Raw genomic sequence first — 491,529 nt, forward strand, 5'->3', positions numbered from 1 at the left:
AAATTAAGCACATGTAGGGTACTGTGTTAAATAGTGGAGTTCAATTTTGCATATATACATATATGCAAAACTTTAAAGAGTCATGTGTTCCTTTTGAAAATTTGGTTAAAGATTTTATTCCACAAATCAGATTCTCATAGATTCTTTTAGATTCCCCCTTTGGCTTATTATTGGTAGTGTTCAAAATGCCTAGGAGGGGAGATTTCCAGAAGACCAGATGACTGTAGTAGGAGATATTCTCAGAAATCAGACAGCTACATGAGACATCTGAGCCCTAAGATATGATGGACTAATGAAAGGGACAGCGAGGGTGGGTTACTTTTCCCTTTTACTTTCTGCTCATTGTTCTTTGTAAGACCTGTTTGCTGAAGGGGTCAATGTGTTGGTCAGTCTTTTTATTTTTCTCCTTGCACTATTCCTATCCCTTGTAGTTCTGTACCTTGCTTCTTTTTGGGGGGGAATTAAGTATTGTCTCCATATACTGTCATGGTACAGGAGCTCATCGAACTGTTCAATGCCTTCCCTTGGTCAGCAATGCAATTTGTTTTCACTAAAAGAAGGGAATGTTGAATGTCATTGCTGGTTTTGCCTGATCCTAGAGCTTTGAATTGCCCAGGGGCTATTGAAACCAGTTTTAAAAAAAGCATGCTGAACGTAGACATCTGAAGGGGCTGCCTGACTTTGATCTCAACTGTCCCCATGATTGGAACAGGTCTAAACCAGTTTCCCTGTTGCTATACCTGGAACCCAAACCGCTGTTCTGACCAGATGTCACCCCTCTCTCCAAGCCTCTCTCAGCCTTCTCTATGGACTTTCAGATATACAAAACAACTTATGTAACAGCTTCTTAAGGCTATGTCTCCACTGAGACGCCCTCTTTGTCGAAATATATTTAACCCTGCCCTTCTTGGACACACTAGTACTTTGGCATGCTTAGTGACCCTAAGATAGCAATTCCCTTGCCTCAGTTAAAAAATCCTAGTTTCTGCTGTTTTTGCTGTCTCCTTTATTTCAGGTTGATGCCACTTATTTAATAGTTCCATTGTGTGAGTCCTTAGAAAAAAAATTGTGCCTCCAGTATGGCTTTATGTAACCTGCATAGACTGGCCTCTCTGGGTGACAAGGTATAGTCTGTATTTACACATTATTTCATTTGCCTCAGAATTTCAAAGATATTCTGATTTTAGGTATATTAGAAATTTGTTTTTGTTTTCCTTTATAAAAAATACTTTGAAAAAAGGTGAACTAGTTTAAAGGAAACACTTTGAAGGAAAGAGTGTTTCTCATGTGAGCTTAAATGGCTAAAAACAGAACAATTAAATTTTTCATCAGATAGTCCAATTCGCTAGCCTGTTAAGTAACAAACAGCCAAAAAGCTCTCATTTCCAAAGGGGAATTCAGAATAGAAAAAGGTTCATTGGCATGAAGCTCTAGTTTCTCTTCTGAGCCCAACGAGGTTCTGGTAACACATTTCTTGGGCACTGAGGAGAAACCCACCAGTAGAATCTGCAATTGATGTGAAAGGGATGCCATGAAACCCTTTCCTGCTTTACCCTGGACGGTGTACTGTTTTGCAAGGAGTCAAGTCAAGTACTGATTCATAGATGCTACAACAATGCATAGTATTAAGTTCGGACATAGGGAGAGACAGCTTCTCTTTCCTATACATACTGATGCCAGCTCTAGGAGATGGGGTGCAGGGAGAGAAAGGAAATTGGGTCGATAATGCTGCAGATACTGAAAGCATGCCTGTGAGGTAAGTAGGAGGCAGGTATAAATATCACTATTAAGAAAGCTGCTGGGCTAGTAAGGAAGAAAGCTGACAGATACCCAGTGTGGATAGGGAATAGCTCAGACAAGCAACTTTGAGCAAGCTTGGAAACACCAGGTACCAGGCTTCCTGGATCTGCGAGGAGAATTTGAAAGGGACAAGTTCCTATTTCTTTTGGTGGGAGCAACCCAGGTCAAAGTTTCTAAGGTGAAGCACATGGTTATTTAGGGATAGGATCCCCCCAATCCCTGTATATACCTGAAGGGACACACTTTGTGGGAAGGAAGAGTCAGAGGACTCCAATCTCATTCACAGTTTTCTAAGCCAGGCTAGAGTTAGAAAGGCCCCTGTAATGTTCCTGGTTGGAAGAGGGAAAAGCCCTAAGGCATCAGACTACACAGCAGGATTCCCAAGACCTCAAGGATCACTGAACTCTCTCTCTCTAATGGTAAAAATGCAAAAAGGACAAGTTATGCCCTGGGTCACTAGAAAAAATGCCTGCTACCTTCATCTCTCCAATCTTCAATCTCTCTAATGTCTGCTTTCTTTCCTGTCCCTATGTACTGTCCTACAACAAAACCTTCACTGGACCTTTTTGCATTCCCTCAAGCTATTTTTTTGTATTTTTCCTCCCTTTCCCAATCAAACTCTTAGGAAAAACTACAATGATTGCTTCAATCAATCAGTCAATCAACAAACATTTATTAAGTGCCTACTAAGTGTCATGTACTGTATTAAGCTCTGGGGATAGAAGTAGTGGTTGTTGTCCTTCATTATTGAAAAGGACCAAAATGACATCACATCTCCCTCTCCTTGCCATTCCATAATGTTGTAGTTTTAAAGGCAGTCAATCCCCTCATTTTACAGATAAGGAAGAGAGAGGTTAAGTGACATTCTCAGCTGCATACAGCTGCTAAAGGATTGAGGTGGGCTTTGAAGTCATCTAGTAGATAGAGTGCCAGGTCTAGAGTCAGGAAGACCTGAGTTCAAATTTGGCCTCAAACACTACTGTGTGACAAGTCACTTAACCCTGTTGACCTCACTTCTTGATATGTAGAATGAATGGAGAAGAAAATGGCAAACCACTCCAGGATCTTTCCCAAGAAAATGCCCAATGGAGTCACAAAGAGTAAGACACAACTGAAAGGAGTGAAAAACAACTTCCTCCTCTCTAATGTCAATGCTTTTCCCACTATCCCACGCTATAGTTGATGCCAAATCTAAGAGGGGAAAAATTTGGGGATTAGAGGTCAGAATCAGGGGATCTGGAGAGAGCACCAAAGGGAATTAATCCTCTGGTTCTTATGGGGAAGGGCAATTATAACCCTATTCCTTCATTTCACAGCAGATTTAAATCATTCCAAAGGTCCCATCCTGACTTTCTCTCCTATCTCATCTCCTCTGCTTTTTTTCTCTCCCCTCTCTCTTTCCCAAGTCCCAAAATGGTAGCTTGGCAAGCATTGCATTGGGCAGTGTACATGATTAGGGGTCAAGCAGAGGAATTGTTCCAAGTCTTTTTTTTTTTTTAATACTACCATCTGAAGCCTTAGAGAGAGAATGTAGTCTGACTCACCAGCTACAAATCAATGTGGCCTGTATATGAGTCTTCAGGTCAGGTGGTGATGAGTACCATTCTCCTAAACTGCAAGGTCATAGCACAAAATGCAGTGGAACTGAATTTAGAACTAAAATTGGTAAGTACAAAATAATTCTTTTTTGTGTACAACCATTGAGTGGCTGAATGATGATGGGAAAGGACTAATGAGAAAGTACATAGCGTGCCCTTTCTCTTCAGGGTACACCATCCCTGCTATTCTAGTGGATGTGAGAAGGTAGACTCTCTCATCCTACCATAAGCCTGACTTTAAGACTTTACTCTGAAGTTTCTGAGAAGCTGCTCTGGGCTTTAACCCTTGGAATCAGATAATGGAAGTACCATATTATAAATACTGACTTTTCTATAGCCTTTATTATTTGCGAAGCACTTTCCCTACATTATCTCATTTGATCCTCTCAATGATCCTGTGAAGTAGGTACTATTGAAATTAACTCCCATTTTATGAATGGGAAAGTTGAGGCTCACAGATGTTAAGTAACTTGCCCATGGAGTCAGACAAACAATAATTATTAGAGCCAAGATTCAAATCCAGGTCTTCCTGGCTGCAAGCAGAGTTCTAACAATTCTGCCTTGGTGCTTTGTTTACCATTTATGTAAGGAATCCCATCTGTGTATTCCTTTACCATATTTTTATAGCACTCCCCCCCCCCCAAAAAAAAAAAACCTGATTCAGTATAAACCTTAAATTTAGAGCAGGTGAGGGCCTAGGTACCTGGAATCCAAAGGTTCTCATTATTTATTCCCTCATAACACTAATTGTTCACCAACCTCCATCAAAAGTAAAGTTGGTGGGAGAGGGGAAGGAGGTAGCCAAAAACTTGGTGGGGGCAAGGGGAGCTGAATGGAAGCTTCAAGAAGCTGTGAAATAATGATACCTAACGTTTGAGGATTTTCTACCAAAACTCAAAAAACAATGCTTTGCGTAGAAAATGTACAAGACAGTTTAAGAATTTAAGAAAAAGTTCTTAATAAACAGTTTTTATATGAATGGATGAATTTATACTTGAGTTTGTGGTCAGCTAGAGAACTGATAAACTCAAGAGATTAATCCCAATAGGGAAAATACCATACTTATGGATTTTTGATAAATAAAAAGTACCATGTTTCATTTTTCCAGGTTGATGTTAGCTATAATTCCTTCCTTATTGTGTAGGTTTATCAAAACTTACATAATAACAGAGTTTTTTATAAGCAAATAGGGATGGAAGGTATCTCAAAAGTCACCTACTTTCACCTCCACAATTTACAAACAAGAAGACTGAGTGAGGTCCCAGAAGCTTAAGGGACTAGCCAAAAGTTACTGATAAAAACACTAGAGAGAGAATTTGAACCCAGGTTCTCTTACTTAAGGTCCAAATTTTATATATGTATGTGTGTTTGTATGTATATATGTATTTGTATGTTTATGTACATGTATGTATATATAACATATTCTTTCTAATTACTCCGTCTTTAAGTTCATGAAGCATTTATTTATTACATTATAAATTCTGAAAAGGCAGGATTTATGTGACTTTGTGCATTTTTCAAGTATAGAGAGAAACAATAAATGAGATGAGAGTCAAACTTCAAACCCTGATAACTGAAAAACAAAACCACAGGAAAACGCTATAGAAGGCTTGAAGTCTAGGATTACTTGTTCTTTATAGTGAAGGAAAGGTGGCAGCATCACATGATACTCAGGGAAGAAGAGGAATTTTACGTGGGGGTGAATCTTTTGCTTCACTTTCTATTTAAGAGACAAAGGCTCATTTCCCAATTATCTTTTGAGGTCACAGGTTAGACCATAAAGGTCAGATATGGGTAAAGATGGAAGATTTTCTCAACCTAACCAAATACATACATGTATGCATGTATGTATGTACATATGTATGTATATGAGGTCATATAAGTGTATACATACATATATACACATGTATTATATGCATTATATTATACACACAAATGTGTATATATTCAGTATATATATGTAGTATACATACACCACGCATAGATAGACAGACATATAGATAGACAGAGAGATAGCTGTAAAGTGCTGGAAGGGAATGACACTGAACAAAGACTTCTGAAGAAATTTCATGAAAAAGTTATGGACCATTTGATCCTTTGCAATCTGTTACCGTTGGCCCCATGTCTCAGAGTATAAGAGGGCTATTCTCAATGACCACACATGCCAAAACATCATTATGCTGGAGGGTTGGTATTTGTCTAAGAACTTAACCATTCAGAACTAATGCTGCCAATGGCATTCTGGGAGCTACTGGAAATAAACTGATGGAATTAGCAATAAAAATGCATGATCACTGAACACCTAAACATAGCTAGAATCCTTACTTTACTTCAAAGCTCATGTCAAGCACCATCTTTTATATAGGACCTTTTATCCTCCAGCTACCAGCCTTGACATTCCTCTCCCCCAATTACCTTGTAATTATATGCCTTCCCCAATAGAATGTAAGCTCCTTGAGGGTAGGAACTGTTTCATTTTTGGCTTTTAATCCACAGTACTTAATATAGTGCCTGGCTATATATAATAGGTGCTTGTTGAATGTTTGTTGATTGAACAATTGATCAACAACCCTTGCAGGAAGATGGCTTTTACAAGGGGAAATACAGCCTAATGATGCATTACCCACTGTACTCTGTTCAGGATGCAGGAATTAACAAGCTTCTTGATGAGGGTGAAAGAAGAGTGTGTCAAAAGTGGCTTAAAGTTTAACATTAAAAACAAAAAACAAAAAACAAAGATCATGTCAACTGGTCCCATCACTACCTGGCAAATAGAGAGAAAAGAAATGGAAGCAGTGTCAGAGCTTCTTCGGCCCTGTGTTCTTGGGCTCAAAGATCACTGCAGATGGAGACTGCAGCCATCTTGAAAGGAAAGCTATGGCAAATTTGGACAGCACACTAAAAAGCAGATACATCCCCTTGCTAAAAAAGTCCTTATAGTCAAAGCTATAGTTTTTCTAGTAGTAATGTATGACTGTGAGAGTTGAACTATAAAGAAAGCTGAGGGATGCAGAATCAACACTTTTGAATTGTGATGCTGGAAAAGACTTGAGAGTCCATAGACAGCAAGGAGATCAAATCAGTCAATACTTAAAGTAATTAATTCAGATGAAATCCTTCTTGGAAAGACATATACTGCAGCTGAATCTGAAATACTTTGGCCACATGATGAGAAAATGAAACTCATTGGAAAAGACCCTAATGTTGGAAAAAAATTGAAGGTAAAAGGAGAAAGTGATGGCAAAGAATGAGATGGATATGATGTGAATGAGATGAGATGAGAATGAGTGTGATGGAAGCAATGAACATGATCTTGGACAAACTTCTCAACAGAGTGAAAGATAGAAGAGCCTGGAATGTTGTAGTCCATAGAATCAAGAAGAATTGGACATGATTGAATGAATGAACATTATCATTGATAGATTGGAAAGTACACAGAGAAAGGAGACCTGGATGGTGAAGTACTTGGAATTCATGCAATATGTGGATTAGTTTAAAGAAATATGGATGTTATCCTGGAGAGAAGATGTAGATAAGGACACAATGGCCATCTTCGAATGCTTTAAGGGCCATAAGGTGGAATCTAGACCAACCTTACTCTTTTTGGCTCCAGAGTACAGAACTAAGAGCAACGGGCAAAAGATACAATAGGTTCCCCATCGTTGGGCATCTTACTCAAAGGTTGATTGATTGTTTTTAAGGTATGTTAGAACATGGATTCTTTTTTCAAGTATGAGTTTGGACTAGATGACTTAGGAGGCTCCTTCCCACCATAAGATGGTGCAGTTGTGTGAATGGAATTGACACATTTTTTAAGTGCCATAGAAGAAGGTTCTATATCAAAAGCTATTCTAAAAACTGTCACCTTAACATGTGGGGTCTGTGTCGTCATCCTTGGAGAACTCAAGGGTAGAAAATAGGATAGGAATAATTACATATTCCTTTAGAAGGAGTATTGTTGGGGTAGGGCTGGGAGAGTCTTCTAAAGATGGGTGCTAGGATCAGATTTATTTGATTCTTTTTTTCAATGCCTTAGGAAAGTGAAAGAACTACAAAGTTTTTCTACGTGGTGAAAAGCCAAAACATCAAAGACAGAGATGAACAGGAAAACAAGGAAGTATAAGATGAATTTCTATGTGAATCAGGTAATGAATTTGGGGTAAAATAACTGAGAAATAAATAAAAAGTTTATAAACTGATAAACCCCAAACTATTACCCATGAATCCAAGAAGGGAATTGGGAGTTCCTGTAGACTATGCTGTTGTAGCTCAAAAGAGCCAACAACAAGCAACATGCTGGGCATTCTTAAAATAGAACAAACAGAATAAATTAGAAATTATAAGCTTGCTACATATAACATCATGGGGTAGCCACACCAGCACATGGGATCTAATCCCTAAACCTCAAGGAAAACATAGCAAAGCTAGAAATCAAGTTAATGGGGATGCTTCTTCATAAGCAGGGACTTAGGAAAAACAGGTATGTCGCCTGGGAAAACCAAGGCTCCGCAAACAGTGTCAAAGTTTATCAAAATTAGGAGGGGCATTTTACATAGAGATATCTAGGAGCCAGGTCTAGTGAAGAAAGGATGAGCCTTAGAGTCTAAAAGATCTGAGTTCAAGTTCTCCCTCTGACACAGACAAGCTATATGACTATGGATAAACTGCCCATAGGCAGCTCGCAAAGGATTATTCATCCTTTCCTTAGTAAGCAACTGTTACATACTAGGTATGATAGTATATTCGTAAAACAAAGACCAATGCTATACTGCTGTTTTCTAAATGAGTTGCAGATCTGCAATGATGAGGAGCACACAGAAAATCTTCCACAATGATGAAAGTTATGAGTCTGTCCTTCCCCCCCCCCAAAAAAATATCAGTGAATCCACTGGACTTGTTCTCATTAAGTTGGGAAGACCAGAACTGATGCTGAAGGGACACTCCTTGAGACATGAATGAGATATATATAGGTTTAGAAGAAAAAAAATAAGAATGGATACTCTTCATGATGGCAATAGATATTTGGGGGATATTTATTCCAAGAGGTTTCAAAATAGGAAACAAGAAGGGTTTATATAAATTTATAGATGAGTAATTAAGAATGAGCTATTAGGGGAAGAACATACTCATCTTTTCATTTAGATTATAAAAGATGATTATTCTCTCCAGACAAACATCCCTGGATGCTATTATCAAAGCATTGCTATGGTTGCTTGTCCTTCATTCTAGAGGACCACCATGGCATCAGGAACGTTGTGCCATGACTTGCAAGGGAATTGCATTTAAATGAGGTAGGGCTGTGCAAAGTCACCAGCCTCACTTTCTCCTCTGGAGCCATCAGTCCAGTGGCAAGATAAGACTGAAGAGGATCCTCTCAAAGCATTTGGTGGAATATGCATGGATCTGACCCACTATTTTTACATTACTTATACTTTCATATTTTTTTCAGTAATACCAAAAAATGGGAAAAAAGAAATGATAGGACCAAATAAAATGTGCTAAATGATTTTTATCTTTTCAAAAACAAGTTCACTTGATGACATTTGCATTTTGTTTGTTTTTTAAAGGAACAGTTCTGAGGGTCTCTTAACTGAACCTTTCTCTAGTACCTTCATCACCATTCAATTCTTGTACCTTCCTGTTGTAGTAAATGTGGTGAGTTCTTTTCTCCCATATCCTGAAGTATGTCAAACATGAGAAAGGATCACACAAAAAGCCTTCAACAAATGGGAGAATGATGCTTCAGAGTACCAGGGGACATGACATTGCTTACACCTCCTCCTTCATGCCAATGGGAGAATGGTACTCTCTTTCTCTGTCAGCCTGTGTAATGAGGCATTGTCTATACTTCCTCCTATTAGTGGGAGGTCTTCAAGCACTAATTTCATCAATGGGAACAGTTAAACTTACACTGTAATCAAATGGACAGAAGGAGAAAAAAAGTTACAAAGGAAGGTTTGGTCTGACTAAAATGAAAAATGTAACCTCCCCCAAAAGAACTTTTTAAAAAATCTCCTTAAAGATGTTGCTCCTTTGAAAATGGAAGCATTTTGGAATCTAGTCTGAAAACAAGGAGTGATTTTAGATCAGTTCTATAGAATCTAGAGCCAGAAGAGACATTAGAAGTAGGTCCTGGAGAGTCAGAGGTGTGAAGCTCCCCTGGCCACAAGTAGCCAGAAACTCCAGAGTGCTATCTGAATCCGATTAAGAAATATTTAACAAAATCAATAAAATACTATACAGGTAAAGCTAATTTGTAGTTTTCTAAATCAATATGCAGTGTTTCTATTTTAGTTTGATACCACTTTAGTCCAATCCTCTCATTTTACAGATGGGGAAACTAAGGTCCAGGGAGGGACTTGCACAGGGTGACAGTATTAAGTGATAGAATAGGGATTTGAACTCAGTTACATTGACTCCAAGGCCAGAATTCTTTCCACTCTAGCACAGGCTTCTTCCCTTCTTCAGGTATATTACTAAACTTGGATAAGGAAGTAATGAAATAAATACAAGCTTCAAGGTATAATTGGGGGGGGGGGTGGAATTATTATTACCTGTACTATCTTCTTTGCTTCTCTGCTCACAAAGCTTAGAATATACATTAAGACATCTTTTATCACTACTTTCCCCCATCATCATTTCTCTAATTTCAAACAGACTCAATTCACTTATCCCCCAGGCAGGAAAAGATGCTGAGTTTGTTGCCTTTGATTATTGGGTACCCCACAGTTCTTTTCCTCAAACCTAATTATAATAAAAATAATAGTATTACTATTACTATGTTCATATATCTTACTACCTCCATTCCTGCATGAGCTCATTGCCTCTTCCTTCTCCTTGCTAAAGTCTTTTTATTATTCCCACGCATTATTTCACCTTTATGCAAGAACCAATCATTCACCCTCTTTCCTTATCCCATCTTATCAGGTTAATATTAGCAACTATAAAGAGCTAAGAATAAGTTTACTTGGTCAGTTCTTTCTTTTCATCCAGAATGGCTTTAATGGCTTTCCTCTCCAAACTTCTGATTGATGGTCGAAGACAGAATAGCTTGATATCACACAGGCAATATGGATATAGATCACACAGCCCACAAGCGCGTGAGCACTTTGTATAGCACTGGCAATAAGGGTATGGATGTAAGTCACAACAGCAATAAGGATGCACATACAAGTCGCAGAGGCAACGTGTGCATTCATCGAGGCATTTCAATTGCCTTAGTTCTCTGTCCACTTTCCTTATGTCCCTTCTTACACTGTCCAATAGACAACTTAGTGCAGCCATTACAGTTACACCTTATTTGTCGGTGAGTACCTTTGTAAAATGGCACTCGAGGGGAAAAAATTGTTCTAAGCTCTTCTCAGGAGTTTCTTTTAAAGATAAAGGAAATTCCCATGATTCCCTTATTTTATAGCATGCATTCTATGACCTCACCACCCACTGAGGATGTCATAGTCTCCGTTACCATGTGAACTGTGTGGCTAGTTCACTGTCTCCGGTAAAGCTCTTTTGGCCTCGGAGCTGACCTCCATGCTCCTGAGGTTCAGAGTTCAGAGTCCCTGAAGTTCCTCAGGTTCTTTCCACCTTTCTGCCTTGTCCAGCTTCACCTTGGTGCATTTTGCCTGAGTGTGCTTCCCAGTCACAGTGGACGTGTGGGTAACGGTCTGCTTGCCTCCCTGTCCCTGAATTAATCTGACTCTTGGCACAGATGTCTCATCTGTGTGACTCTCTGATCTTGCCTCATTCTCTGGGACCTGCTCTGAACCATACACATGGTGGATACAAGAGGCCATACTGTCATATTTCTCTGGCTTAGCATCCAGTCAGGTTCTAATCTGATTGAGGTCTTAGGGATCTCTGTCTCTAAAGTTATTGGGGTTTTAGCCTTAAACCCTGATATTCCTGTAACTGAGATTCTGCTTTTGTCTTCAGTCTTTCAGTAGCTACAGCAAAGTTAAGCCCTTGAACCCCTGTCTCCCAGTATATGGGGGTGTTTGTTGTAAAACCCCTAGTCTCCAAGGCCTACCCAGTTGCCCCTAGGACTGTTGCAGGAGGCACAGATGCCTCTCTCTGGACCTATACCTGCCATTTGGATATTAATTGATCACTACATCTAACCTTCACAGACTGAAACCTGGTGCATGCACCCAACTTCTGGTGCTTATATCCCACTTGCCTTCTCCCTTCTGTCTTGTTTCATAGTCTTTCTTTTTAGACTCCCATGCCTATTCCTCTGGAAGGCTAGGCATCTATATGTAGATTCTCAGCCTCTGTCTGCATCCGCATGCATCCATCTGGGCTTCCAGATGCCTGTTTATGACAGGGATATGTTAGAGTCTGTAGTAGTTCTATGTTCTCCCTCAGTGACTCTGCATAAAAGTGTAAAACATCACCTACTCTCTGAAAGTTTCCTGCTTGATATGTATTGAGTTTCAGCCTTGTTCTCCCACAGGCTCTAGCATTTACTCAGAAGGAGCAAGGTAGAAGATTCTGCTCCCTGGTTCTCTACTAGGACTTAGCTGTTTTCTTCCCCTGTTCTATCTTCCCCTGCCCTTTTTGTTATGGTGTCTTAACATGACTTAAAGCTTCCAGGATACAATATTGGAGAACGTTGAATGTTAAATAATTGCCATGATCTAAAGTAAGCTTCAAGGACAGCTAGGTGGCACAGTGATTGAGCATGGGGCCTGGAGTAAGGAAAACTTGAGTTCAAATCTGGCCTCAAGCACTCATTAACTGTGTAACCTTGGGAAAGTCACTTAATCTCAGTTTTAATCTGTAAAATGGGGCTTTGTTGTGAGGCTCAAGTGTGATAATAATTATAAAATGCTTAGCACTATGCCTGGCACATAGTAAGCACTACACAAATGTTAGCTGTTCTTGTTGTTATCAGTGAGATTGGGGAGGAAGCCTGCCATTTTTATAAACCTAATGGATAGAACTGGAATTAGTGGAAGCACTGGCAGCCTCAGTTTACCAGCCTATAGCCTACTTGCACATTAGCATCAGAGTTCAGGGTACATTCCTTCACCACATTCTTAAGAATACAAGCAATGGTTCAGTGAGAATTTCAGATTTATAACAAGGTTTTAGAAAAACTACCTCCCAAAGTCCCACATACAACGTTTGTGTGTTTGTTTTTAATACTGAAAGTTCTTTGGTAGCAGAATCCTTACTACAGCCAAAGTGGGGGCCAAAAATTGGGAAAGTGTTTGTTTTTATAGCCTCTGTATTGTTATTCAGTCATGATCAACTCTTCATGACCCTGTGGACATGTATACATCAGTGCTGTCCATGGTGTTTTCTTGGCAAAGATACTGGAGTGATTTGCCATTTCCTTCTCCAGCGGTTTAAAGCAGACAGAGGTTAAATGACTTGCCCAGGGTCACATGGCTAGAAAGTGTCTGAGGATGAATTTGAACTCAGGTCTTCCTGACTCCAGGCCTAGTGCTGTATCCACTGAGTCACCCAGCTGCTTCCAAAGGTTCTTTAGGCTCTAAAATATTGGTGCACTTATGCCTGAGGATTTTCTGCTGAAAACCAAAAAGTAGAGTGCTTTTTTTATAGCAGTCATTCAGAGAATAACGCTAATACACATTTACAATATTACTAAGGACCTAGTTCATATCCCGTCTCTGCTGCTTACCACCTCTGTGATGCTGGGCAAATCATTTCACTTCTCCTAAGCTTCGGTGTACTCATCTATAAAATGAGAGGAATGGAATAGAGGATTTCACAGAACCAGAGCTTAGAGCCAAGGTCTTATGGGCCAATAAGTTTCTTAATTCAATTTTACTTTACCTTTAATTCTGAATTTTTTCCCTTCCCCACCCATTGGGAAGACAAGAAAAATAAAACCTGTCACACTAAGACATTACCTACATTCTTCCTGTCTCTTTCCAGAGTTAAAATGTTTGTATATATAAACTCTAAAGACTTTCTAGGTCTTATTCTCTATAAGTATACAAAATGAGTTGAAGAACTTGTCACTTGAACTTGAAGAACAAATGTCACACTTCTTACAAACATCTGCTGCCATGTTGGACCAACAAAACCTGCTTCATATTAGCTGTAGGGTACTCTGTTATTCAAAATAATCTTTCATGACCAAAAAGCAAAATTCTTTTGGTAGCACAAACTGCTTCTTGTTACCTTTTATGGGAGGAGTTACAGGCTAGTACAATATTTGATTGCATAGCTCCAATTGCTACCAGTTCTTCAACAACAAGGTGACCCCTAGGGAGCAAAGTTAGTGTCCTCAAGCTCATGTCCTTGATTCTTGACTTGTTTTACTTGTAGCTCTTAATAATGCTAGTGCTAATTTCCAGTGCTAGTCATCTGAGTGTCAACAGTCAAGGAAGATTGAATGTTCAACAAAACAAAGTTCATATTTACCTATAATGGGCACTCTCTAGTCAAAATCTCAGAGTTTCAGGCGCACTTAGATGTGACAGAGACTCACCTGATTGAGTTTCATAGATTGCCTTTATGCTTTCCATGGGTCCCTTCACCATACCTTCAGAATGATGTGGCCTACAGGTAAAGCATATGCATGCACATTCATGGATCTATAATTAGAGGGATCTCAGAGAACGTCTAGTTTAGTCTGATCCTTTAAAGGTTCTAGGCCATGCTTGATTCAGTCTAGTGCAGTGATTCAGATTCAGGATTAGAATGAAATGTGACATTCATAGTTAAATCTATCATTCAACTGTAAAAAGTCTGCTTAACAATAGCTCAGAAAAACTATTCAGGAAGGATACAGAACTAGTTCTAGTAGATAGATGCAGTCTTCTTCATCTCCAGAGAGAAACAGGTTTGGTCAGACAGTATAATGTGTCATTAAGGTTTGTTGACTTATATGGCAGTATGATATCCATCAAGTCTGAATGTCCCTGACTTATTATGTGCTTTTTATGCTCAAGGTACCCAGAGAGACACATCAACAGCTCAAGGCCTTGTCTTCTGGGCCCTTTAAGTCTCAAAGATATCTTTCTTGCCTTTTAGGAAAAAAATAATCCCAGCCTAGTAGACATCGTTCTTTTCATATTCTCATTTTACAAATGAGGAAGCTGAGGCCTAAAGAGTTCATTTGCCTGAGGTCACTCAAGTAGTAATATCAGAAACAGGATTTATACCTGGGTCCTCTGATTCCAGAGTCAATATCTTCTCTCTTTTATAATGTATAGCATTAGCCTTCTCTGATAGACAATGCATCTTGAATTCATAATTGTTTAGTTATAAAAAACCATTGCTGGTAAGTGGCATCAAACTTAGTGTTGAGAAGAACATATCAATGGACTGTATGCAGAACAGTTACATTTGAGCTCCATGACATAGCATTCTTTCCAAAACTTTCTGCTTACATGGACTAGGTTCAGTTTTGGAAACTGTACCCCAAATTATTCTTTATGGTTTATAATGCCTTGTCCTTACTGAAAGTTGCCTATAGGAAAACTCAAAATGTAATATGAATATTTGTGTGTCTAGATTTCCACATATGTGAGGAAAAGCGTTCCTAGATCCCATACATGCTTGTTCAAGGTAACAATGTATATGCTGAGTGCAGGATAGCCTTTATTGCTCACAGAAAATGAAATAAAAAAGATAGATTCTTAGCAGCCCATAAAAATCAATACTATTGTCTACCCTTTCTCAAGAGTCCCATAGTTCTCAGGATTCTAGAGTCTTACAGACTTATAACACAACCTTGTGGTTTGGAACTCCCTTAGAAGGGAAATAAACTTGGACCTGTAACTAGGGCAACTCCTTTCCAGTGATTTGCATTTTATTCAAAGGCATCCAGTTTTACACTGGTGCTCTGTGGTTTGGATTCACATTGGAAGGGAAACAAATTTGGATTTTCTAGACACCTTTCCCAGATAGCATAGAAAAATTACTGCTCCTTATTGCTACTGAAAAAGTTGACTAAGGAAACAACTACTGACCTATATGCCTACTTTCTATAGAATATTTTATAGGACTCATCTATACACTTATGGGAATAAACTTAAGGAAAGCAGTAGAACTGGTGATAAGTACAAAATAAACAACATAAAAATGATGGCAGCTTATATACCAAGGTCAAGTAAAGAAGAGGAAGAGAAATTTTATGAAGAACTGATAAGACCTTTAAAATACATATTTTTGATAATTAGTGACATCAATGAAAGATATATATTGGAAAATATGGAGTAGCAAGAAGGAATGAGAACAGCTAAAGACATCAGAGGTGACATACCTATATATCATAAATGTGTTCCTTAATAAAAGGATCAATAGGTGTTGAACATAGCAAGGACCAAATGATATTACCAAAAAAGGGATTTTATTTTGTTTTAATAGTGAGATACAACCTTTAATTGAACCAATAGAAATGAGGGATCCTTGAACTCAAAGAATTAAAAAATTAAGGTACCTGATAAAATTCTTTTACTTGGGCAAGGTGGGTAGAACCAAGATGGTGGAGTAGAAGGATGCACATACTCTAGCTCTTCACCCACAGCCCATAAAATACCTGTGAATAAAGACTCTCAACAGATTCTGGAGCCACTAGGAGGGCCAATGGGAGGGGTCTGTCATGCCAGATGCAGAGCACAGCCCAGCCTGGGCCATACAACACCAGGAGGAGCAGGGGTGGAATCCCCAGCAGTAGCAGCTGCAATTCGCAGATCCCTCAGCCCACAGGCACCAAGGGCAGCTTCAAAGGTAGGTGAGAGGGCTTTTTCACCTCCATGACAAGGGAGCGGGGTCTTCTCCTGGCCCCCATCCCAAGCAGTGGTGGCAGCAGCAACAGCAATGAGCAACAGTGGGTACAATGGCTGTCTGTGGCCTTGGCAGGCAGCAGCCAGTGTCCATTATTCCATTGTTGGAGAGCTCAGCTTAAAGCCCCTGAGGGAATTGAGCAGCTGATCTGAACCTTAGCCCTGAGTGGCAGCTCTGCCCCCATCTAAAGCCCCTAGGGAAACTGAACAGCTGATCTGAATCTCAGCTGGGAGCCTGACCAGGTGTAAACTCCTTTCCCTTGATTGTGCCACCTTGGAGGAACTGAGAACTTACAGGTCCCCAGAGTATACCCTACTCTTGACAAAGGATCCAAAAGTCAAGTAACTGGTTGGGGAAATGACCAAAAAAGGGGAAAAAAATAAGACTATAGAAGGTTACTTTTTTGGTGAACAGGTATTCTCTCCCATCCTTTCAGTTGAGGAAGAACAATGTTGACCATCAGGGGAAAACATAAAAGTCATGGCTTCTGCAACCAAAACCTCCAAAATAAATATGCAATGGTCCCAGGATATGAAAAAGCTCAAAAAGGACTTTGAAAATCAAGTAAGAGAGGTGAAGGAAAAATTGGGAAGAGAAATGAGAGCAATGCAAGAAAATCATGAAAACTGAGTCAACAGCTTGCTAAAAGAGACCCAAAAAAACTACTGAAGAAAATAACACCTTTAAAAATAGGCTAACTCAATTGGCAAAAGAGGCAAATGAGGTTCAAAAAGTCAATGAGGAGAAGAATGTTTTAAAAAGCAGGATTAGCCAAATGGAAAAGGAGGTTCAAAAGCTCACTGAAGAAAATACTTCTTTAAAAATTAGAATGGAACAGATGGAGGCTAATGACTTTATGAGAAACCAAGAAATTACAAAACAAAACCAAAAGAATGAAAAAATGGAAGATAATGTGAAATATCTCATTGGAAAAATGATCTGGAAAATAGATCCAGGAGACACAATTTAAAAATTCTGGGACTGCCTGAAAGCCATGATCAAAAAAAGCCTAGACATCATCTTTCATGAAATTATCAAGGAAAACTGCCCTGAGATTCTAGAACCAGAGGGCAAAATAAATATTGAAAGAATCCACCAATCACCTCCTGAAAGAGATCCAAAAAGAGAAACTCCTAGGAATATTGTAGCCAAATTTCAGAGTTCCCAGGTCAAGAAGAAAATATTGCAAGCAGCTAGAAAGAAACAATTCAAGTATTGTGGAAATACAATCAGGATAACACAAGATCTAGCAGCTTCCACATCAAGGAATCAAAGGGTTTGGAATATGATATTCCAGAAGTCAAATTAAAACCAAGAATCACTTACCCAGCAAAACTGAGTATAATACTTCAAGGGAAAAAATGTTCATTCAGTGAAATAGAGGACTTTCTAACATTCTTGATGAAAAGACCAGAACTAAATAGAAAATTTACTTTCAAACATAAGAATCAAGAGAAACATGAAAAGGTAAACAGGAATAAGAAATCATAAAGGACTTTCTAAAGTTGAACTGTTTACATTCGTACAGGGAAAGATCATATTTGTAACTCTTGAAACTTTTCTCAGTATCTGGGTAGTTGGAGGGATTATACACACACACACACACACAGAGAGAGAGAGAGAGAGAGAGAGAGAGAGAGAGAGAGAGAGAGAGAGAGAGAGCGAGTGAGCACAGGGTGAGTTGAATAGGAAGGGATCATATCTAAAAAATGAAATTAAGGGGTGAGAGAGGAATATATTGGGAGGAGAAAGGGAGAAATGGAATGGGGCAAATCATCTCTCATAGAAGAGGCAAGAAAAACCTTTTCCAATGGAGGGGAAAAGGGTGAAAGTCAGAGGGTAAAAGTGAAGCTTACTCTCATCACATTTGAATCAAGGAAGGAATAACATGCACACTCAATTTGGTATGAAAATCTATCTACACTACAGAAAAGTAGGGGAGAAGGGGATAAGCAGGGTGGGGGGATGATGGAAGGGAGGGCAAATGGGAGGAGGGAGCAATTAGAAGTAAACACTCTTGGGGATGGACTAGGTCAAAAGAGAGAATAGAAGAAATGGGGGGCAGGATAGGATCGAGGGAAATGTAGTTAGTCCTACACAACATGACTATTATGGAAGTCATTTGCAAAACTACACATATATGGCCTATATTAATTGCTTGTCTTCTTAGTGGGATGGGTAGGGAGGGAGGAAGGAAGAGAAGTTGGAACTCAAAGTTTTAGAAACAAATGTTGAGAATTGTTTTTGTATACAACCGGGAAATATGAAATACCAGTAAAGGGACATAGAAATTTATCTTGTCCTACAGGACAAGAGAGAAGATGGGGATAAGAGAAGGGAGGGGTGTTAGTAGGGAGGACACATTGGTGGAAGGGGCAATCAGAATGCAAGGCATTTTAGGGTGGGGAGTGGGGAGAGATGGGGAGAAAATTTGGAACTCAAAATTTTGTGGAAATGAATATTGAAAACTTTAAATAAATGAATAAAATCTTTTACTGGTTTCCTTCATTTGGCAGTAAATGCCTCCCCAAATGAATGATTACATGGTAATCTTGTGCCTGCACTAGTGAGGGGAAAAGGAAACCTATGCAAAAATTTGCAAGGAGATTTATTAAAGGATCCTCTTTGTAGCCATGTGAAGGTAGGACCAGATTGGGGTAAACTCTCCATATTGTAGTGGTATGACAACTTCAAATATGGTTTCTCAAGTTTTCCTTTTCATATAGAAAAAGTGCCATCTCTGACATATATTAAAGATATTCCTTCATTTTAGGGATTCTAGGACGGAGATTAGTGGGGAGTAAGATATTATCTCTTACCTTTGTTTCCATATCAACACTTAGGGGGTCTTAGAGTGCAGTAATTAGTTGAGAGGGATAAGAGTATGAAACTGATTACCCAAACTTAGCTCAGGAAGATATAGAGGATTTACCTATGATGCTAGGTGCTATGGAACTATATGGGTCTAGATCAATTTTTTTTTAAATCTCTGAAGTTATTGGGAAAATAGGGGGAGAACCTTTTTGCTTTTAAGGATGAAAACCCAAATCAAAGAACCTCTTTATATAATACATATCAATTATTTGGCAAATTCAAGGAGAATTGAGCGACCGTAAATTTCAAAGGAAAAAAAAAAGCAAGCCAGATGGGTTTATAAACAAGTTTTATCCAAAGATTTAAAGTAATTAATACCATTCCATAAAAAATTATTTTTAAAACTAGAAAAAGAAGAAAATCTATCAAATTCTTTTTATTAGATAAATTGTTATGTTTGTCCTTTATTTTCGAAGAAGACATCAGAGAAATGATGACATGACTTGCACTTGACTTTGTTTTGAGTGAGGGAGGGCTGTGCAAGGTCACCAACATCACTTTCTCCTCCTGAGCCATCTGGATCCAGTGACAAGATATTCATCAGGATGATTGAAGGAGATGGCCCAGGATGCAATGGGAGACCTTCATCTTTTTTGACTAAGGCCTATTCAGGTACTTACTTAGAGTGAGGTAATGCACATTCAGTGAAGAGGCCTCTCTAAGAAGTAGTCAGGGAATGGTCCCTTTAATGAGAAAAAAAAAATAAGTAAATCAAGTTGTGATGGAAAGAGCAGCAGTTACTATTGATAATCACTTTTAAGCCAGGAAGGTCCAGAAAACAGCCATTAAGGGGAGCTTGGGCAGGGACCTATTGTTGAATAAGTTAAATATGTGTCTGATAAATAAACAAGGGAAAGATAAATAGTGGAAAGACAACCACTGTTGTGGAAAGACCAATTTAATTAATATTGATGTGAATTTTCAAAGCAAAGTCGCCACTGGAAGACATCAACAATATATATATATAAAATATACACTATGGCCAATTTTATTCATAAGATGGATATCAGGATATGTCAACATTAAGAAACAATTAGCATAATCACAAATGGCAAAAATAATAATTTTAGGTACTTTGATTAGTATAGTACTGAATAGGTAGATGAATTTGGGTAGAATTTTTGGCCTACCCGTGAACAGTCAATATTTCTCTAGTTAGTTAAGTCTGACTTTATTTGTATGAAAAGTGTTTTGTAATTGTGTTCATTTAGTTCCTAGGTTTGTCTTGGGAGGTAGACTCCCAAGTATTTTATATTCTCTCTAGTTATCTTAAATGAAATTTCTATATTCTTGCTGGTGAATTTTGTTAGTGATATATAGAAATACTGATGATTTGTGTAGGTTTATTTTATATCCTGCAGCTCTGTTAAAATTGTTAATTATTTCCACTAGTTTTTTAGTTGATTCTCTAGGATTCTGTAAATACACTATCACATTTGCAAAGAGTGATAGATTTGTTTTCTCATTGCCTATTCTAATTCTTTCAATTTCTTTTTCTTGTCTTGTTATAGTTAGCATTTCCAGAACAATATTGAATAATTGTGGTGATAATGGACTTCCTTGAATCATCCCTGGTCTTATTGGAGAGGCTTATAGCTTTTTCCTTATTACAGGTAATGCTTGGTGATGGTTTTAGATAGATACTAATTATTTTATGGAAAGCTTCATTTGTTCCTATGCTTTCTTGAGTTTTAAACAGGAATGAGGGTTATGTTTTATCAAAAGCTTTCTCAATGCAAATATTGAAGTGAACATATGATTTTTGTTGTTTTTGCTATTGACATAGTCAGTTATACTGTTGGTTTTCTTAATGTTGAGCCAGTTCTATATTCCTGGTTTAAATATCACTTGGTCACAGTATATGATTTTTGAGATATATTGCTATAATCTCCTTGGTAGTATTTCATTTAAAATTTTTGCATCAATATTCACTACAGAAATTGTTCTGTAGATTTCTTTGGTTTTGTTCTTCCTAGTTCAGTTATCAAAACCATATTTGTGTCTTAAAAGCAATTAGTTAAGATTCCTTCTTTGTCTATTTTTCCAAATAGTTTAATAGTATTGGAATTAATTGGTTTTTTTAAATGTTTGGTAGAATTCACTTGTGAAACCATCTGGTCCTGGAGATTTTTTCTTAGGGAACTCATTTGTGACTTGTTCAATTTCTTTTGCAAAGATAGAGTTATCTAAGTGTCCTATTTCTCCTTCTGTTAATCTGTTATTTATTTTTAATTAATTTTATTTAAATTTATTTATTTTTATTCAAATTTAAAATTAATTAACAAAATTATTTATTATATAAACAATTTATAAATATAAATATATAAATGATAAAACCAATTATTTAATAAAAATAAAATTTTTATTTTTGTAAATATTCATCTATTTCGCTTACTTCATCAGATTTATGGCATACAATTAGACAAAATACCTTCTAATAATTGCTTTAATTCATCTTCACTTGGTAGACAATTTGCCCTTTTCATTTTTGACACTGATAATTTGGTTTTCCTCTTCAATTTTTCAGTCAAATTAACCAATGATTTGTCTATTTTATTGCTTTCTGTTTTCATAAAACAAACTCCTAATTTTATTAAGTTTTATATTATTAGTTCAATGATTTTCTTACTTTCAGTTTTATTAATCTTTCTTTTGGTTTTCAAGATTTCCATTGTGCTTAACAGGAGATTTAAAATTTGTTCTTTTTTTAGTTGCATGACTAATCCATTGATCTGCTCTTTCTCTATTTTTTTTTTAATGTTAAGTGTTTAGAGATACAAAATTTCCCCTAAGTACTGATTTGGTTATATCACATAAATTTTGTTATGTTATCTCATTGTTTTCATTCTCTGTAATAAAATTATTTATTGTTTCTAGGATTTTTTCTTTGACCCATCCATTCTTTACTATTAGTTTATTTAGTTTTCATTTAATTTTTTATCTATGTCTCCATGGCCCTTTACTGAATGCAATTTCTATTGCATTATGATCTGAAACAGATATATTTGATAACTCTGCTCTTTTACATTTGGTTGTGAGGTTTTTATGCCCTAATACATGGTTGATTTTTGTTAAGGTGGTATGTACAGCTGACAAAGAGGTATACTCCATTCTATGTTCATTCAATTCTCTCCAGAGGTCTATCATATCTACTTTTTCTAAAATTTTATTCATCTCTTTAACTTGTTTCTTGTTTTATTTTTTATGTTATTTATCATAATAATATGCTATTATATTGTTTATATTTATTTATCAAGTTCTGGGGGGGGGAGAAGTTGAGGTCCCCCACTATTATAATTTTGCTATTTTCTCTTGTAATTCATTTAACTTTTCCTTTAAGAATTTGGATCCTATATAATTTGATGCATATACATTTAGTACTGACATAATTTCATTGTGTATGGTACCTTTTAGCAAAATATACTTTCCCTGCTTATCTCTTTTAATTAGATTTATTTTTGTTTTTACTTTGAGATTGTGATTGCTACCCATTTCTTTTTTTTAAACTTCAGCTGAAATATAATGGATCCTGATTCAGCTTCTTATTTTTACTCTGTTGTGTTTCTTTTTGTTTCAGATGTATTTCTTATAAACAACATATTGTTGGTTCTGGTTTCTAATCCATTCTGCTATCCACTTCCATTTTATGGGTGAGTTCATCCCATTCACATTCACAGTAATGATTACTAACTTTATATTTCCTTTATTTCATCCTTTTTATCCCTCTTTATCTCTTTTTACTCTGTCTTTCCTCAAAAATCTGTTTTGCTTTAGACCACTGCCTCCCTTTATGTGCCCTCCCTTCTATCAGTCCCACCACATTCTTTGCTACTTTCCTGTTGGGTAAGATAGATTTCCGTATCCAACTGAGACTGTATGTTATTCTCTGGATGAGCTAATTCCAATGAGAGTAAGGTTCAAGCATGGCTCATCACACCTCCATCTTCCCCTCAACTGAAAAGCTCTTCCTTTCATATGTCTTTTATAAGAGATAATTTTCCCTTTTCTTTCACTCCTTTTATCCTTTTCCCAGTGCATCCCTCTTTCTCATCACTTCTTTTTTTTTTAAGGAGAGCATCCCAAGATAATTGACTCAAACTCATCGCCTCTTGCTATATATTCTCTTTCTAACTGTTTTAATAATGAAAAGCTTCTTAGGAGTTGACAAATATCATCTTCCCACATAGGAATGTAAACAATTGATCTTAGTGAATTATGATTTTTCTTTCATGTTTGCCTTTTTATGCTTTTCTTGAATCTTGCATTTGAAAGTAAATTTTCTATTCAGTTCTGGTCTTTTCATTAAGAATGCTTGAAAGCCCTCTTTCATTAAAATGTTATTTTTTTCTCCTGGGCGTCTGGGTGGTACAGTGAATAGAGCACCAGTGCAGGAGTCAGGAGGACCTGAGTTCAAATCTCACCTCAGACACTTGACACTCACCACTTGTGTGACCTTGGGCAAGTCACTTAACTCCAATTGCCTCATCCTGAATCATCTCCAGTCATCCTGATGAATATCTGGTCACAGGTTTCAGATGACTCTGAAGGAGAAGTGAGGCTGGTGACCTGCATAGCCCTCCCTCACTCAAAACAAAGTCAAGGGCAAGTCATGTCATCATTTCTCTGATGGCATGGTCTTCTTCAGCAATGGCAATGAAGGACAAATGCACATACATTTTTTCTCCTAAAGGATTATACTCAGTTTTGCTGAATAATTGATTCTTGGTTGTAATGCTAGGTCCTTTGCTTTCTGGAATATTATTTTCCAAGACCCTCAGTCCTTTAATGTAGAAGCTGCTAGATCTTGTGTTATCCTGACCATGGCTCCACAATAATTGAATCATTCCTTTCTAGCTGCATGCAATATTTCCCCCTTGATCTAGGAGCTCTGGGATTTGGCTATAATATTCCTGGGAATTTTTCATTTTCAGATTTTCAAGAGGTGATCAGTGGATTATTTCAATTTCTATTTTACCCTCTAATTCAAAGACATCAAAGCAATTTTCCTTGATAATTTCTTGAAATATGATGTCTAGGCTCTTTCTTTGATCATGACTTTCAGGTGATGTAACAATTCTTTTTTTTTTTTTAGTTAATTTATTTGTTTAACTTTTAACATTCATTTTAACAAAATTTTGGGTTCCAAATTTTCTCCCCTTTTGTCCCCTCCCCCCCAAACACCAAGCATTCTAATTGCCCCTATGACCAATCTGCTCTCTCTTCTATCATCCCTCTCTGCCCTTGTCTCCATCTTCTCTTTTGTCCTGTGGGGCCAGATAACTTTCTATACCCCTTTACCTGTATTTCTTATTTCCTAGTGGCAAGAACATTACTCGACAGTTGTTCCTAACACTTTGAGTTCCAACTTCTTTACCTCCCTCCCTCCCCACCCCTTCCCTTTGGAGGGCAAGCAATTCAATATAGGCCAAATCTGTGTAGTTTTGCAAATGACTTCCATAATAGTCGTGTTGTATAAGGCTAACTATATTTCCCTCCATCCTATCCTGTCCCCCATTACTTCTGTTCTCTCCTTTGATCCTGTCCCTCCCCATGAGTGTTGACCTCAAATTGCTCCCTCCTCCCCATGCCCTCCCTTCCATCATTCCCCCCACCCTGCTTATCCCCTTATCCCCCACCTCCCTGTATTGTAAGATAGGTTTTCATGCCAAAATGACTGTGCATTTTATTCCTTCCTTTAGTGGAATGTGATGAGAGTAAGCTTCATGTTTTTCTCTCATCTCCTCTCTTTATCCCTCCACTAATAAGTCTTTTGCTTGCTTCTTTTATGAGAGATAATTTGCCCTATTCCAATTCTCCCTTTCTCCTCCCAATATATTTCTCTCTCACTGCTTGATTTCATTTTTTTAAGATATGATCCCATCCTCTTCAATTCACTCTGTGCACTCTGTCTCTATGTGTGTGCGTGTGTGTGTGCATGTGTGTGTGTGTGTGTAATCCCACCCAGTACCCAGATACTGAAAAGTTTCAAGAGTTACAAATATTGTCTTTCCATGTAGGAATGTAAACAGTTCAGCTTTTATAAGTCCCTTATGACTTGTGTTTGCTGATTACCTTTACATGCTTCTCTTGATTCTTGTGTTTGAAAGTCAAATTTTCTTTTCAGCTCTGGTCTTTTCATCAAGAATGCTTGAAAGTCCTCTATTTCATTGAAAGACCATTTTTTCCCCTGAAGTATTATACTCAGTTTTGCTGGGTAGGTGATTCTTGGTTTTAGTCCTAGTTCCTTTGACTTCTGGAATATCCTATTCCATTCCCTTCAGTCCCTTAATGTAGAAGCTGCTAGATCTTGTGTTATCCTGATTGTATTTCCACAATACTTGAATTGTTTTTTTCTAGCTGCTTGCAATATTTTCTCCTTGACCTGGGAACTCTGGAATTTGGCCACAATGTTCCTAGGAGTTTCTCTTCTTGGATCTCTTTCAGGCGGTGTTCTGTGGATTCCTTGAATACTTATTTTGCCCTCTGGTTCTAGAATCTCAGGGCAGTTTTCCTTGATAATTTCATGAAAGATGATGTCTAGGCTCTTTTTTTTGATCATGGCTTTCAGGTAGTCCCATAATTTTTAAATTGTCTCTCCTGGATCTATTTTCCAGGTCAGTTGTTTTTCCAAAGAGATATTTCACATTATCTTCCATTTTTTCATTCTTTTGGTTTTGTTTTGTGATTTCTTGGTTTCTCATAAAGTCATTAGCCTCCATCTGTTCCATTCTAATTTTGAAAGAACTATTTTCTTCAGTGAGCTTTTGAATCTCCTTTTCCATTTGGCTAATTCTGCTTTTGAAAGCATTCTTCTCCTCATTGGTTTTTTGAACCTCTTTTGCCAATTGAGTTAGCCTATTTTTTAAGGTGTTATTTTCTTCAGCATTTTTTTGGGTCTCCTTTAGCAGGGTGCTGACCTGCTGTTCATGCTTTGACTGCATTTCTCTCATTTCTCTTCCCAGCTTTTCCTCCACCTCTTTAACTTGATTTTCAAAATCCTTTTTGAGATCTTCCATGGCCTGAGCCCATTGAGTGGGCTGGGATATAGAAGCCTTGACTTCTGTGTCTTTGCCTGATGGTAAGCATTGTTCTTCCTCATCTGAAAGGAAGGGAGGAAATGCCTGTTCACCAAGAAAGTAACCTTCTATAGTCTTGTTTCTTTTCCCTTTTCTGGGCATTTTCCCAGCCAGTGACTTGACTTCTGAATATTCTCTTCACCCCCACTTCGCCTCCAGATCCTCCCAGCCAGCGCTTGGGGTCTGAGATTCAAATTCTGCTTCCCAGCCTCAGGGCTTTTGGCGGGGGCAGGGCTGATATTCAGTGTGAGATTAAGTTCAGGTGCTCAGGTGGGGGCAGGGCCACCTCACGGGCCCCGTTCCCTCAGGGAGTTTATGCAGAGACCTTCAACAATGAATCCAGGCTCCTGCCTGCTTGGGGAGCCCTGGTCTGCCGCTGCCTCAGCTGCTGCCTCCCAAGGGGGCCTGAGTTATGGGGGCACCCCACTCCCCTCTCGACCCGCCAAAGAGACCCTCTCACTGACCCCCGTCACCTGTGGGTGGAGGGACCCGCGCAGCTGCTGGAGATCCTGTCCCTGAAGCCTGCTCGGATTTTCTCTTGGTGCTGCGGCTGTGGCAGGGCTGTGCTTGGCTCCCAGTCAGCGGTGCCTAGTCCGCGGCACAAAGGACCTTTTGCGAGAGGTTTGCAGGTCCCTCTGGAACAGAAATCTCCTTCGCTCCAATGTTCTGTGGCCTCTGGTGCTGCAGAATTCGCAGTGAGTTGCTATTTACAGATGTTCTATGGGTTGTGGGTTCGGAGCTATGTGTATGTGCGTCTTTCTACTTCGCCGTCTTGGCTCTGCCCCCCATGTAACAATTCTTAAATTAACTCTCTTTGATCTATTCCAGATCAGTTGTTTTTCAGATGAGATATTTCACCATTTTTTTCTATTTTTTATTCTTTTGATTTTGTTTTATTGTTTCTTGATGCCTCATAATCATTAGCTTCCCACTTGCCCACTTCTAATTTTTAAGGAATTATTTTCTTCAGTGAGCTTTTGTATCTCCTTTTCTATCTGGCCAATTCTACTTCTTAATGAGTTCTTTTCTTTTTTTTATTTTTCATTTTTAACACAGTTTATATCACATAAAACAATTTCAACTTTTGGTCAGGTGATACTTCTTTTAAAGCATTTACAATGTAGGCCACAAACAAATTTTTTTTAACATTATTCAACTGAGACACAAATAATAACTATGTATGCTAACTTCATAAGCCCTTGACCTACCTGTCTCCACACTATTATTAAGAATTAAAGGACCCTAACTTATTGTTGTTGGTATAAAGTCCTAAGCCTAATAGCTTAATTTTGGACTTGACCACAGATGTTCCTCTACCAACATTCTATAATTTAATAGATCTGGTATTAAGCTTACAAATTTTGACCATAGAAAATTGCTACTAAGAGTAGGGACATTACAGGGAAACAATATCTCCCCAACTTCAAGTCAGTTCTAGGCAGGAGTAGATTGTCAACTTGCATTCGGTGAGGCTTAGAGTCTTCCAGGTGTCAGTGGAGAAATTGAATCAGGAGAATTCTACCTCAGCCCAGGCTGAACAGCCGTTCTCCCACCTTTCCCATGAGATCACCTTTTTCAGTTCATACCATATCTCATAGGCTTACTGGCATCATGGATTGGAGGCTCAGACTGCCTTTCTTGCTATCCATACCTTGAGTTAGATTCAGAAGAACAGTCACTTAATAGTCCCATAGCATCTTAAAATAGCAAGTTCCAATAACCAGGTTTCAGATACGACTATAATATTGGTTAAGGAACATCTTTTGAGGCAAGTCTAAAGTGATTTACACACCTTTCTATACATGTTCTAGTTCCTGCTTAAATAAAAATCATGAAATCAAATTTACTATTAAAACCTTAACTTTTCCATCAATGCCAAATTTTACCCGAAGTTACCTGCCTCTAGGAAACTTAGACCAAAATTCTTTTCCCCAAACTAAAGATGTCTCTGATTTAGTCTCAGTGATTAATTCAGTCAATTGTTTTAATGCTAATTGCTTTTACATCACTTTGTAATGTGTCTAATTTTTTTCCCCATCTCTCTCCCTAATACCTTGCATTCTGATTACCCCTTCCCTCAATGTACCCTTCCCTCTATCACACCCCACCCTTCCTTTATCCCCATCTTCTCTCTTTTCTTGTAGGGCAAGATAAATTTCTATACCCCATTACCTGTGTTTCTTATTTCCCGGTTATATGCCACAATAATTCTCAACATTCGTTTCTAATACTTTGAATTCCAACCTTTCTCCCTCCTCCCCTCCCTAACCATCCCCACTGAGAAGGCAAGCAATCCAATACAGACTAAATATGTGTTGTTTTGCAAAAGACTTCTATAATAATCATGTTGTATAGTACTAACTATATAGCCCCCTATCCTATTCATTCCCCCCTTATTTTTTTATTCCCTCATTTGACCTTGTTCCTTCCCAAAGTGTTTATTTCTAGTTATTCCTGTCTCCCATTTGCCCTCCCTTTTATCATTCCCCTCACCCCACTTGTCACTTCCACCTCTACTTTCTTGTAGTATAAGATAGATTTTCATATCAATTTAGTGAGCATGTTATTCCCTCCTTAAGCCATATGTGGAGAGAGTAGCTTCCCTTTTCCCCTCTCCCCTTCTCCCTTTTCTCCTCCATTGAACCAGATTTTTCTTTATCTCTTTTATGAGTTATAGCCTGCCCCATTCCATTTCTCCCTTTCTCCTCCCAATATTTTCCTCTGTCACCCCTTAATTTTTATTTTATTTTTTATGGATATCATCTCTTCTGATTCAACACAGCCTGTACTCCCTGTCTATATAAGTGTATGTGTATATGTGTGTATGTGTGTGTGTGTGTATGTACAATCCCTCCACCTACCCAAATACTGAGAGAAGTCTCAAGAGTTGTAAATATTTTCTTTCCATGTAAGAATGTAAACAGTTTAGCTTTAGAAAGTCTTTTATGATTTCTGTTTACCTTTTCATATTTCTCTTGATTCTTGTGTTTGAAAGTCAAATTTTCTCTTTAGTTCTGGTCTTTTCATCATGAATGCTTGAAAGTCCTCTATATAATTAAATGACCATTTATTTCCTTGAAGTATTATACTCAGTTTTGCTGAGTAGGTGATTCTTGGTTTTAATTCCTATTCCTTTGATTTCTGGAATATCCTATTCCAAGCCCTTCTATCCCTTAATGTAGAAGCTGCCATATCCTGTGTTATCCTGATTGTATTTCCACAATCCTCGAATTGTTTCTTTCTAGCTGCTTGTAGTATTTTCTCCTTGACCTGAAATTTGGCCACAATATTTCTAGGAGTTTCTCTTTTCGGTTCTCTTTCAGGAGGTGATTGGTGAATTCTTTCAATATTTATTTTGCCCTCTGGTTCTTGAATATCAGGACAGTTTTCCTTGATAATGGAATATGATATCTAGGTTCTTTTTTTGATCATGGCTTTCAGGCAGTCCCATAATTTTTTAATTGCCTCTCCTGGATCTATTTTCCAGGTCAGTTGTTTTCCCAATGAGATGTTTCACATTATCTTCTATTTTTTCAAGCTTTTGGTTTTGTTTTTTAACTGCTTGGTTTATCTCATAGTCATTCATTTCCCTGAACTCAATTCTGAACTATTTTGTTCAGTGAGCTTTTGAACCTTCTCCCATTTGGCTAATTCTGCTTTTTAATGTCCCCTTCTCCTCATTGACTTTTTGGACATCTTTTCCCAATTGAGTTAGCCTCTTTTTAAGGGTGTTATTTTCCTCAGTATTTTTTTTTTGTTCTCCTTTAGCAAGCTGCTAACTCACTTTTCAAGATCTTCCATTACCTGAGCTCAGTTTAAGTTCACTTTGGAGGCCCTGGAGGCAGCGGTCTTAACTTCCTGTGACAGTAAGCCTTATTCTTCCTCAGCTGAAAGGATGGGAGGAGACACGTGTTCATCAAGAAAGCAACCTTCTATGGTCTTATTTTTCTCCCTTTTGGGGGCATTTCCCCATCCAGTTACTTGACCTCTGAATCCTTTGTCAAGAGATTTGATTCAGCTGCTCAGTTCCCCTGGGCTTTGGGTGGGGGTGGGACCATCACTCAGGCTGCTTAGATCAGCTGCTCCCTACAGCCAGAGGCTTTAAGCTGAGCTGCTTGGACAATGGACCCAAGTTGCTTCCCAGCCACTGTAGCTGCCTACAGTCTACTGCCATTGCCTAGGGCTATTGCTGGAGGAACCCCTTCCCCTCTCACCCATCTGGGAAAGCCTTCCCACACTGTCCTTTGGAGCTTTCTTTGTTGTTTGTGGGTTGAGGGATCTGGGACCCTCCCTGCTACAAATTCTACCCCAGAGGCCTGTTTCAGTCCTGTTCCTCCCATGCAGCATGGCCAGGGATGGGCTCTGCTCTGCTCAGCATCCCATGAGATAGACTTTTCCTGTCAGCCTTCCAGGTTACCTTTGGCTAGAAACCTCTTTTGCTCTGTTGTTCTGTGGCTTCTGCTGCTCTAGACTTGGTTGAGAGCAATTTTTTACAGGTATTTTGTGGGCTGTGGGGGAAACGCTAGAGTATATGTGTCTTTCTACTCCTCCATCTTGGCTCTGCCCTGAGTTCTTTTCTTTAGCAAACTTTTTGTACATCTTTTTCCATTTGACCAATTCTACTTTTTAAGGAGTTCTCCTATTCAATGGCTTTTGGGTTTGTTTGTTTTTTCTAACATTTGGCTAATTCTGGTTTTTTTAAGGTGCTATTTTCTTTAGTATTTTTTGTGCTTCTTTTACCAAGACTCTCTTCTTTATTCAAGTTGATTCTCTTTTCAAAATTTTCTTGCCCGTCATTTTCATTTTTTCCCCCAATTTTCCCCCTACCTCTTTTATTTGATATTTAAAATCCTTTTTGAGTTCTTCAAGTAATTCTTTTTGGGTTTGTGTCTAATTCACATTTTCCCTTTGAGGCTTTGCTTAATGTTGTTTTGAATTCCTCATCTGGGTTTTTGTCTTGATCTTCCCTGTCCCCATTGTAACTTTCTATGGTCAGATTTGTTGTTGTTAGTGTTTGTTCATTTTTCCAGCCTATGTTTTGAGTTTTAACTTTATATTAAAGTTGGGCTTTCCTCCTAACAGGGGGCACCGTCCCAAGCTTCAGGGGGTTTTGCACTGCTGTTTTCAGAGCTAGTTCTAGGTATCTGAAAGTTTTCAGTTCTTCCTAGGTGGTACAATCTAAGGAGAGGTGTGGTGACTGCTCTCCTGGCTCATGCTATGGCCTGCAAGTTTCCACAAGGACTTCTCTATGCCCCAGAACTGTGACCAGGGCCCCTACTCCCCTGTGGCTATGAATTCTCTCATTTTCTCTGACTCTGGAAAAGCAATTTGGGCCCTGCTCTCTCATGATCACAAGACATTGCGTTCCTCTCTGCCTAGAACGTTAGACAAGGGGCCCCACTCTGAAAGTTTATTTTTAAGGTACCAATATTCTACCAGTGTTATACATCATGGAGCACCACAAACTCTGAAATGATTATTAAACATAGGGCATTAGAGAGACACATGGTAGGAATGAACAAGCTATACCTTATAGCAATTGAGAGACTCCTCAGAAGACTTGAGTGAAAGATATCCTCAAGAAAATGTGTGATAGGAAGAGAATTGAGACCTGTCACGTGGCAAAAGCAAAAGATAACAAGTGTATAACCTGAGCCTCTCACTGGCATCTTTGTGCTATTAGGAGAATGGGGAGAAAGTCCCCCATAACTTTGTGTGGACCCCTTATGGTGAAGTTATAGGAGAATATGTACAACAGTCACCCAGGATGGGTAGGCAGAGATGGATTACAATCTGCCTCAATGGAGGTAACAGCCAAATATATGAGAAAATAAATTATTTTGAGTCATTGAATATAATAGTGGCAGGTAAAGTGTAGGTTTTTTAACTCTCCCTTCTTCTGTCCCCCCAGGTCATAGCTATAGTACTAGTTGCAGTCTTCTCTCTCTAAGAGTCTAGGACTGTCCAGGAACTTATTCTCCTCTATCTACAAGCCTAAGACTCAATAATTCCTACCTTTTTCACCATGTCGTTCCTTTCTCCATGATTACCATTTCTCTAATTGAAAAGTTATGCTACTACCTCTATAACTATGTCTCTGTAAATTCTCAGGCTTCAAGGATGAGAACATTTGTAGGTCCCATGCTTTTTATACCCTCTCTTCCTGGTCCCAGGTATTCTCCTAGCTCAGCAAGGCCTCTCTGGGGGTAGGGGGGGAGTGGGTAGGGAGAAGATAAAAAGGGTTAAGCCATTAAAAACCCCTTCCCTTTTTATAAGCCAGAGTAAAAGAGTAGCTCCAAGCTATAACAGTTGAGCAAAGAATAGTCTTTATTCAATACTGAAACTGGCCCAGAACATGTCTATACCCTCAAAAAGAAAAAGTATTACTGAGCATGCACCAGAGATTCTCCTGGGGAGCTTATCAAACAGAGGCTCTCTTCAGTCCTCCTGGGGAGATCTTCAAACAGTGTGCTCAACCCCACCCTCCATAGACAGATGTTCTTAAAGTTCCAAACAAAGACTATCCTATAGCTCATAAAGTTGGTCAGTATCTTCCCTGAATGGCCCCTTACGTTTATAGTCTCTGAAATGACCAGCCACAGCCCTTTTCACAGCCAAGAACTCCTTCTGTGCACAGATCAGCAAATCTCCCTGTCACTATACCCTCTAATTGCAAATGTAGTCAGTTTTTGATGGTCACCTCTCTCATGGTTCTGAGCTTTCCAGGCTAACTTCATTGTGTAACAGAAAGGATACCATAAACTAAGAAAGTCCAAAGCCACTGACCAAGTTCTTGAAATAAGCCTATTCCTACTTCTCCATTGAACATCTCCAAATGATGCCAAAGAAATCAGGTCAGCTTGACTGTTCTTTCCCTTTATGCTTTCAGTTCATCTCAATCAATTACATAGGAATAGGTTTGCTGCAAAAGAAACTTGACAGTATAGAACATAACAAATTTTTGATAGTGGACATCAAACCCTGGGGAAAAAAATCTTTCATGCTCAAAAGCACCTAGGCTGCTAGGTGATATGGTGGAGAGAGTACTGGGGCTGAACTGGAGTCAGGAAAATCTGAGTTCAAATCTGGCTTCAGACACTTACTAACTGCACAACCCTGGAAAAGTCACTTAACCTCTTTTTGCCTCAGTTTCCTCAAAAAGTAAAATGGGATAGTATCCCCTACCTCCCAGGGTTGTTATATGAGATAATATTTGTAAGGCACTTAGCACACTGCTGTGACAGTGTAGATGCTACATAAATGCTTATTGCTTTTCTTTTTTCCCTTTTGAAGATTTTTTTCCAGTGTGACCAGCTGACAAGTGTGTTTATCTTCTCAGGGTCAGCACTTTCATCCCTTCCAAAATACTAGATGACCCATGTACTTAAGAGAAGCTCTGTGGAGCTGGCAATTGTCAGAATGCAAACAATATTTTGAGATATGATTGGTATATTGCTTTGCTTTACTGTATTTTTAAATTTTTCTTTTTTTATTACCATGAGTATGAAAACTATTAACAAAGAAGCATAGAAAAAGAGGATTGTATATGAAACTATGAACATCTATTACATATAGAGGAGTTGTTGTATTTACATGTGTAACAAATTCAACATGGTAGTTCCAAAGCATACTATTTGTCTGTATTTCTCTCAGAACTTCCTACTGAGCTTATTACCAGGGTTCTCTTGGTGGGGAAGAAAGGGAAAACCATTGGAAAATGATAGTGATGTTTAAAAAAGAGTATGAATAAAACATTTTAAAAGATCTGATACTTGAGAACTGATAGATTTGGGCCATTATCTTCCAATCAAAAGATCTTTTTCTCTACCTTTTTCCTTATTTTGTCCCAAAATCTTCTGAAAGATGATGAGAACATTCAGCAGTGCATCAATACAGGAAAATCTTCCAGTAATTCATGTTTCCAACTACTTTCTCTTTTTTTATTTAAATTTTTTATTTTCAGTTCTAAATTTTCTCCTTCCCTCCATCTTCTTCCCTACCCACTAAGAAGGGAAGAAATATGATACCCATTCTCCATATGACACCATGATAAACATATTTCCACATTAGCCATGTTCAACTACTAGGACTATTGCTTCACTATTCCTGGAATCTGAGGTTCTTTTATTACAGTCCAACATAATTAACTTTTTTTGGGAGGGGGGAGTAATGCCAATGTGATAACCGTAGCAACTACTATGAATATACATGTGTATTGCAAAATATAACAAACTCTCCTCCTCCAAGACAAAAACCAAAATATTTATTTGAAACATCCCTATTGGGATACTGGAAGGCAAAATTTAGTAAGGTACTCATCACCAATCTAGGGAACAGCAACATTTCTCTCCTTCAAGCCTCCCCAAGAGCAAGTTCCCCTAGGCAAGTTCTTCTCTCAGCCTATCTCTTTTCTCCTTAGTTTTCTCTCTTGGCCCACCCCATTCCCTGCAAGCAATACAATATATGCTGTTTCCCAACAGAGACTCAGCACTTGATTGGCTTAGTGCTGAGAAGCTTTGAAATCAGCACTTAATTGAGAAGATGTGGGAATCCCTGTGGGCCAGAGCCTTATTGGCTCTGCACCAGAGCTCCATGTGAGGTCCATTAAATGGGCAGGGAAGGTTTTATTTCCCATTAACATTGGGGGAGGAGGGAGAGAGAATTGTCAGCACATCACACTAACTTGTATTGAGTGTGCAGTACTCCAAAGATCTTTTTCAGACAAACTGCTATCTAACCATATCTTCTCAATTTGTAAGTGACTGGCCCAAGATCACTGCCACTTGTCAGGTAAGTTATAGTGGAGATCCATGTTTAAGTGTGAGTTGGCCACTGAAATCCCTTCCAATTCTAAAATGATGCAATCCTATGTAGGATTAAATTTCCTCATCTATTAAATGAAAGAGGTTAGACTAGGTGATAAAGTCCTTTCTACAGCTCTAAATCCATGATGTAATGATTAATTAGGGATAGTGACTAGAACTGTGATTTCAGTAGCACAGGCAACTCTTGAATGAGGAAACTCTCTATCAAAGCAGATCTATACCTTGTCTGAAAACTTACAGCACTGTAACACTAAGAGTTTAAATGATTTATTAAGGGGTCACACAACCAATATTTGTGTAAGATATGGAATTTGAACACGTCTTCCTAGTTTCAAAAACAGGTTTATCTACTCTTCTGTGTTGCTTCCCAATGATTAAGTAGTTCACTTTTTAAAAAATGTTTTAAGTTTTATAAAGTGCCTTATATACATTACCTTATTTGAAAGGTAATGATGACAGTGGGGGGATAGTCATTATTATATTCATTTTACAGATAAGTAAACTGAGGCAGAAAGACTAAATGAGTTGCCATGGTTAACACAGCTGATAAATATTGGAGAGAGGGTTCTCAGAGTTTGGAGTCCAGCACACTTTTCATTTACTATGGTGACTCTGAATTGTAAAAAAAATATGTAGATATGTAGATATAGATATAGTCTTCTTAACCATTATTAGATATACTCTAACCAAGAACTCATGATTTCAGATTTCTTATCCAGAAATAGAAATTCCTTTTTTTTTTCTGGGTATTATCTCTTTGGTCATTTCTCATATTCTCCCTTATTTTCTAAAGTCCCTATCTTTGTTCATTTCTGATGAAAATACCATCTAGGTGCTTTAGGTCTTTGGTTTCCCATTCAGGATTTCACAGTCATTGAAGATTGATTAATTCTTAGTAGAATCATTTATATCCACATAAATAACTGGAAGTAGATAATGGTAATTAGGTTTGACAAACCTTGAGAGACTATTATATCCTAGATACATGTCCTGGCAACATATGGTCACCTTCATGCTTCTTAATAATAGCTAGCATTTATAAGAAATGACAGGCAGGATGATTTCAGAAAAGCCTGCGAAGACCTACGTGAACTGATAAAAAAGTGAAATAAGCAGAAAAAAGAGAATGTTGTACACAGCTATAGTAATATTATATGATGATCAGTTGTGAATGACTTGGCTATTCTCAGCAATACAATGGTCCAAAACAATCCCAAAGGACCTAGGGTGAAAATTTCTGTCTGCTTCCAGAGAAATAACTGATGTCATCTGACTCTAGACCAAACATACTATTTTCACTCTTTCTCTTTCTTTCACTTTTTTCTTTTCTTTTCACTCTTCCTTCCTTCCTTCCTTCCTTCCTTCCTTCCTTCCTTCCTTCCTTCCTTCCTTCCTTCCTTCCTTCCTTCCTCTCTCTTTCTTTTTTCCTTCCTGCACAAAATGACCAATATGGAAATGTTTTACAAGATTACACATGTATAATCTGTATCTTGCCCTTCCTTCCTTTCTGCCCTTCTTTCTTTTCTTCTTGAAACATTTCTTCCATTCTTTTGTTTCTATTGTAAGCAGAGAGAGGCATTTCTCCAATCCTTTTACCAACTTAACTTTATATACACATAGATATAAAATGGCTCTGGAGGTAACACAATCATTACAGGTCACTGGAACACCTTCATTGTCTTCCCTGCTTCCAAAAATTGTCCTCTTTAGTTTTCTGTGTCTCTAAGCACTTAATAAATGCTTTTTTGATTGAATGCTGCTAAGTTATGCCATTAATTACAGCAGAAAACTGCCTATTTTTCATACCTATTAACACTGGGAGACTATCATTAGAGGTTTGATATTGTTTGCTGATATATGTTTGATCAGCAATTATCTTATTCCTGCCAAGGAAAATCATGTAAACACTGGCCACTCTGAAGGAAGGGAGTATTTATTAAGTTCTGCTATGTTCTAGACACTTTTCTAAGTACTTTTCCAAATTTTTTTTATTTGATCTTCACTCTGTGAGGTGGATGCTATTATTATCACCCCCAGTTTACAGTTGAGGACAGACAGGAGTTAAATGAATTGCCCAGAGTCACAGAAGCTAATGGGTTTCTGAGGTCAGGATTAACCTTAGGTCTTCCTGACTTCAGCCCCAGGGCTTTATCCTTTGCACCACTTAGCTGCATAATCCTCTATTATCTACAAGATCATATCCAGAAATCCAACTTCCAAGGGCAGTAACGATAGTGAGGCCCCCCAAAATGGTGCCTGCCTGTATAATCCCTGCTACCAGGAAGACTGAACCTGGTCATTTGGTTGAGTTCCTGAGTTCTAAGCTTGAATGTGATAAGCAGATCAGGTGCCTGTCCTGACTGAGCCCCTGAGAGCAGAGAATCATCAAACTACCTTTGTTGTTTAGTCATTTCAGTCCTCTCTAACTCTTCAGGACTCAATTTTGGGATTTTTTTTTGTCAAAGATACTAGAGTTTGCCATTTCCTTCTCCAGTTCATTTGACAGATGAGGAAACTGAGTGACTTGCCCAGGGTCACATAGCTAGTAAGTATCTGAGGCCATATTTGAACTCAGATCTTCCTGACTCTAGGCCAGGCACTCTATTTACTGTGCCACTTAGATGGCACTGGTACATACAGCTGGTCATGACTGACAACTCTATTGCCCTCACATAGTTCTGGATCCTTACCCCTTAACTTCTGTCAAAGGTTATCTTAATCACCACCTTCTACATGAGACCTTTCCTGATGCCCTAGCTGCTAATGCCATCTGAAAAACTTACCTTGCATTTTCTTGGCATATGTTTTGTGTTTATTTGTACATGCCCTTTTCTGGCCTCAGACCCTGTTTGCCTCAGTTTCCTCATCTGTAAAATGAGCTGGAGATGGAAATGGCAAGCTACTGCAGTATCTTTGTGAAGAAAACCCCAAATGGGTCATGAAGAGTTTAACATGATTGAAAACTGAATAAAAACGCCTTTTTCCCCTAATAGGATAATATTTCTTAAGAACAACACTACAAAAAAACCACTGAATTCTGTGTAATTATAATGATCCAGCTTGCCTTTGAAAAAGAGATGGAAAAAATGCATTTCCCTCATCTGTCTGCAGAGGTGGAGGACAGAAGAGATATAAACAGTTTCATACCCATGTGTGAAACACTGCATGTGTCATCAAACTCAGCTAATGTATTGACTAGTTTTACTGAGCTGTTTTTTCTTCTTTAGTTTTTGTTAAATTCTATGACTTTTTGGTAGAGGAGGAATATTTTTAGAAAAAAAAGCGATGCAATTAAAAAAATTAAGTTAATAAAAAGAGAAGGATATCAATCCTTAAAAGCAGGAATAAGATTTTTTTTATTTTTTATTTTATAAATGCCAGAGTCTCACATAATGCACAGTAGACTATTCTGAGATGGACCTGACTCAGACCATTCCCCTGGTAGTTCAGATTCAATATTGGAACAAAATGAGACACTTCTAAGTCATTCAATAATTAAGAAAAAGATATTTACTTAGCCAGAGCAGTAGGAGAATATTCAACAAGGATTGGCATTGAAGACACTTGCAGCTGACTCAGCTGAGCAAAGTGCCTTTACCTGAGTGACCCATTGTGACCCATACCAGTCAAGCATCAGAATGCCCCTGATACTCTTCAGGCCTTCTTCATTCCTCAGTTGACCAAGAAGGGATGTCAACAGCCTGAACTAACCAATAATCAAATGGCTTTGATTCTTATTAAGTGAAAATTAGCCTAATTTGAGTGGTAGGAGTGGTTAGGCTATTGCTCCTACCACACACATAGTAGGCATTTAATAAAAGCTTGTTTATTGATTAACTGATTTTAGACCTAAAAGGTCATGTACTCCTTTAGACATAGGTTAAATGGGTGCTTCCTAATGTCAACTTTTGTAGTTCAGTTGATTTGAAGAGAGCATTTCTATGCTAAAAATGTGACTATTTATACATCTTTTCCAAGGCCAATTACTTCACTTATCCAATGAAAAATGAAAGTCTTCTTTCTAAATGATAACTACCGGTTAACATGAGATTATAGGTTGAATGAGACCTCTCCGCAAAATGCATCTCCATGTCCCCTTCAAAAATGATCTGCAGTCCTTTAGAGAGAACTGGATATTCAGTAACTTTTAAAATGAACGAAAAGGAAGTCAATTTGGAAGCTAAATTTGCCATATTTCACCCCTATACTACACTCTGTCATTATCTACACAAAATTTGATCTGCTCTACATTTTATGACTGTAAGCATAAGCATAATTTAATTTTCTGCCTTGCAACAAATCTCCCATTCATTTGGTTTTTGCTCACCATATGATTGGCAGACCCCCTTCTGAAGTGGGTGCTCAGTGATTCAAGCCCCTAGCTCTGCTTGAAAATTGATATTTCCTTCTTATCCCAACTACTAATGAGCACCACCAGTCCCTCTTGAAAGATTTTTCTTCTTTTCTTTCTCTCTTTTTTTTGGGGGGGGGGGGGGGGCGGAACATGGCTTCTCTTTCACATATGACCTGGACCACTCATTTTGCCAAGAGCATTTTGTTTGCTAAGTCAACCCAGAGATGATGGGCTAAGGCTAAAACTTTCACAAAAAACACAGGGCTGGGTCATTCTAGCTAGAATTTCTTAGTGTTTGAGTTAATCTGGGCCCACATTTAAAGTGCAAATAGGAAATACAAAATCCAAGCTTCCTTTAGTGTTCTGTGTTTGACATTAACACACACACACACACACACACACAATTCCTAGGTGATGATTCACTCAGACTCCTGCAGCATTCCTGTAGGACCAAAAAAAAAAAAAAAAAAACAACTCAATTTTTTGGATAATTTCCCTTTGGGTCACACCTAGAAGAAGATGGATCTGTGATTCCAGTAGGGCTGACTTGAGAAGTGACTTAAAGATTCCCAATACCTTTTGAAGATGTGGGATAGAACAGAATAGGGAGAGAAGTTGGGGAAGGGAAAAGGCATGGTACTTTTCTTCTTGCTATTAAAACTCTGGAAGCCATCCAAGCTCATAGAGCCTTGACACATTTGGAACTGAGGATGGATGAGTACACTGGTATTTGGTTATCTTAAAAATTCAACATAACCTTGTTTTTCCGTCACTTTCTTCTAAGGAAGGGTTATGTGGTATATGGAAATCGATTTGCTCATAATTGTGAAATGACTGTTGAGCAATATTATTTTGGATTTATAACAGAATTAGTCTGGCACTTTAAAAAAAAAAAAAAAAGAACTTGCAAAGTCACTGAATAGCTTCTGTTCCAGGAGCTTGATTGGAATAATCTGAAACAGACCAACATCACTGAGACACAGGAAAAAACCCAGAATAGAGACTCATTGTAGGGAGAAGCTCAGAGGGACAGCCTGCCTACTCTATTCCCTTGGCCACTGCCCCCATACAGGCCCTCACTCTCCTCTCAGACTATGGCAATAGATTTCTAAAACATATTTCTACCTCCACTCTCTGCCATGCTAGAAATTCATCCTTCTATGACCAGTATAAGTGGCAGAGAGATAGATTTCTGCTCTTTATAAAGAAAAACTCCCTAAAAATTAGAGTTCTCCAAAAGAGTAATGGGGTTCCATCCAAAGGAAATAGATTCCTCCTCCCTGGGAGGTCTTCAAGAAAAGACTAAGAGGACCCCTTAGGAGGTGTGTTGTAGAGTCATTCTTGTTCAAGTATAGGTCGGTCTAGATTATAAACTCATAGACATGGTCACGTTGATTCTATAGTCAGAGTTCATCTGTGGCTCTCTATTGCCTAGTGAGGAAAGTCTTAACTCTTCTAACCTTGCATTCAAGGGCCTTGATAATCTGTCACCACCCTATCATATATCTCCTTGTACTATGCTCACCCCACCCCCCCACACACATACCCGCAGTTAAACTGAACTACTTTCTAAACAAGATCTCATACCTCCATACTTTTGCTCCCATTGTTCTCCATGCCAAGAATGCCCCCTCTCTCCTGTTGAATTTCTATCCATATTTTAAAGTCCAGCTCAAGTACCACCTTCTATGTGAAGACTTCCTTGATTCTCCCAATCAGTATTACAGAATCTTAAAATTTTTAAATTGGAAAGGACTCTAGGAGACATCTAGTGAGCCCAAAACTAAACAGGAAATAATGTGAAAATATCCCTGATAAGACATCATCCGGACTTTCCTTGAAGAATCCTGGTGAGGGAGAATCCATTCTCTCATCCACGTGTTTCTCAATTCAACCCAAGATGAAATTGTCATGAAACGTGTTAGTCAGCCCTCCTTGCTTGCCTTCCTATGCAAATTTGTGAGCTTGCCATCTTTTCCTTCATCTCAGTCATGACTTGTTCTCAACAAAACCACACTGACTCTTAATAATCACCAGTTCTTTTTCTAAATGCCCCATTTGACTTTTAGATATTTTTAATTCAAGGGTTCTTAATCTGGGATCCATGGACCCTAAGGGATTTGTGGATAGATTTCAGGGGGTCTGTGAAATTCTTTTTATTTATTTTTTAATTTTTAAATGTTTATTTATTTATTTTTAGTTTTCAACATTCATTTCCACAAAATTTTGAGTTCCAAATTTTCTCCCCATCTCTCCCTTCCCCCACCCTGTAACAATGTAATATGATTACCGCTTCCCTCAATATGCCCTCCCTTCTATCATACCCCACCCTTCCCTTATCCCCATCTTCTCTCTTTTCCTGTAGGGCAAGATAGATTTCTATACCCCATCACCTGTATTTCTTATTTCCCAACTGTATGCAAAAATAATTCTCAACATTCGTTTCTAATATTTTGAATTTCAACTTCTCTCCCTTTCTCCTTCCCCATCCATCCCCTCTAAGAAGGCAAGCAATTCAGTATAGGCTATATATGTGTTGTTTTGCAAAAGACTTCCATAATAGTCATGTTGTGTGAGACTAACTATATTTCCCTCCATCCTATCCTGCCCCCCACTTATTCTCTTCTCTCATTTCACTTTGTCCTTTCCCAAAAGTGTTTACTTCTAATTACTCCTTTCTCCCATTTGCCCTCCTTTCGATCATCACCCTCACCCTACTTGTCCCCTTCTCTCTACTCACCTCCTCCCTTTTCTCCTCTTACCTCTTTTATGAGTGATAATTTGCCCCATTCCATTTCTTCCTTTCCCTTCCCAATATATTCCTCTCTCACCCCTTAATTTTATTTTTTAGATATCATCCCTTCTTATTCAACTCACCCTGTGCTCTCTGTCTATACATATATACACACACGTGTGTATGTGTGTGTGTGTGTGTGTGTGTGTATAATCCCTCTAACTACCCAAATACTGAGAAGTCTTAAGAGTTACAATTATCTTTCCATGTAGGAATGTAAACAGTTCAACTTTAGTAAGTCCCTTATGATTTCTCTTTGCTGTTTACCTTTTCATACTTCTCTTGATTCTTGTGTTTGAAAATCAAATTTTCTTTTCAGGTCTGGTCTTTTCATCAAGAGTGCTTGAAAGTCCTCTATATCACTGAATGACCATTTTTTTCCCTTGAAGTATTATACTCAGTTTTCTTGAGTAGAGGATTCTTGATTTGAATTCTAGTTCCTTTGACTTCTGGAATATCATATTCCAAGCCCTTCTATCCCTTAATGTAGAAGCTGTTAGATTCTGTGTTATCCTGATTGTATTTCCACAGTACTCCAATTATTTCTTTCTAGCTACTTACAATAGTTTCTCCTTGACCTGGGAACTCTGGAATTTGGCTACAATGTTCCTAGGAGTTTCTCCTTTTGGATATCTTTCAGGAGGTGATTGGTGGATTCTTTCTATGTTTATTTTACCCTCTGGTTCCAGAACATCAGGGCAGTTTTCCTTGATAATTCATAAAAGATGATGTCTAGGCTTTTTTTTTTTTTTTGATCATGGCTTTCAGGTAGTCCCATAATTTTTAAATTGTCTCTCCTGGATCTATTTTCCAGGTCACTTGTTTTTCCAATGAGATATTTCACATTGTCTTCTATTTTTTCATTCTTTTGGTTTGGTTTTGTAATTTCTTGGTTTCTCACAAAGTCATTAGCTTCTATCTGCTCCATTCTAATTTTTAAAGAACTATTTTTCTTCAGTGAGCTTTTGAATCTCCTTTTCCATTTGGCTAATTCTGCTCCTTAAAGTATTCTTCTCCTCATTGACTTTTTGGGCCTCTTTTGCCATTTGAGTTAGTCTATTTTTTAAGGTGTTAATTTCTTCAGCAATTTTTTGTGTCTCCTTTAGCAAGCTGTTGACTTGCTTTTCATGGTTTTCTTGCATCACTCTCCTTTCTCTTCCCAATTTTTCCTCCACCTCTCTTACTTGATTTTCAAAATCCTTTTTGAGCTCTTCCATAGCCTGAGACCATTGCATATGTATTTTGGAGCTTTTGCATTCAGAAGCCTTGACTTTTAGGTCTTCCTCTGAAGACCTAAATTCTTCCTCCTCATCTGAAAGGATGGAAGAAAATACCTGCTCACCAAGAAAGTAACCTTCTATTGTCTTATTCTTTTTCCCTTTTTGAGTCACTTTCCCAGCCAGTTACTTGACTTTTGAGTTCTTTGTCAGGGCAGAGCTCAAAGCTGAGATTCAGATCATCTGCTATTTCCCCAGGTGCTTTAGGCAGAGGTCTCACAGGGCTGTCTCTCAGGGCTGAGATTCAGATCAGAGACTCAATTCCCCCAGGGGCTCTAGGGGGAGGGCTCCAAAAATGGAAGGTGCAACTGCAGTGGCTGCTGCCAGGTGGGTCCAGACCACACTCCCCTCTCCTGGGTGACAGAGCCCTCCCACTGACCTTTGAAGCTGTCTGTGGCATTTGTGGTTTGAGCAATCTGGGAAATGCTGCTGACAGTGGCTCACTGAAGTCTGTTCAGAGTCCTGTCCCTGCCATGTCAGGCTGTACTCTATGCTTCCTGGGCTGTGCTCTGTGAAATTCTTTTTTAAAAATATGCTGATATCTATATTTCAATGTAATTGGTTTCCTTTGTAATCCTATATATTTTATTTTATGCATTTAAAAATCATTATTCTAGGAGTCAAGGTAGTGGAGGATATGCAGCAACACAGCTGAACTCTGTCAAAATTCTTCTCCAAACAACTTAAAATAACTCCTCATATCAAATTTTGGAATGGCAGAGCCAACAAATGTTCAGAGGGAGACATTTTTCTAGCCTAAGACAATTTAGGAGGTTGGCAGGAGAGGTCTATGACAGTGGGGAGGGAGTCAGCCCAGTGCACATGCGAAGGCAGCACCAGCAGAGGGTCTTGTAGGCAGCAGCAGTATCTGCTTTAGCAGCTCTCCACCCAGAGACTGTAAGGTAGTTAAACAACTGGTCAGAAAGAGAATACAGGGGACTGATCCTTTCCTGGTACTGGATACACCTAGTGACTATTGGCAAGTCTATTACCCACACATAGTTCTGGATCCCAGATCCAAGGTGGAGAGGAGTGCTAGAGCTTGTGCTTACAGCAAAGCAGGGGTCCTGATCTCAGTTCCAGGACCAAGAGTAGTATTAGTGTTTTTGACTTTGGAAGAGGAGCAAGAGCCTTTTCTGGGTAAAGACCGGAATGCAGACCAAGAGAGCCGTTACTACACTTCTTCCCAGATCATGCCACTTTGGAAGCACCAAAAACTTGCAGATCTCAAAACTGATTCTGAAAAAAGCTATGTGAAAAAACCTGAAATTTAATTTAATTTAATTTTTAATAGTTAAAACTTAATGTTCCTTTAAAAAATTTTAAATTCCTTTTGAACCTAAATACAAAAAAAAAGCATTTCCATGTACACAGCACAACACACAAAAAAGATTTCAGTATGAAATTGTGAATCTCCATTTCACACTGTGTATTTTTTTTAAAACTGTTATAAATACTACACATTGCTTTCAAAACTACACTGCATTTCTGTACTTCCTTCTGAGTTTTCTTTTGTTCTCTGCTGTGTACTTTTTATTTTTATTTTTTTCTCCTTCCCTTCCCAGTCCACACTACAGAAGGCTACCATTTGACAGAAACATATGTGAATGTGCATGTGTATACACACACATATACATATATGCACACACACATATATGTAAAACTATACCATACAGACTCCCATTTATCAGTTCTTTCTCTGGACATAGATAGCATCTTCACAGGTGTTTTGTAGTTGATTTGAATATTTATAATATTTAAAATAACTTAGACATTTACAGTTCTTCTTCAGACAATATTGTTGATATTGTGTACAACATTCTTTTGGTTCTGTTCATTTTACTCTTCATTATTTCATGCAAATCTTTCCATGTTTTTCTAAAATAAACCAGCTCATCATTTCGTATTCATAGTAGTATTCCATCACAACCTCATGCCAAAACTAGTTTAGCCATTCCCCAACTGATAGGCATCCCTCCAATTTTCCAGAACTTAATTTTAATATAAAGGTCAAAATCAAGAAATAGGCTGGAAAAATGAGCAAACAGCAAAAAAGGACTAGACCATATGAAGTTACTATGGTGACAGGAAAGACCAAGACACAAACTCCAATGACAAAAATGTGAAAACAGCTAGAAACAAAGCCTCAAAGAAAATGTTAATTTTCTCATTTCCAAACCTACAAGAAATCCTGGAACAATTAAAGAAAGAGATTAGAATAGTAGGGGGGAAATTGGGGAAAGAAATAATAGTAATGGAAGAAAATTATGAAAAGAGAATTAACAGCTTGGTAAATGAGGTACAAAAGTTACTGAAGACAATAACATCTTAAAAAATAGAATTACTCTAATGGTAAAAAAGGCACAAAAATTCACTGAAGAAAAGAAGTCCTTAAAAAGCAGAACTAACCAAATGGAAAATAAAGAAGTATAAAAGCTCACTGAAGAAAATAATTCCTAAAAAGTTAGAATTGGGCAACTGGAAACCGACCCCATGAATCATCAAGAAACAATAACACAAAGTCAAAAGGATAAAAAAATAAAAGAAATTGTGAAATCTCATCAGGAAAACAACTGATCTAGAATAGATCAAGGAGAGATTATTTAAGAATTACTGTACTACCTGAAAGCCATGGTCAAAAAAACAGCCTAGATATCATATTTTGTGAAATTCTAAAGAAAAACTTTCCTGATATTTTAGATACAAAGAGTAAAATAAAACTTGAAAGAATCACCTCTTCATAAAGATCTGCAAATGAAAACTTTCAGGAATATTATAGCCAAATTCCAGAGCTCCCAAATCAAGGAGAAAATATTGCAAGCAGTCAGAAAGAAACAATTCACAGTCAAGATCACACAACTTTAGCAGCTTCCACATTAAAGGAGTGGAGGACTTGGAATATGATATTCTAGAAGGTAAAGGAAATAGGATTACAACTAGGAATCACTTACCCAGCAAAACTAACTATAATCCTTCAGGGTGGGGCAGGGGGAAGATAGTTTTTATAGAAATAGAGGACTTTCAAGTATTCCTGATGAAAAGACCAAAGCTGAATAGAAAATCTGACATTCAAATACTAGACCCAAGAGAAGCATAAAAAGGTAAACATTGAAAGAGTAATCATTAGAGACTCAATAAAGTTAAACTTTTTGTTCCTACATGGGAAGATGATACATGTAACTCCTAAGAACTTTATCGTCATTAGTTAGGAGGAGTCCACAATCACAGAGGGAATGAATGTGAGTCAACTATGTTGGAATGATGCCAAAAAAAGGATGAGATGAGAAAAATGTACTATGATAAGGTGGAAGGTAGAGGTAGGATGGGGAAAATCTCAGAATAAAAGAGGTACACAGGAAGAACTTTTACATGGGAGAGGAAAATGTGGGCAGGGTATGCAATACTTGAACTTTCTTCTTAACTGAATCAGTTCAAAGATGGAAGAATATACATACACATTCAGTTGGGTATAGAAATCTATCTTCCCAGTAAGGGAAGGAAGGGGATAAGAGAACTGGAAGGGGATGATAAAAGGAAAGGCAGATTCAAGGAGACAGTAGTCCTAAACAAAACAGGCTTTTGAGGAAGGACAGCATAAAAATAGAGAGAGAAGGATAAGCATGAGAAAAACAGATGGAAGCACATATACAGTTAGTAATCCTAATTGTGAATGTGAATGAGATGAGTTCTCCCACAAAATAAATGTGGATAGTGGGATAGATTATAAACCAACCAACAATATTTTGTTTACAAGAGACACACTTGAAACAGGAAGACATACACAGAATTCAAATAAAAGGCTGGAGCAGAAGCTAATATGTGTTAGCTACAGTAAAGGAAAATGGTAGAGGTAGAAGTTTTCAGATAAAGTAAAAGCAAAAATGTGGTTGTGCAGGTTTCCAGTCATGTTTTTATGACCCCTTTCAGAGTTTTCTTGGCAAAGATACTGGAGTGGTCTGCCATTTCCTTCTCCAACTCATTTTACAGATGAGGAAACAGAGTCAAAGGGGACTTGCCCAGGGTCACATAGCCAATATGTGTATGAGGCCATATTTGAACTCATGTCTTCCTGACTCTAGGTTGCAGGGCTCTATCCACTGTGCCACCTAGTTGCCCTAAAGCAAAATTAGACTTAATTAAAAGGGATAATCAGGGAAACTACATTGTTAAAAATGTACCATAGAAAATGAAGTAATACCAACAATTTTTACAGAAAGTTTCTCTGATAAAGGTCTCATTTCTCAAATATATAAACAACTGAGACATTTATAAAAATAAGAGCCATTACAATTGATAAATGTTCAAAGGACAGTAAGCTAGGTGGCACAGTGAATAGAGAGCTGTGCCTGAAGTCAGGAAGACTTATTTTCCTGACTTCAAATTTGGCCTCAGACACTAACTAGCTTTCTGATCCTTGAGGTAAGTCACTTAATCTCTGTTGGCTTCAGTTTCCTCATCTGTAAAATAAGCTTGAGAAGGAAAAGACAAACCTCTCCAATATCTCTGCCAAGAAAATTCAAATGGAGTCATACACAAATGAAAACACCTGAACAACAACAACAAAAGGCATGAACCGGCACTTTTTAGAAGAAAAAATCAATGCTATCTATAATCACATAAAAAAATGTTCTAAGTCACTATTGATTAGAGAAATGCAAATGAAAACAATTCTGATGTACCATCTCACACTTATCAGAAGAGATAAATCCGGAAGGGAAAATAGGTAAGCTAACGAATTGTTGGAAGAGTAGTGAACTGTTCCAACCATTCTGGAGAACAATTTGTAACTACAGCCAAAGAGCTGCATACCTTTTGATTCAACAATACTTCTAAAAGGTCTGTATCTCAAAAAGATCAAAGAAAATGGAAAAGGCTTTATATTAGAAAAATATTTATAGCGGCTCTTTTTGTGATGACAAGGAATTGGAAATTGAAGGGATGCCTATCAACTGGGGAATGACTGAACAAATTGCAATCTATGGTTGTATGATGTTAATGTAAGGTTGGTGGTGTGTGGGAAAAGAGTTAAAAATCTTCCCCTGCCCATTAATAGGCCTCAGATACCTTTTGGTTTTTTTTATGGGCTGTGGGTTCAGAGCTAGCATATGTATGTCTTTCTACTCTGCTATCTTGGCTCCTCCCCACAGATACCTTTTGTTAATTTCTATTGAGATACTGGGTCAGAGGGTTGTTCCCCCTAGCTGTGAAAAGTGTATAAATACTCTGAGGTGAGGTTTTACTTAGGGGCTTAGTCACTGGAAGTGTTCCTTTGGCCAGATGAGATTCTGGGTAGCCATTAAGGAGCCTCCAGGCTTTGAAAATCCAAATGTTGGTGCTTTTCTCTCTGGTAACTATGAATGTACATAATGGTCTGACAAATGGATCTGTCTGTTGATCTGTGATGTAATTATTACTTATGGTCAGATAGTTGGAAGCCCTGTCTGTTGATCTTTATTTCTCTGCTTGTATTTTCTCTGTTGGTATGTGTGTATGATTAAAGTGATTGTTGACCCCTCAAAAGTTGCTTTCCTTTTAGAAAAGAAGATCTAAGAACTTGTACAGCAGACCCTCCCATGTATGCTGGGGTCCTTGCTGTTGCAGATTGTGATGGAATACTATTGTGCTATAAGAAAAGGATGTTTTCAGAAAAAGCTGGAAAGACTTACATAAACTGATGCAAAGTAAACAGAGCAGAACCAGGAGATCATTGTACACAGTAATAGCAACATTGTAATGATGATCAGCTGTCAAAGACTTAGCTACTCTGATCAATACAATGATCAGAGACAATTCCAAAATACTCATGATGAAAAAAGTTATTTTCCTCCAGAGAGAGAACTGATGAATCCTTATTGAAAACTGAAATAAAAATTTCTCATTTTCTTTATTTTTCTTGGTTTTTGTGACATGGCCAACATGAAAATATGTTTTACATGATTTCACATGTATAGTTGCTATTATTTTGATTGCCTTCTCAGTGAGTGAGAGGGAGAGGTGGAATATGGAACTCAAAATTTATAAAGAATGCTAAAAATAAATAATAATTTAAAAAATTATTCTGATTATTCTAAAAGAGTGTCCTTCAACTTCCCCAGACTGCCAGATGGTCCAAGACACAAAAGATAGACAAGAAATGTAAGAACTACTTGTTAGCAAGTTTTTTGTTCTGTCCATCAGGATCTGTCTCTAGCTTCCACCCATTGCTCCTAGTTCTGCCATGTTCTGGGTCAGAACACGTGTAATCCTCCTTCTAAAAAAATAGTCCTTGAAGTGCTTCAAAGATAAATGTCCCTTTCCCCCTTAAATCGTCTGCATTCTAAGCATTCTCACTTTTATCATTCATTCTTCTAAACTAGAGTATGGTCTTGAATCCCCCAATTTTCCTGGCTATCCTCCTTTGGACACTCTTTAGCTCATCAATGCTCTTCCTAAAGTTTGCCTTCCAGAAATGAACACAATCCATATGTTATCTAGAAATGGCATGTTGCTTCCTTTAGCTGCATGTTTTTTCACTGTAGCCTAAAACAGAGTTGACTTTTGGCTGCCATGTCATTGTTGATTCATATTAAACTTACACTCTATTAAAACCCTGAACCTTTCCCTATATTAACTGGGTCCCTGTACTTATGTAGTTGATTTTTGAAACCCACAAAAACTTGTATTTATCCTTATTGGATTTACTCTTGCAAGGTACAATTTATCATTCTAGCCTGCTGAGATCATTTTAGATCCTGACTCTATCATCCAACATCAGCTAGCTCCCCCAGATTTCCTTTCATATACAAATTTAATGATGTTGATATCTATTCTTTTATCCAAGTCATGACCTGTTCTTCACAAAGGCACATGAGCTCTTAATAACCACCAGTTCCTTTTCTAAATCCTGAAGTTTATCAAGCCCTTAGTTTGAAGAGTCATAGTTTGAAGGCTCCGTATTGCTTTCTTTTTTAAAAATTGGGACATTTGCCTGTCTGTGGTCTTGTGACATATCTCCTATTCACCACATTTTTTTTTAAATTTCCACACAGCGGCTCATCAATCGTACCCACAATATCCTTCTCAATCTGATGATCATTTTGCTTGGTACAAAAAACAGTAGAAAAAAAGAAATAGGTAATATCAAAGAGTTGTTCCTCCAGCCTTCTTGAGCAGGAGAATCAGTTTCCATTTTGTATGTATGTGGCTGTACGTGTTGGTGCTGGCAGAAGTGACCACAAAACACATTTAGATTCATTGAGTCAGAATTTGAAAGGGTCTTTGAGGGTTGTCCAGTCACCTCCTTGTAGCATGTGGGGGCATGTCCTCCTCAGTTCACAGAATGAAGCTGCTAGACCAAACTACTCCAGGTTCAAGGTTCTCTGTGGTCCATATCCACTCAAAAACAGAGTTCCAAATTCCCCAAAAATATATAGCCTATATTAGATAGCCAGAGGACATAATGAAAAACAAAGGCATTATTTAAATGGCTTTAAAAGAAAAGTAATTAGAAAAGCATTTTTTTCATAAATTTGGGGCACACTCTCCCACAAATACACACCATTAATGGGAAGGGTAGACACATATAGGAAGCATGTGTGGTAAGGACTTACTCATGGAAATAGATATGCATAGAGAATCCATATGGCTAATAGTATACGTGAAGGGGGTAACACACGAAAAGAACTTGCGGCCAGGGCAAATGTGTAAAAGAAAAACTCACAACTCTAGCAAAAGTCTTCTCTTGGGTACAGGGAAGAACATTACTGACTGTTTCCCTTAGGAATCAGCCTGTTAAATTAGAGAAAGATAAAACACAGAAAGAAAATTATAGACCAATTTTTAAAAATATATATTTTATTTTTATTTATAAAAAATATATTGGAATAAAACAAACATTTCTGTAACAGCATAATAAAAAAGATGACTATACATGAAATGGCAAATCTATTATATACAACTTGCTATCTTTTTAAATATATGATAAAGTTATCAGGTAAATTTCTTTTTTTTCCTTTTTTTCCAAAGTTCAACCCAGAGGCAAGGTCTATGTCCCTCCTACCTAGCTGTATTCCTGGATTTTCTTGTGCATGTAGGGGAGGGGAGGGTATAAGTATTTATATAATGCCTTCTAGGGCATCACAGTGGTTAGAGCACCGAAGCCGGAGTCAGGAAGAACTGAATTCAAATCTGATCACAGATGTGTGACCCTAAGCAAGTCACTTACCTCTGGTTGCCTCAGTTTCCTCATTAGTAAAATAGGGACAATAACCACACCTACCTCTAGTCTTGTTGTGGGGAATCAAATGATAAAACAATTATAAAACCCTTAGCACAATGCCTGGAACATAATGAGCACTGTATAAATGTTGGTTATTTTAAAAAAAATTATTCCATGTGTCAAACTCTGTGGTAAGCATTTGACAATATTATCTCATTTGGTACTCACAACACAAGGTAGGTGCTATTATTATCACCAGTTTACCTGTGTAATCATGGTTGGCAATGCTAAATGATAAAGAGGCCAGGAAACTCCACCTAGCAACAAAAGGAGGGAATTAAAGCAGTATGTTAGCACAATCAAAAGAATCAAGGCAATTGTTCTAGAAAGCCAGATCACAGCCGCTGCTGCTAGTAACCCCAGTAAAGGCAGCAGCCTCTTTTCCCAAGTCTGTCTATAGGCAACAAACAAAATGTGACTTTGGAATGATATGTTGTTATAGCCTGGTGCTTTATTGCTGTGGTTATGGAGCAGTCTGGGAATGAATGAGGTGGAGGTCGAGGGAACCAGGTGAAACCTCCAGAACAGAGCAATGAATCTTCAAGGGTCTACTTTTCCTAGATTTCCTTGAGAAATTTGTATCTCAGGCTTTGGTAAGCTGCCTGAAGTCTTACATAAATAACACAAATTATTTGTTAAATTGAATTGAATTGAGTCAGGTTAATGGTTGATCTGAGTCAACAAAACTTGGCAATACCATCTAAGCCTATCCCAATTCTCTCAGGTATAGTGTTGTGGGAGGTTTCAGGACCTCCTGCTTCGTTAGTTGGCCATTCACATTGTAATAGAAACTCTTAAAAACCAACATATAGGTCCCACTTGCTGTTGGCTGTTATCTTCATATAAATGTCTTCTGTAAATCCCTGAGTTTACCCAGTGGTGTGCTGACACTGACAACTGGAGATGAGTTTGCAGAATGATTTTCTGAGAGAATTAAAGCATTCACAGATAGTGGGGATGATCTAGAGTCTCGTGTGTCCTGCTCAGGGTCAGGGGCTTCATTAAGAGGTCCAAGATAAGGTTGACTTATTATCTGTGTTCCCTTAGGTAAGAGCATTCTATTGTTGGTTCGCATTGTTAGGAACCCAAGCTTCTCTGTTGCACCTAGCTCTCTAGAGGGAAAGGATTGCCTTGGTATTTCAAGTACGCAGCATGTAACCAGAAATGGAAAGCAACTCTTAATCATTTGTATTTTCTTCAGGGTGGGGAACCTGGGACCTCAAGGCCACATGTGGCCTTCTAGGTACTTGGGTGTGGCCTTTTGACTGAGTCCAAGTTTTACAGAACAAATACTTTTATTAAGGCAATTTGTTCTGCGAAGTTTAGATTCTGTCAAAGGGCCACACTTGAGGAGCTAGAGGGCCACATGTGGCCAAGAGGCCACAGATTCTGTCTCTGGTGATAATTGAAGCCCAGACTTGTCTACACTGGACCTTTAGTCCTAGACCCAGGCTTCTTAAACTGTTCTGTCATATCCCTTTGGCAATCTAGGGAAGCCTGTGACCTCTTCTCACAATATAGATGGGTCCCTACTAGTGAGAATCAGTGGTTACATTATTTCAGTTCACGTTGCATATTTTTACTAGGCTAGAACAAATGACTATATTTTACACTATAATTTAAATAGTATGAATTTGCTTACATGTGACCTCTTCAGGGGATTCATTATTTGCACCTAATGCATGAAATTTTTTAGTATTTTAAACCTAATGTTTTAAAATAATTGAAGAAAATGTTAAAATAAAGATATGTATATAGTTATATAAATTTATATATAACAATTTATATCTATGTATGTATATGTACATATATACATATTCCCATATAAATTCATGGATTCCCTGAAATAAGAACTCCTGTCCTAGATAGACAAGATTGACGCAATTCCCCTAATCTATTTTCCCTGTGAGATCAAAACACAGGGCATATTCTCTAGATGTCTGGCCAAGTCAAACAAACCTTCAGAGAGACACATAAGAACTGTAACTCTGAGGGTTGGGACTCAGGGCTCCCTGACGCTCCCAGGAGCTGGGTTGGCATGTTGAGGTTGAAATTATTGCCCGCTCTCACTCAAGCACAAGCTGATGTCTGCAGAGCACCTGAGTAGAATTGCACTGGGCCAGTATCTCAGCAGTAGCCTCAGGTGTCTAGGTAGTCATTCCACATGTAATTATTACCTCTTTGGATATGATTTCCCATAGGTCTATTTACCAGCTGATAAGTGTCTTTGTGTCTGAGTACTACTACATATCTTCCAACAGGCTGCACCAGCCAAACATCTCCACTTGAGATTGATGTTGGAGATGGGTTCTGGTATCAGTGGAGCCATGAGCTAGTCAGCACTCTGCAATAAATGAGGCTAAGCTCAGAGACTCTTACCTGAGACACCAGTGCAATGTGAGATCTCACTTACACTTCAGAACAAGCAAAAGGAAATTTTGCAATGTGTGGTTGCTGTTGTGTAGTTGTTTTTCAGTTGTATCTGATTCTCTGTGATCCCGTTTGGGGTTTACTTGGCAAAGACACTGCAGTGGTTTGCCATTTCCTTCTCCAGCTCATTTTATAGATAAGGAAACTGAGGCAAACAGGGTTAAGTGACTTATCTAGGGTCATAAAGCTAGTAAGCGCTTGAGGTCAGATTTAAATTCAGGAAAATGAGTCTTCCTATTTCCACGCCTAGCACTCTATCCACAGCACCATCTAGCTGTTCCAAATCTTATTGTTCAGTTGTTTCAACTCTGTCCAATTCTTCATGACACTGTTTAGGTTTTGTTGTTGTTGTTGTTTTTGATAAACATACTGGAGTGGTTTGCCATTTTCTTCTCCAGCTCATTTTATAGATGAAGAACTCATTTTATAAAGGAGGAAACTGAGGCAAACAGGATCAAGTGATTTGCCCAGGGTCACACAACTAGTGTCTGATGCCAGAGTTGAACTCGCAGTCCCAGCACTCTATCCCCTCTATCTGATCTAAAAGGTTATATACTGTGTTGTAACTGGGTTCTACTACTTATGACTCAAAAGGCAATGTGATGTGCACATTGGGTAACACAATGGCCATAGCATTAAGTTCCCTGTGTTTGAATATCACCTTAGACTAGCTGTGTCATCCTGAACAAGTAATTTCTTATTCTTCTCAGAGCCTCAGTTTCCTCATCTTTATTCCTCTCTGGGCTCCACTCCTAATTCTAGATTTTCTTCACCATAACCCCATAGAGGTATCATTCTGTTTTCCCTTCCTTTTCAAGTTTGCATTTACGTGTTATCTTCCTCCATTAGAATATAAGCTTTCTGAGGGCAGGGACTGTCTTCCATTCCATTTGAATCTTCAGTGCTTAGCACAACGCAGCTCAAAGTAAGCATTCCAATGATCCTTGACTTACAAAAGAGAGATAATGATATTTGCACTACCTCTCCGTGCTCTTGTTATGAAGGAAGTACTTTTGATATCTTAAAGCACTCTGTAAATGTAAGTTATTACTATCATGACCAAGATCAAGCAGTTTATTTTCTCTGTGCCTCATTTTAGTCATCTATAAAATAAGAGGTTGGGATTAAGATGATCTCTATGATTCCATGATATATTCTCAACTAAACTGGGATGAGGATTAGCACGACGCAGACCCAAGGTTCACCTTGAGATATTTAGCACACCAAGAGTGCTGACATCTGCACATGTAGCATTGTTATTCATGATTCATCCATGTGGACCACTAATATGTAATTAACATGTCACTGTCGCTGAATTCACATGCTCAGGGAAAGCCAAGGGCATGGCTGGCTATGGGCCTGATATATAAAAGGAAGAATGTTGATCATACCACATACTGAGCAAACACAGAGGATAAATTATTGCACCAATTGTGTTGTGGGAAATGCTCTGTAAAAATGATCATTCAAAGCATATGATAGTTACTGCACTGGTAAGTGGAGATGGTCAGCCAAATAAAGTCTCTTGGTAAAAATGAATGAGAATAAATTTAAACACATCTACTAGGCACTTACTATGTACAAAGCACTACAATGGTACTTTCGCTATATTTGACATGGCATCCTATCTCTATGATAGTTAAGGGGCCGTGTAGGTCTTACAAGGTTTTACCAGGCCCATTGCAGCCCAGGCCATCTCCAGTCATCCTGATGAATATCTGGTCACTGGATTCAAATGGTTTTGGAGAAGAAGTGAGGCTGGTGACCTTACACTGTCCTCCCTCCCTCAAAACAAAGTGCAAGTCATGTCATCGTTTCTCTGATGGCATGGTCTTCAAAAATGAAGGACGAACACAACACAACAACAACAACAGAAGTAGTACAAAAGAAAGACTGTTGGCTTTGAGGTCAGGAGACCCAGGTTCAAATTCCAGTCCTGATAATTCCTACCCATATAATTTGGGCAAGTCAAGTCACTTCACTCCCATGGACGTATATAAAATAAGAGGTGTTGGATTAGATGGTTTCTGATGTCCCTTCCAGACAGCTCTAAGATCTTTTGAAATCCATTGTGAAGATACTTGTCCTTCTCATAACCCCTAAGACAAAGAGGCTAAGCAAGTAAGCAAAATTAAGCATATATGTGATACAAAGGTGAAGGCTCTAAGCAGTATGCCTTCTAGAATGTTGAATTTTCCCAGGGCCCTGTCGCCTAAGCTTGTGTAAACAGCATTGTTTTTGGCAAATTCACCCACTAGCCCAGGCCTGTTGTTGGTCTGAGGTATAACAAAGACATTATGTAATATTTTGGTTGATTGATTGGTTGATTCATTCTACTTGTCCATTTGTTTGAGAATGGCACTCTGTGGTCAACAAATAATGTACACTCAATAGCTTGTATAGGCCCTTCTGAAATCTGACCTCTGTCTGAAGCAGTCTGCCTCAAAGCCTATTCATGCTGTCTGAGAGATTGATAGGCTTTTTTGTGGCCTTGTTGATAGACCAGGGAATGAAACCAAGTGGCTCAATCTGGAGAAATTACATATGACCCCCATGACAGCTGTGAACCTTCAGGAAGACAGCATCTCAGACAATCACTAAGTTAGGGAGATTCTCACAAGTCACCTAGGACAACATTTCCAGAAAGTCAACCTCCAGCTTTTACTGAGTGCCTCCAAAGAAGGGGAACCCACTACTTCCTGAGGCAGGCCCATTTCACATAGCTCTAGAGATTATGAAGTTTGTCTTTCAGCCAAGTCAAAATCTGCCTCCATGACTCTAGTTCTACCCTCCCATGCCAGGAGATCCTAACTTGACTCACTCTTTGGATTTTATCTCTTTGTCAACTACCTTTCCCCCATGCAGGTACTTTTCCTTTTCTTCCCTCCTTGCTTTTCAGCTCTACTTTGTGCATCGTCTTTCTCCATTAGAATGTAAGTTCCTTGAAGGTAAGGATTGTCTTATTTACTTGTATTTGTAGCCATAGTGCTTGTCACAAGGTAAGTGCTTAATAAATGATCTCTCTATCTACCTATTGTGCCTATCTATCTATTCTGTATAGCAACCCTTTAAAACTTGAATACAATTGCCTATCCAACCCATCCTTCTTAGACTACTTTGCCGAGTCACTCCTATGTGTACATATACCCTGAGCCCTCTTCTCTTCTCTCTATATTCTCTCATTAGGAGTCCTCATCAGGAGTCCTCATCAGGACTCATGGGTTCAACAATCACTTTTATAAGAATGAGTTCTAGATTTAAGTATCCAGACATCAATTTTCTCCTGAGCTCCAAGTCCCCACGTTGCCTGCTAGACATCTCCATTTGGATGTCACATTTGTTATTGTGTGGTCATTTCAATGGTGTTCAACTCTTTGTGACCCCATTTTGGGGTTTTCTTGGCAAAAATACTGGAGTGGTTTACCTTTTCCTTCTCCAGCTCATTTTTACAGATGAGAAAACTGAGGCCAACAGGGTTAAGTGATTTGACCAGGGTCATACAGCTAGTAAGGGAGTAAGTAGGATACAGTAAGTACCTGAGGCTGTATTTGTACTCAGGAAGATGAGAATTCCTGATTCCAAGCCCAGTGTTCTATCCAATACCCCACCTAGTTGCCCCTAGGGATGTCCCATAGGTGTCTCAAACACAATATATTCAAAACAGAGCTCATGATCTTCCCCCAAACCTACACCTCATCCTAACTTTGCTGCTTTTGTCTAACAGCACTACAAGTTTGCTGCGTTGGAGTCTTCCTCAACTTTTCCCTTTCAGATGTCAAATCCTGCCAGTTCTACCTCCACCATATATTTTTTATCTATCCACTCCTTTGTCTTCACTTGCCTCCCATCCTAGTTCAGAGCCTCATCAGCCTTTCCTGATCTATCATAGGGGTCTCCCAATTGGTTGCCTTGCTTCCAGTATCTCCTTTAGCCAGTCTGTCAAAAACAATCTTCTTTCCCTGCTCCAGAAGCTCCAATGGCTCCATATTAATCTGGAATAAAATTCTAATTCCTCCATTTGGTATTTAAAACCTTTGACAATCAGGCTCCAACCTAACTTTTCCAGCACTAATTCTCATTGCTCCCACATGAACTCTACATTCCACTCAAACTGATCCAGGTACTATTCTCCATGTACAAGAATCCATCAGCTGTCCTTGAGCCTGTGTGCTGACTGCCCCCATGTCTGAAGTGCTCTCTTTCTTCAGTCTTTTGGAATCCCTGCATCCCTTCAGAGCTCCCCTAAAGAGCCATCTCCTACAAGAAGTCTTTCATGATTTGATGCAATTTTTAGCCATTTTCCCTCAAATTTCTTCATATTTGTTTTGTATATATTTTATATTTACTTATTTTTGAACATGATGTTTCCCTTCAGTAGCATGTATGCTCCTTGAGGGCAAGGACTGTATTCATTTTTGTATTTTTATGCCTGGAATACTTAGCATTGTGCACAATATAAAATAGGTGCCAAGTCAATGCTTACTGAATTGAATTCAATTATTAAATTAAATTACTATGAAACATTCACCCCAAGTCTTCCCTTCTCAAGATTAAATATCATCATTTCTTTTCATTAGCATAGTCTCCAGACCTCTCACCATCATGACTGTCCACCTGGACTCTGACCAGCCTACAAATACCTTCCCTAAAAGTTCTGTATGCAGAATTGAACACAGCACTCCATATAGTTGTTTGCATAGTTTTTTACAAGTTGTCTCCTTCATTAGACTGTGAGCTCCCTGAGATTTGGGACTATCTTTGTTTTTCTTGTAACAGGTGTTTCATAAATGTTTCTTGACTGACTGTTAGCATTTTGGGAGGTCATCTAAGGCAAGGCTTCTTAAACTTTTTCCATTTGCAACCCCTCTGTGAGTTAGTTGGCTGTTTCGTGGCTTGCGGGCATGTGCAAGGCAAAGTATACATGCTTTGTATTCAGAACCAAGGTTGCAGTGCAATTGAGTGTGGGGTTGTAACCCACAGTTTAAGAAGCTCTGATTTAAAGCAATTGACTCAATCTGGGATTTCCATCATCTAAAAATTTCAAATCTTTTCTACCCAATGGCTTCTCCCATCTTGCACTTGTGAAAATGACACTTTGAACCCAAATGTAGAAATTTACATTGATCACAGTTTGATTTTATTAACCTTTCCCATCATGGTAGCTTTTCAGGGGTTCTATGGAGACTGATTCAAACATACATGTTTGCTTCCCTTTCCATTTTTACATCAGGACAAAAAGTCCACCCCCACATTAAAGCAGGCATGAAAAAAATTCAGATCAGCCAAAAAACAGCCCCAAGACTTCTGGTAGGATCATTGGTACTCTTATGCTGCTGACACTCTTGCACATAATGCCATCACAAATTCATCTAATTGAATAATGGCACCTAATGGGCACTTTACTGCTTCAGAATCCAGGCCCAGGATGCCCAAGCAGTGAAAAATTATCATGAGTCAGCAGGAATTTTTCATGATCACAGAGCAAATTACCACTAGGAGTACTTAAAACTCCAAAAAAAAGCAAGTCTATAGAAAGGAGGTCATGATGAATGACACAAATAGAGTGGGAGAAGGAAGTCTTGACATCCCTCTGCTTCTCTAGGTTTCCCCTGAAACTAAGCTGACATGGAGAACATCCACTTACAGTTCTTATAGACTTGAGGCAGCATATAATTTTCAAGCTGAACTGAAGAAAGAAAAGGCCCCAATGGCCATGGTGTCACAAGAGCACTAGGCTTCTTTTTAAAGGATATGAGATTGGGGTGGGCAGCTCCCATCACTGCTAGCATTATACTATCCATAAATTGGATAATTTCTTCCCTTCCTGCCTTCCTTCTTTCCTTCCTTCTTCCCTCTCATCCCCCTCTCTTTTTTCTCTCCCTTTCTCTTTCTTTTTTCTTTCTTTCTTTATCTTGCCTGGGATGGAATTACAACAGCCACTCATAGACTATGTCCCACTATGGACTGGATGGGAGCTTTGACCAGCTCCATTTCTGACCTGGACCAGTTTATCTCCCCTTATGCAGCCTAGTGGTTTCCTGCTCCCAGGAACTCATCATATGGGTACTAGTCTTAATTCAGACATCCAATCAGCCTAACCCACTGAAGTTCAGAACTCTTGAGCCTAGAAGAACCACTAGCTTCAGCAACCCTCAGTAGGAAGGATTAGTCATTCACCACAACACCCAGCTGTTTGGGCCATCTAGGGACAGAGTTCCTGTGATTATATAAGTTGTTGTAATTCTGGGAGTTGCTTATGATAGATTGATATTGATTATGTATAATTGAAAAGAAGTAATGGGATATATTGAAACTGGAACATTTTAGAGCTACATGGAAAGCAGAAGGCAGGAGAACTCAGAAAGGAAAGGGAAATAAAGAGGTTTTAGCTTAAAGTGAAAGGTCTGGTATTGAGTAATATCTTGCCTATGTGGATTGGGAAATTTTTTGATATTATTGGCTATATAGGTAAAGTTTTTTCATTTAGTCATACATTTATTTATTCATTAACTCAACAAATATCCAACAAATGCCAACACTAGCATTGTGCTAGGTTTTGGGTCAGATATAAAGTTTACATTTATAGTTGGACCTTACCATTTATTTGTGGACAGAGACTCAAATATAAATGACTCTGATATACAATATTACAGGTATTTTGGAGTATAGCAAAATGAAATGCTATGTAAACTTCAAGGAGGAAAGTCATTTCAGCAAGAGGGAACCAGTAAAGACTTCCTGAAAGAAGTGGCCTTTGAGTTGGGCTTTAAAACATAGGTAGGAATTCTAAAGGTGAAGAGAGGGAGAAAGAGCCTTATAGGCAGGATGGTACAGTGGATAGGGTGCTGGCTCTGAAGTCAGAGAAACCTGGGTTGAAATTCCATCTCTGACATTACTTGTGTAGCTTCAGGGAAGTTATTTCACATTCCTGGGCTTTAGTTTACTTATCTGCAAAATAGGGGCAATTGGAGTAGGGCCTCTGAGGTTCCTTCCAACTCTAGATCTAAGAGTTATGAAGCATAGATGGGAACAGCATAGAGAAGAACTATGAAATTGTACTTTATACTGGGGGGACACTGAATCAAAAAGTATGTGGAGAAATGTATAAGCAAACTGAGAAAGGAGAAGATGGGGGTGGGAGTGAGTTATGAAAGATTTTGAATGCCAGAGAATTCTATATTTTATCCTGAAGATAATAGGTGCTTACTGAGTAGGAGTTGATATGGTCAAACCTGCACTTCGGGAAAAATCTAGCTGCTGAATAGAGAATGCTGAAAGAAACTACAGCCAGCAAATATCAATTATATATCAAATATATATATAAACTTATATGTTCCAAATGCCTTAAAACCTAAATTCATAAAGAAATAATTAAGTGAACTGAATTACTAGAAATAGCCAACAATATAACAGCAGCAAGAGATTTTTGTTTCCTTCTCCCCAGTTTCATACAAATCTAACAGAAACATAAAGGAAATATAGAACCGAACCTATCATTGGAGAAACTAGAGCTAAAAGATTTATGGTGTTTTTACAAAATCAACTATGAATTAGGTCACATAGATATTGCAAGCAATTGTTAAAAGGCAAAAATAGTCAATACATCCTTTCCAGATTGTAACACAGTAAAATAGTAAACAGGTTAGGGAATATAAACAAAACACAGAGACCCAAACGGAGACCTAACAATGAAATCCTAAATAATGAGTTAGTTAAAAGACAAATAAAAAATTAGTAACTGTGTGAAAGAAAATTATAATAACAAAAAAGGTCAACATTTTTGTGATGTGGCTAAAGCATTCCTCAGAGAAAAAAATTATAGCCATGCAAATATGTATAACAAAGTAGAAAAGAAGAGGATTAATTAACTGAATATGCATTTTTCTTAAAATTTGGAAACCAAGGGGGACAAAGCCAAGATGGTGGGGTAGAAGAATGGACCTGCTGTAGCTCTCCCTGCAAAACCCATAAAATACCTGTAAGAATGACTCTAAACAAATTCTAGAGCAGCAGAAGCCACAAAATGACAGAGTGAAAGAGATTTCCAGCCCAAGGCAGCCTGGAAGGCCAACAAGAAAGGTCTATCACACCAGGCTCAGAGCAGAGCGCAGCCCAGCACCTAGCCTTGGCGACAGAGCATGGCAGGGACAGGACTGGAGCAGGCTTCAGGGCATGGAATCTCGAGTAGCAGCTGTGGCTTCCAGATTCCTCAACCCACAAACACCAGAGACAGCTTCAAAGGTCAGTGAGAAAGTTCTTTCACCTGGGTGAGAAGGGAGCAGGGTCCTGCCCTACCCCTGGCCCCAGGCTGTTGCAGCATCCATTTTTGGAAACTTCAGCCTTAATATCCTGGGGGAATCAAGTGGCTGATCTGAATCTCAGCCCTGAGTGGCGACCCTGTGGTGAGGAGGAGCACTGGCCTGGTGGAGCTAGTGGAGGTCCCAGAGAGGGAACCCTACTAGCAGATCCTAGACAGAAAAGTTTGTGGTTGCTCCCAGACCAGAGTACAGACCAGGAGGAACTGAGAACTTACAGGTCCCTAGAGTATACCCTCCACTTTATAAAGGACTCAAAAGTCAAGTAACTGACTGGGAAAATGTGCAAAAAAGGGAAAAAATAAGACTATAGAAAGTTACTTTCTTGGTGAACAAGCATTTTCCTCTATCCTTTCAGATGAAGAACAAAGCATACCATTAGAGGAAGACATCAAAGTAAAGGCTTCTACATCTAAAACCTTCAAAATAAATGTGCAATGGTCTCAGGACATGGAAGAACTCAAAAGAGATTTTGAAAATCAAGTAAGAGAAGTGGAGGAAAAATTGGGAAGAGAAATTAGAGTGCTACAAGAAAATCATGAAAAGTGAGTCAACAGCTTCCTAAAGTAGGCCCAAAAACATGCTGAAGAAAATAATACCTTAAAAATAGACTAACTCAAATGGAAAAAGAGGCCCAAAAAGCCAAGGAGGAGGAAAATGCTTTAAAAACAGAATTAGCCAAATGGAAAAGGAGGTTCAAAAGCTCACTGAAGAAAGTAGTTCTTTAAAAATTAGAATAGAGCAGATGGAAGTTGACTTTATGAGAAACCAAAAAATTACAAAACTAAAAGAATGGAACAATTGAAGACAATGTGAAATATCTCATTGGAAAAACAACTCACCTGGAAAGTAGATCCAGGAGAGACAATTTAAAAATTATGGGGCTACCTGAAAGTCAAGATGAAAAAAAAAAAAAAGCCTAGACATCATCTTGCATGAAATTATCAAGGAACATTGCCCTGATATTCTAGAACTAGAGGGTAAAAAAATATTGAAATCGTCCACCAATCACCTCCTTAAAGAGATCCGAAAAGAAAAACTCCTAGGAATATTGCAGTCAGATTTCAGAGTTCCCAGGTCAAGGAGAAAATATTGCAAGCAGCCAGAAAGAAACAATTGGAGTATTTTCAAAATACAATCAGGATAACACAAGATCTAGCAACTTCTACACAAAAGGATTGAAGGGCTTGGAATATGATATTCCAGAGGTCAAAGGAACTAGGATTAAAACCAAGAATCACCTGCCCAGCAAAACTGAGTATAATACTTCAGGAAAAAAATGGTCATTCAATTTAAGAGGACTTTCAAGCATTCTTGATAAAAACACCAGATCTGAATAGAAAATTTGACCTTCAAACACAAGAATCAAGAGAAGCATGAAAAGGTGAACAGGAAAGAGAATCATAAGGGACTTGCTAAAGTTAAATTGTTTACATTCCTACATGGAAAGATCATATTTGTAACTCTTGAGACTTTTCTCAGTATTTGAGTAGTTGGAGGGATTATATACATATAGACAGAGGGCACAGAGTGAGTTGAATAGGAAGGGATGATATCTAAAAGAATAAACTTAAGGAGTGAAAGAAATATATTGGGAGGAGAAAGGGAAAAATGGAATGGGGCAAATTCTGTCTCATAAAAGAGGCAAGAAAAAGCTTTTTCAATGGAAGGGAAAAGGGCAGGAGGTGACAGGAGAAAAGTGAGCTTACTCTCTTCACATTTGGCTTAAGGAGGGAATAACATGCACACTCAATTTAGTATGAAAATTTATCTTACACTACAGGAAAGTAGGGAAGAAGGGGATAAGTGGGCTGTGGGGGTGATGATAGAAGGGAGGGCAAATGGAAAGAGGGAGTAATTAGAAGTAAACACTTTTAGAGAGGGACAAGGACAAAAGAGAGAATAGAACAAATGGGCAACAGGAGAGGAAAGAAAGAAATATAGTTAGTCTTTTACAACATGACTGTTATGGAAGTCTTCTGCATAACTACACATGTATAGCCTGTATTGACTTGCTTGGCTTCACAGTGGGGATTTGTGGGGAAGGAGGAAGGGAGAGAAGTTGGAACTCAAAGTTTTAGGAATGAATGTTGAGAATTGTTTTTGCATGCGACTGGGAAATAAGACATACAGGTAATGGGGTATAGAAATCTATCTTACTCTGCAAGAAAAGAGAGAAGATGGGGATAAGGAAAGGGAGGGGTGTGATAGAAGAGAGGGTAGATTGGGAGAAGGGGTAATCAGAATGCCCACTGTCTTGGGGTGGGAGGAGGGGAGAGATGGGGAGAAAATTTGGAACTCAAAATCTTATGGAAATGAATGTTGAAAACTAAAAGTAAATAAATTCAATTTAAAAAAAATGGAAACAAACAAATAAGCAAACCTAAAATAAACACAAAAGAGATGTTAAAAATCAGAGGGGAAATGAACATAAAAAACTACAGAAATGATCAATAAAATTAAAGTTGTTTTTTAAAGACTAATAAAATCAATAACCCTTTAACCAATCTGATTAAAAAGAAAAGAGCAGAAAGCCAAATCGACAACACAGCAAACAATCAAGGTGAAATCTCAAAATCAGAATAAAAAGAATTATCAGAACCTACTATATACTATCAAATCTGAGAACAGATCACTTTTTTTGAAGGAAAATATAAAATAGCCAGACTAACAGAAGACCAAATAGAGATCTAAAATAACCTAATCTCAAGAAAGAAAATAGAACTAGTTATAAATTACTAAAACAAAGAGTTTCTTTTTCTGATGGGTTCATAGGAAAATTCAATCAAACTATAAAAAAATCAATTAGTTGCAATGCCACTATACAAATTATTCTCAAAAATCAAAAAGTCACTCATCCAGACTCACTTTATGAAACAAATATAGTCCTAATTCCAAACCAGGGAAGGATATAGCACAGGAGAAAGACAGACCAATACCATTAATGAATATCAATTAAAATTTTTTAAAAATTCTCTCAGACTATGGTAAATATTTAAGAAACCATTCATCATGATCAATTTGGATGTATATCAAGGATGCAAAGACATTTCAACATGAAGAAAACACTCAATATAATCATATTAATAACAAAAATATTCAAAGCTGATTACATCAATGAATGTGGGGGAAAAAAAACCTTGGACAAAGTACAACACTTACTTATGCTTTTTTTAAAAAAAAAAAAAGCCTCAAGAGTATAGTGATAGGGGGAACTTTTTTAATATCATAAAAAGTATCTATATAAAACCAAAAACAAGCATCATATGTATAAGGGACACATTAGAAGCTTTCCCAAAAAAATAGAAGCATAAAGCATGGATGCCCATTCTCCCCACTACTATTTGATATAGTTCTGGAAATACTAGAAAAACAAGAAAAATAAATAAAAGATATAAGTATGGTTAAAAAAGAGATAAAACAATCTTTTGCTGATGACATGATGTTTTACTTAGATAATCCTAAGGAATCAGGAAAAAATACTAATTGACAAATTTGACAGCATCAGGAAAGGTTACAATCGATAAAATCAACCCTCAAAAAATCGCCAGCATTTCTATATAATAATAACAATAGCCAATTATGAAATGAAAATCTCATTTCAAATATCTAAAAATGTTTAAAATATTTGGAGGCCAATCTACCAAAATGCACCAAATACCTGCATAGTTTCTATTCCAAAGTGTTTCTTAAAGAAGTAAAGAACAACTTGAAGAGCCAGAGGAAAAGAAAATGCTCATGGTTGGTCTGTACCAATATAATATAAATGATAAAACTTCCACAGTTATTTTATACTTTTAAAGCCATACCAAATTATCAATAAAATTATCAAAAGGATACTTTGGAGAACTCAATCATAAAATTCAGTCAGAAAAACAAAAGATCTAGGGAAATAATGAAAAAAAAGTAGAGACAAAGGGGAAAATAGTACTTTTAGACTTCAGACTATATTGTAAAGTAACAGTCATCAAAACCATCTGGTATTTGTTTTAAAAAAGAAGAAATAGACCAATGGAACAAATTAGACAAGGGAAAATCAGGAAAATCAACTCAATAACTCAGTGTTTAATACTCATATCTTCTGACTCCAAATTCATTCCTCTGAAGTCCAAGGACTTCACTGTGAAGACACAGTGCCTAAAACATAATAGGCACTTAATAAATTGACTGATTGATTAAAAATGCTCTCCTTATCCTAGTGAGAGGGAGAAGTAGCCAAATACAGTTAATCACAATTCCAGAGGACTGATGTTACCCATCTACTATCAGAAAGGTGATGGAATAAGCATGCAGAATGATATTCAAAGACAACATACCAAAATGCTTGGAATACTTTTGAATATGACCTATGTTGGAATTTGTTTTGCTTGACCCTGCTTTTCATTACAGAGTTTGGTTTGGTTTGGAGTGAGGGGAGAGAAAGAAAATAGATACTCGTTAATTGAAAAATATATGTAATTTAATTTTAAAGAGAGAGAGATAAATATATAACTTTTCAACTCCATCTTGGTTTTGAATAGTCACTCTACTGAAGTATTCTCTTGCTTTATAAACGCCAACTTCAGATGAATCACAGCCTGGGAAGCTTCTCTGACCAGTGCCATCCAAAGCAGGAATTGATATGAGAGGACCTGAGCCCTGATTCTACCTCTTCCTTTTACTACCTGAGTGACCTTGGGAAAGTCCTTGAAGCTCTATAAACCCCAGTCTCCCCATCTGTAAAATAAGGGGGTTGGATGACATCGAAGATGCCTTCCAGCTAAACCTGTGATCCTCTGTGCATCTACAACAGAGCTACGGCTTTGGCATTCCGAGTTCTATCATAAGTATTGTTATTTTCATTTTACAATTTACCCTTCTTGTCTCAAGTAGTATTTGAGGTTTTCTTTGAATCTTTCTGCCTTTCTTACTCAAGTCAAGTATAATCTTTAGTTGTAATCTTCCATCTTTCAAAGGCTTTTCCACTGTGGAGGTGGCTGGCATTTGTGGCAGTGACTGTAAAATAGGAGGGTGGTTTTTCTGGTAACTCATCACCATTTGGGCATTTGAGTATTTGAGCAAGGTGCTATTACTCCCACAGGCCACTGGGTCCAATTCAACCCAGTTTGATTACTTCAGTAGATTTCAGGGAACTAGACTCCCCAGGATCCAATTTTCTTCTTGAAATGGATGTGGGAGGTAGTGGCATAAAGAAGATCCAGTCTGTGAGGGAAGAAGGTAGATGATATGAGGAACATATAGGACTGTTGTCCCTATTTCTCCAAAAATTTCTACTTTGAATTGAGGGAAATGATTATTTCTCTCAGATTAATAACCAATTATTGAATTAGGACTAAGCTTTTTCCCTTTTCTATTTCCTCATTCAGAAATAAGCTCCTTTTAGGTTATTCAGCCAATATATATGAAGGACATTGATGATAATGAGATTGGATTAATCTTTTCCTCAATCATGTTCAAACCCCATCCAACTGGGGAAGCCCCTTGCATTCCACTCAGGTTTGGGGAGTGGAGGTGGGAAAGGGGCAACTCCTTGGTCTAGATTGTCTGAGAGTGGGGGTAGTCTGGAGAGAAATAAATAAGAGTGACATAATCAAAGCCACACCCTCAGGCCCTCATCAGAATAGGCTCACCTCTCATTATAATATTCATTTTCTCATTAATTATTAGGCAATCAGAATTTATTTCTCCCTGTTGGGAACACCCACTCTTCCAAGAGCATATAAAAGTCAAGAAGCCCCCATGAGGGGGTCTTTAGTTCATGAAAGATGGCCAAATGACTATCTTTTTATTAATTATTCACTAGTTGTAATTACTAAAGTAACTAGTTGCCCAGAAATTATGTCTCTTGGGCTTTTTACATGTCACAGTTATAACTTGGACTGGCTCAAATATTCAATATGCATAGGTTTCTGGTTATTATGATGAAATTTTCAAAATGGAACTTGGCTCTCCCTTAGATGCTGTCAAATTCTGTAATCAGCAGGAACATGAAATCTCTTAGAAAGGTCTACCTCAGTTTAGCTATAACCACAGAGAGAGGGAGTATGGATGGCTATGGTAATAGGTTACCTGAGTCACACTACATCCTTAAAGAGAATCTATCTACATTATCCTGCCCATCTGGCAACAATAAGTGACCTTGGTTAAGTCACAACCTGTCTGGGACTCAGTTTTATCATTTGCAAAATAAGGGGACTGAACTAGATCTTCACAGTGCTAAATCTTATGATCTTTCAAGGCTTAGCCCAAGTCCTACCTCCACAACTGTGCCAATCTACAATGACCTCTCTCGCCTCTAAATTTTCGTAGGAATTGTGGTACCATTTTGGTATCAAATGTACTTCAAAGGATCATAGATTCAGAGTTGTAAGGGACCTTGGAAGTAATATCATCCAGCCTCTATCTTTTATAGATGAAGAACCAAGGCCAGGAGAAGTAAAGGGACTTGACCAAGGTCACACAGGTACCAATTAGCAAAACTAGGATTCAAATCCACATCCTCTAACTCCAAATCCAATACTCATTCTACCATGCCATGCTACTTTCATTAATGTGTATATATGTGTATGTGTATATTTATGTACGTTTGTGTATATATAAATATGTGTGTATGTATGTATATATCTGAATATATATGTGTGTACATATACATTATGTATGTGTGTATATATACATGTGTGTATGTATGTATATATGTATGTATACATGCAACGAATGTACATGCAATGAATGTACATGCAACGAATGTAGTTTGTCTCCCATGGTAGTTCCAAAAACTTCTTTGTGTTTTTGGACCTTTGACACCCATAAGGTTCTCCTTCAGTGGCTGTTTCTGCTCTGGCCTAACATCTCCAGTCTGTCCATTTCTGAAAATTTTCATGCCACAGACTTATACAATTGAGATCTCCCGTAACCAGTACTGAATGTCTCCCTGCCTGTGACATCAAAGTTGGGAAGCCAGTGCCATGTACCTGAGCAAAAACCTGTATCTATTCCCTATAAAACTTATAGCCTTCAGCTTCCTTTCCAAACTGCCAAAAAATGAAGGTGATGAAGGATCCAAGTATCTTACAGAGCAATTAGAAAGAAAAATAGAAAGACCAGAAAAAAACACTGCCAGTATTTGTCAAATTCAGAGGCGATCATTGTGAATAATAGTGCAGATCCTGAGACTTCCCTCTCTGCTGATTTACCCTGAATCTTCCCATGTCCCTATGATCCTATTCCCCTATCCCGAGATTTTTCATTTAAGTCTCAGATCTTCCCTGCAATGAATTAAAGCATGTCCAAATAAAGACCATATTGCTTTAAGCAGTTACTGACCTTTCTGAATTTTTTGTAAGAAATCCCTTTCTCTAAATCAAGTCAACAAGCATTTATTAAGCATTTGTTACTTCTCAGGTTCTGTGCAAAGCACTGAATCTACAAAAAAGGGGGATGGGTGGGCCAAAAACACAGTCCTTGCCCCAAGGAGCTTACATTCTAATAGGGGAGATGACATACAAATACCTATGAAAATACAAGATATATACAAGGTAGATGGAAGGCACCCTGAAAGGGGAAGGCATTAGCAGCTTGGGGGGACCTGGAAAGTCCTTCTGAAACAGGTGGGAATTGAACTGAGTCTTAAAAGAAGTGAGGAAAACTAAAGGGTAGAAATAAGAAGACAGAATGTTCCAAGTGTGGGGGACAGCCAGGACAAAGGCAGAGAGTGGAGAGATGGAATATTTTTTCAAGGAACTGCAAGTAGGCCAGGGTAGCTGAATCATAAAGTTCATGAAAGAAAAGTAGTGTAATAAGACTGGAAAGGAGCCAAATCACAGAGTTAACAAATATTTATTAAGCTCTTACTATGTGCCAGACATTGTGCCAAGCACAAAGAGTTCAAAGAAAGGCAAACAAGAGCTTAATAATGCCAAACACAGGAGTTTTTATTTGATCCTGGGGCAATAGAGAGTAACTGGAGCTCATCACTGGCAGGGTATGACATATGAGACCTGTGCTTACAATAATCCCCTTGACAGCTGAAGAGAGGATGGATTGAAGTGAGGGAGGGACTTGAGGCAGGGGAGAACAGTTAGAAAGATATTGCAAATATCACTACTAAGTCTGTATCCGAAAGAGATGAAAGAAAAAGGAGGACCTCTATGTACAGAACCATTTATAGCGCCCTTTTTGTGATGGCAAATAATTGGAAATCAAGAGGATACCCATCAATTGAGGAATGGCTGAACAAGTTGTGGTATGTGATTGTGATGGAATACTATTATACTGTGGGAAATGATGGGGTGGGGCTCAGGAAAACATGGCTAGACCTATATGAACTGATGCATAGTGAAGTGAAAAGAACTGGAGATCATTGGACACAGTAATATCAATGTCATAATGATCAACTGTGAAAGATTTGGCTTCTCTGATCAATACAATGATCTGAGACAATTCCAAAGGATTCACGATTAAAAAATCTTCTCCTCCTCCAGACAGGTGCAAATTGAAGTATAATTTTCTCACTTAAAAAAAAAAAAAGATGTTTCAAGAATCAAGGGAAGAGATGCTGAAAGGCTGAACTAAAGTTGTGGTTGTGTGAGGAAAGTATGCCCGAGAAATGACAAGGTTTGGCAATGGATTAGATATAAAGAATAAGTGAGAGTGAGGATTCGACCCTGGGGTGGCAAGCCTGGACGACTGGAAAGATGATAATGCCCTTGACAGTAATGGGAAAGTTGCAAAATTAGGGAAAATTTAGGTGGGATATGGAGAGAAATAATGAGTACTATTTTGGATACTGAGTTTGAGATGCCTACCAGGCAATCAAAAAGGATATCCAAAAGGCTATTGGATTATGGAGACAGGAGTTCAGGAGAGAGATTGAGGCTAGAGATATAGTTCTTGGAATCATCTATGTAGAGATGGTAATCATTCCCATAGGAGCTGATGAAATCATCAAGCTGCTGAAATAGCCTGAGATATTCCCCAAGCAGATTGTTAACCTCTTAAAAGCAATGAATCCATCCCACTTCTGTTTATCCTAGAGCTCCTAGCACATTTCCACCTCAGACTCATTCTCCTCCTGTGGAAATTGACAAGGTTAGGTTTGGGGGGGGAAGAATTCCTCATTAAGAACTAGAAATTCCATCCCTCCACCACCTTCCCCCAGCACAGTGCTGTGCACACTGTGAGTTCTCAATAAACACTGGATGAATTAAATAAAAAAGAAAGAGGTCAATAGCACTCAGAACCCTGGTAGGAGTGCTAATGACAGTTCCTTTTCACTCTCTGCCTAGTCAGATACAAGCAATATTAGGCAGTGGTTGCGGTAATAGTTGGGTTGAGTCTCTGAAGCAAAGCACTACAGAGGGCTAGCAGAAGAACCCACTTTTCAGGATTCTTTCACTACAAAAGAATAGGGATACTTTGGCAGTGACTGTGGGTTCAGAGTGCAACAACTTGGATTTTAGTAACTCCCAATCTAAGAGTCACCTGGTTAAAAAATAAAAATAAAGACAAATTTATCTTTTCTCCCTAAAAGGCCTGGGGAGTAGTGATAGTCCCAAAGTCACCACTGGGTCAACAGAATTCAAGAGAATGTAAGGTCCTAGAGACCATTGCCTGACATGGTGCCTTGTGTACTTCTATATAGTAGTTCCTTAATAAATGCTTCTTGAAATTAATTGAAGAGTAAATTTCCCCGTCTGTGATGATGACAGTAATTGCAGGTATATGTAATGCTCAATAAACTCCAGTGGCTCCCTATTACCTTTAGCATCAAATACAAACTCATCTCTTTGGTATTTTAAAGCCCTTTACAACCTGGCTCTAACCGGTCCTCCCAAGCTCATTAAACATTGTTCCCCTGCATAGACTCCTTGTTCCAGCCAAATTGGCCCTCTTGTTGACCTCCCCACATGCTATGCCATTTCCTCCCCATAACAGGTTGTCCCTCATACCTAGAATGTACTTCCTTCTTATCTCCTCCTCCTAGAACCCCCAGCTTCTTTCGAACCTTACCTCAAACACTTCCTATAAGAATATGGCCCTGAACTTTCCTCAGCCCTCCCTTCAGGCCATCCTTTGCCCACATGGCACCTGGAAAGCCCCAGTCAGAGCTGGTGCCAAGTTCTCCCATTTTCTGCTCCAAACTACCCAGATCCCAGCCCCAACCTTCCTGTCAATTTCTCCTTCTGACTAGACACTGGTTTCCCATTCCCACCTCTGGCAGAGGAAAGCCAGATTTCTGATTCCCTTCCCAACAGTAGTAGATTAGTCCCTTCCAGACTCTTTTTGGCATTGCCATGTGCCTTAAAGCTGAAGCCAATCATATATGTTCTCTCCCTCAATTTGAGGGTGGGTGCCTTCACATACAAAGGGATTGTCTTTTTGTATTTTTATCCCCAACAGTTAACATAGCACTTGGTACATAACAGGTACTTAATAAATGCTTTTTCATTCATCTATTTATTCCCCTGGCCAGCATGGCCTCTCCACTCAAATTATTTTTTACTCTTTTGGTGTATTCCTGTATATGTTAATGTTGTTTCCCCATCGAATATAAGCTCCTTGAGGGCAGGATCTATTTCCTTTATGTCTTGGTATCTGCAGAATCTAGCACATCAAGTGCAGGATGAATGTTGTTGTTCAATCATGTCCAACTCTTCAGGACCCTGTGGACCTCTGTACTTGAGTTTTTCTTAACAAAGGTACTTAACAAAGGTTGACCATTTCTTTCTCCAGTGACTTGTCCAAGGTTGCACAACTAGAGTCTTAGGTAGGATTAGAACTCAGATCTTCCTGACTCCAGGCCCAGTGCTCTATCCATTGAGCCACCTAGCTGCTCCTACAAAATAAATAGGATTGTTGATTGATTGGATGGACTGATCCTTCTAACTCTCCACCCTAGGTCCATCACTTGCATTCTGAGAATTGGAAGCGAGTAAAGAAGGGGAACCTTCTAGCCCATGGGTCCACGGACTTCCCTTTGCCCTCCCCTCCTATTTCTGCTTGTCATATTAAAAGCATGTTTGGAGCAGAGGGATAGTACAAAACACAAACCCCAGTGGAGGTGTCAGTGCTGGTTTATGAGCCAGCAGACACCTCCTTTTGAGGGATGACAATTTCAGATCAAGCCTAGCATCTGCTATTTCTGGATTCCCAACAGGGTTTCTTCACTTATGCAAATAAGGTCACCCTCAGTCACCCTCTGAGTTTTATCACATTGTTTACCTACCTCATTTTAACCTTCTCCAGGAAAATCTACATTCTATTTATACCAATCACTGGCTTCCTGTCTCTCCCCTAGAGAATTTTTTTTTACTAGTTCTTGAAATTCATAACTGAGCAATATGGTTCCTTAGACACAAATCTGAATGATTAATTGAATATTTACCATTTTCCTCCGGCCCTCCTCCCACCGGGCACCCACTCCCCACTCTCACCCTCCCAACCACCAAACTATTCCTGGTGAGACAGCAGGCTTTAAAGCTGTGCTCTCTCTGCCTGCCTCCTCCTGCTGGTGTGGATCTTGACATATCAGCAGCTCTGCCTACCAGTGCTGAAGGCAACGTCCCTCCATCTCTTTTGTTGCAGAACTCTTTGTTTTTGCTGAAGAATTAGTCATAATTCTAAAGGATTTTCCCCTTCTTGAACTCCCACATCCGCTCTCTCTAAATGACACTTTTCCTAGACCCTCTGGGAATGGGCTTTGTGTCCTTTGTGTTTTGGGGGGTGTCTTCATAGAGTTCGAAACTGGGTGGCTGAGCATTGGCAGCAGCACCACCAAAATCAGGCGTGAGCCATACATATACCTGGTGCAGCCCCTGACAATCTCCTCCGACTGTGACACAAAGCAATGTCCCATCGAGGTCAGCAATCCCAGTTTTGTAGAGGCAGTTTTTAGTGGCAACTGGGTTCTTTGTCAAGTTCATTTGGGGAAGCCTCGGGGGAAATTGATGAGCTTAGATTCTCAGAGGATTCCTCACGTAGATCTGGAAATGACATCCCCCTCCCCACTCCAACCCTCCCCCTTCCTCTTTTCAGAAAGCAACCCGGATCCTGGATGGAAGCTTCTGTATCCCTGCCTGTCATTCATTCTATGGGTTTCTTGTGCTCAATATGGGAATAAGACAAACGGAAATCATGCAACCCTTATCAAAAGGGTATGTCCCTTTCTCCTCCGCACTGGTTGACTGTCTCTTATTATGGCTTTTGTTATTCTCCACAGGCACGGAGATTACTCACAGCTTCCCCTGCCTTCTGGGGTAGGGTTTTTTGTTCGTTTGTTATTCTTATTCTCCTTTCCCTTAGCTCAACTTTATTGCAGTTTTCATTCAGATACCAAACCATCCAGAGAGCTGAGCAGTGGTGGCAGGCACCCTGCCTGGGAGCCTGAGACTCCCGCAATCCATTTAAATCAGAACCCGGGCCAAACAAGCCTGCAGGGCTAATGATCATCAACAGGGACGCCTCCACATCACTGTGTTCCTCAGCACGCCTATCCCCTCCGCTGTGGCGATGGCAGCTGTCTAGGCAACTTCCTTTGTCACTTAGGGATGTGGAGGCTGAGATGAGGTGTGGGGGAAGGGGGAATTAATTAGCTGCTTCTTGGAGAGTATAATTACACCTCGTGTTTTGGGTTTGTCATTTCCCAACTTAACGAGGGGAATGCCCAGGTGAATTTCCCTGTGTAGAGAATGAGCTCATCTGCATCCAATCAAAGGTCCAGGGTCATCCCATCAGTTGTGCTGATTCGGGATCCTTCCATTACAAATGCTGCTAGAGCTGCCTCTCATTATCAATTCTAACCAAAATTTAGTTAAAAGAGGAAAATTCAGCATTTGTTTTAGGGGTGTTATCTTCCCTCCTTCCTGGACTCCCTCTTTATTAACAATTTTTCCTTGCATTTTACATGTTATTAAAAATGAAAGCTTGAGTTCCTGAAATCAAAACTTGAATTTCAGTTAAGAAAACTTAGTTTTACCAAAAATCATTTCTCCAGCATCACATTCATTCAAGGAAATGGTGACAGATGATCAGCAGGTGATATCACATAGCAGGTGGACTAATGTCCTCAGTGAAAAGCATTTGAGCTGAAGGGAAGGGGAAGGAAGGGGAAAAACCCATGCTAAAACAGCTGGATGGAATCTTCTCAACCAGGGTTAATTCAAGGAATTTTTTTTCCTGTGGGGTAATCACCAAATTAAATGTTTTAATTACAGAAATTAGACATGCATTTCTTTCTGGAAAATAGCATCATCAGAGCATAGTACCTCCTCTCTAGAGTGCAAAGAGGCTCTTCTTATGGAGGAGAGGAGAGGCATATTTTAATTTTATTATAAAATAGGCTCAGGGAAATCAAAGAATCAAACTGACAAGTATTCCCAGCCAGCTGTGACTTAATGAGCACAATTCAAGATTTGGAACTTGCTCGCCACATCCATATTAATGTGCCCATGAAAGACTAAAGCAAGAGACAAATTACTGTTCCTATTATTTTAGATTTATTTTAAACTATTGTTAAAGCAGCTAACATTGGTAAGTCACTTTCTGGCAGCTCAGCTGTCTGCATTCTGCCTGTTAGTCCTTCCATTTGCAGCTGATGCAGGATTGATGAAGAGAAGAAATGGTTTCCAACAGTCCTGAAAGGAAATCACTAGTGACAAGTTAGGCTGGGGCAGACTAAGGGACAGAGACACTGAATTTATAGGATCACAGAATTAGAAATGACTTTGGAGCTACATCTGTTGCAATCCCTTTATTTTACAAATGAGAAAACTGAGTTTTCTAAACTAAAAAGTTTCAATGACTTACCCAAGGTCAGACAGATAGTAATCAATAAGCGTTTATTAAGATGTGTCAGGCAGTATGGTTACAAATACAAAGAATCTTTGAGCATCAGAGATAGGATTTGAACCCAGGTTTTCTGTCTCCAAGGCTGGTGTTCTCTCTCCACCATTTGCTCAAGGTCTCTATTACTCTTTTACTTTTCCCCATATGGTTCAGGGCATGCCATTTCTCATTCCAGGGCTTTTTAATCTGTTGTACTTAAGTCAACAAGCAATTATTAAGCTCCTAAGGTATGCCAAGTCACTGTGCTAAATTCTAGAAATACAAAGAAAAGTAAAGAACTATCTGAGTTGTCAAAGAGCTCATATTCCAAAGGAGGAGATGACATGCAAACAACATGCACAAACCTGATACAGAAAGGATAAACTGGAGAGAATCTCAGAATGATGGTACTAAGATTAAGGAGGACAGGAAAAGCTTCTTGTAGAAAGGAAGTGGGACATTAGTGGAGACCTACAGGAAGGGAGGGAAGCCAGAAGGTGGAGATGAGGAAGGAGAGAATTTCATGAATGGAGGACAGACAGTGAAAATGCCTAGAATTGGGAGATGGAGTATCTTATGCTAATTGCACCAAGGACAGCAGAGTCATCGGATAGCATAGCATATGAGAGGCTGAAGAAAGGTGAAAGGAGAATGTAAAGTTAGGAAGGGAATGTAAAGTTATAAAGGACTTTCAAAAACAGAGGATTTGATCTGAGAGATAATGGGAAGTCACTGGAGTTGACTGAGTAGAATTACGTGCATGGCATAGTTGTGTGTTAGGGATGATCAGTTTAGCACCTGAATGGAGGATGACCTGGAATGGGAAGAGAGGAGGCAGAGAAACCAACCAGTGAGCAATTGAAATAAGAAAGGACTGTCTTTTTTTTAAAATTTGTATTCCCAACACTTATCACAGTGTATCACAGTACTTAGCACATAGTAGGCACTTAAAGCTCTAGTTTCTGTCAAACCTCAGCTCAAACACCACCTCCTACAAGAGCTGTTTCTGATTTCCCTCTCTTTCCCTAAGGTTTCTCACTACCCATGGGGCACCTGGAAAGCCTCAAGCCCTACCCTTCCTAGCTCCAGGCAGGCTAGACCCTATCCCCAAACTTCCTGAGAAAAACCCCCAATTTTATATCCAAGAGCGATCAAAGAAGGTGAAAAGATTCTATATATCCAAAAAAATTTTAACAGGTGGCAAAAACCTGAAAATTAAAGAAATGTCCATCAATTTAGGAATTACCAGATAAGTTGTGGTACATGTATGTGATAGAGTTCTATTGTGTTATAAGAAATGAGGAAATGGATTATTTCAAGAGACTTGGACTTATATGAATCAATGTAGAGTGAAAAAAGCAAAACCAGAAGAACAATTTATACTATGACACTAACATAATAAAATAAACAAATTTGAAAACTTTTACATACTGATGAATAAAATGAGCATAACTAGGAGAAAAACTATATAAAAACAACACAAACACCAGTTCTTGAGAGCTATAAGAACTATGAAGAAGTATAGTCAATACAATGGCCATCTATAATTCCAGAAGAATTATGCTGAAATGTACTATACTCTTGAAAAAGAAGTAACATTTGAAGTACAGAATTAGACATAGATAGATAGGCAGATAATGAATAGATAGATGTATGGATAGATAAAGATAGAGATAAACATGCTTGGAATACTGTCTTTGAAGGAATTTGTTTTGTTTGTATATTTGTTATAAGTAATTTGTCTTTTCTCTGGTTGTCAATGGAGTGAGAGGTAGGAAGGAGAGAAAATAGATTTCTGTTAGCTTAAACAATAATTTTTTTCAAAAGAGAAGGGAATGCTACAGATGTGGAATGTTGCAGGGATTTTCAGATGAGGTCACTATTGTTTTACTTAATTGTCTTATTTTGTTACAAGAGAAGTGGGGATAATCTGTAAATGTTCATATATAAAAACAAAACACAGTAAAATCGAAAAAGAAAAAAATAACAAGTTCAGTTTTAGACATCTTGAGTTTAGGATGTCTATGAAGCATCCAGTTTGAGATGCTAAATAGGTAGTTGGAGATGTGATACCAGAGGTCCAGAGACAGGTAGGTCTGAACAAATAGGTCTGAGAATCAACAGAATAGAGATATTCACTGAATCTCTGGAAGCTGATGAGATCACCAAGCAAAATAGTATGGGGAGAAGAGATGAGAGACCAGACAGAGCCTTGGGGGATATACATAGCTAGTGGGCACAACCTGGATGAAGAGCCAGCAAGGGAGACTGAGTAGTCAATCAGGTAGGAAAACCAGGAGAGAACAGTGTCATAAAAACTCAGAAGAGAATATTAAGGAGAGCAGTCTGAACCCCAAGTGTCAAAGGATGCAAAAGGCCAATAGAGATGAACACTGAGAAAAGGCAATTAAATTTGACAATTAAGAGATCATTGCTAACTTTGGAGAAAGTAGTTTTGGTTGAATGATGAATTGGAAGCCAGATGGCAGAGAAATAGGAAGAGATGTAGACATTCAGAAATGTTAGGCGTGGTGTTAACAACAATCTCAACCATTCAGGTTTTTTCACATTTATTTTTAAAAAATCAAAATTTAAAAAAAAAATCCATATCTTGTTCATTAGACTTTTGAGATCTTAGATTAAAAATACAGAGAAAGTATTCAGCATTAATAAATAGGACAGACTAGTAGGGAAAGAACTGCTAAATGAAAGAAAATGTCAATTTATCTCCTTGGCATTCACTCTGCAATGGTAATCTCTGCTCAATAATTCAACAGAAGAGAAAGATTTGCCTGGTCAGTTGTAAAATTATTTTTACTAAGGTGGGACTGAGATTCCCTCCTGATCCTGACTGGTGACTAGGTCATGTCCTCCAACAAGAAACTGGATTTGTTTTTATCATTTATAGATGTAAAACCTGGATTTAGTACTCTGTGACATTGAATTCCCAAGTTAATTTTGTGTTTGGATCTTTGAGGGCACACTGGGCACTCTCATTTCAGCAGTTTAATTTAATATTTGCTGATAAAAACCCTTCTACTTGTAATACTTCTGGAGAAACTCCTCAGACATGATGCTTGCATATGACATGCATAACTCAGACTCAGTAGATACTAATAAGGGTGTATAGGGTGTTCAGGAAGGACCTCTGTCCCTAATGCCTCTGGTGTAAAGGCTTGCCAAGCCCTTTTCAAGACTACTCATTTACCGGTGGTATCCGCCTTCACCCACCTCTCATCTGTGGCTCCAAGAAGCTATAGCTTATACAGTGGTCATACTCTGGTAAAACTGTCTTGGAAGACAGGCTAAACCAGGTTGAAGGTAACCTGGTCTGAAATATATTAGTGAGATAGGGGAATGTCTACTCCAAGAATGTGAAGACCTCTCCCAGAAGGACGGGTGAATGAAAACAAGTTGTTCCAATGGCCATGAAGCTGTCCAAAGCAGGCATTGTGGAGAGCTAAGAGCTTGATCAGAAATTGAAGATGCCAAAGTCATCCACTACATTCCAGACCATCACCAGTCATGTTGACTTTTGTCCTACCACTGGACTTCAATGATCCTGAAAGAAAGAGTGAGGCTGACAACTTTGAGCAATCCTGCTTCATTTTAATCCAATTCATGGACAATTATCTCACCTGTGATATAACTGGTCCTCTTCAAAAATGAAAGCAACATGACATTAATGAGTTATCTAAGGACTAATCCAGGCTGTCTTAAAGCAAAAAAAGTTTCCAACTTGGACCACCTGTTACATAGAAAAGAATGGCTGGATATGTTGGTCCCTGGTGAGAGTGAGGCTGATGCGTCTCAAGTTCAGGAATTTTATAGTAGAGCTAAAGTTAATTATATGTTTGCATTGGGTTAAGCCCCTGGGAGTGGAGGCCCACCAGGCTGCCTAAAGAAGAATGAATCAGCCCAGGTCAGTAACAGAGTATGGTTCAGACCTCACTACTGGCTACTAAGGAGAGAGAGACAGAGAGACAGACAGAGACAGAGGCAGAGAGACAGAGGCAGAGAAGAGAAGGTTTTGATGGTGGAAGTCAGGGTAATGCAATGAAAAATGTCAGGCCATGCAGTTATGGAGTGCCAGGCCTGGAGTCAAGAAGACTCATCTTTCTGAGTTCAAATCTGGCCTCAGACGCTTACTAGCCTTGTGACCCCGGGCAAGTCACTGAACCTTGTTTGCCTCAGTTTCCTCATCTGTAAAATGAGTTAGAGAAGGGAATGGCAAGTCATTCCAGTATACTTGCCAAGCAAACCCCAAATGGGGTCATGAAGAGTCAGACAAAATTAAAACAACATACACGCAATGAGTTGGAGAAGTGGGGGGCTGCATTGGCAGGGGGAACACATCTACCTATAACATACTTTAAAAGTTTAATCTGCATTATTAACAATTTTTCCATCACTTAAGTCTAGATAATCAACAAAACAATAAATCAAGTCTCAAGATCTATATCATTTGCTGCCTGTTGTTCAATTATATATCACATGTTCAATTCAATGAACATTTTTAGGCATCTCCTGGGAGCCAGGTACTATGCTAGGTAGGCACCAAGGATATGAAAAATTAAAAATTAAAAAGAAAGAGCCCTTCCTGGTTCTCAAGGCATTATTGGGTGGAGTGGCAAGAAGCAACAGGGAAGTGGTAGATGTACCTTGTGTCCAGGTAGTTAAATACAAAGAATATGCAAAATGTCACCAAATAATTTCAAGAGAGAGCAAATGCTAACAAAAGAGGAAAGATAGAATGGGCCAGTATAGGAAGTGGCACTTGAACTGGGCTTTGAAAGAATCAAGTTACTCTATGAAGTAAAGAAAATGAAAAAACTGAAGCCGAGAAAAGTTGTGACTTGGTTATAATGACACACCTAGTTAGTAAATAGTCCAGGTTATATTTTTTGCATTTAATTTCAATTTTTCTCAATTACATGTAAATGAACATTTTAAACATTCATGTTTTAAAAAACTATATTTTAAGCTCCATCTTCTTTCCCTCCCTTCCCTCTCCTCTCCTTGAGAAGGCAGGAATATGATATAAATCATAAATGTGAAGTCATGCAAAACATTTTCATATTAATCATGTTGCAGAAGAAATGCAGACCAAAAAATAAAACCAAAAATAACAAAGAAAGTAAAAAGAAGTCTTCATCCAGACTCTATCAGTCCTTTCTCTTGAGATGGATAGAATTTTCTATCATATGTCCTTCGGAACTGTCTTGGATCATTGGACTGCTGAAAATAGCTGTCATTCACAGTTGATCATCATATAATGTTACTGTTACTGTGTGCAGTGTTTTCCTGGTTCTTCTCATTTCATTTTGCAAAAGTTCATGTGAGTCTTCCCAGGTTTTTCTGAAAGTATCCTGTTAGTCATTTATGATATCACAATAGTATTCCATAACAATCATGTATCACAACTTGTTCAGCCATTCCCCATTTGATGGGCCTCCCTTCAATTTCCAATTCTTTGCCTCTAGAAAAAGAGCTGATTGATACACACACACACACACACATACACGTATACACACATATTATGTATACACATGCATATATATGTATACACATACACACACATTCATATATGTAGATCCTTTTCCTTTTTCTTTCATCTTTTTGGGATTGAGACCTAGTAGCAGTACTGCTGGTTCAAAGGGTATGCACAGTTTTATAGCTCTTTGGGCCTAGTTCCAAATTTCTCTTCAGAACAGTTGGTCACTTCATGACTTCACCAACAGTGCATTAGTGGGCTCTATTTTTCCGCATTCCTCCAACATTTGTCTTTTTCCTCTTTTATTATATTAGGCAGTCTGTTAGGTATGAGGTGGTAGCTAAGAGTTATTTTAATTTTCATTTCTCTAAACCATTGGGCATTTTTTCATATGATTATGTATCATCCTGATTTCTTCATCAAAAACTTGCCTATTCATATCCTTTGGCTATTTCTCAATTGTGGAATGGCTCATATTATAAATTTGACTCAGTTCTCAACATATTTGAGAAATGAGGCCTTTATTAGACAAACTTGCCATAATTTCCCCCCCAATTTCTTGTTTTCCTTCTAATTTTGGTTTCTTTGGTTTTGTTTGTGCAAACACTTTTAAATTTAATATAATCAAAAATTATCCACTTTATATCCTATAACGTTCTCTTTCTCCCTTGGTTATAAATTCTTCTCTTACCCATAAATCTGACAGATAAAATATTCCATGCTCCCCTAATTTAAGTCCAGGTCATTTTACATAGTGTGCTTACATGGAATTTACATGGCATTTTAGGTATCAGAGACCATTCGTGCAAAGGCATGAGTGGAACCTCTTATAGAGAGTTTGCAGGACACTTTAACTTAAAAAAAATAGTGTATAACTGTGTAGTACTTATCCAGTTAGTTTTCCTTTCAGATTCAACTCGAATACTACTTTCTACAGGGAGCTTTTTTGAAATCGCAATACCCTATCACCACCCCTCCCCCAAAAATATGAGCTTGTATTTATTTGGTGTAAATCTGTATATGAACATGCTATTTTTTCCCCAGTTCTTTGAGGGGGCCACGGACAGCTTTACTTTTATCATTAAATTCCCCAGCATTGAACACAGCATCTAGCATGCGGTAGATGCTTAGCAAATACTTGTTGGTTGATGGAAAGGTCATGAACTGTTCAGCAACCTCTTTTGAATAATTCCAAACTGTTTCCTAGAATACTTTACCAATTCACAGTTCTATTGATAATGTACCAGTGTGCCTGTCCTCCCAAAGCTCCTACAATATTGACTATTTCTTCTCTTTGCCAAGTCACAAGTATTTATGAAGTAACTACTATGTGGTAGGTACTATTGGAAACGCTGCAGATGCAAAGAAAGGGAAAAAATCAGTCCCTGTCCTCAAGAAATTTATAGTCTAATAGCAGAGATGACATGCAAACAACTTCTTACAAAGAATATATATAAAAGAAAAATTGGAGGGGTGTCAGAGAGAAGGTTCTAAGATAAAAGAAAATTGGTGAAAGCTTCCTACAGAAGGTGGGACATTAGCCAAGCTCTGAAGGAAGTCAGAGAAGCTAGGAGGTAGAGATGAGGAGGAAGAGAATCACAGGCACAGGCAATGGCCAGTGAAAATGCTCTGAGTTGCAATATGGAGTGTCTTGTATAAGGAAAAGCAAGGAGACCAGTGTCATCTTTGCCAATAGGTTAGGGATACAAATGTAAATTTAAAGAAAAGACAGTATCTTGCCCTAGAGGAGCTTAGAATGTAGTGGAAGCTGGAAGGTGTGGTGGGGACTGGAGAAGGTTTCAGTACAGGAAGATAGTGTTGATGTCCAGAAGCACATCTGGAAGGAGAACAGTTTGGCCAGCTTGGGGCTGGCCTGCACACAGTGGAGACTCTAGGGCAAGTATTGTTCATCCTTTGTTTTCAGAGGACCAATGACATCAGGAGGGTGATGGCTTAACCTGCATATGAATTGGATTTAAGTGAGGAAGAGTTAAGCAACCATCTGCCTCACCCTTTCCTCCAGAGTCATCAGAGTCCAGAGACAAGACAGAGTTCAAGACAACTGTAGATAACGTGTCTCATTTAACAGGTACGAGAATGGGAAGCCAAAGACTTGACCATTCCGGCTTTCCTCCTCTATCAGACAACCAAATAAATTTCTTTCTAAAACTGATGAATGGATGAAATAAAAGAGTTGGCTACAGGTCACCCAAACATTAAGGGACAGGGCCAAAGTTTGAATCTCAGTCACCGATGGCAGAAGGGAGCCAATAATCTTTGTCATTACATATTTTGTTTTTATAACATCTGCGTTTTCCAAGGAAGTCTTTCCTGATTCCCTCCCTCTGAAAATTATCATGTACTTAATCTATATACACGTTGTAGCTAACCTCCAGAGGACTATAAGTTCCTTGAGGACCGGAGCTGTTTTTTGTTTTGTCTTTGTGTTACTAGCACATAGCCCAGTGTCCCTTATGCAGAATGAGTGCTAAATAAACGTGGAATACTTGGCTTCGAGGACAAATCCTCATTGTCTATTGGATACTCTAGGAAAGTGTTTTTACAGGATCCAAGGGAAGAGGAAGGTGGGTTGGGGGTGGAGGGTGGAGAGTGGGTGTTGCTTATTCTCCATTTTATAAATCTTCTCACCAGTAGCAGGAAGTGTGGGAAGCATGCCAAGATTGCCTCAGTTCCACACATCTCAAACTAGCCTCTACTTAGCTATTCAGGACCTCTTACTAGATTGTTTTGACTTCTACAAGTTGAAGTGAGCCTCCTTTGTGCTGCTAGCCCTATTGCTTCTCCCTTTCCCTTAACACAGTATCTCTTGTTTAAAGTTGCCCCCCTCTCTGGAGGCATCTTACCCAGCACTGGGCAGCCAGCTTGACTCTCTTTTCTTGGTCTAGAGCTCAGCTTTGAAGAGACTCTAAGATTGTAAACAGGACACTTTCCCTAAGGAACACTCTTTTCTCCAGATTGTAGCCTGCATGTGTGAGAGAACCTCAGAATTTAACTGGCAACAGTGAGCAGAGTTGAACTCTCCATATTTGCAAAAGGAAGGGATCAGAAGGAGAAAGAACTGTGAGCAGATAGGTAAGGACTTGCCTATGTGCCTGAGCCACAGGCACAAAAGAGAAATTAAGTCGGGACTACTGGGATCACCAATGGGAGGTAGACAGGATAGCTTCCAGGTGATTATAGCAATTAAAAAAGTGAGCAGGTGGGAGTGGAACAGGTGGCAGTCTCAGCAGCTGCTAGTGAGCTGCACAGATGCCTAAGGCAAGCCAGGAGCTGCAGGGCCAAACACAGATATGATGGTGGTGGGGAGGGCAATGACCTGGAGTCAGGACAAAGGAAGTGAATGCCCAAGCAAGGAGAGAAGAAAGAAGACATCTGGCATTGACTTGACCCTGGATCTAGCAGTAATAGGCCAGATACTGAAATGCCTCCTACTTTAGGAGTAGGAGGACTGAGACTGAACCTCTGGGGAGAGAGGAAGAAAACAGGATTAATTGGAAAGTGGGCAATGCCTATTCCCTTAATAACTGTACTTGGATATGAGTTCCTTTCTGTTTTTAACAGGCCTTATAGTAAATTTGCTTTGAGCTTAAATGCCTTTGTAGCCTTGGTTGCTTGCTGGAAATAAATTGAATGCCCTTAGGGGTGAGCTGTGATGAGTATGAGCATCTCCATCGGGGCAGACATGAGCCACATATGTAGTTAACTATTATGGAGAGACTGAACTCTGGCTATGTGAGCTCACAGTTGCTTTTCCAAAGCGATGGAAATCTAAATTGCATATATTTCACTTCTGACTTAAAAGAGCTGAATGTTTTGGCCCTCAGAAAAAGAGATAAGTCTTACTTAGCTAGCTAACACTTTTGGATGCGTAAGAATAAGATGAAATATCCCTTAACTAGTGGATCCATTTTTCTTTAAGAAAAGGATTTTTTTTTTTTAATGTGGCTGCACTTAGGGCCATAACTTCTAATGGGCAGTAAAATGTTGTCTTAAGAAATAGAGTGGTTTCTTATTGCAGGGGCATCTGTCAAGTTGTCCTCACTGGCCTAAGACATTTGGGCTGCACTTGACCTTTCCAGCCTTAGAATCAAAGATTTAGAGCTGGAAAAGACCTTAGAGATTGGCAAACCCAACCCCCTCAGTTTTACTGCTGAGAAAAAGGAGGCTCACCAAGGTGAAATGATTCTTCCAAAGTTGTAAAGCTAGTTATTAATCAGGCACAGATTCTAATCCAGAACATTGGCTTCTAAGTTCATGTAAACTCCCTTAGAATAAGTATTGTTTTTGTTTTACCTCCAGTGCCCAGCCCAGTGTAACTTAATTAAGGTCACTTAATAGATGCTTAATAAATAGTTGTTGACTGAGTGATTTCCGAAATACCGCATGCTCCCTTGTGTTACATTATTTCCTCTCATACATTATGCCCTTCCCTCCAGTCAGACTGAACAGCCCAAGTGTTCCTTACTCTTATCCTACCATCCCCTGATTCTATGGTGATCCATTCCAGATCACTACAATGCAATTCCTCCCTGAACCCAATTCACTCTACCTTTTCTCTTTCTTCAAAGCACAGCTCAGGGCACCATCTACTCCACAAAGCTTTCTGGGCTCCCATCCTTCTGTACCCCAAAAGAAAGTGAGGTAACATTTTCCTAGAACTATTTTTCTGGATTTCTCCTTCACCCCTATCACAGTCTACAATATAGCATACATATATCTAGTAGGCCAGTGATTTCCAAAGTAGAAACCATGATCCCCAATCCAAGGGTACTGTGGCTTGATCCTAATGGACATGTGATCAACCAATCAGAGAACTGAAAGACAGATCACATTTCACCATCTCCCTCAATAGCCAGTTGTAGATTTGTTCCTAGCACAACTATCCAATCGCTTTCAATATTCCCTTCCCACAGCTGGATTGCTAGTTAGCCATTCTAGGCATAACCCCTGAGAAAGGTCCTTACCTAATGTGGTCCAGGTATCCATAACAGTTGAACAGAACTCTACCAAATCATAACGTTTAGAAAAAATTGAAATAAACTTTAGTCTCCTTGAGGGTACAATCTTACATCTTACATCTCAGACTCCCCAATGCCTAGCACAATGCTATGCAGTAAGTAGAAGGCACTTATTTGCTAAGTTGAACCAAATTAAACAAAATTCCCTCCTTCCCCCCAAAAATACAGACTCAGCATCCCCTTCCCTAAAATTTAAGGATGAAGGAAAGATCAGTTAATATGAATGAATAAACAATGATAACCTGTGCTATAGAGGGGGTAACAATGTTGCTTCAGGCAGAGAAGAGAAAAAAGGAATGATCCAGAATTTGATCATGTTTCAAGTAAAGGCATTTCTGACAGTGACTTGAAAAGCTGTATGAAGGAGATAATACAGTGTCATGAATTTAATAACTACAAGCCTGGTCAGATTGTGATAGTATAGGTTACCACAGACCCTGTTCCTCTACCCTAGTAGACTGATAAAACCCCAAATGCCAAGTGGATGGACTTTTTTGAAATGACCCTTCTACGTACTCTTCACATTTCAGAAGCATCCATGAATTTGCGCTGGCATCCTTTTCCCCTGTTTTGCCATCTTTGAAATGAGGACAGCCAACCGGAAATGCAGGCATATGGTTATATCCTTACTTAAAAACAAACCTGTTTTGCCTATTTTTTCTTCAACTCCCAGACTTCTAAGGGGCTTGGTTCTTGCTTCCTGCTCCTAATTGGTCTATTAATTCCATCACTCTGCTTCTCCCAAGAGTCTAACTCCTAGTCTTGAGGGGCTGGTTCTTGTCTGTTATGGTCTGGCTTTTGTTCCTTTGGGCCTGGAGCTGTTTTATATGTTTCACAAGGTGTTCTTTTGAGTCATTTGAGGTTTTACGCTGGCTGGATTTCTTGAAATTCTGTGAGATGTTAGAAAATAAATACAGAAAATGTATTCTTACCGTCTTTCTCGGGAGACTAGGGTGTAGAAATACATACTTTGTTTTTGTAAATGTACATTTGTGTGGTAAGAGATATCTGTAAATTCTGGTTTAAAAACTTTTTTTGTAAATGTGTTTGTGGTATAAGAGATATACATCTATATGGGTTGTCTAAATGCAAAGGAGTTTGTAGGCAGCATATCTCTGGAATCTGACCCACCCCTCTCCAACATATATGGTGATTTGTGTTTTGAGGGGAACAAGAGCAGGGCTGTGACTGGATGCTTTCTCCTTCTCTCACCTTTCTCTAAAAAGGGTATTGGGGTAGATTTGTATCTTTCTGTCCCCCTTAAATATCTTTGGTCCAGGAATATGATTTGGGGGCTCAGAAGGAAGGCCATTTTCCCAGACACTCTTAAGGAAGAGCATAGTTACAACTTACTCTTACTGGCTTGGCCCCTTCCCATCAAGAACTGGTTACACAAAAGACCATCACAAATGGTGAATATAAAATAAACTCACCTATTCAAGAAAAATAGCAAACAAAAACTGAAGAAATTCTACAGATTAGCATATAGCATAAAACACACATGAAAAAGGGAGCTCTTGCTGAGAGTGAGATGAAACCTTAGCTCAAACCAAAAAGGAGGGCCTGATTCTACTCAAAGGAAAATTCTCCCTCTGAAATTTCCAGGAAGATATTCTGGAAATCAGGAACATGTTGAGGATCCAGCTTCCCCTGGATGTCTACTATACCAAGGCTGGCTTCCAATTTGCTGCTTCAGGTGCTTTGCATCCAAAAGTGATTGCCCTTGTTTAAAAGATGCTCAAATTCCTTTGAAGTGGACCAGGAGAATCTAAGTGGCATCTATCCACCAATGACTGTGGCTGAAAAAATTCCATAAGGTAAGGCAAAGCAACTAACATTTATTACGCAGTTACTTTGCACTAAACACTGTACTAAGAACTGGGGATAGAAATAGAAATGAAAAGATTCTTCCCTTTCTAATAGGAGAAGATGAAATACAAAGGGAAGTTAAAAAGAGGGGCTAGAGGGAGGTACCCATTCAGGTATAACAGCAAAGTCTAGTAAGCAAGAAACCGAACTGGGAGAGGAATGAAGGTTGGCTGAGCTGAGCCTCTTCACAGAAAGGAGGCCCCATAAGGAACTCTGCAGTTGGAAAGGGGGCCAGAGTGACCAGAGGATGCACTAGGATGATAAAGTCTCAGAGGCTGATGGAGGCTTCAGGGTGAGGAAGCCCCCTCTGTTGATGCAAACTTTGGCTTATCCCTCTTCCTCCAGCCACAACATGATCTAATACTCAAGCAAAGCCATGAATACATGAGATTTTGTTTTTGTGGTAGATTTAATAGCCTGTGGTTTTTGCACAGGCTACAGTTTGGACTCTAATCCAGAACTATGTCAAGTCTATTTTCCTTCCAGTGGTGAGATCTGTTTCATATCATAGGAAGTCATTATGACTATTACTACCTCCATTCAATTCACAAAATAAGCAACATTGAATAAATTACCATCCTTCTCTATATTCCCACAACCTTTGACATTGTTGATCACACTTTTCTCCTTGATACTGTCTTCTGTTTCTGTGACAGTCTGTCTCCTGTTCCTTCTTCTACCTAATTGTTCCTCCTCAGCATTCTTCACCCAACAACCATAGTGCCCTCCAATGTTCTGTTCTGAGACCTCTTGTCTTCTCCCTATATGTTATTTCCCTTCATTATCTCTACTCCCATGGATTCAATTATGCTTATGCTGATCATCAGAAGTACTTGGAACAAGCCACCTGTGGGCCCAAACACTCCCAGCCTGATTAAAATGGAATTGGGAAATATTTAACAAAATAAAAATATGATAATGTTAATTTGTGGTTTTCTAAGTCAATATGCGACTCACAGGAATTTACTTCTAGTTGAGTTGGACACTACTGATGATGATTCTCAGATATACTTAATCTAACATTAACCATTGTCCTTAACCTCCAGCCTCTTTTCCAGCTGTCTATTAGATATCTTGAAGGAAATGTCCCATAGATATCTTAAACTTAATATGTCTAAGTCTGAAGTCATCCTCCTCCTCCCTCACACAAACTCTCCCCTCTTCCTTATTTCCCTATTATTGTCAAGGGTATCACCATAGTTCCAGTTAGCCAGGCTCACAGCTGAGAGGAATGAAAAGTTTGAGAGACAGTTTCTGGGTAATTGATAATTTATTAATTATAATTATTATCCCAATTAATTGTAATAATTAATACAATATATTTACATAATATATAATCATATATAATTAATATAGCATTAATTATAATCTGGGTAATAATCGATTTATTAATTAGTCTTACAAATAATAAATTGATGTCAGTGGTTTTTCTCAGTAATCAAAAACCCTATATGGAGCTTGCTGAATGTTTAAATACCTTTGGAAAAGTGGGTGTCCCTAACGGGCAGAGATGAACCCTGATTGGTGAACAAACAATGAAGGGGTGGACAAGGAGGTGGGTTGAAAACCCTTAGCTTCTCCTGTGGAGGATTGGCTTAATGAGACTCTGCTGCCTCCCACTTTCTGGACAAAAGAATCCATCTTCACTCAGACCACTTAAGTTGAATAGCGGGTCCAGAATTCACCCAGTTTAGATTCTTTACACTTTAATAAGTAGTAAACTCTCCTAATTGGGTGGAGTCCCACCCAAGAATGTTCCCTGATCTTATCACACTCACTCCCTACCATCCTCACCATTCCTTCATTTTATAAACTCCAGTGACTCCCTATTACCTTCAGGATCAAATGTAAAATGCTCTCTGGCCATTAAAGCTTTATAACCTGGGCCCTTCCTACTTTTCTAGTCCTCTTACACGTTACTTCTCTGTATACTCTGCTACTCAGTGATACTAGCTTCCTTGCTCTTCCTCATAGAAGATATCATCTCCCATATGCATGCATTCCTTACGTTTATCTCCTGGCTTTCTTGCATTTCTTTAATAATCTAATGCAGAATTTTCCCATAAATTTCCATGCTAATCAGTAGATGAAGACTTCTCCTTTTTGAAAATCTTGATATCAGCCCATTTCCATTCTTGTAGCAACTCTTCCATTCTGCAAAAATCCTCAAGTATCAACAATAGTTGAGCAATAACATGCACAGACTCTTTCATTCTCTCACAACAGAGTTCATCCAGGACTTGGTAATTGAATTTATTGAAGGCAGCTCTCTTAACCTCTCTGTATTTTCTTAGATTTAATATCAAAGATGTAATATCTTAGATGCAATCTCTTACATCTATAGGATAGATATAAGTAAAATTATCTTAGATATAGTATTTCTCTTCGATGTAATTTTATTTATTTTAAATGTAATTTCACCATTTTTGTTATACCTTTTAGATTATACCAATCATTCTCCTTGATTTTAAAAGAAAATGAGTTGACCAGTTTAGCCTTCCATCTTTGTCTTCATTATCACCATTCTAAGTCATCCTGCCCTACTAAATATCTCTCTTTTTCCTTTCTTTTTCCTAATATCCTCCAAAATTACTTTAGAAAAAAAAATTTTCCTATTGTTTTTCGTATTCACTGTCAGCCCCAACTTGGTCTTGTCCTTAGAGACTTTCTGGAAATATTTTTGTATTCATCCTCAATTTCTTGTCTTTGGTTCTGCCTTTTTTGTTCAGATTCCTTTTCAGTCTGAGCTTGTGAATGTGTCATGTGCAGTTGTTATATAGAATAGAGATTACCCTAGAGCCAAGCACATGGTAAGTTCATGTAGCTAGGCTGGTCCCTAGACAGTAAACATCCAGATTCTTATTGGCCCTTTCCCGGAAAGTAAGATTATTAACCTTTGCTAGAGAGTAAGTTCTCCTCAACACATGTAATAATTTTTTAGAACTGAATGAGTATACATATGATTAATGGGACCTATAATTTGCTTTTATATTTTATCATTTATTTTTTAATATAGTGTCATTATTGTTCAGTAATATCTGCGTCTTTGTGACCCCATTTAGCATATCCACGGCACAGATACTGGAATAGTTTACTGTTTCCTTCTCCAGTGGATTAAGGCAAACAGAGGGTAAGTGACTTTTGCAAGGTTGCATAGCTACTGGGTATCTGAGGCCAGATTTGAACTCAGTTTTGCCTGACTCCAGGCCCAATACTCTATCTACTGAGCCATCTTGCTGCCTCCTTATGTATTTTACATACCTAAATAGAATTTTAAATATATTTTATTTTAAACATTAAATTTAAGTTTATTAAAATCAACATTAAATGTATTTATTAAATATTAATATATTAAATATATTTAAATAATTATTAAACATTAAACTGTTATTTAATATTATTTATTATTAAATATTAAAATATATTAAAATACATTTTTACATATTTTATGTACCTGAAAGTATTTTTAACCATGACATACACTTTTTGCAATTCAAGCACCTTCTGGTACCCAACTGGGGCTACCATTTCCTGAATAGCACAGTGCCTGGTACATAGTAAGTGCTATATAAATGTTAGTTATTGTTGATGTTGTTTTTGTTATTATTACTGTTGTTCTGCTTAGCCCCAAAAGGTAGAATCAGAAATAATGGGTACAAAGGGGCAGATTTTGGTTCAGTGTAAAGGAAAACGGAACAATTAGAGCTATTCAAAAGTAGAAGGACCTGACTCAATAAAGGTCTTCAGCAAGGGCTGCACATAACATGTCAGGTATGTGGTAGATTGGATTCTTATTCATAGATGGCTTTGACTAGATGGCTTCTGAGGTACCTTACAACTCCGGCGTTCTGTGATTGTGAGGAGGAGCTCACTGTAAAGCTACTTTGATAAATCTCCTTCTGCAATTGAAATTATCTTTACAAAGTCAGAGAGAAAAGTCATATTTCCTTTGGGTTTCTGTTTAACTTTATAACCTATATTCTCCCTCAACAGGAACTATCTTTAAACCATTATACAGATATCTTCATGGTCCCTTCCTCAAGATTGCAAAATTGCCATGAAGGAGTAGTGAGTTCATGAACTAAGGGCCTTCTGTACACAGCAACAACAATGCTGACATTGCAAGTGAAAGATGTAAAGACTACTTTGTTTAGAAATCTCTTCAACAACATTCCTTCACAAATAGTCATCGATTGGGAACGCTTCATTGTGGTGAAGTGAATGGTAATAGAGCAGTTCAGTTTTCCAACAACTACTCCAACAAAAAAATTTTTTTTATTTTTTATTTAACTTTTAACATTCATTTTCACAAAATTTTGGGTTCCAAATTTTCTCCCCTTTTGTCCCCTCCCCCCACCCCAAAACACCGAGCATTCTAATTTCCCCTATCACCAATCTGCCCTCTCTTCTATCATCCCTCTCTGCCCTTGTCTCCATCTTCTCTTTTGTCCTGTAGGGCCAAATAACTTTCTATACCCCTTTACCTGTATTTCTTGTTTCCTAGTAGCAAGAACAGTACTCGACAACAAGGAATTTTTTTAAAAAGAGTACTGAACAGAGAAATGATAAAGAAGAAATCCAAAAACAAACTATTGTTAAGCATATTTTTCCAGCCTAGGTCCACATAAAGAGATTGCCAGAAGTCTGCAGGCATCTTGTTCACCCCTGCATTGGTCCAGCCAGAAAAACCCAACCTGATAACAGAGCATGGAAGCCCCTCAGCATAGACCAGGAGTAAGCCAGGGAAGCATTAGAGGCTTAAACTATGAACCTGGAACAAAGAGACAGGAATTTAGAGGAGGATTTAAGCAACCATTGTCCTGATCATAGTCTGGGGTTCAGAAGCTTGTGCAGCTTGGACCTGGATGGCAATACTCAGGGACTTCCCTGGATCAGATTGTCCCAGTAGGGGCAATTGGTGCCTAAGGTCCTAGAAGAAGGAACATACTCATTTCAGGACCCAGATAAATGCCACATTAGTTATATAAGCAAAACCGAAAAGACAACTATAGATTTGCTATAAGCTCTACTATATTCCCAGAAAAAATAGGAGAGTTTTAAAATGATCCAATAAAATTATAGCTTTAGTGGAACAAAGTATGAAGGAAATGGTAGATCTAGAAGAAAGAACTGGAAAACAGCTTAATGCAGGAAGTGTAAACTTTACCCAAGTAACAGACCCTTTGAAAATCAGAATGAATCAAGATCAGTGACTCCCTGAGAAAACAAGAAACACAAGAGCAAAAACAGAAAGATTTTAAAATGTAAAAAAAAACTATTAAAATGTAAAAAAAAAAATACAGAAAATGTATAGTAGCTCATATCAAAAACAAATGCCCTGGAAAATAGGTCAAGGAGAGATAAATCTTAGAATCATTGGCATATCTGAAAATGTCAACCATAAATCTACATACAGTCAATCCTCAACCTTCATGCATTTAACTTATTTGATTTCAAGCATTTCTGTAATTTTATTAGTAACCTCATTTTCACTTTTGCATTGGCAACCACACATATTTGCAGCTATGTGCATGCAGTAGATAAAAAATATGAGAGGTGCGATACATGCAAGTCTCTGGAACAGCTGATATCCTACAAGCAGCTTCATTGGTCTTGTTCACGATACTGTTGTAAAGAACTCCCCATGCGTTGCATATTTTCATTGTTTGCTTTTGAAACTCAAGTTTTATGTTGCAGTTATACCCCCAAAACACAGTGCAAATCTTTTGGGCTCTAAGCCCAAGTGTGCAAAGTCAGTGATGTGGCTTAGTAAGTAAATAAAGGTGTTAGATAAACTTCCCGGCTCAATAACTGATTATATCCACAAAAAGGAGGAAAGTATTTATGGTATTGTAGATTTCATATGTTGCAAAAAGTGAATAGTGTCTGTAATAATTGAGATGTTAGCAAAAAAGATCACAGAATTCTAGGGAATTACTAGTGAGGAAAACGTTTTTTATTTTATAAATTTTTTTTTGTATTGAATTTTATGGGTAATTTCATGATTACTGTGTTAAGAAAAGCACATATTACCAGGATTAATGTTTTGTTATAAAGAATTGTATGCATAAAAGTGCATTTTCAGCAATCTTTAGCAAAATAATACAATTTTGGAGAACCTAGCCCCCTATTTCCCATAGGTTCAGTGTTTCAATATTCACAGTTATTTTTGTGCTGTTTTCTAGAAATGTTACACCCATGAAAGTTGAGGATTGACTATACCATACGTCAAAGAATCCTGGATAAAAACTTCCTCTATCTATTAAAAGTAGAGGGCAAAGTTAAAATAAAAAGGATACACCAGCCATTTCCTGAAAGAAGTCCCCAATGTAAACCCCCAGAAAAGAAAGCCTTCTAAAGTCTCCAAATCAAACAAAAAATACTTCAGGCAACCAGAGAGAAAGAACCACCCTTAGGATCATACAAAACTTGGTAGTTACAGTGTATAAGAATAGGAGAGCTTGGAATACAATATTCCAGAAGGCAATACAAAAGAAAGGTCTACAACCAAAGATAATCTGAATATAATTTTACAAGTGGTAAAAATAGAACGCTAATGAAATAGAGGACTTCCAAGTGTTCCTGATGAAGAGGTCAGATCTGAGTGGATACCCTGAATTACAAATATAGGAGACAAGAAAAAGAAAACAGTAAACATATTTGAGCAATTTAGAAGGGATTATACAATGATGAAATATTTATATTCTATTGGAGGAGAAAAATGTCCCTTCAGAATTCCAATATATTCAAAGGTCATAAAGAGAATAAATAAGACAGAGGCTCTAGAAACATTTTTGTTACATTTTTTATGATCTTAAGAGAAAAAAGAAGGGAAAGGGAAGAATGAGAAAAGAAGGGAACAGAACTTATCACATAATCAATGTGCTTAAGAAGACTATGGAAGGGTTGGAGCAGCCTATACATAAATGTCTCTCTCATCTGAGACAGACAAAGGAGAATTTAATACATATGACACAGAGAGTTTGCTGTAGAAATACATTAAATTTACCAGAGAATCAGGTGGAGACAGGAATCAAGATGGAAGGAATTAAGAAGGAGAGTAGGTTCAGGGAAAATTAAGCTTAAGGAAAGCAAGTTCTATATTCAGAGGGTAGAGTGTGAAAAGCAGACTAATAGGAAAGAACGGGTGAGAATCTGTGACAAGGGATTTGGAAAGGGGAAGAAAGGAGTAGTAAATGGAAGCAGATTGCTTTTATAAGGGGGTGTACATGAATCATCCGCATGTGTGTGTGTTTCCACGTGGGTCTTTCTAGATGTGGCTCACAGGGAGGCATGAATAGATATCTCTAGAGTTCCCTCTTTACCCTTTTTTTCCTTAGGGAGCTTTTGATTTTTGGAAGGAGAGGAAATAAGAGGTTGGAGCCAAAGCTGATCATTTTGTTCTCCTCAAAGAAGGGATACCAGGTAAAAATTATAGCTATCTGTTCCCTTCAATATTGTTAGTCTATGATAAATAATTTTGAAGTTCATGCTGAGCTCCTGATTGGTATCCCTTAATAGACAGCTCTAAACAATATATCCAAGGCTTGATTTCTTTCCCACCAAATACCAGTTATAATAAATAGACATAGAAAATAAATAAGAACATTTATCTAAGCCAATAACAGACAGACACTGGAAAAAGTATGCACATGAAAGTTTATACTAGATAATACAGAGAAAGAAACAACTCTCCCATTGGGAACAAAATATCTTAGTTCAATCAAAAGACACTCAGGTCTCAATCACAGGAAAAATTCTCAAAGACTCTAGTAAGCTGGGATAGGGACATGATTAAGCTGCCAGTTCCTTTACAAAATTAATTGGAGATAGTAATCCTAAAGAATTCACAAATCATATAATATAAAACATTTTAAACTTCATTTGAAATTGAAAACAATGAGACAATATAATAAAACTTTCAAGATGCAATCAAAGCATTCCTAAAAGGAAAATTTATATCTCTGAACACTTTCTTCAATAAAAGAAGAACAAATCCAATAAATTGGGTATAGAACAAAAAATAATAGTAACCAAAAAACCAACAAATTTTGAGAAAAAAATCCATATAGAGATTCTGAAAATCAAAGAAGAGGTTAAAATTAGAAGCAAAAAACTCCCATTGAACTGGCAAATAAAATTAGAGTCTGATTTTTGGGGAAAAACAATAAAAAAGACAAACCATTAGCTAGTCATTGAGAAAGAGAAAGAAGGGAACCAGATTTTCAGCATCAAAAAAAAAAATAGAAAGGAAAAATCAAAACAAATGAAGAAGAAACAAAAGAAATTGGTAGAAAAATATTTTGTTCAATTAATGCAACAAAACTGATGCTATAAATAAAATAAAAATCTACAAAAATATAAAATACCCAGATTAACGGAACACAAAACAGAGAATTTAAATATCCCAGTCACAGAAAAAGAAATTAAACTATAAATGAATTCTCAAAGGGGAAAAAAAAATCAGAACCAGATGGATTTACATCTGAATTCTATAAAATATTCAAAGAAAAATTAATTCCCTTATTACATAAACTGTTTGCAAAAATAGGAACAGAAGGGATGCTACCAAATTTTCTCTATGCTATAAATAAGGCCTTGATATCTACAACAGAAGTACACAAATCAGAGAAAGAAAACTGTAAAACAATATTCCTAATGAATATTGATGCAGAGTTGTTAATTAAATATTGACAAAGAAGCTACAGCCACACATCAAAAAGATTATATAGTATGGCCAGATGAGATTTACACCAGGAATGCAAGGTTGGTTCACTATTAGGAAAATAATAAACATAACAGATCATATTACTTAACAAGGGAAATCAAAATTACATGATTATGTCAATAAGTTCAAAAACTCTTGATGAAATACAATCATTTAAAAAAAATTCTTAAAAGCACAGAAATAGACTTTTTTCCTTAATAATCAGTCAGTCTCCACATAAAACCAAGAGATAACATTATTTGTCATGAAGATAAACAAGCACCAAACTAGAGAACAGAATTTGAAAACTAGAAGCCAAAGAACTTCTTTTAGATTATTAGGAAAATAAAGGACCATTAAATAGAGATGGTTGTTGACAAATAGTCATCCAGGTGACATCTTCATGCCAGATTAACATCATTTCCTTTTTTTGTCTGGATTACTAAACTAGCAAATGAAGGAAATACTATAAATTTAGTTTGCCTAGTGACCTCAGACACATTATCTGTTTGACCTTGGGCAAATCACTTTACCTTTTTTTGCCTCAGTTTTCTCAGTTGTAAAATGGGGATAATAACCTACCTTCCAGAACTGTAGTAAGGAGTAAATGATATAACATTTGTAAAGAACCAAATTACCAGCATCAAAAATGAAAAGTGACAATTTTAAACGAAGAAATAAAGGATTTCATTAGAAACTGATTTGCCCAACTATATGCCAATGAAACTGACAAATTAAATGGATGAATATTTATAAAATATAAAATACTCAGATTAACAGAACAAGGAATAGAAAATTAAACAATCTAATTTAGGAAAAAGAAATCTATCAAATGGATTCAGTACTTGTTGCATGACCATACTTAATTGGTAGTTGTTATTAGTTTAGTGTCTATGTGGCAAGAGATCTCCAATAGAGTATTCCAATGATCTATAGGTAATAATAATAATAATTATTATTATAGCTAACATTTATATAGCATTTACTATGTGCCAGGCACTCTAAGTGGTTTACAATTATTACCTCAGTGGCCATACCAATCAAACTTACAAAGGATTACTTTATAGGACTAGGAAAAATCATAACAAAATTTACCTGGAGAAATAAAAGGTCAAGAATCTCAAGGAAAATAGTGAAAAAGTGGAAGGAAAGGGGGAAAGCCATATCTGTTCTCAAACTATATTTCAAAATAGTAATAATCATCAAAACAATTTTATATTGGTTAAAAGAAAAAATAGGCCAATCCAAGGAATAGTTTAAGTAAAATAATATACAAGTAAATCTAGTAGCTTAGTGTATAACATATTCAGAGATATTAGCTACTAGGGGTAAGGACTCACTAACAAAAACTGCTGAGAAAACTCCACAGGAGTCTAGCAAACATTAGATTTAGACCAGCAGCTTACACCATATACAAAGATAAAGGGTCATACCATAGACAAAGGAACATGAAAGAATCTAGCTTTTAGACCTATAGACAGGAGAAAAGTTTATTATCAAAAAAGGGGTCAATTTTTCAGTTGTGTCCAATTCTTCATGACCCCTTTGGAGCTTTTCTTGGCAGAGATACTGGAGTGGTTTGCCATTTCCTTTTCCAACTCATTTTACAGATGAAACAAACAAGGTTAAGTGACTCGTCCAAGATTACACAGCTAGGGAGTATCTGAGGTCAGATTTGAACTCAGAAAGATGAGTCTTCCTGACTCGAAGCCCAACATTTTATCCACCTAACTGTCCTAAGGGATAAATAGGATTACAGATGATAAATAGACAATTATGATTACATCAAATTAAAAAGGTTTTGCACAAACACAATGAAGCTAAGTTTAGAAAGGAATTAGTTACCTGGGGAAAAAAATTTTGTAGCAAGTTTCTCTAAAAACACTCTCATTTCCAATACATATAATGCACTGATTTAAATTTATAAAAATAAAGCCATTCCCTAAGTAATAAATAGCTAAAGGCTATGAATAGGCAACTCTCAAGGCAAAAAATCCAAACTATGTATAGTCACATGAAAAAATACTCTAAAGCACTAATAATTAGAAAAATGAAAATTAAAGCAACTCCAAGGTTATACTTCACACCAAAGCAAAATTGACAAAAAAGGGCAAATGACAAATGTTGGAAGGGATGCAAGAATACAGTTACCTTGAAGTATTGTTGGTGTAGCTGTAGATTGGTCCAACCATTCTGGAAAGCAATTTGGAACTATGTCCAAAAACATTATTAAACTGGGCATAACCTTTGACCCAGTAATACCATTATGAGGCTTATATTTCAAAGGGATCAGAGAAAGAAGAAAAGGTCTTATATGTAATATGTGTATATTTATTTATTTACATATCTCTATTGGATTTGTTTGTAGTGGCAAAGAACTAGAAAAATAGGAAGTGTCTATAATTAGAAAATGGATGAACATATCACATGTGAATCTAATGAAATATAATTGCACTGTATAAAATGAAGACATTTCAGAAAAACCTGGGGAGACTTGTATGTACTGATGCAGGGCAAAACCTGAACAAAACTAGAACAATTTATACTACAAGAGTAGTATTGTTAAGCAATAATAATGCCAAGAAGATTTAAGAACTTTGATAAAGTGAATAATCAATCATTATTCCAGAGGACTGGTGATTAAGAATCCTTCCTGTCCACTCACAAGTGATGGACTATTATTAAGAATGAGACATATTTTTTTTATACAGTCAATATGGGAATTTGTTTTGCTCAACAATACTTATTTTTATAAGAGCTTTGTTTTTCTCTTTTTTTTTCTAGGGGGGGATATTGGAGGTAGGGAGAAAAGGAGGAAGGAAAATAAATGCATGATAATTTTTGAAAATTAATTTTAAAATCAAAATATATATATTTAAACTTTCACCTATCACAGGAACTAGAAGAATAAAATCATGAAACATTCCTTACAGAAATAAGGTTTATTGCTTTTGTTGTGAAATCATGTCTGACAGATTAAGTACCCAATATGAAGAACCAATGTGTGTAGTAGTTGACAAACCCCTAAACCCCAAGCACTGGGGTAGATATTCACTATTAGACAAAAGCCCTTCATAAAACTGGAGAACAGGCTTGAAGAAATTAGTTTTAGATGAAGATCTCACAGCATAAGCCTCAATAAACCTCAAGTGAATACATGACCTAGACATGTAAGGGAACATCATGAACAAGATTAGAGGAACAAGATAAAAAATGCCTTCACAACTCAGAATAGAGGAAGAGTTCAAGACAAGGGACAGAGAAGATGATAGAAGATAAAATGGACAATTCTGGTTACATAAAATTAGGCAATTTTTGCACAAACAAAATCAATGCAGTTAAAACGATAATTTCCCATGTAAATGGGAAAATTATTTTTATGGAAATTCTATGATAAAGATCTATTATTCAAGATATATAAGGAATTGATACAAATCTGTAAGAATAAGAGGCATTCACCAACTGATAGTCAAAGAATATAAACAAGTAGTTCTCAAAGGAAGAGGCATCAGTTATCACAGACATATGAAAAAATGCTCCCAGTCACTTAAAATGAGAGAAATGCAAATTAAAACAACTCTGACATTCTAACACATATCCATCAGACTGGAAAAAATGAATGTTGGAGGGGCAATGTGAGGACGAGGACACCGGTGCATTGTTGGTAGAGTTGTAATTTGTTCCAGCCATTCTGGAAAGCAATTTAGAACTATGCCCTCAAATTTGACAAATTATGCATACCATTTCATCTAGTGTTAATACCATGAGATCTATACACCTCCCAAACAAAAGAAAGAGGAGAAAGATCCTCAGTACAAAATTCCTCACCCTCACCTTCTGCAATTGAAAATATCATATTTTACTCTATAAAAATGGCAGATTTTACACCAAGTTTTCTTGCAAAGAAGTGGGGTGTGACCACTGTGTGAAGCTTTTTTAAAAAATTTTTCCAGTATTACTTAAAAATCATTGATTACTAAACTGTATTTATGATAGAAGAACTGTACAGTTTAGCTTGCACGGGAAGATGCCCAGGTTATCATATCAGGTGACTTACTCATGGCAGCTTCACTTGCCTCCCGCTTCCCTTGCACCTATGCCTACAGTTCTTCATTAGGTTGAGTGACAGTACTGTTAATACTGCAGCACTCTGAACAAACTGTACAACTCAGCTTTCAGAAATATACTGGCAACGTGTATGTGCTGAGAATTCTAGACTCATAGCTCACAATGTGCTAGAGATAAATGCGTATCCATGTGCTACTGGTTAATACGCAACAAACAGAATTATACCCTGTGACAATTACAGGATGAAAGGTTATAAACCAGCTTTTGGACTGGGAAAACCACGGGGTGCGATGATTATGTGGTGGCACTGATTATGTGGTGAAACATGGTATATTTGTTTTATGAGGACCCCTCCACAAAGCCAAGCATGGAGTGTTCTGGCTCCGTTACTGATTGCCTCCTCCCCCTTCCTCTGCTCCTTTTCATTCTTGAGATTGGCACAGAAATCTCTAATCCTCTTTGTGAATAGCTATTTTATTCTTTTCATTTTTTATGATTTTGCTTGTATTCTATTTAAATCACTTGCATTATTCATCTATATCTGCATCATTCATGTTCATCCTCATTTGAATCATTAATCATTATGGAGAAAGACATATTTCTGTTTTAAATAAAACTGATATAGGAAAAAAAAGAAATATAAGGAACCTTAAAGGTCATTGTAACAGCAAGGACCCCAACATACACAGGAGGGCCTGTAGGTTCTTAGATTTGCTTTTCTAAAAGGAAAGCAACTTCTGAGGGGTCAGCAATCACTGTAATCAAACACACGTATCATTCACTTAGTTCAGGGGAAAAAGTCGCACACTGAACTTCAGAGAAAATATAAAGAAATAATCAACAAACAGGGCTTCCAACTGTCTCATGTCATCATTTCTCTGAAGTCATGGTCTTCTTCGAAAACAAAGGCCAAATACAGACCTGTGAGGAGACCAAGCTGCCTGAATGGGGACCTGGCTAGCTGGGGAACTCAGCTCCTCCACTCCCTTCTGTCACCCCTCTTCCTTCTCCTCTCCAAAGGAAGGTAAATTTGGATGGCCAGAGGACCCCCAGTTAACTTGGGCTTCACAGGCCAGATTCCTTCCTTCCTTCCTTTCTTTCTTTCCTTTCCCAAAACCTTAAACCCAGCACACTCTGAAGCCCAGATATTGCACAACAATAGGTCCCTGCCCAAACTCTACTTATTGGCTCTTTTCAGGACCCTCCTGGCTTCAGAGTGATTATCAGTAGCAATTGTTGTTCTTTCCCTCCCAGTTTAATTTACTTATATCTTTTTTCTTTTGCTCATTAAAGGGGCCATTCCCTGAGTACTTCTTAAAGAGACCTATTCACTGAACCGGCCTTACCTCACTCTAAGTGAGTACCTGAATAGGCCAACTTCTCCCAGTGCATCCTGGGCCTTCTCCAGTTATCCTGATGAGTATCTGGTCACTGGATTCAGATGGCTGTGGAGGAGAAGTGAGGCTGGTGACCTGCACAGCCCTCCCTCACTCAAAACAAAGTCAAGTGCAAGTCATGTCATCATTTATCTGATGGCATGGTCTTCTTCAGCAACGAAGGACGAACACACACAGGGAGATAAGAATAGATATCACCAGGGATTCTTCTCTCTACTCTTTTCCAAAGAAGACTTTGATTCCTACTAGGGAGTAAAGATATTCGCTCTCCTCAGAGAGAAGGGGTATTGGGCTAGAATTATATCTATCTACTCTCTTAAATATTATTAGAATAGGGGAAGTAGTTTCAGGTTTAGGCTGTAGCTCCTGGTCACTATTCCTTAATGGGGAAGGAATGCCTCAAGCTCTTTTTGCAAGGTTTAACACCCTTCCCATTAAGTGTTAGGTCCACAAAGAACACACAGCAAATAGCAAATAAACCCATTTACCCTAGTCAATAGAAAAACAGAAATGAGAAAAAGTATACATATAAGAAATATTCTAAATAACACTGAGAGAAGGAGCTTACCCAGTGAGAGCAAGATAACTCAGCTCAACCAAAAGAATGTTACAGTTTATCCAAAGGGAGTGTCTCTGAAGTCTCTAATGTAGCTAGGCATGTGATCAAAGTTCTACACATCAGCTTCTTAGATTTTTCTCTCCCTTTAGCTACCTAAAGAGAGATTGGAATGGTGCATTTTCTCTCTCAAAGCCAAAAGCCAAAAAAACCTGGATCTCTCTTTTATATCACCTTCACCAACGCTGCTTACCCCTCATGATCGCATGGGTAATGTCAGTGAGTAATAAGTTTTCACCAGTGAGAAGAGAGTTGCATGCAAGTGGCCCTTTGAAGCAAAGGCTAATCTTACTTATATTTGCATTCTGACACATAGTGAATAATAAATTCTTTATCTATATATCTCTGACTCCAAATCTAACATTCTTTCTACTACAAGTGGTTCAGAAAAGGAATGAATATTTTACTCCTCCAGGAATAATATTTTTGCATTTCAATGTGGATTTTCTGGAGCATAGCCTCAACCTGAATGACTACATTTAACACTCTGAATTTCAATTATCTTGGCTAGTTCAAAAGAAGAGTTTGGGGCAGGCAGATCCTTCATCATCCCTCAACTGTCACTGGGTAAACAGCTACCAATTTCCCTACAAATGGGATAATTTTCTTATACAATTAAGAATATAATCTTCTAGCTTATTCCTACTACATGGGCCTCAGGTTCAATTAGAACCTGAACTCCCCAAAACTAGAAAGTTCTCTGTGTCTTTCTGCTCATTATGTGAACTGAATTCAGTTCAACAAACATTTATTAAAGTCTTACTGTATGCCCAGGTACTGTATCAGGAATTAGGGATACAAAGTTTAAACATGAAAGCAGTCTTTATCCTCAAGGACATTATATTTTATTGGGAGGAATATGTAGACAGATAATAAATACAAAACCTAATATATATTAGATAGGTAGAGATAGAGCATTTATTAAAAGCTCTTACTATAATGGGAGAAAGTGACATAAAAGGAAATTGAAATTGCTGTGATATATAGAGCATTTATTAAATGCGTACCATAATGAGAGAAGACAATGCATACAAGGAAACTAAAAAACAAAGTGGGATGCTATACAGAGTAAGGTAGAAAGGTAGTCCAGAAAGATAAAAACAGCCAGGTAACATTTGAGTATGACTGGCTGGGTACTTCCTGAAATGTTGGTTCTGAGAAGGAACTCACTCTTCAGAGCAGGAGGTCACTGGGTGGAGGCATCTCCACCATGAGAACACAAAGGTAGAAAAGTAGTACAGTCAGACGCTCAGCTGTGTGTGTGTTTGTCCTTCGTTGCCGAAGAAGATGTCTGAGATATGATGACATGACTTGCACTTGACTTTGCTTTGAGCGAGGGAAGGCTGTGCAGGTCACCAGCCTCACTTTCTCCTCCAGAACCATCTGTATCCAGTGACCAGATATTCATCAGGATGACTGGAGATGAGCCAGGATGAGACAATTGGGGTTAAGTGACTTGCCCAAGGTCACACAGCTGGTGAGTATCAAGAGTCTGAGGTGAGATTTGAACTCAGGTCCCCCTGATTCCTGCATTGGTGCTCTATCCATGCACCACCGAGCTGCCCAAGAAGCTAAGCTAGGTTGGAAGTGAATAAATACAAAGTCATTTTGTGGGAATTAGAGGAAATCCACTTATAATTAGAAATCAGGAAAGATTTTCTATAAGAGAGAGCATTTGAGCAAACTCCTTTGTAGAAGTTCAGATTCTTAAAGGAATAGATGAGGAAGAAGACATTCCAGATATTCCAGTTAGACTCTGTCCAAGAAATTAGGCAGAAGACATAATTCCAAGGATGGCCTCTAGTATTTGAGGGTCCTTCAGTGAACTTTGCTAAAATTATTTTGTCTTTACTTGATTTTTGATTGAATCAACTCATGCAAATAATAATAATAATTAATAATGATGACGATTATGATGATAATAATGAAGGTAGGGGGAGAACTGGAAATCCTGATGAAGAAACTCCCTGTCAACATGGGTCAGCACCTGCCCTCCTCACATGAAGTCTTAGAGAATTGCACTGAGAGATGAAGTGATTTGCCCAGGGTCATATGGCCAGTATGTCTCACAATTTGAACCCAGGTCTTCTGCCTCTGTCATCTACATACACCACATGATCTCTCCAGTAAAAATAAGTCTTAAGTATAAAAGGACTGATGAGAAATTACCGCTCCCTTCCTTCCTGACACTAGTCCTATTTTGATCAATGTACCACTAACAAGAGAAGTCTATACCTGCTGATTTATGGGAACCTAGAATAGGAAAATGGAATGAGAATTTATTTGGGGGAGGAGGGGAGGAGAATAAAAATTTACATAGCACCTACTATGTGCCAGGCATCATGATAAGTGCCTTTTACAAATACTATCTCCTTCAGAGCCTCAGTTTCCTCATCTGTAAAATGAGCTGAAGAAGGAAATGGCAAACCACTCCAGTATCTTTGCCAAGAAAACCCTAAATGGGGTCACAAAAAGACTGAAATGACTGAACAGCAAGAGTACATATTATACATGGATATATAATGGAATAATGTATAGTATGGAATAATATATTTCATTATTATATGTGGAAAATACATATATATTGTATGTACAACTTTTTTACATGTCATGCCCCCATTAAAACAAAGATCTCCTAATCCTAGAAAGTAGAGATTATTTTTTCAGCTTTTGTTTGCACCTGACCCTCTTGGTCCTCAAGTGTGGCCCTGGAACTGAATCAAAACTTCTCAAAGGTTGTACTTAAGGACCTAGAGGGCTACATGTGGCTTCTAGCTCTTAACACAGAGACTAGCCCACAGTAAATCTTTAATAAATGCTTGTCAATTTGATTGATGAATCTTCAAAAGACCTCTTCAGTGTAGTATCATAGGATTGTAGGTTTAGAGCAGGAAGGGACCAAAAAGATGAAATGATTTGAAGTCAATAAACAAAGTCCCCTACTTACACTAAGTATACCATGACCAAGATGGCCTGGTCAAGGTTTCTGGTGATTGTAACAAAGGATCTGGTGAATAGTTGAATTGACTGGTGATATACTTCAGGAGCTAGGAAAGGGAAAAAATACTGTTTTTCTTCCTTTCTTTCCTAGTCTCAGTATGTAGGCAAACATTGCCTATGAGAGGTAGAAGCAATAACAGGAATACACTGAAAAATAACAATTGGAGATAGCTGGAAAAAGCCTCATGTAGGAGGTAGCACCTGAATTCAGCCATGAATGAGGGCAGGGATTACACGAAGCAGTAGTGAGGAAGGAAAGCATTTCAAACAGGAGAAATAGCCTGGGGAAATGCATAGAGGCAGGATGTCATGAGATGCCATCCTTGGGGAATAGCAGGTAGGGATGTGTGTGTATGTGTGTGTGTGTGTGTGTGTGAGAGAGAGAGAGAGAGAGAGAGAGAGAGAGAGAGAGAGAGAGAAAGAGAAATCTAGAAAAACAGATCAAAGTCAGACTGTGAAGAATCTGAAATGCTGAACAAAAAAGTTGGTATTTTATAACAAAATCATGAAAGCACTAAAATAGCAGGGAAAATTCAAACAGAAAAGGATATGGTCAAACCTTTGCCTTCAAATAGCAAATCTGACAAGTGTATGGAGGATGAATTGGAGGGAGGAGATATCAGACACAGGGAGACCAGTTAGGAAGCATTGCATTATGGTGAAGGCCTGGACTAGGGTGACTGGGATATGAATGGAGAAAAAAGAACAAATGTGAGAAATGTTGTGACGGTAGAGAATCAATGAGACATAGCAACTGATTGGCTGTGAGGGTGAAGGAAAGAGAAGAGATGAGGATGATTCCAAGATGGCAAACCTGGGTATTAGCACAGCCCACATATTCTCTCCCTCTTCTGAGTTTCTATAGCTCTCATTGTCTTAACTATCCAAATAATTGTATAAACTTCAGTACTTCAAGGACCCTTAGCTCTTCCTAAGAGTACTTTTCCTTACTGAGATCTGCTATAGCAAATGAATTTGTGGCTACCCTAGTGATGAGCATCTCTGAACTTACTAAGTCCTCAGATAACAGCCTAAGGGGTAGATAGAGCCAGGAAGGCAGAAAGTGAGGTAAAAATGTTGCCCTAGCTCCTTCACATCCTCCTCCACAGTGATCTGAAAAACACCTCAAATCAATTCTGATCAGGAATACCAAGGAAAAGGCACAGTGAGTCATTTTTTCCAGCTCAAGGCAATTTAGGAAGATGGAGAGGTCTATGGAAGGACTGGCCAGGAATGCAGTAAAGTGGGATGGCTCCCAGTGGCAGTGGCAGTGGAGAGCAGCCCAGTGCCTACAGACAGTAAAGGGATTGTAGACCTAAGCAGGAAGAGTCTGGGGACCCCTGTATGATCACTGGGAGCAGGAATAGGGACCATCTGGAAGCTCTTATTAACCAAATTTGGGTCACAGTTCCGAGAACAAGAGGAGTAGATAGAGACTGAGAGGGAGCAGGGGCCCCACCTGTGTAAGGACCAAAGAAAAACTTCCAGAACCATAGATCATAGTTGTATGGTTCTGAGCTCAAGAACAGAATGGGCACTCAATTCTAACCTTTAGCCTCACACATAAGCCTACAGTGGAGTAAACTAGGCCAAGAGACCATGGTGAAAGATAAGTTGAGTCTTTTTCAACCTGCAGAACCTCCCAGTGAGCTAATTGTCAAAAGCAGTTATCTACAGAAACAACCACAAAACCAAAAGTCTGAAACTGAGTCAGGAATTTTCAGAGTGACAGCCAGGAAGGAAATTTCTCTGGATCAGATCCCTTTAGATGCACCCAAAACTTACAAGCTCCCAGAAGTAACTACAAAAGCAGAAGGAGCACATAAAAGACAGAATTTCAGGCTAGACCAGAGGTGGGAAACCTGCAGCCTTGAGGTCACATGTGGCCCTCTTGGTCCTCAAGTGTGGCCCTTTGACTTTATCCAAACTTCTCAAAGAACTGCACTTGAGGACCTAGAGAGTCACATGTGACCTTGAGGCCATAGGTTCTCCACCCTTGGGCTAGACATTCCTCCTGGAGGTGAGCACAACACAATATTGATGTAAAGTCTAAAGCTGAGAAATAGTCTGGAAAAAATAATCAACAATCAAAAAATAACTTGACCATAAAAAGCTACTATGATAACAAATAAGACCAACTCAAAAGAAGACAATGACTTGAAAGTATTACAAGCAAAACCTCAAAGAAAAAATGCAGATGAGACACAAGCCCAACACAAATTCCTAGGAAAATTAAAGAGATTTTTAAATGAGAAAAAAATATTTTAAAAAACAAATAAGAGTGGTAGAGAAAAATTGGGAAAAGAAATGAGAGCTATGCAAGAAAATTATGGAAGAAAACTAATAGATTGGTAAGAGACTCAGAAAAAAATACTGAAGAAAATTACTCCTTAAAAGTCAAAATTGGCTAAGCAGATGATAACAACTCCATGACACATCAAAAAAATAAGCAAAACAAAGTCAAAAGATGTAAAAAAAAAAGAAAGAAAAAGTGAAATATCTCATAAGAAGACATATATGCAGTCCATCAATATGCTTGGATGCTCATCAGGAATGTGCTTGAGCTGGCTCAAATATTTTCAGTGTGAGAATTTATACCTCAGAAATTGGAAAACATTACACTCAAGGCCCAAGTTTTAGTTTTGTAAATTCTCTAGATTTAAGAAAGTAATGGAGAAAATGTCAATATTTCAGATTAAATTTAAAATTTCTATTAAAAATTGCTTTTATACTTTCCTTGCCCAACCTCACAGGCCTGGTCCCAAATCAATCCAATTGAAGGCAAAATTAGCATAACTTTCCCCAGGTTGACACCACAACTTGATTTTTAACCACACTCACAACTGATATTGAGATAGTGGGTGAGATGAGGCGAAAGGGGAAGGGAAGAGTTCCATTGTACTTTAACCCGTAACAGCTTGCATAAATAGTGACATATTAGCAAGTGGGAATTGTCCTTTGGAAAGAGTGAGGAACAATCAAAGGACTGTCTACATATTCCATTACTATGAAATTACATATTTCATTACACAATGACAAAAGATCTACAAGAAGATCCTAGAATATTGAACATATGTATTGTGGAACATCTATGGGAAGGAATCAAAAATGCTAACTCAGGGGAAAAAAGGGAGGGGTGGGGGGGTTTGGCTTGAGAGGAATTGTAATTGACCACAGTGAAGGGAAATATTCACACTAGGGGAACAGAGATGCATTACCTAGATCATAGGAACATAGATTTAGAGCTAGAATAGACCTTAGAGGCCAACTAGATTGGTAGTTCCTTGAGGGCAGAGATCCCTCAGTATCTCACATGGACCTGGGCACATACTAGTGGTTCAATAATAAAAGAATATTTTTTTTCTATTGTATTCACGTGGGGAAGGGAACAGACATTTATTAAATGTTTACTATGTGACAGGCATTTTACAAAGTGCCAAGTGCTTTACAAATATTATCTCATTTGATCCTCACAACTCGTAAGAAGTAGGTGACATTATTACTATTACCATTTACAGTTTAGGAAACTAAGACAAACAGGGGTTAAGTGACTTGTCCAGGATCACACAGCTGTTCAATGTCTGAGGCTGACTCCAATCCCAGAACCTTAAGTTTATCTTATTCACTGCAGAAAACATAATGGAAAAAATTAGCAAATAAGGTTGATGGAGGACAAAGAATCTCAAAGTAAGGACATGTTCAAAGTGGGGGTGGGAACTGTGAGTAGGACTAAGGGAGCGAAGGTCCCATAGAATTGTGTCCCATTAAATATTAATTTAAAAGACTACAATATATTACATATTCAGCATATGGTATGACTGAGGCTAAGTAGCTTTGGCATCTGTGAGACATGTAAGGATTTTTTTATTACACGGCCAAGGGATCTTGAAATCCTGCCATTTCTATGTGTCATTCATTTTAGAGAAATAAACAAATTAAGCCATGAAACAGGGAAGCCGCTGTGCCTTTTGCTCTCTTGAGAGTGAATTTATAAATAAAAATAAGAACATGGAGCCCATCCTGGGCTGTTTTAAGGAACTATTGACAAATGTAGGGCACCACTGACAGCCAATCTGAAACTCAATTTCCATCCATTGTGTCTCCAAATCACTTCTGAACCATATTTTTAACATATTTGTTTTCAGAATTTTTAATTTCCCCTAAGAAAGAAGGGCTCTTTGAAAAATACCACATGTAGAAATTAGTTGAGTGATGGGAAACCATTTATAATGTAAATTGATATGCAGTAGCCAGATCACCTAAAGTTTAGTATTTACTTTATCATGCAATTCCTGTTCCTTCAAAGAGATCTCCCAGACTAAGCATCCCAACCATGGCAGGCAGAGGTTTCTGACTTTATAATAAGGTAATGCAGGCACAGTGAGACAGTAATCTCATCAAAACCACACTGTCAAGAGCAGATTGAAGGATAGAATTGGGGATTTAAAGCATTCAAGTTGTATGTTCTAACCACTAGACAAGACAACTCTCTCTCTCTCTCTCTCTCTCTCTCTCTCTCTCTCTCTCTCTCTCTCTCTCTCTCTCTTTCTCTCTCCCCTCTTCCTACTCCCCTCCACATCCTCCTCTTCCTCTTTTAAATTGACCTCTTCACTTACTACTAAATACTATTTTCTGCTCATATCCTAGAAAGAGTAAAATAAAAAAGTCAATCCCAAAGGTGAAAGGTCAACTCCAAAGGAAAAAGAAGCCAAGGAAACCTATATTTTGACTCTTATCCATACATATTCTCTTTAAGAAAATTTCATCCAAGAAATTGAGTTCATGTCTGCCTACTCTGGAGAAAGAGTTAAGAAAATGTTGATTTCAAAGCAATTTGTTTTGGGCAAAAAAAGGAATAGGTAAGAAGTTATTGCCCATCTACTGGGGAATGGCTACACAAATTATGACATATTAATGTAATGGAATATTATTGTATCATAAAAATGACAACCTTGAAAAGAAACTCTTTAAGTGAAGTGAGCAGAACTAGAACAATTTGTACAATGACAACAGCTTTGAAAGACTTTAGAACTCTTATCAATGCCATGATAAACCACAATTTCAGAGGACCCAAAATTAAACACAGTACCCACCTCTTGCTATAAGGGTGATAGACTTAAAATGCAGAATGAAACATAGATTTTTGGTCATGATCAAAGAAAGAATTTGTTCTATTGTGCTCAACTGCGCATATTTTTGTGAAGGTTTTATCTTTTGTTACTGGTTCACTTGAAGGAGACACTTAATAAATGTTTGTTCCCTGCTCCCACAGATCCTCAGCCTTTGACAATATTACCACCCTCTTCTACTGATACTTTCTCATCTCTAGTTTTCTGAGGAAATTTCTTTCTCCTGATTCTCCACCTACCTATCTGTCTGCTCCTTTCTCCTTTGTCAACTTCATTCAGCGCATTAACTCTAGGTGTTCCTCAAGGATCTGTCTTGGGCCCTCTTTTTTCCCCTCTAGTATTTCACTTGGTAATCTCTTCAGCTCCTAAGGTTTCAATTATCATCTCTATGAAGACACTGTGTGTGTGTGTGTGTGTGTGTGTGTGTGTGTGTGTGTGTGTGTGTGTGTGTATTTCAACCACAGAGTAGGATTCCCTGCCTGCCATGGTAATTAGGCCAGAGTTGGGTAAACAGACAATTTTTAGAATACCTTTTCTTTTTTTTTCTTTTTTTATTCATTTATTTATTTACTTAACTTTTAACATTCATTTTCACAGAATTTTGGGTTCCAAATTTTCTCCCCCCTTGTCCCCTCCTCCCATCCCAAAACACCGAGCATTCCAATTGCCCCCATCACCAATCTGCTCTCTCCTCTATCATCCTTCTCTGCCCTTGTCTCCATCCTCTCCTCTGTCCTGTAGGGCCAGATAGCTTTCTATACCCCTTAACCTGTATTTCTTATTTCCTAGCGTCAAGAACAGTACTCGACAGTTGTTCCTAAAACTTTGGGTTCCAACTTCTTTTCCTCCCTCCCTCCCCAACCCCTCCCTTTGGAAGGCAAGCAATTCAATATAGGCCAAATCTGTGTAGTTTTGCAAATGACTTCCATAATAGTAGTGTTGTATAAGACTAACTATATTTCCCTCCATCCTATCCTGCCCCCCATTACTTCTATTCTCTCTTTTGATCCTGTCCCTCCCCATGAGTGTCAACCTCAAATTGCTCCCTCCTCCCCATGCCCTCCCTTCCATCATGCCCCCCACCCTGTTTATCCCCTTATCCCCCACTTTTCTGTATTGTAAGATAGGTTTTCATACCAAAATGAGTATGCATTTTATTACTCCCTTTAGTGGAATGTGATGAGAGTAAACTTCATGTTTTTCTCTCACCTCCCCTCTTTATCCCTAAACTAAAAATGTCTTTTGCTTGCCTCTTTTATGAGAGATAATTTGCCCCATTCCATTTCTCCCTTTCTCCTCCCATATATTTCTCTCTCACTGCTTGATTTCATTTTTTTTAAGATATGATCCCATCCTATTCAATTCACTCTGTGCACTCTGTCTCTATGTGTGTGTGCATGTGTGTGTGCATGAGTGTGTGTGTAATCCCACCCAGTACCCAGATACTGAATAGTTTCAAGAGTTACAAATATTGTCTTTCCATGTAGGAATGTAAACAGTTCAACTTTTATAAGTCCCTTATGACTTCTCTTTGCTGTTTACCTTTTCATGCTTCTCTTCATTCTTGTGTTTGAAAGTCAAATTTTCTTTTCAGCTCTGGTCTTTTCATCAAGAATGCTTGAAAGTTAAATTGGGAAACAATTTTTACAGCTAAGCTCGGGGATAAAGGCCTCATTTCTAGAATATATAGAGAACTGACTTAAATGTATAATCATACAAGTCATTCCCCAATTGATAAATGGTCAAAGGATATGAACAGGCAATTTTCGGAAGAAGAAATTAAAGATATTTATAATCATATGAAAAAATGCTCTAAATCACTTTTGATTAGAGAGATGCAAATCAAAACAACTCTGAGGTACCACATCACACCTATAAGATTGGCAAACATGACAGAACAAGAAAATGATAAATGCTGGAGAGGACGTGGGAGAGTTGGAACACTAATTCATTGTTGGTGGAGCTGCGAGGGCATCCAACCATTCTGGAGAGCAATTTGGAACTATGCCCAAAGGGCTACAAAAATGTGCATACCCTTTGACCCAGCAGTAGCGCTACTAGGACTGTATCCCCAAGAGATCATAAAAATGGGAAAGGGTCCCACATGTACAAAAATATTTATAGCAACACTCTTTGTAGTTGCCAAAAACTGGAAGTCAAGGGGATGTCCATCAATTGGGGAATGGCTGAATAAATTATGGTATATGAATGTAATGGAGTACTATTGTGCCATAAGAAATGATGAACAAGAAGACTTCAGAGAGGCCTGGAAGGACTTATATGACCTGATGCTGAGTGAAAGGAGCAGAACCAGGAGAACTTTGTGCACAGCAACGACCACAGTGTGTGAGAGTTTTTTCTGGTAGACTTGGAATTTCGTAATAACTCAAGAACTTCTTAAAAAAAAAAAATCCCAATTGTGGTTATCTAAGGCAAAATGCCTTCCACACTCAGAGAAAGAAATATGGAAGTCATTCGCAGAATGTAGCAGATCATGCTTGTGTGTGTGTGTGTTTTTGTGTATCATGTTTTGACTTGTTATATGATTTCTTCCATTTATTTTAGTCCGACTACATAGCATGACGATAGTGAAAATGTACTCAATAGGAAAGTATATGTAGAACCTATACAGAATTGTATGCAGTCGTGGGGAGGGAGGGGGGTAGTGGGGGGTAAATGTGGGGGGGATAAAATCTCAATTGTATGGCAGTGATTGTTAAACATTAAAAAATAATAATAATAAAATTTTAAAAAAAATTTTAAAAAAAGAAAAAGAATGCTTGAAAGTCCTCTATTTCATTGAAAGACCAGTTTTTCCCCTGAAGTAGTATACTCAGTTTTGCTGGGTAGGTGATTCTTGGTTTTAGTCCTAGTTCCTTTGACTTCTGGAATATCCTATTCCATGCCCTTTGATCCCTTAATGTAGAAGCTGCTAGATCTTGTGTTATCCTGATTGTATTTCCACAATACTTGAATTGTTTCTTTCTAGCTGCTTGCAATATTTTCTCCTTGACCTGGGAACTCTGGAATTTGGCCACAATGTTCCGAGGAGTTTCTCTTTTTGGATCTTTTTCAGGTGGTGATTGGTGGATTCTTTCAATATTTATTTTGCCCTCTGGTTCTAGAATATCAGGGCAGTTTTCCTTCATAATTTCATGGAAGATGATGTCTAGATTCTTTTTTTGATTAAGGCTTTCAGGTAGTCCCATAATTTTTAAATTGTCTCTCCTGGATCTATTTTCCAGGTCAGTTGTTTTTCCAATGAGATATTTCACATTATCTTCCATTTTTTCATTCTTTTGGTTTTGTTTTGTGATTTCTTGGTTTCTCATAAAGTCATTAGCCTCCATCTGTTCCATTCTAATTTTGAAAGAACTATTTTCTTCAGTGAGCTTTTGAATCTCCTTTTCCATTTGGCTAATTCTGCTTTTGAAAGCATTCTTCTCCTCATTGGCTTTTTGAACCTCTTTTGCCAATTGAGTTAGCCTGTTTTTCAGGGTATTATTTTCTTCAGCATTTTTTGGGGTCTCCTTTATCAGGGTGCTGACCTGCTTTCATGCTTTGCTTGCATGTCTCTTATTGCTCTTCCCAGTTTTTCCTCCACCTCTCTAACTTGATTTTCAAAATTTTTTGAGCTCATTTTGAGCTCTTCCATGGTCTGAGCCCATTGAGTGGGCTGGGATACAGAAGCCTTGACTTCTGTGTCTTTCCCTGGTGGTGAGCATTGTTCTTCCTCATCAGAAAGGAAGGAAGGAAATGCCTGTTCACCAAGAAAGTAACCTTCTATAGTCTTGGGTTTTTTTCCCTTTTCTGGGCATTTTCCCAGCCAGTGACTTGATTTCTTAATATCCTCTTCACCTCCAGATCCGCCCAGCCAGCGCTTGGGGTCTGAGATTCAAATGCTGCTCCCCAGCCTCAGGGCTTCTGCGGGGGTGGGGCTGCTATTCAGTGTGACATCAAGTTCAGGTGCTGAGGTGGGGGTCTGAGCCGCCTCACAGGCTCAGTTCCCTCAGGGGGTTTATGCAGAAACCTTCAACAATGGATCTGGGCTCCTGCCTGCTTGGGGAGGCCCTGTCTGCTCCCACCTCTGCTGCTGCCTCCTGAGGGGGCCTGAGTTATGGGGGAACCCCACTCCCCTCTCGACCCACCAAAGAGACCCTCTCACCGACCTTTGTCACCTGTGGGTGGAGGGACCCACACGGCTGCTGGAGATTCTGTCCCTGAAGCCTTCTCGGATCCGTTCCTCTCGGCGCCGGGCAGCCAACGCAAGGGTGGGCTCTGCTCCGCGTCCACAGCCCGAAGAACCTTTTGCGAGAGGTTTTCAGGCTCTCTGGAACAGAAATCTCATCCGCTCTGCTGTTCTGTGGCTTCTGCTGCTCCAGAATTTATTGGCAGTTCTTTTTTACAGATATTTTATGGGCTGTGCATTCGGAGCTAGCGTATGTGTGTGTTTCTACTCCGCCATCTTGGCTCCACCTCTCTAGAGTACCTTTTCTAGCCCTCTTTCTCAAACCAGGAGGTGAGCAGTGCAATCCTTAAAAGGCTACTCAGACATCCAGAGAGCTGCCAAATCCCACTGCTGCTTCCAGTGAGAAATGACCCCATGGTCTGGGCCGCCTATGTACAGGGTTGTGACTACAGCTCCCACACCTGTTGCTTCATCACTTTCCTGTCACCACAGAACAAGTATGATAGTATGAAGATAGGTATAATAGTAAAATGCCATGGGTTATGTAAAGTACAAGTAAAGCTTAGAGAGATGCAGGATTCCTGGCTCAGTAAGAAGGCAAATGAAATTCAGTGTTATGCTGATAGTAACAATCCAAAGCACTTTTATGATTCCCTGAAGGCTATTTATGGATGGAAAAACCATAATGCATCACAACTACTCAGTGCTGACGGAACCACATTGATTAGTGACAAGGATATGATCTTAGAGAGACAGGGCATACACTTCCATAGTGTTCTCAACAGATCATCATAAATTAATGCTGAGACTATTGACCTTTCACCTCAGGTTGAAGTCAACTCCTCCCTAGTTAAACTTCCAACTGAAGAAGAGGTTTTGAGAGCCATGAGGCTCCTTTCATGTGGCAAAGCACCTGGTGCTGATTCTATTCCAGCTGAGATTTACAAGGTAGGAGGACCATTGCTCATACAAAAGCTAACTGAAATTTTCCAGGTTATATGGCAAGAAGAGGTTATCTCCCAGGAGTTCAAGGATGCCTCCATTGTCCACCTCTATCAAGGTAAAGGAAATAGATTGCTCTGCAACAATCACAGAGGTGTCTCTCTCTTAGTCATTGATGGCAAGATTTTTGCCAGAGTCCTCCTTAATAGGCTGATCGCCTATTCACCTGGAAGATGGTCATCTACCTGAGAGCCAGTGTGGCTTCAGAAAGGGCTGAGGAACAGTCAATATGGGGTTTGCTGCCCAAGAACTCCAGGAGAAATGCCAGGAGTAGAACAGAGGTCTGTACACAATGTTTGTAGATCTGACCAACACCTTTGATACTGTTAGTTGTGAGGGCTTGTGAAAAATTATACAAAATTTGGCTGCCCAGAGAAGTTCGTTAGTATTGCATGTCAATTTCATGATGGCATGGTTGCTTGACTTCTGGATAGTGGACAATGCTCTCATGCCTTCCCAGTCACCAATGGAGTGAAACAAAGCTGTGTGTTTGCTCCTATGCTTTTCGGCGTGATGTTTTCAGCCATGTTGTCAAATGCTTTCAATGAGAATTAACATGACATGAAGATCTCTCTCAAGAACTTTGGAATTGATTATGCAACATGGGAAACACTAGCACAGGACCGCTCAGCGTGACATGCCCACATTAGAGAAGGTGCTGTGCTCTATGAGCAAAGCAGAATTGAAACAGCTCAAGGAAATGCAGGATGTACAAATTTAGAGTATCCATCTCAAACGTTCACATGGACTATTTGTCCCCAATCTGTGGTAGAGCATTCCAAGCTCATATTGGTCTGATTAACCACAGTCAGATGTATTGAAACTGGACTTTATCGTAGTGATGTCATTTTGGTCCTCAGAGGATGAAGGACAACAACCAACCAACCATGAAGATGACTCTCAGACCTCCATGTACAGCCTCAACCTCTCTCCCAACCTCTAGTCTTGAATCTCCAACTGTCTTTCAGACATTGCAAACAGGATTTCTCATAGGCATTTTGAACAAAACATTTCCAAACCAGAACTTTGTATCTTTTTTCCCTAAATCCTCCCCTCTTCTTAACTTCCCTATTGCTATGAAGAGAACCATTATTTTCCCAGGCATACAGGCTCAAAATTTTGGTGTTCCCCCACCCACTCCATCTAATCAGTGGTCAAATCCTGTCATTTACACTTTTGTACCATTTCTAGTATACTGCCTCATGGTCTTTTCTCCTCTGACTTTTCTATCGCCTTTGTGTAGGCTCTAAACACTTCATGACTAGACTACTCCAATAGCCTACTGGTTGGTTTCCCTGCTCAAGTCTCTCCCTACTTCTAATCCATCTTCCACTCAGCTACTAAAGTGATCTTGAAACAGATCTGACAACATCACACCCTTTCCCCCATTCAGTTAACTCCAGTGACTCTCTATATTACTTCCAGAATCAAATATAAAGTTCTATTACCCTTTTAAAGCCTTCATAACCTGACCCCTTCTTACATTGTCAATCTTTTTATACCTTACCCACACACACACACACACACACACACACGGTAACATTCTCTGTGATTCAGTGATGCTGTACATTAAACAAGATATTTTGTCTCTGAATTTGAGACAATTTCACTGGCTAGTCTTCATATTTCTACTCATTTCTGACTCTGAGCTTCTCTGGCTTACTTCAAGTCTCATTCAAAGTCCCACCTTCTTCAAGAAGTCTTTTTAGTGCTCCTTAATCTTAGTGCCTTCTCCCTGATTCTACCCTCAAATTATCCTGTATGAGGGGAATGGGATCTGAATCCCTAAAAGGAAAAGACCATATGTCTGGGATTTGGACCCCGAAAAAGAAAAGTCCCTGAACTTTCTGACAAATTTACTTAATTAGCTTACTTGACACTCTAGGACCCTTTAATCCAACCCAGGACCCTTTCTCTGTTACCTCTGGACCACCCCAGGCTATTTACCACCCTGTGATTCCTATCCAGATTTTCTCACAGTCTTTTTCTGTATAAAAGTACCAATTTTATCCTCATGAAATGAACAGATTCTTAGAATCCCACCGCCTTAATTGGAGACACAATAAAACTTATTTCTGACTGAAAGAAGGCTTGAGTGGTTGAATTCTTTCAAGGTAGACCCCTGCCCTGTACCTTACACTTCAGTGTTCCTAGCACTCCTGGAATGCAATAGTGTATACATCTTATTTATACATAGTTGCTTACATGGTGTGTGTCCCTGTCAGATGGTGAGCTCCTGGAGAGCAGGGACTATTCAGTGTTTTTTGCCTTTCTTTGTATCCCCAGTGCTTAGCACAGGCCTAGCACATTGTAGGTGTTTAATAAATGCTAATTGACTGATGAAAAATCAGTTTGTTAATTTTTAAAATTTTTAATATTTTGAAAGAGAGAACAATAACATAAAGAAACATGCTTAAAATCCAAGTCCCCAAACAAGAATTTCAGAAGGACCCTTGTGAAATAGTTAAATGGGAAAGACATCTTTGCAACAAATTTCTCTGATCTAAAGGTCTTATTTCTGATCTGCTAGGTGGTACAGTGGATAGAGCACAAGATCTGGAGTTAGGAAGACCTGAGTTCAAATATGACCTCAGACATTTACTAGATATATGACCCCAAACAAACCACTTGACCTTTGTTTGCCTCAGTTTTTTCAACTGTAAAATGAGAATAATAAAATCATCTCAGGATTGTTACAGGGATCAAATCAGAATTTGAAAAGTACTTAGCACAATGCCTGGTACATAGTAGAAGCAATATAATTGTTTATTTCCTTCCTTTCCCCTCTTGATAGATATAAGGAACTGATTCAAATTTATAAAAATAAGTCATTCCTCAATTGATAAAAAGTCAAAGAATATGAACAGGTAGGTCTCAAGATAAAAACTCCAAGGTACTACAGTCATATGAAAAAAATGCTCCAAATCACTAATAATTAGAGAAGTGCATATTAAGCAATTCTGAGGTTCTACCCTATACCTATTAGAATGGAAAACTTGACAAAAAAGGAAAATGACCAAGTTGAGAAGATACACGAAAACAAGGATATTAAGGTACATTTGGTGGATTTGTGAATTGACCAATCTAGAAAACAATTTGGAACTATAGCCTAGAAGTTATTCATCAGTTCATATCCTTTGACCCAATAAGGCTTATACCCCAAAGAAATCAGAGAGATCAAAGGAAGAGGAAAAGATCCTACATGTACAAAAATACTTATAGGAACTCTTCTTGCAGTGGCAAAGAACTGAAAACTAAGGGCATGCTCATAAACTGAGGAATGACTAAACAAATTATAACATATGAATGTAATGAAATACTATTGTGTCAAAAGAAATGATGAAAGAAATTATTCTAGAGAAAACTGGCAAGATGTGTATGAACTGAGCAGAATCAGGAGAATAATTTATATTATAGTAACATTATCAAAATCAACAATTTGGAAAGATTTGGGAACTCTGATCCATGTATTTATCTACCATAATTTCAGAGGATCAACAATGAAGACTGCTATTCACCTTCTGACAAAGGTGAATGACTAAAAATGTAGATTGAGACACACATTTTTGGGACATGGCCAATTGGGAATTTGTTTAACTTAGTTATAAAAGTTTCATTTTCCTTTTTCTTTTCCAATAGGGTTGGGGATGCAGAGGTAGGAGACAGAGAAAAATAAATGCTTGGTAATTGAATAAAAAAACTAAATTTGATGAAAAGAAGGACCCCTTTATTCATTACTATCTTCAACTACTTCCTCTCTTCCCCAACTCCACTGAAAACAGCCCTCATTTTTAATGTCATGCCCCTAGAATATAAAGGATGCTTAGGTTATATATGTATATGTATACATATATTTATGTATGTGTGTGTATGTGCGTGTATGTGTGTGTGTGCATGTGTGTGTGTGTGTATAAGTAAAGTAAAGTTTTGGCTATCTCTTTGAAAAACATGAAATGACTATGAGAAATCCAGAGAATCACATTAAAACTTATATGAACCAATTCAGAACAAAGTGCAACTAATATCAATAATCCCAATCACTATATTAATGTAATGAAAACAAAATTCATATCAAAAGCAATGACCAATCTTGGTAGCATGATATAATGGAAAAAAACACTGAACTAAGAGTCACAGGACTTGAGTTCAAATCCCAGATCTTCAACTTAGGACCTTAGTCACAATGGGCAAAATTTTTATCCTCTCTGGGTTTCTGTTTCCTCAACTATAAAATTAGGGCTTTGATGAGCTGACCCCCCTCAAGTCTTTTCAAGCTCTAAATCTATAATCCTATCATCACTAAGAAGGTTCCAACAGACTGATGATAAAGCACACTTCCTCTCTTTACCAAGAGGTGGTAGACTACAGATGCAGATTGTTGAATATACTCATATATAGCTGTTGTTATGATTTATTTCATCTAACTGCTTTTCTTTATTACAAGGAAGATTCTATAAGAGAGCATTAGGAATTGACTATGGTAAAAACAAAAAGCACCAAAAGTACTTTTACTAGGACCTTGAGTTTATGGTTATTGAATGTACATTCAATTTAGTAAGTATTTTTTTCTAAAAAATTTTGAATGGTAATAATAACATATATACATATATCCATAAAAAAATTAACAAATCAGTTAATTTCTCTGTTTTGATGGGTCTGTTCTTAACTTAGTAGTCTTTCTAATCTTAGTTCTTTTTGGCCTGAAGTGCCTTTTCATGAAAGAATTCAAGAACTTCTTATTCTGTCCTTACTTCTTCTTGAGGTGGCAATCCCTACAATTCACATTCGAGGCTTTAGCATTGTTTTTGTCCCCAGACTGGATTCCTCAGTATGGCTTTTAAGCTCCTTCACAACCTGGTTTCAATTCATCTCACCAGTCTCATTATATATTATACCTCCTCCCTCTCCAGGCTGCATTGCTAACTTATCTCCACAGTCCCATCTCTCCCAACCTGTAGAAATCTCTTCACCCAGGAAACTTCTTCCATTTCTGGACTACTCACGTCTGAAGTACCCCCAGGTCCTGCAAATTCTTCTCTGATTGGCTAGTTTCTCTCAGAACCTCTGTTTGAAGGAGAAAGCCCAGGCCAGCTATGGCTTCATTCACCAGACATTCTACCATGCTCCACGTCCAGGTAGTGAAGTTCCATTTCACCCTCCCGCCCTCTAGTTTTCAACTCTCTTTTCTATGTTGTCTTTATTTATTAGAATGTAAGTTCCTTGAAGGCAGGAACTGTCTTGCTTTCTGCTTGCATTTGTATTCCATGGCATATTTGCTGTTGCTGTTCAATCTGTTGCTGCTCCGACTCTTCACGACCCCATGGATCACAGAATGTCAGGCCCTTCTACCCTCCACTGTCTCTCAAAGTCCAAGTTCATGTTCGTTGTTTTGATGATACTATCTATCCCTCTCATCCTCTGCCATTCCCTTTTCCTTTTGATTTCAATCTTATATACTGTCCATACTTATATGTTATATACTTAATATTGTCCATAAACCATACTGTCCATGGAGTTTTCTTGACAAAGATACTGAAGTAGTTTGCTACTTCCTTCTCCAACGGATTAAGGCAAACAGAGGTTAAATGACTTGCCCAAAGAAACACAGCTAGTAAGTACCTGAGGCCAGATTTGAACTCAGGTCTTCCTGACTCCAGGTCTAGTACTATCCACTGAGGCACCTAGCTGCTTGGTACATAATAAGTGCTTAATAAATACATGTTGACTTGACTCGAGTTGTCGAATCCCTCTTCCAACACTTTCCAGTTTAATATAACTAGCATACCCCGATTATATCTATTGATATTTGCTGCGTTTTAATTTTAAATTAATTTAATGTAATTTAAATTTAAATGTCAGTATTATTATGAAGATATTTTGACCTCACAGACTCCCTAAAAGGATTTTGGTACTCCTAGGGGTCCCCAGACCAGATTTTGAGAATTGCTGCTCCCTACGTTGACATATAATAATGCAAGAATTATTTAATGTCTTATTTAAAGTGCTCTACTTGGCATTAGCCTGGAAAAAACATGCTGCTGTTAGCTGAAGCTGTAGTTCCAGCTGTTCATTCATTCCTTGAGGAAATCATGCCATGAGATGTGACTAGCTATTATAAACAATTTAGGAACCTGAGAATTCACACTTCCAGAGACTTTTATCTTGGTTACTAATCCTACTATATACTATACCTTGTACACCTACTATGTGAAGGCAGAGGCAACACTCTAGGAGTCAGGAAAACCTGGGCTCAAGTCCCACTGATGACACTTATTGACTCTGTGACCCTGGATAAGTCATCTAACGTCTCAATACCTCCAATCAACCTTCATTACCTTCTATTTTTTCATTCTTTTGGTTTTGTTTTGTAGTTTCTTGGTTTCTCATAAAGTCATTAACTTCCATCTGTTCTATTCTAATTTTTAAAGAACTATTTTCTTCAGTGAGCTTCTGAACCTCCTTTTTCATTTGGCTAATTCTGCTTTTTAAAGCATTCTTCTCCTCTTTGGTTTTTTGGACCTCTCACCAATTGAGTTAACCTGTTTTTAAAGGTATTATTTTCTTCAGCATTTTTGGGTCTCTTTTAGCAAGCTGTTAACTTACTTTTCATGATTTTCTTGCATTGCTGTCATTTCTCTTCCCAATTTTTCCTCCACCTCTCTGACTTGACTTTCAAAATCCTTTTTGAGTTCTTCCATGGCCTGAGACTGTTGCATATTTGTTTTGGAGGTTTTGGACACAGAAGCCTTGACTTCCCCTGATGGTAAACATTGTTCTTCCTCATCTGAAAGGTTGGGAGAAAATACCTATTCTCCAAGAAAGTAACCTTCTTTAGTCTTATTTTTTTCTCCCTTTTTCGGGCATTTTTCCAGCCAGTTACTTGACTTTTGAGACCTTTGTCAAGAGGAGGGTTATTTGGGGGACCTGTAAGTTCTCAGTTCCTCCAAGATGGCACAATCAAGGGAGAGGTGTTTACTCCTCTCCTGACCTGCATTCTGGTCGGGGAGCAAAAATTTTCTGCCCAGAATCTGCAGTTGAATTCCTTCACCACAACTGCCTCCAGCTCCACTGCCAGTGCTCCTCCTCACCCCTGGGTGGAGCTCAGGGCTGAGAATCAGATCACTGGCTCAATTCCCTCAGGAGCTTTAGGCAGAGGTCTCCCAGAGCTGCCACTTGGAGCTGAGATTCAATCAGCCCTTCAATTACCCTGGGGGTTCTAGGTGGAGGACTCCGAAAATGTCAGCTGCCACTGCAGTGCCTACTGCCAGGGGTCCAGATTGCGTTCCCCTCTCCTGGGTGAAGGAGCCTTCCCACTGAGCTTTGAAGCTGCCTGTGTCATTTGTGAGTTGAGGACTCTGGGAACTGCTGCCAATGGTACCCTGAATTCTGTTCTGGGTTCTGTCCCTGCTGCTCCACGCTGTTCTGTCCTCCTCACGCTGTTCTGGTCTGTGCTCTGCATGCACCCCCTCCAAGTAACTCTCTAAAAATCAAATGACAGACTAGTTGCTGAACCCATTGGTAAAGGGAATCTGGAATTCCCTATATCAATGAAATAAGAATCTGATCCTATAGTGAAGGGCACTGTGGCAGGCACTAGGGGCACAAAAGACATAGTCTCTGCTTTCAAAGAGCTTATGTTGTAAACTAGAAATTCCTAAAGGAAGGAGATACTGAGTTCCCTACATGACCCTTCTCAAACTTCCATCTAACTAAACTTTATCACACTCAGGCCTTCTTCTTACAGTAAGCTGATCATGAGTTCAATCACCACTTCAGTGAGAGCTTCCAAGGCTGGAAGATTAGCCTGTCCAAAAAAACTAGCTCATCAATTTCTATCGCTTCTAAATACCTTCTGAGACTTTCTCCAGTCAATCCAGGATGGAGCATAGTGGGTTGGAAAAATTCCATAATGTAGAATAGAGTAATTGCTTGATTCTTTAGAAGATCCTGAACAAGGCTGCCATCACAAACCTTTGTGGAAACCCCCCGAGTTACTCAAAAATTCTGTTTTCAAAGTTCTTGAATGAAGTTCCTCCATTAGAGTCACCCAGATCAATGACAATGATCCCAAGTAGTCCATGGCAAATGTCATTATATTCCAGACACCAGAAATCAAAGGGACATAGAGTAAAAGATAGGTCATCCTGTTCTAAGAAGTTTGAGCCCTTTTTCTCCCCATAGGATCATGAATTTTGATCTAGAAAAAACCTTAGAGGTAATCTGATCCATTTTTTTTTATTTTTTTTTATTTTTTAATGTTTAACAATCACTGCCATACAATTGCGATTTTATCCCCCCCCACCTACCCCCCACTACCCCCCTCCCTCCCCACGACTGCATACAATTCTGTATAGATTCTACATATACTTTCCTATTGAGTATATTTTCACTATAGTCATGCTATGTAGTCAGACTAAGATAAATGAAAGAAATCGTATAACAAATCAGAACATGATACACAAACACATACACATACACAAACATGATCTGCTACATTATGTGAGTGACTTCCATATTTCTCTCTCTGAGTGTGGAAGGCATTTTGCCTTGAGATCCACCATTGGGATTTTTTTTTTTTTGTAAGAAGTTCTTGTGTTATTACAAAAATCTAAGTCTACCAGAAAAACTCTCACACACTGTGGTCGTTGCTGTGCATAAAGTTCTCCTGGTTCTGCTCCTTTCACTCAGCATCAGGTCATATAAGTCCTTCCAGGCCTCTCTGAAGTCTTCTTGTTCATCATTTCTTATGGCACAATAGTACTCCATTACATTCATATACCATAATTTATTCAGCCATTCCCCAATTGATGGACATCCCCTTGACTTCCAGTTTTTGGCAACTACATAGAGTGCTGCTATAAATATTTTTGTACATGTGGGACTCTTTCCCATTTTTATGATCTCTTGGGGATATAGTCCTAGTAGCGCTACTGCTGGGTCAAAGGGTATGCACATTTTTGTAGCCCTTTGGGCATAGTTCCAAATTGCTCTCCAGAATGGTTGGATGCACTCACAGCTCCACCAACAATGAATTAGTGTTCCAACTCTCCCACATCCTCTCCAGCATTTATCATTTTCTTGTTCTGTCATGTTTGCCAATCTTATAGGTGTGATGTGGTACCTCAGAGTTGTTTTGATTTGCATCTCTCTAACCAATAGTGATTTAGAGCATTTTTTCATATGATTATAGATAGCTTTAATTTCTTCCTCTGAAAATTGCCTGTTCATATCCTTTGACCATTTAATCTGATCCATTTTATAAATGAAGAAAGGGGTGCCATGTAAGATTTCAGTGACTTATCCATAATCACATAAGTAGAACAAAGCAGAGTCAGACTTTGAACCCATATCTTCTGGCTCCAAATCCACAAGACTTCCACTACTTCTCTATCTTTTACTCCCATAACAGTCCTATATGGACCCACTGGTCTTGATGGGCTAATATATACATTCCTGATCTTACAAACCTGTCTCCTAGAATTATGTAATCATAGACTGTGAAAGTTAGAAGGGCCTTTATTTACTGTCATCTGCACCCCTGTCTAGCCCTGGGATGATTAGCAAAGGGAATTGCTGCTTTGAAGAGGATACCACTAGCAGGGAAAGGAGCTCAACTCCTTCTGTGGCTAGAATACATGGACTTTGAGGTTAAAAAAAGGCTCTCAATATAGTGAAGGGGAAATGTAATAAAGTTTATTTAGCTTTCTCTCAAACTGTTTTATATGCTAATGTTTAAGCCTCAACCTCCTGGGAGAATATAAGACAGCTACTTGTTTAAGTTTTTATTAATGTGCATTTGTGAGAACTTTTTATGTTAAGTATTACTGTAGTGTTTATGAAATAAATACCTATCCCATACCTGATGCATTTCACCATAAAAATTATTGCAGATTTTATGCCAAATTTTTCGCAAAAAAAAAGTGTGGCACAACCATTCTGTAAAGCTTTAAAAATTGTGCTGGTTTTACTTAAAAATCATTTACTACTAAACTGTCTTTGGTGTAAGATTAGGATGCACAGAATATTCATGAATATACATTAAAATTGAAAACTGATAATGCACACATGCTGAGAATTCTAGACTTACAGCTCCCAATGTGCTAGAGATAAATGCATATCCATATGATGCTGATGAATACATTACTGCTCTGTTTACCTTTTAAGTGTTACGATGAACAGAATTATACCATGTGACCATTACACGACAAAAGATTATAAACCAATTTTTGGACTGAAAAAGGAAGGTGCAACAATTATGTGGTAGCAACAATTATGTGGTGAAATATGGTATATTGAGTACTTTACTACTCTCCCTCTTTGGGTGAGAATCTAGAGTGAAAATGTAAGCTTTAATTGTTTTGCATCTATTGCTTTACCTGGTTTCAACCCCTGGGAACAAGATGATCCCATTCCACTTGCCCTGGGTATCCATCCTATTTCCCACCTCTTATCCCTGTACCTTTTTCTGTCTCTTTTTGTGTGTTGCCTTCCTGAATTAGATTGTAAGTTCCTTGAGAGCAGGGACTGTCTTTTTTATTAATTGTATCCCCCATGCTTAGCACAGTACCTAGAACATAGTAGGTGCTCAATAAATGTTTATTGGATTGAATACAAATACAAAAGGGAAATAGTAGCTGCCTTCAAGGTGCTTACATTCCAGTGGGGGAGAAAATACGTACACAAATGCACACACACACAAAATGAATATGTGGTAGTTTTAGAAGAGCATTTCTATCAGTGGTAGGAGAATGGATGACAGCAGGATAGAGAAAAAGCATAGCAGAAAACATCGAGTAAAGATCCATGGAAGCAGAAATAGAAGCAATATTGACATTGATTTATACTACAGGCCACATGGACAGAAAGAGGAATGTGTCAGAAATAGGTAACAAGCCTAGTGCAGCTGCATGCTATGGCGGAGATAAGGGGCTTCAGTTATGCAATTAATAATTTCTTTACTTGCCTTAATGATAACTTTGTCCTTCAAAAGGTGGAAAAACCAACAAAAGGGAAATTCTAATCTGGATCAGATGCTCACAGACAAATAGGAAGTAGTTTCTTAGGAGGAAATGCAGACTGTGCAGGAGCCAGCTCCTAATGTGGCCTTGAATTTTTGGTGTGAACATTTATACCTCAAAATTCAGCAAACAACAAACTGGATCTTAATTTACCACTTCAGTGGTTATGTAGACATAAGAAAATGATGGAGGAAATGTTAATAATAAACTTAAGAATGAGTACTGTTTTTTTTTCTTTTTTAGAGAGGTTATTGTTAAACATTTATTGGAAATGATGGAAATCTAGGGAGGGAATAATCATTTCATTTAATAATTTGTGATGAAGGAGAGAAAACTCAAAAATAATCAGATATCTGTCATCAATTTTAGGAAAGTAGATTTTAAGTGACTCAGAGAAAGAATAAAATTCTGTAGAAATCAGCTCAGGAGGGAAGGAAAACTCTCAAAAATAGTTCTGAAGACATGAAAAGAAAAAATTCTGTTGCAGAAGAAAAATAGAGTTGTCTAAAGAAACCAATGTGGATATATAGGGAAATCACCCAACAGCTTAAATACTTAAAAAGACACATACATAACACAGAGACAAAGGCAAGTGATAGAATGAATACAAAAGCATAGTACAGTACCATAAGAAGCATATCCAAAATGCTCAAATTTAGAATGGGTTGAGACTGGAGAAAAGTTACAGATAACAACAACAAAAAAAAAAAGGTTGAAGTATATTAAATTATAGTGGAGAAAAGATGAAGATCAAAGAAGGGATAGTACTGCAACTCAGTTTGGATGGGACACTGATAAGCAATGGTGGAGAGAAGAATGAGCTCCTCAATGCTTATCTTGTTTCTATTTTCTCTGCCAAGATGAACGATCTTTGGATTGGAAAAGACAGAACAAAAATGACTAGGAGAGTGTCAATAACCAGGATAACAAGGAAGACAGTAAGAGAGTACCTAGCTTTCCTCAATAGATTCAAGTCACTATGTACCTTAGGACTGAAAGACCTGGAAGACATGATGAATGAGCTACTGTCAGGGGTCTTTGAAAAACATGGAGAAATGGGGAAAGTGCAAAAGAATTTTAAAAGAGGAGATGTCTTGATGATTGAAAACCAGAACAGAATGGATTCTGCAAACTATAGACTTTTTCAAATTGATTCTCAGATCAACTCCCAGACACATCAAATGGACGTTTTGTGAAGATCTAGGAAAGGGAGAGTGATCACAGAGTCAGAATCACTTCATCTAGAAAAAAATTAGACCATACTGAGTTTATTTTCAGTTTGGACAGCGTTAGTAGATTGGTAGTTCAGGGGAATACTAGAGATATGGTTTATCTGTATTTTAGCAAAATTTTTGATAAAGTCTCTCATGCTCTTGTAGATGCTATTAGGTGGTACTCTAGATGGAACACTAGACCTAGAGTCAAGAAGACCTGAGCTCAAATCCAGCCTCAGGTACTCACTAGTGGTGTGACTGAACAAATTACTTAACCTCTGTCTCAGTTTCCTCAACTTAAAATGGAAATAATAATAACACCTACCTCACAGGGTTGTTGTGAGAATCAAATGAGATGATAATTGTAAAAAGCTTTACACACTAAATGCTATATAAATGTTAGCTATTATTATTATTATTATATGAAATAATATATGTAAAAAGCAATTAGCACAACATTTGGCACACAATTGGTACTGTATAAATGCTTATTCCTTTTCCCCATCCCCTCTGTTTCTATAGAAAAATGGAGAGATGTAGGCTATATGCCCAGATCCAAAGAGTAGTCATTAATAGTTTGTTGCATGTAAAATTTGAAGGAGGAACCCAGTGGAGTACCACAGGGAGCTGGGCCTGGACCTCTTCTATTTATCATTTGGATAAAGACATGGATGGAATGCCTATTAATTATTTCTAGATGTCACAAAATCAGGACAGATGGTGAAAACTTTGAAAGATACTCAGGATCCAAAAAGATCTTAACAGACTTGAACAGGTTGGAATATGGGTTGAATCTTAAGAAGAAATTGAATAATGTCACATGTGGCTTCAGAAAACTTGCCTTCACAAGTACAAGATATGAGAGATGTAACTAAACACAGCACTTTATCTGAAAGGGAGTATGTAAATTTTAGTGGAATAAAATATGGATATGCCAATGTGATATTCCAATCAAGACAACTAATGTAATCTCAGGCTGCATTAAGAGGGCAACAATGTTCAAGGACAGGAAGGTGATAGGACCACTGTACTTTGCCCTGATCAGGTCACATGTAGCCACATTTCAAGAAGAACCCTGATCATACGGATAGTTTCCAGAAGATAATCAGTCATATGATCATAGATCTAGAACTGAAGAAGACCCCAGAGGCCTTCTGATCTAACTTCCTCATTTTACGAAGGAGGAAACTGAGGCATGGGGTGATTAAGTGATTTGCTCAAGGTCATGCAGGCAACAAGCATCAGAGGAAGGATTTGAACCCATATCCCCTGACTCTAGACAGAATCGATGCTCATTCCACTGTGTCATTCTTCTTGTGCCTGGAATTCTTTTATCCATGCCCCCTTTGGGATTTTTGCCCATTTTTTAAAACTTAAGTGAAATTTTACATCCTACAGGAAGCCTTACCTGATTGTCTTCTATTGATAGTGAGCTTTCCCATTTGAGTAACAAGAAGGTAGTATTCACATAGCACTTTAAAGCTTACAAAGCACTTTACATATAATTTTTATTTGATTTTTACAACAACCCTGTGAGAAAGATGCTATTATTATCTCCATTTGCAGATGAGGGAACTGACACTTGGCCTTGGTCATACAACCAATAAGTGTTTAAGTTTGGGTTTGAGCTCAGGTCTCCCTAACTCCAGGGCTAGCACTTTAACTACTGGACCACCTAGCTGCCTCAATTTCATGTCACATCTTGTTTGTGCATGTTTTGTGCACTTATCATGTAATATTTTGCATTAAAGCTATTTGCCTCCATAGATGGGATCCCAGATGCCCAAAGAGCATTCCTGAAGGACATAAACTCAAAAAAAAAAAATTCTACGAAGCTGGAATACTTTGACTACAGTTTGGGTAAAAGACTGTGGGTATGTGAGGTCCAGCTTCAATAAATATGGACATGGTCACTACCAGGAGGCTGGAAACTAGGTGATGAATTCTTTGATCCTGGGGACCAGTAGAAAATATAAAAATAAAGAATAATCCTCATTCCTGGGAAAAATGACAGAGAAAGGGGCTGAGAGGGCTAATGTTTTTAGATCATCTATAAACATTCATTTAAATGTCAATAGTCTTTTTTTATTATTGATTTCCATTGTTTTCACATTCAATAATAGCATTTATATACCACTTACAGACACTATGTTAAGAGCTTTGCAAACACCATTTCTTTCATCCTCACAACAACCTTGGTAAGTAGAGGTTATTATTATCCCCATTTTACAGTTCAGGAAATTGAATCAAACAAGGCTTAAGTGACTTGCCCAGGGGTCTGAAACTAGATTTGAACTCAGGTTCTAACACCAGGTTGGGCACTCTGTCCACTAGGCCACTTAGTCACTCATTTCCAAATATATCCCTGCTCCCTCTCCTCTCCAATGTGCCATTTCTTTTAGTGAAGCATAAAAACACAAGGGGAAAAGGTGGCTCAACCAAACAAAACAACATATCACTAAGTCTGACAGCATGAGCAATATATCACATCTCAACTCTAACAGAGCAGGATGGTGCATTTTCTCTTCTCCAGAGGTTGATGGTCTTAATTTGAGATTATTATTCAGCTGTAGAGTTGTAACAATACTGAAAGAACTCAACCTCTTCAGCATTGGCATCTTTATTATAAATGAAACCAGAAAATGTAAGTAGTTGTTAATAATGATAGCCCACATATTCTATGAAGAAAAATAACTAAAAGACTTAGGTTCAGGAAATATTATTTCATAGATCCTTAGGATCAACGGTTAGAAGAAAGCTTGTAGAGAATCATCTAGGTCAACATTCTCATTTTACAGATGGGGAAACTGAGGCCTGGAAGAATTAAGCAACGACTCCTAAGGAGCAGAGCTAGGTATTAAATACATGTCTTCTAACTCCAAAGTCATACATTTTATTGATGATTGAGGAATTTAATTTAAGCATGAAGCAACTGCCATAAGAAGGCCAAATAGCCAGAACAGCTTTTTCCAGAAAATTCACTTATATTTGCAGCTGATGTGTTAGTTTTACCAAGTCCCAGAATGCTACAGGGTCACCTCAACAAGGTCCATGACCACTCAAGGAAAACCTAGTATACACACATTATAAAAAAAATTAGCGGATAAAGAATGCGTATTGCCCAGATTATAACATGCAGTTAGCTGAGCTACCCACTGAGTTAATTCATTATTATACATATCTGAGTATGTTGTACTGGAATCCACACCAGAAGTATAACATAAGGTTCATTACTGATGGAAAGACATCACATCCCTTGCTTAAGGTCAACCTCACTCCCCTGAGCACCATGTTCCCAAAAGAATCTAGGAGAAAGAATGTGAACACATTTCAATACACGTAGAAATGATCCAGTCATTCAGCAAAGAAATTTGGAATTATCCTTGAAAAACCACTAAACTGTATGTACCTTTTGACCTAGCAATATTACTATAATGACGATATATACTCTCAGAAAAAATGAAGGACACTTCCTCGGCTAGCCGAGATCGCGCTGAGCCCCCGGGGAGCCGAGGACGGGCCGGGTGGCCTGACCCTGACTTCCAGCCTCCCCCAGAGGGCGCATGGAGGGCTCCCCGGAGGAGGAGGGAGGGGACAGGCCCGGGCCGCGACCGCCCCTGGCAGCTGTGGACGCCGTCCTCAGGCACAGCTCGACGCTGCCCGCGGAGGCCGGTCAGGTCCGGGGCTACGACTTCAACCGGGGCCTAGACTATGGCGCTCTCCTACAAGCCTCCGCCACCACCGGCTTCCAGGCCACCAGCTTTGGCCGCGCCGTGCAGCAGGTCAACGCCATGATTGAGAAGAAGCTGGAACCTCTTGGGGGAGAGGAGGAAGACCACACAGATCTGAACCCAAGCCGTCGGTCAGTGAGTGGCTGCACCATCTTCTTGGGCTACACGTCAAATCTCATCAGCTCTGGTGTCCGAGAGACCATTCGTTACCTGGTGCAACGCAGTATGGTGGATGTTCTGGTGACAACCGCAGGTGGGATAGAGAAGACCTGATCAAATGTCTGGCACCCACGTATCTGGGTGAATTTAGCTTTGAAGGGGAAGGACCTGAGACAAAATGGCATCAATAGGATTGGAAACCTGCTTGTCCCTAATAACAATTACTGCAAGTTTGAGGATTGGTTGATGCCGATTCTGGACCAGATGGTTTTGGAGCAAAATACAGAGGGGGTGAAATGGACACCATCGAAGATGATTGCAAGGTTAGGCAAAGAGATCAACAATCCGGAGTCTGTGTATTACTGGGCGCAGAAGAACAACATCCCAGTGCTAAGCCCAGCTCTGACAGATGGGTCTCTTGGGGATATGATCTTCTTCCACTCATATAAGAACCCAGGGCTCATACTGGACATTGTGGAAGATCTACGACTCATCAATGCTCAGGCCATCTTTGCCAAGCACACAGGCATGATCATCCTCGGGGGAGGCCTGGTAAAACATCACATTGCCAATGCTAACCTCATGAGGAGTGGGGCCGATTATGCCGTCTATATCAACACGGCCCAGGAATTTGATGGCTCAGTCTCTGGTGCGAAGCCGGATGAAGCTGTGTCCTGGGGCAAAATCCGAATGGATGCAAAGCCAGTTACGGTCTATGCTGATGCCTCTCTGGTCTTCCCTCTGCTTGTGGCAGAGACTTTTGCCCAGAAAGTCAGCACCTTCACTCCTGAAAAGAACAATGACTGAGCAGCTGGTTCCAACAAGGACCTGAAGCTGGGGGTTCTGACCCTTCCTATTTATTGTCTCCCAGTTACTCCCCAGACATCCCCAACTTTCATGGTGTCCTGGCCAAGTTCACCATACCTAGGCCTGAGATAAAAGTCTCTACATGGCAGGTAAAGGTACAGATCCCTAAAGTCAATAAACTCCATGCGTCCCGTCAAAAAAAAAAAAAAATGAAGGACAGAAAAGGACACACGTATAAAAAAATATTTATATCAGCTCTTTTTGTCATAACAAAGAACTGGAGAATAAGGGGATGATCATTAATTAAAGAATACCAAATTGTGGCGTATGAATATAATGGAATACTATCTTGTCAAAAGGAATGATGAAAAGGTCAGTTTCAGAGAAATCTGCTGTAAGTTCTGGAATTCTACCTAGGGAACTCTGTACCTCCCTCCCAAAACAGTGGGACAAGTCTGATACCAAAAGAAGAGGCCAGGGAACTTCTGATTGATTTAAGGTAGTAGTTTAATCAATTGGGTAATTACATTGGGGCAGTATGATGGATCCCTGCCAAGAGGTTGACAGTCATCAGTCTAGGGTGGTAGCCAGACTACAGATTGAATCCCCATGAAGATCACCCCAAAATCCTCATGGTAATTACAGAAATCAGACAAAGGGAAGGAGGAGTCATAAGGTGCTTCACTGCAACTTGGTGGATATTTTGGGTTTTCCTGCTTAGTTAATATTTTGGCTAATATTTTAGTTTATACTTATCATTGAATCCAGTTCCCAGGCCTTTACCCACTGCTATTGGGTAAATGCCTAGGCACTCAAGGTTGAATGCTAGTCACATACTGGCCACAGTATCTAAGTCACAACTCAGTATCTGAGTTATGATTTAGTATCTTAAGTTATGATTTTTTAACAGGTCACCATATCTGGGCTTCCACCTTTCACAGAGTTTAAGTTAATGGCTTTTCATTTCTTACTGTGTATTATTGACTTTTCCCCAGTCGTGATCCCCACACCTGGGAAAGTTTATATAAACTGATACAGAGTGAAGAGAGCAGAACCAGAACAATATTGTAATGACTTTTGTTGGTTAGTCATGTCTGACTCTTCATGACCCCATGTGGGGTTTCCTTGGCAAAGATTCTGAAGTGGTCAGCATTTCCTTCCTCAGTTCATTTGACAGGTAAGGAACTGAAGCAAACAGAGTTATGTGACTTGCCCAGGGTTACACAACCAGTTAGTGTCTGAGGATGGATTTGAACTCAGGAAGATGTCTTCCTACTTCCCAGCCCAGTTCCCAATCCATTGTGCCACCTGACTGTTCATGGTAATAACAACTTTGAAAGACATAATGACTCTGACATAATGACCAATCATAGTTCAGTTCTGCTATCCACCTTCTGACCAAGGGAGGATAGATTCAAAATACAGAATGATCCATACATTTTTGGACGTGGTGAACGTGGGAATATGTTTTGTTTGACAATGTATATTTTTTTGAAGGGTTTTGTTTTTCTGTTCGTTTTTTTCCAGTGAAAGGGTTGGAGACCATGGTAGCAAGAGAAAATCAACACTCATTAATTGAAAAAATATAAAAATTTTTAAAGAAATACATGTATGATATGGTAGGGAAACCATTGGATTTGGAGTCAATATACCTGAATTTTATTCTTGGCCTACAATTTATCACATGTGTGATCTTGGGCAAGTCATGACCTCATTGACCTCAGTTTACTCATTTGTAAAATGTAGGAGTTGGACTGTTTGGGCTCTAAGTTCCCTTCCAGCTTTTTGATTTATGATTCTATAACCATCTGACTACATTCAGACACATTGCAGGACCTGGCCTTATAGCTTCATCATTCCTCATATCTTCATGGTATATTCTGCATTGGAAAAGAAGAATGACAATAGCTGGGTCACCATCTCCCTGACTCACCCTTTACACATATATTTTCTGCCTGAGCTCAGTATTCAATTCAGTTCTGCACTCTAAGACTGGCTTCCTGGGTCACAGGTACAGCCACTGAAAAACACATTCTCTCTTCCTCTCCTAACATGTTCAGTCAATCCTCCACCACTTATACCAAACCAATTCTCATTTACACATCTCTTCTCTCTCTCCACACATTGACTCAAGTCCTTCTAACCACAAATGCCAGCTTTCAGTCCACACTCCTTCCTTTCTTCCCCACAGGCCAGCCAGCTTCTAACCACAAACAACCAACACCAGCCCTAAGGCTATTTCCTAATACCCTTAAATAGACCTGGGAAATCATAAGCAGCTGCAACCTCTGGGATACAGCTGGTCCCCCTTTCCCAGAATGCTCTGTGTCTGAAAGAAACTACAAGTATCATTTAGGATGAGAAGGGGATCTGCACTACGGAAACAAAACCTACAGCATAGTTTCACTGGGGTGTCAAAGCAAATACAGTTATTTGTATAAGTGTCACACTTTCATAATAGACCATAAACACCACAAAGGCAGAGAACTCTAAGTGCTGGTGTTTCCCTTAGCAACTAGCATTGTATATTGTTCCCAAGAGTGACTTTGTGTTTATTGGACAGAATTAAATAAAATACAACCTCAACTTAAACACCTCCAGGACTGTGAGGAGCTCCTAACCTCTTGGAAAGCTCTAATGGGTTAGAAAGCCATTTCTTAAACTGAACAGAAATCTACTTCCCTACAACTTCCAAGCTATTTGGTCCCTGCTCTTTCTTCTGAGGCCAAACAGAGTCAGACTATTTCCTCTTTCCTGATCTTGCTCTGGAAATATTTGAAGTCAAGTATTCTCTCCCCTTACAACATCTAGGTGGTGCAGTGGATACAGTGCTGGTCCTGGAGCCAGGAGGACTCATCTTCATCAGTTCAAATCTAGCATCAGACATATACTAGTTGTGTGACTTTGGGCAAGTCATTTCTCCCAGTTTGTCTCAGTTTTATCATCTGTAAAATGAGCTGGAGAAGGAAATAGCAAACTACTCCAGTGTCTTTTCCAAGAAAACCTAAAATGGTGTCATGGAGAGTTAGACTGACATGATACAATTATCTCCCCCTAATTTTTACTTTCTTCAGACTAAATGTATAGTTTACATTTCATTCAACTGATTTTCATATAATGTTTCAATTGTTTATCATACTGAACATCGTTTTTTCTGGAGAGGTTTTTGACTTTCAGTTTTTCTGCTAAAATGTGATGTTAGCTTGTTTTAGATTTCTGTGTATAGTTTGCTTGTCCATGTTTATTTGCATGTTATTTTTCCCTGTTAGAATGTACATTCCTCAAGGGTAGCTTAGACTGTCTTTACCTTTCATTGTATCCGTAGTGTTCATCCCAGTGCCTTGCACATAGTAAACACTGAATAAATGTTTATTGTCAGATCTAGTAAGCAAATTCTCTTAGAAAAGAAGGAAACAATTGTTTTAAGTCATGGTGAATTGTTCATTTACAAAATAATTTTAGGTGTGCTTTGATTTCTTTAGTTTGATTAATATAAATAATGTTCTTTATTAAACATTTATTAAGTACTTACTATATGCTCCACACAGTGCTAATCCCTTCTAATGGAGGAAGAAAATACACAAAAGTGAGTTGAAAGGTGTTGAGGGAAATGGAGTGATGGATGGTACCTGGCAACTAGGCGTGGTTTTGAAGTCTAGAACAAATAACAAAAAGGGTTGGGAGAGGAATGAAAGCAGGTTAGCCTGGGCCACGCCACAAAACTGAGGCTCTAGGAGGAATTCACCAATGGGAAAAAGGGAGCTCACCTTTCTGTGGCAAGTTCTGTGCTGAGGAAAGTACCAGAATGAGCTAGCAGTAAGGGGATATGGTTTTATAGTAAAGAGAATGTCAGGAATAGGGCAGGCAGAAGAATGCTTTAAGCTCTTCGAGAGTTTGTGATAAGTCTGTGTGAGTTCAACTATTATATATAAATTGTACATCACTGGTACTTAGTAAATGATTACTGAATTGAATCTGTCTTCCTTTAAATCATTTAATAAAATGTCTAGGGGGCGGAGCCAAGATGGCGTAGTAGAAAGACACACATAAGCAGGCTCTCCCCACACAGCCCATAAAATACCTGTAGAGAGGAACTCTCAACAAATTTTGGAGCAGCGGAAGTGGAGAACAGTGGAGTGGAGGAGATTTCCAGCCCAGGGTGAGCTGGGGGACCCGTGGGAAATGTTGGAGGCGAGGTGGGTGTGAGGAGAATATTCAGAGCTCAAGTCACTGGCTGGGAAAATGCCCAGAAAAGGGAAAAAAACCAAGACTATGGAGGGTTACTTTCTTGGTGAGCGGGTTTCTCCTCCCCTCCCTTCTGATGAGGAAGAGCAGTGCTCACCATCAGGGGAAGACATGGAAGTCAGTGCTTCTACATCCCAGCCCACTCAATGGGATCAGTTCTGGGAAAAGGCCATAAAGAGCTCAAAAAATTTTCAAAATTATGTTAGAGAGGTGGAGGAAAAACTGGGAAGACCAATAAAAGACTTGCAAGAAAAGTATGAACAACAGATCAGCTCCCTGCTAAAGGAGACCCCAAAAAAATGCTGAAGAAAATAACACCCTGAAAAATAGGCTAACTCAATTGGCAAAGGAGGTTCAAAAAGCCAATGAGGAGAAGAATGCTTTCAAAAGCAGAATTAGCCAAATGGAAAAGGAGATTCAAAAGCTCACTAAAGAAAATAGTTCTTTCAAAATTAGAATGGAACAGATGGAGGCTAATGACTTGATGAGAAACCAAGAAATCACAAAACAAAACCAAAAGAATGAAAAAATGGAAGATAATGTGAAATATCTCATTGGAAAAACAACTGACCTGGAAAATAGATCCAGGAGAGACAATTTAAAAATTATGGGCCTACCTGAAAGCCATGATCAAAAAAAGAGCCTAGACATCATCTTTCATGAAATTATCAAGGAAAACTGCCCTGATATTCTAGAATCAGAGGGCAAAATGAATATTGAAAGAATCCACCGATCACCACCTGAAAAAGATCCAAAAAGAGAAACTCCTAGGAATATTGTGGCCCAATTCCAGAATTCCCAGGTCAAGGAGAAAATACTGCAAGCAGCTAGAAAGAAACAATTCAAGTACTGTGGAAATACAATCAGGATAACACAAGATCTAGCAGCTTCTACATTAAGGGATTGAAGGGCATGGAATAGGATATTCCAGAAGTCAAAGGAACTAGGACTAAAACCAAGAATCACCTACCCAGCAAAACTGAGTATAATACTTCAGGGGAAAAATTGGTCTTTCAATGAAATAGAGGACTTTCAAGCATTCTTGATGAAAAGACCAGAGCTGAAAAGAAAATTTGACTTTCAAACACAAGAATGAAGAGAAGCATGAAAAAGTAAACAGCAAAGAGAAGTCATAAGGGACTTATAAAAGATGAACTGTTTACATCCCTACATGGAAAGACAATATTAGTAACTCTTGAAACTATTCAGTATCTGGGTACTTAGTGGGATTACACACACAAACATGCACATGCACACACTCATAGAGACAGAGTGCACAAAGTGAATGGAATAGGATGAGATCATATCTTAAAAAAAAATGAAATCAAGCAGTGAGAGAGAAATATATGGGAGGAGAAAGGGAGAAACAGATTGGGGCAAATTATCTCTCATAAAAGAGGCAAGCAAAAGATTTTTTTAGTTTGGGGAAAAAGAGAGGAGGTGAGAGAAAAACATGAAGTTTACTCTCATCACATTCCACTAAAGGAAGGAATAAAATGCACACTCATTTTGGTATGAAAACCTATCTTACAATACAGGAAGGTGGGGGACAAGGGGATAAACAGGGTGGGGGAGACGATGGAAGGGAGGGCATGAGGAGGAGAATGCAATACGAGGTCGACACTCATAGGGAGGGACAGGATCAAAAGAGAGAATAGAAGTAATTGGAAGCAGGATAGGATGGAGGGAAATATAGTTAGTCTTATACAACACGACTATTATGGAAGTCATTTGCAAAACTACACAGATTTGGCCTATATTGAATTGCTTGCCTTCCAAAGGGAGGGGTTGGGGAGGGAGGGAGGAAAAGAAGTTGGAACTCAAAGTTTTAGGAACAACTGTCGAGTACTGTTCTTGACGCTAGGAAATAAGAAATACAGGTAAAAGGGTATAGAAAGTTATTTGGCACAACAGGACAGAGGAGAAGATGGAGACAAGGGCAGAGAGGAATGATGGAGGAGAGAGCGGAGTGGTGATGGGGCCAATTAGAATGCTTGGTGTTTTGGGGTGGGGGGAGGGGACAAGGGGGGAGAAAATTTGGAGCCCAAAAATTCTGTGAAAATGAATGTTAAAAGTGAAATAAATAAATTAATTAATAAAAAAAATTTAGAATGGAACAGATGGAGGCTAATGACTTCATGAGAAACCAAGAAATCACAAAACAAAACCAAAAGAATGAAAAAATGGAAGATAATGCGAAATATCTTATTGGAAAAACAACTGACCTGGAAAATAGATCCAGGAGAGATAATTTAAAAATTATGAGACTACCTGAAAGCCAGGATCAAAAAAAGAGCCTAGACATCATCTTTCATGAAATTATCAAGGAAAACTGCCCTGAGATTCTAGAACCAGAGGGCAAAATAAGTATTCAAGGAATTCACTGATCCCCTCCTGAAAGAGATCCAAAAAGGGAAACTTCTAGGAACATTGTGGCCAAATTCCAGAATTCCCAGGTCAAGGAGAAAATATTGCAAGCAGCTAGAAAGAAAAAATTCAAGTATTGTGGAAATACAATCAGGATAACACAAGATCTAGCAACTTGTACATTAAGGGATCGAAGGGTGTGGAATATGATATTCCAGAAGTCAAATGAACTAGGACTAAAACCAAGAATCACCTACCCAGCAAAACTGAGTATAATACTTCACGGGAAAAAATGGTATTTCAATGAAATAGAGGACTTTCAAGCATTCTTGATGAAAAGACCAGAGCTGAAAAGAAAATTTGACCTTCAAACACAAGAATCAAGAGAAGCATGAAAGGGTAAATAGCAAAGAGAAATCATAAGGGACTTACTAAAGTTGAACTGTTTACATTCCTACATAGAAAGACAATATTTGTAACTCTTGAAACTTTTCAGTATCTGGGTAGTTGGTGGGATTACACACACACACACACACACACACACACACACACACACACACACACACACAGAGAGAGAGAGACAGAGAGCACAGGGTGAATTGAATAGGATGGGATCATATCTTAAAAAAATGAAATTAAGTGGCGAGAGAGAAATGTATTAGGAGGAGAAAGAGAGAAATGGAATGGGGCAGGTTATCTCTCATAAAAGAGGCAAATAAAAGACTTTTCAGTGGAGGGAAAAAGAAGGGCAGTGAGAGAAAAAATATGAAGCTTACTCTCATCACATTCCACTAAAGGAAGGAATAAAATGCATACTCATTTTGGTATGAAAACCTATCTTACAATACAGGAAAGTGGGGGACAAGGGGATAAGCAGGGTGGGGGGGATGATGGGAGGGAGGGCAGTGGGAGGAGGGAGCAATTTGAAGTCAACACTCTTGGGGAGGGACAGGATCAAAAGAGAGAATAGAAGCAATGGGGGGCAGGATAGGATCGAGGGAATTATAGGTAGTCATACACAACATGGCTATTATAGAAATCATTTGCAAAACTACACAGATATGGCCTATATTGAATTGCCTGCCTTCTCAAAGGGAATGGGTGGGGAGGGAGGGATGGAGAGAAGTTGGAACTCAAAGGTTTAAGAACAACTGTTGAGTATTGTTCTTGCAACTAGGAAATAGAAATACAGATAATGGGGTATAGAAAGTTATCTTGCCCTTCAGGACAAAAGAGAAGATGGGGATAAGGGAAGGGAAGGATGTTAGAAGGGAGGACAGATTGGTGATAGGGGTAATTATAATGCTCAGCGTTTTGGGGTAGGGGAGGGGAGAAATGGGGAGAAAATTTGGAACCCAAAATTTTGTGGAAATGAATGTTGAAAAGTTAAATTAATTAATTAATTAATTAAAAGAAAACAAAAAATAAATAAATAAAATAAAACGTCTAACAGAATAGGGGTAAAGACAGTACAACGGGTATATGTACATAGGGTACTATAGTTGTATATAGTCACACTCTAATGTGTCAAAAAAAAGTTGGTGTTTGGGGTTCATTTTTAAATTTGTGTTTTCTAAGTAATGGTGAATTGCTCATTTGCAGAATAAGTTCAGTTATATTTTATTTTCTTTAGTTTGATGAATATAAATGATGTTCTTTGTAATTCAGGAACAAAAAATAAAATAAACAAATAGATAAAAAAATAAAATAAAAATCCATGGATGCTGTACATTCTAATGAAATGTGCTGAACAGGCCTATGGATAGATCCCTGCCAAGAACAGAGATCTCTTTCTAGGCTGGCATCAATCTACTAATCAACACTTTCTAGCTTTGACTTGGTCAGCCAGTGACAAATTAAACTAACTGCTCTATAATCCAGCCCATAGATCACTATCTAGTCCGCAAGGCTATTGTGAAAGATGTTATGAAAGATGCTGTCAAATGCCCTGCTGAAATCTCCTTGATAGTACTTCAAATGATAGTCTGGGAAGACTTATTCTCAATGAACCCACGCTCACCTGTGCTCACATCTTCCCTTTCTAAGTGCACACAAACCATTCCTTTAAGTGGTCTACTCCACAACTTTCCCATAAATCAACACAAAGTCTCTAGTCTAAATAATTTGCCTTTATCTCTTTCCTGAAAATTAGGACAGCATTTGTTAGTCTCCAGGCCTGTAGCACATCTCCTATATGTCACCATTTCTTAAAGATCACAAGGTGTGATCTTTATCATCCATCTGCAAATGTTTTCAGTATGATCAAGTTAGCCTATACCAAATGACTTGAATTTAGAGTAGCTAGTCAGTATCTTCCCCCTTAGGTCAATATTCAATTATCTCTTAATTTTCATTCTATCCTTTTCATAGACAAAATATTCAAATACCCAAATGGATTTATGGCTACACTGATCTGTATGATCACTGCAACAACACAGACTGAAACCCATCCATCCCTGCCTATCCTCTCCAATACTATTTCATGTCATCCCATTACTTTCTAGGGGGAGTGAGGAGAGGGAAATATGGCAGGGAGGGAATGGGAAGTATCTGCTCAATATGGTGGGACCTTCATTGCTTTCTCCTACCATCAAGAGGATAGCAGTAAAGTAGCAGAGGGGCTGTTTACTTGTGATCACATGCTCTCACCCCATGGCCATTCCATCTGCTTTTTCTCTTACAATTCCCTGTGTTCTAGTTCTTCAAAGTTACTTTTGTTTATGCATTGCAACCTGCTCACACTTGTCATGTACCTCTCCATCACTCTGGGAGTGAGGCTTATTTTTCAGCTCTTCAGAGACTGCAGTAGTCAATGACTCATAAACATACAAGACTTGAAAAATATATATAATATAAAAACTATAAAAATAAATAACTTTTTTAAAAGAAAAAAAAGATTTAATTGGCTTAAGCAAGGTCATGCAGCCTAGAGCTCCTCTCTCTGACCACATAACAGCATGAATCCCATTAGGAAGTTGTGATCAGCTGAAACATTGCCTTATCCTGGATGAACATCAGCCCCCTCCTCTGAATATCCTTTCTCTGCTATGACTAAATAAGCCTCCTTCAGTTAGGTGTTTGATGGATTACAAATGTTTCATTTTGATCCAATTTTGAACCCAAACTACCAGGACACTGGCTTAAGTCAGACCCCAGCTCATGGCATTTGGCCACAGTTTTGCAGGATTGGAACTAAATCACTTCTTTGAAGGTAGGGGTAGACAGTGAAGAGGAAGTGAGCTCTGAGTGACGTTTGTGCCTCTGATGATACTACTAGTACTTTTTTGCTATATGTAAGGAGGATTTTGTTATCCTTTTTAGTTTAGTTTCTCAGGATCCATGGCCATGGGAGTGTCTAGGTTCCAGTGGTTTGATAACGCCCAGAATAGTTCCAAGGATTCTAGATGGTGATTTTCAGAATAATAGTGACATAGTCCTACTAAGGCTGCACTGTGAGATAAGGGGTGACATAATGTAATATTTACTATACTTGCACAGAATGACAATATTGCTAAAGTTAACCTGTGAACTTACTGTTGGCAAGATACCTTCTTTGTCTGTTGCCTTAAAAAGCAAGTGTGCATTGGTCAGTGAGTGGGGGAAAAACCACAGGGAATCTGTGGGGGAAATCACAGGGAACCCACAGGGGAATCTGTGTGGGCTTCAACCCACCCCCACTGAGGGAATTTAGGGGAGTGCACAAGTGTGCCTGTCTTGATTGACTCCATCAAAATGTAGAGGTAGTTGCCCTGCTCCGCATTCTCACCTGTCCCTGTGAGAAGGGTGATTAGGGAATACTGTAGGAGCTGGTTCTCCCAGCAATCATTTGAGGCTAGACTAAATAAAGCTGATAATTAGCCCCTCTGAAGCTGTCTTCCTGTCTGACCAGAGCAAGAGTGAACCTGTTAGAGACTGGAGACCAAAAACTCCAGTGCGTCCTGTGTGTTCTCTGTGAAACACTTGGCAGTGGTGATTTCTTTCCTGGTAAGTTTCCTCTAAGGAGACTGGTACAGATTTGTTCAATTCTGATTGTATCCTGAAGAAAACTGCATAAACTGTTGGTGGTTGAATTTGTACATTTTCTTATATTTGGGGAAGATTGCAATCTACAAATTCATCAACTATGTCAGCATTTCCAGTCAGGAAATGTTAGTTTCCTCCAAGTTCTAAGGTATTTTCTCAGAATTTAGATTACCTTTCAATCAAGGGAAAAAGACTGAACTAAACAAATCAAGGAAGGGTCTGAATTTGGGGTGTGAAGTTTTATCTCCCAGACCCCATTCAGGCACTATAATGGAACCTAATGGAACCTCTAACAATGGCCCCTGGTATAAGATGGTTTTGTATTGCTAACAGTTTTCTAGAACTGTTTCCAACAAAACCACTTACTGATAGACTCCATAAGGTTTTCTGGGAGTTAGCTGCCTATAATGTAAATTTACCCCATTTTATCTTCAAGGTTTAAACTAAGCTTTTGTCTTTTGGAATCCTAAATGCTTCTACCTTGATAAGGTCCTGGGCCCTACCCCCAGGTGTGCACAGTTGGTCCTAGCTGCTACATAGCTATATATGAGTACGCTGATCCGCCAATGTTTTTTAGTCATGTGACTGACTATTCATGATTTCATTTGGGGTTTTCTTGGCAAAGACACTAGAGTGGCTTGCAATTTTTTTTCTCCAGCTCATTTTCTAGATGAGGAACTGAGGCAAATAGGGTTAAGTGATTTGCCCAAGGTCACATAGTAAGCGACTAAGACTGGATTTGAACTCAGGAAGATGAATCTTCCTGACTCTAGGCCCAGTACTCTACTGTACCACCTAAGTTTTGAAAAACTGTGCTGAAGGTACTGCTTCTGAGTTTTAATATGGCATTTGAAGCCACTGGGAACTATTATTGGTCCTTTCCAAAAACTGAGATCATTCTAGAATTAGGTATGGTTGTGGCAGGGTACAGGCTCTAGGAACCCTCTTGAACTCTCCTCTATTTGGCATTCACCTAAGGCTATTCATTATGGCTATACTCAATTCTCTGTTACCCTTAACCTAGCCTACCCCTCCACTGTCAATTATCTCCAGATACTCTTCAGCTAATTCCCACCCTTAATTCCATTCTCTTGGTTCCTGGCCTCCTACCTCTAGTCACCCCAGTCTACTAATCACTCCCACCAAGATCTTCACTAGACTTTTCCTCTAGTCACCTCAGAACACTTGGTCAACCCTAGATACTTCCCACAGTTTTTTTGGACATAAGATCCATCTCTGCCTTCATTAAGGTGTTCAGATTCAAATTCCGTAAGAGTCTAGCCAATGATGAGATTTCTTAAGAGTCTGACCAATACAACAGATCTATAATAAACTTTGTTTTTCTTTGGCTGAAAGAAGGCTTGGGTCAAATTCATTCGGGCAGGACCCATGTGTTGCTATTGTGGGGTCCCAGCACCCCTAAACCTCAACAGTTCGGGGAGATGGATGGGAGGGCCAAGAGGATGCAAGTGCTGATGGGATATAGACTCTGGGAACCCCCAGTGCTATATCAGTTTAAAATTTTTTTAAAGCTAGATTCTACTTTTCCTCCAGAAGTGAACTCTCTCTCTTTTTCTCTCTCTGTCTCTGTCTGTCTGTCTCTGTCTCTCTCTCATGAACTGACCTATAGGAGTCTGAAGCTTCATAGTTTGATTTTGTTTTTTAATTTTTGCTTTGTGTTTCTTTTCTTGAGGATATGAAAACTACCTCTGCCTAGACTTTCTCTTTCCCATGTGGGAGCTGAGTGACATCAAGAAGAATTTCCTGAATTGAAGAAGTAGACCACTGACATGAAGAGAAAACATTTAGATCCTGGCAGGACTCATCTGAATCTCAGCAGTTCCTGATCTCATCAATTATGGTGGATCAGCAAGAAGCAGTGACCTGAAGCCCTGGCAATGGGTAGCACCACCCTAAACAGGGAAGGCAGCACTGGGATTGGAACAACTGGAGAGAGCTCAGGCTGCAATGAGGAAGTGCCCAAGACAGAGGGCAGAAGCCACACTTTTTCCCTAGCACCTCTGGTCCTTGGTCAGAGGGCAGAGTCTGGAGGAGAGGAGGAGGGGAAAGCAGTGATGTTCCTCAACAAGGAGGGCATTGCTTGGCCCTAGAATAAAGAGACAATACTTTACTCTAACATGAGGGGTAGAGTCAGATCTCTTTATATCAGGCTCCCAGCATAGGAGTGTGATGCTCCCAGCATAGGAGGGTGATGCTCAGCCCAGCATGGAATGGGGGAGGGTCACAGAGGCAGCTCCTAGCATAGAGTCATGATAAAACCCCCTTCACCAACTCCTTTATTTGCCTCTCTAAGTAGAACTTGTGAGTCTCCCCTCCATTTGGCAGCCACCTCCTTATTTCTTCTGGTTTTATTTATACTTTATAGTGAGAATGGCAAGTTTGATATGATGCATTTCCTCTAGTAGCAGATAATCCATGTGTTGATGATTATATGTCTGGCCAAGCTTCTGTCTTTTAAAATATCTATATCTATAGATAAACATCTATCTATCTATCTATCTATCTATCTATCTATCTATCTATCTATCTATCTACCTATCTATCTATCTATCATCTGTCTATCTACCTATCTTATATCTCCTTCCATTGCTTTTACAGCTAGGTCCGGGGACCTGTAAGTTTTGAGTGCTCCCAAAGTGGTGTGATCTAGGGAGATGTCTATTTACTCCCCTCCTAGTCTGTACTTTGTAAATTCTGGACCCAGTCTGGGTCTGTTGGTTTGTCTGTGGTTTGAGTTTCCATAAATTTCTCCTATACTTAGTCACAGTTAGCCTACTGGGAGGTTCTATAGGTTTAGAGGGAGTGAACAACTGGCTCCCCTTTCAGCTTGGCCTCCTGGCCTTGTTTATTCCACTGCAGACTTACCTATGGGGCTAAAGGTTAGAGCTGAGTCCCTACTCTGTTTTTGGGTTCAGAGTCACACAGCTGTGGTTCTGGATTTTGTTTCTCAGTCCTTAGACAGGTAGGGCCCCTGTTCCTTTTCAATCTATCACAGTTCATTTTCACCATAGAACTGTGACCCAGAACTGGCTAATGGGTGACAGAGCTGCTAGGTGGCAACCATACCTGCTCCCCTCTGGGATCTCTTTCTGCCCAGGTGTTCAGTCCCCTTATGATTCCTGGATACTGCTGACGCTGCTGCACTATACTCCTGGTCAAACCCCATCCCTGTATCCACAGATCTGAGACTTCTATCTTCCTAGGCTGCCCTTGGCTAGAAAAATGATTCACTGTGACTTTTTCCTGGATTTCCTGATCTGAATTAGGTTTGGTGTGACTATTAGGTTGTTGTGAAGGAGTATATTGGTACAGCTAGGCAAAAATGATAGCTCTCACTTCACCTTGACTCCCTTGAAGGCTCAATCTCCTTTGAACCCTGGTAGTTCACAGCTGTGCTGAGTCTCTTAGGTTTCCTGCCTACTGACTCTGAGCCAATTAGGAGCCCAGTCTTTGTCGTATATACTGGGAGGCTGGTATTTTACTTTGGGGGTTCGCTCATGAGAAAGATCTTTTGATTTCCTGGTTGAGACTTTGAGTAGCCATATGTACAGAGCCCCCCAGCTACCAGATGTCTGTGCTCCCTCAGTCCAGTGATGTATGTAAAGTGTATAACAATATGGCTTTACTCAGACAGTTGGAGCCCTGTCTGTAGGTGTTTGTGATAATTTCTCTCGTATTTTTTCTGTTTATATTTTCTCCAAATTCAGGGTGCTGACCTTTCCCCTGAACTAGCAAACATAATTAAAAGTAGGATTGCTATTCCCTTTCTGAACAGTCTTTCCTCTAAAAGCAAATCAAAGAACCTGTGCTATCAGGTCATCCTGGGTGTGCTGGGTGCTTGCTGTTACAACGTTCTAGAAAGCAATTTGAAATTATGTCTCAAAAGTTATTAAACTGTGTGTACCCTTTGGCTCAATAATATAACTAGACCTATATCCAAAGAGATACAAGGAAATGATCCATTTGTACAAAAACATTTATAATAGCTCTTTTTGTGGTGGCAAAGAATGGGAAACTAAGGAGTTATCCATCAACTGGGAATGGCTGAACAAATTATGTTATATGAATGGAATTGAATGTTTTGAGGTTAAAAGATATGATGAAAAGTATGGTTTCAGAGAAAACCTAGGAAGATTTGAATGAAATAATATAGAGTAAAATGAGAAGAACCAAGGTAACAATTTTTAAAGACAACATTGTAAAGACAAAAACTTTGAAAAACTTAAGAGCTCTGATCACCAAAATAACCAACTATCATTCTGGAGGACAGATGACAAAAAAATGTTACCTGCTTCCTGATAAAAGAGAGGCAAGCCTCAAGATGCAGAAGGAGAGATAAATTTTTGACCAGCTGGAGTAGCAAGCATCCTGACATATCCAGAATGTCCTGTTAGCACAGGTTCTTAGATCTGCTTTTCTAAAAGGAAAGCAACTTTTGAGGAGTCAACAATCTTTTTAAATTACGTTCACCAACAGAGAAAATACAAACAGAGAAATAAAGACCAACAGACAGGGCTTCCAGCTGCCTGACCATAAAGAACACATACATCACAGATCAACAGACAGATCCAACTGTCTGACTACTACATACACACATAGTTACCAGAGAGAGAAGCACCCAACATCTGGGTTTTCAAAGCCAGGGACCTCCTTAACGGCTACCCAGAGTCTCACCTGGCACATGAACTTTCTTCCAAAGAGTAAGCCCCCAAAGCAAAATGTCACCTCAGAGTAAATATACACTTTTCAGAGCTAGAGGGCATCACAACCCTCATGACCCAGTGCCTCATTAGAAGTTAACAAAAGTTGTGGGCCTTCCTACAAAACAAGCCTCCCCTAATCAAGCTTCTCTTAATGGGCTCCATCTGAGGCCCATTAACGGTTGGGGAAGATCTTTTAACTCTCTTTAACTTTACATTAACATTACACCAGTGTGAGTCAGTTAATCAACCAGCATTTTTAAAGTGATTACTATGTGCCAGGCTAGAAATACAAAGAAAGTCAATCCCTGCTCTCAAAATTTAGTCTAACGCTGGGAATATGTTGTGCTTGACTACACATATTTGTTAGAAGGGCTTTTACACTCCTTTTTTTCTTAATGTGGGATAGGGCACGGAAGAGAGAAAATGCTTGTTAATTGAAAAAACTAATTTGAAAGAAACAAATTAATGCTATGCTTTTTCCTTTATCCTCATTTGTATGATCTTCTTTTCCCCTCTTAAATTTTTCTAAATTCTTACCAAATCTATGACATCATCAATGTGAGTATTTCTCCACCAGTGCAGCTCATTACTTGTGTGGTTCTTATCCATTTGTGAGCTCTTTGATAGAAACCTATTTGTTGCTTTTTTTTCTCTTAGCCCTTAACATAGTGCCTGGTACTTGATATATTCATGTTTATTGGACTTGACAAATCCTCTCTAGAGAATCTACTAGTAAACTTGAGACCACCTACTTTTTCTTTTGCTATTTTAAAAATACCAGTGCAGTATTCAAACTGTCAATCCTTTATCTTTGCTTTTCAGAACACAGACAGCCACCTTCTTTTCTGGTAAGACACAGATCTATGTCTGGAAGGGATCTCAGAGACCATTTAGTTAAAACCTTCCATTTTATAGCTGAGAAAATTGGACCCCAGGAAGGTTAAGTGAGTGCCAAGGACACAAAGAGAGTAAAAGTCAGTGATTCCTATTAGAACCCAGGTCCTGTGGTTCTCAGTATTCTTTCTATTGTACCAACTTGCTTACTTGTCCTTAATTGCATCTTTTATGTCACTTTCATTATTCATTATTATTTTTATTTATTAACATTGGTATTATTATTTATTAGCATTGATAATATCTACAACCTACTTAAGGGCATCACATACCTTTCTGTTACCTTTTAGGTCACTTTTAATTGTGATTCTTTTGAAATTAAGTTATTCCATGTTTCATGGAGGCCATATATCATCACTGGGGAAATGCTAAGATTCAAAGAATGGACTTTTGATACTGGAAGCAACTTAGGTTGTTGTTGTTCCGTCATTTTTCAGTCGTGTCCAACTCTTTCTGACTCCATTTGGGGTTTTTTTGGCTAAGATACTAGAGTGGTTTGCCATTTCCTTCTCCAGTTCATTTTACAGATGAGGAAACTGAGGGCCACAGGGTTAAGTGACTTGCCCAGGGTCACACAGCTATTAAGTGTCTAAGGCCAGATTTGAACCCAAGCCTTTCTGACTCCAGGCCCAGCGCTCTATCCACTGCTCCACCCAGCAACTTAGGATCTCTGTGTAATCTCCCAAATGCTATCCAGCCATGATTCCTCTTATTAAATTCTGGGCTCAACTCATTGTCCATCTACTATCCAAGCTTCCTGGTATACTAACTCAATGTCTACTCATCCAACTATATATTATAATGTGAGAAATAAGCAGTCTTCATCTGCCATGCTTTTCCATGGTGGTGGGTGGGGTTACTTTTCTTGATTCCATATGAATCCCATCACCACGAGAGGCAGCCTGTAGTGTCCAGACAATAGGCCCAAATTCATCTATTAATAGGAGCATCTGGAGAATCTCAGAGAATCCCTCTTCTGCTTGGATTCTGTGCAGGCCATTTTTCACAGGACTGGGAAACACCTTGGTTAGTATATGTCTCCCTATTTCATATCTCCTTTTATGTTGATAATTCGGTGGTTCATTGAACAAAATTATGTCTATTGCTACATCTGTCATAGAACCCTGTATGAATTTAACATGTTCATTAGAGACACCTTCTTTCAAAAGAACCTCCTTCTACCAAGTCAAATGTTTTAAAAAACATTAGATGCAGCAGTATTTTATATCTTCCATGCTGTTCATTCAGATCTGCATTCAGTTCCAGCCTTGCACACTTGCTAGCTGTGTGACCATGAGCAAGTCACTTATTCTCTGTGTGCCTCAGTTTTCTCATCTATAAAGTAGGTATAATGACAACAGCTAACTCCCAGGGTTGTTATGAGAATCAAATGAGATAATAATTGTAAAGCCCTTAGCACAGTGCCTTGGCACATAGTAAGCACTATCTAAATGTTAGGTATTATTATCATTATTGCTATTATTCATTAATTCAGTTGTGTCCCCGTGATTATGTTGATCTGCCAGAGAAAACTGTTTAGGAAAACCTGCTTGTTTCCTTCTCCTTTTTTTATAATGAATCCTATTGATATATGCACTGACCATTCCCATAAAAAATTTTTATAGAGACAAGAAAGTAGGTTCTTGGAATCAATAATTGTATGTGCCTTCTTAGTTGCCTTTTAAAAATTTGTTTGGAAAAGTACCACCCATGATGGTTTCATTCCATTCCATTCCATTCTTCTGGAATCTCACATCTTTAAGTCATCTTGAAAACTGATCCCCAAGTGCTTTTAAAATTATATGCAAGGATGTGGTGCAATGATTATGTTTTCATGGAAAGGAGCTAAGGTCCATCTTTCTGAGTCATTCTGGCTGAACTGATGAGTAAAGATATAGTTCAGAATTAAGAACTTTAAACCCAAACAGTAAAGTAAATGGAAAAATCAGGATTGAAGGTCATGTTAGCAATCTGTAGATTAGAAAAACTTGAAATTGGGTTCTAGGGAAGGCAGAAATAGCAAATAGGATGTAAGATCCTAAATACGGGGGTTGCAAGAGGAAAAACTAAATCAAGTGGTGAAAGCTAACGTCAGGAAGTCAAAATCAGATTGCCAGGTTTTCATGTGAGTCAGGAGATGTAAGAAAAGAAACATACGTTAAGGTCACAGGCTGGAACAGGTTGGGGTCAGAGAGGGAGAGCAGACCACCAGCAGAGAAGACAGTGATTGAGAATTTTACCTGGATGTGCTGGCAATGCTTCCTCTTCATCTGACCTTCTGTTGCAGGTTTACCTGCACATCAAGCTTGCCAACATTTTTGTAAGGTCTTGACAACAAAGACTTTCTGGCCATCTTGATAGATTTCCACTATTTGCTAGCAGTGTTTCACTTGTCAGAAAATTGCTGAGACAGCAGCAATCCATGACAGTTTTCAGCTCAGCAACTCCAAAGTAAAGCTCTGGCTGTACCTTGAGTCTCCCTGCTATAAGCTGGTATATAACTTTAATCTCTTCTGCCCACTCACCAGGCTATTCTGCAGAGTAGCCCATAGCTTCCCAGAGCTCTGATGGAGGAGGGGGCTTCTGAGCTTCAGGTACCGGTCCTGGGTGGTTCTCAGAGAACTGCCCCAAGGACTTCTGATTAGGTCAGCAGCTTGTTGATCTGTGAGAGCTCCCTAGAGGACCAGAAACACATTCACCAGCTGCTCTTTGCTGCATCCTCCAGCATGACTGCATAAAAAGAAGACTGAATGTGACTAGATCTATTGTGAGGGAATGCTATACCCCTTAAGTGATCAGAAACAGCTACGACATGGTGCCATCAGCTATAACCAGACTACAGTGACATGTTTAAACATCTCCACCCTCATTAGAATGGCCCCCAAATGGCAACAGACTGCCAAAAAAAAACCCAACCAAAATGATTTGCCAAGGTCAAACAGCAAAGATGTGACCATGTTGAAAATATAACATACTATATTTAGAAAGAGAAACAAGAAATATATATGATATCTGTTGTACATTTAAAAGAAATAGCAAGTTATATATAGTAGACACAGTTTCATGTGCAATCGTTTTTTTTTTTAATTTTATTATGTCATGGAAATGTTTGCTTTATTCCACAAATTAAAAATAAAATAAATTTTATTTAAAAAGAACGTATAACATACCTTATCTCTTAGAAGACATTTCCATTGTAGAGGACATTTTTCTCAGTATTCTAATATGCTTCTTTTATTGCTATGGTTCAGCAGTAAAGGATGAATTTCCGGCATAATATAATGATTTTTAGATTTAGCACAGCTCCAGAGAAATTTATAATGATCATCATGAGACGAATCATTCTATACCTAATGCCTTTGCAAATAATACTTTTAGTATAGCTATATACCACTAACATCAGCTTCATCAGCACTGATCCTTAAACTCTTATTTAAAGGGATCTGAGCATTTATTAACCACTTAGGCACTTATTTATTTATTTAAGATGGGAATTTATTGCCCACTACACGAACTCAGTTAATGGCTTGGAGAGCTAATGGGTTCTCTCTTAATCTATACAACAGAGAGTGCCAGGTCCTCTGTCCCTCTGTTCAGGAAAGATCAGACAAAGTGCTTTAAATGTAATTCAGACCCTAAGCTCTGATGTCCTTTGATTCAATGCTTTCAAGTGCCAGGGTGAAGACCCTATGTAGTGAAGTTTTCTAGTGACAGGAGAATATCTTCGTTGGGCCCTGGAAGAGTTTCTTTCAACTGCTAACATCTAATAAACTGCATGGCAACAAAGGTAAGCAATGATTATCTCTGCACCGATCTGAACCAGAAACCACTATGTGCCCTTATCATAACCAGTTATGAAACTACTGAATTAGATGGTCTTTCAGTTTCAGGGTTGACAGCAAATAAAAATCCATGCTATTGGCACTTGGAGAGATACAGCGATATATGCAGTTCCTGAGGAAAGGGAAGCCCTTCTGGTTACAAACGTCCGCTTTTCATAAGCATAAATAGATACTGCTGATTGATCTCACCTCCAGCAGGGCACTACAAAGCTACCAGGGAGTTCAATAGCACACTCCCCCAGTAACCTCATGAAAGTAATGCTAAGAGGATGCAGACGCTGGTGGCAGAAAACAGGCATGTTCAGTCATAGGCATGAATACTCAGCTGATAACAGAAAGGACTGCTGATAAACTCATGAAAGTCTTCACACGCCTGGGTTCTGTCTGACGTAATTTTGTCTGTGAAATTTGATCCAATTCAATACAATTCTGTAAGCATTTTCTATTTGCCCGCACAAAACTGGGTGCCTAGGAAACAAAAGCAGCAGTTCCCGCCCTCATTTAGTTTACGTACTACTGTGTTGTGAGACAACATTCATATAGAAAAAGAAATTCAAAATGTATACAAATTAAGTTCTAAGTAACTGAGGCAGAAGCAGATGTAGCCTCAGAGTCAAGACACCTGCCTCTGATACATACCAGCTCTGTAACTCTAGGAAAATCACAACCTCTGTGCCCCTGGGGAAACTCTGCTGAGGTAGACAGAGTGCTGGGCTTGGAGTCAGGAAGATCTGAGTGCCAATCTCGTTTTAATCATTTATTACTAGCTGTGTGACCCCGAGTAAGTCACTTAACCTCTTTGTGCCTCAGTTTTCTCATCTGTAAAATGGGGATAATAATAGCACCTACCCTATTATTGGAAGCATCAAAGAAGTTAACACACTGGTACAACGGGGTGATACTTTGGATAGAGAACAGGACCTGGAGTCAGGAAGACCTGAGTTCAAATTCTGCCTCAGACATTTATTAGTTGTGTGACCCTGGGCAAGTCAGCCTCTGTTTGCCTCAGTTTCCTTGCCTGTAAAATGAGGCTAATAATAGCATCCACATCCTTGGGTTATTATTAGGAGCAAATGAGATAATATTTGTGAAGCACTTAGCACGATGTCTGGTACATAGTAGACACTACATAAATATTAGCTATTTTTATTGTATCTAAAGCATTTTATAAACCTCAAAGTAACATATAAACACTAGCTATTATTGTTATCATAGGTAAAGCACTTTGCCCAACTTAAAGTGCTATATAAATGCTAGTTATTATTATCATATATTGCAGAGTGGGTACAAGCCTGCATCAGAAAAGGGCATTTCTTTTGGGGAGTTCTCTTTAACCAATGAAATCAAAGGTGCAAGGAGAAATAAGGTAAGTGAGTGGTACAGGAGACAGAGTCAAGAAGACTTGATTCCCAGTCTTATTTCTGACACCTATTCTCTGTATAATGCTGGGCAAGTCATTTACCCTGAGCCTGCCTCAGTTTCCTGATCTATAAAATGGGGATAATAATAGCACCTAGCTCCTCAGTTACTGTGAGGATGATATTTGTAAAGCATTGGCTGAATTTAAAGCTCTATACAAATGCTGGCTATCAAACAACAGCAACAGCAAAAATCAAAGCTATTGGGGTGGAGGTACACTAACAGGAGGGGCTTTTAAGGAAATAGATCAGGTATTAAGATACAAAGAAATAAAAAATAAATGTAAACAGCTAAAATACTAAATCTTGTCTTAAAAATCATCATGCAATTGGTCCATGGAGATGTGCAAAATACACATAGCTAAACAGACTTCATAATGCTACTGGCCCTTAGTAAGCTCAGTCAGCTCTGACCTCCTTAGATCCTTAAAGATTCACAAACAAATAGAATTTCTTTCCTATTAGATTCATATCTTTCCCAAAACTATTGACTTTCCTGAAGCCAACAATTATTAATATCAATTTCAGGAAAACCTCTGCTAACAAGAGACTGGGACAGAGATAGGGACTGTACTTGGGATTTCACTGGTGTAAGGAAACCCAATCTACCAACGAAGGTTGGCACCTTCTCTGCAATCTATAGTCTAAGAGAGTTGCTTAGCTAGCATAATAACTAGAAGATACATTGTGCATTAAGGTTTGAGGAGTATTTTACAAACATTGTCTCATTTTATGAGTGCTCTAAGTTTAGAGCAGAGAGAGGTTTAGAGACTGACCTAAGGTCACATAACCAGGATGTGTCAGTCAGAACTGGAACCCAGGGCTTCTTGGCTTTGGATCCAGTCCTTTGTCCACTATGCCAGTCAACTATATAATAGAAATTATCCAGATTTGAAAAAAAAGTTTTTAATTAAAAAAAATTTTAAATTTAAAAAGTTTTTAAATTAATTATCTCTATCTACAAACACTTATTGCCATAGTAACACTGTCTACATTATACCTAATTTAATAACTATTAGTATCAATATTATTATAATAGCTTAAATTTCTGTAATAATGCCTCAAGTTTTAAAAAGCACTTGTCTTACAACAGCCCTACGTGATTAGTAGGGCAATATCATTAAGGCCACTTTATAGATACAGAAACTGAAGCTCAGAAAAAGTTGAGTCACCTGTCTACAGGATAGTCACATGGTTCTAAAACATTGAAAATGAGACTTGAGTTCAAGTAATCTGGCTGGTAACATGGCATCATGGAAAGAGTCCTGGATTTGGAATTAGATGGCCTGACCTTGTGTTCTAGGTCTATGTAAAGGTCATTTAAATGAGAAGGTCTTTCCCATTCATTAATAGGGCCATGAGACATGCTTAAATCACATGATAGTCGAAGTCACGTGTGGTGAGAGGAGCTTGCTGAATGGGTGGAACAGGAAGGGTGGAGCAAAACTGAGAGGAAGTAAGTGAGAGCAGTTAGGGCAGAGAAAGACAAAAATGATACAGGCAAGCAGACAACTAGGCTTGTAAGTGTTTGTTTGTTTGTGGGAAGAGGAGGCTTGGGAATGTCTTTATCTCCTGTGGTGCTAATGTGTATTGACTTCTTGGTTACTATGACAGAGATGGCTTTCTGGTTTGGGGATCTGACTTTCTGGTTTCTGAATAAATGTTTTTCTTCTGCCTTCTATATGAAGAGTCTGTTATACTTTGTAATTAAGAACTACACTGGCATATTCATAGTCACCACCAATGCTATGAATATTGCCTTGGCCATATAATCTGTCAATTATAAGCTGTATAATCTTTGGCAAGTCACTACAGGCCTCAGTGGGGCAGCTAGGTGGTGCAGTGGATGGAGCACCAGTGCAGAAGTCAGGAGGACCTGAGTTCAAATCTCTCCTCAGACACTTGATACTCACTAGCTGTGTGACCTTGGGCAAGTCACTTAACCCCAATGGCCTCATCCTGGGTCATCTCCAGTCATCCTGATAAATATCTGGTCACTGGATTCAGATGACCTTGGAGGAGAAGTGAGGCTGGTGACCTGCACAGCCCTCCCTCACTCAAAACAAAGTCAAATGCAAGTCATATCATCATTTCTCTGATGGCATGGTCTTCTTTGGCAATGAAAGACGAACACACACAGGCTTCAGTAAAATAAGGTGATGGGATCAGATGTTCCCTTCATCTCTAAAGTTCTATGCTTCTATTGTAAGGGGCCTTTGAAGCATGATCAGATCTACTAACGTAGAGGGGCTTTCCTTGGTCTGCCCAGATCTTATAAGACAGAAGCACTTGACATGTTTGAGCATTCTATTATCTTATTTTGCTGTTAGGTTCACTTGACTGTGTTTTATGTTGTGTTCATGCCATAGCAATGTATGTTTCTTAATTGTTTTGCACATAAGCTAATGTTTATAGTTAAGTTGAATTTTTCCTCTAGGCCAGTTGAGGGAGTTATTACTGAGTCTAGCTAACTCTGCTTTTTTAGTTAGCCATAGTTTGTTCCTTTTTGATTGATTGCTGTATATAAGGAATTGTATGTATCTTCAAAATGTATATGTTATATCCTGTAAGTAGTTACACATGTTGTCACTGTAATATCCTGCTAGGTAAAACCCTCTATAGTGCCTTGTCTTCTGCATTTACTGCTAATGGGTTTTTGTTTTGTTTCAGTTTCAGTGGTACTAAAGACAGGTTATCTGGGGACCTCAGGAAAATCATCCTGCTATTTTGAAGGGCTGACGTCTGTGTTTAAACTGTTTAGTTACAGGTTTTGAATTTGTCTCAGCTGATCTTTGAAAAGAACTGCAAAGAGTTTCAGCCCAGGGGAGGAATGTAGCCCAAGTCCCAAAGCCCATTGGTAGTCTCTCCTCTCTCCTCAGTGGTGGAGATTAATGTTTGCTTGCATGAAGGCAAAGTTGGCAAGAGTGAGAGAGAAAAGAAATTGGGTATTTTTAGTCTCTTTTAATACTATTGAATCACATTCAGACTGGTGAAGAGAGAAAAAGACACTAGGAAGAAACTGACATGAGAGAAATTGGCAGTATTCATCATGTCTCTATCTCCACTTGCTACACTACAGACTTAGGAGAAATTTCCCCTTTGGGTGAGATTAGGGGCTCCCTCTCTGTTGTTGAACTGATTTATCTTCCAATAGGAGAGTTATTTCATTCTATACTGTCTTGCACATATGAAAATATGTATACTTTCTCCGATTACTGTTTTGCTATCAACTTATATACATGAGTCTTTTTCCTATTTGCTATATGGAACTAGTATTTGGTGAGAAGGGAATCAAATCTTGGATTTAGAGCTTGTGTCTCCTCTTTCCCCATTAAGAACTAACAGTCAGGACTTTAGCTTGAAATTGAAAATTATATTTCTTCTGAGGTAGGGGGAGAAGCTATGGCTTTGAGGCCACATGTGGCCCTGTAGGTCCTCAAACTGAAACCCAGGATTTGTTCTGTGAAGTTTGGATTCAGTCAAAGGGCTGCACTTGAGGACTTAGAGGGCTACATGTGGCCTCGAGGCCCACAGGTTCCCACCCCTGTGCTTAGGCTCAAAACATATAAGGGAGAACATAAATAAAATTCTAGACTGGTACCTTCTCCCTCTGAGGAGAGCAATCGGCCTCCCATCCTAACCTCTTACTTCTCCTCCTGACAGAAATTAGAACTTCTTTGGAGAAAGATGGGGAAGAAGATGTTAGAGAATGTCTCTGACAGCCTCCCTGAGAGAAAGAGCTAAAACCAGGTTTCCAGATTCCTAGTCCAGTAGTTTTTCTACTACACCACAGTTATATTTATCTGTTTGGATCTAAGATTTAGACTGGACTCTGTTCTTTTATAAATTCCAATCAGTTGGGCTTTTTTTTTTTTTTAAGATCTTGCCTTTGATATGTATTTCATGGTCCAATTGTTCAGGTTATGGAAAATGTGAATTCACTGAAGGAAGGGGTTGGAGGGTGGAGAAGGAGGCAGGGTGTGGTCCAAAATAGGATCCAAGCAGTTAACAGAAAGCCAGGCCAAACAGTCAAAGCCAAGGGCTCACAAATGCAATCTATCCAAAGCACTAGGCAAGAAGTTGTAAACCAAGTATGAGAGCAAAAGGTCCAAAGCCTAGGAAAGGTCTACATGGAGCAAGGCCAGGAAAACACTAGGGAGAGGACAGAGCCTAAGACAACATTCTTAGATGGGATTAGCTTGCTAGCGTGGCCTCCTCCTCCTTCCCAGGGCCTAGCAAAGAACCAAGAAGTAAGCAAATATTCTTTTTTAAAGTAGACCAAAAAAATGTCACAAAATGATAAAGTTCAGGTACTTTCTTCAGGTTTGAATTCCTCATTCTTTCAGGAAGAAACTATTCATTTTTTACACCACCTCCCAAATCAATAAATATTTATTAAGTGCACCCATGTGTCTACACACACACACACACACACACACACACACACACACACACACACCCTTTTAAAAAAATCAGAACTATGATTTCATTAACAATTCTTGAACTTTTTGGTCTCAGAAATGCTTTAAACTCTTAAAAATTTTAGAGGACTCCCCAGATAGCTTTTGTTTATGTTGGTTACATTTATTAATATTTACTATATTAGAATTTAAAATATCTTCTGTATTGTTATGAAAATATTTTTATATTTTTAATAATATTTCATTTTTCCTCAATTACATGGAAAAACAACTTTCAACATTCATTTTTCAAAATTTTGGGTTCTAATCCAGTTCCTCCCTCCCAGCCACTCACTCCACAGGTGACAAGCAATCTGGTATAGATTGTACACTACATGAAAATCTTTTGGATCTCATAGACCCCTGAAAGGGTCCACATTTTGAAAACCACTGGTATAGGTGCAGCTAGGCAGCACAGAAGAGAGAGCACCACCCCAGAAGTCAGGAAGACTTGAGTTCAAATCTGGTCTCAGATACTTGACACCTACTAGCAGTGTGACCTTGGGCAAGTCACTTAATCCCAACCACCTCACAAAAATAGAAAAGAAAAGAAAACCACTAGTGTAGAGAACTCCTGATGCTCTTCTACAGCATGGGTTTGTATCAGCTGAACAACTCAGACTTTTACAAAGTGTCCTGGGCACTGATAAGTAAAGTGACATGATGCCAGTATACAGAATCATACGACCATACATTTAGAACAGGAAAGGCTCTCAGAGGCCATTTCAACAAACCCATTCATTTTACAGATGAAAAGGCTGAAACCCAAGGAGATTACGTAATTTATCCAGTCACCCAGTTAGAATGTGTCACAAGGGAGATTCAAACCCAAGTCTTCCTGACTCTAAGACAGACTTTTCTAAGACATCCACATGCACAAATCTAAGAATCTTGTTCTTTTGTTTTAAAATCCACTCAGATTAGAAGCAGAAAATCATAAGTAGAAAGAAGGTACTGACAGAAAGACACTGAACAAGGTAGCTAAACCATCCTGCAGAGATGGATGGAATCAATAAACACAGAATTCTAGACCCACTTAGTATAGCAACAAATAGCATGACTGCAGATCATAGAAAGAGAGTTGGAAGGAGCTTCAGATGCTGTTTGCCCAACATCCTCATCTTAAGGAGGAAGAAACAGAGACACAGAAAAGCTAAATGATTTGCCCAACATTACACAATAGTTGATATCAAAGGCAGAATTTGGATGCAGGTCCTTAATTTCAGGAAAGAGATGGATCTCTTTCCATTATACCACATTGCTTTTCCACGTGTGAGGCAGGTGTATTATAGAACAATATGATAATTAAATTTCAGAATCAGGACCCTGCATCAAGAACTACAGGTTAAATCATGCTAAATATTAGTGCCCAGCTAAACTGGCATAGCATATAGAGAGCTGGATCTATTATCTACATTCTCTATATTATTAATCATTAGTTTAAAAAAACATAATCATATATTTTAGAAATATTTCTATGCAGGGTAGCTATATATTTCCATGCATACTAGGCAGCTAGGTGAAGCAGTGGATAGAATTCTGGGCTTGGAAACAGAAAGACCTGAGTTCAAATCCTTCAGATACTAACTGGGTGGCTTTGGCCAAGGCACTTAACCACTCTCAGATATCTTTGCCTCTACTTCCTTTACACCTGTTTCACAAGGAAAAATGGCCTTGCTCCTTACCAAGGCACATCCATCTTCCCTACACAAGCAATCCCATTCCATTCCTTCTCCTCCAACAGTTTGCCCCCTCTATCATCCCCACTTGATCACTTATTTTCAATCTTTCCCAGTCTGCTGGTTTCTTACTAACTCCCCCCCTCCCTCAAAAAACCTTCATTCAATCCCTCCAATCCCCACTAATTATCATCCTATATCTTTTCTGCCCTTTGTGGCTAAACTCCTTGAAAAGCCATCTACAATAGGTGACTCCATTTCCTCCCTTCTTTTTCACTCCTATAATCTGGCTTCTGAGCTCATCATTCAACTAAACTATTCTCTCCAAAGTTACCAGTGATCTCATTGCCAAATCCATTGGTCTCTTCGAAATCCTCCTTCTCCTCAACCTCTCTGCAGCCTTTGACACTGTTGACCATTTTTCCTTCCTTGATAATCTCTTCCCTCTAGGTTTTCCAGATAGTATTCTCTCCTTCTCAGTCTCCTTTGCTAGATCATTATCCCCCTGGGTCCCAAGACAGGAGCAGTATGATCCAAACAGTACACAGAAGAAGCCTAATCCTTCTAAATAAGGGCCAGGGTGACCCAGGACTGAACCTGGTCTAACCATGTGCATGAATCCAAAGCAGAGTGGATTCTTGATGGAGAGGAAGAGAAGGATTGTCCAGCCTCCTTAATTTCAGTGCATTCTATTATTTGATTTTTAAAATTTTAACTTTATTATTCCTTTCTAATTAACAATCATTATTCTCTCTGCCACTCACTCCCCCGCCACAAAAGAGGAGAAAAGAAAACTCATAGCAATTGTCTGTAGTTAAGCAAAGCAAATTCCCTCACTGACCATGTCCAAGAAGTCAGTAGCAGCCACTTGTAGTCATGCTTTGTCACTGCATTGATCAAAATTCTAAAGTCTTTTAAAGTTGTTTTTGCTTGTAATATTGTCATTGTACAAATAGTTATCCTGGTTCTGTCACTTTGCTTCATCAGTTCATACATATTTTCCCAGTTTCCCCTGAAGCTATCCATTTCATCATTTCTTAAGGTTCAATAACATCCCACTGCATTTATATACCATATTTTTGTTCATCCATTTCCAAATAGGCATAAACCTCCCTAGTTTCCAGGGCTTTTTTTTTTTTTGCTACCACAAAAAAGTTTCAATAAAAATTCTTGTACATATGATTAATTTTCCTCTTTCTTTGATCTCTTTAGAGTCTATTCCTACTAGTGGAATCACTGGATCAAAATATATACAATGTAATGACTTTTTCAGTGAACTTTCAAAATGCTTCTTAGAATGGCTAGACCAATTCATAGCTCTATCAATAGTGTGTATCAGTCTACCTGTTTTCCCACAGCCCTTTGTCATTTTGTCATTTTCTTTTTTTGTTGTCTTTGCCAATCTAATGGGTATAGGACAGAATCTCGGAGTCGTTTAAATTTTCATTTCTCTAATTATAAGTAATTTAAAATATTTTTTCATATGATTGTTGGTAGCTTGGATTTCTTCTTTTGAAAACTTCCTGTTCATATACTTTAACCACTCTATCTATCAAAGAATATAAGAATTTATTCTTATAAATTTAAATCACTTCTTTATGTATCTTAGAAATGAGACATTTGTTATAAAAACTTACTTCAAAGATTTTTCTCCTGTTATCTGTTTCCCCTCTAAATGTAAATGCATCTAGTTTGTTTTTGCAAAACTTTAAAAACTTTATATAACTGAAATTTTTTCTGCTGTGATCCTTTCTATACCTAGATGGATTTTCAGTTTTCCCAGAATTTTTTGCCAAATAGTGAGTCTTTTTTCTAGTAACTAAGTAGTTGAGTTTCAAGCACTATGCTATTATTTTCATTTATTTCTGTATGTTTGGTACCTAATCTGTTCCACAGATTTAACACTCTACGTTTTAACCAGTACCAAATAGTTGTTACTATTAGTTTTATTACTGCTTTGAAGTGTTTTTTGAGATCTGATACTGCACGCTTGTTTTCATTTAAAAGAAATTTCCTTGAGATTCTTGACCTTTTATTCCTGCAGATAAATTTTGTTGTTGTTGTTTTTTCTAACTCTCTGAAATTATCCTTTGGTAGCTTGATTAGTATAGCATTGAATAAGTAAATTACCTCCAGTGATATTGTCATTTTTACTATATTGGCATGACCTACCAAAGAGCATTTCTCTAAGTATTTAAGTCTGTCTTTATTTCTATAAAGAGTGTTATTTAGTTGGATTCATGTAGTTCCTGGATATGTCTTTATAGATAGACTCCCAAATATTTTATTTTATCTGTAGCTATTTTGAATGGAAATCTCTATCTCTTCCTGCTCAATTTTGTTGATAACATACAGGAATACTAATGATTTTATGTTCTTTTATTTGCTGAATTTATTGTTTCAATTAATTTACTTGATTCTTTGGGGTTCTAAAGATAAACCAGAATATCATCTGTGAAAAGCAAGTATTTTGTTTCTCCTTTGTTTATGTTTATACCCTCAATTTCCTTTTCTTGGCTTAGTGCCATGGCTAGAATTTCTTGCACTATGGTAAATAATAATGGTGACAATGGGCATCCTTGCTTTATCTCTGATTTTATTGGAAAGGCCTCTAACTTTTCTCCATTAAATATATGTTTGGTCTTCATTTTAGATAGCTACTATTTACTATATTAAGGGAAAATCCACTTATTATTATGGTTTCTAGTGGGTTTTTTTCCCCAAACATAAGCAATTGTTAGATTTTGCCAAAAGCCTTTTGAGAATCTATTGGTATAATCAAGTATTTTTTTTATTATTTATGTTATTGCTGTGCTTTACTATAATAATCATACATCAAACTAACCTTGTTTTCCTGGTATAAGTCGAACCTGGTCATTTAATATATTTTCATCTTAAGAAATGTAACAAAATTAAGCTTTGCTAACATTTTGTATGCTGACTGATACTAGTGTCCCAGTTAAGTGGATTTACAAATTAAATTATCTACTTTAACTGACCTAACCTCTATAAAATAGACATGGTTTTAAAAAATTCTTGCAAGAAATCTATAATGGTAATTTAAATGGAGAGATCTTTCATGTTCATTAATAGGTGCATGTGACCTGCCTTGGTCACATGGAAGTCTGAGTCACATGGAGGCTGTAGGGGGAGGAGTTTGCTGAATGGGTAGAACAGGAAGAGGCACAGCTAGAGCAGAACTGAGAGGAAGTTAGTAAAAGAGCAGTCAGAATTGAATGATGCTGGCAAGCCCACAGCTGGCAGTGAGTATGAGATGGGCATTTTGTTTAAGGGAGCCTGTTTGTGATTTGTTTGAGGGAAGCCTGTTTGTGATTTGTTTAATGGATCTGGTTTGTGGGAAGCCTAATGAGGGGAAGGCTTAGGGATGGTATTGTTCTCTGCATTGTTATTGTGTATAGACTTTTGTTACTGTGATGGATTTGGTTTTCTGATGTCTGAGTAAATGTTTTGTTTCTGTATTCCACGTGGAGAGTCTGCTGTATTTCATGATTCAGAATTGCGCTGGGATATTCATGGCTGCCATGGGTGCTATGAATATCACATTGGCACTACAAATGGTAACAGGGATGGGATCTCAAAATATCAAATTTCCATTTGGAGACAGAAAAGCAGAGGAGACAGAGAAAGAAATGGATATCCCAGGGTGGGATGATTTCCTTTATTCCTCCTTGGCAAGAGAATGGGCTAAAGACAGAGGTCTCTGAGAAAACTGGGAACCGAGGCTACAGAAAGGAGAACCCAGAAACTTAGAAAGATGTTTGCAGGAAATACCAATAGAACCAGGGAAAGAAATGTTAGGGGTTTGTAGGAGAGGCTAGACCTTGCTAACAAGCTATTGAATTATATGTAAAAGCAGAAACAAGCTGCTGGAGGAGAAGGCTCAGGGGGAAAGGGAATTGGCTGGTTTGCAGGAGCTTTTTATCTTGCAGTGTTCAAACTGTCCTCTAGGAGAGGAAGTTAGAGAGTTTCAGGTGGTAGAAGAAAAAGCTATTGTTGGTTTGGCTCACAGGAGGCAAAAAGTTAACAATGGGAAAGTGAATGCAGCCCTTGTATAGGCTGGGCTTGATTGAGTTCTAAACACAGGCCAGGAGGATGTATGGGAGGAGAATGAAACAAATGAGGAGGCTGAGGTTCAGCCAGTACTAAGAAGACAGTAGGAGAATCAGGGGGCCTTCATAGTGTTTGGGGAAGGTAATTTTTTTTTTGCTCAGCAGGATTTTACTTAGCAAGAGGTCACAGATATTTTGAGTTGGTTCACCCAAAAGATGGGAGAATCATTGGTACCTTGGATAGTGAGAATCAATGAAAAAGATTAATTTCCTTGAGAGAGAAGAGTAAATAACCAGCGAATTCAAAGTCAGAATAGATTGTCAAGAAAAATATTGTTTGCTATTCTATTGAGAGCAGGGGTAGATTTTGGAAGAATAGATGGCATTCCAAAAACTGTATAAAATGTATCAAGGAAAAAAGCTTGATATTAGACTCAGGGGGGGAGATGAGAACTCCCCCTACAGATCCTCCTGAAACATTGTATCCAAGGTCATCACACCTGCAAGGAGAATAGGAAATTGACCAGGCCCCAGCTCAGATTAAAGAAAGTGTACCTCTAGCCAGAATGATGGCTGCCAAAACTGCAAATTAGAAAACAGTAAACAACAGTGAATGAGGCTGTGATAGTGGGTTCATGGACTCCAGAAACATGGCTGACTCTCTATATTTACCCTGCTTCTGCTCATTCTCATTGTTTCTTTTTGACTTTTTGTCTGTTCACCTTGTTTTTCAAATTTGTTTTCTGCAGGCTTAGTATCTTCCACCTGCAGATGCCTGACTGCTTAAGCCAGATGTCACCCCTTGTCCAATGCACTGTCTCAACCCTAGACCTGGCTTTAACCAAGCTCTGGGATGCCAGCTAAAGAACTGACCCTTGAATGGGACCTCTTGGGGCAGGGACAGCTCTATGTCCAATTTCAGCAGGAAGTAACTATAGAAGAAGAGACCTTCATCCCTTTTGGACCCCATTTGTTCAAGGTGGGAATGATGGGGTGCTTGTGCTCCAGCCCCACCTTAAGATATTGTTTTATGTGCTCATTTTGTATGATCCCTGTTATATTGTTGTAGAGTTCTGTTGATACTGGTTGCTTAAGATATTGTTTTATATGCTTATTTTCTGTTATCTCTGTTAAAGTTCTGTTGTTACCAGTTGCCCCACCCACTGACCTATGTAATGAATATGAAAGACCTTGGAGCCACATGTAATAGTAATTTAAATGGAGATATCATTCATATGGATGTCATATGGATCCTGTGGTGGGAGGAGTTTGCTGAATGAGTAGAACAGGAAGAGGCAGAGCTAGAGCAGAGCTGAGAGGAAATTAGTTATGAAAGCAGTCAGAACTGAAGAATGCAGGCAAGCTGGTAGTTGGCTGTGTGAGGAGGGCATTTTGTTTAAGGGAAGCCTATTTGTGATTTGTTTAAGAAAGAAAGCCTGCTTGTGATTTGTTTAATGGAGCTGGTTTGTGGGAAGCCTACCAAGGGAAGGCTTGGGGATGGTGTTGTTCTCTGCATTGTTATTGTGTATAGATTTTTGTTACTATGGTGGATGTGGCTTTCTAGTGTCTGAATAAATGTTTTGTTTCTGTGTTCCATGTGGAGAGTCTATGGTATTTTGCAATTCAGAACTGTGCTGGGATATTCATGGCCACTGCAGGTGGGCACTACAAAAACCTCAGATTAAATATAATACTAATGTGACACAAAAGATCAATAAGAAAATGGCAAAGCTGACATTTCTCCTCCTAGAATAGGCTCATCAATCACATTATGAGGTAATAACAATAATGATTAGTTGAATCATCTCTGCCAAAAAGTCAACCAAAGAAATTTAAATTACCAAGATTATTTGAAATAGGAATTTATAGCCACTGTCATTGGTGATGAATTTTATCCTAAATATATATTGTGTCTTAAGATGTTAGCTATTGATATTAAATATTTTAAAGTTAAGTTTTTGTTGCTAAAATCAATAGCTGCACACTTTAAAACATGGGAACAAAATATACTAACCTGTTTAACAATTTTCTCAATGAAAAGTGTCAGTGGGTGGTAAGCCTATTTACTAAAGATGTAAAAGTGCAACCAACCCCTTCAAATTAGTTTGTAAGTACAACTGACTGACACTAGGGAAGATGTAAATTTATTAGATGCATTTCAACAAAATACTTTGTATAGCTGGTGGATGGAATTGAAAAATGAGTTTCATGATTTAGTAAATGCAGCTAATGACATACATCTGCCATTAACATCCTTGTATCTATGTGAGGTATGTCTTCCAGCTATGGCAGTCATAAAAATCAAATCTCAAAATAAATTGGACTTGAAACAAGACATTGGAATAACTGTAATAAGTATTATTAAGTGTTTAATCAAGTTTTTCCCAAATCATTGGAGCATATTCAACCCCATTACTCTCACTTCAAAATATTATTTTTACGAGAGTAATGTTTTTGTAGAGTTAATAAAAATTTAGTACATTGTTAAAATATTACATATCTCTTTATCATTAATTTTTATTTTTGCATATCTTTTATAATGTATATGATAACATATATATACATAATTTATAAACATGTGTGTATATGCATGTATGTACATATACTTTGCATTCTCTCAAAGCATGTGTGTATATATGTGTATACACATGTGTGCATATATGCATGTATATTATACAAGTACATATACACATGTGTTTGTGTGTATATATACAGATATGTTTTGAGAGTGTTCAAAATTTTCTTATTGGTAGAAGTATGAAAGTTTGGAAGCCACTAGTCTGTTAAAAAAAGGAGATTAAACTACGTATTTTCTAAGAACCCTTCCAGCTCTAGAACTTTGTTACTACTAATTTGTAACAAACAAAGCTATACAAAAGTAAAATTGCCTGCGTTGGTAGAGCTTTCTGCCACCATTAGCCATGAATTTCCAACCTGGGTTACTTGTAACTCCTAGGGGGTATGAGAAGCTTATCAAGGAAGTATCAGAAATATTTGTTAAATAACTATATTTGAAACATTGCAAAAGTAGTATTCGTGAAAATTGTAGATTGGAGAGATGCAGTGAGGAGGAGGTGCCAGGTGAGAAAGGAAAAAGGCATTATAATGCATATGAAAAATTTGACACACATGAAAGAATATTTACTGACTAAAATAAAATGAATTAATTTTAGATGCAAAATCTTTTTCATATTCAGTTAGAAAAAAATCAGTGACAACATCCCAATAAAAGAGGAGCTTATTGATCTCTGCAATAACCAGAAATTTCAAATTGGTTTTCAGTCAATAAAGTTAAAACATTTTTGGTATATACTCAGAGAAGCATATCCTATTTTCACCAAATGTCCTCATAAGGTTTTATTTCTGTTTATAACAACTTCTCTTTGTCAATCAGGATTCTTAGTACTGTTTTCAATCAAATCCAAAACAAAAAAAAACCAAATTGAAGACTGAATACGATATTCAAGTACTTCTTTCAAAAAAATTAATTTGAGAATAAAACTGTTGCTTAAAAAGAAACAGAATCAAAGTTCTCACTAATTTATTCGACTGTTCTGGTAAATATTCAATTTTAAAAGTTGTGTACTGAATAAAGTCTTTATGAAAAATTAATTCTCATGTGCAAATGCATGATAAATTACAAAGTTTATTTCTTTTCATATCAGTATGAATGGGAGGAACGGGAAGGTTTTATTGTAGAATAAGTGATGTGGGAAAGAAGGGGGCCTGCTAGTACCAGACCTCAAACTATACTGCAAAGTAATAATTTAAAAAAAACTGTTTGATATTGGTATAAAAAATAGAGAAGCTGATCAATGGAACAAAATAGGTACACAATATACAGAATCAAAGGAGCACAGTAGCCTAGCATTTGATAAACTCAAAGATCCCAGCTTTGGGAGTAACAACTTACTATCTGGAAAAAACGATTACTAAAAGTGGCAAGCAGTGTGGCAGAAACTAGTTATAGACTAAGATATGACACCATATTCAAAGATAATTTCCAAATAGATACATAACTTGGACATAAAGTGATAAAATAAACAAATGAGAGGAGCAAAGAAGAAATAATTTATCTGAAGAGTTCATAACTAAAGAAGAGATAAAGAAGATCACCAAGGTAAAATGGACATTTTAGATTAAATAAAGGTTAGAAGTTTTTGAATCAGTGAAACTAGTACGCTGCTAAAATTAGAAAAGAAATGAGAAAAAAAGCTTTGCCGCAACTTTTGCTGGTAAAGGTCTCATTTCTAAGACACATTGGAGATTAATTTAAATTTAAAAGAATAAGAGCCATTCACTAATTGATAAATGCCCAAAATATATGAATAGGCAGCTTTCGGAGTAAAACAAAAAAAAAAGCCATCAATAACCCCACAAAATGCTTTAAATTACTAGTAATTAGAGAAAATACAAATTAAAGCAACTCATATTCTACCTCACATGCATAATATTGACAAAGTTGAAAAAAAAAAAGGAAAGGCAGATGTTAGAGGGGCTGTGAGAAAATACTCACATTAAAGCATTGTTGGTAGAGTTGTGAAGGCATCCAGTCATTTTGGAAAGCAATTTGGAACTATGCCTAAAAATCTATTAAATATTACACATTCTTTGACCCACGACTATAACTTTACCCCCAAAGAAATTAAAGAAATTGGAAAACATACCAAATATACAACAATATTTATAGTACCTCTTCTTTCACTAACAAAGAATTGGAAACTCAGGGGTGACTATCAATTGGGGAATTGGTTGAATGAATTACAGTATATAATTGTAATGGAATATAATTGTAGTATATGAAATGAAGAAAGAAATAGTTTTAGAGCAACCTGGGAAGACTTGTATGAACTGATACAGAATGGAGTAAGCAGAACCAGGAGATCAAAGTATGCAAAATAATACAATATTGTAAAGAGAAACAATTTTGAAAGACTTAAGAACTTTGCTCAAAGCAAGAACTAATCCACTGTTCTAGAAGGCTGATAACGAAACTTAGCACCCACTTCCTGAGAGAGGTGATGGACTAAAAATGCAGACTGAAACATTTTGTTGGACGTGCCCAATGGGAAAATTCATTTTGCTTGACTGTACATGTTGGTAATAAAGGTTAAGTTTTTCTTTCAGGGTAACTGTGAGAGAAGGCAGATTTTTGTTGATTAAAAAAAATGTTTTTTAAAAAAGAAAGTACTGAGGGGATAGAGGGATTGGAGATTTCAATGAGAATAAAAAATGGATTTAGGAGAGGTGAGGCGCAGGAAGATGTAGAATTACAAGATTACAGATACAAGAATGTCAAAGTTTCTAACAGAATAAGTAGAACACTTGTGGGTAATGATATGATCTAGTGTGACCATCCTCACTTGTAACTGAAGTAGACTAAAAGAATACAACAACTCTTCACTTCTGTGATTTTATAATTCTGTGGGATAATATCTGCAGAACTGCTTTGGAAATTATAAAATAAGGTATTACTGTCAAGGTATGGCATAGTTCATAAAGAGTTGTCCTTGAAATCAGAAGTTGGGTCTGAGTCCCACTTTTGACACATACAAGGTTCATAAGCATTATCAAGTCAACTAATCCCTCAGAATCCTTAAGCAACTCTCTAATATTATAAATTAAAGATGAATTGCCAGTCCAATGTGGAGGAAATTTGCTTAAGGGTTTCCATACACTGAGGAAATCACAGGTCAAAATTGGGGGTGGGGAAAAATATTTTCTAATTTTGTCCAGTGGACTTCAGCTAGAAACAATCCTGGGATAAATAACTGTCCAGCAACAATTTTTTTTTAAAGTATGCTGTAGGGATGATTGCAAAGAGTGAATAAAATAACTGCTTTTCATACTTGAATAAAGGTATTCTCATACAAATTCATCTCCAGCAGACTCATAGAGAGCAACTTCAGTACAACTCTAGAAGCAACTGAGATGATGGGGATGAAATAGACCTGTTCTCATTTAATTTTGATTTCTTCTACTAATTCTCTGTATTTTGAAAGCTCTTTGTTCTGTATGAACTGGAGATTATGAATTTTTGATATGGTGACTCTATTCAATATATCACCTTTAAGTTTGGTGAATAAGTGATAGATTCAGGTGACTGTGAACACCAAACAATTCAGTCTATGATAATGCTCTAGTTTCAGTATAATTCATCTGTTCTCCTGAAGTCTGTATTAGTAACAAGGTGATTTGTCATTTCTAAGTCCATGAATGCATGTACTCCAAGATTATCTCTTCCTCCTTATTCTACTTCCTCTTTTCTGGTGAGGAAGTATTCGTTTTCCAACAGCTGCCATAGGGCCCTGTGTTTCATTAATACTGTATAGACTTTGTTAATATACCTCCCACATCTGTTATGGTCGATTTTACAGTTCTAAGAAGAGTACTTTAAGACCATCATTGTGTAGGCACTAATTGCTTTCAATTTGTTCCTCCCACATTCACCTTTGATTTCAAGATACCTGTATATCTTTTAATTACTGACCTGTAGCTTTTTCTTAGATTGTTCTATTTGTAAGTTTTGCCTTCTTCCATTGGTTAAATTTGACTTCTAGATTCAAGATTTAGTCTCTGTCTTTCCTTAGCGTATATTAAGTTTTACCCTTATTAAGTCATATTATATTTTGATATCATTGGAGAAATATGAGAGTTGTTTTGTGTGTTTTTCAGTAAGGTTATATAGCTTAATGTCATATATATACAGAAGTAATTAATAAAATGTTTACAAAGTCTTTTGACATTTGAAACTCTTACAACCTACCCCCTTCCTACCTTTATAATCTTATACTCGCTTCCTTCTAAGAACTTTATGATCCAGCATGCCCCTTACCTGCCGTTCCTTACACACTAAATTCCATCTCCCTTTGTACTGACTGTCCTCCATACGTGGAATGCTCTCCCTTGCTTCCTTCAAGACTCAGTTCAAAACCCATCTCCTAAAGCAGGCCTTTTCTAGGTCTACAAGGTCAAGAGTCTTTCTCTCTAAGGCTATCTTCAATCTATTCTGTAAATATTTTAATGTACCTATTTAATTTACATGTTGTCTCTTCTGTTAGAAAATAAATGCTTTGAAATTAAGGATTATTTTTGCCTTTCTTTCTATTCATAGTACCTAATAAGTGTTTATTGATTGAATAATTGATGAAATTGAGCTAATTTTACCCACTAAAATGTATAGCATGGAATTGGAAATTTAGAGGATGCCCATCAGTTGGGAAATGGCTGAGCAAGCTGTGGGATATGATTGTGGTGGAATGTTACCGTGCTATAAGAAATGATGAGCAGGATGGTTTTGGAAAAACCTGGAAAGACTTATATTAATTGATGCAAAGTGAAGTGAGCAGGACCCAGAGAACACTGAATGCAGTAAAATAAAAATTGTATGATGACCAACTGTGAATGATTTGGCTATTCTCAGCAATACAATGATCTAAGGCAATTCTGAATGACTTATGATTAAAAATGCTATTTGTCTCTGGAAAAGGAATGGATGGAATACAAATGCAGCTCAAAGAATACTTTTTTTAAAAACTTTTTTTCTTGTTTTTTTTTTTTGGTCTGTGTTTTCTTTTGAAACATGACTAATATGGAAATTAAAAAATAAACTTATAAAAATGTATGGCACATAACTTCAACCATGTCTCTTCCATTTTTAACAATCATACTATACTTTAATAATCACAGCAACAAGAAGTAAGGATTTATTAAGTGCTCTGATGTTTATTACCTTTTTGATCTTTGACAGATCAATCTCCCTTAGTTTCCTGATTTGTAAAAATGGAGGATGGACTGGATAATCCCTGACGTACCTTCCAATTCTTATTCTATGACTTATGATCCTAATGTGTGTCAAGTGTTATACTGGATGGAGAGAGAGAGAGAGAGAGAGAGAGAGAAGAGAAGGCAGGAAAGAAAGGAGGAAAAGACAGATAGAAGGAGGGAGGAAGAGTCCTTCCTCTCAAGTTTACTTTCTATTGGAGGAAAACAAAAACACACAGAAAATTAATATAGCATATATACAAAAGTAGACATAAAATAATTTCTTGGGAGAGGTGGGATTAGGAAAGGCTTCTCATAGGAGATGGCATCTGGCATCTTGAAGGAAGCCATGGAATCCATGAAATGGAGGTAAGGAATGAATGCCTTCCAGACCTGAGGGATGGACAACACAAAGACAGAGATACTGGAGATGGAATGTTGTTTGAAGGGAACAGCAGGTAGCCAAGCTGGCTGGAATTTATAGTGTGTGAAGGAAAAGTAGTACTCAATAAGCATGGAAAAGTAGGCTGGAAATAACTTTAAGAGCCAATCAGGACACATCTCTCCTTTCTATTAACAATCACTAAATGGTTTCCTCAGAAGGTCTGTGGTAAAGGGCTTTGTTTGAGTCTTTGTTGGGAGGTGTCTGTTGTTTTTGTTTTTTAAGAACCCTTTACCCCAGAAAAGTTAGGGAAATTATAATAGTTGAAGTCAAATATTTGAAAAGCTCCACATAGAAAAGGGATGAGACTTATTCTAGATGGCTGTTACAGAAAAGCAGATTTCGACTTGATGTAAGGAAAAAACTTCCAAAAAGTTAAAACTATTAGAGAATGGAATGGATTGCCTCAACAGGTAATAATAATAATGACAGTTATAACAATACAAACAATAATAACGTAGCATTCTGAGAGAGATGGTGTCATCATTGGCCTCTGAGTCAGGAAGACTTGGAGATCTCACATCAGATGTAGCAACCAGATGAATATAAACATGTTAGTAATCAATGGAAGAAAAGAAGCCAGATTCTCTCAGTGGTAGCTCAAAGGGACAGTAGACAAAGTACTGGACGTGGGGTGAGGAAGACCCAAGTTTAAATTCCACCTCAGTCGCTTACTAGCAATATGACCCCTGGGCAAGTGACTTAACCTCCTGTCTCAGTTTCCTCATCTTCTTCACCTCATCCCCTTTCTCATCTGTAAAACTAAAAATGATCGCAGCTACATCCCAGGGATGTTGTGAGGATCAGATGAGATTATATGTAAAGCACGTTGCAAACCTTAAAGAAATTTTTTTTTTTTTTTTGGTGCTGGTCATCACTATTGTTGCTGCCCAAGTCTCACCCTGATTAATAATAGCTGTGTGATGTTAGCTAAGTCATTTAAGCACTGAGGGCTCTAAGCAATCTTCTAAAACTACTTTCCCACTAAAATCACAGGTCCAATCCCTATCCCTATATAGTACTTATATATTTGTGAAGTGTTTTACATATATTACTATATTTTGTACCCTAGCCACAGCTAACTCTGCCTAGCCATGTCTCAAATGCATGTTTTAATTTTTGAGGAAGACTAGGCAAATATCTCCATCACTTCAAAATACGGTGCTCATCTTCTCTCAAAAACCAGGGCATGTGGTTGTGAAATGATTAGGGATATTGCCTTCATGTGGACCTTTCCCAAGTCTCTATAGCTTTCATCTTGAGAAAGACAAAATGGAGCTAGAGAATGTCTGCAGAAATCTTTATACAAAATCATGATTCATCGGTACTTGGAGGAAATGCTTTCTGTTTAGTTTACAACTTCCTCTCCAGACCCACAGGAGCACAGCCATGGGCTAAGCATGTGGCTAGCATAGAGAGTGGAAAAAGGAAGCTCTCTTGACTGGAGAATCTATGTGAGATGATATGAACTCATTCTTTGTACTGTTCCCTTTATGATTTTACTTGACTCCTCCTGTTCTAGAGAGCTACTCCCACCTGTCATGACTGCTGCCTAACTCTCTGGATTTCTTTAGAATTCAGCATGGTGCTGCTATAACCTTTTTATCAGAGGTTCCCAAAGTGGGAGATACTGCCCCCTGGAGCAGTGTTGGAACAATCCAGGGAGGGCAGTAGTAGGTTAGGGTGCAATGGAAAGGCATTGAATAAAAATAAGGGGGCAGTAGAAGCATAAGGAAAGAAGAGAAGAGAATTTTGAAAAACCATTTGTATTTGTTTCATGTGTTGTGTGACAGAGTTAAAATCATAGTGATTACATTATTTTCCAAATAAACATACAAAATGCAAATGCAAGTTATAAACAATCAGTGGTCAAGTCTGTCAACAGATCTTAACAAGCAAGTATTGGCAGGAATATGTGCATGTAATGACTTGTTTACAATATGATACTATGTGGTTACATGATGGAATATTGTGTCATCAAAATTTCAATGGAGGAAAAAACCCATAAATTTATCATTAATTATTAAATTTAAGATGAGTCACTTTTAAAAAAAATTTTTACATTTTTCTGAAATGATGTAAATTTCCAAAAAAATGCTAAAGGATTAAAGAAAGTAGATTTCCAGGGAGTGCACTGAGTAATTTCTTTTTAAAGGGAGCGGTAGACCAAATAAGTTTGGGAACTTCTGTTCTAGATCATGGCTTTAGCCATACTTTCCTGTCTGGATCTATATATTCGCTCTTCCTGGGCCTATTAATTCCCTATAATCATTGACACAGGTAGAGAGAGGATACAAACTTAACATTCCTTTACTAAATTACTTAATGTTGTATACTGATGATATCTGTTGTGGCTTTGATGACCTATCACACATTGACCTAATGTTTTCATTTACACAAATAATAACAGCTCACATAATTCCTGTTGCAGTATGTCTACTCTTTGTCAGTCAGTAAACATTTATTAAGTGCTTATTATGTGCCAGATACTGTACCCCTTTTATCACCAAAGTGTTCCTCATGAAATGGTAGTTCCTTATAGTATCTGCCTTCTTAGACAACACCTTGCTTCAAGGATAACCTGTGACAAGTAATGTAATGTCAGTATTATTAAGCCCATTTTATGGCTGAGGAAACTGAGGCTCAGAAAAATGGAGTCATAGAGTGGAAAGGACACTGGATTTGGAGTCACAGAACATTGTTTCAACTCCCAGTTATTGTTCCAAACCCAGCTATGGTACTTGCTGCCTGTGTGATGTTTGTCACTTTATCTCTCTAAACCTAAGTTTTTTCATTTGTAAAATGAGAGGGGTGGGTCTACATTCCTCCTAAGGTCCTCTCCAAAGTCTAAATCTATGGTCTTATAGAATTGAATTGTCCAATATCACACAGTGTCAGAGACAGGACTCAAACCCAGATGTTCTAAATCTAAAGCCAGGGTTCTTTCCAGTCTACCAAGTTGCAAACAATAATGTCCAGATCCATGTCATTAGAACTTGTAGTTTAGAGCCCATTGTCTTAGAAGCACAGTTTTAATTATTTTTCTCTAAATACTTTACTTTTCCACAGTGCTTAATATGGAAGCTGATGCTACTGCTGCCCACTCTCACATCTTTCTGCAGTTTATTTCCATTAACTTGGGCAAAATGTTAAATTGGCCGTACAAATAACCACTCCAATGGAGGTTGGGGCATGGTGAAATCTTTATATCACCCACAGGTGAGTGTGAGTTTTATTCATGGGAAGGACCCCAGAGATAATCATTTAGCTATAGCCTAATAGAGAAAAGAGTATGTGTTGGGGATGATAAAAATGGGCTGGCAGTATAGCATGAACACAGATTATGGGAGACCTTGAATGCTAAATTTAGATCTGATGCAAAAAGGAATAGAGAACCATTGTAGGTTTTCAAACATGGTGAAAGTGATGTGTTAGTAAGATTAACTAAGCAATGGAAGGATGATTTGGAAAAGTGGGAATAAGAGAGCCAGTTAAATAGGCTATTACAATCATCCATGTATGATGTTTTAACAACCCACTTACTGGTCCAGAGGACTGGGGTGCCTTCTCCTAAAAAGCAATCCCAACCTTACGCTAAGTAAGGATGGGTTCATTCTTAGGAAAGCCTGCCTGTAAAGATACCAGCTCATTCAGCTCTTATCTCTGGCTCATTCAGAGTATAACCCTAGGGAAAATCACTTAAACAAAACTTAGTTTTGGTTCATGTCTAGGGGCTCCTCCAAAAGGAACTGACAGGATCTCTTTTAGAAAGGTACTCAATATGGAAAGTAGATTAGGTACAGAAGAGGGGTTATTTCCTCCACTACCTGGGATTCATAAGCATGCATCTACAAATATTTAAAATATATACAAATACCTAAACAAATATTTCATTTTCATCTTGGTTCTAACTCCTGGCAAGTTTGGGCTCATCTTTCTATTAACGCTTATCTTTTCCTAGAATTATTGTGGTGTTTGTAGGAAGCATCATCTCCTCTGAAAAGCACTGTAGTAGCTATAGGAAGTGCCTCCCACATTATAACTGGAACCAGTTAAGGGATCCTGGAACTCCCAGTCTCTTCAGCTCAGGAGGTTGCTGCTGAGGCTCATGACACACCATCTCAGAACTGGTGTTCAGTCACCTGTGCTCAGGGAAAAGAATACAAAGTAGTCAGAGACTGAGGTGCAATCTCAGGTTCACCACATACTCTTGCTGTCATTTGTGAAGAGCCACCATAGTTAAGACTGTGAGAAAACCCATCCTACTCCTAGGGTAGAATGGAAATGATTTCTCCTTTAAAGTGTCCTGAGTTGATTGCTCTTGCTGTTCAGTGGTTAATCTTCTTTAACACCCCTCACCTGCAAATGGAATGAGGGAATGGGGAATACAGGGCATCAGAAACTTCTAGTTGTGCATATATATCATTTATCAAGGGATCCACAGGAAAAGGCCAGGGTAAATATGTCACTGGAATGGACCCAGTTCTAGGGATAAAATATCTAGCATGGAAAAATGCTTAGAGCACTCCACTCCATGGGCTGTTCTCTAAGCCAGACCAGATCAAAGAGTCTTAATTACCTCCATTACATGGAATGTACATTGATAATGTTCTGGACTAGTAGGTGGCAGTGGAGAGGAAGAAATAAATCTGGGAGATGCTTTGGTGATTAGCAATACATTGAGGATAAAGAAAGGGAGGAATCAAAAATGATTCCAAGGTGTCTAGCGTGGGAGATGAGGAAAATCTTAGACTTCTCCACCCACTCCAGTTGGAAGACTTCTATCTCTCCTTTGCAATCCTTTATCCTAAAGTATTTTCATGGTACTTATCACATATTGTGTTGTATCATAGTTATTTTGTATGTGTCAGCTCCCCTACAAATTCATAAGTTATTAGAGGACAAGGTCAGCGCCTTGCTCATTTTTATAATCCCGCAGTTGAAATCATAACAGGGGATTATAAGAACTGTATTGTCTGCTCTTAAAAGTCAATTCAGTTCAACAAATATTTATTTTCAATGAGTATTATTTTACTTTATTGCCTGCCCGCACCCCTCCTTGAGAAGGCAAGTAGTTTGATAAAGATTATACATGTGCAGTCATGCAAAACATTTTCATATTTGTCATATTGAAAAAGAAAACAAAGACCAAAAAACCCCTCAAGAATAATAAAGAATTTTTTTTAAAAAAAGTATGGTTCAATCTGCATTCAAACTCCATTGTTTCTTTCTTTGAAGTTGTATATCATCATACCGTAAGTTCTTTGGAATTCTCTTTGGAATAGCTATGTCATTCACAGCTGATCATCCTTACATTTTGCTGTTACTGTGTACAGTGTTCTAGTTCTGCTCATTTCCCTTTGCATCAGTTCATGTAAGTCTTCCTAGGTTTTTCTGAAAGCATCTTGCCCATCATTCCTGATAGCATAATGGTATTCCATCACAATCATATACCACAGCTTGTTTAGTCATTCCCCAGTTGATGGATATCTCCTCCATTTCCAATTCTTTCCTGCCACAAAAAGAGGTGCTATAAATATTTTGGTCCTAATTCGGTCCTTTTCCTTTTTTGAAAAATTTCTTTGGGATTCAGATCTAGTAATGGTAGTGCTGAGTCAGAGGATATTATTGATTTTTTTCTATGATTTGTTCTTGACCCACTCATTCTTTAGGATTAGATTATCTTCCAATTACTTTCTGATCTATGTTTCCTCAGCCCTTTATTGATTTTTATTTACTGCATTATGGTCTGAAAAGGATGCATTTGAATGCTTTTCTGCATCTGAAGTCCCCCATGAGTATAGTTTATTATACTATTTCCTCCTATAACTCATTTAACTTTTCCTTTAAGAGTTTGGATTCTATGCCATTTGGTACATACTTGTTTAGTGCTATATTATTTCATTGTCTATGGTACCTGTAAGCAAAATGTAGTTTTCCTGCTTATAATTTTTAATTAGGTCTATTTTGGGTTTTTTCTTTGTCTGAGATCATGATTGCTACCCTTGGTTTTTTTTTACCTCCACTGAAGATTCTGCTCTAATCCTTTATTTTTACTCTGTATGTGTCTCTCTCTTTCAAGTGTATTTCTTGTAAACAGCATATTGCACAATTCTAGTTTTTAATCCATTCTGCTATCTACTTCTGTTTTATGGGTGAGTTTATCCCATTCACATTCACAGTTATGATTATTATCTGTGTGTTTCCCTCCATCCTCTTTTCTTTGTTTATCCTTCTCTTTCTTTTTACCCTGTCCCTCCTCAAAAGTTTGTTTTACTTCTGACCACTACCTCCCTTAATCTACCCTCCCTTGTATCAGTCTCCTTCCCCTTCTCCCATCTCCTTTCTCTTCCATTTCCTTTGTAGGGTTCAATAGATTTCTGTACCCTACTGAGTCCGTATGTTATTCTCTTTTTAAGCAAATTGCAATGAAAGTAAGGTTCAAATATTCCCTGTCAGTCCCACTCTCCATCTTCCTCTCCATTGCAAAAACTCTTCCTTTTGTGTCTCTTTATGTGAGATAATTGTCCATATTCTTCCTTTCCTTTTTCCTAGTACATTTCTCTCTCTTAACCCTTAATTTTAATTTTTTTGGATATCATCCCTTCTTAGTTAGTTCACAGGTATGCCCTCTGTCTGTATTCTCCTTCTAATTCCCCTAATAATGTTATGGTTCTTAAGAGTTACATTTATCATCTTCCCATACAGGTAAACTTTAACGTTATTGATTCCCTTATGATTTCTCTTTCCTGTTTACTTTTTTTTTTATTTAACTTTTAACATTTATTTTCACAAAATTTTGGGTTACAAATTTTCTCCTCTTTTATCCCCTCCCCCCCAACCCCAAGCATTCTAATTGCCCCTGTGACCAATCTGCTCTCTCTTCTATCCTCCCTCTCTGCCCTTGTCTCCATCTTCTCTTTTGTCCTGTAGGGCCAGATAGCTTTCTTTACCCCTTAACCTGAATTTCTTATTTCCTAGTGGTAAGAACATTACAGTTGATCCTAACACTTTGAGTTCCAACTTCTTTAGCTCCCTCCCTCTCCACCCCTTCCCTTTGGAAGACAAGCAATTCAATATAGGCCAAATCTGTGTAGTTTTGCAAATGATTTCCATACAGTTGTGTTGTATAGGACTAACTATATTTCCCTCCATCCTATCCTGACCCCCATTACTTCTATTCTCTTATGATCCTTTCCCTCCCCATGAGTGTTGACCTCAGATTGCATTCTCCTCCCCATGCCCTCCCCTCTATCCTCCCCCCCACCCTGCTTGTGCCCTTGTCCCCCACTCTCCTGTATTGTGAGATAGGTTTTCCTATCAAAATGAGTGTGCATTTTATTCTTTCCTTTAGTGGAATGTGATGAGAGTAGACCTCATGTTTTTCTCTCGCCTCCCCTCTTTATCCCTCCACTAATAAGTCTTTTGCTTGCCTCTTTTATGAGAGATAATTTGCCCCATTCAATTTTTCCCTTTCTCCTCCCAATATTTCTCTCTCACTGCTTGATTTCATTTTTTTTTTAAGATATGATCCCATCCTCTTCAATTCACTCTGTGCACTCTGTCTCTATGTATGTGTGCGTGTGTGCATGTGTGTGTGTGTACTCCCACCCAGTACCCAGATACTGAAATGTTTCAAGAGTTACAAATATTGTCTTTCCATGTAGGAATGTAAACAGTTCAACTTTAGTAAGTCCCTTATGACTTCTCTTTGCTGTTCACCTTTTCATGGTTCTCTTCATTCTTGTGTTTGAAAGTCAAATTTTCTTTTCAGCTCTGGTCTTTTCATCAAGAAAATTTGAAAATCCTCTATTTCATTGAAAGACCATTTTTTCTCCTGAAGTATTATACTCAGTTTTGCTGGGTAGGTGATTCTTGGTTTTAGTCCTAGTTCCTTTGACTTCTGGAATATCCTATTCCATTCCCTTCTATCCCTCAATGTAGAGGGTGCTAGATCTTGTGTTATCCTGATTGTATTTCCACAATACTTGAATTGTTTCTTTCTAGCTGCTTGCAATATTTTCTCTTTGACCTGGGAATTCTGGAATTTGGCCACAATGTTCCTAGGAGTTTCTCTTTTTGGATCTCTTTCAAGCGGTGTTCTGTGGATTCCTTGAATATTTATTTTGCCCTCTGGTTCTAGAATCTCAGGGCAGTTTTCCTTGATTATTTCATGGAAGATGATGTCTAGGCTCTTCTTTTGATCATGGTTTTCAGGTAGTCCCAGAATTTTTACTTTGTCTCTCCTGAATCTATTTTCCAGGTCAGTTGTGTTTCCAATAAGATATTTCACATTATCTTCCATTTTTCCAATCTTCTCACTATGTTCTGTGATATCTGTCTTTCTCACAAAGTCCTTAGCGTCCATCTGTGCCATTCTAGTTTTGAAAGAACTATTTTCTTCAGTGAGCTTTTGAATCTCCTTTTCCATTTGGCTAATTCTGCTTTTGAAAGCATTCTTCTCCTCATTGGCTTTTTGAACCTCTTTTGCCAATTGAGTTAGGCTAGTTTTCAAGGTGTTAATTTCTTCAACATTTTTTTGGTTCTCCTTTAGCAGGGAGCTGATGTGCTTTTCATGCTTCTCTTTCATCCCTCTCATTTCTCTTCCCAGTTTTTCCTCCACCTCTCTAACTTGATTTTCAAAATTCTTTTTGAGCTCTTCCATGGCCTGAGCCCATTGGGTGGGCTGGGACACAGAATCCTTGATTTCTGTGTCTTTGCCTGATGGTAAGCATTGTTTTTCCTCATCAGAAAAGAAGGGAGGAAATGTCTGTTCTCCAAGAAAGTAGCCTTCAATAGTTTTATTTCTTTTCCCTTTTCTGGGCATTCTCCCCAGCCAGTGACTTGACCTCTGAATATTCTCCTCACACCCACCTCGCCTCCTGGTCCTCCCAGCCAGCGTTTGGGGACTGAGATTCAAATGCTGCTTCCCGCCTTAGGGCTTTTGGCGGGGGCAGGGCTGCTATTCAGTGTGAGAATTAAGTTCAGGTGGTCAGGTCGGGGCAGGGCCGCCTCTCAGGCTCAGTTCCCTCAGGGGGTTTATGTACAGACCTTCCACAATGGATCCAGGCTCCCGCCCGCTTGGGGAGCCCCTGTCTGCAGCCGCCTCTCAGCTTCTATCTCCCGGGGGGGCCCGAGCCATGGGGGCACCCCACTCCCCTCTCGACCCGCCAAAGAGACTCTCTCACCGACCCCCGTCACCTGTGGGTGGAGGGGCTTGTGCCGCCGCTGGAGATCCCGTCCCTGAAGCCTGCTCGGATCTGTACCTCTCGGAGCCGCAGCCACCGCAGGTCTGGGCTGGGCTCCATGTCTGCAGCACGACGGACCTTTTGCGAGAGGTTTGCGGGTCCCTCTGTGGGTGGGGGGACCTGTGTGGCCGCTGGAGATCCCGTCCCCATAGCCCGCTCGGATCTTTTCCTCACGGTGTCGCGGCCGTTGCAGGGCTGCCCTCTGCTCCCAGTCCCAGCACCTAGTCCGCAGCGCGAAGGACCCCCCACGAGAGGTTTGCAGGTCTCTCCAGAACAGAAATCTCCCTCGCTCCAATATTTTGTGGCCTCTGGGTGCAGAATTCACCGTGAGTTGGTCCCCTCTAGCCGTTCTGTGGGTTGTGGGTTCGGAGCTATGTGTATGTGCGTCTTTCTACTCCACCATCTTGGCTCCGCCCCCCCCCCCCATTTACTTTTTTATGCCTCTTTTGAGTCTTGTATCTGAAAGTAGTGTGGTCACTGCTCTAGTCTTTACCCAGGAAGGGACCTTGTTCCCCTGCAGCTACCAGTCCCAGCATCTTCCTGGCCCTGGAACTATAACCAAGTCCCCAGCTTTCCTACAGCTGCAATTGCTTGTGCTTCCCTCTGTCTTGGAACTGCGACCAGGGTTTGTACTCTGCAGTAAACAACCACAAGCGCTCATCTGTGCTGTGGAACCTTGACCATGAGCCCTGCTCCCCTGTGGTAGCAAGTCTTATCTCTCCTTTTGGTCCCAGGTCTGTAAGGGCAATGCAGCAGGGTCCTCAACCCAGCACCAGCAAAGTGTCCCCTGCAATCTCCTTCTGATCAGTTATTTGATCACACACACACACATACACACACACACACACACACACACACACACACACACATATCCCCCATGGTCCATGGACTGAAAGCTCCTAAAGTTGCTGCCACCACCAACACAGCTGCCTCCAAGGCCTAGCTCTGGCATCATCAGTGCTACTCCAGGCCTGATTACCACCCTTGTGAGACAGACCTTTCCTTTTGAACCCCCTAAATTTTCTTGTAATGGAAAATTATTTCACCTGAACTTTTGTTGGTTCTGATACCCCAGAATTTGATTTGACATGTTATTTTAGAGTTGCTTGGAGGGGAATTTGGGAGAGCTTGGAAAAGTATATATCTACTCTGCCATCTTGGCAGAGTACCTGTTATCTTAGGCTCAGCACTGAAGACACAAAGACAAAAGAAATAAAAAGTAGTTGCTGTCTTCAAAGAGCTTACATTCTACCAAATGGGGGTGTGTGGTTGTGGGGGTGGGTGCTATGCTGACCTTTCAAGGAAGCTAGGGATGATAGAGATAATGAGGGGTTGCATTCCAGACATGGAGGACCACATATCCCATGAAGGTGGGAGATGGAATATTTTGTACTGGGACCTGCCTTTAGGTTTTACTTTCTTAAGTGTTCAGTGACTTTCATCTTCATTATACCCATGTAATGCAAAAATGATACTCATCTGTCTGTTCTGGAGTCTTTCTTATAGTTGGCAGTCAAAATCAACTCCATGGTCAGTGGAAACAGCATATAGCATTTTATCCAAGATCTTTGAGTTCTTTCAAAACTCTGAGGTGGATACCATCTGGTCCTGATAATTTCTTTATATTTAGTTTGCCAATTAAGTTAGAATGTCTTAAGCATTTACTACTATTTATTCTCATTTCTGACCTGTCTGCTTCAAACCAGCTGCAGATGTGTTTAGAATAAAGACTGGCAAAAGCACTTCACTCTCATTTCTCACAGCTTTGCTGAACTCGAGACTTCATCGTGCCATAGAAACCTTTTCATCCTGCAAGATTACTTTAGTCTTAGAATTTACACCTTGGAAGTAGCCTCTGCAACCCCTCCGTTTGAATGGATGGTTCCTTCCAGAACTTCCATTTGGGAAAGGGCTCCCAGATCAGCCATCCCTTCATTTCTCATGAGGCTGCTGCACTCCAGACTTCTGCCTCATGCATCTCTCCCACTAGTGCCTTACAGCTTCCTTTTATGTGGTGTCTTCAGGGGAGGAATTATCTTTTTGCTTATTTTTGTACTCACAGCAGTGCTTGCCACATTGTAAGCACTTAATAAATGCTTCTTGGCTGAGTTGAGTTATATCATTAAATTAGTTTTCTGAAAATGCAGACCTGGTTAGAATATGTTTACTGCGGAATGGAATCTTTAAATAAATAACTAGAGGTTGAGGCTAGGGTAGGTGAAGAACTGAGAAATGCTATAAGTGTAGCACCCCTTCTGAAGCTTGTTGCTTTTCAGTTGTTCAGTAATATTCGATGCTTCATGACCCAGTGGACCATGGCACACCAGTACTATCCATGGGTTTTCATGGCAAAGATATGGTTGTAGTTTGCATTTCCTTCTCTATGACTCTTCTAAGGTTACCCCTCCCCAGTTTACATTTTGGGTCCCTAAAGGGATGATTGCTCTGCAGTTCAAGGTGTTCTGTGGGTCCACACTTCCACAAGTATAACATGGGAGTACTTTCCAGTACATTTAACCTTTCAGCATCAGCCTATAGCACAAGTTTCTCAAAATAAAGGTATTTATTAAGATAGCATTGTAAGAATGATCCAAGAGAATTCCAAAAGATTCATACTGGAAAATGCTAACCAAATCCAGAGAAAGAGCTATGGAATCTGAATGCAGAGTCAAGCGTATTATTTTCACTTTTTTTGTTTGTTTTTTTCTTTCTCATGGTTTTTCCCTTTTGTTCTGATTCTTCTTTCACAAAATGACTAATGTGGAAATATGTTTAACATGACTGTACATGTATAACCTATATCAGATTGCTTACTGTCTTGGGGAGGGGGGCAGGGAAAGGAGAGAGGGAGAAAAATTTGGAACTCCAAATCTTATAAAAATGAATGTTGAAAAGCATCTTTACATGTAATTGAAATAAAATAAAATATTATTAAGAAAAAAAGATGGCATTATAAGGATAACAGAACCCTACCCCCACAAACCTAGGCTGTATTCTCCCACAAATATATACATCCACGGGAAGAGTGATTACACAAAGTACACTACAAAAGAAGACACATGCAAGGAAACACATTTTACCCAGGCCACTCATAACTCTGGCACTGCAGAGCCCTGATGTCCCTTCACCATGTAGCTGCATCTTTCTGATCCCTCTGGGTGCAGTATCTCTGCTGGACAGGTCATTTATCTAGGCTCCCTGGGTCTGTTCCTCTTCACAGCTCAACTCTGGGGATGACAGGGCTGACTCTCAATTCACAAAACTCCTCTGCTTTGACTCATTGGGCTTGCTTCCTGCTGGGTGAGATGTTTCCTACTAGAAAAGTAGTTTTACTACAAGAAATCATGAACGATGGAACATGGCAGCCAGGTGTGGGGAAGAGAAATCCCTTTAATTCCTCCAAAGAAGAACAAGTCCTTTTCAAGGACTGAGTTCTTCCACAACTGGAAGTCTCTTTTTGACACCAGAGGCCACAATAAGAGTTATTTCCTGCTAAAACTGATTCCTCAGGTAGTCTTGGGTTTTTTTTTTTCATTTTTCATATTAATTTTATTTTCCTCTTATTGTTTCTTAATGTAATTAACTAATATTTTATTTTATTAGATTCTTATTTTTTTTACAGTTTTCAATTTATTTTTAGTTTTCAGCATTCACTTCCATAAGTTTTAAATTTTCTCCCTCTCTGTCCCCAAGATGTCATGCAACCTGATATGGGCTCTGCACACGCAGTCCTATGAAATACATTTTCACATTTGTCATGTTTCATAGAAAAATTATAACAAATGGGAGAAATCATGATAAACAAACCAAAAGAAAAAAGAAAATAGTCTGCTTCACTCTGCATTCTGACTCCATAGTTCTTTCTCTGCATGTGGATGGCATTTTCCATCATGAGTTTTTTGCAATTGTTTTAAGTCCTTGCATTGCTGAGAAGTCTATCAAAATCAGTCTTTGCACACTGTGGCTGTTTCTGTGAACAATATTCTCCTGGTTCTGCTCACTTCACTCAGCATCAGTTCATATAAGTCTTACCAGGATTTTGAAGTCCATCTGTTCATCATTTCTTATAGCACAATTTCATTACATTCATATAGCACAAGTGTGTCTTATTTTTTTAAAGAGCTATCAGGAGGGTGGCCAATCCTTAACTGATCTCTGATGACATCAAGGCTGACTGGAGAATTTCTTCAAACTTCATAAATATTTAACAAAAGTGTAGAAACTTCTCTGCCCTTTAAATCTTTAATTCTTCATTGTTTCTTACCAGCCCTTTTGTTGAGTCACGTCCAACTCTTCATGACCCCATAGATCACAGCACACCAGAACCTTTGATCCTCCACTGTCTCCCAAAGTCTGTTCATTGCTTCCATGACACTGGATAACCATCTCATCATCTGCCACCACTTTCTCCTTTTGCCTTCAATCTTCTCCAGTATCAGGATATTTTCCACTGAGGTCTGTCTTCTCATTATATGGTCAAAGTATTTAAGCTCTACCTTCAGTAGCCTGAATCTATCTATCTATCTATCTATCTATCTATCTATCTATCTATCTAGCCTGAATTAATTTCTTTAAATATTGATTGATTTGATCTCCTTGCTGTCCAAGGGACTCTCAAAGACTTCTCCAGCACCACAATTCAAAAATGTTCATTCTCTAGCACTCAGCCTTCCTTATAGTCTATATTTCACAACCAATGGAAAAAACATTTTTTTTGTTGGTGTTCAGTCATTTCAGTCATATCCAACTCTTCATGTCTCCATTTGGTGTTCTCTTGGCAAAGATACGTGAGTGGTTTGTTTTCTTTTCCAGTTAATTTTACAGATGGCAAAACTTTGAGTATACAGACCTTTGTCAGCAAGGTGATTTCTCTGCTTCTTAGTATGCTTTCCAGATTTTTCATAGCTTTCCTTCTAAGGAGCATGAGATTCATAGCTGCAGTGGTTGTCTGCAGTGATCTTTGAGCCCAAGAATACAAAGTCTGACACCACTTCCATTTCTTTTTCCTCTGTTTGCCAGGAAGTGAAGAGACCAGTTACCATGATCTTAGTCTCTGTAAATTTATCAACCAGGTTTGCGGGGAGAGGAGAGGGCTCTGGATCAATTTCTTCAAAATGTAATAGCAAAATATCATCATCTCATTTATAAAATCAAGAAACTGGACAAGATAACCCTTGAGATCATCTTCCAGTTCTAAAAGCAGGGTCCTCTATGATCATCACATGAACAAGTTAGAATCTTTCTGGTCTTTGTACATGGAGGATACTATTCATCCTAGTCAGCCTTTGCATAAATACATGCCATTGGTCCTGAAGGAGAAAGGGTGTCAGTGGACCAGCACCTACTGAGCTCTCTTACTGGAAAAGAAACTCAAAGCACTTGCCCTCCTGATGATAGGCCTGGAGCATTTCTTCATGAAGAAAGTCAATCCATCATTTTGTAAAATGAAATTATTTCTATGTCCTAATGTATGGGCTATAGGGAGAAAATGCTTTCCTGATCCTTTATATCAAATTCTGTACAACACATAATTCCATACGAGTAATTTTTTTGGTTTCTCTCCATTTACCATATATTCCAAAGGACTGTGATTTTATCAGCATGGGTCCTCTATTGATTCGGATCACTGCCCCATGATAACTCCATAAACAGTCTTCCTGAATTTCTGCGACTGAAAAAAATCATTAGTTTGTGGACAATCTGCTACTAGGACTCTCTGAATTTAGCAAAGCTGATCTTCACATGACAGATACCCAATCCAATACCATGCTCATATGCAAAATCTTTCCAGCTTGGTAAGACCTATGAAAATATGCATTCTGCTGGCATAGCCTTTGAAAACACAGAGTCACCTTTCTTTCCATTGAGCAGACTCTCTATAACAAATATTGAAAGAAAAAAAAAGGCTGAGACAAACTAACTCTGTACACCTTTTGTCTTACTGTCATGTAAGCAGTAATCAGACTTTTTCACACCATTTATTTCTTTTTTCTAATACCCTTAACTACCTGGAACCTGTTAAAACTAACAATTGATCCAGAAATATAAAACATTCTCCCCTCCCTCAAAAAAATACATGCTATGAAGGGAAATGATGTGTATGTATAGGATATCTCTCCAGTTTATATCGTGAATCCAAAGTACTTTTTCATAGAATCATACACTTTAAGGCTCTGAGGGACCTTAGAGACCACCTAGTCCAACTTTTACATTTTACATATGAGAACCCAACTCTACGGATAGTAAAACACAGAGCTAGGACTAGAACTCACATTCTTTGGCTCTAGATCAAGAATTTTATTGTAAGGCTGGATAGGCAACTTTGTTTCACATTTACCAATCAACAAACACTCTGCTATGCTTCAGACACTGAGAATATAAAGGCAGAAACAAAATATAACCTTTTCTTTCTTGTTCAGTTGTGTCCAACTCTTTGTGACCCCATTTGGGGTTTTCTTGGCAATGATACTGGAGTGGTTTGCCATTTCTTTCTCCAGTTCATTTTACAGATGAGGAAACTGAGGTAAACAGGATTAAGTGATTTGCCCAGGGTCACATAGCTAGTTAGTGTCTGATGCCAGATTTGAACTCAGGAAGATTAGTCTTCCTGACTCCAGGCCTGGGACTCTATCCCACCTACCACCCAGCTGCCCCTCTTCCCATCCCTTCAAGGAGGTTCTATTCTTTCTGGGCATGTACAATATAAGCAAGTGCAAAGTATATTCAATATAAATAAAAGATAATTTAGGGGGAGCACTTGTAGCTGGGAGGATCCAGAAAGACAGCGTTGACTTGGAGGATTCTAAGCTGGATGTGAGGAAGGAGCACATTCCAGGCAGGAAGCTCAGTCACCAGTCATGGAGAATGGAGATGGAATCCAATAGCAAAGAAGTCAGTTTGGTTGGAACACAGTGAAGCACAGGCTCAAGGGCTTGGAAAGTAGGGGGAATGAATAGAGGAGAGTCCAATAAGTACAGGCTTTCTTCTTGTCACCTTACCAGCCTAGAGAGGCAGCTAGTGGTGCAGTGGTTGGAGGGCTTGGAGTCAGGGAGACTTAATTCAAATCTGGCCTCAGATACTAAGTAGCTAGGTGACCCAAAGCAAGTCACTTAACCTCTGCATGCCTCAGTTTCCTCGACTGTAAAATGGAGATAAAATAATAGTCCCTACTTCCCTTGTGAGGATCAAATAAGATAATACTTGTAAAAACTGCTTAGCACAGTGCCTGGCACATAGTATATTACACACCCATACACACGTGTATGTGTGTATGTGTGTGTGTGTGTGTGTGTGCGCGTGTATAACATAAATACTATGGTTGGTTGTTGTCCTTTGTTCCCGAAGAGGACCAAAATGACATCACCATGCTAGAGTCAAGTTTCAGTGTGTCCAGCTGCAGCCAATCAGACCAATGCAAGCTCGGAATGCTCTATCACAGGTTGGGCACAAATAGTTCATGTGCACATTTGGGGCGGATTCTTTAAATTTATGCATCCTGCATTTCCTTCGAGCTGTTTGAGTTCTGCTTTGCTCATAGAGCAAAGCACTTTCTCTGATGTGGGCATGCCGTGCTGAGTGGTCCTATTCCAGTGTTTCCCATGTCACACAATCAATTCCAAAGTTCTTAAGAGAGACCTTGAGAGTGTCCTTGTATTGCTTCTTCTGACCACCACGTGAATGCTTGCCCTGTGTTAGTTCTCCATAAACCCTATAAAATAGTCTTTTTGGCAAGCGTACATTTTGCATTCAAACAACATGACCAGCCCATCAGAGTTGTGCTCTCTGAAGCAGAGTTTGAATGCTTGGCAGTTCAGTTTGAGAATTTTTGATCGCTATGGATAAGTTCACTTACCTTGGTAGTATACTTTCTAGGGATATACATATTGACAATGAGGTTGACACACGCATTGCCAGAGCTATCTCAATGTTTGGAATTCTCTGAAGGAAAGTATGGGTGAGAAGAGATATTAAACTGATTACCAAACTGAAGGTCTATAGAGCTATATTGTGCTGACCTCATTGTTGTATGCCTGTGAAACCTGACCAGTCTACCAGTGCCATGTCAGGAAACTGAATTACTTCCATTTGAATTGTCTCAGGAAGATTCTGAGGATCATTTAGCAGGATAAGGTATCAGACACTGAAGTCCTTACTCAAACTGAACTGCCAAGCATATGTACTCTATATAAATATATATGTGTACATAAACACACATATGTGTATATATGTATGTATGTATATGTGTGTGTGTGTATGTATGAAATAAGGGACGGGAAAGAGATAATGAGGAATTAAATTATTCCCTCCTCCTCAACTCCTGGCTATATACGTGTGTGTGTGTTTGTCCTCCATTGCCAAAGAAGACCGTGCCATCAGAGAAATAATGACATGACTTGCACTTGACTTTGTTCTGAGTGAGGGAGGGCTGTGCAGGTCACCAGCCTCACTTCTCCTCCAGAGCCATCTGAATCCAGTGACCAGATAGTCATCAGGATGACTGCAGATGACCCAGGATGAGGCAGTTGGGGTTAAGTGACTTGCCCAAGGTCACACAACTAGTGAGTGTCAAGTGTCTGAGGTGAGATTTGAACTCAAGTCCTCCTGACTGCTGTACTGGTGCTCTATCCACTGCACCACCTAGCTGCCCATAAGGAATATAGTCAAGAATCAAAAAGGAAGGGAAAAGTCTTCAACCAAATAGCTGTCACAAAGCCCATGCACTAAAGGCTCACAGAATTTACTCAAGAGAAGACTCCTAATTTAACCTACTCCAAACCCTTACACACAGCAGTTTCTCAATTAATATGTGATTAATAGCATGCTTTTCCCCACTTTCAATATATACTCCAAAGAGTTTAATGACAAAAAAGGACCCCACTCAGTCACCGGTACTCAACACATTCTCAACTCAGTTGCCTCTCCTTTCTTACTGGAGAGCTGTAGAGTGGAACACTAAACTTTTCCCTGTAGGGAAGGCTTAAATCTGAACTTCCCAGGTAACTGTCCACTTTCCATCAGCAGCTCTGGAGAGGGGGTACCAGGAGTACCTGGTGCTAGGGCATGATGTCCTGGCTATATATAGATATAGCCTGTATGCCTATATTTAGATGCAGATATATAGATATAGTTAGATAGATAAATGTGCTAAGGGTGGAGCCAAGATGGCAGAGTAAAAGTAAGGACTTGGTCTGTGCCCCAAATGCCTCCAAATACCTGTAAAAAAAAATGACTCCAAACCAATTCTAGAGTTGCAGAACCCACAAAATGATAGAATAAAACAAGTCTCCAGCCCAAGACGGCCTAGAAGTTCAGCTGGAAGGGTCTATTGCACCAGGCTGAGAACAGAGCAGAGTTCAACATGGGCCACATCAGCATAGATGGGGGACTGAAACACTGGCAACTGTAGCAGTTTCCAGAATATTCAACCCACAAATGCCAAAGACAGCAGTAGGAAAACTCTACGAGACCTGGGTGAGAGAGGAGAGGGGTCAGGCCCCACCCTCAGGGTTGCAGTAGTTGCGGCTGTGGCAGTGGCAGCCACTGCAGCTGCTTCCAGAGCTCCTGGCCCACAGACAGTATGCGGATAGAGGTCTAATCAGAGGACAATTGCAGGGATTTCTTTTTTGGTGCTGAGGCAGGATTCTCTTGCTTTGCCCTGCTTGGATCTGGGTCACAGTCCTGAGTGGTGGTCCTAGGGTGAGGAGGAGCCCTGGTGTGGTGGAGCTTGTGATGCAGTGGAGAGGGAATTCTCCTCACAGTTCCAAGGCAGAAAAGAGTGCTTGTGGTCACTCACATACTAGAGCACAGGCCAGGAGAGGAGTAAACACCTCTCCTTTGATCATACCATCTTGGAAGAACTGAAATTTTACAGGCCCCTAGAAGCATCTTTGAAAACAGCTGCACAAAACCCCTCAAGTTTGAGACAGGAAAATGTGAACACTAGAAGCAGAGTTATATGTTAATAAAGAGTTAGAAAGTCACGTATTTGACAGGGAAAATGAGCAAACAGCATAAAAAACTCAGATTATAGAATCTTACTTTGGTGACAAAGAAGATCAAAATATACAATGAGAAGAAGACAAAGCTCCTACATCCAAAGCCTCCAAAACAAATAAATGGTCACAGGTCATGGAAGTGCTCAAAAAGGATTTTGAAAATCAAGTAAGAGAAGTAGAGGAAAAATTGGGAGGAGAAATGAGGGTGATACAAGAAAATCATGAAAAATGAGTCAATGGTTTCCTAAAGGAGACCCAAAAAAATATTGTAATAGAAAGGGAAATCTATTTTAACTAATTACATGAATAAAATTCATTGAGGGAAACCCATTGCTTGACCACTTCCCCACTCTACAGCCTCCTTCTAGCTTCTGGAGGGATCTTTGCTTTCCTTCCCCTTGCCTTCTACCCCTACCCCTACCACCAGCCTCTGCTAACAGCTGAAATACAAAACAAAGCAGGGTTAATAGCTGCTAATATGTTTTTATATAACACTAGAATAAACAGAGGCAAAGTAATGGATAGAAATCTAAAGGCAGGAAAAGGAAGTCCTTGTGGGTATACAACAACTTGGAGCAGCTGCTTCAGGAACTGGAGTTTTCCTGTATTAGTTCCTTCAGCTCACAGGAAAGAACAGGAACATAAATTCTGGAGGAGTGCTACATTTAAAAGTTGCATCTTCTTCTCAATCCAGTCATGTCAGGAAAAATTTGTCTTTAGGCCTGCAAAAGTCATCTCACCCAACCCAAGTCTCACTGTCCACAGGTCACTCTCAATCTCCTTCCTCCTCAGTTATATTGTAAACCAGAGTGGCTGCCACTGGGCTAGCAAATGCCACTTCTTTTGGAGTCTTTGAAGAGGAGGATGGAGAAAGATAAATTCAAAGTCAAGTGCTTACAAAGTCCACATGGTTTCTAGATAGAGGTATGCACCAACTTCACTCCTGGGTGGTGGCTCCCTCCTCTTCCTTTTGGTATCTGTCTCCCAGAACTCCCCATGAACAATCCTGGAAGCTTCCACACGATTCTTGACCTCAGTGGCCAATCAAATCCTGTAGAAGTATGAACATGTCTAAGGCTAAACCCTGACTTAAATCTAAATTCTGGCATAGGGTTGTAGTGAAATGCATGCAGAAGAATAATGCGTAATAAACTTAGAAATGTGGGTCAGAGCTACACTGTGGAGAGCTTTAGTGACAAAAAGAGGAGTTTGCATTTTATCCTAGAAATAATAAGGGACTTGTAGTGAATTTTTAAATATAGGAGCAACATGGCTAGACATATATTTTAGGAATATAACTTTGTCAAGAGTGTGAAGAAAGAAAAAGTGATATGATTTCTAGCAAAACATTCATTTAAATTAAATTTCATAACAAGACAATTTCCCACAGGACTTATACGTAAAGGGATTTCTCTGACATTGCCCAGTCAGAGTTCAAGAGTTCAAGTTCAAGAATATCTCCTAAGCATAACTCTGCTTCTGATATTGTCTTGTCTTGTGTAAAAGGTTACACATTCTGTACCTGAGATTTGGAGGCACTTTAATATAATTAGCTACCAGGCTTTCTATAGTATATTTTCATTGCTAGAGTATATTTTGAAGCTAGTGTCTTCAAAGAGAAATACTAGTACTACAAAGGTTTAAGTGGGAAAAAAGGCCAAGTTAACACGTGAAGGAACAAAGTATTACAAGAATATACCAAGTGCACTGTTTGCAATGGACCTGCAAATAGATGTGTATGTTTTAGAAACTGTTGAAATATCATGCGTAGGGACAAGGACTTTAAAAGATCTTCTGAAAGATTACAAACTGTTTCATATGCAAACCAAGAACTCAGTGTCAATGAAACTGATGTTAAGCTAGTGCTTAGGGGAGAAATGGATAGGGGGAAAATGTGACCAACATAAACATTCAAAGGAAAATTCAGAATAAATGTTTATAATGTTTTAATGGATGTAGTTCCTTGACTCTAAAATAAATTTAAAACACAGTCATCTTCCTATGGATATTCCTGAACCTAGATATTTAGAACCCTGTTGTATCAGTCATTTCCATTGTGCCCTACTCTCTGTGACCCCGTTAGAGGTTTTCTTGGTAAAGATATTGCACTGGTTTGCGATTACCTTCTCCAGTGCATTTTACAGATGAGGAAGTTGAGGCAAACAGGGTTAAGTGACTTGCCCAAGCTAGTAAGTATCTGAGGCTGGATTTGAACTTAGGAAACCTAACATATAGCAATAGAAAGGAAATCTCATTCAAAATAACTGAAAAATGCATAAAATATTCAGTAGTCAATCTACTAAAGCACACTCCATAGTTGAATACGTTCCTTTATAAGTAGCTCCCTGTAGAAATAAAGAAACTGTAGAAATATTCGATGATCATGGCTGAGCCATGTCAGTATAATAAAAATGACAATAATACTAAAGTTAATTAATATATTTATGCTATATCAGACTATCAAAGAGATACTTTACAAAACTCAATAAAATAATAACAAAATTCAGTTAGAAGAATAAGAGATCTAGAATATCAAGGAAAATAATGAAAACAAGGTAGGAATGAAGAGGAACAGGACTTGCACATCTCAAACTGTATTATAAAACAGCAGTCATTAAAGCCATTTGGCACTGATTGAAAAATAGAAAAATAGATCAATGGAACAGACTAGACAAAGGAGAATCAGAAATCAGAAATAATAGAATTCACTAAGCCAGAGTTTAACAAATCCTAAAAAAAAAAATTACTCACAAAGTCTTAATTTCATAAGATCTGCTAGAAAATCTGGAAAGCAGCCTGGCAGAAATTAGGCTTAGAGCAACACCTTATATTATATTCCAGAAAAAATTCTAAATGAATATATCACCTAATTATTAAAGATCATACCATAAAAAATTAAAGGAGAAGAAGTTCACACACCCCTGGCAGGTATGGACAGGAATGTATTCTTTCTTCCAAAAAATTATATATATTTTTTCAATAAGCAAAAGTCTGTCTTCTTACCCTCTCCCCCAGTTCCTTCTTCCCCTAAAGAGAACTGAGGAAAAACAAAATTCTTGTTACAAAGATTCAAAACAAATTTCCATATTGCCCATGTCATCTTGCTCTGAGATTTCACCTCTCTTTCAGGAGGTAGTAGCATGTTTTACCTATCAAGAGGAGATAGAATTAATCCTCTGGAAGATTTCTTGGAGGCAGTTGGTGGTGCGGTTAGTAGCATGCTAGTCTTGGAGTCTGGAGGACCTGAGTTCAAATTTAGCCTCAGATACTTACTACTTGTGTAACCCTAGGCAAGTCACTTGTACTCTATCAGCCTCAGTTTTCTCAACTGGCTAAAAATAATAGCCTTTATCTCCTAGGGTGGTTATGAGGATTAAAGGAGATAATATTTATAAAATCACTTATCATAATGTGGTACCTAGTAGGTGCTGTATAAATATGTATTCCTTTCCTTTCCACTGCCCACTAAAATAATGGTTGTTCATTATACTAATAAAGAGTTCCTAATTCTTTCAAAGTTGTTTGTCTATAACTTATTGTTGTCTTTGCATAAAGTGTTCTCTTGCCTTTGTTCATTTCACTCTATATCGGTTTATATAAGTCTTCCTAGATTTCTCCAGAACAACTTCTTTCATCATTTCTTATAGCACAATAGCATTTAATCTCATGTATATAGTATAACTTGTCCAACTATTGTTCAACTGAAGAGTACTTCCTTAGAGTTTATATTTTGTTACCTCAAAAAGAGCTATAAATATTTTCATACATCCTTAAGGTTTCTTGACTTAGGACCAATTCCTCCTTTAATTATACCTCCCTCTAATTCTTCTTCTCCCTCTTCCCCTTTCCCTCCTCTTTTCCTGTTGAGTGAAATGCATTTTTGTACCAACTGTATATATTTGTGTATATTCCTCCCTGTTTTGACAAGTTCAGATGAAAATGAGGTTCAAGTTTCAACTACTCCTATCATCCTCTCCCTCTTATTTGTACATATGTGTACTTGTACACACTGATTGTATGACATAATTTTCCCTAATTTATTTTTCCTTCTCTACTCTTCCAGTGAATTCCTCTTCCCTTTTCTTTCTATTCTTATTTTAAGATAATCAAGATGTAACAGAACTACTCCCATATCATCTGTCTTATTAGAATCCCCCGATGATAATAGGGTTCTGATAGGAGACATATATCATCTCCTCATATTAGAATGTAATTAATTTTCCTTGGTAGTTCTTTATCATTGTTCATGTATGTTTATTCTTTTTATTCTCTCAACTCCAGAGTTAGAATTTTAGTTTCTGCACAGCTCTGGTCTCTTCATCAGGAATGCTTCAAAGTCCTCTATTTCATTAAAGATCATTTTTTGCCTCTGTAGCATTATATTCAGTTTGGCTGGGTTAGTAATTCTTTGCTGAAAGTTTCAATTTTTTGCATCTGGAATATGTTATTTTGAGCTCTACACTTCATAATAGTGGTGACTATTAAATCATGTGTGATCCTGACTATGGCTCCTCAGTACTCTTAGTCTCTCTTTCTGGCAGCTTGCAGAATTTTTTTCTTTGACCTGGAAGCCCTGAATCATGGCTCTAATATTACTGGGACTTTTCATTTAGAGTTTCTTTCAGGAGATGATTGGTGGGTTGGTGGGGGTTTCTTAACCAAATAAGAGATAAGGGCATTTTAAAAAATATAATTAATTGTTTTGATTACATAAAATTGAAAAACTTCTACATACACATACACACACACAGCATTTAGGATAAAGAAGAGAAATGGTGGAATGGAAAAAATTCTGTTTCAAATTTTTCAGCTAAAGGCTTGATATCCAAGATATATAGTCAAATCACAAATATGTAAGACTAAAATCCATTCGCTGTTAGATAATGATCAAGGAATATGAATAAATAGTTCTCATATGAAGAATTACAAACAATTAACAGCTAGATGATAGCATGACCCAAATCACTAAAAGGAAAAAAAATTCAAATTAAAAAACTCTCTGGTTTTACCTCAAACCCAGAAGATTTACAGATGATTAAAAAAGAGGGAATAGTCAATGTTGGAAGGGTTGTGGGAACACACACTAGTGCCTTATTGGTGAAGGTATAAATCAACTCAAGCATTTTGAAAAGTAAATTGGGAGTTACGCCAACGAAGTGACTAAACTGTCTAATACCCCTTGACCAAAGATTCCACTATTAGACACCATACCCCTAAAGAGATCATTGATAAAAAGAAAATCATCATATATATTAAAATATTTATAGCAACAATTGTTATGGTAGCAAAATAGGGGAGGAGAACAAGCATTTTTTGAAGCACCTAATATGTACCAGGCGTTGTGCTAAGTCCTTTGCAAATGTTACCTCATCTGATCCTCACAACAGCCCTGTGAGGGAGATGCTTTTATTATCTCTGTCTTATAGTTTAGGAAAGTGAGGCAAACAGTAGTTGAATCACACAGCTATCAATTATTTCACATTGGACTTGGACTCAGGTCTTTCTAAGGTTAGCACTCTATCCACCATGCCATCCTGCTGCCTCTAAAATACTAGAAACAAAGTAGGTACCCATTGATTGTCAGAGTAGTCATGTCAGTCATGCCAACTCTTCATGACCCCATTTTGGAGTTTTCCCAGCAATAGAGTGGTTGGCCATTTCCTTCTCCAACTCATTTTACAAAAGAGAAACTGGCTCAAACAGGGTTCAGTGACTTGCCCAGGCTCACAATAAGTGTCTGAGGCCAGATTTGAATTCAGGAAGATGAGTCTTCCTGGTTCAAAACTCAGTGCTCTATCTACTATGCCACCTTTCTGCCCACCCCTTAGCTGGGGAGTGGTTAAAGAAATTGTGGTATGTAATGGAAACTTACCGTGTGGTAAGAAACAACAAATATGAATATAGGAAAGCATGGAAAAACTTGTATAAAGCGATGAACGCTGAAGTAAGCAGAACCAGGAAAGCAAGGCATATGCAGTAACTACAGCAATGTAAGTGGAAAGTAAGTCACACTAGTCAACAAGAATTTTATTAAGTGGCAGGTTCTATGCAAAGTGCTGTTAATTCCCCCCACCACCACCAACTCCCAAAAAGGGGCAGAAGGTAGTCCTAGCTTTCAAGGATCTCACAGTCTAAAGGAAAAGGTAACATGTGAATAACTATGTACGAACAAATACAGAATAAACCAGAAATTATTAACAGAGGGAAGCCACTAGCATTAAGGGGGACCAGGAAAAGTTCTCAAGGTGAGATTTGCTTGGGTCTTGAAAGAATCCAGGGAAACTAGCAAGTGGAGAATTTTAGATATCTGGGGCAGCCAGTGAAAATACCCAGAATAGGGAGATGGAGTGTCTCATAGGAGGAAGAGCAAGGAAGCTAGTGTCATTGAATAGCAGAGTAAATGGGAGTGGGGAAGGTTTCAGAAAACTGCAAAAGTAGTAGGGAGGCAAATTTTTAAGGGCTTTGAATGCCAAACAGAGTATTTTATATTTGATCTTGAAGGTGATAGGGAGCCACTGAAGTGTACTAAATGGGCAGGTGACATGGTCAGACCTGCCCTTTAGATCAATTTGACAGCTGAGTGGAGTCCAAGAATAGCCACAAAACAATAAAAAATAAATGTTGTGAAATTACTTTCTTTTTCTTTAAAAAAATTATTTTTTATATTGGATGGCTCTGGGGCAGCAGGATAGAAGAGAGGAGGAGGAGAACTTCAGGAGGAAATTTAGGTGATGTAAACACAAAAAATGTCAATAAAAATTTATTTTAAAAAACTTAAGACATAATATGTTATATATTTTTAAAAGTTACCTGCTTTATTCTTCTCTTTTTTGTGTGTGTGGGTGGGGAAACTAGTCTGAGAGAGGTTAATTGAGTTGCCCAAGCTCACACATACTCTATTGGAGAGTCAGGATCCGAACCAGGTCTTCTAACTCCAAAGTCAGTATTCATTCCATTGGACTATGCCTTTTCCACATAGACATTCATTTTCCTAACTTTGTTGTGAAACAACAAAAATGCAGCAACCAAATGCTAATTCAGGATTTCAAAAATGGAACTGAGAATTCATAATGAGATGAAGCAGTGAAGCAATGAATCGAAAAAACATGAGATAAAAGGAAAGCTGAATCATAGAAGGAAAAATTATTGGCATTCTGCCAAACAAATTGAAAACAATTACTTGTTATAACTGTTTTAACACATTGGAATAATGTTTTTTAAAACATTGCAAACTACATAATTTTTAGGACAAAATTTAAATGAACTATTATACTAGAATCTAAGTTTCTACTACTAAGTTTCAAACTTATTTGGCCTACCGCCCCATTTTCTTTTTTTTTTAACTTTATTTATTTATTTTAAGTTTTCAACATGCACTTCCACAAAATTTTGAGCTCCAGATTTTCTCCCTATCTCTCCCTTCCACCCCAAAAACGCTATGCATTCTGATTGTACCTTCCACCAATGTGCACTCCCTTCTAACACCCCTTCCTTCCCTTATCCCCATATTCTCTCTTGTCATGTAGGGCAAGATAAATTCCTGTACCCCATAACCTGTATTTCTCATTTCCCAGTTGTTCACAAAAATAAGTCTCAACATTTGTTCCTAAAACTTTGAGTTCCAACGTCTCTTCCTTCCTCCCTCACCCACCCATCCCCACTAAGAAGGTAAGCAATTCAATATAGGCTATATATGTGTAGCTTTGCAAATGATTTCCATAATAGTCATGTTGTATAAGACTAACTATATTTCCCTCCATCCTATTCTGCCCCCCATTTATTCTATTCTCTTTGGACCTTGTCCCTCCCCAAGAGTATTTACTTCTAATTGCTCCCTCCTCCCATTTGCCCTCCCTTCCATCATCCCCCTGACCCTGCTTATCCCCTTCTCCCCTACCTTCCTAGAGTGTAAGATAAATTTCAATACCAAATTGAGTGTGCATGTTATTCCTTCCACGACTCAGATATGATGAGAGTAAGCTTCACTTTTCCCCTCTCACCTCCCTCCTTTTCCCCTCCATTGGAAAAGCTTTTTCTTGCCTCTTCTATGAGAGATAATTGGCCCCATTCCATTTCTCCCTTTCTCCTCCCAATATATTCCTCTCTCACCCTTTAATTTTATTTTTTAGATATCATCCCTTCCTATTCAAATCACCCTGTGCTCTCTGTCTCTCTCTCTCTTTCTCTATGCGTGTGTGTGTGTGTGTGTGTGTGTGTGTGTGTGTGTATAATCCCTCCAACTATCCAGATACTGAAAAAAGTTTCAAGAGTTACAAATATTATCTTTCCATGTAGGAATGTAAACAGTTCAACTTTAGTGAGTCCCTTGTGATTTCTCTTTCTTGCTTACCTTTTCATGTTTCTCTTGATTCTTGTGTTTGAAAATCACATTTTCTATTCAGGTCTTATATTTTCATCAAGAACACTTGAAAGTCCTCTATTTCATTGAATGACCATTTTTTCCCCTGAAGTATTATACTCAGTTTTCCTGGGTAGGTGATTCTTTGTTTTAATCCTAGTTCCTTTGATTTCTGGAATATCATATTCCAAGCCCTTTGATCCCTTAATGTAGAAGTTGCTAGATCTTGTGTTATCCTGATTGTATTTCCACAATACTCCAATTGTTCCTTTCTAGCTGCTTGCAATATTTTCTCCTTGATCTTAGAAGTCTGGAATTTGGCTACAATAGCCCTAGGAGTTTCTCTTTTTGGATCTCTTTCAGGAGGTCATCGGTGGATTCTTTCAATATTTATTTTGCCCTCTGGTTCTAGAATATCAGGGCAGTTTTCCTTGATAATTTCATGAAAGATGATGTCTAGGCTCTTTTTTGATCGTGGCTTTCAGGTAGACTTACATTGTCTCTCCTGGATCTATTTTCCAGGTCAGTTGTTTTTCCAATGAGATATTTCACATTATCTTCCATTTTTTCATTCTTTTGGTTTTGTTTTGTAATTTCTTGGTTTCTCATAAAGTCATTAGCTTCCATCTGTTCCATTCTAATTTTTAAAGGACTGTTTTCTTCAGTGAGCTTTTGAACCTCCTTTTCCATTTGACTAATTCTGCTTTTTAAAGCATTCTTCTCCTCATTGGCATTTTGGACCTCTTGCCAATTGAATTAGCCTATTTTTAAAGGTGTTATTTTCTTCAGCATTTTTTTGGGTCTCCTTTAGCAAGCTGTTGATTCGCTTTTCATGATATTCTTGCATCACTCTCATTGCTCTTCCCAATTTTTCCTCCACCTCTCTTACTTGATTTTCAAAATACTTTCTGAGCTCTTCCATGTCCTGGGACCATTGCATATTTATTTTGGAGGTTTTGGATGCAGAAGCCTTGACTTTTATGTCTTCCCCTGATGGTAAATTTGTTCTTCCTCATCTGAAAGGATGGGAGAGAATATCTGTTCACCAAGAAAGTAACCTTCTATGGTCTTATTTTTTTTCCCTTTTTTGGGCATTTTCCCAACCAGTTACTTGACTTTTGGGTCCTTTGTCAAGAGTAGGGTATACTCTGGGGACCTGTAAATTCTCAGTTCCTCCAAGGTGGCACAATCAAGGGAGAGGAGTTTACTGAGATTCATATCAGCTGCTCAATACCTCCAGAGGTTTTAGGCGGGGGGCAGGGCTGCCACTCAGGTCTGAGGTCCAGATCAGTTGCTCAATTCCCCCAGGGGCTTTAAGCCAAGTGCTCCAACAATGGAGCCTGGCTGCTGCTGCCACTGCCACCTGGGCCTGGGACTAGGGGAGGACGCTGCTCCCTTGCACAGAAGTGAAAAAGCTCTCACTGATCTTTGAAGTGTCTTTGTTGCCTGTGGGTTGAGGGATCTGTGAGCCTCCACCGCTGCTAGGGATTCTGCCCCCAAGGCCTGCTCTGACCCTGCTTCTCCCGGCACTGGAAGGCCAAGGCTTGGCTGTGCTCCGCTCCATATCCAGTGCAACAGACTTTTCCCTTCGGCCTTCCAGGTCACCCTGAGCTGGAAATCTCCTCCACTTCATCATTCTGTGGCTTCGGCTGCACTAGAATTTGTTGAGAATCTTTCTTTACAGGTGTTTTATGGGCTGTGGGGGAAGAGCTAGAGTATATGCATCTTTCTACTCCACCACTTTGTTTCCTTGTTGGTTTTCTTTTGTTCTCTGCTGTGCACTTTTTACTTTATTTTTTCCCTTCCCCTGTTTCCCCATGCTAAAGAAATCTACAATTCAATGCAGATATACATACATATATACTTATAAACATATATATATATATATGCACACATACACACATATGTAAGATGGCACTATGCTTATTTCTTCCTATCATCTGTTTCTCTGAAAGTGGATATCACCTTCCTTCATAAGTTCAAGTCTTTCCATGTCTTTCTAAATCTAAATCAACCAACTCATCACTTCCTACACCACAGCAATATTTTAATCCAATCATATCCTATCTGAGAGATTGTCTATGGAAGTTTATCCCCAATTTTCTGGATTCCTTCCGTTCTTGGCTACAAAGTTTTTATTTATACAAGCAAATTTTAATTTAAAATAATCAAAATTATCATTTTATACTTTAACAATGCTCTTACCTTATAATATAGCTTAAGATCTGATACTGCTGAATCTACTTACTTTACATCTTTTTTCCTCTGGTTTCTTTGAAGTTTCTGACCTTTTGTTCCTTCAAATGAACTTTGTTATTATTTTTTCTCACTCAGTAAAATAGTTTTTATGATTTTAATTGGGATGACTGAATAAATAGATTAATTAGGTAAAATTGTTATTCTAAAATTTATATTGGCTTTACCTGCCTATGAACAATAAATATCCCTTCAGTTATTTAGAACTGAGTTTATTCATATAAAGTGTTTTATGTTTAAGTTCCTATAATTTCTGTGTCTGTTGGCAGGCATACACTCAGGTATTTTATGTATGTAGCTTTACATCCCTTTGGGCATAGTTCCAAATTGCTCTCCAGAGTGGTTGGATCAGTTCACAACTCTACCAACAGTACTTTAGAGGCCCTATTTTTCCATGTCCCCTACAACATTTGTCATTTTCCTTTTCTGTCATATTACCCAACCAGATAGGTGTGAGGTGGTACTGCAGAGTGTTCTGATTTGTACTTCTCTAATCAATAGTGATTTAGACCACTTTTTATATGTCTATAAATAGTTTTAATTTCTTCATCTGAAAGCTATATGTTCATAGAGAATGACTTGAATTCTTATAAATTTGATTCAGTTCTTTATATGTTTGTAAAATAAGGCATTTATCAGAGAAACTCATAAAAAATTTTCTCCCAGTTTCCCTGCTTTCCTTTTAATCTTGGCTGCATTGGTTTTGTTTGTGCAAAAAACTTTTCAATTTAATGTAATCAAAATTATCCATTTTACTTCTTATAATGCTCTCTATCTTTTGTTTGGTCATAAATTCTTCCCTTATCCATAGATTGGGAAAGTATTCCTTGTTCTCCTAATTTGCTTATTATATCATCCTTTATGACTAAATCATGCACCCATTGTGACCTTATCCCAATATATGCTGTGAGAGGTTGCATAATACCTAGTACCAGCCAAACTGCTTTCCAGTTTTACTAACAATTTTTGTCCAATAATGAGTTCTTGTCCCAGAAGCTTACATCTTTTCATTTATGAAAAATTAGATTACTATGGTCATTTACTACTATGTATTATGTATCTAATGTATTCCACTGATCCATCATTCTATTTCTTAGCCAATATGAGTGTGTGTGTTTGTCCTTCGTTGCCAAAGAAGACCATGCCATCAGAGAAATGATGACATGACTTGCACTTGACTTTGTTTTGAGTGAGGGAGGGCTGTGCAGGTCACCAGCCTCACTTCTCCTCCAGAGCCATCTGAATCCAATGACCAGATATTCATCAGGCTGACTGGTGATGACCCATGATGAGGCAATTGGGGTTAAGTGACTTGCCCAAGGTCACACAACTAGTGAGTGTCAAGTGTCTGAGGTGAGATTTGAACTCAGGTCCTCTTGACTCCTGCACTGGTGCTCTATCCACTGCACCACCTAGATGCCCCAAACAATATGAGATAGTTTTGGTGATTACCACTTTGTAATAGGTTTGAAATTTGATATGTCTAGGCCAGATTTCATATTTTCTTTCATTGATTACCTTGATATTCCTGACCTGTTGTTCTTCCAGGTGAATTTTGTTATTTTTTCTAGCTCTACTCATACTTTTTTATAAGTTTGATTAGTATGGCACTGTATAAATAAATTAATTTATGTAGAATTGTCATTTTTATTACATTGGTTCAGCCTACCCAGAAGTAATTAATATTTCTGTAATTGTTTAGATCTGATTTTGTGTGAAAAGTTTATTGTAATTGTTTTCATATAGTTTCTTAGTTTGTCTTGGCAGGTAGACTTCTTTCTATATTTTGCTGCTGGACTTCATTGGTAATATATAGAAATGCTGATGATTTATGTGGTTTATATCCTACAACTTTGCTGAAGTTGTTGATTATTTCAACTAGTTTTTTAGTTGATTCTCTAGGATTCTCTAAATATAGCATCATATCATCTGAAGAGAGTGATAGTTTTAAATGTTGGAGAAGATGTGGGAAAACTGGAACACTAATGCATTGTTGGTACAATTATGAACTGATCCAACCATTCTGGAAAGCAATTTGGAACTATGCCCAAAGGCATATAAAATTGTGCATAACAAGCAATAGCACCTCTGGGTCTGTATCCCAAAGAGATCATAAAAATGGGAAAAGGACCCACACACAGAAAAATATTTATAGCAATTCTTTTTGCGGTGGCCAAGAATTGGAAATTGAGGGGATGCCCACCAAATGGGGAATGGCTGAACAAATTGTGGTATATGAATGTAATGGAATATTATTGTGCTATAAGAAATGATGAGCAGGCAGACTTCAGAAAAACCTGAAAAGACTTATATGAACTGATGCTGAGTGAACTGAGCAGAATCATGAGAACAATGTACACAGTAACATCCACATTGTACACTGACTGACTTTGATAGACTTAGCTCTTCTCAGCAATGCAAGGACCTAAGAGAACTCCAAAAGACTCATGATGGAAAATGCTATCCACTTCCAGGGAAAGAACTTTGGAGTCTAAATGCAGATAGAAACATACGATTTGCTCTCCTTTTCTTATGTTGTTTTGTTTTGTTTCTTTTTTCTTGTGGTGCCTCCCATTAGTTCTAATTCTTCTTTATATCATGACTAATGTGAAAAGGGTACAAATATAAGTAGAGCCCATATCAGATTGCACGCTGTCTTGGGGAGGGGGGAGGAAAGAGAGAGGGAGAAAATTAAAACTCAAAAAATTTTATGAAAGAGAATGTTGAAAATTAAAAATAAATTAATCTTATATATATATATATGTATATATATAAAGAGAGAGAGAGTCTTCACTTACTGCTATAGCTACATTTCTAATGCTATTCTATAGCTAGCATTTCTATTATACTGAATAATAGTGGTGATAATGGGCATCCTTTTTTCACCCTGATCTTATTGAGAAGGCTTCTAGTTTTTCCCCATTACAGATAATGTTTGCTAATGGTTTTAGACAGATACTATGTGTCATTTTAAGGCAAGCTCCATTTATTCCTATGCTTTCTAGGAATGAGTGTCTTGTTTTGTCAAAAGATTTTCTGTGTCTATTGAGATAATCACATAATTTTTGCTGTTTTTGTTATTGACGGTCAATTATGTTGGTAGTTTTCCTAATATTGTGCCAGCTCTGCATACCTGGTATAAATTCCACCTAGATCTTAGTGATATATTGCTGAAATTTCCTTGCTAGCTTTTTAATTGAAATTTTTGCATCAATATTCATTAGGGAAATTAGTATATAGTTTTCTTTCTCTGTTTGGGCTCTTTTTCATTTATATAGCAGCACTATAGTTTTGTCACAAAAGGAATTTGGTCGAACTCCTTGTTGGCCCATTTTCCCAAATAATTGATATTGTATTGAAATTGTCTTTTAAATGTTTGGTAGAATTCATTTGTGAATCAATCTAGTACTGGAGTTTTTTCTTAAGGAGCTCACTGAAGGCTTGTTCAATTCTTTTTTCTAAGATAGGATTATTTAAATATTCAATTTCCTCTTTTGTTAATTTGGTCAGTTTATACTGTTTTAAAAATATTCATCCATTTCACTTAGACTGTCTGATTTATTGGCATATAGTTAATCAAAATAGCTCCTAATAATGCTTTAATTTCATCTTCATTGGTGGTAAAGTCACCATTTGCAGTTTTGATAGTGGTAATTTGAATGTTCTTTTTTTTAACCAAATTAACAATGATTTATTTACTTTATTGGGATTTTTCCCCATAAAACCAGCTCTTAGTTTTATTTATTAGTTCAATGATTTTCTTACTTCTATTAATTTTATTAATCTCTGCTTTGATCTTCAGGATTTCTAATTTGGCATTTAATTGGAACAGTTTATTTTTTCTTCTTCTAGTTTTTATTAGTTGCATGCCCAATTCATTGATCTTCTCTTTCTCCATTTTATTGCTGTAAGCATTTAGAGAGAAAATTTTCCTAAAGTATTGCTTTGGCTGCATCTCACAAATTTTGGTATGTTGTTTCCTTGTTATAATTCTCTTTAATGAAATTATTGCTTCTATGATTTATTCTTTGACCCACCCAGGGTTTAAGATTAGATTATTTAACATCTAATTAATTTTTAATTTATGTTTCTATGGTCCTTTATATTGAATTTATTTTTTTACTGCATTATGATGTGAAGAAGATGCATTTAATATTTCTGCTTTACTGCATTTGATTGTGAGGTTTTCATGCTTTAACACATTGTCAGTTTTTGTGAAGGTGTCATATACCACTGAGAGAATGGTATACTCTTTTCTATTTCCATTCAGTTTAAATTCTATTTATCTCCTTAACTTTTTTCTTGTTTTTTTTTTTTTTTTGGCTATATTTATTTTGTTCTGAGAGGGGAAATTTGAGGTCCCCTGCTAGTATGGTTTTCCTTCTATTTCCTCCTATAACTCATTTAACTTTTCCTTTAAGAATTTGGATGCTTTGCCATTCATTGCTTATATGTTTAGTACTGGTATTACTTCATTGTCTTTGGTACTATTTAGCAAAATGCAGCTTCTCTGCTTATCTCTTTTAATTAGATCTTTTTTGGGTTTTGTTTTGCCTGAGATTATGATTGCTACCCCTGCTTTTTTTTTCACTTCAATTGAAGCATAATAGATTCTTCTTCAGTCCCTTACCTTTACTCTGTGTTTCTCTCTGCTTCAAGTATGTTTCTTGTAAACAACATATTATAATATTCTTGTTTTTAATCCACTCTGTCATCCCCTTCTGTTTTATGGGTAACTTTGTCCCATTTACATTCACAGTTATGATTAATATGCATTTCCCTCCATCCTACTTTCTCCCCATGTTTATCCTTCTCTCTTTCTTTTTTTCTTTGTTCCTCTTTTGTTTTGCTTCTGACTACCATTTCTACCAATTTATTCTTCCTTTTATCAGTACTACTCAAGTACCACTCTCTCTTTTCTCCCCTGCCTCTGCTTCTCCTTCCCTGGTGGATAAGATAGATTTCAGCACTCAACTAAGTTTGTTTGTTATTTCCTCTTTGAGCCAATTCCAATGAGAGTAAGGTTCAAGCACTACCCACACTATTCCCCTTGTCTATAAAAGCTCTTTTGTCCTCTTTTATGTAAGATAATTCATTCCATTCTACCTCTCCCTTTCCTCTTCTCCCAGTTCATTCCTCTTTCTCATTCCTTAATTTTACTTTTTTGGATATCATTACATTGTAGTCAACTTACACTTGTGCTCTCTCTCTATGTATACTCCTCCTAAGTGTCCTAATAATGATATTCTTAGGAGTTACAATTATAATTTTTCCATAGGAATGTAAGCATTTTAACTTTATTGATTCTCTTAAGATTTCTTTTTCATGTTTACCTTTTTATCCTTTTCTTGAGTCTTGTATTTGAAAAACTAAATTTTCTAATCAGCTCTGGCCTTTTGATCAGGAATGCCTGAAGTCTTCTATTTCATTAAATATCCATTTGTTTTCCTTGAAGAATTATACTGTTTTACTGTGTAGGTGGTTTTTGATTATAATCCTAGCTCCTTTGCCCTTTGGGAATGTTATATTCTTACTCTTTTAATTTTTTAATGTGGAAGCTGCTAAATATTGTGTGGCTCCATGATATTTGAACAGTTTCTTTCTAGTGGCCTGCAACATTTTCTCTTTGATCTGGGGGCACTGAAAATTGGCTATAATATTCCTGGGAGCTTTTACTTTGGGATGTCTTTCAGGAGTTGATTGGTGGATTTTTTTTATTTCTATTTTACCTTCTGGTTCTAGGATATCAGGTGACCACCAGACGGGGCTGCCCCCTGCTTGGTCCTCTCTGAGGATGAGCCAGCCCAGCTTGGGGACTCACTGCAGCCTGAGGACGCCTTCCTGTGGGGAGCAGAGTGGAGCAGATGCCAGCCTGTGAGCAGCAGCTGTAGGGGCACACAGGGCCTCCTGTGACCCCCAGGACTGCCTCTGCATGCTTCCCCAAGGCCCTGCTGGGCTTGCACTGCCTCCTGCCCCTCATCTGTCGCTCAATTTTAGCCTTGGCCAAAATTTAAAAGTCTTGTCTTTTTTTCTCCTTACATGGGTTCCAGAAAGAGTTCCTCCTGGTGGGGCTCAGAGTATTGGGGGGTGGGGAATTGAACACTGGGGCCACCAGTTACCCTGTGGCCTCCCTGTATGTGGTTGACCTGCACTCTGATATCCCAGAAGCCACGCTGTACGAGAAGTTTAGCCTGGCCAGACTCATGCTCTTCGTCCAAGTCTGCAGGGACATGATCACCAGGCTCTCCCTGGACTATACATACTACGTCAACTTCCAGCAGCCAGCAGATGCTGAACGTACCCTGGATACCATGAACTTTGAGGTAATTAAAGGCAAAACCATTCATATCATGTGGTCTCAGTGGGATCCCTCATTGAGGAAATCAGGAGTTGGGAATGTTTTCATTAAAAACCTGGATAAATCCATAGACAACAAAGGCACTTTATGACATCTTTTCAGCATCTGGAAACATCTTGTCCTGCAAGGTGGTGTGTGATGAGAATGGTTCTAAAGACTACGCATTTGTGTACTTTGAGACCCAGGATGCTACCCATAGGGCCTTAGAGAAGATACATGGCATGCTTCTCGACCAAAAAGTGTTTGTTGGTAGATTCAAGTCAAGGAAAGAACAGGAAGCAGAACTGGGTGCCAAAGCTAAGGAATTCAACATTTATATCAAAAACTTTGGAGATGACATGGATGATGAAAGATTGAAGGAAATTTTCAGCAAATACGGTAAAACTCTGAGTGTAAAAGTGATGACTGACTCTAGTGGAAAATCCAAAGGTTTTGGTTTTGTGAGTTTTGAGAAACATGAGGATGCCAATGAGGCAGTTGAAGAAATGAATGGAAAAGACATCATTGGGAAAATGGTATTTGTAGGCTGAGCACAGAAGAAAGTTGAACTCTAGGATGAATTAAAATGGAAATTTGAACAGCTGAAACAGGACAGAATTAGCTGCTACCAGGGGGTGAATCTCTACATTAAGAACCTGGATGAAACCATTTGTGATTAAATATTAAGGAAGTAATTTTCTCCTTTTGGATCAGTTACCAGTGCCAAGGTGATACTTGAGGATGGGTAAAGTAAAAGGTTTGGCTTTGTCTGCTCTTCGCCTGATGAGGCTACCAAAGCAGTGACAGAAATGAATGGGCACATTGTGGGCTCCAAGCCTTTGTACATTGCACTCACACAAAGGAAAGAAGAGAGAAAAACCCACCTCACCAATCAGTATATGCAGTGTATTGCAGGAATGAGAGCCCTTCCTGCCAAAATGATCATTAACCAGTTTCAGTCAACTTCTGGAGGGTACTTCATGCCAGCAGTGCTGCAGGCACAGAATAGACCTCCTTATTATGCTCCCAATCAAATAGCCCAGATGAGACCTAATCCATAATGGCAACAAGGTGGAAGACCTCAGGGCTTCCAAGGAGTGCCAAACGCCATTTGCCAATCTGGGTCACATCTGACTCTTCACCACCTGACTCCAGCCAGTAATGCCCAGGCTTCCCAAGGTCTCCCTAGAATTCCTCAGTGAGTAGGGGTTCCCTGTGCTATGCAAAATTTATCCCCTAGACCCTCTGTAACTACCCCAGCACCTAGAGCTGTTCTTCCTTTCAAATATGCTGCAAATGTCTGAAGCCCCCATCCAGCTATCCCACCTGTGCAGACACCTCAGCCAGCAGTCCATGTGCAAGGCCAGGAGCCCCTGACCACTTCCATGCTGGGTGCAGCTCCTCCCCAGAAACAGAAGCAGATGCTGGGAGAGTGTTTGTTTCCATTGATTCAACCCATGCACAATAATTTAGCAGGGAAGATTACAGGTATGCTGCTAGAGACTGATAATTCAGAACTGCTGGACATGCTAGAGTCTCCAGAATCCCTTCGGTCAAAGGTGGAGGAAGCAGTTGCAGTGTTACAAGCTCACCATGCCAAGAAGGAAGTTGCTCAGAAGTTGACTGTGGTCAGTGCTACCTCTTAGCCCAGAAAAACTGGATACTCTGAAGAGAAATAACACCTTCATTAGATGCTCGTTCACTCAACATGTGGAGACTTCTTCAGTTACTACAGACTGAACAAGAGATGGCAGAAGAAACTGCTGCCATTCTGGAGGTTTTTTCTTTCGAAAAAATCAACTTGAAAGGTCAATTCTTAAAACCCTAAGAAGTTTTCCAGTGGTCAAAATGGGCAGGTTTCTTGTGTGTTGCCTGGACCCTGTTAATCTTTAATTTAATTTTATTTAATTTTTCTCTTCTAAAAAAACTTTTCTGACAGTATATTGGTTTTATTTGACGTATCCAATTTACAGAGTCTAGAAAAGTGTTTCTCAATAAAGAAGTAAAACCTTCATAAAGAAAAATAGCTGGTGGTTTTGCACAAGCCTCCCTCACTTAAATCCAATTCACTTGCATGTCATGACAACATCTTCCTGATATCCTGGTCCTCTTTGAGATCAAAGGACAAACAGCAACCTATATAAGTAGAAAAGCAGCTGCCCACTGGGGACTAAACTGGAACTGGCCAGTTGGCAACACAGTGGTCTTTTCTTCCTTCCTTCTTTCCTTCCTTCTTTCCCTTTCCTCTGTCCACATAGGATATCACAACCTTACTAGCAGGCACTCTGCCCAAAGGGAACGTAAATCTTAATCTTTGAAAATTTTTTAACCTCAAGTCACTCTTGCTTTCATTGATTTGCTAACAATATATCCCAGGCTAAGCCCTACCTGGTCCTTGTTTGGACCCAGATTGGCCCAGAAAGAATGTAAATAGTGATTATTTCTCTTTTGGCCAGAAACCCTGAGGGTCTTACTCTCCTGGATCTATTTTTTTTAAAGAGGCCATTCTTTGCATGTTTTCTTATTAAGCCTTAATCATTGAATGGGCTTTTTTTCAGTCAAACTGAGACCTTAGCTTGAAAAGGTCCCCAATGGATCCTGGGTCATCTCCAGTTGTCCTAATTTATATCTGGCCACTAGACCCACATGGCTCTGGAGAAGAAAGCTAGGTTGGTGATTTTGCATAGCCTCCTGTACTTCAATCCAGTTCACTTACATGTCATGCCATCACCTCCCTGATGTCACAGTCCTTTTCAAGAATGAAGGAAAAATAGCAAATATGATAGCTAGGCTTTTTTTTTATCTTTACTTTCAAGTAGTCTAATAATTCTTAAATTATCTCTCCTTAATCTATTTTCCAGATCAGTTGTTTTTCTAATGAGACGTTTCACATTTTCTTCTATTTTTTCAATCTTTTGATTTTGTTTTATTGTTTCTTGATGTCTTATGGAATCACTAGCTTCCATTTGTTTAATTCTTATTCTTAAGGAATTATTTTTTTCATTGAACTATTGCACCTCCTTTTCCATTTGGCCAATTTTTTAAAAAACTTTTAAAGAACTTTTTAAAAAGTTCTTTTCTTCAGTGAATTTTTGTATATCTTTTCCCATTTAGCCAATTTTGCTTTTTAAGGAGTTCTTCAATGGATTTTTGTTCCTCTTTTGCCATTTGGCCTATTTTGTCTTTTAAGGTGTTATTTTACTCAGTAATTTTTTGTACCTCCTTTACCAAGCTGCTGACTCTTAGTTCATGATTTTCTTGCATTACTCTCATTTCTTTTCCCAAATTTCCTTGTGGCATTTGGGGGAGGGAGGTGGCCTGAGACCACTTGACATTTTTTGTAGCTGTTTGACATTGTTGTCTTCTTTTGAGTTTGTGTTTTGATCTTCCCTGTTACCTGGTAACGTCCTATGGTCAGATTCTTTTTCTGTTGTTTGCTTATTTTTTCATCCTATTTTTGAGTTTTAACTTTATGTTAAAGTTGGACTCTTTTCCCAGGATGGAGGAGACATTGTCCCAAGCTTCAGGTTTTTTGTGTTGTTGTTCTCAGAGCTACCTGTAGGGAGACCTGTAAGTTTCCAAGGCGGTATGATCTAAGGGGAGGTCTGGTCACTGTTCTCCTGGTTTGTGCTCTTATCTGTGAGCAACCACAAGCACTCTTTTCTGCTCTAGAACTGTGATCCTGGTTTTCATTCTTGTTAACTTTCCTCATCACATTGAAACTGTTACTTAGGATTGCATATGGGCAATGTAACAGAGTCCTGCCCTCAGTGCCAGCAAATGGTCTCTTGTAATCTCCTTTAGACTAGTTGTCTGAGCCCCTAACCATCTGTGGGCTGAGAGTGTCAGGAACCACAACCATTGGTTCAGTTGCCCCGAAAGTCTGCTGCTGGCTTGTCAGGGCAGGGCTTCTGTTGCACTGTGCTCCACTCTTCCCGCAGTAAGACAGGCACTTCCTACCAATCTTCTAAGTTGTCTTGGGCTGGAAAAAATTATTTCACCCTGTCCTTTTACTGATTCTGCCACTGCAGAATTCATTCTGAGATGTTATTTTAATATTACTTCCTGGCCATCTTCTCACCATGCTGCCTATCCCTTTCAAACTCCCTATATGGTTATCTTCTCCAGTAAAATGTAATCATTTTAAGAGCAAGGACAAGGTCTTGCTTGTTTGTTACTGTATCTCCAAAATTTAGCAAAGTATCTGATACTTAATAAATGTAATAAGCAAGCATTTAACAAATGCCTTCTCTATAAATCTACCACCTATCTATATTATTTATCAGCTATCCATCCATCCATCCATCATCCATCTATCTATCTATCTATCTATCTATCTATCTATCTATCTGTCTGTCTGTCTGTCTGTCTGTCTGTCTGTCTGTCTATCTATTTATCTATCATCTATCTGTCTGGAATATAAACTCTTGGAGAGTAGAGACTTTTTTTAGTTTTTTGTATCCCTAACATAGTGTTTTACATGTAATACATAACTGTTGAATTAAATGGTAGAATTTTCAATTTGAGATTCTACTTCCCTTAACACACTCAGAATAAAGCTGGAAGATTCATCTGATTGTCATATACATATGCCAATAAAATGCAGAGACACTAATTGGTACATTTCCTGCCTCTCTTTTTTTCTTCCTTCTTTCCTTCTTTTTTTCTTTCTTTCTTCCTTCCCTCCTCTCTCTCCCTCTCTATCTCTCTCTCTCTGTCTCGCTCTCTGTGTGTGTGTCTCTCTCTCCTCTCATCTCTAATCTCATGATGATGCTGTTAACTCAAACTTTCACTGACACCACTTCCTTCAACCTCTGATTGGAATACTAGAAGATGAACTACCAAACTTCTCTCAATGTTTATTTTTAAAAGAGGTCAGAAACAACTTTTTGGCTCACTCCACTCTACATCTGCTGCTCTGCCTGGTCTCAAAACCATGGAATAAGATACCTACTGGTCTCCTCTCCTCCCCCTTTCCTCCCCACTTTTGTCTCCTCCCATTAGACTGTAAGCTACCTGAGGGCAAGGACTGCTTTTCTTTTGTGTCAGTGCCCCAACACATAGTAGGTGCTTAATATATGTTTATTGAATTGGATTGGTTTGGATTTCTTTCTTATCAACAAATCAACAAGCATTTATTAAGTGCTTACTATGTCCAGGCACTGTGCTGAGCACTGGGGATATAAAGTTAGTAAAACTAAACCAAAACAAAAGAAGACATTTCCTAGGAGCTCACAATCTAATGAGGGAAACAAAATGCAAACAGTTGTACGGACAAGATATATACAGGATAAATTGGGTGTAGCCTCAAAGGGAAAGCACTAAGATTAAAGAAGATTGGGCAAGGCTTCTTGCAGAAGATGGGACTTTAGCAGAAATTTTAAAAAAGCCAGGGAAGCCAGGATGCAGAGATGAAGAAATGACTGGAGTCAAAAGATGGAGTGTATTGTTTAATGAAAAGCAAGGAGGTTATTAACACTGGATAGTAGAGTATCTGGAGGGGAATAAGGTATCACAAGACTGGAGAGGTAGAAAATGGCCAGATTATGAAGAGATTTCTTTATATCCTGAATTTAACAAGCATCAGATAAAATAGGCATTCTCATATACATGTGTGTTCGTCCTTCATTGCCAAAGAAGACCATGCCATCAGAGAAATGATGACATGACTTGCACTTGACTTTGTTTTGAGTGAGGGAGGGCTGTACAGGTCACCAGCCTCACTTCTCCTCCAGAGCCATCTGAATCCAGTGACCAGATATTCATCAGGATGACTGGAGATGACCCAGGATGAGGCAGTTGGGGTTAAGTGACTTGCCTAAGGTCACACAACTAGTGAGTGTCCAGTGTCTGAGGTGAGATTTGAACTCAGGTCCTTCTGGCTCCTGCACTGGTGTTCTGTCCACTGTACCACCTAGCTGCCCCTTTTATATACATAGAACAACAAAAAAGACTGTATCTGAAATAACAAATTTCTCTTATGTATAGCCTGCTTTTCTTTTTTAAGTATATAATAAATTCAGCATGAAACTTTTAAAGCTACCCAGCTTATCTATGATTCTTTCTGACTTTCTTTCTGTTATTTTCTGTTTTTTTAAAAAAATAAAAACAAAAACAAACTATCTTTTTTTCCCCACTATCCTATCTTTACCTCTTCTTTCCCCATCAGCTTTCCCCTCTCTCACACATCCCCTAAAATCTCACATTATTGCTATAGGTCCTCATCAGAATCTAACAGTTTAGAAGAGAGAAAGAAAAGTGTTGAAGAGATAGAAATGGAAAGTCTGCTAGTCCAATCTAGAATTTGTCACAGTTTCATAGTTAGTTAATATAAGATGTACAATTTTTTGTATGTACAAAAAATGTACAATTTTAACTCATATAGGAAAGGTACAAGACACTTATTCATATACGGAATTCATTGATGTGTGCAGAAAGGCAGGGTAAGACAACAACTGGATAGCCAGCCTTGGGGGCTTCACGTACTGCCCCTAACACATACTGACTGTGTAACCCTGGGCAATTAACTGCTTAATGTCCCAGTTAATTCTCCAAGACTATAAATTGCTGAAGAGTTGACAATGTGAAATGATAGGAGTTTCCTCACCAGCAACTCCCTAAAACACTAAAGTCATAGATCCACAGAATACACACACACACACACACACACACACACACACACACACACACACACACCCCATGCATATTCCACCTCCCTGTTACTAGCTAGTTTCCCTTCTTGGTCTCGCTCAGGGAAATGTTGCTGCAGATGTAACTGCTCCCAGGAAGTCCACTCTATCTAAAGACAGTCATACCTGCAGAAGGCTCTAGCAGGAGCAATGCTGTTTTATGATTTGGTAGACAAAAGGAACTGAATCCTCTTACAAATGCATGAGTCTTAGGGTAGGCAGACCTCTAGTACATTTGGTAGTAGTCATAAAAATGTCAGCCAAGAACTGAACACAGAGAATTGGTAGAATTCCTTTGGTGTCAGAGGCTGTACTCAGGGAAATTCATTAGTCACTCAGTGGTCTTTACTACTTTTCCTCTCTCTTCACTATGGGGGAAGGGACCTAGTTTAACCAACTTGCATCAGAGGGGAAGGAAGGTGAGTTTCTAGCATTCATATCTTCAGAGACAGGACTTCTCATTAAAGGGATGAGAATTTAACCTAACAATGCTTGTAATAACATCCTTATTTGTTGATTTTATCAATAACAATATCTACCAGCTATGTAGAGCTTTAAGGATTTCAAAGCGCTTTATAGAAATTACCTCCATTTATCCTCAGAACAGTCTTATGAGGTAGATGCTATTTTTTCAGATATGAAAACCAAAACTGAGAGATGTTAAGTCACTCACACAGGGTTACATAGCTAATAAGTATCTGAAGCAGGATTCAAACTCAAGTCGCTCTGACTCCATTTCTAGCATTCTACTTTACTACCTAGTTGCCACTTTTTCAGGATTCTGCCTTTTAATCCTTGCTGACAGATAAGTCTTTCCTCTGAAGGTCTTAGCAAGTTCATGGCTCCCTGCTTTTGGTGGGGAATTCAAAGATTCCTGTTAGATTTCTATGGGCCATAGAAACTGTTATTTCCTGAACTTTTTACTAATGATTGTAGCTATCATCCTTCAATACAGCATGCTTCTAACACCTATTTTCATTTGAAGGTGACTGAGTCCTCAAAGACTCTTATGGTAAGACCATAAGAGACCATGAGTATTATGGAGTTTGAAAGACTTTAGATTCAGACCAGTGAGATTTTAATCTGAGAACCATTCTGATTAAATTAAAAAAACAGCTACACATCAGAATATTGGTTGTATACTGGTAAAGAATGCTTTCTTTTATGACACAGAGGGATAATAAGCATGTAGTAAACACTTATTGATCAATTGTGATTTACATCATTAAAGAGAGTATCTATGCCAATTAAATCACGGAGCACTTTAAATATTGAAGTATGGCAGCCACTTCAAATGGTAAACAGATGCACAGGTTTCACAAATGACTCAAAGGTATGTAAATTTTGGATCAATTGTCTAGTCAAATTTTCTATTATGATATAGTAGTAAAATAGCATTGTAAAAGAAGAAAATACTCATACGTTATCTGAGGTACATAGGTGTTGAAGTGGATAAAGTACTGGACCTGGAATCAGGAAAACAAGAATCCAAATCTACCAACAGATTAGCTGTGTGACTTTGGTCAAGTCATTTAACCTTTGCTTGCCTCAGTTTCCTCATCTATGAAATGGGGATGATAATTGTACTTACCTCCCAGATCTGTTGTGAGGATGAAATAAAATATTTGTAAAGTGCTTTGCAAAGCCTTTAAGTATTACACAAAGTTAGCTATTATTATTATTATCACTCCAATCTGTACTGGAAGCAAAGCAGGAAATTGGGAGAGGCAGCAAAATTGTTTGCAGATGAAAGAGAGGGAAAGAATGGGAAGTAGTGAATAAACAAAAAATGTAGAAGGAAACAAAAGAGGAAGAAAGAATATGATGAGAATTGGAAAAGATGACAAAGTGAGGTTCTTTAAACCTCCAACCATTAACTCAAAAAATATTATTTCTAGCCCTAAGTGGAAGAGGAACAGCTTTTTCAAGAGTGGATTTAAGTATTATATGATAGAAAAAGATATTTTCATGATCTAGCATTAGAAAAGGTTCCCAGATGATTTCATAGAAACCCGAGAAGACTCATATGAACTAACGAAGAGTGAAGTGAACAGAACCAGGAGACCAATTTATGTGATGACAGCTATATGGTAAAGACAAACAACTTTGAAAGACATAGGAATCCTAATCAGCATGATGATCAGGATTTCTGTGTACTAAAGATGAAACATGCTACTAATCTCCTGAGAGAGGTGAAGGACTCAGCATGCAGAAAGAGACATGTTTTTTTTCTTTGGTATGGCTAATGTGGAAGTTTGTTTTGCTTGACTATGTATCTTTGTAAGGGGGTTTTGGTTTTGTTTTTTCTTTTTGGTCCTCAGTCAGTGGATGGGTAGGGGAAGGTACAGTGAGAAAGAGAAGGCAGATTCTTGATGATCTGAATATTTTTAATTTTTTAAAAATGATCAGACTATTTCGAGGAAATAGCTGAATTCTAATTTCTAATGTCTAAATTGATCTGATTTCTTTGCTGAATATTGTAAATTATAAACCTAAACTAAATTATAAACCTCTTAGAGAAAAGAAATTCTGTTTTCAATCAATTCTTAAGACTTTGTTGAGTCGATAAAATGATACATCTTAACAATACCATAGCATTGTTTTAGGCTTCCAAATTCTGCCAAACTATCAATAAAATAAAACTTTCTGGAGGAAAAGCAGAAGTCAACAGTGAAATTAGATCGTGGTTGTCTATCTTCTCTCAGGAAAAACACTGCAAAGAGATAACTGTGTAAGGAAATACTGTGTTGAAATTGTGGTGAAAAACATAACTAAACCTCTAAACAGATTAAAGGGAGCTCTATCCTTGGGTAAGAATAATAGCTCACATTTATATAGTCCTTTACAAAGCACTTTTCCTCACAACCCTGTCAAGCAGGTTGTGCAAGTATTATTTTCCCCATTTTACATAAGAGGAAACTGAGACACAACAAGATTATATGAGTTACCCATGATCCCTCAGTTAAGAAGTGTCAGCGATAGGAATCAAACCCCAGACTCCTGATTCGAAGGTAGGCACTTGTCTCACAATGCCATACTATTTCTTCTTTAATAATGTAATAATAATATTATCATCTAATTATATTATGATTAAAAAGGGACATCTTCAATTGATTAAGCATTTTATTTACTATGTGGTTTACAATTGTAGAGGAGTCTCATTAGTTAAGTTGCCTGACATTTATATGAGCTTTGTTGTTTAGTCGTTTTTCACGCTGTCTGACTCTTCATGACCCCATGTGCGGTTTTCTTGGCAAAGATACTGAAGTAGTTCGCCATTTCCTTCTCCAGCTCACTTTACAGATGAGAAAACTGAGGCAAACAGGGTTAAGTGACTTGTCCAGGGTCACACAACTAGTAAATGTCTGAGGCTATATTCAAACTCAGGAAGAGGAATCTTCCTGACTTCTGACCTGGCACTCTATCCACTGTGCCACCTAGCTGTCCCTGTATATCAGTTTTAAGATTTCCAAATGACATGTATTCTCTAAATTAAGCCTTATATAAATCTTATGAGGTAAGTGCTACAGGTCTTATTTCTTCCATTTTAGAGATGAGAAAACTGAAGGTAAAAAGAGGTTAATTTACGTGGGTAGGGGCTGAGGTGAGTTTCAAACCAAGGTCATCCTGGTTCCCAATCTAGAACTCTGTCACATTGATTTTCTGCTTTAGCTATATTTTGTAACTTCTACAACCCAGAATTTCTTGCATTTAATAATTTACATAGTTATAATGGGCTTGCATCTCTTTTTTATATATATTTCTATTCCAAATTCCAAAATGCCAGTGTTACTTCCTAGGAACAAAAGTTTCTCACATTTTGCTTTAAATTATTATCCAAGAATGAGACCCTTAAAATCAACTCCTCAAGTGCAAACTAGTTCAAGAAACCATGAAGTCAAAAATTTTTACTGGTGGTAAAAACTTTAGAGCTCATTTAGTTCTCATTTTACAGATGAGGACATTGAGCTCAGGAACATTAAGTAACTAGCCTGAAATGGCACACTCAGTAGCAGAATTAGGACTCTATTCTAGGTTTTCTGACTTCTGGTCTACTATTCATTTATAACCCCTAGTTATAAGTGATCCCTTTGTCCTTTGAATTTTCCAGCACCTAATATCTATAAAGTTCCTTCACCATTGTGCGCTGCCTGACTTATGTTGTGGTCATTTGTGTTCATTCTGCTGGAATTCAAGATACTAAAGGAACATAAACTATTCATATTTCACAATAGGAGATAATCGATAAATCTCTGTTATGCATTTGTAATCTTTTAATTACAGACCTTTCATTCAGATGGAGGAGACGGATGATGTTTCTGATGGTGATCATTAAAATGGAATGGAGATATGATATAGTTATATTAAGGAACTTTACAAGTCTCTTCCCACTTCTTGGCCATAATTTTCTCATCCATAAAATGAGGGGATTAGACTGTATTATATGTATTGCATATAATGTGTTCCAGCAATGCGTTGATTTCTATCTTAGACTTCCTAAGCTCTTTTCAGCACAGCATGCTATGAGCAAAGTAGCGTAGCTTAGTTCCTTGTAGTTGCTTTTTTGTTTCTGTTTTTTTGTATCCCCACTATCTGGGCACAATGTCTGGCACATAGTATGTTCCTAATAAATGCTAGTTGATTTGAATTATATTGATGATAACATTAATGATGTTCTCATAAACTTGCCAAAAGAGATCAGTGAAAGCTACAAATTTGAGTCTGACACTTTTAACTTAAAAGTGTAACACCCCCCACCCCCCACCATGGCAACATCTCATGCTTTTTGTGACTCTGTTCTGTGGTTTGCTCAGTGTCCTTGTTCAAAGGGAACTACCCCAATCTGTTTTCCATAGACCTGTTTATAATCCCCCCCATTCATCTTGAGTTGAGATACTGAGAAAAGTCATTGTGGTTACCCCATACAGAAATATTAGATCTTGTTGACAATGCCATTTGCAGGCACTCAAAGTATATATATGAATGAGTTGCCTCCAGACATTGCAAGCCTTAGGAGGTGGTAGGCTACCTCTCAATGGAGAACTTCAAGTAAAGGCTTGGGTGACCAATTTTGGGGTTATTGTAGAAGGGACTATTGTTCAGGTGTAGATTGGATCAAATGGCCTCTAAGGGACCCTGAAACAGTAAGATATTGTACTTCTGTGAGTTTTTTCTGAGAAAATAGAGTACAATGGTAACATAGCTAGATTGGTCATAATGATAATGTGTTGTCTTTCTGAGATTAAAATACAGTGGACCTGCCACCAATAGAGCACACATTTTGAACTGTTGTTATAGGGATGACAATAGATTGTTACCTGATCCCTATTGTGACCAAAGACATATATTTCCCCCATAGCTAGCTGCAAGTAACTGAGCAGTCTGTAGTTAGGTGGCACAGTTGGATAAAGTATTATTCTTGGAATCAAGAAGACCTGAGTTCAAATTCTACCACAAATGCTCATTAGCTGTGTAACCCTGTCAAAATAACTCAAACTCTCTTAGCTTGTGTCCTCATCTGTAAAATAGGGATTTTGACAGCACCTATTTCACAGTGCTGTGGTGAAGATCAAATGAGATAATAAATGTAAAGCACTTTGGGGCTCTTAAAGTAGTATAGAAAGGTTAGTTATGAATTATCAGCTGTAGCCAGGGATGATTAACTGAAGAACAAAAAGAATGGAAGTCACCACCTTTGCACTAATTCTTTAATGTTCCATTCAGGTCAATTCAGCAAACAGTTAGTAGGTTCCTACAACTATATCAACTTATATACATTTGATATTTCCCCATTGTAGCACGGATGTGATATTCATAGCGCCCACAGTGGCCATGAATATCCTGGCACAATTCTGAATTTCACAATACCACAGACTCTCCACATGGAAGACAGAACCAAAACATTTATTCAGACACCAGAAAGCCAAATCCATCATAGTAACAAAAATCTATACACAATAACAATGCAGAGGACAACACCTGTCTCAAGCCTTCCCTCTGCTAGGCTTCCCACAAACCTGGTCCTTTAAACAAAATCACAAACAAGTTCTTTCACTTACGATAGCCAGTCGCCTGCATCCTTCCTAGCTCTGACTGCAGTCCCCAAATTTTCTCTCAGCTTTGCTCTAGCTCTGCCTCTTCCTGTTCTACCCATTCCGCAAACTCCAATCACCGCAGACCCCCTTCCATGTGACCCACACTTTACTAGGGCATATTAATGAATGGGAAAGATCTCCCCATTTAAATTACCATTATACCCACAAATTCATCTTGCATAACATCTGATGCAGCCTAGATAACACTGTTCAGCACATTTCATCAGGTGATAGAAACTTACTGATGTTTTGTGGGTATTTTTTTAATACTGAATTTTAAAATAAATGGTTTGCCTCTACCACCCATCATCATTAAGTGATGAGAATTTTGATGTCTATTATAAAATGTGAGGCAATAATAAAGTGTGATTTGGTTGAAGGCTGTGTTTGTCCTTTGTTTTGAAAGAGGACCATGATATCAGAGAAAGGATGACATGACTTGCAGTTGACTTTGAGTGAGGAAGGGCTGTGCAAGGTCACTAGACTCACTTTCTCCTCCTGAGCCCTCTGGGTCTAGTGACCAGATATTCATCAGGATTACTAGAGATGGCCCAGGATACAATGTAATACTTATTAAGCATCAGGGCTAAGATTCAAATTTAGGTCTTTTGAAGACAAGAGGAGCTGATTTCTAAAAATCTATACTATGAGAGTCCAAAGTACAGGCCACTTCTGCCAGAGGGAATCAGGGAAGATGCAATATTTGAACTAGACCACTAAAACAGAGTCAAATTATAGGCTGCCCCATAATTTTAAAATTTACTTTAAAAAAAAAATCTTTAGTAGAGAAGCCATGAAGTGGGGCTATGAAGAGCAAGGCCATTTGCTTCAGCCCCAGAGGTGGGGCCAGAAAGGGATGGGCAGCTCCTAGAGACTATGAAAGAGACCCTGCAGTGGGGGTGGGGCAGGGGAAGAGAAAACCAAGGTGCTGCTACCCTCTGAGCATATGCATGCATTCCTCAGAAGGCCTATGGCCTGCTTATAGGACCTGAGAAGGCTCAGACACTGCAGCCAAGGCCCAAGGTGTTCCTGCAGCCCAGCAGGAGGGTCTGGGATGAGAAGATGCTGTGGTGGAGACAGCGTAGGCTGAGGAGCCTGCTGAGGCAAGCACATGTTCCCCAAAATGGCCATGTAGCTGAGGGGTGAGCTGACAGCCACCAGAGAAGACTATAAACTTCTGGAAAATAGGAAGAAACTGACCAGCCTGAAGTATCTAGAAATGAAAGATACTGCAGTAAACATAAGTAAAAACCCAAAGGGTTTAAACCAGAAATAGGCAGCCCTTCAGCCTTATCTGCAGCAGGTCTGGAGCAGGCAGCTGACAAATTGGATGCATATTCAAAGAAACTAGAGGCAAAGTACAAGAAGGCAGAGAGGCTATGAAAGACTTCTTTAGTATGAAGACTTTACAGGAATGTTTTATAAGAGCTGAAATAATTGGAATGAAACTTGTCACTATGCTTCAGTTCTTAAAAGGAAGTGGTGCTGCTGATCCAAGGAGAACCCCAGGCCCCACCTCTGGTTGGATGTGTAACTCTGGCCACCCCCATTGTTTTCCTAAACCTGTATCCCCTAGAACTCCATCTTACTGTGTGCTTTGTTGTGTGCCCTGGACCAAGGCTCAGAAATCAGGGTCAACGCCGTCTAGAACAGACACAGATGAGAGTCTCCCTGTCTCCTCCCTTCTTCCCTCCCTCCCACCCCCAACTCCTTCATAACCTGTTCTTGATCTTAAATAATAAATGCCAACCCATGAAAAAAATCTTTAGATTTCCAATGTGCATTGAGATTTTTTATTTGAAATCAACTTCATTTCTAAATATATCCTTCTTTCCTCCATTACCTCAGTAAGCCAGTTTTTATAATAAAGAATTTTTTTAAAGAGAGAAAAGAAAAGCAATTCAGCAAAACTATGGTATCATGAGAAAAAAACATTGGCTCAGACTGTCCTCAGATGGCTGAATGAGAAGCAGACTAGCCCAATTCTCTCACAATTATTCCAAGGAAGGATGAGAAAATAACATCAAATTGAGTAATAATGAAGAAAACCAAGGAGAAACTACAGTGAGGGCATTTTCCCAGTCCAGTTTGGCACAAACACAAATAGAAGCCTGCTGACACAAGGAAAATGATCCAGACGCCCCAAAAAAGTCCTTTCTGGGAGCATGGTTCATAGAAGCCTTGAAACTAGGGACCAGGAACAAGCCAGGAAAACCTAGAACCTAAAGCTATATAAAGGGGCAAGGATGCAGCAGCCCAGAACTCCAATCAAGGACCCCCTGGAGTCTGCAGCCAGCTGTGTCAATCTGACATCAAACATAGGAGTTTGTGGGGCTAGGGTCAGGAGGGCATCAATCAGGGAATACCTTGAATCAGACCACTCTGTGCCAGCTCACTGACCAGAGCCACTCTTGAGGCTCTTGAAGAACACAGCATTCATTACTCAAACTCCAAACAATTCATACTTTTAAAAGCCTCAGCCTTCCTTCAAGATGTGCACAAAACCTGGATCTAACACAAAGGAAATAAGGCTGGAAAAATGAGTAAACAGAAGAAAATATCAATGATAATGAAATATGGAGGCAAAAATTCCAAGGTACAAATGCAGAATGACTTTGTGACATCTATAAGCAAAGCTTCATAGGAAATCATAGATTTGATAAATGTCTTACTAGAATTCTTATAATAAATGAAGCAAAAGCTAAAGAATAATAATACAAATGAAACAAGAGCTCTAGATGAAAGAATGAAACAAGAAACAAGAGACTGAGAAGAAAGAATTAGAAGGAAAATAATCACCTTGGTACTAGAAGTACAAACCTTACTAAACAGTAACAGATTGTCTGTAAATTAGAGTGGACCAGACAGAAATATTACTCTAGGAGACAATAAGAAATACTAGAATAAAATTAAAAGCTGAGAAAATATCGGAAATTGAAAGAGGTTTGGTTCTAGAGTCTAAGGATCAAATTTCAAACCCTACTTCTCATGCATACTATATGTATGTGGGGGGATTGGACTGGTATGTAAAACCATGGTTATTTAAATTTTTTGAACTTTGATCTTCTGAAGGGAGAAGTTTGGCCTAAATGGCTCCCAGATCCTTTTGATTGAGTCTAACACTATGTGCAATGTTCTACATACATAATTCCCAGCCCCTATAAAGAATGAAAGAAGCTACATTTTCTCATCTTGGCTTCAGGGACAAGATTACAAAATATCAAATTTATTTTCATCTCCTCTTCCCAACAAGTTCTTCCCAGAACTACTAAATACAAGGACTGCAGATAGGAGTTTTCCATTTATTTTCCATCCATAGAAGGAAATGCCAATGAATAACTATACTCTTAAAACACAGATAGTAGAAGAGAATTTAAAATGATAATTGCTCACCTTTATATAATGCTTTTACAAAGTGTTCAACAAACATCTGATCACCAGAAAAAGCCTGGGATATAGGTAAGGCTAGGATTACCATTACTATTTTTGTTAATCCTGTCCAACTCTTGATGAACCTATTTTAGGGTCTTAGAAAAATACTGGAGTAGTTTGCCATTTCCTTTTCCAGCTTATATTTTTCCTTTTTTTGGGGTGGTGGTGGTGGTGGTGGATGGAATAAGAAGGGTAGAAGAAAAATAACAAATATTTATTAAGTGCCAGCATGTGCCAATAGGTGCTTTACAAATTTTATCTCATTTGCTCCTCATAGCAAACCTGGGAAGTAGGTGCTATTATCCCCTTATAGATTAAGTGCCTTGTCCAGGACTGCATAGCTAATATCTTAATCTAGATTTGAACTCAGGTCTTCCTGACTTCAGGCCAAGTATTTTATTCACTTTAACCAAGCTGTTGCAGGGGAAGATGGAAGGAAAAAAATGCTTGAAAACTAGAAAAAAAATCTAATTTAACAAAATTTAAAAAATAAAAGTAGTTGTTGGAAAGGAAGCACATATGTATGAGTGTTCAGCAGTGAAAATCAGGGTGCCTGGCACTTTCCTAGATTAGTTGCTGGTTTCATTACATAGACTAATTAAAATAAGCAGTATTAAGAAAGCAACATACACGATAACCACAATAATGTAAATGAAAAGGATAATAATAACAACAACAAAATTGAATTGTATAATTGGAATGATCAAGCTTCGCCTGAAGAGCAAAGAAGAAAATTAATCACTCTCCTTTCATTAGAGAGGCTGGGAACTATGGTGGAAGCACACTGAATATACATATCATCTGACTCGGTTGATGGGTGTGTTAGTTTGGTTGAACTGTTTTTCTCTTTTATTCTTTGTTACAGGGTTTGGCTCTTTGGGAGGGGAGAAAGGAGAGATATAGTTGGAAATAAAGATGATTTTAAAAAGAGAAATAAAATAAAAACAATTTTAAAATAGGTTTAAAAATTTAACTATCCAAAATAACATATATTTCATTTATGTATTAATTTTTTTATTCAGCATTTATCAAAGGCTTTATGTCCTCTGTGGCTCAGTGCTATGGGAGATGTGAAACAGGTAAACAAATAACTTTGACTCAAGGAAGAATATAATGTGAGGCAAGAGATATGAATAAATTGGTAGAGATGACTTCTATTAGTAGGAAACAAGAAACATTTCTATAGCAATCCAGGGCTTGTTGTGTTACCCAGTATCCCACCTGCAAGTGCCATTCCTATGGTGCCCAATTCAGGTAGTTGTTGAAAACCTCCAAAATCTTCAGCTGACAGGGATGGGGGAGTGGGTACCATGGGAGGCTTGAAGGAACAATTGGTGATGTAGGAATGGATCTGAGTCTCATCTGCATAGGTATGTTAATTGAACCTTTGGCAGCTGTAGAGGTAGCTAGCACACACTAAGTGAGAGAGAATTAAGAAAAAATATAAGAAGGCCCATGGCATATAGCTTTATGGTTTACACTCAGTATGCATTATTATATAGATGAAAAATTAGCCAAAGAGACTGAGAAGGAGTGGTCATACAGAGGATTTTTAAAGACAAGAGAAACCTGGGAAATGCTTGGAGGCAGCACAGATGAAACCAGTAGTTAAGGAAAGATTGAAAATCAAGCAATGTTTGCAATCTGCTGTAGAAGATGGAAAGATATGGGATCGAGGGTATTTGTGGAAGGATTGCTCTTATTGAGGAAAGAGGTCATCCCTTTATCTGAGTCTAGATTAGAGGAAAAGGTGTTGTGAAATATCTTAAATTTGCAGGTCACTAAACACAAACTCAGATCTTTTTTATATGAATTGTTCTCTGCCTAAAATTCCTCTTTCCTGTGCTTGGGTGGTATAGTAGATATCGTATAGGACTTGGACTCAGAAACACTTAAGTTTGAATCCCTCACTTACTGTGTGACCCTGGGAAAGTCACTTAACCTCTCCTTGCCCCAGTTTCTTCATCTGTAAAATAGAATAATAATAGCACCTACCTCAGAGGGTTGTTGTGAGGATCAAATGAGTTAACATATGAAAAGCACTTTGTAAAACTTTAAACACTATGTAAATGCTAACTTCTTATTGTTCAGTGATGTCCACCTCTTCTCAATCCATTTTTGAGGGTTTTCTTGGCAAAGATACTGGAATGGTTTGCCATTTCCTTCTCCAGCTCATTTTCACAGATGATAAGACTGAGGCAAACAGGGTTAAGCAACTTGCCTAGGGTCACACGGCTAATAAATGTCTAGGGCCAGATTTGAACTCATAATGATGAGTCTTCCTGATTCCAGACCTAGCCACTCTGTCCTCAGCTCCACTGAGCTGCTCAAATGCGCGCTTAAAATTATGCAATTGCTTATTTTGAATTCTAGCGTAGGCCTTTACTTTTATCACCATTGAATTTAATCATCTCAGATTCAGCCTATCAAATCCATCTAGCATACGATTATGTAGTTCACCTTTTTTCCATCTTTTCACAAGGAAATCATGACGGGCTTTGTCAAATGCATCTCAAAAGTTGAAGTATATTATTTCTATTATCTTCTATTCATCTGCCAACTACCATTCATCTAATAAACTCTGTCAAAAAGGGAAATGAGAATAGTTGAGCATGACCTATATTTTGATAAACTCATGCCAGCTCTTAGTGATCACTACTTCTCTTTCTAAATGCTTATGATCCATCCCTTTAATAATACATTCTAGAATTCTTAATGAATTGGAGCGAAACATCATTATTCAAAAAATTCATTTTCCTATTTTTTTGGTTGAAAATCAGGACAGATACTTGCCTCTACTTCCACAGTACCAATCTCAATCACTATGATTTGGGAGGAACATACCAACAGCAATCACGTTCGCCTTTTCTTTCAGTAACCAAAAATGCTATTCATTCAGGTCCGGTGATTTGATCGCCCTAAAGGCAGCAGCTAGGCATTCTCATGTCATCTTTCTCACTTAGCTCATATTTCAGCTCCTTCTTAACAATTTTTATTTTGTCTTTCCCAACCTCAAAATTGCTTTCCTTGTTAAAGGAAACAAAAGTGTTATAGTAGTTTAGTAATTCTGCCTTCTCTCCTTTGTTTTTCCTTCCTTTGATCTTTTGTTCTCACCATAGCTAACAAAGCCTTTATGGGCATCCTTAGCACAAATGGACTCTGGTCATTGTGAACTTTACCCTGACACTGTTCTCTTAGCACCACACTACACTTCTCTGCTTATTCTCAGTTACTTACCTTTGTCTCCTTGGTTCACACTCTTCCCCTTCCTGTCTTTTGGGTATTCTGGAAAAACTGTTGTCTCTTTTCTGTTCCACAAATCTATCATTTCTTTAGACTATACGGCCTAAATGTCCCTGCTAAATCCTGGGGTCCTATGTGCCTTGCTAAATGGACCTTGAGATGATTATTTAAGCCTTCTTCAGAAAACATCCATCAGCACTGCTTCCTCCCAGGTCCAAACTGCTCACTGCAGCCAAATTTATTAATATGTTCAGTTATCAACTTACTTTTGTTGCTGTTAAGTCATTTACTCATGTCCAACTCTTTGTAACTTCTTTTATGGGATTTTTTTGGCAAATATACTGGTGTGGTTTGCCATTTCCTTCTCCAGGGTCTCCATTTACAATTGAGGAAACTGAGACAAAGAGATTTTTTTTTTTAAGTGACTTGCTCAGTTTTACATAGCTTGGATTTGAACTCAGGTCCTTCTAATTCCAGGCCCAGCATTCGATCCATTGCACCACCTAGCTGCCTTATCAATTTACTGCTTCGCCTTAATCTGAACAGTAACAAAACAGCATCCCCTTTTCTCTATAGGCAGATGAAAAATCACAAAGACAACACCTGGAAATATAATTTGAAAGGGCTTTATCATTCCAACAGCTATATCGCCCTATAAACACATTCCATCCTACCTCGAGGACTATCTTTGGAGTTAGAAAAGACTGGTAGTGATCACCCAGTCCAACCATCCTCATTGTACATTCCTCTTCTAAACTCTTTCAATCTGCCAAGCTATCCTATGTGTTCCTCACGTACAACACTTGATTTCCTGTCTCCCCTCCTTTGCACTGGCTATTGCCCATTCCTGAAATGGATTCTTTCCTCACCTCCACTGGTGAATTCAACATTCTACACGAAACTTTTCCAATAGGTGGTGTGTAGAAGAGCGTTCTCCAACTGCTTATGTGCCCCCTCCAAAACTACCTTCTATATACTACTTTTTGACAACCTACTTACATTTACTCTTTGTACTCATTCTATATGTGTTTATATATGTAATTTGTCCTCTCTCCCCTTGACCCACTTAGAATGTCAGATCCTTGACAGTAAGAATTGTGTCACTCTTTGTATCCGTAGCCAGCACATAACAGGCACTTAATAAATACCTTTTGACTTGTCTTTTTGATTAATTTTATAGTTGAAAAAACTAAGATCCAGAAAGGAAAAATTACTTGTCCAAGGTCCCTCAAGTGGTTAATGGCAGAGCCACAAATTAAACTATATTTCCTGATACCAGTTTCAGTGCTTTTTCTACTCTGACTTTCAGGTTACTTGGTCTGATTAGTTGAAAAGGTTTAGGTTTAGGTCTCCAGGATCAACTCCTTCTTTCCCTGCCCCCTCCAAATGGGTTGTGAAATCACTGAGGAGGTAAATCCTTGCTGCTGAAAAGGAGGGGGGAGCTATTATGGCTATCTATATGCCAGGCAATTCCCTGTAACTTCTGTATTTGCTTCTCCCCTTTCCTAGGCTCACCTTCCTTTTCTTCTATTTCCTCTGCACCCCCCCCCCCCAAATCCTGAAATATCCCTCCCACCCTTCCCCAAGAGGGAGAGACATGGCTCCATTATGTTTTGTATATTTGTTACATCCTGAGGCCTACAACTAAGTATAAAGGATTGAGTCAAGTTCCAGAAAGTCAGTTCTGCAGCTCTGTCCTTTAGATCTCCTCTTTGAGGTACTGTGTGGCCTGGTACAAGATGTAACTGCAAACCCAAATATAGACAGATCCCTGAAGGAACACCCAATGTGCTCCACCAGCATCTGGTTGTAGAGGTTCAACAACAGGGCTAAAAAGCAAATAAAGAGAGGAAATGAGGAAGGGTCCAAAGCTAGAGAAACAAGGCTATTGGCAAGTCTCCATTCGTATCCACTCACATGCTACATCACCATTAATGCAAAGGATGGACTGCTTTTAATCGCCATATATGGATGGGCATCTGAGTGTTTTCTTTCTGGTTCAGGTGTGGATGGAGCGTTTGTATTTTATTTCTTTTAATTGTTCCCAGTTGTGTGCCTCATTTCTTCATCTACTGCTAAAAGCCCTAGACATTTCCCATACATAGGAAGCTCTGTGCTTCTGAGCCCAGCCCCTTTGGGACATCAGAGAGAACTTCTGTACTCCTGATGAATATAGAAAAGACTTCAGTCAGAGCTCATTTGTTCATGTTCATCAGACACTGTACACGCTACAGAAAGCCTATAGAAATGATGGGTGTGGGAGCTCACACATCAGAGAGTCCATCCAGAAGGGAGACAGCGTATGTAGTGGGAAGAACCTTCATTTTGGAGTTAGAAGACCTGAGATCTAATCCCACAAAACAAACTGCCCCCAAGTATTTAGCACAGTGACTGACTCCCAAAAGAAGCTTAATCTGTCAGTCAACTAGCATTTATTAAACCAGGCACTTTGTTAAGTACCAGCAGAAAATAAGTACTTGTTCTCAAGGAGTTCACCATGTAATGGAGGAGACAACATAGAAACAATTATATATAAATAAGATGCAGAGAAAGAGAGAGAGAGAAAGAGAGAGAGAGAGAGAGAGAGACAGAGAGAGAGAGAGAGAGAAATTGGGGGTAGAATTAGAGGGAAGGTATTAAGATTAAGGTGGACCAGGAAAGGCTTCTTACAGAAGGTGAGATTTATTTTAATTTAATTTTTTTTTGTTGTTTTCAGCATTCACTCTGATAAAATTTTGAGTTCCAAATTTTTTCTCCCTCTCTCCCCTACCCCTCTCCCCAAGATGGCATGCAATCTGCTATCGGTTATACATGTACAATCATATTAAACATATTTCCATATTAGTCATGTCATGAAAGAAGAATCAGAATAAAAGGGAAAAACCATGAGAAAGAGGGGAGAAAAGAAAATAACATGCTTCGATCTGCATTCAGACTCCATAGCTCTTTCTCTGGACGTGGACAGCATTTTCCATCATGAGTCTTCTGGAGTTGTCTTAGATCCTTGTATTGCTGAGAAGAGCTAAGTCTATCAGAGTTGGTCACTGCACAGTGCTGATGTCAGTGTGTACAATGTTCTCCTGATTCTGCTCACTTCACCTAGCAGCAGTTCAGGTAGCACAGGTTTTTCTGAAATCCAAGAAGGTGAGATTTTAACTGAAGCCAGGGAAGCTTGGAGATGGAGATGAAGAGAGAGAATGTTACAGGCATGGAGGAAAGCAATAAGAATGATGAGAGTTTGAGAAACAGCAAGGAGGACATTGTCATTCTCACTAGCCACCATGCCACTGCAGAAGGCATGCATTAGTATCCTTCTCAAATCCTAGGGCACCTAGATGATCCAATGGATAGAGTGGAGTCAGGAAGACCTGAGTTCGAATCTGGCCTCAGACACTTACTAGTTCTTACTAGTTGTGTGACCCTGGGCAAGTCATTGATTTGCCTCATTTTCCTCATCTATAAAATGAGCTGGAGAAGGAATTGGCAAATCACTCCAGTATCTATGCAAAGAAAACCTCAAATGGGGTCATGAAGAGTTGGACATAACTGAATGTAATTTCCTTGTGATCAAGAATGGTCTTTATTTATGTTTTTCTCCATTATGGGCATCTCCAGCACTTAGTACAGAGCTTGGCACAGAGTAAGCACTTAAATGCTTTCTCATTCAATGCGTCATTTGTTCAAATAAATAGATTATAATTTCCAGGAGGGCAAAGTGAGGACTAGAAGCAGGAAAGTCTTTACGTAGGAGGCAGAATTTGATCTCTCAAATTTTTAAATGATGTAGGAATTCTAAGAAGAAGAAATGAGAAGAATACCAATAGTTCCTATTTGGACCTATAGCATTTATTCCATGTTTGAATCTACTAATTCTAGTTCTACTGGTAATTCTAATGCCTACCCGGCTAATGGTTCCCTTATCGTTTGAAGCCTCTGTCTGTGGAACTTAGGGTTTAAGTCTTGGCTCTACTACTTATTTGTTGCAAAAGTCACAACCCCTCAACTAGGCCTCAGTTTCTTCATCTGTAAAATAAGGTTACTTTACAGAGTACAATAACCAATTTCTGCTTGATAAATGAAAAAATAGTCCTAATAATTACAGCTATCCCAAAATGAAATGGGTTGCTTCATAAGGTAGTATGCTTCTCATTACTTAATGTTTTTATTTCTGGCAGATACCTGACCACTTAACATGACTGTAGGAAGGATCCTTTCATAAGGGATTTGAGTTACATGAACTGTACAACATTATGGTCCTGTGCAACACTGAGATTTTAAGTATAAATGTAAGAATGACCAAAATATATAAAAAACATGTGATACTAAGGAATTGAGCATTTAGTTATAAATACCTATGTTGTGCTGGTCTGCTTTGGCCCAAAAGATAGGTTTGGATTTATTTTAAAAAGACCAGTTAGTAGCTGGACTAGAAGTCAAGTTGCACTCTGGGAAAAACCTCCCCCTTCCCCACAGGACAAACTGTGGTCTAAGGAAAATAAGTCTTTCTTTTCCTTGAGGGAATGATTCTCTTTCTTTCCTTATCCCTGTAGTGTAAATGGAGAGTAGAATCAATTTTATTGTTAATGAGAGAAAATAAGTACTGTCAGTGAGTCCTTGGAGATGTTCAGTTACCCACTCTGGGAAATGGATAAGTTAGGGATGCCTGCCTGGAAACCTGAAAAGGACCTCTCTTTCCTGTCCACAGCTAGGCCGAGGAGGTAGAATTTGCCATATTCTACTGTGCAACCAAGTTGTAATAAGAAGGGTCTGAATTGTGAGGAGTTGATGCCATGGAGGAGGAGAAAAAAACTATGTGTTGGAAAGGCTATAGAATGGAGGCTAAGTTTATGTACTAAAGACTTGATCATTACAAACTGACTGTACTTTGCAAATTGTCATTCTGGCCTTTATAAGACATTGCACATCAAGTGACCACAAGACCTTTTCTGTTCTAATGGCAATGTATCAGATTTGTTCAACCGACCTTGGAAAGAAGGAAGGCTAGCATTTGTAACTATCCCTGACAACTGGCCAGGAAGAGGGTAAAACAGACCAATGCTGTGTTTGCAATGGGACAAAGAACTTTTGATTTGGTAATGAATGACTCTCTCCAACCTGTAAGAATCAATGAGAGTGAAATGACTTTTCCAATTAATTGTTTTAAACCAAGTGACCTGCTTAATAAATACATAATTTTGGACAAGTGTTTATGGAATCAGATTTAGAGCTGGAAAGGGCCTTGGAGATCATTGTGTTGAACCCTGTAATTTACTAGATGAGGACCTGAGGCACAGAGAGGTGAAGTGATTTGGTTAGGATCATAGAGCTACTAAATAGCTGAAGTGGTGTTTGAACTCACATCACCTTGACTGTGAGTCCAGTGCCTTCTGTATTCAATCTTGCTTCTTTAAGACTAGGCTTATGTCACAGATAATTATATTGAATTACTGGGGGCTAGGTAGAACAAGAAAAACAAATGGTTTTTATTTTACAGTACTAATTTCATTATTTCATACATTCAACCACCTAATAGGTGAGGATGTTATAGGTGGGTTGATTTTTTATTATAAAAATAAATTAACCTTGGTAATTTCTATTAAATTGGTGGATATAGTGAAGAAGAAAAGAACTTAGGTTAATTTAAGCTAACTACAAAGGGCAGTGCAAATAAGTAATGAATATGTTTCATCTTTAAAAAGACAGAATCTGAATTTATATTTTACTAAGTTATCGGTAAGTTTATTTGGTGCTTGTCAGAGTTGCTGGCATGACAGGGCCAGAAAGTTTAACAGCATTTGACAACTTCGAACAGTCATCTCTCTTCCTGGATATGTTCTCTTTGCTTGGTTTTTGCCATGCTATTCACACTACCGGTTTTCCTTACTCTATTGCTTCTTTACTGGGTCATTTTCCATCTTCCCACGCTTTTAATCATTCTCCTACAGACTTCTCTTCTGGGACATCTTCTTTTCTCTCTTTGAATTTTTTCCCTTGGTGATTTCACCAGCTCCCATGTCTTTGATTATCATCTCTACTCAGATAACTCCCAAATCTATACAGTCAACCCTAACTCTCTCTAGCCCTCTTGCCATGCCAAAATTGCTTGATATGTACTTCTACTGGAATATTTCATTGGCATCTCAAGCTAATATGTTAAAAACAGAACTGATTATATTCTTATCTAATAAGCACATCTTCCAGACTTTGCTATTCCTGTTGAAGAAACTACTATTCTCGGAAAAAATCCTTTCCTGTTGTCCCCACTGCCCACATTATGAGGTCAAATTTTATTCGTGTGGCCTCCACATCTTTTATTCCTGCATCACTCTTCTCCCCACTTGTAGATCAACTCTTCTCTATTGTGACGCTCTCCTAACCTGTTGGTTCCTTCTGTACTATCTTTAAATATGTCCATCTCTTCAATCCTTAAAAAAGTCTTCATTAGGCCCTACTATCCACCCAAGATCTTATTCTATAGCTCTCCTCTATTTCTCAGACCAATTTCTCAAAAGCAGGACTGCACAATATATGGCCCACGAGCTTCTTGCAGCCTGCCAGAGGATTTCAGGAAGCCCACAAAAAATGTGTGGTTGCCACTGCACACGCTCTCCTGTTTGTCATGTGACTGGCAGCAACCAACCACCATCAGTCTGTCTCTAATCTAACCTATCTGTGACCCAAAGAAGTCTAGCTTATTTTAATTTTGACCCCTACCTACTGCCAGGTTGTGAAGGTCTGCTCAAAAGCATGGAGGCATATACGTGATGCTTCTGTTTCACCTCTAATTTGTTCCTCAACTCTTTGGCTTCCAATTGCATCACTTGGTGGAAATCTCTGTCTTCAAAATTACTAATAATCATTTAATTTCCAAGTTTGATGGTCCTTTTCTCTTTCATTCTTCCTGTTCTATCTACAGTACTTACACTTTTGATCATTTTCCCTTCCTTAATACTCTCTCCTTTCTGAGTTTTTGTGACACTTTTCTCTTATGATTCTTCTCCTATTTGTCTGACACTACTTCTCAATTTCCTTTGCTGGTTCATCATATCACACCTCTAACTGTGGGTGTTCCCCAAGGTTCTTTTCTATGGCCTCTTCACTTCTCCCTCTAAATTTTCTCTTGGTAATCTTATTAGCTTCCATGGATTTAACTATCATCTCTATGCAGGTGATTTGCTGATTACCTATCTTTCTACCTATCTACCTATCTATCTATCTATCTATCTATCTATCTATCTATCTATCTATCTATGACCTAGATAGATATCAATATCAAATGTATAGAATATAAAGAAATACAGAAAAAAATATATATGTATACATGTCTGTGTGTATATTCACACACATACATGAAGTCTTTTAGACTAGACTGGTGTCACAAATGGTTAAATTGAATTCCTGGGGGCTAGGTAGAATGAAAGGGGGAAAGGACTTTTATTTTACAGTAGTAATTTCATTCACTCAAAACAAAATCAAGTGCAAGTCATGTCATCATTTCACTGATGGCATGGTCTTCTTTGGCAACGAAGGATGAACACAACAATTTCACTATTTCATATATTTAAGTGCCTAATAGGTGAGGATGTTACAGGTGGGTTTTTTTTTAATAAATTATAAAAATTAATTAACTGTATGTCTCTCTGTGTATATGTGTACATATACACACATATATACACACATGTATAACATATACAATGTTTTCACACATATATATGTATAGATAGATAAGTAGATAAATAGATGGATATTTACATATATACAGCCTCAGTCTCTCTCCTGAGTTTCAGTTCTGATTCAGTCCAGTTGTCTAGCAGACTTTTCAAATGGGCTGTCCTAGAAACATTTCTAAATTTAATACAACATATCTAAAACTGAAATCATTATCTTTCTCCCCAAAGCCTCTCCTTTTCCATACTCCTCTATTTTTTTTGATGGCACTACCATCCTTTTAGTATCACAGAAATATAACTTTAACATTAACCTGGACTCTTCATTGTCCCTCACCCCACACATCAAATCAGTTGTCACATCTTACTGCTTTTATCTTTATAACATTTCTCATATCAGACCCTTTCTTTCCACAGCTACCACCTTAGTTCATGTCCTCATCATCTCTCATCTAGATGACTGCAACACCCTTCTAATTGGTCTCCCTGCCTCAAGTCTCTCCCCATTCCAGTCCATCCTACACAGAGCTACCAAAGTAATTTTCTTTAAGCATAGATTTGATCATACGCCTCTCTTGCTCAATCAACTGCAATGACTTCCTATTACTCAGTGACTCCTGGGAAAACATATACACTCTTTTTGGTTTTTAAAGCTCTATATGAACCTCACTCCAACTTACCTTTCCAGTCTCATTAGACATCACTTCCAACATCTTCCACTTTGTGATCTAGGCATTTTTCTCTCTGTTCCTCTCATAGGATACTCCACCACCCATTTTCATGCCTTTTGATTGGCCATTGCTAGAATATACTTTCTTTTTGCCACAGCCTGAAAAGTCCTTCCTTTTCTTTAAGACAAATCTCAAGCACCACCTTCTGCACTAAGCCTTTTCTAATTGTTTAAACTGCTAATCAATAAATAAATCAGTTAGTTAACTAGCATTTATTAAGCCCTTACAAAGTGTCAAGCAGGGGGCTGAGCCAAGATGGCAGACAAAAGACAGGAACTCACCTGACCTCTCTTAAATTCCCCTCCAAACAACTTTAAAATAACGCCTCAAATAGAATTCTGGAGTGGCAGAACCAACAAAATGTCAAGGTGAAAGAATTTTATAGCTCAGGCCTACTTAGAATGTTAACAGGAAAGATTGGTCTCAACAAGGTGGTGTTCGGACCTGGATCCTAGTGCAGGCCAGGCTGGAATGCACCAGACTGCTGGAGGCCTTGGAGGCAGCTGCATGACCAGCAGTGGCAGTTTCAGGAGTTTTCAACACACAAATGGAAATGGGGTCAGACAACTGCTCAGAAGTAGATTACAGAAGACCACTGCAGTGACTGAGTGCAGTACCCTATTGCATTACCCATACACTGTTCTGGGTTGCGGTACCAGGATGAACATGAGCACTAGCTCACTAGCACTTGTAGATGCAGAGATGCAGGGACCCTGGTCACAGTTTCAGGAAGGATAAGAGTGCTTATAGTCACTTATACATAGGCCAGGAGATCAGTGATCACAACTCTTCTTAGATCATACCTTTGGAAGAAAGAAAAACCTAGAGTCCCAGGGCTAGCTCCAAAAACAGCAGTAAGCAAGGTCCAAAATTTGGAATAGCATCCCCTCCATTTTGAGATCAAATCCCAACTATATTATAAACTCATAAATCAAGGAATAGGCTGGAAAATGAGCAAACAACAAAAAAAAAGAACCTGACCATAGAAAGTTACGATATTGACAGGAAAGATCAAGACACAAACTCAGAAGATAATTAAGTAAAAATAGCTACATGCAGAACTTAAAGAAAAATGTGAATCAGTCCAAAAAAATTCCTTTGAAGAGCTTGAAAGGATATTAAAAATCAAATAAGAGAGGTAAGGGAAGAATTGGAAAAAGAAATGAGAATGATGTGAGAAAATTATGGAAAGAGAATCAACAGCTTGGTGCAAAAAAATACTGAAGAAAATAACACCATAAAAATTACCAAATGGAAAAAGAGGTATAAAAATTTAGTGAAAAAAATAATTTGTTAAAAATTAGAATAAGGCAAGTAGAAGCTAATGACTCCATGAGACATCAAGAAACAATAAAACACAATACAAAAGAAAGTAAGTGTGAAATATCTAATTAGAAAAAAATGTTTTGAAAACTAGATCAAAGAAAGGCAATTTAAGAATTAGTGGACTAACTGAAAGCAATTATCAAAAAAAGAACGTAGTCAACATCTTTCAAGAAATTATGAAAGAAAATGGCCCTGATACCCTTGGACCAAAGGGTAAAATAGAAATTGAAAGAATCTACTGATTATCTCCTGAAAGAGATCCAAAGATGAAACCTCCCAGGAATATTATAACCAAATTCCAGAGCTCCCAGATCAAGGAGAAAATATTGAAAAAATTCAAATATCATGGAGTCACAGTGAGGATAGCACAAGATTTAGCAGCTTTTACATTAAAGGATCAGAGGTCTTGGAACATGATTTTCCAAGGGGCAAAGGAATCACCTATTCAGCAAAACTAATTATAATCCTTCAGAAGGAAATATGAATATTTAATGAAATAGAGAACTTTCAAGCACTCCTGACGACAAGACCAGAGCTGATTAGAAAATCTGTCTTTCAAATAAATATTAAGACTCAAGGGAAACATAAAAAGATAAACAGGAAAAGAGAAATCATAAGGGATTCAATAAAGTTAATCTATTTACATTCTTACATGAGATGATATCTGTAAATCTTAACTTTATCATTATTAGGGCAGTTAGATGGCATATACATAGGAAGAAGGCATGAGATGACTATGATGGTATGATTTCAAAGAAATAAAATTAAGGAGTAAGAAAGAGGGATGCACTGGGAAAGGGGGAAGGGAAAGGTAGTATGGGGTAAATTATCTTATATAAAAGAAGTATGAAAGTAAGAGCTTTTACAGTGAAGGGGAAGAAAGGAGAGTGGTAAGGAACGCTCGAACCTTACTCTCATTGGAATTGGCTTAAAGTTGGAATAACCTACACTTAGTTGGGTATAGAAATCTATCTTACCCAGTAGGGAAGAAGGAAGGGAGGAGTGATAGGAGAAGAATGGGTGATAGAAGAGGGAAATTTGGAGGAAGTGGTGGTCAAAGGCAAAACACTTTAGAGAAGAGAAAGGCTGAAAGGATATATACATACATTCATGTATACATGCACACACACACACATATATATATACATATATATATGGAGAGAAAGAGAGAGAGAGAGAGAAAGAGAGAGATAGCAGAGGAAAGCAGGATGGAGTGAAATACACAGTAATCATAACTATGAATGTAAAAGGGATGGACTCAACCACAAAACAGAAATACATAACAAGGTGGATTAAAAAACAGAATCCAACAATATATTGTTTACAAGAAAGACACTTGAAACAGAAAGACACACACATACCTATATGTACAAAAATATTTATAGGAGCTCTTTTCTGGGGGTGAAGAACTGAAAATTGAAGGGATGTATATTAATTAAGGAATGCCTGAATAAGCTGTGATATGTAATTGTGGTGGAATACTATTGCACTATAAGAAATTATGAGCAGGATGCTTTCAGAAAAACCTAGAAAGATTTACATGGATTGATGCAAAGTGAAATGTAATGGGTACAAAGTAACAGCAATATTGTAGGATGATCAGCTGTGAATGATTTCGCTATTCTAAGCAATACAATGATCCATGATAACTCTGAAGGATTTAGTATGAAAAATGCTGTCCATTCCCAGAGAAAGAACTGATGGTATCTGAATACAGATTGAAGCAACTTTTGGGTTTTTTAATTTATTTTTTTGAGTTTTTTTAATTTATATTTTCTTTCACAACATGACTATTATGGATATGTTTTGCATGACTACACATATATAACCTATCTGGAATTGCTTATCCTCTCGATGGGAGTGAGGGATGGGGAGTATGGGAGAGAATTTGGAACTCAAAGTTTTAAAAACAAATGTTAAAAATTGTTGTTTATATGTAATTGGGGAAAAATTAAATACTAAATAAATATGAAAAAATTCCCCTGGAAATGGTATTAAAGAAGATACATTACCACCTGATTTCCTGTAGCACCTCCCTAAAGACCATTCAAACTTTCCAACTGACTTGCATTGAAACTACTTTATGTATGCTATCTCTACTGTCAGAATGGGAGCTCCTTGAGAACAGGAAATGCCTTGATTTTTTTCTTAGCATCCTCAGCCCTTAGCACAGTAAGCATAGTAAATGCTTAATAAATACCTTTTCATTCATTCAAAAAACCCCCCAAACCATCAACAAGTATTATTTGTAATGGGGAAAAGCTAGAAGCTTTCTCAATAAGATCAGAGGTGAAGCAAGGATGACCATTATCACCACTATTATTCAATATTGTACTAAAAACCCTAGGTACAGCAGTTAAGAGAAGAAAAAAAATTGAAGGAATTAGAATAGGCATGAAGAAACAAAACTATCACTCTTTGCAGATGATATGATGATATACTTACAGAATCCTAGAGAATCAACCAAAAAATTGCTTGAAATATTTGACAACTTTAGCAAAGTTGCAGGATATAAAATAAACTGACACAAATCATCAGCATTTCTACACATTATGAACAAAGTCCAGCAGCAAGATATAGAAAGAGAAATTCCATTTAAAATAACTGTAGACAATATACTTGGGAGTCTACCTGCCAAGACAACCCATGAGCTATATGAATGCAATTACAAAACATTTTTCATACAAATAAAGTCATCTCTAAACAACCAGAGAAATATTAAGTGAGTTCTCATGGGTAGACTGAGCCAATATACTATAGGTGACAATTCTGCTAAATTAATTTACTTATTCAGTGCCATACCAATCAAATTACCAAAAAAAATATTTTATGGAACCAGGAAAAAATCGTAACAAAGTTCATCCGAAAGAACAAAAAGTCAAGAATATCAAAGACAATCAGTGAAGAAAAAATGTGAAGGAAGATGACCTAGCAGTACTAGATCTCAAACTATATTACAAAGTGATAATCATCTCAATAATCTGATATTGGATAAGAACTAGAGTGATGAACCAGTAGAAGATATTAGGTATACAATACACAGTAGTAAATGACTATCATAATCTAGTGTTTAATAAATGCAAAGACCTAAGTTTTTGAGACAAGAACTCACTATCTGACAAAAAATTGTTGAGAAAACTGAAAAGCAGTTCTAGGTATAGACCAACGTCTCACATGGTACATCAAGACAAGGTCAAAAGGGGTACATGATTTAGATATAAAGAGTGATATAATAAGCAAATTATGGGAGCATGGAATACTTTACCTGTCACTTTTATGCATAAGGAAAATTTATAACCAAACAAGAGATAGAAAGCATTATGAGAAGTAAAATGAATAATTTTGATTACATTAAATTTAAAAGGTTTTGCACAAACAAAACCAATACAGCCAAGATTAGAAAGAAAGCAGGAAAGTGGAAAAAAATTATAGGAAGTTTCTGTGATAAAAAGTCTCATTTCTCAAATACATAAAGAACTGAATCAAATTAATAAAAATGTGATTTATTCCCTAGCTGATAGTAAAAGGATGTGAATAGGCAATTTTCATATGATAAATGCTTTTCATCTGAAATATGCTCTAAATCACTATTGATTAGAAATGAAAATTAAAACAACTCTGAGCCTATCAGATTGGCTGATAGAAAAAGAAAGTGACAAATGTTGGAGAGGATGTAGTAAAATAGGGACACTAATGCAGTGTTGGTGAAGGTATGAAATGATCCAAACATTCTGGAGACAAATTTGAAACTAGGCCCAAAGGGCTAGAAAAGTATGCATAGCCTTTGACCTAGCAACACCACTACTAATTCTGTACCCCCAAAGAGATCAAAGAACAAGGAAAAAATGCTTTTCATCTGAAAAATGGTCTAAATCACTATTGATTAGAGAAATGCAAATTAAAACAAATCTGAGGTAAGGAAAAGGACCTATATGTACAAAAATATTTATAGCAAGGGATGCCCATTTATTGGGGAGTGACTGAACAAGTTTGAGTATACAATTTGGTGGAATACTATTATGCTATAAGAAATTACAAGCAAGATGGTTTCAAAAAACTTGACAAGACATATGAACTGATGCAAAGTGAAATAAGCAGAACCAGAACATTGTACACAGTAACAGCATAACATAGCTAATATAGGAATATATTTTGTATGATTGCATTTGTATAATCTACATAAAACGAAAGGAAGACTCTTGCCTTCAAGTGTTATGAAGCTGTGAATGCAGTGTGCTGTCATTTATCATTGTTTCTTTTCCTTAGGTGAGTTCTTCTAACTGATTTGGCTATGACCCTGTAGACCTTTAAAACGTTGTATGATTCTTTGAATGTCCTGAAAATGGAGCTTACTGGCAGCTGGGCTTGGTTAGGAATGACTTGCTTTATTTTTTTTTTAAACTTTATTTTTCTTGTGTGGGTGTATGTGTTTTCTTTTCAACATGGTTAACATGGAAATATGTTTTGCATAGCTTCACATGTATAATTGATATTATATTGCTTGCCTTCTGAAGCAATGGGGGAGGGTAAGGAAAGAGGAAGAGAATTTGGAACTCAATTTTCAAAAATGATCGTTAATTCTTTTTACATGTAATTTGAAAATATTCAGCAAAATAAACATATTGGAAAAAGAAAGGAGTGACTTGCTTCACCTGGTCTTTCAGTAACGACTCAGCCACTAAGATATTGTGTCCCACAAGATAGGGAGCAATATATCCTTTCTATGACACACTTTAGAGGTGAATTTGTTGGGAAGAATATTTTGTAGCCATTACTGTAAACTTTACTCTAGGATCAAGGGGGTGGGGATGGGGATGGGGGTGGGGTTGGAAATGTTCCTGAAATCAGCAGCATTAGAAAGACATCTCAGACCCTCAGAGATATCTCTAGAACCACAATAGGGAGATGTAGCTTAGCTCTGGGGACCTCACTAGCTAGTGAGAATGTAAATTGGGATAAAGTCCCCAAAGACCTACATGTGATACATTGTATTTATCTAAGTGGCACAATGGATACAATGCCGGATCTGGAATGAGTATGATCTGAGTTCAACTTTGTCCTCAGACACTTAATAGCTGTGTGACCCTTGGCAAACAACCTCACTTCTCCATAGCTCAGTTTCTTAGTTTCTGAAATGAGTATGATTTATAGTGTCTACCTTCCAGGTTTGTTGTGAGGATCAAATGAGATAATAGTTGAAAAGTACTATGTAAATTCTTGGGGCAGCGAAGAGGCCCGGGGGACAGAGTGCCAGCCCTGGAGTCTGGAGGACCGGAGTTAAAATCCCACCTCAGATATACTACCCATATGACTCTGGACAAGTCACTTCACCCTGTTTTGCCTCAGTCCTCATCTGTAAAATGAACTGAAGAAGGAGACGCCAAACCACTCCTGTGGTTTTTCTTTGCCAAGAGAACCCCAAATAGGGTCAGGAAGAGTCAGACTGAAAATGATTGAGCATACTTGGAAATCTTAAAGCCGTATATGAATGCTAGCTATTGTTATCTGCTTTTTATACATGTATGTTTATATTTGTTCTCTTATTTATATATATTTAATTTATATTATTTATTTGTATACATCTGTGTATATTTGTTGTCTCTCTCATTGGAACAGAGGCTCCTTGAGAGTAGCAATTGTTTCACTGTTTATACTTGTATCTGTAGCACCTCACACTTAACTTGATACAATTTTTAGACATGTTGAGGAAGGGGATATTAAAAAAACCATCGTTGCATCAGAATATTAGGAGATACTACAATTCAACAAACCTTATTAAGTACCTACTATGTGCGAAAATATTGAATCAGGTTCTGAGACACCAAAATTTAAAATTCCCTTTCCTCAAGATGCTTATATTCCAGGAGAATGCATTCTCCAGTAATTTAGCATCCTACCCTAGATCTGGACCTCTCCTCTGGACAGAACAGGATTCTGTTTCCTATGCCTCCAGTCTCCTTTCTCTGCATATAGAGCTTCATCCTGAATATAGAGCTAAAGTAATCGTGCCAATAAACAGGTCTTGCTCCCCTGTTCAGAAACTTTCACTGGCTTCCCACTGCCTTGAAGATAAAATACTAGAATCTAAGGTGCTTTACAGTCTCATTCAAACAACTCTTTTCTTCATACATTGTATTTCAGGACAAACAGGTTTGTAAGTTATTTCCCAAACTCAATATTATACCCATTTCCTTTTTTTTTATCCAGACTTGTAATTTCATCTGTCAGAAACTGCTAGTGAGAAAACTCTCCTTATTAATGAAGGCCACTAACCATGTAACCATGACATGCCTGGGATCACATAGCCAGTATGTATGTGTCAGAAGCAGGATTTAAATCCAGGTCTTCTTGACTCCGAGGCTAGTGTGGACCCTGTACTGGCTTCACCCAACTTCCTTTCCCATTCTTGACCCCTTCACGAACCAGGTGGACTCTACAATGTCCTCTTCTTTCAAAGCCCTTGCCCTGTTATGGTATCACCCTGCCCAGCTTTTGATTACTCCTAGAGTCTACTGCTGTTTCTGTTCATTACCTGTAGAATGAAGTTGGAGAGAATCATAAAACCATGCTAATTTCGTCTATTACAAGTCCATGTTACATACTATCATAACATAATATCAACTGGTCTCCTGCTTCTGCAGGGAAATCTTTTTACATCTCCTTAATAAATTCATGATCCTACTCACCAAAGTGACTTTTTTCAACCTTCCTATACCTCTCCTATCTTCACCGTCTCAGTTTAGAACCTTGCTTCAGAATTCACTAAAGAAACTGAGGCAATTCATTAAGAGCTACCTCTTTTCCCTTCCTCTTTTTATATTTTTCATGACTGGACTATTTCAATAGCCTGCTGGTTGGTCTCTCTCACCCCAGTCCTTCCTTCACTCAGTTATCAAGGTGATCTTAAAACCTATGTCTAACCACAATTCAGTAAATTTCAGTGGCTTCTTATTGATAGAATATGAAATGCTCTCTTTGGTTTGTAAAGCCCTTTACAACTTGGTTTCTTCCTATCTTTTCAGTCTTCTTATACTTTACTCCCCTCTATAGATTCTAAAGTCTGATGATTCTGGTCTTCTAGCTTCCCCTTACACGGGACACTCCATCTCTTGATTGTGTATTTTCACTGACTGTGCCCTATGCCTAGAATGCTCTCTCTTTTCACTTCCACTTTTTGGCCTCCTTCAAGTGTTAAATAAAATCTCACCTTCTGCAAGATTTTCCCAGTCCTTAATGTTAGTATCTTCCTGCTGAAATTACTTCAAATTTATTGTGTATATAGCTTGTTTGAACATAAGTTCTCTGTATACTGTTTTCCCCCATTAGATTATGAGTTTCTAAAGGGTCAGTGACTTTTTTTTTATTGTTTCTTTTTTTCTGCCTTTATTTATATCCCTAGCACTTAGCACAGTGCCTGGCACAAAATAATATATGGTGTAATAAATGCTTGTTGATCTGACTGGACATATGAGGCTGCCAAACTGCCTCACTAGTTGAATCCTTAAGGCTTAGGAAATTTTTAGTTTTTCTATTGAGAGTGCCAACAAGGGGTAAAATTTAGAACTAGTTGCATACCACTTTCTGTGTTATGGAAATAGATCAGCATCCTAGACTGAGTTCACATGGGCTTTTACAGAACAGCTGTCTGAAATACTTTTTGAACCTTAAGTCATCTGGGTCAGTGTTAGAAGTGGTGACCTATGAAAGGGTCTACTAGTCCCATGTGGTATTTAGACTATCCTACCTTATTGAATAATTTTTGATATCCATGATTTGCTGAAAATTTTTTCAATAGAAATACAATAAAGTCTTATAAAGCAACCTAAGTTAATGGTTTAAGATGCACATTTAAAGTATCTCATTAGAGCTCAGGATTCATGTTTTCTAATACTTCCACTTTTGAGGTTTGGGACCTAACTTGACCTACCTCTTTATCCCATTATAATATCATTTTCAGTGTGAAAATTTGTTAGTTCTGTTTAAATAATTTCCAATTCATAAATTTTTTATGAATCATTCATTCTTTATTTGCTGTGCAAAGACTTCAATGATTCTAACATTTCTCCATTAATTTTTTTTTCTGCTCAGTGTGTAATTCAAAACTCTTCATCAATCCTTTGAAAATTAGAACATTTATTTTAGTATGAAAAAGGATTACCAGAGGTTCAGCCATGCCTGCCATCCATGGAAGGAATCCTTGCCAATACTCCACTGGATGAAGTCTCAGAAGGATGAAGAGCTCTTACAGTAGAAGATAATAGAGCAGGGAACATCCCCAATGTAAGTTCTTTGACAGTAGGAATTGTTTCAATTTGTATTCTACTCCCCCAGTGCCTAGCCCAGTACCTGGAAATCAATCAATCAACTACCATTTATGAAATTCCTAATATAGTGAGCTCTTAATAATAAAGTGATTGGATAGCACTAGAGCCTTAACCAGGAATTAACTAGGACAAGGGTCCCCAACCATGTCCAGTGTAAGTGGAGGAACACTGACCTCATTTTTTATTTTTTAAAAAAAATTTGAAAAATTTATTATTTTTATCATTCTTTTATTTCCAAATTTTGAGTTCCAAATTCTCTCCCTCCCTCCCCTTCTCTACCTACTAAGAAGGCAAGCAATATGATATCAGTTATACATGTGAAATCATGCAAAACATTTCCATATTGAAAAAATTGCAAGAAAAATAAAGTGAGGAAAATATACTACAATTTGCACTGGAGTTCATCAGTTCTCTTTCTGGAGGTGGACAGCATTTTTTCTTTATGAATCCTTTAGAATTGTCTTAGGTCATTGTCTTCATCAGAGAAGTCAAGTCTTTCATAGTTGATCATCATTACGATTGTTACTGTGAACAATAATCTCTGTTCTCACTTCACTTTGCATCCGTTCACATAAATCTTGTCACCTTTCTCTGAAATCACCCCCTTCCTGATGTCTTACAGCACAATTGCACTCCATTACAATCATGAAACAATTTGTTCAGCCATTCCCCAACTTATTGGCATCCCCTCAACAGTCCAATTCTTTATTCTTTGTCACCAGAAAAAGCTGCTTGAAATATTTTTGTACATATAGGTCCTTTCTCTTTTCTCTCTTTGGGATATAGACCTAGTAGTGGTACTGCTGGGTCAAAGGGTAGGCACAGCATAAAATTCTTTATAAAGTCTTCGTTTGGGGAGGGGATTAGGCTGTAAAATGAAAAAGGCAGAAGGGCAAGGGTATAGTGGAATAAGCTTGGACCTAGGAAACTTGAGTTCCAGTCATGGCTGACTTCATCTCTCTGGGCCCCAGATTCCTCATTTGTGAAATTAGATTAAATTGGACATAAATATATGTATATATATTTCTCTAATTCTAGTTCCTATGATCTTTAGGTCCCCAACCTTCTCTATCTTGCTTAATATTATAACAGTTTTTCCTCCTTTAACTGTTTGCATACATTCATTTTAAATAAAACAGCAGATCAAGAAAAGGAGATAAAAGCCCCACAGTTCTTAAAATAATTAGGGTTGCTCTAGGGAAATCAAGGAGAAAGCACTTTAACAGGCCCCTCCTCTGCGCTTACCACCCGGGGATACCCTTTTGCACTCCCTCTCGTACTCTTACCCAGGCCAGTCTGGGCTCTTCTCTTCTCCTCCCTCCTCCCTACAACACGTGCTCCGGCCAAAATGCTCGCTCCCTACCGTCCCGAACACGGGAGGGCTAGGGAGGGCGGAGAGATACCCAGACCAATCCCCCTGGTTCTTACAGCTTCCTGCCCTTCCAAAGCTGCGCCGACCAATCAGCAGAGCCGTAACGTGAATTGCCCCCGTCCTCTTTCTCTCTCCCCTCCCTCTCTGCCCCCTCCCCCCGCCTCCTCTCTCCTCCCCCCTCACCCCCCCTCGGAAGCGGAGCCTGCGAGAGGGAGAAACTGGGGCAGAAGTGAAGATGGCGGCGGCGGTGTTGGTGGCGGTAGCGGCGTCTCGCCTGTGAGCGCGGTGCGGACTCATTTCCCTCCCCACCTTCCCCCCAACGCCCGACCCTCCCGTCCGCCGCCCCCCTCCAGCCCCCAGCGTCCCGGTGGCCTAGTCCCTCCCAGCACGACTCTGGGCTACCTCCTCAAGCCCTCCCGGCTCCCGACGCCCGCCCTCCAGCCCAGCCGCGGCCCCGATCTCGTCCTCGTCCTCGTCCTCCCGCCTCCTCCTCCCGCACCCCCACCTCGCCCCCTCCCCGGTTTTTCATCCTCTTCCCTCCTCCTCCCTCCGCCTCTCTCCTCCCCGTCCCTCCTCCTAGTCTTCCTCCTCCTCCTCCCCCCCCTCGGCGCGGGGGGAGCTGCTGGCGGGTGGCTCGTCTGCCTTCTCTCCCGTCCGCCCGCCAGCCGGGCCGGCCGGCCCCGCACACACGGCCCGGAGTGGGGGGGGAGCCGGAGGACGAGGACGAGGAAGAGGAGGAAGAGAAGCCCGAGGAGGGGGAGGAGGAGACGGCCCCTGCGCATTTGGTTCCCTCCTTTGGGGGGCTGGGAGGAGGAGGACGAGAAGAGGGGTTGTTTTTGGGGGGAGGGGGGACGGGTTAGCGCGAGGGAGGTGGGGTGTCCTAGGGAGGAGGACGAGGAGGAAGCACCATGACGTCCATCCATTTCGTCGTTCACCCGCTGCCGGGCACCGAGGACCAGCTCAATGACAGGTAAGGGGGACGGGGAGGGGGAACCCCCAAGTTACCCTTCCCATCCTCCTAGACCTCCCATCTCCTCTTTGTGGGAGGTGGGGCAGTGCGACGCCACGGGGCCCGAGGGTGCTGGGGGGTGGGCTGGTGGGGTGTGTTTTTTTTGGGGGGGGAACGTGAAGAGGGGAGATTCTAGGTGTCTCACTCTCTCTTCCTCCTCCTCTTCCTGCCTCTCGGATATAGGCCTTATCCAGGGTAAACTTCTGTTACAGGGAAGAAGAGGAGAGGACTGGGGGAGGGGGAGGGGAGAGGAGAGGGAACCGAGGGTCTTATTCCAGCCCCCTCCTTGGGAATCGTGTGGAACAGGAGAGAGGGGAACGAGCCAAGCAGCCCTTTTCCCTAGGAGGAGTAGCCTGTAATGACTGCCGGGCCCAGGCCCGAGGAATCCATATTAGTCAAAGTTGAATTGAGACAGACAATGCGGATGGGGGATGGTGGAGGTGAAAAGGGAGGGAAGGTGACCGAGGAGTCCGGGCCTCGGGGGTGGCGGTGGGGGGTGGAGGGGCTGGATGAAGCGTGCCCTGGATCTCTGGGTGGCCTGCATCCCCGGGCCAGATTGCTTTCAGAAGCCAGGGAGTATAGGCTTTGGCCCACTACGGGAAAGGGGAGTAGCCCATTCGCAGTTTCGGGGGGGGGGATGCTAGTGGGGGGAGTTTGAACTGGAGGAAACGCCATATTATGATTATTTAATTTGAGCCCCCGCTGTGGTGAGGCATGCCGATCCAGGGAGGGGGTCGAATCCAAGCCAAGAGATGGAAGTGGTAGCACATCCCGAAATGGGTAGGCAGGCCCATTATCACCGTCTCAGGCCAGCCTTTTGATGTTCGCTTTTTCTCTCTCTTTTTTGGTCTCTCCCCAACATCGTAGGGGGAGGGGTTTCCCCTTGGTAATTTGGCAGAAGAAAATATACCTTGGTCTACTTAGTAAAAACTCTTCTTAATCCCGGAGAAGGGTTGGCCACGGGGTTTGTGGGGTTAGTTACATATTGTTTTGTTTTTCAAAATTGGAATGTGTTGCTTACCGCTGTTCTTGCTCTCCGTGGCCTAGTACATAAGATACAGAATTGCAGGGCTGCACGTTCACTTTGAACCTAGAAAACCCAGGAAAAGTTCCTTCACTGTTGCAACAGAGGCTCGGAAAAGGTTGAGAAGAGGCCTCCATTAAATCCTGTCTTAGGTCCAACCCTGGGCTCAGTGTTTACAGGATCAGAAAGTAGGTCACTTTAAGCTTTCCCCTGTTAGTATGCTAGATCCTAAATATACTTGTGCGGGCCTTGGAAGGCCATCTCGGACTGAAGTTGGGGAGTTACGTGTAATTTTTGCCGGTGACCCGGTGACACAATTCGCATGACGCCCTGTTTGTCATGCGCTTCCCGGAGAGAGGAAGAGGCCTGCCTAACTTGCTGCTAAGAGATTGGCCTTCGTTTCTCTGTGTGTGTACGTATGTAAGCACTTCCAATGTGGCCAGCAGCAGTTCTTCAGTTAGAGGGCAAAGATGTTTCAAGAAATGTCCAATTTTGCTGAAGCCATGTTATTGTTTTTTTTTTAAGATTATGGTAGGAAATGAGTTAGCTGCATGGGGTTCTCAGAACTTTTCCAAGTTGCTTATTTTGAATTCATTTCTTTCAGTAGTCTATATTTTAAATGTCATTTTACCTGGATGCTTTTAAAGAGTCAAAGGCGCTTGATATATTTAGATAGTTTCTGTAAAATCAAGCCACTTGACAGCTGTAAGATTATCCTCCAAGTCTTCTGTATTTTTAATATGTCTTTTATATATAAAGCCAAACCCAAGGGGAAGTAGAGAAATGAATGTTTTCTCATATATATCTTAATTTGTATGTTCCAAGAATTTTGACTGCTGTTTTTCATAGAAAAACTTCAAATCAGCTTCTCAGTGTTTTTATAGGAGCAAGGTCTTTAATTTAAAAGTTTTTGTTTCTTTTTATGTATGTGAAAAATGTATAAGTATGTACCTTATTTTGTTAAGATCATTATCACTATTAGTATGCCCAAGTAATCAACTTAAAAATTGTTGTTGAATATAATGCTTAGTATAGAAAATAACATCTCACATAAAAGAATGGAGTGATTAAAAAGGAAAGTATTTAAAGCTTAGAATATTTGTGTGTTATTTTTACATTACCTACAGTCTTCGCAGATGTTAAACACATACAGTGCTGTAAGTAGCATTTTTTAAAGTCATAGATAATAGTTATGGAAATGTCTTCCTGTGGATATTTTCTTTTCAGTTGTCAACATTTGGTACTGGAGTCATATACATAGTGCGATTTCGAAGTATTTAACTTTCATGGACATGTATAGAGAACCTCTTTTGAAAGAGACACATTTCACTATCTCTGGCAAGTTATGGAAACAAATATATTGTGGCATTGCTTGTTAAAATCTAACACTTCAAGTATAAAAAACTTCTGTCTTGTGAATTCTTTTGAATTAAAAGGAAGCTTTAATTGAAAATACTTTGTTTTGATGGCTTAAGAGAAATTTTTATTAGGGTTCACTTAGTGATAGTTGTAGAAAAGACCTGTCATTCTTCATAATTATTCTACTACTATGGTACTTGATTCTGTAGAGTGAACATTCTTTAGTAGTCACAGATACTAAATTCTACATTGGCGTTTTGGATGGAGATGTGTATATTTTTTAAAATGCCAAATTTTTAATTCTACATTGTAAAACCGCAAGGTTAGAGCTAATTGTCTAAAGAATACTTTGTGGATCCTTCTAGCACTTGCTATGTCTACTTCAATCATACAGCCTTATATTTGTTTACAAATATGTATTCTATGGAGATTCGCCTAAGTCAGGTATTTTGTCTGGTCTATTCTTAAATTTCAAGAATTGTGAACATTGTAGTGAATAAGGAAAATTATGCCAGAATTTTTTTCTTTTTCTGATTTGCTGGTTCTTTTTATATATTTATTTACATATTTAAACAATAACTCGCACCACCTAAGTTCCATGGTAACTTTGATTAAAACTGTCCTATAAAATACTAGGCTACCTTCTTGACATTTGCACCTAAATGTTAATTCCCGGTGACTAATTGGGAGTGGGTCCTGGGATGAATTGAAGTCTGTCCTCTGGAATGAGGATGCCCTGTATTGATACCCTGTGATGCTTTGAAGACTTTCAATCAACAAGCATTTATGAAGCCCTTACTATGTACCAATTGTTAATCAACCAGCATTTTATTAAGCCCTTACAAAAATGTGCCAGGCATTGGTGCTAAATGCTGGTGATACACAGAAAGGTAAAAGGAGTTCACATTCTAATAGTGGAAGCAAACATGAAAATAACTTAAAAGTAAATCCTTGGGGTAGGGGTGGGATGAGGGGGAGAGAACAGGTTGTGAATTGTTTATGTTAAGTAGGGAAGCGGTGCTTCTAGGTATTTATTTAATACCTTGAATTAAACTTTCCTCTGATTTATTGCTTTAGAGTTGTGTTCTTAAAAACCCTTAACCAAGAACAAATTGTAGACTTTAAAGAGAAGTGCTCAGATGCCTCAGGTGGGAATTCAGAGAAATAATTAGAAGTTTCTGCTTATCAAGCTTGAGTAAAGTATAAATCAGTGTAATAAACTATACGTTTAATAAATACGTAAGCACTTTAGAGATTATCATCATTTGGTAGATGTGGAAATTGAGGGCCACAGAAGTTAAGTGACTTGCATAAGGTCACAGTCCAGTCTTAACTGACCAAATCGGGACTGGGAAACCAATTCCAAACCCAGTCTACTTTTCTTGCTAACAAGTGTCTCTTTTTGGAGTATTTCTATGATCCTAGACTTCTCATTCAGTTCTCTGTAACAGTTTTGCAATTTAATCAATGAGTTAGGGATTAGATTTATATAATCCTTTACTTGAAGTATGGGATTAGGTGTGGAAGTATTTGGGGAGGGGTAAAGTATTTTTCTAAAGCATTTTATGGCTGGGTTAAGGGCAGAGATAACTTAAGGATATCATGGATATCCTTATATCATGGATATGTTGATATCATGGATACTGGTACTTGTTGCACCCTTAAATCATGTAGAATTACAGTAACAAATGTGGTGAAATTTCTATTTGAAATATGACATGGAAAATGATGTTTATCTTTTAGGCAGTGAAATGTGCTATTAAAGAAAATTCTAATTTTTTAGAATAATTTGTAAAATAAAGACTTTTAAAAAGTCTTTTAGGATCTCAAGATCACATAGGTTTAAAATCAAAAAGGGATTAGAAGGTCCTCTAACTCAAATCCTTTTATTTTTCTGAATAAGGAAACACCATGCTTCAAGGTACTTTGTCCAAGATTAAGTGGCAGATCTGGAATTTGAACTCAGGTCCTCTAATTCCAAATTCAGCAAACCAAACTAATGCCTTAGTATTTGGTATAGAATAGAGTATAGTTGGTTTTTTTTAAGGTAGATTAGAATTGGAGTATATCCAAAGGGTTTAATTACTGACGTTTCAAAATTACCTTGTTTTATAAGTCAGTTTCACTTGTAGGATACTTTTACAAGGACTCCCTAATGCTTTATGTATAAATAGTATGAACAATATACACTTACGAAAATTTCTCTATTTCTAGTAACATACTCAAGGCCACTGAACTGATAGCAAGTGGTGTAGTGTTCATTTTTACAAATGAACAGGAGCCCAGAGCGACTTTTATAGTCATTTTTAGGTCTGAGCTCCCTTCCTGGTTCTAGCTCACTTTTGTGCAGTACAAGGATTTAAAATCCAGAATTATGTTACATAGAGCAAATATAGGTAATTTAAGATTTTAAATTACTGCCAGGATAGGGTGGCCCTAATTTCCAAACAATGTAGGGCAAAATGTGGCATTGCTCTTTCAATTTAACTTGCCAAAATCTAAGTTAAGATGTTGCCTTTTCCTTTTAGAAAATGATGAAAATATTGATACTTGAGTTAGTACCTTAACACTGATTTTAGAGGTTGTGGTAGAAAACATAGACGTTTGAGGAAGAAATAAAGGAGTTATTTCAGATGGTTATTTCAGATATTTATAAGATTAGACCACCTACATGAAAAATACTTGTAGGTCTTAAAAAAGTTCCCAGTACCGTATAGTATACAAATTCTTATTAAAATCCACTGTAAGGGAATTAATACAGTATAATAATTTTTATTTTAATATCTGTTCTCCTGAGAAGAACTTGAGTTTGGACATGCTATTGGGTGTCACTTGTTTAGGTAAGTCAGTTCTACTCTTAGTATTAAGGCTATATTAAATTAAAAAGGGAGTGATGTGTGGCTTATTATGGGCAACTTTGCCTGTAGTAAAATGTATTTATTATTGGCAGTGGATAGAGCACTGAGCCTGGAATCAGGAAGATTGAGTTCAAATCCAGCCTCATATTTTTACTAGCTGTGTGACCCGGGCAAGTCATTTAATCCTGTTTGCCTCAATTTCCTCATTTGTAAAATGATCTGGAGAAGGAAATGGCAAACTACTACAGTATGTTTGCCAGGAAAACCCCAGATGGGGTTACAGAGAGTCAGACCTGACAAAATAGGTAGTAGCCAGGAAGAAAGACCAGCATTGGGGTAAGATGATATAAATGAAAGAGTGATTTTAGTTGTTACTAATATTTCATTGTGATATTGCCCCCTCCCTCCCAAAGGGGGCCTAGTAGCATTTAATTTGTGGTACTGTGGTATGGAAAGATATTGACAAATTAGAGTAAGGTCAAGAGGGCTCAGAAATTAAGGAAAGTTGGTCAGGAGAAGAAAAATGAAAAAACAAGTGTAGGCTGGATAACTTATAAATTGAAAAAAAAAACAAATCCGTGTCAGTCTTGTAAATCAAATAATAATGACTGAAGGAAATCTAAAGAGTATAAATGCTAATAAAAAGACATAAACAAAACTGAGTGAGAATTAATACAGTACTCAGGGGTATAGCTAGGAGTAATGGGATGAAATTAAGAAAGGAAAAATTCCTGACCTAATGATTAGGTTAGGGAATAGTCTCCAAAGGGAAGTTCGGTCACTTGAGACTATTTTGAACTACTTTGAAGGGAACCACGTTGTTTATATTTTAAGGGAATACTTTTGCATTCCTAGTAGAATAAGCTTCAGTTAATTTTAAATCTCTAATACTAGAGAACTAAGGTTTGTTTTTTTTTTTTTTTTTATAATTTAATGTCTCATTATAGTTGTGTACTCTATCAACTTGGTAAATTGGAAGTATGACCAAATAAAATACCCTTTCATCCTGGGGCTCCACTTCTTTCTTCTAAACTAAGGGTTTATTTGGGTTTCAAAATAGCCTTTTGAGGTTTGGGGTCAGCAAAGAAATAGTCCTTGTTCTAACACTACCTAGGGGAGGTTGTAAAATCTCAATTTAAGATTGTCATTGGTAAAGTGAGTTGTTGGATTGGATGTTTTCTAACATTTCTTTAGGGTCTAAAGTCTATGTTTTTATGAACATTCATTTGGTTCATATGTGACCTTCCCCAGAAAAGGACTGTTGGAAAACTTTTGAAGTCCTTCTATCTCTGCTTCTGTGATTCTCTACAGTTTCTCCTCTTGTGTCCTCCCACCTGCAGCTTGATTTATTATTCTGAAAGGTTTAATATCAGTGTATATTATTAGCAGGCACTTATAATATATAATACTATATAACATATAGTATTATATACTATTTAACATCACATTATATAATACTATATAACATAATGTTATATGCTATATAACATTATGTAATATTATATATAATATTATGATGGTTCAAGACAGGAGACTTGAAAAAAGTGATGGTTTGTGTAGCCCATTCAGTGATAAGAGTAAATCAAGTGGAAAGCTTTAAAAATAATTCATATTAATCTTAAATGATTAGGTCAGTAAAATGTTGGTTTTGTTGCAAAAGTGGACTTTGGTATAAATCATACATCTGTTTTCTAAAGTTTAAAGAGAAATTTATTTTATTTTCTGTCTTTTTAATAGAATTAGTAGTAATAAATTATTAGAAATGGAGGCAAATTTGTAGTTAATGCACTTGAAGCATCTTCACATTTATGCCATAATAGTAGATACTGATATTTTCAATGTATAAATAAATGTTTGTTTTACTTTGAAAAGAACTTTAGTTACCTATGTAATTTCTTGCCTTATTAAAATGATTTCAGCTTTTATAGATGTTAATATTCTTGTTATAATAAAATGCTGAGAAGTCTTTATCAACACACAGTATTTTAATAATTTGATGTTTTTCTTGATTTTATGTGGTTCGGAAATCTGTTAGGCTTGAACTTTTTAGTTTCATTTGTAAGGATGTAGTCCATTCTGTGGTGGTCTGGGAGTTTTAAACTAAATCAGGTTTTCTAGACTTTCTCTAAAGTAAACCAAAGCCTAGGAGGCTGCTTTTGTATTTAATAGGTAAGGCGGTGTTTGTGAGGGCATTTTCCAAAGTTAATTTGCTTTGCTGTTGGCACTTAAAGCATTACAATGTGAAAAATGACTTGTTAGTAGGCCCGATCTGCAATGATTTATTAGCTTTTAAGAAAAGAACCAACTTCAGCATTGTGGAGAAAGTTGAAGTTGAACTATTTAAATGTCTGTGTATTGAAATTAGTTACAGATAACTAAGGATTGCAGGTTTTTGACAGAAAAAGACTGAGGGCTGTGCTTGTCATGTACTTGATCTTGTATATGTCAACTATCTTTGTTTCCATGGACCTCTCTGACCTTTCCTTGTGTGTGAAATGGGAATAATACTTGTACTGTCTAATTTATAGGGTGGTTGTGAAGAAAGCTGTTTGTAAACTATGAATTACTACATCAGCGTGAACGACTGTAAATGTTGAACAGTGATTGCTTTGTTTTACCCCTAGTTCAACAACGTATGCTTGGGAGGAGAAGTAAAGGAAAACGTGTGTTTAGTTTAGTTGTTTGTTTCAGTTTTTAAGGATAGCGACCTTGGGTTTTATTGTTGCTCTTTCTGGAAAAGTAGAAAACTATTTTGTTCTTCTGTGGTTTCCAAGAGAAGACGCATGACTTCACATTGCAGTTGTCTGCTCCGTCACTACCACATGTCCTGAGTAATAAGATGCTTATCAGTAGTACACTGATCCTAGGGCAGAAAGAATAGGAGGTAAACCCATATGTACATGTACATAGATGTAAAGTATGTATAGTTTATTCATATATATAGTAATGTAGTAATGACATCTTGGCATACTTATGACATGTTGGCAGATTTTTTTAGTACCTGTTCCCCATGTGCAAACGACTATTGATGGCTCTGTGGATAGGGTTCCTACTTAGAGTCAGTGTACTTCTAAATATACGTATTCTTCCATTTTGGGAAGAAAATGATAAGAACATTTATCATATTATTTGTTAAAAAAAATTTGTACTTTAGAACTTTGATGAGTGGAGTGCTAAATGTAGTTGTCCTTTTTGGTTTTTCCCAATATCACTTTATTCTAATAGACTTTTAAGTTTCCAAAGATTTCCATTTTGATTTGGGTAATGATGATACACTTTCCTGTTGTCCATTTTAGGACATTCTTTAGGAATGATAGGTTTTTTTGGGCAGGGGGACTTCTGATAGGGGAAATGGGATTATTAAACTGATTTCATGAAGAGTCATTCTCTGAAACTGTTGAAAAATACAAGTTAATTTTAAAAATCTGGGCTTGTGCATTTAATTTTTGGTGGAGAGGTTGGTACTCTTAATTGCCAAAGCATGAGGTTTCTTTGTCGTGTTAAAATGACTTAAACACATTGCTTTGCTTTATTGATGACAGGAGATAGTGAAAGACTGTGTGCCCAAGTGGTTTCTCTGGTTTTAAACTGTTTGCAAATTGATGTTGTATCACATTGAACCCCTATAAACATAAAGTCTGTTGCTAAGTGTCAAGTCTATTTTTTTCTTCTCCCTTGCCTATAAGTATTTTTGAAACTCTGTATAAGTTAACACCCTGATTGCAAGGCATAAATCAAAGACATTGGACCATGAAGCTTTTTATCAGTCTAGTTCTGAGTACAGGGAAAAATAGGATAAAATGTAAATTGGAGTGCAGAATAGAATGTAAATGACTGGGGTGTGGAAGGAGTAGCTTATCTGTTCTAGAATTGATTAATGTGAGGAAGAACTGTAGGCTTGTAGGATTCCTTGCTTGTCCTTTTATAAATTTTCCTCTTGATGGTTCATATAGTTGAATCAGTGAAATGTGGAAAAAAGAAACTTCATCTGCTGCCTCTTAATATAGTTTATTGTAATAGAAAACAGTGTCTGCGGTAATGTTTACATTTCCTCCTTGCTGATAAAAGTTTAGGTTTACAAGGATTAGAAATTCTATCAGCAGCCAAGTGTTTATGTTCATATGTAAGTAGGCATCTGTATGTAGTAGAAAACCTGTAATGAATAAGAGTGTTGACCTGAGTCAGGAAGACCAGAATTTGAATGCTGCCTGCAACACCAAGCATGTGACCCTGGACAAATCACCCTCTTGTCAGTCTTAGTTTCTAAATCTGTAAAATGGGGATAATAGTACCTATCTCACAGGGTTGTTTTGAGGATTAATTTAGATAAGTGGAGGTCTTTGCAGACCTCAAAGTTCTATATAAATATTAGTTATTATAACCTGAGTGAAGGTAGTTTTAACACTGTATAAGCCTTTGGTTTTGAATAAAGTTTTTTTGTTTGGATGATATATATACACACATACATATATATACATACGTATAATACATACAGATACATATGTGTGTATATATAGATATAGATAAAGAGCCAAGAGGCAGTGGGGTGATTGAAGAGTAGGTCTTGAAGTCAAGAAACTAAACCTAGATTTAGATCTTCTGTCTGACCTATCTGAGTGGCTCAGTTACCCAGGCATGATACTAATTCTCTGTGCTCTAGGGTGGAGGTGTCAAATTCATCCCTACAAAACTCCTAATTAGGGCCTGAAGCAGATTAAAATGCAATTGGGAAATGTTTAATAAAATAAAAAAGATAATACAATATAGATAATGTGAATTTGAGATTTTCTAAGTCAATATGTGGTTTCTTTTTTAGTTTTATACCATTGCTGTAGGCAGCTCTTAGACTTTGTTGCAGAAAAGGTGTCCCTATGCTTTAGGACTAGGAGTTTTCTTATCTGGGAATTACCTTGGAATCCAGTCTCTTTGCTTCCCTAAAGAGCAAGTTAAAATGTAGCTGAGTATCATTTTCCTCTTGGAAGTATGGTTTGCATCCAAAGTTTCTCAGTCCAGTTCTGAGTAGCTTAATGTTATTTAAGTGTGTATTTGGGACAGTAGTAGGAGATGGGAGAAATACTTGGGGGATTTTTGTAGAACGGTCTTTCCTTTTTTTCCTCAGTATTTATAGACAGGGATTAACCCTGCATACTATTAACCTGTACTTCAGATCTACAGCTGCCAGGGACCCTCACTGGCATATAGTCACTTGGGTATGAGGCTGCAGTTGCCAAGTTGTCTTATCCAGTCTTTCTAATAGTATTCCTTATTTAAAATATTTATTCCTCATAGTAAAGTTAGTAAATATTTCAAAGCTATTTTAATATTCCTGTTGGGATTTTTCGTGGTGTAGAATTTTGTTTCAGATTTGTCCAAAACACTTTGTTATTCATAGAAACTCCAAACATATCAGAATTAGGTAGACAGTATGCTGTATATATTTTAAAGTTTTATTTGATCATTTTTATGTTGCCCCTATTGGGTGTAAACTCTTTGTGGGATAAATCTCTTAAGTCTGAGTTATAGATCTGAGTTGCTGATCTGTATCAATCAGGAGAGTTTTCAGCCTAGGAATTCTCCATACTGATGAAATCACAGGTCCAGACCAACAGCTTTTTGGGGGGGGGGGGGGGAAGAGAAGATGTATCGCTGTCAAAACCATTCCCAACCCTTTCCCCTTTGTTACTTGCAGTCATGAATAGGATTTAGAGGGCTTTCTGGATAAAGTGCTAGACATGAAAATCAGGAGTGATCTTAGTTCAAGCATTACCTTTGACATGTACTAGCTGTGTTGAGATGGGCATATGATTTAATTTCTCTGATCTTTCTTTTTCTCCTCTCTAAAATAAGTGTGCCTGTACTACCTACCTCAGAGTGGTTGTGAAGTTCAAATATAATAATGTATATAATAGGCTTTAAAAAGACTTTATAGTGCTTAAATATGTCAATTTTTATCTTGTCCTTTTAAGTTTTTAAAAGTCTTCATTTTAAGTTGGCTCATTATCAATTCTTATACCCCATTAAGGTAAGGTAAGAATTTGAACATTCTCTTTGGTCTCATACTGATGTCTTGGCTATCACCTTGTTGGTCAGGGTTAAAGTAGACCACGAGAGGTGGTCTAGTGTCAACAGAATTCTGGTCCTTGCTATGCCATTATCCAGGGTGGGCAAATCACTTAATCTTTCAGGGAAACAGTTACCTTATTTGTAAAATATTAGAGACTATATAATCTCAAAGGACCTTTCTGGTCCTTGTTCTTTATTGAGTGAAGCACATTAGCCTTCAGAACTTTAACCTAAAGGAGCTTCTGTCCAGCTAAAACATAAAGGCAGCCAATAAGTTTTAGGAAATCCTGCATTCTATCCTCAAGAACTTATTAGAACAAAGAAAAGAAATCACTAGTCTTATCATGTCTTGTGTAATGCATAAAACAAAACTAACCATTCTTTGAACTAAAAATGTACAAGGGCTAGGAAAAAGAAAGTAAAATTAAGAATAGTCAAACTAGCCTTACTTTTTAATTTGACTGAAAATACAAATTCATTAGAAAAATTTTTTTATAGAGAAACACCATATGAATCTTTTCCTTTTGGCTAGGAGTTGTATTGCAGCATTAGATTTTTTAGTCCTTTGACTGAGGAAATTCTTTGTTAGAGGGCTTAAGTTTTAACTGTCAAGAGGTTCATCAAGGAAATGTTTTTTATTTCATTTAAAAAAAATGGCAATTTAACACTTTTCCCTTATTTTCCTTTATCATTTACCTAATTTGACTCAAAATTGCCAAGTAGGTAAGTAATTTTATGGGTCACATTTTTGTACATCACCTAGAATTTCAGAATTTTAGAGACCGTCTTGGCAACCACCTTCATCATTTTACATATGAACAAACAGACCTGAGAGAATTAATGAAGGTTATTGCCTGACTATTTGGTGTTAAAGCTGGAACTAAAACCTGAGTTAAATTAACTTTGTTTTGGGAGAAGTAGAGAGGCCATTACTTTTTCTAATGTATTAAAAAACAAGCTATTTTCTAATATCTTTTCTAGACTACAGTTACTGATCCTTGACTAGCCTTACTTTGTAATGCATGTTCATTTTCTAAGTTCCATGTTTCATTTCTTATAGATGAAGCTTGGAGTTTCAGTATCATTTGGAGAATTTTCATTATTTTTGTCTTTCAGCATTTGTTAGTTGTTAGCAGTTTAGTGGTGTGATAATGCTATTAAATTTTTGTGTGCTAGTTCCCAGAATTATGTTATCAGTGATCGATTAACTTATTAAAGCACTTGAGCATTAGGCCAGAGTTAAAAGTTTGATCCTAGTATTTCCAGCTCTTGTTGAGTAAGTGAAATATCCTTGTTAACAAGGAGAAACCCGCTTAGATGAATGAGTTCACATTTATCATCACTGATGGGGGAGAAAAGGAGGGAAAAAACCTTGATCTATGCCTACCTAACAGTATAATTGTGAATGACAATTTTTTAAAAATGAATTATATATAACATAAACGTATGGGTTTAAAATGTTAGAACTAGAGGTTTCATATAGCTGAACCAGTCACCATATATTAGATGAAGCATGTAATATTTTCTTTTGAGAAGATGGTTTCATTCTTCTGTGTACTCGCTCACCTCTGTAATTTATATCCATCCATGCCCTCATATTCCATGTGATTCATATCTATATCTTACATATGTCTATGTTCTTACATAGATTTCTTCATAGAGAATCTATTCAGTGCACTGGGGGACTTTTTTCCAGATCTTCTAATAGTTTGTGTATCTCCTACTGTTTGATCAGTACACTTCTTTTCCAGTGGGACATATCCTTGATGATACTTTTTATTTTTGATACTACTTGTATGTAAGACACCAATAGTGATGTCTGATATTACCAGTATAATGAAGTCTAAACCTACTCTGCATCTTTTCATTGCCCTTTAGGTCATATACAGTTTATAAATCTTTTGATTATATTATTTCTTGCTTTACAGCCATACTGCATCATGAGTGAACACTGGCATTAAAACAATGAGTGTTTACTTCAGCAGCCTTAGATCATTGAAGGTACTGTGCAATTTTCTGAATACAAGCCAGTCTGCTTCCTTCAATTCTGAATTCAACTCATTGTCCACATGTAGTTTCTGAGATATGTGTTGATAGGCTACCTCAGTGAGTTGCTTATTCATTTCATGTCATGGTATAGGGTATCTTTCATTAATTTGTTGTGTGGATTGTTCTCATGATTTCTTGAAAGACCATAAATCTCATTGAAAAGACACTGTAATTAATTTTGAGGTTTGGTGCAGTTATCACAGTGTAATTTGTAAACAGGAGCATATGAAATACTTTATAGTCTATAGAAATTCTACTTAAATTAGGATTCTTCTGCTTAGGACAGTCCTGAATGACACTGGCAAATACATTTGGTAAATATTTTTACTTGTTTCATCCCTGTTGGATGGTAAGCAAAGAACTGTGGCTGTATCTATAAAGTGTTGTTGGATTCATAGGCTCATGGAAGTAGAGCTAGAAAGACCTCAGATCATTTAGTTAAACCCTCTCATTTTACAGATCAAGAAATAGACCTAAAACTTAAGTAACTTGCTTAACTTAAGCCAAGGTGTCATAGGTGGTAATCAGCAGAGCCAAGATTTGAATCCTCTGACTCTTATCTCCAACGCTGGTTTCTCTGTGCCACACTTCCCCTTGTGCATGATCTTAACATGTGCATGAAAGATACCTTGTCAGTTGGAGAACCTTTAAAGTAGAGGCTCAGTGGCCACATGCAAAACTCTCACATGCACCAGATTAAAATGTGTTGGGAATTGTTAACAAAATAAAAATACATTTCAATGTAGATAATGTTAATTTGTAGTGTTCTAAGTCACCATGTAGCCACCAGGATCCATTTCTACTTGAGCTTGACACCACTTTTTTATTGACTTATGTGGTGCTAATGAGAATTCACTAAGCCTTGGGTAAGTTGTGTGATTGTCAGCATGGGAGAAAAAGAAACAAAGATGGAATAGGATGTTGAGGGTAGATGGGATCATTATCATCAATAACTGAGAGAAGACAAAGTGACCCAATTCTTATTTGCTTCTGGTTATTTTTTCCCTCCCCTGGCAGTAGAATGACCATTGTACTTAAATGATGAGAAAGAAATTACTAACGGGAGTTGGTATCTTAGATAAATAGGCAGTTAGTGAGAGAATGTCTATTTACCCTTGCTGAATTCAAGTCATCTGACTTACACTAACTACATCTTCAGGTATTTCAGAAATTGGCAAGTGTGGTTTCTGAGAGCATCAGTAATTTGAAAGGTCATGGAAAATGGGAGAGGTATCATAAGAGCAGAAGTCTCAGAGAAAGAGTCTGAAAATTACAGATTAGTGAACTTCACTTCAGTTCCTAGGAAAATTCTAGAAGTACATATTAAACAAATCATTTGTGAACATCTAAAAATGGAAGTAGGGGCAGCTAAGTGTCTCAGTGAACAGAGTGCCAGTCTTGAAGTCAGGAAGACACATCTACCTGATTTCAGATCTGACTTCAGACCTTTACTGGCTGTGTGACCCTGGGCAAGGCACTTAACCCTATTTGTCTCCATTTCCTCATTTATAAAATGAGCTGGGGAAAGAAATGGCAAACCACTCCATTATCTTTGCCAAGAAAACTCCAAATGGAATCATGAAGAGTGGAACATGACTGAAACAACCTAACAGCAAAAAAGAGAAAGGGAAGTGGTGATTACAAAGAGCCAGAAAGATTCATCAAGAGCAATTTATACTGGACTGACCTGATTTCTTTTTTGGACAAAATTATTAAACTGGTATAAAGTATATCTATAGTTTATCTAAGTTTTAGCCAAGATTTTTTTTATTTTGTTTATTTATTATTAGTTTTTGACATTCATTTCCACAAAATTTTGAATTCCAAATTTTCCCCCCATCTTTCCCCCTCCTCCCACCCCATAACATCTTGAATTGTGATTTTCCCTTCCCTCAACATGCCCTCCCTTTTATCACACCCGCTTCCTTCCCTTATACCCATCTTCTCTCTTGTAGGGCAAGATAGATTTCTATACCCCATTACCTGTAATTCTCATTTCCCAGTTGTATGCAAAAACAATTCTTAACATTCGTTTCTAACACTTTGAATTCTCTCCCTTCCTCCCTCCCCACCCATCCCCACTGAGAAGGCAAGCAATTCAATTTAGGCTATACATGTGTAGTTATGCAAAAGACTTCCATAAAAGTCATGTTGTGAAAGACTAACTATATTTCCCTCAATCCTATCCTGCCCTCCATTTATTCTATTCTCTCTTTGGACCTTGTCCTTCCCCAAAAGTGTTTACTTCTAATTACTCCCTTCTCCCACTTGCCTTCCCTTCTATCATCCCCCTCACCCACTTGTCCCCTTCTCCCCTACTTTCCTGTAGTGTAAGATAGATTTTCATACCAAATTGAGTGAGCATGTTATTCCCTCCTTAAGCCAAATGTGAAGAGAGTAAGCTTCACTTTTTCCCTCCTACTTCTTTCATTGAAAAAGCTTTTTCTTGCCCTTCTTATGCAATTCAACCTGTGCTGTGTGTCTGTGTGTCTGTGTGTGTGTGTGTGTGTGTGTGTGTGTGTGTGTATGTGTATGTAATCCCTCCAACTACCCAAATACTGAGCAAAGTCTCAAGAGTTAATCTTTCCATGTAGGAATGTAAACATTTCAACTTTAGAAAGTCCTTTATGATTTCTCTTTCGTGTTTACCTTTTCATGATTCTCTTGATTCTTGTGTTTGAAAGTCAAATTTTCTATTTAGTGTGCTGGTCTTTTCATCAAGAATACTTGAAAGTCCTCTATTTCATTGAATGACCGTTTTTTCTCCCTGATGTATTACACTGAGTTTTGCTGGGTGGGTGATTCTTGGTTTTAATCCCAGTTCCTTTGACTTCTGAAATATCATATTCCAAGCCCTTTGAACCGTTAAGGTAGAAGCTGCCAGATCCTGTGTTATCCTGATTGTATTTCCACAATACTTAAATTGTTTCTTTCTAGATGCTTTTGCAATATTTTCTCCTTGACCTGGGAACTGTGGAATTTGGCTACATATTCCTAGAATTTTCTCTTTCCAGGTCTCTTTCAGGAGATGATCAGTGGATTCTTTCAATACTTATTTTGCCCTCTGGTTCTAGAATATTAGGGCAATTTTTCTTGATAATTTCATGAAAGGTAATGTCTAGGCTCTACTTTTTGATCATGGATTTCAGTTAGTCCCATAATTTTTAAATTGTCTCTTCTGGATATCTTTTCTAGGTCAGTTGTTTTTCCAGTGAAATATTTCACATTATCTTCCATTTCTTCATTCTTTTGGTTTTATTTTGTGATTTCTTGGTTTCTCATAAAATCATTAGTTTCCATCTGCTCCATTCTAATTTTTAAGAACTATTTTCTTCAGTGAACTTTTGCACGTCCTTTTCCATTTGGCTAATTCTGTTTTTAAAGCATTTTTCTCCCCATTGGCTCTTTAGACCTCTTTTGCCAATTGAGTTAGCCTATTTTTAAAGGTGTTATTTTCTTAAGCATTTTTTTAGGTCTCCTTTTGCAAGCTGTTGACTTGCTTTTCATGGTTTTCTTGCATTGCTCTCATTTCTCTTCCCAATTTTTCCTTCACCTCTCTTACTTGATTTTCAAAATCCTTTTTGACTTCTTGCATGGACTGAGACCATTGCATTTTTATTTTGGAGCCCTCTGACGGTAAGCATTGTTCTTCCTCATGCGAAAGGATGGAAGAAAATACCTGTTCACCAAGAAAGTAACTCTTCTATAGTCTTATTTTTTTCCCTTCCTTGGGCATTTTTTGAGCCAGTTACTTGACTTTTGAGTCCTTTGTCAAGAGGGGGGTATATTCTAGGGACCTGTAAGTTTCCAGTTCTTCCAAGGTGGCCCAATCAGGGGAGAGGAGTTTACTCCTCTCCTGGCCTGTGGTCTGGTCTGGGAGCTACCAGAGCTTTTCTGCCTAGGATCTGCAAGTAGAATTCCCTTTCCAGAGCCTCTACCAGCCCCACCATGCAGCCAGCACTCTTCTTCACCCCCAGACCACCACTCAGGACAGAGACCCAGATTAGTGGCTCAATTCCGCTACCTCCCCAACCCCCAGGCCTTCAGGCTGAGAGCTCAAAAAATGGATGCTAGGGGAAAAAGCTTTTGCAGTGACCTTTGAAGTGTCTTTGACATTTGTGGGTAGGGGGATCTGAGAACCACCACTGCTGCTGAGGATTCCTCCCCAGAGGCCTGTTCTGGTCCCTGCTGCGCCGGGTGACCAAGGCTGGGCTAGATGCCCTGGGCTGCCCTCCTCTCCTCACTTTGTGTGATAGACCTTTCCTGTCGGCCTTCTAGGCTACCTTGGGCTGGAAATCTCTTTCACTCTGTCGTTTTGTGGCTTCTGCTGCTCTAGAATTTATTTAGTCATTTTTTACAGGTATTTTTTGGGCTATGTGGGAAGAGCTAGAGTGTGTGCATCTTTCTAGTCCATCATCTTGGCTCTGCCCTTAGCCAAGATTTCTTTTTTTTTGTTTGTTTCATTTTTTTTAAAAATTAATTTATTTAACTTTTAACATTCATTTTCACAAAATTTTGGGTTCCAAATTTTCTCCCCTTTTTCCCCTCCCCCTACCCCAAAACACCGAGCATTCTAATTGCCCCTATCATCAATCTGCTCTCTCTTCTATCATCCTTCTCTGCCCTTGTCTCCATCTTCTCTTTTGTCCTGTAGGGCCAAATAACTTTCTATACCACTTTACCTGTATTTCTTATTTCCTGGTGGCAAGAACAGTACTCGACAGTTGTTCCTAAAACTTTGAGTTCCAACTTGTTTTCCTCCCTCCCTCCCCACCCCTTCCACCCCTTCCCTTTGGAAGGCAAGCAATTCAATATAGGCCAAATCTGTGTAGTTTTGCAAATGACTTCCATAATAGTCATGTTGTATAAGACTTATCTATATTTCCCTCCATCCTATCCTGCTTCCAATTACTTCTATTCTCTCTTTTGATCCTGTCCCTCCCCATGAGTGTCAACCTCAAATTGCTCCCTCCTCCCCATGCCCTCCCTTCCATCATGCCCCCCACCCTGCTTATCCCCTTCTCCCCCACTTTCCTGTATTGTAAGATAGGTTTTCATACCAAAATGAGTGTGCATTTTATTCCTTCCTTTAGTGGAAAGTGATGAGAGTAAACTTCCTGTCTTTCTCTCACCTCCGCTCTTTTTCCCTCCACTAATAAGTCTTTTGCTTGCCTCTTTTATGAGAAATAATTTGCCCCATTCCATTTCTCCCTTTCTCCTCCCAATATATTTCTCTCTCACTGCTTGATTTCATTTTTTTAAGATATGATCCCATCTCAATTCACTCTGTGCACTCTGTCTCTATGTGTGTGCGTGTGTGTGTGCATGTGTGTGTGTGTGTAATCCCACCCAGTACCCAGATACTGAATAGTTTCAAGTTACAAATATTGTCTCTCCATGTAGGAATGTAAACAGTTCAACTTTTATAAGTCCCTTATGACTTTTGTTTGCTGTTTGCCTTTTCATGCTTCTCTTGATTCTTGTGTTTGAAAGTCAAATTTTCTTTTCAGCTCTGGTCTTTTCATCAAGAATGCTTGAAAGTCCTCTATTTCATTGAAAGACCAATTTTTCCCCTGAAGTATTATACTCAGTTTTGCTGGGTAGGTGATTCTTGGTTTTAGTCCTAGTTCCTTTGACTTCTGGAATATCCTATTCCATGCCCTATTGATCCCTTAATGTAGAAGCTGCTAGATCTTGTGTTATCCTGATTGTATTTCCACAGTACTTGAATTGTTTCTTTCTAGCTGCTTGCAATATTTTCTCCTTGACCTGGGAACTCTGGAAATTGGCCACAATGTTCCTAGGAGTTTCTCTTTTTGGATCTCTTTCAGGCGGTGTTCTGTGGATTCCTTGAATACTTATTTTGCCCTCTGGTTCTAGAATCTCAGGGCAGTTTTCCTTGATAATTTCATGAAAGATGATGTCTAGGCTCTTTTTTTGATCCTGGCTTTCAGGTAGTCCCATAATTTTTAAATTGTCTCTCCTGGATCTATTTTCCAGGTCAGTTGTTTTTCCAATGAGATATTTCACATTATCTTCCATTTTTTCATTCTTTTGGTTTTGTTTTGTGATTTCTTGGTTTCTCATAAAGTAATTAGCCTCCATCTGTTCCATTCTGATTTTGAAAGAACTATTTTCTTCAGTGAGCTTTTGAACCTCTTTTTTCATTTGGCTAATTCTACTTTTGAAAGCATTCTTCTCCTCATTGGCTTTTTGAACCTCTTTTGCCAATTGAGTTAGCCTATTTTTCAAGGTGTTATTTTCTTCAGCATTTTTTTGGGTCTCCTTTATTTAGCAGGGTGTTTACTTGTTTTTCATGCTTTTCTTGCATGTCTCTCATTTCTCTTCCCAGTTTTTCCTCCACCTCTCTAACTTGATTTTCAAAATCCTTTTTGAGCTCTTCCCTGGCCTGAGCCCATTGAGTGGGCTGGGATACAGAAGCGTTGACTTCTGTGTCTTTCCCTGATGGTAAGCATTGTTCTTCCTCATCAGAAAGGAAGGGAGGAAATACCTGTTCACCAAGAAAGTAACCTTGTATAATCTTATTTTTTTTTCCCTTTTCTGGGCATTTTCCCAGTCAGTGACTTGACTTCTGAATAATCTCTTCACACCCCCTTTGCCTCCAGATCTGCCCAGCCAGCACTTGGGGTCTGAGATTCAAATGCTGCTTCCCAGCCTCAGGGTTTCAGCGGGGGCTGGGCTGGGCTGGGCTGGGCTGGGCTGCTATTCAGTGTGAGATCAAGTTCAGCTGCTCAGGTGGGGGCAGGGCTGCCTCAGGGGCTCAGTTCTCTCAGGGGCTTTATGCAGACACCTTCAACAGTGGATCCTGGCTCGTGCCTGCTTGGGGAGCCCCTGTCTGCTGCTGCCTCCCGAGGGGGCCTGAGTTATGGGGACCCCCCACTCCCCTCTTGACCCTCCAAAGAGACCCTCTCACTGACCCTTGTCACCTGTGGGTGGAGGGACCCGCGTGGCTGCTGGAGATTCTGTCCCTGAAGCCTGCTCGGATCCTCTCCTCTCGGTGCCGCAGAGCCAAAGCAGGGCTGGGCTTGGCTCAGAGTCTGCAGTGCGACGGACCTTTTACAAGAGGTTTTCAGGCTCTCTGGAACAGAAATCTCGTCTGCTCCGTTGTTCTGTGGCTTCTGCTGCTCTAGAATTTGTTGGGAGTTCCTTTTTACAGATATTTTATGGGCTGTGGTTTCAGACCTAGTGTATATGTGTCTTTCTACTCCTCCATCTTGGCTCCACCACTTAGCCAAGATTTCTGACAGACTTATCTCATACTATTCTTATGGTGAAGGTGGAGAGATGGAGACTGGATGATCACACAATTAGATAGATTCCTAATTGATCAGATGGCAGGACTCATAGTAGCCGTTTATTTCCTAGTCATTGTAACAGATTTTCAGTTGAGTGGATTGAAGCTTAGTTTTGGACCCTTAGCATTTTTATCGATGATTTGGATAAAGGCATAGATGCCATGTCTCTCAGATTAGATGACAAAAGCAGGGAGGACTAGCTAACAAACCAGGCTAGAGTGAGGATCCAAAAAGATTTTAATTGGCTAGATCATTGGAGTGAACCTAATGAGGTAAAACTCGGGAGGGATAAATAGTAAGTTTTATACTTGTGTACAAAAAAATCCAACTTTGCCATACAAGGTATGGGAGGCATGATTAGAAAGCAGTTTGTCTGAAAACTATTTCAGACTGTAAGCTTAGGATAAGTTGGTGTGTGGCAGTCAAAAAGCTAACGTGATTTGGGACTTCATTCAGAGAGGCATGGCTTTCAGTAAGATCTTTTCCACTCTTAGTCTGCCTTTATAAGAACTCATCTGGAATGTTCTTGTTTGGTTCTGGGCTCCACAGTTGAGGAAGGACATTGTTGAGTATCTCAACAAGGGCAATCAGAATAGTGAAGATCCTTGTTTTCATGTCCTGTGAAGATCTAGTGAAGTAGTTTAGACTGGGAAATAGACTCAGCAGGAACATGATAGCTTTGTCTTCAGGTATCTTTGGGCTGTCATGTAGAAGAGGGATTAGATTTGTTGTGTTTGACACTAGAAGGCAGAATCAGGAGCAGTGGGTAGAAGTTGCAAAGGAACAAATTTAGACTTAATGTCAGGAAATATTTACTAACAATTAAAGCTGTTCAAAAGTGGGACTGTTTGCCTTAAACGTTGGTGGGTTTTCCCCTCTTTGGAAGTGTCCAAGCAAAAGAGTGGATGACCACTTGCACTTGTTTATAAGTTCTATTAGATACCCATTGGGATTTCTTCCAACTCTCAAATAGTATGATTTTCTCTGTTCTAAAAAAAAATCTGTAAATACTCTTTTTTCTTTGTTTTTCAACTTGAGAATTCTCATTAGAAGCATATTTTTCCTATTTAATAAAATTTGAATTTAAATATCGACTGAAATGAGTATTTGCATATGCATAGTAGTACACAGAAAGTGATATATGAAGGTATGAATAGCTTGTGTTTCTCTTAAGTATATAATACATCCAGTGTTACTTTCAAAGCAGTTCTACTTGTTTATGGTGCCTTCTGTAAGGCACATTTCAAAAACTGTACATTTCAGTGACCCTCTTTGTTTTTTTCTTGTCTTTTTGGCAGTTAGCTCCTTAGGTCTTCCTTACTTCTACTTCCTTCATCAAGAAAAAAGAAAAACAAAACCTTTATATAGCACTCATACATGTTTGCATAATAAAAACAAACATTCCTACATTGGCTCTATCTGAGAATGTATGCATATACAGTGCTTGAAGAATTTATTGGATTTTATGTTGGTAAGAAAGCAGACATATAGGAATCAAGAGTTGTCTTGGTGTTAGAAAATTATTAATACTATTCATTCATGAACCTTTCTATTCTTTTGGAATCTTCTAGAAATTAAGTCTTTTGAGGGTTGGGGGCCAGCTAGGTGGTACAGTGGATACAGCACCAGTCCAGGAGTCAGGAGAACCTGAGTTCAAATCTCACCTCAGACACTTGACACTCACTAGCTACATGACCTTGGGCAAGTCACTTAACCCCAATTGCCTCATCCTGGGACATCTCCAGTCATCCTGATGAATATCTGGTCACTGGATTCAGATGGCTCTGGAGGAGAAGTGAGGCTGGTGACCTGCACAGCCCTCCCTCACTCAAAACAAAGTCAAGTGCAAGTCATGTCATCATTTCTCTGATGGCATAGTCTTCTTTGGCAATGAAGGATGAACACACACTTTTGAGGGGTAGGGATTTGTTTATTTCTGTCTTAATATCTTGTTTGGACTATTGCTACACCTCCTAATTGATTAATCCCTACCTCAAATCTTTCTCTTCTCCCTCTCTATACTGATGATTCACAAGTCTTATCTATCCTAGTCTAACGTCTCTGCTGGCCTTGATCTCCCATCTCCCATGCAGAGGCCAAAGTGATATTCTTAAAACAGAGGCCTGGCTATGTGCTTTCTCTTGCTCTTTTAGGATCATATATAAAACCCTGTGTTTGGCATTTAAAGTTTCCCCACAGATTTGTGCTGGCCTATATTTACAGACCCATTATGTACATATTACTCTCCTTCCTTGCTTTTCCTCTTGTACAACCTTTTATCTCTGACCCTTTCTTTGCCTTTACACAAGCAACTATCTGCCATGTCTGCAATTTATTCTTTACATGCCCATACCTCCTCCATCTTCAAAGTTTCCACTTGATCCTTCTATTCTTTCTGTCATCTTATATCCCTTCTGCCTTTTGTAGCTAAACTCCTTAAAAAGATTGTCTGTAATAGGTACTTCCACTTTGTCTCCTCTCACTTTCTTCTTACAATTACTCACTTCCTTACAATTCCATCTTTTGAACTTAGCATTATATTGAAACTGCTCTCCAAAGTTACCAGTGATTTCTTAATTGTCATCATCAATAACCTTTTCTCAATCCACATTCTCCTTAACCGCTCTGTAGTCTTAGACATTGTTGATCATTTCTCCTTAGTAACTGTTTTTGGGACACCTCTTTTTTCTTTCCTTGTTCCCCTCCTATCTTTCAGATCCCTCCTACTTCATGTCCATTGATGTATCACACTAACCATAGGCTTCCCACAGGGTTATTTCCTGGGCCCTCTTCTCCCTTTGTACTACTTTATTTGCATTTAATTATCATCTTTATACTGATGATTCTCATCTATCTATACTGTCCTGACCTTTCTGCTGACCTTGATGTCACATCTCCATCTTTTCAGATTCATTTCAGACATTTCAGACATCTCAAAGTGAATGTCCAAGAAAACAGAACTCATTATCTTTTCCCCCTAAATCCTCCCCCTATTCTGCATTCTCTATGTAGCACCTTTTAAACTGTGAGTCTCTAGTGGAAAAAGTTTAAGAAGTCCTATAAATGCCCTCTACAACTTGTAGAGGACAACACCATCCTTCAGACTTGAAATCCAAGAGTCACCCAAGACTATCTCTTACTTCCTCATATCCAATCTGTTGCCAAGGCTTGTTATTTTACCTTTGCAATGTCCGTTCAAAACACCCCATTCTCCTTACTGATTCTGCTACCACTGTGGTTCAGGCCTTCACCATCTCATGTCAGGACTCGTGCGGTAGCCTTCTGGTGGGCATTCCTGCCTCAAGTCCCTCCCTACCTTGTAGTGAAATTGTAAGTGTGAAAAGACAAACTAGTGGGGTGTTGCTGTGATTATAAAGTAACAACTAATTTTTTTATTTTGGTGTGGCTTATAGAACTTGAAGTGTGATCATAGCATAGACATGTTGTTACAAGATGTTCTAATTTGTGGCAGCAGTATTTTTCAAGGTTGGTTAAGTTTTGTGGTAGCAGACATACTGAAAAGAAATGTTTTGGTGTTTAAGAGTAGTTATATTGTTTAGCTTTATGGATTAATACATAGTTTTGTGTGAAATAGAACAGATTTGCAAGTGAGACCTATTAAAAAGATTCGGATGAAATGATAGTAAGAGCAAGAGTGTTTGCTGTCACAGATTGTTTAAAGAAAATTTCATTCATGATAATGCATGAAATGGTTACATAATCATCCTTGGTACCAGAGAACATTTTATAAAATACCAAAAAAAGTGTCCATCAGTAAATGGTAAGTTGTGGGAATAGTGGATGGTTTATTATAAAAGAAAACCAGAGCATTAGCAAAAGTTAAATGTTGTCATAGTTTGAGTATTGAACAAAAACGGCAAAGAAAACTTTTGTTTTTAATGCTTTGAGGAGGAGCTGGACAAAGTATGAAACTTTTTGAGGAAAACAGTGATGTGGAACAAAGTATCAAAGTTAAAAAAATTTAACACCCAAGAAAGAACCCACATCACCACCATAGATGAAGACAATGTTAATTTATTTTAATTTCATTATAATCATTAGAGTTGTTATTGAATTATCCTGCAATTTAAAAGGTCAGTCTGACTTAGACATTTTGAATTATTTGAGAGATTCTTTGTATACAAAAGAAATGAAAGGTTATCTAGTTATTGACTTGTCATGATCATATAGTGACTCATAGTATATTTTCTTTGCTCAAGAATCAAAAATTAATTGGGCATCCAGTTTACCAGCGTGAATTTTGAATGATGTGATATATAGAAAATCAGATTCACCCAACGGATGAAAATTTGCTACCATTATTTAAATTAATATGCCACAGATTTTTAAGATGTTTATTATGATAAAGGAATTTCAGCAATATTTTGACCCAGTGACATCTTTTTAACTAAGGGCATGTAGTCTTTAAACGTGCCCACTGAATGCTCACACAAGTACTTATATATAGTATTTAAAAATCCATCCTTTTTTTGTCATTACTCTAGAATACTTGTAATACCGTCACATACTTGATTTTCCCTGTCTCATTTTTTGTGACTTTTCATATTGAATAGATAAATGAAATTGTAACAGTATAGAATAAATAGAGTTTTTGTTGATTCTGCATGTTAACCTGTAAGATTACAGGGTTTTAGATAAAAGTAAGGAATCTACAAATCATCCAGGGTCTTTGTTATATTCTTTTTCCTATTTCTGAAATATAATAACTAGCATTCTGTTAGGAAGTTTTCCTAGTCCATTGTATCGGTTTATTGATTTAATAGGGCTTTTCATACCCCATGAACATGAACATTGTTTATAGTAAAAGGTATCCATGTCTACGTAGAAATGAACTGTTCAGTTCAGAACACTAGGACTGAAGGATTCTTAGCTGGGTTGGTATCATTTTCAGGTTAAAAAAATGAATTTATTGCATTTAGTTATTAGAATTTCTTGGATAACTTTATACTTTATTTTGCTTTATGACTACTTCAGAGAGTCTGGATTTTTTTCTGGTGAAGGAGGTAAGGTGTATTGAGTTACATGAAATTGATTAAGAGTTTTGTACCTAATGCCTGGAATCTCTCCAACTTCAACTAATTGCTGTTAAAGTCATGTTCAAATGCCACTTCAATTTTCAAGCCTTCCTTCCCTGATCTACCCTTTCTCTGTGCCCAGGTCAATAAAGAGAATAAAGAATCTCAGGTGACAGATGTTTAGAGGCTAGGGACTGGGAAGTAATGGTGCCATTAATAGAAATATAGATGTTCGTTGGAATTTAGGGAACCTAGTTCCTTAGGGACCTAGACTAGAATTTATTAGCTACCTAGTTCAACTACTCTTTATTTTATAGATGAAGAAACTGAGACCAAGAGGTAAAAAGATAGTGTGTGGTGCAGGGAAAGAGCACTGGCTCTATAATAAAGAGGACACAAGTTAATACCTCACCTCTAGTGCTCTATAACCTTGGACAAATAATTTTCTGAGTATCACTTGCCTAATCTATAAGATGAGGAAATTGAACTAGATGGCCTTTGAACTCCCTTACAGTTGTGGATCTATGATTTAAGATTTCCCCAAGATCATGTAGGAAATAAACAGTTGGCAGAATTTGAACTCATATCCTTTGACTCCATCCAGTGCTCTTTTCATTATAACCGCACCATACTGGACACCCATTTTGTTCTAGGAATGTGGGGTAGGTTTTTAGAAAGATGAGTATATCTGGTTTTGAAAGTCATAAGGGACATCTATGTGACTTTTCAGTTGACAAAAGATTAGAATTTAGAGCTCAAACAAAAGATTGGGACTAACTTAGTTGATCCTCAAAGTTTTGGTCTAGATTAGCAGCTTACTGATGAGATTAATTTTTTTTTTTAAATAAGAATGTCTTTATTATTTATATGTCTTTTATTAGCTTTGAACTTTTCAGCATAGAAGAACAAATAAAAGGATTTTATGTGAAACTATAAACTTTCTGTTATTTGTGGTTTTTTACATTAAATTTAGTATGGTAGAAAACAAAATTTTTCAGCTTGTTTAGATCTCTCTGATTTTTTTCTGCTTGCTTATTTATATTACAAAAAAGTTTCATTGGTGTTCTTTCTGCCCTGTTCTTTTGTATTACTACCACTGTTCATCAACTCACTTCATACTCCCACCTCCCAGTTTATATATATATATATATATATATATATATATACATATATATATATATTCATTCCTATATATTCAGTTACTTGCCAGAATTGTGCAGTTTTCTACCTCCAAGCCATTTTTTACAGACCATCTATTTTTCACTGCTTGCACAGCTAACATCTTAATTCAGACTTTTCGTATTTTCTAGCCTAGTGGACTATTGCAGTAACTACCTAATTTTAGGCCTCCGTGCCTCAAGTCTTGACACACTCTAATCTCAGCTGCCAAAATGATTTTTCCTCCATTACTCCGACCATGATTTATCCTATGACTCCCTATTGCTAGTAGGATTTAAAAGCAAAAGAAAAAACCACCCCAAATCCAACAACTTTGTATGACTTTTAAAGCCCTCCACAACTTGGCCTCAACCTACCTTTCTTAGCCTTCCCTCCACTTTGCAGAATACTTCACTTCCCTTAAGGCTCAAGTTCTGCCTTGTATGGGAAGCCTTTTCTTCTGATTCCCTCCTGCTGCTATTGCAATTGTTCCCAAAACTATCTTGTATTTATTTTTTTATGTACTTGTAGGCATATGTGTCATTTCATACCTGTGGGCAAACACTGTTCTTTTTTGTCTTTCTCTCTGCAGTGGTTTGAACAGTGATACTTAATGATTGTTGATTTATTTTTTGCACTTTAGTGATCTTTATACCATGCCGCCTCTTTTCTTCAAATAAATTTTTAAAAAACAGAAATTCCTTACCATTTATTCAAGAGATCTGAAAAGGAGGTGTAAAAAAATGATGGTATTTTTTTCTTAAGTTTTGGGTAAGCAGAGAGTAAGAGAAAGCATCCTGTCCCATTTCCTTTAGGTTCCATCAGGACTCAGCATTAGTGGTTTGGAGCTGATGGTGATACTACTTCCAGTCACATAGTGGCACAGTGAGAAAGGAAGAATCATAGGGACATTGAAAGCTACATCTGGCATGTCAAATGGAAATTCAACAAAATGTCCCATAGAAACATTGGTTATAAATGGCAGGTTTGCTTGCACCAGATTACTAGAGGTTTGAGCTACTTCCTGTGTGAGGCCTTTACTGATTTTCCTACCCCTAGCTGCTAGGGTTCCCTTTTTCATTACTTTGTATGAATTTTGTATATATTTAAATTCACATATGTTGTTTTCCTTATTAGAATGTGTGATCTTTGTACTCCTCACATTGTGCTTGACACTCAGGCTGTGTTTAAATGCTTGTTGATTGACAATATGCTGTGATGAAAAGTGAATAGGTAGATTCTGGACCTAGTCACAATGTTGACAGTGAGCAAAGTCCTTCCTGTCTGTCATCGTGGCCTTGGGCTTGCTAATTTTTATGAGTCAGTTTAGTTCTCTGTAAAGTGAAGAGTGTTATTAGGTGATTTCTGGGATCTATTGCAACTCTGAGATTAAATAGATTTAATATATAATAAATAATATATAATATTAAATTTAATCTGAGATTAAATTATAGATTAAATAGGCTGTGGGCCAGCCCAATGATTAAGCATCTTGTAGCAGTGCAGTGTTATTACAGAGACTGTGTTTTCACATTACAGACAACCAGTTGACAGTTAAACTTTTGGAAAACAGGCCATTTGACTTGGGAACTTTCTATAGTAAACTATACTGTAGGATTCCTTTTTTAACCTTTCTTATTTATAATTTAATACATCAATTCTCTCTTACTTTTAAAGCCAAGTTATGGGGATGAGAGAGGTTAATATCCTCAAATGTTCTGTTCAAGCATGGACCTAAATCTATTTTGCAAATTTTTTAAAAACGAATTTTCTTCTCATCGTTTGACAACATGTACTCTCATTTTTTTCTTTTTTGAAATGAAGCTGAAAATTGCTGGTTGTGTTTTAAAGAAAAGGGTCTTTCTGTTACTTGAGTAATGTGCTGGTGACATGAACTTTTCTTTGAAATGACAGTATTTTTGAAATTTAATCTGCTTTTAAGCAAAGTTGTTTTGCTGGGCAAAACTGTTATTTTTGACATTATGCAGGAGTCCTGCTCTTGCTTAGAAGAAATAGAAAAAATATACTGAGTGCAAACTTATTTCTTAAAAGGATTTCTTTTCTTTTTTTCATTTACTTTTAAAATATTCATTTTTAAAACATTTGTGTTCCAAATTTTTTCTGTTTCTTCCTCACTTATTGAGAAGGCCTGTCAATTATACATGTGGAGTCATGCAAAACATTTCCATTTTAACCATGTTGAAAAAGAAATAAAAAGCAAAGACCAAGAAAGTGGAAAACTGCTTCAATCTGCACTCAGAGTTCATCAGCTCTCTCTCTGGAGGTGGATGGCATTCTTCATCATGGGTCCTTTGCAATTGTCTTGGATCATTGTATTGATGAGAGTAGCTCAGTGAAAGAATATTTCCTAGTTTTAATTTGGCAGTAGACTTTCATAGCTTTAACTGTATACTTGGTATTTTTGGTGATGTATTTTATCAAGTTTCCAAACTTTTGAGTGGTAACCCACCTATATTTCAGTCTCTTCATCTGAATTTGAGAGAGGAGAATGAGATGATTTCTGATTCCATGATGAATATGGAGGAGAGTGATCGCAATTCTCCAACTATCATGTACTATATATTAGAATGGATTGCTTTAGGGAAAGATGATGATGATGGAAAACATCTGTTTTCAAGTATTTATTAAGCTTAGCAATATACAAGTAAGTTTAGCTTGGGCCCTGTGAGTGAGGTCACTTTCATTTAATGTATTTTCAGGTTTTTAAGTAATATGATTTCTTCAATAGTCAAAAAATTGGAAAATGTTAGACTGTGTACACTAGACTGTAAGTAAACTTATAGCAAATATGACCCCGCCCTCTTAGAAAAAGAAACCAAAGACCAAAACATAAGATGTTAAGATCCCAATGTCCAGGAATAAAGATAATCGTTATAATTCATACTTCCACTTCAGGTTTTCAAGAGTGCTTTCCTTGCAACAGACCTGTGGAGTACATAATGATCGTTATCAAGTGCCTCCTTTGTTTCAGGAACTGTGCTACCAATTGGGGATACAAATACAGTTATTTAATAATACAGTAATATACTGTTACTAACCTTCTTTTGCAGTTAAGAAAACCAAGGCTTGATTTCCTCAAGTGACTAGTCTAGCATCAACCAATAAGTGGCCATCCAACTCTCAAGTTCAGTGCTCATACAGTGCTGCTAATGTACTGGAGTAGATAGTTTATTATTTGTCATGTGCTGTGGAAGTATTATCTTAGGAGTTACCAAAATATTTATATCTAAGCTGCAAAACTAATTACTTTATTAAAGGCTTTGAGATCAGGTTATATAGAGATCACTTGGAAGAATCAAGGAAGCCTATTTATATAGAAGTAGCATTTCAGTTGGTCCTTTAAAGGAAAGGGAGGGGAAGGTGGGGATAGAATTGGAAGAGGGTGTCATTTTTAATAAAGGAGAAATTAGTTCTTTGTTTATGTAGATTAGGGCAAAGCACTTAGAGTTGTTTTATAGTGCCAAAATAACTAATGCAAATTTTGTTCGTTGAAAGCCTAAAATGCTGTATAAATGTTGTTATTAGTCTCATTCTTATCTCTTTATGGAGGTCGTATAAAAAATGAGACAATCCAAGTTTCTATGCTCTTAAATTTAATGTTCTGTGGCCTTTTATTGCCCAGATAAATAAATAACTGGGTTTTTGGTAATTGAATAAAAATTGACATAAGCCCATTATGATCATAATACAGTTATTTAAAGAGATTAACACCTACCTTGACTGCAGGTTGCTTAAAATAATTTATGTTGTTACTATTAAAATTTTCAGTGTTTACATGACCTTTAAAGTAATTTTACTTTGCTTTAGGCTTTATTGGTGTGGTGGTAGTCTGAATGAATCTAGTTCAGAGACTCAATAAAAATATAAGCTCCTCTATGATTGTTTTCGATTAAATAATTGAATTGATATTTAAGATCCTTGGGCTTTTTTAATTGCCAGGAATTTTTTGTTTATGAAATATTTCTAAGTGGACAAGTATTATTTGTTATTTTAAAAATGGTTAGGCTGCTTTTAGTGAGGAGTTTCTGTCATATGTTTTTCACCCTTTGTTGATTAGCCCTGTTTTCATAGAGTAGTAGAGTAGCATCATATGAAATTTACTACAGGAAATAAATCACAAAAATCAGAAATGGAGATGAAGATATTGAAGAGAACAGTGGCACAAATGAAAAATTGCTGTTTCACTGTAGACACGTGTTCATTTGACCCATGTGCTCTTGTTGAGGGAATTCATACTAAATGTAGTTCAGAGGTCTGACTCAGCAGAAGTTAGAGAACTATTTAACTTTTCTGTTCTCTCTTGCCCTGTTCGCTCCTTTTCCCAAAGCCAAGCAAAACAGAACATGCACTCTTTCTTGATGGAAAGGAATTTTAGCACTGGGGTAAAGTTCTCCTTTCAAGTAAATTTTGCTATTGGATTAACTGTTTCATACTGAGAGGAGTGGATTCTCAAGTCCTGTATTTATTTATTGACTGACACTGGGCTTATTGAGAGAGTACTGAAACGCATCTAGGTCACAGGAATGAAAAAGTTCTATAAGACACAGGAATGAATGGAAAAATGACTCTGCTCAGGTATTATTTGAGAAAAAAAAACCCAGTGGTTAAGGAAGTCTTTTATAAAGACTCATTGGAATATTTTAATTTGAAATAAAAACTTCCCTCAAGCTATTTGTTTTGAGAAGTGATCAAGCAGTTAAGTGTTTGGGTTTTTTTAAAGTCAACTGATGGTCTATGTAGACTGGTCTCATGTTGTATAGCATACATTTTTATACTCTGGTATCTTTATATTTGTTCGGTGTGTGGACTGGTTAATATTATGCTTAAAATTTGATATTACCATAGAAGCAATGCAAGCTTTCTTCATTCTGATTAACTTTGTTTGTATTTTTTATTTATGTTTGGATATGGGCTACTGGGGAAAGTAAGAGATGTTTTGTGTGGCAAGCGAACCCTGTGCCTAAAATAAAACATTTGAAATTTCTTATAATAATAATCTAAACAAACTAGAGGGGCATTGCTCAAAGTGTACTTCTTCCAAGTCCTAGGACAAGCTGAAAACCTTTTCCATCAAACTTGTAGGAAGTAGGTGAACTTGATGTAAACTGGAGAATCTTTGAATAGTTTGAAAATGTAAGAGTAGAGGATTGGGGTGAGCTCCGCTTACTTTTTTGTTTCTGATTGGTTCCCTTTGAGAAATAAAACAGAAGTCTGTTTATACTTCCCACATCAATCTGCTTTCATTTTGCCAGTTATAGCCAAGTTTCCTAAGAATTTGGCTGGTCAGAGCAGAGTTCTTGTGTGGGTTAGGCTATCTTGGAGGAGGTAGAGAATACAGATTTTATCTAGTTTTTTTTTCCTTTAAATGTCTGTGGAAAATTTGGTGGGATAAGTTTCTAAATGTAGGCTAGTAAGTTTTGGATACTATTCACAAGGTGGATTTGTAATGTGTTGTTTCCTGTTCCTAATTAGCAAAGAAGATGTGAAAGGAAAATTGAATGTTTTTTGAAGAAATGCCAAGAATATTTCTCGTATTTGTACTTATTATTTTTTTTAAAAAAAATCTTTTGGCATAGATTTAATTCTTTTCAAATTTTGGCAAAACGTGCCCCAATGATGTTATTCAAGTTGAACGAACATTTATGAAATGTTAAGTGGACAAATGTTATTTGTTATTTTAAAAATGGTTTAGGATACTTTTAGTGTTTGTGTAAGTTTTTCTCTCTTGTCAATTAACCCTGTTTACTTAGATTAGTATCATTTACAGAATCTGTTACAGAAAGTAAATCACAGAAATAGAATTGGGGCATGGACAAGATATCTCAGTTATTTCTGTAAGAGAACAATTGCATAAATAATAAATCAATAATGTTTGACCTTAGACATGTTCATTTGATTGGTGTGTTCTAAAATGTAGATAATTTTGTAAACATTAGTTTTCTTTCTAGGGTGGTAACCTATCAAGTTTACTACTTATCCTTGTTTGATTTTGTTGCTAATCACTCTTTTTTAGAAAGCTTTCTGCAGATAAATTGAATTTCATCATATTTATAGATGTTTGGGGAATTTGATATGTGTATGCTAAATTAAATATTCAGCGTTTGATACTTTACTTAAATAGTTTGTTTTCCACTCTAGTGGCACATGAATAGCTATGTTTGCAACTCTACCAGCACCAGGTAACAACTAGGTTATGTAGTATGTAATTTTCACCACTGGAATTTTGATACAGGGAAGTGGTGAGTTTTTGCTGGGAAAAAACCAACCACTTGCCAATGATCTTAGTTGCACAGGCTCCTCTGTCTGACGCTCCTATGTGGACGTGGTGCTGGTTGTGCTACTACTGGTCTTTAATCTGTACTGCGTGGCTGCTGAGGTGTAGCCATTGTTAGGAGAAGAACAAAAGAATTTTCTGTAAATGATGATCTCAGCTTGGTATTTTTGCAGAATCCACCTTTGCTATGTTTCTGTTATTGTGAGCTCCCTCTTCTGCCCTCCTTTCCTACTTAACTGTTCTTTATCACCTCTTTATACCAGGAGTTGGTTACCACATCTCCTCCATTAGCACCATTATCACTTTTGTTTCTTTCCTCTGCCATTCGTATCTTGTTACTGTTGATTAAAAAAGCTATTAAGATAAACTGTACAAGACATAGAAATGGTTTAATTATGGTGGAACTTTACCAAAATTAATGGATTGCCAGGATCAGGTCACTTTCCTGCTCAACAACTCTACTGCCTGTAGGATCAAAAACACTTCTGTTTGACTTTTAAAACCTTTTATGGCCTTGACTCTCCATCCTGCCATTCTAGCTTGTTCTCTTTCACACTTTTACTGCCCAGACAAAGTAGTCTAGCTGTTCCTCACATACTGCATTCTATTTTATTTCTCTGCCTTTGTACTGATTGTCCCCAGTGCCTAGAATGCATGCTCTTCTCACTGCTATCTCTTAGAATTCCTCGATTCCTTCAAAGTCCAGGTCTTTCCTAATCCTCTAAACTGCTAATTCTCCATCTCCACCCCCCTACCCCACCCGCCTCATTATTTTGTATTTCTTTTCTGTGTTTATGTATACATGTACATATTTTGTCATCTGACAGGTAAATCATTTTGAGTTGAGGGTTTGTTTTATTTTTGTGTCTCCAGATCTTTACATGGTACCTAGGTATAGTAGACGGGTTAATTAATGCCTATTGATTGAATGTTATTTGCCTTTTCCTAGTGAATTCCACCTCATTTCCTCCCCTCAATAGAGTAGCTAATGTTGTGGCCGTAGTCCTCTACTCTTAGTTCCTGGGTCTTCCTCTCTGTTACTTAATAAGTGGCTCAGGAGTGTTTGTGATGTATGTATATATGTACGTACATACATATATATGGGTACGCTTTTCTGGTGTCATTAGGGGACAATAGAAATGGAGTTGGTAGGTAGTTTCTCTTTAATGTCAACAGAAAATGATTATTTTTAATCAACAATGTTTTTACAATTACGGTCTGGAGTTCATACTACAGGTCTGAAAGAAATAGACTGAGAGTTTGAGATTTGCCTGTAGTCGACTACATAATAAGGTAGAGTTTGAATTCAGGTCTTTTCTGACTCCTTGGTGAGCAGTCTCTGCAAAACCTACATTTCACTGCTTGTGTAAAAAGAGCATCGAACGTTTTGTTTCACTTTACCTCTCTTTCCTGCTGTATGGAGAATGTGGCCTTTACAGACAGAAAATGGGAGCATTTGTAGTACAGAATTATTCTTTTAAAAAATTTCATAAAACCAGATTAAAGCACTGTTATTTTGAGCCCTCAATTGGAACATGGAAATGAAAGCAAGCTCGTTAATTGGCAACTTTTGATCAGTCAGGCCACATTAAATTTTGACCTTTTAATGCTTAGCACAGTGCCTGGCACATTGTAGGTGCTTACTAAGTGTTTACTGAATTGAATGTTATTTGCAAAGGAAATTAGTGGGGGACTGGACTAGACATGGTAACTCATTTCTGAGGGCACAAACTAAGAGAATATTCATCCATTCACTGTGGTATATACTCCAGTAATTTCTGTTCTGACCTCTACTGAGGGAACAAGCTTTGTAAAGGTCAGCTTTTATTTATTTGTAATTATCTTTGAGTCTGGGCCTTCTTGTAAATGCAAACTACTGTGCCTGCAACCTTGATCCCTTTTCTTCCTGTTTTCTTTAACAGGCTCTAGGTGGTACAATGGATAGAGTGCAGTGGCTAGAGCACCAGTGCAGGAGTCAGGAGGACCTGAGTTCAAATCTCATCTCAGACACTTGACATTCACTAACTGTGTGACCATTGGCAAGTCACTTAACCTCAGTTGCCTCATCCTGAGTCATCTCCAGTCATCCTGATGAATATCTGGTCACTGGATTCAGATGGCTCTGGAGAAGTGAGGCTAGTGACCTGCACAGCCCTCCCTCACTTAAAACAAAGTCAAGTGCAAGTCATGTCATTATTTCTTTGATGGCATGGTCTTCTTCGGCAACAAAGGACGAACACACACAACATATCTACAATCATCTCTACTTTCTCTCATCTTAATTCTTTCCATATGTACTGGCTCTTTTCTGCTACCTGCAGATACATTCATATCTCTCCTCCCCTCCCTTCTTTGCCTTCCCATCTTTTTTTTTCCTCCAGATTTATTAATTTATCTGTTTTTAGTTTTCAACAGTCACTTCCATAAGTTCCAAATTTTCTCCCCCTCTCTCCCTAAGATGGTGTGCAGTCTTAAATGAGTTCTACATATGCATTCCTATTAAGCACATTTTCACATTAGTCATGTTGCATAGAGGAATTAAGATGGTTGAGAGAAACCATGAGAAAAATAAAACATAACAAAAGAAAAAATAGTCTACTTCATTCTGTGTCTGACTCCATAGTTCTTTCTCTGGATTTGGATGGCATTTTACATCATGAGTCCTTTGGAAATGTTTTAGGTCCTTTCATTGCTATGAAGTGCTAAGTCTATCAAAAACAGTCCTCACACACTGTGTTACTGTGTATGATCTTCTCCTGGCTCAGCTCACTTTACTCAGTATCAGTTGATGTAAGTCTTTCTAGGTCATTCTGATCTTCCTATTCATCATTTCTTATAGCACAGTAGTATTCCGTTACATTCATATACCACAACTTGGTCAACCATTCCCCAACTGATGGTCATCCCTTCGATTTCCAGTTCTTGGCCACCACAAAAAGAGTTGCAATAAATATTTTTGTACATGTGGGTCCTTTTCCCATTTTTATGGTCTCTTTAGGAAACAGCCTTAGAAATGATATTGCTGGGTCAAATGGCTTGCACATTTTTATTATAGCCCTTTGGACATAGTTCCAAATTGCTCTTCAGAATGGTTGAATCAGCTTACAGCTCCACTAGCAATGAATTAGTGTTCCACCTTAACCACATCTTCTCCAACATTTATCATTTTCCTGTTTTGTCATGTTAGGCAATCTTATAGGTGTGATGTGGTACCTCAGAGTTGTTTTGCCTCTGCATCTCTCTAATCAATAGTGATTTAGAACATTTTTTCATATGATTATAGATAGCTCTAATTTCTTCCTTTGAAAACTTCCTGTTCATATCCTTTGACCATTTATCAATTGGGGAAGGGCTTGTATTCTTGAAAATTTGACTCAGTTTTCTATATATTTTAGAAATGAGGTCTTTATCACAGACACTGGTTGTAAAAATTCCCAGTTTTCTACTTCCCTCCTAATCTTGGTTGCTTTGGCTTTCTTTGTGCAAAACTTTTAATTTGATGTAATCAAACTTATAAACGTTTTGCATTTTATAATGTTCTATATCTCTTATTTGATCATAAATTCCTCCATTCTCCATAAATCTGACAAATAAACTATTTCTTGCTCCCGTAGTTTGTTTGTAATATCAGTCTTTATACCTAGATTGTGCATTTGGATTTTATTCTGGTATATGCTATCAGGCATTGGTCTATGCCCAATTTCTAATACGCTATTTTCCAGTTTTCTCAGCAGTTTTTGTCAAACAGTTCTTATCCCAGAAGCTGGGGTCCTTTTTATCAAACAGTAGACTGCTATAGTCATTGACTACTGTGTCTTGAGTACCTTACCTATTCCACTGATCTACCCCTCTATTTCATAGCCAGTACCAAGTGGTTTTGATGATTGCTGCTTTATAATACAATTTAAGATCTGGTATGGCTAGGCCACTTTCCCTAGAGTTTCTTTTCATTAATTCCCTTGATATTCTGGACCTTTTGAAGTTCATCCAGGTGAATTTTGATAGTATTTTATCTAACTTTTAAAATAATTTTTTGATAGTTTGGTATGGCACTAAATAAGTAAATTAATTTAGGTAGAATGGTCACTTTTATTACATTAGCTTGGCCTACCCACGAGCAACTGACGTTTTTCTAGTTATTTAGATCTCACTTTATTTGTGCAAAAAGTGTTTTGTAATTGTGTTCATATAGTCCTTGGGTGTGTTTTGTCAGGTAGACTCCCAAATATTTCATAGTGTCTCTAAGTAACTTTAAAGGTGATTTCTCTTTATATCTCTTGTTGTTGAGCTTTGTTAGTAATATGTAGAAATGCAGATGATTTATGTAGGTTTATTTTGTATCCTGCAACTTTGCTAAAGTTGTTTATTATTTCAAGGAGTTTTTTACTTGATTCTCTGGGATTCTCTAAGTGCATGCAATGCCTCCCCATCTTTAAAAAAATATTCTGAGATTACTTTGTGTTTACATTGTATCCTATATGTGCAGAGTTTTGTGCATCTTGTATCCTCCGTTAGAATGTGAGCTCCTTGAGAGCAAGTATCTTTCTTTCTTTGCTTTGTATCCCCATTGTTTATCAGTGTCTAGTATGCAGTGCTTAATAAATTCTAACCAAAGGGCTGACTAGGTAATGTAAGTTTTTTTTATAGTATAGGACAGTTTATGATAAGTAAGTGTGATTAAGTGATAAATAATACAAACCGTGTATAAAGTCCCAGGATCAAAGAATGTCAGAGGTGGAAGGAACCTCAGAGGCCCTTTTAGTCCAACTCTTATCTGAACAGGAATTCTTTCAGTAATGTCCCTGATAAGTTCTGCTTGTATACCTCCAATCAAGGGGAGCCTTTTGCGGTTATCCTGTTGTAGCTTATTCCACTTTCTGACAACTCTTACTGTTTTCCTTACATCATGCCTGCTTCTTTGCAATTTCAACCAGTTCTTGCAAGTTCTACCCTAGGGCATCAAGGGGAATATATCTGTTCTTTTTCTACCAATAGCCTTCCTACTATGTAAAGTCAGCTCATATTTCCCCCCAGGCTTCTCTTGAAGCACAAAATCCCCATTCACTTCATATGTATTTCATTGCACAGACTTTAGGCCTCATCAGTCTTAAAGTTCATAGATTGATAGCTAGAAAGCATCTTAGTTATGTAGGACTGCCCTCTTATAGATGAGGAAACGGAGTTCATGGGAGAATGAGCTCCTTATTTAAGATGACACAGGTAAATAAGCAGAGCCAGGAGACTTTTAACTAGCTCTGTCTCTAAATCCATTGTGTTTTCTATTGTACCACATTGTTATCCTAGTCACTTTTCCATTTTGGGTCTTTTTCTAAAATGTGATGCCTGGAACCTGACACCATGTAGACATATTATACCTATTAATTTGTCTTTTAAGATGTTTAGCTTTGTGGGGGTTATTTTCATTCTGCTGAGCATTGAACTTGCAATCCTCTAAAATTCCCAACATTTTAAGAAATAATCTTTCATCATGCTTTTCCTCTCCTCTACTTATATAATTTACTTTTAGGGTCCATATGTGTAGGACTTTAGTCATCATAGAAAAAAAGTAAAGTAATGTAACCTCAGAGAAGAGAGAAATTACTTTGAGATGAATCCATTCAGGAAGGGCTGTTGAGAATGCTCTGAAGAATGGCAAGTTTTTCTATAGGCGTAGGGGAAAAAGAACAGGCATCTAATAAGGGAGCAAAGGTTTGAAGTCAGTGATTAGACCTGCTTGTGAGATCCATTGAGCAAGACCATTTGGTTACAGAGGAGGAACATTTTTAGTGGGGAGTAGTGGGAGATATCCAGATAGGAGGATGTTGTAGGGAACTATGAATGCTAGAGTCTGAACACTTTGGATTTTATCCTAGAGACAGTGGGGAGTCAGTTGATGTTCTTGGGTAGGGGATTGACAGGATGTAATTGGCAGTTTTTGGAATTCTAGTCTGGCATTAATGTTTAAGATACATTAGAGAATGCAGATAGATATAAGGAGAGGATTATTAAATTTGCCCAGGTATGGGATGCTAGATTAGGTGAGTGGCATTTAACTGCTTCTTTGGGAAGGAGAAATTACTATACAAGCTATCAAAGCTTAAAATTGCACTAAGATTTTTGGGATACCCTGTACTCTAGTTGTTGCCTGGTAGGTGATGGTGGTGGTAGTAATTATTGCAAGAAATTCATGAATCCAGTGGTATATCAAGCATTATAATTTTGATATTTATTTAGCTCTAACAATATGTAGCATTATTCAGTATAATAAAGAACACATCTTCAGTTGGTGGAATAAATAATGTCTCATGTGTTACATTGTGGTATAGTGGAAAGAAGATGTATCGGGAGCCAGATATGGATTCAACTCCTATGTCTTGCACTGTGTGACTTTGGATAGGCAACTCACTTAACTCTCTGAGACCTGTTTTTCCTAGTCTGTAAAGTGAGAGTGCAGTACTATTTTCTGTTAAGACTTTCGTAGGAATCTTGGGAGGATCAAAGAGATAACAGTGCTTTGGAAACCTTAACAAATCAGACAAATGGCAATTATTAATGCATTTAGTGTTTTTCAAAGCCATATAATATATACCTTTTCAAAGGTATATAATTTTATATAAATAAGGAGCTATGAATTAGAACTAAAATGATTCCCTTAAAAATATGATTTAAAAAAAGAATTGGGTGCTTATGTGGTGAAAGTGAGTGATTTATAACTCATCTACTATACTGGTATGTCTATGATGTTAAAAGAAATTGATAAAGGCCCTCAGTATTTCATAAGGTGAAATTAAGGAGGGACGTGAATGGACATGAATGGATTGTGGTCATCATCATGACATCATAGATGTATTTCAATATATGGATACTGCTGTTGTGAAGAATAACAAAATCATGCATAAAGGCATTACTGAATTTACTTTTTAAGTTACCTATTGAGAAAACTTATGCAACTTCAGAACAACTACTGTCATGTAAAAGTTCCTTCAAATTTCTTGATAGTGAAAATAAGATATTAATTAAAAGAATTCACATCATAAAAGATTGGGCATAACAGATAATGTAAAAGATGCTGTGTACATTTGAAAACAGATAGTGTAAAAGAAGCTGTGTACATTTGAAACATTAATCTTGAACTGTTTAAACAACTAATAAAATCATAAATGAGGTTCTAATTCTAGAAATGCTAGCAGTAGTAATATGAAAAAACAATGGAAAGATGAAGAGGAGATAAAATGATTTACTTAGAAAATCTAAGAGTCAGCAAAGAATATCTGATTGGGACAATAGCTTCAGCAGAGTTGCAGACTAAAAAGTAATCCCCCAAAATCAAAAGAATTTATTTTTAATAACAAAAGAAGAGCAATAGAAAGGGAAATCCTTTTCAAAATAATTACAAAAATGTATAAAATATTTCAGAGCTAATCTAAGACACACTCAGTATTTAGATTTGATTACAGAGTATTCCTTAAAGAAATAAAGAACTTAAATAGCTGGAAGAATATTCAGTGCTTATGGCTGGGTCATGCCAATATAATAATATCACCATTTAATTTAGTTTTAGTACTATGCCAACTGAATTATCAAAGGGATACTTTACAGAAGTGGATACAATAATAAGCAGTGCATTTGGAGTAACAAAATATGTAGAATATCAAAGGAAATTATGAAGAAAGGCATGAAAGGAGAGCACATCTAGACCTCAAAATATTATAAAACAGCAATCATCATAACCATTAGTTAATACTAGCTAGCATTTATTTGGCTCTTTAAAGTTTGCAAAGTGCTTTACAAATACTGTCTCATTTGATCCTCACAGTAGCCCCTGGAGGTTGGTGCTTTTATCACCCCATTTGCCAGAAGACTAAGACAGGCAGAGGTTAAGGGAGATTTGTCCAGGGCAAAATAGCTAGTAAATGTCTGAGGCTGGATTTGAACTCAAGTCTTTCTTACTCCAGGTCTAGCACTCTACCTACTGTACCGAAATAGAGAACTAGATCAATTGGAACAGACTAGAAAAGGGAGGAATCAGAAATAATGAAGCTCAATAATCTAGTGTTCTAGAACTAGAAAACCTATATTACTTAGGATAGAAGAACCCTAATGGATCTAATCTGCTAGGAAAACTGGAATGCTCTCTGGCAGAAATTAGGCTTAGGTTGACACCTTATATAACATTCCACAATACATTCTAACTGTATACATGATCTGAAAATTAAAAACATACTACAAAAAATTAGAAAAACAAATCATGTACTTTTTCACAGCAATAGTTTGCTGTATTTTAATCAAACAAGGGGTAGAGGCAATTACAAAAGATAATTTTGATTATGTGAAATTGAAAACCTTCTTCACAAACAAAATTGATTCATCAAGAATGGGAAAAATTCTTTGTTATTAAATTTCTTAGCTAAGGGTTTAATATCCAAAATAGAGAAACAATTAATGGAAATACATTAAGTAACTAAAACCATTCTCCAATAGATAGTGGCAAAGGATCCCAGAAGAATTTGCAGACTACTAATAGTTTGCAGTAGTAATAGAACTAATGCCCATCATCACTAATATTAAGAGAAATCAAATCAAAAGAACCTTAAAAGTTTTAACCTCACAACCATCACAAATGGAGATGACAAAAGATTAAGAAAACCCAACATTGGAGAGGGAGAGTGTAAAGATTTGCACATTAATTATTGGTGGAACTGTGTATTAGTACCACCATTTTCTAAAGCATTTTGGAGTTATGTCAATAAAGTGACTAAAATATCCATATCCCTTGATTCAGAGATCCTACTACTTGATATATCATATCCTCCCAGGTAGGTAATTGACAAAAAGGCTCTGAACCCTGAAGTATTTATAGCAGTAGTTGTACTAACAAAGAGTTGGAAATAAATTAGATGCCCATTGATTGGGGAGTGGCTGAACAAATGGCAAATGAACATAGTGGAATGTTATCGTACTATAAGAAACATGGATATGATGAATAGAGAAGAGCAGGGGGAGACTGATTATGAACTTATACAGAGTGAAGCAAGCAAGCAAAGCCAAGAAAACTATATGTATTATGACTACAGCATTGTAAATGGAAAGAACCACCACAAAACCATTTGAAAATGAATGTTGCAGAATTACAAAGAACAAGCTTGTCTCCAAAGAAGAGCTATGAGAAAATACCTCCTGTAACTCATTTGCAGAGATGGGGACTCCATGGGTATGGAATATCACATCTATATTGAGGGTTTTTTTTAATGTATTAATTAGTTTTGCTGTTTTCTGTTCCCTCTTCCTCCCCACCCCCCTTTTCCCTTTAAGAACATTCCTTGTTACATGGAAGGTTTCTCTGGGAAGAGGAGGGATACATGATGAAATTCAGATAGTGTTCAAAAATGTAAAAAAAAATTTAAGAATACTCAGAAAAGTATATGAAGAAGTTCAGAAAGGAGACATAGACGACTTTTTAAAATTTAAATGGGTTAAATTTAATATAAAAAAATCTGAGTTTGTGGTTTGATGTATGATCGTTTTATTTGCATATTGAAGTATCCTTTTTGGTTGTTCGTAAGTTTATAATTTAAAAAATTTAAAGAAAAATGAGACATGGATAATAGAAATGATATTGACATCAATTATAATTAATTCAGAAGTTTAACCAGTGTAAATTGTCACAAGAAGGAAAAATCGCTTGAAAATGCTTTATCAAGTCTGAGTCTTGCTTGCCAAATGGCTAAAGATGGCCAATGGTAACAACAGGTTAGAATGCAGACTAATTTGCAAAATATTGGTAAGGATGATGATAATTTTTAGAATTTCTATAGCATTGTGATAATAATGATAATTTTTAAAGCCCTTGAAGGTTTGTAAAATGCTTTATGTCATCTCCTTTGATCCTCACTACAAGCCTGTAAGGTAGTTGTTATTAACATCACCATTTTACAAATGAGAATATTGAAGTTGAAAGAGGTAAGTGATTTGTCCAGGGTCCCCCAAGTAGTGTCAGAGACAACTTGAATGTATGTCTTTCTAATTCCAACTCCAAAATTATATGTTGAGTTTTTTTAGTTGTGTCTGACTCTTCATTGACCCCATTTGGGGTTTTCTTGGTAAAGATACTGGAAAGGTTTGTCATTTCCTTCTCCAGCTCATTTTACAGATGTGGAGCTGAGGGAAAAAGATTTAAATGACTTAACCAGAGCTATACAACTAGTAAAATATCTGAGGCCAGATTTGAATTCACGAAGATGAGTCTTCTTGACTTCAGGCCCAGCATTCTGTGCACTGTGCCACCTAGATGCTCTAGTACTCTATAAAACTAAGCAAATTAATTGTAAGTAATTTTGGGGGGGAAAAAGCAGAAGAAATGTGAAAAATATTTGTAAACATCATTTTAAATAAACTATTTTGTTCATCCAAGGATATTGGAAATAGCAGGTTTGTACCCTAATATCCTCCTTTCAGCTATAAGAGGAGATATAAGAGAAGATAAAAATGGCACAAAGAGAACAAAGGCAAGGAAAACATCTGGATTGGACCAAGTATGTATAGAGGAGATCCATGCTGGAGGTGATGAGGATCTGAGTGACTGAGAGGGTATCTTGAACATAGGGAAGATGTAAAAGGTGTGACTATTGACACTGAAGAAAGGGGAAAAGAACAGCAATTGTTCATCTATATGCCTGTCTCCCATCATGAATCAAGATCCTTGATGAGGTTGTTAGAGAACAAGCAGGTTTTAGAAAGCCATATGCAAAAATGTATCCCTCTTTACCTTTTCACAGTTAACTGTGAATGGGCAGTGGTGTTACACTCATAGAAAGGGGCCCACTAACCTGTACGTAAAGATCCTTGTGGATTGCATTTTGACTTGATTTGTGTTCTTGTATATTTTTATTTATTTTGTGAAATATTTCCCAATTTTTAATCTGGTTTGAGTTGTGCTTGGATTGTTGTGGGCTGCATGTTTGATACCTGTGATGTCTGGAGAAAATAAGCATCACATTATTTTTGTAGTAAGCGTATGATTTTTATAGAATAAAAGCACCACTTCACTTTTTACATCAAGATGTCACTTGTCCCCCTACATCAGCATCATTCCTGATTGCTTAGAAGATATAACATAAAAAACCATTTTCACTGAACTCATCACTGTGATGGCAGGCAAGTAGGCAGCAAGTATTTGTTAAGTGCTTACTATGTGCTAGATACTGTACTAAGTTGCAAAAGGAGATACAGTGCAACATCTAGATCAAAGAGAGATTTCTTGTGGATGGTAAGGTCCTTCCGTTTGGCTGGTGACATTGTGCTGAGTCAATAAAGATCCAGAACATTGCACTCTCCTCAGAAGAGAGTTTGACCTGTCCCACATAGGAGAGACCGAGAATATGCTGACTATCTGTTGCACAGATTTCAGCATGCATTTATAGCCCAACAGTGCTTTATATTTGTGGAAGACAGGAAGAGTAGGACTTAGAGTTAAAAAGGTGGATATGAGAACAGTCTGGATTGCTTTCAGGAAATTGTACATTTATCCTACTTCACATCCATTTCATTTCTCCAGAAAATCCTTTATCACAGAGATTGTTTCATCTTATTATTCACACCTCATCATTACCCTCCTTTGTCTATGTCCTTCTGATTAGAGGCTCTGGAGGACAGCATAAAACTTCTCCCAAAGCCTCTTTTTAAAGAGGGCCCAGAAGCTAAGCTAATGCTTTCCTTTCCCACTAACTGGCACTGCTTGGTTTCAACCCCATCATCGTGCTTTCTCTCCCCCTTTCCCCTTCCTGTTGTGTGTTGTCTTGCCTTGTTAGATTGTAAGTTCTTTGAAGTCAAGGGCTTTTTTTTCCTTGTGCACTTAGCATCTTTGCCTGGCACAACACAGGTTGTATTTTGTTGGTGTTCTGTTGTGGCAGTGAGATCAAGAGTACTACTGCCTCCAAAGAACTAGAAATGTCCTTAATACAGAGGACAGTAGAGAGATGTTTTGTGGGTGTGAGCTGGAAGCAATATAAAAGTAGTGAAGAAATTAAGAAAAACAGGAGTGAAGGATACCACCAGGGAACTGTATGGTGAGAAAAGATGACTTGGTATCATGACAGGAATGAGGGAAGATACCCAGAATTATCAACAGATAAGCCTTATAATATTTGGAGAGAGCCAGGAGGGCATCCAGCTTGTTGTGTGGACCTCATGTGCTGAACTTTTGGAAGTAATTGGACAGGTACAGGATTGGCAAGATGAGGTAGGTGGCCTTCTCCATTGTTGGAAGGAACTTCAGAATCAATGCCATCATAGATCCATTTGAGTGATTAAATGGATGAGCAAGGACATTGGAGTTAAAATTATTTTCTAGGTAGGTTTGACCCGAATACAAACAGTTGTCAGAATGAGGAGGTTAAAAGAATCCAGAAACTCTTTCATCTAGAAAGCACCATCTTCAATACAGCCTTTACCAAACACCACAGATTTGGAGGAATATAACTTAAGAAAACAGAAAAGCAATTGAAGAAATTAAGTCTCCAGAGAGTATTATTGATGTGCACCTAAGGTAAATTATTTTGACAGCCCTTCTCCCCCCCATTTGTAGAGTTTTTTAATAGTGATTTTTTTTCTCATTTACAACAATAGTGTTTGTTGTATTTGTGTACTTTGACTCCCAGAGCCCATGTTTTATGTGACAAGACTATCTTGTTCTCAACAGATACACTCAAAAGAAATCTGTGCTACAGGTGACAATTTGTAAAATGTATATATTATTTGATTAGAGTAATCAAAGTTTTGTGAGACACAAGTGCCTAAGCTGCCTCTGGTTAGTGATGTTCTCATTTTACAGAGGAAGGAAGTGAACCTTAGATTTATATAACAAGTAAGTGTTAGAGGCAGTGTTTGAACCTAGGCCTTCTTGGCACCAGGAACTGCTGGTTTAGTTACTGCACCATGATATATCTCATAAGGGAACAGACAATTTTTAAAAGAAACTTTTTCAATTTTTTTGTGCAGTGGGCCACTTTTTAAAAGTTGGATAATTGACTGAGAGATATAGAAAATATAAGATCTAACTCTTGACTGGATAATGTTGATTTTAATAGAGTATTTTATTCTCCTGAAAGTCTTGTTTGTACATCTGAATTATATATGGCTACATGACAGATGTCATTATAGTCATATCAAAGGTGAGGTATTTGCTCATGTCTTGGAAGATGTGTAATAGAGGTTATGCACATGCTCTTTCCTAGTCCCCAAATTGCAAGGTTCATTAACTGTGTCACTTGGATAATGGTTGTATCACTGATGGATAGAATTAAGCAAGGTCTGGTGAAGTGAGGGGAGAGAATAAAAATAATTTATGTTGCACATGTTTATGGTTGTGTAGGATGTTTGGTAGTTGGAGATTCTGGAATTTGAGCTTAATATTTGAGTGTCAGTATAGAACTCGTAATCAAAGCTGAGACAAGATCAAGTCACTGAAGAAAAGATTATTTGCTATTAAAAAGAATTCAAAAGAGAAATGATTCATTCTTGGAGTGAAACAGCCATTGTTAGGGATAGAGAAGACAAGGTATCGCATAGGTACAGAAGTCAGAAGAGATGTGTACGATCTAGACTTCTGGATTACAGGTTAAAATAAAAGAAGAATGGAATGTACTTAATGAAAATTGGCAAAATTGAATTTCCTGGAGTTTTGAGAATCTGATGAAGTCTTTTACCTGAAAAGGAAAAGAAAAGCTAAAGATTACCACATGTATTTCCAAGCCAGGTACTATATAGAGAAGCAGATTGAAAGGCAAGAGTAGAGAGTTTTAGTAATTTACTAGAGAAAATAATGAAGAAGAGAGCTCACAAAAAATCTTAGGATCTTAGATGCCTGTATACAGGATAAATGAGATCCTAATAGAGAATGCAAATTCAGTCTAAGTCTTGATGTGGGTGGGACTGCCACATGGCTCAGGAAATATATCCCTTATTTACAAGGAACAGAATAGTTAAAAGGGGCAATAGAAGGGAATAAATGGGGGGGGGGGGAGAGAACATATTATGTTCTTACTATGTGCCAACCACAGTCTAAGACTCTAATCACTTAAAAAATATCTTATTTGATCATCATAATAACCTTGTGCAGAATTTGCTGTTGTTATTCCCATTTTACAGTTAAAGCATGCAGGTTAACAGATTTGTCCAAGGTCACATAGCCAGTAAATTTCAGAGGCGATTTTTGAACTCTCTAGTCTTTTTTGACTCCAGGCCTAGCACTCTTTCCATTGTGCCACCTAGGTGCCCAAAATAACTGACTTTTTATAGGAGAGAAAAAAGGAAGGAAACAAATACTTGTTAAGCCTCTGTTATGAATCAGGGTAATTGTATTAAGCATTTTACAAATATTATTTCACTTGATCATCAAAACAACCCTGGGAACTAAATGTTGTTGTTTGAGGAAGCTGAGGCAAAAAGAGAATAAGGCATTTGCCTAGTGTCTGAACCTAGATTTCAGCCAAGATTTCCTGACTTCAGGCCCAGTACTCTATCTGCTACACTTCCCCAGTTTAGGTGCAGTCCAAGAAATCCAAGGACCTGTATTGATCATGGAGAATAGGAAAGGTGTTATTAGAATGGAGAAAGGCAAATATTACTTTAATTGTCAGTGGCTTCCTGGCAAAATTCTAAAACATTAAAAGAATTTTTAAAAGAGCACTTAGGGAAATCACTGAATCATGATGACTTTTATAAAGTCATCTCATATTACCCTCATTGATTTTTTTGACAGGATTAATAGACTGATAGAGATAGGAAGGCATGATGGATACAACACTGGGTTCAGTGTTCTACTTTCAAGTCTCACTTCTGATAGTTCCCTAGTACTTAAAAAATCATTACTAGGTTGTGCTCAGTATTAGTAGAATTTCCACACTTGGGAAATTCACTATTTTAGATTTGTAGATGCAGTGTACTTGGATTTCAGTAAATTCTTCGATGGAATCTTTCATGTTCTACTTTTGGTCAAGGTGAAGATGTGAGTTAGATAATATCGCATGTATATAGATTTGGAGCTGGTTGAATTGTTGTACCCAAAGAGTTATCATTAATTGGGTACATGTTAACTTAAAGGGAAAACTTCAGTAGGGTCTTCTAGGATTCTGTCTTTGGCAGACTCTTGTTCAATATTGTAATCATAAATTTAGATAAAGGACCAAATTTAGATGATGGACTGCTTATCAAGTTTTTAGATAACAGAACTAAAAGGGGAAGATTAGTTAGTCAATAATCATAAATACAAACAGTGAAACAGTTATGACCTCAAGGATCACTTACATGTAAACACTAAAATTAAGGTACATATCTAAGATTAGTACACTGGATAACTACCATTCAAAAAGATCTTACCACACTGTCTGTCTGTCTGTCTGTATTCATCCTTCATTTTTGAAGAAGACCATGACATCAGAGAAATGATGACATGACTTGCACTTGACTTTGTTTTGAGTGAGGGAGGGCTGTGCAAGGTCATCAGCCTCACTTTCCTCTCCTGAGCCATCTGGATCCAGTGACTAGATATTCATCAGGATGACTGGAGAAGACCCAGGATGCAATTGGGAGACCTTGGCCTAGTCAGGTACTCACTTAAGAGTGAGGTAAAGCTATTCGGTGAATAAGCTTCTCTGAAAAGTAATTAGGGAATGGCCCCTTTAATGAGCCAAAAAAAAAAAAAAGGAAATGAAAGAATGGATAGAATCCATTTAGATTGAATTCATTAGAAATACCTATAAAGTTGTTGTTTTGATTTCGCAAATTATACAGATATGGAATATAGAAGACATTACTGAATTGGATTGGATTCATATATAAAAGATCCAGGGATTTTAGTGGATTACGTGTTCAAAATGAGAACCATCTAAACTGATGTGATATTGTGACTGGACGGAGAGGTATACTGTCCAGAATGAGGAAGGTGATAATACTACTTTATGCTGCCCTGGTCAGAGCACATGGTTGTGTTGAATTTTTAGTATTGTATTTCATAATTGTTGTAGACAAACTGTCTGTGTTTTCAAAACTAGGACTATTCTGGAAGATGAGGAGGGTCTTTGAATACCATGGAATATGAGGATTGATTGAAGGACCTGGGAATGTTTGAATGGATGAAAAAGATAAGATGGGGTGCATGATAACTATCAAAGTGCTTTAAAGACAGTCAATTGGAAGGGAGAGATTAACCTCATCAGTTTGACCCTGGGAGGCAAAACTTAGAGCAGTAGGAGAAGATTGCAGCTTCATTTAAGGAAAATGTTCCTGACAATTGGAGTTGCCCCAAATGGCATGTGTTGCCTTAGGCAGTAATTCCCCTTCACTGGAGATCTTGTGGGAACTGGTTGATCATTTTTCAGAGATATGGTAGAAGGTATGTGCTATATAGTTTAAGATACTACAACTGATTTTTCAAGATGTGTGATAATGAAATCATGGACTATGAAATTTAATATTTTTAAATTTTAAATTAAAAATTTTTTAAATTTATTTTTGGTTATACTTTGATTGAACTGTTTCCCAACCCAACATTTGACACATATATATTCATATATATATTTATGAAACTATATAATACATACTTCCATACATCAGTTTTTTCCTCTGGAGATATAGTATCTCCTTTCATAAAATCCTTTTAGTTCATTTAAATATTCAAGAACATTTATTGTCTGACCTTTCTGCTCCTCTCCTCAGATTCCTTTTTAAGAATATGTAACTGAAACTGAGGTCCAATAATTTTCATTTACTTTTTCATGGTGATTTAGTGAGAAATAGAATTACAATGAAAATCTTCTAATCAAGTAGTGTCTGACATAGAGTGGTCAAAAAGGACCAAAGAAGACCATTTGTATATGGGAAGATGATCATTTTTGACTGAGTTTAGATTAATTAAAATATTAGTGGTAAAATTTAGGTCTCTAAAGCCTTTACCTTATATTTTGTTAGTTGTAGTAAGTTATTACATGAAGGTAATAAAACTTAGAAATATTTTATAATTTTAGCTCTAGTCCCCATAATGAGGTATTACTGAAGTGTTGAACTTGGCTGTAATACATTAGGTTTTTCTTTTTCAAGTCTTAATTTTATTTATCTCTTATTTTTATATCACTATAATGTCCAAATGTGTTCCTCCTTAGTAAACTTCCCCTTGAAACATATTTTTTTAAAGAGTTGATGAAAAGGTAGTTCTGCAAAACTAAACAACATAGTCAGACAGTATGTTCAATTTTCTATATCATAGCCCCCTACACCTGCAAAGAAGAGAGGGTATATTTACTTCAGGGCCAGGATTGCCATTAATTAAAATACAGTGTTTATTTATTGGGTTGCTTTCTCCCCTTTTGGTTCTTTACATTTACATTGTAAACCTTATGAATTTTTAGTTTAAATCTTCAGATGGGCTTCTTTGAATTCTTTGTATTCCTCATTTCTTGGGATAGAGTCATAATTTTGCCATTGAATAACAATTTTATAGCAGTTGGTTTGTCCTTTCTTCAATTGATGGGACTCTGGGTTTTGTTTTTTTTTCAGTTCCATTATAAGAAGTGTTATTCCTTTTTGTCTTTGATTTTCTTGGGGTATGTGCTTAGCAGTTGAATCTCAGGGTCAAAGGATGTAAATATTTTGGTAACTTTTTAAAAGATGTATAATTTCACATCAGCAAGATAATCTTTTTGTTTTTTTGTCAAATTACTTGGGTGGGAAGTAGGATATCTTGACTTGAAGAAGTGCAAAAGTCCACCAACATGGAACAAATTGGAAGCCAGTTCATATGTTCCTATAAGTTGTTTGCTATTATACTCCACTTATAAAACACTTCCTATCAGAGTGGTTTCTATACTTTTCTGTGCATTGCCATTTCTTGTTTTCTTCATACAACAAATATTTGTTGAGTTCCAGTTATCGTTTGTTCACTCTGTTAGGTTTTGGAGTGGTGATGGTGACATTGAAAAATAAATAGGTTCCCCAGTTTGAAGTCTGTTAGGTGTGATTAAAGCATATACCCAGTAGCTGTTAAAAAAAAACAAGATAAAACACAGAATCTGACTAGTATATAAGAGAATTACAAAAGAAAGGCAAAGATGAATGAGAAGTAGAAAGGAGGTTTCAAGAACATAACATACCCTCTGGGCACTGTGCAGATACTAAGTTCATCCTTCAGACTAATAGGGGCAGATGGGGTGGGATGGCGTGGGAGCCTGAGACTTCCCTGAACAAGTTCTGACCTTTCAAAGGAAAGGGCCTATGAGTAGAAACTACATGGGCCCTTAGAGGTTGGCTAATTCCCTCCTTTTACAGCTGATGAAATTGAGATCCAGAGGTTAAATTCTGTGTCTCCATGACCTCGAACAAGAACCAGCTGGTATTCAAAACCAGATCCTCTGGCAGCAAATGCTGTGTTTCTTCTAATCTACTACAAGATGCTTTTTCATTTGAGCAGTAGCATGTAGTTGAGTTTGGTGGGGTTGTAGCATTAGTTTACATGAGAAGTGTGAGCTCAGACTGGAATGGTGGTTCGAGACATTGTAGAGGTCTTTGAATAGTAAGATACTCTTAATTACTGTTACCATAACAGGAAAGGATAACATCTCCCTTAGGTGCCTGCCTAGGTAGTGTGTTATATATGCCAGTGGTTCTCAGATGATGTGCACAGAGTATGCTATGAATTATATAGAACTTATCTTTGTAATTAGCTGTGCATGAATGTATGATTTTTATAAATTGTGCAGAATTTAGCCAGATTTCTCATAGCAGAGAGTAATATTGGGCTATGAACAAAAAAGTTTAGAGACCATTTGTAATACTGTACTAGTTAAAACCTCCTTTTGACACATTAAAGTGATCAAGATTGAATGTGACATGGAGGTATAAATGAATCATTTTCTTGATGGAATGCATCACAATGCATTACCTCTATACCTTTCTGAAGAGTTACAGCTTTTGGTTAGTCTATTATTGGGTCATCGTACTCTGGAAGGATTCACTCTACAAGTCCTAGTGCCTTACATTTTACTTTGTATGAACTCTATACTAATTGATAGTGTGGCAGGGAAGCAGAGAAACTTGAAACCAAGCAAAACATCTTTGAAATGATAATGTAAGCCAGTGTCACTGATTGCATTTATAGAATTATGTGGATATACTTTTTCAAGACTGTTCTGTATGGTGAGGGTTTAGCTACATACCTCTTTTTACCATTTCTGTGATTTGGAGAAGAAAAAGTTGTAGGCTTCAAGTCAGCTTTAAGAGAACATTTTAGGATGTTAGATTTGGGGTCTTGAGCTCTGATGAAATAATTTCATTCCAGATACTTTTATATTTTATTTTCTCTGCCCCTGTTAAAATCATTTAGTATTTTCTTACCTCTCTGCATTATAAAGTAACTTAAAAATTTAAAGGGATAAAATTGATTATTTAATCTGCCCACAAAATAACAAATCTTTGATGTGGAAGTACTGAACATTGTTAGAAGCTTAATGCTAACCTGTTCAACTATCTTATTACTTTATTGATTGTGCTTGAATGAGATTAAATACAGAACTGAGACTGCTTTGCAGCAAAATTCATCTCCTAGTGTTATTTTCCATTATAACTGTGTGCAAAGATACACTCTCAAATGGTATTTGACTGGCCTGTGGGTGCTTAAATTTTTTTTTAAATTTCCCTTGTGTATATATAGGAGAGCTTTCTAAAAGTTGCTGCTGGGAAAATAGTTCATAATGTAGATCATTTTAAGTGTCTGAATAAGGTCATTTTAAATTGATTAGTGCCATATAATACAAATACTTAGAGATGATGATTAACTTAGAGATTTGAATGAGTATGATGTCAGACCTTTAGTGATTCTGTAATTTTTATTGCTAGCAGCCTACTTCCCACCCTGTAGTTTACTTCTCATATGCTTAAGAAATTTCCTTCTCAGTCACTGAGTACTTTTAAAACTAATGCACAGGAACAGTTTATCCAAATTAATATCCCTCAGACTTTAGAAGTTTGGTTTTGTAGGATGATAGATATTTAAGCAGAGTTTAAAATTGTCATATTCAGAGGTTTTTCACAAAGCTGCTTGATGTCTATTAGAAATGTATTAAATGTTAAAATCCATTTTTATTTCATTTATTTAGAATCTTAAAATTGGAAAAGGCCTTAGAAGTCAGCTAGCCTAACTCATGTACTCAATGCAGGATTCCTGACAACATTTCAACAATTTATTCTGTGTTAGCTTGAAAACTTCTGGTGGCAGGCAGACTTTTACAGTTTTGATCTGCTCAAAGCTATTATGTTGACATATTTTAACTTCTGCTTGCTGAATCTACATGAGTTAAATTTTACAATTTAAAGTGTAAATTTTACAGTTCTTTAAAAAATGTGAAAATTATTATCATGTCCTCTAAATTCTTTTTTCCTGGATTAACCATGCTAAGTCCATTAAACAAATCCTTATATATGTCACTATTTTTGAGTCCCTTCTAGGTGATTCAAGTTTAGTAGTGTTCAAAGTTAAGATCTTTGTTAACTGCTGACTATTCTGCTTGATATCTGACCATTCGTTGGGTCCTTGTTGTCAACACCATATTTCTGTTAAGACAGCCTAATATTGCCATTCACTGACCCATTTTAAGTCTTAAATCAGACTGTGCAGTCCTTCAGTTTTTACTACTTGAACTGCTTTTAACTCACATTTACCTTCTGGACTTGAGCAGTTGAATTGTTGACCTTATTGCAGGTTTTTACTTTTGCTGTTATTAGATATCATTTATTTGGTTTTGATATTCAGTGTTTTGTTTCTTTTGAACCCTCGTTCTGTCATCTACCATATTATCTATTTTTCCCCACTTTTGTGTCATCTTCATTTTTGGTAAACATGTGTTTTAGGTCATCATCTATACAGAAGAAATAACTAACAGGACACAACAGAGTTAAGTCTTATGCCCCCTAATACCATCTTTCAAGTTGACGTTTAATAGAGTAATCATAACATTTTAGTTAGGATGTTGTATCTAGCCAAGATGGTGTATAACTCTACTCCTATCTGGTATCTTTTATCTTCACTTCAACAAACGTTGACTTAAGTGCCTAACTTAAGTGCCTACTCTGTGCCTAGCACTTCTACAAAGATATCATGGGAGAATTTTATCAGATGACTTGCTGAAATCCAGATAAACTGTGCTTAATATGTTCCTGATTTACTAGTGTTATAAGCATAAAAAAAGGGACTTTAACTTTTTTTTAGTGAACCTATATAATTTCCAGGTTAGCTGCCAGTTCCCCTTCTTAAGTACTCTTAGACTGTGCATTCAGTTTTTCAGGAATTTAGTTGGGCATATATGTCACACTAACTAACATTTAGAAAATCATCTTATCAAGCTGACACTTCTCTTTTTTTCTATAGTTCTATAGAGATGTAACTAACTAGGAGAGGTTTTTAGTTGTGTTTGTGGGTTCACTCAGTATTCTGGGATAAAAAATTAGAGCTCAATATAAAAACAAAGGGGTAAAATTAAGTTCAGATAGAAGCAAGTGGTAAGCAGTAAAACATCTACTATGTTTATAATACTATGCATGATGATAGGCCTTGGGTAATAGGAGTACAAGAATTCAAAAGTCTTTATTCTCAAGTAATGTACACCGGGAAAGACAAAAAGTACACATATAAGCATATAGAATTCATATAAATTGAATAAACACAAATCAGTCCAAAGGAGGACAGGCCACTGTATTTGGGGAATTGGGAAGGGCTTCATGTTGTGCTTGAGCTTTGTCTTGAAGGAAGAGAGAGGTTCCTTGAGGCATAGGTGAGCAGGGAATTGCATTATAGGAGAGGAGGAATGGGATATGGAGTGTCATGAGGGGGAACAGAGAAAGGCAAGTTTGAGTGGATGGCACCTGTGTTGTGTGTAAGATGGAATAGAGTGGAAAGAACAGTTAGGAGGCTGTTGTGGTAAGGGCCTGAAGTAGGATGGTAGCTGAGTGTCATAAAGGGGTTGGATGAGAGAGATACTATGAAAAGGTAGGCATAACAAATTTTGGCAACTAATTGGATTTGTGGAGTGAGGGAAAGTGAAGAGTTGAGGATACCAAGACAATTGTGGGAACTTGGAAGAATGGTGGTGCTTTCCACAGAAATAGGGAAGTGATTAGGGTCTGAACTAAGATGTTAGATGTGATAGTGGAAAGAAAGGGGTCAAATGTTAAAAAATGTTGTGGAGATAAAAATGGCAAGATTTGAACAATGCACTCCTTCCTCCTTAAAACTCCCCCCTTTTCTTTCCCTTCTCCTTTAGAACTCCACTCAAATACTACCTTTCATGTGAGGCTTTTCTGGATCTCTTTGCGCACCCCCCCCCCCCCCCCCCCCCCCGCCCCATATCCTTCACTGTCTTATTTCATACTTACATTTACTGTAGTAGGTATCCAATACAGTGTAAACTCCTTGAGGGCATGTATCTCAACCTGTCTGGCACCTAATAGGGGCTTGATAAATGCTTACATATATTGCTTTCTGTGGTGTAGGGGCCTGTCTTTCCATCTCATATTTCGAATGGCAGGCTTCTAGGGAGTAGTCAGGTTGATAGTTGATAGCAATACATTGATTGACATACTTTTAATGTGGCCATTCAACAAGCAGTGTGCGTACCTAGCTGTTTGCATGTTGTCTCACCATTAGACTGTCAATTTCCTGAGAGCTGGTACTGTGTTTTACCTCTTTTTGTTTCCTTAGGACTTAGTACAGTGACTGGTACATAATAGGTGCTTAATAAATGTTGATTGACTTACCTGACTGGACTAACATTCAGGCCATAATTTTGAGTGACAAGGACTCTTATGAATTTAAGAATCTGAAGTGCTATAGGCCATGAAAATATCATTGACTACTATTTAAAGAAACCTAGAATGCTTCCACATATACCTTTGCTAGTTACAGGATTGTAACATTATGTTATCAAGGAACCATAAAGATAATCTAGTCCCACTGCTTTTACAGATGGCACATAGGCCCCAGATAGGTTGTAATTCGTCTAAAATGATACAGTTACTTGGAAACATAGTTATACAGCTGAGACTACAGCCCACATCTCTTGACTTTTTAATATACTGTCAACATCCGACTCTCCCACCTTCCCCACCCCCTTGCACTGCTGATATTATTTGAAATATGGTTATGATTAATTAGCAGTTAAGATGAAAAACAATTAGATAGCTAGGACCACCAATATCCAACTTACCAGGCTAGTATTTGGTTTAAAAAAAAGCAAACAAAAAAACAACTTTAATTTCTAGAAAACAATTTTCATTTGAATTCCTGTATAAATTTTCAAGGTTCATAGTGGCTTCTTAGTGTTTATTTTACCACGGTAGAAAAAACCCCAGTGCAACAATATAAAAAAATCTTGACCAGTGATGATGTCTTGCTGATAGTGTTGATAAATACAGGAGAAATAGAGGTATCCATTGCTAACTGCCTGTATATGACTTTTGAGAGAAAAATTAATCTTTGTAAATTGACCAAAGGTTGTGATTATTCATTTTATGTATCAGAAGCAACAGCAGAATAGAATATTTAGCATTTTTTCAGACAATGGAATCATTATTGACCTAAGAATTTGTTTTTTAAGAAAACTAGTTTTAAAAAACTATTCTATAGACTCTTATACAAAAAAACACAAGTCAAGTCAGGAAGCATTAAGAGACAAGCACTGTGCTAAGCACTAGAGGTAAAAAAAAAAATGGTCCCTGCTCTCAAGGGGCTTACAGTCTAATGAAAGAAACAGAAAGAAAATGTTAGCTTTAAGAAAAAATTAGGTTACTTTTACAGAAGATGTGATTTTAGTTCAGAGTTAAAAGGATGCCAGGAGGTGGGGATGAGTAGGAAAAGCATTTCTGGTGTGGACAGCCAATGAAAATGCCTAGTAATGTCTTTATGAGAGGAATAGCAAGGGTAGTGTTTGCAGAATTACAGAGTATTGGAGAGGGTGCAGGTGTGTAAGATAGAAGATGACTGGAAAAGTGGGGACTAGATTATGGAGGGCTTTAAAAGCCAAGGAGAGAATTGGATATTTGATTTGGGGTTAATTGGGAGCCATGAGAGTTTGAGTAGGAGAGAGAAGGGTGTTGGGAATCAGACTTTCTCTGGAAGCTTTTCTCAGGAAGATCACTGGTAGCTGAGTAGATTTACTGGAGTGAAGAGACTTGAGGGAAAGAGACAAATACACTGGCTGTTATTAATAGTCTAGATGTAGAAGAGTCTGTACCAGAATGATGGCAATGTCACAGGAGAAAAGGCTCATGTAATAAAGATGTTATGAAAGAATTAATAGGACTTGGGAACAGAATGGCTGGGAGGGGGCAGGGTGAGATTGAGGATGGCACCTCAGTGGTTGAGGTGGTGTGAGCCTGGATGACTGGGAGCATGTCAAGTAGTATCTTTGATAGTAATAGGGAAATTTGGAAGATGAGAAGGTTCAGTTTTGGACAGTGAATTTGTGTCATCTAGGAAATGTTCAGATCAAGATGTTCAGTAGGTAGTTGGAGATGTGAGAGTTGAGGTCAGGAAATAGGTTAGGGCTGGGCAAATAGATCTGGAAATGATCTGTATCTTTATAGCTAGAGGTATCTGTCAATCAGTCAGATTGAATCCATAGTAGCTGTTGAGATAAAGCAAAATAGTATATTGGAAGAAGAGTGCCAGGACAGGGCCTGGGGAGACACTTGTGGTTAGCCTGCGAAGGAGATTGAAAGAGAGTAGTCAGAGAGGAAGAAGGTAAAAGGACCAGAAAAAAGCTGTGCCAAATCAAAGAGTGCTCACACATAGATTTTTAGCACATTTCTCACCTTAAATTGGCTTCTGCCCAACAATTATTTCTAGGATAATTGGGAATTAATTATTAATTTACTTAGCCATTCTTCAAAATCTTTTGGAACTCCTAACTTCCTTCAAAGCTCAGCTCATTGAATCCTCTCTCCCCTCAGCTGTTAATATCCACAACTTCACTTACTACTTTGTATTTACTTTGTATTTATATTGTATCAACATGTGACTAAGAGATAAAGAGTTGTTTTTTAAATCCGGAAGTGCCTGTCTTAAGTGATGCCTCTGACAGTACTGGCCAGGTGATGATTTAACCTGGCTGTTATGTGACCTTGGAAGTATTATGGGCCCTTCTTAGTTACAGAGAAGGTACTGACCTCCTTTGGTAACAGTGAGCCCCCTCTGTCAAGGAGATCACAGATTCAGTTTAGGTCTTTAACTCTCTCTACTAATAAGGGGATATGTCTTGCTTTCCTCGAGAGCAGGGACTATATTTTGTCTCTGTATACCTAGTATATCTAGCATAGTCCCTGGCACATAGTGGTGCTTAATAAATTCTTATCAATTACTGGATTGAGACCATGGCAGATTGGTTACCCGAAGTGGCAAAATTTCCTTTTGTTTTCCGTTGTTTGTATGGAGCCCTTATTTGTCAGCCCCATCCCTTATATTGATAAAGGCAACTGAATTTATTTTTGCTTTGATTTCACAAATTGGAAAGTTTGTAATTTATGCTAAGCTAAACATAAAAATAAAGTCAGCTACTTTAGTGAAGTCATAGCCTTTAAAAATATAATTTGCCTATATTAACATTTTTATACCTTGAGTTAAAGTATGACATTGTTTATATTATATTGTATATTTACATTGTTAACATAAAATAGAGGTTAAGACAGTTGTTTTATTCAGGTGAATTTGATTAACTTGGCTTATCTTTGTAGAAAATAATATTAATGGCCTTTTACATCATGGTTTATGGTAATCTAAACACATTTATGTTATCTTTAAATATTCATGGAAACTGTAAGGCACACAGATTTAGAAGTATTCTGATTTATCAAGTGATGAGACTGAACCTATGATTTTAAGTAACTTGTTAATAGTCCTAAGGTTGGTTGGTAAGCTGTGGAGCCTAGACCAAGACTCCACAAATTTTTTAAGTCCAAATTTTTGCTCCTTGTTCTAGATCAGACCTGTATCTCAGAAATGTCCATTACTTCTTCCTATTTCTTTTCATTCCACTCTAAATCTTATTACGACAAGCATACCTAGGGAGAAGCACCTTTTGTTAGGGAGAAATATTTGACCTGGCATGTATTGCTGCTGCACTAAAGGATTGGCATTAGAATTTGGGAGAAAAAGGTTTCATCTGTAATGACAGAAGGAGGCAGAGTCTATCTAGTGGTTGTCTTTATGGAGCAAAAGATTGCTTTGCCATGACTCATTGGTGATGCCTTAACAGTGAGCCTATTTTGTTCTACCATAGTAGTTGTCATTGGAATAATGGATAACATCTACCTGTCAGATGGAAATATTCTATTGTTTTCATATTAATAAGTTTTATATTTGACATACTCACTAAAGAAGTTTGTTTTTTTCCAGGTTACGGGAAGTGTCAGAGAAATTGAACAAATACAATTTAAACAGGTAAGACTTTTTAGTTACTTTTTATATCTTGAAAAATATTTTGCCTCTTCCACGTAAAAAAGCCACAGTAGCATGTTTTCTAGAGTTCCCTTAATCAGTTCATGTTCTCTTGAGTTCATGTTATACCACTTCAGGTTTAGCTGGCAGTTATTATATAGGAATTGATCTTACGAGTTTGGTCATTCGATTCCGTGGCCTCTGTTTACACAAGTGAAACCTGTGATGTCATGTGTGTTGACTTCATTATCATTAATAATTAAAGAGTTATCTTAATTGATATAGAATTGTTTTTTTTTCCTACATACCCTTCCCTGCTCTCACAGCTTAAAATTTATTTAATATTTTATTTACTTTTAAATTTTTCAGTCACCCTCCATTGAATGTATTGGAACAGGCTACTATTAAACAGTGTGTGGTGGGACCAAATCATGCTGCATTTCTTCTTGAGGTAAATATTAATCTATTGAAGTAGAAGTATTAAAAATAATCTATGTAGTTATTTAATATCTCCATGTTACCTAGTAAAAGTCATAATTGTCCAATAAGATTAAGCTCTTCATACTACTCCCCACACTCTCTTCAAATAAAGACATAAAATTTTAGAACCTTAAAAGGGACTGGAGATGTGTTTCTGGCGCCTCATTTTACGGATGGGGAAACTGAGGCCTAGGGAGGTTAAAGATTCCCCAAGGTCATGTTTTTTTCAGAGCTTCTCTTATTCCTTGTCTTTTTCTCTTTCTAGGAATTTCTACATAAATTAAAACAGTTTGGGATTTTTCTCCTGTAATTTCATTATAAGTTCATCATGTCTAATTACACAACATTCTTTGGGGTTAATGCTGTTCTTTTTTAGGGAGTGGGCAGGTATTCTCTCAGAGTACCAGCTCATTTTAGGGGCTAGGATAGGCCCGTATAAATGCTCATTGAAGGAATACTTAAATGTTGACACTTCTGTTTTGAATACTTCATTTTTCTCTCTCAATTGTAGGATGGTAGAGTCTGCAGGATTGGTTTTTCAGTGCAGCCAGACAGATTGGAGTTGGGTAAACCTGATAATAATGATGGGTAAGGCTATATATTCTTTCTGCTTAATATATGTTTAAACTTTGGGTAACTTATTTTTAACAGCCTTTGTTTTTGTGTCCCCATAACTGAAAGTGAGGCATTATATCTTACGGGTGTATTTTAAAATCAGCAAAGAATCACTTGAATTTTGTTGAAATAACTCTCTGGATGGAATGCTTTGAAGTTTGTAATAGGCTCGATAATAGACATTTTTTTTTATATGAGTCTATTTTGGCTGAATTGACTTTGTAGGTCATATTAAAATTTTACCTTAATGTTTATAGCAACAAGCAGAACTGATTTGACTGTAGTTTAACTGCCTAACTGAACCCTAAATTTGGGAGCTAAAAACTTCTGTGTGATATATATATATTTTACTGAATATCAGACAATTAAATGTTATGTTTAACATTTATTTGGAATTACATTTTTCACAGTGACAACATAATGGATTGCTAGTGAATAAAACATGTTAGCTCTGTCTTCTAATTTCAAGTTAAAGTTTTAGTATTTTAGTTAGATTAGCATGGAATATTCCCCAAGGGTGTTGCTTAAGCTGGTATGTTACCAGAATAAGTCCCTGAGAATTGAGACCTGGGATTCCAGGTTTTGTTCCTAACCCGTTTGGGATTGTTTTGTGACTGATCTACATCTTTTATTTTCAGTTCAAAGTTGAGCAGTGGCTCAGGGGCAGGAAGGACATCCAGGCCAGGCAGGACTAGTGACTCCCCATGGTTTCTGTCTGGTTCTGAAACTCTGGGCAGACTGGCAGGCAACACCCTTGGGTAAGTTTTGATAGGATTGAGGCTGCAATTTGTTTGTATCTTAGTCTTGTATGTGTCTACACACATATAAACTGTTTTACTATATGCATAAAGAACACTTATAGTCAGTAATGGTCTAGTTAGGGATTGAGGATACTTACTGATTAGAGTTTGAGGCAGGGATCTCATGTTTAATTATTCCATACTATGTAGACATAAACTAACAGTATATATAGAATTTGTTAATCATGCTGTTTGTCAATGTTATCAGTATTTTTAAAACTTTTAAAAAGGATGAATATCTGACTTGATTAAAAGGATGATTTTTAAGCCATAATGATAAGATGTGTGCCCACTGTTAATAACTTTTTAATATGGGAATCAAGCCAGTCATTAGTTTCTTCTGATTATTCAGATCTTTTAGCCATTTATGATCAGTTAATTGAGCATTCTAAAATTCTGCAGCTGATATTCTGTTATTTGCAAAATTTGAACCACAAATAAAGGAAAGTTTTACCTTTGTCCTTTTTCCTTTAACAAATTCACTCTAACCACCAAATGGCATATAGTAGCTCCCTCTTTTTAATGAAGGTTTAAACTATAGCCAAAATAACAAGTGACCCCAGTATTTCAGCTCTGTCATACATAAATCAGTGTTAATTGTTTTATTATTAAACATATATTCGGCACGTAAATATTTCCATCAGGCCATTTTCATTTGAAACATCTTTCCTCGATGAAAGATAAACTGTCTATAATGAAAATTTTTAATAAATGTACTAAATGTTTGCTGAATAAGATCTTTAAAAATGCTCTAAAATATTTTAAAATCATAAGAATAATTCTGGAAAACTGAAAAATAAATTCTAAATTTTATAATTTTGAGACTTTAAGATAAACTATTTAATAGTTTTTATGAGTAGATGAATCCTTAAGGAAATGATCAGAAATACTGGGTGATGAGAAATTTAATGAATTATGAATATATAGGAAGAAAAAAGACCTTGATAAAGAATCAGTTAAGATTGGAATTAAGATTTTAATGAGATGTCATAGAAAATTGCTTAAATACTTTGGGAAACTGAAATGGTGGACTGAAGGGTGAGAGTATGAAAATAACATATTATATATTGAAAGATGACTAAAATATATGATTGAATATTGTATTTACCTAGATTGATAGAAGAAAAATGAGTATTGAATATGTTTAAAATAGAGCTAAAGTAAATATATTTTGACCACGTCTTTCTGCTTAGCACAGTGCCTTACACATAATAGATATAACTAATACCAGATCTTAATGATAGGCTTTTATTTAAGTTTTGCTTTTGCTTTCTCAGTAATCTTGAATGAATCTAACTTAAGTGAATAAGACCTCTTTTACCCACAATTCTTTTTTGAGGAACAAAGCATCTCTAAGCTTTTGTGAAACTCCTTTTTAGTGGTCTGGAGGAAAGGCTTAGAAGGTAGAGCATTATGTAAATATATTGTGCATGTAAACCCACTTTTATCAATATTTGGACATTTGCCTTTTAAAAGAATATTTCTTAATGTTTGCAAAGAATTCTGAATTGCCACAAGTTTTTTTTTTTTTTTTTGTGGTGGCTGTTGGATTTTTTTGACCTAGGGAATGTAAAACTTACTTCCATGGCATGGTGACATTTGTCCCCATTTTGCCAATTTAAAAAAAAATAGATATTTGTTAAATAAGATTAAACTTAATGTCTTATTTTTGTAGATACTATTAATGGAAAGATTCAGTTATAGTAGAATTTTACTGTTTTCAAAAAATGGAACTAGTTTAATAATAATATAATCATAACTAATATTCAAGTTTTAAGTAAAATCTGTATTAGCCCTATATAGGGTAGAACTAATTCTGAAGAAATAAAAGTTCTTGGGAAGATTTATTTTTTTTCAAAAATTTCCTTCTGCTACAACCCATCGGAGAAGTTTTAATCTTTTATTGTGTTATATTAGTCCTGCATTTTTTTCTTTTCCTAAGTTTGGTAATAAAATTGTAATCATCTAGTGAAAAATATTTTTGTATTTTACTTTCCTTTCCTCTGTAGCCTCATTTCTAACACTGTCCTCTTACAGTCCCACCTAGTAAGTCTGTGAACCTATGGTCCAAAGTAGTTCTTACTGCTGGTGATTTATCTGTATAAAATGCTCAGCTGGTGGTCAGTGGATAGAGTGCTGGCCCTGGAGTCGGGAAGACTTGAGTTCAAATCCAATTTCAGATACTTAATTTCTACATGACCCTGGACAAATCACTTAAAAGGTTATCTCAGTTTCTGAGATAGGGATAATAACAACACCTACCCATTAAGGTTATTGTGAAGATCAATAATCTTTATAAGTAGATAAATAGATAATATTTGTAATAAAAAAAAAAAGTACCTGGAACATAATAGGTACTATATAAATACTTATTCTCTCCCTTGAACTGGAACTTAATTTGGTGTCATGAATGATTAATTTTGGCTTTTGTGAAAGAGCAATTCCATTACATTGATGATGAAATTGTTTATGCTACAATTGATAATTATATTGGGAAACCAAGGAAATGTATATAATTAATTATAATAAATGTATGTTGTTGTAGTCTTAATATCAGAAAGTCTCATCATAAGTAAGTTTTAGAGAGATGTACTTTCACATAACTGAACTAGGAAAATTCAAGAAAGTGCTTTGATAGCTTTCACGTGACATGAATGTTAGCTTTTGGCCTTGTTATTGTGACAGTGATCACTGCCACCTTCTACTACGAATCATTTAAACAACAGACACTTGATAAGGGCCAACTTTGTGTCAGGCTCTATACTAGTTGCTCAATATACAAAGGTAATAATTCTGCTCTAGAAGCACTTATATTTTTACGTGGAGACAATATGCGTATAAATACATATTAACAAAATAAATACAAGGCCTACTTGCAAGTGTTCAGCGTAGGTACTTTTATCTTGATATTCAAAAGATGAGTAGAATGATTTCATTGATTCAAGAACTTGGACCTCCTTACTGTCATTCTGTGTCCAGATGTGAGAGAGTCATATAGATATGACTCTGGAGATATGGATGATGTTGAAGCAACATCAGGGCATATGTATAATTTCAAAGATGAGGATGAGTGGCTTTTGTATATTAATAATTCTCTTATGGATAATTGCTGTTTTGATGGATTATTTTTATGGCTACGTAAGTAATAAAAATTTATGTGTTTTCTTGTAACCTTTCAGTTTTTTTCTCTTGTTCTCACTGAATGACAGATTATGCTATAAACTTATAGCTATTTAGAGCTGTTATAGATGGAAAGGAGCTTAGAGGTCACATAGTCTCCTTCATTTCACAGAAGAGAAAGCTGAGGGCCAGAGAAGTGCTGTCACTTGCCCAGCATCTCACAGGCAGGAGTCTGTAGAACTGGCATCTCAGCCTTCATTCTCGGGATCTAGAATCAGTACTTTTCCTCACTTTATCTTGCTGGTTCCCCACTAAAATCTTATTTTTTATTTCACAAATTGTCGTTAAGTGCCTGCTCCATGGAAAGTACTGAGGAAACACAAATTTAAGGTGGATAATCTCAGTTCTCAGGAAGCTTATCTAGTAGCTGACAGTTCTGTGACTTGTCATTTCATAGTTTATAAAGTAATTTCAAATTCTCATTATGCTATAGGCTTATAATGCATGTATAATGCTGTAAGCATCCATGGATCGGAGAGGGTATAACAAAAATGTTGCAGTGGACCCCCAAGAAACAAAACAAAACAGACTTAGAGCACTGAATCCTGATTGAGGACATTCAAGTAGTCTAGTGAGTCATTTTCCCAGCCTAAGTCAGCATAGGGAATCAAACAGGGAATTCTGCAAATGCTGGGGATGTGATGTGGTGCAGAGCACTCCACATTTAGAGCACACTAACATCCAAGGAGAGGGTGAGAACCAGGGCAGGTTCACAACCAGGGAGGCCTAGACCCACACTAGGGCACTGCTATGGGGACAGGTTCAAACTGACAGCTTTGTTGCCCAGTACCCAGTTCTGTGATCCAGGGCACATTGACAAAGGGACCTTTGCTCCCATCGCCCAGCTAGTCTCAGGCTCCCTCAAGTTTGTACTGTGAGAAGAACACATTCAAAAGTAGGCATCTGCAGTATGGCAGTAGAGTGAAGTATTATTAATTCCAGTCACCAGCCCAACCTGAAGTTTGCAGAGAAGTCATCAGGCAGGAATCTCAGACAAAAGCTTGTAATTTTCCAGCTGGCTAAGAGCGGCTTAGTCCAGCAGCAACTATTGTTACTCAGACCCAAATTCAGATCAGGAGTGGAGGGGAAACAACACGATAATCTGACTTATCGCTGAATCAGACCTCTTTGGGAGTGCTGAAATATCAAGTACAAAAATCAAGAAGTAGGCTAAAAGATTGAGTAACAAAAAAAGAATTGTGTCATAAAAGGGGTTCTGGTGATAGGGGTGCTCAAGACACAAAGTTGGAAGAAAAGAATGACTTCAGAACATCTCTGAGCAAAAACTTGCTGAACAGCACAGCTTGAGCCCAAGTTCAGCTGGAAGAGATGAGTCAAGAATTTACAAAACCTTACCCAAATACCAAACACTCTCAGAAAATTAGAACAGACCAATTAAAACAAATATTAAAACAAAGCCGAAAGATTAAAAAATTAGAAGGAAATATAAGTTATATATTATATATAGTTATATATAGCTATGAGATATAAATTATCTCATAGAAAAAGCAACAGGAGAAAAATTTAAGAATCATTAGATTACCAGAGTTTAATGAGCAAAAGAAGCCTAGACAGCATCTTTCAAGAAATCTTTCAAAAAGACATCTCAGAACTCTTAGAACCATCGGGCTAAGTGGAAATAGAAGGATCCACCAGTCACATCCTTTTAAAAAGATGCCCAAATGGAAAACTTTCAGTGTTACGTTAGCTAAGGTCCAGAACTTCCAGTTCATAGAAAAAAGGCTGGCAGTAGCCAGAAGGAAAGTACTTAAGTAGTGATCCACAGTCAGGGCTGTGCATGATTTAGTTGCCAACACTGTAAATGAGCTTGGAATACCATATTTCCAGAAAGTAAAGGATATAGACAGTCTTATAACCAAGAATTATTTACCCAGCAAAGCTACAGCTGAAAAAAATGGATCTTTAATGGAATAGAAGCATTCCTAATGAAACGACTGGAGAGCTGTGTAGAAACTTTGAAGGTCAAACATAGTGGTTAAGAGATGATGTATAGATATGATAAAATTATGAAGGATTTGGCTTCATATAAAAGTAGGAAAACTGACATGAACTGATGCAGAGTTTTGTTGTTCACTTGTGTCCTACTCTTTGCGACCTCATTTAGGGTTTCTTGGCAAAATTACTGGCGCAGTTTGCCATTTCCTTCTACAGCTCATTTTACAGATGAAGAAACAGAAAAATGGGTGAAGTGATTTGCTCAGGGTCCCACAGCTAGTAAGTGTCTGAGGCTGGATTTGAACTCAGGAAGATGAGTCTTCCAGACTTCAGACCTGGCACTCTATCTAGTACCTAACCATCCATATTGTAGATGGATAACTTGAAAGAATTCTGAATAGTGTAATGACCAACCACAATTCCAGAGGACTAATGATGAAACATGCTACCCACCTCCTGATAGAAATGGAGGATATAGGGCACAGAATTAGACATAAAATTTGAATGTGGCTGATGTGGAATTTTGTTTTCTTGAGTAGTATGCATGTTTGTAATAAGGGTTTTACTTTTCTTTTGCTATTAGGGGGCAAGGGTGTAGGCTGGGGTAAAAAAAAGGTCAGATTTTTTATGATTGAGAACAGCATAATTTTTTTTTTAAAGATAGGCTTGGATTGCAGGTGATCATATTGCCACATTTTGTAGACTTGGGAACAACCCAGAAAAATGAAATGATTCTGTCAAGGTTGGATAACTAAACAGAGTGGCAATTTGATCTCAAGTCTTCCTACTATAATCCTCTCTTTCCAGTGTTATCTAAAGGAAATTTTTATCAAAGTAATCCTGTGTTTAATCCAGAAAATAAAGTACATTTTTTCTGTTACTAACAAGGAAGGCATGAATTGCCCTCAGTTGGTCTGAACTACCTTATGTTAGTAGATATAATTAGTTTATTGGAAAGTCTTAACTATTGCTACATCAAAGTAAACTAAATTGATACAATTAACATTAAGTTGTTAGTTTTCCTTTTATGAAGTAAAATTCCATTCTTCAATGAAGAATGAGCATAGGGGCCATCGGATCACAGATTTCTAGCTGGATACTTCAGTTGGTCTCTGATTTTTCTCTGCATTATTATCTTACTAGGATAAGGTAGAGCAACAAACAGATTGTAATAATTGGAAGGAGACTATCATTAGTAAAATTTTCTATTAAAAACTCAAAGTAATGTAAGTTTATAACTAGATGATTGAAATTTCCTTTTATAAACTCCACCAGATTTCCATCAGTGATACCTTAATGAAAAATAAATTTTAATACGTAAGTTAGATATAGTGAAGTGCCCAGGGAGTGTCCACATAATGGTTGGGTTGTCCCTGGTAGAGGAATAGAGCCTGAGGAAAAGCCTGCTGGTTTTGAAGTAATGAAGGTTTATGCAGAGGCTGGTTTCCGAACTGGAAGCATTGGATTTACTATTTATGTTCTTACTGTCACTGAAATATCGAAAGATGGAGAATATTCTGTTATTTAGGAACATAGGGAAGAAGAGAGAATGGTTCGTGTGTGAAGACACCATTAAAGTTCTGCAGTGTCATAAACCAGTATATATTGAGTATTTAGAAAAATTGAAATTAGGCTGCTCACAAAACAATGGTTCCCACCCTTCCAGACAATTCTTTATATATAATTTCTGTCACCTACTGTGAGATAAATATCCATGTGACTGTACACAATATCTCTGGGAGAAAGTGTTTTAACGTCTCTTGTTTAAATCCTTGAATTGTCATGCAACATTTATTCAGACAGTTTTCATATTTTTCAAATGCTTTGAAATGTTTCCCTTTTTAAAATATTTCAGTTAACCGAAGCCTTATGCTTGTTTTTAAAAAGATGCCTTTGTGCTCTTTCCCCTTCTCCAAACAGTTGTTATTTTTGTTTTTCATACGGCTTTTCATTCTAATTTTCAGCATTGATCAGTGGTAGTTGAGAAGATTTGAGGTACTGATACAAGTTTGTCCTCCAATTATTTGAGGGCCTGCTGAAGTATTTATCAGGAATAGATAAGGAATATGTCATTGTCCAAGTATTTCAAGTAATTTTAAGTCATAATCCTTAAGACAGTGTGTTGGGGGGGGTAGTTATAGAAACCCATTTCTCATACTTGAATTTCTAGTTATGTGAAGGTTCCTCTTAGTTTATAAGTAGAAATGATGCTTTTTAGCTTTTAAAGTCCCAGCTGAGAACACTTGAGCTGACAAAATTGTTATTGGCCAGCTGGTTGGACAACCAAGGAAATTTGGTTTCAATGCATGGATTTATTTCCATGATCTTAAATCAGTGTATTATCTTGCCCTGTTTTACCTCACATGTCTAATTATTAAAAATAAAAATCTTTAACCAGTTTTTCTGTCGTAGTCATTTCTGTGTTAATAATATACTACTCTTGCAATTTTGTGTAAGATATTTTAGCTCACACTGAAACATTGACTATCAGGTAATCATTTTGTTTGTGGCTTTTTTCCCCATGACGATTGAATTAATATAAAAAATACAAATTGACCTTTAATACAGCTTAGTCCTATTTAATACCATGTAGCACATGACATCAGAAGATGAGCTCCTCAGTTCGGAAGAGCTTGAAGAACTGTAGTCCCAGGGTTCTTAAAATTTTTCCCCTTGAGATTCCCTTCCGCTTTCGTGTTTTTGGCAGTGTTTGTTACCTTTCCATGACCTGAGAGCATGAACAGTGCAAAGTGATCATGCTTTGTGTTCAGAAGCTAGGTTGCCCTTGGATTCATTTTGTGTTTGGTTTTTTTGAGTTCAGAAACCTTTTATGTTGCCAAATTCTTCCACCACGCCATGTGGGGGTCACAACCCACAGTTTAAGAAGCGCTGCTATAGTCTTAACCATGTCACAAAGACTCAGACAGGACGTTACAACATTTAGCCCTCTAAAGTATTTCGGGTAGCCTGTGAAAAATAGAAAGGATATAAAACAGGCCTCTGTAACATACTTCTTGCACCCCACTGGCTGTATCTTGTGTAGGCCTGCTGCAGAACAATTCTTCTCATTTCATAGAAGTATTAGTAAAAATCATGGATTAAACAAGACAGAAGTTGCTGAAACTTCTTATTTCTTAAAACTATGTGAAAGTTATTTTATTTTTGATATTCTTAACTTGAGAGCTGGCATATTGCTGGAATGGATGAATTACATCCATATAGCTGTCTTTGCTATAAATGATGACTCAGAGTGAGTGTAAATAGCAGTTGTTTCTATTTTGGCCAGAAATCTTCAGGGTCTTTCCCTTCCAGATTGATTTTTTTTTTTTAACTAAATAAAATAGGCTATTCTTTGCCTCATATCTTATCCATCCTTAATTGTGAAATGTGTGTTGCCTCAGTCAAACTGAGACCTAGGAAAGACCTGAACTTAAAAAGACCAAGGTCTCCCACTGTATCTGGGGCCATCTCCCGTTGTCCTGATTTATATCTTGCCACTGGACTCAGATGGCTCCAGAGGGAGAAGTGGGGCTGGTGACTTTGCACAGCCCTGCCTCACTTAAATCCAGTTCACTTCCAAGCCATGGCATCACCTTCCTGATGTCATGGTCCTTTTAGAGAATGAAGGATAAACAACAAAAATGAAAAGATGATTCGAGGCATTTGGTTTCATCCTGCATCCAAATGTTCAAAGAATCAGTTCATTGGATGCCTGGTCATCTGTAATGGACAGTTAATCACAAACTCAAATATGGTCATACAGGTAATTACACCTTGTTGAACAATATGCATTGCAAAAGAATCTTTGAAGAACAAATGCTGTGCAGAGTTGGGGAAGATCCTCATGACTGAATCAATTGATAGTATTTGAAATCAAGACCTGAAAAAGATCAAATGTGGAACTTTTAAAAGCCTCATTGTAGAATGTAAATTTTTCTTCAAGTAGAGAGTTGTAATTTAGTAAATGTGGAGAGCACTTTATAGCAGAAATGAAAAATTGACTCACTTCTTTAGATAGTAAAATGACTGAATATACAAATAAAAAAGGATAAAGGTGGGGGTGGGGGATGTGATTATAGTAGTTTCAGCCCAACTACAAAGTCAGAAATGGAGGTAAGCATTTGTTTTAAGTGATATAAAATACTCACCATAATGAAGAAATTGTGTCCCAGAACTGCCTTAACCAACAAATACATTATTTCTTTGCCAAATAGAGATTCACCAATATAGCCAGGGGCAATATTGTTTTAGTAGGAGCTCTTTTGAAAAAACCTGCGAAGAAGAAGGTTCACAGAAGATTGAACAGCTAGATTGCCCTAGCTGGTGAGAGAAATGAATCTATACAGATCTTGGCAAGAAATCCAGTTAAGCAAGATCATATAGAGAGTATTGATAGATGAAACTGGGAAGACTGATAGACTCTTAAGTTATATGTGACCCAATAGGCTATCTCCTCCAACCTATCAGGTAGGTTACTTGTTTTCTGCTTGAAGACCTGATTTCAGGGGTAATATACTTGACAGCTCTATTCTTAAAAAATTTGACTTTATGTCAAGTTTCTGAAAAGCTGTTGTGTTAGCTGAAGTCTTCCCTTCAGGATGTACTGATTCCCTGGCACCTTAAGTTGATAGTCCTCTGATATTTTAATTTATACTTCCTGCTGTCTTGATCACTGTCTTCTGACTGTATTCTTCATCAAAAATGCCTCATTTCTGTAGAAATATGATTCTTGTATTATTGTAATATGTTTGTAAGATCAATTTTACCTAAAATGTGCTCCCTGGCTTATGACATGTATTTCAGTAAGTCTGTTGAAACTCTCTCTCTGCTTTCTCTTTCATTCAGAAGTTCATGTAAAGATACGCAGTTGGAGGAGGTTTCTGTACTGAATGGTTATTTTGACAAAGGGAAAATATTCATCTTTTGTAATTAACTTTGTCATAGTAGTCATTTTGAAATTTTGATTTAGGAACTCAGAATTAGCATCCTATCGCACTGTGGTTTAAGAAAATTGCTGATGATGAATATTCTTTTATGTTCCTCGAATATGAGATGGTTGAAAAACTTATTTTTAACCAAATATTTATAGCGGAAAACTGGGAAGTTACAACCTTGATGGTTTTGTCAATATTGAAATTAAGGTAAACTGAGGCAATGAAATTCTGAACATGTTCAATTTATTGATAAGGCTAGCAGTAAGAGGGGTCTTTAGCATCCTCAGCAATCCAAAAGATGCTGAATGAAGGTGATGGATCATCTTTAGAGACAAAAGGAGGAGCACCCAGAAAAATAGAAGGCAGCTTCATACATGGGGAAAAATATTACGATTGGTTACAAATCTTCAACCATCATAGACATGGGGAACGATATAATTGGATGGAAATTGGAAATGGGGAACTAGCAACCCCTCCTTCCATCTTGTTAGGAAATTCTGAATGATTTAGTCCAAGAATAAGTGATGGTGTCTAGGTAATAGTTCTCCTCTAATTGTACAAAGACAGGCAGTGATATAGAGATAACAAATTTCTTTTCATTAAAATGATTTATTGAGAAACTGAACTTTTCAACTTAATTCAGAGGAAGACTGAACTTCTGAACCTATGAACATCAGAACTTAAAGACAAAAATGTGACTTAGGCAGTTATAACAGAATAGAATTGGTGACAAAAATGTAGACTTTGTTTTGTTTTTCAGTTTTAAGGCCAGTTTATTTTGTCTCCTTAAATTTTGAACTTAAAAGTGTTAACTTTTATGTATTGTTGCAGCACTTTCAAAGTACTAAGTTAATTTTTTATGGATGCTGAAGCCACCATAATTTAAAATGGAAAAGATTGATTTGTTGTGGGAGATTTGGCTTTTCTTTTGGTTAAAGTAGATGTTGACTCTAGTATAGATTTCTCTTCCTGTCTATACCAGAAATTTCCAGTAATTTTTTTTCAATTTGCTTTTGTGTGGTAGAAAAGTAAAAATGCTTTTGGTAACAGTTGCACATTGAAATAACAGAACAAAAAATAGAAAACTCATTAGATAACAGAGGTTTCTAATGCTCTTATATATAGGTCTAGTTCACTGTCCTGACAATAAGATTGCCACCTGTTGGTTTGTTAACAATGCTGTGAATGTTGTCAAGATTGACTTAAAATAAATAATGGTACTTAAAAAAGGTTTTTGACATTGCATTGTAATAACTCAGCAATCAGCATCTCTTCGAAAGGACAATGAGATGAAGTAAAATCAGTTAGAAAGTATTGAGGTGCAGCTCAGTGGCAGTGGATAAAGGGCCAGGCCTGGAGTCAGGAAGACTTATCTTCCTGAGTTCAATTCTGGCCTCAGACCCTTACTAGTTGTGTGACCCTAGACAAGTCCCTTAACCCTGTTGCCTCAGTTTCCTCATCTGTCAAATGAGCTGGAGAAGGAAATGGCAAATCACTCCAATATCTCTGCTAAGAAAACCCCAAATAGGGTCACAAAAAGTTGAACACAACTGAAAAACAACTGAACAACAAGAAGAATGTATTGATGACACAGCTTTAGGAAACATGATAAAATGGAAAAGAGCACTCAACTTGGAGTCAAGAAATAAGGTTTCAGGTCCTTGCTCTCACATTCATTAGCTTTGTAAATTTTAAGTTTATAACTATGTGAGTGTGAAATATCTCTTCCATTCAAGTTGTCCTTAAATGCTTCATCATGGGGTGGAGGTTCTAGAAGGGAATGACAATAGAATGTAAGTTCTAACATGTCCTATGAAGCTGGAAAAAGATTGGAATATGATCTCCATTATGTTGTTTGATTCTTATTTAAGAACTAGCAGCAGTTTATCACCATCTTGATTCTAGGATGATAAGGATTTGTTGGTTTTTCCAGCCATAGCAAGTCTAGAAGGACTGTAGTTTCTGTTGAGGTAGAGAATACTCACCTGTCTCTTCAGATTATTTTTCAAGGATCTGATTGAATGGAAGAAAAATGTGGTAAATTATTATAGTGTTAATATCTTGGAGTGTTTTAACCTATATGCAGAAAAAGCATAGAAGACTAAAATTCATAGCGTGATGTAAATGACTTGTTTACTCTAGAATAGTCTCTTACATGATTTCCTTATTTACCTTAACCACAACTCTTTAAAAGTTTCTAATATCTAGAAGTCAGGTTTAAGTAATTCTGTCTTTACAGAAATATTAGAAAAATTAATTTTAGGAATTTAATGTAAGAACCTGGAGTCATGAAGTTCGTCAGTTGAACACTAACTTTGCATTTTTTCTGAGTTTTTGTTTTAATTTAGGTGGAAATTTTATTTTGGCACCTCAGCATACTTTGCTAAGTTGTTGTTAAGTCTTTTTTCAGTCATGTTATGACCTAATTTGGTTTTTTTTTCCCTCGCAAATATACTGAAGTCATTTGACATTTCCTTCTCCAGTCTTGCTAACCACAAAACACTTTTATCATACACCTCTACTTTTATATTTTGTAAAAAGAAATATAAAATATCTAAATTTAAACTTTTTGGCGCTTGTAGTTGTTGAATTTGAATTGTTTGAGTTTTTTTGAAAGAAAGTTCTGTGTTCCTCCTAATAATATACTGGCGTTGCTTTTGAAAATAATCACTGTACAATAGGTGTAACAAAACTTGGTTATAGCAAATTGTATACCAAATACGTTTTTTTTCTTTACCAACTTTCTCTGTTTTAGGACAAAGCTAATTAAAACCTCAGTTAATTCTTGTTCTTCTGTCAGGATGAACTACCATGATATATGGATAAGTAAATTTGTTTTAAATTCAATGAAGTGGAAATTTGACAGCCTTCTCTTTTTTTGAAATTTTGCAAAAATTAAAGATACTAATTGTACAAATCATTTTTCAAATATTTAGAAGTCGCTGGAGTTCGGGAGTGGGTGGAAGTGGAGGAGGATCTTCTGGCAGATCGTCTGCTGGAGCTCGAGACTCAAGACGACAGACCAGAGTTATTCGGACAGGACGGGATCGAGGCTCTGGCCTCTTGGGCAGTCAGCCCCAGCCTGTTATTCCTGCATCTGTCATTCCAGAAGAACTCATTTCACAGGTATGTTAATTATATTCAAGTATAGTTAGGTACATTGTGAGTTAGAAACAACTCAAGGCTAACATACAGGAGTATATTAAGAATATATGATCTCATCAATATAGGGAACTTTTTCCACTTGGTCGTTATTAAATCCTGGGGAACGGCCTGAAACATAGAAGTTGAGTGACCTGTCAAGGGTTATTCAGCTAATATCAAAGACAAGAGCTAATCCCAGATCTTCCTGATTTCAAGCCCTTCCTCTTAACCCCTCTACCAAACTACTTCTCTTCTTCAAGATTTAGCATGCTGAAGTAACAAACTAGATAGCTCTTTTTTTCCCTTAGAACAGGGACCTTTATTGGAAAATGGCATAGAAAAAAACAGTAGCTACAAATTTGGGATTTATTATGAACTTTATTTTTTTAAAGGCAAGTAATAAGAATTTCGTAGTTTTATATGGAATCTTTTTGTGTTTTACTGTGAACAATAAAATGTTCTTTGGTGTTTCAGTTCAGTATAACAAAATAGGGGAATGGGGAGAAGAAATAAAATTTAAAAAATGGCTTAAAAGATGACAAACCCTTTCTCATGTATTTTCTCCCAAGGCCCAAGTTGTTTTACAGGGGAAGTCTAGAAGTGTTATTATTCGGGAACTCCAGCGAACAAATCTTGATGTAAATCTTGCTGTAAATAATTTGCTCAGCCGTGATGATGAAGATGGAGATGATGGGGATGATACTGCAAGTGAATCATATCTACCTGGAGGTTGGTAGATTATTGTAATTGACTACTTGTGCACAGACTTTCTTTTGGATCTTTTAGGGGTTTTCTGTCTTGTTGAAGTAATAAATTTCACTTTGAAGAGAAAATGTTAGTGGTATAACCATTCAGGTTTTTATTACTTAGTGGATTTTACTTAGTAAGTAGCACTGAATATTGGCTTGTGTGCTTTTGATAGATTACTTTTCAAGTTTTATACATAAATGTAAAATTGGGCAACAAATATAAGTTCCACAACTTGTAAAACTTAGGTTTATTCTGTTGTGAATTTATAATTTATCAATCCATCTAATTATGTGGACTCTGTGAGTATTGAACTTAATTTTTTTTTATTTTGCCTTATAGAGGATCTTATGTCTCTTCTTGATGCTGATATTCATTCTGCACACCCAAGTGTTATTATTGATGCCGACGCTATGTTTTCAGAAGACATTAGCTACTTTGGTTATCCTTCCTTTCGTCGTTCATCGCTTTCCAGGCTAGGCTCATCTCGAGGTAATTTTGCACTTTTCTCTTTTTGTTCAGTACTTAGCATTGTAGAACATTAGTGATAGAATGCATGATAGTTTCCTTTTATTTTTTTCTAATTATCACAAATTGAATTACTGTTGGCTAGCATTTACATAGTATTCTGGGAAAAAAATCAGGTAGGTGGTTCTAATTTTTCTTCTAAGAGCCACAATAGTATTATGGTAATGTTTTTATCTAGATTGTGATCTGTAATCTAGGAATATTTGGGACTTATACTTAATCAACTTTTTATGACATAATTCTTTTTCATTAGTAATACGAGTTACGAACTAAAAGCCAAATTCTATTTTGCAATGACATGCAGCATTCAGGAAGCCTTTGTCCATGGTTCTTAGGTTTGCATGATTATCCTATTACTTTTAGTCCCAGGATCACGGAGGAGAGAACTGGGAAGCAAATTTAGAACCAGGAAAGGTTCAGCTGCTACAATAAGTGTGCACTCAATTTAAGTATCTTCTGATAGTTTTAAGGCTTTTAGTGCTTCCTACACAAGAGTGACCAGTACAGTTTTACATTGTTAATCCAACCTCTGTATTTGGATTTATTGTAGCTCTTCCTCTTTATTTTTATTTCGACTCCACAATATAGCACCAGTGAACATATGTGTACCTGCTTGGGTCAAAATTTCAGGAGTTATTGGTCACATTATGATAGGCCAATATTTTATATCTTTAGCACTTGTTTTCTTTTAGTAAAAAGACCCCCAAAGTTTAAAAAGTATGTGTGGTTTTTTGTTGTTTTTTTTTTTTTAAGAGAAAGTGATGGTGACTTGATATGTGTGATAGCAGTATGTGATACTTCATGGTTTTAGTCAGCATATACATAATGACTGATGTACGTCATGTGCATGTTCAGATGTTCAACATTTGACATAACGCCTTCTAAATACCTCCTTTTTTTCCCTTTCCTAAGGTTATTTATAAGACGTTACTACGAATTGTTTCTAATCCTTATTTTCCATGCATAGTTGACTCTGGGAAAGTTAGTTTTGATTACCTCATTTAAAAAAAAATCTGCATGAGCGAACTGCAGAGTACTGGCTTTAGACAGTTTGTAGGCCAATTGGAGGGGAAGCATTTTGGTAAGGAACTCTTTCCTACAAGGATCCTTTTTAAAACTTGTTTGGCTCTTTGGAACTTTTTAATTTGAACTATTAAATATACTTTTTGATTATTTAGAACATTTTATATATCCAGTCCTATAAAATACTACTTTAAAGAAAGGGGTTGGATTATCAAAGCTTTATATAAATTTCATGTAATTTGATTTGTCTTGATTTTTTTCAGACAAGGTTTTTTTTGTTATGTTTTTTTGTGCAGCTGTATTTTATTACTAGAGACTCTCTAATAAACACTCTTTTTTGGCTTGCATAAATGTATCTAACAGAAGTTGAAGTTTTGATTTATTAGGCAAGTTTGCCATTAGGCTGATAAATATTTTAGTAAAATTTCTTAGTATTATATAGCACAATCTTTGAATCTTAATTTAAAAAGCCAATTTAAAAGCATTGTGTTTTTTTTTTAAACTGAAGCCATTGTACCCTTCCAGAATTTTTAATTTGCCACTTATAGCAACTTTTGATACATGTAGTTGAAAGGGTTAATGATTTGAATGTTGCATGTCAGACTTCTGAGACCTAAATCTATTTTAAATTTTTGTCAGTAGATAAACTGCTGTTAGTTGCATCCTGAAGGGTCTTTACTAGAGAGTGGCTTACTTTTATCCCACTGGTGTGACCCAATTGCATACCAGTTCTCCTTCTTCCCTTAGAGAGAGACTCTGAGCTGTTGCGTGAACGTGAATCCGTTTTACGTTTGCGTGAGCGAAGGTGGCTTGATGGAGCCTCATTTGATAATGAAAGGGGCTCTACAAGCAAGGAAGGAGAACCAAATTTGGATAAGAAGAATACACCTGTGCAAAGTCCAGTATCTCTAGGAGAAGATTTGCAGTGGTGGCCAGATAAGGTATGGAAATTTCCCTCTATTTGTCATAGAATACTTAACTATGTTCCATTTGTTTTTTTTTTGAAAGCTTTTCTGCTTGATAATATATTTTTTAAATGAGTGAGAACCGCCTGAAGTTAATTTTTTTCTGTACATTTGTATATCATCTTCATTCTAGTTTTATTATTAATCAATCAGTAAACCTTTATTAAGCACCTATACTACGAGCTAGGCTTTGTGCTAAGCACTTGTAAATACAAAAGGGATTAAAAGACCTTCTGCCCTCAAGGTGCTTAGAGGGGAGACAACAATCAAACAGATATGTACAAAGCATTCTATATATACACATACAGGATAAATAGGAATAATTTATAGAGGGAAGACACTATAATTTAGAGGTGTTTGAAAAGGCTTCTTGTAAAAGATGAGATTTTTGTTGAAACTTAAAGGGAGCCCAGAAGCTGAGATAAAGAGGGAAAGAAACTCAGGTGTGGGGGATAGCCCAGCAAAAAGTTCTCTGAGAGAACTGAGTGTCTTATTTGTGAAACACAAGAGGGCAGTCACTAGATTGAAAGAGTAAGTGGTGGAGAGTAAGGAATAAGAAGACTGGAAAAGGAGAAGGGGCTAGGTTGTGAAAGGATTTGGATTTTTAAAATTTTTTTGGATCCTGGAGGTGATAAGTCACCACTGGAGTTTTCTGAGGAGGGGAGTGACATGATCAGACTTACGCTTAAAGAAAATCTTTTGGTAGCCAAATGGAAGAAGAAAGGATTGGAATAGGGAGAGACTTGAGGCAAATAGGCCCACTAATGGTTGTTTTTTGTAATACCAGGCTGTTGCAATAATCTAGGAGTGAAGGCCTTACTCTAGAGTGTTGGCAGTGTCAGAGTAGAGAAGGGGGTATATTTGAGACATGTTTCAAAGGTGAAATCAGCAGTCCTTGCCAGCAACTTGGATCTGAGGGGTGAGAGATAGTGAGGAATCTAAGATGATTCTTTGGTTGTGAGCCAGAAAGACTGGGAAAATGGTGTTGCCCACTACAGTAAAAGGGATGGTTTAGAGAGAAAGATTGAATTGTGTTTTGAACATAGTGAGTTTAAAGTGTCTACTGAACATCCAGTTTGAGATATCTGAAAGGTAGTTGGAAATGTGGAATTGGAGGTCTAATGAGATTACTGAGTGAAAGTTAAATGAGGGAAAAGAGAGGAGGGCCTTGGACAGAATTCTTAACCTGTGGTTAAGAAGGAGTAGTCATATTGGTGGTAGGAAAACCAGGAGAGAGTACCGTATGAAACTTAGTGAGAAGGGAGTATCAAGGAGACTGATGAACAATGTCAGAGGCTGAAGAACGATCAAGGAGAATGAGGATTGAGAAAAGATCGTTGGATTTCATTACTAAGAGATCATTAGTAACTTTAGAGAGAGTAGTTTTGGTGGAATGATAAGGTCAGAAGCCAGATTGTAAGGAGTTAAGAGAAGAGTGAGAGGAGATAGAGTAGAGGGGTTTATTTGAGATGGTTTTTTGAGGAGTTTAGCTCCAAAGGACAGAGATATAGGACAATGATTAACAGAGATGGAAGGACAGAGAGAGGGTTATTGTGTTTTTCACTATAGAGGAAACATGGGCATATGTGTAGGCAGGGAAGGAATCAGGGTGAGATTGGAAATAGGGGTTATGAGATTGACAGAGGAGGTAATTTTAATCTGTTGGAGGAGATAGAGGGAATGGTGTCACTTAAGCATGTAGGGGGTCTTGGTAAGGAGCAAGGCCACCTCATCATGAGGTGGAGGAGGAGATATTGACAGAAAGCATGAGTGATAGATGAAGAAAAGGGGAAGAGAGGGAGTTCATGCCGAATGGATTTTTAAGTTTCTCAGCTTAAAAAGTGGGGAGAGGAAGCTATGGGAGGTTCAAGGAAGGATGAAAAGGTTTTGAAGATACATTGTGAAAAAAATGGTACAATAAATTGATAAAGAGAGTTATAGTAGGATTGCCTAGCCACAGTGAAGGCCCAGTTGAAGTGGAGTAACAAATTTGTAGATGACCCAGTCCTCTGCAGTTGCATGATTTTTCTCTACCTTTATTCACAGCACATGTGTAGGAGAAAGGGCAACAAAGGGTGAGAATGATCCAAGGCTGAGCTTTGGCTGGGTTTAGTTTCTGATATGCTTTAGGGGGCTAGAACTTCAAGAGAGGAAGACTGTATAGTGTGGAGTTGAATTGGTTCACCAAGGGGTCAAAATGGAGAGAAGTGGGGAAAGCAGCTAGCGCAAGAGAGATGGCCTGGGAGAGAGTTGAGGGGTTCAGAGATTGGAGTTCATGATGTGGAAAAAGAATAGAATTTTATGATAAGGAAAGGCAGAGGGAGAGGTGAAAAGCCATTAGATTTTGGTCAGAGGGATTTTGGAATTTTTGAACATAGAAAGTATACAGTTTTGGAAGATGGCAAGTTTAAGTGTGTGACTGCGATGGGGTGGAAGAGTAGGTTATGGGAGTTGAGTAGATTGAAGAATTAAGTAGTTAAAGAATTTGAGGGAGAGTGTATATTCTACCAGTATCTGAAACAGATGGAAGTGGTTTCTTTGTGGTGGATGGAAGTCACTTGGACCTGCCTGTTGCAAACTTCCTTTAGGATACATATTGTGCCCAGCAGGAGATACAAGGCATAAGGTGCTAGCATGTGATATGAAGATTTCAGAGGACTTTTCATCTGAGGAGGCTGGCTATGAAATGGCAGTAAGAAGTGGTAGATTTCCTGTGAAGGGAATTCTTTTGGCAAATGTGATTTCATTTTCTGTATTTGCCTCTGGCAAAAAAATGTTTTTTGTTAGTCGTTCTGTTAGGAATCAGTAAATGAAATATAGATTGTGATAAGCCTTATTTTTTTTTTTTAAATTAATTAATTAATTAATTTAACTTTTAGCATTCATTTTCACAAAATTTTAGGTTCCAAATTTTCTCCCCTTTTTCCCCTCCCCCCACCCCAAAACACCAAGCATTCTAATTGCCCCTATCACCAATCTGCTCTCTCTTCTATCATCCCTCTCTGCCCTTGTCTCCATCTTCTCTTTCGTCCTGTAGGGCCAAATAACTTTCTATACCCCTTTACCTGTATTTCTTATTTCCTAGTGGCAAGAACAGTACTCGACAGTTGTTCCTAAAACTTTGAGTTCCAACTTCTTTACCTCCCTCCCTCCCCACCCCTTCCCTTTGGAAGGCAAGCAATTTAATATAGGCCAAATCTGTGTAGTTTTGCAAATGACTTCCATAATAGTAGTGTTGTATAAGACTAACTATATTTCCCTCCATCCTATCCTGCTTCCAGTTACTTCTGTTCTTTCTTTTGATCCTGTCCCTCCCTATGAGTGTCGGCCTCAATTGTACCCTCCTCCTCATGCCCTCCCTTCCATCGTCTCCCCCACCCTGTTTATCCCCTTGTCCCCCACCTTCCTGTATTGTAAGATAGGTTTTCATACCAAAATGAGTGTGCATTTTATTCCTTCCTTTAGTGGAATGTGATGAGAGTAAACTTCATGTTTTTCTCTCACCTCCCCTCTTTTTCCCCAAACTAAAAAAATCTTTTGCTTGCCTCTTTTATGAGAGATAATTTGCCCCATTCCATTTCTCCCTTTCTCCTCCCATATATTTCTCTCTCACTGCTTGATTTCATTTTTTTAAGATATGATGCCATCTTCTTCAATTCACTCTGTGCACTCTATCTCTATGTGTGTGTGCGTGTGCGTGTGCATGTGTAATCCCACCCAGTACCCAGATACTGAATAGTTTCAGGAGTTACAAATATTGTCTTTCCATGTAGGAATGTAAACAGTTCATCTTTTATAAGTCCCTTATGACTTGTGTTTGCTCATTACCTTTTCATGCTTCTCTTGATTCTTGTGTTTGAAAGTCAAATTTTCTTTTCAGCTCTGGTCTTTTCATCAAGAATGCTTGAAAGTCCTCTATTTCATTGAAAGACCAATTTTTCCCCTGAAGTATTATACTCAGTTTTGCTGGGTAGGTGATTCTTGGTTTTAGTCCTAGTTCCTTTGACTTCTGGAATATCCTATTCCATTCCCTTCGATCCCTTAATGTAGAAGCTGCTAGATCTTGTGTTATCCTGATTGTATTTCCACAATACTTGAATTGTTTCTTTCTAGCTGCTTGCAATATTTTCTCCTTGACCTGGGAACTCTGGAATTTGGCCACTATGTTCCTAGGAGTTTCTCTTCTTGGATCTCTTTTATGCGGTGTTCTGTGGATTCCTTGAATACTTATTTTGCCCTCTGGTTCTAGAATCTCAGGGCAGTTTTCCTTGATAATTTCATGAAAGATGATGTCTAGGCTCTTTTTTTGATCCTGGCTTTCAGGTAGTCCCATAATTTTTAAATTGTCTCTCCTGGATCTATTTTCCAGGTCAGTTGTTTTTCCAATGAGATATTTCACATTATCTTCCATTTTTTCATTCTTTTGGTTTTGTTTTGTGATTTCTTGGTTTCTCATCAAGTCATTAGCCTCCATCTGTTCCATTCTAATTTTGAAAGAATTATTTTCTTCAGTGAGCTTTTGAACCTCCTTTTCCATCTGGCTAATTCTGCTTTTGAAAGCATTCTTCTCCTCATTGGCTTTTTGAACCTCTTTTGCCAATTGAGTTAGCCTATTTTTCTTTTTTCTTTTTTTTTTTTTTTATTAATTTTTAACATTTATTTTCACACAATTTTGGGTTACAAATTTTCTCCCCTTTTATCCCCTCCCCCCCCATACCCGAGCTTTCTAATTGCCCTTGTGACCTATCTGCTCTCTCCTCTATCCTCCCTCCCTGCCCTTGTCTCCCTCTTCTCTTTTGTCCTGTAGGACCAGATAGCTTTCTTGACCCCTTAACCTGTATTTCTTGTTACCCAGTGGTAAGAACATTACATTTGGTCCTAACACTTTGAGTTCCAACCTCCTTAGCTCCCTCCCTCTCCACCCCTTCCCCTTGAAAGACAGGCAATTCAATATAGGCCATATCTGTTTAGTTTTGCAAATGATTTCCATACTAGTTGTGTTGTATAGGACTAACTATATTTCCCTCCATCCTATCCTGTCCCCCTTTACTTCTATTTTCTTATGGTCCTTTCCCTCCCCATGAGTGTTGACCTCGGATTGCATTCTCCTCCCCATGCCCTCCCCTCCATCCTCCCCCCCACCCTGCTTGTGCCCCTGTCCCCCACTCTCCTGTATTATGAGATAGGTTTTCCTGTCAAAATGAGTGTGCATTATATTCTTTCCTTTAGTGGAATGTGATGAGAGTAGACCTCATGTTTTTCTCTTGCCTCCCCTCTTTATCCCACCACTAATAAGTCTTTTGCTTGCCTCTTTTATGAGAGATAATTTGCCCCATATAACTTCTCCCTTTCTCCTCCCAATATTTCTCTCTCACTGCTTGATTTCATTTTTTTTTTTTAATATATGATCCCATCCTCTTCAATTCACTCTGTGCACTCTGTCTCTGTGTATGTGTGCGTGTGTGCATGTGTGTGTGTGTGCATGTGTGTGTGTGTGTACTCCCACCCAGTGCCCAGATACTGAAATGTTTCAAGAGTTATAAATATTGTCTTTCCATGTAGGAATGTAAACAGTTCAACTTTAGTAAGTCCCTTATGATTTCTCTTTGCTGTTTGCCTTTTCATGGTTCTCTTCATTCTTGTGTTAGAAAGTCAAAATTTCTTTCCAGCTCTGGTCTTTTCATCAGGAAAATTTGAAAGTCTTCTATTTCATTGAAAGACCATGTTTTCTCCTGAAGTATTATACTCAGTTTTGCTGGGTAGGTGATTCTTGGCTTCAGTCCTAGTTCCTTTGACTTCTGGAATATCCTATTCCATTCCCTTCTATCCCTCAATGTAGAGGGTGCCAGATCTTGTGCTATCCTGATTGTATTTCCACAATACTTGAATTGTTTCTTTCTAGCTGCTTGCAATATTTTCTCTTTCACCTGGGAATTCTGGAATTTGGCCACAATGCTCCTAGGAGTTTCTCTTTTTGGATCTCTTTCATGCGGTGTTCTACGGATTCCTTGAATATTTATTTTGCCTTCTGGTTCTAGAATCTCAGGGCAGTTTTCCTTGATAATTTCATGGAAGATGATGTCTAGGCTCTTCTTTTGATCATGGTTTTCAGGTAGTCCCAGAATTTTTATATTGTCTCTCCTGATTCTATTTTCCAGGTCAGTTGTTTTTCCAATAAGATATTTCACATTATCTTCCATTTTTCGAATCTGCGCGGTATGTTCTGAGATATCTGTCTTTCTCAAAAAGTCCTTAGCGTCCATCCGTACCATTCCAGTTTTGAAAGATCTGTTTTCTTCAGTGAGCTTTTGAATCTCCTTTTCCATTTGGTTAATTCTGCTTTTGAAAACATTCTTCTCCTCATTGGCTCCTTGCACCTCCCTTGCCAGCTGAGTTAGGCTAGTTCTCAAGGTGCCAATTTCTTCAAGATTTTTTTGGTTCTCCTTTAGCAGGGAGCTGATCTGCTTTTCATGCTTCTCCCTCATCCCTCTCATTTCCCTTCCCAGTCTTTCCTCCACCTCTCTAACTTGATTTTCAAAATTCCTCTTGAGCTCTTCCATGGCCCGAGCCCATTGGGTGGGCTGGGACACAGAATCCTTGATTTCTGTGTCTTTGCCTGATGGCAAGCATTGTTCCTCCCCATCAGAAAGGAAGGGAGGAAGTGTCTTTTCTCTGATAAAGTACCCTTCAATGGTTTTATTTCTTTTCCCTTTTCTTGGCATTTTCTCCAACCAGTGGCCTGACCTCTGAATGTTCTCCTCACACCCACCTCGCCTCCTGGTCCTCCCAGCCAGCGTTTGGGGACTGAGATTCAAATGCTGTTTCCTGCCTTAGGATTTTTGGCGGGGGCAGGGCTGCTATTCAGTGTGAGAATTAAGTTCAGGTGGTCAGGGGCAGGGCCGCCTCTCAGGCACAATTCCCTCTAGGGGTTTATGCACAGACCTTCCACAATGGATCCAGGCTCCTGCCCGTTTGGGGAGCCCCTGTCCGCAGCCGCCTCTCAGCTTCTATCTCCCGGGGGGGCCCGAGCCTTGGGGGCACCCCACTCCCCTCTCAACCCACCAAAGAGACTCTCTCACCCACCCCCGTCAGTCACCTGTTGGTGGGGGGGCCCGTGCTGCCGCTGAAGATCCCGCCTCCAGAGCCCTCTCAGATCTGTGCCTCTCGGAGCCACAGCCGCCGCCGCAGGTCCGGGCTGGGCTCCGCGTCTGCAGCGCTACAGACCTTTTGCGAGAGGTTTACAGGTCCCTCTGTGGGTGGGGGGACCCGCGTGGCCGCTGGAGATCCCGTCCCCGTAGCCCTCTCGGATCTCCTCCCCTCAGTGTCGCGGCTGCAGCAGGGCCGCACTCCGCTACCCGTCCCGGCGCCCAGTCCTCGGCGCGAAGGACCCCCCGCGAGAGGTCCGCAGGTCTCTCCAGAGCAGAAATTCCCTCGCTCCAATACTCCGTGGTCTCTGGGTGCAGAATTCGCCCTGGCTTGGTCCCCTCTAGCCATTCTGTGGTTTGTGGGTTCGGAGCTATGTGTATGTGCGTCTTTCTACTTCGCCATCTTGGCTCCGCCCCCCTATTTTTCAAGGTGTTATTTTCTTCAGCATTTTTTTGGGTCTCCTGTATTTAGCAGGGTGTTTACTTGTTTTTCATGCTTTGCTTGCATGTCTCTCATTTCTCTTCCCAGTTTTTCCTCCACCTCTCTAACTTGATTTTCAAAATCCTTTTTGAGCTCTTCCATGGCCTGAGCCCATTGAGTGGGCTGGGATACAGAAGCGTTGACTTCTGTGTCTTTGCCTGATGGTAAGCATTGTTGTTCCTCATCAGAAAGGGAAGGAGGAAATACCTGTTCACCAAGAAAGTAGCCTTCTATAGTCTTATTTTTTTTCCCTTTTCTGGGCATTTTCCCAGCCAGTGACTTGACTTCTGAATATTCTCTTCACACACACTTCACCTCCAGATCCGCCCAGCCAGCACTTGGGGTCTGAGATTCAAATGCTGCTTCCCAGCCTCAGGGCTTCAGTGGGGGCGTGGCTGCTATTCAGTGTGAGATTAAGTTCAGGTGCTGGGGGTGGGGGGCAGGGCCTCCTCAGGGGCTCAGTTCCCTCACGGGGTTTATGCAGAGACCTTCAACAATGGATCCTGGCTCCTGCCTGCTTGGGGAGCCCCTGTCTGCTGCCACTGCCTGCTGCTGCCTCCCAAGGGGGCCTGAGTTATGGGGGCACCCCACTCTCCTCTCGACCCTCCAAAGAGACCCTCTCACCACCCTTGTCACCTGTGGGTGGAGGGACCCACGTGGCCACTGGAGATTCTGTCCCTGAAGCCTGCTCGGATCCGCTCCTCTCGGTGCCGCGTGGCCAAGGCAGGGCTGGGCTTGGCTCTGGATCCGCAGCGGGAAGGACCTTTTGCAAGAGGTTTTCAGGGCTCTCTGGAACAGAAATCTCGTCTGCTCCGTTGTTCTGTGGCTTCTGCTGCTCCAGAATTTGTTGGGAGTTCTTTTTCACAGATATTTTATGGGTTGTGGGTTTGGAGCTAGCGTATGTGTGTCTTTCTACTTCTCCATCTTGGCTCCGCCCCCCCGCCTTATTTTTTTTTAATTTTGAATACAATAATCTAATTAATGACTGGCTAGTGGTGGTATATTCATTTGCACAAAGTTTGTCACTTTATGCCAGACAGACTCCAGATGATGGTTATAGATTTCAGCAGAGTTGAATTATAGCTTATTAAATTACTGTGCTAATGACATTGGCCACAGATTCAGTAACACTTCTCAATTCATGACTCCTCTTAATTGTATGCTGCCTTTGGCAAATGAAGGTTGTTAATAAATGGGACAGAATGGCATAATATGGACATATCAGTACAAATCTATCACCGTTGCTAGACATGTAATTCTAAGAACAGGTCCTGCTGGATGGCAGGTTGGTATTTGGCTTTTCATCTAAATAATCATCCCTTATTAACCATCTAGTTTTGTGAGGACTGTTTTGTAAAGTTACATGGTTTATATACATGGCTCAAGTATGACTTATTCTAAGCCAAGTCTATGTTAGATGAGGCTCTTTGGAAATAAAGAACTAATTTAATTGAGGACTTTGATAACATAGGAGAATTACATGTAAGTATCACCTTTTTATATATCTATAAAATTGATACAAAGACAGCCAACCAACCAATCTTCAACTTTTGGTGTTCCCCTGCCACTTTTAAATTTATTCTGAAATTTGATGTAGAGAGAGTTAATTTATTTACCATTATAGTTATCTTCTGTGAAAAGATCCTGAAGCAAGGTGGAATTACTTAAAAATTAAGTTTTCAATTATTTATATTCATAATTGGAATATAATATAATTTAAATAAAATAGCTTTGCTTTACTCATCATTTCCAAGAGCATCATCAGGTTACTGAATTCCTATTTTACATTGGATCCTGCGTGTGAGAAGTACGAGATACCATTCATGATTTTGTGTTGTTCAAAACCTAGTCAGAGATGTAGAATACATGTGAAAAAAAATAAACAATCTATCAGAGATATGCTGTCTTTGTGATGTGAGCTTTGATTTTCTAGTCTCTAAAGCAGAAGTGGTTTGACTAAGTTATCCCACTTTTCAATTTTGCAATCATTTACAATTTGAGGAAATCATGACTCTTAGATGGTAGTAATTAAGCTGAACTTACCAAATAATCGAATCTGTGAATAGTTTTTAAATTTTAAACTTGAAAGGAGTCTCACCTAGATTATCAAGTCTATTCCTTTTACGGTCAAAGGGGTGAATTGATTTGCCAAGTGTCCTCAGACAACAGATTTCTCCCTCAGCTCTGGTTGTTTCATCAGAAATGTTTTGAAAACACTTTCATTCCATTAAAGGTAAATATTTTTAGTAGTAAGGAATATTGTATTTCACGGTATAGTTCATAAAAGAAGCCTGGTCTTGTTCACCCTCTTTGAGGTTCCTTGGTATTTGAATTCTTTTTGGATTCTTGCAGTATTTTTTTTTCTTTGATGTGCTTTGGATTTTGGCTATGACATTTATGAGACTTCTTTTTAACAGGTGATTGGTCTGCTCTTTCTAGGAGATTATTGGTTGACTCTTTCTGGTGTCACTTTGTCTGATCGATTTGGGCGGTTTTCATTTATATAGTTCTTTAAAATATGGTGTCTTGCCTTTTTTTTTTTTAAATTGTGGTTTTCAGTTAATCTGAAGATTCTTAAATTATTTCTCCTTGACTTATTTTCCAGGTTAATTTTTTAAAAATTTTGTCCCATAGCTTATGTTTTTTTCTGTTTTTTCAGTGTTTTAATTTTGTTCTAATACTTCTGTTGTCTCATGGAGTCATTGATTACCATTTGATCCTTTCGTGGATCAGAGACTCTGTTCTTTTAATTCTATGTTTCTCAATATTCTTTACTTGACTTCTGTGATACTGTTTTATTATGGTTCGCCTGTCTATCTCATGTTCTGTGTTTCATTGGCCTGTTTTTCTCCTATTCTCCTAATTGTCTTATTCCCCAAGTCTTTGTCACTGACCGTTCACTGAAATGCTTGCCCCCACCTCCTGAATCTCTCGCTTCTTTCAGGATGCTGCTCAAACATCATCGCCTCTGTGAAACTTTTCTTGATACTTTCAGATTTCTACTTCACCCCCTCCCTGTTCTGTATTTGTTTTATACAGTTACATGTGTGCTTGTTGCCTCTCCATGATTTAATGTAAGTTTCATGAAAGAAAGAATTGTTTCATTTGTCTTGATACAAAATAGGTGCTTAATAAGTGTTTCTTTATTATGTGACCCCCTTGTCCCCTTGACATTCTCTCCTTTTAATTTTATATACCCCAGTGAACACGTGGTAATAGTGATCATTTCAATGGAAATGACTCTTACATCTGGAGGCCATATATGAACTAAATCTATTGCAATGCTGCTTTCTGCCTTTGAACCCCGCTCTTGAATTTTTAGATGTTTGGTGGGTACTTCAGGGTGGATGTTCTGCCTGAATTACATAATTAATGTGTCAGGTTGAATTCATCTCTTTTCTATCCCCTTGCCTCTCTTCTTCCCATTCTCTAGAGGATACTACTGGACTTGTATTTGAGTTTTGTGTCTTCTGATTTCTTTTATCCAGTGAGTTGTCCTTTTGATTTTGCTTTTATAGTAACTGTCTTATTTATCCCATTTCCATTTTTACTGCTCTTTGTCTTCTAGAATATGTGATTTCACCGCCTTGCTGCTAATTTCTTTGTAGGATATGTATATAAGCTACTTAGCCTTGGATTTAAACCACAATCTTAGCTAAATGATTTAGAACTTTGAAATTTCATTCTTTACCTATAGCTTTTGACTTCTCTTCCACTTGCAGTGAAAAAAAAATTAGTATTTCTTCATTACATACTCTGCTCCCTTCACTTATCCCTAGTATCCTAGTCTGTCTCTCTCCCTTACTATCTATTCCAATTGTTTAACTATTTTAATAATACTGAGAGTTAGCGTTTATATCCACTTTAATATTTCTAAAGTACTTTGCAAATGTTATCTCATTTTATCCTTACAATAACCCTTGGGGAGTTAACATTTACATTGCTGTTAGCTATAGTGTATGTTGCATTCCTGATTCTGCTTAATTCACTTTGAACTTGTCTTTCCATGTTTCTTGGTTTATTACAGCACAAAATTTTATTACATTATTAACTGCATTTATGAACCAAACCTCATTTTTAGCCCTTTCCCAGATTATGGGTTTTTAATTTCCAATTCTTTGATATATGTACTGATACGAATATTTTGGTGTTTGAGGCCTTTGCTTTTGATCTTTGACTTCCTCTGGGGAATATTCACAGGATTTAGTGTAAGTGAATGGATATTTTGGTCACTTTTTTCATATAAATGTGTATTTCTTTTCATATTGCTTACCAGTTCACAGTTATACCATCTGTATTTTCATGGGATCCATCTTGGAAACTTTTTTTTTGCATTCAGCCTTTTTGTTTTCTTGGTTGCATGAATTTGGTCCATGTAGTAGCTTTTAAGTTTTTGAGCAAGAGAATTATTTTTAGATTTTGCCAACACTGGTTTTATTAAGTTCATATATTACTGATTCTTTTTCATCTATGAAAAAGTCCATGCCATTGATTTCCTATTGCATAATAAAATTTAGAATTAAAGTAAAGCCAAAGAAGAACAAAGCAAAGAAAAATACTTTTTTGATACCTCATTCAACAACTCTAGAGAAGGAGAAATAATTTTATTAGTGAATATCAAGTAAATTTAAAGAAAATCCAAGGGTAAAGCCTAGAAAAATTTATCCAAAAAAAGGAAATTTAACCATTTATTAAATTTAAATTGAAATGGAAGGATAATTCAGTGATTGTAAAATTATTAATAGTTGCAGAAAATCTTTCACAAAATGCAATGTTCACTTGTGTTAAAAACCCTACAAAGCATATGCTTAGAAGAATCTTTTTCTAGCATAATGAAATATCCATCTGAAAGTGAATACTACCATTACATTCAGTGATGAAATATTAGAGGTTTTCCTAGTCAATATAGGAATAAAGAAAATCCTTTTGGCTACTGTGACTTCACATAATTCTAGAATGCTAGTAATGCCTATTAAATTAAAGGCATAAAAATAAGCAAAGAAGAGATAAAACTGTCCTTATTATTGGTTGGTAATATGACAGTTTACTTTAGGAAATTAGTTAAGGTAACAGCTTCACTAAAGTAACAGGTTATGAATCTAACAAAAATTAACAGCATTTCTAAATAATAGTATTACTGTCCAAAAAGGAATAATAGCTAAGGAAGTTATTCTGAACTGGGCTTGACTTAGGCCAGTCCCTTGGTAATTGGGAGATTAAAAAGAGAAAACTTATAGGTCATTGAACAGTTATTTTACTTGACTATTGTAGGGGAAAGCTTTTCAACAAGGATATGCACTGAGGATAATGTAAGCTGATTAAGCTGAATAAAGTGTCCTTTCCTGAGTTGTCCCTCATGGTCCAGTAGTTGCATGCACTTAAGTGTACTGTTGTTGACTCTTTTGTACTTGGGCAGCCAGAAAGTGATATTAATTGCCTCCACCTTTTGTCCTCTGAGCCAGTTAGAAAGATTTTTGTTGTTTTTTTAATTTATTTGTTTTGAAATCCCTTAAGCCTAAACTAGCTTAATTTGTATTGGGATGGGTATGGAATTCTTACTGGATAAAAAAGTCCTATTTAAAGTAATTAGAAAAGACATAAAATAACTGGTAGTTTACTAAAGCACACTCAGTACATGTATTGATAGAACAGCTTTTAGTAATTGAAGTAAGATTTGCTACCTATTGCTTGGCCACAGTGATATGACAAAAATCATGATATTACAGATTTTATTTTATCAAGCCAGTATAGCAGCATTCATTTACAGGAAGAGAAGGTATGTAGAATATCAAGGGAAATAATGGAAGAAAGGAATAAAGGTGGGGAAAGAGTATACAGACCTATGATAAATGGTGCCTGGGTAAAACCAATTTTCCATTATCTATGATTATTAGTGCTGATGGTACACTAGTAGTAAGACTTAGAAACTTCTGAATACATTTATTGACTTTTCCAATAATACAGACGTCAAACTCAGGTTACAAATTAATAACCTGATTTTTTTTTCTTTTTTTCTTTTTTTATTTTGTAATGTTTAACAATCACTGCCATACAATTGCGATTTTATCCCCCCACCTACCCCCCACTCCCCCCCTCCCTCCCCACGACTGCATACGATTCTGTATAGATTCTACATATACTTTCCTATTGAGTATATTTTCACTATAGTCATGCTATGTAGTCAGACTAAGATAAATGAAAGAAATCGTATAACAAATCAGAACATGATACACAAACACATACACATACACAAACATGATCTGCTACAATATGTGAGTGACTTCCATATTTCTCTCTCTGAGTGTGGCAGGCATTTTGCCTTGAGATCCTCCATTGGGATTTTTTTTTTTTTTTTTTGGTAAGAAGTTCTTGTGTTATTACAAAAATCTAAGTCTACCAGAAAAAACTCTCACACACTGTGGTTGTTGCTGTGCATAAAGTTCTCCTGGTTCTGCTCCTTTCACTCAGCATCAGGTCATATAAGTCCTTCCAGGCCTCTCTGAAGTCTTCTTGTTCATCATTTCTTATGGCACAATAGTACTCCATTACATTCATATACCATAATTTATTCAGCCATTCCCCAATTGATGGACATCCCCTTGACTTCCAGTTTTTGGCAACTACATAGAGTGCTGCTATAAATATTTTTGTACATGTGGGACCCTTTCCCATTTTTATGATCTCTTGGGCATATAGTCCTAGTAGCGATATTGCTGGGTCAAAGTAATAACCTGATTCTTAAAGATCCCGCTAAGCACTGTTGCTCATGACTAGGTTTTTCTCTGTGCCAGGCTGTTTTCCTCTGAGATGGCATTCTGGAAAATCTCCATTAGTCAGTACTGCTTTTGAGCAAAAACGAGATGTTTATATTTCCTAGTGCTGAGAATGCAGGAATCTGTTCTAGTCATAATCTCAGGAGCAGATTGTGATGGTTGAGGTTTTTTCTTTTTCTTTTTTTTTTTTTTTGTTGTTGTTGTTGTGGCTAAGGATTTTTACCAGTTATAATTAAGTTCTAATTGGTGATTTGATTACCTGAAATTTGAATAGAAGGAAGCTAAAGGAAGCTGTCAGTTAAAACTAATGTCATTATCAGGTGTTTATCAAATCTGAACACTAGTAGTTTACCTAATTTTGGGGTTACATTATTACCAAACTATATTACTCCACTTCTTATTATAGAAAAAGCAGCTTACATAACAACTACTTAGTTATAAAATGGAATATTAAAACACAAAGAAGTTGTTCCTCCTAAATTAACATATTTTTTCCTGTTGGGGCAGCTTGGTAGTGCAGTGGATAGAGCACCAGTGCAGGAGTCAGGAGGACCTGAGTTCAAATCTCACCTCAGACACTTGACACTCACTAGCTGTGTGACCATTCACAAGTCACTTAACCTCAGTTGCCTCATCCTGAGTCATCTGCAGTCATCCTGATGAACATCTGGTCACTGGATTCAGATTGCTCTGGAGGAGAAGTGAGGCTGGTGACCTGCACAGCCCTCCCTCACTCAAAACAAAGTCAAGTGCAAGTCATGTCATCCTATCTCTGACTGCATGGTCTTCTTTGGCAACGAAGGAAAACCACAGACACACACTTTTTCCTGTTGTAAAACCTCAAACTATATTATTAAATAATAATGAGAACTAATTTTTTTTTTACTGGTTAGAAAATGTAGGATAGTAGAGCAGACTAGATAAGGAAGAACTACAACTAGTAGAGCTTAATAAACCAGTGTTTTATAATCCTGAAAACATAAATCATTTAGGAAAAGAATTGTGGATTTCAGATGAATAGCTGGGAAAACTATTTGTAATCCTCTTCAACCTAAAACCAGTGCTTCCCCAGAAGGAGTTTTGTTAGTTACATATATGCAAGCATTTATACACACATGCATTACATATATATGTGTATGTGTATACGTATACACACATATACATATATGTGTATATATGCTATGAGGGAATTTGTGTATTTTTCTTGTCCTTCTACCCATCCCATCCCATTCTCTCCCTACCTCCTTTCAGACTGGTGCCTTAAAGTATTAAAGATCTCTTTGCCAGTCATCAGATTGTCCACAGGCAAACTATTTTGTGACTTTTCTCAATAGTCTCTGCTTGTGTTTGAACCATTTTACCTATAGTCCTTAAGAGTCTTACTTTATATTAAACACCCACAGTACTTCCCTGATAACCAATTCCTGCAGAGAGCAAAGAGGTCTTGCCCTTGGCAAAAGAGTCAGACTGGTATAACTGTTTTTAAAATTTTCACTGTGGCTGAATACCTCTTAGTATTTGGGAGATTCCTGGATGGTTTGATATCAGTACTGAGAGAGAGCTTACTGATCCCCCATCAGTTGCCCCAATGTCTTCATTTGTAAAATATGGGTAATAATGTCTATAGTAGCTATAGGTACTATACTGTAGGTACTATACCATACTACTACACAAGGCTGTTGTGAGGAGAGAATGAAATAATTTATAGAGTACTTTGTAAACTTCAAGTGCTAGATAAATGTCGGCTGTTGTGGTTATTATTATTACCTGGTTGGAGGAAGGGGTTAATTGTGGAAATATATTTATCCCTAATTTGAGACTTAGAGGCCTCCTTGTACTGTTGGAAATCTTTTCTCCTATATCCTAAAGGACTCATAAATGCTTCAACTTGTGAGAGTTAGGGCCCATTTCTGTCCTAGGGCAGTACCAAATGTGCCAGAATTCCTGGTGTACAGGTGCTATGGATGAGCAGTTTGTTCTTAAAATGGTACCTAGCTCTGTTCCCCTTCAAGATCTAGAATATTGGAATTTTTTTTTGGTGTGTGCCAATTTAATGTATCTCCCCCCTCTCCATTGTCCTCAGTAAGTGGTGGGTCAGCCCTTCTCCATTCTCATTCATACTTTCACTGTGTCTTTGGTGCAATTGATCCTGTTAATTGTGGATTTAGATGATCCTTGAAGTGTCTTAGAACTACTGCTTTTGAATGTTTCATGGAGTAATGTTCATTTTTTAAAAACCACAGAATTAAAAGCATACAGAGAACATTAAAACGTGTAGGTAACACAAAACAAAAATTTAGCTGACAACTCAGCAGAGAGAGAAGGAATCCCCTATGATCTCCTTCATGTGGTCAGAGTACTGTATTCTAAGAGAGCCAGGTTTCATAGGAGTATACACACATGACCATTGCTGGAACAAAGTAAAACCCTATCAAAATTATTAGTCATCCCCAGTAATTTGCACACTGTCCTAGAGCCAGTGGAAAACCACACAATTAATTGAATAAAAGAGAGATATGTACTAAAGGGAAAAAAAATCACCTTGGCTCCTATGTGGCAGACAGATTGAAGCAGAGAGAGCCTTGAGACAACAACAGTTGGGAGTCCATTTCAATAATCTAGGTGACAGCAGTGGAGATCTCTACCAGAGTGATAGCTATATGAGTAGAGAGAAGAGATTGGATGCAGGAGATGTGGATGTAGAAATGGTCAGATGTTTCTACTTATTAGATGTGGTGTAAGGATGAGCAAAGAATTGAGGGTAATATAGAATTTATGAACTTGAAAGACTTCAAGAATAGTGCTACCTTCAATAGTAGTTTGTAAGTGGCATAAGTTTGGAGGAAAAGGAAATGGTTAGTACAGGTTGTTTGAGCTATCACTGGGACATTTCATTTGAAATGTCCATTAAGCAATTTGTGATTAATGGAAAGATACTGAGTCTGGATGTCTCTGAATCACCTGCATGGAGATAATAATTTATGTCACTTAACTAATCTAGCCTTGGTTTCTGTGTCTTATAGATATATAGATAATACCAGTGTTGGACTAAATGGAATTTGTGTTTCTCATTCCTTCCAGCTTAAAATCTGTTTTTCTGTGATCATGAGGATATGATAGCTGACGGTGATAGTGGCAACTTATACTTCATATTTGTTTTATTTATAATATCTTGTGGTTTTGGCCATAATTGTCCTCAGGTAGCTTCCCTGCCCCACCCTCCTTTAATGCGCTAATAGTGAATAAATTATCATTTCTGTATAGACAAGCTCCTTTCTACATTTTAAGCATGTTTCTTTTTTTATTTTTTCCTGATTCCTAGATAATGTTTTGATGAGTTAAAGTACAAATGCGTAAACTTCAGAAATACTTGATCATAACATTGCATTATTCTAATTTCTTTTGTCTTATAGGATGGAACAAAATTTACGTCTATTGGAGCTTTATATTCTGAGCTTTTGGCAGTGAGCAATAAAGGGGAGCTCTATCAGTGGAAATGGAGTGAATCGGAGCCTTATAGGAATGCACAGGTACTTGACCTCTTTAAATTCTGGTTCAATGAGCTCTACAAATCAGCTTATAAATTAGTAATCATTTTTCATATTCTTTCAAAGAATCCTTCATTACATCATCCACGAGCAACGTTTTTGGGGTTAACAAATGAAAAGATAGTCCTCCTTTCTGCAAATAGTATCAGAGCAACTGTAGCTACAGACAATAACAAGGTATGAAATGCTTCACATTGCTGTTGATTTCATAATTAAATTCTTCATTTTCTTATTTTTTATCAGAAATGAGTAAAAATTCACATTTTTCCTAAATCAATGTGTGAATTTTGTGAGAAATTTGAAATAGATTGTTGGTTAAAATTAGTTGCTATTCTAAGGACAGTTAATTCTATTGTCTGGTTTATTTATCTTTGGACTGTTAAACATTTCTAGCAACAGATTTCTGCTCTAGAGTAGTGAGGGGAAGGAGTGGGGAGAGAGAAGGAGGGCAAGAACTGTACAAAACACATTGCATAAGTATCCATATTGTGTCTAAGTTTTTTCTATTTGAAGAATTCTTTTTTTTTTTTAAACTAATGAAACATTTGATTGTTTTTGGTTAATCCTAAAAACAGTTGGAAGTTGTGTAATTTGCAAACAATTTGCATACATGTCCGAATTTCTTATATGTAAAAGTACTGTAAAAAAAAATACTTTCTGCTTATATAATGGAAAAATTGCAGTATAATTGTTTTGCAGCATTTAACTCAGAACCATTATGTGTCTAAATCAAGTGTGTTAGGTCATGGATGTTTGTGAGAAATTTCTTTGCGGAAATTTTTATCTAAACAAGCAATATTTTATTCTTTAGGTTGCTACATGGGTAGATGAAACTTTAAGTTCTGTCGCTTCTAAGCTAGAGCATACTGCACAAACTTATTCAGAGCTTCAGGGAGAACGGATAGTTTCATTACACTGTTGTGCTCTTTACACCTGTGCTCAACTAGAGAATAATCTGTATTGGTGGTAAGTAAAAGATGAATTTAATGTTGTCAGTGAATATCACACCTGAAAATTTAGATATTTTGCAGGCTCTTAAGGGGATGCTAAATTGATGCCTAACAAAATAATACCAATAAAAAAGCAAACAGCATTTTCCCAGACTCCTTTTGTGTGAATTTAATAAGGGCTTTTTTGTAATATCATGAAGTAGTTACCAATCAACAAAGAGTACATATTTAACAAACATTTTTATAGTGCTGATAAATTTTTTTTTTCAGGTTTCGATTGAAGCAACTATTTGCTTTTGATTAATGCTAGAAAAGATAGAACATAATTAAGGGGATAAGATGGCTGGAATTTTTTGTTTTCTAAGACAACTGTCAGATTTCTCTTACAATTATTTTTCCTATAATAATGCAAAATTATCAAAATGCTTGTGGGTAATTTTTCACTACGAAAATAGGTTTAAGTTTTCTTTTGCTACAGATTTTTCCTAACTTCACTTAAGGTTCTTCCTTCTAATTTCACTCATTATCAGTGTCAATATTGTTTAACCCCCCATTTGTCTTTCAGTTAGCTGGAAGCCCAACCTTGTCTTTGATTCTTTGTTGTCCATTACTTTCATTTAATCAGTAATAAATCCTATCGTTCCAGTATCTTACCTATTTTTCCTTACCTCTATCATCCCTAATGTTGGTTTATATGTTTCTGAAGTATCCTTTATTCATTAGTCTTCTTGCCCTTCAGCATTCCCTTTCTCTTCCCCCTCCCCCCGCCCAATCTGTCCTTAATCCTGTTGTCAAACTATTGTTTCTTAGGAATAGATTAGATTTTGTAGTCAAGACGTTTATATTGAGTAGAATTCAAACTCCTTAACTTTCAGGGTCCATGACATGCCTATCAAACTTGTAATAGCACATCACACTTCATACAGTGACTACATTGCACCATCTATCACTTCTGTTATGTTTCCTAAGTTGTCTTCTCCATGCTTACGGTGTTTTCCATGCCCAGAATACTCTCATGGCTTTGTACCCATTCTTTAAAGTCTCTTTCATGCTTTTCCTATTGACCTTTCATTTGGAATTGACTGTGCCTTCCTACTGTCTTTAGGAATTACTGTGTCTCATTGTTGGGCTATATTTTCCTCCTCACCTCTTAGCTCCCTGAGAAAGAGATAGTCTTGGTGTTGGCTATATAGCACCTTGTAAACAAGAGCTTGACAGATGTTTCTTGAATTATTTTGTGATCGAGATAGAAGATGTCATTATGATACAGGGATGTCACTTTTGAAATTTAAGTGGTGGCTATAAGCTAGAGGTTCTTCTTTTTGTGTGTGTTATGGACCCCTATGGCAGCCAGCTCCCTGACATAGGGATTCTTATCCACATCTACTACAAAAAGCAGGCTATGTTTTATTATTTATCATTAAAAAACTTTCCAGATAATGCAAGGTAGCAGAAAATATCTTGAGATTAACTAATGAAGATGATTTAATAGTATTGGCAGTAGATAAAGCACTTCACAGTGAATGCAAAAATGTGAACATAAATTATATAGCCATCTATTATGTTGAGCACATGAAGTTTTTCCTCCATAGCAAGGCGGGCAGAATTGCTTATTTTTAGAAGCTAAGACTGGTTTTTACATCTTTAAGTAAAAGTGTTTAAAATTTTATTCCACATTTCAACAGTCTTCTTAATTTTCTGGAATTCATCATTTAATTCTTTGCTCAGTTGATTCTAAAATTCTTGGAATAAAAGCTTAAAAATACCTCTCCATGATCTGTAGCAATGCTTTAAAAATAGCATGTTAAAGTAATGGAAGGACCTATTGAACTTTAGCTTCTCATATCTGGTGTGTGTATTCTCTTCTAGGGGTGTGGTCCCTTTTAGTCAGAGGAAAAAGATGTTAGAAAAGGCGAGGGCAAAAAATAAGAAGCCCAAGTCCAGTGCTGGCATCTCTTCAATGCCCAATATTACTGTTGGCACCCAGGTAAGTTTGGAGATTGTGTTTCATAGAGAGAAAAGAACCTATCTTTAAAAACTGCTCTCTTTTTTTGGTGTTTTTAAACTGTTTAGTCATGAAGTCCAACATTCATGTAAGTTTAACCTCAATTGGTGGGTACTCTTGTTGCTCCTTTTTAGTAATAATACAACATTCTTTGTTCAGGAAAATCTAAATAAACTTTTCCTGGTACATTCTCTAACTTTTGGGAAAGTCATTACACCTTATTGAGCCTCAGTTTTATCTGAAAAATGGGGAAGTACTGTATAAATGATTTGGGTTATCCACCAGATAGGGGCCTTTTCAGCTTTACAAGAATTCTGTGATTTCTTTCTCATGGAAGCTTTCCTTCTTGTTTAATTTTACGGTTGATACAGCGCAGCAGTCTTATTTTTTGCCTGTCTTTTATACAGAAAATCTCATGGTAATACTCTGGTCTTAGTGAATTTTTCTCCTACTTTCTGTGCAGCATAAACCTATTCCATGTTATGCCAATGGCTGTAGCTATTGATCATTTTCTTTTCCCAGTCATGCAAATCCCTTTTTGGCTTTCTGGGTTTATATTTACATAGAATAGGTGCTTAATATATGCTTAATTGAATCAAAGTAAATTTGATATTTATTCTTTTAGCCTTTTTTCTGGCTAGAACCACTTTGTAATAGATTCCAAAGTAGCTGTTTCATTATTATGAGATTAAATGAACTAACTGTATGTGGAAAAATCAGAAGTAATACCCAAAGGATTCATGAAACACAGTATCCAACATTTTGATACAGTTTTTGATAGCTTAGAATCAGCAACAAATTAGTCCAGCCTGATGAGTATAAGTAAGGAGTAGGGTAACATTTTTAAACAAGTACTTTAAGTAAAATAGAGTTTGAGGCAATTAACATTGAAAGTAGCTTCTTCCATGGGCAGTTGAGTTACCAAAGAAATTTCCTTAAGGTTGCAAAGTATGAGGACTATTAGTCTTTTATCATATTCAGCCATGCTTACATTCATAGGTCATAATCTTTTTTCACCTACATCTTTGAATTAAAAGGCCAACAGAAATAAATTATTGTTCTCATCTACTAGATCATTATCTCATGTTAAAAGTTTCCCCTAATTTTTTTCTAATTTAATCCTTATTGAACCTTCAGTCCTTTGTCGATGTAATTCTAGATTTCCTTAAATAACTTTCCTCCTCTTTTTTCCCTTGCTTAAACTAATTTCACTGTTTAGTAAGGGAAATAAATTCCTCAGTTTCACTTTCAAAATGCTACCAGTTGATACCTCCTCATGCATTTGTTTTTTTCTCCATCAGTTTTGTAATTTAGGCAAACCTGGTTGTCTTTTATAGAATGGAAAAAAAAACTTAGGCTAATGTTAAGTAATATAGTTATTGGGTTTTATCGCCTGAACTAGATCAAGGTTTTGGACTCTTAGTTCATTTCTTTCCACTATCATGTTGCTTCTTGTGCCTGAGATGATGAGCTCCAGAAAGATAGGGACATTTCCTTTTTTTTTTTTTTAATAATATTTATTTCAAGTTTGTTTTTTTTTTTTAAAATTTGAATTCTCCTGACCTTCCCTCCACCACTGATAAGGCAAACAACTGTAGAAGTGAACTTGTTCAAAACACCATATTAGACTTACCATCCAATTAAAAAAAAATGCAAGAAAAGAGGTGAGAAAACTAATTTTCAATTTGTATTCAGAATTCATAAGTTCTTTGAAAGTAAATGGCACTTTTTAAATCATAAGTCCTTTGGAATTTTCTTCACGTTGTATTGATCAAAGTAGCTGTTACAGTTAATATTTTAAAATATTAGTGTTACTATGTACAGTGAACTGGTTTTTCTTATTTCAGTTTGCATTAGTTCATATAGGTCTTCCTATATTTTTCTGAAATTATCCCCCTCATTATTTCTTCTAGCACAGTAGTACTCCCATCACAATCATATGCCAAAACTTATTCAGCCATTCCCCATTTTATGGGAATCCCCTCAATTGCCAGTTCTTTGCCACCACAGAAAGAGTTGTTATAAATATTTTTGTTCATATAGGCCCTTTTCCTTTCCTTTTTTAAAATCTCTCTAGTGTACAGACCTAATAAAAATATTAGAGTCAAAGGGTATACACATGTTTATAGTCCTTTAGGCATATATTGTTCCTAATTATTAGAATGGTTGGACCAGTTCCCAACTTCACCAACAGTTCATTAGTGTACCTATTGCCCTTTCATCATTTATCATTTATAATAGTTGTGAGGTGGTACGTACAGTTGTTTAGTTTGCATATCTAATCAATAGTGATTTAGAACATTTTAAAATATGACTGTAGGTAGCTTTTCTTATGAAAACTTTCTGTTCATATCCATTGACAGTTTGTCAATTGCGGATTGCCTTTTATTTTTATAAATTTTACTGAGTTCTCTGCATATTTGAGAAATGAGACCTTTACCAGAGAAAGTTGCTAGAAAAGATTTTTGATCACTTCATTGTGTTCAGTTGTGTCCAACTCATTGTGATGCTATGTAGGGTTTTCTTGGCAACAATGATGGAGTATTTTGCTATTTCCTTGACTAGCTCATTTTCTAGAGAAGGAAACTTAAGGCAAATGGCATTAAGTGACTTGTCTAGGGTCAAACAGAAGTGTCTGAGGCTGGATTCAAATGCTGGTCTTCCTGACAATCAGGCCTGGTGTTATATCCAGCATGCCACCTAGCTATCCACTGTAGTCTGTGATACCTTTTATCAAAATGTAGTTTCTCTGATTGTCTGGTGCTTTTGCTTTGCTTTGTCTGAGATCACGATTGCTACCCTTGACTTTTTTACAGCTGAAGCATGATATATTTTGTTCCATCTCCTTACTTTAACTCTGTGTATCTGTTTCAAGTATGTGTCTTGTAAAAAATGGTATTGTTTTGTTACATTCTGATTTCTTCTCCATTCTTGTTTCTGCTTCCACTTTATGGATAAGCTCATCCCATTCACATTCACAGTTATGATTATTAACTGTATTTACCTTCATCCTATTTTCTTATGTTTCTCCCTCTCCCTCTATCCTGTCCCTCCTCAAAAGTCTGTTTTGCTTCAGACTATTATCTCCTTTTATTTGGCCACCCTTTCTCTTATCCCCTTCCCTACCTATTTCCCTGTTGGTTAAGGTACATTCCCATTCTGAACTGAGAGAGGGAACACGCGCACGTGCATCTGTGTGTGGACCTGTGTGTGTGCGTGTGTGATCCTTTTTTAAACCAGTTTGGGTGAGAGTGATGTTCAGTCATTGCCCACCCTCCACTATTTTCTACTCCACTGTAAAAGTTCTTCCCTGCATACCTCTTTAATATGAGATAATTATCCCCGTTCTACCTTTCCCCTTCCAGTACATTCCTCTTTTTCACCCCTTAATTTTTTTTGAGCTATTTGCAACAAAATTGACTCTGACCCATGACTTCTTTTGATACAGACCATTTCTAACTATGCCCTAATAATGATAAAGTTCTTAAGAATACATGTATTATTTTCCTATATAGGAATGTAAACAGTTTCACTTTATTGAGTCTCTTATCAAGTCAGTTTTTTAGGTTGGAGGAGACACAGGTTTATAGGCAGCAGGAAAGCAGCCAGTAGACAGAGAAGATGAAGATTTGTGAGAAAATGGGGGCATGGTAGAAACGAGAATTTGATGATGATGAGAAGGAATAGGATCACTTGTTTCTGTAGAGGGTTTTGCTTTCTCAAGGTGAAGTACAAATCTCTTGTGAAAACAAGGGTGGAGGAGATTGTGACTAAAGGCTTGTTAGTGATGCGAGATGAAGAGGACGGAAGAAGGAATGGCCTCTTTTTTCAGTGAAGTGTGAAACAAAATCTTGAGTGTCTAGGAGGTGAGACGGCCATGAGGGAGAGTCTTGAAGGAAGTGTGAAAAGATTTGGAATAGTTCCTGAGGTTATTTTAATGGTGAATCAGGTATGTGTATAAAGTGATTGTCTTTCTTCATTGAGGGACCCAGTTGAGATGATGTAACATAATTTTATAGAGGACCCAGTCAAATTTTCTCCAGCTCCATTCAGCTGCATTTGAATAGGAGCTAAGTAGATATGTAATCCAAGGTTGAAGATAAGAGAATAAAGAGGTAAAGTACTATAGTGTATGGTGTGGCATTGAGATGTTTCATCAAGGAGTAGAGATAGGAAAGTGGAGGGTATATAGCCAGTGAGGGGTTGATTAGCTGGGAAAGAACTGAAGGGTATAGGAATTAAGGGTCCTAGTGAGGCTAAAAAAGGAGATTGGAATTATGAGGCAGAGGGAAAGATAGATAGGAGATTATAATTAATTATAATATTATAATCAGAAAAAGGAATTACAGTTAATAAATATGGAAGTGGAGCACTTATGGATGCTTCCAAGATCAAAGGTATCTTTGTGGCTTAGATAAAGAATAGAAGGATGTCAGTTATCTAAAATGGGTGGATTGAGAAATTGGGAATTTAGAGTCTTTGATGGAATGTATGTTGAAGTTCTCTTATATTAGGTCAAAAATTAGAGAAGAGAGAAAGACTTTGAGCCAGGCACTGAATCTGTGGAGGAAATAGCCTAGAGGCTGATAGATCCAAGGACTGTTACAGCCCCTCACAACAAGTAAATCAGGAGTACAATATGAAAGTATAATAGGTATCTGAAAGAGTGCTCCAGGATACTATCTCTTAAGAAGGGAAGCAGGTCTCAGTGAAGGTGAAAGAAAATGAGAAAAGAAAAAATTAAGAAAGCAAATTTAACTAAGGAGACAGAGAATGTAGTGGAAGGTGTGGGAAGATCTGAAATAAGCCATACAGAGGATAGGATTAAGGAAGGCCAATTAAAGGGATGGGCTGTGGAGGATGGGTAATAGGTTTTGTACAGTGACAATTGGTTGTTCAGAATCACGTGAATGGAAAGCTTACCATTAAGGAATGAGTTTGAGCAGAGTATCAGTGTCTGAGGAAAGATCTGTTTGAGAGCGGTAGATGATTAGACTGTTTGTGGTCCTCCCTCTAACCTAGTAGGCAGAGATGTTGAATACTGTGATAGGTTGCAGTAGGCACATGTATAGGCAGTGAGTCTGAATCAGAAGCTTGGTCTGGTGATTCAAAATGGGACCAATCTAATAAAAGCTTCTAGTGTATTCTTGAATGTCCTAAGGTATAGATAGGGATGGGCAGCTTGCAAACAGGAGCAACTTAGGAATTAATCTGTAATGAAGGGACCACATGCTGTTGCCTTGTCCAGGATTGGTGAAAGGTTCCCTGGACAGTCTCAGGATCGAATGACAACAGGCGTGTGGCCTGAATTTCAGGTTAACACGTGGCTACTGGGGAGAAGTGCCAGGAGTGAAGGGTCCATAGGCAGGCAAAACATGTTGGATAAGGGCTGAATTCCCAGGGATGTCTCTGGAAAGAAGCCTGTGAGAGACCTGGGAAATGACTCTGAAGGGCAGGCTAATGGCTTAGATCCAGGGCTGAATGAATGAAGTAGCATTTGTGCTAGGCCCTGGGTTTACAAATACGGTGAATGAGACAGTCCCTCCTCACAAAGAACTCATTTGTTTTAGTAAGAAAAGTTTCTTACCTTGTTTACTACATCAAATGAAGTCCTAGCTTGTCCCCACTGTATCCCTTTCCTCCTCTCAAGAGGAAACACTCTCCACTGACATGTAAGACTTTAAGGTTTACCAACTCACAGTGACCCTGGGAAGTATTATTGTCCCTGTTTTAGAATCATGAAAGCTGAAGCAGGGGTAGTAGTTGACACAAAGCCCCAGACTTGATAAAGCCAAAGGATATATATTTATCTCATATGCTTGCTTCTCTGGTATTTTTTTGTATGTTTCTCTCCTTGTCCTTCCTATGATGCTTGTAAAGCTGCCTTTAAAAAATAAGCTAGATGATTTTCTGTTTACTGTTACCTTCTTTAAAAACAACACCTTGGTAATGAACCCCAATTCTGAGGCTTATATAAAGACTACTGAAGTTATTTAATTTTCTTACTTGTATAATTTTACTTATGAAATTCTTTAAATTTGTTCCTTGTTTTTCTTGTTCTGTTTCATATTCCCTTGATTTGGAAAGCTTTGGAAGGAATGATTAATTCCTAGTATTTCTCTCATCTTTTTAATTTTTTCTATAATATGGTCTTAAATACCTTGATAATTTTCTTTTCTCAGGTGTGCTTAAGAAATAATCCTCTCTATCATGCTGGAGCAGTTGCCTTTTCAATTAGTGCTGGAATTCCTAAAGTTGGTGTATTAATGGAGTCAGTCTGGAATATGAATGACAGCTGTAGATTCCAACTTCGCTCACCTGAGAGTTTGAAAAACATGGAAAAAGCTAGCAAAACTACTGAAACTAAGTAAGTACATTTAATGAAATGTTAATTTTAAAATATTTTTTAAAATTCAGAACCTTGTAAGGAAATACAACTTTACATGGTAGACACCTAAAAAGATCCTTTGAAAACTTTTTTTCTTAAACGTATCTTTAAAAAACACTTAACTGAAAACCAAATGTCAGTGTATTGTTTAATGAAATAAATGAAAGACAATAGTAAACTTCCTAGCAGCAACTTTGTTCATTTCCCTGAAAGTTTGTGTATACAGTCAATTTGTGTGTACTAGGGAAGAAACTATTAGTCATTTGGTGTTCTAAGTTGGTTTTTCATTAATTCATAGTAACCCTTGTAGTCTGCCATGCTAATAGAAAGAAGTGATGGTCAAATAATATGGAATTTTCCTATCAATGTCTTATCCATTAGACCACACTCCCTCTTATAAATTCAGGACTGTTCTTTTTGCTAAAAATATTCTTTACTTCAAACCAGCATTAGGTGAAGTTCTTGGTAATTTAGTCCCACTGAATCATCTTTGGACTTCATAGTATCTTTTTTTTTTTTTTTTTACCACTCAGTCTTTATTAATATTATTATTTTTTAATTCACTTTGAACCTATGCACAAAAAGACCCCCCCCCCCCCCAATTGCCATGTACACAGCGCAGCATGAAAAGAGGATTCAATATAAAATCATTCTTATCGATTTCACACAGTTTATTTTTTTTTGGAAAAACTGTGTAATAAATACTCTGCACTATTTTCAAAGGTACCCTACTTTTCTGTGCTGATTTCTAAATTTTCTTTTGTTCTCTGATGCGCTTTTTTTCTCTCTCCCTCTCTACCCTGTCTTGGAGAAGGCTACCATTAGATACATACATGTATGTATGTAAAACCATCCTATACATGCTTCTATTTATCAGTTCTTTTTCTGGGTGTAAATAGCATCTTCCTTCATAGATATTTTGCAGTTGATTTGATATTTATAATACTCAAAATGACTTAGTCATTCAAAGTTATCATTAGAACAATGTTGCTATTACTGTCTATGATGTTCTCTTGATTCTGCTGATTTCATTTTTCATTATTTCATGTAAGTTTTTAATGTGTTTTTCCAACACCTCAGAAAGCTTTACACCTTTACTTAGTTACCTTTTAGTGGACATCACTTGGATCTATTTGAACATGTCTGAATGGTAGATTCTAACTCTTGAGCACCTAAGTTCTGTGCTGCTGGTGTGTAGATTAGAAAGCTTAGAGATCACTGAATTTGTTTGATCTTTGTGAACAAAATGGGAAGGCTCTTGTTTAAGGACAGACAAAGGACTGGTGCTACATAATTTGATCCCTACTTATTCCCTAAAAATGCAGTTAGATGGTACAGTGGATAGAGTGCTGGGCCTGAAGTCAGGAAGCCTCATCTTCCTGAGTTCAAATCTGGCCTGAAACACTTGGTGGCTGGGTGACCATGAGTAAGTCACTCAATTCTGTTTGTCTTAGTTTTCACATCTGTAAAATGAGCTGGAGAAAGGAATGACAAACCACATCAGTATCTTTGTGAAGAAAACCCCAAATGGGGTCACAAAAAACCAAACATGATTGAACAGGAGCAAATGTATCATTAGTGGAATTCTTTCCTTTAACTGAACCCTTGAAGTACTAATGAATTTAATGTACTATCTTCCTTGATGCTAGATATGTGGAATCGTTGGTTTTGGTTTTTTTATGAAGGAAATATGCCAAATAGCATGTGAAAATTATGTATTAGTAAATTTTTCCTGGTCTATGTTTTTATACCTAGACAAATCCTGTTTTTTAGTAATCTGGGGGGTTGATACTCTCATCTAAGTACCAGTTTCATTAAAAGTTCATCGTGAAGATTTTAAATATTTCCAAGCTTTAATAAGTACAGATTAATACAAAATTACTTTTTAAAATAATTTAACCAAATTTTAGTGTTCTGTTTTTTCCAATACCTCTTTTCTTACTGAGAAGTAAAATCTTATTTTGAATTTTAGACCTGAAAGTAAACAGGAGCCTGTGAAAACTGAAATGGGTCCTCCACCCTCTCCAGCTTCCACATGTAGCGATGCATCTTCAATCGCAAGCAGTGCATCAATGCCATATAGTAAGTTATGTAGCTGGTATAAATTGTTTAAGTTAAGTTTGTTTTTATGTAGCTCTATTCAGTCTTCCTGTTAGGTAATGAATAGGTTTTAAAATATCATTGTAATCTTTTTAATGATATTAATATAACTTACAAACTTAATCTAAAAGGAAGAAAAGTTTCTTAATTTTGACAATACTCTTTAATCATATTGAAGTAATGTTGATATTCCCGGGATAAAGTAAACCATTAGTTAAAGTGAATTAGTACCTGAATTAAATCATGATTCACAGGCAGACAAAAAAATTTGGTGGTTTGTTGAAAAGGAATACCATTCACGGGAACTTCTGGTTATATTTTTTGGTACTTATAATAAATAAAAGAAAAAAAGACCACCAGGAAGGTGATGACAATCTATTCTCCATCATCCTTTTTTGAAGTTGAAGGGCTAAAGAAATTCTGTGAAGAACTCGATAAGGAAGGGCCTGCAGTACAAGTTACCAAAAACTGCCTTGGAGTCAGCAAACCTGGGATCAAATCCCATCTCTGACACTAACTTGCTGCATGACCTTAGCTTGCTTATCCATTCAAGTCTTCATTTTCTTTGAAAGAAGAAGGGATTGGTCTAGAGGCTTTTCAGGTCACTGAAACTCCAGATCTATCATTTTGGCTTGCATACATGCTAGCTGTGTGGCCCTGGGCAAGTCACTTAACCTTTCTGTGTCTCAGATTCCTGTAAAGTGAGAGAGTTAGAGTGAACCATCTCTGTGGTCCCTTCTGTTCTAAAGCTTTGGCACTTGTCTTCAGTAGGACAAGAGAGGGTATGTTCCATTTAAGAGGCATCACTGTATAGTGAATAGAGACTTGCCTGAGACTTGTCTTCAAATACTTCTTCATATACTAGTTCTACTATTGTACGCACTTACCTCTTTACCTAGATAGGCAGAAGGGTGCTGAGTCAGGTTACCTAATTATGTGCTATGTCATATTGATTCTACCCTCCCAACAACTTGTAGCTATCTTCTTTTTTCTACTCCCATGCCCACTGACATTTCAGGACTTTATCACCTTACCCCTCATCTCTTAGAAGAGCCTCCTCATTTAAGGGCATCTAGGTGACCCCATGGATAGAGTGCTGGGCTTGGAGTTGTAAGGACTTTTCATCCTGAGTTCAATTCTGGTCTTAATCCTTTACTGGCTGTATGATTCTGGGCAAGTCACTTAACCCTGTTTGCCTCAGTTTCCTCATCTGTAAAGTGAGCTGGAGAAGAACATGGCAAACCACTCCATTATCTTTGCCAAGAAAACCCCAAAATGGGGTCACAATGAGTCAAACATGACTGAATAACAATTCTATAACTTAGCAGAATGTCTGACATATATAGTCCAGGGTGATAGGGTTTAATTCTGTTTGTTCTCATTTCTCAATCCCAAATGTTCTATATTAATAAGCTCATAGGATCATAGATTTAAATTAGGATATCATAGGTTTATTCAATTCATCTCCCTAATTTTATTAATGAGAAAACTGACACTTAAAATGGGAAGTGACTTGTCTGTTGTCCTAAGAGTAAATGACAAAACTGGAATTTGAACTCGGATCCTGTGATTACAAATCTAGTGGTTTTTGTTTTGCAAAAGTGAATTTTTTTCCCAGGAAAAGTGTAATCAGGAAGATTAGCCAGATCAGATAAATTGCCTACCCAGAAAATAGGTGGTATATGAAATGCACTCTTAAAATTAGCATTGAATCATTTAACTATATAGTTCAGAGTAGGTGGAGATTAAAAGAAGTAGGGGAAAAAAATCAAGCATTATTGCTCCTGGAAAAAAAGACGATAAATCAGTAACTATGATCTATGTGCCTAGTTTTTCCTCTTCATGATGAAACCTAGATGGAAAATAACAGACATGAATCAGCAGGCTTTCAGAAACAGTCCTCTACATCTTGTGACATTTTCACCATCTCATAGCTAATATAAAGAGTGGAAGAATGCTAACTCTCACATTGTTCATGGTTGACAAAAAAATACTTGGCTTGGTAGGGTGAAAGGCAATAAGAATTCTTTCCTGCAATGTTGAGCCCATATAAGATTCCTTGACAATCACTGAGATAACATTCTTCATTTACAGCGATCAACTGTGATGATAACATCAAATGTGAGGGGTGAAATAGCAAAATGTTTACTATTAAAAAGGGTTTATCTCTTTTTGTCATGGGTCACATTCTGTATCAAATTGAAATGAAGGAATTATTTCCAAAATATAATGGATTACTCTTGTGGGTGTAGTTCAGCATGATGTTACAGGTCCCCTTTGGTTAATTTTGTGTTGAGTCAAAAGAGCTCAACTCTTTGAGAAAAAACTAAAATTAGAAAAGTTCTGTTCTCCCAACTCTGATTTAAAGTTGTATGTCTAATTTGTTGAATTATTATATCCGTTAATATCAATATCTGGGACAGGTATGCCTGGATGATCAGTAAGTTGCTTCTAGAATTAAAGAGGATGAAAAAAGTTGACTGGATTGCATTTGGAAATTAGGCAGTGTTCTTAATGAACCAAGCCTGCTGTCTGTCCCCAAAACCCATTTTAGAAGTTATGTTCCATTTTGGTGTTGTTAGGAATCTTCTAACAACCTGGTAGTCCTTAAGAACTGAAATAGTAGGTAGGTGACTGAAAAGATAGTAGATAGGTAAATGATGGATGGATGTAGACTTTTGTTGTATTTCTTAAAATGACATATGTTCAGTAAATAGTGGTGTAAGGAATTTCATTAAGGAAACATAATGAAGAGAAATAATAACAGCTTAAGGGCTGTACCCATAAAATGGATGAAGTCCTAGAAGATGGCATCAAGTATATAAGAGAAGGTGGATTAGAATGATACATGATAATATCACGTATTTTGATCTGTGATTGTAAAAAGAATACTTCATAGCTGTGAATAAATCAATAAATCTATTTAAGTGTGTATTACAAAGATATAATTTCTTTGGAATTTGTAGGGGGAAATTCTGTCAGCAGAATGCATTTATACCTCTCATGTTAAGGAAAGAGTAGCTCTGTAGAATGTTTATGTGCTGTCTAGTAGTTTTTCATAGGTTTTCTGGACTTTTGTAGGTAATTCATCTGATATAAATTGTTAGAAAATATAAATTTAAGAAATTTTTTATTGATTTGTCATCAGCATTTCTCCCAGAGAAAAATACTTTTAAAAGAAAAATCAGCAACAATTGATCAGTGCAAAAAAAAAACCAAACCTGAAACCATATGTAGAATATGCCATTTCAAATTCTGTCTTCAGTAAAGTAGTTTCTTTAAATTCTGGCTGTGGAAGACTTCTGGAAATGTTTGTATTGCAATGTTAATTTTCACAGAATAAATCTTACACAACTATGTATAATTTACTAGATTTTCAACTCCTTAAGTAAACCTTACTCGAGTTTGGCGTAATTTTTTTTTCCTCAACAAATCTATTGTATTATTCAAATAACTGACAGTTTACTACAGAGGCAATTTTTTTCTTTTTAAACAGATCAGTCTACAGCAATTCATTAGATATTTATTCTTAGGCATTTCACCTTTTTATACCTTAAATGTTACTTATTTATCGTGTGTGTGTGTGTGTATGTGTGTGTAATAATTTTTTCTCATATTTAGATGAAATCTATAAAATCTCTTTAAAATTTTTTTTTCTTTTGGTACTTACCATTTTGTTGTTGTCTAAGAACGACGACGGTCTACTCCTGCTCCAAAAGAAGAGGAGAAGGTGAATGAAGAACAGTGGTCTCTTAGGGAGGTGGTGTTCGTAGAAGATGTGAAGAATGTTCCTGTTGGCAAGGTTTGGAGGAAACCTTTGTTCTCTTTTTGAGATGTTAGTCTTAATCGTTTGAAGTGCTATAATGGTATTATTTGCATCATTTTTGGTTGTTACATAGGCAGCTTAAATTTTAAAGAATTTTTTGAGTTACTTAACATTAGTTACATTGTATTCTACCTTTGTTTTCTATTATTGGTCTCACTTTCTTTACTGATTGAATCCTAGACTTACAGTGAACCTTAGAATGCATGTCATCTAATATCTTAACCAGTTTTTGAATCCTGCTGCCAAAAGTAGCTACATAGCCTCCATGAACTTTTCCTGAAACCTCTGGACAGTAACGATCTTTTGTTTGATAACTCTCTAATACATAATAGCAATTTTAGTTAACTGTTATTTGTTCCTTACTCCTTTACTCAGTTGACTGAACTAAAAAACTCCATGATGGAAGAAATTCTTTAATATAAACTTTGTATTACCTTCTGAGCCCATGACAGTATCCTGAACCCAGTAGGTGCTTAATAAATATTTGTTTGGCAAATGAATAACTGCTGTCTAAAGATCAAGGAACATGTTACCTCACTCCATTTTTGGACTCCTACAAATGTTCATCTTTGAAACCAAAATATTCTCCTTATATATCTCACCCGTTTGCACATTTGCTACCCATTATTTATTGTTGAAAGTTGGCTGTTATACTTCTAAGTCTTATCTCAAGATTTATAGATGCTCAGCTTTTGAACTGTTATATTAATTTAATCTACCCTATTATTGACCTATTCCTGAATGCTACTAATCATGAATTTTAACGTTTTAGAAAATACACCAAATATGGGAGGCTGGGCAGGTATGGGGGTGTTGACCTATCAAGACAGGCTTCCTATTAATAAAAATGTAAACCATTCTCTGCTGAATAAGTAATTTGAGAAGTGCTTATTTGTGGTAGCACTGCATGAATATAGTAAAGTTACAAATTTTGTGCTATACCATTCATTTCTCTGATGGGTGATACTTTAAACATTAGACAAATAATAACTTCATTTGGGTGAGCAAAAGGTCCCAAAAATAATGGGGGGGGGGGCAAAAAAAGGAAGGCATAGTTGTATTACCAGTCATCTCAGGATATATTAAGCAATAATCATCAGAACTCTTTGGTATTGGGTGAATAGAAGAACCGATCATTGGAACAGAATAGATAAGTAAGGCCCAGAGAAAGTTAACATAGTTTGTGTTCTTGAGTTTATTAAATTTTGAAATACTATCTGATAGAAAATATTGGGGAAACTGGAAAATAGTGAGATAGAAAATGAATTTAGGCATGCAACTTAGACCAAATATCCCATAAGCTCTAAATATATAAAGGCCCTGATATTAAATGTCACATTATAAAAATTAAACAGTGGTGCTGTGGGGTACTGTGCTTTGGAGCTCTCAGTAGTGAGAGAATTCATAATCAGCCTGATAAATTATTTCTCTTTCTTTATGTTGTTGCCCAACTGCTCTTCTTGCAGTTCTTCTTACATGGCATTCTCCTTACTTAAACTGGCCTTCCATTTATTCTAGAATGTTCAGTACTCACCTCTAATTTACTGGAATCCCATACTTCTTCTAAAAGTTTCTTTATGGAGCTTTTTTTTTATCCCTCACTTGCCCAACTACTACTGCACTCTCTCCTGACTGCAGTTCACATTTATATTTTGTTTATTTTTAATACATTTATATGTGTACTTTCTCTGTCCTGACAGAATGTAAGGTTCTTGAGGACTATTTGGTTTTTGTATCCCCAGTGCCTATTACAGTTTTTGGTTTGTAGTAAACACTTAAAAATGCTTGTTAATGCCTTAACTTAATCCATAGAGGTGAGCATAAAGGAAATTAGAGACAGTTTTGGTTGCATAATTTTAAAGTTTTTTTGCGAAAAAGACTAATGTAACCAGAATAAAAAGGTAAATTGATAAGTGGGGAATAATCTTTGCATCAGACAGAAAATATTAGGGATCATGCCCAGAAGACAAGTACATATTTTTAAAGAATTGCAAATTTTTGACAGCTATATTTCAAATATGCTTTAAATCACTAACAAGAGAATTGTAATTAAAACCATTCTGTGTTTTTACTTCCTACCTTTCAGCAGGCAAAGATGGAGGGTTTTGGAGCATAGCTACTAATACACTGGTTTTAGATGTGAATTATTAATTTTGGAAAACTTCAATTTATGTGAATAAAGTCATTAAAATATTCATACATTTGACTCAGCAGGTCTGTATCCCAGGGAAATAAATGACAGAGATAGAGAGTTTGTTTACATGCCAATGTAGTCATGGTAGCCCTGGGGAGAGAGGGGCGTGTGGGAATTTAGTGATAGTAGAACAAACTGTACTAGTTGAATGTTATAGAAACATGGGAAAATTCATATGAAACGATGAAAAGTGAAGGAAGCAAACCAGAAAAAGTAACCTACAAAAGGAGTACAGTAATGTAAATACAAAGAACACTGGAAGGAAGCCAAGCTCTGAACAGTTAAAGTGATCGGTCTTGTTCTTTGAGAACAGCTGCTGTAACATTCCTCTTTCCCTTCAGCGTAGAGTGGGGGAACTTGGAATATAGAATATTGTGTATGTTATCAGGATTGGGTGTTTATTGAATTTTTCTTTTTGATTACTTTGATGGAAACTAATGTTTGTTGCTGAAGGAATGGTAGGGGAGTGCCCGTGTTTGGAAATTACTAATTTAAAAACAAAAAGTTTCAGTCAGCTTTTTTTTTTTTTTTAAACCTATTGATCAGTTATCCAAAAGGACAGTTGAAGAAATTCCTCATTCATAGTAGAGGGGTGGAAAAGTATAATTGTAGAATGTTAAATATTCTTTCAAACACATTTTGCTTAATTATTCCTTGGTACAGAGGAAAACTATGTCAGGCCTGCACAACCTTGAGCCCATGCTTGGCTTACGAAGAATATTTTTTGTGGGCTGTAAGAGGTTGTACAGGCCTGCTCTTATGTTGTCTGTTACTAGGATGATGGTATATTTGACTTAGGGTTTTGATTTTGCCTTGGTTGCTGCTAATTTTATCCCTGAGCTTCCTAAAGACAATTATTTTATGTAAGCAGTTACAATCACTTAATTCTATTTAGGGTTTGTAGAATTGTAATCAGTTCCCGAACAAAACATCAATAATGGTATTTCTAGAGAAATTCTTCTGTTCTACTAGTGCTCATTTCCCCCTAGGATCTTGAAGCCAACTATTTAGAAATAGTTTGAGGTTTATTATCTTATTTTCAGAGGCATCTCGATTGTTCAGTGGCTCCAGACCCTGGAGTCAGGAAGGATTGAGTTCAGATCCATCCTCAAACACCTACTAGACTTGTGACCCTGGACGAGTCATTTCACTTCTGTTTGCCTTAATCCAACTGGAGAAAGAAAGGCAAACTGCTTCAGTATCTTTGCCAAGAAAACCCCATGGCCAGTATGGTTCAAAGGGTCATGAAGAGTCAGGTGCAACTGAACAACACTTTTTTGTGTCCAGCACTGTGTATTTTTTGGCTAAAATGGATTATTTAATGAAATGAATTTATTCCTTCGGTATTGCTTTTCATACAAAATCTCTGCCAGACATGTAATAGGAATAAATAGTTAGATCTTTTTTCCCTATAAAGGATAATAAAACTAAGAAGAGTTAGGTAGTTCTTTCTTCATTTTCATTCTTGCTTTTATTACTTTGATACCAATCATTGCTAGATATAAATATCCACATCAGAGTAATGTAATTTTCAGTGTTTGATCACAGTTGTCAAAACAAGGGGTCCCTCGGGCCTTTTAAAATGAAAGGCAGCTTGCTGTCATCATGTAAAACGAACCTGGACTGAGGTTTGAATCCTACTTCCAACACTTAGAAACTGTGTGACCATAGACAAATTGCTTTGCTTTCTCAGTGTTTAGTTTTTTCATCTATAAAGTAGGGATGACAGGTCCTATAACAATTAAATTACAAATAATCTTAGAGCCTTCTCTTTGTGATTATATCCACTTTATCCTGTGTAAATCTTGTTCATACCTAATCATGTTGTCTCGCATTAGATTAATAGGTCCTTGAAGGCAAGGACTTTTTTGCTTTTCTTTGTATCCTTAGTGCTTAACATAGTGCCTAGCACATAGTAATAACGTAATAACTTGACCAAGATTGTTCTGAAGATTAGACTTTGCAAATGTAAAAGTCCTATGTTAGCTGCTTTTTGTTCAACACTTTATGACCCCATTTGGGATTTTCTTGGCAAAGATAGTGGAGTAGTATGCCATTTCCTTCTCCACCTCTTTTTCCAGATAAGGAAACTGAGGCAAACAGCATTAAATGACTTGCCCAAGGTCACAGAGCTAGTAATTGTCTGAGGTCAGATTTGAACTCAGAAAGATGAGTTTCCTGACTCCAGGCCCAGCACTCTATCCACTGCGCCACCTAGTGGCTCCTAACTGCTATTTCAGAACTGAATAAAATTTTCTGAAGTCTTCTTAGTAGTAATGGTCAAAGTGGTAAAGTGGTGGTGGTAGTAATGATAATATTTAATAGTAATGGTAGCTAACATACAGTAGTATTTGCCAGGTACTATGCTAAGTGCTATACAGTTATCTTTATGATCCTCAAACTTGGAAGATGGATGCTATTATCCTCATTTTACAGATAAAAAAACAAAAGCAAATTAGAGGTAAAGTGACTTGCCAGCATCACACAGCTAGTAAGTCTGTCTGGGTTTGGGAGGGCAGATTCTTGAGATCTTAGAATAATAGCTCCAAAGCCAAAGGGGACCTCAAAAACCATCTAGTATAACTCATATTACAAATAAGGAAATTGATGCCTGGGGAGATTGAAAGAACTTGCCCAAGAAACTGAAACAAAGCAAGGTTAAGTGACCTTCCTAGAGTCATAGCCAATATATATTAATAATTTTTGAATTCAGGTCTTCCTTGCTCTACCCACTGTTCCATCTAACTGTCCTTTAAGAAAGGAAGGAAAATGATTATAAAATAGAAAACCTTTTTTCTTCTTTATTAATGATCTTAGCTTTATCTAAGTTCATTTATCTTAGTTTTATAAAACCAAGTTTATTTTATATCTTAGTTTTACTCTATAGTTGTGACAAGCTACTAAGTATAAAAACATTGCTTTCAGAATAAGTTATTTAGCTCAAAGCTTCATGTTTGTTATTTCATATTAAAATTAAAATTTCATCTTAAAATTCTATAAAATATGCTACCTGCAGTTTCTAATATTCATCATTTAATTTAGCAAAACCTCGGGGGAGTAGGAATTGTGGTTTTTATATGCTAAACTGTCATGTCCTTCTATGTTATTCAGCTTCTAAATAGTATGTTATCCTTTCAGTTGATCCTATTGAGCTTAGTTCAGGGATCCATGATTTTATAGGTGTGACTGCTTCCTCCAAAGCAAATTGCTGACTCCTCCTTTTACAGTTTTATAGATGATTTTTGAGTAGTGCCATTGCAGAACAAATAAAAACCTTAGCTAGACAGCATTTGACCAGACATTGCAGTTTGGTAGGACCTAGGAGTTTTTGCTTCTTTGCCATTGATTTTGATAACCAATATCCACTGACATGTCACAAGAGGAAATTAAGCAGGACTTGGTACATATTTTCATGGTGGTGGGATACATTACATAATTTAAAATGAGGAATGATTATTGATTGCTTTTTTTTTTTTTGCAAGACAACTAGAGTTAAGCGACTTGCCCAAAGTCATATAACTAGTTAAATGTCAGGTTATCTGAAGCCAGATTTGAAACTCAGGTCCTCCTGATGCCAAGGCCAATGCTCTGTTCACTTGTGCCACCTAGATTCTCCTAGAATGCTTTTTAATGGATAAAAAAAGTTAGTTAACTTTGTGGAATTTTTGCTTGCAATTGTTTGGTGATGACTGAATGTGTAAAATTATTAGTTATTTAATTTTGGCTAAGATTTCCAAAAACTGAAATGTAAACTATCTGCTAGAATAATCCTAGCTATTCTACTTACTTTTGTGATTGGAACAATCAGTTTTCTTCTCTTGGACTCATTTTCCTAAACTGTGAATTGTAAGGGTTAGAATAGGTAAAACCTGTATTGTTTCTTTTAGCTTGGAATGTCTGATGCATCAATTTTGTCATCTCTTTTTGTTTCTATTATAGAATCATAACTTTCTCTTCTGAATTTTAAATAGAATTGATGTGTAGAATCTATGTAGTGATTTCAGTTTAGTCTTTAAGTAACAATTTTAATATGTTATATATCTAGGTACTAAAAGTAGATGGTGCCTATGTTGCTGTGAAATTTCCAGGCACTTCCAGTAATACAAATTGTCAGAGCAGCTCTAGTTCAGATCCTGATCCGTCTTCTCTTCTTCAAGATTGTAGGCTTCTTAGAATTGATGAATTACAGGTATGTTTGAAGTCATTTTAGTACATTTTGAAGTTATATTCAGCTGAAGTTTTGGGTTCATCATGTTACTTGTATGTAGATTCAGAAACTTAATTTCTTTTTTCTGTGTAGGTGGTCAAAACTGGTGGTACACCTAAGGTTCCTGACTGTTTCCAAAGGACCCCTAAGAAGCTCTGTATTCCTGAAAAAACAGAAATTTTAGCAGTTAATGTAGATTCAAAAGGTAAACCTTTTTTTACCCATATAACTTTTTCTTATTTATTTCCAATTGCTCCTTCATTATCTTCTTATCCTTTTGATGCTTTTGTAATAAATAAATGGAAATGGTTCTGTAGTATGCTGATATGAAGAAAGTTTGGGGTAATAGTGCAGACTGATTTGAGGCATTGCCTAGTAACAGAGGAACAGCATAGCATAGTGAAAAAAATATTGTAATAGGACTCAAGCCTTGGTTTGGGTTCTGACTCCACCGTTTTTATTATGTTGCCTTGGATAAGTTAACTTAGCCTGAGCCTCAGTTTCTATATTTGTAAAATTCGAATGGCATCACCTAAATTATCCACCTCATGTGGTTGTTTTCAGGATCAAGTGTAACAGTATAAAAGAGTGATAACTATAAGGTGGTGTCATTAATGACAGGTGGCTGTGGGATCATTCTGTGACTGAGCTTGCTGTGTGCCCACTCAGTGTGGTGATTGTTTTTGAATTGCTTTTCATATTGACTTGCTAAAGTTTTTTTGGGTTTGTGATGAGAATATTGGTGTTTGATAAATCATTGAATGTTTGTAATTAATTTTTCTTCTTCATTTACATGCTGCTGAAGGTGTGCATGCTGTTTTGAAGACTGGGAATTGGGTGCGATACTGTATCTTTGACCTTGCTACAGGAAAAGCAGAACAGGAAAACAATTTTCCTACTAGCAGTATTGCCTTCCTTGGTCAGAATGAGAGGAATGTTGCTATTTTCACAGCTGGACAGGTATGAAGATAGTGAATTAGTTTAGTTAAGAGACATATAGAATTTGGGGGGAAATACATGATAAAATTTATATGGATTTAGGGTGCTTGCTTAATAACTAATAGGAACATTTTCAAAACCTTCAGCTTATTTGATGAGTGCTCCATGGCAGTACTTCTTGTTTGAAGAAAAAAATATTTCCATCTTCTTCTCCACTGACTTGATTTTCATCAACAAATGTAAATGAACCAACACTTAATTTGCAAGAACTCCCATTCCTGTGTCTTTTATTAGACAAACATGAACAGATTCTAAAGCCTCTTGGCCATTTTAACACTGTATAAGAAGCAGTGAGGCATAATGCACTTTAAGTTGACTCTAATGTTAGCAAGCTGTGGTTTCAAGTCTTGCGTTTGAAATATTTCTGCTTTGTGACCCTGGAAAAGGCTCTTGAACTCGTATGCTCTAGGTAGCTGTTTAAAACATACATTGTAGGGATGGTGCACGACCTCCATTGGTAGAGACAGTGCCTTACCCAGGACTTCCCAAGACAGGTGGAATCACTAGTCTTACCCCTACCTATCCTTAGCATATTTTAATATGCTAAGAACTCTATATTCATTTAAACATGCAATTTGAAATTAAGCTGCTTCTGGGAAAACTCAAGTTTTTTTTTTTCTTTTTCCTTTCCTTTTCTCAATACAGGAATCACCCATTATTCTTAGAGATGGAAATGGTACGATCTATCCTATGGCAAAAGATTGTATGGGAGGAATAAGAGACCCTGACTGGCTTGATCTTCCACCTATCAGTAGTCTTGGAATGGGGGTGCATTCTTTAACAAATCTTCCTGCTAATTCAACCATCAAAAAGAAAGCTGCTATTATCATCATGGCCGTAGAGGTAATATTTCATATTATTCTTTTTATGAGGTATTCTTTGTAAAGTTTCAAGCCATTGCCCTGATCCAGCATATTCTTTGTCTTCTTTGGTTTGGCATGTTTACCATTGTATAGCATTTCTTGAAATACAGGATTTAATGAGGTAATGTGATATATTTCTTTGTTGCAAGAAGTTATATGTGTGACTATGACAGATCCTTTTAATTAGTTGTATTATCTTAATGTTTTTTCAGGAATACACATTAGTTTCATTATTTTAGATAAGCATTAAATCTTTCCAAAATTTTGAGAAAGGACTTGACAATCATAATAAAGTTTTAGATGCAATTTGACTTTAGAATATTGTTTTTGAAAAACAAGCCTTATTAGGAACAAATTCTTAATTGCCTAAATCTAAGAGGCTGGTCTAACTTGTCAGTTAAAGTAATCTAGATTAATTTGACAGTTATGAATGATAGTTGAAATTGAGATATAAATTAGAATTACTTTGTTGCAGCAGTACATCCATAGAAATAATTTGACACTTTAGTATAATAAGTCTTCATGTGCAAAATATAACCTCCCTTTCTTTTCAAATTTTGAATAGGTTATTGAAGTTTAAACATTTAGATCTGACAGTATCAAATTCTATGTATTCTCGTATTCTAACTGTATTAGTCCCTTTTACTCTAATGTCATAGATGTGCAGTAGCCTTTCTGTCTGTATGAATGTCTCATATATTTGATGTTTACCCTCTTCAGAAAGATTTTATGGACAGAAGTATTTCTAAAGTTATTATAAAGTATCCTTCCATAGAACTACACCACATTATTTAGCCTTTTCTTGGTGACTCACAGTCATCCTTGTGTATGCCATTGAGGAATCATACATCATTGTACAACCATGTCTTTGAGGGGCTGTTGAGGTATTGGGGCTTAGGCTTTTCATATTATGCATCCTGGATTGATTTATCTATTTATTTTTATGTCTGCCTGTGACTGCTTTTATTTTCTCATTTTAAATTTTACCTATTCATTTTTTTTTCATCATTTTCTTAAATAACCATTCCCTGTTTTATGAGCACTGTTAACACCAGAATCTCTCTTTTAATAATACACATGAGCCTTAGTTCAGGGCCCTTGAGTCTCTTTCCTCTGGAGATCTATTTCTTTCTTTCTTTTTTAATATTATTTCCTGGTTTTTGACTCTTCAGATATTGATGTTTCTTGGTAAGTAACTGTAGGCTGTGTGTTTTCTTTTTAAATAACTTTTTAAAAAGCAAAATTCTCTTTGTTAAAATAATAAATTTGTAATTGTGTCATTTGATAAAATTTCCTCTGAATAACAAGTTTAATAAATAAAAGAGTAGTGTATGGTTGTTGTTACTGTATTTAGTCTAGGAGTGCATAGAGTCTTCCCTATAGTGTGTCAACCTACTAGCAAGTCTGCTACCCTATTTCCAGACAGTATTTTGCCAGAGATGTACTATTATTTGTTTTGCTACTAGTTGTTTTGGAAGGCTTAGCAATTGTCTTTTTTTTTTTTTTTTTTGAGAGAGAGAGAGAGAGAATTTCATACGTCCTTTTCTCTGGTCCTGTCTAAGCTTAGTTTTCCAGTCCAAGACTTACAGATAATTAGATTCCCATTACAGTAATCTTAGGTGTAAATTCTAATAAAAAGAATATTTATGAAAAAAAATTTGGCCAGTGTTTCCCTTATAAATATTTGAGTAATTTAAGGGCTTCGCCTGAACAGTGAGACATTTACAAATGTCTTCTTCTGTGAGTTTCAAACTGAAGGTTTTTTTTTTTTAAACAATTCTTTTCTTCAGCTATCTGTTAAATGGTTGTTGAATGTCCAACAATATATGACTCACTTAAGAAGTAGAAAGTAGTATAGGAGTTTTACATTTTAGCATGCCTCAAATTTACCTTGTAAATAGTACTAAATGTCAGCACAATGTAAATACTGCTCTATTTAGCATAGGGTTGATGTATAGTAAGCTCGTAAGTACTTATTGGGTTGAGTATTTGGAAACCCCCAGACCTCATGGCCTTAATGTGATGTTTGGTTGTGACCAGTTATAGCCTGTCCTGAAGGCCTTTCTTGAGACTTTATCATGGACCACAGTGAGGCCTCCTACATTTAAGAAAGTGCTGATTTTCGCGCTGCTAGCCCACGTATCAAATGGCCTAATTATTGTAGATGTTGTGTTATTTGGTGCCACTAAATGTGTTAGTATATTTTAAAATCTTCTTGGGGAGGCATCACAGTGACTTACTGGCATTTTAATATTTTGCTAATTCCTAGATAATTATTATTAGGTGGAGAAGAAATTTAATTAAAAGAAACTTTTCTAAAGTTGAATTATCTTTGATATGCCCCATAGAAAGAACTGCACTTTTGTCTTCTGAATTTGTTTTCTGCTACTCTTAGCATATTTTTTTTTTAGAGATAGAAGGGACTTGCAAGGCTAAGTCAAAATCCTTCATTCTTTGGAAGAGAGGACTGAGGCCTTGAAGGTAAAACAACTTGCCAAAGGTTAGACAGAAATAGTGACAAAGACAGGACAACCTAAATTGTCTAATGCTAAGTCCAGTAGGTTTGGGGGGAGGGGGGAGGGATCTTCAGCAAGTAATTCCATCAGTATTCCCAGCTTCTTCGAACAGTGAAGTGCATTAGTTGTCACTTAAGGATAAGCCTTTTACCTATTGATTTCTGGCTAGTTGAAATTTGTGCCTTACTCACAGGTCATGTGCAGTATATTGTGTTTTGGGTATCCCCTACTGTCTGTCCTGTAGAGACAGCCCTCCAATTTCTCTTGCAGCAGGAAACACATGCTTTTCCTATGGCTCTTCCTGGTCTGGACAAAGAGAATTAAAGAACCAGGTTAGGGATAGAGGGACACTCTCCCATCCTCCCAGCTTCTGTCATCTTCCAGAGGAATCAGGTCTGAAACGTAACTCTGTCTTTTTTGACGGTGCTTACTATTGCCTAGAAGCTACTTATCTCCCTTCCCCATCACCCCCATCCCCTCAACTTGCAGATTGTAAATTATCTCCCCAGTTAGATTATAAATTGCTTGAGGATAGGAACTATATTCTTGTATCTTCCCCATCACAACTGTACAACACAACACCTAGTACTATGATTTGCCATAGCCGACATTCAATAAATAATGTTTATTTTTGGGTTGAGTTAATAACAAGCCATTCCTGCAGATATTTGGTTTATTATTGTAGTTTCGAGTTTCATATTTCATTAAGTATCAATTAGTATTTATTTCTCTACATACGTGCATTTCAACTTTTTCACTTATTGTCTTAACTTATAAATAACTATTGTTGAAGTTAAATTAAGGATAGATTTTTAGGGAAGGAAATGTTTCAAATTGTTGCTATTATATCGCTTTCCCCCTCCCCCATGCTTAGCATAGTGTTCTTGTTCGTAAAAAAGTGACTAAGCACTATTTGTTGAATGTTCTAACTTGGTATTCATATTTGCTGACATACTTTCTACAAGAAAGGAGAACCAGTATGTCTGGGAGAATTTAAAGAATCCTAGTCTTCAGGTTTAGATATTTAAAATAGAAACCTGTCTAGAAGTATTCTGTTTGACAAGTTTCTTGACAGTATGTAAAATACCTGAATGTTCAGTATGCTGAACACCTTTGTTTCATTCCAGAAATCATTAAATAAATATGTAATTAAACTATATAAGAGCTAAAGATTTTAATTCACACCAGTTTTATGGAATTTCTACTATGAGACAAAAATATTTAATGTTTTTTGTAGAATCAGAGCTAGAGGTCTAATTAGAATCATCAAATCTGTATAGATTTGGCTATGATTGAAATTAAAGCATAAATAAAATAAAATATTCATGCTACTTTTGATATGGTTGAGAGTTCAGATATTTAATTCTTTTAAAGTATTTGTCCATCATGCTCTTTTAGTAAGGAGCACTCTTACAAATAAGTTTGATTAATGTTATAGAAAGAAAAATACAGTTTTCTAAACTAATGAAATTGAACAAGATTCTATATGATTTGCTTATGTAGAGGCCAAGTATTTGGAACATCAAGAACCAGGTTTCTGCATCCCTAAGTCTGAACATCAAAACTGACACACATCAGTCATTGTAGAACCTCTCATGGCTGTCAAGGTCCAATGGAAAAAGCACTTCAGAAGGTTCAGAAACTAGGTTCAAACCTAGACCTTGCCACTCATTCCCCATGTGACCTTGGGCTAGTCACTTTCTCAGCTTCAGTTCCCCCAGTTGTAAAATTAAGGGGTTGTGTTTAGTGATTTTTCATAATTTATAAGAGAAGTAGATGATTCTAAGATCCTGTATATGTCATCTGACTGTGAGCCCTTGAGTCACTTTTCAGGGACAGTTCTAAAAGGTCTGGTAAAGTAGTATCGTATCAATAGGGTATGCTGCTCTCTGCTAATGACAAGTATGCTCATAATAGCAGGAAGGTGACAGAAAAGCTTAGTGTTTTGGAGATACTTTCTGGCAAAACTTCTATATGTAAGCCATCTATGATATTACTTTCCTAGGAATGATTTATGTTATCAAGGAAATGAAGTATACTATTTATTCTAGGGCTTCAGAAGCACATGCATCAAAGTGGTTATAATCATTTTGGTGTTTGAAAGGGGAGGTTAAGAAAATCTAGAAAATATAATTATGTGGAACAGTTCAGTCACTTTCATGGCCAGATAAACAAAGTATTACTGTACTAATTGAATATACTTGAGACACAATCTAGTAATCTTATCTTTTTTTTTTTTTTTTTTGGATATTTTAAACCTTTTCCCCTAACATTATCAGGGAAAAGATGGATTTGGTACTCTTTGTTAAATGTGTATAAGGGAATCTCCTGGATTACAGAAGCAATTACTTATTTCTAGATGTGACCTAAAATTTTAGTCTTGGTAATTAATGTAATCATTTTTATTTCTTTTTCTTATTTGAGTACAGAAACAAACCTTAATGCAGCATATTCTCCGATGTGACTATGAGGCCTGTCGACAGTATCTTTTGAATCTTGAGCAAGCAGTTGTTTTGGATCAGAATCCACAGATCCTTCAGACATTCCTCAGTCATAGATGTGATGGAAATCGTAATATATTGCATGCCTGTGTATCTGTATGCTTTCCAACCAGCAACAAAGAAACCAAGGAAGAAGAAGGTAAGCTTACAAACTACCTGGAAGGTAAAAATTATCTATTTTACCTAACAGAAGGGCGTATGAAATAGAAATAGCTTTTCTTTTTTGGGGGGTGGGGGAAGTGTATAAATTTGTATGCATATTTGCTTTCAGACTTACTGCATACCTAATAGCCAGTGAATAACACTAATTTTAGTCATCGCTGACTAGTTTTGTTACTATAGTAACTTTCTTGAAGTTCAAACTCATTGATAGTGAAATTACTTTGATATTTTTTGAAAAATATTATACTTGTAATGTGTTAATTACTAAACATATAAACCTCACTCCTTTGAGAATATTCACAGGGATAAATTATGGGAAAACTTTGGAAGTTTTACTTTATTTTTGATGTTTTGATTGCCTGGGGTTTTTTTACATATACTCATTTCTGAACTTTATCTTAGTGTCTCACAAAAGCAGACCAATAATAGTTAACATAAAATAACAATGATAAAGCTGTCTATTCTTAACTAGATGTTATTTCTTATAGGGTGGAAAAATTTCCTACTTTTGTCGTGCTAACACTGATCTGAAAAATTAATAAATTAAAGCTTAGCTATAGTTATTGGAATTTCCGTCCTTTGTCTTTGGTACCAAACATTTTCTTATGTTTCAGAAGCAGAGCGCTCTGAAAGAAACACATTTGCAGAAAGACTTTCAGCAGTAGAGGCCATTGCAAATGCCATATCTGTGGTTTCAAGTAATGGCCCAGGTAATCGGACCGGATCATCAAGTAGCCGAAGGTAAAGTGATTTTTTACCAGAAACTTTTGGTTTAGAGAAAAGAAAAATACAAAAAGAAGAAAGTAGTCTTGTATGTTTTGAAACACTTGTAATTCTAGTTTCATCATATAAAGAAATATCTGATATGATTGAGAGCAACCTTATCTGTAGCCCTTCTCTCTCCCCCAAAACCCCAAACTCCAAAATCTAGTGAATTTTTATCCTGTTATAATCCAAAGGAGTATACATACATGTTTCACTTTTCCAGGTGTTTCAAATTAATCATTATTACACAGGAGAAATTGAAAAGATCCCCCATTATTCTTTTATATACCCCCTAGGTCTCTGTATTAGCATGTCCTGATAATGAAAGGAAATACTAGGGAAAAAATCTACCGCTTAATTTAGGATGGTGTTGCACAAAAACTATTCACACCATGTTATTGTCTAAGTTGTGGAATAAAGACTGTGTTGCATGTTCAAAAAAATGTTGAGGTTTTTGAATAGATAGTGTTTCAGGAAAATTTTATTTGACAGGAAGGAAAATCATCCTCACTTCATACCTATTGCAGGCATAATTTCTGATTATTGATGTGTCTGCCATTATAAAACATGTTAACGTAAAAACAGGGACTCCAACTTCCATTTAAAAATTTTTATTCTCCAAATGATAGCAGAAAGCCTGCCCCTGCAAATAAAGCTTTTAGGCACAAAAAGGCAAACACAGTACCTGTTTGTGCCTTTACATCATAACTATATTCTCTTTCTCTCTCTCTCTGTCTCTCTCTCTCTGTCTCTCTCTTTCTCTCTTTGTCTCCCTCCCTCCCTCTCTCTCTACCTCTCTCTTTCTCCCTCCCTCTCTCCCTCCCTCCCTCCCTCCACACACACATATTTCTGTGTTTTCTATACAACAGCCCTATGAAATAGGTATTGAAAGTCTTATCCTCATTTGTTCAGGTAAGCAAACTGAACTTCAGGAAGCTTAAGTGACTTACTCCCTCATTCTCCACCCCAATTCCCTCATCCCTCCTCCCCCACTACCCTACCAAGGTCACAAAAATAATTAGAGAAGCAAAGACTTGCTTTCTTTGCTAATTCAAAGTTTAGTGCTTTTTCCGCTATACTACACTGTCTCTCTTTATCCAAAATTATGACTTCAGTGAGGCATGGAAAGTGAAATGTACAAAATGAAAAACATTTTGACTGTTGTCTTCAACTCATATGTTTAAGTCTCCACTAGATAGAGGAAAGGTTTGGGTCTAAAATTTATAGAAAGATCTAATTATTCAGTATCTGAATTGTTTCAAGCATTTTACTTCCTCATGGAAGGTACTTATGCAAATCAAGTTGGTTTCTCTGATATGATTGGTGCAAATACCACAGCTTTGTTCATGTGAGGATTATTTTGAAGGCAAACGCTAAAAGGAGCTTCAGGAGTGGGTAACAAATGGCTCACAAATAATTTGCAGTATAATCTCCTTTGAGGAATTTGCTGAAGATTTTACTGCAGTACTTTTAACTATTTCAAAATCAGGGCTGTCTGTTGAAACAGATGAAAGCACAGGAATCTTAATCAACGACTGACAATAGGAAATCCACAGAATCAGCTTCATTGATGTCGTCCTGTAGCCAACAATGGATTATATGAGTTGCCCCTTGATGGGTGTGCAGGCTTGAGAGTCATGAGCTGTATGCTCAAAACTGATGCACTCTCAGTGTTAAGTACTGTTATATTCCTTCAGATGATGATTTACCTCAAGTTTTGTTATGTGACTGGATAGGTCCAAAGTACAAAGGGCAAATTTAGTGGAAAACATGATTGATGCATCTGATTGCAGGTGTATTTACTCTAGAGATTGTTAATCTGGAAGACACATGACCTTCGCTTTTTTGTCACAGTGGTGTATTTGAACCATGACTGGATACTAAGGCTTCTGTAGTATGGATATAACGTGCTTACAAAGAGGAAATTACACCATCCTTGAATTCTTCCATATTGTAAGAAAATATGATGACTGCAGGCAAGCCTATACGAAGAAAGCTCAAAACTCTGAATCTTAGCAGCCAAGATGGTGTCTCCTCAGTATAATCCTCAGCCACTGGGGATCCAGGTGAATCTTCATGAATTGTGTACAACGTCTTGAAGAATGATTTTCTTTTTTAAGAATCTGTAAGAGGACCTGGGCATTCTGTTAAAAATCTTTACCCAAAAGAAAATGAAGAAAAGAGGCTAAGGACAATTTAAAATTTAAAAAAAAAAAAAAAAAGTAGGGGGAGGGATGACTCCTTGTCCCTCTCTTTTATAGGCATTTGGCTACATCAGAACAACAAAAGTGGAAATTTGCAAGTTGTTGATTTGTAAGCTTCATGCATTCTTCACACTGTCTAAACATTCCTCTTGTTGATAAAACCATATCATGTACTTGCTGTATGTGAATCAAATATGCAGTTCTTCTCAGTTATTGTTCATGGTTATCTTTAAGGCACTTTAAGGACTCCTTAAAGTGTCTACTCTTAATCAAACTTGTGAAGGTATCATTCTGTAAAAAACACAACAGATAACTCTTGTCTTGATGGAGTGCCCTAGTCATAGAGCTGTAATACCTATCTAGAATTTCTAAGGAATTGAGGTCATCTGGACTCAACGAAGTTAACTTATTACATTGTCTCTATGGATGTTCATTTTAACATCACAGCCTGTGCATTCACAAAACAAGATAGATTGCAGAGGAATTGTTTCCTTTATGCAAAGTATTAACCACTGAGTTCTTTTTATGCATATTTAAAATGATCGATTGCATAGATAGCTCCATATAACTTTTTTTCAGAATGCATGTGTATACATACACAAATGCATGCACACATGCATAAAGCACAATGAAATGTTCCATAGTACCGAAGATATTTTCTCAGAACTTGGAAACAATGAGAATTTCTATAAAGATAATTTTTTTTATTTATAGTGGCATCATGGGAAGTATGTATGTGATCTCTAGAAGAAATGAAAACATCTTAAAATATGACACATTTAAATAGAAATTTTTTTTCTTAAAATATCATTACAAATGACATTACCATTTTAAAATCATGTCCAGGCTGTTAATGGGAGAAGAACATATTCTATATATGTTGCCTGGCCCTTTAATTTGGGTTTCTGTCATTTTATGAAGCTTTAGAGATTCTAGTGATCATAAGGATTTTTGATGTTTATGTAGTAGATTAATTATTTCTAAATACTTTGGAGCCTTTGTAATTATTTTCATTTGTCTTTGAATGGAGGTTATAGTTGTGCAATTTCATTTTTGTAGAGCAAGAAGTACTAAAAGTAATGCCATTTAAAAGTATACCTCAAAGATCTAGTTTCTTTGTTCGTTATCCTTGTGATGGGAGCCATCTCTTTCTGGTATTTGTATGAGCTCAAAAACTAAACTTCTTTATTAAAAATTGATCAAAATTTTTGCTTAGTATTAATTTGCCTTTGTATTGCTAGATTATTTTTAGGACACAAAGGTGGTAAGTGTTGTATAATTTCATAAAACTACTTTAGATAGAAGCATTGTTCCCTGTTGTACTTCAGTTTAATACTTAATGATTATGAATCAGGGAATACAATATTTGACTTTTCATATCTTAACTGTTTTCACTTTTCTTGAAGTTGTAAAGGAAGTTTTTAAGTACTTATCCCTTTTTTTTAAAGGGGTGGATTTGTTCCCTTATAATATGGGACTACATGACACAGTGATTATAGGACTGAAGTGGAAGCTAGGCTCTTACACACGCACGTACACTTGCACTCACACGCACTCACCCTTTGGCTCATTCTGTGAAGCCAGAGTTGTTGTCTATCTGTCTAGAAGCAGCATATGCACAGTGGGAAGAGCATGAGTCTAAATACTAGGAGACCTGGCTTCTGTTCTTATCTCTGCCACTAACTTGATGTGTGATACTGGGCAAACCACTTAGCCCCTCTAGCCTCATCTTTTTTCCTCTGAAAAATGATGGATTTGGACCAGATGATCTGTGTTTCTTTCCAGCTTTTACATTTTATGTTCCTTAAATTTTCCTGAACTGGATTATTTATTTGTAAAATACCTTTTGAACTTCGAAGAAAAAAGTTCTGTGTAGCTAGTCATGAAATTACAGTTTGGCAGCAAGAGGTTAGTATTCACCTCTTTTCTTATCTGGTTGTTTCTAGTATGAGACTAAGGGAAATGATGAGACGTTCCTTGAGAGCAGCGGGTTTGGGTAGACATGAAGCTGGAGCTTCATCTAGTGACCACCAAGATCCAGTTTCTCCCCCAATAGCTCCTCCCAGTTGGGTTCCTGACCCTCCTGCCATGGATCCTGGTAAGAGTTCTTATTTTTATATAGTATTCAGTATGTTAAAAGAAAAGAAACTGATGTCCTCTATGGGATAAAGAATGTTATTTATCTTTGCAATATCTTAATAAATAGTTTTCATAATCTAGCTACCAAATAATTTCTCTGAGAAAGGCATTAATTTTAAAATGTATTGAAATGCTAGAAATAGATTTTTTTAAATCACTTCAGACATCTCTTCTCTATTAAAATATTCTCTTTATATTCTTTTCTAAAAAAGTTAAACCCTTTATATGTTAATCAGAGTAGTCATTAATCTAAGTGGATTCATTTTATTGTATTTTTTTTAATCCATTTTGACCTCTGACTTGACCTCTGGCTAGCAGTAAGGCCTTAGGGTCAGTTAAGAGAGCAGTTTGTTAGGGATATGTTTTATATAATGATGTACATCCTGCTGTTCTGTTTACTGAAAGATGGTGACATTGATTTTATCCTGGCCCCCGCTGTGGGATCTCTTACCACAGCAGCGACTGGCACTGGTCAAGGACCAAGCACCTCCACCATCCCAGGTGAGAATCCACTGTTTATCTGCATAGGCATTATGAAAAAGAAGAGGGTTCGCTTTGCATATAGGCTTCTACATATACACATTTTACCTAAAGTTCTATTGTCTTGACTGGAAAAGTGTCTAATCTTCTCTAAATTAACATTTTACACTCTAGCAAAAATGTGGCATATATGTAGAAATATCCTTAGAATTTACTCAGGTTTGTGAAAGTCTTCTGAACTTGTGAAAATTCTGTTAATGAAAATTACTCACGACTAATAATAGATTTTTTTCTTAACAAAATGATCTATTTAATCATTTAACTTAATATGTAATTCTGGCTTATATTTTATATAGCACAGATTTTGATGTTTTGTTACAAATCTCTTGTGTTTAATTACAGGTCCTTCCACAGAGCCATCTGTAGTAGAGTCAAAGGATCGGAAAGCAAATGCTCACTTTATATTAAAATTGTTGTGTGACAGTGTTGTTCTTCAGCCTTATTTACGAGAACTTCTGTCTGCCAAGTAAGACGTTTTAATTTATTTTTCACTTTAAAATTCAATTTAAATTGTTATTTAAGTAACTTTTTGAAATGTTTTCATATGGAATACTAATAATTGCTTTATCTTAATGTCATTTGTCTCTGAGAAATTTCTAATCTCATGTTCGCTACTTGGTTCTCTATCTAGCCTTTTGTTCAGAGTTGCTAAATCTTGCCATTATTTAATATACATTCAAAAATACAAATTCATTTACTTATTATCAGAAGTAAATTAGGTGGGGCTTATCTGCCAGTAACATATATTATGCATGTGTGTGTGTGCGTGCATGTGTGTGACACTTTTACATCAGTCATATGTATTGAAATTAGTGTCACCCAATCATGGGGCAAGTCAGGATTGTCCAGTCTTTTTGGCTATGAATCAAAGGACTGTGGCTTATTTTCATTTAATGCTTTTTAAATCAGAAAGATGGTATTTTGTCTTAATATCAAATGAGTATAATTTATCATTTGCTAGGTTCATGAGCACAGTTATAAGAATTGTGCCTTTATAGTCCCTCCACCTGAGTTTCAATTCTCCCTCTGCTACTGTGTGTGATAGTGGACAAATTACTTGTCATCTCTGGGCCTTGATATTTTCCCCTTAAAATTAATGAATGAATTGTATTACGTTACTTACATGGTTCTTTTTCTCACTTGAACTATGATTCTGGGAAACATGATTTTAGTGTGTTCACTGTTGTTTCTAATGGCAGCAACTACCTTTACACTAAATCATTAAATTATAAAAAGAGTTGTCTACTTTGGACCACTCTCCTCTCAGCTTGCTGACTGCTGGCATGCACTATGGCAAAGATATAAGAATCTCAATCTGTAAGCCTTTATAAAGAATCCACCATGTTCTAGGCACCATACTAGGTGCTGGGGATACAAATATAAAGAATGAAACTAACCCAATTCTCACGGAAGACAAGTCATAGATGAAGCAGCCAGATAGCATAGGACATAGAATGTTAGACTAGGAGTCAACACTTGCCTTTGATGCTTACTAGCTAGGCAAGTCATTTAACTTTTCTCAGCTTTAGTTTCTTCATCTGTAACATGCACACAGCTGTACACATTAAATGAGGTAATATATGTAAAGTGCTTTGCAAATTTTTAAAATGCTCTAAACAAATGCTGTGTATTATATATGTATATAGAGAGTAGCTTCAGGTAGTTGAGGGGTCAATAAAAACTTTGGGAAGATGTCAGAAAATATTTAGATGGTGTTGCTTGAGCTGTATCTGGAGTAAAGGAAGAGAGATTGTATAAGGATGAGATAAGGAGAGAATCCATATTTATGTACACAGAAACCATGCATCTTTCTATTTCTGCATTTCCTTGAATCTGATTTCATATTCAAACTGATATTTTAGGGTATTATCCCTGAGTTCTCTTTGTACATTTAGCTTTTCTTCCCCTTTATTTTTAAAAAATTCCAGCAATAAATTATTTTCTCTTTAATTTGGTATTGAGGTACTCTGATATCCAAATTATAAGGTATGGAGAGTAATAGAGAAATGATAGCTTAGTATTCCTTATTTCTGTTAATTCTACACCTATGCACATAACCATGAAGTTACCAGAAAAAAAGACTGAACTCTGTCATGTAGCATGAAAAGTACTGGGACTCAGAACCCAGACAGTGTTGGGCAGGTCATTTGATCTTTCCTGTACTGCAGTTTCCTCATTTGTTAAATGAGGGGGTAGAATCTGAAGCTGATGCCAAAGTTCTTTTCTAACCCTGAATCTTAGGAGTTTAGAGAGATGTGAGAGTAAGTTTTTTAACACTAATCCTTGAGGAGAAAGGAGACCCAGCAAAAAAATTAGACATGGTAACTTCCATGCCTGATTTTCATATTGAATTGAGAGCTATGATAATGGGTCACCAAATGCAAGGAAGAAGAAACTTTTCAAGAACAAGGGTATTAACTACTTCCCCACGAACTTCTTATCTACTTCATCTGTGTAGTTTTGTTAACATTGACCATTGTTGTTTTTTCAGTCTTTGAATCCCTAATACCTCTAGTACAGTGTCTTGTGTTTGTAGTACATACTTAATAAATTTATTTGAATTTAGTTCTTTTGAAAAATATATTAGACATTTCAAGAATTAATAGAAATAGTTTGTTATAATATGATGTTCTTCTTATTCTAGGGATGCAAGAGGTATGACACCATTTATGTCTGCGGTAAGTGGCCGAGCTTACCCTGCTGCAATCACCATCTTAGAAACAGCACAGAAAATTGCAAAAGGTAAATTTGTTTAATTTCCTATATGTACTGAGTTATTCCTGCATTGTTAAAAAATTCTTGAGTAGTTACATAATTTAATAGAACCTATTAAATTGATAATTACATTGTATAATGGAAAAATTAATCTTTAGAAAGATTTTTCTTTTGTGAAATATATCTCTCTCAGCTCTCCTGACATCAGGAATGTAAATTTCTTAACATATTCTTTTCTTCCCCATTAGAATGTATGGTCTTAGCAAGTAGGGATAATTTTAATCTTTTTATTGGTATACACAGTAACTAGCACATAGTACACATCTTTTAAATTCTTGTTAAAGAGCTAATTATGGATAGCAATTAAGAAATAGATTAGATTTGTTTTTCTTTGACCTACCTTTCTATCCTGGACAGAGATATAATAATATAGGAATATTTGAATTTATCTAATTACATAGTGTTTCGACTTAATAGAGTTTAAGTAGCTTTAGTCAGGCCATAGGCTTACAAGTTCAATGAGTATATATAACTCAAATTTAACCTTCTTTTTTGTTACTCAGCACCTCCTGCTTAAGAGAGTCACTTCCCACACACTTGACTCATTCATCTCTCTTACATTTTTCCAAATGTCTTCTGAGTTTATGTCATCAGTGTTTCTCCCCATTATTGTTCACTGCATATTTTCCACATTGTAAAGGAAGAGAGCTCTTTGATTCTTTTAGTAGCAATAGTAAATGAGTACATGACTCCTTTTGTACTTATGTATTGCTTTGCCTTCTCTTGGATATTTTTAACCTGATAAAGAAAGGTTCTGCCTTTCTTTAGTTATCTTTTAACTATCTCTTACTGTTAGTAATGGATTTGTAAGACAAATGATCCCAGTTCCTTTCATTTACGTGGTCTGCCCCTGTATATTTGAGATAACATGCTTATTACAGTATGTTCTCTTTAAAAATATTTTATTGATATATATTGTTTTTATCTCATATATTTACAGTTCTTCCTCCTTTTAATAATAAGGAAAAGGGAGGGTGCACTGGCTAAGCAAAATTAATATATACTAAAAACCCCACAAATTTAAGTTAACAAAATTAACATTAAAAAATTTAGTATTATGTAGTATTCAAATATCAAAATCCATTCTTATAATTATCTTTCAACTGTGTATACAAGGACAGAAACAGGAAGAGCATACAAACCCCATCCAAAGTGTCCCTCATCTAAATATTAAGCATCTCTATAGCAAATAATCTTCTTTCAGAATTTTGCAGCTTATTGGTATATAAGCTTCAGTGGTGAGACTTGGAGAAAAGGGAAAAAAATGCTGTAGCTTTGTTCCCTCGTGCTCCTTCCCCTCCTCCCTCTGATCCCTTAGGTAGAGGGAGCGTTTATTGATTTTCTCAGTTTATCATGAAATAAATCTTTCCCCAATAAGACCTTTAACCTACAATTTATAAATTTCTTCAAATGGAATAGTTAGCAAACATACAGTGTACATATAAAAATAAATGCTTTGTTATAAATATGCTCAGTCAAGCGCATAAATACTCTCATCATTTTAGATGAATTATGTAGCCTGCCTCTAGTTGTACCCTGCTGCTATTTCATGATGCGTCATATTCTGTGGCACTTGGTTAATTTCATTCTGCATGTTCTTTAGACTTTGATATGTAGTCGTTTCCTACATACTGTATGTTTGCTAACTATCTTATTTGAGGAAAGAACTGACAGTGATAGAATCCTTTTATACGAATCATTGTTCTCAATCCTTATAGCAGAGGCATCTTCAAGTGAAAAAGAAGATGATGTATTTATGGGAATGGTTTGTCCATCTGGCACAAATCCTGATGATTCTCCTTTATATGTCTTGTGTTGCAATGATACATGTAGTTTTACCTGGACTGGAACAGAGCACATTAATCAGGTAAGGAATACTATGTAGCTTGGAATCTGAAATGTTGATTTTAATGCAGGATTAAGAAAAAAATAGTTCTCTAGTCAATATTTCCTTGTCTTATATTCTCCCTTTACAGTTGAAATTCATAAACTGGGTACCAAGCAATCAAATAATTTTCAGATTTTTGTATTAAAAATTTTCACCAAAAAGAATTATATTTCACTTCCATATTTAAATGATTTGTGATTTTATCTCTATGAGTACTTTCTCAACCAGTATAGATTGTAACCCAGCCATACCTTAGTAGCCTTTCTGATTTGATTTGCTTCCTCTGAGGAAAAAGAAGAAAAGAATGGGGGGAAAAGTCACCTGGTTTAATATCTAGTTGTAGTCCTCAAAAACATTATTTAAAAAAATTTTTTTCTAGTTGAGAATAGGGCAGATTATGTATTACACTTTATGGAAGGCTATGTTGACAAAATCTGAGTTCATGCAGTACACTGTTACAGTTTAAAGACTGGTAATATCAGGTCTACAGAACCTAGTTAGGTAATTTGATGTACATGTATGACTTTCCTTGAAGCATGCATAGCAACTATTTTCACAAAACTGAATGTTTTTTAAAGTGCTGGTTTTAATACTGCATTTCTTTGTGTGTAATATGTATAACAATGACTTTCCCTGGTGATACAGTGGAAAAGAGAGATTAATTTGGAGTCCTGAGAATCCAGACTCAAATTCCACTTTTGTGATGTACTTTATATGATTTATGACAAGTTACTGAATGTCCAGGACCCAAGTTTCCTTGGAGGTGATAAGAGGCTGTGATCCTAGGATTAAGTTTTACCCTCATTACGACTTACAGTTGTCAAGCCTATGAAAAAAAGTTGTTGACATTCATTGTCTGTTATAGCCATACAACTTTAAAAAACTTAATTGTTATTTTTATGTTATACATTTTGATTATAGGATATTTTTGAGTGTCGAACTTGTGGATTATTAGAATCACTTTGCTGTTGTACAGAATGTGCAAGAGTTTGTCATAAAGGTCATGATTACAAGTAAGTATTAGTCTTAACCTGTCTAGATCCTCCCATACCAATTTGCTTTAAGTATTGATGCAACTGATTAGAACCGCTTAGACTTGACATGACAGGCGTCACAGTCACCCTTTCTCTAGGAGTGGTATGTGATTGCCCGGTTGTGCAGGGCATACAGCTCTGATGCCTCTTCATGTTATATATCCAGTAATTTTTAGTGCATATTTGAAAATGGGCTCACAAGTTCCATGGGATTCTTCACTTTTAATAACCTATTCAAATGACATTTACTTGAGAAATATTTTTAGAACTTTATTTTAAAGACTTCTGTATGGGTTCTTTCTAGACTCAAAAGAACTTCTCCGACAGCTTACTGTGATTGCTGGGAGAAGTGCAAATGCAAAACCCTCATTGCTGGGCAAAAATCCGCGCGTCTTGATCTGCTTTATCGGCTACTTACCACCACTAACCTGGTCACTTTGCCAAACAGCAGGCAAGTATAGAAATCAGTGTGCACACAAACAGCTTGGTCTCATTTATATTTACATATACACCATCAAATAATAATGGGTGGTATTTGTTGATATCTTTTTCTATTTTTGTTTTATGTGACACTTTGACTCTCTTGCTCCCTAGGGGAGAACACCTTCTGCTGTTTTTAGTCCAGACTGTGGCCAGACAGACAGTGGAGCACTGTCAGTATCGACCACCTAGAATCCGAGAAGACCGTAACCGGAAAACTGCAAATCCTGAGGGTGAGCAAGATGCAATTTTTGGTTCAAGGGTAAAAAGTAAACCCTAGGTCCACATCACTCTCACTTGTCCTTTTACTTTCTTCTAGATTCAGATATGCCTGATCATGATTTAGAGCCACCAAGATTTGCTCAACTTGCTTTGGAGAGGGTTTTACAGGACTGGAATGCCCTGAAATCTATGATTATGTTTGGTTCACAAGAGAATAAAGATCCGTATGTACTAATCAGTAAATTTTCATTTTAGTAATTTGTATTTACACAGGTTACGCACTTGAATGTAATTTTTCTGTCTTTTTTTTTCAAGTCTCAGTGCCAGCAGTAGAATAGGTCACCTTTTGCCTGAAGAACAAGTATACCTTAATCAGCAAAGTGGCACTATTCGGTTGGATTGTTTCACACACTGCCTTATAGTTAAGTGTACAGCAGACATTTTGGTGAGTAACTTGAATGCTTACTTTGACATCTTTAAAGTGTTACTTTAAAATTTTGTTAGGAACTTTTTTTGTCTAAAACATTAACTTTACAAGTCTGTTCCTGTTTGCTGTGAAAAATGCTACCAAGACAAGCAGTAAGCCTAGTAAATAAACCATAGAATTTGGGATTGGGGATTTTGGGTTGATCAGTCTGTCATCAAGCATCTATTAAATATCTGCTGTGTGCCAGGTACTTGTGTTGTGCCCTGGAAATACAGAAAGACAAAAATGAAACTGTCTGCCCTTAAGGAGCTTACAGAAAAAGGATTTGTACTTGTATGGATATTTATAATGCGTAAAAAATAAATATGAGGAAATTTCAAGGGGGGCAGAGTAGCTAACCAGGAGGAAGCCTCTTGTAAGGAAGTGTTGCTTGAACTGTGCTTAGGGATTCTAATTGGCTTAATTAAAGTTAAACAGAAGCTTCCCTTTTTTTGGACTTAATGACATTCTTCTGAGGTAGATATTTAGTCCCTTTTCCAAATTAGTATACCATTGTGAAGTGTACTTAACTACCCTGCGGTGCCTCAAGATTATTGTGTGTATCACTTGTCGTTGTATTATAGATGTAGGTGCTGTAGGGAAGATCGAACTGAAGCTGTCCTTCCCCTACACACATCTCCTAGAAGGTGTTTTTGGTTGGTTTTTTAAATAATTTTTAGTAGTGTTCTTTTGTGGTGGTTTGATTATAGGTTTTCTTTCCCCATTTGCAATAAATACCCTTCTAAAACTGGCTTTCAGCAGCTTTCCCCTCCCCAGCCCTCCTCTCCAGCACCAAAAAAACAACAAAAACCAAAACCCATAACTGTTAATTTGTGGCTCCCAGCTCAGATGAGTTCTGTTTAATCCGAGTGCCTTCTTGTCATAGGGTTCTTTTCTGATTGAATTTGCCTTTTTTATTTGAAGCATTGTCCAAATGAAAACCCTGTGCTGCGTATTATAGAAGAGCTGAACAAGGTAAATAGGGGAGTTTCATAGCGTTTGTAGAGTGGTTATAATTGGAGCACTTTGTTGTTTAGCTTTTAGATACGCTGCTTGGGACTCTTGTGAAAGAACTACAAAACAAATACACACCTGGTCGTAGAGAGGAAGCTATTGCTGTTACAATGAGGTTTCTGCGTTCGGTGGCAAGAGTTTTTGTCATTCTTAGTGTGGAAATGGCCTCGTCCAAAAAGAAAAAGTAAGAATCTGTTTAATTTCAGTATTCTTTTGTGGATTTTTTTGGCATGTAGTTTTTAGTTGTTGGTTAAATTCAAAGGATTATAAAATCATTTATTCTTATTTTTTTTAGCAACTTTATTCCACAGCCAATTGGGAAGTGTAAGCGAGTATTTCAAGCATTGTTGCCATATGCTGTGGAAGAATTGTGTAATGTAGCAGAATCCTTGATTATTCCAGTTAGGATGGGGATTGCTCGTCCTACTGCTCCTTTTACTCTAGCTAGTACCAGTATAGATGCCATGCAGGGCAGTGAAGAGCTCTTTTCTGTGGAGCCTTTACCACCAAGGCCATCATCTGACCAGTCTAACAGGTAAATTTCATTTCTGGTGCTTGTTCTCAGTATCACATTAACTGGGTTCCAGCAGCAGTAGTCTTCTGAATTCCCTTTGTTGTCATTATTGTTTATGTTACATGCATCTTAAACTGTTGGCTTGACTTGGCTATATAACTGCCAAGACAGGGAAAGGTGAAGTAACAGCATATGTATGTTAAACATCTGTATAATGTGAATGGGCTTATTGAAAACATCTTCTGTGTATTACCTTTTCTGTATCTCTTCATCTTGGATATATGCTGCATGGGTTGACCTGGAAAGAAATGGAAACTCAGATGCTTATTTATCTTCATTTACTTCATTTAACTACAGTTTCCCTTGCCCAGTGTCAGAGCAGAAAGAATTTAAAAAAACGTGGTAACTGAATCATGGTCCAAAGATGACTGATCTTGAGGCTTTAAGTCCCTCTCCCCTCCAGTCCATTATCCACAGAACTGGATATACCTCAAGCACAGATGTGGCCTTGTTACTTGTCTGCTCTTTACACTCTTGTGCTGCAATTCCCTGTTAACCTCTAGAATGAAAGATAACGTCCTCTCTTTGACATTTAAAGCCCTTAATAACCTAGTCCCATCCTACTTTAATAAGTATTCCCTTTGATACATACTGAGATCCAACCAAACTGGTCTTTTTATTCCTAAAAAGTGGTGCTCCATTGTGTACTTTTATGACTTAAAAGGTCCTCAGAGGGCAAGTCCTGTTTTCCTTTTGTCTTGATAATTCCAGTTAATGCCTGATAAATGCCTAATGATTGTTTGGTAAGCCCAAATGGGCAACTTGTGATCATATAATTCTGTGTCCTTCCATCATCCTATTGTTCACAGATAACATCCTTTTGTGGGCATTCTGTGGAGTTTGAAGATGGTGTTAAAAGCTTGTGCTCTAAACATAGAAAGATGTTAATACTTTGTTACATAGGTTCCTTAGGGCCATTTTGTTTAGACCTCACTCATTTCACATTTTTATCAAATAAAGTGGCAACTTCCCAGTGTTTAAATATCACATTAATATTACCTGGCTATTTGCTAGCAACCAGAAAGTTTTTTAACGAGTTCCATCAAGTTTGTTTGGCATTTTCCTTCCCTTTTCACATGCATCCATCCTGGGCTTAGTTTTCCAAGAATCACTTTTTAGTTCTCCATCTTTTATGATGAAAGCATTTTTGTCCTTAATTGTTTCTAATTATATCAGGCCTTCTTCTTGTACAGAGGTTCCCAAAGTGTATGACACTGCCCTTGGGGGTGGGGGGTCCTGGAATGATTGTGGGTGCGGGAGGGGGTGGTGGTAGCCTCTGGCAAAATTGGGGGGCATTGAATAAAAATAAGGGGGAGGTAGAAACGTAAGAGAGAAGAACATTTTAAATATGTTTCATCTGTTGTGTAACAGTTAAAAGTTGTGATGGTAACATAATTTTCCAAATAAACACCCAGAGTGCAAGTTATAACCAATCAGCGGTCAAGCCAACAGGTCTTAACAAGCCAGTGTTGGCAGGTGAGCACGGCCCACATTGTCAGAAGTCCAGCCCGCAAAGGCAGGAGTGTTTGCGTGTAGTGACTTGTTGACAGTGCGTTACAGTTCAATGACTCAATACTGCATCATCACAATTTCAACACAGGAAAAAATCCACCAATTTACAATATGTTACTAAATTTAAGATGCATAATTTAATAGATATATACATATATTTGACATTTGCATCATTAAAAGAAAACTAGTAAAGAAAGTAGATTTCTAGAGGGTTGCTGAGTAATTTTTTTTTAAAAGGGGACAGTAGGCCAAATAAGTTTGGGAACCTCTGTTCTTGTGAATGACTCAAGATGACTAGCTTTTCTTTTTGAAAAAAAAAAAAAGCCAGGAAATTTTTTTTTTTTAATCTACAAGAGATAGCACATGTAAAGTGCTATATAAATGCTGCCTATCATTGTTTTCGCAAAACAGAAATGGGAGTTAATAAAATAAAACTCCATGGAGAGATTTGTTTTACCTTAGTCAGTAAAACAACTAATGTATAAAAATCAGTTTACATTAGCAAACATTTAACATCTATTGTGTGCATATTTCAGATAGAATGTTTTACATTATCCTTCTATAAATGATGTAGATTCATTTGTAGTAATCACATTTTGTGTAATTAAATGGTAATATTGCTTAAAAGTATTCACTTCCTCCTATAAATTAAACATTAGAGTGTATCCTCTTTTACATCTGGAACATCTTTGGTTTTTGCAGGCTGTTTTTATCCGTGAAAATGGAGAATAATATTCTGGAGGTATCATTCACTCCAGAGCCTTCATGGTCTTTTTGATAAGAGTTAAAGCATAAACATGAGATGAGACTTAGTAATTATTTCCAACAAACACAGATTATTTTAGGCTCTTATTATCCCTCTTTTACAATTGAAGAAATTGGAGCCAATAGTTGCTAACTGACTTAAGCAAGATCATATAGGCTGTAAATGTCTGAGGTTTCTCTGACTCCAAGCCTGGTGCGGGCTGGGCCACCTTTCTCCCTAAGAGAATGCATTCCAACCAGGGAGTACTTAGAGGAAAGACGGTGAAGCAGGAAATGGAAGACCTTGTTTTAGGAATAGAAAAACAATCAGTTGGATGACACATACTGTGTCATTAGGGGAATGATGTATAATGAGACTTGAAAAAAACAGATTTGGGTCTCATTTTGAACCGATCTAAACAGAGGAGTTTATAGAGGCTACCAGGGACCCGTTAGAATTTGAGGAGGTGAGAGTAATGATTAAACCTACCGAAGGCAAATCATTTTTGTAGCTGTGTGTAGAGTAGGTTGACTAGAGAAAACAATTATGACCTAAAGTCATAGCTATGTGAATTGAGAAAAGGGGTCAGATTGGAGAAGTGTGAAAGTAGAAGTGATAAGATTTGACAACTGATTAGATATATGGGATGAGAGGTTGAGAATCAATCCAAAATTATAAACTTGATAAATTAGAATGTTGGTACCTTCAGCAGAGATGGGGAAATTTTAAAGAGGGGGGTTGTGGGAAAGTCAATGAGTTCTGTTTAAGATATACCAAATTTGAGATATTTCAAGGGCATTCAGTTTGAAATGTCCAATAGGCAGTTGTTGATGTAGAACTGAATCTCAAGGAAGATCTAGGGCTGCTAATATGTAGATCTTTGAGTCATCTGTGTAGTGATAATAATTAAACGAATAGATCTCCAAGAGATATTTTAGAGAGAAATGAAAAAAAGTCCCAGAACAGAACTTTGGGAAAATATTCACAATTAGGGGGCATAATGTAGATAATGAGCCAGCAGAGGAGACTGAGTAGTGTTCAGAAAGTGAAAGGAGATCCAAGAGAATATGTCATGAAAATCCAGAGAGGAAGAAGTACTCCCCATCCTCCCCTGAGAACTTTTTATTTTTTGCTATAATTACATATTGAACTTAACCTACTCCAAATTACCACTAAAAATTGGGATCCAAATTTAGTGCAGCTTTTTTTATACTAAACTTATAATCCTATTCTGAAACTTTAATTTATTGTGATATGAAAATGACCTTGAGATCTGGAAAGCTTTACCAATAGAGTATAATGTCTCCCAGAAATAGCAAAAATGGTGGCTTCTAAGAATCTGGTGATGGATAAAAAATCTGTTACTAGTCAGTGAAATTAACTCTTTTACTAGTCAGTGAAAGATTAACTAGTCAATGATCAATTCATTTAGTTGTCTCAATAACTACTAAAAAAAAATAACTTATAAGTATTATTGAATACCAGTTAAGTTTTCTGACAGGCAATTCATTGTTCATTGATGGCCTTAGACACTTATTAGCTGTGGGAGCCTGTGGTTGACTCAGTTTCCTCATCTATAAAATGAGCTGCAGAAGGAAGTGGCAAACCACTCCATTATCTTTGCCAGGAAAACCCCAAATGAGGTCATAAAAAAGTTGCATATGGCTGAAAAACAACTGAACAACTCATTTGTGGTGAGAAGATTGTTTCTTAAGGTGCTATGATCTCCATCTGGAATAGATGTGCCCTCACTGACAAAACTACTGTCTTAAGAAGTATTCAGGTACTAACTTGAGGTAGTGTGAAGGTCATGAAAGTCTTAATACCCATGAAGAAACTGAGGTTGCCCATCAGAAAAATTACAATTATTTCAGAGATTGGAAAATTGTTTTGTCACGTATTTGTGATAAGTAACATTATATTATCTGTTGATACAAATTTGCATCCTCTGTTCATAGATTTATCACAGTTACTTTAACATTTCCCAAATCCATCAATAAGCATTTAGGTCTGTCTGTGCCAGGCACTGTGCTTGGGATACTAGTATAAAGAAGGAAATAATACCTTTTATCAAGGGACTTTTGGGGAAGTTTTGAGGCAAACATCAATTTCTGCCCTAAAATATTTAATATGAAATTGTTATTAAATACTGTGTGACAATTTTTTAGTATAAAAATTATCTCAATCACTTCCTCACCCCAGTTATTCCACACTTTCAATTTTATGTAGATGTTTAATACAGTTATTCTTATTGGGCTATTTATATTTTCTTTCTATATATTCCAAGACAAATAGTGTTGTGAGGTCAGATTAGTGATGGGCATACTATATAGATTATTGCCTCCATGAATTTAAAACACTACGTTTAAAATACATTTATTGAGATATTTAATATATAATACCTGTGTTTTTTTTTAAAGTATTCTGTAGTGCTTCCAATTGACTAGAAGTGGAGTCTAAATATAGAATGTCTTATTTCTAGACCATTATCTTTCTCTTATGAACCAAAATATACTTTCTTAACAATAATTTGAAATGTCAGCTGTTTATATTAGTACTGTATTTAAACTTCTCTAATTTCTTACAGTTCTAGTCAGTCTCAGTCATCTTACATCATAAGGAATCCTCAACAGAGACGTATTAGTCAATCCCAACCTGTTCGAGGAAGAGATGAAGAGCAAGATGATATTGTTTCAGCAGATGTGGAAGAGGTTGTCTTGATTTATCAGATGAAGTTGTTAATATTTATTTGGTTTATTAGGATAATAGTGTTATCCAGAAATGAGTCAGATACCTTGCTGACTAATAGTTAAACTTCAACTTTCTGGTATAATCATCATACATATTATTAAATACCTGGTATCATTAATTCATGACCTGGTAGAAAATAGTTTGAGTTAAAAGTTTTAGGGCATCCTTAATGTTTGAATCACTTGTATCTTTCTAGAACATATTGACTGAGGATAAATACTGGTGAACTTGATTTTAACTTATTATTGTAAAAACAATGTCTTTCGAATAGTTAAAAAAGACCTTCACTTTCTGAAACAGTTATTAGTAGTAGTGTTCATTTTCAGTACTTCTGTATACATTCAGTTTTTAACATAAAATGTTTTCATTTAAGTAATTATTATTAAAAGAACATTAGTATTAATGCAGTTTTATAATGGATACTGTTGTCATTTGTCTAAAAATAAGACTTTTGGGTTTAGGTTGAGGTTGTGGAAGGTGTTGCTGGAGAAGAAGATCATCATGATGAGCAAGAAGAACATGGAGAAGAAAATGCTGAAGCGGAGGGTCAGCATGATGAGCATGATGAAGATGGTATGAGGCCACTTGGTTGGATTTTGTCCTGCAGTGGTTGGTGGCAGAGTGAGGAGAGGGACTTAGTATTTTATGTTAACGAAACACTTTAAAAATGGAATCATTTAGTTAAAATGGATGGAATAGAGAACATAAAATTGAAGGATCTTAGGGATATCTTGTATATAAACCCTTAAATAGTTCTTCACATAAAGTAACATTACATATACTTGTATGTGTGTCTTCACATAAATTAAAGTAACATTACATATGCTTGTATGTGTTTGTGTGTGTATATGTATATATGTATATTTATGTTCAGATCCTTGTTTTTGTTCATTTCTAAACTCTTTGAGCTTATGGTTACCTGTCACTTACTAAGATTGATACTATTTATTTCCATCTTATTCTATCACTGTTTGTTTTCCTTAATGTTTTCTCTTTTCCTGTGTCTTCTGGTCTCTAATTTGATTTCATAGAATGACTGATATTTCTCCTTTAAAATATTTTTAGGGAGTGATATGGAACTAGATTTATTAGCAGCAGCTGAAACAGAAAGTGACAGTGAGAGTAACCACAGCAACCAAGATAATGCTAGTGGGCGAAGAAGTGTTGTGACTGCAGCTACTGCAGGTTCAGAAGCAGGTATGTTGTCTCATCTCAGCTTCTCTTTGCTTTTTTCATGCTGAGCATACCTTACTGGTTCCAAAATTCATCAGAACCCCAAAATGAGATAGATGTCTTTGCAATTTTTTTTCAAAAGATTTATTCTGAAAAAGTAATTTTGTGAATTATATTAATGTTGATGTCAAAGTTAAGTTCAAAGAAATGATGTTTTATTCATTGTTATGGTCACTTGTTTTCATCACTTTTTTTGCCTCTTGTATATCATGTTACCCATATCATCCATAGAATTTGGAAGAATGTTGGAGAGGGGGTAAGAGTGATAAATCTGGAAATTAACTTTCCTATGCACTTTAAAAAAAAGTTGTACAACTTTGTTATCGTGTGAAGAACAGCTCATTTGAATCTGTTCTTTAAAAACTTTCCATAAAGAACTTGAAGTCATATTAAAGACTTGTAGAAGTTACTTATTCCCATTTAGAAAAATTACTCTATATGGTTTTGAGGATCCATTCTTACTCTTAAGACTTTGGATGACCTACAAATGGATCTTATTAGCATTAGTCTTTTATTTTCCTATTTTTTAGTTTTTAAACTTATTTTTAACTTAATTGTGAAATAAGAAAAAACATTGTCATGCAGAGCATGAGAGAATTTAATATAAAACAATAAATTTCCATTTCAAGAAACACCTACACAATAAATAACTACACATTGTTTTAAAAGCTGTGTAGCTTTCTCTGCTTCCTTGTCGGTTTTCTTTTGTTCTCTGCTGTGTATTTTTATTTCATTTTATGTTTTTTCCCCATTCCTCTCCCCCCCAAAGAAGGCTATACCATGAAGTGTGGGTGGATACAAAATGTTTTGAGTTTATATTCATATAGTTCCTGCATCTGTTTTGGCAGGTATACTCCTAGGTATTTTATACTGTCTAGTTTTTTAAATGGTCTAAAACAGTATTGAGCAATATGGCTGACACATTGTAGTTTCCCTGTTTATTTCTCTTTTAGCTTTAACTTTGTCTGAAATTATGATTACTATCCCTGCTTTTTTTATATAATACATTTTACTCCTAACTTCTTTTATTTTTGTGTGTATCTCTCATTTTTATAACTTTTCCTAAAGCAACATATTGTTGAATTCAGATTTTTAATCTGCTGTCAGTTTCCATTTGAAGGGTAAATTCATCCATTCACATTCTAAGTTATAGTTACTTGTATATTTTCCTCCCTATTTTTCCTCACTATCCTTCTCACCCTATTTCTATCCCTCCTCACTCCTCTGCTTGACTTCTACCCCACCCCCATCTCCCACCATCCTATTCTTTAACCTACTTACCCCTTCAAGAATCATTCCTTTATCCTCTCCCCCCTCCCTGTCCTCTTGCCCAACTTTTATATCCTTCTGGATATAGATGTTCTTCCCTCTTCAGCCCGTTCCTGATTAGAGTAAGATTAACACTATCTGCTCTCCCCCTACTAAGCTTCTTCTGTATCAATTTTTCCTTTTTTGCCTCATTTGTATGTCAGAATTGCTTCTTTTTTTAAATCTCTTCCCTACGTTGTTATATACATATATATATATATATATTTCTAGAATCACCTCATCATACTGAACCCAAGCATTTCTTTCAAAATACTCTGAGTGATAATGGAACTGATATTTTCATATATAAGTAAATAATTTGACTTTGAGTCCTTTATTATTGGTCCTTAATGTTTACTTTATATTTCTCCTGGGTGTTGTATGTCTGCTGTTTTTGTCACAAATATTTAAAAGTCTTTTAGTTTGTTAAATGTCCTTTTTTTTTTTAAGTTCTTCTAAGAAATCTTTTGCGCTTGGGACCATTTGATGTTTCTCATTGAAAAAGGAGTGACTTTTTTTTTAGCTCTGTTATCTTCCTCTGAATATGAACACACATCTTCTCTATTCCCAAAGTAGCTATCTGTGGTTGAGTTCTTTCTTCTTTGTTTAGTTATTTTTCTTTTATTTTTTTGCAGCTGTTAGTGTGATCAAGTTGTAGTGCCCCAAGCCTCAGGCCCTTCTTACTGTTATTTTCTGAGATCTGTGCTGGATGTCAACTTTGTGCTTTCCTCCCCACTTTCTAAGCCACAGCTAGAGCCCAACCCCTGCTCTCACTGTCCTAAAAATGATCTTGCTCCCTGTGGTCCCTCTGCTGGCTTCAAACTACAGCTGTCCTCTCTGTCCTGGAACTGAAACCAGGGACTCTGCCCTCCTGAAAGTGCCCATAGTCAGCACAGTCCCCACCCCCTATGCACTCTCTAAATGTGTGCTAGCTCCTTCTCCCTCAGCCACAGCCTGGGATGCATCTGATTAGTACAGCTGTGCTTGACATCCCTGGACAGTGTAAAGTCCTTCAATCTTTCCCTCAGTCATCAGACCCCCATGCTATATATGAGATAAAAGTTTCTGAGACTGTCTTCCTGCCCCAGCTGTCTCCAGGGCTTGTTATTTATTCATTCGCAAAGTTGGCCTGGAGGTGTTTGCACTTCACATGGATCTGGTCTTTCCTGGGGTCTTCTTAGGTTATCTTAGGAGAACATCTGCTTTACCATGACTTTTGTTTATTTCTACTTCTCTATAATTGCTCTGAGGCAATGCTCTGTCTTTTTCTGTGGAGGAAATTTGAAGAACCAAAAGTTTCTGACTCTCATCTTTCCAGAATCCTCTCCTCCTAGTATTAGTCTTTCATGAGAGAAGAGCACCAAGCCTCTTTATTTTTTCAAAATTTTTATTATTTGATATTTTTTAGTGTTCATTAAACTTGTCCTACCATTGTCCCCATTTTCTATAGTTTTTATAAAAAAACTCTGTGTTATTATATCAAGGGGAATGGGGTACTTTGTAGAGGCAGAAGAAAGCATGGTTGAGATCTCATTGGATTTTGGTGAAAAGCTAAATTGGATGGTAAATAACTGTACTGGCTCTTGCATTGGTATGTTTGAGGGAGCCATAGAATGGGGGAAATGATAGGACATGACTTTGGAATGAACAGGATACACCCTGACTTTGATGTTGTATTTTGGTTCATCTCTCTTAATTCTGTACAGTTTGTGCGTGAAGTAGAGAAGTTAGTAAAGAATAACACCATGGTAAATACTTGGTCAAACTCTTAACTGTCTGAATTGTACCAGCTAAGCTTACTTTTTTCCCCAATTCTTTGTCACCTTTAAAGGTTGCTTAATGGTAGTCTTCACATGTATTACTTAGGCACAGTTTTTGATGTTTTTAATTGAGTATTTTCATTGCTGATTGCATTTTCTCATAGTTTTTTTTAATGAAGACCTTATCCTATAGTGTTCTTCAAAAGCTTCTTAAAACAGCCCTCTCTTTTCCCCTTTATCTGACCTACAACGAATGACACACATATTCGTTTACATTACTTTTCTCTTTCCCTATTAATTGTAATAATAATTTAGATTTACATGACACTTTTGCATTTGCAAAGTGATTTCCTCCCAACAACTCCCTGAATAGCTAAATATTTTCCCCTCATTTTCTACAGATAAAGAACTAAGGCTTAGGGGAGCCCATGACCTGCCCAGTTAGTGAATAGCTTGTGGCTCCTAAGTGACGAGATGATGCTAGACTCCAGGTGCATGTGCTCCATCTACATAATCTCATATATTTTAGTGTAGTTGATAATTGCTATTTTAAAAATTCAGCTCATAACTACATCATAGCCCAATGGATAGATGTCTAATTTTGTAACAGTGACTCATTTATACCATCTATAAAACATGGTCAACTTTTAGATAGATGCAGTCACTACTATCTCACCAGCAGTCTAGTGTCACTTTCTACAAGGATAAATAATTTATAGAAGAAAAGTTGTGAAGTATCTTTAAATTTCTTTTTGCTTCCTGAGGTCTCGGTTTAAATCATAGCTTTTCTTCATATGGTATTAAGAACATGATTGTCAACTGCCCTCAGGTTTTCTTTAAAACTGATTTTTGGGGAAAAGAATAGCCTAAATCTGACCAATATTGAATTGCTCAGTCTAAATTAATGAGATAACCTCATTCTAAAGGTTATCTAGTATTAGAGAAATTATTTCAGCTTTATGTTCCCAATCATACATTGATTTATTTTCAGTTTTGTTACCTTAAAAATTTATAATAAAGAAACATTTATTTGCCATTGGTTTTATGGGCCACTGGTGAGATTCAGAGGATTCTGCTGTACGTATATCTATATATCTTTTCTTAAAAGTGAATATGCTGTAATAGCAAAATCATTTCATTTAAGTCTACCAACAAATCCAGGACATTTTTTTTTCATTTTAATAAATTTAGGTGCCAGCAGTGTACCTGCCTTTTTTTCTGAAGATGACTCTCAGTCCAATGACTCCAGTGATTCAGACAGTAGCAGTAGCCAGAGTGATGACATAGAGCAGGAGACATTTATGCTTGATGAGCCCCTGGAAAGAACTACAAATAGTTCTCATGCTAATGGTGCCGCCCAGGCACCCCGCTCTATGCAGTGGGCTGTACGCAACACCCAGAATCAGAGAACTACCAGCACAACTCCTTCCAGTACATCAGCACCAGCAGGCAAGTCTGAACACTGTGTTTTCTAATTAGTGATTGAATACATTTTTTTAATAAAACATTTTTACCCTGGAAAAAAGTGAAGTCTTAAAATAGTTTGTTTTATGACTTGAGTTTTAAAAACAAACCTGTTTCCTTAGGTTATAGTAGTTCTTTGTTCCCAACAAAGAAAGCAACATTACGAACGCTATCTTCATTGAACGTTCTGAGACTGGTACAGATAGATTTGTTGTGGGAATTTTAATATTACATAATAAATATGCACAGAACTCAGGAAATACAATGATCAATAATGGGTAGCTCATTGTGGATATTTTTCTTTCTTTTAGCCAGTTCAGCAGGCTTGATTTATATTGATCCATCCAACTTACGCCGCAGTGGTACCATCAGTACGAGTGCTGCAGCTGCTGCAGCTGCTCTTGAAGCTAGCAATGCCAGCAGCTACTTAACATCTGCAAGCAGTTTAGCAAGGGCGTATAGCATTGTCATCAGACAGATCTCTGACCTGATGGGTCTTATTCCCAAATACAACCACCTTGTATACTCTCAGATCCCAGCAGCTGTGAAACTGACTTATCAAGATGCAGTAAACTTACAGGTATGAATCAAATTAAAATGCATATTATTTTTTTTCCATCTACTACTATTATGATAACTGTGTGTAAATTATGATAATGTCAGCATGCATATTGCTCAGTCACCTAATAAATATGTAAAACAGTCTTTCAGACTAGAAATATATTTCTTGAATTAGCCTTGCTCTGTTTGAGTTCATTGGATCATTTTCTTCTTGTTTCTTGTTTTTAAATAGAATTATGTAGAAGAAAAGCTGATTCCTACATGGAATTGGATGGTCAGTATTATGGATTCTACAGAAGCCCAGTTGCGTTATGGTTCTGCATTAGCATCTGCTGGTGATCCTGGGCATCCAAATCACCCTCTTCATGCTTCTCAGAATTCAACCAGGAGAGAAAGAATGACTGCTCGTGAGGAGGCTAGTTTAAGAACGCTGGAGGGTAGACGGTATGAAGTCTTTTTTTTTTTAATGTTCTCCCTACTTTTGAAAAAAAACACTTTATAGACTGGACTAAAAATATTTTTTAATTCTCCATATTAATAGTGTAAATTTGCTTGGAATCAAGAAAACAAGTATGTTTGACTACTTTAAAATTTAAAGTATGGAGTTACAATAAAATGGTATAATTATGTCCTAGACTTTCCTTGAATATTCCATCTGTCTTAAAAGGGATTATCTATCAGCTGCAAATGAGCTTCTCCAGTAATAGTAGTACATGTATCTGTACTGGTAGCAAATGGTCTTTGTAGTGAAGTATAGAGGGATAGAATCAATTATTATTCAGTGAATGATCTTTGTAGTGAAATATAGAGGGACACAATCAATTATTATTCAGTGGTTTGAGTTAAGAAATATCTTTCATAAATACACTTTTCTAAGCACTTTATTATGTGCAAAGCATTGTCTGAGTGCTTAGAGAAAGAAAAAACTATGAACAATCACATTGCCTTCCATCAAAGAACTTATATAGTAGCCATGTGGATATGTATAGCTTTATTGAAGAATAAATATTTATAAAGTAAAAAAAAAAGAAGGGAATGTAAGTATTTGTAAAGGGCCTATTATGTGCTGGGTACTATGCTAAACACTTTTTATAGCTGTTTTCTCATTTGATCCTTACAACATCCCTATCCCCATTTTACAATTGAGGACACTAAGGTAAACAGAAGGTTAAGTGTCTGGGTCCAGATTTGAACTCAAGTCTTCCTGACATCAAGCTGAGCACCCTCTCCACTGTGCCACGAGCTGCTGCAGGAAAGATCGTTTCCAGTTTGGGAAGAGATATTGTGTCACAGGTTGAGTGTTTGTCCTTGGAGAATACCCTCCATGCATACTCAGAGGAGGTGCAGTATTGTTTTGTCATGGAGCCTCTTCTGTGCTACTCTTGTCCGTGTCTTCCCATACATTTGCCAAGGGTGGTTTGAGTGCACTTTTTTGTATTGATGGAAAAAACAATGTATTTAGCCCTAATATTATGCTTGATTCTCCACAGAATGCAGTCATACAAAATATAGTTTCTGTTTGGGGCATGTAATTCAAATAGAAAGATGGTGACAGATAACTCTATTGCTAGAATTCCATGTGCTGTGTGAATAGAATAAAATAAGACTCATAAAGGAAAAATGGTTCACTTCTACCAGTGGTGATTACTTCTAGGATTTTATCTGGGCCTTTGAATATGAGATACTTATAGACAAAGATGGGATGGCAGAAGAAGGTCATTATTAGTAAAAGAAATATCATTATTTAGGAAAGGACACATATTCTAGTCTGGTGGAGGATTTTGTTCAGTCCTTTTTCAGTCATGACCTCCTTTGGGGTTTTCTTGACAGATAATGGAGTGGTTTGCCATTTCCTTCACCATTAAAAATGTTGTTCCATTGTTTCCAGCTCTTTGTCACCCCATTTAGAATTTTCTTGGTAAAGATATTATAGTGGTTTCCCATTTTCTTTTTTTTCCAGCTCATTTTATGGTTGAAATTGAGGCAGCAGGGTTAAGTGACTTGCCTGGGATCATGTCTGAGGCTGGATTTGAGTTCAGGTCTTCCTGACTCTAGGTCAGGCACTCTTTTCACTGTGCCATCTAGCTTCCTTTATAGGGCTTAGAGAATGTTAAAGATGAGTGTTGGAAGTCAAGCTGAAAAGGTTGGTCTTTGGACTTTTGGACTATGTTGTATAGGAGCTCAAATACACCATATGGAGCTTGGATTTTTCTTCAGTAGACAAGAACATTTAACGTTTTTGAGGAGGGTGGTGACATGGTTTAAAGGAGGGTACTTTAAGAATAATTGGTAGTATATCGGTTATACTGGTGTCCACGAGTTAGAAGAGCTTCTAAGACTACAGGCCACCAGTCTTAGTTTTGATGTGAAGTAAAGGCCAGAGCTAGTGGCGTTGGTCATGAGGAGAGAGATGTTGGGAAGGAAGTCTTCTTCAAGGGTTGATGGAGTTACTTAGCAGAGTGATGGGAGACCCATTAAAGAAAATCAGGATAATCAAGAAGAAAGGTCTATTTAGAGAGAAGATAAATTTGGTTTTAGGGGTAAGATTAAGATGTATTTAGTTTGAGATAATAGTCCAGAGAACAAGGATCAAAAGTCAGGACGCAGTTGAAAGTACGTTCTTGTACTTTCAAAAATAAGTCTTGTAAAGGTGAATGAAATCTCTTTTCTTAGGAAGTCTACTCTGTAAAGAAGTCTTAGTCCTATGCATTTTTAGCTCAATTAGATGACAGGTAATATGATAGAGTGCCAGACATGGAGTCAGGAAGACTCATCTCCAGTGTCTTTGCCAGAAAGCCACAAGTGGGGTCCCCAAGAGTCACACAGGACTGAAACAACTGAACAACAACTTTCTTGAAAGCTTAATTTGAAGGGTTTAGCTCTTCCCTTGTTCAGTGTTTAGCATGCTGGTTCTACCTTTTTGAGCAAGAGAGAATGTTGCTTCTGCAGTTAACACAGCATTCAAGATAGAAGGAATGTTAGAAGCCATTTACTCAATCCATACCTGAGGAAGAATAATCCTGTTGTGTTGTAGCCTATTGTTAAAGACCCCCAAGGAGGTAGACAGAACCCACCCCTTTCCAAGTATTTGGATATTTTCTTTACATCATGTCTACTTCTTTGTATCTGATCCATTCCCTCCTCCAGGTGATAAGCCTTCAAATACTTAAACAGAGGTATTATGTTCTTGTCTCCTCCACCCTCCCCACATACCCATGCCAGTTCCCCATTCTTTTTCCCTCCAACGATTTTTTTTTTACTTTCAGCCTATCCTCATAGCCTTTCACGTCTTGGTTATCTTCTTATAGACACACACTTTCAGACTCAATAGTGTCCTTCCTAAAATGTGAGCTCCATTATAGTAAGCACTTGAAAATTCCTTCACAGCTAGCTGTGGAAGTATATATTTATTATGAATGAATAAAAACATTTATTAAGTGCTGTGTGCTACATATTGGGTATAAAAGTAGGCATTATTAGATCTGGAAGCAGATTCAGGAAGATAATATAATCCATTCATTTCAACAGATATTTAGTGTGTGTCTACTACTATGTTTAAGGAAAACACTGCCCTTGGGTACAAAAACAAAAAGTCTTTGCCCTGAAATGATATTTACACTCCTTGGTTATTAATGAGTGTTTTCAGTCTACTAATTGGTATAGTTATGATGGCAAAAATCACAATTTATTTATCCATTTTTCTTTGCTAAATAAATTTTATTTATTGTTTTTACATACTTTTACTTCCCAGTTTATCTCTTTTATCAAAACTAATCAACATATTTGAAAGTCTGACAGTGTATTCAGCTTTCTGCATCTTTTATTTACATCTCTGGGAGAGATGTACCTGGGATGGGGGGGTGTGGGGTGTGGGTGGGTGGGTGTGTGCATACATATATATGTGTATGTGTATGTATGTATATGTTACACACCCCCTTTGGAGTCAAACTTGATCATAATGCTTTCATAGTTTTCAGTTTCATTTTTGTTTCTACAGGCGTGCAACTTTACTTAGTGCCCGCCAAGGAATGATGTCTGCTCGAGGTGACTTCTTAAATTATGCCCTTTCTTTAATGAGGTCTCATAATGATGAGCATTCTGATGTTCTTCCTGTTTTGGATGTTTGTTCACTGAAACATGTAGCATATGTTTTTCAAGCCCTTATTTATTGGATTAAAGCAATGAACCAACAGACAACCTTGGACACACCTCAGCTGGAACGCAAAAGGTAAAATTACTGCAGCTTTAAAACTTAACTTGCATGGGATTATTTTCATGTCATCAGACTTTGGAACTAGGAGATCAGAATCAGGCAAAGAAGTCTGTAAGGAAAAGTTGCATGAGCTGAAGCAAGCTACCCAGCAATTCTTGATTCTCTACAGAACCATATTCCTTATTTATTTTCTCCTGTACCTACCACTTTAACCAACGACATTGTCTTCTGTGCTGAACTTCATATTTGAGGTGGCTGTTATTATGGTTTTGTCTCAATTTAGACTAAATTAAGTATTTGTTACCAGTGTTACAAAAGTCATATTCTTTACAATTTTTGTTCTTACCCTTACAGGGTAGAGCTATTAAGAACCTTGAAAAAGGTTAAGACTCATATTTAGTAATTCTAAATTAGAATGAACAAAAGAATAAAGACTTAAAATAGTCAAAAGCAGGAACCTGCCTTTAATTTTTTTGTGATTAAGTTTTTTACGTCAAATACCACTTAATTCCATATGAAATGTTGACAACTGCTTATTTCTTTCTTTGGAATAATATATTTCATTGTAGGATCTTATTGCGTTGTGTGTTGTATTATAATTCATGCTTTCTAAGGAGAATGAGAGAGCTGCATTTTCATTTTCACGTAAAATCGTACTTAAACTCTTCTTTGGCCCTGTTGAGACAAGCAAATCTGGATGGACTTCAGAGTACAAAGTTATAACAAGAGTACATTTATAGCCAACTTTTGGTAGTGTCATGTATTCACTCTAGCAAGAAGTTAGTTGTATTCTGTTACTATAAAAAACTGGGTATGTTGTACCTCACTACTCAAACAAATTATTGGTTGAAATGGAGTTTAAGCCTGCCTAACCTAATTAACTAATATAGGTGGACTCTTTTATTATCTAAATCTGGTTCAATTTAAAACATAATTTTTTTTTTTTAGCTTTATTCAACTGCCACTTTGGCACCTTTTTTTTCTTTTAAAGTTAGATTTAAATTCTTTGGTTTGTAAAATCATCAAATAAAAGATTGAGAAATTTTCATCATTTTCAAAAGGTATGATTTGTACAGTGTCATTATTTTAGAAGACAGAATGTGGTTTTTAGCATTCATAGTTGACTGTAACATATGCCTTCTTTCGAGATTTGAAACTCTACTTTAAGAATTCAAATTATAAATTGGAACAAAATGGAAATCAGTGATAAGAAAAAATAGTGGAAATAATCTCAGCAGTAATAACTTATGGGGAAAACATAGTGGTATAAACTCATCTGACTTAACACAAATTGTTTTCATGTAATGCTTAAGATCCCTAAGGATGAGAAGTATAGCTAAATGTTTTCTGTAGCTTGAAATTTGGTGTTATTTGTAGTGCTGTCTTTAAGCTGGTTGTTCTGTTCCCATTTCAAGTTGTTAATCAAAAGATGTGCTGACAGAAATACTGCTTACAGAAATTCTGAGTTTTCTTTTATTTTTAGCTATGCCAGCTAATTGCATATCCTTATTTTCATGCTTACACAGAGAAATTTCTTTAACCATTATAATCGAATTAAAGAGTTGTTAGTTATCAGATGAACTGACCTTTTTTTTTAACTAAATCAACTCGTCAGTTAAGTGGATGACCACACTATTTTGTGTTTATAAGATAAATCATAAATGCAAACATTGTAAACTTAATGTAGAAAAACAGAAAGATAACCCCTCTACAAAAAACAAGAAAAATAACCCAGTCAATCACCCAAATGCTGTTGACAGCTCATCAGGCCAGCCTCTTTGCCATTTCCCTCAAGTCCCTGACTCTTCCTATGATTTGATGGGCTTTGCTGTTTTCTTAAAGTTATATTTCCAGTGCTTTCTGTTTGTGTGACCCCACTTTACCTGGTAATGGTGTCATCAAAAATAGTCCCTTGCCAAATTACTAACTCATTCTTTTTTTTTTTTTAGGACCCGGGAACTGTTGGAACTGGGTATTGACAATGAAGATTCAGAACATGAAAATGATGATGACACCAACCAAAGTTAGTGCACAGAAACAATGCTCATCTATTTCAAGAAATGACTGACTCTGTTATTCTTTCATGCTTTTTAACTTCATATTTTTTTTGGTCTGGTGGGAATTTCTCCTTCATGCTTTGGTCCAGATTTTTTTTTTGTTTGTATGCATCTTATTTGTATTTTACATTTATTGCTGATTTAAAAGAAAAAGTCTGGTGGTTTATTCTACCTTTCCGATTCTGTATTTACTAACTTTTCCTTCATATCTCTTTTTGTTATTTCTCCCTTAATGTGTGTGTTTTCCTTTGGATATGTGGCTGAGGAGCTCCTTGAAACAAAGGATTAACAGAATTATATCCATTAATAAATTTATCTTATGAAGGCAGTAAAATATGTATTATTGATAGAACAGAATTACCCAAATATAAAGATCTAAATTTGGTTTATTTTGTTACAGCTATAAGCTGTACAGCAGTGAAAATGGCCAGGGGATCTTGACTGCGTTGGACATTCAACCATAATTTTAGTTCATGGATATCAGGATTGGGACATTATATTTATCAATTTGTTGGTTAGAAATTTTCTCTACCAGTGAGAGTTAGGTACGCTTGGATGTTCCTTGTATTAGTAGTTAGCACCTAACTCACTGTTAAAGCACATACCGTGAACTGTTCATGGGTTATCTATATGCATAAATTGCTTCTGACTTTTTTCTGTTCACTTGGGTTTATCTTTGTTGAGGAACAGAGAAAATAGGATAGCATGTATTAAGATTTTACATCTGAGCAGTCTTTCCATTTCTCAGTCACAATCTCTTTCAGGCCTGAGTTGTTGGGTGTGTTTTCCACTTCATCTCTTGGAGGGGGAGAATTTTGGAAGAATCTAGGAAAGATCTTTGAATTTGGCATCACTATTGTTCCTATAAATGCCTACTGGAAATTTTCCTTAGTAGAGTCAGAATCATTTATACTGAAGGCTCAAATCTTTCTAATAACTTTATTTTCTAAAGTTTGGGGACTAGTTTGAGCACTGTTTGTCCATTGTTTCTGAATGGCACTGGAAGTTTTGTAACAACACCAAGAAATTTAGGATGAGTTTTGATTTTTAAAAGGTGCTCATATACTAAAACCATTTTTAAAAAAAGAAACTTTTTTCTTGATACTTAGGTGCCACATTGAACGATAAAGACGATGATACGCTTACTGCAGAAACTGGACAGAACCATCCATTTTTCCGACGATCAGATTCCATGACATTTCTTGGGTGTATACCTCCAAATCCTTTTGAAGTACCTTTGGCTGAAGCCATCCCTTTGGCTGATCAGCCACATCTACTACAGGTGAAAATAAAGGCCAGTTGTAAAATCTTTTTAGTTTGTCTAAATTTTAACTAAATTAAATGTGTAGCATAACTAGAATGTTTCTGTTGAAATTACAGCCAAATGCTAGAAAAGAGGATCTTTTTGGCCGTCCCAGTCAGGGTCTCTATTCATCATCTGCCAGTAGTGGGAAATGCTTAATGGAAGTTACAGTGGATAGAAACTGCCTTGAGGTAAGACTGCAATAATCTGAACCATTTTTAAAAAGAAATTAATGCAGTTTTACTTTTGGCATGGCACCTTGTAAAAAGAAAGTATGAACTCCCTAACTCCAAAAAACTAATGAAAGTTTTCAGAAGTACTATTGAGTAAAGAGGTTTGAAGAGATTTGTGTTTGAAAATTTGCAAATCTCTCAAGAATTATGATTCTAATAAACTTGATTGAAACTTGTTAGCAACTTTGTTTTTGTTTTTTTGTACCTTTGTCATCAAAGGTGTGTTATCTTGAAAAGTTGTGGGGGTCTTTTTCTATTAGTAAGGACCATCTCTCAGAACAGGATGGATGTTCCTAAAATTTGACATCTTAGAATGTTCCGTTAAAGTAGGATGTAGGCATAGCTTTTGAAATGCAGAATTGACATAAAGGCAGCATTTTGTAATAACTGAGGTGCTCAGGGTACAAAGCAAGGGTGCACAGAGTTTTAATTTCATGGTAGGTTGTAGAGCCACCTAAATACTCCCAAGAGAAGTCATATTAGAAATCTTCTGATAAATAAAAGATGATCAGCAAAATATTAGTATGTTAACATCTCTTGCTGTATTTAAAATTATCCTGAGAACAGTAATATAATTTTATAAATTCGTTGGTATTATATTTGAAAAACTTTGAGATGAAAATCAGGATAACTGTCAAAGAGATTTCTTCCACTTGACTTACACTTTTAATACAAGTAGCTACTGTTTATATTAAATATGTTGTTGTCCAAGTTCTCTACCCAAGCTAACTTACTACACACAGGGCTTCTGGATATATTTTGTGCCTAAGGTTTTTCCTTTACTATATAAAATGATGGTTTAAGCATTTGCCTTTTTTTTAAAAAAAAAAATGCTTACATGTATATTTGGGGGACTCAAAAAGGAAATACTCATACCTAATGAATTCAAAAATTTGGAAGAATCAGTGTGAAGTGTACATGGAAAAGAATGCAGTTGAAAACAGTTTGGGAAGTTTTTTTGGGACAGAAGAAAATATAAAGTCAAAATGATAAAGGGAATTACATAACACAAATATAAAAATTTCTTAGAAATTTGTGAAATGCTAATGTGAATTTTAAAAGTAGTAGTTAATACCCAGCCGAGGAGGTAAGTTGTACTACCCAGGGTGATCAGCAGGTTGAATTACTATAGTCAGATTTTCTTGATGTGAGTTATTTCTTTTGACTGTTTACTATAGAGGATTATTAAGTTGATGTCTTAAATTTATACATTTTGAAATGTATCACTCATTCTTGAAATTTCTTCAGGTTCTTCCAACTAAAATGTCTTATGCTGCCAACCTGAAAAATGTCATGAACATGCAAAATCGGCAAAAGAAAGAAGGGGAAGAACAAAATTTGTTGACAGAAGAATCTGAGAGTTCAAAACCAGGACCATCTGCTCATGACCTTGCAGCACAATTGAAAAGTAGTTTGTTGGCTGAAATAGGATTGACTGAAAGTGAAGGACCTCCTCTAACATCATTCAGGTATTTTTAACATGTTGATAACAAGTTTCATGGAGACTGGTTTAGTAGTTACCTGGCCTTAGAGTTAGGGGGGAAAAAATAGGTCCAAAATCCACTCCAGTAGTTTATGACCCAGGCAAGTCACTTAAACTCTATGTATCATAGGATGTTCACTTGAACTTAATCACTAGCTCATGGATAGCTTGTCACTTTGTGTTGAAATGAGTTTTCATACCAAGCAGTATCCATGCTGACAAAATCACATGTTCTTTTGTGTTTACATATTGTTTCCTTAGTGATGAATGTAGAATTGTTTTTTTAATTAATTTTTTTCAGTTAACAAAAATTTATCTTCTCTCCCTTCCACCCTCACCCTCCATTGAGAAAGAACCAGTAGGAGGGGAACACCGTTTCACACGTGTAGTAGAGCAAAACAATTTTCACCATTGGCCATGTCCAAAAAAAAATGTCACAAACTGTATTCTTGAGTCCATCACCTCTCTGTCAGCAGGTGGGTAATGTGCTTCATCATGAGTCTTCTGGAATTGCAATGATCAATGCAATGTAATGATTGTTGAAGTTGAAGCAGAAGTCTTGATTTATAGTGCGCATTGCTAATTAATCTTCAGTGTTAACTAAATGATTCTGCTTCCCCCCTTTTTCAGGCCTCAGTGCAGTTTCATGGGAATGGTTATATCTCATGATATGTTGCTGGGACGCTGGCGCCTTTCTTTAGAGTTATTTGGCAGAGTGTTCATGGAGGATGTTGGAGCAGAACCTGGATCAGTATGTAATTTCTTCATTGTAGACGCTGTTGTATTTTTTCAGGGTCATTTCAGAAACTAATGCTGTCATTTTTTAATTGTTTAAGATCCTCACTGAATTAGGTGGTTTTGAAGTAAAAGAATCAAAATTCCGTAGAGAGATGGAAAAACTGAGAAATCAACAATCAAGAGATTTAACATTAGAGGTAAAGGTATTGTGTTTCATTTTCAGTTTATAATTTATAGTACATTATTTCTAAAAGTTCAACTCCAAGAAAAAAGTTAACAGCTTAATAACTAATTTTTCATGGTGATATGTTTTAATACTTACATATAAATTTTGTCTAAGTTTTACACTTTTTGTGATGGTTGCAGTGAACTTACTAAGACTGAATGCAAATGATAGTATTCCATTAGGTCTGAGTAATGCATTTATTACGTAGTTGTGAGAAACTTTAGAAATGAGATCATTTTCTTCTAATTTACACAAGGCAGGGGTAGGGAATAAACATTTATTCCCTATTTATAGTATGCAGTGCCTACTATATGCTAGGTAGTCTATGTAGCCCTTTTACAAAAATTATTTCATTTGATCTTCATAACAACCCATGCAAGGTAGGCGCTATTATTATCCCCATTACAGTTGAAAAAATTTAGGCAAGCAGAGGTTAATGGATTTGCCCATGGTGGTGAAGTGTCTGAAACCAGATTTGAGCTTGAGTCTTCCAGACTCCAGGTCCCATGTCCTGTTATCTGTGCCACCAGCTATCTACGTGAGACTAGTGTTTTGAGACACTTAAGTTTTTTTGGAATGGTTAAGAATTTTGATAGCTTTCAGTTACGCATAAGAAACATTTCAAATTCTTAATGAAAGAAAATATTTACTTTAGTATCCAGTTGTATTACGTAGGAAAAGTAATCATTAAACATTTTCTGATCAAGTAAATGAGTCTTTTCTTATATATTTCTTTAGGTTGATCGAGATCGAGATCTTCTAATTCAGCAAACAATGAGGCAGCTTAACAATCATTTTGGTCGCAGATGTGCTACTACTCCAATGGCTGTACACAGAGTAAAAGTTACATTTAAGGATGAACCAGGAGAGGGCAGTGGTGTGGCACGAAGTTTCTATACTGCTATTGCACAAGCTTTTTTGTCAAATGAAAAACTGCCAAATCTAGATTGTATTCAGAATGCCAACAAGGGTACACATACCAGTAAGTATTCCTTAAGGAGTTTAGTGTATAATTTAAATTATAATTTGAAGTATAATGGAATTTGCTTCATCCCTTATTGATGGTAAAATAACATAATAGTTTAAACCATGGGTATTTATATATTTTGTTTACATAGATTAATTCAGTTTGGTATTCGCCTTAACCAGCCGTGCTCAGGAAAACCTGGTGATTCAGTTATTAATTTTATCCATTTCAGCATGTATTATGGATTTAAGTCATTATATTTGGATTTTAGACCAAACTACACCAATAGTTTCTGTTAAGGTGATCTTCTGTACCTTCCCGTTAACTTACCCCCAAAATGGGCAGGTTTTCCCTTCATGCCAAGAAGTCACAGTCTTAAAGGAAAGAAGAGAAACATATTAACTAACCTCTCTGGATCAGTTTCCTTATTTGTTAAATAAGGCAACTGGCTATCTGACATCTATTTAAGCTTTAAAATTCTGAGATTCTAAATCTTTTCTGTCCTTCCCTAACCCTCATCCCCAATTCAGAAATTATGTTTTTTATGTCAGTTTTTATCTCCCTGAGAGAAGGGGGAAGCATTATATCTTAAGCTGAATTGACAGCTATGAAAATTGGTCAAGTAAAATGTAATTCTTCCAGGGTTTTCTGTATCTTGATGGTGCTTAGAGTTAAGGGTCCTTTTCCTTTAAGATCATGGATCAGCTGTCACCTGGGTCCAAAGTTGCTGCTCTTTTTCTATTTGCAGTATTCTTGAAGTTTTTCATAGGATGGCTTTCTAGCCTTTCTCTACCTCCTTTGGGTTCAAGCCTAGAAGGATATAAATACTTTAGTCATTTTATTGACATAGTTTTAAATCTTTTTCCAAAATGGTTGCACTGATTCACAGCTGTACCACCTATGCATTAGTGGATCTGTCTTCTCATATCTTTCCCATATTGACCATTCCCATGTTTGTCATTTTGCAGAGTGTATAGGGAAATCTCAGGGTTGTTTTGATTTCCTTCTTTGTTAATGTAAGTGGTGTGGAGCATTACTTGTTTGTAATTGTTAATGGCTTTTGGAGTGTGTGTGTGTGTGTGTGTGCGTGTGTGTGTGCGTGTGAGTGTGTGTGTGTGCGTGTGTGTGTGCGTGTGTGTATATGTACATGTATATTTTTGTTACCTTGCATATATTTATTTATGCAGAGAGTTTTCAGTTGCATGTAATCAAAGTTGTCTTTTAAAAAAATGTTTGTTAATTTCTTCTGTCCCTTGTTTTGCTAATAATCTTCTATCTATAGTTGTGAAACATATATAATTTCTTAATTTTTAATATTGTTACTATAAGGTCACATCTATTTTCAATTTCTTGTGGAATATCATATAAGATATTGATCCAAGCCTAATTCCTGCCAGATTGCTGTATAATTTTTCTGGTAGTAAAAAAAGAAATGGCTTATAAGAGTGAATTCAGTAGTAACCTTCGACAATTTTAACTCCAGGAGTACTACTGAGACTCAAAGAGTAGATAGATATAAGTACCCTGACTCAAATCACAAGTCAGTAATAATAGTCAGTGATAATCACATTAACTATTAAGCTAAGGGGGAGATAAAGTGATTTGTCCAGGGTCACACAGAAATCTGTATCAGACGGATTTGAACTCAGGTCTCCCTGACTCCAGGCCTAGTGCTCTCTCTGCTCTGCCATATAGCTGCCAAAATAGTCAGTGGTGAATATTAATGAAGAAAAGAGGAAAAGAAATCCTTTTAAGAAAAAGGTGCAATTAAAAGATGATAATAAAAGGAGTAAAAGGTGGATTTTATTTGGCTATGGAACTGAAAGGGAAAAAAAGGAAGAATTAGATAACAAGATAATAGGAAGAAAGATTTAGTAAAACTCCAAAAACTGATGGCCTGAGAAGGGTGTGTGACTTGATGGGAAAGAAAGAGAGTCAGTCTTTAGGAATAGGGTTGTCTTGAAGGAGATTAAGCAAAAGTAACTGAAGAGGCAAATTATTTTTACACTAAAAGAGGAACAGCAGCAGGGAAAAAAATAGTAGAGACATGGAGGAAAATATAAACATAACTCATAACTTTGATAATTCAAAGCAAAACATTTTTTAAAAGAGAGTGACAAATTATGTCCAGCCTAAGATGTTGCTTACAAGAAACACTCCCAAGAAACAAAGACATAATAAAAATGAGGTGCTGGAATAGCACTTACTTGGCTTCAAGTGAATTCACAAAAGCAGATGTTGGAATCAGACCAAACGAAAAGCAGAAATTCAGAACATATAAAAAAGATTTTTGAAAACAGCCTTAAATGACTTACTGTTACGAGATTTCAGTATCCTTAGCCTGGTGTTCAGATTCCTCTGCACTTGTGACCACATGGCGCCCTGTCTTTTCATACTACTTTTATATTCAGCTAATTTGGATTACTTGCTGTCCCTCTAATTTTATCCTATGTCCTGCTCATCTTGTTCCCCATAACTGGAATGTAACATTTTTCCTTCCCCTTTCTCCTGATTTTCCCCTCACCTCCCAAATGTTTGCTTGTTGAAAAATAGCCCATCCTTCAAGATTTACTCAGAACCACTTTTCCAGAAAGACTTCCTTTATATTCTTTCCCTTTTCTTCCTTCCCCATTGCACCCCCTCTTGCCCATCCCATACTAGTTGAAAATGATCTTTTTCTCTTTAGATGTCATATAATACCTTCTTACCTTATATAACATGTCACATTGCCTTTCTTTATATACAATTTCTATTCCATTTTGTAACATGGATGAGTGTATTGAGGATATTGCATCATTCTGCCGGATTGTAAAGGGGGCAGGGATCATGTCTTATTCATTCTTGTATACTTAAAACACTTCTCTCAATATTCAGCACTTAGTACATGTATAATAAATACTGATTTTGTAAGTGAAACTCCTGCTCATAATCAGCCTTATATCTAATATTGTTGAGCAAATAATAATAGTTTTAAAATATTAATGTTAAATAGCTTGGCTATTTCTGTTTAGTTAAAGAATGTAAACCCAGTCAGGAGAAATATTCTTAGAGTGAGATTTTGCTCTCTGGCACATTTTATGACATTCTAGGAGGAAATTGGACAAAAGACCTCTAATAGACAGATGTTTGGCAAATATAGAATATACATTGTCTTTTTCCTGCAATGGCGCATGTTGCAATAATAGAGCTAGGATGAAGAACAGAAGTAAGTCTGTGCAAAGGACATAAATTATAGGTGTAATAAATACTTATAATCTGTCACATGTGCTGGGTTATAAGGAGTCACAAATTCTTCTAGCACCTTATCCAAAAATGGACCAGCATCACTTGGGTTTGCAGTAAATAAAAGTTTTTGGCCAAATCTTGGGGCGTTAATTTGTTGAACAGAATGTGCCACATAATTTCAGGTGCCATTGAGAAGTTTTCATGATACCATTTATCACAGTGTGAACTTGGTATGATCTATATATTAAGCATTTTGTGTTTTACTTACTATATCTTTCCTAGAAGATGTAATGTGCTAGCAAAAATAGATCATTATGACCTTTTATGATCACTTAAAAAATGGTCACTGAGCTTACTCTTTACTTTTCCTATAGGTTTGATGCAGAGATTAAGAAACAGAGGGGAGAGAGATCGGGAGAGAGAACGAGAAAGGGAAATGCGGAGGAGTAGTGGTTTGCGAGCAGGTTCCCGAAGAGATAGAGATAGGTATGCTAATTCTCAGTTTATTAAATTATGATGTATTCTCACTGCTTTTGACCAGCAAGTATACTATGTGCTTATAAATTAATGAAAAATGTGAACTATAGTATATTTTTAAAGAAATAAAGTTTTATGAGATTCATATACATGTCATACATTTTATAAGATTCATATACATATCATAACTGAAATAAAACTGGCCATATAATGCTTTATAAAAGTTCTCCTTTAATGGATATATATGAATTATATATTTTGTATATCAAAGGATTAACCTTCTTACGTTGAAATTTTATTTTTTAATATTCTATTCAAGATCTTATATGTCAGGGTATTTTGATTGACTTTACAATATTTCTTAGAATTGTGGTGGTAAACAAATACAGTAACTATTCATTTACTTAATTTTTCATCTAGCAAAGTCAAGTCAATTTATTTTGCTAAATCATCTTTCATAATATATTTGGAATTATGCAATTTGGTATTCTAATCTTGTTACTTTTGGTATTGGTATTTCACTTTGTGCTTGAGTTACATAAAGTTATATGGAAAATTTAGTAGCTTTCTTTGGTGTTCAGGGATTTTAGGAGACAGCTTTCCATTGACACAAGGCCTTTCAGGCCAGCATCTGAAGGCAATCCTAGTGATGACCCTGATCCTCTTCCAGCACATCGTCAGGCACTTGGCGAGAGGCTTTACCCCCGGGTTCAAGCAATGCAACCAGTAAGACCAGAATGCATGGGTGAAATTGTAACTAACTATATTATTTCCCAAGATTTTTTGGTTTAGAATTATATCTGTCCTTGTCAAGAAGTCAGCCATTCATATAGTCTGTGATTCATTCATATATTCCAAAGTTTTCATCAAGCAGTAGAATTAGGGAAATATGGTCCATATAGTGTTTATACAGCTTGTTTTTTCTTCTCCCATTATGAGTCATTTGGAAACAGTGGTTATAACTGAACAAATCATTTGTGAATTTCAATTGATACAAATGTTTACTATTCAAAATAGCTAAGTAGAAGTTTCCAGATAGTGCTAATCTTAACCACTTTGCAAATTAGTATACTTACTGAAAAATAAATATACAAGCACTTTTTCTATATAGAGAATATCAAAGAAATTTCTTCATGATATAGTTAATTACATGACCGTTTTTTCTACATATGTATAGCTATATAGTATTGGGGAAAGATAAGCAATTGAGCCCAGGGAGAGCTACCACCAGCTCATGAGGTAGGACTTAGTTATAGCTCTGTTTGGCTTTAAATTCTATCATAAATATATGAAATTTTATAGGTAAACCTGGATCCTGTTGAATTTAAAAGCAAAGGATCTAAGTTTCACTCTTTTCTCTGCCATGTAAGACCTATATGATGTGATCACTTGTCTTTGAACTTCATACAAAAGCTATATGTGTATATTATGAATAATTTTCTGTGACTTAAGAGGACTATTTGAATAACTTTCTTTTGTTGCTTATAGGCATTTGCAAGTAAAATCACAGGTATGCTATTGGAATTATCCCCTGCTCAGCTGCTACTTCTGCTAGCAAGTGAGGACTCTTTGAGAGCAAGGGTAGATGAGGCCATGGAACTCATTATTGCACATGGAAGGTAAATGTTTGTGAAGAAAGAAAAATCATGTTTGGATTATTTGAAGACTTTCTGTTTAAAATATTATATAGCTAGTGCTGTATTTTATTTAATTTCTGCTGTAAAGCACCATTCTTGAATTATTTATCACTGAGTCTCCCCCAAATTAACTTTTAACAAACTTCACAGACATCTAAAGTCCCAGTATGTTAGTGCAAAGCTTTCAGTTATTTTTAGGTCCTGCTTGGTTTTGAGATGGATGGTTCCATATAATAAAGTATTTCTTTTTTGTTGTCATACTTTCAAAGAAAGGGTCTCATTTTGTTCAAAGACCTGATGTTTTGTTTTCCTTTTTCTTCCCACTTGGGTGCTTTTGTACTATATTAGAAAATTCTCACCCATTCTCTAAGGCCCAGTTCTACTCCAAAAACATTTATTGTCTCTAGTATACATTTGGTATTACATAGGTGCGCATTGTCTCATTATTCATTTTACTATGCATTTAATCTTTTCTAGATGATCTGATTATTTATTTTCCTGTTCGTATAATATATATCATTATTTTTTTTCAAGGGAGAATGGAGCTGATAGTATCTTGGACCTTGGATTGCTAGACTCTTCAGAAAAGGTGCAGGTATGAAATCTTTTTTGTAAACAGGATCAAGACAAAAGTAATTAGAGAAACTTGAGTTAACTAATTATCACTACTTGATTTCCCTAAAATTCTAAGTGAATATCCAAAAAAATAGAATTTATTTTGTTCTTACCAGTTTTTATTTTGCCAAAATTCAGTTTGTTTACTTGACTTATTCCTCCTATTCTCTCCCCTTTCAACCAATACAGTCATTAGTAGCCATATAAATACTTGATTACATTTTAATGTAGGGAAGTCTATGGCTTAGAAATTATTGTTATTTGAAATTAATATGGTTAGAGTTGAATGAAGGAGGGTGCAAAAAATAATAGAAAAAAAGGGAAATGACCAAATAAGGAGAATTAGACCATAATGTTTCATCATCACAGCTCAAGTTAGGACCCACAGGCTACTCTCATTTAAAGCAAACTATGAATTGGGTTTGATTTGGCATAGCTTTAAGAGAACTTGAATTGCCTTGGTGGAGTAATAATTTTTAAAAAATTCAGTGTGGAAGGGAGCCATCCTAATTGTAGTCTCTGCGCAAGGGGGACTTAAGGTAGATTTATAGGGGGATCTTGACTATGACGACAGAATTAAGAGCAATACATCATATGAATTTCTTTTAATGGGCACAGGCTTTGGTTTTAGATTTAGTATAAACTACCAACATTTAGACTCAACACAAAATGAGATTTATGCTTAGTGTAGTCAATAGTTCAGAAAACCCAAATGGTTAAACATTGTAGTACTACTGCTTGCAGCTTCACCATGTATATAAATTTAAAAGTTTGTGTGTCCTTTCATAAATACTCTCTGGCATTCTTTGTTCCTAGGAAAATCGAAAACGACACGGCTCCAGTAGAAGTGTGGTAGATATGGAATTAGATGATACAGATGATGGTGATGATAATGCTCCATTGTTTTACCAGCCTGGAAAAAGAGGTTTTTATACTCCAAGACCTGGCAAAAACACAGAAGCAAGGTTAAATTGTTTCAGAAATATTGGGAGGTAAGATAATAACCAATGTTAAATTTTGATTATTAAAAAGTGTTGGTTTATGGACTTAGTTACATACATTCACTTCAGCTGTAGAATCAAATTCTTTTGGTTGATAAAGCCACACATACATGTATAGGCATACACACTTTACCTGTGTCACAAGTCTTAAATATAAATTTTGCCCTTAGAAGTTAACCTGATGAAATTAATTTGTTTCACATTTAGAGAATATTTAAGTATGTGTTAATGCCATACTTCAGTATTGTTTAAGTTGCAGCTTCATAAATTTCCTCTTATTTTTCATCTTCAGAATCCTTGGACTCTGCTTGCTACAGAATGAACTGTGTCCTATCACATTGAATAGGCATGTAATTAAAGTATTGCTTGGTAGAAAAGTAAGTGATTCTTAGTAGCCTGATTTTGTTAATGTTTATAAACAATAGTGATAATAATAGATCCCATTTATGTTGTGCTTTACAATGCACAAAGTACTTTACATGCATTAAATTTTATTTTTGATCCTCACAACAACCCTGAAAGGTAGGTAGTTGGAATCATTTTATTCCCATTTTATAGATAAGGCCAAGGAGGCTTAGAAAGGATATGATTTTCCCAGAGTCTTAGCTAGTAAGTGGTGGAGCCTTGACCGCTTGAATCCACTGATTCCAAATCTAATCTTCTTTCTAGTCTACCACAATTGTTTGTTTGATAAAATAATCACTTATATCTTTTCTTTGTATACAATTTAATGTTAAAAATAAAAAATGTACTATGTACTGTTATGCAGAATTAGTTTTTTTATGTGCTGACAAAACTGACAGATGCTCATTTAGAAAAAAACTACAAGTAGAGTGACAGGATACCATAGGAGAGTCCCTTAAAATGACTAATAAAACATTATAAAGTGATTAGCCTGATAATCAACATTGGCTATATTTACAAATGTGGTTTATTATACCAGTCTGGGTGAAAATGTGACAGTGCAAAGTTATAGAATTTGCCAACCACAGCCAACTATTTCAATTCAACAAGCATTTGTTAAGTATTGGGCTATGTACCAGTCCTCATAGCAGATGCCATGGCAAAAATTTAAACTGTCCTCTTTTAAAGAACTTTTATTCTAGGGGCTGGGGAGAGAAAAAACAGGTGAATACAAAGTAATTTCAGGTGGTAGGGATAGTAGGCAGCAGTCATTAACCATTGGGCGAAGGGAAGTGGTCAAGAAAGGCTGGATATAGGAGGAGCACTTGTGTGAGCTGTTAAGAGAGGGTCGGATTTCTAGTAGTATTAAATAAGAGAGAAGACGCTGGAATGTAAGGTGCTTGATGAATAGTAACTATGAAAGCAGTCTGCAAAGGAGGCTGGGGCCATATGGACCTTAAATGTCAGTCAGAGGAGTATTTTTATCCTGGAAGATTAAAAAAAATGGAGAGTTCTTGAATTGGGAAGACATGATTCAGGAATATCAATTTAGCAACTGGGTATAAAATGATTTAGAGAGAAGGTTGTTATTGAAGACCCCTTAATCAGAAGAGTTAATGTCTTTATCCCCATGCCTGGAACATAACAGATGCTTAATAAATGCTTATTGATTGACTGATATACCAGTGAATATTTTGCTATGTTAATCTCTTAAAAATAAATTTTATTGCTATCGTTTTTATGTCACCATTTCCCAATATATTCTCCCTCTCATTGCCTCTGCTCCAAGAGTCATCCTTTGTAACAGAAAATAAGAGAGAAAAAATTAGGTCAGCAAAAATAAGCAACCCATCAATCAAGTCCAAAATTACCTATAGTGTTCCACAGTAATGTAATTTAGACATAGACTTTTAATACTGGAAAAAGGAGCCTTAAGGATCATAGATGATATCCACTTCTTTTATAAATGAAGACATTAAATTCCAAAGAGTGAGCTATCCAAAGGCATACTGATAGCAAATAGTGGGACTGATATCTCAACTCAGGTATCCCGTTCGTTGCCTTTTCCCCTCACATGTATTTGACTCTGTCCTACCTACATTAATATGCTACCATTCAAGTTAAAGAAATGCCTCAAAAATTTATTCAGTCCACTGTATTGTAAATGAAAATAGATTTAGTGCTTCAGAATATAAGAATGTTGACTATTCTTACAATTTAAATTTCTTTTTGCTCAAGTGCAGAATAAAAATGTAAAGGTCCATTTAAAATGTTTAGTGTCACATGACACTGGAGTACATTGTTAGAACAACAGATGTATTAAACTTGCTTCTCCAGAGCAAAATTACTATTAGCACATAGGGTGATTTTTCTTTTTTTGCCCTGGGTTATTTTCTGTAAACAGCAGTATGAATCATTTCATGTAGTGATGCCAGAAGATAACAATGTCATAAAATATCTTTTTTATTAGGTTAATTGGCATGATTTTGCATTTTTTGATCCTGTTATGTATGAGAGTTTGCGGCAACTTATCCTCGCCTCACAGAGTACAGATGCTGATGCTGTTTTTGCAGCAATGGATTTGGCATTTGCGATAGACCTGTGCAAAGAAGAGGGTGGAGGACAGGTAAGTGAAATTTCTGGTTTTAGGATTCCATTTGAAGTATTTACTAGAAGTATGTTATTATTCATGAAATATTAATGGATTAGAGGAAGGAACTAGATAAAATTAGTAATGAAAGATGTTCTCCTGTTTTCAGTGTAGGTTTTCTATTTCAGTTTTCATTGGCTTTTGAATTACTTTTAGATTTAAAAATTCTGTTAATCTAATAATATTTATTTTTAAGAGCTCATATATCTTTACATTGATTTTCTGCTTTTTACTTCCAATTTAAAAAAAATTATACATTTTCATTTTCATAGGTTGAATTAATTCCTAATGGTGTAAATATACCCGTCACCCCTCAGAATGTATATGAATATGTACGGAAATATGCTGAACACAGAATGTTGGTAGTTGCTGAACAGCCTCTTCATGTAAGTATTTTCTTAGAATTTTCTGCTGAAGTCTAATATTCCTCAGTTATAGAAACCTAAGTCTTCTTAGTGTTAGCTTAGTTTTATATACATTCCTGAGAGCAGAAACAAAGGAGAGAAACAGCCCAAAAGCAGTGTCAAACCTGAGATACCCAGTAAGGTCTAGTGCATAGTTTCCCAAAGTATGATTTACTTTCTCCCAGTGGGACATTGGAATGATTGGGAAGAGGGAGGGCCGTTGGTAATAACCTCAGGTGCAGTTGTAGGGGGAAAAGGGGGGGTTTGAATAAAGATAAGGGAGCAGTGGGAGCATAAGGAAAGAAGATTTGAAAAGCCATTCATACATATTTTCATCTGTAGTATAACAGAGTTAAAGATGTAGTGATTACATTATTTTCCAAATAAACACAGAAAATGTAAGTTATAACTGATCACTGGTTAAGTCTGCTGACTGGTCTTGATAAGGAGGTATTGGCAAGCTAGCTTGTTGTGCATTGTCGGGAAGTCCAGCACTCTTCAGTGGGAATATGTGCATATAATGACTTGTTTACAATCTTATACTATATAGTTACATGATGCAATATTGTGTCATCAGAATTTCAGTGCAGGAAAAAAATTACAAATTTACAATAAATTATTCAATTTAAGAAATCATTTTCTTTTTTAAAAATTTTTATTTCTAAATGACACAAATAAAAAAAACACATTAAAGGGATGAAGAAAGTAGATTTTGGGGGGGGTGCTGCTAAGTAATTGTTTTAAGGGGGCAGTAGGTCAAATAAGTTCTAAAAGGAAATAGGAAGTATGTCCCATTAGATCAGTTTCCCAGTTTGCTTTTAGATTTTTAAAATATGATTACTGTATCAATAGATAACTTAGTGTGATTTATAAGGGGAATCAGTGGCATCATTTGGCTTTCTGACTTAGCTATGCAACTGTTTTCATCTTCTTCTAAACTCAAATATCATACTATAGACAGTTCTAGTTTGATGTAAATTCACATTATGTATATTCAATTTAAAGAATTCCGAAAGAAATCTACATTCCCAAAAAAACACATGATTACTATACAGCACTGTGCTTTCTCAGTCCATATGAGCCCTCAGCTTGACTGGCTCTCCCTACCCCATTCCCTGAAAAAACCCTAAAATTAAAAAAATAAAATCCTCTAAAGAAAGCTGAATGGACAGAGACTACTGCCACTGGATTGGGAGCCTGACTTGAGAGAGAGACCTCTGTCCTTCTCTGCCACCTGCCCTTGTGTTGGGTCTTAGGTGTCTTTTCTTCTGTTGATGTGTGCTTGGGTACTGTGTGTCCATCCCTTCCCAAACCCCCCACACCCCATATATTCCTCCTGTTACTCTCTCACTTCTCTGTCCCTGGTCCCCCGACTCCCCCCATATGTCCTTAAACTGTGTGCTGGCCCCCTCCTTCTATAGGCACACAGCCCCTTTTCTGTTTCTCTCTCTTTCCCTTCTCCATATTGGTGGGCCAAGTTATGTTACATAAAAATCTCTTTATGTAAATGTCTGCAGAGTGATCTACAAGAACTGTATGTAGTACAAAGAGGCATTCCCACTTTTGAGTGCTAAAGCTCACTTTTTGTTGATTAAGAAATCTGGGGTCACCAGATAGCCATGTCAGTGTGAGCTAACACTTGATCTCACCCACCCTGTATTTTGGTGTCCCCTTCTGAACCTTTTGCTGACATAATTTTTCCTGCTGCTGACACTTAGTATCTCTCTTACCAGGGCCAAGTTAACTTAGACTTCCTGAGCTGTTTCCTCATCTGTAGTATTGGAATAATACTTCTGTCCATAGGATCGTGATGATAAGATTAGTTATGTAGGATAATGTGCTTTGTAGACCTTAAAAGTATTGTGTGTAGTGCAGATATTATTCCCATTTCTTCACACTATTCTCTCTTGCTATTCATCTACCATTTTTTTTAAGTCTGAGCTTAATTTTTTTTTTCCTTTTGAAACCTCTTCTGATATTCTAAAATCAAAAATAATCTTAAAAGGCAAATTTAGAGGCAGGAGTGACACAGTGATAGAACCCTGGACCTGCGGTCAGGCAGACCTGACCTGATCCCAGACACTTATTACTTGTGTGACTCTGGGCAAGTCACTTAATCTCTGCCTCAGTTTCCTCAACTATAAAATGAGAATAATAATGGCATCTGCCTCCCAGGGTTGTTGATCATATGAAATCAACTTTGTAAAAATGCCTAACATGTAATAGGATCTATATAAATGTTTCCTTCCTTCTGTCCTTGCATAGGATTTGGTGTGCATTTGTATTTACTTTTATAATATCATTATCTTTATACATGTTTCTACCCACTACATTCTAAATTCCATGAGTGCAGTGAACTACATCCTGTTCAATGGAATGTTAAAGTCACCTAGCACAGTATAGTGGCTTGATTTGAGGCCATATTTATTTTTTGGCTAGTTGACTGCTGTTAATTAATTTAATTGAACTACCATTTTTCTTATTGACCTTTCACTTGTATCATCTTGGACTTTTAAACCTTAATTCATTCACTAAACAAAATGTTCAAAGCAACACTTGACTTTAAAATTGTAAGTCTTTTTTTAAACTCACAGTACATTCCTGCTTCACCAAAATAGTAGATAATACTAATAAATTTGTTCAGTTGTTTCAGTCACGTCTGACTCTGTATGACCCCATTTGGGATTTTCTTAGCAAAAATACTGAAATGGTTTGCCATTTCCTCTTCAGTTTCATTTTACAGGTAAGGAACTGGGGCAGACAAGGTTAAGCGACTTGCCCTGGGTCACACATAGCTAGTAAATGGCTGAGATTCAGATTTGAACTCAGATCATCATCCTGACTCCAGGCTCAGCACTCTACTGTGCTACATAGTTGCTCCCTTAAATAAATGGTTGAATGATATTTAGTGGAGGAGAATGAAAATGATACATTTTTTTCATCATAGGCAATGAGGAAAGGTCTGCTGGATGTCCTTCCAAAGAATTCATTAGAAGATTTGACAGCAGAAGATTTCAGACTTTTGGTAAATGGTTGTGGTGAAGTTAATGTACAAATGTTGATCAGCTTCACTTCTTTCAATGATGAATCAGGTATGGTATTTTATTTTACCTTTTTTGAGAAATGAGATACTATTGCTAATTTAATCAGTCAGTTGGCATCTATTAACTGCCTAGCTTGATGAGACGTAAAATAAAAGATCTATGTTAAGCTCAAAATACAGATATTTAATAGCTGTGTGACTTTTAACTTTATTTTTCACATCCATAAAATGAAGAGGTTTTGTTCTTAATAACCTCTGTCATGAGCCTTAAAAATCTTTTGGCTCAGAATCTTCTGAACAACTTGATTAAAAGACCTTATTCCTATTTTCACATAATTTATACATATATATGATCAGGAAGGCATAAATTAGTATAAGCTAGAAAAAATACCTATCTTACCAAATCATCAAGTGCTATAAAACCCTGCTGTTTCTTCCCGCCTAGAAATTGTATTTAGCCCCTTTTTGGGCCCTTTGTATGATTTCATTGCTTCAGGCAACTCCCAATGAGTAAAAAGCTGATTTGAACCTGCTTTGCAACTTCAGAGTCTTAGAAAGTTGTCTGGGACACTTAGAGGTTAAATGACTTTCTCAGAGTCTTAAAACCAGTAAGTATCAGAAGCAGGACTTGGACCCAGGTCTTTATGATTAAGTGGTCAGCACTTTTGCTCTGTATACCACTCTGCCTTTAAAATTTATATTGGAATTTAATACCATGCATTTGGATGTTAGTTTTGTCATTCTCTTTACCTAAATTTTTTTATTTTAAAAGTACAACTCATGCCAATATTTATATTAACATGAATGCAGATAGAACTGCATCATGGTAAAAACTAATATTTTGAAAACCTTTTCTATAGCAAGTGATCTGTCTCTGCACCCTATCCCTTAACTCAGTGGTGTCAGGCTCAAATAGAAATGGATCCTTGCGGGCTACATATTAATTTGGAAAACTACAAATTAACACTATATTTATCTAGGTTGTATTTGTATTTATTTCCCCAATTACATTTTAATAAGGTTCAAGTTGAAGTTGGAGGATTTTGTAAGGCGCAGTATACCATGAGTTTGACACCTTTGTCTCATAAAGTAATGAAAGAATTCAATTTGTTTTGCACTTTTGACCTCCTGTGTAATACTTGAGCTTTCTTCCTCTTTCTACCTGCAACATGCTAGCCACTTAAACACAACTCCTAACATGTCTATCAAAAGATACAAATCAGTAAACTGTGAGGAAGAATAAGACACACATCTCCATTCTTCTACTAGTTTAACGGCACTTATTTTTTCCTTTCTCTTACACTACTGGACATCTCTGGGTTCCACACATTGGAAATAGATTGTTTAAAAATGTATATTGTTTTATTTAAGCAAAATGAAAAACATTTTGACCTGTGAAGGTAAAGAATTTTACCTGTATTTTAAAAACTAAAATGTATATCGTGATAGCTACCCCTTCTTCCCATGCTCCCATTGTCTTGATAAAGGAGAATTAGGACAAGGACAAAGAAGATTTGACTGTCTTAATAGATGATAATTACTGTCAAGGTAGTAAAATATTATCCTTCTGATATTTTACAACATTACTACTAATACTTGGGACATCAAGACTTACAGACCAAACCTAAAGCCAAAACAGACATCTTACATGAGAAGCCCTGAGTAAGTTGGAGCAGTTAGGAACTGGGATTAGTCATTGTTTCACTTCAGTATAATCTATAGTTTTCAAAGTTCATGTCATATTGGTTCAGATTCTGACTCCTTAGAAGTTTTTATTCTGTGGATTGTATGCCTGAAATATTGCATATGAACATGTACAATTTTCACTGGCAAACTGGTTTCTAGTTTAAGAAATTACTATGTTCTAAATATAATGTATTCTACAGAAGGTTGAATTTAAATTCTTTTTTCTTAGGAGAAAATGCTGAGAAACTCTTACAGTTCAAGCGATGGTTTTGGTCAATAGTGGAGAAGATGAGCATGACAGAACGGCAAGACCTTGTAAGTCACATGCCTGTATCATAAAATGTTTAGAAGGAAATTTAAGGTGAGATTTAGATTATGAATGATGCCTACTGGAATCTAGAAATTCACTAACAAAGACTGAATAGCTAAAATGTCAATCATGCTTCTTCCTGGGGGCCAGGGGAAACAGGAAGGGAGGAGGGAGTAAGGGGTGTTTACTAAGGAGGGGACAAACGAAAAAATTGAGGGCCATATTTTTTCACAATGTATACCACAGACCACTTGCATTATGGAGTTGTGAAGCATTTGTAAAATTCTAAACATAGTGAATTTTTTTCTTATCTAATGTTTTCTTTGATATAAGAAAACAGTGCTGATCTATCATTGATAATGTATATATGCATTTTTATTTTTCCAGTAGATCTGATTGATCATTTATATGCCCTTGTTCCTTAATGATTGGTGGTATGTGTTTTCAGAACTGGTTAATGGGATCAGAGTTGCAGTTTACAGACAAGGAGTAAAGTGATTTTAATTGGTATAGTTCAAATTAAATAGATATTTATTAAATACTTTCTGTATACAAATACACTAGGCATTAGTAACAGTAACGAAAAACTGGCCAGCTTAAGATAGCCATCAACCCTTAAAGTAAAAAAAAAAAAAAAAAAGACATTGTAGAAAATGGTAGCCTTCTCTTTACCTGTTTCATTGAATCTTTTTCAAAATGAAAATATGAACAATCCTTTAAAAACAAACCTTTAATTCAAAGAGTCGGCTAGTTATCCAAATTAATCCTTTCCATTTAGCACACATCTTAGTGTAGTAAGAGTCTGGAGACCTTGGGTCTCCAGCTTTGTCTCTATAAACTGTGTAAGTCATTTTTAGCTTCTGTGAGTTTCACTGTCCTCATCTATAAATGATGAGCTTCGACTAGGTCATCTTTAAAACTCCTTTCCATTCTAACATCCTCTGACTAGTTCTTCAATTCCAAGGAAATTACATCTAAATAAAATGTAGGGTTTGGCTCTTAAGGATACTTCATAACTATACTGTTCTCTTCATTTACCTCCTCCCTGCTCAGTGTGCTGTCTTCATAAAATTTTTTAATTTGTTTGTTCCTAATTATAAATTCATTCTTCTGTCTTATATACTCACTTCACTCCTGTCAACTGGCTATGCAGTTTTTGTCTGGAAATAGCTATTTTTCTCTAAAATGAAACAAATATCTGTTCCCTATTATCCAGGTTCAGACTAGGTTCCCTACAGCAGCTTTGCTTCTTGGTCTGATTCCTAATTGGTATTAAAAAGTGCAGAATTAGTCTATGTGAGCCTCCTTAGTCCAAGGGACATTACCCCTCCTAATTTTAAAGTCTATCCTATACAAATTCTTTGAACCAAAAAATGATTTTCTTACACCATAATAGAGACACTGAACCAGATCTCAGGGACAGTTCATCATCATAAATTTAGTTGTAAGTTACTGGAGTTTCTCTGGGAAAATACTTGTATTCATCACTGTATGCTTTCGTGGCTTATAATTGTTGAACATGCAGACCATACAAAGAAGTACCTTCAAAATCCCATTTTAATTTGACTCATAATTTAGACATTAATTTGACTTGTAATTTAGATATAACTTAGCTGAGATGTTTCCCTCAAGTATATGACTGCATGTAGTAAAAGTATTATGTGATAATCATATATTACAGATGTTCCTGTCTCAGTACCAGAAAACTATGGCTATGGCTACATTATTGATTTAGTGATACTAGACACACAAAATATTCAAATTCTTTTAAAATTTGCATTAATATCTTATTTTCCCATTTAAAATTTCCCATTGTTTTCTCCAGTCCCAGATTGCCATTCCAGAATAAAAATAATTTTAAAAAAAACTGATCAGCAAAACTTGATGAATTCATTTATCTAATCTGAGATAGATTGATTCTGTAGTGTACCACATCTCTATTCCTTCACCTCTAAAATGAAATATTTTATATCTCTTCTTTGGCACCAAGTTTGGTCATTCATTATAATTTCATAGCATTCTCTTTTTAGCTTCCCTTTCCATGTCCATCCTAGAGAACTCATCTCTTATAACCAAGAATTTTTTTAAAGATAAAAAAAAGAAAAATCATCAGAACCAATAAATGTTTCAGAAAAAGATGTTATCTATAATATTCCCCATCTGCTGACTCCTACCCATTTTATCATATCCTGTGATTGTTTTTCTTTTCTATTCATACTATTGCTTTCTTAGTTTTGCTTATTTCACTTAGCGTCATTTCAGACAAATCTTGCCATGCTTTCATCATTCAAGATAGTAATGATTCATCTCATTCATGTGCCACCCTCTGTCCTTTACTTAATTCATGTACATTTACTCATTTTCTAGGTCTTTTCTACTACAAAAAGTGAAGCTATAAACATTTTGGTATATATAAAACGTTTGTTTTTGTCATTGACCTTCCCTGGGGTATATGCCTAGAATTGAGTTGAATTTCAGTGAGTAAACTGGTATTTTGTTAGTAGAGAAGGAATGAAAAAAAATCATTATCACACCAGTGTCAGCTGTCTGTTCAAGGAAGATGCATGGAAATTGAATGGGAATCATGGCAAGGTAATATTATACCACTATCTGAGAATGCTCTACCAATCTTCCCTAAAGGTGTGTCATTTACCAGCTATTTCAGAGCATTTCTACTATATTAGGTTTTTTAAGTAAAAGAAAATATTTTAACTAGGGAGATATAATCAGCAATTTGAATAAGTTTTAAAACTAATATGTAAGAGTTATAAGAAAATATAATAAACATTCTAACAACTAAAAATTAATCTTTAAATATATCAGAACAAGAAAGTATAACACCAGTTTTATTTCTGCTTAGGTTTACTTTTGGACATCAAGTCCATCATTGCCTGCCAGTGAAGAGGGATTTCAGCCTATGCCATCAATCACAATAAGACCACCAGATGACCAACACCTTCCTACAGCAAACACTTGCATTTCTCGGCTTTACGTCCCACTGTATTCCTCTAAACAGATTCTCAAACAGAAATTGTTACTCGCCATTAAGACCAAGAATTTTGGTTTTGTGTAGAGTATAAAAAGTGTGTATTGCTGTGTAATATTACTAGCTAAGTTTTGTAGATTTTTCCATTTGTCTATAAAAGTTTATGAAAGTTAATGCTGTCATGCCCCTGGTGGTACTTTAATGATTAAATGCAAACATTCCTATACCAAGTTTGTAACCTATAGGTCTAAGGAGCACTAGCAACATTTGTCTGTAACTGTTTGCTAGTCAATAACTTCTTGGCCTAACCCCAGCCAAAGATGACAGCAGAACAATATAATTTACACTGTGATTTATCTTTTTGCTGAGGGGGAAAAATGTAAAATGTTCTGAAAATTCACTGCTGCCTTTGTGGAAAGTGTTTCAGCAAAGGTTCTTGTATAGAGGGAGTAGGGAATTTCAAAATAAAAAATTAAGTATGTTCTGTGTTTTCCTTTTAACTTTTTTATGGTGTTTAATTTGTGGTTGGCTGCAATTGTGTATCATGTATATTGAACTTGTAAAAAGTTCTTGACATTCAGATCTTAGAGTTGAAATCACTTTACCTATGAAAACCACTTTCATTGAGGTTTGTTTTGGTTACATTGAACTCTAGGACATTAGATGATATCACTAATATTTTGCATGAAATTTGTTCATTTGAGTGAGGGTTTTTTGTATACATAAGGCGGGGCCAATGCACAATACTTTATATCACAGTCAACATTTTTTTTGTATCCCTATTACAATGGGCAGTCAGTCAGGAGGTTACTCCACTTAAGTTCTAATTTCACATTTGTACTAAGGTGTTTCAGTTATGTAAACTCAGCCTGGGCACTTTCTGATAACTGTAAAATGTTTTATAAGATCATGATTATTGAAGATACATTTTGGAAAATTTTAATGTTCGTGAGCAGCTTAACTACTTTTGTATCTAGCCTTTTTTAAGTATCTTGTTACATTTACTTTTTTAAATAAAGAAATTACAGAAGAAATGTCAAGTCATATTGAAGAAACAATAGTTTTTATTTATGTAACCTGTATATTTTTAAACTAACTACAATACACTAGACACGGTTATGAGCTTAACAAATTTCTGATTTTAAGACTTAAAAAAGCTTTTGTGTATATGGATTATAAAGAAACAGAAGTAATTTAGTCTACATTTTACAGTTAGCAGAGAATCCTGAATGGCACAGGCCAGACAAGCCCATTCATTTTAAATATTTATTTTCAAGAGGGCATTTATTTCTGGCCCTTATATGAAATTGATATGTAGTCATTCGGAACATTCATTCATTTAGACCACTTTAAGTAGAGACACTTTATAAAAGTATATCAGTTAGGACTTTTTTTAATTTTAGAAGCCCACACAAACATTCTTAAGTTCTTACAGTTTTAGAATTTTCCATGTAATCTGCTATAGGAGCTGCTTTTTTCATCTTTTATTACTGCTTCAAAATAGGAATACTATGCTTAGGATACAAAAGAGTCATTTTACTTGTTTGTAAGAAGGCTAGAGTAGAGTTCTACTTTTTGCCTCCTTTGCAGTGCCCCTGACTTGTTGAGAGAGACAATGTGACTTGCTTGGAGTTGATATTTACCATCTTTTTCTTGCAACATAATTGCTAAGTGCATAGTAGTACTTAATTGCTAAGTGGATCATTATCAAATTCATTGATTTTATTGGAGACACTTATGACATACTGTGTTGTTTTTTTTGTAATTTTTGGAAAAGTAGCAATTAGATTAATGTTAGGGTGATAAGCAATTTGATGGAAATTTAGTTTTGACTAGAATTCCTTACATTAATTTATAAGATCAAACTTGCCTTTTTAACCCTAAAACGTGAACATGATTTTTAAAATCTCGAATGAAAAAACAATTATTTTTAAAAATCAGAAAATCTAATCTATCAACCCTTCCTAAGCAAAAGTTTTGGTCAAAATGAATTAACAAAAAGTAGGGTAATTTTAAGTGAAGTATGAAAGTCTTTTACATTCAAATGTAAAATCAAGTTTCTTTGGGTCTCAGCTTTTCAAGTTTTAAAATAATGCTGTACCATCCACCATCTTCATTAATAATGGTAGGTTATCAAAATAATCTGTACAGTGTCTTATGGGCATAGGTTTATGTAATAGATGGCTATTTCAGAAGTATTTGGACCAACTGTACTCCACAGCATTGTAAAAGTGCTAGAAAAGTATAAATTATTTCCCACTTTGCATTCTACATTGGGAGCTATTCTTTAGATTCCTCTCTGAAAGCCTAAGAAAATGTGGAGGTTTATTTTGCTTTCTAATGAGAAAGAGACAGGAATTTCTGTTTTACGTTAAAGCTATGATGTTGTTTTCTTGGTTTGCTCTTCTTCCCCGCTAAAACCCCCCCATGTCTATGGAATATAATTTATCAGTGTGAAAGCTCCCTGCCATTGGTATTTTCTACCAATATACTGTCCTAGCATGTGACATCCAGGCAATCTTACAAATATATTTAGGTACTTATTCTGATTATTGTTTTAAAAGAAGTACCTTTATTTCATTGCTGTTTATGCACATAAATTGAAAATATTTTAATTGGTAGTCATTCAACAAAAGAGGTAAATATAAAAAAAGCATGTAGATAGGTCTTTCTTACTTTTGCTGTTTACTATTGTAAGAAAGTGCATTGAATGAAAATTATGGCCTTCAAGGGTTGTTTAAACATGGCATTATCTCTATAAAGGTTTGAAACTCAGATGCAAGTAATTACACTGGCTTCAGCAACCCTGTTGCTGTTCTGTGGAATTTTTCAGACTGTAGGGGAAGAGAAAATTATTGGATTCTATCTACATCATTGAATGTAGCAGCAACATGTAAAGTTGTTCTTAATGGAAAAAGTTGTTAAAACTTTTAAAAAATGAAGTCCATTGGCAGAGGGTTAGAATTGTTATCCTCTAAAATATAAAACATTACCAAGAATTGCCTTTATTAAGTAGTTTGAAACAGCAGTGTTTGATAAATTTCAGAAAAGAGTTTTCTTATAATTACTAAACTTCTTAGGGAAATTTAGAACCAAGGAGGTATGGGGAATAATTTTAATAATGTGTTTATCATTTATCAAAGCATACCCAAAGCTCAGCCTTGATTTCTTTATCAAAAGCTTTTAAGTAGAAAGTGGTATATGTCATGAACAAACCATTTTTCTCCTGAAATTTTCTGTTTCTGTTAAGTTTTAAAGGAATTGTGCAAAAGAAATTATTTTTACTGTTATATTTTTATTTCACTTTCTTTAAAATTTATTTCTGTGGAGTAACTATTGCTAATTACTTTTAAAAATTATACATTTTAATAATCAGTTCGTTAAATCATGACATTTTCACCCTAAAGTTTGAATAGAGTCTGCCCGTTAACAGGTAAGCTGATTCTTGAGAGCACTGCTGTGTGTTGAGCATTTCTCTTTGAAATAGTTGTTAATGATCACAGTGAAATAAGGCTATTTCAGAAGCTTGAAGATGATGTATGCTTAATTCATGGACAAGTTTGTTGTTCTTTACTTTGGCTTGGATTCTTAAAGTTGGCAAATGTTAGAAGTATTTGTAGCCATAGCAGAATATCTTGTAGATATAATCCATGCTGGCCTCCTTCTTAATTTAAAATGTTTTATTTCACTATGTCTAGTGATATTACGAATGTTTTTCTTTTTACAGAAATAGAGGTTAGTGATAACCGGGAGAATATTTATTCAAAGGCACTGAGAAGCAAGTTCCTGAGCTTATCAGGTTGAGGATTCAGTTTCTTATAGGTTCCTTAAATGTAGAGCCCATTTTCAATTTTTACCTATCCCCAGAGGTCATTCACCTTGTTATCTTGAACACAACTTTCTGATCCTGTCATAGACTGAAGTGGAAAGGACTTTAGAGAACCAGTCTAAAGAATTTCAGTTTCTACAGATATCCTTAAAATTGACTTAACATCTTCCCAAGTGCTATAATTTTCCCAGTTACTTCAGTAGCATCTTCTAGCTCCATGTACAATCAATTATGTGGCATTGTTCCTTGCAACAACTCTCAAGTGTCTCTTGTCCATTCCTCCTGCTACCTAGTTTGAGTTTTTATCACTTTGCTCCAAGATTATTATATTAGTCATGTAATTACCTGTAGTACCCAATGTGATATTCACAGCACCTATGAGAGCCATCAATATTATGCAGGCACAATTCTGAATTGCAAAATATAACAGACTCTCCACATGGAAGACAGCCAAAACATTTATTCAGACACCAGAAACCCAAATCCACCATAATTTATATACAGTGACGATGCAGAGGGCAACACCAGCCCCAAGCCTTCCCTCTGTTAGGTTTGCCACAAACACCACAAATCACAAATGGGATCACTTAAACAAAATGCCCTTCTCTCACCACCAGCCAGCTGCCTGCTTGCCTCCATCCTTCAGTTCTGACCTCACCAATATTTTTTTCAGCTCTGCTCTAACTCTGCCTCTTCTTGTTCCACCCATTCAGGAAATTTGACTGCAGGCTTCATGTGACTTAGACTTACATGTGACCTGCATGTCACATGGGCCTATTAATGAATGGGAAAGAGCTTATTTAGATTACCATTACATTGGGCCCCAGTATTCATTAACTGGTATCAATAGAATTGTAACAGGAATAACAGAAAGTAAACATATAAAATAGTATCCCAAGGTGGGGCTTGAGCAGAAGCACCCTATCACTCCCCCCTTGAACGCATGGGGTCCAAAGTCGTGGGGTGAGGGTCAAGTCTTTTCTTCCATAGCTACTTCCTGCTGAAATTGGACATAGAGCTTTCCCTGCCCCAAGAGGTCCCATTCAAGGGGTCAGTAATTTATCAGGCATCTGGAGCTTGGTCGATGCCAGTCCAGGGCTATACATCACAGTCATGGACAGAGGGGTGACATCTGGCTTAAGCAATCAGGCATCTGCGATGGAGGGTACTAGGTATGCAGAAAACTAATCTGACAAGGTGAACAGACAAAAAGCTAAGAAGAAACAAGGAAACAATAACCAGAAGCAGGGTAAATTCAAGGTCAGCCATGCTTCTGGAATCCATGAACCCACTATCATGGCCTCATTCACTGTTTACTGTTTTCTAATTTGCAGTTTTGGCCTTATTATTTCTGGCTACAGGTATACTTTCTTTAATCTGAGCAGGGGCCTTGCCAATTTCCAATTTTCACTGCAGGTGTTATGAACTTGGATACAATGTTTCAGGAGGATCTGTAGGAGCCGTTCTTATTTCTCTGCTCAGTCTAATATCAAGACCCGTTCCTTGATACATTTTTGTATAGTTCATTAGTTGCAATGCCATCCCCTGATTCTGGTAGGTGTTTGGGCTCCAATCAAGCCCAGCCTGTGCAAGGGTTGCATTCAACTTCTTGTTACTTTTTGATTCTTTTTGTGAGCTAAACCACAGCTTTTTCTTCTGCCACCTGAGACTTTCTAGCTTACTCTTCTAAAGGAGAATTTAAACACTGCAGGATAAAAAGTTTCTCATGCAAACCAGCAAACTTCCTTTCTATCTGAGCTTTCTCTTCCAGCAGCTTGTCTCTGCTTTTACACGAGGCAATAACTTGCTAGCTAGACCCACCCTCTCCCACGTACCCCTGCCACTGGTTCTATTGTTTTTCCCTGCAAACATCTTTCTAAATCTTTGGGTCCTCCCTTCTGTAAACTCAGTTCCCAGTTTTCACAGTCCTGTGCTTTTAACCCATTCTCTTGCTAGGGAAGAGTAAGGTAAATACTCCCATCCTGGGATATCCATTTGTTTTTCTAAAGCCTTTCTGTCTCCAAATAGAGGTCTGATATGTCGTGATCCCATCTTTGTCACCATTTGTAGTGCCAATGCAATATTCATAGGGCCTACAGCAGCCATGAATATGCAGGTGCAAGTCTGAATTGCTAAATACAACAGACTTGCCGCATGGAAGGCAGAACAAAAACGTTAATGCAGACACCAGAAAGCCAAATCCATCTTACTCTATACAGAATAACAATGCAGAGGACAATGCTAGCCCCAAGCTTTTTCTCTGTTAGGCTTCCCACAAACTAGCTCCCATAAGTCACAAAAAAGATCCCTTAAACAAAATTTCCTTCTCTCACAGCCAACAGCCTGCCTGCATCCTTCACTTCTGACTTCACTAACCAATTTTTTTTTTCAGCTCTGCTCTAGCTCTGCCTCTTCCTGTACCACTCGTTCAGCAAACTCCTCCCACCACAGGCTCCATGTGACTCAGACTTCCACGTGACCTGCAGTTCACATGGGCCTATTAATGAATGGGAAAGATCTTCCCATTTAAATTACCATTACTTTAGCCTAACCTTCTAAATCAGTCCTAGGATCAAGATATGGCATAGACCTCAAAGGACCTTAGAGATTATTTGGTATAATCCTCTCATGTTTACCTTCACCTGATCAATTTGATCAGGTCATGCCTATTCAAAAGTTCCTGTCTCCCTTTACTGGTTCCTCTGAACCCTTTAAGGTTCTCTGAATTTATCCTTGATCCTTTTCTCTATGCTTGCTCAACAATCTCATTTACTCCTGTGTTTTCAGCTACCATCTCTCAGCAACAAGATGATACCCTTGGCCTTGACCTCTTTTCTGAACTTCAGACCTACATTGATGCCCTTCTCTACTTTAAACTCATTATGTCCAAAAACAAATTCAACTTCATCCTAACCCTTCTGACTTTTCTACTTCTGTTGGTAGCATCACCAGCTACTCTGCTTTCCATGTTTATAACTTTGGACTTAAACCACATTGGTGTAACCCCCTAGCATATAGTAAGGCTGAATAAATGTTAATTAATTTTTCTCCCTCATCTTTCCATTGCTTTATATCTCTTATAATCATTTTCTCTCTCCTTTCTCTTCCTATTCTTTTTCTTCTGCTGCTACTTCAGTACAACTACTTGCCTGAACTTTGTGATATGTAATATACAATATTATGTAAGTCAGCTGGTAAGTCTACTTTCTGGCGGTCCCCTATTATCTAACCTACGTACTGCTGTCATAGTAAACTTATTTTTACACATACATATAAAAGTGAAATCTGGTCACTCATTTGTTGCCTTTTGAATACAAAAATCAAGTTTCTTCACATGACATTCAAAGATTTCCATAATCTAATATAACCTTGCTTTTTCATGTTTATTCCCTTTACAAGTTGTGTTCTAGCCAACTTAGAATACTATGTCCTTCAAACATGCCCTGTACTTTAGTCCCTCCACACCTTAATTCATTAAGACTTCTTGAAATGCCCTTCTTCATCTTTTGAATTCTTCCTCATCTTTTAAAGCCCAACTCATTACATCTTCTCTACAAATATTTCCTTGGCCACTTTATTCTCATCTATAATAAAATAGCTTCTTTAGATGTCACAAAGTACTGTTCTAAACATTTTTTCCATGTAATCACTTATCTGTAATGGTGTTTGATTTTTTAAAAATTTGTTATAGTCAGCACTTATTTACAAAACCCTAATCCAGTGCTTCATGTTGTGGAGGAAAGCATTCTGGATTCTCAAAAGCTATTATCTTTGACAACCTCTCTAGCATGCTGGAAAAATTTCAAATATGTTCTAGAAAGCAAACAAGACTGCTTTCTGAGTACTTTTCCAGCAAGGTTTGGAGAGGTTTGTTACCATTAGGTTGGCCACTTGGTGAATTATTTCTTCATGGCAACATATGAAATAAATCCATTATGTCCCTCTCCCTGTTTGTAGTAACAGTGGCAAGGTTGATGGTAGAAAAGGGGTTAGAGGGTACTTAAATAACATTTCTTGTGCCATAAAGTGTCAATTTGGAAGATCTTAAGTGATTAGTTTTACTGTATCCAATCAAATATGATAACCCTAAATATGAGATACTTGTTAAGTGACTAATGAGTAAACATATTACTTGAGGAAATGAATAATATTGCTCTTGACATGCTCACTATAATCAGAATACAAAAGAAAGTTAAATGGAATAATCTCACAAATACTTCTCAGAGAAATCAGTCAACATTTATTATTTTCTATGTACCAGGCTCTTTAAGTACCTTGAGGTATTTGTTATTTTTTCCTTCAAAGACAGCAAGAAACACTTCATGGTATGTTCATCACCAAAGTGCTCCTGATAAACATTGCAGCAAGACCACCATAAGAGGTAATTACAGTTTATGTGCCAACATCTGTAGTGAAGTTTTTAATTGGTTGAATAGAAGACCTTCCATGTTAAAAATACTTTTAAGACTCTGGTTTTAATGCAGATATGGGCACAAAGAAATACAATAGGAAAATATATATTGGGATATGTGGTTCTGGAGCAAGAAATGAGGTAAGCCAAAGGCTTCTTGCATATCTGTCAAATACTTCAAGAAGGAAGTCAAGGTGATTAACATGGTAAGTACCAATAACATCAAAAAGCTGAAATTGATTATATCAGAAAATATCACTGGTGTGACTCATTTCTGATTTAGCTGATTATACATGGGAAACGTATAAAAGAAAATACATCACCACTGTTATTTCCAAAAGAAAATGGATGACATAAATCAACACAGACACTAAAAGGGCCTAGAAACCAATCAGTAAACATTTGCCCTCCTTGCAAAGCAGAGAGAAATGGTAGTGAAACATCACTTTAAGATTTTAACTCATTTGTAAAGTCATGGAGTGGGGATGGTGGAAAACAAGACATAATCACAAAACAACAAAAATCCCTTCAGGGGAGGAACAAATTTTACAGGAAACTTTTTAGGAGCCAACTAAGGAAGATCATTCTGAGGCCATTATGAACAAAAATGGAAGATGATTGAGGAATGGTAAAGATCTTTAAAAATGTCGCGTGTGTGTGTATGTGTGTGTATGCATGTATATAAAGTATTCTTAAAAGTTTTTTCTGAATGATTTGGAGGGACTTTATTTTTTTAATATTTTTCCCAATTACACGTAAAGACAATTTTTACCATTTAAAAAAAATTGAGTGCCAAATTATCTCCCTCCATAAGATCATTAGCAGCTTTAGGTTATGTAGGTGTAATCATGTCAAACATTTTTCATATTAGTCATGTTGTGAAAGAAGAAATAGATCAAAAGAAAACCATGAAAAAAATATAAAGTGGAAAATAGTACACTTTGATCTGCATTCAGACTTCATCAGTTGTTTCTCTGGATATGGATAGCATTTTCCATCATGAGTCCTTTGGAATTGTCTTGGACCATTGTATTGCCGAGAAAAACTAAGTGGTTCATAGTTGTTCATTGTACAGTGTTGCTCTTACTGTATACAATATTCTTCTGGTTCTGCTCACTTCACTTTGCATCAGTTTGTGTAAGCCTTTTCAGGTTTTTCTGAAATCTGCCTGCTCGTCATTTCTTGTAAGCACAATGGCATTGCATTCATATACCACAGCTTTTCAATTGATGGATATCCCCTCAATTTCCAATTCTTTGCCACTACAAAAAGGACTGCTATAAATATTTTTGTACATGTAGGTCCTTTAAAATGTAATTGTGTTCTTCAACATGTGTGTGTTCATCCTTCGTTGCATGAAGAAGACCAGAGAAATAATGACATGACTTGCACTTGACTTTGTTTTGAGTGAGGGAGGGCTCTGCAGGTCGCCAGCCTCACTTCTCCAGAGCAATGTGAATCCAGTGACCAGATATTCATCAGGATGACTGGAGATGACTCAGGATGAGGCAGTTGGGGTTAAGTGACTTGCCCAAGGTCACACAGCTAGTGAGTGTCAAGTGTCTGAGGTGAGATTTGAACTCAGGTCTTCCTGACTCCTGCACTGGTGCTCTATCCACTGCACCACCTAGCTGCTCATTTTCTTCAATAACACTGTTGCTAAATGACTACTCTCACTACCTTCTACCCATAATACAACAGTCCTTAATAACAAATTAATATAGTAAAGAGCAACAGTTGGTCAAGTCTGGAAAATTTTGCTTCCTTTTGTATCTACTGTCATGGTTTCTTCCAAGTGCAACCGCTATATCTGGATGTTAACATCACAGTCACTGTTATGGCTGTATAAGAAAGTAAAAATGTCACCAAAGCCATCTTCTTCACTGCCACCTCCCCAAAAGTGGAAAGATCTGAACTAAATGAAGAATACACATATTTGGGCTGGAGGAAACACACTTTTGAGAAATTGATTCTTATTAAGGGGGATGATTTTTTTTTTAATGGGAAAAATTCTGATCTTAAATTACCAGCCTATAGACAGATCTCTTTCATAGCTCTACACAAACTTCACGACTCTTTGATAGCATTTTAATGAAAGTTTGAGACAGCCTTTTCCCAAATGATATCCTAGAGCATATGTTGTTGACTTGAATGGTGTAAAAAATAAAAGATCATAGGTCTAAACTTAGAAGGGGGCCTAGATGACTAAATGTCTAAAATGCTTCATTATATGGAAGAAACAGGCCCAGGCAGAATTAAATGTCTTGCTAAATTCACAAAGATAGTATGCTGTAAATGTCTGAGATAGGATTTGGAAGTCCTGTTCTGACTCCAAAACCCATGTTTTCACTGTACTACAGTACATTTGTTTATTATTTGTTGAACATTTGAAAAGCATTTGGTTGAACCAAAGGATACTTTAAAAATTCTCCAACAAGGTGACTTCCATAAAATGAGACTCATTGAAAGATCTAACAAGAGAACTTTAACTTCATTCTGATTATTAATATTGGCCTAAAATAGAGAGGTAAGTGCCAAAGATTTTTGCCACCCTCACAGACAATTTGTGTCAGATTCCAAATGGTAAAGGGATTTTCTATAGATGGTGAGATGCCACAGATACTGTTTATGGATGATGCTGATCACATCAAGCTTCTAAACATCACAGAATCTCCTAAATGAGATCCATCATCACTTAAGAATTCAGCCTAACTTTCTACATAGGAAAAAGGAAATGAATAATGCTAGTTGATTAGTCTTTTGTTCAGAATTTGGATAGACATGTTGTAGAATGTCCCGGCCTAATTGCCGAGGGCTGCCCAAGTCATCTTACCTTAGTCCAGGTCTTCGGTGGCCAGCCCGATAAACGTATTGAGAGAAGAGACTTTCCAGAGTCAAAGAAGGGTTAGGCTTTATTCAGGATCTTGGTTACATGTCCATATGCAGGCGAGTTCTTCCCCAGGAGAAAGGAACCCCTCTCCTCTTTAAGGAGCAAGGATCACACAGTGAGAGGATGGGGGTGGAAAAGGGGAGGGGGCCCCCGGGAGGGACCCCCCCCTCAGGCTTTCCTGCCCCCACTTAAGCTCTCCCAGCCATATAGTCCACACCTGGATACCGTACATGCTGTCAGCCCCTAGCTAATCAACAAAAAAGTGTGCTCAGACCACAGACCAATCTCAAGGGTGGGATGCTCTCCCCAGCAAGTTTCCACTGAGAAGAGGTGGAGAAACAAGAAAGCTCGAGTCTCACTCCTCAATTCCCAGGTGTTCCCTGGGGGGCCTCATGAGAGCTCGCAATCAAGAAGCCCTCATTTTTACCTGCCTGAAACTGTTCACGTAAGAACTGAGCTTACACCCCAGCAGTAGAAGTCTATCAGTACTTATATTTTAGATGAACAGTGAACTGGGCCTTCTATTGCCTCTGTTGAGACATGCTAGATTGTATTAGGGATATGGCATGGTGCTTATATAATGGGCCTATATGTCTTGAAACAAAGGTCCATCTTCAGTTACCATTTATTAAGTACCTACTGTGTGTCAAGTACTGTGCTAGGTGCTAAGAGACAAAAAACAATTCCTGCCCTCAACGATCCAGTGATTTTTAAATATCAGCCATTTTTCCAGTGATGCTGTGTAGTTGTAAATCATGGAACACCAATCTCTGAAAAGTCAAAGTTGTGGGTCACTAAAACGCAGTGTGGAGGTAGATAGGAAGCTGCAATATATTACAACAGTAATTGTGCAAAAGTGGTATTATAAAGTGAGTCATACTTGTAGCAGAACTAAAGAATAACAGTAGATAGCCTTGAAACTCCATTGGCATCTATTCATTGTCAAGAGATTTCATTGCAGGTCTTCTACATATTGGGTGGACCCTCACTGGAGGATTTATGGATGGATATGGCCAGGTGTTACACAGGATAAAGTGATGAATGGGTTGTAATTTATATACAAATGCATGAATGTAGAAATTACAGTCAAGACCCTCTACAATCTAGTTTCAACCTTCCTTTCCACCCTTGTTTTCCACCATTGACCTGTATTTATCATGTGCAGCTACCTAAGCAAGGCCTTAACTACTTTGATTTCAGTCCATTTGTAAAATTACAAGAGTGAATCAGATAATTTCTAAGGGCCCTTCTAAGTCCATGTCTGTGGCATTTGATAAAATACTCACTTTAGTTTCCCATTGAACACCCTTGAACAGTACTCAACACTTAAAATCCAGTTCTCTTATTTCTCAGCTACCCACAAGGGGTAGCCATTTCTTTGATCTCATTGTTTCCCTCAAATTTTTACACACCTGAAATTGTGAACTTGTCTTATGATCACAATCCTGCTTTCCTGCATCTCCCCCTGCTTTTTTTTTAAACTTCTCCTAAACTTACTTTGTATCTTCAGTCCCTCCCTGTTCTCCCAGTCCATCAATTTTTTGGCTTAATTTCCTCTTCACTTGTTTGACCTTGTTTTTGACCAGCTTGAGAACACAATGTCCTATATTCTTAAATCCCTTCCCTTCCCATGTCATATTTATGTTCACAATTAGCTATCTTCAGCCTTGGGTCACTTCTTACACCTTTTTTGATGTTTCTCCCTAAGTCTTGAATGCTTCTCAAGGAAGTCAAGAATCTAAGCTAATTCAATTCAATGTGTTCCTCAATGATACATAGCAATCTTTTTATTAATCTCCAATTCACTATTAAACTTTCTGTAGCAACTGTACAAGCTTTTCAAGCCCCCAACTTTAGCTGCACCCTATGTTACCAGATTACATTTTTCCATCTACTTCACCAAGAAAATTGTGACCATCCATTACGTTTCCTCTTCTCCACCTTTGCATCTCTAAACTTCTACATCTTCAGCCATAATCTTTGCTCTAGTCTCAAGATAAAGTGCCTTTTTCCCCCTTCTTCCTACTCCCTCTTTAATCATCACTCCTCCCCTCCAATCCCCCCCCATTCATTACTTTTGTTCCCATGCCGTTCAATTATATTCAGGTCTCCTTTCTCCTTTAAATTGCTCCCCTCCCCCTCCAAAAAAAACCCTCTTTGGTTGTGTCAAACACTCAAGATGACTTTTTATCTCTTTTTGACTGCCAAAATTCCAGAAAGAACATTCTTCAGTTCTTCATGATAGTCTCTAACTGATCTCCCTATCTCTAGTTTCTCCCCTTTCCCATAGCCTTCACATAGCTGCCATAATAATCTTCCTAAGGTTCAAATTTGACTGCCAGCAGATCAAAATCTGGATCTTTATTGCCTCTATGATAAAAACAAATTCTTTAACCTGGCACGTCCTCCACAATCTGTTTTCAACTTACCTTTATAGCTTTATTTTTTAAACCCCTTACGCTAAATGATTCATACAAGAAGAGTATCATCAGTCTGGCATCCTTGAGTTCCCAACCCATTCTTCATGTTGTGAATATGCTCTTTTCTCATCCTCTGTCTTTCAGAATGTTTTCTTTAGGGCCTAGTTCACATATTTTCTTGTAAAGCCTTCTCTGATTTCTCCCAGCTAAAGAAGACACTCAGAGGTTTTTATGAGCTCGCATCAACTCTCTACCTTGATTATATTTCTGTGTATCTGTTGCATTTTTACATCCCACTCTTACAAATATATGTTCCTTGGCAGCAGGGACTATTTCATTTTAATGTTTTTGTTATTTAATTTTATATTTATATGCTCTGCATATAATAGTTCATTTTTATGGAATCAAATTAAGCTCTTTCACTTGTTCAGGTTGCCCATAGTGCCTTATAGAACTGATATTCAATAGATATTTGCTAACTACTATTCAAGTAACCAGTACAAAGATGTCATTTAATTGATGTGATTATTTCCTTTACCTACACCTGTACACAACACATTTAATTTTTCTGTGATGCCTAATTTCCTTCTAATTTTTAGATATAGTTGGTATATTATGGAGACAATGTAAGATTGCCTTCTCTTTGGGAGTAGATAGTTTCTTTAAGCAATCTTAGCTGCCTATATTAAGAGTGACAGACTTTCCAATCTGAATCCCAGATACTTGCCATCAGAATTGTGTTTTGGAAGACATCTATTGTTACTACTCTTTCCTTTTGGACTCTAGAAATGAACAAAATTCGTTCGTACCTAAGCACTGAGCCCCTCTCTTTAACTTAGGGAGCGGAGAATCTGGCTTTGGTCCCCATAGATTTCCTCCAAACAAGAAGATAATTCTCTGCACCCTAGGAAAAATAAAAAAATAAAGGCAGTGTGTGGTACCTCCCCTCCATCCCCGATTGGGCTGCTAGCAAGGCTATTTCTTTGTATCCCTACCACCTAGCACAGTACCTGGCACATCCTAGGCACTTAATAAATGTTTGTAGACTTTGTGTAGGAGAAAGGACACTGGATTTGGAATCCAAGATCCATGGTTTGAATCCCACTTCTGCTACTTGCTACTGTGTAACGCTGGACCATGACAAAAAAACTTCTTTTTCAAAGAAAGAAAATGCCCTTCAACCTGCACCACAGCCTCTACCTGGAGATGTTTCATCAGATGAGTCGCTTGGAATTGTGGTTGGTTGGTCATTAGCAACAAGAATTAATTAAAGGTCTATCACGTGCGCTAAGAAAAGCAAAACGCGGCCGTGCCCCGCAGGTGGCCGGCTACCTTCTAATGCGGAAGACCGCAGCTTGGGCAAAAAAGTTTTCCTTCCTTCCAAGAGGGGTTCAAAGTCGGCCCAGGACTTGGACGACGAACTCTCCCAACGCTCGCCTTCTAGAACGGAAGGGCTTCGGGCGAAAATGCCCTTCGGGAGAACTTGAAGAACTTGGGGGAGGGGGAAGGCGGCGTAAAGCACTTCCTGCCCTCCGGGCGGGCCCGACGCTTCGGCTTCCCCACATGGGCAGTCACTAACGCTACCGCCAGGAAACCGGGGGCCTCTTCCGGGGTAACGAATCGCAGCCCCACAGCTGCCAGCCCAGGACCTGGGCCTCGTGACCCGCTGCCCGCGGCTGCGGCTGCGCTTCGCCCCCGCCCCATCAGCGGCAATTCATAAAACCACAGTTTCTCTTCTCTCCCCACCCCCCATCCTTCACCCCTGCCTCGACCCCAGCTGCTTTGCATCTCCACCCCTCCTGGCGGGCCCAGGTAGTATTTGGTGAATTTCTTTTGAAGGCACGTGCACACATTTTCACTTCCGTTCGGTTCCAATAATTCCTCTCGGGTTCGGAACGTACGTGTTACCGACGTCCGAGTCTGGCATCGCGCCGGAGAAATAGGGAACGTGTTCGGGCAAGCCTGGGAGCACTCTGGCGTCCCGCGGTGGGTGGGGGGGCGGGGCCATGGAGTCAGGGCGGGGGTGGGGGGGCAGAAAAGAGCTCGGGGCGGGGCCAAGCGTTCGGGGCGGGGCCAGGCCTCGAGCCTCCTCTTGGGGAGTAGCGGCGCAGAGCGCTCTCGCGTCTCCTTCGCAGTCTGGCTCGCGCCTCTTCCGGGTGATGGGGGAGTCGGGAAGGCAGGCTGCGGCTGGGCCCCTGCTGGATGAGGTAAACACCGCGTCCCCGGACCGCCCGCCTCCCTCCCTCCCTGCCTGTCCCAGGCGTTGGAGGGGAGCGCCTCCTGGCCTCCCTGCGGCTTAGGCCTCTTTGTACCTGCCGGGCCTCCCTGCACCTGCCGAGGCTTCCGACGGGAGGGGAGGAGACGCGGGGGATAGGCCCCCCCCCCGGTGACCCCTTCCCGGGATGTCATTGAGGGAACTTGAGGCTTTGGACCCCGAATCGGCCAGGGCGGAAATGACCTGTCTCCCACCTCTCCGGAGAAGAATAATTTTAGCTCATTCAGCTCGTTAGACGCCAATCCTGGGCTGGAGGAGGGTCTGGCTGCAGTGGTGGAGGAGACTCGAGGGCGCGTCGGGTTCTGGGGTCACCTGCGGGCCTCGAGCCCGCGAAAGGCGAGCGGCAGACCCCCTCCGCCACTTCTAGCCTGTGGGGAACCTTGGACAAGTCACTTAACCTCCTCCTCTCCCACTGCCCTTGCATAAGAAATAAAGTGAAGTAAGGACCTCCTAGGTGCCGGACACTTAGATGAGTGGGGAGCTAAGCTCGCACCACCGCTTTGGTAAAGGAAATTCCCCGGGCAGCGCCTCCTAGGCCAATGCTGGCCAAAGCTGCTTCGATCTGGGGGTAAAAAAACACCAAACAAAAATAAACAGGCCCAACAACCGAGGAGCTTTTAGTTGTGACAGGTTTGTGATTCAAGCTGGGAATAAGTGGGATGGGAGACCTTTTCTCCTAGAGCTGAATTTTTTTACCCATTAGAAAGCCCTCAATAAAAAATAAAATCTCCCATCTCCCACAATAAAAAGGAACGAAAAAAGAAAACGCTTATAGAAAATATACACAGTCAAAACGAATTCTCACATTGTCCCTGTCTCAAAATGTGTATCTCATTCTACCTTAGGAGTCTTATCGCTTCTGGCTGCAGGTGTCATCAGTCATTCAGTCATCAGTCCTTTGAAATTGCGGTTTATTGTTGTATTAATCCTTGTTCTTTAGTCTTTCAAAGCTTTTTTGTCTTTAATAATATTGTATAAGTTATGATTCTGTTCTCTTCCCTCTGCATCAGTTCGCAGAGATCTTCCTCTGTGGATAATTTCTTCTGATTCCATTTCATTAAAATGCTTGCTATTTGCCCGGATGAGAGGCAGGCTGGCCTAGTGGATAGGACAGTCACCAGGAAGTCAAGAAGACCTGCAATCAAGTCCTGCCTTTGATAGGTTTGGGATAGATGACCCTGATATGTATGTATAACATACAACAGTTCTTTTTTTCTGTGCCCTCTTGACTGAAAGACATTTCCTCATTGGGAGTTGCCTATAGCAGTAAAATTCCTGCCTTGACTAAATATGGCAGGTATTAGGAATACAAAGACAAAAGAATAAAATAGTCCCTGCCACTGAGAAATTTTTCGTTTTAATAAATTTGTATTTGAAGCCATGAATGACAGAATTTGAAGGATTTACTACTGGAAAGGCCCTCAAACCCTCTAAGTCAGAAGCAACAAACGGTTCAAAGCCTACTAAAACTTTTGAGTGCTGCCACAACTAGATTAAAATGTAATCTGGAGATGTTTAACAGAATAAATAAAAATGCAACACAATGTTAATTTTCGAAGTCATTATATGGTTGATACCTCTGAAAGTACCTTGCACCTAGTAGACAGTCAATTGATGTTTGTTAAATTCACTCCAATTTTTTTTTTTTTTTACAAATAAAGGTAGCTGAAGAGATTAAGTGATTTGTCCCAAATTACCCAGAAGCTGACAGTGACAGGGTTGAGATGGAGTCCCTAAATGCCAGATTTTTTGCCTTTTTTTTTACATATATGCCATGCTGCATTGTCCTTACTGCAAAGGAAGATGCAGTGAAGAAGGAAGAGATCTTGAATTTGAATTTTGATTAGGCTTTTGACTCTGCTTTTAAAGTAATTAGAAAACACATTATTTTGGTATTTGTTGCTGTCACGTCATGGAAAAAAATGTACAAAAAGTATTTTATTTAATTGTAACAAATGACTGTGCTGGATTGCTAGTCCCACCATGCTGTTGGTTTATTTTATGTGTTTCTAAACCATGTATTGTACAAAGGAATAATCAGCAATTATGTAGCAACTACTACCTAGGCACTGTGGGAAATACAGAAGAATGGGGGAATTAAAGAACTTTAGAGCTGGGAGGAACCTTTTGAAGTCTAGTCAAATTAGGTCAAAAGTACAAACATCATGGACAATAGATTTTTTTGGAGCTGGAAGGGACATGAAGGGTTTTCTAGTCTATTCATTTCCTTGCTCTTACAGATAAGGAAACTGAGATCCAGAGAAGTTACAGCAACCTGGACAAGGTCACACACATGTCAGGATCTTATGATTATAGCTCCAGAAAAAGTCACATAAGTATACCATTTCAGAGGATTCCTTACCTCCATTTCCATACTTTTCCTACTGTATCAGGGTAATGCTTCCATTTTTTTTTTCTGCTGTCATTACTTAACACCTTTCATCCAAAGGTGGGCTAGATTTGGCAAAGAACCTGGCTTCAGTTCCTTTAGCCTTAAATCTAGCTGTGTATACTTTAGAAAGATGTTAAGTTTAAGTTTGTAGTTTTGATTCTGATTTTTATTTTTTTAAGTATGTATTGAGAGGTAGAAAGGTAGTGTGAACCCTGACTCTGAAGAGCCTTGGATAACAGGTTAAGGAGTCTGGACTTTATTCAGCAAGCCATTGGGAGCTGTGGAAAGTTTTTGGACAGTCTCCCTTCCTGAAAGCAGTGCCTCTGGGTTTTTAGATTTTTGACCATTTGATAGTGCCTCTCCTATATTCTTGTTAAAAGTTTACATTTAGGTATTCAAGTATGAGACTTTGTATTTATTCCTATTGAATTTCATCTTAATAGACTTTGCCCAATACTCTAGCTCAGTGCTTCTTAAACTGTGGGTTGCAACCTCATATGAAATCTTGAAAAATTTGGCAACAGTAAGGTTTCTGAACCTGTAGTGACCAAAAATTAATTAAGAATCAATTCATAATGAATCTGAGGTGTTTCTGGCAGCACTTGCCCATGTTGCATCATGCAACTTCACTTCAGTTTTGGTTCTGAAAACAAAGCTTGTGCTCTTCACTCTGTGCATGCCCTCAGACCTCACACAGTGCCAAGAAACACTGCCGAAATTGGTAAAGGGGTTGAGAGTGGGAAACGTTGAACGAGCCCTGCTGTAGCTTATCGGAATCTCTTTTTGGATCCTGAATGTGTTATCCGTTGTGTTAACTATCCCTTCAGGTTTTGTCATCTTTAGATTTGGTGAGCATGTCATCTGTATCTTTATTGATAAAGGCCTTGATAAAAATATTCAACAACTATGTCTCAAGCCCAGATCTCTGGGGTGGGATACTCCACTGGTGACTTCTTACTGCACTGACATCGAATCGTTAACCACTCTTCTCTGAGTCCAGCATCCAGTTGGTTCTGAATTCATTATTCAGAATTTTTTGTCCACTCCACATCTTTCTATCTCTTTGGGACTAATATGAGATATTTTACTTAAAGTTTTTCTAAAATCTAGGTAAATATATGGTGCTCATGTTAGTCCCCTCACAGACTGGTTGAGTAATCTTGTAAATAAAATGAGATTAGTATGGCATGACTTGATGTTGATGAAGCCATGAGGTAGATCCCTGCCTCCTTTTTGAGGTGTTTACCAGCCCTCTTTTTTAAATGATCTGGTATTTTATCAGGAACTGAGATCAAGCTCATTGACCTATCGTTGTGGGTTCTAATCCTCTTCCCTTTTTTTGAAAATCAGCACGTTTGCTCTTTTGCAGTCTTGTCATATTTCTCCTGTTTTCCACAGTCTTTTAATTATTACTGATAGTGGTTTACTAATCACATCTGCTGATGTGATTAGTTGTGAATACATCTGCTGTACAGGTATTTGTGCTTTTGCTGTCTTTGTATTTATTTACCTGGGTACATCTTATACTCCTCCAATAGAATATAACCTCCTGGGATTGTTTTATTTTTGTTTGTGTACCCCTACCCCTTGTAGGGGCTATACAGCTACTTGCTGTATAGTGTGTACAGAATAAATATCTATTGAATTATTGCCTGCCTATTTCATATACTCGTCAGAATCATAAACTGAGTATATAGTGGCAAAGTAGCTTGGTCAAGACAAAAGTTGTTTTTGGAGAAACTGGTATAGTAAACTTTACTAAGCCCTCTGCTCAGACCTTTAGATTGAAAAAAAAAAAACTATTTGTTAAGCAGTTATTGTATGACATGCACTAGGGAAGGCAAATAATAGAAAAAAGGTAGTCCCTGCCTCAAGGAGCTTACTCTCTTAAACTTCGCGCATAAGAGAGGTCCATTTCAAGGTGGATGAAAAGTCCTGGAGATCCTAAGGTGACTGACCTTGAGGGGAGAGTGAAAGGGAGTGATCCACTACCATTGGGAAGGAGGAAATGGACCCGAAGGTCATTAGAGTGGTAATTCTGGGTTCTAGCAGAGGAAACATGATAACAACAGCTAGGAGTAGAAGGTTGGGGGTGGATTCATGGGAACTGTATATTGAAACTATAACCTAGTCACCACATCAGTTACTAAGTACCTACAGGCAACAGTCCCTGGAGGAGCTCAAAATCTTATGGGGAAAACAACATGTAAACCCCTATGTACAAAGTATAGGCAGGAAAAATAGGAAATAATTGATAGAAGGAAGGCACTAAAGACGGTTCAGTAAAGGTTTCTTGTAGAAAGATAGGATTTTTTCTGGGACTTGAAAGAAGTCAGGAGTTCTGGCATGGGAGATGACCAGTGAAGGTTCCTGGAGCTGAGGGATGGAGTGTCTTGTTTAAAGAACAGAAAGGACAGCAATGTCACTGTACAAAGAGTACAGAGGATTTTGTATTTGGTCCTGGTGGTGATAGGGAGTCAATGGAGTTTTTTTTAGTAGAGAGATGATATGGTCAGACTAGTGCCAAAGGAAAAGCACTTTGTTAGCTGAATGGAAGATAAACTGGAGTGTGAGAGATTTGAAACAGTGAGACCCACCCGTGGGTTATTGCAATAGTTCACGTGTGAGGTGATGAGGTTCTCCACCAGGGTAGTAGCAGTGCCAGAGGAGAGATGGGGACATGAGAGATGTTATAAAGGTAAAAGTGATAGGACTTGACATCAGATTGGATATGGAAGGTAGGGGTGCTGAGAGATAGTGAGGATTCCACACTTACATCTAGGTTTTGAGCCTAGGGGAACTGGAAGGTGGAGAGTTTAGGGAGAAAGGTGATGAGTTCAGTTTTGGACATGTTGAATTTAAAATGTCTACAGGCTATTCAATTTAAGAGGTCAGACAGGCTACTGGAGGTTAGAAGGACTTGCTAGCAATTCTCTCATTGTATTCTAGACATCACATTTCAGAAAGAATCAGGTACACTGGAGATTGTATAGACTATAGAAGATATCAACCAAGATGGTAAAGGACCATGAATCCTTGCCACATATGAGGATCCGTTGAATGAAATGGAAATGTTTTGCTTGGAGAAGACTATGGTTGGGGGAAGGAATGAGCATTTGAAAGAGTATTTGTAGTAAGAGGATTAGACTTGTTTTGTTTGGTTTCGTAGGGTAAGACTAGGTGCAATGGATGGAAGTTCCAAAGAAATAAATTTAGCATTGATATAAGAAAAAATTTGAGCTGTGCTTGGCACATGAGTGCTTAATATGTGCTTGTTCATTCATATATTCATTAACAAATGACATATTGCTCCCGACCATTAATGCATCCAACCTACTCTTTTTTGAAAGTGATGCTAAGTGATATGTTGTAGGAGACCTTGCTAATTGTTCCCTGAAAAATCCATTAATGAGTTAATGAAATATTTTTGAGTGCCTACTATTAGCACTGTGCTCAGTCCTGAAGTAATTTATTCATTCCTAGTTTCCTAGCTGTGGGCTAAGGTGGAAATAAAAGGCAGGTGCTAGCAGTGCTTTTTAAAACAAAGTATTTGTGTTTCTTCCTTTAAAAGAGATTATCATCAGATACTGCTGAAAATGGGTTGAAGCCAAGTGAAGAACCACTCCTCAGAAAGAGTTCTCGCCGATTTGTCATTTTTCCAATTCAGTATCCTGACATCTGGAAGATGTATAAACAGGCCCAGGCATCCTTCTGGACAGCTGAAGAAGTAAGTGCTTATGCCTTTCTATGTGAGAGGTTAAGACATATTCAAAGTTCTCTACAATATCTCTTAACTTAAAAAAAGTACACTCGGAATAGACAGTTACTGTCATGGTACTTTAAACTGACTCAGTATCAAATACTTTGTGTTCCATTGTCAACTACTAAAAAAAATATTCTTGTTGGAAATATTCTATCTTGTGTCAGAGTTTGCCCTACCATGTGTCACAGAACATCTTCAGTTCTTAAGTAATCTTTAGGCTGTCCAGGTTCATATAAAACTATTATTTACTGAAGGGTCAGGAGGGTAGATAAAATAATAACTCAGCTATAGTCAGAAGCACATAATGACAGTATTGTTGACTCCAGCTTAAACTGTAAATCTTACCTTATCCTTAAGAAAAGTTGTATGTGCATCTGTCTTGGGAAGGAAGGAGGGAGGGAGTGGGAGAAAAATTTAAAACTTAAGGAAGTGATTGTTGAAAACTGCAAAGAAACTATTAACAAAAAGCTGTATATTGGGTTGTGTTGTGTATGTGAATGGCCACGTAATTATGGAGGCACTTTAGTCTCAGACTACATAGCTACACTCATTGTGGAGTCATGGGTCATGCTGCTATTTCCCCAGCCAACCTTGAGGCATTTTTTTGTGGGGTTTAGAACTCAATTTAGTTCAAGAAGTATATATTAAGTGCCTACTCTGTTCCAGGAAACCCTGTGCTAGATGCTGATGAGACTATATAGATCAATAATACATGGTTCTGACCTCTAAGAACTTACAGTCTAGTTGGCATACATGAAGAAATAAAATCAAAAGAAATATGTGCAAATTCCTAAGGACAGAACAGACAGTGCTGTGAGAGTTCAAAGGAAGAGCCTCTTAGTCCCTGTTGAGGTAATAGAGGTGACTGTTGCAGAATATGATTTGTATGGAATTGGTACCCAACCCCTGGAAAATGGATTGAAGCCATTTAACCAGAGAATAACAGCTTTTGTATGTGTCGGGGAGTTTAGGAGTCATGTAAAAGTCTCTTCAACCAAACTAAGCACATATTTAACAGTTATTGTCTGTATTGTCATTTCTGAATACAAAGAATAATGCTTTAATACTTAGTGGATCTGTGATCTTATCAGTGTGCATTCTTTCACCTCTGCCTTTTAGTCCTAAGTGATTCTTTCCCTATCATTCAGTAGTGTCTTCATGGGACACAATTTTTCATGGACACTAATACAATATTTGGGCTATCTCTTATCCTTCACTTCTACTTTAGGACCAGCACCAACCTCCTTTGCTTATCACACATATCTTTGATACCACTTCTTATGTGCAAATCTTCATTGATAGCATCAAATTACTAAGTCTTGTCAACTACCTTCACAACATCAGTCACATCCTTCTGAGCCTCAGCATCCTTAATTTGGGTCTCCCTTAACCTTTTTCTAGGACTATTGCAATTGTTTTCTAATTAACTTCTCCACCTTCAGTCTCTTGGCTCTCTAAGCCATTCTTCACATAGCTGCAACATTGATGACCATAAATCCTAAAGGTCTCATCAATACAGTTTCTATTTGGCATTTAAAACCCTTTATAATTTAGCCTCAACCTGTCTTCCCAGGCTGATTCCACATCACCCCCTGCCCCACTCCTTCATACAACACACTGTAGCTTAATTTGCCCTTCTGTCTTCCATGTCTTTGCAAATGCTATTCCCCTTCCCTAAAATGTTCTTTTTTCTTTACTTCTCTTTTGGAATTCCTTCAAGAATCAACTCACCTTTCCTGATTCTCCCAGTTGTTGGTACTTCTCCAACTCCTGGAGGTGCCCTACCTGCAGAAATTACTTTACATTTATTTTGCATTTACTTGTCTATGTGCACATTGTTCCTTTTTCCCACCCCCTTAAGCCCAGTGAAATGTAAGCTTCTTAGTGGAAAGAACTTTCTGGTGTTTGTCTTGTATCTCAGGGCTTAGTGTACAATGCCTGACAAGTTATTTATTGAATTGTGTATGCTGCTGTCTTTTCATCGATCTTTGAGTCATCTGTAATTTTCATTGTTCTGAAGTTGTGGTGGTCCAAATTATAGCAACACTAGGACAGTATTGATATTATAAATGTAGGTCATTGCAGCAGAAAACAACTCTGTATTTTGAAAGTACTGAAAAGAAAGTACTACTTAATTATTCAAATGTGATCCAGTCTGCTCTGCTGCTGTGGTTCTATGACCAACTCATTGTATCTGCTCAATACCTGTCCAAATTTTATGAATTAATGGACCATCTTATTGGGTTGTCTGTTCAAATGCATGTCATATCTGGACAATATTCATCCATTTTATTTGTCCTATTTGGGTTTCTAGGCCAATATTTTCTGAGTGACTATGCTTCTCAGTGAAGGGGGTCACTTAGTACAAAGTCATTTGCAAATGGGAATTATCTGGTGACTCACTATTTATGGGGAACCCTACTCAAGATATCTTCTTTGATACTGGTGAGCACTTTTGAACAGAGTATAGCTCCTTATTTAATGCCTAATTTGAACATGATAATGAGAGAATCATTAAAGTTATCTGTGGGTACATCATGAGGGAATTTTTTATGATCTTATATGCATGTAAGACTTTTTAAGGTTGCATTTGACTTCTAGTCAAATACTTCTTGGTAATTATCAAATAATATACAGCATGATATTGTATTCTTTACACATTCTAGTCATTTCTATTATGATGAAGATATAGTTTGCTATAGAAATTTTATCCATGAAAGTTGGTCTGTTCCTTTCTCATATTTTAATCAAGCGAACTCTTCATGAGAGGATTCTCACAAAAATTTTATAGAAATTAGAAAGGTATGTGTATCAAGATAAGATAATATTGGGGGGCGGAGCCAAGATGGCAGAGTAGAAAGACACACATACTCTAGCTCTGAACCCACAGCCCATAAAATAGCTGTAAAGAAGAATTTCCGACAAATTCTGGAGCAGCAGAAGCCATGGAACAACGGAGCGGACGAGATTTCTGTTCCAGAAAGCCCTGAAAACCTGACGCAAAAGGTACGTCGCGCCCTGGACCTGGAGCCGAGCCCAGCCCTGCCTTGGCCGCATGGCACCAAGAGGAGCAGATCCGAGCAGGCTTCAGGGACAGAATCTCCAGCAGCCACGCAGGTCCCTCCATCCACGGGACCCAAAGGTTGGTGAGAGGGTCTTCTTGGCTTGCTGAGAGGGGAGTGGGGTCCCTCCACTCATGGGGTCCATAACTCAGGCCCCCTCGGGAGGTAGCAGCGGAGGCGGCAGCAGACGGGGGCTCCCCAAGCAGGCAGGAGCTCCGATCCATTGTGGAAAGTCTCCACATAAACCCCCTGAGGGAACTGAGCCCGTGAGGCAGCCCTGCCCTGACCTGAGCACCTGAACTTAATCTCACACTGAATAGCAGCCCTGCCCTCACTGAAAGCCCTGAGGCTGGGAAGCAGCATTTGAATCTCAGACCCCAAGCGCTGGCTGGGCGGATCTGGAGGCAAAGTGGGTGTGAAGAGAATACTCAGAAGTCAAGTCACTGGCTGGGAAAATGCCCAGAAAAGGGAAAAAAATAAGACTATAGAAGGTTACTTTCTTGGTGAACAGGTATTTCCTCCCTTCCTTTCTGATGAGGAAGAACAATGCTTACCATCAGGGAAAGACACAGCAGTCAAGGCTTCTGTATCCCAGACCACCCAATGGGCTTAGGCCATGGAAGAGCTCAAAAAGGATTTTGAAAATCAAGTTAGAGAGGTGGAGAAAAACTGGGAAGAAAAATGAGAGAGATGAAAAGCATGAAAAGCAGGTCCACACCCTGCTAAAGGAGACCCAAAAAAATGCTGAAGAAAATAATACCTTTAAAAATAGGCTAACTCAACTGGCAAAAGAGGTTCAAAAAGCCAATGAGGAGAAGAATGCTTTAAAAAGCAGAATTAGCCAAATGGAAAAGGAGGTTCAAAAGCTCACTGAAGAAAATAGTTCTTTCAAAATTAGAATGGAACAGATGGAGGCCAATGACTTTATGAGAAACCAAGAATCACAAAACAAAACCAAAAGAATGAAAAAACGGAAGATAATGTGAAATATCTCCTTGGAAAAACAACTGACCTGGAAAATAGATCCAGGAGAGACAATTTAAAAATTATGGGACTACCTGAAAGCCATGATCAAAAAAAGAGCCTAGACATCATATTTCATGAAATTATCAAGGAAAACTGCCCTGAGATTTTAGAACCAGAGGGCAAAATAAGTATTCAAGGAATCCACAAATCACCACCTGAAAGAGATCCAAAAAGAGAAACTCCTAGGAACATTGTGGCCAAATTCCAGAGTTCCCAGGTCAAGGAGAAAATATTGCAAGCAGCTAGAAAGAAACAATTCAAATATTGTGGAAATACAATCAGGATAACACAAGATCTAGCAGCTTCTACATTAAGGGATCGAAGGGTGTGGAATATGATATTCCAGAAGTCAAAAGAACTAGGACTAAAACCAAGAATCACCTACCCAGTAAAACTGAGTATAATACTTCAGGGGAAAAATTGGTCTTTCAATGAAATAGAGGACTTTCAAGCATTCTTGATGAAAAGACCAGAGCTGAAAAGAAAATATGACTTTCAAACACAAGAATGAAGAGAACCATGAAAAGGTGAACAGCAAAGAGAAGTCATAAGGGACTTACTAAAGTTGAACTGTTTACATTCCTACATGGAAAGACAATATTTGTAACTCTTGAAACTTTTCAGTATCTGGGTACTGGGTGGGATTACACACACACACATGCACATGCACACACACATAGAGACAGTGCACAGAGTGAATTGAAGAGGATGGGATCATATCTTAAAAAAATGAAATCAAGCAGTGAGAGAGAAATATATGGGGAGGAGAAAGGGAGAAATGGAATGGGGCAAATTATCTCTCATAAAAGAGGCAAGCAAAAGACTTTTTAGTGGAGGGAAAAAGAGGGGAGGTGAAAGAAAAACATTAAGTTTACTCTCATCACATTCCACTAAAGGAAGGAATAAAATGCACACTCATTTTCGTATGAAAACCTATCTTACGATACAGGAAAGTGGGGGATAAAAGGGATAAGCAGGGTGGGGGGGATGATGGAAGGGAGAGCCTGGGGAGGAGGGAGCAATTTGAGGTCAACACTCATGGGTGGGGACAGGATCAAAAGAGAGAATAGAAGTAATGGGGGACAAGATAGGATGGAGGGAAATATAGTTAGTCTTATACAGCATGACTATTATGGAAGTCATTTGCAAAACTACACAGATATGGCCTATATTGATATGGCTTGCCTTCCAAAGGGAAGGGGTGGGGAGGGAGGGAGGAAGAGAAGTTGGAACTCAAAGTTTTAGGAACAACTGTCGAGTACTGTTCTTGCTACTAGGAAACAAGAAATACAGTAAAGGGGTATAGAAAGTTATCTGGCCCTACAGGACAAAAGAGAAGATGGAGACAAGGGCAGAGAGGGATGATAGAAGAGAGGGCAGATTGGTGATAGGGCAATTAGAATGCTTGGTGTTTGGGGGTGGGGGAGGGGACAAAAGGGGAGAAAATTTGGAACCCAAAATTTTGTGAAAATGAATGTTAAAAGTTAAATAAAAAAAAAGATAAGATAATATTTAACACAGTGTTAGTTCATAGTAGGTGCTTAATAAATGTGTAATTCTTTCCCTTCTCTTCTCCTATGTATCGCTTTTTATGGCCAGTGACAAAGCTGTCCTGCCCTGCTTCCACACCCAATAGAATATGAGGTCCTTTTGAATAGGGACTAATTTGTTTTTGTCTTTGTATCCCATGGTGTCTTATACATAATAAACATTTGTTGATTTGGGGATAATGATATAGTCTTTGGTCTTTTTATTTATTTATTTTTTTGAAATACATTGAAAATTGATCCAAGTGCCTTTAAAATTGTACATCTCTAATACAAATATACTGTGTATGGATTTGGTCAGGTCTAGCTTTTGTTAACTTCACTTTTTTTTTTTTGGAGTGACACGGAATATTTACATATTAGAGTTAAAATGTCATACTTAGTGTCATTAATAATGAAAAGAAGCACACACAAAACTTCATAGTTATTTGTTGTCGTTTTTCTAGTTTCATCTACAGATGTTTATGGTATGATTTGAGTTAGCTGAATCTCATAGAAAATTTCTTACACTCTGTTTTTTGGGCACAAACCTTCAAAAACCAATCTTTTTTGATTTAGATTATCTTGCTTAGAGAGGGCACCAACAATGGACAGAGCCACCCCATGACTCTAAAATTCTCTCTCACAAGCTATTTTAGAGTTATAGCAATTTTGGACAATAGACAAAATTGCACAATGAAATAAAACAGTTACACAACTCATGGTAAAGTTCAGTTAACATTTTACTTTATCAAACAGAACAATAGTCACCTTGGAAGAATAAGTTTCCTAAAATCATTCAGTCCTCTTTGACTTTGAGGATTTCTTCTTTCTAGCTGGTCAGAGTTGAACCTGAGATATTTCCATTAACTGAAATAATCAAAGAAGTCATTTCTTTATGTTACTATGATCTTTACCTAAGTTCCTTCAAGGTACATAAATCAAGAGCCCCTTCCTCTTGCCTACGAGATTATTTTGGAACTGATATTTATTTATTTATTTAATGTTTATTTATTTATTTTTAGTTTTCAACATTCTTTTCCACAAAATTTTGAGTTCCAAATTTTTTCCCCATCTCTCCCCTTCCCCCACCCCATAATGCCTTGCATTCTGATTGCCCCTTCCCTCAATATGCCCTCCCTTCTATCACACCCCTCCCTTCCCTTATCTCCATCTTCTTTCTTTTCTTGTTGGGCCAGATTGATTTCTATACCCCATTACCTGTATTTCTTACTTCCCAGTTGTATGCAAAAGCAATTCTCAACATTCTTTCCTAAAACTTTGAGTTCCAACTTCTCTCCCTTTGTCCCTCCTCACCCATCCCCACTGAGAAGGCAAGGAATTCAACATAGGCTATATATGTGTAGTTTTTCAAAAGACTTCTATAATAGTCGTGTTGTGTAAGACTAACTATATTTCCCTTCATCCTATCCTGCCCCCCGTTTATTTTATTCTCTCTTTTGATCTTGTCCCTCCCCAAAAGTGTTTACTTCTAATCACCCCCCCTTCCATTTGCCCTTTCTTCTGTCATCCCCCCCACCTCACTTGTCCCCTTCTCCCCTCCTTTCCTGTAGTGTGATAGATTTTCATACCAAATTGAGTGAGCATGTTATTCCCTCCTTCAGCCAGATGTAAAGACAGTAGGCCTCACTTTTTCCCTCTCACTTCCTCCCTTGTCTCCTCCATTGACTAAGCTTATTCTTACCTCTTTTATGAATGATAATTTGCCTCATTCCATTTCTCCCCTCAATATATTCCTCTCTCACTCCTTAATTTTATTTTTTAGATATTATCCCTTCTTATTCACCTCACCTGGTGCTCTCTGTATATACAGATATGTATGTATGTATGCATGTGTATAGGTATACGTGTGTGTGCATGTGTGTATAATCCCTCCCACTACCCAAATACTGAGAAAAATCTCAAGAGTTATAGATGTTATCTTTTCATGTAGGAATGTAAACAGTTCAACTTTAGAAAGTCCTTTATGATTTCCTGTTTACCTTTTCATGCTTCTCTTGATTCTTGTGTTTGAAAGTCAAATTTTCTATTCAGTTCTGGCCTTTTCTCTACATTATTGAATGACCATTTTTTTCCCTGAAGTATTATACTCACTTTTGCTGGGTAGGTGATTCTTGGTTTTAATCCCAATTCCTTTGACTTCTGGAATATCATATTCCACACCCTTCGATCCCTTAATGTAGAAGCTGCTAGATCTTGTGTTATCCTGATTGTGTTTCCACAATACTCAAATTGTTTCTTTCTAGCTGCTTGCAGTATTTTCTCCTTGACCTGGGAACTCGGGGATTTGGCCATAATGTTCCTAGGAGTTTCGGTTTTTGGATCTCTTTCAGGAAATGATTGGTGGATTCTTTCAATATTTATTTTGCCCTCTGGGTCTAGAATATCAGAGTAGTTTTCCTTGATAATTTCATGAAAGATCTAGGCTCTTTTTTTGATCATGGCTTTCAGATACTCCCATAATTTTTAAATTGTCTCTCCTGGATCTATTTTCTAGGTCAGTTGTTTTTCCAGTGAGATATTTCACATTATCTTCTATTTTTTCTTTCTTTTGGTTTTGTTTTGTAATTTCTTGGTTTCTCATAAAGACATTAGCTTCCATCTGTTCCATTTTAATTTTTAAAGAACTATTTTCTTCAGTGAACTTTTGAACCTCCTTTTCCATTTGGCTAATTCTGCTTTTTAAAGCATTCTTCTCATTGGTTTTTTGGACTTCTTTTGTCAATTAAGTTAGCCTATTTTTAAAGGTGTTATTTTCTTCAGCATTTTTTTGGGTCTCCTTTAGTAAGTTGTTGATTCACTTTTCATGATTTTCTTGTATCACTCTCGTTTCTCTTCCCAATTTTTCCTCCACCTCTCTAACTTGATTTTCAAAAGCCTTTTTGACCTCTTCCATGGCCTGAGACCATTGCATATTTATTTTAGAGGCCTCTAATGGTAAGCATTGTCCTTCCTCATCTGAAAGGATGGAAGGAAATACTTGTTCACCAAGAAAGTAACCTTCTATAGTCTTATTTTTTTTCCTTTTTTGGGCATTTTCCCAGCCAGTTACTTGACTTTTGAGTCCTTTGACAAGAGGAGGATATACTCTGGGGACCTATAAGTTCTCATTTCCTCCAGAGTAGCATAATCCAGAGGAGTAAACTCCTCTCCTGGCCTGTGCTCTGGTCTGGGAGCTACCAAAGCTTTTCTGCCTAGAATCTGCAAATAGAATTCCCTTTCCAGAGCCTCCACCAGCTCCACTCAGGGCTGAAACTCACAGCAGCTGCTCAGTTTCCCCAGGGTCTTTAGGGGAAGGGCTTCAAAAATGGATGCTGTTGCTGCTGCCACTGCCACCACTGCCTCTTCTTTGTCCGCCGCTGCAGCCGCCTGGGGCTGGGGTTAGGGGAGGGTGCTCCTCCCTTGTCACCCAGTTGAAAAAGCTTTCTCACTAACCTTTGAAGATGTCTTTGGTGATTGTGGGTTGAAGGATCTGAGAAATGTCTCTGCTGCTGGGGATTCAGCCTTAGAGACCTGTTCCAGGTCCTGACCCTGCCGCACAGCACCCTGCAGCCCATGCCAGGCTGTGCTTTGCTCCACTCCATACCCTGTGTGTTAGACCTTTCCTGTGGGCCTTCCAGGCTACCTTGGGCTGGAAGTCTTTCACTCTGTCGTTTTGTGGCTTCTGCTCCTCCAGAATTTGTTTAGAGTCATGTTTTTACAGGTTTTTTATGGGCTATGGGGGAAGAGCCAGAGTATGTGCATCTTTCTACTCTGTCATTTTGGCTCCTTCTGTAACTGATATTTAAAGAAAGCTGATTAGATTTTCTTATTAGGTCAAAGACTTCAGACTAGGATAATTTAAAAATGCTTTTTTAATATTTCTAAAAGAGGGGAGTTTATAAAATATTAGAGTTAAAATGTCATAAGCATATATATGTGTATATATATGTATATGTATCTGTGTGTGTGTGTGTATATATATATGTATATATATATTTCTTTATAGGGGGATTGGTAATAGATAGGATCTGAAGTAGAGAGCTAGAGGTTCTTATGCCCAGTTGTGAATGTCTTCAGCCTTCCATAACATGAATTTACACTTGTATCCTTATTTATACATTTAATATATTGAAGCAGCTGTGTAGGGGAAGTAAATTTATAACCTTATTTTGTAATGTAAAATGAGTTAAAAGCTTGTCACACCTGACTACCCAACTGTTTGTGGTTTTTTTTTTAAACGTTCATTATTTGAACTAAATGAATTGTGGGATTACATCCTAGCCTAAGTTCACACACACCACTTTCTTTTTAACTAGCAACAAATATGTTTTAAGAGTAAAGAGATTTATTACCTTCTGTCAGTATTAAAAAGATATTCCTGATGTTTAGAATTATTACACTATTACACTGAACTATTACATTAGTTAGGCACACTTAGTATGCACTTTGCTATAACAAATAATTACTGCAATTTTTAACTCCCTCTAACAATATATTTATGAAATGTGCATCATTAAAAATACATATTATTGAAATTTATCAGGCTTCTGTTATTTCAATATTTTTTAAAATTTATTTAAGTTTTCAACATTCATTTCCACAAAATTTTGAGTTCCAAATTTTCTCTCCATCTCTCCCCTCCCCCCACTCCTCAACGCCAAGCATTCTAATTACCTATATCACCAATCTGCCCTCCCTTCTAACATTCCTCCCTTCCCTTATCCCCATCTTCTCTTTTGACATGTAGGGCAAGATAAATTTCTCTATCCCATTACATGTATTTCTCATTTCCTAGTTGTATGCAAGAACAATACTCAACAGTTGTTACTAAAACTTTGAGTTCCAACTTCTCTTCTTCCCTTCCTCTCCACTTATCCCCACTGGGAAGGCAAGCAATTCAATATAGGCCATATCTGTGTAATTTTGCAAATGACTTCCATAATAGTCCTGTTGTGTAAGACTAACTATGTTTCCCTCCATCCTATTCTGCCCCCCATTTCTTCTACTCTGTCTTTTGACCCTGTCCCTCCCCAAGAGTGTTGACTTCTAATTGCTCCCTCCTCTCATTGCCCTCCCTTCCATCATCCCCCCACCCTGCTTATTCCCTTCTCCCCCACTTTCCTGTATTGTAAGATAGGTTTTCATACCAAAATGAGTGTGTATTTTATTCCTTCCTTGAGTCGAATGTGATGAGTAAGCTTCATGTTTTTTCTCTCACCTCCCTGCTTTTTCCCTTCCACTGAAAAGTCTTTTACTTGCCTGTTTTATGAGAGATAATTTGCCCTATTCCATTTCTCCCTTTCTCCTCCCAATATATTTCTCTCTCTTTCCACTTATTTTCATTTCTTAAGATATGATCCCATCCTATTCAATTCACCCTGTGCTCTGTGTATGTGTGTGTGTGTGTGTGTGTGTGTGTGTGTGTAATCCCACCCAGTACCCAGATACTGAAAAGTTTCAAGAGTACAAATATTGTCTTTCCATGTAGGAATGTAAACAGTTCAACTTTAGTAAGTCCCTTATGACTTCTCTTTGCTGTTCACCTTTTCATGCTTCTCTTCATTCTTGTGTTTGAAAGTCATATTTTCTTTTCAGCTCTGGTCTTTTCATCAAGAATACTTCAAAGTCCTCTATTTCACTGAAAGTCAATTTTTTCCCCTGAAGTATTATACTCAGTTTTACTGGGTAGGTGATTCTTGGTTTTAGTCCTAGTTCCTTTGACTTCTAGAATATCATATTCCACACCCTTCGATCCCTTAATGTAGAAGCTGCTAGATCTTGTGTTATCCTGATTGTATTTCCACAATACTTGAATTGTTTCTTTCTAGCTGCTTGCAATATTTTCTCCCTGACCTGGGAACTCTGGAATTTGGCCACAGTGTTCCTAGGAGTTTCTGTTTTTGGATCTCTTTCAGGAGGTGATTGGTGGATTCTTTCAATATTTTTTTTGCCCCCTGGTTCTAGAATATCAGGGCAGTTTTCCTTGATAATTTCGTGAAAGATGATGTCTAGGCTCTTTTTTTGATCATGGCTTTCAGGTAGTCCCATAATTTTTAAATTGTCTCTCCTGGATCTATTTTCCAGGTGAGTTGTTTTTCCAATGAGATATTTCACATTATCTTTCATTTTTTCATTCTTTTAGGTTTTTTTTGTGATTTCTTGGTTTCTCTTAAAGTCATTAGCCTCCATCTGTTCCATTCTAATTTTGAAAGAACTATTTTCTTCAGTGAGCTTTTGAACCTCCTATTCCATCTGGCTAATTCTGCTTTTTAAAGCATTCTTCTTGTCCTCATTGGCTTTTTGAACCTCTTGCCAATTGAGTTAGCCTATTTTTTAAGGTGTTATTTTCCTCAGCATTTTTTGGGTCTCTTTTAGCAAGGTGTTGGCGGACTTTTCATGCTTTTCTTGCATCTCTCTCATTTCTCTTCCCAATTTTTCCTCCACCTCTCTTACTTGATTTTCAAAATCCTTTTTGAGCTCTTCCATGGCCTGAGACCATTGAATATTTGTTTTCGATGTTTGGGATACAGAAGCCTTGACTTTTATGTCTTTCCCTGATGGTAAGCATTGTTCTTCCTCATCTGAAAGGATGGGAGAAGACATCTGTTCACTTGTTCTGTAGTCTTATTTTTTTTCCCTTTTTTGAGCATTTTCCCAACCAGCTAGTTGACTTCTGGGTCCTTTGTCAAGAGTAGGGTATACTCTGGGGATCTTTAAGATCTCAGTTCCTCCAGGGTGGCACAATGAAGTGTGTACACTGGTCTGGAAGCAGGGAAAGATTTTTGTGCCCAGAATCTTAGCAGAATTTCCTCTTCAAAACCACCTTGCCTCAAGTTCTGCCAAGCCAGCACTGGGGGCTGAGATTCAGATTAGCAGTAGGGGAGGGCCTCCATTCAATATGAGATAAAGATCAGCTGCTGCAGGGCCTCTACACCGGACTGAGGTAAAAATCAGCTGCTCAGTGTCCCCAAAGGTTTTACGATCCAACTATGGATGCAGGCTGCTGTGGGAACTGCTGCCACCTGCCTGATGTGGCCTCTGTGGCCACTGCCTGAAGCTGGAGCTATGGGAAGGCCCTTCTCCCTTCCTGGCCAGCTAAAAAACCCCTGTCACTGACCTTTGGTGCCTGTGGGTTGAGGGATCTGCGAACTGCTGCTACTGCTACTGGAGATTCCGCCTGTGAGGCCTGCTCGTGTCTTTCTCCCAGAGCCAAGCTGTGCCAGGTGGCCAAGGCTGGGCTGGGCTCTGCTCCACGTCCGGTGTGACAGACCTTTCCCATCAGCCTTTCAGGTCACCCTGGGCTGGAAATCTCCACTCTGTTGTTCTGTGGCTTCTGCTGCTCTAGAATTTGTTGAGAGTCTTTCTTTACAGGTATTATATGGGCTGTGGGGGGAGAGCTAGCATAAGTATCTTTCTACCCCACCATCTTGGCTCTGCACTCTGATATTTCAGTATTTCAGTAGATCCATACTTTCATTCTTTTGAGTAATCCCTCTACTGGTTCAGATTTCTACTCATCTAGTCTCTATTCTCATATGACTATAATATATGTCTTTCAGTAAATCTTTTATGGGATCTCCACAAAGTATGCTGGGGCCTTTCTTCTATATCTGTTGACATTGTTTGAATGCTAGTTGAATTTATGAATTGACTGTTGGTTATTACCCCTCTCTTAACATATTGATAACCTATCTTCTAATCTAGTCAAATAGTTCCTCTGTGATACATGTTTATACCATTTCTCTATTTCTTTACTGCTAATATATTGTAGCCCATCTGGGACATTTCAATTGCCCTTTGAATTACCCACAGTTTTAACTATTTGGAAACTGATATTCCATGAGTTGAAGCCATATAGCACACTAGAAGACTATTCTTGTCAAAAAGAGAAGTCTTTGTTTCTGATTAAAGATCAGAGTCATTAAAACACTGTGCACTTTTCCAGAGGCAATCCAGTCTGCTCTCTTCCTTATGTTCAGTTCTGGATGTAGGCCATTGTCCATGTCTGCTCTGTGTTCAAGATACATATTCTGATTTGTCCAGCTCTAAGAAATATCTATCTGATAGGATGTCAAAAGACATTCTTCATGTAGTCTTTTTTGTTTGAATAGTTGGATTGAACTCTATTGAGAGTTGTGAATCTCATTTAGGAGGCTCTAAAGTGTTCCACGGCTTGATACAATCTTGTAGTACCAATGCGATATTCACAGTGCCTACAGTGGCCATAAATATCCTGGTGCATTTCTGAATTGCGAAATACAACAGACTCTCCACATGGAAGACAGAACCAAAACATTCAGATACCAGAAAGCCAAATCCATCATAATCTATACACAATAACAATGTAGAGAACAACACCATCCCCAAGCCTTCTCCCTGCTAGGCTTCCCACAAACCAGCTCCTTTAAAAAAATCACAAATAGGCTCCCCTAAACAAAATGCCCTTCTCTCACCCACAGCCAGTTGCCTGCTTGTCTGCATTCTTCAGTTCTGACTGCACTCTCACTAATTTCCTCTTAGCTCTCTTCTAGCTCTGCCTCTTCCTGTTGCACCCTTCCTGCTCCTCCCATTCAGCAAACTCCTCCCACCACAGGCTCCATATGACTCAGACTTCCATGTGACCCAGACAAATCACATGGGCCTATTAATGAATGGGAAAGGTCTTTCCATTTAAGTTACCATTACAAATCTGTATGATATTTATAAATAATAGGACCATCTGAAAGACTTCACCATCTATAGGGAATACCCCTTCCATTTGAACTCTACTGGACGTGCTCTAGCATGATGGAAAATACTTCTTTGGTGAACTGATAGAAATATATTCTATGAGGAAGTTACACACTTTTCAACCTAAAATATCTTATTTTCAATTTAAATGGTGCACTTGGTCCAACTTTTTTCTTCAAAATTTGATTGGTGATATGGAAGATGGAACTAAGAATACAGTTATCCCTTCCATACTTTTTCCATCACAGTTTCAATATGTCATGGGTCGGCAAAAGAAATTAAGTGGGAATTTTGGGGTAGTTTTGTGGAAGGTGAGATGACATGTGAAAGCAAGTATATGACAGAAAAAAGTTTAGCCACTCAGAAATGCATAAAATATGTGTATAGTATTGTATACTATAGCCTGTGGCCAAATTCTTAACCCAAATTTGGTAATAAGGTACTGTAAACATCTCATAAAAGAAAAGGAAACAAAAATTCATGGTAGGAAGAGATGGCCAAAATATTTTACACATGTTTTCCAGATTAAGGTGGGTACCGTGTCTCTAACCCCCACAGTGTGGAAGTGATAACTGTATATTTATATGAGATCAAGTTGCTCACTATTTGGAAGATAGGAATATTATTCAAATAGATATTCAATAGTTACAGTAATTGTCAATCCCAAATGAATGAATGAGAAAGCATTTATTAAACACTTAAAATGTGCCATACATCAGGGATACAAAAACAGCAATTAAGAAAGTCACTACCTTTAAGTAGTTTACCTTTTCATTGGGGATACAACACATATAATGACTTGGTGGCTTGGAAAAGCTATTTTGGTTTGGAAAGTTACAAGGATGGTGATTAGAAATATTAACTGAAAGTTTTTTAAAGGCAAGGAGAGCTAGGCATATGTGTAGTCTTCAGGGAGCCAGTAAGAGAGAATGGAAATGAGGAAAAAAATGAGAAAGGGAAAGGAGGAAGGACTGAGTGCTCAAGAAGTGATCATTGTGACTAGCTCCTGGAAGACGGGAGAAGATGGTCTTAAAGTAGAAGAGTTGGTGACTTGGACTTAACAAGAAAAAGAGAAGAGGATGGGTAAATGTGTAGAGGGATTTTGAGTTAGAAATGGGAGAAAAGAGGGAGATCTTGGCAAATAACCTCTATTTTCTTAATAAAATAGATAGTGAAACATTTGTTGAAAAGAGAAGAAGGGGAGCATTAGGGACTTGAGAAGAGGAGTTTTGAAATAGCCATTGAGGAAACTGGAATAGAATAAATCTAGAATAATAAAAATTTTGCCGTGTAGTTGTGAAGACCCAGTGTAGATGAGATGACAGGAATTTGTAGTAAACCTAGCTAACTCAGAGATATGACAAAGTGACTTCCTCTACTGGAATGCAGCAGTACAGCAGTAGAGAAGACAGATATTACATATATGACAGCAAGAAAAGAGAAGTACAAGTATAAGAAAATCAGGAGTAGAAGATACCATGTTGACTTGGTCAACTATATATAGTCAAGACTGAAGAGTAAAAAATGAGGTCATGTGAGTGGGAGAGGAGAGTGAATGTTTAGTTTAGTTCAGGACAGTGAGGCAAAGAAATAAAAGAAGGACATGAGATTGTTATCAAAGAGAAAACTTTCTGAGTTAAAAATGAAAGGGGTAAAACAGGACAGTGTTCAGTAGAAACAAGTTCAGTATATTATATGTAAGAGAACAAATGTAGACATCTCTTCCAAATACATAGTAGGGAATGAATAGCTTTGGAGAAGTAAAACTGAAGTGATTTGGGAATGGAAGAGAACTGTAAGTCAAACAGAAGCAATTTAACCGTCAAGGTATCAAAAAAAAATTGTAGCTTTACCCCACCACAATGGAATAGGACATGCAAGAAGTAGGCAGTAGTCTTTTTGCTCTTCATTATACTCAAGTCCTTAGTAAACTAATGTAATTTTGGCTTCTGTATTATCAGAGTTAGTTTGGGAAAATTGGAGAGAGTCTAGAAATTAACAACTTAATATAATTGAAAACCTATGGAAAAAAAGGTTATAGAAGTTACTTGGGGTAGATGGGAGACTGAAGCAATCAGTAACTACTCTAAATATTTGAAAGGTTTTTATTTTTGAAATCTGCTTAGAAAATCATCCATAGTAAAAAAAAAAATTGTTACCCATAAGCGATTTTCAAACATTGATTTCATTTCTGATAGATTTGTTGTCTCCTAGAGGAAACTCATCCTATAGAAAGCAAAATTAAGGAACTGATTACTTTAGCATTATCTGTGAGCTCTAGCCTTACTGGAGGAACACAAATAGAGTAATGTTTTTTCTCCCACTAAAATAAACTGAGGTGGACAGAACTAGAAAACAAACCACTGCTTAAGCAACAAACAAGTTTAGTTAGACATTTAAAAGACACTATTGTAAAACAACAACAACAACAAAAAGTCTGGGTTTTCCAAAGGAAATACTTAAGATGAAGTACTGCACAATTGAATTTAGAAAAATTTTCTTCTTGAAAGAAATTCAGAGCTCTTTCCCCACCCCTATCAGTCAGTCAATATCCTCCTATATGACAGGCTCTGTACTAGGATCAGAGAAGACAAATTATAAAAAGAAACAAAAACTAAACAATTCCTGATCTCGAGGAGCTTTCGTTTTAATCTGTGTAACTGAGAGGGCATGTCTTCCAGTTTAGTTCAAGAGAACGTGACTTCTCAAAATCATTTGTTTTTTAAGACTTATGAATAATATTAGCACTCAAATTTTATCAGGAATTTTTTTCTTTTATGTGGTTTTTAAGAGGAACTGCTTACAACCTTAGAGCATTTTTGTTCTTCTTTTAAATTGCATCTTAAAAACTAGTTTTTCTTTGGGAACAAACTTCATTTTTACAAAGGAAAGCAGTCAGGAAATATGTTTCAATTTATCATATTCTAGCTAACTTTATGAATCCCTATTCTTTAAAGTAAAGCATATTTGTAATGAATTTTGAACTCAAATAATCCTGTGTTTGACATGACTACTGGCAGTTTATAAAACATAAGACTTAGTAATGTAATAGCATTGCTAACCAACTATCAAGTATTTATTATGTATCAAAAACTAGCTTGACCTTAGTACAAAGCCACAGGATATGCAAGAAGAAGGAAGGAATTTTCACTACCGTATTTGTGATATTGGTGAAGTCCTTAGTAGACCTACGTATAATTTTGATCTCCCTATTATCAGAGTTTAAAAAAAAAAAAGTGAGAGATTTAGGAAAATTGGAGAGTAAAATCTATCTGCTTATCACTATGCTAAGCAATGTATAAATTACTTTACAGTAGCTGACTACATGGAAGTTATCATTAGCTCTTTTTTTAAAAATATCTTTGAAAATAATCTTCTTTATTAACATTTCTCCGGATAGTAATGTAGGTTACATTTTACTTTTTAAAATGCAGTTTTACCAAACATTATAACCCCTCAGCAAGAAGAATAGAGAATTAAAAATTTATGTTCAATAGAAGTATTTCCTTATACATACTTTAAATATATTCAGTCTTCCTCTCTAATCTTAAAGGTGAATTGCAGCTTGAGGTTTTCCTTGTTTATTGGGAAACATTTTGACCTTGCCTGTGTTAAAATTTTGGAAACCTTTGAATTTCAGGTTGACTTATCAAAGGATCTTCCTCACTGGAACAAACTGAAATCAGATGAGAAGTATTTCATCTCTCACATCTTGGCTTTTTTTGCAGCCAGTGATGGAATAGTCAATGAAAATTTGGTAAGAGTGATTTACTTTGTTTTGATTAATACTCAATAACTATTTGATGATAGTAGTAAAATATTTCATATTGATACTGAAAATAGTGTCTGGAAAGGTAGAAACTTTAAAAGCTGAAGTTATGAGAAGGATCCTGAAAAATTGAAGCAAAAGATACTGCTCCTTCATTTGACAAACATAATTTTGAACTAGTTGTAATAATTTTTACAAATTAAAAATGCCTTCTTTTAATTATACACAATTCACAAAAATTGTCTTCTTATCCAAATTTGCCAAGCTTAATAGGGAATATTTGGCTAATGATTTTGATATTCAGTTTTTTATTGAGATGATAACTAATATTTCATGTACTTTCATTAACTTTATACTTCGTTTCATTTTAGGTGGAACGTTTTAGTCAGGAGGTGCAGGTCCCAGAGGCACGCTGTTTCTATGGCTTTCAAATTCTCATTGAGAACGTTCATTCAGAGATGTACAGTTTGCTAATAGATACCTATATCAAAGATCCCCAAAAAAGGTGCATTGGGATTTTCATCAGTCTTTTAAATTTATTTATAGATATTTGCTATATTTGTATGTTTACAGTCAGTCACTGAATAAAAGCTATTTTCCATCCATACTAAATGATGAATTGGTAGTCTTTAGCCATATGAATTTAGGTATACTTTTTTTCTTCTCAAATGTGTTTATCTTACATGGAACATTCTGATCACTAAGTTTTAGAAAGTATGTTTAAAGAAACTGTCCTATTTAGAAATCTTTGGTCATGTCAGATGATAGCTATTTCATTGTTATTTCAAGGTTTGCTATGTTTTTTTTTTTGCTTTTAGTGAACATGATGCAGTGCTAAAAAACTGCGTATGTTTTGTTTGTAGAATTGAAGGTAGTTCAATAATTATTCTTGGTTGAGCAATGAAAATTTTGTATGATGAATAAAACTAGGTAATAAAGCAAAAAATTATACCAGTTCTTATATTGGTTTTATAGGGAATTCTTATTCAATGCAATTGAAACAATGCCGTGTGTTAAGAGGAAAGCAGATTGGGCATTGCGATGGATAGCAGACAGAAAATCCACATTTGGTATGTTGCTTTAATTTACATATGTTCTAACTGGATTCAGTCAATGTAGAGCTATTTAATGTAGGATGGCTTTCGATGGAATCACTGTTAACCTTACTGGGTCTTAGAATTAAATTTATTGATCTCTAATATCAATTCCGTTCTTATAAATAAACAAAAATTATTCTGAATAATCAACATTGATATCTGGCTCAAGGAAAATGAGTCTGAATTTAAAATGGAAACATAAGATTTAGTAACTAAAACTAAAGTTTAGTTTAGAACTTTAAATGAAAACTATGTCTATAGAACAAAAATACCAAATTAAATGTTTATTTTCAGGGAATACAAATCAAACAATTCCTGCTCTCAAGGAGCTTATTTTCTGTTTGGGAAAACAATGTGTACATATATAATTATATAAAAAATAATAAAATACAGGGTAATGGGAGTAGGCACTGGAAACTGTGGAAGATCAGATAGTATTTCATATGAAAGGTGGTGATTGATTTGAGTCTAGAAAGAAACAAGGGCCTCTAAGAGGTAAAAGTGAGGAGAAAGGACATTCAAGACCTAATGGTATAAAATACCTATTAGTGTACATTCCAAAACAAACCCAGGAACTATATGAACAAAATTATAAAAAAAACTTATACAAGTAAAATTAGATTTAAATAATTGGAGAAATATCAATTATTCACTGGGTAGGCAGGGCCAATATAATAAAAGCAACAATTTTACCCAAACTGAGTTATGTATTCAACACCATCCCAATTAAATTACCAAAAAATTATTTTACTGAATTAGAAAATAATAGCAAAATTCATTTGGAAGAACATAAAGTCAAATAATGAAAAATAATGTAAAGGAAGGAGGTTTAGCAGTACCAGATCTTAAACTACATTATAAGACATAATTCTCAAAACTGTCTGCTACTGGTGAAGAAATAGAAAGGTAGATCCAATGGAATAGAATAGAACATATAATTTACAGTTAAATATGATATTGTATTTGACAAATATAAAGATTTAAGATTTGGGGATAAGGATTCATTATTTGGTAAAATTTACTGAGAACACTAGAAAGCAAAAACTGAGTATTGATCAATATCTTACACCATTTACCAAGGTAAGTTCCAAATGAATGAATACATGACCTAGATATAAAGGAAGATATTACAAGGAAATTAGAACGTGAAACATATTACTTATCAGATTTATAGATAGTGGAACAATTTATTAACAAATAAGAGATAGAGTAGAGTGAGGTATAAAATGGATAATTTCAGTTATATTAAATTAGAAAGTTTTTGTACAAATAAAATAAATGTAACCAAGATCAAAAGAAAAGCAGAAAATGGGGGGAGGGGATTTTATAGATAGTTTCTCAGATAAAGGTCTCATATCTCAAATATATAAAGAATTTTATATATAAGAATAGGAGGCATTCCCCAATTGATAAATGGTCAAAGGATGTGAACAGGCAGTTTTCCCAATGAAGAAATCAGAACAGTTTATAGTCATATGAAAAAATGCTGTAAATCATTATTGATTAGAAAAATGCAAATTAAAACAATCTTGAGATACCATTTTACACTTATCAGACTGGCAAAAATGATTGAAGGGGAAAGTGACAGATGTTGGAGGGGATGTGGAAAAAATGGGACACTAATTCATTGTTGATGGAATTGTGAACTGATCCGTTCATTCTGGAAAGTAAACTGAAATTATGCCCAAAGAGTTGTTAAACTCCCTATATCCTTTGATTCAACAATACTACACTACTTGGTCTATTTCCAAAGATGATTAGAGAAAAAGAAAAAGAACCTATATGTTCTAAAATGTTTTAGCAGCTCTCCTTGTGATAGCAAAGAATTGGAAATTACAGGGATGCCCATCAATTGGAGAATGGCTGGACAAGTTGTGGTTTATGACTGTGATGGAATACTGTAAGAAATGATGATCTCAGTGGTCTTAGAAAAATGTGGAAAAACTTGCATGAAATAATGAAGAGCAAAATGAGTAGAACCAAAAGAACATTGTATGCAGTAACAACAGTATTCTAAGAACAATTTTGAGCAAATAATTATAAATACCCAAATTAACTATTATAAATCTCAAATTAACTATAAAGGATATGAAGAAAGACACTAGCTGCATGCAGAAAAAGAACTGATAAATAGAAGTATGTGTAGCATAATTTTACAATCATGCATACATGTATCTATGTGACACACAGACCTATTTGTGTCCAATGGTGGCCATCTCTAAAGCAGGGGGTGGGAGGAGGAGGGAAGGAAAAAACATTTACACAATAACTTTGCATGTTTGAAAGGAATAGCAAATTGTAAATGATGGATTTGCAGTTTCATGTGCAATCATCTTTTTTATGGTGGTGTGTTGTAGAAGTGTTTGTTTTATTCCATGAATTAAAATAAATTAAAAAAAAACTCCTAATGGCAAATACTTTTGGCTAGGATGTATCTTTTTTTGTTTTATGGCTGGGCTGATGTTTATTATCAGAAAGTCGTTGAACAGGATTATTTCTGTTCTATCTTACAAGGAATTTTGCATTTTAGTCTGTTTAAAGTGAATGCATGTTATATAACAGGAGAAAGAGTGGTTGCTTTTGCTGCTGTGGAAGGGATTTTCTTCTCGGGCTCTTTTGCTGCTATATTCTGGCTTAAGAAGAGAGGTCTTATGCCTGGTCTCACTTTCTCCAATGAACTCATCAGCAGAGATGAGGTAAGGTATGAATTCTAATTGTGATGGGTAGGATTATCCATGAAATCCATTTCTCATTTTTTCTTTGCCTTAAAAAAAATACACATGGTAACTTGGAATAAGAAAGGAAGGTTCAAATGTTTTTCAGGATAGTTATTCATCTTTTAGAAATAAAAATGGTTCCCTGGACTGACATTTTGGAATTGATACCCGAAGATAACCTCCAAATACAGACCATCTGAGAATGCTATCTCAATGTTACATGACCCTCTCAGTTACACTTAATAGAAAAATCAAAGTTGCTTTTGATACTCGATATATTTTTAAGGTCACTTACATTTTTATCTGAGGAAATCAGGGAAGTATCAAGTGTTATTTGAAAATCTCTTTTATTAGACAGCAGACTGTTGGTATTTATGAGAGGATACATTCTAAAGGTCTTTGGAAGAATAGTGTATGGTATTGATAATGGGAGAGGAATACATGTGTATATATATCTTCTCCCATTTCTCTCACTTACTTTATCTTAGTAGTGAGGAGAAAATAGATGTGAAATTGCTAGATAGAAATAAAGTAGCCACAGCTGGGACTACTTGGGAAGAGCTGAGAGAATCTGAGGTTCTCAACTTTTCAGATGAGACATTAGTATGTTGATAACCTATATCAGTCCTAGGTAAAAATGAGGCAATGCTTGTTTCCATTGTCAGACTTATTGTTAAGAAAAGTAGTGTCCCGAATGAGGGTGATGATAGCTCTACTCTACAGTACTTTGCTTTGGTCAGACCACATCTGAAGTGTTCTCTTAGTTTTGGGCATCAAATTTGAGGAAGATGAGTAAACTGAAGAGTATACTGTTCAGATCATATTTGAAGGGGACATGTAGGCTGGAAAACAGAAGACTTGGGAGGATGCGTTAAGATTGTCCAGCTGTCTTTGGGTATTTGAGAGAGGTCATGGAAAAAGGATCACACTTGTTTTGTTTGACTCCAGAGGGCAAACCTGGGAACAATGAATAGACATTGTAAAGAGACCAGCTTAGGAAAAACATCCCAATAATTAGAGCTATTCGGAAACAAGTGGGCTCCCTCTAGTAGTAATTGGGTCCCTGTTTCTTTGAGGTCCTTCTCTGTCTCCTTTGTTGGATCCTCTTGCAGATCATGTCCTCTAACCATAGGTATTCTCAGAGTTCTGTCCTGGGCCTTTTTGCCTTCTCCTTCTATGCTATTTCACTTGGTGATCTTCTTAGCTCCCATGGACTTAATTACCATCACTATGTTGATGATTCTCACATCTTTCCTCTCCAACTTCTCTGCTGACTTTTAATCTTGCATTTCCAACATCTCCAACTGGATGTCCAATAGACATCTTAAACTCAACCTGTTCAAAAGTAGAATTCATTATCTTTTTCCCCAAACCGTCCCCCCTCCTACCTGCTATTCCTGTGGAAGGTGACACTAACCTCCTCCATCAGACTCACAACCTAGCTGTCATACTGGACTCCTTTCTCATCCCCATGTCCAATCTGTGGCCAAGGCCTGTTGATTTCACCTTTACATCTCTCTGATACAATTCCTTCTGCTCTGACACTGTCATCAGTCTAGTACAGGTCCTTATCACCTCACACCTCACCTACTGCAATAACCTGCAGGTGGGTCTGTCTGCCTCAAGTCTCTCCTCACTCCATTCTATCCTTCATTCAGCTTTCCAAGGGATTTTCCTAAAGTCTCCCAGTTGTGGCAGATTCCCATTCAGTAGCTCCATTGACTCCTTGTCACCTCCCAGATCAAATACAACATGGTCTGTTTAGCATTCAGAGCCCTTCATGGCCTTCTCTTTCCCAGTTCTCCTCCACTGTTTGAGTCATCTTACACCTTGTTCCCCACCATTCTGATCCAGTGACACTGGCCTCCTGGCTATTCCAGGAACAAGATAACTCTGTTGCTTAGCTCCTGGCTATCCCCCATGCCTGAAATGCTTTCCTTTCTTATCTTTGCCTGTTGGCTTCTTCAACTCCCTTGAAGTCCCAACTAAAATCTCACTTTGTTCAGGAAGCCTTTCCCTAATTCTTCTTAAATTTTCATGCCTTCTCTCTTTTAATTATTTCCTGTATATAGCTAGTTTGTACATATATGTTTGTATGTTGTCTCCTCCATACATTGTGAGCTCCTTGAGGGCAGGGGCTGTCTTTTGCCTCTTTTTCTATCCTTAGTGATTATCACAGTGCCTGGCACGTAGTAGTTACTTAATAAATGTTTATTGACTGACTGGTTGAGGTCTTCAAATTAAGGCTGGATGACCATTTTGGGTGCATGTTGTAGAGGGGATAATTGATCAGGTGTGATTAGGCTAAATAGCTTCTAAAAGATAGTGAGATTTCTCTCTTGCCCTTCAAACATTTGGTGACTTGTTTGTTATCTTTAGACTCTTCTAAGTCTTATGCCTCATATGAGATTTTTCCTTTACATTTTTACTACCTTCTTCCATATCTTGACCAAAATTCCAATTCTCTTGAGTGCTCAGATGAATGTTAACTTTATATCATAGTGTACAGTTATTCGTACCTTAGTATGAACTATCCCCTATTGCTGAAATCCATCTGGGACATATTTTCAAGGGGGTGGGGTTAGCTTTCACATATTATTTGCCTATTCCTGTCAACACCCTATATACCTTATTAATTGTTTTCCTGAGAGTAAAATGCATGGAGTATGGAACCAGCTTTGTAAAAAGGACTTTTAGTTTTCTTTGTCTCCAGGTAGAAAAAGGTGTTTTTTTACAATGTAAGTCTCCTTGTAATTGCATCGACATTTCCAGAAATCCAAGATGGGTTAGGAATGGGGTGGGAGTGGAGGGAAAGAGGGAGGAAACTTGAACAATACTAATAATAAAAATGACTTAAATTATGGGGAAAATCTGCTGCCTTTCTTTATTTACCCATTATCTTGTCTTTATTTAATAAGAAGTTAAATTATATAATCCATACTCTTTTCAGTGATGCTTTATGAGGTTAGAACTGGAAAAAAGAAAACAATTTTCCTGGTCCTACCAATATTTATTACTTTTAAGAATCCCATTTCCAAATTGTTCCCTCAAGTGCACTACTTAACAAAAGGGCTTTTCTTTAACATATATGATGTTTAAGGAACAGGAAAACCATGTTGATTTTGGACTGTACTACTGCAGAATTTCAGAGACTTCCCTTTGCTTGACTAAATATGAAAGCATTTTCACTGAGCAAAGAATTTTTTTAAAAATTTGGGGAAGAATGAACTATTTAAGAGGACAGTTTTTTTCATGACCCTAAGTATCTATTCTCATACAAAAGTGTATTTTTACACTTAAGCACTTTTGTACTTTGCAATTAAGCAACTCCTATAAGAACTATAAGAACCAGCATTTTTGTTATTTTGGTCTAGTTATTTTATGTACTTCTAAATAACAAAATTGCAGTTGTTTCAAGGTATTTTCATAAAATCATCACAAAAGCATTTTTATAAAATCAAACAGACCTTGTTCTAGTTTATGAAGTTTCATGAATTAGTATTGTGTGGATGTTTATTTATTATTTTTTTATTATTTATTCATCATTCTTTCTTTCTGTTTTTCTTCTGTGTCCATATAAATATTTCTGTCTTAGAATAGAACCTTCTTGAGATTTTGGAATGTGTCCTTTTGAAAAAACAAATTTGTTCTATATAATATGCCATACCATGTGAAAATAACTTTTGAATTATGACTTTCCCCCCACTGTTTTTCAGGGTCTTCATTGTGACTTTGCTTGTTTGATGTTTCGTTACTTAGTGAATAAGCCTTCAGAAGAAAGGGTCAAGGAGATCATCATCAATGCTGTTGAAATAGAACAGGTAAACAGGGAAGCTTTTATACAACTTCACCATAACATGTGAGGAGCACTGCCTGCTGATGCAGCATTATTCTTATCACTCTTATCCTGTATACCTAATTCTAATACAGAAACAGGGGAGAAATGCATTTTTGCAGCTTTACTTATTTCTCCCTCTCCTTAATTATACCACCACCAAATTCCTAATATCCTTTAATTTTCATTCTCTTTAATTTTCTTATGTACTTTCTCTCCTTCATATTTCTCTACTTCCTGTCCTTGACACCTCAAGTGACCGAAATCTCTGCAGATTCATGATAAAAAAAAAGGGAATTCTTAACGAAAATAGTGCAGGAAAAAGCAGCTCCCTTTTTCTGTCTCATAGCATGAGCCTAATCAGCCTTAAGATCATAGTAAAATACTTTTAAAAGTACTATAATTATATAAGATAGCTATGAAATACTTTGTCTTAGGAGGGTGACATTACACCCAGAAGAAACTGATTTGATTTTTTCTGTCATGGAAATGTACATTGATTTATTATTATATATTCTATAACTGTTTTTATATATTATTATTAACTCCATTATCAAAGTAATGGACATTCCTTTAAAAAGATTTATTTCCTATAAAAACACTTTCTGATCAGCCCATAGCCAGTTATTTAATGCTATTAATATCTGAGTGTGCCCCTCTTTTTGTTTTTTTCCCTAGGAGTTTTTAACTGATGCCTTACCAGTTGGCTTAATTGGCATTAATTGCACTTTGATGAAACAGTATATTGAGTTTGTAGCTGACAGATTGCTTGTGGAGCTTGGCTTCTCAAAGGTAAAAGCGTTTTTAAAAACACTGGTCCACTGGTCAAGTAATGTCTCTTAAGATTTTTATTTCACAACAGAAAAGGTAATAATGCATTGTGTTACCCTCAAAATATGTGTGACAGATGTAATTTTTCCAGAATCTCCTATAGTAACAAAAGGAACTTCTCAGCATTGAACTATTTAGAAAAATTAATGTTGGTACTAATAAGCACAATCCAATACTTAGTAATATATTTGACTTTAGCTCACAGTAATTTCACCTAAACGAGTCAAACATATGTATGTTGTGTTTGGTTAACGTCTTACTATGGGCCAGTGTCACTGACCTTTAGTTAATATGTAACTGGTCTGAATTCACAAGTGTTGGTGAATGTGCACATGTTGTATATTTGTTCGAAGGGTCTAGTGTTAGGCAGTATTTTCATGTAATCAAAGTCCTTAAGATACAGTCTTACTTAAGCTAACAAATGATTGTCTTGTGTGTAACTGAACTACAAATAGATCCCTTATCAATGAATTCTGATTTTGAACTTAACTCCACGTTGGTCTTCAGTCTAAATAGACCTGAGGTTCATGGTTGTAGGCAGCACTACTCAGTGGTCTTTCCTTTGCAGCTTTAGCTAGTTTGTCTAGTTTGAAGCTTTAACATGTCATAAAATAGGCTGATGTGCTTTCTGTGAGTCAGCAACTCAATGGGTGGTGCATGAACCTTCCTTCAGAGTATTCACAGCATATGTCTGTTTTGCCTGTTCTGGGTATGGTTGTCCTATTTCATTGTCACAGCATTACATAGTCACATAATTTAAGACTTGGAAGAGACCTAAGCAGCCAGTTGTACCCGCTGGGTAGATCCCCACCATAACCTACCTGGGTGTTCATCCCACCTGTGCCTGAAAACTTCCAGAAGAGGGAAACATATCTCATAGTTATTGCTCTCTTTTGATCATCTCTCTTTCTGTAGCCTGTTGCTGATACTATCACTAGACCGTTTAATTTCTAAGAATACAATGGCCTGCAATCATATTCATATTGCTAATACTCATGTTAATGGAGCTGTTAAAAAATCTCAATCATATCTGTAGCAAATTTGCATAACAGCTATAAACTGTAAGCCATTTTTTATGGTTGACATTACATTTTGAGGCTTATATGCTGAACTTGATTTGACTTTCTGCTTCTTGGCCTATCTGTGAATTGCTTTACAGCTAAGGTGGCAGGATTCAGTATCTGGTTTTCATTCAGTTACTTCACCTATGTATGCCTCCATTTTCTTGTTTTAAAATAGTATTCTTTTATATTTGTGTTATATTTTAAGACAATCAAAAGAGAGGGGAGAATAAAATTAGTTTCTGCAAGTCTTGACAAAAACCTCCAGGTTTTTTTATTTATGTAAATAAAAGTATGATAAGCTTCTGTACGGGTGAAAATTTTGTGGGCCAGTGGTTTAACCTGATGCATCTTTCCAATGGAAAGCTTCCTGTCATATTAGAGCAGATTTCTTGAGAGATGAGATTTTCTTCAGAATCTCTAATGCATTTTCTTCTTCTTCAGGTTTTTCAGTCAGATAATCCCTTTGATTTCATGGAAAATATTTCTCTGGAAGGGAAAACAAATTTTTTTGAAAAAAGGGTCTCAGAATATCAGCGTTTTGCAGTTATGGCAGAAACAACGGACAATGTCTTCACATTGGATGCAGATTTTTAATCCAGTTTTCTAGATGCTCCTCCTTGTTGGTAAATGACAGTCTTCTTTTCTCTACATTTTTCTCCAGTCCTAATTGTCAAAAGAAAAACCCAAATACAGTTCCAATAAAGTAAAAAGTGCATAATTTTCCTTTTAAAAATCTGAGTATAGCCTAGATGCTTTTATTTGGGGTCATGGAGAAAATGGATTGCATTTTTTAACAATATGTTTTTTGAGATTTTACTCATTTTGTGGTAAATAGGGTACTACTGGTAGTGATAGAGCTCCGCTAATGTGCAGTGGGGGTGGGAAGGAAGTCTGCCCTCCCTACAAAGTTTTGGTGAATTAAAGAATATTGCCTTCTTTCTCCTCTTCTTCCCCAAGATAATAGACCCTGAAATCTATGCTAACATGTAATGGTTGGAGAAAGTCCTCCATATTTTTAGTGTTTAAAGGAAGACAATTATGATTTTCCAGAGAAGATGGGGATTGTTAGCAAGAGAGTATACTGCTTTTACAAACATGAGATGGACATTCTTAGAAAGATTTTAATTCATGATTTATGAAGAAGAGCTGAAAACAAGTGATCCAATGATGGACAAGCGAAGTTGGGCAAAACCAAAAATCTGTTAGAAAATGTCTTAGTGCCAGAATTGCAGTCAAAAGACCAGAGTTCAAATCCCACCTCAACCACTAACTATGTGACATTGGGCACATCACTTAACTTCTATCTGCCTCAGCTTCCTCGTCTGTGAAAAGAGAAAAATAATGGCACTTGCTTCCATAGGTAGTTGTGAGGATAAAATGAAATATTTATAAAATACTTTGGAAACCTTAAAGCACTATATAAGTGCTAGTTATTGTTGTTATTTTTAAATAGAGAAAAGATACAAATATAGAGCCAGGAAATCTGGAATATGCCGAGTAAGAATAGAGTGGTAGGATGGAAATAGGGAGAAAATGGGATTCTTAGTAGGTGATATTCAAGATACAAGCCAAATGCTACCTCTTCCGTGAAGCTTACCTCATGTCTTCCTCCACACTCTAACTACAAGTGATATTATATATTACTTATATGCATGGCTTGAATCTTTTCTTAGATTGTAAGCTCTCTGGGGGTAGAGACTTTGATTTATTTTTGTGGCTTCCCCATAACCCAGCATGATAAATGTTCTTGATAAATCTTTCCTAAATGTTAAATGAGTTGTTTCTTTTAGGACACCAGGTAAGATGCTGAGATAAGTGATTCTTTAAGAAGCAGGCTGAACAAGAAGTCAAAAAGGAGTATTATTGGTGTTCAAACAGAAAAGGGCCTTCTTCCTTCAAAAACCAAAAGGCTACTTGATGACAGCATCTTGGTTTAGAACTAGCATGTACTAAATAGAGGAAAAGCTCAGGGACTCAAATAAGAGTCTTCCACATAAATTTAGAATAATGACTGGAAGCACCTGAAAAGGAATGTTTAATGCTTACCAGGTTAACAGAGTAATGTGCACCAGATGTATATAAGTATATACCTCAACTGTATATCATTTGTATGGTCATATTATAGTAAACACTATTAATGCCCTTGAAACTATGTTAAAATGGCAAAGGAGAAAGAATGCCATAATGGATGGGGAGGAGAAGGACTAGTGCCTCCGAGCAGACCTTTGACAGATAATCTCCCTTCTCCCTCTTTTTATCTTCAGGTGGTGGCAGCCAAGTGAAGGTAACTGAGGTCCATCCAGCAGCAGGACAGAGGATTTATCATCTTTTGTTTTTTCTCATGAGAACTTTTTTAAAAGAGTCTGGAAAAGCAGATTGCATTTTGTCAGTTTCCCAGTTTATAACCTTTAGAATTTGTTTTCAGACAAATTCTTGATCACTTGGTTTCTTGATGGTCATCTGTAAAGCTTATTTGTACTAGATCAGGCAAATTATTTAGCTGTTATAGAAGGCAGAGTTCATTCATAGCTATATTGATATGTCAAAAACAGTAATTTATCAAATGAAGAAAAACTTTCTACATCAGATATGTTTTTTTTCCTGTTCAATTTGTAGAGGTTGTCTTTGTATTTATGGGACAGTTGTATCATTTTATATTGTTTGTTTTGTTTTGTTCCATCATTAAACTTAAACACCATAGTCTTTTAGAATAATAGCTGTACTTTCTTCAACAAAAATTTCAGTATCTCTATATGAGATTTAATTTTAACCAGAAATAACTTGCATGACTTCAAAATGAAGGAAGAGAAAGTTCTAAGTCCTTTGCACTGAATTCAGATCATTCTGTTATATTGGTAAATGCCTTAATGTCAACCATATTTATTTATAGCAGCAATAAACTACCAGTAAGAGGGCAGGGAAATCTCATGCTGAATTTTAATATATTGGCTTACAGTAAGAAGCATTCTACACTCACTCTCGAGCACTCTACTTTGCATATATGTTTTATTATGTTCATGACATTTTATTCTCAGTTCTTAAGGAACTTATGTTCTACAACTTTCTAGGTTTTAAAAAAATAGTTTGTAATTTACAACTTATTTTATTGCAGCCTAAGTATTTAAATTATGGTTACAATTAAAACAGGTTTCATTATTTGGTCTTATAAAATCTAGAATTATGGGACTGGGAGTTCTGCTTACAGGAAAGTAGGATTTTGTTATGTTTATTTGATATAAAGAATTGAAAATAACTATTCCTACAATGTAGGAACCAATCCAATCATGACCTAATGTTATGAGGTTTTTGCTATTCTCGTTTAATAATGTCTAATTCTTGATTGTTTTGCTGCCCCTTCCACCTTTTTTAGGAGAAAAATGATTGCTAAGAAAACAGCAGTTTGCACACTGAAAAAAAATAGTAATCAGAATTGAGTGTTTTGTAGTGTGATAACATCATTGCCATGGCATTTTGAAATTTCAGTTGTTTAGTTTCAGGCTAAATGTCAATCACTAATTTTTTTTTTTTAATGTTGATGACTCAGAAAACTGTTAATGGAATATACAGCTTGCTACCACATGGTCATCAGTTTTTATGTAAGCCAAAATATCAGTACAGCTGTTATGCCATAGGTGTCTTAACTAAGGAGAGTAAATTGGTGCCTGACTCAGGAACTCACACCAAAGCTGGCTTCCTTTCTTATCGGATCATCCAGGGCCAACTGATGAGTGGTTTCCAAACAGGAGCATGTATATCTTGTTCTTCTAACCCTTTTAAATTATTATCTTCCAAATAGGGGATATGTAGATTGCCTAAAGATTTGAAGGTAGCAGGCAGTGGGATTATTGAAATCCTTATTGTATTTGCTCTAGGAAAAGAAGGTTTCTACTTTAGTCCTGTTGGTTTAGTCCTTTTCAAAGAAAAATATAGCTTCAAACTTCAAAGGTTTTCTTAAATAAATAAAACAATAGCAATTCTAGAACTTTTATTTAAATTGTTGATAATTTATGCTTTTGACTTTACTGTTTAATATAAAGCTCTGTTTTAATAATATCTGAGTTGTCCAACATTTCACAGTATTTAGAGGGGTACTTCCTGTGTACAGAGAATACTCTTATTAGGCATTGTGTACCTAAACCCCATGTTTTATTCTGTCTTTAAATGCAATATTTTGTACTCAATCAGTCCAGCTATTTATGCCCATAACTAAAGTTTTCCAAAAAATGTTATGCTTTTTGATCAGATTATTTTATAATTTAACGTGATTGAAATAAAATGTGTCATAGCAAACTCAGTTTATATGTTGTTTTTAAGTAAGAATCTTTCTTAGGTCAAGACCTTCTCTTTTTTCAGTTCAAGGTTTTCTTCATAGTTCCTCATCAAAGGTGTATTCACCAGCTATTTGGGTAGTCAGGAACATAGACACTCAGAATCAAAAACACCCAAGAATCCAAGGACTCTGACTTCCAAAATTGTAATTTAGAAATTGAAATTAGAGATATGAGTAAACAAAGGAATATAGTCAAACACAAGAATGAATTACTATGCACTCAGAGAGGCCCGATAGGTAAACCGAGAAGAAAGTTAATTTCAAAACCAGTGCAAGTTGAGTCTCAAGAAAAGAATGTCCTGTCCATGAGGACTGCAGGAGTATCTAGGAGAAAATGAAACAAGAGAAGCCTTTTTCTATCTTTTGATCACTCATCTGTTAGGTGTTATATGTTGTGCTTTTGATGATATAAATTTTTCTGAGTTCCCTATATACTTTAGATATCTTGACTTTTATCAGCGATATTTGATGCAATTTTTTTTCCTCAACCCTTCCTCTTCTAATTCCACCTGTGTTGATTTTTTTTCTCGTGCAAAAGCGTTTTCTGTTCTGGCAAGTTCCTGCTCAACAAGATGCAACTAGATGTCATATTATCCTATTACATTACAGGAATTTCCTGTGTACCATCCACAGAATGCATATGTGAGTCGACTATTGATCTGCTGTTAGGCAAATACAACACATTTCTTCTGTTATGAGATGACAATTACAGTTCTAATGAGCTGTTTATGTTGATGTAAAACCTGGTAATCTGTGTATATGTATTTCATAGAACAGAGTTCTTCTTGTAGCCTGCTGGGCAAAAGCTCTTGTTCTGTCTATTCCTTGGTAACACTCTTTTGAATGTATCTCAGTTTTGAAGAGCTTGGATTGAGATAATCATTAACCCTTGGTCTTGCAAAGAGGGCATTGGATTCAGACTTGGTTTGAATTCTGTCTTATATGCCCACTAACTGTGTGACCCTGGACAAGTCACTTCTCTACGCTTCAGTTTCCTCATTGACAAAATGAACAACAATGGACTTGGTGTCTTCCAAGGTCTCTTTCAGGGTTCAGTTCTTCAAATTTTAATGGCATACCATGGAATCTTCAGATTATTCCTCTTGATGACTATCATAAAGCATGGTTATGGGTTTCTTTATCCCAGGATAGATTTATGATACTTCTCTGGGCAAGTTTACCTCCACATCTTTTCCAGAGCCAGAGAGCTGGGTGGAGTCAGGAAATGGAGTGAGGAACATCAAGGAGGACAGCATCTTTGGGGATTGTTGTCTCTGGATTGCCAAGTTTGGGAGTCAGAGGAGGTAGTAAGGTATAAGAAGACAGAAAAGGAAGGAAAGAGCCAAATTAGGAAGGGCATTTAAAGCCAAGCAGAGGATTTTTATATCACCATGCTGAATGTGCTCCATCATCTCAATGTTCTTCCTAAAATATAATGGCTAGATTTAGATACAATTCTCCAGTGATCTAATGTTGTGGGATTAGGGTCATGTAAAGGGAGACTACCACCTCCCTTGTTTTGGAAATTGTTTTCGTTAATGTAATATTAAGAATGCAGTAGGATTTGTTTTGTTTTGTTTTGTTTTTTTTTTGGTCATCACATTACCTACCTTGCCTCATATCAAACGGTTTAGCCATATTAGAGAACAGAAGAGGATCTTAGAAAAGAGAATGATATGAAAATGGAGGATTGAAAGAAGACAGAATTGCTCCTCTTGCTGTTGTTTTCCTCTGTCAGTAGCTCAGAAAGAATAAAACAGAAATGTCAAAGAATTCAAGACCATAAGAAGTAAGAAGATGAGAGAGCACTTTGCTACGAAGCATGCAGAACTAGGAGAACCATTTATACCATGACCACAATAATGTAAAAGAAAACAGCTTTGAAAGACTAGCACTCTAAGCAATGCAGTGACTTTAGAAAAATGATGACACCACATGCTTCTCACCTTTTTGCACTGTTTTGGGGAGGGGTGTAAGGAAAAAGAGAACATTAATGTCTTAAAATACACAGAAGAAAGAAGGAAGTTCAAAAGGAGATACAAATGGCAGTTATGTTACTACTATATTAGTTTTTAAAAAATCAAGCCACACATAACATGTTTACTGTCATGTGCATATTTATTTTCTGTTATATACTTAAAATGTTCATGTTTGTTGCTGTTTATTAAATTCATTAAAAAGGAGCACCTCACCAACCTTTGTAAGTTCAAGTCAGTAGGCCTAGATGACTTACATCTGTGGGTAACCTCGTTTGAGTAACATCCTTGAAAAAACTGGCACGTTATTTTTTACCCAGAACCAGTGATCTTTGAAAGATCATGGAGAATGAGAGAAGTGTTGCGGGACTAGAGAAAGGCAAATTTTCTTTAGATTTTCCAGAAAGGGAAAGGAAGTGAAGTCTACAAGTAGATCAATTAGTTTGATTTTTATTTTTGGCAAAGTTCTAAGTGCTGTACATGTGCTGTTATGTTTTAGCAATACATTTGATTAAACTCATGGTATTCTTTGGCCAAAATGGAGAAATATAGGCAAGGACGATTAGTTGCATTTAAAACTAGTTTTAGGACTATTCTTCAGTTGTTTCAGTTGTGTCTGACTCTTTGTGACCCCATTTTGGCAAAGAGGGGAATGGTTTGCCATTTCCTTCTCCAGCTCATTTTATAAATGAGGAGCTGTGGTAAATAGGGTTTAAGTGACTTGTCCAGGGTTGCAAAGCTAGAATGTGTCTGAGGCTGGATTTAAATTCTGGAAGATGAGTCTTCCTGATGCTAGGCCTGTCACTCTATCCACGTTGCTTTCTTAAAAAACTGTAAATTTTTTGCCAAGAAAACCCCAAAATGGGGTCGTGAAGAGTCAAACATGACTGAAAAATGACTGAACAATAACAGCAACTGGTAATTTATGTGGTAAGGGGACTGAAAATCATACCATTCAAAAATCGATTGAAGGAATCTGGAGAAAAGAAGACAGCAGGGGCATGGTAGCTTTGTATTTGAAGGACTTAACACATGGAAGAAGGACTAGACTGGTTTTGTTTGGTCCCAAAGGGAAGAGCTGGGATCAATAAGTGAAAGTTGCAGGGAAATGGCTAAGTAAAAACGTCTAAGACCACCACCACCATCATCATCATCATCATCATGACCACAAGGTTAACCTGAAGTGAAATGTGCTTCCTTGGGAGGTATTGGCTCCCCTCACTAGAGTGCTTCAAACAAAGGCTAGATATTTGTAAGCTCTGTTGTAGAAGAGAAATTTTATCATTTTTTGTGCTTGGTTTCCATGTCTCCATTTTCTTAGGTCCAAAATGCACCACACATTCCTAAAAATTAATTTTTAATAGCCATGCTTTCACTGGGAATAGTCACAGCCCTGTAATCCTTGGGAGTTCTGAACTGAGGTGGGCTAAACTGATTGAATTTCTCTACTGTCTGGACTCAATATGGTGAGCAGTACCAGGTTGCTTAAAGAGGGATGTTTGAAACAGGCTAAAGCTCCTATGTCAATCACTAGTTAGATTGGGTGTATCGTGTTACCCTGAATTGATTCCCATTCTTCCAAGTTCTTCATTATTTCTATGTTTAAACTTGCTAACATCCAACAGGTGCTTCTCCATTGCCCTCTTTGTGACATGATAAATACACATGGCAAGTTAAATATAAGGCTAGCACAGCAAACATAAAAGTTCTTGGTACACATTATCTGTCCAATACACACTCTCCTACCCTAGGCTTCAGTGGATACCCTAAGAAACTCCAGAGATAACCATGAACCCTGCCTCCCCACTCTTGATATGTGGCACTCAAGTAGGGATAACAAATGCAGGGGTGAAAAGAAGAATGCACCATGCTGGCAAAGGCATGACTTTTTACTTTTACTTCAAAATTTGCAGGAGTCATTTCACTTACTAGCTGTGTGTGCCTGGGTGAATCACTCAACTTCTGTCTGCCTTAGTTTTCTCAATTGTAAAAGAGGGATAAAAATTTAATAAAACTCATCTCATAGGGTTCTCATGAGGATTCAAAGAGATTTGTAAATTGCTCAGCACAGTGCCTGGCATACAGTAGGCACTTAATGTTTGTTCCTATCTCTCCTCCTACCCAATTGGTGTAGATATTCCCATTGGTTTGATCACAATTTTCTTAAGACTCCTTAGGTGATTTTATGAATCATCGTGGCTCCAAGTATTCATCATCTGATGGCCAACTGTCATGATTAATATCTCTGGATTTAGCTGGGCTGGGCTTTGGACAACAAATACATGCTCATTTCACATACTCCTCTATGGTAGGACCTGCCAGAGCTTGAGTTCTGCTAGCATAATTTTTTAAAACCCAAAGTCAGAGCCACACTATGAGGAGACATCAGAAGACCTTAGTGGGGCTTTGGTTTCTTTGACCACCGAAATAAACAGGAGATACTCAACAAGATACTCAGAAACCTTTAGGTAAACAAGTATAAGAACCCAAGTAGCATGCACACTTTAGTCTTTGCCTTTAGTGACTTTTTCTTGTACCTCAGAGGTGAGGATGGGCTGAGTTTCTTGGAAGACCTATTTCTAGAGCTAAGAATCAGATTACACTTAAAAAATAAAATTGTATTGACATGTTTTTACATTGCCTAAACATCTCCCTGTATGCTTTTTCCTCCCTCCCAGAGAGCCATCTGATATAACAGAATTTTTTAAAGAAAAAAAAGAAAAAGGGGAAGGAGAAAATAATCAGCAAAATCTGATCAATACATTCAATACATTGAAAATATCTGAAAATATATGCAGTTCTCCATATCTTTGGACTTCTTGCCTCTGCAAAGGAAAAAGGGGAGGTATCTTCTCATATCTTTTCTTTGGCCTCAAGCCAGTTCTTTGTAATTTTGCAGCATTTTTTAATTGCTTTTTGGTGATGGTTCTTTCCACTTACATGACTGTAGTAATTATATATACAGTTTCCTTGACTGTGTTTCATTTATTCTATATCAATTCATGTGAGTCTTTCCATGATTCTTTGTAGTCATCCTAGTCATCATTTCTAGCAGCACAGTAATATTCAATTATATTCAGGAGCCACAATTTGTTTAGCCATTCCAAAATCAATGGGCATGTACTTTGTTTTCAGTTCTCTGCTACCACAAAAAGTGCTTCTATAAATATTTTGGTGTTTATGGATCTCCCTTCTTGTTGATAACCTCTCTAGAATGTATACCCAGTAGCCAAATCTCTGGGTCAAAGGGTTGGATATGTTAGTTAAGTTTATTTACATAATTCCAAATTGCTTTCTACAGTGGTTGTATTAATTTCCAGCTCCACTGATAATGCACTAACTTTTCTATCTTTCCACAGTCCCTCCAACATTGATTATTCCCAGCTTTTGTCATCTTTGCCAATTTAGTGGATGTGAGATAAAACTCCAGGATTATTTTGGTCTGTGTTTCTCTTGTTAGTGATTTAGAGCATTATTTCGTGTGGTTGTTAGTAGTTGTTAATAGTCATTCTTTTGAGAACTATTTATTCCTGTTCTTTACAGGTGGCACACTTTTATGTTTTCTCTCTAGCCACTGAGAGGAGTTGTATGGTATAGGGGAAAGAATGTGCTGGAAATAGAATGTAAACTTCTTGAGCCCAGGGACCTTTCTTTTTTGTTGTTTATTTTGGTATCCCTAGAACTTACACAATGCCTGGCACATGGTCGGTGCTTAATAAGTATTTGTTGATTGGTTAATCCTGCCTGTTTCATTAGTAATTTATGTGCCATTACATAAGTCATTCAACCTGTCTGTAAAATAAGCTATAAAATAATAGGAGTTGTACTTACGCCAGTGGTTGAGAATCAAATGATATACTGTAACAGCAAGGACTCCAATATACACAGGAGGGCCTGCTATACAGGTATTTAGTTAGATCTGTTTTTCTGAAAGGAAAGCAACTTTTGAGGGGTCAAAAATCACTTTAATCAAGCACATAGATCACTTTCAGGGGGAAAAGTCAGCACCCTGAACGTCAGAGAAAATACAAACAGAGAAATAAAGAGCAACAGACAAGGCTTCCACCTGACCATAAGCAATACCAGACAGAAGCACCAATATCTGGGTTTTTAAAGCTGGGGTGGGGATGGGGGTCCTTAATGGCTGCCCAGAGTCTCATCGGGTCAAACATAATGAATAAGCCCCAAAGGAAAACATCACTTCAGAGTATATACACACTTTTCAGAGCCAGAGGGCATCACAGCACTTGAGAACCAATGCCTCATTAGAAATTAGCAAAAAATGTGGGCCTTCCAACAAGAAAAATCTACCCTAATCAAGCTTCCCTTAATGGGCAGGCCCATGAATGGGTGGGAAAGATCTTTAACTCTCATTAGCATTACATATATGACAACTACATTGTAAATAAAAGAAGGATCCATAACTATAAAAATATTCATAGCATCTCATTTCATAGTAGGAGAAAACTGGATGTGCTCACCTGTGGGAAAATGGCTAAACAAATTATGGATTCAGAGAAACCTGGGAGGACTTGTGTGAACTAATGCAGAATGAAGTAAGTAGAACCAGAATAACAATTTATACAATAAGATTATTTAATACACACAACTTTGAAAGACTTCAGACTTCTGGTCAATGCAATGACAAGTCATAATTCCAGAGGACTGGTAATGAAGCATGCTACCCACCTCTTGATAGATTCAAAATGAAGAATGAGATATACCTTTAAAAAAAATATGGCCATGAGGAAATTTACTTTTGTTGACTACGCATATTTGTTATGAAGTTTTTCCTTGGAGAGAGGGAGGGAGGAGGAAAAGCTTGGCAACGGAAAAAATGATAAAATTAAAAATTTAAAAGTGCTTTGTAAACTTTACAGGTGATGGTGATGATAATGATTGAAGAGGCAGGAAAAGAAACATCTGAAAAAGTGGCTGTGGGGTCAACAGCTTCTCTGAATAATGCAGAAGGAAATAATGCAAATGGAGGGATGAAAGACTGAATCTTATTGGCCACTGGAAGTCGCTCTTCAAATTAATAGGAATTAACTGGAAAGGGTTGAGGGCAAAATTTTTCTCCCCAGCAGAGCTCATTTCAGCTAATTTTCTGGAGAGGAATACCCACAGCATCTTGCCAGCTGCTACCCACTTATACCTCAAAGACAGCAGCCCTATACATGCTCAGATGTAGCCATCCCAAGCAGGCTCTTAATTATTTTTATAACTTCATTAGATCATAGAGTTCTTGCCCCACATAGGGGCAAGGTAAAGCTTGCATCCTTTTGGCCAGCCAAAGCAAGAGAGGCTCTGGGCAAAATGCTACCCAATTGAATAATCTCTTGATATTTTGCTGTGTACTAGGTTTCCTCTAGAGAGACAGATAAATACAGCATTATTTCTTCACTTGGCAGAGCTGACAGGCCTTTTTTTTGTTCGCCACCCCCAGTCTCCTAGCTCCCTCCTGCATCCATCAACTGAGAGGTGGTAAGTGTTTGCAACGGGTAGTGTCTGTTATGGGTGCTTATGAAAACTTACATCTTGATGGTTTTCCTATCTTCCTCCTCATGGTGGCACACTTGAGCCAACAAGATGGCATTTCTTAGCTAGTAAGCTATAAGAAGGTTTATGATTCTTACAGAACTCTGAAATCTTCCCAGAACTGAATAAAGGGAATACAGAGCTTGCTGGTGAAGGTAGCCAGACTGCAGCTGTTTTAGGTAGGATCGAGGTAATTGAGTGCTTTAGCTAATACCTTCAAACACTTCTGGAAATTTCCTCTCAAAACTGAGCATAAGTGCATGGCCTAGAAAACACATTGCTATAGATGATGGAATAGTTAAACCACTAATGATGTGGATTATGTGGGAATGAAAGAATTTGTGTGGTCTTTTGTCCTATGTCCTGACCACTTTGTCCCTGAGAATGGGAGTCATGCTGACTATGGGCAAATCATTTAATCTCTCAGTGCCATCAGGAAACTCTTTAAGACTTTAAGTCGCAGAACAAGTGCTGATCTGCTTTTTTAGAGAGAATTTTTTCACTGGAATTTCTGTACCCCAATGAAATTATAGGTCTGGAACTATATCCTTCCCTGCTTTGTCCCTTCCTGTACCCCAAGTGTTCAAGTGTTCAGGAATCTCTGCTAGGTCCTAGGGATACACTTCATCAGTAAGCCAATAAGCATTTATTAAACACTTACTTTGCACCTTTATTATGGTAAGCATTAGGGATATAAAGGAAGGCAAAAATATGGTCCCTTTCCTCAAGGAGGTCCCTTTCTCAAAGGAAAGTTTGGTTTGTTCAGTTGTGTCTGACCCCATTTGGGGTTTTCTTGGTAAAGTCACTGGAGCGGTTTGCCATTTCCTTCTCTAGCTCATTTCACAGATGAGGAAACTGAGGCAAACAGGGTAAAGTGACTTGGCCAGGATCACATAGCTAGTAAGTATTTGAGATCAGGTTTGAACTCAGAAAGGAGTCTTTCTGACTCCAGGCCAGGCACTCTATCCACTGTGCCACACACACACACACACACACACACACACACACGAAGAGAGAGAAAGTTTGAGGTGATGGGGGTTGCAGGACGAAGAGACTAAGTCCTCTTGCAAAGAAGGTGGGATTTGAACTGTCTTGAAGGAAGCCATGGAAGCTAGGAGGTAGGAGTGAATAGGGAGAGAGTATTCCAGGCATGAA

At 37.3% G+C, this 491,529-nt stretch overlaps 3 protein-coding genes, 1 long non-coding RNA gene and 2 pseudogenes across 16 annotated transcripts in view; 4 read left to right on the forward strand and 2 right to left on the reverse strand.

The window, feature by feature from the left end:
* The window catches only part of ODF1 (outer dense fiber of sperm tails 1), a 17,289-nt gene extending 6,465 nt beyond the window's left edge, over positions 1-10,824 (reverse strand). The window contains exon 1 of the mRNA XM_072603346.1: positions 10,366-10,824. Within this exon, the coding sequence (XP_072459447.1) occupies positions 10,366-10,682 (317 nt within the window). The 5' untranslated portion in view covers positions 10,683-10,824. The remainder of the gene's footprint in view (positions 1-10,365) is intronic.
* A 121,575-nt stretch (positions 10,825-132,399) lies between these two features.
* Positions 132,400-133,835, forward strand: LOC140500638 (deoxyhypusine synthase pseudogene; annotated as a pseudogene).
* A 64,893-nt stretch (positions 133,836-198,728) lies between these two features.
* LOC140502358 (polyadenylate-binding protein 4 pseudogene) lies at positions 198,729-211,394 on the forward strand (annotated as a pseudogene).
* Positions 211,395-231,873: 20,479 nt separating this feature from the next.
* LOC140500642 (uncharacterized) lies at positions 231,874-248,638 on the reverse strand. The gene is made up of 2 exons (XR_011965808.1): positions 248,542-248,638; positions 231,874-232,336 (listed from the first exon to the last, which is right to left on the reverse strand). It is a non-coding gene; the product is annotated as an uncharacterized lncRNA (long non-coding RNA).
* Positions 248,639-248,824: 186 nt separating this feature from the next.
* UBR5 (ubiquitin protein ligase E3 component n-recognin 5) lies at positions 248,825-429,390 on the forward strand. 12 transcript variants are annotated; one of them, XM_072603357.1, is made up of 59 exons: positions 248,825-248,912; positions 309,226-309,270; positions 309,637-309,718; positions 310,259-310,335; positions 311,001-311,120; positions 324,169-324,358; positions 324,946-325,105; positions 325,466-325,615; positions 327,404-327,615; positions 345,452-345,568; positions 345,653-345,763; positions 346,398-346,552; positions 348,406-348,523; positions 354,724-354,908; positions 356,902-357,011; positions 360,719-360,831; positions 367,095-367,238; positions 367,350-367,461; positions 368,062-368,216; positions 368,901-369,098; positions 374,064-374,274; positions 374,912-375,038; positions 379,213-379,364; positions 379,811-379,906; positions 380,288-380,411; positions 382,590-382,687; positions 384,439-384,587; positions 385,530-385,621; positions 385,947-386,093; positions 386,237-386,355; positions 386,442-386,568; positions 386,660-386,789; positions 387,848-388,008; positions 388,120-388,359; positions 393,243-393,366; positions 393,868-393,979; positions 394,472-394,603; positions 398,899-399,160; positions 399,487-399,751; positions 399,965-400,176; positions 403,730-403,960; positions 405,895-405,968; positions 407,112-407,284; positions 407,383-407,496; positions 408,787-409,007; positions 409,652-409,772; positions 409,858-409,962; positions 410,724-410,967; positions 414,552-414,663; positions 415,236-415,380; positions 416,143-416,273; positions 416,826-416,886; positions 417,723-417,898; positions 418,200-418,284; positions 420,282-420,437; positions 420,734-420,847; positions 423,813-423,957; positions 425,824-425,909; positions 428,765-429,390. In XM_072603357.1, the coding sequence occupies exons 8-59, from the start codon at positions 325,474-325,476 to the stop codon at positions 428,975-428,977; spliced, it is 7,659 nt and encodes a 2,552-aa protein (XP_072459458.1). In that variant the 5' UTR covers positions 248,825-248,912; positions 309,226-309,270; positions 309,637-309,718; positions 310,259-310,335; positions 311,001-311,120; positions 324,169-324,358; positions 324,946-325,105; positions 325,466-325,473; the 3' UTR covers positions 428,978-429,390. The 12 variants fall into 12 exon arrangements, 11 of the variants coding, with proteins under 11 accessions (XP_072459458.1, XP_072459448.1, XP_072459450.1 ...); XM_072603347.1 differs by lacking the exon at positions 248,825-248,912 and adding an exon at positions 249,183-249,597; XM_072603349.1 differs by lacking the exon at positions 248,825-248,912 and adding an exon at positions 249,183-249,597 and having other exon boundaries at positions 409,858-409,956.
* Positions 429,391-444,132: 14,742 nt separating this feature from the next.
* Positions 444,133-482,820, forward strand: RRM2B (ribonucleotide reductase regulatory TP53 inducible subunit M2B). Of its 2 annotated transcripts, none has more exons than XM_072603360.1 (10): positions 444,133-444,252; positions 450,679-450,834; positions 468,858-468,974; positions 469,358-469,491; positions 469,962-470,056; positions 472,646-472,779; positions 476,517-476,621; positions 477,314-477,427; positions 478,972-479,153; positions 480,795-482,820. In XM_072603360.1, the coding sequence occupies exons 2-9, from the start codon at positions 450,793-450,795 to the stop codon at positions 479,122-479,124; spliced, it is 894 nt and encodes a 297-aa protein (XP_072459461.1). In that variant the 5' UTR covers positions 444,133-444,252; positions 450,679-450,792; the 3' UTR covers positions 479,125-479,153; positions 480,795-482,820. The 2 variants fall into 2 exon arrangements, with proteins under 2 accessions (XP_072459461.1, XP_072459460.1); XM_072603359.1 differs by lacking the exon at positions 444,133-444,252 and adding an exon at positions 444,507-444,647.
* Positions 482,821-491,529: the final 8,709 nt, after the last annotated feature.

This window comes from Notamacropus eugenii, chromosome 4 (assembly GCF_028372415.1).
Source record: "Notamacropus eugenii isolate mMacEug1 chromosome 4, mMacEug1.pri_v2, whole genome shotgun sequence".
Lineage (NCBI taxonomy): Eukaryota > Metazoa > Chordata > Mammalia > Diprotodontia > Macropodidae > Notamacropus > Notamacropus eugenii.

What these genes read in the sequence shown, in the direction of transcription:
- UBR5 (XM_072603347.1), top strand. Translation starts at nt 249,536, where the DNA reads ATGACGTCCATCCATTTCGTCGTTCACCCGCTGCCGGGCACCGAGGAC. An exon ending in TCATCTGACCAGTCTAACAG is followed by an intron (nt 388,360 to 393,242) that starts GTAAATTTCATT and finishes AATTTCTTACAG; the next exon opens with TTCTAGTCAGTCTCAGTCAT. An exon ending in TGATGAGCATGATGAAGATG is followed by an intron (nt 393,980 to 394,471) that starts GTATGAGGCCAC and finishes AAATATTTTTAG; the next exon opens with GGAGTGATATGGAACTAGAT.
- RRM2B (XM_072603359.1), top strand. Translation starts at nt 444,600, where the DNA reads ATGGGGGAGTCGGGAAGGCAGGCTGCGGCTGGGCCCCTGCTGGATGAG. An exon ending in AGACAGAAAATCCACATTTG is followed by an intron (nt 470,057 to 472,645) that starts GTATGTTGCTTT and finishes GTTATATAACAG; the next exon opens with GAGAAAGAGTGGTTGCTTTT. An exon ending in AACTCATCAGCAGAGATGAG is followed by an intron (nt 472,780 to 476,516) that starts GTAAGGTATGAA and finishes ACTGTTTTTCAG; the next exon opens with GGTCTTCATTGTGACTTTGC.